The 576,716-nt window shown below is 46.2% G+C and overlaps 1 protein-coding gene and 1 pseudogene across 1 annotated transcript; both read right to left on the reverse strand.

The window, feature by feature from the left end:
* Nucleotides 1–7,648: 7,648 nt before the first annotated feature.
* On the reverse strand, nt 7,649–323,484 carry LOC147726150 (aldo-keto reductase family 1 member A1-A-like). The gene is made up of 9 exons (XM_086960256.1): nt 323,277–323,484; nt 279,910–280,042; nt 276,975–277,094; nt 127,960–128,111; nt 115,645–115,840; nt 84,730–84,929; nt 47,554–47,626; nt 27,777–27,863; nt 7,649–7,983 (listed from the first exon to the last, which is right to left on the reverse strand). Exons 2-9 carry the CDS (start codon nt 279,991–279,993, stop codon nt 7,918–7,920), a joined length of 978 nt encoding a protein of 325 aa, XP_086816382.1. The 5' UTR covers nt 279,994–280,042; nt 323,277–323,484; the 3' UTR covers nt 7,649–7,917.
* LOC147726151 (rRNA-processing protein UTP23 homolog pseudogene) lies at nt 315,264–369,849 on the reverse strand (annotated as a pseudogene).
* Nucleotides 369,850–576,716: the final 206,867 nt, after the last annotated feature.

Raw genomic sequence — 576,716 nt, forward strand, 5'->3', positions numbered from 1 at the left:
AGACAAACGCACAAATCCTTTGCAGATGTGCAGGCCCAATTCAGCTTACCTTCACCCTCTTTTTAGGACTACCAGAGTCTTCAACATTGCCTACAGAAAGCCCTAGGGCCACCCTTCTCCCCGCCCAGTGGTACTCCATACCTCGCCACTTCTAGAGTATCTAAAGCAATGGGGTACACACATAGTGATGGACTCTCAACACTCTACACCAGTGGCCCATTCATCGAAAACTTGGTGGTCAGACAGACTATATATCCAGTATTCTGATGAGGAATGGACAGAATTACTGGCCTCACACGATGGCCATCTCAGGAAAGCTAGACTAAAACTAATCTACTTCAAAATACTGCATCGGAGGCACTGGAACCATTTTGACTGTGGCGCTCCTTGCTGTTCTCAACAGCGATGGACTAGAGGTGCGGGTCCTTAGATGGCGGCATTGTTCATCTATTTTGGGAATGTCCCAAGCTGGCCTCCTTTAAGACATCTGCGACCAGTACAATAACACAAATAGTCCTCATAAAGGACCCGCAACTGCCCAAATGATCCTCCTTAATGACTTTGCCCAGTGCTCGGACAGCACTAACCAAAACTCTAGAACAGTCATTTTTAGCCTGTGGTTCAGGGAAACCTGGGGATCTGCAAGACCTTCGTAGGGAGTCTGCAACTGCTTAGAAAATTAAATACTATTAACAGATTGATAAAGTGTATGTAAATAAAGAAGCAAAATGTACAAGTGAACATTTTTTAATGTGAAGCAGTCTGAAATTCGAGGTCAAAATTACATTTGTAACCTTAGATTTATTTCTGGGAGCAGTGGAAGAGCATCAAACAGAATATAGTCTGGACGAGGAGTGGCCTCAATTAAATTTAAAAAAAGCTCCAACCTTCCTATTAAATTTTAGAATTTTTAAAAATATTTGTTTGCAAATTAAACAAGCATTTGCAATGCAATAGGTCTCGCATTAGGAAAGTTTGAGCTATTGGTATTGTAAATGACAATTTTTGTATTTATGTGTTGGTTTTGAAAACAGCGAAATTAATAGCTTAGTCATTTACAATGCAAATAGTTATAACTTTCGCAAATGTGACACCTATAGCATTTGTAATGCAATATGTGTTGTATTTACTTGACTTGGATGTATTGATATTACAAATAACAATGGCTTTTAATTTTTTTTAAATAATTAATACTTAAATAAAAGTTATTGTAATTTATAATGGCAATAGCTTAAACTTTTGTAAATAACTTTTGTGAAGATTATGTTCAGGGTATTTTATTGTGACAAAAATCCAAGAACAGAAGTGAAATATTAACATCTTTTTGTGACATTTGTAAGAAAGCTTGAAACCTTGAGACAACATATTTGAACCAGTTGTTGTTGAATAGTTGCACAGAATGATGCTGTGGTGGTGCTGAGTGATGCTGTGGTGGTGCTGAGTGATGCTGTGGTGGTGCTGAGTGATGCTGTAGTGATGCGATAGATAGAGTGAGTGCGATAGATAGAGTGAGGGCGATAGGTAGATAGAGGGAGGGTGATAGAGGGAGGGCGATAGATAAATAGAGTGAGGGCGATAGACATATAGATAGAGTGAGGGTGATAGATAGATAGAGTGAGTGTGATAGATAGATAAATATATAGATGGATGGATAAATAGATATAGTTGTGTGTGTGGTTGTGGTTGTGTGTGGTTGTGTGTGTGGATGTGATTGTGTGTGTGGGTTTGTGTGTGGGGTTGTGTGTGGGTGTGTTTGTTGTGTTTGGGGTTGTGTGTGTGGTTATGTGTGTTGTGTTTGGGGTTGTGGGGCTGTGTGTGTGGTTGTGTGGTTGAGTGTGCTTGTGGTTGTTTGTGTGTGTGTGTGTAGTTGTGTATGTGTGTGGGGGGTTGTGTGCGTGGGGGGTTGTATGTATGTGGGGTTGTGTATGTGGGGTTGTGTGTGGGGGGTTGTGTGTGTGGGGGGTTGTGTGTATGGGGTTGTGTGTATGGCGTTGTTGTGTGTGTAGGGTTGTGTGAGTGTGGGGCTGTGTGTGTAGGGTTGTGTTTGTGTGGTTATGTGTGTGTGGGGTTGTGTGTGTGTGGGGTTGTGTGTGTGGGGGGTTGTGTGTGTGGGGGGTTGTGTGTGTGTGGGGTTGTAAGTGTGGGGTTGTGTGTGGGTTGTGTGTGTGTTTGGGGTTGTGTGCGGGGAGGTGGGGTGTGTGTGTGTGTGTGTGTGTGTGGGGTGTGTGGGTGGGGGGGTCCAGTGAGTAAGTGATTTGAATCATGATCCCATGCTGATGGCTCTGTGCAGTAAATGGATGACTGTGCGACATCGGGTCACCTGAATGGTCACCGGCGACGCTAGTACGGTTGTGGCACCAACTAAACTGGCGGGCGAACTCAGGCAGTCAAGCGGGCACGGCGGGAAACTAAAGAAACATAACTGCCCACCTCATTCAGATACACTGACTTTCTGCCAACAGGCTGTCAGCAATTGGACACAAGAGTCTTTCATTATTGTTGCACAGTCACGTGATGCCACATGAATGATACTGTGGCCGGCCCGGGAGTCTCTGCAGCAACTGTGTAAATGAGCCCCAGGTCGGCTTGACCCACTCGCCTGGCATATAATTCTGCTATGAACTACTGTCTTCTCAAAGTGTACAGGGCAGCACTGTACACTCGCGAGACAGCCAAAATGAAGCCATTTCAGCTTTAAACCAGTCAAGCCCAAGAGATCCAGTCATGAGAGGGGACATGAAGCAATGGTCACCAAAGATGATCGTTTCAGATGGACTCGAGGATGGTAACCTCCATTTTGACTCCAGGCTTCAGGAGGGGTGACTTCCGATGTCTCATAGTGCCAGACAAATAGATTATTTTTACTTAGAGCTGATGTAACCCAGTAAAACACTGCTCTGCACCAGTAGTGAGCTGTACAGGTTACGTCAAAGACATAATTATTTGGTCAAGTTAGGGCACTCCATAGGAAGGCCAGAAAAAATAATCGGATCTGAAACCTAGTCCTTCTGTCTCAAGCCGTGGAAGTGACTCTGTCGAGTGCTACCACTGCTAATAAATGTTATTGTAAGCCTAATAGGTAGCAAATACGCTTAGAAGTAAATTTTCAAAGAAAATAGACTACACAAGAAATAATGCGATGTTAAGCACTGCAAAGACGGGAAAAAATGTGGGAAAAAATGTGTTATGCACAGACGGGCGGGAAAGTGAAACAAGCATTTGCCCCCGAAATGAAAAGAAAACAAAAAAGCATTAGACATAGTGTACAAATTAGGGTAGTAAAACGGCCTCACGCGTTATCTACTGGGTGTATTACGTGTTCTGTGATGAGACCTGGGAGGGCATGCGCGGCATTTCTAACTTTCATTCTGAGAGCCCCGGCCCCGGTTAGAAATGCTGCGCATGCGCAAGCAGCCCCCGCTCTACCAGTTCCGGCAGCTGCCGTCGTGAAGAACATCGGAAAGGGGCGAACATGCCTAAGGGGAGAGGAGCCCGGTGAGTGGGGGTGTACGCGCATGTGTCTGCGTGTGTCTGTTTGAGTGTGTCTGTGCGTGCGTCTGTCTGTGTGCGCTTGTGTCTGTTTAAGGGGGGTGCGTGTGTGTATGCAGTGTGTGTGTGCCTGTGTATGGCTGTGTATGTGCGCATGCGTGAGTGTGGCTGTGTTTGCGCATGGGAATATGAGGCACAAGAGGAGCACGGCTCCGTGCGCGCCCACGAGGTGAAATCGTGCCCCTCTCGTGTCTACATTCCCAAATACGGGCAGCAATAGGTCTTTCGCTGACGCGAGACCTAATAAAATGTTGCATTGTTTTTGTATTTGATGAACGCCTATTTCTTTATTTGTCGTTCAAAAATGCTTAGGCTCTGGTCTCCTAGTTCCAGTATTAACTCAGTGGGGGCTACAGGTTCCAATATTGAATCATTGGGGGTTCCTGGGTTCTAGTCATTATTAAGTGGAGGTCCAGAGAAGTCAAAAAGTTAAGTACCACTGATCTAGATAGCTCGTCATAGCACTATCCACAAAGAAAAACTGCCTCCTACGACTTTGGCGTAATGCTATCAGCCGTTACATGACTCTTAGCTTCAGGAGATGCTCAAAATAGCATCCTATGAATGCATCATCACCCGGCTGAATGCGACCGAATGGGCAAGATCATACAGACATGGAGCACATGTATTAGGGACAGCGGATCTGGACCATCACAATACGGACCCTAGGTGATCCAGCGTAGAACTCCACCTTGGGGGTATATCTGGGAAATCCAGATCGAGACAAGTGTTACCTTGTCTACATTCTGACATGCAGATCTGAGAGTCATCCCTCTGAACGGGAGACATCTACGTGACTGGCAAGAAGGCGTTCTCTGACTACCCTCCCTTTTCCTTCTCCAACACCACTCTGATTCCACGGACCTAGGGCCTCATTTATGAAGGCCTTGCGCCACCGGTGCGTCACTTTTTCCCATTTTAAAAGTGACGCAAAAGTGGCGCAAGACCTTCATAAATAAGGCCCCTAGTCTCTTATACATGACAGCCTGATTCCCTCAATCTCAACATGGAGCCCAATTGCAGCACACCTTGACTTGATCCTCGTTTGATTCTTATGGGGACTTTTTATCACTTGACTCTGATCAGTGTGGTTATTTGATCATGTGTGTCGGAATGTTAGTTTTATCCTGCTCTACTTTTTGTATGTATGTAAAACCCAATAAAGAATGTGAAAGTCAAAGAAACTGCATATCTTCGGTTCTACTGATTGGAATTTTGTTGTTCTGGTCTAATTTTATTTGTCAAAATGTACACTATTTTTCTAAATTGGTTTGGGATTTTTCTTGTGTTGTGTTCACTTTAATGCTGTTTGTGGGCTGCTTAAATACTTTACACATGGCTTCTAAGTTAAACCTAACTGTTTTTGTGCCTAGCGACCAAAGGGTTAAGCTTAGGTTAATTTAGTATTTTTGTTTCCGTTCACCCTGAGATGGACTGTGGATGTTGCATGAGTTCCACCCTTCTCAAACAATGACTCAGTTTCTTACAATGCTGTAAAAGCACTTCAGTACATAAAAACCAAAAATGTTCTGTAAACACAAAGTGAGGCGTTACATAGCATCCCTGAAAACTCTTGTGATTTTGGTACTCTCTCTGATTCGTTGATCAGAGGTCAACTAGTTGGGTAAACCATTAGAACGTGCAGGAGACGCTACTAGCAAGGAACCCTGATCCAGATGTAGCTCTTGACATAATTGAAGGGTTGGAAAACACTACTGATTGGGTGTGGTAATGAGTGATTATAGGAGTAAGGATTTACATGAAAGCAGTGAATCTGTGAATGAAGTTTTGAAATCAGTTCAACAAGATAGTAGTGTACAGTTAGTAGTGGTGACAATAAATCAGGATTTACTCAACCGATGTTACAGATGTGGTAGTCAGGGGTATTTTTGTAGCCGTCAAGGATATTTTTGTCAAAACTGCGACTAGTAAAAAATGTGGCAAGAACGGCTATTATTCAAGAGTATGCAAATATGTTAAGGGACAATACGTAACCTCCACTGAAAATGAGAAAAACGTATTTTCAGTGCTACAGGTGATGGCAGAGTTGATAGTGAGTTTATGTTGGGTGGTTGACCCAACGAATCGTGCACTGTTCACTTGGTGCTATGCACCTAAACTTGTTTCATTTATTCAACAAATAATGAACCTTATATAATCTCTGATTCTGCTTTTTATTTTAACTTTTTATATCTTTTTTTCATGTGTGTATTTTACCACATAATTCTGTTATGCAATTATTCATATTACATATTCATTCAAAATAACAGTCGAAATAACTTTAACATTTCTATTCATGTTATAATTTACAGTGCCATTAGATGTACATTTTTTGAAAAAGCCCAATGCATTTCGGCACTACCACAGTGCCTTCATCAGGGGCGAACCTTGATGCGTTGTACTCAATGCTCTAACCGCTAATGTTGTGGCTTCAAAAAAACTCCCTGATTGTCCAGCACTATGTCGTTCTTAACTGCAAAACTTCCTCTCCGTACTATAACCTGCTGATACTCCCGTAAGGAGTTGATAGTGAGCCACTAGTGATGCCGGAGTGTGAGATCTTGGTGGGTGGGAAGCAGGTAAAGGTGTTTGATGTTTCCCGCTCACCTTACACCATAATTGGTGACAGCAACTGGGAAGGTTGATTTGAAGGTGCTAGAATTCCATTATTGCCACCTGACATCGACTCGGAAAGAAATGGGGGTGTCAAGCGAGATGTAAGTCAATTTTCTGACCGGGACCATGGGCAGGGGTTACATTGCCTAGAGGGGAGAACAACCTAAAGGGGGACGTCCCCTAGGTAATATGAAGATAACACAGAATTCACTGTTGCGGGAAAAGTGCTCTTCTTGGAGGGTACGTTGAAACTTATATTCTTCCAAGATAACAAACAAATAATTCCAGTGCTGCAACATCCGAACACCACTGCATTGCACTTGAGATGTTCGGTCCAGCAGCAGAGCAGGCGAATCAGAAGTACAGATAACTCAATGCAGTGTTAAGTAAAATCTGGCATAGATTCACCTTCTAAAGGTGGAGGAAAATGGTCTTCATATAGAAATCTGCATGTCTTTATATAGGACTTTAGACATTCATACATCTCACACGGGTACATGGTTCTCATGATATCTGCCACTAGGGAATGATCAAAAAGAAACCTTTTACTATAGAACACATGCACAGTTTCTGTCCTGTTAACAAACTCATTTGATTTGCAGATTTCTCACAGTTTATTCAAGGAATTAAATTGATACATTTTATAGCAACCACCTGAAAAGGTTGAAATCTCCTATGTTAGGTAAGGTGAGAGAAAGTCTCTTAGAACACGGTTTATTAGAGTGGATCCTTGCAATGCTTTCTTTAGAAAAAAGGACACCAATGGTCATCATGCGATATGTTGTGAATTTGGTGCAAGATGGAGGTCAGTAAAAACCCAATCTATGTTAGCGTAAGCTCAATTTGTGATCCGTTAAATAGGCTGAAATAAAACCACTCCCACTGTAGTATACTTCCTTACAGGCTTAAAGTTCTGAACTGGACCTGATTTCTTTAATTTTTTTATTTTAATCATTACGAACTCTCACTTAGAACGTGATATGCTCTGAAAAAGGCCTCCTATGACGTCCTTCACCTTCATTTGTTAATGGACATATCCATCGAAGGGATCGATCGACATTCCCAATTTACACAATTGGCTCAGTTTTCTGGTAAATATCTGTGCTTAGAACTATCCTAAGTAAAACAAAGAACTATCTTATCTTAGGTGGAAGAAAGAAATATTTTTGGGATGATCCTACTTGGAAGTAAGAACTATCTTAAAACTATCCTTGGTGGAGCAAAGAACTCTCTTAGAACTGTCCTAGGTGGGACAGAGTGGTCTCGCATCATATCTTTCAGTACTCTTAAAAGAGAGCCATAAAATTACAAGGCTCCCAAGGGAATGTTGAATTTTGCACTCCTAGCCGTTTCCTGAAAATGACTATTGAAGGACCTGCAAGACTGTTTATTATTTTAGAATGCATGCTTTTTCTTTTTTAATGGTTGAAGGTTTTTGGTCTTCTATTCTTTACAATGAGAAAAAGCAATGTGCACACTTCAATGGTGCAAGATGTGGGCCACATTTTATTTAAATGCCAAGCACTGATTGACTTAAAAACAACATTTCTCTGGTCGATCTTTCTGAACAACACAATGTAAATCAGAAGTAGTATTTTATATAAGCAATAATCATTGTTATAAATATAACTACATTTGCATGGTCTTTTGTAAAGAATGGAAAAAAACAAATGAAGATTCCTTTGGCATGTCTTGGTCTGCTGGACTTATTGCTTGCTGAGGAAGTAAGTCTTCGTTCCCATCTATTGCAGCTTAATAAGGGGCAAGGAACGGGAAGTGAGGGTGGCCCACGTCTCTCCAAAGTTGCTTGCCGTCCACCTGTGTGAAAATGAAAAAAGATGATCAGAAGCGGAGTTCTATAATTCTGACACAGTTGTGAAGTGTTATGTATTGCTACAGTTTAGATAATTGTTTTTCATCGTAGGATCCCTGCGTAATCAGCAGCAATTTATTTTGTGAAAACGCAGGAATGGGCTCTTAATTCAACTTAAGGCTCAAGGTAGAGCAGTGTAGTGTTAGGCCGGGTCTCCTCGGATGAGGAAAGTCATGGCAAAGTAGGAAAGTCTTGGATGAGCAAGGGAGTATCCAGAAAAATTGAATTTCCATACCTGAACCATACTTCTGATAACCAAAAAGCACGAGAAGTGCGCAAACCGGCCTTCCGTAGGGGAGTTCCCTTCTAGCTCTCCATCTATGCCATTGAGCTTCCATCTATTCATCTTCCCATCCCTTCACATTCCCATCCGTCCTTTCACCTTTCCATATATACAGAAATCCTTTCACAGATCCACACATCAATATATCCATGTATGCAGACATTCATCCTTTAACCTTTCCCCATCTGTCTAGTCTTCATCCTTTCATCCTTTCATCCAGTTATCTTTTCATCTATCAGTTCATTCAGTAATCTACCCATCTTTTCACCCTTCCATCTATTGATCATTCCAACCCACCTTCCCTCTTTCTTCCTTAATTCCTTAATCTTTTTCCTTCATTCTTTTACCCTCCCTCCTCCAATTCTTTCTTCTTTCTTCCTATCTACCCATCTTTTCTCTTTCAGCCTGACTTTGCTTTATTATGTTTTCTCTGTCATGCCCACTTGTTCCATTTGTCACTATGTTGGTCTTTCTCCTGTTCTCATAATATGTCTTTCTCTTTTTGTTTGCTGTTCATGTCAACCCACCCCCACTTGCTCGTCTGTCATGGTATTCCCAGCAGTAATATTGATTAGAACTGAAGAGAGAGGAAGTTCATAAACAACTCATTAAAAATTTAAGAGACCCTGTTGACCAGCCTATGGTGCCCAGTGTCAGTACTCCCTTAGGCTGCTTAAGTAGGAGGTCCACTACACCACTTGTAACAAGTCTTCACAATATTCTGTTGCAAGTTCACTAAAATGTCAGGAAGCTCCCCTTTAGCCTGAACTCGGAGGCGAGTGAGGGAGGGCAGCCTGGATGTACTCCTGGAGGGTGGGACCCGTTAAAAAAGATAAAAACATTACAGCTGGAACAGTCTTGCATCTCTTAGGTTGCAACAGGAGAAATAGTGGGCATTTTAGGTGTTACAACATCTAGTTGGAGTGTGGTGTCCGGTCTGTGTGGTTGAGCTGGAGTCTTTGCTATGTAGGCTATATACTCTGTCAATCGGTTGCATGTGACTGAATGGAAAATGTTTTCCACTAACTACATTTTCATTGTTACAATTTAACCCTTTCACTACTAGGCCTTTCCCCCCGTGCTAAGCCTTTTTTTTGGCTTTTTGGGGTAGTTCATGCTTAGGCCCCAGTAACTTTTTGTCCACATAAGGTAACCATGCAAAATTTACGTCCATTTCTTCCAACATCATGGGGATTTTTAAGGTACCCAGGAATTGTGGATTCCCCAGGAGGGGACCCAGAAATTAGCCGGATAATAACTAAATGTTGTTGGAAAAATGTGCTGCAGAAGAAAGCATCTGTTTTTTCCCTGCAAATGGTATCAACAAAGGATTTCTGGTGCTGAAATCACCAGATTCCCAGCTTTCAGGGACAGGTAGACTTTTGTCAGAAAACAAAAATTGTTTTCACAGTTTTGGCATTTTACTTGGACAAAGCCTATTTTTGCTACTTTTTGTGCTTTCAACCAGTTAGAGGTAGAAATGGGTTTGAAAGCAATAATGGATCCCAGAAAGCTAATCATTTCTGAAAAGTAAACAAAATTCTGAATTCAGCAAGGGGTCATTTGTGTAGATCCTGTACGTTGTTTTAATAGAAACTAACAGTTGAAAATAAGACAAATTGAAAATTTAGTTGAAAAAAAACTGACGCTTGGCCTACCCACACGAGTTAGGTACCATTTATATCGGGAGACCTGGGGGAATGCTGGGTGGTAGGAAACTTGTGTCAGCCCGGTGATCCCACAACTTTCCCACACAAAGTTTTGAAATATTAGATTTTTTCTGCAAAATATGAGGTTTGCAAGGGATTCTAGACAGGAAAACGTTAGGGTGTGGGGGTGGGGTGGCGGGGACGGGGGGGGGGGGTGGGGTGCCATGCAAGCCATATTCCCTGGACAACCCCAGCTGTCTAGTTTTCAGAAATGTGTGGGTTTGGTAGGTTTCCCTAGATGGCCGCTATGCCCGGGGCCAAATACCCACGTGACCCCCGCTACTCTCCCCCACGCAAAACCAGGTAGTTTTATGATAGGCTATTTGGAAGTCTCCACAGTACGGTTTGGGCCATTTCCTGTTGCGGCCACTATGGCTAACCACACAAGTGAGGTACCATTTTTATCGGGAGACCTGGAGGATTCAAGGGTGGTAGGAAATTTACGGCGGCCCGGTGATCCCACAACTTTCCCACAAAGAAAAGTGAGGAAAATGTGATTTTATTTTTTCCAGCTAAATTTAAGTTTGCAGGAGATTCTGGGTAGGAAAATGTTGGGAGATCCATGCAAGTCATACCTGCTTGGACTACCCTGGGTGTCTAGTTTTCAGAAATGTCTGGACTTGGGAGGTTTCCCTAGATGGCAGCTGAGCCTGGTACCAAAAACACAGGTGACCCCCGTGAAAAACCAGTCGTTTTATGATAGGTGAGCACCTGTGTTTTTAGTCTCGGGTTTGAGACACTAGAGGAACATAAAAAAACCAGAAATTTCTGAAAACTAGACACCCATGGGAGTCAAGGGAGGGATGGCTTGTGTTGATCTCCAATAATTTCCTTTCAAGAATACGCTGCAAACCACACATTTTGCTAAAAAGTCAAATTTTTTCTTGAATATCTGTGTGGGAAAGTTGTGGGATCACCGCATTGGACAAATTTCCTACCACTCAGCGTTCACCTCAGTCACCCAATAAAAATGATAACTTTCTTGTGTGGATGGGCCAAGTGCATATGACATGGAAGGGCTAAATACGTGTAATGATTGAGGGTGGCCCAAAGAGGGTCCAAAAGGGTGGTTTATTTACAAATTTTTAGGCTGCCGCTACAAATGAGATATCATTTTTCTCGGTAGACCGGGGGGAATGCTGGGTTGTAGGAAATTTGTGTCTGCGCGGTGATCCTACAACTTACCCACACAGAAATGTGAGTTGTAAGTAAATTTGAGGTTTGCGGGGGATTCTGGGTAAGAAAAAGCTGGGGGATCCCTGCAAGCCACACTGCCAGCCAAGAGTGCTGGCAGTGTTCACAACATGCACACGACCATCTACGCGCACCGCCAGCCAAACGCCATCCAAGCACACCGCCAGCCAAGCGCTATCCATCCACGCACTTGCCAGCCAAGCACCATCCATGCACACCGCCAGCCAAGTGCCATCCAGGTATAACACCAGTTAAATGCCATCCAGTCAGCCAAACACTACCCATACACACCGCCAGCCAAGTGTCATCTCCGCATTCTGCCAGCCAAGCACGGCGGACTGGTAACAGCAACCATTCCTAGTAGATTGCTGCTCAACCAACCCTGGGAGGGGAGGGGGCATGCTAGTAAAAAGCACCACTACCGCTTTTGTTACAGTGGGACGATATTGCAGCACTGCTGCAAAACCGACCCGGATTGACAAAACGTCCCTCCACGGCCAGAAAACCACCGCCCACCCCCTGGCCTGCTGGGGAAACACCTGGTGCCCGCTAATACCAGTTCGACCCTGCAGACAAGCACCATCCATGCACACAGCCAGCTAAACACCGGTCCACGCATACCACCAGCTAAGCGCCACTCCATGCACATCACCAGGCAAGCGCCAATCTACACACACAGTTATCAAGCCGAGTCCACCCACACCATTAGCCAGTGCAGGTCCACACACATCGCCAGCAAAATGCCAGCCAAAATCAGTGCACGCAGATCGCCAGCCAAACTCCAGTTTACACACTCAAAAACTCTCCCTCGTTTCTAGAGGTTTTCTGCCTCCGCTTAGGTGCAGATGAGAATAAAAATATCACTGAAATGGCCAAAAGGTGTGCCTAAAAAAATGGAGTGACCCTTGCCTATGGGGTTTCTCATTGGGATACCCGTAAACATATTCCTGGTGCCTAGTGGGCTTTCTGTCCCAGTGCCCCGATCTGCTTTCCCGGGGGGGTGGGCAAAAGCCTTTTTTGGCGGTGGGGGCATTAGCATGCCCAGTCTCGGCAGCCCCTACATATAAAAAAAAAACGATTCCCTGGGGCCTAGTGGGCTTTCTGCCCCCGGCGGGCAGATTCGGGACTATTGCCCGGGGGAGGAAGAAAGACTGTGGCAAATTTTTTGGGGGGATTGGGGCATTGGCATACCCATTTTGGGCAGCCCCCACCCCTACATATAAAAGAAAAACGATCCCTGGCGCCTAGTGGGCTTTCTACCCCCGGGCGGCAGATCAGGGGCTATTGCAGAAATACTGTGGAATTTTGGGGGGGGGGGCATTGGCATGCCCATCTCGGGCAGTCCCCAACCCCAAATCTGCCAACAACAAAAAATCCCTGGTGGCTAGTGCGCTTTCTGCCCCCCACTCCCCCGGATTGCAGATTGGCAGCTATTGCCCCCATCTGCCTCCAAGGGGGAGGGGGGGGGCTGGGGGGGCAGAAAGACTGTTTATGCCCAAAATAATGAGAGGAGCAAAAGCCCCTGCCTAAGGTGCTCCTCCCTACTCCCTGGTGTGTAGTGGGTGGATCCCTGCTTGGGGATCGCCCTACAGAGGCAATCCCCAAGCAGGGATCTACTAGGGAGATTCTCCTCTTTCTAAAGATGCCTCTCTCATCTGCCTCGGTGTTCAGGGGGCTGTGATAGCCCCATGAGCACCAAGGCAGTGAAACTGAAACTGTTTCTCCGAAATTACATCAGCGTGATGTGCGCGCTGACCGTCATTTCAGAGAAGTGATCAGAACAGCCTCAGGAGCTGGGGAAGACAGCTCCCGAGGGTGTTTTGCAAAGAGGAAATCCCTCTGGTGCCCGCACTAGAGGGATTTCCTGTGCCATGTGCTCTAAATGTAGTGTTCCTTTTCCTCCCATTAAGAGGGATTTCCTGTGCCATGTGCTCTAAATGTAGTGTTCCTTTCCCTGCATTAAACAGAATAGACCCTATATATATTTTGTGTTCTGTTCCAATGCCAGAAATTCTGAAAAGAAATGGAAGTAAAATAAGTTAGCTTCCAGCATGGTACACTGCTAACTACAGAAGGGTACATCTACAGCGGAGAGAAAATTTACTAAGAGAAAGTTTTCTGGAAATGCACGCACTATCAATGGGCAAATTGTTGGGGATATGCCTGCACTGTCTTCTAAATTTGTGGGTGCTGCAAGTGAACGTTAACCTTTGTGGCCCTTTTACAATAAATAGGTCTGGAGTTCTATTTCTAGTGCCATTATTTAAAAGTATGAAAAAGATGAAGTCCGCTGCACTCCTTGGTAATGAAAGGATATTAAACGATGAATAGGTGTGGTTCAATCCTTTAGGGTGCTCAGGGTCAACCCCTTTCTGTCCGGGAGGGGCAGAGTGTCAATGTCAGAAGAAATACCTTACAGGAGTAAGGTGAGGAACCTGAGCACTCCTGTGTGCTAATAAATGGAATTTACACAATAATTTTCAAAAAAAGTTCAAAGTTTTATTCACTTTGTTCTTTCGCAAATGTAATTCATCCTTCTGAATTAGAACATGCTCATTTGAATAAACAAAGTTTGAATTGAATGCTGTTTAGTTATTCCATAATCAATCCATGAATTGGAACAGTTCAATGCAGTAAAGTTGTAAATATGAACATCCCGATGCATTTCGAGCTAGATAGCTCTTCTTCAGGGGTTCAAAGTGTTCTAGGAAAGAGGAGGAGAATCCAAAGTTACTAATCAGGTCCCGAGTGAAGAGCAAATAGACGGATGAATGAAGGTGAAATGGTGATTGAGTCTACTACTAGCAGGTGAAACTGTGACGTAGGGGAAAGGTAAAGAGCGAACAGGTTTTGAAAAACCGGGCTATAAATAGTGCGTCAAGAATAATAAAGGAAAAACTGGGTGTTGATCGTAGAGTACACTCAGAATTCACCAAAAGTAAAGGATTGTGAGTATAACGCGTTAAAATTGGGGAATATGAAAAACATGCGTGCATGCGGTTTAGCGTTTTATTGTGAACCCTCAAGAGTGAAAAAAGATTGGAATAGTGTGCCAATGAGAAAAATGAGAACAGCGTTTTCAAGAAAAGACGGCTTTACAACGAACAAAAACTGGCGTGGCGGTGAATATAAAATAAAATGTGCTCATTGGTGATTTTAGTATCCCCTCGTTAAAAAGGTCGTGTTTAGCCTGTACAGCTATGGAGCTTACCAGAAGTATAACGCGGTATACGCGAAGAATCCAAACGCTGTAAACACGAAGAAGATACCGCCCGTGAGATGTGTTTAAAGAGTATACGCATGCTCTAGGAATAAAGTAAACGTGAGAAATAAAAAGTGGACTAAGTTGTAGGATCGCGAGGCACAGACGCAACCGGCAATCCAGGCGAACGCGGTTTAACCGAGCTACAGCGCCCTATAGCACAATCAACGAGGAGTCACAGAATTTAATCATCAACATCTCTCAGCCTAACATATCCACTATACAAATGAAGGTCCTTCAAAAGGGCATCTCTTTTGTTCCCACTTACACTACCAACGACTTAGAAACTCAAGTTAGTTTCTACAGGTTTATGCGAACAATAAGATTAAAACATTTCTTTTCCAACGTTTGCGCAACATCCACACCAACTGAAGAACATACTATCATGAACTTACGCCCAAAAAGCTCTTTTGTGGCTCCTGTCAGCCATAAAACTCTGGATCTGTTTGAAGCACTTGTGCACAAAGACCTTGATATCATCATTCAGACCACAGTACAGCACAAACAAAATCTGACAAGAAATGAAAAGATTGCTCTAACTCAACTGGCTACCAACAGTAACATCAAGATCTGCCCTGCTGATAAGGGCGGATCCTTGGTAGTCATGGACACCCAGTTCCAATTCATGGATTGATTATGGAATAACTAAACAGCATTCAATTCAAACTTTGTTTATTCAAATGAGCATTTCCTAATTCAGAAGGATGAATTACATTTGCGAAAGAACAAAGTGAATAAAACTTTGAACTTTTTTTGAAAATTATTGTGTAAATTCCATTTATTAGCACACAGGAGTGCTCAGGTTCCTCACCTTACGCCTGTAAGGTATTTCTTCTAACATTATTTAAAAGTAAACATCTTACAACTGTTGCTTCGTTGTTCAATTCAATTAAATTACTAATTACACTAAATAATAATTGTACAATGGTGTCGAGTAAACTGTTTTCATTTAAATGCACCTTTACATTTTCGATTCATTTCCATTAACCTCATCACTGCGGCGCGAATTCCGCCGCAGTGCTGAACATTCCTATCGCGGGCATGGTCATGACGGCTCCCGTCCGTCATCAGCACACGCCCACCGTGACTCATGACGGCCGGTAGCCGTCATCAGCATCGATGAGGTTAAAATGTTTCCACCAGTTTTCAATGTTTTGGTGTTTTGTTAGAAATTACTTTCCTAAAAAAGGTTATCCATGACTTTGTTTCCTTCAATATGGTTTCTGTGTTTTTGTTTTTCTATTAATTCACCTATTACCCTGTCAATCACATGGTTCTCCAGTGACTTGCAGTTGTAACCGCTCTTGTTGGCAGCCGTGCCTGAGCAGAGTGCAGCTCGCTTGGCTGACGGGAGACACGTGGCCACTGCCCTTGATACGATATGTCTCCTTTACAACGGATTTTGTTTACAACAACCTACCTTTTCAGCAAATCCTTTGCAATGCATGAACTATTAGAATGCATGCCTTTAACAAGCAATGCCTTTACAACGAATGTAAGCAGGAGAAGGTACGTATCTAGTAATAAGGTAGTTTCTTTAGGGTTTAGGGGTGGGTAGAGGTAAGGGGATAAGATGTTTTTAGGTTTCAGTGGCAGGTGAAGGTATTCAGTTTTTAGGGTTAACAGGCTGCAAGAAGTAGAGGGAGATAGGTGGTTTTAGGCTTCAGGGGCAGATCAAGTCAGTGCAATGTAAGTTCACGGAACTGTACGTCAAACTTCAAATATTTTCTTCATTTTCAAAAAGAAAATTTCAAAGGGAGATTTTCTTTTTGAAAATACAAAACTATGCTCTCCTCACCATTTTGCCCTCCTCCCATATCGAGGGGGTCATTGAGCACTCTTCAGTGCCCCAAAATGTTTTCTTCTGGCGGTAACAGCCACTGAAAACTGATGTATATATACCCATCAGAATTAGGTGGGCAGACATTCTGCCAAATCTCTGATATTCCCTTACTCAGTCAGGCTGTCAGTAGTTTTACCACTGTGGCGAGGGAGTAGTGCCCGCCGTCGTCAAACTATGATCTGCCTGCCTTTAAACTGGGTCGGTAGATCATTATGTTGGTGGGAATGGAATTCCAATCGCCATTGCGACCTTGTTCCCTCTCCACCAACATGTAAATCAGGCCTCAGTCATCCTTAGCTTACCAGTTTATAAATGCATAGTATAATAGTATCAATACGAGGTGGACTTTCCGCCTATCCATGACCTAAGTATTTAAATACAATTGAGTCAGTATCTAGATTTTGGCTATTAATAACATACAATTATGTACACAAATTAATTGAGAAAAAAAATTAATGTATATAAACAAGATAAAAAGGATACAGATGTATGCAACTTATGGCCCCTGTTCGTTAAGTGAGTGCTTCGATGTATGGATATCATTAGATAATGCACAGAATTAATGTATATCTCAGACCTTCTTACAACACAATTTAAAGTATCATGAAAGGACCAGTTTAAAACCACTGTATGCAAACATAATATATGGTTTTAGACCCTTATCACATATTTCCTCATTAAACATTTTGTTTTTTGGTGGTACATGGGTTAATGTCTTGGCCAAGTGGCCTAATTCTCATACAATATAGTGATTATAGTGGGTATTCTTTGGGGACCTGCATTACAACGTGCATTTTCCTTCCTGCCCCGACTGTCTGCACTTGCTGTGGGTCTCCCTCGCTGCCACGGACAGTTTCACCGCGCGGCCGCCGAGGAGGGGACTACAGCTCCCAGGTTGCCCGGTAGCTCTGGTGAAGCCCACTTCCGCCCCGAGGCGCTGAAAGGAGAGTCGCTCCTTCGGTGTAGCGGGGGACTGCTGGCCATTCTTTGGGGACCTGCATTACAACGGGCATTTTCCTTCCTGCCCCGACTGTCTGCATTTGCTGTGGGTCTCCGGCGCTGCCGCGGACAGTTTCACCGCGTGGCCGCCTTGGAGGGGACTACAGCTCCCAGGTCGCCCGGTAGCTCTGGTGAAGGCCACTTCCGCCCGGAGGCGCTGAAAGGAGAGTCGCTCCTTCCGGAAGCGGGCGACGCCGGGAGAAGCCCAGGACAAGGGTGAGACCGTCCAAGGCCGTCAGAGGCCGGAGGAGGCTGGGCTGGGCCACTCCCTTTTGCCCTTAGGTTCTGGACTTTTCATCTTGGTTGGAGTGATATTAACTGGTGACTCGAGAAGGAGTAGCAGAAGGATTACTGAACTGAACACTGGACCCTCAAAAACTGTAAGCAAAACGAGGAGGGCTAGAGGGGGACCCTGGTCCATGGTATATGTCTTAATGTGCGGGACTCAGAGTGCTTTTCTGTGAGTGTTTGATTCAAGATATTGGGGTAGTTACCCGATTGACGAAACATAGCACGGCTAACAAAGCAAATACCCGTGCTGCAAAGGCAAAATCAAATGCCCCCTCACACTAAGGGTAATTGTTCAGGATCTCAACTCCTTGCCCCCTCCTAATATACAACCTACCGCGATTGATCGCATGTTGCGGAAAGTCCTAGGGGCAGTCTCCAACGAAATAGAGCGCACTGAGAGACGACTGTCATTAACACCTTTTAATTGACCCTCTCATTCCATCTCAGGATAATACTAATGAGAGAACAGTTGTTTCCTCATGCACTAGCCCTGAGTCACTCACCCAGGACATTTCTTGCGCACAGTTGCCTATTGGTAATGTCCAGGTGACATCCTTGCCAGATAAGAAAGTCTCCACCAGTAAGAAAAGAAGAGTACGTCAGAAGAACCCAGGCACTAAGAAAATAAATTAAGGTCAACTATCCCCCAAACTAGACACATAGAAGAAGAGGTATTTGAAGTCTAAGTGGCCCAACAGTTAGCACCCCCCAACCTGGATGGCTCAGGTGGTTATAGATCTACAACAGTCTTTAAAACTATTTATAGTTAGCCAAATCAAACCACTAGCCAGCAGATTGGGCACAATTATAAATGACTTACACAAGAGGGGAAGGACACTGGGCAGCCCTGTGAACCCCAGTGCTATAGGTAGTATTTCCACATCTGACACTAGCCCAGTCCTTCAGTTTGCCACACTTTCTCCCTGTACTGTCAGTAATCTACAAAGTGCAACACAGGACCCAACATCCCTAGGTTTACTGATACTAATGAATGCTGTACCCCGCCAGGACGGAGGTACTAGTGTTCTAGATAGAGGGTCTAGCATGTTAACAACACAATTGCAAAATAAAAAGCCGCTGATTAACAAATCATCAGAGACACACTAACCAAGTCGAGAAACAAACTCAAGATTAATCAATCCCCTACCTAGTATAAATCTTCCGCCTGAGGAATGCCCCTATGTACTGGTACTTGGGGGAGTCCCGGAATTGAAGCCAGATCAGAGAGAGTCCTACCCCGAACAAAAGAACAAGACAATAGCCTGGCTGAATAAGAACAGACCACTGGCAGGGAATAAAAGTGGAGAAATCTTGCACGTCAGAAGGGTGAATTGGATTGGCAGGAAAAGCAAAGACCTGGTGGGTAATTGCGTAATTGTGAACTTCAGGGACATCAGATTGGTGGAGCACATATTAACTAGTGTCTCTTTTCAACCAGCAAGTAACATAAGAACGTTGCCACTGGGATATTTTTATCCCATGCAATGTGCCCCCCACGACCCAAGGCAATATCCGGGGAGACCGGGGATGGGCCAAAATGTCAATGGGGTTCGAAGCTATCCCACGAACGATGCTGTAGTAAAAGAGCAAGATGATTCTAACTGGGCAAACAGATTTGGTCCCCTTATGTCCCTAGAAGATAATGATTGACCACGAATATCAACGGATCAAGTAGTGGAGTCAATCAGGAGTGAGAGCGTCAAAATTAGCTTACTGGACCGGGCAGGAAGAGGGTTGAGGGGGATTAAAAATGATGTCTCGCCACAACCCCCTGTAAGTAATGTACCTCATGTATTGATAAGCCCCAATAGGGAGTTCCCCCATGAGGCTGAAAATCAAACTAGCCCCCTAACACGTAGTACGCTGGAAGAGAAGTTGAGGGTGGTATCAGCCCTGCCACCAACACAGAGCCCTGGGATACAAATCACACCTCCATGTTCTGAGGAAGGGCTGAGGGTCCAAAGACAGGGATATAAAAATCTAGACAAGCGGAGGGGGAGCTAAAGATATTATCGTGAAATATTGCGGGCCTGGCAGGAAACTTTAACAACAATGAATGGAGACAGTACATCAGTGGGTTTCAGATAATTAGCCTACAAGAGACCTGGGCGGTTGACAGTAACCCTCTCCATATGGCAGGGTATAAATGTTTCTTTGTGCCAGCTCAAAAAGCTAGTTCAGGAAGAGCGATTGGAGGTTTATCACTATATGTAGACCTAAACCTGGAAGGAGTTAGGACCAGTCCAACTTGGTCATCACACACCATCCAGGCGTTAGGTTTCACCAGTTTTGGGCTAAGGTTGACTTTGTTCAACTTATATAATGTAGGGACCACAAAAGGAAATAATCCCACATTAAAGGAATTAGACTATAGATTTCATCAGGAACTAGCCCATAGAAAAGGGGCTTTAGAAACCACTATACTAATAATGGGTGATTTTAACTGTCATATGTGTCCAACCCCGTTCCCCTTGAATGCAGATTGGTCCCGACGTCCCATTGAGAAGGGCCCACACTTTGAACATTCCCCAGAGGGAACAGTACTTAGTAATCTCCTGAAGACCCATGATCTGGAACACACTATTGATTTGGTCCGCCTGGAGGAAGATGGGTCCCTTATTCCAACTTTTAAAGGGAGAGGATGTTCCTCCTATATAGATTATATATTAGCGTCCAGGCAAGCAAAAAACTGGATTAGCACAGTGGGGATTGACTGGAGTGCCTTTAGCGACCATAACCCCCTAACCTTAAAACTAACACAGTGGGGTTGACCCAAGACATGCCCCCAGGTGGACAGTGAGTTGAAGGTAACTGACCAGGGAAGGTGGCTTAGATGGTCAAAAATTGACGGTGAAGCATTCTATAAAGAATTAATGGTAAAAGGGAAAGTACAGATTGACGAATGCTTAGATCCCATGATAGAGGGGAGTAACTTGGTCAGGGCATTTAGGTCAGTGACCAAACTAGTAGATGGTCTACTAAAGACAAAAGCCCCCATGAGGAAAAACATGCAACCGAGATGGTTCGACAGTAAGTGCTTGCAAGCCCTGAGAGATTTAAAATCCAGGTTAAAATCTAACCCCAGGGTCAATTTAAGAATAGTCCAGTGCAGACAGACATTCAAATACGCGCTGAAACAAAGAAAGATCACTCTTCAAAATGAAGCATGGGCAGACCTAAGAGAGGCGGGAGAAAGAAGGGACATGACTCAATTTTGGAGGATTGTTAATAACCCATGCTTTCAGGATAGTAACACCCCTGAGATTGGGACGAACATCTTACCGGAACAGTGGGTATCACATTTTGAGGGATTGTACAATCACAACCAGGACACAGATCTGGATAGGGGGTGGGCAGAACAACAGGGCCCAGTTATCGAGTTCTCTCTAGCTGAAATAACACAGGGGATCCAGGGCCTAACATGTAACAAAGCTCCAGGCCCCGATGGCTCACCATCTGATTTGTACTTGAGCAATGTAGATTTTTGGGCTCCCATTCTTACTAGAGTGTTAAATGCGGCCGTCCAGTATGGTTTACCTCGCTCCTGGTCGACTGCAGTCATTGTTCTCATCTTCAAGAAGGGCAACAGGGATAATCCGCAATGCTATAGACCAATATCCCTGATTTATGTCTCAGCCAAAATCTTGGGTCGGGTAATCTTGCAGCGGCTCATGGAATGGACAGAAGATCACCACACAATACGGATATCCAGTATGGCTTTAGAACAGGGAGGTCTACAAGTGACAAATGCCTTAACCTTTATTTGCTGGTTGCAAAATATACTAAAGACAGCAATGAAGCTATGTATCTGGGGTTCATGGACCTAGCAGCTGCTTTTGATAATGTTAACAGGAAAAAGCTATGGTGCTTTATGAGGGATCTGGGAATTGATCCAGGTCTGATCAACATCCTCAGAGAGTTGCATCGGGACACGACAGCCAAAGTTCGTTACAACACGGAGGGGGGAATACAAAACCATTCCCTTGTACAAGCGGAGTGAGACAGGGCTGCATTCTTGCCCCCTTCTTATTCTCGCCTTATATTAACAACCTAGAGCAGGCTTTGATTGATTTAAATACAGATTGCCCAAGAGTCGGACCGCGCCACATACCGGTGCTTTTATACGCGGATGACGTGGTCCTGCTTGCCCGCACTCCGAGGGGCCTGCAATGTTTAATTGATGGAGTTGTTAAATTTATGGACACCTTGGATCTATCAGTGAACCTGAACAAGTCCTTTGCGATGTTGGCTGGAACTAAAACTTGTAAGAGGTTCTCATATAAAATAGGGAACCACACACTAGAAAAGGTTCACACTTTCTCTTACTTGGGGTTGCTATTTGACGGAGCACTAAAATTTATATACCTAGTGGAGGACCGCTGCACAAAACTAATATCCGCAAATGGGGCCATAGCAAATTTTGGCCGAAGGCTAGGTCGTTGGTCCCCTGAACAGGTCATGAACCTTTATAGTTCGATAGGCTGTTCGAAAGTCATGTACGGATCAGAATTGTGGGGTTATGTCAACGTGGAACAATTGCAACTGGAGGAAAACAAATGTATACAAAGGATCTTAAAAGTCCCCCAGAGTACCCCAGCTGCAATTGTTCATAGTGAATTGGGGAGACCTTTCATAGAGGACCAGGTCAAGTTAAGACCCATCATGGTTTGGTTAAAAATCTGGGTAAACCCTGAGGCAGATCTAAGCAGACACATTTTGAGAGACTGTCTGCACAGGGCTAAAGGATCACAAATACCATAGTTAAAGTATGTCAAGGCTACTTTGGAGGGTATTGACCGGAAGAACCTTTTTATTAACCCCAGCACTATCTCACACCCTGATAAACTGAAAATCAAAAGAATGTTGTCTGATCAGTTTTCCACACGTAGAGCAGAAGGGGAGATGACCAAAGACACTGTAGCTGCCCACAGTTTTATAAAGAACAATGAGGGCATGGAACCATACCTGTATTTGATGCACAACGCACAGGATAGGTTTTTAATGACTCGTTTTAGGCTCAATTTATTACCCCACATATTGGCTGATCCGCCAGGTTTTACACTGACAATTGAGCAGAAGGGTGCCTGCGGCTGCGACAACCGGTCTCCGCAGGACACCCTTCATTTTGTACTTTTGTGCCCCTTTTTTAAGTATCCTAGGCATACATTTTTGGTGGATATTTTATAAAAAAAAGAGAAGTTTTGTCATGCCAAAACCGCTTTACTTTTTTTGCAAAGAGCAAATGACCCATGGACACTTCGTTGTATCATGAATTTTATTAAGATTGCAGTGAGGTTAAGAAACACAAGAGGAGAGGGCTAATGATTGGACCACTGAAGAATACACTTTTTACCTGATTGTATACGCAAATTAAGATGTTGTTCAGATGTAATTTAATTCTATTTTTAACTATGTATATATGTGTACTTTTATGATGTTTTTTAATCATCGAAAAAAGAATTACTGAACTGAACTAGTGAGTATAAATCGTAATAATGTTTACATGGTTTTGTTAAAAAATGTGTGTAAGTGTCATACCCCTGAGTGTAAGTGAATAATGTGCTGGTAGGACAATCATCGGTTCATGTAATCTTCCAGATAGTTACATTTGTTGAAGAGGAAGTTGTAGCAATACACGCATGTGTTCGCAAGATCTAACTAGACCTAAGATCCATTAAATAAATCACCAAATTTGTACATATAGATCCTTGTTTGTATTCAATACTTTTGGATATTTTGTGTCCAAAGTTATAATGTACTTTGATTCCATCTATCTCAGTTTCTTCTCACAGTCTCAATGTCAGCCCTGTCAATACCCTAAGTACATCTTTAAACATGAATTTCTCAAAAATGTCTGAACGCATTTACTCAAAATAACAAAAAGCACACTTTCTGACTGAAGTTCTAACTTTCTGGCAAATATGTTCTTATTCCATTCAGCTGTTTTTTCTATATTGCCTCCCAAAATTTCCTATTGGGTTTAACAAGGTCAAATTAACATTTGGGGGACCATCTCTTTTTTTCTTGGCCCTCTTTCCAGTAAGGAGATGAAATGGATGAACATTTTTATGGACAATTTCATGAAGAGTCATCAAATGTCAACAACATTATTCGCTTAGCAAAAAAGGCTTTATCTACCGAAATTCTGACTAGAACTGTATAAAAAACAAAATAGGGATTTTGCTCATATACATAGCTCTTTTTTTTTTTACTTGCCTATAACGTCGTTTGACCAATCTTCATGAAATGTTCTAAAATCAGTGTCAAACTAGGTTCTGTGTGTCATGGAAGGTTGGGGGGGGGGGGGGTTATCTGTGCAGTGGAGACCGAGAAATAGGGGCCTGAAAAAAGGGTGCATTTGTAATGTTGATTCCAATAGGAACGCGTTGTTGTGCCTACAGCCCGAACCGCTCGACGAATCACACCAATCTTGCCATTAAGGTAGATGTTGTTACGCAGATTGTGCTTTTTGTTATTTGGTGCAAATCTGTCCTGTAGTTTTTGAGAAATTTAAGCCGAAAGTTATAGATGTATCTCTGGCCGTTTATATTTCGTGACGATTTAGCAATGAATCGCGAATGCACTTGCCAACAGTAATGATCTGATTAGCCATTTTATCATCAGGGAATGGTTCCCAGTGCTGATCATTTGTGAGAAAGCTAACATAAGGGGTCAGGGTGGAGATACTAAGACCCCATGTTTGAGAAATAGGTGTGTTAGTGACACAAGTTGTGACCAAAATTGATTTTTTTCATCACATGCGATATTCGCGATGACGCCGTGACCGCCAGCGCGTCCCACGTGTACCAACGCTGGGACATTGCCTCTACCGAAGTCATTGCGAATATTGGGAAAAATATAAAAACATATATATATTTGTACACACTCGCCGGTCACTGTCACAGACGCATGTTCAAACTCACTCAGACACTTATACAGCCATTCACATATCCACTCACACACACATACATCCAGTCACATACCCACTCAGATACTGATGCAGCCACTCACATACCCATTCAGGTACTTATGTACCCACTTCCAGACTAACTCGTAGAGTGACATACCCATGTAACACCCATTCAGAGACTCACACACCGAATTACAGACCCACTCACACACTCACAAATGTTTTCACAGACCCACTGAGACATTCATACACCCGCTCATAGATCCACTGAGACACTCATACACCTACTCGCAAACCTCTTCAGGTTCCCACTTAGATACTCATGGATCCACTTACAGATCCAGTCAGATAGTGCTATACTTACTTACTAATTTACAAAGGCACTCATGCACCCACTCACAGATTGAGTGAGAGACTTACACAACCAATCACAGACCCATTATGACACTGATGCACTCACTCAGATGTACTGATGCAGTACTCACAGATCATGTAAAACACTTATACAGTGAATGAGACATTTAGTGATACAGTGATGCATGCATTCATAGATTACACTGAAAAAGTTATGCTCAGTGTTATAGAGATATTAAGGGAGTTATAAATGCTAGTATAGATTCGTTTAGATAGTTATGTGTTTAGTGTGTTGGTCATAATCCATTTTGCAGTTGTAAGTTTTGAAAGTGGTGGTCATCGCGACTTCCAGCATCACCGCGAAAACGCAAAATCAGTTTACATGTTTGGTTTTATGCAAACTCCCTACAAAGATATGACTTTAAACAGTATCTCTAATGCACCCATTCACACCACAATATAACCTTTCATACACCCAATCCAACTTCCACAGTACCATTCTCAAAACCATCAACATACCCATACTAGTACTTATACACCCACTCACTAATTCATAGGTCTACACACACATCAACTCAGTCACCCATACAGCCACTCATACACCAACTCACCCACTAAAACAGCCACTGATATTTTCACTCATACACCCATGCAGCCACTCCCACAGTAAGTCACCCACAGAGCTACTCACACACCTACTCAGTCACCAATAGTCAATCACACAGCCACTTACTCACCTATACAGTTATATAAACATCCACTCACTTATTCATACAGATACTAACACATACTCACCTATACTGTTAGTGACACAAGCACTCTCACAATCACTTACTTACATATACACACATACAGTCACTCATATACTCCAACATCCACCTAAACTGCCTTCCACATATGCAGTTACTCACCCATATACCACTGACACATCCATTCACTCACCGACACAGCCAAACACACTCAGTCACCCATACATCACGAGACGTGGAACTGCATTGCAGGACATGGCGGGGATAAAGAGAACTCACGAACGCTGCCCGGTACCTCCCCGAGTCGGCTTGGAAGCCAGCAAGGAGTACCGACGGACAGGTGAGGAGCATGCATATGGTTATTCTAGTACTTTCCACAATGCTCGGCAAGCGTTACTTTTTGTAGTATCCCAAAGGGTTACTGCTGCGGGGTTTGTGCGATCTATGAACTATGGACGTGCTGAGCAGTATCGTACTGAAGAGTAAACCTTTCTAGTGCTGTGTGTCTTATCTACGGCTCTCCCCTTCTTTTAGCACCCATCACCACAGATTAGAATATTGAATAAAGAGCTTCAGTGGATGATTAAGACACAAAATTTTATATTGAAAGCATGCAGAGATTTTAATGATAACAGCATACTAGACCATTTACAAACAATCTAAGTGAGTTGTGAATTAACATGTGTGGGTCTCATGCCTCATGTGTTATTGAGTCACGTATGGTGACACAAATGTACTGAAAAGATATGGGGATAGTAACTGGCCACAGAGCTAATCCCTTATAATATGTGATAAAGGATTTTTTGTGAATTATATATTTGGATTTGCCCAAGCCTATCAGAGATAGCAGGACATTCGATTTTGTCTTATGTTTTGTTTTCCTTGATTTTTATAGAGCGGTGTTCCTCTCCCTGAGCCGTAGCCAGGTGAGGTGAGGCCTGATCCTCCTGCAAAATAGGTAAGCGGGGATACCAATGCATTTATGTAAAGAGTATTACATGATGGATTTAATTTACAAATTTCATGATGAGTCACGTTAATGTAGGGCACTATAGCCGTCTTGGGATGTTTACTTTTAGAGACACCTATGATTTTGTTTCTACCTCTTTGACAGATTACCTGCTAATCAGTAACAATACATTTGATATCCATTCCAGTAGTCTAATAACCCATGTGCAGAAGGATACGGATATACACCTTAAAATCCAGGTGATATTTTTTCATTTTATTCACATTTTTGTATTTGTCACATATTGCAGTAGCAATTACATTTCATGAGGTCCTCAGGAAGGCACGGACAAAGGGGTCCATTGATATTGCTGAAACATGTCGACCTAAGAACACTAACTTTGGCAGATATTTGTTAGAACTGCTTTATGTTGCTCTGTTTTTAATCTTGGGTATTTGAGTGAAAATAATAAAACATAGTGTTTCTCTCATCTACCCAATTTTAAATCACTTTTCGTTTACAACTTCTTTTCGCGCACTGCAATTTCTTTTCTCATCACTCTTCTCTACCAGCCAACATGTAGAAGTACATCTAGTGCAACATTATTGGATGTAGGACACTGTCATCAGGTCAACAGTATCATCATTCATGTCACACGATGGTAATACCATAAGGAGTCCCAGATGATGACCAGGGCGGTATCGAGTGGTGACTGATGGGTTTTCCTTAACTTTGAGGATGTTGCTGATTTTTTGAACTTGTAAAATTTTTTTTTGCTAGAATTATATGTCACAGAGGTAGTTTCTCTTTCTATTGTCAGACCCGTGGACATTCTTGTTGTTTATAAGTTAAGTAATTGGGGCCGTGTCCACGCCAGGTCTCAAAATATCCCCTAGGACTCCTCTCTATCGTATTGGCTTTTTTGTAAGTGAATCATAGCCATGGATGGAGTCAGGGAAGGGGATTTGAGGGGGGCCTCTTTGGGATGGTGGTTTGTAATGCGTAAAGTATAAGTAATGTTTTCTCTAGTACAGTTTATTTATGTGTGGATGGATCCTGTACATGCAACCACCCGACTAATAAGCCACATCTTTTTCATTGTCATTGTTATGACACAGTAATGTTTGTACTGGAAACAATAAACATATTTAAAAACAAAAAAATTATCCTTCTATGTAACTCTTATGACACTGACCTCTAACTTTGGAACAACGAGCCTCTGTCCCCGGTGGAACTTCATCATGCTCTCCATATCTTCATCTGAGAGCGTGAAGTCAAACACCTGAAAAACAAGGGATAAAATCATTAAGGTGGAAAAGGATTTCCAACATTTAAGTTGATGTTGAAACAGCAATAAGAGGCCTGTTGAGTTCTGATGGATAACACACACAAATCTAGATCACTTTCCTTTGTCCAGTTTTGCCCCAGGTGGAAATCCCTTAAAGTGTTCTACTGGAGAGGATCCGATCATTTGGATTCCTTTATGGTGCAGATGTACTGCTCTAACTCCTAAGATTAATAGTTGAAAGACTGGAATAAAGTTATGACATCTGATGCTTGGAGCTGCTGGTTAAAGGCAGGGAGACAATATCAGAGTCATGGAGTGAGGCGCTGAGAGCCCAATGACTGAGGTATGTGTGAAGTGATCAACATGTTTTGTATTGAGGTGTGACTGACATGCGAGGATGACTATTTAGCATGTTTTAGCTTTAGATAATTGTTTTTGTTGCAGGCCATTTTGATGAAATTGGGCTATTTGTATTGATTGTACTAACCTTACATACTTATTACACTTTTCCCTTTCTTCTAAGGGCTTCCCAAGCCAAATTTTGTGCTTACACCTATCTGATTTGTTTTCTCGCTAAGAATGCAAAATTCACCAGATCCTTGAATTCTAGTTCTACAGTTTCTTCTCCTTCAGTGGTGAGGCTGATCCTTCTAAGCCCTCGCCTCCCAGTCCTGGTTTATCTAACTTATCATCGGCCACAGTGGAGCAGTTTTCTATTCTATTTCTTGCACCTCGTGCTCTCCTTTAGATATTTACCCATTAAGGTTGGCCATTTCATTCCCCCCCCTGTTGTTTAAAATGAAAAAAAAGAAACAAAGGGGAAGACTGGGTGGAAACTTTTGAGAACTATTTGGTGGCATTAGGAGGATCACATTTTTCACCACTCTGGAAGAGAGCTTTATTAATTGGATGTCTGGGCACTGGGGGCCTATGAGAAAAATGGTGCTGTAATGGAGGATGTTTACATAGAAGCAAAGTTGCACCTGCAAACGCGTTTTGCCAAGACTTTGAATATTGTCATCCAACGCCACAAATTGGACACTCAGCTGCAGAGGCTCAATGATTCAGAGGATGAATTAGTAACTAGAGTGAGGTGCAAAACTGGGCCCATGACAGAAGAACTTATTGGGGATCAATTAATTGTTCAGTGCAATAATAAGAAGATGCAAGATTGTCTTTGGGCAGCTAGTAACTCATCTTTAAAGGATGCCATCAAAATTGCCAAAGTGGTGGAAGAATCAGACAAATGTATGAAGGAAATGCAGAAGTTGACTGGTAGCAGTACCACTGAGGTAGCCAAATTTGATATTGATTTGAGGTAAGTAGCACTAGTAAAAAATTAACTAGGCATTTCACCGGCGACTTTTGACAAAAGTGGAATTTCGAGACCCACGGGGTCCACCGGCTCTTTTCCTGTACAGAACAAATCTACTACATAATTTTGTTGCAGATGTGCAGTAATTTTCACTTAGGGAACTCAAAGTCTCACTTTGCAATTGGCAAAGACTGTTGCAGTTGCGGACGGAAGGGTCACTTTGCCCGTTTGTGCAGGGCGACCAACAAAAGCATTGCTTCAATTGAGTACTCAGGAGAAGTCATGGATCACAGAGTTCTTATGATAAACTCAGAAGAAAATGAAGATGTTGAATCCAAAGGAATCCAAAAGATCACGTCCTAAGGCCAACTTCTGGGTGGATGGCTTTGATGGTTGATTATGGTTCATTATGTACCATAGGTGTATGATGTGGTATGGCCAGGTACAGTGTTGAATTTCACGGATGTTGTGTTGAGCGGATACCAGGGAGCTAGTATTGGAGTGACATTGCAAGGATTGAGTTTTGGGATCACCACACTCCTTGGAAAGTTTATAAAACCAGTGAGGGGGCACCTCTACTAGGTTGGTTCCATCAGTATGATCTGAACATAGTGGTGAATCCACCAGCGGCGGAACAGGTGATGGTTGTGTATGATGGCGATGTGCGTGGTCTGCTTGAACAGTTTGCACCAGTTTTTTAGAACAAGTTGGGTGTGGCCAGGGATTACATACATAGAATAGTATTGAAGAAGGATGCTATTCCAGAGAGGCATGTAGCTAGGAAGGTTCCAGTTGCAATAAGGCAGGAAGTCAAGGGAATAATTGATCAGATGGTCAGTGGCATTGAACCGAAAGAGCCCACTCAGTGGTTATCTCCAGCTGTGATCACGAAGAAGGCTGATGGGTCTTTGAGAATATGTGTTGACCTTTGCAGCTTGAACCAGTGTTTTGTCATGGATTGTTTTCCCTTGCATAATGTCAGTGAATTCGTTTTTTTGTTAGAAGGTGGAAAGTTTTTACCAAATTGGATCTCAAAAGCGCCTATCTTCAGGGCATGTTACACCCAGATTCGAAGCATTTAACAGGTTTTGTCACCACTGAGTGGGTTTTGCAGTTCAACAGATTGACTTTTGGCTTGTCCTCAGTGGTTAGCGTGTTCCAAAGACTCATCTCTAATGTGTTGTCTGGTGTCAGCACTGTCATATTTTTTCAAGACTACATATTGACTAGACTAGACTAGATTGTTGGATGCTGGGCTTACCTTACTTAAAGAGAAGTGTATATTTTTGGAACATGAGGTGGAATATTTAGGGTATCCTATTTCAGGTGAAGGAGCGAGACCAAATCTGAATCTGGTGAGCGACCTAGTTAACGCAGATATGCCTGATGACAAGGACAAGTTGCGCTAGTTCATAGGTATGGTGGAATATCGTTCTGTTTGTTAGGGATTTTGTGAGTAAGTCTGAACTATTGAGGGAAGTTGCTTAGGAAGGGCAGGAGATTTGAATAGGCAAGTTCACAGCAAAAGGATTTTGAGCAAATCAAAGATGAAATATTGAATGCCAACATACTGGCTCCTTTTCATTGAAATCTGAAGACAGTACTAATGGTAGATGCCAGTGCTGTTGGTTCTGGTGCCATCTTATCTCAGTTTCATGGAAAAGTGGAGAGGACTGTGGCTTTTGCATCCCGTTCATTGACAGATACTGAAAGGAATTACTCTGCCGTTGAGTGGAAGGCCTTAGCTGCCGCATGGGCCACTGAACATTTTTGTACGTTTATTTGGGGGTTGAAGGTGATCTTAATGACTGATCATAAACCTTTGCTTAAATTTCTGGGACTGAATGGGACCAAGAATTGTTCTGGATGATTAGCTAGGTTGGCGGTAAAGATGCAAGAATGGGATTTCACTGTGGAGTTTCTTCCAGGGTGGAAGAATAAAGTGGCAGATTGTTTATCTAGATTGTCTGATACTCTTGGGGTAGAGAAGATTTGGTTACTGAAGAGGTAATGTGGAAGATGTGGTGGGGAACTTGCATTGTGCTGTTTACAGAGCGAAGTGGATGGAAACCATGAATAAAGATGAGGAGCTCAAGGCAGTGACTAAACTGATACAGGGTGGCATTCAAAGGGAAAGTACATACTCCATTGCCATCAGACCTTATCACAAAGTGGTGGAGGAACTATCTTTGAATGTAGACAAACTTATTGTGAGCGGGGAGAGGTTTGTACCCCCAGTAACTGTAATGTATAAGTTAGTGCGTTTGGCACATGAGGGCCACATAGGTAAAACGATTACAATGAAAAGATTGAAGGAGAAATTTTGGTGGCACAAGATGGATTTGGATGTCAAGCTATGGATTGATAGGTGTGTAGAGTGCAAGAATTTAGAGAAGAGGTTGAACATAGGTGTCAGTGGAAAGGAGAGTTGGCAGCACATGTCAGAAGCGGATTCAGTTTGCGATAAGGTTAGCCTAGATTTTTTTGGCCCGTTTGCATTTTTGCCTGAACAAAAAAAACTGGCTGCTGTTTTAATGGATGCTAAATCTAGGTGGTTTGAAGTGGTGTTTCTGAGCAATGGAATACCAAGTCCACCATTGCCATTTTAGAGGACATCTTTAGAAGAGATGGTGTCCCTGTCAAACTGGCCTCTGATAATGGCATTCAGCTCACCTCGTGTGAGATGCAAACATTTTTTGGCAGTGTGGGTGTGAAGTATGTCTGCACGTCATTATACAACCCACAAGGGAATGGTCTGGTAGGAAGGCTAAATAGATAAGTCAAAGGGAGCATGGAGTTAGCTGGTAAAGCAGGTTTGAGTGTTTAGAGTGAGGTACAGGATATGTTGTGGGCATATTGTACAACACCCAACGTAGCCCAAGATAGATGCATTTTGAGATGATAAGGGGTAGGAAACCAGGTACCAAATTGTTTTGTTCTTGGTTGTGTGAGAGTTGTGGTGAGCAAACGGTGTGAAATGAAGTTCCTTCCTTCAAGGATGGCGTGATTGGTGAGGGAGACTGGGTCGAGGTTAAACCCGGTGGCGTCAGACCTGATTTGTTCGCGTTTCGAGGCCCTTACAAAATGAAGATTGTCAGACGCAACTGGGTGAGATTGGATAATGCACAAACCTGGAACCTGAGGAGAGTGGCTTTGTTCCAAAAAGGAGGGAATGCTCACTCTATGTTGGACAAAAGGTCCCAGTCATGTTCGTGGTGGATGGTCTTGAATGATGGTGAATTTTAAGCAGTGGGGGAGCAATGAGGGAGTCCGAGAGGAACGTGTTGCTGGTAATTATTGTGCAAGGGTTGCCTGTCAAAGGGGTGCGAGGAGATGTTGGGTTTGCTAGGTGATTTTGTGTGTTTTCTACATGTGGTGTTTCATGTTGTGCTCGTTGTTCAGGCCCAGCATGGTAGGCCCTGGCCAAAACGTATTGGTGACTGAATCTTTAGGGTGGAGAGCAGAAGATGGCTGGTAAATAGATCTTTTGGGTGTGGAAGGTTTGTTTTCAAACATATATGGATGGTTGTCGTGGCTGAAAAATTGTGAGCCTCAGTTTATGAGTTAGTTGGAATTAGGGGTAGTTTGTACTCCACCCAGTAAGTGCCACAGCATTGGGGTCCGAAATCTACTGGATTCGTAAAAAACTTCCATTTTGACGTTCCTCCCTGAAGAAGGCATGACACGTTGACTCAATACTTCTCAAAATTAAATCTTCATTTATTTCGTTCTTATCAGTTTTTTTTTACCTGCGATAGATTTTGTGAGAAACGTGCTGAAATTCGTTACAGGAACTCAAATTATCCTAGGACTCAGAATTCCTATCACTAGGCACATTTCTGTTTGTGCAGGAACTGGAATTTAATATGCTCTTCAGAATCAGAGTCCTACGAGAGAAATTTGCAGTTACTAACTATTAGAGGCTGCCGCCTTTTTGCGCTTTTACTTATGAACTAAAGCCCCAATGAGCAACCAAGTCATTATTCATTTGGAATAGCTGATGCATTTATTTCATTATTGTGCAACAACGTGCCTTACGTTTATCATGTGCTTTGATAGGATGCTTAGAGTTTATATATTTATGTATTATTTTGCGTAGATGATGCTTAGGAAAAGGCAGAAAAGTTGGTCTGCAATATAATTTCCATACTTTTTATCCCATATTATATCGGAGTCATGAGGTTTATTTTTCTAAAAATAGTTTAGAGAGTATATTGCAGCTGTGGCTGTGAGCAGAGCCATACCAAGGGCAGCTGTGCTGTGTGTCTCCTGACAATTCTACCCAGGCACAATTTAACCTTTTCCTATAGACGGGCCCACGAACAGGAAGTGTTACACCGAATGCGTGTTGATAATCGTCTGAACACTATTACTTCGTCAGAAATGGTATTAGTTTTGTCTCTGATGAGCCTGTCCTCATGGCTTTCCACAGCCATGGTAGCTTAGCACGAAAGTTCATTGCTTTTCAGTCCTAAAGTCACCCTCAATACTGCTGATAAATAGTGATAACTTTGTGTCAAAATACAAAAGGGGGAAATGGAGCATAGAGTTCCTGGTTTTATGATATTTATTTTTTCCATTTCTATTTATCCATATGTATGTTTTTGTCATTTTATTGATAGTTATCCAAGAATACTGTTTAGTTGCAACTTGTATATCTCCTCATTTATTAAAGTAATACATGTAAGTTCACACTTCTTTGTGTTTAGGGTTTTTGTACTCTTTAAAGTCATATGCAATAAAACAATAAACAATTAGAAACATTACTGTGAGACAGTGGGTTATAGGTTGAGGGGGGGTGTGAAATACTACTCAAGCAAAGGCCACAGTCTCAGTCAGGGTGAACCACAAAAAATCACTAACCTGTGCTTAACCCACTAGTAGTTTGGCACAAAAGCAGTCAGTCTTCACTTAGAGAAAATGTGTAAATGTTTTATGCAGCACTTCAAACAGTAATAAAGGGTAAACATGACACAAGAAAGTTCCCACACCAGACAAAAAAAAATAGATTACATTTTAATAAATAATTTTGTACCAAAGCGACAAAAATCTAAGTAGTAGAACCAGAGATATGCAGCTTCAAAGGTTTTAAAGGAAAGTAGCGCTTAGAAGCAAGAAGCACCAATTGCGGTTATCTGGTCATGGTAGACAAAGTCAGGCAGACCCCGATGGAGCATGAGCATGAGCTGGATACAGGACTGAGAACAATCAGCTGTTTAAAGTTCCTTGTGTACTGGGAGTCGGGATTCAAAGTCCTTGCATTGGCTGCACGACCCAGGTGTCAAGAACCTGTCAATGGGAGCTTGTGGTGTGAGGTCTGTCATTGAGATGCATCACATGGCATTGGTGCTGGTGAAACAGCAGTCAGCAGCTGTGATGCAGGCATCAAGGTGCATTACGCGGTGTTGAGGCTGATCAAGCAGCTGGTACTGCAAGGACTTGCGTTGAGATGCATCACTCTGAGTTGAGACATGTTGGTCTGGGCCGGTTTTCGGCCTTGAGATGCGTCGTGCTGGATCGGTGCTTGCAGGGTGCTGAATAGAAGCTGCAATTTGCAGTCTTGGATCGAGGTGCGTTAACCTGGACCAGTTGTCAGCTTTGAGATGCGTTGTGCTAAGTCGGGGCTTCCAAAGCTGCTGAATAGAAGCTACAATTTGTGGTCCTGAATAGAAGCCTTTAGTGTCCCTTTAGCTCATAACAGAAAGGCAGCCAATTAGCCCTTGGAGTCACTTCAGAGGTCCTGGGTTCAAAGTATAGGTTCATTCCTTCTTCTTCAGGCATCAGAGCAGTCCTTCCTGCAGGCAAATCAGCAGGGCAACAAAGCAGCTGGGCAGTCCTCCTTGCAGCAGGTGGGCAGAGCAGCTTGGCAGTCATTCTTGCACAGGTCCAGTAATGATCTGAAAAGAAGAGTCTGAGGGTCCACTATATATACATAGTGCTAGCTTTGAAATGGGTGATGCTTATGGAGTCCCACCCCTGCACATGTGTTTGGAATTTCCTGCCTCCCTGCCCTAATCCCAATCTGTCTGCAGTCACAAAGGACTAGTGTGAGGTTCTCTGTGTGTGAGCCGAGGCAGTGACTTTGAATTGCAAGTGTGGTAGGTGACAGCTCCTCCCCCATACTGCCAGGGATGGCTCATCCGGCCAACACTCAGACTCTCTATTGTGATGCTATCTAGAAGGTATATTCAAAGGCCAACTGTCAAGTACACCTAGTCATAAGACCCAGGAATAGGCTGCAGGCCCCAAATGGTTAGGACAGGAAAATGCCAAGTTTCAAAAAGTAATTTTTTTGTAAGAGTGGCATTTTCAGAATTGTGACTTAAAATCTGACTTTATCATTAACCCCTTCAGTGCTGATGACAAAGCCAGCTCGTCATGGGCTTTACCTGCCCTGTGCTTATGACGAGCTGGCTTTGTCACAAACAATGGGATTACAAAGGATCCAGCACCCAGCGGGAAAACCCCTAGCAGCCAAGGTGTTAAAGAGGAGTTTAAATTACAATTCCTCGGACACGAAACATGACTTTCATACTGTCTCCAAATCAAAAGTTATAACTTATTAAATGTAATACATTAACCCAATGTTATGCTGTGAGCGAGGTAGACCTTGCAGTAGTGATCAACAAATGTAAGAGTGTTTCACAACCAAGACATGTAAAAGGTTAAAGTACATGTCCCACTTATTTTAAATACAATCCACCCAGCTCTATGGGCTATTTAGGGCCTACCCTAGGAGTGAAATAAGCATTAAAAGGAAAGGGTTAGGCCTGGCAAAAGGTCTATTTTGACCAGAGTGGAATACAGTGCACTCTTGGTAGACAACTAAACACTATTAATCAAATACACCTAGACTGTGTGTACTTCTGGAAGGGAACCTCGCTCTGTTAGTTAGAAATTGGTACAATAAGAAAACCTGAAGGTTGACTATTACCAGGACCCACAACAATGTGCCTGTGTGCTAAATATTTGTCCAAATCCTCCTAAATTGTTAGCACCTATATAACAACTAAACAAAATCTGTAAGGAATGTTAATGCCCACAATGTATTGCTGCCAATATGTCTATTACATCAATAAAACAATTCATATAGATCAAATCTCATATAAATGTTGCTTACAATTTATATTTACAGTTTATACATGACACAAATGTGAAGATGCAAGATTATAGCGTGATTTAACTGAAGTAAACATTTAAAAACCAATAGTCTGCAGCCTTTAGTGCAACTGGGGAGCATTTGACTGTTGAATAGGAAGGCAGAGAAACTTTGGAAATTGCTGCAATGGACCCTGAGAAAAAATGTGTTGTCTACAGTAACAATGAGAGGAATCTGAAACCGCAGAAATTCCATAAAAAGAAAACTTACGACCAAGCTTTCTTAGGTATTGCCCTGAGAATTTGGAAATCCCTGCCCCCTGAAATCAGGACGAGCCCTCAATGACATCTTTAAACAAGCATTTACAATGCAATGGTTTCGCCTTTGGAAAAGTTAGAGCTATTGGCATTGTAAATGATAAAATGTGTATTTATGTGTTGGTTTTGAAAACAGATAAATAAATGGCATTGTCATTTACATTGCCATTAGCTTAATCTCTGCAGTCACTCTGCAGTCCTTAGCACTCCATAGCACTCCCTAGTCACTCTGCACTCCCTAGCACTCCCTAGTCACTCTGCACTCCCTAGCACTCCCTAGCCCTCCCTAGTCACTCTGCACTCCCTAGCACTCTGCACTCCCTAGTCACTCTGCACTCCCTAGTCACTCTGCACTCCCTAGTCACTCTGCACTCCCTCGCACTCCCTCACACTCCCTAGCACTCCCTCGCACTACCTAGCACTCCCTAGCACTCTGCACTCCCTTGCACTCTGCACTCCCTTGCACTCTGCTCTCCCTTGCACTCTGCACTCCCTTGCACTCCCTAGCAGTCCCTAGTCACTCTGCACTCCCTAGCACTCCCTAGTCACTCTGCACTCCCTAGCACTCCCTAGCATTCTGCAGTCACTCTGCTGTCACTCTGCACTCCCTAGCACTCCCTAGTCACTCTGCACTCCCTAGCACTCCCTAGCCACTCTGCACTCCCTAGCACTCCCTAGCCACTCTGCACTCCCTAGCACTCTGCAGTCACTCTGCACTCCCTAGCACTCCCTAGCACTCTGCAGTCACTCTGCAGTCACTCTGCACTCCCTAGCACTCCCTAGTCACTCTGCACTCCCTAGCACTCCCTAGTCACTCAGCACTCCCTAGTCACTCTGCACTCCCTATTATTATTATTATTATTATATTTAATTTTATACAGCGCACGGCTACCCGGTTTCCCGGCGCTAAACAGAAAGAGAGAGAACGGGGGAGGTGCAGAAGGACTGGCTCTAAAAAAAAAGAGTCTACACATTAAATAACCAAGTCTTGAGGTCTCTGCGGAACCTTAGATAGCAGGATTCAGAGCGTAAGCAGAGAGGTAAGGTATTCCACAGGGAAGGAGCCAAATAAGCGAATGAGCGGCCGCCCATTCTGACTCTCCTAGTACGAGGCACCTGATATCTATGTTGAGACGACGAACGAAGAGTACGGGGGGGACAGTAGTGTTGAACCAGATTGCTTAAATAAATAGGGGCATTACCTGACTTGATACGGTGCATGATGCAGAGGGCCTTGAACTTGGAGCGGTTTTCAATTCGGAGCCAGTGTAGGCCACGCAGAGAAGCAGAGGTGGAAGAGGTTCTAGGAAGATTGCAGAGTAGCCGGAAGGCCATGTTTTGAACCGTCTGAAGTTTGCGGGTCACCTCCTTACATGCACCCAGAAAAAGAACATTCCCATAATCCAGCCGGGATGTGATTAAAGCTTGGACTACGGTTCTCTGGGTGTCATGAGGCAGCATCCATATTATCTTTCTCAGCCACTTGATGATGGTAATACAGGTGGCCGAGACCTTGATCACATGTTGCTTCATCGACAGCTGATCATCAAATATGATGCCAAGGTTGCGAGCTGTTTTAGAGGGAACAGATGAGGGGCCCATTTGCTGTGGCCAATGATGAGGACCCCAAAGTGTGGTGTTGTGGCCAAACAAAAGAAGTTCCGTCTTGTCCCCATTTCATTTTAATTTATTGTCATGCATCCAGTTGGCTATGTTATTGAGACCAGAGAGAAGGGGAGATGTATTGGAGTTTTGACCTGTGGAAAGTGAATAGATGATCTGTGTATCATCGGCGTAAGAATAAATGATAAGTCCGGCTTGCTCCGCAATGATGTCAAGGGGTCTAACATATAGGTTGAATAATAGAGGGCTCAAAATAGAGCCCTGAGGGACGCCATGAGTGGGGTGATGGATTTTTGAAGCTGAGGAAGGGGAGAAAACTTAAAACGTGCGGTCGGCGAGATAGCTGCCCACCCAACCGAGAGCTGAGCCACTGATGCCGATGGATTTAATGGCAGTAAGAAGGATGGAGTGGGAAACCGTATCAAAAGCGGCACTCAAATCAGGTAGGATGAGTGCCACAGTTTCCCCTCTGTCTACCTGGCAGCGAATGGTCTCAGATACCCCAAGAAGGGTAGACTCGGTAGAGAAGCCAGCCCTAAAACCAGACTGTGACTGTTGGAGGAAGTTGCCTGCTTCAATAAAGATGGTAAGCTGTTTGTTAATGTGCTTTTCCAGGATTTTGTAGCAGATCGGAAGGAGTGAGATAGGGCGAAAATTAGCTGGATTGTTGGGATCAGCATTGGCTTTCTTTAATAGGGGCACAATCATTGCGTGCTTCCAGGTACTCAGGACCTTGGCTTCTCTGAGTGAAGCATTGAGAAATTCTAAAATTAAAATGAGTACATGAGAATCAAGAGTTAGGAGGATTTGAGGGGGCATGGGATCCAAGGGGGAGCCAGATTTAATGCAACCTAAAATCTGCTGCAGAGAAGTAATAGTAAGAGGGTCCCATGCAGTCAGCTGAGGCGTGGAGGGCGGACACATTTGCGTTCCTGTTTCTGAGTCGTGTAAGAGTGCAGACAGGACCGGCTCAGGAGCGGATGCATTGTGAGTTGAAACTCCAAAATTATTATAGATGGTCTCGATTTTGGCAGTGAAGAATTCTGCCAGGAAGTTACATTGCATTTCATCCAGGCAGGGAGCTTTGGGTAAGCAGGACATGCCAGAAAGTTCCTGCACCGCTTTAAATAGGGCTTTTGGTCGGTTCTGCGCATTTAGGATGGTTTGATTAACATGTTCCGCCTTGGCAATGTTACAGAGGGAGTGGTACTTGGTAAGGGCAGTTTTGTAAATTTGTTTGGCCCCAGGGTCGTAATAAGCACGCCATTTCCGTTCCAACTTTTTACATAAAGATTTGGGGAGAGCAAAAGTTTAAACAGGCCGGCTTCACAATTAGGAATAGCTCAATCAATCAATCAATCATCGTATTTATATAGCGCACTACCTACCCAGAGGGTCTCAAGGCGCTGGGGCAGGGGGATCTGCTACTGCTCGAACAACCAGGTCTTGAGTTGCTTCCTGAAGGCGAGGTGGTCCAGGGTCAGGCGGAGGTGGGTGGGGAGGGAGTTCCATGTCTTGGCGGCGAGGTAGGAGAAGGACCGTCACCCTGTGGTGGCTCTACGGATGCGGGGGACGGCGGCGAGGGCGTGGCTTGTCGATCGAAGCTGGCGATTGGGAGCGTAGAAGTTGAGGTGGCTGTTGAGGTATCCTGGGCATTGGCTGTGTAGGGCTTTGTGTGCGTGGGTGAGGAGACGGAAGGTGATTCTCTTGTTGACCGGGAGCCAGTGCAGGTCTCTCAGGTGTCCGGAGATGTGGCTGCGACGGGGGATGTCCAGGATGAGTCGTGCTGAGGCGTTCTGGATCCGCTGGAGTCTCTTCTGGAGTTTGGCGGTGGTTCCGGCGTAGAGGGTGTTGCCGTAGTCCAGACGGCTGGTGACGAGGGCCTGGGTGACCGTCTTCCTGGTCTCGGTGGGGATCCACCGGAAGATCTTACGTAGCATGCGCAGGATGTTGAAGCACGACGAGGAGACGGCGTTGACTTGTCTGGTCATGGAGAGGGAGGAGTCCAGGATGAAGCCCAGGTTGCGTGCGTGGTCTGTTGGTTTGGGTGCGCTGCCTAGGGCGGGAGGCCACCAGGAGTCGTCCCAGGCGGAGGGCGAGGAGCCCAGGATGAGGACTTCCGTCTTGTCTGAGTTCAGTTTCAGGCGGCTGTTCTTCATCCATTCAGCTACCTCTTTCATCCCTTCGTGAAGGTTGGCTCTGGCGGTGGCGGGGTCGTTGGTAAGGGAGAGGATCAGCTGGGTGTCGTCGGCGTAGGAGATGATGTTGAGGTTGTGCTGGCGTGCGATGTCTGCGAGGGGGCTCATGTAGATGTTGAAGAGGGTTGGACTGAGCGAGGAGCCTTGAGGGACGCCGCAGATGACTTCGTTGGCTTCAGATCTGAACGGAGGGAGGCGGACTCTCTGTGTCCTTCCGGCGAGGAAGGAGATGATCCACTCCAGTGCCTTCTCCTGGACTCCGACGTTGCTGAGGCGTTGTACTAGGGTACGGTGGCAGACAGTGTCGAAGGCCGCGGAGAGGTCGAGGGGGATGAGGGCCGCTGTTTCTCCGTTGTCGAGCAGCGCTCGCATGTCATCGGTGACTGCGATCAGGGAGATCTCGGTGCTGTGGTTGGCCCGGAAGCCAGACTGCGAGGGGTCGAGGGATCCGTTCGTCTCGAGGAAGGCGGCCAGCTGCTTGTTGACGGTCTTCTCGATGACTTTTGCAGGAATAGGGAGCAGCGAGATGGGGCGGTAGTTTTTGAAGTCGGTGGGGTCAGCCGCTGGCTTCTTGAGTAGAGCGCTGAGTTCGGCGTGCTTCCAGCTCTCCGGGAAGGTAGCGGTGTCGAAGGAGGTAATGATGATGTCCCGCAGGTGGGGTGCGATGACAGCGTTGGCCTTGTTGAAGACGTGGTGAGGGCAGGGGTCGGTCGGAGATCCGGAGTGGATGGAGTTCATGGTGCGGACGGTGTCTTCGGTGCTGATCGGAGTCCAGGCGCGGAGGGTGGTGGTGGGGGGCGGTGGTTCGGTAGTGGTGTTCGTCGGTTGAGTGCTGAAGCTGTTGTGTATGTCCGCGATCTTGTTGTGGAAGTAGGAGGCGAGGGAGTTGCAGAGGTCTTGCGAAGGGGTGATGTCGTTGTTTCCGGCGTTGGGGTTGGAGAGCTCTTTGACGATGTTGAAGAGTTCTTGGCTGTTGTGTGCGTTGTTGTCCAGTCGTTCCTTGAATGCAGTTTTCTTGGTGGCGCGGATGAGTTGGTGGTGTTTTCGGGTGGCGAGCTTGAGGGCAGTCATGTTGTCCGGTGTTGGGTCTCTGCGCCAGGTTCTCTGGAGGGCTCAGCAGTTCTTCTTGGAGCTCTTGAGTTCGTCGGTGAACCATGGGGCTTTCTTGCTACCGGGTCTGCTGGGCGGGGTCCTCAGGGGGGCGAGCTCGTCTGTGCAGTCGCTGATCCACTTCGTGAGGTTGGTGGCCGCCTGGCTAGGGTTCGTTGTGCTGGTGGGAGGGTTCATGCTCAGGGAGGACGCGAGCTGGTCGGCTGTGATCTTGTTCCAGCTCCTGCGTGCAGCCTGTTGCTGGTGGTGGTGGATCGTGGTCCTTGCGAAGCTGAAGTGGACGCAGCTGTGGTCCGTCCAGTGGAGTCCGGTGGCGTGGCTGAAGGCGATGTCCTTGCTGGATGAGAAGACGGGGTCGAGTGTGTGTCCGGCGTAGTGGGTGGGGGTGGTCACCAGCTGCTTGAGTCCCAGGTTGGCGAGGTTGTCCAGCAGGGTGGTGGTGTTGCGGTCGTTGTTGTTCTCCATGTGGAAGTTGAGGTCCCCAAGGAGGATGTAGTCAGCGGAGCGGAGGGCATGCGGGCTGATGAAGTCGGCGATGTCTTCGCTGAATTGTGTGCGTTGTCCAGGGGGTCTGTAGATGAGGGTGCCTCTGAGGGTGGTCTTGGGGTTGATGTGGACCTGAAAGTGCAGGTGCTCGGCAGTTGCAAGGGTGTCGTCGGTGTTGGTCGTGATGCGGATGGTGTTCCTGTGGACGATGGCGATGCCTCCTCCGGTGTGGTTGATGCGGTCCCTCCGGATGATCTTGTAGCCGTCTGGGATGGCGATGGCTATGTCGGGCGCTGAGGATGCGTTCATCCAGGTTTCCGTGAGGAAGGCGACGTCTGGGGCTGTAGTGTCGAGCAGGTTCCAGAGCTCGATGGCGGGCCTGTGGACGGAGCGGGTGTTGAGCAGGATACATTTCAGATGGCTGCTGCTGTTGCTTGTCTTAGTCTTGGTTGATGCTGGAGTAGTGCAGTTCCGGATGCAGGTGAACTTTCAGGAGTTGCAGCAGAAGGGTCCGTGTGTGCGTCTCGGGGTGGCTTGGTAGCAGCTCGGGAGTCAGCCGGCATTGAGTGCGTTGAGGGTGGCGGTGTCGTACGTCCGGCGGGAGGGTTGGGGTCTGCGGCGGCCAGGGGTCCTGGCACTGGGCGCGGTCCAGGCGCGGACGGGCGCAGACGGGCTTACCTTTGGCGCCCAATCGGCGCGTCCGCTGCGCGTTATCCACTCTGCCATAAGTGGAGAGTGGGGGGGGGGGCGGAGCGAGGGAGGGGCAGCTGGGAGGCGGGAGCGGGGAGGGCACAGAAAGGAAGAGGGCGTGGCCGCGAGAACGGCGGCGGGAAGCGGGGAAGCGGGGAGCGAGGCGGGGCGGGGAGGGCTCAGGGGGAACGAGCACCAGAGAAACGTGCAGAAAAACCGTAGTCACAAGTCACAATTATAGAAACTGAACTAAACAATAGCGCAGAAAGACAAACCGGGCAGCAGGGTGCTACTAGATCCGACGGAGCCGAGTTAGGGGTGGAGAGCGCTCACGGAGTGCGAGCGTTGCCTAGCAGCAGAGCACGCCGCAGGGGGAGGCTGGTCAGCTGGGCAGAGCTGGGCGGAGGTCTGAGCGAGGCTGAGCAGCGAAGGGAGAGGGCACCGGCACGGCTGGTGGTCGTGCGGCGCTGGAGCGTCCTGCGAGCAGGTCACGCAGGTCAGCGCCGCGCGGTCACCCTATATGCACCTGTGGGAGGGAGGGGCAGCTGGGAGGCGGGAGCGGGGAGGGCACAGAAAGGAAGAGGGCGTGGCCGCGAGAACGGCGGCGGGAAGCGGGGAGCGGGGCGGGGAGGGCACAGGGGGAACGAGCACCAGAGAAACGTGCAGAAAACCGTTGTCACAAGTCACAATTATAGAAACTGAACTAAACAATAGCGCAGAAAGACAAACCGGGCAGCAGGGTGCTACTAGATCCGGCGGAGCCGAGTTAGGGGTGGAGAGCGCTCACGGTGTGCGAGCGTTGCCTAGCAGCAGAGCACGCCGCAGGGGGAGGCGGGTCAGCTGGGAGGAGCTGGGCGGAGGTCTGAGCGAGGCTGAGCAGCGAAGGGAGAGGGCACCGGCACGGCTGGTGGTCGTGCGGCGCTGGAGCGTCCTGAGAGTCTTCCCACTTGCAAGAATAGATTCTTTTTAAAAATAATAGCTATACCGCCTCCCTCCTTACCTACTCTGTTTTTACCTACGTAAGTAAAGCCGTCGGGGAGGGCAGAGGCTATGTCGGGGCCAGAGCTGTTATTTAGCCATGTTTCCGTAAGAAACATAGCCGATGGTTGAGCGGAAGTGATAAGGTCGAAGATATCATTCCTGTGCTTCGGTAAAGACCGACAATTTAGGCTGATGAAGGTAAGGTCAGGGGAATTCAGTGGTTTATGCCGTGATGGATTTAGCAGAAAATTAGAGGACGTTATATCAAGCTTAGAGGGGAGGGATGATAAAGAGAGATTGCACTCCGGGCAACTTAGCGGGCCAGGTGGCAGGACAAGGGGGGGTGACGTAAGCATTGTGAAGGCTTCAGACTCAACAGGGTCTCACTGGAGTAAGAATAAGTGGCTTTGGAAAGGCAAGGGGGTTAGCCCTTAGTCCCGTCTGGGCGCAGATGGGCAGGACTCTGGCACGACTCCGGCACGCCGCCGTCGCACCCGCTGCGCGCGTCCGCTGCGCGTCAGCCAGCACATCGGTTATGTAGGGAGGAGGCGTCAAGAAAACTAGACCGCTCCCCTGCTTCCGCTGGAAGTGAGTGCGAAAAAGAGAAAGCAACCACACCACGAGCTCGGCTCGGGGAGGAACGGGGAGTGGGAATGCACACAAGAAGTTACAGTGACAATGGCACAAATATTAAAAACACATGAGGATTTTTAAATAGACACACAGTGCAGATGCCTGGTGAAGTGCCACCTGCCCTCTCACAGCAGCGTGCAACCCAGGAGCTGGAAAATGCTCATAAAAACAGATTAAAACTCAATGAGTCGCAGTACGAGCATCTCGATCATGCCCCCTACTTGAGAAATAACAAAGTTTAAAACAAAGTTTAAAAAACGAAAATAGCACAAGGTGACACCTAAAATCGTGCCCCTGCAAATGAGTAATTAGGATTTTAGAAGCTGGTAGAATGCAGCAACGCACGTACCCTCTCTCAGTAGGTCCAGTGCCCGACTCTCTCCTGCGTTATGTAGGGAGGAGGTGGCAAGAAGACTAGACCGCTCCCCCCGCTTCCGCCGGAAGTGAGTGCGAAAAAGAGAAAGCAAGACCTCCCTCCACACCACGAGCTCGGCTTGGGGAGGAACGGGGAGTGGGAATGCACACAAGAAGTTACAGTGACAATGGCACAAACATTAAAAACACATGAGGATTTTTAAATAGACACACACTCCCTAGTCACTCTGCACTCCCTAGTCACTCTGCACTCCCTAGTCACTCTGCACTCCCTAGCACTCCCTAACACTCTGCAGTCACTCTGCACTCCCTAGCACTCCCTAGTCACTCTGCACTCCCTAGCACTCTCTAGTCACTCTGCACTCCCTAGCACTCCATAGTCACTCTGCACTCCCTAGCACTCTCTAGTCACTCTGCACTCCCTAGCACTCCCTAGTCACTCTGCACTCCCTAGCACTCTCTAGTCACTCTGCACTCCCTAGCACTCCCTAGCACTCTGCAGTCACTCTGCACTCCCTAGTCACTCTGCACTCTGCACTCACTACTCTGCACTCCCACCTTGAACAGGGCCAGCACGGACTGTTCCATGAGGGCCGCCTTACCATCTGACAAACGTTAAGAGTCAAGCAGGGTTAACCGTGACTGTTGGCCTGCCCGGGGACATTATCTCCTGGTCCCAGATACTTGCGGATGGATAACTTGGTTGACCATCTCTGCCAAACAAAAGTGTATGTTTTAGAATGAAAGACATACAGGCCTGTCAGCAGACATTTACCGGAACTGTCGTACACTCTTAGAATACCCCCTTCTTTCCCACTGAGGCAGTGTCAAGCACCCTTTGTCACAGAAGTTCTCCCTTAAACCGTGTTAGAAACCGTGTTAAAAGATGCCTGCGAGGCATAGCTTACAACATCTGTATGCCCAGGTGCTTAGATAATGCACTGACTCTCCATCCTCCTTCTGCAAAGCCACCACTAAGCCCCATATCTCTTTAACAAATTGAGCGAACAGTGACCCCATCGCATTGGTTACATCCTTTTGCCTTTTTTCTCTCCCCCCCCCTGAAAAACCTATCCTGATGCAACAGATTTCAAGCAGTTGGAATCGATCTTCATTGGCTCTAGAGCTGAGTGGGTGAATGGGAGTAGGAGTGGGGTCTTCATCTGCCAAAGGTCGATAACATTAGTTATTTGTTTTTGTGGGAGTTTTACATAGCACAAACTCGACTTGAAGGTATCAGAGTGCTTTAGTGAGCATCAGTTGCGTTACAGGCGGACACATTCATTTTGCTAGGCACGGTAATCACGTGATTTGCCCAGAATCACAGGATGCTGAGCGTCCCTGTTCCCCAGCTTCGAGGTCGATTGCTCTGGCCGTTATGCCACATCCTTGCAATCGCAATCCCATTCACTTGCCAAACAAATCAACGCAGTAAAAATGTTAGCATAGCACTTATAACTGTAAAAAAAAAAATGCCCCGTGTTCCAAAAAGGGGCTTGGTCTCTACTCTCTACAAGCCTTACCTGGATACACTTGTGAAGGTCACTCGGCGGTCCTCTGCGGTGTAATAGTGCCCCAGGAGGAGGGTGAAGAGGTTGACAATGACCATCCAAAAGAGACCGCAGCTGTTCAGCCGGGGAGCCCGGGGGCAAAAGACTTTCATTCCTGGAGGCTTCGTTTGGGGGTCCTGCCCCTCCCCTTAACAGTTACTTCAGGCTCTGCAGGATCGCGAGAGTGGGGTCCTGGGACCCTCTAAGAGAGCGCAGTGAGGCAATGGACTTCTATCATGTCTACTCCGCGGATCACCTGTTCCAATCTCGGCAGGTTAATGCGCCAGCTGCAAAGCTCTGTGCGAGCCGAGGAGGTCAAAGTTTCCAGTTCCAGTAAAAGTGTAGGGTGGGTCAACGCGCTGACTGTGGAACTCTGTGTATGCCCGGGAAGCTACAAATTCGAAGCCCAACAGGGTGGCGGTAGGCGTACAGCTAAATGTACCCTCACAAGTCGCAGGCGGGGCTAGGTCACTTGTACTTCCAAAAGAGTACTTCAAGGCCCCCACCGAGCTCCGCGGGGACCCGGTGCAGCTCCCATAACACCTGTTCTGCCAATATAAGCATATTAGCGTTTCGGAAAAAATCTGCTACTGTTTCTTTAAACGAGAAGCAACCCCGCTGGGTCGTGCTCAGATGGCCACAATTAAAGTTTAGCCACCCGCTAGGCTTCCACTGACCAACAGAAAACGAAGAATGGCCGGTACCGAGGCTTGGCACAACAACCTATTGAAACAAGACTGGGATTGTGGGCTGAGATACGGCTAGAGGTGCCCCGTGTGACAGCGGGGACGGGCACACAGACAGCGGGAGTCACGAGGGGTGGGGGGGCGAACAAAGACACAGACAGTGGGAGGGGGGACGGACAGCGGGATACAACCATGCGGGACCAGGACGATCGTACAAATGATGAAAAACAGCCATGTAAAAAAAGAAAGAAAAAAAAAACGTCCACAGTGGCCACGTCTTCATGACGTTGCGGAGAGGGAAAGAATCGGTGGAACGCCCACCAATCGCCTCGGGAAATGACGGACAGTTCTCTCTTCCAATGGCTAGCCTCCATTTCTGGAGCTAGCCAATGGAAGAGAGAGGCGGAACGAAGGCCACACTGTTCTAACATTAGATTTCGCCTGCGTCGAAAAGCTGCGCAGTGCGCAGCTTTCGACAAGGCAAAACCTAAAAAGGAAGTTCAAGCCTATTGATGAACAAATTCTTGCCCTGGAACCCCCATGCCTGACAAGCTCTCAAAGACTCGCCTGCTCTCGCTTGTTTATTACCTGAATTTTTATGATTGTATATTGTTCTCTTACCTGAAAGTTTTCTTTAATCCTTGCGGGATTTGAACTCTTTGGAATGCACACAACCCCTCGCTGCAGCTGCCACCTGTAACAACCAGCATATAAAGCATATTCGTTATTTAAGGGAAATTTAAAAAAAGTGCCTCTACTCATGTGCATGACATCAAGTAAATGCTAAATAAAAAGATCACCTCCTAATCTATTAATACAGTAGATGTGTTTCTTCCAAATATCATGTTGGAAAGTCCTGATCTTTATTAAAGTGACTTGGTGAGTATTATGCTGTCCTGTTTGCCATTTAATTTAATGTAACCATTGGTAACAAAGATCTACAGGGAACTGAAAATGCACGCAAACTACAATACCCAGCAGGCTTAGGGGCTGGACTGCTGATAATACCACAGATGCATTGTTACTCCCTTATACCTAGACCCCCAGGCATCCTGCACTTCCTCTTCCTTGATGCATGGAGCAGTATAAACACAATAACACAATGAAAACATAGATGCACACCGGAAGGAAAAGCCATCCATTCCCGATCCTCCGAGGAATCCTCAGGAGCAGGGGCGCAACTAGGTCTTAATTTCGGGGGGGGGGGGGCTAACATGGCAAATGAAGGGGCGTGGCTAATGTTAATCAATGGGGCGGGGCTAAAATGGCAGATAATCAGGATTGATTAATGCTCAGGTCAAGCGGAGAAAACATGTGATGAATTCTGCATTTGAAACTGGACAGCAATTAGAGCACACATTTTTGTTAATTTGATGCATTTATATGCTATTGCCTTATGAAAAAGGAACAGAATGTACTGAATTAAAAGGCCAATTTAATATATTTTAGTACAAAGCACTTTAGGAACACAATATAACCAATTTTCACAATGCCATTTCAAGGCGACGACCCTTTTTCGCCAGTTTGTCAACAATTGCTTGTATAGGAGGACAATGTGCTTGTGAAATGTTTATCATTGCAAGTCCAGAGAGTCGTTCTTGCCCCATTGTTGACCGAAGATAGGTTTTCAGTCTGCGAAGACAACTGAAGCACCTTTCTGGGGATGCGGTTGTCACTGGCAAAGTGGCAAATAATTTAAGCAGGCAGTATATGTTGGGATAGAAGTCAATGTGAGCATGAGTTAAGGTATCCAATATATTCCCTGGCCTTTCTTCAATAGGTACCTTCAGCCATGTCATTACCCATATGTCATATTCATTTTTGAGATCCTCCCTTGTACCAGGTAAATCGTCCTCATATATGTAATTTCCTTGAAACCCTACAACTGTTCAACACATACCAACCCTAAAATTGCCCCCCTGGCACCCCAAAGCCCATCCCCACCCTGAACACTAAAATTAACCCAAAACCCATACCCACACTGAACCCTAAAATTACCCCCAACACCCTAAAAGCTATTTCCACCCTGAACTCTGAAATTGCACCCCTGGCACCCAAAAACCCATGCCCTCCCTGAACCCTAATATTACCCCCCTGACATCTGAAAACCCACACCCACCCTGAACCCTAAAATTCTCCCCCTCACATCCTAAAACCCATACCCACCCTGAACCCTAAAATTAACCCCATAGCACCCCAAAACCATTAACCACCCTAAACCCAAAAATTACTCCTGGCACACCGAAACCCATACCCACGCTGAACCCTAAAATTACCCCCTGGAACCCCAAAACCCATGCCCACCCTGAACCCTAAAATTCCCCTGCCCCCCTGACTCCCGAAAACCACACCCACCCTACACCCTAAAATTTCCAACCCCTCACACCGTAAAACCCATACCCGCCCTGAACCCTAACCCCATGGCACCCCAAAACCCATTACCACCCTAAATCCTAAAATTACCCCCTGGCACCCCAAATCCCATACCCACCGTGAACCCTAAAATGACCCCTGGAACCCCAAAACCCATACCCTCCCTGAACCCTAAAATTACACCTGGCACCCCAAAACCCATTACCACTCTGACCCCCAAAATGACCCCCTGAACCCTAAAATTACACCCTTGCCTTCAAAACCCATACCCACCCTAAACCCTAAAATTACCCGTGGCACCCCAAAACCCATACCCACGCTCAACCCTAATATTACCCCTGGCACCCCAAAACCCATACCCACCATGAACCCTAAAATTACCCCTGGCTCCCCAAAACCCATACCCACCCTGAAGCCTAAAATTACCCCTGGCACCTCAAAACCCACACCCACCCTGAACCCCTAAATTACCCTCCTGGCCCCCAAAACCCATACCCATCCTGAACTCTAAAATTACCCCCTGGCACACCAAAACCCATTACTACCCTGAACCCTAAAATTACCCCTGGCACCCTAAAACCCATACCCACTCGGAACCCTAAAATGACCCCCCTGGCACCTCAATCCGTAACCCACCCTGAACCCTAAAATTACTCCCTGGCACCCTAAAACCCACACCCACCCTGAACCCTAAAGTTACCCACTAGCACCCCAAAAAATGAACACTACAAACTAACACTACACTTGCATATTCGGAGGGGACTCTCCTCTTTGACGTTTCCATGTATGTAAGTCAAAAACATCATTCATTTAGAGTAACCTAGATATGCAGGCAGTAGGTAATGCTGTGCTGAAGAATGCATTAAAGTTACTGAAACTTACATAAAAAAACGGCTGCCTGCTCTTCTAATACTATTCAGTTGAGTTGGGCTGATCAGTGGCACTGCGTCCTGGCATCCAGCCCCTCTCTAAGATCTCACAGTGTAGATAGGGGTGGGTCAAATGTTTCCTGGTTTCTCCTTGCCAGGGCCTTCTCTGCTTCTGCGTCGTTGGTGCCCTTGGATGCAAAAAGAGAAAGATCCATGGCCCTGTTCACCATTTATCTGGTGAGCAGCGCCCTGGATGTGAATTCCCTACAAGTGCACAGACAGCACGGGGAAAAGGATGGCCAGTGCAGGTGAAGCTTTTCCTTTGTAAATTAATTCCTGCTGGAGTCATAGCCCAGGTTTTTTTTTCTGTCTGTGCACTTGAATGGAATACACATCCATACAAGTGCACAGACAGCAAACCCTGGGCTATGACGCCAGCAGAAATTCCTTTACAAAGGAAAAGCATCACCTGCACTGGCCGTCCCTTTTCCCCTGCTGTGTGCATCTTCCCACTCCCACCCCATGCTGAACACATCAAGTGCTTAGGTGAAATCCCTGCCTTCAGGCAAGGATATCACCTCGGGCCAGTAAAGGAAAACAAGAGGTGGGGGCAGGGGGTTCACTGAAACTGCTCGGGCTGCTGGGCCTCTCCGAAAGCATCATAAAAATGACTTTCTCGGCTCCGATGCGCAGCCTTCTTTCATCATTTCAGTGCGTGTCAAATTAGCCCGGGCTGGAGAAGACGACGGGGGGGGGCTGAAGCCCGGTGAGCCCAATGGGTGTTGCGCGCCTGCTCAGGAGTATTGCTGCACAGTTGATTGTTGAACTGAAAAGCAGCAGAGCAAGTAGCATGCTACCTAATGGAAGGGCAAATACACAGTATAATCTGAAACAGATGCAGGGATTGGATAATGAACCTATACCAGCTCTAGATAAATGAGTTCCTGTGAGCAACTGGATTTGTTGGTTGAGGGGGTGTGAGCCCTTCTTAAGCAACAGCCACAATCTCTGTCGGGGTGAACCATAAACAGTCACTAAATTACCTTGTGCTTCACCATTTGGTTGCTTGTCACAAAAGCAGTCAGGCTTCCCTGCAACGTGTAAAGTATTTATTCAGAATTCAAACAGTATTGAAGTGAAAACACAGCACAAGAAAATCCCACACCAATTTAGAAAATAGGGTAAATTTTATTACATTTAAAATCCAACCAATACAACCAGAATAATGCATTTTTAAAGTTTAAAGTGCAAAATAGCGCCTAAAAGATAAAAGCGCCAATTGCGGACATCTAGTCATGCACGACCAGAGCAAAGTTGAAACTTATGACACACCCAGATGGAGTGCGGGTCGGATAAATGAGGTGAATAGGGCCCTGTCTCTGTTTACCTTCGGACTCAGATGAAACTTTGGAAGAAAATGTATGAGAAGGTAAAGTTCAGTGCGGCAGGGCAGCTGGCAGTGTCTGGGGAGGAGGTGTTGTTGTAGGGGAGCCACCGGGCGAAGTCGCAGTGCAGATTCCTTCATTCAGACTTAGTTTCTTTTTTGAAAGTTGAAGATCTCCAATGGGACGAGCTGCATGCTGTAGTGGACCAGGCTCTACGAGACCCAATACCCCTTCTACAAGGAGCTGCTAAACAGGATTTGCTGCTGTGGCGAAGAACTTAGAAAAAGCTCCTGCAAAGTCAGGACAACCGGTGATGCACCTTGGGAAGAGCAGATAGGTCCTGGTCTCCTCTCAGTTCTCAGAGCACTTTTTAGTTGAAAATTGTATGAGAAAACAAGTTCTGGATTTGGGTTATGTGGGCACCTTTAGAATCACTTTCAAGGGTCAAGGACTGGAGAGGCAGAACTTGGAGGGTCAGAACTCCCTCAGTCAGGGTCCAGGTATGGATTTAAGATGATTGGAGCAGTTCCTGACCCTGAGACTCAGATCAAGAGGCCAGCCAACTAGCCCATGGAGTCACTCTGCAACTCCTGGGTTCAAGTAGAAGAGCAGGAATGAAGCAGCAGGGCAGACCTCCTTGGGCTCAGCTCATGTTCCAGGCAGTAGAGCAGTCCTTGTGGTGCAGCAATGCAGTCTTCTTAAGTACACCTCAGACCACAGCTGCAGGCGGTCCTTTGGGAGTCCTTCTGCAGGTCCAGAAAGTGAACTGAAGCGTGGGTCTGATGGTCTCCCTTTTATACCTGGTTCCCACTTTGAAGTGCAAGAAACTTCTGTCAGCCTTCACAGAGCAATAGCCCCTTCTGGGTTAAAATGGAGTCAGCTGTGTGGAAAACAGCATATCCCTAAAACCTGTTACTGGTGGAACTGTAAGAAATCCGATTACCAAATCACCATTACAAGATGACTGCTATAGTTATCTTTATTTTGGAAGCTACAGAGGTCTCGCGAGATTTCATGAGGAGATACGGTGTTGGGCGCTATTTAATGATAAAGATCCTAGGGGGCTGGTGTCTGCTATTCTGGAGTCTGGATCCTGCTTTTCTTGTGGACCTCGTGTTTTTTCTGTTTTTGCCCCCTAGTATTGGGTTCCTTGTGGAAAACTTTTTTCCCTTATTCTAGCATACTAGTGCTTCTGGTAGGCAATTGGGTACACGCTCTAGTTCTGCGTAACTTATTCAGCATTTTGTTCTTGTTCACCATGTTATGTTATGCCACTGTGCACCGTATATTTGCCTGGCATCTCTTGCAAGTACCGCAAGTGTATGTCAGTGTGCCTTCTTTCTGTCGCTGTTTGTACTGGCACCTTTTCCGCCTGCAGTCTGGAATTGAGGTGCGGCGTCGCCTGCAAATTTCTGCATGCCTGTATATTTGCACTACCTTCCCACAGCTGTTGTGTCTGAACTCTTCCCGCCTACATTCTGGCCTCTAGAGGCTGAGGCGTTTTCCTGTGCAGGTCCACAAGAGCCATGCTTCTCTCTGTGCGCTGGGAGTCATGCACTTTGATTTAATTTTTGCAGGGTGTGCATATTGCTGGCCAGCATATTGTTGTATGGCATTGTAGGATCCGAGTGTAATTTTCCCGATTCATGCCCTTATATAGGTACAATTCACATTGCCCTTATATAGGCATAGAATTCATAACCATATTTAGACATAGCCCATGCAGTTCAAATACAGGCATTGCTACTTCCAGCCGTTCCAAAAAGCCACAACAATTTCATCGGCTTAAGCAGTCAGGGAACTTCCCCTTGCTTGATTATTAATTTGTCCAAGAACTCATGGAGTTTACAAAGTACTACCATTCTACTGACGTTATTATGCCCAACTGCCTTCACTTGCCCTAGAAAACACAAAGTGGTTCGGAGCAGCTCGACTATCTACTTGCCTGATGGAGCTCGCTACAGCAAGTGCTAAAGGAAGCCGACCCTCCAGCTAACGCACTGACCGAGAGGCTGCCTTTCTCTCGCTGAGAATCCAGCTCCAGTGTTTCCAAGCTCCTCTCGGGGGTGTTGGGAAATCGATTCCCGAGACAGAGATACCAGACCTCCTTCATTCTAAACTAAGGTATGGAGCTGATTAGACCCTTAGAGAAATCTTGGATAGATTCTTGACAAAGAAACTAAAACTTATGCTACACCACACTTACTTCTTCCCTCGTACTAGACTTAGGTTAGGTACATTGGGGTAGGCGTATTTAAGAAGCACCGGTTGAGTACTTTTTAGCCATTGTTATTTATGTATGTATTCCTTTATGGTTTAGAAAACCATACAATGCTTTTACAGTATTATTTTATAATATTGTTCTCGCAGTACGCATTATACTTTGCAACCTGCATAACGATTGTAGCAGCTCAGTTTGCTTGCATAAGAAGATTGTTCAATAAATCCTTTTATTGAAAACGCCTGTCTCTCTAGTTCTCTGCAACTCTGTTGAAACAAAGCATGCACGATTGACTGAACGAAATATCTATCTTTTGTTTCTGCGACTCTAGAGATACTTCTTATTCTTGGGAAACAAAGTTGTCATGTTTATGCAGTTGTCAGAAACGAATCCCTTCTAGAAAGTTTCCAGTGATCTCTGAACTAGCTCGCACTCACTATTAAGTTTAGTATATTCGATAGAGACCTAGTAGACTAAGTCCTACGTCAAATCTATAGGATATATTATTCCAATGCGCAGAGCCTATTGGGAATATAGTAACTACACTACATGGCGCCAAACGTTTGATAATGCACTAATTTAACGCTAGATACTAGAGTAACTCAGTTGTGCTTTTCTCAGAGACCCCTTTTTTCCATAAAATACTCTAACAGACGTCTGGAGTGGGTAAAAGGATAAAATATCCGCGATAACTGAGTAGGACGAAAATCCTATGTATTAGTTTTTGGTTTCTTCAACGTTGAAGGATACAGTGTTCCAAAATATTGTGCACTTTATCGTGGTTTCCTTGAAACGTGCTCTGCAACTTTCATTAAACAATGTTGAATAACGGCGTCAACAACGCGACAGGTGAAGCTGCAGTAGCTGCCGCCCAACCGGGCTTTGACACAACAGGTTTCCAAGAAAACGACCCGGATGCGATAATCATCCCTGAAAATTTAAGGAAATCCATCACTTTAAAGCTTATAACAAATGGCCTTTCATCAAGAGGTGGTAGGGTAATTTTTGTCATAGAGGCACACAAATATCGGCAGACAGAGGTATTCTATTCATGGATTGTCTTCCCTGAAGTAAATCCAGTATCACATGTGTTTCACTTCTGCAAAGAAGAAGAAGCTCCAACGGAATACACTCCTTTTGAGGATGTTGAAATTCCATTAGCATACCAAGAGCATGCGCTCTGGTTTAAAGGCGCTCTACAACATCAAAATCACATTGCCAGGCTCCGTCCACTAAGTAGACCAGGATCAACATGGCCGGTACTAGCCAGCTATACACCACATCCTGCCATTGAAGAAATGTCAGATGCATGAACTATTAGTTCAACTCAAACAACTAATCAAAATCCATAGACAATTGGTTCAATATGTCATGCGGACTCTAACAGTCCAACCTCCTATAAGGATTCCACAACACACCCTTCACCAGGGGAACACAAAGAAAATAACACCACAGACTACACAATCAGTCATTGGTAAATTGCCCGCAAAAAGGGAACACATTCCATTCTGGATAGCTCAAAAAATTGCTCAAATCGAGGCAGTATTTCCCAATACTACCCCTCATGAGAAACACAGGATTTTAACAATCTGTTTACCAATGGGAATCGCACCACACCTGGAGGACTGCGACACTTGGGGTACAGTCTTTGCTGCAATCTACACAAAAACAAATGGTGTTCCGTCTATGACGGTAATACAAGATGTCCTGAAACAGATTCAAAATGAATACAGGGCAGAGCCTGCTATAAATCTGGGTATGAAATTACTGAGAGATTTTAAACAGGTCTCAGCTACAATATTAGCGAATATCAAAGATGAGGCAGCATCCGTGGCGATCCGCCAAAAAATAAGAGAATTTGATGTAACTGAGCAACCATACTGTACTATATCTGTATATCTGTACTAAGTGGCTCCCTACTCCTCAGCTGCTCCTTTCCTTCGTTTTTCTGAGTAAGCGCCGAGATGCCCCACGGTGATTCGATCGCTATACAAGAAGGCCTAACATAACATATGAACTGCCCAGAATAACTGAAAAATCCTATGAAGAACTAGGTAGAGATAGTTTGGGTGGGAAACCAGTTAAACCCCAACTAACAGAGAGTCCTGAAAAGGTCTTTATTAAAAACACTCTGACTACTCCGAAAAAGAAGTGAGAGAATACTAAACAAACTTCTGAAGAGAAGCGTTCTCTGTCCTGAGGAAGGTCTCCTCAAAAGGAGCCCTCGGAAAAGAGGTATAACCTCAGCAATAGGGATATTTTGAGAAAACCTGATAGATATCAAGATACTGATACACGTTCCTCTCGTACCTTTCAGACTTCCTCACAGAAATCTGAAAGAAGAGGACAATCAGAGCAGAAAGAAGAACGCGTGAAGTCCAAAGACGATCAGCGCGTTCCAAAAAATAAAAAAACTCAATTCACCAAAAAGAAGGTAGCGGGTCTAAAAATCAGACATGCCGAGGATCTTGAGGACACAACTCAAGAACGGAGAGTGAGCCCAGACAATGCTGGACAGCGCAGCAGAAGTCACCATAGCTCGCAATATCTTGAAGGATCATCTGGAGACAGTGGACTTGAATGAGTACATCCAAGTTGAAACTGCTGATTCCAGGGTTAGTGTACTCCCTAAGTTATTTGAAGTAATGCTCCGGATGGAGGGGTACATAACTAGGCAAATAAAAGCACTCTTTTGGGAGAAGCTCTCTAAGGGGTATCACATCCTTCTAGCTGAAAAAGACGGGCCTCCAAACTTTGTCAGGGAGTGCCCACATGGCGAAGACATCATTATGCCAGCCTTCTCCAATCATATTCCAATTCACTTAAAATACACCTATGCCAGAAAATGGGCTGTAGCCCAGGTGCCAGCATTATATAAAAATCATGTAGGATGGGATGAGGATTCTCCTCACCATAAAATCCAGTTAAAAACACAACCAACTGCACAGAGGCTGTATCCAGTTAAGCAAGAAGCTAAAAAACAGGTCAGGGAGATCTTAGATCAACTTGAATACCAAGGGGTGATTGAAACATGCACCTCATCAATGAACAATCATTTGTTTCCTGTCTCCAAACCAGACAATACATATCGTCTAGTTTTGGACTACAGACACTTAAATTCTTGTTGCAAAACATTTGCAGTACAAAATGCACACAGTACAGCACTAATGAATAACATTGTGCGTAAAAATATGAAACAACATTAGATATTTTTAACGGTTTCTTCTGTCAAAACATTGCACCTGAAAGTAGGTACTTGACCGCTTTCTCAATTATGGAGATACAACGTCACTTCTGTCGTCTCCCCCAAGGATTCAAGAATAGTCCAGGGTTATTTTCAGCCAGAGTAACAGAGTTACTACAAATGTATGATGATGAGGCATTATCTTATGTCGATGACATCTATCTAACAGACGATGACTTGGACAGGCACTTGAACAGAGTGAATACCGTTATACTTGGCTTCACATCTGAAGGGTACAAATTCAACTTTAAAAAATCGAGAAATGCCCACCTCAACGTCCTTTTTCTAGGAGACGAGTTATCAAGGGAAGGCGAAAGCCTGGCAGCAAACTTTCTAGAGAAATGTGCACTGCTCCAACCTCCAAAAACGCTGAAAAACGTAGTCAATTCTAGGTTTCCTGAATTTCTGAAGAACTTACATTCTAAATTAAGCAGAAAGGGTTAAACCTCTCTACGAATTATTCAAACCTGATTTCAAAACAACTAATTGGACTCAAAAACACACAGAAATGTTGCGTTCAGTGCAAACAGACATCTTAGCAACCAAACATTTACAAACATAAATATGCTCAACTTAGTGATCTGAATCATCCCAGGAAGATGCGGATTCACCTACTTGACCTTTAATGAAGATGAAAAAGTACCATTAGCTTATAAATCACACTTGTACACACAAGCTGAAATGAAATTCACTTCAACAGGAAAAATTCTGACAGCGGTTCAAACTGCAGTAGCAAAAGAGAGAGCCCTCGCACCGGGAAGACGCATAATGGTTGCTACTCCTGTACCTGCCTTAGAGGCAGTGACAAAAGCGAGCATTCCAAATGCAAAAGCTTTACATCCGAGATGGATACAATGGGTTAACTCTCTTGCTGCAACAGACGTTGAATACATTTTTGACCCCTATTTGAAAACACAAGAATTCCTCCAATACGAACAAGAATGTCCTCTACCCACTGAGATTCTGCCTCTAGAACAGTACGAATGTATAATTTATACAGACGGATCAGCACAGCCCACAATTGGGGGTAAACAAGCTTATAGTGCTGCGAGCGCGATTGTTAAAGGTCGCTTGCACAATGGTAAATTGCGACCTATGGTCACAAAAACACAATCTCTCGGAGATTGTACAGCTCAGCGAGCTGAACTACAAGCATTCAAGATGGCGCTTCAAAATGCTGATCGCGAATTCCCCACACTCATAGTGTGCGATTCATATTATTGCGTCCAATCTTACAATGAATACTTGCAGAACTGGATTCAAAACGGTTTCAAAGATGCAAAAGGTGGCACAATCAAGCATAAGTTGCTTTGGGAACAAGTAGTTCAGTTACAAAAAGAACTACAAAAAACTCACGTGATCCATACACTGAGTCATCAACGTGATGGCGTTCAAGTTGCAGGGAATTCATTGTCTGATGAAGCCATGAAGGCAGCTGTGCAAACGGCTTCCGTAGCTGCAATCACTCGTTCAAAAACAAAAATAGACAGCAAAATAATGCAGGCTGTCACGGCTTCCAACAAAGACAGCGGTAAAACATTACCAAAAGGCTTTCCGCTCAAATACTCGTATATAACTGATGCAAATGATGTTCCTTTTGCTCAAATCCCTGGAGTGGGGGATAGAGTAATTCCAAACATGGAACATAGATTAGGACTAATTTTATCAGCACATAAAGGGCTCGCCTCTGCACACACAGGTATTTCCGCCACAGTGTTGTTATTAAAACAAAGATACTGGTGGCCGCGCATGAGGAAACAGACCAGAAACTAGGTTTTGGAATGCAAAATCTGCCAAAAGATGAAAGTCTCTACTGTGAAACGTACTGCCCAGGTGCCCCTTTTAATTTCAGATAAGCCATTAGCTTGCGTTTACCTGGACCAATGCGGTCTCTTACAGAGGGATGGTAACTATAAATGTATCATGGTCGCAGTGGATTCCTGCTCAAGATTCATTTGGATGTGGCCTCAGCGCTCGGCTGACGCTCGAACTGTTATAAAAGATTTGCGAGTCTTTATCGGCACATACGCAGTCGGCACGATACATTCTGACCAGGGTCCTGCGTTCAGCTCTCGAGCTTACAATGAGGCCATGGCCAGTCTGGGCGTTGCATTGCGGAATTCTGGTCCATTCCATCCTGAGGGAAATACTGTAGTGGAGAGAAAAAACCGCTAGGGTATTAGGCTCGGGTGACGGGTTGGTCAAACATCTAATAAGTGTCCACGTAGTTTAAATAATCTGGCAAGAATTTCTCTGAGTGGAATCACTCCATATGAAATCTTTTTTGGTACTAGAATGATTGTCCAGGACCTCGATCGTCACACTTCGGTGGTAGAACAAAAACCCTTTCATATCAAAGACCGTTTGGCTGTTTTGCAGGACTTAAATGAAACAAGAAGAAGTCAAAGAAACACATTGCAGAAGCCAACGACCACTGAAGGGGAACCACCCGCCCCAGCAAGGCCTGCCTGGATTCCAAAGATTGGGGATCTAGTCAGGGAAAAGATTGCGGATAAGAAGGAATTTGGGCCTTCTTACAGACAACCAGTACCTATGCTAATAATCCATGGATCAAGAACAGTGTTACTGCCCCCCCTTGCTGGAAGAAAGGAGAACAGGTTCATATCCATCGACCTGGTAAAACCACATCATGTGGCCAATCATAAGTAGTAGGCCAAGTGGACTCCAAAGATGTAGCAGACGACCAAATCTTGCTACAATCCAAGAGGTTCAAACTGAGAGACTCATCACCTTTGAGGAATCTGCAGTACGAAAAGAAGGTCTATGCAACAAAACCATGGAACTTGTACCTCTTGAGACCCAAATAACAGTTCATCAAGAAACACCTGTCTATAATGAAATAGCATCTGAATATACTAATATGACAAGTGATGATGTAGCTCCAGCGATTTCAAATAATCCTGATGCAATCCCTACAATTGACCGAACTGCCTCTGGTTATTTCATTAACTTTGATAAATTTTCTAAGGATCTTAGTGAACCTGAAACGACACCAGCTAATAAATCTTTCAAAGAACAAGCAACAGAACTTTTCCATCAACTATCAAAGACTTATTTGGTTTCACCATGGATTGAACTTTGGATAGTGCTAGGCGTGCTTTTTCTCCTACTTTGGCTAATTCTTGTATTAAGTTTGGGAATGCTGATAAATGGAATATATAGTAAAATATTTTTAAAAAATGTAAATCCAGTACTTGTATAACGCACGAATCGACCCCCGAAGGGGTATCTCGGCACTGGGGGCCGCTGGGAAGATTAAGCGAGCTATTGCCCAGAGTCGCATAGTGCTGGGCAGATCCCTGCCGCCGGAGCCAGGGATCGAACCGTGATCCCCAGCGTCCAGTGTCAATCGCCCTGGCTACGGCGCCACACCTCTTCCCACAGCAAGTATGGACACAGCAAGTAAGAACATCAACTTACTCCTCAAGCCACACAAATCCTCTCATTGTGAACAAAGAGACTTAACATCAGTGAACATCACAGCCGTTCCTAAACCTGGTAGTATAGCTTGGGACAGAACGGATTTTGACATCTTTGGTCCTGCAGATCTGTTGAAGATTCTACATCAATTCAAGGTTCCTTGAGTGACTTTGTTTTGCCCAGCACATTTTCTGATGATTGGGACTTTGAAACTATTAATAATATGATGTCAGACTTAGAAATGTCTGAAAAATTTACAAAACATGAATACTTAGAAGGATCAATCAGATTATGAACAAATGTACTGTTATAATCACTATGGTCATCATTTCTTGCACAAATCTGCAAGCCCTAGAAATGGTTATGCTTTCAATCAATGGGAACATTGTCCTACGCCACCAAAAGGTAGCTCAAAAATATTTTTGGGAACATTTCCATACTTCTCAGGTTTTAATGTTTCAAATCTGGAAAGATTTTACTTTAAGAATGTTAATAAGACAGGAATGAAAAGTATGTTAAAAAATACCAAGCACATTTTTTCTGCGGCCTTTTATGCTCAGCTGTCTACATTAGGTTTCGACTTTTCGAAAGACAACATTGAGACAAAAACTGTCTGGGGCACAAAAGACTGGCAAGTGCAGGGACTATTTGCTTTGTTTAGAGCCTGCACGATCCCTGACCAAATAATGTTTTTGAATGACTCTGTTCAACAGACATCCTGCTTTGACCTAGCCAAGATAAAAGATTTAAACAAACCGTCCATACCTACACCTATAACTGATAGTAAGAACACTACACAGGGGGTGGTCGACGTAAATACTATTTTACTTAAAAACAGAACTGATCCTGATTGGAAAAAATGGTTAATCTGGCCCACAGACACAAACAACTTTCAAGATAGATTCCTGAATAAGACACAAGGTTTTACATTCACTAGGCCAGATCCAAGATATATCCAGAGACAACATCCAGGGATAGAAACAACATACAGTGTAGGAAAACTGTGCCTTGAGTGGCTACAAAAGTCCACACTTACAGAAGTTAAACAACACTTATCTTTACTTAAAGACGGCGTTGAATTAAGGGACTTCTTACAAGGTCCTGCGAAACCGTGTCATAAACGTTTTATATACGCTGGTATATACGCCATTTAAAATTAGGGCTCCCGGTTTTATGGTATTTATTTTTTTGCCATTTCCGTCTGTATTTATCCATATTTATTTTTTGTGCACTTTTTCTGTATTTATCCACATTTATTTTTGTCACAAGCAAAAGACGACGCTACATCTAGTATTTTTCCACATTTATTTAAATTGTGAATGCACACATGCAGTCGGTTGTTATTGGTCAACACTATACATTCATCTGAAAACGTTGCCATTTGCAGAATGTCCCAAATATGCTTAAAAGTGCTATCACAAGCCATTTGTCTCAGAGCCTTGCAGTTGCTGCCATCAACAGAGTGCCTCATTTTCTCCCCCACTGAACACCTTACTACTCCACTAAGAAACTCACACTGCCTTCAGCTGCAACCCAATTGGAAGCAATTCAATTCAAATTATGCACTCCTCCATTCCTGTGCGCAGGAATCTGTTAAAGTGTTGGTAAATTCGACATCCTACCTCCCTTTCTTTTTTTATGTCTTGAAGCTCATCTCATGAAACTCATGAGGAAAATGGTCAACAAGTCTGTCAACGTGCACATAGTCATTTGGTTTCCGAGAGTAACTCTCTACGCCATAACCCTTCCAGTATATAAAATAATAACATCATCCTCTTTATCTTGAATCTGAAATTGTTGACAGTCCTTTAGGCGCGGTACCAATAATAAGATTGACAAGGCATGATGCATTTTTTCCCATCAGCTAGGGTGTCCTACAGCAGATTATCTTGTCATGGTTGGGATTTCTTATGAGACTTCAAACCAGGTCAGTTTTGTGGACTGTGCATTCCCCATCCGCTGCTTTGTAATCTGGAGCTGGTTAATAAGGCACTTAAATAAATTATAGATGTTCTAATCTAGACAGATTACTATAAATACGTCAGAGAAATGTCTAAAGCAGTAATTAATGAAATGACGAAGAAAGCATTAACCGAATGTGTATATATGTATTTACTTGTTTAACAGCATCAATTGCATTTGAAGCAGGATGTGAACGATAGTAAATATGCAGATAGGATTACAGAAGGTTTCAGTGTCTTCATAAAATAGAAATGTGAGCTTGGTGTGAATGTTGAGCGCAATTAAGTAAAAGAAAGGACACAAACATAGATGAATATTATACGCAAGTCTTACAATTAAATGGCATGAACACATCTTCTGAGTGGCCGAATGTTATTTGTAACCCAGCGGTCTGTAAAGTGGCTGCTCGTTCTGCAGGGCACCGCTGAGAAACTCTCAGTAACATTGTCTGCACTTCACAAATGCTTTTAAAACATTCAATATTCCTTTGGGCCACATTATTAATCCCCAAGATTCGTCATCAACCTTTACCATTTCGTGTTTTTGTGAGTAGGAAGGCTCACAATCGCAGACTGCTTCTCAGATCCGCACTCCTCTCTGGGAACAGACAGTGCACCATTCTTGATTCCAGAGAGACTGAACGCATAAAATACAGTCCTTGTCGTCATCTCATCGAAAACCCAGAGGTGCACTGTATAACCGTCAATGTGGGTTTGGAAAGCAGCAGGTCCCTCAAAATGCATTCACTCCTACAACTATGCACCTGACTGGTGTGAGCTTCTAATCAAGGGCCTGGGCACTGCATTCTGTAGGGGCTGCTCTCACCCCTCGCCACCCACCTTGGCAGCGAGCCCCGCCTCGGGCCCGAGAACCACTGTTTGCATAGTCCAGTCTGAGAGGAAAAGACGGGTGCTGGAGCAATCGGCAGAGTCAAGAGGCAGGGGCCGAGGGGTGAACAACAAAGCCTCATTAAGATGTAAATGGTCCTTCAAAGACCTGTGAAGTACTCGGGTGCGCCGTGTGCGCGCCGGGAAGCTGTCTCAGCTGGGCTGACACCTCTTAACCCTCTAAGGAGGGGGAGACACCAGATGGCCGGGGTGTGATTTATTGAAGTCATGACAAAATATATTAGTATTTTCCCGTTTTTATATATAAATACAGATAAAGGAAAACTTGTTTTCCGTCTGTATTTATATGTAAAAATCTGTTTAAACGGAAAACCGGGAGCCCTTTTTATAATGAAGCTCGGAAAGCGACACAAGCAGAGACTGCAGAACGAATACGAGAAATTGATCATATTAATTTAGAGAAAGCTCTCCCTATAGTTGACAATGGGTTAACGACTCTGTCATCCAGAATTTATTCTTTGGACAGCATAGTATCCTCTGCCATAGACATAATGGAACAGGACTTGCTCATGCTACAGCATGGACAGTCACAATTACGTTCTATAATGCTTTTAGGCTGAACGTTACAAAATCTTCATTCTGGATATGTGCCATGGCGTCTAATCAACACCACGTCACTGTTTTCTGTATTTAACCTAACAGATAAAGAAATCACTTTGGCACAAAGAGGAGCATACTATACGGGGCTGAGCATTGAAAAACTGGAAAGATTACCATTAACTGTTTCAGAAAAACCTGCAACAGAATGGCTAATACATGGAACAATCACTCTGCCTGTCACAAATTTCCATTTTCAATATTGTTCGAAACATATACCAGCTGGCGTATATGAAAGGTTGGGTAAAGAATACATCAAAACAACCTGGGATTTACCATATACACACAGATTTTGGAGTGGGGGAAAATAAGTATTTCTTAGTGGTACAAACTGTAAAAGCGCACTAAGCGATACACTTTTATGTCAGGGTATAAACTTACATGGAGCCGGCGACGGTTCCTCAACCAACTTATCCTGCCACCTGCAAGGTTCTCCAGCTGCAGTGATAGATCCAAATTTTAGGCAGCTTTCTAACGGAAGCTACATTATGTTGAATGATCACAGCTGCTGTGGCATGTTGCCAGGAATAGCCTATCTCGTAACTGTGTCAGCCAGGGTCACTCGCTGTATCAAGTATTGTTTCCAAAAACTAAGACAGACGGGGAGTCACCATGGTGGCCTTCACTGAACATCTCTTCTATACGAATTGATACTTTAAGAAGAATGAAAGCCATTCTTTTACAAAAAACTGTGCCACTGACCTCGTCCAAAGAGACTTATGAACTACAAGTTGCAAGGTCTTCTGCAGAGATACATGCCCTTTTATCCACAAACTGCCCTGTACGTTTCATAGAAATGTTAGGTCGTATCTTAAACATGTCTGATACAGTGGTATTGTACATGTATTTAAGACTATTTTTTCGGGACCGTTACCACCTTTTGAAGCAGTCCTCGGCAGATTTCCAAACTTCGTGCACTCCGTGTTCGGCGGCCTGCCTCTCATTTTAGGACTCATAGCAGGAATACTATTCTTGTTCCTTCTGCTCCGATATGGCAAGTCCAGTCACCAGCGACACCCAGATTACCCTAGAGAACACTCTCCTGGCAATGAAGTGTCGTGAGCGCATGATGCAAATTCTGGGCTTGGACCGGTTAAGAGATCTGAATACCACGTGGTTCCTATCATTCCGACCAATCTGGCAAGATTGCATCTTACCTGTTCTACGATGCCTCCTATGTGGAGAAGAATGCGTGTTGGACATCTGTCTTACACTCCCATCAGCACTGCTAGCGGATGTTGATACTTTGCTTGGTTCGGTAACGGCTCATGCATTGTGTTGTCCCCAGCGGCTACCAATCCTGATGACGGCATTCATTGAGGTCTCACAGACGCCAACTGCTGACGGTGAGATACGTGGATCGACAGGCACACAGGTACCATCTCCATTTCCTTCGACCATTGCTAACGCGGCTAACGCTGACGGCGATGCTTCACATTTTTGTGCAATCGGTGTACTTAACGTAGTGGTCCAACTTTCACCTACTGTGGTAGACGAATTCTTTACCAGCTTAGAAGATCTGATGTTTTCTCCAAACAATGAGACAGATTTTTTAAATTAGCACACAGTGTTCTATGGACTCTGTATTCGACCATCATTTTTTCAAAACAAAACTTCTAACCTTTGAACTCTATTTTTCTACGATTAGACTTTTTCCAAAATTAATTGTTTTTTGGCTCAAAGTAATCTGTTTAAAGTAGAACTATTCACAGAGAACAAGAATTCTATGAAAAACTTCCAAGAGACAATATTTGACCTTGTCCACTACCTAAATATTTTATTTTGCCATGGAATGGTCTCGCCTTTTTTCTTCTGTTTTTAAGAGCCATTTCATAAATGTATTTTAGTAATTCATTTGGATAGCATTTCCAATGTCATACTATATGCTTTGAATGAAAACATTGCTTTTAGAATGCGTACAGCACAAACGCTCATTTTCGTGTACAAATGAATTCAAATGCATTTTTATATATTTTGGGTGGGGTTTTAATACACCATGCATTAGATATGTTTTAGGTGCTTAGAACTTAGTAATGTCGTACATAAAGTGGAGTGAGTGTTGTATGGCGTTTTAGGATCCGAGTGTAGTTTTCCCGATTCATGCCCTTATATAGGTACAATTCACATTGCCCTTATATAGGGATAGAATTCATGACCATATTTAGACATAGCCCATGCAGTCCAAATACAGGCATGGCTACTTCCACCCGTTCCAAAAAGCCACAACGATTTCTTGGAAAATCGACTTAAGCAGTCAGGGAACTTCCCATGGTTGAATATTGATTTGTTCAAGAACTCATGGAGTTTACAAAGAACTACCATTCCCTTGGGGTTCTTTACTGATGTTATTATGCCCAACTTTACGTCAAACCAGGCACCTTCAAGGTATAAATATGCCTTCACTTGCCCTAGCAAACAAATGGTGGTTCGGAGCAGCTCGTTTATCTACTTGCCCAACGCAGCTCGCTACAGCAAGTGCTGAAGAAAGCTGACCCTCCAGCTGATGCACTGACCGAGAGGCTGCGTTTCTCTTGCTGAGAATCCAGCTCCAGTGTTTCCAAGCTCCCTTCGCGGGGTGTTGGGAAATCGATTCCCGAGACAGAGATACCAGACCTCCTTCATTCTTAACTAAGGTAAGGAGCTGATTAGACCCTAAGAGAAATCTTCGATAGATTCTTGGCAAAGAAACTAAAACCTATGCTACACCACACTTACTTCTTCCCTCGTACTATACTTAGGTTAGGTACATTAGGGTAGGCGTATTTTAGAAGCACCAGTTGGGTACTTTTAAGTCACTGTTATTTATGTATGTATTCCTTTATGGTTTAGAAAACCATACCATGCTTTTACAGTATTATTTTATAATATTGTTCTTGCTGTACGCATTATACTTTGCAACCTGCATAATGATTGTAACAGTTCACTTAACTTGCATGAGAAAGAAGACTGTTCAATAAATCCTTTTATTGAAAACGCCCATCTCTATAGTTCTCTGCAACTCTGTTGAAACGAAGCATGCACGATTGACTGAGTGAAATATCTATCTATTGTTTCTGCGACTCTAGAGATACTTCTTATTCTTGGGAAACAAAGTTGTCATGCTTATGCGGTTGTCAGAAACTAATCCCTTCTTGTTTCTTCTAGAAAGTTTCTAGTGATCTCTGAACTAGCTCGCACTCACTATTAAGTTTAGTATATTCGATAGAGACCTCGTAGTCTAAGTCCTACGTCAAATCTATAGGATATATTATTTCAATGCACAGAGCCTATTGGGAATATAGGAACTACACTACAGTATGGTCTGTACACCTATGTTTTGCTATTAGAAATAATTGGATTGAGTTTTCTTTGGCCTCCTGAATGGAATTGGTTATCTGGGTATCCTATCCTATCCTGTAATTCCTTGGTCTCATCTTTCATACTTCGGTTGCAATATCAATGTACATTTCTGCTAAAAGTATCAACACTCACAAGCAGGATTATTATCATATTTTGCTTGTCATGTATATTAATAGATTGTGTATTCACTCATTGGAGTATTGCATCTATCTTGTTTGTGTTGTTCAGTATCTGCTATGGAACATTGAGATGGTAGATACCCTTCAGTTATCATACTAATAAATGCCGGACTAGGGATACTTATGTTTTTTCCTTAATGAAAACTGTCTTGTTGACACTTTTGAAGTTTGATTCAAGAAATATGAAAATGTTTTGGAGTGTATTTGATTCGTAAAGTATATCTTCATAATCACCAGTCTCCTTCTATGCACTTTTAAGCACTTTGCACTTTATATTTCTATGTTGCACTTTATAATTATGCTGTGGATACTTGAACGCCGATTACTTATTTATATTTATATGCCATGTACTGTACTAAATTATTACAAATGTATTCTGTAATGTTGATCTTGTTTTTATGAACTCTCAATAAAAATATATTTAAAAAAAACTTTTGAAGTTTGATTAACCCCTTTCATTGCAGGTCTCTCTCCCTGGTGTACCTATCCTATGTTCTTTCCTGGTGTACCTATACTACGTTCCTTCCCCTTGTCGCGCCACTCTTTTTTGCAATAATACCAGAGTCAGAGCTGATGTATATGTGGGTTTCTAGATGGGTAACGCACCCGAAGACCTCTACTAATGACAACTTCTGGAGTTTCCCCCCCACAGAAGTGCTTGGAATTTCCTGTCTCTCTGCCCTGGTGCCAGTCTGTCTGCAGACCCAATTGGCTAGTGTGTAGTTCTTTGTGCGTGTGTATAAGGCAGAGTCAGTTGAAGTGCAAGTGGGGCTGCTCACATCTCACCCCACCTTGTGCCTGAGTTTGCCCATTCAGACACACTTAGCACCCCTATTATGTGGCTATCTGAGGGGAATATACAAAGGCCAACTGTCACTCACACCTAGCCATGTGCCCCAATAACAGGCTGCAGGCACCAAATGCTTAAGACAAGACAATGGCAACTTTCCAAAAGTGGTATTTTCACAATTGTGACTTAAAACCTGACTTTATAATTAAATTATAATTCCGCAGCCACCAAATATGACTTTCCTAGCTGCTCCCAATTAAAAGTTATCACGTATTAATTGCACTAAAGTAACCCAACATTATCCTATGGAAAAAGTAGGCCTCACAGTAGTGAAAAGTGAATTTGTGAATTTGTCACTACCAGGATATGTCAAACTTAAAAGTACGTTTTTTTTATTACAATGCACCCTGCCCTATGGGCAGTTTAGGGCCTGCTTTAGGGGTAACATATGTAATAAAAAAAAGGGGGTTTAAAAACTTGGCAGTTGTGTTATTTTCGCAAGTCGATTTGCCAAGTTTAAAACTTCCGGCAGGCTACAATGGCCGGCCTGAAACATGTTTTAGATGGCTACTTATATAGTATACACTTTACTTGGGAATTACACAAGTACCTTTAATATGTCAATCCCTTACCATGTAGAGTGAGCACCAGCACTTTAGCACTGGTTAGCAGAAGTAAAGTGCACAGAGATCTAACATCAACAAAATGGAATGCATGTAAATAGGAGGGGTGAAGGGAAACAGATTGTGGGGAGGCCGCCCTAAGGCTGACAGGTCTAACAGCTCCAAAAATGAAACATTGATTCCTGCTTGGGACATCACCAACTTAACCCATCTGGCTGGAATTGCTAAAGATACAGGAGAATGTGGTTTGATTATAGAAATAAGAAGCAGATCACAAGGTGTTCTGAGAAAATCCGTTCTGGACTCCTATTCTTTTTAACATTGTAACACACAAAGTTTTGTGTGATTCAGAAAAGCAGGAAGCAAACACCTGCCTAACGAAAAGATCTAATGTTTTAACATGAGAAAATCTCTTAAATTATATCACACATTACATTGTTAGTTTTGCTCACAAAGCTTGTAAAGTGAAGGAAGCATTATACAATCAAGACATAAACATTCTTCAACAAGACTCACATCAATTAAGGAAGAATATTTATGAGTAGGAGGAATCATCATCCTAATTCAGTAGAGCAATCTGCATATCAAAGGATGTTCTCCTAAAGGTTTTCCTGCAGCGTACTGGGGAAATATAAAGAAACTGCTAACCTATGAGTATTTACTGTTCTCTAACACTTCTCTGAAGCTGCAGGATATCCTAAGAATGTTGCTATGGAGGCAGCATTTGTCAAAAAAGGGATCTGAAATTGATTCCATGCACCAGCAGGACAAGAATTTGTGGCTGAACGGTACACTTTAGATGGGCTCCTGAAGCCCAGGCTTTCTTCCTGATGAATGCAAGAAAATCTGACAAATGTCCTGGGACAGACCAGCTGTCTTGATAGCTTCCAAGACATGAGTTGAAGGCTGCCTGTGACTGACCTTGTGGGGAGTTGTGTAGGAGATGTGGGAACTTGGGAAGGAGGAATGGAGCATCTTTTGAAATATGTTGTAGATCTAAAAACTAGATCGGGAATGGCCAAAAAGGAGTTAATATGACTACAGAAGTCAGTTCTCTCCTGGTTTTTGGAGAGGTTAACAGGAGCATTTGTAAGTTCAGAGAGCTTAAGGCAAATCTCCAATCCCAAATGACAAAGGAATGGTCCTGATGCCAGAGCCAGTGAGTCCAGCCTTCAGCTGTAAAACTGGAGGAACTTGGGTTTTCAGTATGGGTGTGAAGAGGTATATTGAGAAGGAACCCCATGGATCCGAAAGGACCTGGGATACTGCTGTTGTTTTGTTGCCAGTCATTGAAATGTCTTATACGGCTAGAATACCCTACAGTTTCTGAATTTAGATCACCAGGGGGGCATTCTGCTCTTACTGATATGCGATGCTATAGGCATTATTCCCAAAATGTCTTGTTAAATTTGCTAGAAAGGGAGACTTAGTACCATTTAACTGGTTGATATACCTCACCACTGTGAGGTTGTTCCTTCGGAGTAGAACTAAGAAATGGCCATGGTTTAGTGAGACATTGAGTTTCAAAAGACCCTGCAAGATACTCTTAATCATTTATGTGCATGGAGGACGCCTTACTTGACCATGCACTGCAGTCGAAGAACTGGCCGCATAGAGCAACAGCCCACCCTGATGTACATGCATTGGATTTTAATTGAAGATCCGGGCTAGTATCGAAAAATTACCTAATATTCTAATCCAACCACCAGGTTGTCTTCACCCTAGACTCATGATCTAAAGAAATTAGTTCTGGATAACCTAGTCCCTTTGTTGGGTATCAATTTTCAGTCTCTGTCGGACTCAATAGCGAAATGGGCCTGGAAATACTGCCTGAATTGAGGATGCTAGCAGACCCACGTTTTATGATTAACACTGAAGGTATATGCAAGAAGGAGCAAAGAGAAGAGCTCACTGTTTTCTAATAATGGTCAGTTTTGCATCTGTGAGTTGAGGAGTGGAGGATATTGAGTTCACTAGAAAACCAAGAAACTCGTTGAATTGCAGATACAAGAATAAAGATTTCTCTTGATTTATGACTTACCCCAAATTCTCCAAGAGAGTAATTGTTGTGGGTAACTGTGACATGAGGACCTCCTTATCTTAGGACACGATCAATAGCTTGTCCGAATAAATGATAAAACTAATACCCTGTGATACGAGGTGTATGATTATTGGTTTGAACTGCTTGGTGAAACACCAGCATGCACAAGGGAGACCAAAAGGTAGTGTGGTGAATTTGTAAAACCTCCTTTCCCATTGAAATTTCAAATATTTCTGATGTGAAAGAGAGATCAGAACGGAAACGTAAGCATCTTTTAGATCTAATCGTAACATCCAATCAAGTGGTTTCAGGAAGTCTCAAAGACGAGGGATTGTTTCCATCTTGATTTTAAAAGACAAATTAATTGAACTGTCTGAGATGTATTACTGGTATTATCTTTTTGATCTTTTTTTCTAACCAGAAATATGTTGTTCAAAAACCTGACTGTTTGAAAACTGTTGGCTGTACTGATTGTCATAGCAAGACGTCTACTATTTCTTGATTGATCAAAATAGAAACTGATTGATTAACTGAAGTGTGTGTGGATAAGAAACCTGAAAAGGTGTCGGGTAGAACTGTGTCTGAAGACCTTTGTTCACCCTGAAGAACCCATGGATTGGTGGTTATTTGAATCCAAACCTCAGAAACATTGCTATCTGATTTTCCTCCTGTCCCCTCACATAAGCAATATGAATTGGTTGCACACTTACTGTTGTCATTGTCATATGTGGTTTGGTCTCTAGAATGTCCTTTGCCACCTCTTCGTCTTTGTGGATAAAATTTTGATCTTTGGTAAAAACGCCCAGATTGGCCTTTGTACTTTGAAATCTGGAGCCTGTTATTGAATTCCCGGTCCTTAAGAAAACATGTTGTCCAAAAATCTTAATCACAGAAATTTAGGCTTCGTCAATGGAGTTTTAGGTTATTCACATATTTAGAGATTTCCTTTATAAAGCTCTCCCCAAACAAAAGGCTGTTGGGTACCGGACCCTCCTCTGTAGATGCTGACTCAGTGGGCTTGAGTCCAATTTTATGACCAAGCCTTTGTGCCACTCAAGAGAAAATGCTGAATGGGCATTGCCAATCATACATTTTACCAGTTGAATCCAATTCACAATTCATTCGTCTCGGTGATCAGAGCTCCCTCTTTGGCTTGCTTTGCAATCTCAAAGAGATTTGCTACTGGACCCATTGTGTCCAAGAGTATATCTTGACAGGCCGATCAAGCTCTGTCAATACCTTTCGATGGATCTTTGTTACAGTTGAAGAAAAAGTTATGTTTGGGGTTGATTACTGGGGTAACTAGAACCTAGCTGGGAATAATATGTCTGGGGCACTCAGATGTTATCTTTTTTGTGATTACTTTAGTTAGGAGTCGACTAATCCCAGCTCTGATGTAATCCTCTACATGCGGAATAGTTTCCCAATCTGAGATTCTCCAGTACGTTTCACATTTCAGGATGGGTTTGAATATAATTTTTCACATTTGGAAAGTTTGAAAGTATTTTCAATTTACTTTTAATTAGTCTGAACCAATTATTGGCTGATTCATCTTGTTGATCTGAATTTGTGTCAGGTGAACAAATTACCTCATCAGAGACATGATCTGAATTGACAGGCTCTCCCTCTGTTTGTTTCCTTTTTCTATTTCATTGTACTACCTATTTTAAAGAGAGTCTTTTATTGGATGTTCAACCACACTCAGAGGATGAGCTTTCTTCATCTGTAGTTCTCCATCTGTAGTTCTGACAGGGTCAGTAATCCTAGAAGAAGAAATGCCTGCTGAATTCGTTGTCCCTAATCTGCCTGGATAAAGCAACCTATAAACTCTTTTATTTGACAGGAAAATTCACCACGTAGATAGGAATCGGAAATCTTGTTGGCTTGTGTGGTGGATGAAGAATACTTACTTCTACAAGAAGGCCAAAATGGTATCCTTAACACTGTTGTCAATGTCTTCAACAGTTTGTTCTATTGAAGCATTAAATGCTGATTTTGCTGGGGAGTTTATAAATGATTTTAGGTGAGCTTTAAAGACTTCCTAACTTACAATCATTTCTTCCTCAGCCTGCCTTTACTCAGCCATTATATACATTGGCAATTGCCAGTGATAATAAGCATGATTAAAATCTGTCAAAATTTGAAATAAAATCAGTGCAAATACACTGTTCATGTGTCGTAAAGCTTATTGATATACAAGCTGAAAGTCCCCATACAGGAGATAGAGCTTGTTTTATTGAAATTCAGAGTGGGCAAGTTCTTTGCTGACAGGAGAAGAAAAACGAAAACAAAAGGAGCAACATGAGTTCCAGGCTCTGATGGACCTCCTCAGAGCCTGAGGGCATCCAGAAACTAAGAGGCACTCAAACGATTTGAATGCGTAAAAAGCGTGTCGCGAATTGTGGAGATTTCTTCCATCATAAACCAGAGGCAGCTCCTCCGCTAAGATGGAGGTGCATCGCCCCACTGCTCTGTGAGCAGTTCGAAAAAGGAAAAATAAAATAATAACAGAATGTATCTTTTTATTTTTCCAGCTGGTTAGGGGTGGGCGGGGCTGGGCTGGACATCACAGGAACAGCGGGAGGAGTGGTGGCACTCTCTTAAGTGCACATGACCGTTTGGCCAGCCGTTATGGGCCAAACAGACATGCACACTTTGCATGTTCTCCACATACTGTATTGCACAGCTTGGGTGCAAAACATGCCCAGGCCCATAGTCCTCGTCTGAGTCTCGAACCACAGCACTCAGACCAATCACAACACTGCTGTAACTCGACGCTGCGATTGGCCAGGGGAGTCTGGGAGCCTGGGTGCTTCCTGGTTCATGCTTCCTTCCTGCTCCTGGAATGAGGAAAAGTACGAGAGACGGCGGCTGGCATGCAGATGAGTGGTATTTTTTTGCATTTCCTCCACACTCTCACCCCTCTGCCTGCCACCCCCGTTAAGTAGCAGGCGCCACTGTGATAAATTGAAAATAATTGCCAGGAAATAAATTCCCCTGACAAAGGTACCGCAGTCCTTTAAATACACAAAGCGGCCCCAGTGGAGCCTGTTGCAACTTCAAAGTGACGCTTGCTGGGCTTAAATTGAAAATGTGTTGACTTTACGAGCAAAATTTAATTAAACAGCTCAATATAACATTGAAAAACTCAAGCTAGCATATTTTATAACAAAGTAGTTAAATAAAAGTTGTAGGATTTGTAGGGCTTGATGGACTACCAGCAGTAAGAAAGACGAAGTGCAGGATGGCTTGGGGTCTATATATTAGGGACTGAATATGCGCCTGTGAGATCAGCTTTGGTAGCCCAGCACCTAAGCCTGCTGGGTTTGTGCATTCCGCAGTTTCACATATTTCTTTGATACAACTGGCTGCTGCTAAATGGCAAGAAAGACTGCGTAATCTGAGCCTCCGGTCTTGACATAAATCTGTAATGCATCCAAACTGTTGCTTACGCCTGATGTAGAGTTCAGCGGGCGGGTTATGCCGTCAACAACATGACGTATATTCTGTCCACCATATTACAAACGCCATTGGATATAATGCACTTGTAATACAGCAAACTGGATATCCGTCACATTGATGATGGAGTAACCAGTCCGCTGAACTCTAAACCAGGCCCCCAAACTGTTAATGAAGTTTACTAATATATAGATACCTACAATTCGACTGCAGATATAAACATCTAAGCAGACCATCTTAATATGGTCATCCATAAACTGGAATTTGCAATATTGGATATTGACCTATTTTACAAGCCCAAAGCGAACTGATGTTATGCTGTCATTGCAAGACATGCCCTGTGGTTATTGTAAGCTTCACTACAGACAACTTTACTTGTCTGACATATCTCATGTCATAGTTTTAAAAAAACCACAGAGACATAGATAGTGCAGTCCCTTCAGCCTCTGTTAAGTCTTGTAACTGCGTACAGCATTTCGCGTCATCTCTTCTGGTTACATGAGGCTGTTAGGAGATGCGATTATTGTCGACAAAATGCGGCAAGTGAGTGTCTTACCAATCCCAATGTGGCATCTCTCTAGGTGCAGTCAGAATGCACTGCTCAATGCCCCAGACGTTAGGAGCTTAGAAGCACAAGAGCTGACATCCAAAGCACCTTCACTGCCCTCCTCTGCTCCTCTTCTGGGCTTGCAGAATTTGTTTTGTTCCAATTCCCATAGCTCGCCGGGGATTGCTCATTTTGGTAAGGACATACGTGTGACTGGCACTGATGGCAGAATTGGCCTTTATGGAACTAGAGAGGCTGCAGCGACTGCTCAGCAAATATACAATGGAAAGTTGTCAGCCTCTCCCAGGCCATCTAATGGAGTAGTGGTAGAAGGTTCTTGGTCTTCCGCTCCCTAAAAATGACACAAGCTCTCCTGGGTCCACTAGGAAAGGCAGGTCCACATCAGCCACCGGCACCCTGAGTGATTGCACCTCATCTCCAATTTAAGGAATGACCAAACAAACAAACCTGGTACTTTGAAAAGATTCATGTATTGATAGTAAAATGGAACTCCCAGGCTTGCTCCTTTTTTCCCAGCTCTGTTCCCGTTCCATCATGGCCCCCATTATACTTGTAGCACTCATTCCGCTCTCTTCTATTCTATAATTGCTCTTTATATCCACTCACTTTACTTTGGCTCTTGTATTGTTCCTGCTCACCAAACCCCTTGTTATATCCTGATTCTGTTCTGGCTACAGCAGTATCACCCTTCTTACCAACTCTGTCATGGGTGTAGTGATATCATTCCGTCATGACCTATGTTATTGCCTCTTTTTTCAAACCTATTTTATTGGTTTTCATAGCTAACATATCACATGTCATATCTTTTTGCAGGTATTGTTGATTTCCACAAAGTGATCTTTCTTATGTTATGCTCACACTAGTACCTTGTGGCATAGCTCGGCCCCTGGTTATTGCCTCTTAATCATCGGAGGATACAAGGAAGGCAACTTGTTGACATCCAGTGTTGAGTCCACATCTGAGCCACAACTATAACTGTTAAACATTTACTGAATAACTAGTGTGCTAGTAGGCTGGGATTCACACAGAAGAGCTGTTTACAAGTAAATGGTGAGCTCCCAGTAGCTTACGAGCTACTCGAAATACCCCACACTTCGCATATGTGACTTACAAATCACATTTTCAGTAGTTGTTCAAACTTCACGACACCATTTCAACCGGCCAGGTAGGACAAAGATTTTACCTGTGCATCACCTAAAATATAGATTGTTCTGCCTGAATGATAACATCACAGCTAATTTTTTTTTTTAAAAACAGAAGAGTGGAGATCAAACTGTAATTTGATGGCCCAATTACATCACCTAAACCTTTGTTTTAGTAGCACTGTGGGTTCGCCCTCAATGTCGGTTGGACCTTTGATTCCCTCCAAAGCCCCACGGGCTGTCCCTGGCTCCAGTTCCGACTGCATCCCAGGCGCCGAGATCTATGCCAGTTCCTGGAATATCAATGCCAATGCTGACTCCCTCAATGCTGCTGGAAGAGGTACCTATTGTACTTTCCAACTCCCAACAGTGGTCAGTTTGACCTAGTCCGAGTCTACGTCCAAACCCTATTGAGGTGCCGCTTCCTCTACTCGACCCTTCACAAGAGTAAACACATTAATTCATTGCATTCTCTGTTTGACACAGATTTGGATAAATATTACGAAGCAGGGGATTAGATTGGCCAGCAATACCATGAGGAGAATTGGTACGATGAGTTGCAAGAGTCTAGTGGCCTTGACGTCTCCCCTGAGTTGGGGCTCACGTCATACCCTAGTTTGGCCTCCCAGGAGAGTGCTTCCTACACCATGTGCACCTGTAGGGCTGCCAAAGTCCTTGAACTCCAGCTCCCCATCTTGGAGTTCAAAACGATGTTCTTAACACCTTGGCTGCTTGAGATGATCTTCTTCTGTGCTGGGACATAATAAAAATGGGTGTGGTCATGACGAGCTCAGTTCGTCATGAGCACAGAAGGGGTTAAGGAGGTTCTTCAGCCTTGGCAAACCTCCACTGAGCCCTTCTTACCTTTTAACAAGGTCCTTACTGACACTTTGTTAGGGGCATGAGCCAAATCATGCTGTGGCTTATGGTCAACTGCCAGACTGCACAATGCCACCACCTGACCTTGGGGAACCCAGCATTTTTATTGGAGCACCACTTCCCTGAAATCTTGGTGGTGCAGGCATCTGCTAGTAAATCCAACCCCAACATGTTCCTGACTACTCCCACAGATAGGGAGTCAAAATGAGTGGAGACATTTGCTACACATTCTACTCCCCACCCCCTGCCAGTGACTCATGGAGGACCATATCTTCATTTTGCATCAGAAAGTGAAAGGTCTTTTGGCCAAGGGGGCTATCTAGGGGTTGCCCATGTAAGAAGTAGGGTGTGGCTGACATTCTCGCTACTTTATGGTGTCCAAGAAAGACCGTGTCCTGTGTCCTATTTTAGACCTTCACCCTCTCAATGCCTTTGTCCGGAAGAAGTAATTTAGAATGCTCACACTGGCCCAGGACTTGTCTGCCCTCAACCCTGGAGACTAGATGGTGGTGTTGGACCTTCAGGATGCCTATTTCCACATATCCCTCCTGCAGTCCCATCAGCGTTACCTGTGGTTTGTGGTGGTGCAGGAGAGTTTCAGTTTGCAGTGGTCTCACCATTCCTCCTCGGATGTTCATGAAAGTGATGGCAGTGGTGGCAGACCACCTTCAGAGGTCAGGGGTGCCAGTTTTCCCCCACCACAATAACTAGTTGATGAAGCGGGGGTCACCCCAGGTAAATCGACAACCACCTCCAGACTACAGTGCCCCTCCTGTCATCCTTGGGCCTAACTATTAATGTGCCGAAGACACACCGGACTACTTCTCAGAAGTTCTGCTTCATCGTAGCTATTCTCGAAATAGTTTGGTTTCGTGCCTTCCCCTGGAAAAAAGAGCCCAAAACTTTTAGGCTATGATCCCGTTCTTTCAGCCTTGTTGATGGATTTCAATGAGGTTGACTTAGGCTGCTGGGACTGCTTGCCTCCTGTGCCTTCTGCCTCGAGGGGAACTTTAGACTCCTGTATGCCTTTCTGCTTATACCAATCCTGCCCTGAGTTCTGACAAACTGACAGAGCCAGAGTCATCCTAGTGGCTCCGAATTGGGCACAGAGAGTCTGGTATTCAGAACTCCTGGGCTTGAACATCTGTTCTCCCATCAGGCTGCCCCTCTGGGAGGATCTGCTGTTGCAGCAGCAGGGCAGGGTTCTGCCCCAGGCTTTTGTAATCTCCCCTTTCGTACTTAAAGATTGAGTGGTGACAGCTGACACCTTGGACCTTCCTCTGAAGGTGGTTGATGTGATCTTGGCAACCATGAGTCCCTTGACAAAAAATACACCTGTCATCAAGACGAATTTGTGGCTTGGTGCAGTACTCAGTAATCAGACTCCGCTCTAGGCAAAGTTAATATGATGTTGTGTTTTGTCTTGGCCTGCCAAGGTTTACACAGGACATGATAAAGTGTATCTTTTGGCTGTTTCTGCTTTTTTGCAGTTGCCCGATCAGCCATTATTGTTTAAATTCCCAGTTGTTATGTGTTTTTTGACAGATTTAGAACATTGTTTTCCTCTTACTCCCTTTGTCATGCCACAGTGGTACCTTAACTTGGTCCTTACATTTCTCATGTACACGCCCTTCGAGCTGCTTCACGGCTACTCCTTGTGGCTTCACAGCCTCAAGACAATGTTCCTCGTTGCCATATCATTGGTGCTGCATATTAGTGAGCATCAAGCTCTGTGTCACCCTAGCATACACCACCTTCTTTCCAGATAAGCTGGTTTTGCAGACGTAGGTATCCTTCTTGTTACAAGTTGTGATGATGTTCCACTTCGCCAGAACATAAACTTGCAGGCATTTTATGCTCTGCCTCACACTCTGAGGAGGAGGGATTTCATTGCTTGGACTCTAAGAGAATGCTGAGCTCTTGTCTTGATCAGACCAAAGAATACTGGCTGGATGATCAGCTCCCTGTTGAGATCTCTAGTGAGAGTGTAAGGCAAGGCCGTGCAAAAGAGCCCCATCTCCCACTGGATTGTGCTGTGTATTAAGATCTGCTACACACAGGCTAAAAAGCAGTCTCCGTAATCAATCAATCAATCAGGAGGTTGTTAAAGCGCAACTAATCACGCGTAAGGGTCTCAAGGCGCTAGGGGTGGGGGGTGCAGGTTCCATTCCATCAAGGAGGAGGTCTGTCGAAGAGCCAGGTTTTGAGGTTTCTTGCGAAGATGGGGAGCGATGTTGTCTGTCTGAGGTGAAGCGGAAGGGCGTTCCATGCTTTGGCCGTGAGGAAGGAGAAGGAGCGTCCTCCCGATCTGGTCTTTCTGGTGCGGGGGACCTCGGCGTAGGAGAGCTGGGCTGATTGTAGGGTCCTTTGGGGTGCGTGGAATTTGAGCCGGCTGTTCAGGTCTGCTGGTCCGGTGCCGTGGAGGGCCTTGTGTGCGTGGGTGAGCATCTTAAAGGTGATTCTCGCCTCAACGGGAAGCCAGTGGAGTGTGCGCAGGTGCTGAGAGATGTGGCAGTGTTTTGGCAGGTTGAGGACCAGTCTTGCGGTGGCGTTCTGGATGCTCTGTAGCTTGCGGATGAGGTTTTTGTTTATTCCGGCGTAGAATGCGTTGCCTTAGTCGAGTCTGCTGGTGACCAGGGCGTGAGTGACTATCTTTCGGGGTTCGAGGGGGATCCATTTGAAGGTCTTACGAAGGAGGCGGAGGGTGTAGAAGCAGGAAGATGAGACCGAGTTGATCTGGCGGTCCATTTTGAGCTCGGAGTCCAGGATGATTCCCAGGTTGCGTGCGTGGTCTGTGGGGGTTGGCGGGTTTCCGAGGGCGGTGGGCCACCAGGTGTCGCTCCAGGTGTCGGGGTTTGGGCCCATGATGAGTACTTCTGTTTTGTTGGTGTTAAGTTGTAGGCAGCTGTTTTTCATCCATTTGGCGACGGCTTCGATGCCTTCTCGAAAGTTGCGTCTGGAGGTGTTGGGCTCGTTGGATAGGGAGAGGATGAGCTGGGTGTCGTCTGCGTATGACATGATGTTGAGTCCGTAGGTTCTGACGATGGGGGCAAGTGGAGCCATGTAGACGTTGAAGAGCGTTGGGCTGAGGGAGGAGCCCTCGGGGACTCCGCAGGTGGTAGGTGTGGGGTCTGAGAGGAAAGGGGGGAGTCTGACCCGTTGAGTCCTGCCGGAGAGGAAGGAGCAGATTCAGTCGAGGGCCTTGTCCTGGATTCCTGCGTCATAGAGTCTGTGTATTAGAGTGCGGTGGGAGACTGTGTTGAACGCCGCTGATAGGTCTAGGAGGATGAGGGCTACTGTTTCTCCTTTGTCCAGTAGGGTGCGGATGTCGTCTGTTGCGGCGAGGAGGGCGGTTTCCGTACTGTGGTTTTTTCTGAAGCCGGATTGGGAGGAGTCGAGGATGTTGTGTTCTTCAATGAATGTGGCGAGTTGGCTGTTGATGGCTTTCTCAATGACTTTCGCTGGGAAAGGGAGCAGGGAGATGGGTCTGTAGTTTTTTAGGTCGGTGGGGTCCGCCGAGGGTTTCTTCAGGATGGGGTTGACCTCGGCGTGTTTCCAGTCGTCGGGGAACGAGGCGGTCGCCAGGGAGCGGTTGATGGTGTGGCAGAGCATGGGTGCGATGGTGTCAGCGGCTCTGTTGAAGATGTGGTGGGGGTAGGGGTCCGTGGGGGCCCCTGAGTGGATTGACTTCATTGTCTTCAGTGTATCTTTGGGGCTGGGTGCTGTCCAGTCATCAATCGCTGGTTTCCGGGTGTCGGGGTGGTTGGTGAGGGTTCAGTGTGTTGGTTGTCTTCGTCGAAGTTGCCATAGATGCTCTTGATTTTGTGGTGGAAAAAGGTGCTGAGTTTGTCGCAGAGGTCTTGTGAGGGAGGGATGTCGGTAGACTCGCTGGTCGGTTGGGCGAACTCCTTGATGATGCTGAAGAGTTCCTTGCTGTTGTGTGTGCGTGGGTGGAGATTCTGTTTTCAATCGCTTTTTTCCTCGTTTCTCTGATGAGTTGATGGTGAGCGTTGGTGGCAACTCTAAAGTTGTTGTGGGCTTCTGTGGATTTGGTGTTTCTCCAGGCCTTTTTGAGGCGGCGGCATGTGCGCCTGGACTCTCGAAGTTCGGTGGTAAACCATCTGGCTTTCTTGGCACGGGTATTGTTGTTTTTCTTGAGGGGGGCTATGGTGTTGGTGCTGTCCGAGATCCATCTATGCAGGGTTCGCGCTGCGGTGTTGGGGTCATCGTTTTCCGCGATGGTTGGGGTGGAGTTGTTGAGTGAGTAGATGAGCTGGTCGTCAGTGATTTTGGTCCAGTTTCTTTGTGGAAGCAGGTGCTGGTGTCTGTGGATGGTGGGTGTTCTGAAGGTGAAGTGGACGCAACGATGGTCGGTCCATGGGAGTTCGGTGGTGTGGCTGAAGGTGATGGAGTTTCCTGTAGTGAAGAGGGGGTCAAGGGTGTGTCCTGCTGAGTGCGTGGGCTCGGTCACGATCTGGCAGAGTCCAATGTTGTGGAGGTAGTCTAGGAGGCATGTGGTGTTGGGGTCCAGTTGATTGTCGAGGTGGAAGTTGAGGTCTCCCAGCAGGGTGTAGTTGGTGGATGCGATGGCCTGCGGGGAGATAATGTCCGTGATGGAGTTGGCGAAGGGTCTGCGGGGTCCAGGGGGTCGGTAGAGGAGGGTTCTCTGAGGGCGGCAGTTGGGCTGGCCAGTATTTTGAAGTGAAGGTGTTCCATCAGTTCTGTGGACTCGTCAGGGAGTGTGCTCAGGCGGAGGCTGGATTTGTGGACAATGGTGATTCCTCCTCCTGGGTGGGTGGGGCAGTCCTTCCTGTAGATCTTGTATCCTTGGGGGTTGGCGATGGTGATGTCCGGTCCTGAGGTGACGTTGGTCCAGGTTTCAGTGAAGAATGCTACGTCCGGGGTGGTGCTGTCGAGGAGGTCCCAGATTTCTGTGGCGTTTTTGTGGAGGGATCGGACGTTGAGGAGGATGCATTGCAGGGTCTTCGGTTCGGTTGTGTTCTTGTGGGCGGGTTGTGCTGGATCCGTGTTCTTGGCGGTGTTGCAGGTGTGCCGGCAGTGGTGACAGCTGAAGGGTCCATGGGTGTCGGCTGGTGATGTTAGCTTGCAGTTGTTGTTGCAGCCTGGGTTGAGTGCGTGGAGTTTTGCTGGGTCGTAGCATTGGCGGGGCGGAGGTCCAGGGTTCCTGGTGCTGGTCGCGGACGGGTCGCGGACGGGCGCAGACGTGCTTGCCTTTGACGCGCCTTCGGTGCACCAGCGGCGCGCCCCCAGCCCGCGGCAGTGGCCGCCATTATGTAGGGGTCAGGGAGGGCTGGACAGCTGGGAGGCGGGAGCGGGGAGAGGAACTGGATTGGGCCGGTCGCGCTAGGGGGGGAGGGGCCGCGGGGGTAGCAGCGGCGGGGAAAGGGAAAGGGAGGAAAGAAGGGATAAAGAAAAAAGGGAAAATAAGCAGAAATAAGGCAGAAAAGAGCAGAGATGCAGAAAAGGGCAGAAAGGTGAAAGATGGAAAGGGTAGAAAAACGAGTGAAAACGAGTGAAGGAGCAGAGGGAGAGAAAGGGAAAATGGGCAGAAATAAGGCAAAAAAGAGCAGAGGTGCAGAAAGGTGAAAGATAGAAAGGGTAGAAAAACGAGTGAAATTAAGTGAAGGAGCAGAGGGAGAGAAAGGGAAAATGGGCAGAAATAAGGCTCAAAAGAGCAGAGATGCAGAAAGGTGCAGAAGGGTGAAAGATAGAAAGGGTAGAAAAACGAGTGAAGGAGCAGAGTGAGAGAAAGGAGACAGAGGTCCACTGGACCACCAGGGATGAGGCGCAGGGAAACCTGCGGGTGGAGGAGGGCCTTGATCACTAACACTCAAGAGTGCAGGGGCAGGGGCATCTCACTTAATGGTGGAGCTGCGAGGGTGGGAGAGAAATTTCACTGACAATGAGTCAGTGGTCATTCTACCTGGGGTAAAACTGCTACCACTGCCTTGGCATGCGGCATCCCTGTTCCGGACATTTGCCAAGCGAGTATGTGAGTATTCTCCAATAAGGCCTTGAAGCACTGTTCTCTGGACAGTCTGGGTCACCGAAAGGGGTATTTTGCCTCCTTGGTCCTACAGAAATTTCTGGTTTGAGTCCATCCACAGACACCCCTTCAGTAGGTACTGCTTTGGTATCTATTCAAAAGTCAAGAAATCCATAGCGAGAAGTCTTAATCAGAATACTGTTGGTAACGCTCTTTCTGGTGTGGAGTATCTAGCCACAGATTCCTCACTGACCCTCCCATCCTCTCCGTAATGTGGTTAAACTCTATCCATGAATAAGATACCAAGTATAAGAATCTGCACACTGATAACATCAATTTGTTTTTGTGTCTCTGCGTCTGAAGGCATGGAACCCTAGAATACTAATGAAGTTTATATTGGCTTCTCAAGTCCATTCCGGAGTGGAACAGCATCATTGCAGTGCCACACGGTGCCACCTCTCAGCACACAGAGGTACTGCCAAAAAGTATCAGTATCCCGTCTAACGCTTGGCAAAAATTCACTGAGGAAGCTGCCGCTAGAAAGAGTCTCTACCAGCATGAGTGGTACCGAAGGTAAGTATAGTTTTCATCAGGGTTTGCCCCAGCAGGGCTTGAAGTGTGCCTCTTCATCCACCAGGGGCAGAGAACTGTATGATAGGTCTCCTGTAATTCCAAGAGGGTAAGTAGGTTAGGGATGGCACTGTTTGGTTTCAGAGTTTGGTGCTGGACATGAGAAGGCCTGTCTGGTAGTTTATGCATTTTCTAGCTGTGGGAATCTCTAGAATTAGTCTTGCTTTCTCTTAGGCTGCCAGATGTATACAGTTTCTTTAGAGTTGAAGAAAGCCCTGTCGACATCTTTGTGTGACATTAGGGCAAGTTTGAAGGTGATCCATGATTCTTACGCGAGCCAGTGGAATTGTTTTAAGAATTGATGTAACCTGGTCAATTTTCTGATGTTTGTTAGGTATGAAACTGCTGCATGCAGGGTGGCTCCGTGGGGTGGGATAGATGATTTATGGAGATTGATAAGGATCGCTTTCCTGCTGTCCGTATGCGAGATAACTAGTGCTAGTACTATGGGTTTTAACTCTTCTGGCGTACTGGAGTTGTTTGAGTGCAGGTGCAGATGGTACATTGCAGCTTTCGTTATATTTTTGATGTGACTGGTGAAGTTCAGAAAACTATCAAGTGAGACGCGAACAGTTTTTACTGCTGGCGAGGCCGCAGGTGCTTTAGTCAAGGGGGTTAATTCATTCAACCACCTTTGTATTGATGAGAGAGAGGATTGTTTGAATATAAAGTATGAGATTGGTCTTGTGTGGGTTCAATTCCAGTGAGAAGGCAGATGTCCAATCAATGATCTGTTGAAGAGAGTTTTTCAGTTTGCTTATGTTTCAGGAGTTAGACACCCTAAGGTAGAGTTTGGTATCCTCGGTCGTGTGATGTAATGTTATGTTCTTCACTTGTAAATTTGTGACTGGGGCTCCATGCAGAAGTTAAAGATGTGGGGGTAACAGACAATCCTTGTGAGACACCACAGTTTGGCTAATAAGAAGGGGGTTTGAAAGGATCACATTTAATGAATTAAGTTCAGGCAGTCTGTAAGGATTGCAATTAATTGTGTGCAGTGCCATCAATGCCCTCTCTGGTGAGAAGATTCATTTCATCAGCCTTAAATGGATAAACATGTGAGTGGACTCATCCTGATTTGACCCTCTAGCCTTAACGTTGCACCCAGATACAGCTAGTGGAAAAACTGAACTGTCTTACCTTAGAATCACTTGTGCCGCAGACTTGCCATACTTTTTGGCAATTCCTAGGAGTTCTGGGTCTTCCAAGAGTTGGGGATCACCCGGCTTGGCCCAGGGTCGATTTGCAGAACCCAGTGGACTGTAGGCGGTGAGAACGATTCTCCTTTGTCGGCAGTGTTCAAGTAGCTCCTTTTGGTTCAGGTATGGATGGCACTCCACCTGTCAGGGCAAAACTAAATTGTGAAGCATGAGCGAGTAATGAAAATACAGATGAATGCAATATGCCTTACTGCCTTTGCTCCTCCAGGAATGACAACTTTTAATTTTTTTAGAACTGTATTTTAATTTTGGCAAAAACAATACATACATTGACTCAAATAGTCTCCCTATTTAGCATCAAATCATTTATATATATTTACAGGCTTTCCAGTCCCATCATATGGACATTTCGATGATGGCATCCCCCTTGTCCTCGCATTTGGCATACTTTAAATCACCTATTGTTCCAATATTTTAAGAACTTCAAAACATTAAACTTCAATTTCTCCCATCCCTGTACTGCCATAGAAGTTACCACATAGGTAAGGTAAGGTAAGCGCACATTTATATAGCGCTACTATCGCTCCAAGGAGCATCTTGGCGCTCAACACCCAAACCCGCTGGAAAAGGTTGGTGGACAGAAGGCAATTTCAACGCATTACAAGCTTCACACTAGTGCTCTGCAAGCCACATCGGAGAGTGAGAAGATCCATGTTTTCAGAGACTTCCTGAATTCACTCTCCTTGACTATACGCCGAAGCTGAGCTGGCAATTTATTCCAAGCTCTTGAGCCTAGTACTAAAAGAGATTTCCCCTCTTTGGTGGCCAATCTGAATCTGGGAGTCACCAAAAGATTCTGATTGACAGACCTCAAGCAGCGTGCTGGCACGTAGCATTTAAAGCCATTCAACAGATATCTCGGACCTTGTGACTGAAAGGCTCTAAAGGTGATAACAAGGACCTTAAATAGGACACGCTTGTGGATGGGCAGCCAGTGTAAGATCTTAAGCGCCGCCGAGGCAGATGACCTTCTCGGCTAGCGAAGTACCAGGCGAGCATATCCCGGGGCCAAGACTTGTTTGGTAGTAGCACTGCATCTACTATTAGATAGAACTAAATCGCGAAGAGATGCCAGTTCAAGCTGTTTATCCACACTTACAAGGCACTAGACAATGAAGGACCGGCGTACCTCAACAATTGAATTAATTTCCACCAACCTACCAGGAAACTATGCTTTCTTGGTACCTCTCCCAAGCAGCCACTGATGCATCCTCTGCCACCTGGCGGCGAAGGCCTGGAACGAGCTGGTCCTGCACCTCAGAGTCTCACCATCGCTCCAGCCATTCAGGAGGGACCTCAACACATGGATGTTCGACCAACAGGATTACAGGCAGCATGTGCTTGATCCCCCAGTGCCTTGAGGCCAGCACAGGTGATGTAGCCGCACTTTGCAATTCCTGATTGATTGATTGATGAGTTGCATCCAGTAACACATCAAGTGCACAGATTTATGGCTCTATTTGATGTGTAGCTGTGAAAGGTGTTCACAGGTTGTCTGCCGACGACCTCCCAAGTATTAACCCAGATTAGTCTGGGAGTACCAAACCATGCACTAAGGTAAAAGTCTGTTAGTGAATATTTAACAAGAATCTTATTATCAATATTTATTAGCGATAAAGGCTGGAACGAGTCACAGCTCTGTTGGGCTTTTTTGGGTTCAGTAGCATTTTGACTATTTCTTCTCTTAAGGTTGGGGGTAGTACATGCCTAGCTCTACCTTCTGCATACATCAAAAGCAAGAAAGGTCAGTTCTTCACTATATTTCTACCAAAATCCAATTGTTAGGCCGTCACAATGGGATCAAAGGCGGTTCTTCATGCCTTTGTTGATGTCTTTATCTCTGCTAGGGGTATTGATGCACACACTGGTTCTTGTTCTGCTTCCTTTACCTACTCTAATTTTACTCTATCCAAGTATGTGTTGATTTCGCTAGTGCCTGATGGGGCGTTGAGGAGTAGACTTTGGGGTAAACTCTGGTGAATGTTTCTAGAATATCCAAGGGATGGTGCTGTAGCACTCAGTCCTGCAATGGAATCTAGACTATGTTTGATGATGCCCACTGTGGGCGCTCTTGACTTGCCAGGGAGTGCCCGGGGCGTTCTCCCTCACCTTATCGTCTAGCAGATGCATATTTTCCCAAATAATTAATCTCTTTCATCCTCATCTTGAAAATCGTTTATTTTGGAATTTTTCCCTAGAATTGATCCTAGGGTCATTGGTCGCTGTGTAGATGTCTTCTTACATTTGAATCTGTTTTTCTGGTGTCTTAAACCTGTGTTACGTATGGATCTAAGTATGCCATTACCTTAGCAATGCAGTCTACTCTCACTACAACCTTGAACGCTTCCCACAGTACTGCGCATGTATCCAGTGAGCCTAGATTGGTGTCAAAGTATGTTACATACCTGTTATTTTTCCTCCTTAATAACGCTATCAAGGAGCATGTTGTTTAGTTGAAATTCCCATAAGTTATGTACTCCCATAGTATTTGGCAAAGTTAGTGACAGCACCACCAGCGAATGATCGGACTGTGTTCTTGGTTCAGCCCAGCTCGCAGCGACTGTCAAGCCCAGCTAGAAGCTGAGTCCTGCTTCTGTGTTATTGAAAATTGAGTGTCAACTTTTTAGTAAGGCTGGCTATGCTGCCAAATATCCCATATGGTTGCATTCATTTTTTTTAAATGTATTTTTTAGAGTTTTGTACAGCGCAAACTCCACTGAAGGTATCAGAGCGCTTTGCACGAGTACCAGTTGCGTTACAGACTGACACAGTCACAGAGAGATTAAGGGCCAGATGTAGGTAACTTCCATTTAGCGAGTCCTTAATAGCAATTTTTACCGAATCGCTATGAAGGACTCGCTAAATGGAATGTTGGTAGGAATCGCTAAAATATTAGCGATTCCTTAACATTCCTTAATATTGAATCAGTAATTGAGATTCGTTATTAAGGAATACCTAGCCATTCATTGCTATGGGCTCGGAGGCCCATCGGAATGAATAGGGAAGAGATTCACTATTAGCCATTCGGTATTACCGAATCGCTAATCGCTACGTACATTCATTTAAGGAATCGGCATTTCCGATTCCTTAAATGCAAGAGCAAAATAAGGAATCACTATTTTGCGATTCCTTATTTTGCATGTAGGTTTAAAGTAATCTACATTGCACTCAGCCAAATAATGGTCGGTAACGCACCGCTCGGTATTTGGCCACCTACATCTGGCCCTATGTGATTTGCCCAGAATCACAGGATGTTGAGTGTCTCTGCTGCGACTCGAACACGGTTCCCCAGCTTCAAGGTCATTAGGCCACATCTAGTGACACCTCTCTAACTTTCAAAGTATGCTTTGTGGCGTCACTCGGACTGTCTCATGTTGCATGCAATGTTATGTTATAGTCCCCTCCCTATGTAATTATGCGTGGTTGCAGTGCCATACACTGCGCTGTGACCTGGGATAAATAGTCACGGATGTTGTTTTTTGGACCTGCTCTCAGATTGCAGGGGCTGGACGGGTCGGAGAGCCGCTTCTTAACTAAGTAAGTGTTGACGCCCCCCGCCCCCCAACACACACCTTCCCTCGGGCCGGGGCGCTGCCTCCTGGGCAAAAAGTCACTCAGTTGGTGTTTTACTGTATAAACAATTTAAAACAAACAAAGGACGCATTCAGTTCAGTAGCACTGATTATTTACGATTGATGCAAACATCTCTCAGTGCCTCTGAGGGCTGTTTGCAGGAATCGTAAGTAATCATTGAAGCAAACAGAAGTTTGACCCTGCTTGCAGGCAGGTTGGCCCCACGCCGCTGCTCGTCACCTGACTGCCTGGTTCCTGCCTCCTTGCTGCCTCCTTGTTCCTGGGTTTTTTCCCTTCCCCTCTGCCCTGTGCGCCACTTCCCCCCACCCCCCGCCACTACCGCTCCAGCACTTTCCCGCCGCTGCTTCCCTGCGGCCCAGCCCCCCTGCACACCCATTCGCTTCCCGCTCCCGCCTCCCAGCTGCTCCTCCCTCCCAAGCCACCTCATATGCAGATGGAAAAGCCGCCAAGCAGCGGCCGCACCACTGGCGCGCCAAAGGCACGCTTAAGGCAAGCCCATCTGCACCCGTCCGCTCCTGGACCGCGCCCAGCACCAGAACCCCAAGCCCATTTGTGCCCGTCCGCTCCCGGACCATGCCCAGCGCCAGAACCCCTGGACCTCGCGAACACCACACCAGAATCCACTACGACACCAGCACCCTCCACCCTCCACGCACTCAACACCGGCCAAAACCACACCTGCTTCAAGGCCGCACCGAAACAGACCCTTCTCCTGCCGCACCTGCAGCTTCACCTGCAACAGATCCCCCAAACCTCCAAGGACAGGACCCAACCTCCTCCGCTGCATACTCCTCAACACCCGCTCCGCACGCAAACACGCCATCGAGCTCTGGGATCTGCTCGACACCTCTGCCCCAGACGTGGCCTTCCTGACCGAGACCTGGTGGAATGACTCCTCAGCGCCCGACATCGCCATAGCCATCCCGGACGACTACAAGATCACCTACAGGGATTTCACCAACGGAATTGGAGGAGGAATAGCCATCGTCCACAAGTCCACCTCAAGGTCGCCACCCACGCAGACGACACTCTCAACACCGCCGAACACCTGCACCTCCGGATCCACACCAACCCCAACACCACCCTCAGAGGAACACTCATCTACAGACCACTCGGACCCTGGGCTCAGTTCAGCGACTCCATCGCCAACCTCGCCAGCACCCACGCACTCGCCTCCCCGGACTACATTCTCCTCGGGGACCTGAACTTCCACCTCGAGAACAACAACGACGCCAACTCCGCCACCCTGATCGCCAACCTCGCCAACCTCGGCCTCAGACAACTCGTCACCATACCCACCCATGCCGCTGGCCACACGCTGGATCCCGTCTTCTCCACAGGCTCCCACGTCGCCTTCGACCACACCACCGAACTCCACTAGACCGACTACCTTTGCATCCATTTCACCTACAAGAAACCAACCAAGCACCACCGCACCCAACAGCTACCTCGCCGCTGCTGGAGCAAAGTCACCGAAGACCAGCTGATCATCTCCCTCGACAAGAACCCAACCACTGACCCCACCAACGCTGCAGCCCGAAACCTCAGACAGTGGATCGACGACTGCACCAACACCCTCGCCCCACTCAAGAAACCCTCCAACAGGCACGCCACCAAGAGAGCCACCTGGTTTACCGATGAGCTCCAGATCTCGAAACGCGCATGCCGGAAACTGGAGAAGACATGGCTCCACGAAAGCACACCGGACAACCACGCAGCCCACATGGACGCCACCTGCAGACACCACCACCTCATCAGATTTGCCAATAGATCCTCCTTCAAAGACCGCTTGGATAACAGCGCACACGACAGCAAAGAGCTCTTCTTATTTGAACAAAACAAGGGAACCCAGGACGCAATAAGCTAAGGACCTTGGGTAGATACTTAATTTTCAAAGACAGCGGTCCTTAGACAGTAGGGGGATTTTTGGAAAAATAAATATAGACTAAATGGAACTATATTATTAGAAGAAATGCCCAGCCGGACAATTTATTATCTTGATAGAAAAAATCATGAAGCAATAAAACACAGAGTGTGATAGAAGCAGGACACCAGCCGATGTCTGGCTACCACACTAGGGAACCACAAACAAGGGAAACACTTTTTAAGCAGGCAAAAAATAGTGCATCTGAATATTGTAAATCATACAACAAACAATCCACATTAATACACATATGCATGTAAAATTAGTATCAGCTATGCATTTAGTGCATTTCAGGTCAAAGAGCTCTTCAGCATCGTAAAGGAACTCCCCAACCCCAGCGCCAATGCCAACGACATCCCGCCCTCACAAGAACTGTGCGACTCACTAGCCATCTTCTTCCACTGCAATATCTCTGACATCCATGACAGCATCAACGCCACGACCACCCGACTATGCCAGACTCCACCTCCCCAGTGAGCACCACCAGCGCCAACCGCCTGACCTCCTGGTACAACTTCAACGACGAAGAGACACGCAAGGTCATGAACTCGATCCACTCAGGATCTCCGTCTGACCCGTGCCCACACCACGTATTCAACAAAGCAGACGCAGCCATCGCACCTATACTAAGGAAGGTCATCAACATCTCCTTCGAAACAGCGACATTCCCGAAAAGCTGGAAGCACGCCGAAATCATCGCCCTCCTCAGGAAGCCCAAACCACGGACTCCAACTTCCGGCCCATCTCCCTGCTCCCGTTCCCGGCGAAGGTCATTGAGAAAATCGTCAACATGCTCCTGGCCTGCCACCTGAAAGACAACAACATCTTGGACCCGTCCCAGTCCAGATTCAGACGAAACCACAGCACTGAGACTGCCCTCATCGACGCCACAGACAACATCAGGCGTCAACTAGACAACAGCGAAACATCAGCCCTCATCCTCCTGGACCTGTCAGCCGCCTTCGACATGGTCTGCCATTGCACTCTGAAGATACGTCTCCTAGAAGCCAGAATCCAAGAGAAGTTCTTGACTGGACCACGTCCTTCCTCTCCGGCAGAACTCAGAGCGTCCGCCTCCCACCCATCCGATCCGAAGCCACCGACATCATCTGCGGCGTCCCCCAGGGCTCATCCCTCAGCCCAACGCTGTTCAATGTCTACATGGCCCCCCTCGCACAACCTCAACATCATCTCCTACGCCGACGACACCCAGCTCATCCTCTCCCTCACCAAGGACCCACACACCGCCAAAACCAACCTCCACGAGGGAATGTAGGCCGTCGCCGACTGGATGAGGAGCAGCCGTCTGAAGCTGAACTCGGACAAGACGGAGGTCCTCATCCTTGGACCCACCCCCTCAGCCTGGGACGGTTCCTGGTGGCCGACCACACTGGGAACAGCACCAACACCCACTGACCATGCACGCAATGTAGGATTCATTTTCGACTCCTACCTCTCATTTCCAAGCAGGTCAACGCCGTCTCCTCCTCCTGCTACAACACCCTGCGCATGCTCCGCAGGATCTACAAGTGGATCCCGACCGAAACAAGAAGAACGGTGACACAGGCCCTCGTCAGCAGCAGACTGGACTACAGCAACGCACTCTATGCAGGAATCCCAGTCAAACACCTACGACGACTGCAATGCATCCAAAACCCCTCCGCCCTACTGATCGTCAATGTCCCCCGCCGCAGCCACATCACCCCCCACCTGAGAGACCTACACTGGCTCCCCGTCAACAAGAGGATCACCTTCAAGCTCCTCACCCATGCACACAAAGCACTCCACAGAGCCGGACCAGCCTACCTGAACAGCAGACTCAGCTTTCACACCCCCACCCGCCAGCTCCGCACCGCCAGCCTCACCCTCACCGCTGTCCCCTGCATCCAATGAATGACCTCCGGCTGCAGTTCCTTCTCCTACCTCGCCGCCAAGACCTGCAACACCCTCCCTACTCACATACGGCAGACCCAAGACCTACTCGCCTTCAGAAGACTCTTCAAGACCTGGCTCTTCGAGCAGTAGCAGCACCCTCCCTCCCCTCAGCGACTTGGGACCCTCACGGGTAAGTAGCGTGCATTACAAGTACTCTGATTGATTGATTGATTGATTATAAATGTGATGTCTCACCTGCAGTATATGTCTCCAAACCACTGCACATATGTTTTAAATGTCTACCGCCCTGCACCTTCTTGCACGAAGGTTCTCTACACCTGTCTGCCATTTTTTTATGCTTTGGATATGCAACCATCATTTTTCCTTTAACTCCACTCCCTTAACCCTCCACCCACACTGAAGTTTAACTTTCCAGCGGTATAACCCCCCAGCTAAATACCCGGCTGAGTTATGGGGTTCATAGCCCCATTTTTCACAGCCAACATTTCCTAGAATAAAAAAGCAGGCTGCTGGGAGGCAGCCGAGAGACAAAAATCTTGTAAATGTACTGCAGCCTCAGACACATTAACCTTACCACTCCATCAGCGTATTCAGGCAGGCCTAAGACGTATAGCATGTGTAACAACCAGCTGCAGTATGTAACACCATATTGTTTAACCTCAACAAAGTATAATAATATAATATAATATGGGTATAATATAATATAATATAATATAATATAACATAACATAACATAATATAATATAATATAATATAATATAATATAATATAATATAATATAATATAATATAATATAATATAATATAATATAATATAATATCATTTGGCTAGTCAGAGGGTTGTTCAGGAATTCCACCAAAATTTGGCAGTGGGTATATTGTTTCGCTGTTCTAAACCAAGAACATGATATGAACTGATAGAATGCTAGTGGGTCTGTAACATAGGGCCAGATGTATCAAGGCTTTTGCGACTCGCAAAGGCCGAAATTGGCAGAATTTCGGCCTTTGCGACTCGCAAACGGCCTTTTTGCCTTTTTTCATATGTATGAAAAAATCGCAATTTAAGGAATCGCAAATTTTGCGATTCCTTAAATGATATGTATGAAACATTTTGAAATTGCGATTTTGTGTAAAGAAATTGCAAATTACCACCAACTTGTAGTTGGTGGTAATTTGCGATTTCTTCCAAAAATGCCCTATTTGGCATTTGTGAGGGTGGCATGTGACACACATACATGCCCATAGGGCATGTATGTGTGCCACATGCACACACATGTAGATTTCAAGGGTGCAGCAGGGTGTCTTTGAGACACCATGGCACCCTTGAAATAATTCTCAAATTGCGATTAGCAAATTGCAAATTCGCAATTTGAGAATTATTGCACTATCATTCCTATGGGCCTCCCGGCCCATAGGAATGCATTGGAAATTATTCTTTATTTGCGAATTCGCAAAATGCAAATTCGCAAATAAAGAATAATAAGGAATCGCTAAAAAATAGCGATTTTGTACATACATTCTGTTTTGCGAATTCTAAATAGCGATTCGCAAAAAATCGCTATTTAGGATTCGCAAAACAGAATCTTGATACATCTGCCCCTTAGTCTCATATTTTGCTTGAAACTTACTCAAAGGCCAGTAGTCCCGGGGTAAATTTTAAGACCAAGGTCCTTTGTTTATGTCCCCGAACCATCAGGGACCAAAGGATATTGGGTGTACTTAAATTGGCAGAAGACATTTGATAATATTGGCCTGACGTTTAGCCAAATGGACCATGATCAGGTGTACTGAAATTTGGTTTCCAATCTATGAATACGATCCTGATGCAATTGAAACTCTAGTCTGGAAGCAAATACTCGGTCTGGAGAACTCAGTACCCTTTGAGGATACAGGATTGGAGCTCTCACTTAGATTGGCCTGGAGCTGCAACCTGGCTGGGAATTTAAATTGGTCGTAGTGTGGGATACTTTGCTGTCCCTAATGAAAACAGAACATATGACCTCAGCTGTTTACACTAAAACTACTAAGATTTGAGAAGTTTATTATGTTGGAACTGTTGAGACAGAAGGAGACATTTTGTAAACCGACACTTGTCAAGGGCCAACTTAAAAACACTGTACATAGAATAGAAATCTTAGCAAATGGGGCCATATGTATCATTTACCTGATTTGTGATTCAGAATCGCAAATTGGTATGTAAATACAAATTCTCATTTTTTTTGCGAATTCTTAGTATTCCTTAATTGCGATTAGCAAATTGCGAATCCCAATTAAGGAATACTTTCCCATTCATTTCTATGGGCCAGGAAGCCCATAGGAATGAATGGGAAGTTATTCTCAATTTACGATTCTCAATTTGAGAATCGCAAATTGAGAATAATTTCAAGGGTGCAAGGGGTGTCCAAAGGACAGCCTGTTGCACCCCTAAAGTAAGCATGGGTGCACATGTGGCGCACACACATGCCCTAAGGGGGCATGTATGTGCATTTGCATTTTTCAAGGAATTCGCAAATTACCACCAACTTGAAGTTGGTGGTAATTTGCGATTCCTTAAGGACAATTTGCATTTTTTTTTGCTTCATACATTGCATTTAAGGAATCGCTAAATTTGCGATTCCTTAAATGCAATTGAAAAATAAGGAATCGCTAATTTTGCGATTCCTTGTTTTGCACCAGATTTTCCTTAATACATACCATTTGGCAAATTCGCAAACGCCAAAATTCTGCAAATTTCGGCGTTTGCGAATGCGAATTTGCTTGATACATATGGCCCTTAATCCAGATATGCAAATATATGTATGTTAGAGAACCGAGGCGCCTATGGTATGTTTGCTAACTGAAGAATTGACGCAGATAAGATTTGACCATAGTTGATATTAGGGTTGACTCGGAAATGTTGCTGCTCCCAGACATAACCGGTGCCTGGGCTTGTATCAACAGGGATGGAAGAATCAGGAGGTGGTGCAGGAAGGGGGCTCTCCATCCACTGCACTGGTGTGGACTGCCCTTTCACAAATACTTTAAGAAGAAGCTCATTTTCCTGCTTTTGGAAAAGTGTGGTATGAATGTTATTGGAATTTGGCATTCGACTCGACATACTGTCTAAACCTGGGACACAGGGGTTAGGGGGGATGCCCCTACGTAATGCGGATGTCAGATATTTTGGTGGGGATGGATGTATGATCACAATGATATAAAAAATAAAACATTCATAAAGAATTATGAATATGAAAAGCTGTAACATTATGATACAATTTAGCTAAGCTCCGAATTGTAATATTATATTGTGAAAATCTATCTATCTGTATATATGTGTGTGTGTGTGTGTGTGTGTATGTTTGTTTTGTCTATTTAGACTGTTCGACAGTCATACCAAAGGCATACCTCTTCATCTTCAGCTGCAAGTATTTTAGTGCCACCAACTGTAGATACAAACTAGGATGAACATGGAAAACTGAACATGAGAAATGTTGCGATCTCTGAAACTGTAAGTAGAACAGATTGCAGTGATAGGTGGAGACCATGGCATAAAACAGAATGAAATGAGGGGCAGTGATTACAGGGAAGGAAATAAGGGAACGTGGTCAGGAAGAGGCGGAACAGGGAATTCAAAACGATGCAACGAGATAGGAAATGGAGTTATCACTGTGAAGGTCTTGCAATGACAGGGCTCTTATTAGTGTACCTGAAGGCGCTCCTTGTGGCGGCCTTGACACTGCGCTGGGGGAAGAAAGAGCACACGCCCCTTTAAGAGTCTATGGGCCACCTTACTAGACTGACAGATTCCTTCACAGCCTCCTTTGGTATGATGGACCTTTACACAGCAAGAAGCTGACCCTGAATTTACAGAAGCTTAGTGGCATTTCTGAGACTGACAACCCTGCAGCACTAGCCCACATTATGGTGAGATGGGCGCTATAGAGCAGATCTTTTCTGTGTGTAATTGTGTGTTACTCCTGCCTTAGATGTGTATTAGTCCTGAACTTGTGTGTCTGCTTGACAAAGTTTTTCCCGTAAGTAGTTGAGCCTTTGAGGAAATATAAATGTTATGGTCAAGAAATGTTCCCTAACGTGTACCCCACCGTCTCCATGTACGAACTTAAAGTGCATGTAACTTCCCTCCTGTGCCAGCTATGAAGACGCAAACACATTTGCGTCCAACGTTAACATGTCCTCTTTCAGACCCACCCTGAACGGGTTGAATATTCCGTTTCTAAGTATGCCTTGCCAACGTCTTTTTGTGGTGTACTTTACACGTTTTTTCCAGCCCAGGCGAAGTAGGCCCTGAATTCTGCCATCGAGCCTTTTCCTGCCTTCAGACTCTGAAATGCCTCAGCCTGGGCCGGCCTCTGTACCCGTGACCTCTGCCTTACTCCCTGCGCGGCTCACGGCGCTTAGCTCAGCCTGTTGCCTGCCAAGACTGTATTCAACCTTCGAATTATCTGTTCCGCTCCTCAAAAATACATTCCTGCCTACTAGTTTAAGTAAACATCCTTCCAGCTGCAGAGCAAAGGGCCCGGCCTCACTGTCTCCGTCCAAGTAATTCATAGTCTCTGTTACCATGGTAGGCCCATGCCCCCTCGCATCTCATGCAGACACCTAGACGCTTATACACGCACTCACAGTCAGTATAGAATAGCCTCTGTCCGAGAGACCTTTTTCCTTCTAGATAATATGGTTCCCAAACATCAGATATCAGATATGATATAGGAACGATTGATCTGACATGCCAGACTTCTGTCTCTTTCCTCTAGTGTAAATGTCAAGTCCCCTGTACCCTCCAACTTTACGTCAATCACACGTCATGCAGCTGCGCGCGCATCCTAGCTACCGATTCCTGCTGACTCTGCACTATTCTGTCATAGAGCCACCCACTTCTGACACTTACATGTGACGTTTCTAGAACACACCTCTGTGCACGCCTTAGTTCACGCCTTTTGATTACGTATTGCTAACACGTGTGTATCCTTATCTTGTTTCTCTCAGCTGTTACGCCTTCTGCATTGACTTCTTGTGGGCTTTGGGTATGGGCGGACCGGAATAACAGGCGTGGAGGCCGTATGTAGTGAGCTATGTCTTTAGCTGTTTTTATTAACACACACAGATATAGAGTTTGCAGAGGTAGAGGCACCAAAGGATTGGAGAGGGAAGGTCCTGGAAGGTAGTCGTCAGGGAGGAGTGATCCGCGATGAGCTGGCGTGGTACGTCTTCTTCTCTCCGACTTGAGGATCCAGTGGCCCTCGGAGTTAAAGAGAGACAAAATAGGGCAGTTTAGTGTTCGACGTTGAGTACTGACCGATGACACCAACACCCGGTTTGTGATGGGACAGAGGAGAGAGTGAGGAGGGTTCGGAAGGGTCGAAGACGGAAGGGGATACAAGCGGGAAAGGAAAAGGGTGAAAGTAGTGAGGGGTCCGGTGGCGGTATTCTCTATATACAGTGGCTCGGGAAGTGCGCGTATATACAGTGCTCCTAGGAGTGCTATACAGTGAGGGGATTTCTTATATACACTATGATACAAGTCGACCTGCAGTTCAGGAGACAGGGTACTCACATGCCCCGCCGCAACTCTTCTCCGAGTTGCGGCCGCTCTCCAGCCACCTCCTGGGGACTCCACCAGTCCTCGCTCCAGATCTCTTCCTCCTCGCCTCCGGTCTTCACTTCTCCTTGGCCTCCGCTATCTCCGTCCACCGCCTCCAGTTCTTGGTTTGCTGTCTCCTGCCACGAGTCCGCCGTCAAGAACTCCGTTCCTTCTCTGCGGCGTCCTTTTCCGTGTTCCGGTCCGGGATCGTAGGCGGGACTTCCGGGGTCAGCGATAGTTGCTTCTGGGTTGTCGTCACTCGTACTCGATTCCTGCATGGAAAGAGAAAGGGGAGTATGCCGGGTTGCCAGGGACGCGGTGGGACCATCAACGGAGCCCAAAGAATCGGTACTGAGCCACCGCCCAATAGAGGTAAGGGCAGGGTCCGTTCCACATCCCTTTCCCCTAGCCATCTTTCTACTAGAGTTTGTTGGGGGTGGGTAACGAGACAAGTAGTCGGCATTTCCCTGCTCCACCCCTTTTCTGTGTAGTGTTTTAAATCAGTAGGGCTGAAGAGTAAGGAACCATCGCAGAACACGGTCATTGTGTCCTTTGTTTCTGGCCATCCATTCTAAGGGCGCATGGTCCGTATATAAGATAAATTCGCGACCATCCAGGTAATAACGAAGGCTTTCTATGGCCCATTTGATAGCCAAGGCCTCCTTTTCGATTACTGCATAATTCCGCTCCCGGGGAAAGAGTTTTCGGCTTAGGTAGAGGATTGGTCTCTCATTACCGTCCCGGTCTTTCTGGGATAGTACGGCCCCTATACCTTGGTCTGAAGCATCCGTTTGAAGGATAAACGCCTTGGTGTAGTCGGGACTGATCAGAACGGGTTCGGAAACCAGAGACTGCTTCAGTTGGCTGAAGGCATGTAGCAACTCCGGGGTTGGATGGGAGAGGGCCTCCTCGGCTTTTGTGGACTTCTTGAGGAGGTCGGTTAAGGGAGCAGCTGTTTGGGAAAAACGGGGAATGAACCTCCTGTAGTAACCCAGGAGGCCCAGAAAAGCCCTTAATTCTTTCCGTGTTTGTGGGAAGGGGATGGACTGTATGGCGTCTATTTTTTTGTTTTGGGGTCTGATGACACCCTCGCCCAGGAGGAAACCCAGATATTTTACGGTTTGTGCTGCCAGTGTGGTCTTGGAGGGATTGATGGTAAAGCCATGGCTTCCCAGCGAGGAGATGACTTTCTGTAAGTGTTGTAGATGTTGGGTCCATGTGTCGCTGTAGATGATAATGTCATCCAGATACGCCCCGGCGTATTGGGAATGGGGTTGGAGGACCTGATTCATGGCCCTCTGAAAGGTGGCGGGGGCACCGTGAAGGCCAAAAGGCATCACTTTGAATTGAAACAGGCCATCCGGGGTTGTAAAGGCTGTTTTCTTTTTGTCCTCTGCGCGGAGGGGGATTTGCCAATAGCCTTTACAGAGGTCAAGGGTACTGATGAACTTAGCCTTGCCTATGCGTTCTACCATTTCATCTACCCGGGGTAACGGGTATGTATCAAAACAGGAGACTTTGTTGACCTCCCGGAAGTCTATGCAAAATCGTACCGAGCCATCCGGCTTCGGTACCAAGACAATAGGGGAATTCCAGTGACTGATGGACGGCTCAATGATGCCCATTTTTAGCATCATGTCGGTCTCCTCCTTGATCACCGTCCTTCGAGCTTCTGGAACTCGATAGGGCCGTTGTCTCACGGTTTTCCCAGGTTCAGTTCGAATACAGTGTTCTATAACCGAGGTATGGCCTGGTAAGGAGGAAAACACCTGCTGAAGGGAGGTCAAGGCAGCACGTAGATCTTCTTTTTGGGGCTCCCGTAAGTCGGGATCAAAACAGACCTCATAAGGGAGGACTGTTGGCGTAGCAAGACCGGATAGAACAGGACGGGGTCCTTCCCATCGTTTTAGAAGATTTATGTGGTAAATCTGGGTAACCCCTCGTTGAGGATCCAACTCAATTTCATAGGTCACAGGGGTTACCTGACGTAGGACTTCAAAAGGGCCCTGCCACTGACCCAGTAGTTTATGGTCTGAGAATGGCAGAAGGAGAAGTACCAGATCACCTGGGTTGAATGAACGTGACCTAGTTCCCTTGTCATATTGACGTTTTTGAGAGGCCTGTGCTGTTAACAGGTTCTGACGCACAATCTCTCGTATTTGTCCTAAGTGGGTTTTTAGGTTAGCAACATATTCTGGGAGGGGTTTGGTGCGATCAGGTTCGGCCTCCCAGGCTTCTTTTGCCATGTCCAACAGGGTTCGGGGAGCCCTCCCATATAAAAGTTCGTAGGGGGAGAAACCTGTACTACTTTGGACCTTGCATCGGATTGCAAACAAGGCTAGGGGCAGCATCTCTTCCCATCTTTTGCTTTCGAGGGCGAGCAGTTTCTTAAGCGTAGTCTTTAGGGTGGCGTTATATCGTTCGACTAGGCCATCGGTCTGTGGGTGATAAGCCGAGGTCCTTATCTGTTTTACACCAAGCTGTGAACATACCTGTTTCATAAGGGAGGAGACAAAGGGGGTCCCTTGATCCGTTAGGATCTCTCGGGGAAAACCTACTCGGGAAAATATTGAAATAAGTGCTTTTGCAATGTTCTGGGTGGTAGGCTGTTTTAAGGCCACTGCTTCTGGAAAACGAGTGGCATAGTCTACCAAAACCAGGGCGAATCGACACCCACTTCTGGAAGGAAGCAGAGGACCTATAAGATCCATGCCAACCCGACTAAAGGGAATGTCTATGAGGGGCATAGGCTGGAGGGGTACCCGGGGAGGGCGATATCGGCTATTTTTCTGGCACACGGGACATTCTTGACAGTATCGTTTTATCTGCTGATAGACCCCCGGCCAATAGAACCGGTCGAGGATGGATTGTCCCGTTTTCACGTCACCAAAATGTCCCCCTAGTAGGTGGCTGTGGGCTAGGAACAACACTTTTTCCTGAAAGGGACCAGGGATTAACAACTGCGAAGCTTGCTGAGGGCTGCCCTTCCTGTACAATAGTCCATTCCGCTTATAGAAGTAGGGACCTACTTGAAGAGGGTCTTCATTGTCCAGAGCCCGGTTCCAGGCATTCTGTAACATGGGATCTTCTTGTTGAGCCGCCCGGAATTCCCTATCAGATTCCCAAGGATGGTCGTTCACTTGAACGGGATACGCGGTGGTGTGATTTCTTTTCTCCTTCTTCTTTTGGCTCTTGGTTTTGTACGGTTTGATCGGTAGGTTTGCATCATTACTGGTTTGGGGAAATGGTGCTTCTGCCCACCATTTCTCAAGGGAATCGGTTGTTTTCTGGAGGAGATGAGGAAGTCCGCTATAGTCACTGCCCAGTATTATTTGTTCTGGTAAATTGGGCACTAAGCCTACGTTCAGAAGGCTTCCTTGGTCTGCATGATGTTGTACCCGGACCCTAGCAGTGGGATAAGACTTGGTGTCGCCGTGTACGCACTGGATGGCAACTGTACCGGTCACTGGTCCTATGCGAGTGGGCAGTTCCTGAGGGCGCAACACGCTTTGCCGGCAACCGGAATCAGCCAGAGCGCGTAATGGTTGACCGTCTATTCTCACCGGACAGTGAAAACGAGGGGGTTCCATCTCCGGGGTGTCACATACCAGATTCCTAACCAGCCCCACCTCCATGGGTTCCTCTCTCTGGGGGCACACTCTGGCGATGTGCCCATAACCCCCACAATGGTAGCATTGGGGTCCGGGGTTCGGTGGTCGTGGTAGGACGGGGTAAGGAAATAGGGGGGTTGGTTCTGGTTTTCTAGGTAGTGGAGGTCTTTGGGCTCGGATGTGTTTGGGGTGATGACCTCGGGTTGGGTGCTCCTCCTTTGTCCTCTGAGTCTCCTGGGCACGATTGAAAGCGCTGGCGATTTCCACGGCCGTATCTAGTGTTAGGCGGGCGTGCTGGCGTACCCACTTCTGCGTGGAGGGATGCAAGGAAGCCAAAAATTGCTCCAGATATATTTTTGCCAAAATATCGTCCTTGGAGGAGGTGGCGGGTTTCAGCCAACGATTAGCCAAATCCTGGATACGGAAGGAAAGAGCTCTGGGGTTTTCTTGTGGCCCTTCCTTCACTTGTCTGAGGCGTATCCTATAAGTTTCATCGTCGATTCCTAGCCGCTCCAAAATGCATGCCTTTATATCTGCATACGGGGTCTGCCCCTGGACGTTAGCCTGCTGGTAGGCCGCCTGTAACTCCCCAGTAAGCAAAGGACCCAAATAGTGACCCCAGCGGTCGGCTGGCCAAGCAGCAGCTTGGGCCAGGCGTTCAAAGTTTGTAAAGAAAAAGTCCGGGTCTTCGCCTGGAACATACTTTTGAAGCACCACCGACGGAAGGGAAGTAACGGGCCTCTGTTGTCCCAACACGTCAGTGAGTTTTCCTAGGGCCTGGTCTTGGGCCGTACCTTGACCCTTCAGGACATCGTGTAATTGTCCACGATCCTCTTCAGCAGTCTTTAGGAATTGTTCCATGAGCTTTCCCATGTGCTCCTGGGATTCGGCCAGCTTCTTTACTGCAGCCTCCATGCTTCTGGTGTATCCCACTTCTGACACCACCTGTGGGCTTTGGGTATGGGCGGACCGGAATAACAGGCGTGGAGGCCGTATGTAGTGAGCTATGTCTTTAGCTGTTTTTATTAACACACACAGATATAGAGTTTGCAGAGGTAGAGGCACCAAAGGATTGGAGAGGGAAGGTCCTGGAAGGTAGTCGTCAGGGAGGAGTGATCCACGATGAGCTGGCGTGGTACGTCTTCTTCTCTCCGACTTGAGGATCCGGTGGCCCTCGGAGTTAAAGAGAGACAAAATAGGGCAGTTTAGTGTTCGACGTTGAGTACTGACCGATGACACCAACACCCGGTTTGTGATGGGACAGAGGAGAGAGTGAGGAGGGTTCGGAAGGGTCGAAGACGGAAGGGGATACAAGCGGGAAAGGAAAAGGGTGAAAGTAGTGAGGGGTCCGGTGGCGGTATTCTCTATATACAGTGGCTCGGGAAGTGCGCGTATATACAGTGCTCCTAGGAGTGCTATACAGTGAGGGGATTTCTTATATACACTATGATACAAGTCGACCTGCAGTTCAGGAGACAGGGTACTCACATGCCCCGCCGCAACTCTTCTCCGAGTTGCGGCCGCTCTCCAGCCACCTCCTGGGGACTCCACCAGTCCTCGCTCCAGATCTCTTCCTCCTCGCCTCCGGTCTTCACTTCTCCTTGGCCTCCGCTATCTCCGTCCACCGCCTCCAGTTCTTGGTTTGCTGTCTCCTGCCACGAGTCCGCCGTCAAGAACTCCGTTCCTTCTCTGCGGCGTCCTTTTCCATGTTTCGGTCCGGGATCGTAGGCGGGACTTCCGGGGTCAGCGATAGTTGCTTCCGGGTTGTCGTCACTCGTACTCGATTCCTGCATGGAAAGAGAAAGGGGAGTATGCCGGGTTGCCAGGGACGCGGTGGGACCATCAACGGAGGCCAAAGAATCGGTACTGAGCCACCGCCCAATAGAGGTAGGGGCAGGGTCCGTTCCACACTTCTATTGTGCATATTAATTATAAAAGTAATGTAATGTCAATAAAATATGCTCTATCCCTTCCTGCACCCCAGTGGTGGCAGGAACCCGATATTCGGTACCTGACCCTTTCCTTTTTAAGGAATAAAACCCCTAAGAAACTCTAACACCACGGACTCTGCGTCTTTCTTTCCGATTGAGTTATTTTTGTTTAAGTACTTACCTGCATAGAAATTCAGACGGTAAATCAAATATTTACCACATTATTTTGGCGCCCGAATAGGGACCCCTCCCCCACCCCACGCGCCGGTTGGTGCGTTGCAGCCTTTGTCCCCTGCCACAGTCGTGACGGACACTACGCGTACCCGCAGGATTTCCTGTATCTCCCTCAGGCCTACGGAGGTGACGGAGACTGCGATCAGCACCCAGACGAGGCGGTGAGGAGTGCGGAGGATCCCGACCAGAGCCTAGCCGAAAGAAGCAAGGTCCGAGGTGCCAAGAGGCCCACCAGTTCCGAAGTTCCGAAGTATTCACGTATCGAGTCGAGTCGAGTCCAGTCCGGTCCAGTCCAGTCGAGTTTTCCGAGGCCTTCTGTTCCGTGCTTCCCGGTGAGTACCATTGCTGGGGACGCATCTAGACGGGTGCATTATTATGTATCCGGTAAAGACGGGTTTGGGTACACAAACACGGTCTGCACTGTTTTAGACAGTGTATCTGTGCTGTTTAGCAGTACATCTAGCATCCAAGTTCTTGCACTGTTCTCAACAGTGTATCTGTGCTGTTTAGCAGTACATCTAGTATAAAGGGTAGTAATATGTGTTCAAAATGTTTCATGTGATTAATGTCGTGGTATGAGTGACTGTTTTGTGTACATTACCGTGTTTTTGTGTAACTAGCTGTGTTCAGAAGTAAGTGACAAGTATCGAGTATCCAGCACTAAGTAACAAGATGCCGTTTTTCAATATGTTAAGACAGATAGGAACTAGGAAAGGGATGCTAGAGGAAGAAATTCCTATCCCCCCTAGGGACACTCCTGGAAATTTTATGTACCATAAGCATGGCTTAGATGCCATACTGTACCTAGATTTATGGGCCGATTATACTAAGCACTTAGAAGAAAGACACAGGAACATGGGATGCCGAGTGCATCATGAAAGTAGAGGAAGCGCTATGGAAAAAGAAAGCCAGACAATCTCAGAAAGACGCCATAGAATTTTGGCGTAAAGAATCACATAAACGTGCTGAAAAAGCACTCCGAAGAGAAGACAGACATAGAGAAGAGTCGGATAAAGTCCGAGAAAATGAATTAGTTAATGAGGGGATCCGAGTAAAGGCAGAACAAGTAGACCGCATGCGAAATAACCTTGTAAATGGCATGTACTTAGTGACCGAGGGTTCGCCTGAAGCCACTTCAGAAATACCGAAAGATCTGCCGCCACCATTGGTTCCAACTAAAGTAAATCACAGGACTACAAGGGACATATTCCTTGCTTCCTATCTAGATGATGTAGCTCCCGCTTACACAAATCCACCTGCCCAGGTACCACCTGCTGACGGTGACGGAGGTGGCAACCCACTCCAAGACAATGTCCCGCCCTTACCACAACAAAGTTCACCCGCCCGGAATCCTGTTCCACCTGTTCCTCCACCACTTCCTACACCTAAGATAAATACCCTGAATCCGTTTGGGCCTGACCCTGGAAAAACACCAGTTCAGTTACTTACACAGTCCCCACAGACAAGTCATGCTCAAGCCTCCGCCTCTGGAGGTGCGACAGGAGGTTACCAGACCCCGCCACAACAACATAGGTTAAACATAAGGGACATATTAAAGAACCGTACACCCCGAACATCAAATTTCGACATGCTTAAAGAACCCCTTCCAGTTTGCAGATACGATCCAGTACCCGGTAAAGACGATAGGATGTTATTAGCATCTCTACGCTTACGAAAAGTTACAGATTACTTAATGTTGTTCCCAGGAATGACTGATCATCTAGATAGAATATACCATTTTATCCAGACTGGGGAAGATCCTGACTGTATTAAAGAGGCCCTGGCTCACCAGAAAGCTGACACTCAAGGTTGTATATTACGCTTCTTCATAAACTGTCTAATAAGAGAACGAGACAGGCCTGGGGTAGACCAGGACGAAATGGATGCACTAAACAAATGGGGCCAGAACATAGCCGAGGGAAAACACGATAAACAGAATTGTATAGCAAGTATGTACAAAAAGATCAGGAAAGAAGTAATAGAGATACACGAAAGAAAGAAACAAGAAAGGGAAGCAGATAACGATCGGCTTGATTCCTCCGAGGAGGACGACCGAGAGGAATCCGAACAACAACCTAAAGAAATGATAGCGTACGTGGGTAAGGGAAATTACCCTAGGAAAGGTATTCGCCCAGAAAGCAAGAGAGTTTTTCTGTCTGGTATATCAAAACCGAATTCTTCTGAATATCTGTTTCAAGATACCGATAAAATGCTTCAAGAACGAATGGGGTACCATGTACTCAATTCTATGGATGAACAAGAACTAGCCCGGTCAGCAGTACTATGGGCTGACAATCCTAGCATATACAATGATGATACCGTAGCACAGACATTTCTGAACCTTTCCCCAGACGAGCAGAAATTAGCGGGTGTATACATGATTCAGCATCTTCTCACGTTATACAGAAACCAACATTCGGACCCAGGTCCCTTACCTGATACATTAGAAGCACTACTTATGAATAGATGGAGAGGCCTAAGTACCAAGTTGATTCAAATAATTCTAGAGCAACGACACAGATATAACGCTTTCTTAGGCCCACAACATGTTTCAGCTCCGCCCCCAGAAAGAAAAATGTTTCATTTGGAGCATTTTGACAGACAGAATCCTTTACGAGAAGTACACCCAGTTATGGGTGCAGATAATACCCTGAAACGCGTGTATGTGTACACACCTTTGACAAAGTTAGAATTGTTAGAAATGAAGAAACTAGTACCCTGTCACGATAAAGACCCTGCAGGTTTTCACCGAGAACTTAAGGATATGTTACTCATGGGAGACTACACATATACGGATATTATGAAATTGTTAAAGGTACTGTTGCCTACTGGCATTTATGAGAAACTCAAAGAAAAAGAATGGGAGGTGGGAGATAAAAAGATTATATGGGCTGAAATAGAAGACGAGGAAAAAATTCATACTCCAGGGCTAGGCCTTGGGGAGAAAGCTAAAGCATTACCAGGTTTGATAGTACAGGTTTTGCCAAGATTATTGACAACTAAAAAGGAAGACTGGGACGCGATCTCAGCCGGTAAACAGAAACACGATGAAGATACTAGTGACTTCTATTCAAGATTCGAGAAATGTTTCATTATTGATAGTGGCCTGAAGCCAAGTAGCGAGTCATACCCACACCTTTTTGTAAGTAAATTAGTAGAAAATTCCCTAACACAGGTTAAGAATCGTGTATATAAAGTCGAAAGTACATGGCAAGCAATTACGCCATCCCGGATGTTGCAAATGTTGCAATGTCATCGGAGCAGAATTGGAGAAGAACAAGAACATGAACAAAGACGTATGAAAGACACGAAAATGAAAATACTAGTTGCCCAGTCAGTCCCAGCTGACGGTCAGAAAAAGGGTGGGACACAGACAAATAATCCAGCAGCTCCCGTTAAAGGGACATGCAACTATTGCAAGCAGCCAGGCCACTACGTAAATGAATGTCCAGTCCTGAAACACAATATAGCGACAGGTAAAACTAAAGAAAGACCGCGTCAGCCTAGACAAGACCAGGTCCAGCCACAGACTTCACAGAACACACAGCCTATACATGCTTCATCACACACCGCCCAGACCGTAGCGGTATCACAGCCACAGCCCATTGCCGCGACTCAGCAAGTTTCACAGCAAATGTACCAGTATGCCCAATCTGATTATCCCGATTATCAGCGATACACATGAAACAGCCTAGAGAGGGAGGTTGGCTTGCCCCTTATCGAGATTCCTGTAGATCAAGAGGGTCCTTACGTACATAGTCAGGTATTGGGAAAAGACAGAAAGTTTTTAATTGACACAGGGGCAAGCCGCACAACAATCAGCCATGATGAAGTCCCAGGGGCGCCCCTCTCAGGCTCACAGAGTGTTTCCCTTGGTTTTTCAGGAAGGCCTATTGTGAATGAAGTATCAGAACCCGTCCCCCTAGCAGTAGGTCCATTGTCACGTATTACAGACTTGTTACTCACGAAATCATGTCCAGAAAACTTGTTAGGAATAAAGATGCTGAAGGCTCTGGGAGCTGTGGTATGTTGTTCTCCAGAAGGAGTTAGACTTTTTCTGCGTGACTTTAAGGGTCACTATGTATTACGAGATTTTGATGTCAGATTGAAAAATGTACCGGAACACCTGTGGGCACGAGGCCCAACCGATGTGGGTTGCATGCACATTGCTCCATACCGTGTTACACTCAAACCAGGAGTTGTTTTGCCCCGAGTCAGACAATACAAGTTAACACCCGATGCTGTCGTGGCTTTACTGGAAGTCGTTGAGGAGCTTATTGCCCAGGGAGTGGTCGTGGAAACCGACTCCGATGTCTGTAGTTCCCCTGTCATTCCGATTCTTAAACGTACTGATCCCAATGCACCGCCAGTATATCGGCTGGTGATTGATTTACGAGAACTGAATAAATGCATTGTTCCACAGTACCCTGTGGTTCCCGACATCTCATCTTTATTGACTGCTGTTGATTCGGAAGCGACGTTCTTTACTGTAATTGACCTCAAGAACGCCTTCTTCAGTGTGCCCATCGATCCAGAGAGCCAATATCTCTTCGGATTCAGTTTAAATGGACGAAGTTTCAAATTTTCACGCGCACCTCAAGGATTCACAGAAAGCCCCAGCATCTATAGCCAAGCACTGAAAAGACAACTTGATTGTATCCAAATGCCAGTTAACACTGCCTTATTGCAATACGTCGATGATCTGCTGATCACCGCACGAAGTGAACCCGAATGTGAACAAGCATCATTGACAGTTTTACATTTTCTGGCCGACAAGGGACACAAGGTGTCTCCTTCGAAGCTACAATTCTGTGTTCAGCAAGTTGTGTACTTGGGTCACTTGCTGTCCAAAGTGGGGAGACAGCTCACTCCTGACTGCATCCAGTTAATTGTAAATATGCCACAACCCCAGACACAAAAGGAAGTGCGGGCCTTTATAGGCCTCACGTCGTACTGCAGACAATGGATTCCCCACTATGCATTTCTAGCTAAACCACTCATTCAGTTGACAACACAGGAAGCAGCGACTTCGACTGCCCTTCCTTGGACTCAGGAACATACACAGGCTTTTGAGGAATTAAAGAAAGCTTTATGTCAAGCACCAGTTCTGGCGACACCATGTTACAGCAAACCTTTTACACTTTTTGTTACAGAACGTGATGGTACAGCATTGTCTGTCCTCACTCAAGACCAAGCAGGTTCACATAAGCCTTGCGCTTATTTTTCGAGTACATTGGATTCAGTGGCCCAGGCACTCCCTGCGTGCTTAAAGTCAGTTGCAGCGACAGCCCTAGCAATCAGACAGAGCGACTCAATTGTATTAGGACATCCATTGACAGTACAAGTTCTACATTCTGTAGAGGTCCTCCTAAACCGAACCCAGACTCAACACTTGACTATAGCACGGTTGACAGGTTATGAATTGACACTATTCCAGCCTCACATAGAAATCAGACGCTGTAACATTCTAAATCCTGCCACATTGTTACCTTAGATTATAACAGATTCAGCCCCGCATGATTGTATAGAGATCATTAATGCAGTAACAAAGCCCCGACGAGATTTAGCAGATGTTCCACTGACCAACCCAGACCTGACACTTTATGTGGACGGTTCATGCATGAGAACAAGTACAGGAGAGTTAGTGGCCGCGTACGCAGTAACCACTGAAACCGAAGTCAAAGAAACACATCGTATTGACACACTGTCCGCTCAAGCAGCAGAGCTCATCGCTCTGACCCGAGCCTGTATACTAGCCAAGAACAGAAATGTTAACATATACACTGATTCTCGTTATGCTTTCGGAGTCGTACATGACTTCGGAATGTTATGGCAAGAACGAGGTTTCTTGACTTCCCACGGAACCAAGATTCAACACGGCCTCCTCATTCAAGCACTGTTAGAAGCAATACATCTGCCTTCGGGCATATCCATCATGAAGTGTAAAGCACATACTAAAGTTACAGACTCTGTTTCCCAGGGTAATGACCTGGCAGATCAAACAGCAAAACATACAGCATTGACTCACATCCAGACAACTGATGTAACAAAGATTATAGTACCGACACATTGTATGACTGTTAAGGATCCCACACTAGATGTAATCGATATTCAGACACATGCCACTTCAGATGAAATTAAGAAATGGACTGAACTAGGAGGGATCCAGACAGATCAGGGATGGATGACGAAAGGAAAACCTACATGGTTTCTCCCCGACTCTATGGTTCAAGTCATAATAAATACCGCACATAGTCCAGCCCACCTAGGAGAAAAAGCCATGTTAGACAGTTTACAGAATCTCTGGTACAACAAACATTTACGAGCAGCAGCAAAACAGAAAGTGCGTACTTGCATGATCTGTTGTCAGTTCAATCCAGGTAAAAGCGTCCCTGTAGAGCAAGGTGGATTTCATCCTCCCGATCACCCTTTTGAAGTCCTCCAGATGGATTATATCCAGATGGACCGATGTCGAGGATTCAAGTATGTCCTCGTAGTGGTTTGTGCACTTTCCCGTTGGACCGAAGCATATCCAGTCCCAGATTACACTGCTCCGACCACTGCCAGGCAGCTGGTTCGAGAATTCTTCCCACGGTACGGCTTGCCTCGTATCGTGTACTCAGATAACGGACAGCCCTTCTCGTCCGAGCTCATGAAGCAGGTTTCACTCCTGCTAGGATACCAGTGGAAATTCCATTGCGTCCGACATCCCGAGGCAGCTGGCCTTGTAGAAAGACACAATCAGACACTGAAAACCCGTCTTGCTAAAGTTTGTAAAGAGAAAGGGGTCGACTGGATAGTCGCCCTGCCAGTTGCATTATTTTACATGAGGATGGTTCCTCATTCGAGATCAGGGCTATCCCCGTATGAGGTGGTCTTTGGCAGACCACCAAATATGTGGGGGACGCCCATGCCTAAGAAAATAACTGATGTTGATTGTAATATGCTGACAGATTACCTTGCCTCCTTGATGTCTGCACTCCAATCATGTCGTTCACAGGTTGCCGCAGCCTTTCCCGACAACACTGATGTAAAGCCACACGATGTCCGTCCAGGTGATACTGTGCTGATCCGCAACTTCGATAGGAGGAGTCCGCTGGAGCCCCGCTGGCAGGAGCCGAAGCTCGTCCTTCTGACCACGAGGACCGCCATCAAGGTTGAAGGCCGAAAGGGGTGGATCCATACGAGTCATATAAAAAAATGCAATGAACTTTTACCTGAAACTGACTCCTCCACCCCCTCAAAGGACTGCCCAGAATCTAGTGACTTTAAAGTTCCCAAAAGAGAAAAAACTCCGCAAGAGGAGTACAAAACAAAATTACGATCTAGTAAGTCAGACAGTTTAATTGTTTAAGTCCTCCCCTAGGTGAATCGGTTAAATTAGTTTCTGACATGTATCCCCTAGATCGAGATAGAGAGAGAGAGAGACAACTCAAGAAACGTGCATATTGTAAATCACTCCGTAGTCACTGTATAGTGACATTATTGATTTTGTTTTTTCTAAGCCTTCTGATTATTGCTGCTAGTTTATTGCTGCCTGTATATTACCCTATCTTCAAGCATACACAATCTGCTTACAATGTCTCTGCCGAACATTCTTTTAGTGAATTACCCTTACATGAGTTATCTTACAGACTTGCGCTGCGCAACAATACATTCATTAGTATGTTACATCACTCCCATCAGACTAACAATGCTACCAACTGTTGGATATGTGGCCGACTCCCTCCCTACCAGAAATACAAGGGAGTCCTGCCTCTTTTTCCGTACCTGTTCACTCACAATGGCTCCTGTGGTGCATGGTTCAGATTAATTAATTCTTTAGATTCTGATATTGCTATTTTCGAAGGAAATTGGGTTTGGGGAAACCTGAACTTAGTTCTGCTTAACGCCTGCTACCCTGACAAGAAGGGACTTCCCACTAGGACAGGAACCGATCTAGAAAATGAAGTATATGGATTAGGTAATTACACAATTAATCTCATGATTCTTACTGTTGAATCCGAAGCTGCACCAGTTCTCCCTGCTATGTCAGTATTACCAGTCACTGGTGATTTATGTCTCAGAAAGAAGGGTTCAGTACACTTAGGTCATAGTAAATGTACCACTGTGGTCGAATTCAGTGATCAGGGCAGGTCTACATTTAGAGCTACTCGTCATTCCTACTTTGTTTGTGGCCATACCGCATACATACGCTTACCTCTAGATTGGGATGGTACCTGTTACATTGCCTTCCTTTTGCCCCCTGTTTTCCTAGCTCCTCCTGATTATCACAGAAATACAAATCTAGTAAACAGTAGACTCAGAAGAGATCTCCCGATTGTCGACTATACTGAAACGGCATGGGAGCAATATACAGACTTTAATAAAGGTTTCTTCCCCTACTTAGGTGCTGTTTTCAATAGTAAACTGATACGCAAATTAACTAGAACCCTCGAAGCAGTAGTGAATGAAACTACTTCCGCTCTAGGCAACTTAACAGTGGAGCAGTCCGCCATGCGGGTTCTTCAGAATCGTCTTGTTATTGACGTCATCTTGGCAGATAGAGGCGGAGCTTGTAAGGTCATCGGGTCAAGTTGCTGTGTTTTCATTCCAGAAAATGCGCCAACTGTATATAAAGCTATCACACGTCTTCATAAAATTGCAAGTTTGATACATCAGAATCCAGGCACCTGGACTTGGTCCGGTTGGTTCTGGACAACGTTGACTGCTTGGGGATGGAAGATTCTATCCTTCCTAGGCATTGGTCTTCTCATAGTATTCAGTTGTTGCCTATGTGTACAATGTGGGCCAGCGATTTGCGGTCTGTGCGCCACGTCATGTATTCCGCATTCCAGTTTTCATGCAAAACGCGAAAAGAAGAAAGAAGAGCAAATGATGTTACGTGAACAGACTGATCGGTTCATGAGGATCGATATATCATGAAGGGTCCGTAGGGAACAAGGAGGGAATGAGGAAATATAAATTTTATGGTCAATAAATGTTCCCTAACGTGTACCCCACCGTCTCCATGTACGAACTTAAAGTGCATGTAACTTCCCTCCTGTGCCAGCTATGAAGACGCAAACACATTTGCGTCCAACGTTAACATGTCCTCTTTCAGACCCACCCTGAACGGGTTGAATATTCCGTTTCTAAGTATGCCTTGCCAACGTCTTTTTGTGGTGTACTTTACACGTTTTTTCCAGCCCAGGCGAAGTAGGCCCTGAATTCTGCCATCGAGCCTTTTCCTGCCTTCAGACTCTGAAATGCCTCAGCCTGGGCCGGCCTCTGTACCCGTGACCTCTGCCTTACTCCCTGCGCGGCTCACGGCGCTTAGCTCAGCCTGTTGCCTGCCAAGACTGTATTCAACCTTCGAATTATCTGTTCCGCTCCTCAAAAATACATTCCTGCCTACTAGTTTAAGTAAACATCCTTCCAGCTGCAGAGCAAAGGGCCCGGCCTCACTGTCTCCGTCCAAGTAATTCATAGTCTCTGTTACCATGGTAGGCCCATGCCCCCTCGCATCTCATGCAGACACCTAGACGCTTATACACGCACTCACAGTCAGTATAGAATAGCCTCTGTCCGAGAGACCTTTTTCCTTCTAGATAATATGGCTCCCAAACATCAGATATCAGATATGATATAGGAACGAGTTGATCTGACATGCCAGACTTCTGTCTCTTTCCTCTAGTGTAAATGTCAAGTCCCCTGTACCCTCCAACTTTACGTCAATCACACGTCATGCAGCTGCGCGCGCATCCTAGCTACCGATTCCTGCTGACTCTGCACTATTCTGTCATAGAGCCACCCACTTCTGACACTTACATGTGACGTTTCTAGAACACACCTCTGTGCACGCCTTAGTTCACGCCTTTTGATTACGTATTGCTAACACGTGTGTATCCTTATCTTGTTTCTCTCAGCTGTTACGCCTTCTGCATTGACTTCTATTGTGTATATTAAGTATAAAAGTAATGTAATGTCAATAAAATATGCTCTATCCCTTCCTGCACCCCAGTGGTGGCAGGAACCCGATATCCGGTACCTGACCCATTCCTTTTTAAGGAATAAAACCCCTAAGAAACTCTAACACCACGGACTCTGCGTCTTTCTTTCCGATTGAGTTATTTTTGTTTAAGTACTTACCTGCATAGAAATTCAGACAGTAAATCAAATATTTACCACACCTTCCTTCGGTGTTGGGTGTGAATTTCCAGCCATTATGTGAAAATTATTTTTGGCAGTAGTTGTGTCTTAGTCGAGATTTATTCATGACTTACTCGTGTTTTCCCAGAGCAAGACCTACCCAGTCACAAAAATAAAGCTCTGTGAATAAACCTAGACTAGCCACCTCTAACTTCTGGAAATTAGTAAATCAATCTTAAGGACTGATATTTGCATATTTTAAGACTGTTGTTGAACTCTTCTTGTGTGTATCCATGAAGCCAAGCTAAGTGTAACCTTTGCTAAAACTCTTGTACTACTAGTACTTGATAGACTCGTAAAGGCTCATGCTGGGCCAGAGTACTTTGTATTGCTTGTTTACAGCGGCTAAATTGATCCAACACAAATTCTTTTCTTGTGATGGGTTCTAAGATGTTCTGCAGGGCCAACGTTTCTGCCTGCTATACAGTTGAATTCCAACTGACTTTATTTTAAAATATTGAAATGTTGGGGTGAATTGATTTCCTAAAAAATTTGTGAAGCAGGAAATCCATGTTGCCAGAGCATCCGGTTTTCTACTGGCTGCGATTACTTAAGATGGCGGCCAATCAGGAATGCAATAGAGGACCAAATTCCTCTAGGAATGTACATCATCCAGCAGGCTACTTTTGTGAGCTAAAGGTGAAGAATTAGAGTAGGTGCTTGATTGTGCTTCTGTAGTTAGCAAAAAAAATGCTTAGAATACCATCTCCGTCCAGTCCAGCTCGGGCCTATCAATTCTACTTCTATCACTTCATAAGTAGCTCAAACTCTGTCTCTTCAAGAAACCAGGTAGTCCATCAGCTGCCGGACAATCCCAGAAGAGTTCCCCTTGTCAGACAGCCCACCTACCAATAGCAGGGTGATGGCCCTTGCTGCCCCTTTCAATTAGTGTATGTGGGTTCACTTTTACTGACTTGTCCTCACACACATTTCCCCACTGGCATTAAGCTGTTTGTTCTGCCCTCCTTGATCCGCGGGGGTGTCCTGGTGTTTATTGGAGTGTCCTGTTAACTATGGGGTATCTTTTGAACTATAAAAAAAACCAAAAAAAACCACACTTTTATGGTTTTTGTGATTTAAACCGAATAAAGTATCTTTTGAACTTTGAACTATGGGCCTGCGCTGTGGATCTTGTGCGTCACTTGGTGCCACCCGCTGAGCGCCTGTGTTGGTGCCATCTCTGTTCCACCATCTTAGTCTACACGCAGAGGTGTTCTATCAGGGACAGGATACTTTTTAGGTGCTACCGACCAGCCGATTTAGCTGTCTGGAGAGAGCTCATGTCATCACACGTCACATCACACACCACACAATATATATTCATACATACAGATACATATATGGGCCGGTGAACTGCCCCTTGCAGCCACTGTCAACAGTGGTGAAGCTGAGGTGTTGCTGCGCCCTGTTTCCACAGTGCCCTTGGTTTATAAACAATATTTAACCCTTTGCATGCTCATGACGAGCTCAGCTCGTCATGAGCTACAGTGCTCCGGTGCTCATGACGAGCTGAGCTTGTCATGGCCTTTAGAACGCTCGCACACTGGGCAAATTCCACTGCTGTGCTGAGCGTTCTAAAGAAACGGGTGTGGCCGTGATGAGCTCAGCACGTCATGAGCACAAGAGCACTGTAGCTCATGACGAGCAGCACCGGGGCACTGTGCGCGCCCCCCTCCCCCCAGCACAGCAGGGGAATGTGCCGAGCAGGGAAGGGGTTAAGCTTAAGCCTAGGGCTTTCCTGACCCATTAGATAGCTTCTACAGACGTTATTGGATGTTTACTGCATGTAGACACCACTGAACTGAACAACTGTCTGTAGAGCTTCAGCAAGTTTTCGCCCCGAACTACTTCTCTGTCTGCAAGGGACAACTCACCTGGTTGACCACCGGCTTGTGCTTTGCCACCTCCAGGATCTGATCGATTTGTTTAGAATTAAAGTTGGACAGCCCAATGGCTCTGACGAGGCCGAGGTCCACCAGATGCTCCATAGCCTTCCAAGTGTCGATGAAGTGAGTGTCCGCATACTGCATGCTTCCATCTTCGTTCTTCGGCATTAACGCATCTCCCCGCCTGCGGGATACAAGAAGGAGTGAAGATATAAGGCCACAAGTTCCATAACTCTCACATGGCTCTCTCAAGAAGTCTTGTTGTGAGGAACATCATCAAGCTGCTCATTTACGCCAGTGCGGGTCTGGTGGACTTACACTGTGGGCTGAAGGAGGGAAGCGGACTGCTTCCTCGGCCGGTGGATCTGGCAAGCTGAGAGATTGGCTTCCTCGTGTTCATCAGCTCACTGCTGCTGGTCTGGTCCACTCCACATAGAGTGAATCGTGACTTGCATTCTGCTGCAGTCTGAGAGGAAGAGTAGACTGACAGCCATCGGATCGCAGTCTAAAGCTGCTGCATCCACAGTGATCGCGCAAGCATGCGCTGTAGAAGCAGCACTTTCAGAAGCATTGGTGTGAGAAGTTAGCCTGGCATATGATGTCCACTAGTTCTTGTGGGCACCTTGCACCAGTCAACTCGACCCTTATTGATGTTGGTTGTACAGTCAACCTTATAGAAAGCTATCCTAGTGGTAGCATGAACCATCAGTCTTCAGGCTAAGATTTCAGTAGGCGAGTTAAGCAAGTTGTTTTACCATATATAATCCCTTGAGTACCAAATGAAGGACACCACACAAAGGCATATATCAATATATATATATATATATATATATATATATATATATATATATATATATATATATATATATATATATATATATATATATATATGTATGTATTTAATCTAAACACAACCCCACTGCACTCGTTATGAGGTCAGAGGTAAAAAGTACAATACAAGTCACACAGTTAATATAGGATAAGTTGCACAGTATACGTTATTCCCTAGGGGCCTCACAAACCATATACTAATAAAGTAGTATAAGTACCATGTGAGAGTTAGAAAGCAGGCCTGGGGCCTGTGGAATTGCTGGGGCTACACTAAACAACCAAAGGTTAGGAAGTAGGAGGCCCACGGGAGACGCGTGCAGTGTCTAAACACAGACGCAGGTTACAATTGCCTTTCTATGGGAAACAAAGAAGTTACAAATATGCAATTTAAGGACACTTCCGGATGGACTAGGATGGAACCCTTTTAAACTAGGACACTTCGAGAGTCAAGACCCACGGGAGCACCATAGTACTTGTGTTACCTCACCCAGGGAAGCCGGGTGCATAGGTGTCTTTTCGTGTCGGGTTTCATTGTCGTTTTCTATGGTGAGGTGCAAAGAAGTGCTGCAGGCGACCAGAGGAAAAGTGTCCGGGTGGATCCATGGGTGGATCGAAGATCTGAAGAACCTGAAAGCAGAGGGGACAGAGTCTGGCAGCCAGATTCATCATTGAAAATTGCGCTTGCAAAGGGCCAGATTCTGAGAATCTGGCCCTTTGCGAGCGCAATTTTTGAATTTTGGGATTCATCATCCCAAATGCAATAATCGCTAATAGCAAAATCGCTAAATTGCGAGGAATTGCATTTAAGGAATCTCTATTTGAGATTCCTAAAATGCAATTCATGAACCATTTTTTAATTGCGAATTCACAATTTTTGGCCGCTATTTACCACGAAGTCTGACTTCCTGGTAAATAGCGAAAACTTAGAAAAATGTACTTTAGTGCATTTTTCTAAGTTGTATGTTACACACACACATGTCCTTTGGACATGTGTGTGCGCAACATCAGTCTACATTTTCATTTCATGGGTGCTACAGGGTGTCCTTTGGACACCCCTGGCACCCTTGAAATCGCATCCTTATTTGCGATTAGCAAATTGCTAATCGCAAATAAGGAAGCTGTAGGAATCGCAATTTATTTTGCGATTCCTACATGAATCCCGTTTGCAAGTCCTTAATAGTGATTCCTTAATAATCGCTATTAAGGACTCGCAGAACGGGACAATGATGAATCTGGCTGTGGGTACCTAGCCAGTGACCAGGAAGGTACCAGGAAGGAACAAGGCGATGTCGGGTGCTTTAAGGTGAAGAAGGTGAGTTTGTCTCTTCAGCCACAAGGTCCAGGAGGCATCGTCGATTACCAGGCATTGGATTCGAGCTGTCCACAATGGATCTAGATGACTGCAGTGTCCGTATCCTGATTGGACCCAACAATCCTTGGCAACCGCAACCCACGCAGGATGTCAAGATTGGGTCTGTTGCAGACCAACAAGGTCTGTGGCGCTTTTCCTTTTCAGGGAAGCTGGAACAAGCCTGGCGCAACCAGGAAAGCAAAGTAAATTCAAGATAGCATCTTCAGGGGGCTCACTAGCCAACGGGCAAGGAACCAGGAAGATGCATCAAGCTCAAAGGCAAAGGCAGGGCCCACGGGACACTAGCGGAGTGTGGGGGCCTGGGCTTCAGTGCAAATGGTGCTCGGGGCTGGGGCTTCTCGTACCCCAATGCACAACTTACTGAGGCTTCAGGAAAGGAGTGCAGGTAGCAAAATGCAGGATGTCCAAGATGTCTGGTCCCACGTCTCTCGTGTCCGCCACGGGTCTCAGCTTTGCTGTGGATGAGGGTCGGGGTCAGAGAAGTCTGGAAGTCCAGTTCTTGTATCACAGACTCTTTTGGTTCCGACGGAAGCCTTGAAACTGCAGACCGGTGAAGTTGCTGTTGATGCCTGTTTGCACAGGGTGGTGACTCCTTGACCACAAGGGAGATGACTTCTGTCTTCCAGTCAGAATTGAATGTCGAAGGTCCAAGATATGTCTTTCAAAGATTCGTCCAGGATAATCTAAAGTCCCAGGGACACAACTCCTATACTTATACTAAGAATTGGGGCTGGATTACTCGACTAGGTCCCTCCTATGGGTGGACCTGAGAAGGGGGTGATTACACCCCTTTCCCTTTGTCCAGTTTTGCGCCAGAGCAGGGCTGGAGTACCCCAGCAACTGGTTTGAACCGGGCTATGCATGGAGCACCTTGTGTGCCCCAGGCAGTGTCTGAAAAAGCATCTGCTGATGCAGCCCTCCCTGTCCCAATACACAAAACCCTGTCTGGGGAGGTGCTGGCACCTCCCTGGACAGGAACCCTATTGTCCAGGCCACCCCTGCCAGAGTTTCATCCAGCAGCAGGAGGTCAGACTCGTGTCTGTGGCAGCAGCATGCATTTTGTGATGCTGAGGCTCTGTTTAACTTTAGTCGGGTAAAGCAGTAACTACATGTCTTCTCCCTCTAGAAGGGTGGAATGCTACCCGGCGGCGGTGGCAGTATTCCAAAGTGTTTGACACCGTACACGACATGTTTTGATAAAGCCAAACCAAAGTTAGCATTAACCACGAGGATTATAATGCACTAAAGAGTATATGGAATGGCTATATCATAGAACAGCTATAAGGAGATGGTTCCAAAAGCTGCAGAGAGGCTCAGCTCATGCAAGGGCACCCTCTCACATAAAACCAAGCACTCTGCCTCCAGGATTGTCGAGGCCTACCATAGGAGTGGTTTATAGGTGTATATGTGTCCATATGCAAAGGTAGATATAGGTATACTATATCTAAGTAATGGGCGATTACACCACCTTACCCAGGCTGTGTAAACGGACCTGTGGTGTCAGTTTGGAAGGCTAACCAGGGGTGGCACAATACATGCTGCAGACCCTGGTAGGCCTAAGGTGCACCTATGCCGTGGGTACCTATGGTACACTATACAGGGGCGCACAAGGGTGACCCAGTAACCAATCTGGTATGTACCTAAAGTACATGGTATCAATTTAAAGAGAGAACAGCTGGGCTGTGGGACGGTCAGCAGTCCCACAGCCATACTAAAGTCGAAAAACCAGAGAATCACAGCAAAAAGTGGGGGTGACCATAAGAAGCAGACCCTACTCTCCCACACAACCACCCCCCACCCCCCAACGCAGGGACATTAAACTAACCTTGACCAGTTGAGTCTTCATGTTCTAAGTGGAAATATCTGGAGAGTCCATCTGCATTGGCATGGTCAGCCCCAGGTCTATGTTCCACTGTAAAGTCTATCCCCTGTTGGGAAATGGACCACCTAAGCAGTTTGGGATTTTCACCCTTCATCTGATTTAGCCACAAGAGGGGCTTATGGTCTGTCTGAATCTTGAAGTGAGTACCAAACAAGTATGGCCTCAGCTTCTTCAGGGCCCAAACCACAGCAAAGACCTCCCTCTCAATAGCTGACCAACGTTTCTCTCTAGGGGTCAGCCTTCTGCTAATAAAAGCTACTGGCTGGTCTTGACCATCTTTATTCAGTTGTGAAAGTACAGCACCTACCCCCAACTCAGAAGCATCTGTTTGAACAATGAATTCTTTGGAGTAGTCTGGACTTTGCAGAATAGGAGCAGTGCACATGGCCTGCTTCAGGTCATCAAATGCCTTTTGACAGCTGACTGTCCACTGAACTTTCTTTGGCATTTTCTTGGAAGTTGAGTCATTAAGGGGTGTCACTATGGTCCATACCCCTTGACAAATTTCCTGTAATACCCAGTCAGGCCCAAGAAAGCTCTGACCTGAGTCTGGGTGGTTGGAGCAGTCCAGTCCATTATGGTCTGGATCTTGCTCTGCAATGGTTGAACCTGGCCTCCACCTACCAGGTGGCCCAGGTATACAACCTGACTCTGCCCTATCTGACACTTGGTAGCCTTGATAGTTAGGCCTCCCTTTTGCAGGGCCTCAAAAACATTCTTCAGGTAGATCAGGTGATCTTCCCAAGTGGAGCTAATGACAGCAATATCATCTAGATAAGCTGCACAGTAGTCATCCAGACCTGAGAGGACTTGGTTCACCACCCTTTGGAACGTGGCAGGTGCATTTTTCAGACCAAAGGGCATTGCCACTTATTGCTAATGTCCTCCTGGGGTTGAAAATGCTGTATTTGGCTTTGCATCATCAGCTAGTCTGATCTTCCAGTAGCCTGATGTCAGGTCAAATGTACTCAAAAACTTGGCAGATGCCAATCTGTTAATGAGATCATCTGCCCTGGGTATTGGATGGGCATCTGTTCTAGTGACAGCACTGAGGCCTCTGTAATCCACGCAAAACCTCATCTCTCTCTTACCATCTTGGGTGTGAGGTTTAGGCACCAGGACTACTGGACTGGCCCAAGGGCTCTCTGAGGGCTCAATGACCCCCAAATCCAACATCTTTTGGACCTCTGTCCTGATACAGTCCCTGACATGATCAGGTTGCCTGTAAATCTTACTTTTAACAGGCAGACTGTCCAGAGTGCCACTTCATGAGTGCACCAGGTAGTCTGACTTGGAGTCAGTGAAAACATATATCTGTAGGACTGTAGAACTTGTCTGCAGTCCTGCTGCTGTTGGTCAGTGAGGCTCCCTGCCAAGGCTACACCATCAACTGAACCACCATCAGGGTTCTGGGAGAGCAGATCTGGGAGAGGGTCACTCTCTTCCTCCTGTCCCACATCAGTAGCCATGAGCAAGCCCATGTCTGCCCTGTCAACATATGGTGGTTTCAATCTAATGACAAGAGGCACCTGGGAGTTCCAAGGCCAACCAAATAGGTGACTACTCCCTTCTGCTCAACAATAGTGTGGGGTCCACTCCACTTGTCTTGGAGAGCTGCTGGGGCCACAGGCTCCAACACCCACACTTTCTGTCCTGGCTGGTAAACAGTCAGCACAGCCTTTTGGTCATTCCAGGCCTTTTGCAATTCCTGACTAGCCTCAAGGTTTTTGGATGCCTTTTTCATGTACTCGGCCATCCTGGAGCGCAGACCAAGTACATAGTCCACAATGTCTTGTTTGGGAGGTTTGAGAGGTAACTCTCATCCCTACTTCACCAGACAAAGGGGTCCTCTCACAGGATGCCCAAACAGAAGTTCCAAAAGGCTATAGCCAACCCCCTTCTGTGGGACTTCTCTGTAAGCAAACAAAAGGCAGGACAGCAGGATGTCCCATCTCCGCCTGAGCTTTTCAGGGAGACCCTTAATCATGCCCTTTAAGGTCTTGTTGAACCTCTCAACTAGACCATTGTACTGTGGATGATAGGGTGTGGTGAACTTGTACTTCACTCCACACTCCTTCCACATTGCAGTCAGATATCCAGACATAAAGTTTGCATCTCTGTCTGAGACAACCTCCTTCCGAAAACCCACTCTTGAGAAAACTCCCAGGAGGGCTCTTGCCACAATAAGTGCTGTTGTGGTCCTCAGGGGAATGGCTTCTGGGTATCTGGTGACATGATCCACTACCCCCAGAATAAATCTGTTCCCAGAGGCTGTTTGGGGATCCATTGGTTCAACAATGTCAATCCCTACACGTTCAAAGGGAACCCCCACCACAGGTAGTGGTATAAGGGGGGCCTTTGTGGTGCCACCTGATTTGCTACTGGCTTGGCAAGTGACACAGGAGCGACAAAACTCCTTGGTTTCCTCTGACATATGAGGCCAGTGAAAGTGAGGGTCAAGCCTGTCCCAAGTCTTGATCTGGCTAAGATGTCCTGCAAGGGGAATATCATGGGCTAGTGTGAGAAGGAAGCCCGTGAATGCCAAAGGTATGACCAACATCCTGGAAGCTCCATGCTTGGGGTCTCCAGCCTCTGAATGCAGGAGCCCATCATCCAAGTAAACTTTGTGGGTCCCACTAGCATTCCCTGCAGCCTCAGCAGCAGCTTGCTGTCTGAGGGGTTCACGAGAAGGGCAGTCTAACTGCGCCTGCCTCAGATCTGCCCTGGAGGGTCCCCCTGTCCCAAGAAACTCAACCTGATCAGGCTCAAGATCTTCTAGGACAGTTTCCTCCTGGGTCTCAAAATCAGCTTCCTGAGCAGGCTGATCCTCTTCCTGAGGCAAGGGGGAAGGCACTGTCTTAACCCTACTGCTTCTCCTCCTGGTAGGCAACTGGTCCTTTGTTCCAGAAACCAGTGCCTGATCAGTGTTGCAATTTCTGACCTGTGACCTAGTCACAGCAAGGACATGTGCTGATATCTCTAACATTTCTGCATGGGTCCTATACTCCACTTCAACCCAAGCTGAAGTCTCCAGGTCATTTCCAAGCAAACATTCTACAGGGAGGTCTGAGCTAACCACAACCTTTTTGAGGCCAGTTACCCCTCCCCAGGAGAAATTAACAATAGCCATACTGTGAGTGGTAGTGACATTGCTAGCATTGGTCACTAGGTAATTTTCACCTAGTATGATCTGTTCAGGGTCCACAAAGCCAGGCGTCACCATTGTGACACTAGCACATGTGTCCCTGTAGGCCTGAGCCACTTTGTCATTAATTAAAGGAGTTTATCTGTACTTGCCCAAGTTATTGGGACTCACAGTAGAGGACAGAATTTTGTCCCCATCACAGATCAAAACAGCTTGAGTTGGTATTCTGACTAGGCCAGAATCCATCTCAGTTCCCAGGGTTAACCCTAGTACACCCTTCTGTTGAGCACCACCACTTGGAGCTGAACTAGGGGGAACAGTTGCCTTAGGGGGGCAATGGTGGCTGTAGCTGCCTCCTTCTTGGTGCAATCACTGGTCCAGTGAGTATTTACTTTACAAAACTTGCACCATGGTTTCTTTGGGCCTTCTTTCTTCTTAGATTGTTGGGAACCCCCACCATTAGAAACGTTTTGGGGACCTTGAGAAGACTTCTGGTCTTTTGCTTTATCCCCACCCTTTTGGTCTTGGTTCTTCTGATCACCATCGTGGTTCTGTACCTTCTGCTTCACCCTTGTTCTGACTAATTTGTCTGCCTTCTTTACCAATTCTTGGGGAGAGGTCAGATCAGACTCAACCAAGTGCTGATGCAATAACTGATTTTGACAGTTGATAAGAATGTGTTCTCTTATAATAAGGTTATACAATCCTGTATAGTCACTTACTTTACTGCCCACCAACCAGCCTTCCAGAGCCATAGTAGCACAATCTATAAAATCAGTCCAGTCCTGAGTCTGTGTCTTTTTGGTATCTCTGAACAGCAACCTGTACTGCTCATTGGTTAGGCCAAACCCATCTAGGAAAGCACTCTTCAGCAATAGTTGTCAGCATCCTGTTCATTAACTGTTAGGAGCTTATCTCTGCCTTTATCCGAAAAGGAGAGCCACAAGATTGCTAAGCCACTGATTTTGGGGTACCTGCTGTACTTTGCAAGCCCTCTCCAAAGCAGTTATCCATTTGTGGATGTCATCCCCAACCTGATAGGGAGGGACAATCATGTTCAGGTTTCTATGGTCAAGAGACCTTTCCCTATCTCTAGGAATTATGCTGCCACCAGTGGGCTCTAGCCCACACAATTTCTTCTCTCTTTCAAGAGCCAGGGTCTCTTTTGCAAAGGCAACTTCTTGCCTCTTGGTCCTAAGCTTGGCCTCTCTCATCCCAGCTTTATGCTCTCTTCTCTAAGGGGAAGGCATCCTCCTCAGAGCAGAGGCATTGGACCCTACTGAGGAATCCGAATGATCAGAACCACTGGAAAGTTATCTGCGCCTTCTGTTTCCACTGTTAGGCCTATTTAGAAGGTTAGAGGGGGGCCTACCATGGCCCTCTCCACCTCCAGATAGTCCTGTGTTGCCCAGGTCAGGTTCATCAACCTCATCCTGGTCATCATCCACTTCCTCATCAGAGACCGCTGGATCTTCCCCAGTATTCTCTTCTGTGATGGATGGCCCCCCTCTCTACTACGTTGGTTACCTGGGTCTGATGCATTATCTACATCATGAGCCACTAAGATATCTACGAGGTGGTTAAAGGTTGAACTCTGTCCTTGTCTCAGTCTTCTGACCACACACACGCTTCTCAGTTCCTGAAAAGAGAATGTGTCATACTTAGAGGGCAGCCTCTGGTTGTCTTCTGGCAGAGGCCCACTAGGCCCTTCTTCCAAGGACAATTCTAGTGAGGTGTGGTGTGTGCACCCACCTACACTACTTGTTTTACCCTACCCTACCTCGCTAAATAACTGGCTGTATCACGGTGTATGGTGGGCCAAAAACAACTTAATTCTAGGGTATCACGGGATTTACATACCTGCCCTATCAGTGTAAGACAGGCTTACATACCTGCCCTATCAGTGTATGACAAACCTTACATACCTGCCCTATCAGTGTATGACAAACCTTACATACCTGCCCTATCAGTGGAAGACGGGATTACATACCTGTTCTACCTCAACGTATGAAGAGCTTTACATACCTGTTCTATCTCGGTGTATGATGGGCCTTAGACTTCAGCTCTGTCACAGTGTAAGACGAGCCTTACATACCTGCTCTATCGCAGTGTTAAATGGGCCTTACATAAGTGCACTATCAGTTTAAGATAAAGCTTACATTCCTGCACTATCAGTGTAAGACGTGTCTTACATACCTGCTCTATCACTGTGTAAGACAAGCTTTACATTCTTACTCTATCACTGTGTAAGACGAGCCTTACATTCCTGCTCTATCACTGTGTAAGATGAGCCTTGCATACGTGCACTAGCAGTGTAAGAAACGCCTCACATTCTTATCTATCATAGTGTTAAACGAGCCTTACATACCTGCACTAGTAGTGTAAGACGAGCCTTACATACCTGCACTAGCAGTGTAAGACGAGCCTTACATACCTGCACTAGCAGTGTAAGACGAGCCTTACATTCCTGCTCTATCAGTGTAAGACGAGCCTTACATACCTGCTCAATCACAGTGTAAGACGAACCTTACATACCTGCACTATCAATGTAAGACTAACCTTACATTCCTGCTCTATCACAGTGTAAGACGAGCCTTACGTTCCTGCTCTATCACTGTGTAAGACGTAGCTTACATACATGCACTATCAGTGTGTAAGACGGAGCTTACATACATGCACTATCAGTGTGTAAGACGAACCTTACATTGCTGCTCTATCACAGTGTAAGATGAGCCTTACATTCCTGCTCTATCAGTGTATAAGACGAACCTTACATTCCTGCTCTATCAGTGTAAGACGAGCCTTACATACCTGCTCAATCACAGTGTAAGACGAACCTTACATACTTGCACTATCAGTGTAAGACGGAGCTTACATAAATGCACTATCACTGTGTAAGACGGAGCTTACATACATGCACTATCAGTGTGTAAGACGGAGCTTACATACATGCACTATCAGTGTGTAAGACGAGCCTTACATTCCTGCTCTATCAGTGTAAGACGAGCCTTACATACCTGCTCAATCACAGTGTAAGACGAACCTTACATACCTGCACTATCAGTGTAAGACGAACCTTACATTCCTGCTCTATCACAGTGTAAGACGAGCCTTACATTCCTGCTCTATCACTGTGTAAGACGGAGATTACATACATGCACTATCAGTGTGTAAGACGGAGCTTACATACATGCACTATCCGTGTGTAAGATGAACCTCACATTGCTGCTCTATCACAGTGTAAGATGAGCCTTACATTCCTGCTCTATCACTGTGTAAGACGAACCTTACATTCCTGCTCTATCAGTGTAAGACGAGCCTTACATACCTGCTCAATCACAGTGTAAGACGAACCTTACATACTTGCACTATCAGTGTAAGACGGAGCTTACATAAATGCACTATCACTGTGTAAGACGGAGCTTACATACATGCACTATCAGTGTGTAAGACGGAGCTTACATACATGCACTATCAGTGTGTAAGACGAGCCTTACATTCCTGCTCTATCAGTGTAAGACGAGCCTTACATACCTGCTCAATCACAGTGTAAGACGAACCTTACATACCTGCACTATCAGTGTAAGACGAACCTTACATTCCTGCTCTATCACAGTGTAAGACGAGCCTTACATTCCTGCTCTATCACTGTGTAAGACGGAGATTACATACATGCACTATCAGTGTGTAAGCCGAAGCTTACATACATGCACTATCAGTGTGTAAGACGAACCTTACTTACCTGCACTATCAGTGTAAGACGAGCCTTACATTCCTGCTCTATCACAGTGTAAGACGGAGCTTACATACATGCACTATCTGTGTAAGACGAACCTTACATTCCTGCTCTATCACAGTGTAAGACGAGCCTTACATTCCTGCTCTATCACTGTGTAAGACGGAGCTTACATACATGCACTATCAGTGTGTAAGACGGAGCTTACATAAATGCACTATCACTGTGTAAGACGAACCTTACTTACCTGCACTATCAGTGTAAGACGAGCCTTACATTCCTGCTCTATCACTGTGTAAGACGAACCTTACATACGTGCACTATCAGTGTGTAAGACGAACCTTACTACCCTAAATACACAAGCTGTGCTGAAGCCTGAAAGTATTGCAGCATGTTTGAGATGGAATGGAAATGTAACGTGGAAGCCAGCTGAGGTCAAGCAGAATGATGCGATGCAGCTGAGGGACTGACACCACCCAGCAGAGTAAAGAATAGATTTCTAAGGCGAAAGAGTCAAGAAAGGAAGACTATTTAAGAGACATTTTATACTTTAATCCTTGAATGGTGAACTCTAGAAGGTATGGAAGACAAAATGTTCCGTTTTATCACAAAAGAGAACGCTGGAATAGCACTAGTGATGTTGAAAGTTAAGGCAATAGGTGGAAAAACCCAAAAGAAAGAACTACAGGTAGCAAAATGGGGAAAGTCCCAGGTGAGCAAAGAAAGTCACAATTGAGCCCGAGATCCAAAAGAGGAGATGAAGTAGAAAACCAAATCTATACTAGGAGGGTTCAGTATGAGTCACAGAAGTGAAAACCAGTCCATCAAGGCTCGGTAAGACCTATTCATGCTACAAATGTGGGTCAGTGGCAGCACCTCCAGATGAAGGAGGAAGGTGACCGGTGGAAGGCGGTGTCAAACCCAACACCCCAGAGATGCTCAGCAGCAGAGGTGCTAGACCAGCATGAACCCCTGGGAACCCGATGGAGAACTGGAAGAGGATCATATGTGAAGCGAGCACCCGCATAAACTGACTCTGCCGGAGAAGAACACTGGAAACTCATGGAGCAAATTCAGACAACTTGTGGAGACTATGGGAAGGAGATGCCCAAGACAGACCATTTTCAAGGTCACTGTGAGATCAAGGAGCACTAGCCAGCAGCTATCACCACCAACAAGCAGACCTACGGCTTTGTCACCACATTAATGGTCACCATCCTGGTCACTAACTATATGGCCCTAGAACATCTAAAGGCAATTGGAAGTTAAAGTTCATGAGAAATCCTGAGGCAGTTCAAGGGATATGGTAATTGAATGTTGTCCAATGTGATGCTTACTTGAATGCAAGAGGCCAGTGCATGAGATACAGGTCCAGGTACTGCAGTTGGAGCTTCTCCAGAGAGACTCGACAGGATGGCTCCACGTCCTCCGGGTGATGTTTGGTGTTCCACAACTTGGACACAATAAACACATCCTCTCGCTTCAAGGACTGCAAATGATAAAGATGCACACACACTGTTAGGAAACAATAGGAGTCAATGCGAACAACCTTTCCAGACTTGGGAGAAGGAACAAGATCACAATTAACTAACTTAACTATCTCTAACACTTTTTCACATCATGATGTAATAGCGATGCGTCAAATGGTCAATACACTAATGAAATCAGTCTTACGAATCATGCTTCAACTCACCTTTGTTTAGAAACGCCCTGTGATATTGGTTTCATCATGAAACCATTGGAATCAAATATGCTTGTATCAAACTACAATTACATTTTACATTATAGTTTATTGTTTTTATTAAATAACTGCTCAGAGTCTGACTGACAAGTTCATAATAATGTGTCTTAATCTTTATTTACATGTACAGTCTGATATAATTGTATATTCAGCAAACCAAGAAAAAGTATGCATGGAATGTAAATGTAAATGTACAGGAATTTATATAGCGCAAATCACCGAGCGGTTTCTAAGCGCTTGCTTAGGGAACCCGTCCTGGTATTCCCCTGTGAGATAACCCCGGCAGGGTATCCGCAAGGTGAAAGCCAGGCATCCCGCCGAGAGGGGCCGTTGTGGAGATTAAGCAAGCTATTGCCCAGAGTCGCAGAGTGTGAACCCGTGAATCGAGTAGGCACCGGAGCGAGAATTGTCGAGTCCATGTACATTTTTAGGACTCAAGCCCCCGCTGAGCCGGGAATTGAACCCTGGTCCCGGGCTGACCTTTGCTTCCAGGTCTGCCTCCTCTAACCAGTGAGCCAAACTTCTCCATGGAAATTTTAACCTATCACAAAGTCCATTGAGTTAAAATGTGCAAAAAGAGATTTTTTTTATCTTCGATTTTTTTTCTGTCTACTCAGTGAAAACTCCAACATCTCCATGAAATATTTGGGTTACTGTCTGGGAATTTTTATTTGAAACATAATAAATATTATAAAACTCACAAATGATCATGTTTGAAATTTCTTTACCAACCAATGCATTACTATAGATTCAAGACCTGATCAGAGTTTCTTGTCCTAATATTGGTTCTCCTGGATATGTACCCTCGCTCCGTCTGAGCATGAATACGTTACGAGGAGTCTGCTACATAATGTAGCGAAGGATGACGAGGTGGAAGAGGTTAGCGGAGCGAGCCGAAGGTCCTAGGTGCTTTTATCTGAGGTCATTTAATGATGAAGGTGGACAATGTGGTAACAAATGGGCATTGTAGAGATGTGTGGTATCCCAGGCACTGGCCTTTGGAGCAGGCAGTCTTCCACTGCATTCAGCCAGTCCAGGGTTTCTTTTGGATGTGGACCTTTCTTGCACTATTGCACAATATGGAGCTGTACTTTCTATAGATGACAGGCAGCTATGAGGGGCTGAAGCTGTGGATGCCTGGAATCAGGCGCAGTCAATTAGACATTGAATTTGCTTTTTCCATGTGATCCTCCCTAACAAGTTTGCAAGTTCCTGGCGTGACCTGTCTTGAGTTAGACATAATGTAGATAATAAACTGCTTTCCGAACTTATTGTTGAAAAACAAACAAATATTTGCCAAACATGGTATTCGCCTACATGGTGAGGATATCTAGGTGTGGCGACCAGGTTGCGTCGGGAAGGTGGAGGTGATGGCCAACTCTCCATACTGCAAATGACTCCCTTAGTGTTGTTGGGGCAGTTTTTAAGTTTTTAGGCATCATGGAATGTACACAGACTTAAATGTAAAAAAAAGAGTTTTTAGCAATATCTGTTGCAGATTATTACAGTGATGTTACTAACATTGGCATTGAATTATAATCATCTATATCTAAAACCCAGCCAACTGAGTTCTGTAATAAATGGAAGGATTGCTAAATCCCTAATCAGCGCCAGGCATAGAAATTGTCCTTAGATGAGGTACATTTGGCAAATTAGAAAATCCTTATATTAACTGGAGGAAACTTCTCCAGTGGTATGCTTGCCCACATTGTTAAATATTAGTACATCTAAAATAAAAACCAATAAGTTTTATTTTAGAAAGAATGCGTTTCAATGAATAAATTAAATAATACATTTTGTACGATGTGTTGGTGTCCTTTGAAAAAGTAATTAAAACGATAAATAGAAAAGTTATAGTGCATTAAAAAAGTGATAAAAGGGATGTGTCTCACTTCTTACAATGATAATTGTATACTAACTTATTTTTCTTCACAAGAAATTTGGGGGATGTTGCATCCCCTACCGACCCCTGCCCACACCACATCTTCAACAAAGCCGCCTCCATCATCGCACCCCAACTCCGGAACATCAGCAACAGCTCCTTTGCATCCGTAACCTTCCCAGGGAGTTGGAAACACGCAGAGTTGAGCGCCCTCCTGAAGAAACCCACCGCTGACCCCACGGACCTGAAGAACTTCCGCCCCATCTCGCTCCTCCCCTTCCCTGCCAAAGTCATCGAGAAGACCGTCAACAGACAACTCTCTGCCTTCCTCGAGACCAACGGATCCCTCGACCCCTCACAGTCCGGGTTCTGAGCAAACCACAGCACCGAGACCGCCCTCATCGCAGCCACCGGCGACATCAGGTCCCTGCTCGACAACGGGGAAACTGCGGCCCTCATTCTACTGGACCTCTCAGCAGCCTTTGACACCGTATGCCACCGAACCCTGATACAGCGCCTCTGCAACACCGGAATCCAAGGAGCGGCCCTGGAATGGATCATCTTGTTCCTCGACGGAAGAACCCAGAGAGTCCGCCTCTCCCCGTTCCGCTCCGCGTCCACCGAAGTCATCTGCGGCGTTCCACAAGGATCCTCACTCAGCCCCACCCTCTTCAACGTCTACATGAGCCCTCTTGCAGCCATCGCACGCCAACACAACCTCAACATCATCTCATACGCCGACAACACCCAGCTGATCCTCTCCCTCACCAACGACCCTGCCATCGCCAAAGCCAACCTCCAGGAAGGAATGAAAGACGTCGCAGAATGGATGAAGATCAGCCGTCTGAAACTGAACTCAGACAAGACGGAAGTCCTCATCCTCGGACCATCTCCCTCCGCCTGGGACGACTCCTGGTGGCCCCCTGCCCTGGGGACCGCACCCAAGCCAACAGACCACGCACGCAACCTGGGCTTCATCCTGGACTCCTCCCTCACGATGACCAAGCAAGTCAACGCCGTCTTGTCATCCTGTTTCAACACCCTGCGCCTGCTCCGAAAGATCTTCCGATGGATCCCCACCGAAACCAAGAAGACGGTCACCCAGGCCCTCGTCACCAGCCGTCTGGACTACGGGAACACCCTCTACGCTGGAACCACAGCCAAACTCCAGAAAAGACTCCAGCACATTCAGAACGCCTCAGCACGACTCATCCTGGACATGCCTCGCCACAGCCACATCTCTGCTCACCTGAAAGACCTGCACTGGCTCCCCGTCAACAAGAGGATCACATTCAGACTCCTCACCCACGCACACAGGGCTCCCCACGACACGGGCCCGAAGTACCTCAACAACCGCCTCACATTCTACACACCCACCCGCCAGCTCCGAACCGCCAGCCTCGCCCTCGCCTCCGTCCCAAGAATCCGCAAATCCACCGTCGGAGGAAGATCCTTCTCCTACCTGTCAGCCAAGACATGGAACTCCCTCCCCACTCACATACGGCTGACCCTGGACCATCTCTCCTTCAGGAAACAACTCAAGACCTGGCTGTTCAAGCAGTAGCGACCCCCCCTCCCCCTCGGCGCCTTGAGACCCTAACGGGTGAGTAGCGCGCTTTACAAATGCTGTTGATTGATTGATTGATTGATTGATCAAGCAAGATGGCTCGGTGAGTTAGTTTCTGCTGATGGCACCGGCGGTGGTCTGTAGGCCACGAGTTAAGATCCTGGTAACACCAAATCAATGTTCAGAGGTCGTTAAAGTGAGTGCCATTACATCTTATATTAGCAATGCCTGTTATATAAGGTGCTTTGAAATAAAAGTACAATATCAAACGCTGTAAAAAATCAGGTTATTATTTTTTTCAAAAAACCTCAGATCCATGTGTTAATCATTGGACTGCTAAGTTCTCCTAGAGAGAGTGCCATATTGATGGTAGCGCTTCTTAAACCACTATCAAAATGGAGTGTGTACTGCTTAAACTGCAAAATACAAACGTTTCAGTTTGCATTAATTACTCATAAATATTTTAATGAAGCAATACATTACGTAATTAAATATAATAAATCGATAAGCCATATAATTGGAAAAAGAACCATGCGAACTACTGCTATTAGAACAAGCACTGACCATGTCAATAAGTCCGACTTTAACGCAATGTTGTATGGTAATGTGAAGCATTACAAGTAAATTGCATGTGAATGGATTTGTATTTGTGTGGAAGCAAAGAACTGTAGGATAATATTGATGTAGGCTGAAAGGTTCGGTGACAGTTGCTCTGTCAAGCCAGACGTAAACTTAATTATTGCCCTGCTTCCATTTATGTTGCTGACAGAAAAAAGTGACATCACTTATTTAGTTATCTAAGAGACTTTAATAGCATTAGAATGTCATGTTTTTGCCCCTGAAAGTTCAAGCTTGGGCAGCGGGATAAATAAACAAAATGATCACAGCTGTGGGGATGGGAATAACTTTTTGTGGTAGCACACAACTTCTGCCCAATCAAAACATGTACTCCGGGCGCTCAACATGTGGGTGATGCTGACAAAATTGTCTGGCTAGAGCTGCGCTGTCAAGCCAGACCGTAAAAATGGTTGATTGCAGCAGAGCGCAACAGAAAATAAGGCTGATTACTGATCTAGTTACCCTAACCGATGAAGCGACCGAAACATGTTGGTGATAGCTCAGGAAGCTCTACTTGAACTTCAATTTTTGCTCCAGAAAGTGATGGCTCAGGGCCAGAAGGTGCCGTTTAAACAACTCTTATTAGTTTATTGATGTAGTGTATATTTATATTTGTAGCAGATGTTTATTTATTTATGATAATTACAAAATGAGTAGAAGTCTCAATAAATTCCTATAGTGTCTAGTTCATGGTTAAACATGTAGTGGATTCACAAAGTAAGAGTGGTTAATGAAACAGACTTGGGAAGCGGTGCTATGTCTTCTGCTTGATGCCAGTCCTGCATGCAGGTGCTCCAGTGCAGGTATGGGTGTTTTTCCCTCACACGGTCTGGTTTTAATGTGATTTTTATTCCCCTCATGCCACATCCACAGGATTGCCCAAGAAATGTAATTTGCTTTCGATTTTCGTTCAGTTGAGTTAAGTGGTTCCCTGAGGCCCTAGTGCATGTGTACTCACAAACTTTCTATCGGGGGCCAAATTAACAGTGTGATTTGTGGCCGAGGGCCGCACCTGTGGGGGCGGGGCCAGTGGGGGAGGGAGGCGGGTCTAGAGCAAAAAATAAAACTGTGACCATGAGGTTGAACACAGGCCCCTGCAGCGGACGCCTTCCACTGAGCCACCAGACTCGGCATACACACATCTTTCTCTCTCTCTCTCTCTCTCTCTCTCTCTCTCTCTCTCTCTCTCTCTCTCTCTCTCTCTCTCTCTCTCTCTCTCTCTCTCTCTCTCTCTTTCTCTCTCTCTCTGTCTCCCTCCCTCTGTCTTCCTCTGTCTGTCTCCGTCTGTCTGTCTACCTCCCTCTGTCTCCCTCTATCTGTCTCACTCCCTCTCTCTCTCTACCTCTGCCTCCCTCTGTCTGTCTCCCTCCCTCTGTCTCCGTCTGTCTCCCATTGTCTGTATCCCTCCCTCTGTCTCCCTCTATCTTTCTCCCTACCTCTGTATCCCTCCCTCTGTCACCCTCCTCCCTCTGTCTGTCTCCCTCTTTCTCCCTCTGTCTGTCTCCTCCTATCTCCCTCTGTCTGTCGCCCTCTGTCTCCCTCTCTCTCTGACTCCCTCTCTCTGTCTCCCTCTGTTTCCCTCTCTCTGTCTCCCTCCCTCTCCCTCTCTCTGTCTCCCTCTCTCTGTCTCTCTCCCTCTGTCTGTCTTCCTCTGTCTGTCTCCCTCTGTCTGTCTTCCTCTGTCAGTCGCCCTCTGTCTCCCTCTGTCTCCGTCCCTCTGACTATCTCTCTATCTCCCTCTGTCTGTATCCCTCCCTCTGTCTCCCTCTATCTTTCTCCCTACCTCTGTATCCCTCCCTCTGTCACCCTCCTCTCTCTGTCTGTCTCCCTCTTTCTCCCTCTGTCTGTCTCCTCCTGTCTCCCTCTGTCTGTCGCCCTCTGTCTCCCTCTCTCTCTGACTCCCTCTCTCTGTCTCCCTCTGTTTCCCTCTCTCTGTCTCCCTCCCTCTCCCTCTCTCTGTCTCCCTCTCTCTGTCTCTCTCCCTCTGTCTGTCTCCCTCTGTCTGTCGCCCTCTGTCTGTCGCCCTATGTCTCCCTTTCTGTCTCCCTCTGTCTCAGTCCTTCCGTCTATCTCTCTGTCTACCTCTCTGTCCCCCTCTCTGTCTCCCTCTCTGTCTCCCTCTGTCTCTGACCCTCTGTCTCCCTCCCTCTGTCTCCCTCCCTCTCTGTCTCCCTCCCTCTCTCTCTTTCTCCCTCTCTTTCCCTCTCTGTCTCCCTCTCTCTCTCGATCTCCCTCTGCCTGTCTCTGTCTCCCTCCTTCTGTCTCCCTCCCTTTGTCTCCCTCCCTCTGTCTTCCTCCCTCTGCCTCTCTGTGTCTGTCTCCCTCTGACACCTCACTCCATCTTCCTGGTCACACACACAGCCGCACCCAAGTACTTCACAGGTCTTTGAAAGACCATTTACTTTTTAATGAGGCTTTGTTGTGAATTGCCCGCCCCCCATAGAGCAGAATGCCTCGGAGTCCGCGCTGCTGCGGCAGTGCTTGCTGACACTCTTGATTTTCTTCTTTTTTTTTAAACACAGGTACAATGTCTGCAAGGTCCGTCGGCCGCCAAGGAAGGCTTGCCGGGCCGTACTATGAGTACCCGTGCCCTAGTGCAATGAAGGAAAACAGGTGCCCCCTGACCGTGGTTGGATAGTGAACCACAGTCATAATTTGAGCGTAGTGGCCCTCATGCACCCTAGTTCAACTTCAGCACTTCAGAAACACAGGGCAGCACCATATTTACAACAATATGGTGCAGTCCTGCATTTCTCCCAGCACTGATGCTAAATGTAGTAGCCTAGTGTCTGCATTGAAACTTCTATTTGTGCTGCTGAATACATTTATTTTTTTAAATGATTGTTTATGTGCAGGAAGAGACCCCTTCCTGCACATAAAGGGCTTTAGATCAGTCCCTTTACACAAAAACAAGATGATGGATGGAATGCATGAATTGATACCAGCCACTGGCAATCTCTCGCCCGCATCCGAATCCATCATTTTTCACACACAATTTTACCTCAGCCATATGCAAATCAGTCTTGACCCTGTTCCCACCTGAACCGCAAGGCCAGATCTTCCCTGAACTGAAAACCAAGCAAACCAGGAGCGGTTTCGTCCTTATTACAGTGGCTGAGATTTATTCAAGCATTCCATCCATCACTTTTGTTTGTATATGTCCCTGTTTTGCCACATATGAGGTCTGTATGTCCAGACGTGGGTCCTGTGCACACTGTGTCACTGGAATCAAGCTAAACCTGCCTGATGAACCCTAACTAGGGTGAAACAGGTCCTGGGTTGATAGTGTTCCAGTTCAGGGAGGACATGGCCAGGCGGTTTGGGGTGGACTGGGTCTAGACTGATTTGCATATGGATGGGTCCAAACAGAGGTGGCATGGTGTTCAAAATAATGATGGACTGTGATGCGGCCCCAAATAATTACAAGTGGTCGAGATTAATTCAAGCATTCCGTCCATCACTATTAGGTATACAGCCAGTTTCAGCCATAGGTTCTTGAAGTGCTATTCACATTATTGCTCCTGCCACAAGCAGCACACCTGAAATGGGGCATTGTGGCAGCCCCTTTAGCCATTGCTTGACTTCAGCTGTCTGTCACAGTTTGGACCATCCCCCAGGTTAGCCATTGGTTTTTTGTTGGTAGGAGGCATTGTGAGCGATGCCATTCTACCACATTACAATACAATTCCACATCTGAGATAGGTGAGAAAGGAACAAAGTAGTCCATCGCCTCCTCCATTGTCCACTCGCCCTTCAGGGTGATTGGAGCCCATGGTGTTCTTAGTGGTATTGCAGTAAACGAATGTGTGACGCGAGGTTGCATCAATTATGATACTCTATGTTCAAACAGAAAAAAGCAGTCTAACTCTTATTTCGGACAATATAATATCGCCCAATCCAAGATAGCCACCATAGCCTCGACACTATTGGACATGAGACCAACAAATTTCACCATCCAAAAGTATTGTTGTACTTAGTAATGCACATATTATCTCATTGCACATTCTTGACATAGGTTTAGCCAAAATAATGTAACACTAAACCGATCACAGAACTCTGTGCACTTTACTCAGAACTCAGCAGCCAGACTCATCCTCAACCTCCCACATGGAATTTGATTCACACCACACCTCAGGGAGATCCACTGGCTCCTGATACACAAACGTGCACATTTTAACTTACTTCCACACATATTCAAGGCACTATACAACTTAGGCCTTCCTACCTGAACAGTTACACCTCCTTACACCAATTACCCAGACACCTCCGTTCTGCAAGACTCCTACTTGCACACATTTAGTGCATGCACAGAACCACATCAGGAGGACGGACATTCTCTTACGTAACTCCTAAAGCTGGACGACCTCCCGCCCCACATCAGAGCCTCCTCCTCTCTACTTGAATTCTGCAAGAAGCTGAAGACCTGGCTTTTCAACCAACCTACCCTAGGCAGGACTAGGCACACATACCTACTGAACGCCAGGATATCCGTGTGGGTGACAGTGCACTTTACAAATGACATACTACCTGAAAAGTCTTTTCAGATATAAAAGTTAATATAAAATTGATTTTAATGAATACTAATTTTATTTCAAATTAACATGTGTTCAATGATTGGGCCTGAACTTGTATCAATTATGGTGCTCGGTTTTGGAACAGACTACCACACTAACTTTTATTCAAGGCAATATAAACAAGCATTTGCAATGCAATAGGTCTCGCATTATTTAAGTTTGAGCTATTAGCATTGTAAATGGCAATTGTTTTTTGCTTTGTGCTATAGTTATTTTTTTACATAAAAAGCTATATATAAAATATGTTTTATTAAAGTTATTTATGCAGTATCTAAATTTTGTTTGCATAAAAGAGTACAATAATATCTTAGTAAAAAAGTCAAATATTTTAATGGTAATTCACCAAATGTTCATTTATGTGTTGGTTTTGAAAATAGCTAAATTAATAGCTTTGTCATTTACAATGCCAATAGTTATAACTTTCGCAAATGTGACACCTATAGCATTTGTAATGCAACATTTGTATTTACGTGACTTAGATGTATTGATATTACAAATAACAATGGCTTTTAATTTTTTTTAATACTTAATAAAAGTGATTGTAATTTATAATGGCAATAGCTTAAACTTTTGTAAATAACTTTTGTGAAGATTATGTTCAGTGTATTTTATTGTAACGAAATCCAAGAACAGAAGTGAAATATTAACATCTTTTTGTGACATTTGTAATAAAGCTTGAAACATTGAGAGAACATATTTGTGCTGTGGTGGTGCTGAGTGATGCTGTGGTGCTGCTGAATGGGGCTGTGGTGGTGCTGAATGGGGCTGTGGTGATGCTGAGTGATGCTGTGGTGGTGCTGAGTGGTGCTATGGTGGTGCTGTGGTGGTGCTGTGGTGGTGCTGAGTGATGCTGTGGTGGTGCTGAGTGGTGCTGTGGTGGTTCTGAGTGGTGCTGTGGTGGTTCTGAGTGATAATGTGGTGGTGCTGAGTGACTGTACTCACTGTCACTCTGCACTCACTGTCACTCTGCACTCACTGTCACTCTGCACTCACTGTCACTCTGCACGCACTCTGCACTCACTGTCACTCTGCACGCACTCTGCACTCACTGTCACTGCACGCACTCTGCACTCACTGTCACTCTGCACTCACTGTCACTCTGCACGCACTCTGCACTCTGCACGCACTCTGCACTCACTGTTTATGCACGCACTCTGCACTCACTGTCACTCTGCACTCACTGTCACTCTGCACTCACTGTCACTCTGCACTCACTGTCACTCTGCACTCACTGTCACTCTGCACTCACTGTCACTCCGCACTCACTGTCACTCCGCACTCACTGTCACTCTGCACTCACTCTGCACTCACTCTGCACTCACTGTCACTCTGCACTCACTGTCACTCTGCACTCACTGTCACTCCGCACTCACTGTCACTCCGCACTCACTGTCACTCTGCACTCACTCTGCACTCACTGTCACTCTGCACGCACTCTGCACTCACTGTCACTCTGCACGCACTCTGCACTCACTGTCACTCTGCACACACTCTGCACTCACTGTCACTCTGCACGCACTCTGCACTCACTGTCACTCTGCACTCACTGTCACTCTGCACGCACTGTCACTCTGCACGCACTGTCACTCCGCACTCACTGTCACTCTGCACGCACTCTGCACTAACTGTCACTCTGCACGCACTGTCACTCCGCACTCACTGTCACTCTGCACGCACTCTGCACTCACTGTCACTCTGCACGCACTCTGCACTCACTGTCACTCTGCACTCACTGTCACTCTGCACTCACTGTCACTCTGCACTCACTGTCACTCTGCACGCACTGTCACTCTGCACTCACTGTCACTCTGCACTCACTGTCACTCTGCACGCACTCTGCACTCACTGTCACTCTGCACGCACTCTGCACTCACTGTCACCCTGCACGCACTCTGCACTCACTGTCACTCTGCACACACTGTCACTCCGCACTCACCCTGCACTCACTGTCACTCTGCACGCACTCTGCACTCACTGTCACTCTGCACGCACTCTGCACTCACTGTCACTCTGCACGCACTCTGCACTCACTGTCACTCTGCACGCACTCTGCACTCACTGTTTCTGCACGCACTCTGCACTCACTGTCACTCTGCACTCACTGTCACTCTGCACTCACTGTCACTCTGCACTCACTGTCACTCTGCACTCACCCTGCACTCACTGTCACTCTGCACGCACCCTGCACTCACTGTCACTCTGCACGCACTCTGCACTCACTGTTTCTGCACGCACTCTGCACTCACTGTCACTCTGCACTCACTGTCACTCTGCACTCACTGTCACTCTGCACTCACTGTCACTCTGCACTCACTGTCACTGCACTCACTCTGCACTCACTGTCACTCTGCACTCACTCTGCATTCACTGTCACTCTGCACGCACTCTGCACTCACCCTGCACTCACTGTCACTCTGCACGCACTCTGCACTCACTGTCACTCTGCACGCACTCTGCACTCACTGTTTCTGAACGCACTCTGCACTCACTGTCACTCTGCACTCACTGTCACTCTGCACTCACTGTCACTCTGCACGCACTCTGCACTCTGCACACACTCTGCACTCACTGTTTCTGCACGCACTCTGCACTCACTGTCACTCTGCACTCACTGTCACTCTGCACTCACTGTCACTCTGCACTCACTGTCACTCCGCACTCACTGTCACTCCGCACTCACTGTCACTCCGCACTCACTGTCACTCTGCACTCACTCTGCACTCACTCTGCACTCACTGTTACTCTGCACGCACTCTGCACTCACTGTCACTCTGCACGCACTCTGCACTCACACATGCAACAGTAATGTAAAGCTCTCAATGGACCTTAATCGGAGCGCGTTTCTGATTTAAAAGGCTGGCATGAAATAAATTAAGCGCATGTAAATTAGAAAGGAAAAAAAAACGAAAAAGCTATTAATATTGGGATAGAGTTTACGACATGCAGAAACCACACAGATTAAAGATGCAATCTGGCTGGGGACAAATGCCCACAGGCAAGACAGCAAACTAGAGAGCGCTAGAGTAAGAGTCTTCAAGGAACAAGAGGGGACGCACCGTAATCTCTTGGTGCTCACAGCTGCTTGGAAACTGTAATCAACGAACACGGGGAAATTCTCCGCATCACTGCCTGTAATTCTCTCCCAGCCTTCCACCAGCCCATCCTCTATGCACGTATGCTCATGTTACGCTTAATAAAATATTGACCTTCTATTCAATAAAAAGTGGTGCTATGTCCTTTATACAGCCACTCCATGTAGGCTCTGCGTCCCCACGCTCCAAGAGAAGCAAGGCACAAAATGTGCACTGCATTCAGAAATAATTTTTTTTTAAACATGCCCTAGCTGCGTAGTTGAGGTTCATTTCCGTCATAATGAAAACAAAAAACCCAACATGAAGATAAATCCTTCAGAAAGAATAACCTTAGCAATTGTGTGCAAATGGTGTGTGATAATTAATAGGAAATGTAATATAATATTAGGAGTGTGCGATATTTGCGTAAATTCTTTTGCAAAAAATACATGGAATTCTTCAATAAGTACACGAAATAACAAAAAAACATCGGTCCAGCATTTGGCAGCTGTTTTGCCATGTACATCCTCGCATTCATTCTTGGATACAAGGACATATTTTGCACTAAGAAAAAGTCGCAAAATCACGCGTGCACGAACAGCATCTGCACACGTTCTCTTTGCAAACCTTGTTTCCTGTGTTTATGCCATGGGATATTGACCCGAACAGAAGCTTCTTTACTTGATCTGGTCACGGTGTAATCACGTAATTGCCATGATTTCATCACAAATGTAAAGCAAATGCCAGAAATTAACTGAGATTACACTGTGTAACAGAAATTTCACCAGGACATACATAAAACAACAGAATTAGCGATAGCATCATAAGCGTGTCCTTTCACTGCAATTGCTTAATCCTCTGCATGTACACGGAAATCATTTGTCAAATATCAGGAAATGTAATCAAATAATGGAACAAAACAATTAAATGGAAAGGATAGCAAGGGTTATGAAAACATGTTCTTTGCTCACATAGATTGATTATGCACTCAGCTGTCTGTTGTACGTGCACCACAATATGCTTACAACGTGTGCAGTCTCCGAAGCTGTACGTCGTTACCGAAAGCACAGTGACAGTCCAGTATGCAAATAAACACAGTGCTAGGTGCTTGTGTGCTGACAAAATGGCCGTCTCTTCATCGCGGGCGCACTCTGGAAGTCAGGCAGCCTTTGTTTGGACGTGGGCGGGGCTCGTCAAAGAAACAGGAAGTAACTGCCGAGGAGGACGTCCGAAACATGCAGGCTTCACGCTGAAGTCCCGGGGCGCTTCAGAGAGACCGGGCGAAAGAGCGAGGGCAGACTGCATGGTAACAGAGGCAACACGGGGCTCCCGAGTGGTGAGGAGACCCCTGCGGCGTGCCAAAAGACGGCCCAGGAACCTGCACACCGAGCCGGTAAGTGAGAGCTTGCAGGCGGGGCGGGGCGGGGGGATTGTCTGTGCGTGTACTCTCGTGTGTGGGCGGCGGCGGCTGGGGGGGCGGGGGCGGCGGCGGCTGGGGGGCGGCGGCGGCGGCGGGCGGGGGGGGGGGCCGCCTGGGGAGGTGTAGTGTGTGTCTGTATGTGTGCGCTAGTGTCTGCCTGCGTGTGCATGTGTTGTGAACAGCCTGCTCTGTGTGTGTGTGTGTAGGTGCGGCGGCGGCGGCGAAGGGGGGGGGAGGGAGGAGGTGTGGCTGTGACTGTGATGTGCGCGGCTGTGATGTGCGCATGCGTGAATGTTGACGCGCGTGCACGCAGCTCAATCCACGCTCGTCACAGTTTTGTGTCCCTCATTCCCCGGTGTCAGGCAGCTATAAGTCTCCGACCCTGGACGCATCCTTCGGATGCGAATTCCAGGGCGAGACCTAAAAAGGACCAATTATAGAGGGCCAGTGTAGACCTTTCTACATTCCCTGGCGAGACTGAACAACTTAAGAAAACGAATGTTTAGAAATTGAATGCCTCAAAGGATAATGTTTTGTCGCACTTATTAATTAGTACATTATCCTATTGTAAGATTCTTTTAATATGTTTTGCCACATTTATTAAAGCAAACAAAATAGCTGTCATTTTTTTTGGCATTTTTCTCACAAATCTTACCATGCATAAAGGCTGCACTTCTGCATTCTGTTTCTTAGCTGTATTTTTCATCCGTAGTCATGTGCATCACCAAGGCATGGTCCGGTGACACATGGTTGATATTTTACCAAAATAGCTTTTAATAATGTTTGACAGTGAAAACTAATAGAGGAAAATCACCCTGACATTTTCAATTGTTTGTCTTTACTAATCTACACACACAACTAAGGAATGTGATAAAGAACAAAGCCTAGAGGTTATTGAGTCTTCTACAAATGCTACTGCCCGCATCATTTTTAGGTTGAGCCTGAGCCAGCGCACAAGCGCTGCTCTGGCGATCTGTTGTAGGTAGAGTACGGAGAAGCCCCACCCATATTTTTCATTGGCTTGTGTCTTTGTCCTTGGTAAAGGCTGGCGTCTGATTCCTTGATAGACTTGTTAGTCCCTCCTTCGTACAGCCATGTCATTTGTATCCTCCGATGGCTACTGGCCTCTTTACTTCGGTTCCTACACAGTAAGCACTATGGGGCATATTAACAAGGGCATTATCTACGCTTTTTTGGCTTTAAAAGCCAAAAAAGGGGAGATAATCTTTTCGCCCTATTTACAAGTGGGTGCTAACATGCATGTAAGCACCTTTTACCCGACGCCTCCCTTTGCATCTCTAATAAGATGCAAAGTGGACATCACTGGGCAGTACAACCTTGCAAATATTGCTGATGTCGCATGACCACAGGATCATATCAGCAAGGTTATCGCCGTTTTGCAGGGAACATCGATTTCCCCGCTATCTCTGGAATTTTTATCGCCCTGGAGAAACGCGTTGTTAATAACTCGCTACCAGGGCGATAAATTCCAGAGATACACAGCGATAAATAAAAAAGCGCTAAGCGCGCTTTGCGTTATTTATCGCCGTCCCTTGATGATATGCCCCCATATTTTTTATTGAGTTTGTCCTACTTGAGGCAGGACGACTGCTTTGTTTACCTTCAGCACGCAGTGCGTGCTTTCACTTTCGGAGCTGCCGGAACACTCACGACTGCTTGTTTTCCTAGGTTTGGCTTTTAATGCCTCATTGTTTTCCCAAGCTGAAGTGAGCCACTGTGAAGCGCGAGGCAGCTGGGTGTGCTTCCAGGGCACGGATGTGTGCGGATGGTGAGAGCTGGGCAGGCCCAGCCGGTAACGGGAACCCGAGCAGCATCAGACACTGCAAGAAGGAGGCATTTGTACCTCAGGTGCTGCCACTGGCAGCATCCTCTGTCGCTGCCTTTTGTCTTTCCTCTCCCCCTCTTGTCTGACAATCGATACCTCGCATAGGCCTTGGATGGGGCTGAGTGTATTCAGGTTTTGTGCTTGAGGGTATGTGTTCTAGTGCTCCTTTCCAGGAGGGCGCGTGAGCTCTTTCTGCAATTATATTGGTACCTGTGTTTAATGTGGATGTTAGTACATGACATGTATTAATTATGTGTCCACATGCATACGGATGTTTGTACTTTCTCTTTGTTCTGCGTGTTTGGCCCTTTCTTTATTTTGCCTCTGTTGTGTGTATGTTAACGACATTTATGGTAACTTGATTGTAACTTAGTCCAGAAGTGTGAACGATCTTTAGATGTTTATTAGTAGCAAGTTACAAGCCATTCAGTTCAATTCAGTATAAGACCCCACCAGGAGCAGCCAGCATGCTGCGCAGCCCTTCTCCAATGCCATCTCTGGTGTAGGAGAGTAGGGTCTGCTATCCTATGGTCACCCCAAATGTTTGCTTTTTGCTTCACTGGTTTATAACTTAATATGGCTGTGGGCCTGCTAATCAGACCCACAGCCTGCTGTTCTCTCTCGAAAATTAATGCCAATGCACTCTAGGTGCATTACGAATTGGAACTGGTTCACCTTATAGGCCCCTGTAACAGTGTACTCCAGGTACCCAGGACATAGGTGTATCCAAGGCCTACCAGGGGCTGCAGCATGTATTGTGCCACCCCTGGCCTGGCCTCCAAATTTGACACAACTGGCTGATCACTCAGCTGGGGTAAGTTGGTGTAATCCCCTCTTACTTAGATATAGTAACCCTATATCTAACCCTAACTGGACACATGTTAACCTATAAGCCACTCCTATGGAAGGTCTCAGCAATCCTGGAGGCAGAGTGCTTGGTTTCATGTGAGATGACGCTCTGGCACGAGCTGAGCCCATCTGCAGCTGTCGGGAACAACTCCCTTAGCTGTTCCGGGATATTGCCATACCATATACTCTTAAGTGCATTATAATCCTCGCGGTTATATGCTAACTTTGGATTGGCTTTATCAAAACATGTGGAGTAAGGTGTCATATGATTTGGAATACTATCCCCTCGACAGTCCTGTTGACGGGGATAGCATTCCACCCTTCTAGAGGGACACGACATGTACATAACCTGAACCCCGGTTAAAGTTAACCAGAGCCTCAGCATCACAAAATGGATGCTGCCACCACAGACACAAGTCTGTCCTCCTGCTGCTGGGAGTCCTTCCAGCGAGGGAGACTTGGACAAAGGGTTTCCTGCTTTGGGAGGTGCGAGCACCACCCCAGACAGGATTTTGTGTATTGGGTAGGACAGGGCTGATAGAATCAGACATGCCCGGGGCACACAAGGTGTCCTCGTGCATAAGCCAGTCCAAACCGGTGCTGGGGCTTTCCAGCCCTAGTCCTGGCACGGAGCTGGACAAAGGAAAGGGGGTGTAACCGCCCCCCTTCCTGGTCCCAATCAGAGGAGGGACCTAGCAGGTGATCCATCCCTCAGATTGTAACTAAGAGTGGGAGCAGTGCCATAGCACCTCAGATCATCCTGAAATCAACTTGAAACTAAGAGGACGACTGGACTTCGACATTCTGCTGCACAGAAGACTGAAGAGCATCTCCCTTGTGGCCTAGGAGTGGCCACCCTGTGAACACAGGCACCATCCAGCAACTCGATGTCTGCTTTGCCGCCGCCTCCTGCCCGAGCCCAGAGCCCAATGAGACGCAGACTCCCAGACATCTCACAGCCCGATCCACAGGCCCTGCAAAGAAGGGACCCGTGGAGGCACCGAGAGACGTGGGACCGGATATCTCGAAAGACCCCCGAGAAGCTGACTGCGCAGCACCCAAGGCCCCCTCGATGCTGTGCTCTGGGGTTTGAGAAGCCCCACAACCGAGCAGCATTTGCACTGAAGATCAGCCCCCCAGTATCTCCACGATCTGCGTGGGGCCCTTTTGCATTGTGCCACTCGACGCGCCATCCCGGCCACTTGCCACGTAGCTAGCGGCCATCTTGGCGACGAAATCTACGATTTACACTGCGGGTCTGGTTGCTCCAGACTTGCCCTCACTTCTGTATAAAGGAGCACCCGCTCTGACCTTGCTGGTCCAAATGATAAGCTTTCTTCACTTCCTGCGTGGCTTGCATTAGCCAAGGCCTGTTTGCCCCAATCAAGTTGCCGACACCGCCATCAGCTAGAGCCTTTGTGGGACAGCTCGTGATCGACTCATGGACGTCCTCGACCTCTTCCTGTCCATGTGGCTGAGGAGACAAGCTGCACCTCATCGCCTGTTTGCACCCGACATCGCCTGGTTCCATCCTGGTTCCACGGTAGTCACTGGCTAGTGACTTTGAACATTGTCCCCTCTGCTTTCAGGTCTTCACCACTTCAGATCCACCCTTGGATCCACTGGAACTCTTCTCGTCTCGACGCCTGCAGCATCTTCAGCTCCAAGCACCATCAACCAGCGTGACGAAACCCGACACTACTTCGCACCTGTGCACCCGCTTCCTGTGGGTGAGGTAACTCAGCAACGCCGGTGTTCCCACACTGGTACACACCTCTAGTGTATGTGTCTAAAGTTTCATCTTGCTAGTTTAAGCGGAAGGTTCCTTGAACACTAACTTTGTAACTTTTATGCACCATTGACATTGCATTGGTGTATGCGTGCACTTTAAGCGCTGCACCCGAGTCCCGCGGGCCTTTCCCGACTTCCTCACTGTTAGTCTCGAACAGCTCCATCGATTCCCAAGGCCCTAGGCCTACTTCCTTTCAGCTAGGTGGTTCTTATACCACTATTTTAGTATATGGTTTAGGTGGCCCCTAGGGCTCATCCATATTGTGCAACTTTTGTGTATTTAAACTGTGTTTTGTTTTAACGCATTTGCTTCTGTGCTCATAAAGAGTATAGGGGATATTTGTAGTAAATAAATATATATATTTTCAATATATATCTGTGTGGTGTCCTTTCATTTGGTATTCAAGGGGATTGTGTATGGTAAAACAGCTTGCTTCACATGCCTTTACAGAGTTTAGCCTAAGACTGCTTTGTCCTCGCTACTAGGATAGCTGGTCTATAAGGTTGACTTACAACCAATCATCATAAGGGTTGCTTGGCATGGTACAAGGTGACCACTAGAACTAGTGAGCATCAAATACCAGGTCAACTTCTCACATTTGGCTCAAAACATTCTGTAGCACATCATCTAATGAACATTCCACTGGCAGAGCAAGAGATTGCATGAATACATGAAAGCCAGGATATAACAACATTCAACATTCAACAGTCAGCTTTTTGTAGCATAATTAAATATTTTTGTCAATGCTGGGGCAACAGTTGCTTATTTTTGCAACAAATATAGAAAAAGAGACATGTAGGTAATCAGTAGGTGTGCCGGAAACCCTGAGCATGGAAGCGCCAATACACCCTGATAAGTTAGATATTTTCCATTGCTAGATATTAGACTGAGAGGTCCGATTTTTTATATATTCCCTCAGAGCCATAACAGAGGTTGACTGCTCTAATATATTAGGAGCAGTTTCTGTGGGTTTGACGTGTGGTGCTGCACTATTTCTCAGGTAACTCTGATTTTCCTGCCTTGTCACTGTGGCCCCTTTACAAACAGTGGGCACTAGAGAGGGGTAGCAATGTTGCCATGGGAGCCAATGCAAGTTAGACTAATGGGCTTTGAGGCAGTCTGAGAGCAGCAGAAGGCAAAATATGGTGACAATTGTGACTGAGCATTGTAAAAACATTTTGCTAGTACTTTTTAGGCCGCCCCTGGGCAGCGCATGCGCTGCTGTGCAGCTTGTTGTATTGGAGTATGGAATAGAAGCCCTGCCCACTCTCAACCCATATTTGTCATTGGCTTGTGCCATTGTTCTTCGTAAATGCTGGCTTCTGATTCGTTAATAGGCTTGTTAGTCCCTCCTTAGTCCTGCAATGTTTGATTTCCAGGTTGTTACATCAATGTTCTTGAAGTACCAGCCAGACTTCCATTCAATGTTACAAAGGGCATGATATGTCTGGAAAGAGAACGTGTATGGCTATTTTCTTGAGCTCCGAGTCATTTTTCTCAGACTTTATTCTGGTTTTCTAGCGAAAGGATGTTCATTGATCCTAGACAGCATAACATAAATGTTCTAATGTAGGGAAGCATTTTTGCAGGAGCATCATACAAGAAAAAGCTATGTATTGTGGGTTAATCTGTTCCGCAAGGCAATGTAAAAAACATTTAAAAAAATGTTTTGAGTGTCAGAGTCCCTTTTGTCACAGGTGTCCAAAAACAACATTCGATCATTTGTGTTAATATCTGAGTGGGCCTTAGTCTGCCACACTCTGCAAATTGTATGTGTACATGAAACTGGCAGTATTTCTTGGGTAAAAGTACAGGAGTATGCCACACGAACCCCTGCTGCCATGCACCGACTTCTGTCACAGCCAGCAGGCAAGATTATTGGGGCAGTCCTGGATTTTTCTGGAAAAATAAAGACAAGCCCAGCTCTTGTTAGAGATCATATTTGCAATCTTGAGTAGTGCTGGCCTTGCTTGCCTTGTATTAAGTGAACAGCTTACAATTAAATGTACCTGGCATGCTTTCAAAATGCCACCGGGATGCATGGAGCATATGACCTGCGCAGTAATATTCATTTACGCTTTGGGAGCACAGCCCACGTGGCGCGACGTAAAACATAACTTTCTCAGCGCAAGTAGGGAAAGGCACTGCTCAGCACCCTATCCCTTATTAGCAGATGCTCCTAAGCACTGGGAACAGCAAAATGTTTCATCTTCAGAATACAATGCATTGAATTATGTTATGTTACTGGTCCTTTTCCTCTTTTGTTTTTTTAGCTGTGTGTGTGGCATGGCTCTGAGCTGTCTGAAATGTGTTTTGCAGCAGTACTCTGTGCTGCCTGGACTAAGGGTTGCTGCATAGGTCTGGTATGCACACACAATATTGAGGATCAGTGTGCTCGGGTTATGTTTTTGTATCTCTAGTATATGTACTTTAGTGTGCATATGTTCTTCAATACTTGCTCTTTGGCATAGGTCATCTTGCGTGATTGTTGAACGTGGTTGCTTCTATGGTGTGTTGCTTTCGACAAGTTAGTGTTCATTATCTACACAGTTCCATGCCACACAGTTCAACTCCAAATATTGGCGATTCACACCACATAATTCGTCTCAGCAACACAATTACACAACACACCACATGCATCCAATCGACACCACAGAATTCTATATCATCCCACAAAATTCGATAGCACACCACATAATTAAACACCACTACATACCACTCTACAACACAAAATACCATTTCACATAATTATACCCCATAACACGCAATCACACTCCACATAATTCCAGTACACTCAGTACCACATAATTACTATCTACATAGTTCCACTGCAGACCATGCAGCGCAATCCCACTACACAAATCCGCTCCATACAACACAATTCCACCACACACTATTCCACGACTAACAATTCCAATCCAGCCCACATAATTCTACTAGACACCACATACATCGACTCCATTGCAGTCCAAAAGACAAATGTAAAAAACATTGTCATTTACAACTCCAATACCCCAAACTCACAAATGCGAGATCAATTTGCATTGCAAATGCTTGTTTAATGTTGGTTCTCCATCTAAGGCAGAGGGGACGTGTCGGGCTTAGCTTCTGATAGTGCAGCAGGTTCAGTGACGCCACGGCCCAGAGCCCTGAGAGGCCCACTGATCTCTGATTTTTGCAACATTTCACAGTTCTAACAGCGGCCTGGGATGAGGGGGTTGTAGCATCTTCCTTAGCCTGGGAGCATGCAAAGGAGTTCTGGATTGTACGTCTTTATTCTTGCGCATACAATCTCACGCTGTTCTCTGATTACATCATAACTGTCAATAACCACACCTTAACACCTCCCAACCAGTTACATACTTCCCCTGTTGTGTCCGCCCACAACCACAAGGGCCCTAGCACACACAGTATAACAACAGTACAGGGGTCTATTTACTTCCTTGCACTAGGGCCTATGACAAACTGACTACGTTATGATGCGGAACCATGTCAGGAGAATAAGACCTGCATCCCTTTATCATCTTTGTGGGTTCTTTTCTGCTGTTGCGTATTAAAGCAAACTGTGTTACTGTTGTGTTCCCTCACAATTCTCTCACGTTGTTCCAAGGGGAACTGGAAACGTTTACTCTGCTGAGCTCCACTGAAAAGTGTCCACTTGGAACTGCCTGTTTTTCTCAGTAGATCTGCATGTAAACACTGACAGACCAGGCAGGCTTGCACGTGCTGCACATGTTCAAGGTAGGGGGCATCCCAAAGTTGATGAAAGTACTCAGTAGATATCACAGCAACCTCTGGGCCTAGTAAGTGCTTGGGAAGAGAGGTGCCAGCGCACTTGTATCCACATCGGGGAAGGGGGATGCCACGCTGGTGAACTCAACCTATACTCAAAACATAAAACCAACTGGGTAGTGGTTGATCTACAATGCTTCTACTACCTGGAACAACCTTTCCCTCCAGCTCCATACAGACCCCCTGCTGGCAAACTACAGAAAGAGACTCAAAACCTGCCTCTTTGACTGACACACTTGCAGGATGGTTCTCTACGATCTTTTTTTGGCGACATCCTCCCGGTACCTTGCGAGTCAAGGTATTTCGACACAACGCTTGTGAGGCTATTGTAGATTGCTTCACTCTAAGCATGCAGTCAGTAACATTCCCCTCCACTCTCTGGGAGGCCTTCAAGGTGTTCATCTGATGCTTTTCTATTGACAAACAGGCCAGGTAGCTGGGAATTAAATGGGCAACTTTATCCAGATTAGAATCTGAAATCCACAATCTGGAGCTTTGATACTTTGACTCTGAGGGCCCAGACCTTCTTGCGTCTACTCGGGGTAAGCTGGTGGACTATTTATTTAGAAAGTTTTAAATAGTGCGAACATGACCACAGAGGGTATCAGAGCGCTTTACAGATTGTGCACAAATATTTAACATAGCGAAAAGTTCACAGACTTACAATGTCCGACATTATCGTGAGCCCAGCTGCTAGGCCACAACACTGCATCGATAGCCCGGGAGTCAAGTGGGGAAGGCAGACTGAAACAGATATTTCTTCATCAAGAGCCCTTTAACTTCTATTTTGAAGAGAACAGTGTAAGGGATCACCATTCAGGGGAAGAGAGTTCCAGATCCTTGGCGCCATACCCAAGAATGCTTGATTGTAGGTCTTTCTTTTCTTTAATTTTTGTGATTTGAATAATAGGGTGCTGGCACTTCTGGAGGCTCTTGACCCACATGAGAGCTCCAGTTTCTGAGCGATGTACATCGGGGTCTTGAGGTGGATGGCTTTGTGTGTCATGCATGCAATTTTAACCTGTATTCGAGCTTCATATGGCAGCCATTTCAGGGCGAGCAGGTCCGGAGGGATGTGGTTGAATTTTTTAGTGCCCGTTACGAGCCTATCCGCAGCATTGAGGGCCGCCCAAGGGGAGCCGTTTCCACTCTGGGCAAGCCACAAAGCGTTGCACTGCCATAGTCCAGCTTTGCGATCACTAATGAGCCCTATCCACATACCATCCCAGTGGCCAACTGGCCATCTCAAGAAGGGCTCAAATGCCCTGTGTCCAGAATGTCAGGGCGCGCTGCCAATGCGCCGCCAGTCAGGGGTGTGCCACCGGCGCAAACCTAAACGTTGCAGCTGCCCACTACTTGCTGGGCAGCTGGGAACAAGAACAGGGCCTAAACGTTGCAGCTGGCACTAAGTGCTGCGCAGCTGTAGAAGGCCTGGCACCTCTGTGCCACTTCTGTCCCTCTCAGGGACTCTCTCTCAATTGTGCCTAAACGGTGTAGCTGCCCACTACTTGCTGGGCAGCTGTGGATCAGCCAAAACCGCGACTGGGGCTCTCACTAGCCCCTCAGGACAAAACTGCGCCAAACATGGGGAGCCCTCTAGACTCTAGAAATAACTGGGAGCATTGGAGCACTCTTGCTCTTGAAATAACCACTTGCCCATCGTTGGAGCCCTCTGGCTCTGAGTAAACATATGCCCAAACGCTGGAGCCACGGGGCTCTGGAGCCTGAATACCATGTTGGAGCGGCCCACTGCCATCCGGGTCAGTTCTAAATGCATCACTGGCCCTGTACCTTTCTCAGGCACCAGCATTAGTGGCGTGGGAATGGGGGGCGGGCACCGACAACGTGCCCCTACACCACCCCCCTACTCATGGAAGTATGGGCCCCTCCGGGAAAAGGGCAGAACCATCGTGCCTGCACTGGTAGGGGTGCGGGCCCCTCAGGGCCCTCTAAACAACATTGCCCCATCGTTGGAGCCACGTAGGCTCGGAACCAGCGTTGGAGCCCTCTAAGCTCTCGAAGTCATGGGGCCACACGTTGGAGCGGCCCGCTGCCTGACAGGGCCGCTCTGAGTCTGCCTCTCTCCCCCCTCCGGGCTCCCTTGGGCACTTACCGGCCTACTCCTGGTCCGCACGGCAGGCACGGGGCTCTCTCTTCAACTCTGAAGCCCCACCAATCGGCGACCAAGCTCTTCTCTCCTTGCTGGCGGCGATTCTCCCTTCTCCCCCGGCCCCCTCCAGGGACCCGGGCTTCTCCCTTCTCCCCCCGGGCCCCCTCCTTGGACCCGGGCTTCTCCTGCAGGCTCCATCTCTCCCGGTGGCGGTGGCGTGCGTGGAACTTCCTTCTCCAAACCGGAAGTCCGCCCGCCGTCAGGCACCTCGCCGCCTGACTTCCGCTTTTCCGCGACTGCAGCTACAATTTCTTCGGGGGGGGCAGCACCGAGGGGTGGGCACCCTTGGTGCAAAAAACAAACACAGAAGCGGGGTGGGCACCCGCTAAGGGTGCCATAAACGGGGTGGCACCCGTAATTAAAAACAACGCGATCCATGGCCATAATGCAGGGTAGGCTCCTGCCATTTAAAATACAAAACTAGGGGCCATAGTAAAATAAAACTAAGCGGGTTGGCATCCACCCTTCCCCCAGCCGAGATAGGCGCTGAGGTTGAAGGTTGAAGGTTGAAGGAGACTGAGGCGCTGAATCAGAATAGCGGCCATCTGAGGGGAGTAAACGCACAGTGCTCTAGCTCTCATGGCGACAGTATAAAGGAAGGGACTCGTGGGGCATCGCGAGACTCGATCGTCCTCCTGAGCCCGTCTGCGCCCATCCGCGCTGAGGACGGACCAGGGGCCTGTCACACTGCTCAGGTAATCTCCACTAATCAATTATCTAGAGACCTTATAGTATCACTGAATAAGCAGCCCAATTGTCGTCATCAGGCGTTTAATGTAGACACCTGGTTAGGCCCGGTTAGCTGTCATGGCTGTAAACAGACACTTGAACCCCATCAAAAATCCAAGAGAAAAGGGGCACCCAAGACTATATTTGGAGGACTTATAAATGCTAGATCTATGTGCAAAAATGCACTTCATGTGTATGACCTAATAGTAGAGAGGGAGCTTGATTGCCTGTTCATTACCGAAACATGGTTAAAAGTATGGTCAAATCTGGCTATTGTACACACTCTCCCCCCAGGGTTCTCAATCCAGAGGTTGGATAGACCAGTACAGCGTGGTGGAGGCTTTGCAATTATTCACCGAGACTCTTTATTATGTAAGATCATGGAGGAGGGAGCTGAAAGCATTCATTTCTGTCTGCAGCTCCATGACTCCTTTACCTTCGCGGGTGCTCTAATTTACCGCCCACCGGGTCAGCAAACTCAGTTTTGGCGAAGTACTGAGCAATTTGACACTCAAATTCTCTAACTTTACACTTTTGGGAGACCTGAATATCCACCTGGATGAGCCCCACGCTTTTCAATCTTTACATGGTCCCCCTGATCAAGTTAATCTTGTCCTTTGACATCAGCACGATCGCGTATGCTGATGATATGCAGCTGGTTCTAGTCCTGGATAAGGATATGGCGAATGCAGAACAAAACCTGCAAAACTGCCTAGCAGCAACATTCACATGGATGAAGAACAATCACCTGAAGTGTAATTCTTCTAAAACGGAAATTTGCCTTTTGGTCTTAACAATCCATTCTCTCCTCAGGAATGGTGGCCAGGGAATGCGGAAGCACCCCCGAGCACTATTAGTACAGCACGAAATTTAGGGATCAAATTTGACGACACCCTTTCATTTAAACAGCAAGCGGGGGCGGTAGCCGGTTCCTGCTTTAACATCATAAAGGGACTACGGAAGTTCTTCGACCTGCTTCCCCTGGAAGCCAGGCGTACGGTGGCAGTGGCATTAATTATATCAAGGCTGGACTACTGCAACAGCTTGATGCATGGGCAAATAAAGCGGCCCTTCATAGGTTGCAGATGGTCCAGCACGCCGCCGGCCGCCTGGTACTTAGATGCCCCAGAAACTCTTCTGCTTCGGCAGCACTGGATGCCCTTCATTGGCTCCCCATCCACAAACTTATTCTGTTTAAAATACTAATCATCACTTATAGGGCCTTTCATATGCAGGGTCTGACTTATCTCCGCAAAAGCTTTGCACAATATCATCCCTCCCGCAATCTCAGGTCCGCCACAGCCAACCTGCTCATTGTTCCCAAATTCAGACTTTCTATAAACGGAGATAAATCCCTGGCAGTGCTGGGCACCAGGGCATGGAATAAACTCCTTCACCACCTGCGTCAGATCACCCCGAACTATGTTTCAGGAAATCTCTTAAGACCTGGATATATAGCCTTTCGGACCCTATATGTAAAGCATTAGTGTAATTCTCTTCCCCTCTCTGGACAGTATGACTGCAAACCATCTTTCGGCCGGTCAGAGTCAAAGCGCCAAGATGCTCCTTGGAGTGATAGTGCGCTATATAAATGTTACCTCACATCACATCACAGCAAAATCCTTTGTCTAGCAGGGTGCAGGCAATGGGAGAACCAGCTACAACTGGTTATGGGAAACTCCTAAGCACTTTGTTTTGCTCTGCCCCTCTCTCCCTTGCACTGGCCAGGCTAGGGATGTCAGACGCACCGCAGGGGGGGGAGCCAGCATTGTGGAGGGAAGGCCCAGCCCTATTCAGGTCCCAGGTGCAACTCCTCCCTTCAATCAACATGCATATCTCCCCATTCACCACTGGGTCAGACCCATCCTGACTCCTCGAGCCAGGCACACCAGCCAGATCCAGCCAATCACAAGCCAGACAGCCAATTCACATTCACTGCACAGACATGCCAACTTCTAGAAGTGATTTAGAAAAGGGGGTGGTGATGAACAGAGTGTCTGAATTGAGCAGACCACTCTTACCCAGTCCAAAGATCAGGGCTTGATCCATCACCGTTATTTATCTCACTGCCCCACCCCGGCTCAGAACCTGGCTATATGCAAATCAGTCTGTCCCTGGCCCAGTGCATCATGGGAACAGGGCAGACTAAACTACCAAGCCAATTCTTCACCAGAAAGGAGACAAGCTACCGGGGACCGGTTTCTGGCATTTCAGCCGTCTTCGGCCCGGCTTGCTTGAATCCTGATGGAGCAGTGAGAAAGGGACTCATGTCTGAGTATACCCTGCCACACCTATAGTGGCCAAAAATGATTTAGAAAAGGGGGTGGTGATGAACAGAGTGTCTGAATTGAGCAGACCACTCTTACCCAGTCCAAAGATCAGGGCTTGATCCATCACCGTTATTTATCTCACTGCCCCACCCCGGCTCAGAACCTGGCTATATGCAAATCAGTCTGTCCCTGGCCCAGTGCATCATGGGAACAGGGCAGACTAAACTACCAAGCCAATTCTTCACCAGAAAGGAGACAAGCTACCGGGGACCGGTTTCTGGCATTTCAGCCGTCTTCGGCCCGGCTTGCTTGAATCCTGATGGAGCAGTGAGAAAGGGACTCATGTCTGAGTATACCCTGCCACACCTATAGTGGCCAAAAATGATTTAGAAAAGGGGGTGGTGATGAACAGAGTGTCTGAATTGAGCAGACCACTCTTACCCAGTCCAAAGATCAGGGCTTGATCCATCACCGTTATTTATCTCACTGCCCCACCCCGGCTCAGAACCTGGCTATATGCAAATCAGTCTGTCCCTGGCCCAGTGCATCATGGGAACAGGGCAGACTAAACTACCAAGCCAATTCTTCACCAGAAAGGAGACAAGCTACCGGGGACCGGTTTCTGGCATTTCAGCCGTCTTCGGCCCGGCTTGCTTGAATCCTGATGGAGCAGTGAGAAAGGGACTCATGTCTGAGTATACCCTGCCACACCTATAGTGGCCAAAAATGATTTAGAAAAGGGGGTGGTGATGAACAGAGTGTCTGAATTGAGCAGACCACTCTTACCCAGTCCAAAGATCAGGGCTTGATCCATCACCGTTATTTATCTCACTGCCCCACCCCGGCTCAGAACCTGGCTATATGCAAATCAGTCTGTCCCTGGCCCAGTGCATCATGGGAACAGGGCAGACTAAACTACCAAGCCAATTCTTCACCAGAAAGGAGACAAGCTACCGGGGACCGGTTTCTGGCATTTCAGCCGTCTTCGGCCCGGCTTGCTTGAATCCTGATGGAGCAGTGAGAAAGGGACTCATGTCTGAGTATACCCTGCCACACCTATAGTGGCCAAAAATGATTTAGAAAAGGGGGTGGTGATGAACAGAGTGTCTGAATTGAGCAGACCACTCTTACCCAGTCCAAAGATCAGGGCTTGATCCATCACCGTTATTTATCTCACTGCCCCACCCCGGCTCAGAACCTGGATATATGCAAATCAGTCTGTCCCTGGCCCAGTGCATCATGGGAACAGGGCAGACTAAACTACCAAGCCAATTCTTCACCAGAAAGGAGACAAGCTACCGGGGACCGGTTTCTGGCATTTCAGCCGTCTTCGGCCCGGCTTGCTTGAATCCTGATGGAGCAGTGAGAAAGGGACTCATGTCTGAGTATACCCTGCCACACCTATAGTGGCCAAAAATGATTTAGAAAAGGGGGTGGTGATGAACAGAGTGTCTGAATTGAGCAGACCACTCTTACCCAGTCCAAAGATCAGGGCTTGATCCATCACCGTTATTTATCTCACTGCCCCACCCCGGCTCAGAACCTGGCTATATGCAAATCAGTCTGTCCCTGGCCCAGTGCATCATGGGAACAGGGCAGACTAAACTACCAAGCCAATTCTTCACCAGAAAGGAGACAAGCTACCGGGGACCGGTTTCTGGCATTTCAGCCGTCTTCGGCCCGGCTTGCTTGAATCCTGATGGAGCAGTGAGAAAGGGACTCATGTCTGAGTATACCCTGCCACACCTATAGTGGCCAAAAATGATTTAGAAAAGGGGGTGGTGATGAACAGAGTGTCTGAATTGAGCAGACCACTCTTACCCAGTCCAAAGATCAGGGCTTGATCCATCACCGTTATTTATCTCACTGCCCCACCCCGGCTCAGAACCTGGCTATATGCAAATCAGTCTGTCCCTGGCCCAGTGCATCATGGGAACAGGGCAGACTAAACTACCAAGCCAATTCTTCACCAGAAAGGAGACAAGCTACCGGGGACCGGTTTCTGGCATTTCAGCCGTCTTCGGCCCGGCTTGCTTGAATCCTGATGGAGCAGTGAGAAAGGGACTCATGTCTGAGTATACCCTGCCACACCTATAGTGGCCAAAAATGATTTAGAAAAGGGGGTGGTGATGAACAGAGTGTCTGAATTGAGCAGACCACTCTTACCCAGTCCAAAGATCAGGGCTTGATCCATCACCGTTATTTATCTCACTGCCCCACCCCGGCTCAGAACCTGGCTATATGCAAATCAGTCTGTCCCTGGCCCAGTGCATCATGGGAACAGGGCAGACTAAACTACCAAGCCAATTCTTCACCAGAAAGGAGACAAGCTACCGGGGACCGGTTTCTGGCATTTCAGCCGTCTTCGGCCCGGCTTGCTTGAATCCTGATGGAGCAGTGAGAAAGGGACTCATGTCTGAGTATACCCTGCCACACCTATAGTGGCCAAAAATGATTTAGAAAAGGGGGTGGTGATGAACAGAGTGTCTGAATTGAGCAGACCACTCTTACCCAGTCCAAAGATCAGGGCTTGATCCATCACCGTTATTTATCTCACTGCCCCACCCCGGCTCAGAACCTGGCTATATGCAAATCAGTCTGTCCCTGGTCCAGTGCATCATGGGAACAGGGCAGACTAAACTACCAAGCCAATTCTTCACCAGAAAGGAGACAAGCTACCGGGGACCGGTTTCTGGCATTTCAGCCGTCTTCGGCCCGGCTTGCTTGAATCCTGATGGAGCAGTGAGAAAGGGACTCATGTCTGAGTATACCCTGCCACACCTATAGTGGCCAAAAATGATTTAGAAAAGGGGGTGGTGATGAACAGAGTGTCTGAATTGAGCAGACCACTCTTACCCAGTCCAAAGATCAGGGCTTGATCCATCACCGTTATTTATCTCACTGCCCCACCCCGGCTCAGAACCTGGCTATATGCAAATCAGTCTGTCCCTGGCCCAGTGCATCATGGGAACAGGGCAGACTAAACTACCAAGCCAGCCAGCCAGGTTCTGAAACTGGGATGGTGCAGTGAGCTAAAAAACGGTGTTGGATCTAGCCCTGATCTCTTGATTGGGTGAGAGTATTCTGTTTAATTCAGAGACTCTGTCCCTCACCACCCCTTGTTGTAAATATTTTTGTCCACCCTAAGCGTGGAAGGGTATACTCAGATGTGAGTCCCTTGCTCATTGCACCATCAGGATTCAAGCAAGCCGGGCCGAAGAGGCTGAAATGCCAGAAACCGGTCCCCGGTAGCTTGTTTCCTTCCCAGTGTAAGAATTGGCTTTTGTAGTTTGGTTTGCCCTGTTCCCATCATGCACTGGGACAGGAACAGACTAATTTGCATACAGCCAGGTTCTGAAACTGGGATGGTGCAGTGAGCTAAAAAACGGTGTTGGATCTAGCCCTGATCTCTTGACTGGGTGAGAGTATTCTGTTTAATTCAGAGACTCTGTCCCTCACCACCCCTTGTTGTAAACTTCTAGAAGTGGCACTTCCACAAAAGATACAAAAAAGCCGCAAACATCATCGCGCAGCATTCAATCTCACGAGTTCGCACATACAAAACTCGACTCTGCACATCCCACACATCAGGAACTACCATGATCACACATATTCCCCATGCATTCCTATGGGAGGGCAGGTCACTCTCACCACATATACACAGAGAGCGCATGCACTTTACACTGGATCTCAGTGAAAAAGTGTGCAGAGGCCTTAAATCAACAACACCAGGTTACAGAAATAGGCTAGGAAAAAAGCAAAAAGTTTCGGGGTGAACCTGCCAAAAGGGCCAGGTCCAACACCTGTGTGTTTCTGAAATGGGCACAAAATATGAAGTTTAGAAGCAGTGGTTATTACACATCTCTGATTTTGTGGGTACCTATGTAAGCATATGACTTAGAGGGCTTTTTTCAAAATGTCTTCTTTGTTACACATTGGCTTACATTTGGAAGGCCAAAGTCCAATTGGTAATAACAAATGTTCTACTATTCTATGCTTGCTGATGCATTTTCCTAGAAGGGAGTAACGTCCCCCCTGTGCACACCACTGAAATGCTTTGACCATGTATGTTTTCCAGGTAGGCAATCCTCATGTTAATAATCACTAATTGTTATTAATTTAATCAATTTCAATCTTTATTTATTGATGCAGGATCATCAGATCAATATTGTACATGTCAAATTGATGCAGAGAGTTTACAGTCATGGAGGAGATATTCCCCTGACGAAGGGCCAATCCCGAAATGCATTGGGATACTTAAGATATTTGATGATGATGGATTTATATAGTGTGATGGCTCTCAACAGGTTTTGTTGTAGCCTGAATCCCTTGAAAACCTCAAACTTTGACAACAAAAAACACATTTGTCTGTAATGGAAAGTTCTAGAATCTGTGGGGATCTACGAACTTCCTTCCATCCAGCATTCCCCCAAGTCTCTCAATAAAAAATGGTACCTCACTTGTGTGGGTAGGCCTAGTGTGCCTGACAGGAAATGGCCCAAAACGCAATATAACGACATCACTGATTTCCACTCAAAACAGACCCTTTTAATGCAAAGTCGGTAGCTTTGGATTTTAAGCTCTATTTCATCCAGCAAGTAGGGAAACCTTACAAACTTGCACATTAGACACCTCGTGGAATCCATGGTGGGGTGACATGCATGGCTTTCACTAGGTAATTTTACCTACAAGCTCTTGCAAATGTCAAACTTGGTAAAAAACACATCTTTTCCTCACATTTCTGTGAGGATAAGTTATGGAAAATGTGGGAAGCCAAATATTTCCTACCACTCTGAATTCCTACTTTTCCAACAATAAGCACAGATCCCCACTTGTGTGGGTGGGCCCCGATATCACTACACAAAAAGGTCCTGAAGTGCTATATTGAGAGATAAGCAATAGGGGTTCCTGTGATGTTTGAACTTGGTTTGATTCATTCCTGTTGCGGGGACAAGTCCCAGCCACACAAGTGGTGAAGCGTTTTTATCTGCACAAGTGGGGTAACGCTGGGTAGTAGGATTTTTGTCGATTCCAGAAGTTTCCAGCATAAAAATGTAATAAAAAATGTGTGATTTCAGCTATAGTTTGCGGTTTGCAGGGCATTGTAGGTAAGAAAACCTCATGGGATCCATGAAAGACACACGACCCGGGAATCCCTTAGTTGTCTAGTTTTCAAAAATGTCTGTTTAGTAGTTTTGCACCCACACAAGTGAAGTAACATTGTTGAATTCTGGATGGTAGGAAATTTGTGGCCCCCCCACAGATTCTAGACGTTTCCCGCAAGACATCTGAAGAAAGGGTGTGTTTTTAGTCAAGGTTTGCGGTTTGCATTGCATTTTAGGTACGAAAATATTGTGGGAACCACCACTCTGGACTCCCACTGGTGTCTAGGTTTCATAACTGTTTATGTTTGGTAGGTTTTCCCAGGTGGCAGCCTACCTAAGCCCAACAAGTGCAGCTATTCACCATTACGTGTGGGACAATATTAAGAATTAGATGCACTCTCCTGGCCCATATGTAAAAAGAACACCCAAAGGAATAAAAATGCACTCTTGTTTGCCATTGGGATGGGATTTCTTAGTCTGCAAGGGAGCAGAAAGACTGTTGAAGCTTTAGGGGTGAATGTGGGGCAGATGTTAGGATGGGCGATACACACCCCATTTTCTTATTAAAAAAATATATTCCTGCCATACAGTGGCCTTTCTGTCCCCCAGGGGCAAATTGGTACAAACCTCCTGTCTGCCCCTGGGAGGCAAAAATACTGTGTTGTTCCTTTTTTGGAGGTGGTGAGTGGCCAATACCAGAGTGCAACACCCGCACCACAGTCTCTGGTGCCAGGGGGACTTTCCACACCCATGGGGCATATTTGGGGCAAACTCCAAAATGAAGACAAATCTCCTACCTGCCCCTAGGGGGGTAGAAAGACACTATAGCCCCATCCGGGGAGGGGGTATGCTTAATGTCGGGGTAGGCCTCATTCTTTTTTTGTTTCAGCTCCTTTGTCAAATGTCTGGGGTTTAGTGTGCCTTCTAAATGCCACGGGGCAGATTGGGGGTGAAAACTCCTATAAACCCCGGGGGGCAGAAATTCTACTGGGCCACATATTTAAGCATTCTCTGGTGTCTAGCAGGCTTTCTGCACCTCAGGGAGTATATTGGGGGTAATCACCCCAATCTGCCCTACAGGGAGGGTCAGACAGACTGTCACCATAGGTTTGTGGAGCTAGGGGCATGGCCATGCCCATAGTAGCTAATACTCACACATATATGTATTTTACAAATAGACCCTGTTGTCTACAGAACTTTTTGTCCCCTCAGGGGGACAGTTCGCGGGCAGCTATCCCCATCCAGCAGGATGCTTCTGTTTGAAGCAGCTATGCACTATACAAATGTGTCCTTTGGTTGATTGATTAATTGATCTGCCTTCCAGGAGGGGCAGAAAGACTGTCTCTCTACTTGTTGGGTTGGGGACATATCCATGGCCATGGTGGGCAGCCTCCTACCCCGGAATTTATTTAAAAAACACACTCTTGGTGTCTAGTGGGCTTTCTGCCCCCAGTGGGGGGCAGGTCAGGGTAATTATCCCCATCTGCCTACAGGGGGGCAGAAAGATTGTCTCTCTTCTTGTTGGGGTGGGGGCATTACCATGACCATGGTCGGTAGCCCCCATCCAGTATTTAAATAAAAAAACAAAAACCTGGAGTATAATAGGATTTTAGCCCCTTCCCGGGGAAGGGGGAAGGGCGAGGATGGGCGATTGGGGGTAATCACCCCTATTTGCCCTTTGGGATGCTGCAGAAAGACTGTCACCATAGTTTTTGGGGTTGGAGCATGATGCCCCTACCACTATATTTATTTTATAAAAAAGACACTGGTGGCTAGGTGCTTTATGCCCCCATGGGGGCAGATCTGGGATAATTACTTCCATTCTCCCGCATGGGGAGGACAGAAAGGCTGTCTCTCTTCTTTCTGGGGTGGGAGATGGCCATGCCCATTGTAGGCAGCTCCCACTGCTATATTTAAAAAAAAAAAAAACAATCAACAAAAACAATTCCCTGGTGTCTAGGGTGCCTTCTGCCTCCCTGCCCACCCAGGAGGGGGTAGATTGTGGGTGATCACCCCATCTGCCCTCCGAGGGAGGCAGAAGGACTGTATTCATAGTTTTTTGGGGGTGGGGGAATAGCCATGCAGATATCATTGAAAAGGAGAGATTCTATACACAAAAGGGGTTAATATCTGCCTTTACCTAATGTTTATCTTTGCTAAAGAGGTCGTGAGTGAAGAGTGGAATATGTGTTGGCAAGATAGCCCTGGCGATCCTCTTTTACCCCGCAAGATGGCAATATAAATTTGTGCTTTTCTTTCCGAGGCTCTCTGTAAGGTGCCCTTTTTTAGGCCTGGCTTTAGCCAAGACCTTTAGATTTTACTAAAATATTATACATTTTACGTTTGGCATTAGCCAAGACCTTTTCGTTAGTGTAATAAATATAATATACTTACCTAAAGAGGCTCTCAGCCACCACCTCTCTTCACCCATTGCTCTGTTGTGTCATTCCCATTTTGCTTTCTCCCACTACAGCATACAGCATGGGGCAATGGTTCAGCCTACTTATGGTCTCTGCTTAACATTAATCTGAGTGACTGTATTTTGCTTTTTCACAATGAGCACATCCGCAAACAAGGTAGTTTAGCTCCCTTTAGTGCCAGTGTTGCCTGATGTGATAGTAGGATGCGTTTGAAGTGAGCACAGGGCAAGATCCAGAGTTGTCAGTTCCCGTCTTCTTTCAATGCAGTTGTTCATTCTTTTTGAAGGTGACTGCTGCTTTTTCACAACATACCATATTGGGTTTCTGGACTCAGTTTCACCTTTGTTTCTTCAAAAAACTTAGTCCAGGAAGAAAACCAAATATATTGTTTTTCATTTGCAGCGCACGTGTAGCACTTTTATTTAAACATAGGTGAAGTGTAATTTGGGTTTAATATCCAATATTGAATGCAGTGAACCTTCCTTCCTTCATTTCTTCTTTCTTTCTTTTTTCTTTTTCTTACCTACTTTATTTCCTTGATTTATTTTTGCCTTCTTTCCCTTTCCTCTTCTTTCTTTCCTGACTTCATTTCTGCTGTCATTCTGGTTTACCTTTCATTTTTCTGTCTTTCTTTCCTCCTTTCTTTCTTTTTTGCTTGCTTCCATTTTTCTTGCTTACCTTTCTTCCTTTAATTTCTCCTTCTTTCCGTCTTTTATACTTTTTCTTTCTTTTTCTTCTATTTTTGCCTTCTTTTATTTTGCTTTCCTTTTTGTCCTTGTTTCTTTTGTTTTTTCTTTCTTTCATTCCTTCTTTTCTTCCCTTCTTCCCTTCATTTGTTTTCTTTTTTCCTTTTTTTTCTCTCTTTGACCTTCTTTCTTTCTTTCAATATTTCCTTCTTTTTGGCGAACTTTCCATTAACCTTTATTATTTCTTACTTTCTGGCTTTTTTCTATTTTCCTTTCCCTACTTTCCATTCTTTCCTTTGAGGCTTCTTTCATCGTCTTGCCTTTTTTACGTTTTTCTTCTTTCTCTTTTTTTTGCCTTCTCTGCTTACTTTCTTCCTGCCTTCTTTCCTTCTTTTTTTATACTTTTTTGCCTTTTCTTTCTTTCCTTTCGTTTTTCTGTATTACCTTGTTTTTTTTTCTTTCCTACTTCCTTTTCCTATGTCTTCTTTTTGCCATCTTTTGTCCTTTACTTCCTTCTTTCTTTTTTGCCTTCTTTCTTTTTTCTTTCTTCCTTTTTTTGCCTTCTTCCCTGCTTCCTCCATTCCTTCTATTTTTGCCTCCCTCCCTTCCTTCTTTTTTTCCTACCTTCCTTCCTTGTTTGCCCTTCCTCCTTGTTTGTCCTTCCACCTCCCTTTTATGTCTGCCTCCCTTGCTTCTTTACCTTCCTTCCTTATTTACTTTCTTCCTTTTTTTCTTGTCTTCTTTCTCAAAGCCGAGGCTAGCAGCCATAGCCAGACCCATTGCTTTTTTTAGGTCCATGTTATCCAAGACCTTTTGATTTTATAAAAGTATGTAAAAATAGTTAACTATAAGGGTTTTCAGTCAGATATCATCCATTAGTCTGTGATTGTGTCATTCATGTTTTCTTCCACCCAATCCAGCATGTGTCAAGGAGCAATCTTAGTCCACTTGAGCCATTGACTGACTTTAAAATGAGTTACAGCATTCTGACCTTTCACAAGGAGCACATCCACACAAGGTTGTTACCGTCAGTGCAGAGTGAACCATGATAATGTGTATTTTTTTTAAACCACAAAAACGCTGTTACCTTTAGCCAATGTTTTTCTATAGTTTTAATGAGGGTCCAGCAGCTTCCCGACCAGTAATGTTTTGCAAAAACCATGACTAAACTAAATAAAATTTGCAAAAGGTTGGCAGGCACCACCAGAACTACTGTCTTTGCAAATGCTTATTGTTTTTTTACTGTTACACATACCTCTCACTATCCCCGCTCAACTTTGAATATCTCTATCTCAATCATGTAAAACACAAGGTGATTCACTTCCTGTGTCTATTTAGGATTCTTCTGAGTTAGTTCCTGTAGTAGTTTGGGGCATTATATTTTGTTGTGCATGTGTTATGGATTCCTACTGAATTGCCTATGTTTGCGTTTTCTTTCTGGAAAAGATTCTCCTGTTCATCTCGTCTATGTGCAAGGTGTTTATGTACTTCTGTTTTTGGGTTTTCTCTGCCATCTTGCTGTACCATTTTCTAGGATCTGTAGTTCTTTGTATGATTGTATTTGCTTTCATTTCAGTAGAGAGCAGAATTCTGAAGCCTGTTTCTGTGTGTCGAGCAGGAGTGGGTGATGTCCTTGTTTTTCTCGGAATGCTCTGTTTCTAAATCTCTACACTTAATCTTTCAAACTCTCTTATCCACCTTTCCCTTTCTACAATTTTCTCCGTGTATCTATTTCTAACGCTTGGGTATTTTTCCTGTCTTACACTCTTTTCTATTTTCTGTGTCTTTCTCTCTTCTTTCATACACATGATCTAATTCCCATCTTTCTTTATATCACACATCTAATCTACCCTTTCCTCTTTCCTTTCCCTTTTCCTCACTCTCTCACATGCACAATCTCTCTCTCACTTCATTGGCTCCTTTTATTGTTCCCCTCTATTTCTCTCTTCAGTATACTAAACTTTGAATTAAACAAATTCTTTTTTTGAAGAGTGCCTCTTTCAGTTCCTAATTTGAGTTGGTGTTTTCCAGTCCTCTGCACTTACTTGTCAACACCAGCACTTATCAGTTGCCACATGGTGCCGTTGTTTGCATTATAGTGTTTATTATTGAATTCAATTTACAATAAACAAGCATTGACATAGCCAATAGGTCTCGCTTTTGGGACCTTATAAGTATTTAGTTATGCAGTTAACAATATCCTTGGTGCAACAACACCAACCGTTGAATGGCTAAACACTTATAATGTCCCAAAGGCGAGACCTAATGGCTATGCCAATGCTTGTTTTTAACTAGATTTAGGCTAGGCATATTCCATAAACTTGTAAGTTTTCCAAAAATGAATGACTGGGCCTGAGAAATGCAGTTGTGACCTTGTGATATTCATTCAGAACAATCCACCATACATGTTTTTTTTGCAGATTTTGTAGTGAATTAAGGAAAGTATGGATAGTCACAATTTTAAAGTCCTTGAGGATCAGACAATGCCTCCCGGCTTTTATTTTATTACAGTTGTTGGATAATGAACATAGAGTTTGGAGGGTATCGATGTTTCTAAAGAAAGTACTCAGCCACAGGAAATACATTGTAATATAAACACTGAGTTTACGAAGAACCCAATGAATATTATTCATAACCTTGAATTTTATAATTACCTGTATATAATTTATTTCTATTTTTACTCTGTGTAATGAACTGTGTGTTTTTCTGTGCTTTTATGATTGTCTGAAATAGCAATCGAATAAAGTTGTTTTTGACTTTGACTGTTCAGCCTCTTTTCTGGATTGGATATCAGAAAATACTACGAGTGTTAAACTGGGAAATGTACTTCAATTGAAGTTAAGTTAATTGAACTAATTTATCTAAATGAGTTAAGGGCAATGTAAAACTTTCTAGTTCGTGGAACCCCTTTAGAATAGTGACTGTAACTGTTGTACCCAGGCAGGCCAGGTAAAAACATTGAAGAGCAGAAAATATCCAGCAAGTGTAGCAAAAAATAGAGGGCTAGAAAAATGCACAGTGGTGCTAGAACAAAGAGAGGTCAAGGATGGGCATTTAAGGCATAACAACAGTAGAGCGAAAAATGTCCAATGGTCGTAGAAAAAATTATACAGAAAGTGGCAATGAGTTGGGAGGACAAATACAGCCGAAAGAGCACGGCAAATGCAGGCGGCAAATGGAAAGACACTCGAACAAAGAAAAAAATGACAGGCTGCATGAGGTAGAAAAGTACAAACATCGATTAGAGTGGTCGAGCATTCACGTTGGTTCATTAACAATGGGAGCGATGAGTCACATGTTCTCTCATGTAGACAGTTACAGGCGATATGTGGGGCTAAGCTTGCTTTCATGTGGTTGGGGTTACTTTCGGTCGCAGTTTGCCCTTGTTTTTGCATCCAGACCTGGTAACACTGGGGGGTAAATACGGAACAAAATGATGGATGTGTGAGGAGCGAAATGGAGAAGGCAGGTGGGTACTGGGGCCAGGTCTGCTGGAGGTTAAAAGTGGCGCCGGAGGCCCATTTCTAACAAAGGAGTATAGGAGTATAAGAGGCGAGCTGTCAGTTTGAGGGGTGGGTGAGAGCAGAGCATTGTGCTGGCTGAGGACAGAGGACCAGAGGAGCACAGGAGGCCGGTGTCTAACCCGGCTTGTGATGGCCCTATATTTCTCTGGTGTTTCAGAGTTGTGGCTGGGCTTCTTACCCTTGTTAAGAGGTCTGAGATTAGCCTTGAATCTCTGTAACAGAGAAAGAAGCACACGGAGGTGTCTGGTGCTCAGGGTTGGGGGTATGACTTTAGGGACGGGGGGAGGATTCAAAGAGGTGGTGGTCTTGTGGGATGAAGCTTCCGTTGGGTCTGGGTTGTTGAGATCGGAGGGTTTGGGGGGGTGGGGAGGCGGTGGAGACTAGTAGCAATAGTTGGAGAGAGACAGGGGGTACAGGTTTGAGAATGAGGTGTATGTTGGAGAAAGCTGGGGGTTGGTGAGGGGGTTTAAATAGATTTACAGTCATAGGACAGTCCGACTGGTGAATAGGTGAACTGCAGCTAGTTCACAATGTATGTACCGGTAGTGATGTGTTACCAATAGAAAAGCATGATCTCGAGAAAAGTTGGGTGTTTTCTTGGAGTTGTGTATGTGTTTTGAAGGGTGGGTTTTGTAAGTTAACTTGCAGAAAGTATGGTTGATATGTGAAGAGGTATTTGCACTCTTGATCATAGAGGAGGAGCTTGAAGCGCTAGTAGGAGCAAGTTTTTGCTGAAGGGGTGTGTGAGGCAGCAGAGGGAGGTGGTGTGTTGAGAGGGACTGTGTGGGATTGGGCTGGTGGCTGTGCTTGACATATGCTTTTTGGTACAGAATTGCGTTGGGATATCCGGGATGTCGTGTGGGGAAATTGTGAAAGAATGGGCGCTCTGTCGATGTTGGTCCTAAGGGTTTCTCTATACGGTGTTTTTGCGAAGAGTTGAAAAGATAGGTTACGGTGTAGGGAAGGAGGTGTGTGCGGTTTTCTTTGACGAACAGTCTAACTACTGAGAACATTGGGCAGTACTGTGTGGGTGGTTTCGAGGCATTTGGCAGGAGTACATGCAGTGTGTTTGATGCTCTTGGTGACCTTAATAGTGTCGGTGTTATGTGCGGAGGTTGTGAGATGGGAAGCAATATATGGTTTCTATAGGCGTTGCCAATTTTTTATGTGGTTTTATGTGCATTGCTTTGGGTCTGATATGCAGGCCAGTGTTAATTAGTGAATACGTTTTGGTGTATGTACGGGGAAGGTGAACCTTACTACTCGTACGTGTACTCTTGAAAAGCATGCAATGAATGGCCCTTGAGATGGTTTCTGTGTTTATTCAAGTAAGTCATAACTGCGGGGAGGGTGATATGTGGGTGTTTTGAATGGGGTGTTGTGCTCTTTGTATGCCGGGTTTGTGGGTGAAAACTGGTTAGGGTGGAAAACAATTGTCGGTCTCTGTTTTTGGCGGTCAGGGAATTTTGAGGTGCTTATAGCCGTGTGAAGGCTAGTGAGAATATGTATGGTCTGTGGTATGCAGAATTTAGTGCTGATGGTTCAAGAAGGATGTAAGGATGGGGCGGATGAGATGATGTGCATGTCTTAGGAAGGAGAGGCATGATTATCCTTGGAGTACATGCTGCCTAATGATTGCCAGGAGTGTGTTCTTGAAGCTTTGTTATGGCTGTTTTCTCACTCTTCTGCAGTCCTTGCCTGACCCTGCTGCTGCAGTAGAGAGGTACACGGAGACACCATACTTATAAAGGGGTTGGGAGCAGGGTGTGTAGCCTTTCAGACACTGGCATCCAAGCAAGAATGCGCACACGCCTGGTGGGAATGAGAGCACATAGATATATTTTAATTGAAAAGGGGACGCATGCAAACCGTAAGCCGTATTGTAAAGTAAAATCAGAGAATCATTCACATGAATCCAAATGGCAAAGACAAGCAGGGCATCTTCAAATTGAGCCAGCATGGAAATGCTAGTAACCGTTTGAATTTGGGTAGAACAGACACAGTGCAGTCAGAATCATAGGGAGACCATCAAGTGAATAAAGTAAGGTGTTAAGGAATCTCTTCAGGTGTCTTTAAAAGGGAATGTAGGCATGTAGAATTGAGCAGATACTCAGTATGTTCATGGAAACCATAACCTGACTCAAAGGGTCACAGATATTTTTACCTTCATCCTGGGGTTAATGCTGGCAACACAGGAAACAAGCGCGCGGCTAACTTGAAAGTGGAAAAAAAAACAAGTTTCGAGGAGAGGAGATGGCGGCAGGGGGAGGGGAGAGAGGAGGAGGCCTGTGCCTGTTTCCCTTGCGGTTGGGAGCAGGAAACATTACAAACAGATGTTTTTGAAGCTTGCTCCCGAAAGGGTATCGCCAAACGTGCACACGTTGCCATTGAAAGCAATGCAATGCGTGCACGTTTTGGGCCCAAAAACTGAATTGATTCCTAAAGGTCTCCTCCTATGCAACACATGTGCGCTACGTAGGTGTGGCCTAAAAACAACTAGCACTTGCCCGTAAGCCATCCTTATAGTTTGAGGGCCTTCAAATAGTCTGAATTGTCACACTTACACGCAGGTAGTGTAATTGGCGGACCCAGTACGGGCAGTGGGTGGTGATATATGTAAAGAAATCAGAACCATTACAGGGTGCAAAGCACAGTCCCTGTGCCCTACAAGGACACAGTTTTGTTCCTTTCATAAGGATACACAAAAGGGAGGAGGTGGATAAACATTGACCCCAGGTCGAGACGTGGAGACAAATGCCACCCCCCACCGCCCCCATCATAGTATAAAAATTTAAACAAATGACAGTCAGTGGACTTTTTTGCACGTTAATGAGCATTCTGACATTCCGAGTGGTTCAAAGTTGCACGACCAGCTACTGCACCAAAATTGCCTGTTTCATTAAAACAGGGAGCACAGCTACCATTTTCTGAGGCGCAAGAGACCTTAGCAGGTAATATTAAAGAGACTGTGGACCCAGAAATGTGCACCAAGGATTCCATCGTGTTGGAGTTTTTTGCTCACATCTTCAACTCTCATCTGAACGAAAGAATGAATGTCATGAGGGTAACCTCCAAATTCTGCAACCCAAAGTTAAGTAGGAGGCAGACAGAGCAATACTGCTTTGGCACTTGACAATTACCAAATTTCTCATATAGGGTGGTGTGAAATTTGTGTAATTTACTTTCTCGAAAATTGTTTTACATTTCTGAAAAATTATGTGCAGTTACACAAAATGCAAATCCGCAGTGTCAAAAACTGTGGCTTGACAGATCCTCTCAAGTAACACACAAGTAACGCCCCTTGCCTACTGTTTGAGACAAAAACACCTTTCCAATGCAGAATACCTTTGCGCTGGAAAGTAAGCACCTTTATAATAACTTTGTGTCGTTTTGTATCACTGTGGGTGACTTTGTACGGGAATACATTTTTCTTTTTACTCTGGGCCCTCATTTTTTTTCAAATTTCATCACTTTTTAGTGTGGAAAAGATATGTGGGGCCTCATTTATGAGAAATGACGCATCACTGCGTGAAAGCAGCGATGCGTCACTTCTCAGTGCGCATTCCTTGCGTCATGATTGATGCGTCATATTTATAATATGACGCATCATGTCGCAAGGAGTTACAGATACGTCAGTATTTCTGAAGTATCTGTAGGCGCAAAAGCGACGCATTGCTGGAGTGTGTCACAAAAGTGACGCAACTCCAGCAATTTGTACTTTCACATGGGCAAGTCCCTTGTTGTTAGTGCCTGCGTCAGTCTTACGCCTGCCATGAAGCAGGCATAAGATTTTGACGCATTAGCGGCTACGAAATGGCGCAGTGAAATCTTATGGATTTCACTGCGTCACTTCTACGACCCTTTCTGCGTCAAAACGCCCCCCTTGCATACATTATACCTGGCGCAGGTATAATGTGGCACAGGGATTTACAAAGTGACGCATCTACCTAGATGCGTCACTTTGTAAATTTGACGCAACAAGGCGCATTTTTTACGCCACTAGTGCGTCACAAAAACTGACGCACCAGCGGCGTAAAAGCGACGCACAGCCTCATAAATGAGGCCCGTTGTTTCTAGAATTGCAGCTCTTGCGTAATTGCCAATGAAGATTTCTTTACTGTAAATCCCAAAACAAGTGCCATGAACCCTGCAAACCTTTTACAGTCGCCGTTGTTACACAATCGGATTGTAATATGTTGTTTGAACGTAATTAACATCTAAGAACCAATAAAAAGCATCTTTCACTCAACAGCGAGCTGCTTCACAATAGCACATTTTGAAAAACAATAACAAAAGAACAACTCTTGTCTGTTTCACTAAAATGAAATTCAAAGTCAACAGCCACTCTATGAGAATTAGGGAATAACGCCCTCCTGGCGCTATAACATAAGAAGTGAAATCTCAACCACCAGGAAATCACCCTGACTAGTGCAGTCTACTCCTCTGTGCAAAAGGATGACCAAACATCAATCTCAATTAGTGCAGCCTCACAACCGAAATTTAATAAGTCCCTATCTTTTTTCTGCCAATAGTGTGTCATTGCTCAGCACCACAAAACTTAACAGCCAATTTACAATTTAATATACTCAATATCTATACCAGGAACTTAGACTACAACAAATCTGATAACCAATCTTCAACTCTTAAAGCAATCGTATATCTCTTCATATGCACAAGCAATATACACAAAACAGAACCTTAAGACTCTTTTCAATATGGAGCTTTCTGGACCTAAATGGACACCCCACCATGAAACACACTACTTTACAAAAACCTGCAAACCGCAGCGCTTGACAACACATAATGAAAGACACATAACCCTACTATACTCTCGCTCATAGGACACTTTAATTGACTCAGGAAACCAAGATCACCACTGTAGGAAAGTAGGACCTGCTTTCATGGTTATCCCCACTTTTTGCTTGGTGTCAGCATGTTTTTGAACTCGTCTGCTAGATTCCTGCTAATCAGTACCCCAGCAACTGTGCTTTCTCCCTGAAATTGACCATGAGAAGTACTTTGGTACCTCCACAATTGGCAACTGGTGTAACCTTATAAGTCCCTAGTATATGGTACTAAGGTACCCTGGGCATAGATACACCGGAGGTCTCCCATGGGCTGCAGCATGTATTATGCCACCTATGGGAGTCCACTTGAACTGTGACTACAGGCCTGCCATTGTAGCCTATGTGAGTTGGTGCTTGCACCTCCCACAACAGACAAATGGGAAGGGGTCCCAAGGGGATGCAGGGGAAAATACTTTTATGGGGCAGGCAGTAAATGCATCCCGTTTTCCTTTAACCCCTCCCCTGCTGATGACCGAACCGCTCCGTCATCAGCCACGGTGGCGCTGTGCTGATGACGGAGCGGTTCCGTCATGGCCCGCCCGACGCGCCTGCACGGCGCGAATTTGGCGCCTGCGCTGGGCGTTCTATTAAGCGGGCGGGGCCTTGACGGAACCGCTCCGTCATAAGCACAGCGCAACCGATGCTGGTGACGGAGCGGTTCCGTCGCCAGCATGCGCCCGCCGCTCTTCCGCCTCGCCCCCTTGGCACAGCGGCGGAATAGCCGCCGCAGTGAAGGGGTTAAGGAAAATGGGCTGCATTTAAAAAAAATTAACTGCTTTATTTAAAAGCAGTCCCAGACATGGAGGTCTGCTGAGCCCAGCAGGCCACCATAACTGGAAGGGCCTGCCATTCTAAATGGGGTCGCAATTGTGAGTGCCTCATTAATATTCATGAGGCATGCAATTTGCGACCCCATTGAGAATCGCAAGCAGTGTCTCAGACACTGTTGTACATTGGAAATTGCAACTCGCAATTTGCAACTCGCAATCGAGCGCAAATTGCGAGTCACAATTTCCAATGGACGTACATCTGGCCCTTAGTGGACATAATTAATTACGAGATTTCTAACTATATATTGGCTGCATCGAACCCAGTCATGTTTGGTATCAAACATGTTGGAATCATACCCCAATACTGATTCCCGTATTAAACGTATGATCCCATGTACTGGGGGCTCCTTAGGGGACCCCCCTGTGCTCCAGGTAACAGCCTTTCAGGGCCTGCAAGCAAGCTAGTGCCACAAGCGTAATTCTGCCCTCCTGCTGCTGAGCCAAGCGGGAGCAGATGAAGTAGAACGATAGGTTTCCTGCCAGAGGGCGATGTGAACACCTCCCGGACAGGACTTAGTGTATTGGGCTGTGGTAAGGGCGCTTGCCAGTGACACCAGACTGCTTTGAAGGGCACATTTGGTGCCCTCCTTGCATACTCCAGTTTGAGCCAGTTCAGGGAGCCCTTGGTTCCCGCTCTAGTACGAATCTGGACAAAGCACATTGGAGTATCCTACCATCTGTCCAACCCCATCTCTGGTAGGCACCCCGAGTTGTTCTAACCCTTCCCTTAGGGTACTTAAGGGTTTACCTGTGGGTGGGTCCTTAGATTCATCGGGGGAAAAGACTCAACTCTGAAACTACATTGCTCTTCAATCGTTTGGACACTTGGACTTGGACTTAAAGACTCCTGCTGCTTCTGGTCCTTCAAATCTTCTTTGTTGTATTTTTCTGTGCTTCTGCCAGGTTCTTCAACAGACCTGTGGGCACCATGAACACCTGAGGAAATCTCCCTTGGAGTGAAGGAGTCAGTCACTGCCCTGCATCTGCAGGCTCTGCAATGAAGCTGACCAGTCTGCTGCTCCTGTCGCCCTATGGACTTCCTGAGGCTCAGCAACACAGGTGCTGGTTTTGCAACTCCCTCAAGGCCTGACCTGTCCTCTCTACAATTTTGAGGCCAAAATCCCTTATTGGAACCCCTGAGATCAAACCCTCAAGCACTGCCTCGACTTGCCATTGCCACGCCTTGTTGACCCTGCACTCCAGAGATCCTTGGGCCACAAGAAGCTCCAGCCTCCAGCATCTCTTTCCTCCAAGATCAGCATCCTCACCACATCCTCTGCACCGTGGGCCTTTAGCTTTGGTGAGATACTCGAGGTCCTCTTGCGACTTCTGTGACTTCAACCTGTGGGTCCACCCGAGGGTCTTCTACTGCTTCAGGAGGCTCCCCTGTTGCTCGGGGACTGCTCTGACTCGCCTGATGTTGGTGAGTCCCTTGAACTTTGCTGGTCCCAACGCTGCTCTGGCTGTTGCAGCTACCAAGGCGTGTTGTATTCCCGCCGTACATCGACCACATAGTCATCAATATTCGATGTGGGACAACGTATGCATGGCTCCTGGTGTTCCTCAGCATTGCCTGGTCCTAGCAGCTGCAGCAACAAGGTCACCGTTAACTTTCCAGAACCTCCCGAAATCGGTGGGCATTGCTCTTCCGTGCCTCCTTGTCCCCTCAGTGTGGCTTAAACTTTGTTCCCTCTGCTTACAGGTTCTTCATTTCCAGAATACCCCCTTGGATTCCACTGGACCCCTTCGACATCTTCTCCAGAGGCATCTTCTTCGAAGCCTTACATTGTTGTCCAGGGCAGGTTCCAATGTCAGTTAACCGATTATGCAACCGGCTTCCCTGGTGTAGGTAACCTGGTTCCTGGGGCATTCATGGTGGGATGGCTCTCCAACCTTTTGTCTTCAGAAGGGTTTCTTCGGGTTCCTCCGGAAAGGGTCCGCCTTCTCTAAAACTGCAACAGCGACTTCTCCATTGACTTCTATTGGACATGCAGCTGTGTTTCCACTCTGCACACAGCTCTGTGGGGTCCTCAGGTACTTATCTTGGATGGCTCCTTGTGTCCCGGCTCCTCTAGGTCTTCTGGTCCAAGTCATGTCCTTTGTTACAGTTCGCATTCCACTTTTTTAGTATATGGATTAGTCTCCCCCTGGAGACCACTGTATTTTGTGCTTCTTACCTGATTGCATATGAAGTATTCTTGTGTATTGTGTTAATTTCTCTGGGTAAGAGATATACCAATGTGTTAGTAAGTGTTATGTAATAAAGAGAAATATTTATATATAAACACTGTGGGGTTCTGTTTCATTTAACTTACACTACAGTTTAAATTGGTAAAACAAGCTGCTTAACACTCCTTCAAGATAAGCGTGAAGGCTGCACTCCACGGCTATCACTTTGAGGACTTTCTATGGTTATCAAAGATCACTGCAACCACCATAGTGGTTGCCTGGATTTGTGCTGCCTGGATTTGTGCAAGGTACACCACTTGCATAGGTGTGCACCATGTACTAAGCTCCTACAACCACCAATCATCCAGGGCAAACCATGGAACCTCAGGGATGTGGACTGGCCTGGGCCAGATTCTTACTGACTCTGGAACAAATTCTATCTCTCTAAGCCTCAATGAAAACCATCCTCTGCTATCATATGAAGCAGCTGGAGATAGGGTTTTCACCATGCATCTCTTTGGTGCAAAGTTAAGTACAGGCTGCACTCAAGTGGATAGACCTGTGTCTTGAATTGAGGCTTAACTTCAACAGTTAATCAACATTCAATGACAGTGAAGCCCATTTTGCCTCACAAGGATGACAGATAATAATAGCAGATTAGCAAAATTACAATATCAAATGTTATGTTATGTTAACTGTTTTGTAAAGCGCAAACAGCTGCCCCATCAACGGGGCGTCCCGGCGCTAGAACCATAACACACCCAACTGAAAACGAGAGATGGGACCTACAGGGAGGGAAAGAGATGGGTTTTGATCGATCTGCGGAAAGCTAACATATTATCAATGCATCGGATGTGAAGAGGGAGGGAGTTCCATAACTTGGCCCCCAGTAGTTTGAAAGAGCGCCCTCCGATGCGACAGAACTTTGTGTGGGGTATCAAGGCTAGGTGTTGTCCCATGGACCGGAGATTCCGTTTGGGATTATAGGGGGTCAACAACGAACGGAGGAGCTCTGGACCTTCGTTCTTCAAGATTTTAAAGGCAAATATGAGGGCCTTGAACTGGATGCGGGCTTCCATGGGCAGCCAATGTAGTCTGTAAATGGTCGCTCTCACTGAGCACCTTCTTGGAAGACCTACTATAGCTCTTGCCGCCGAATTCTGGATCCGTTGGAATCTCTTTATTTCAGTTTTGTTTGCTCCTAACAGCAGGACACTCGCGTAGTCCAACCTGGACAGGATGGTAGATTGTACGATGAGTTGTCGTGTCTTGGAATCGAAGTAGCCTAAGATGGGGTTGAGACTTCTCAGTAGGCCATAAATCATTCGAATAAATCATTCGAATTAGTCAGAAATGAATAATCCCCCTGTGAAAGTGAATTTCAGTATAATCTAAGGCATGGGTACTCACAAACTTTCTCTCGGGCTGAATTTACAGCGTGGTTTGTGGCCGAGGGCCGCAGCGGTGGAGGCGGGGTAAGTGGAGGAGGGGGAGGGGCTAGAGAAAAAAATCACTTTGACCATGAGGTTGAACACAGGCCCCTGCAGCGGACGCCTTTGTCCATTGAGCCAACAGACCCGGCACACACATCTCTCTCTCTCTCACTCTCTCCCTCTCTCTCTCTCTCTCTCTCTCTCTCTCTCTCTCTCTCTCTCTCTCTCCCTCTCTCTAGCCCTCCCTCCCTCTCTCTGGCTCTCTCCCTCTCTGTCTCCCTCCCACTCTCTCTCTATCTCTCTCTCTCACTCCCTCCTTACCTCTCTCTCTGTCTCACCATGTCTCCCTCTGTCTCACTCACTCTGTCTCCCGCTCTCTCTCTCTCTCTCTCTCTGTCTCCCTCTCTTTCTCTCTCTCTGTCTCCCTCCCTCTCTTTCCTTCCCTCTCTGTCTCCCTCTGTCCATCTCCCTCTGTCTGTCTCCCTCTGTCTGTCTCCCTCCCTCTGTCTGTCTCCCTCCCTCTGTCTCCCTTCTGTCTCCCTCTGACTCCCTCTCTGTCTCCCTCTCTGTCTCCCTCTGTCTGTCTCCCTCTGTCTGCCTCCCTCTGTCTGTCTCCCACTGTCTATCTCTGTCTGTCACCCTCTGTCTCCCTCCCTCTCTCTGTCTCCCTCTCTGTCTATCTCCCTCCCTCTATCTACCCCCCTCCCTCCATCTCCCTACCTCCCTCTATCTCCCTCCCTCTGTTTGTCTCCCTCCCATTGCCTCCCTTCCTCTGTCTATCTCCCTCCCTCTGTCTGTCTCCCTCTGTCTGTCACCCTCTGTTTCCCTCTCTCTGTCTCCCTCTGTCTCCGTCCCTCTGTCTACCTCTCTATCTCCATCTGTCCATCTTCCCCTGTCTGTCTCCCTCTCTCTGTCTCCCGCTCTCTGTCTCCCTCTCTCTGTCTCCCTCTCTCTATCTCCCTCCCTCCCTCTATCTCCCTCCTCCCTCTACCTGCCTCTGTCTGTCACCCTCTGTCTGTCTCCCTCTGTCTCTCTCTGACTCGCTCCCTCTGCCTCCCTCCCTCCAACTTCCTCTGCCTCCCTCCCTCTGTTTCCCTCCCTCTGTTTCCCTCCCTCTGTCTCCCTCCCTCTGTCTCCCTCCCTTTGTCTCCCTCCCTCTGTCTCCCTCTCTCTGTCTCCCTCTATCTCCTTCCCTCCCTCTATCTGTCTCCCTCCCTCTGTTTGTCGCCCTCCCTCAGTCTGTCTCCCTCTCCCTCTGTCTGTCTCCCTCTCCCTCCCCCTGTCTCTCCCTGACTTGCTCCCTCTGCCTCCTTCCCACTCCCTCTCTCTCTGTCTCCCTACCTCTGCCTCCATCTCTCTCTGTCTCTCTCTCTCTGTTTCCCTTTCTCTCTCCCTCTCTCTCTGTCTCCCTCTGTCTCTGTCTCCCTCCCTCTGTCTGTCTCCCTCCCCCTCCCTCCCTCTGTCACCCTCTGTCTCCCTTTCCCTCCCTCCCCCACTCTCTCTCTCCCTCTGTCTGTCTCCCTCTGTCTGTCTCCCTCTCTCTATATCCCTCCCTCTATCTCCCTCCCTCTGTCCGTCTCTCTCCCTCTGTCCGTCTCCCTCCCTCTGTCTGTCTCCCTCTGTCTCCCTTTCCCTCCCTCTGTCTCTCCCTGACTCGCTCCATCTGCCTCCTTACCTCTGATTCCCTCTCTCTGTGTCTCCTTCGGTCTCCTTCCCTCTGTCTCCCTCCCTCTGTCTCCCTCTCTCTCTCTGTCTCACTCTCTCTCTCCCTCCCTCTGACTCCCTCCCTCTGTCTCCCTCTGCCTCCCTCTCCCTCACTCCATCTCCCCCTGACTCCCTCTCCCTCACTCCGTCTCCCCCTGACTCCTCCCGTCTCCCTCTCTCTCTGTCTGCCTCTCTCTGTCTCCCTCTGTCTCCCTCCCCCTCCCTCCCTCTGTCATCCTCTGTCTCCATTTCTCTCCTCCCCCTCCCCCTCCCTCTCCCTCACTTTGTTTCCCTCTCTGTCTCCCTCTCCGTCTCTCTCTCCCTCCCCGTCTCCCTTTACGTCTCTCTGTCACTCTGCCTCTATGTGTCTGTTCCTGTCCCTGCCTCCATCTGTCTCTGTATGTCCCTGTCTCTGTCGCCCTCCCTCTGTCTCCCTCTCCATCTTTCTGTCTCTGCCTGTCTGGGTCTGTCTATGCCTCAATCTGTCTCTGTCTGTCCGTGTCTCAGTCTGTCTCTGTCTCTACCTCTATCTCTCTTTGTCTCTATCTCTGTCTGTTCCTGACTCTATCTGTCTCTGTCCATCTCAATCTGTCCCTGCCTCTCTCTCTGTGTCTCTATCGCTGTCTGTCTGTACCTCTATCTGTCTCTGCCTCTATCTGTCTCTGTCTGTCCCTGTCTCTGACCCGATCTATCTCTGTCTGCCCCTGTCTCTATCTGTCTCTGCCTCTATCTGTCTCTGTCTCTATATGTCTTTATTTGTCTCTATCTGTCTCACCTCACCCGGCTCTCACTCCCTGCTGCTCTCTGTCACCTCACCGGGCTCTCACTGCCTGCTGCCCCCTGTCACCTCACCCGGCTCTCACTCCCTGCTGCCCTTTGTCACCTCACCCGGCTCTCACTCCCTACTGCCCTCGTCACCTCACCGGGCTCTCACAACCTGCTGCCCTCCCACCTCACCCGGGGTCTCACTCCCTGCTGCTCTCCCACCTCACCCGGCTCTCACTCCCTGCTGCCCTTCGTCACCTCACCCGGCTCTCACTCTCTGTTGCCCTCCGTCACCTCATCGGGCTCCCACTCCCTGCTGCCTTCCCACCTCACCCGGGCTCTCACTCCCTGCTGCCCTCCCACCTTACCCAGGCTATCACTCCCTGATGCCCTCCCACCTCACCCAGGCTATCACTCCCTGATGCCCACCCACCTCACCTGGCTCTCACTCCCTGCTGCCCTCCCACCTCACCCAACTCTCACTCCCTGCTGCCCTCCATTACCTCACCGGGCTCTCACGCCGTGCTGCCCTCCCACCTCACCAGGCTCTCACTCCCTGCTGCCCTCCCCCCTCACCTGGCTCTCACTTCCTGCTGCCCACCATCCCCTCACCGGGCTCTCACTCCGTGCTGCCTCCCACCTCACCCAGGCTATCACTCCCTGATGCCCTCCCACCTCACCCGGCTCTCACTTCCTGCTGCCCTCCGTCGCCTCACCGGGCTCTCAATCCGTGCTGCCCTCCCACCTCACCCGGGCTCTCACTCCCTGCTGCCCTCCCACCTCACCAGGCTCTCACTCCCTGCTGCCCTCCCACCTCACCAGGCTCTCACTCCCTGCTGCCCTCCCACCTCACCTTGCTCTCTCTCCCTGAGGTCCTTCCACCTCACCCAGGCTCTCACTCCCTGCTGCCCTCCCACCTCACCCGGGCTCTCACTCCCTGCTGCCTTCCCATCTCACCAGGCTCTCAGTCCCTGCTGTCCTCTGTCACCACACCCGCTGCCTCCCCCCCCCCCCCCCCCACCCCCATGAGTGTCAGCCCGGGCTGACACAGCTTACTGGGCATAGACACAGCCGCACCCCAGTACTTCCAGGTCTTTAAAAGACCATTTACATGTTAATGAGGCTTTGTTCACCTGTTCTTAGAGCCCCTGCAGCTCCACCCTAACACTAAACTGATGATTCAGATTAGATAGGGGAAGAATTGAGAAGCAGGTGTCAGCAAGCAACATCTCTAAAGGAGGAACAACATGAATGTTCAGTCTGGCAAGAAAGGATAGATTTGCTCAAGAGTTAAACTCTAGAAGCAGAGCAAACTAGGCATGGAAACTCAAGAGAGTGGAAAGGGCATCTGCGCTCAAAAGAATAGACAGGAGCCTCTGAAGCTAACCTGGTTATGTACAATTAGAAAACAATTTCTACATTGAAGAAGAACTGCTTACAGTTCCCAAGAGGTAGGAACCAATCAAACTCTAGCATTTCATGATGAGATATCTTAGCTTGCTGACCCAGGCATCACACAAAGGAAGCTTACAGCTGTATGGCCTTCAGAAGGTATCTCATACTGGCTGGTACATCATGGACAGACCGTCCTGGGAACAGGTGCATTAAAACCGATTATTCAGTTACAGTGAAACTAACAGTAATAACATTTTCATGGAAAAACAAATAATTTTAAAACAATTATCTATTCAGACTACTGTCAAACTCCTAGAATGAGTTGTTAACTGGGGACTACATTAATGATGGCTAACTTAACGTGTAAATACTTTGACTATGGTGGACTATAATGTGAAGATCATTAACTATATCAAACAACATAAAATCACCCAGTATATATGAATATTTTTAGTAAGCATTAGTACATGTATTAAGCAAAACGAAAAATAGTGACAACGAGTCGCCACCTATATAATAATGACAACCTCAGAACGTGTAATTCTCCAGTTTGTGACTTGCTACACCTGTTCTTTAGTTTTCCTATTTTTGCACTGTTTTATAATGAAATGTATGGAAGGACTAACACAATAACTGCACCATTCTTGCAATCTAGAAAGATAGTTGTTATATTTAGTGATCTCACCAAAAACGTTTTGCAGGTTTCAGCTGAGAGATGATGGAGTGAAAGGGCAATAGTTGTAAGGGAAAAGTCATTTTTATCTCACTGAAAGAGTAAGATCAAATTAACATTTTTTTTGTGGTTAAAATAGCTATCCACTCTAACTTGGAGGAAGATACTATAATTCATCAATAAGCCAGTAAAATGCCACAACGTTTATGGCAACTCTAACGGGATATGCATGGGATTAGTTAAAGGTTTCCTATCACGTTTCCCTTCTTCTTAAATGTGGCTACTTCTTTTTAGTTAAGATTTCTCAATAACATTACAGAATAAAATAACAGATTTTCTGTTAATTTTGACATTTTGAAAGATGTAACATGAGTGATCTTTGAAAGAACATTTGCTTTAAGAAAAGGGCCATATTTTGGACAGCGTTGAATTCCATTTATAGAATAAAATGTCAAGAAAATACAGAACTATAAATATGCATCCAACACAGCTTAAACACCTTAAATGTGTTTAATTGGCCAAAGATGCGCCAAACAACACTTAATTCCATCAGGTATCTACCACACAAATAGATCTGTCATACAGTGGGTCTTTGCACTAATGAATAGGTTTCATAAAACCTACCAATCAAATGAAAACGTATTCACGCTTACACATTCACCACACGAATATATATTCCCATTCTGTCTTTTGTCCACACATTTCCACAAACCAAAGCTAAACTATATTGTGTTTTCAGTATGCCACTGATAATTGGCTGATGCTCTTAAATGGATTTAGAGTGAAAGCTTGCTCTGTTTCTTCATGTGCTGCCTCTCTCTGATGGGATATCCATTTATCACCTTGAGAGGTATGTTACTCCTTGGGTGAGGCTGCCACAATCCATCCTTGACGTCAGTAACCAAGAATTTTTAGCATCTCTTTTTGATACAATTGCCCTGTGAAGGGTAATTGTGGAGGCATTTTAAAATTTCCAGTTGCAGTTTCTCTGAGGCCTGAGTACTACGGCCATCGTGATGAGATACAAGTAAGGTGGCCTCCCTAAAATAGAATTTATGAGTGCACGCAAATGAATGAAGGAGAGGACACTGCACTCATCTCCTTGTATGCGGATGACGTGACCCTCTACATAAAAGATCCTCAATCTCAATACATTGCTGCAAGAGTTTGTTAGGTTGGTGGCCTCTCCGGGGTACACATGAGCTGGTCCAAATTGCAAATCTTTCCTTTAACTAGCTCAGTCATTCCCTTTACAACTGATTACCCGCCTGTGTGGTGTGAGGATGATGCCAATTACCTAGGTATTCGGGTAACCTCAGACAGGGAAGAGTTGATGCGCATCAATTATGGATGTGCAATGGAACATGCCACAAACTGCAAAACCCGATGGATTGCCCTCCCCCTGACCATTGCTGGTCGCATCTCCCTTATAAAAATGGTGATCCTCCCAACATTTTTATACCTTTTCTTGAATATTCCTTATGATCCTGGCTGACATTTGTTTGCCTTGCTTCGACCGGAATTGATTCGCATTGTATGGGAAGGAAAACAACCACGTACACAATGGAATGTGATGATGCGGCCTTACTCTCATGAGCTGTTTGACGTTCCAAACTTCGAGCTTTATTACCTCTGTGCACAAGCTCATTATGCCCACTACTGGTTCCATCCACCCCGTTACACTGCCCATGTCGCCACATAGCATTGGCTTGCAGAACCCATACCTTTTGACTGAGTCATTTGAGCTCCTGCAATACCCCGTGGCAGTAACCCATCCTCTGTGGAATGCATGATCTCGACATGGTCTCGCATCTTGGACTACATGCATGCACCTAGCCTATATTCCCCTCTCCCCCCGCTTTATACCATCCCGAGCTCACGCCGCTGCAGGAGGGTCTCTTGAAAAACATGTACGTAAACTGAACCTTTGCTGCTGGGGAGACCTCTATAGTAACAGCACGTTCCATACTCTCCAACAACTTTGTCCTGACCCCCCGCCCTACACTATGGAAATGTTTACATATGCTCACCTTAGTCATGGGATACAGACTGGCCTCGGCACATACCCATCCAAACGCACCACATTTGCCCCGCTGCATAGTGTCATGCGCGCCCCTACTGCTTCTCATTTAGTAACCACACTTCATCATGGTCTTTATCGCAACATTGAATATCCCACATGCCTGGTGCGCGCCAAGTGGTCAGCGGAATTGGGCCAGGACATTACGGATGCACAATGGTTGTACTGTTGTGGTCAGACTGAGCAGGTATCAGCCAATAGCAGGCTTTGCATCATTCATTATAGGTTCATACATCGAAGTCATTATACCTCAGCTACACTCCATGGATTCGGCTTGAGAGATATGCACAGATGCGACAGATGTAAAATGGAACATGCTGACTTCCTGCATCTTGCCTGGGGTTGCCCCAAAGTTCACACCTATTGGGATAATGTCCTTACGCTCTTGACTCCATGGTCGCTACACCTCTCCCGTGGTCTCCACTGCTAGCTCTATTAGGTTATACTGAGCAGCTCCCCGCTAAACATCTGCATTTTGTGTCCTTCTACCTGGTGCTTGCTAAAAGGCGTATAGCCTTCGATGGGGTAGAGGATAGGCGCCCACATTTAAGGACTGGTTATCGGATTTGATACTTTGGCAAAATCAACTCGACACTTATGCTGAACTTCTCCCTGGCTCCTCTCGCCCTAGAGACATCCGGGGCCCGCTGCAGACATATTTATTAGAGAAACCCCATGTAGACGTAGCTGCGCCTTAAGGCCAGACGACACCAGCTCCCATAAGTCCACCTTTCTCAATACTCTGACTTCACATATCTGTGCTTAATGGCGTCCTAAATATATTAACAATACCCTCACGTTCCTATACTAATGTAAACTGTAACAGCAAATGTACAACACCTGGTTTTGCTTTCAGATTGCCCATACCTCATTGGTGGTGTGTATTGCACTATAACGCCATATTATGTACATGGCTAATTACTGCTGCATGTCCGGGTATATCCCTGATTTATGTTCTTGAATATGTGTATTCTGTCTCCCCCATGGATATTACAATTGAATGTCTATATATTGTCTGAAATTTCAATAAATAAAGTTTTTAAAAAAAGAAAACAAAAAGAGAGGGCACTGCACAGTTTACAAGTGCTTGCCTATCAAAGCTTTTACATCAATTGTCGGTGTCATGTTACTGACAGTGAAGGCGATCTAATGTACATAAGACACAAGATGCCATTACACCTCTATTACATATGATATTACATATGATCATGTGAAAGGCGGAGTGGTCCTGTCAATGATGCGAGTAACGTGTTAGTTAAAGACATGTGAGCAAGGGATCCTGGCAGCATGCAGTTGGTGTTGTACTGAGTCAAAATCAGAGAGAAAATGATATGAGCGAAATAAGGGGTATGCATCGACCTGCTTTATCTAAGGCACGGGCACACAAATGAGTATTGTTGGAAAAACAAAGCCTACATGTGGTATGAGACAAAGGGCCACATGTATCAAGCTTTTTAGGATTTGCATAGGCAACGTTTTCTCTGTCTCTTCGAATGTATGAATGATATGTGCAAAAAGAACAATTGATAGACAGAATGCAGAACAATGTCACACATAACCCCAGTACAGAGATCTAGGCCTAAATCCATCATTTTTTTGCTCACCATGCCATTCCCGTTTGGACCCAGCCATATTCAAATCAGTCTTGATCCTGCAACCAATGGGAACAGTCCAGCCCAAACTGCAAGTCCAGGTCCTCCCTGGACTAGAAACAAGCATCTTAGGACCGGTTTCGGGCTTTCAGCCCTCATCAGCCAGGATAGCTTGACACCTGTCCCGCTCCGGGTGACAAATGCAAGAACAATTGATGGACAGAATGCAGAACAATGTCATACATTCACCTGAGTACAGAGATCTGGGCCTAAATCTGTAGTTTTTTTGCTCACCATGCCAATTCAGCTTGGACCCAGCCATATGAAAATCAGTTTTCACCCTGCGCCCAATGGGGACAGTCCAGCCCAAACTGCCAGGCCAGGTCCTCCCTGGACTGGAAACAATCATCCTTGGATGGTTTCAGGCTTTCAGCCCTCATCAGCCAGGATAGCTTGACTCCAGTGACATGGAGAGCAGGTGACCCACATCTGGGCATACCCGTCACACTTTGGGTGACAAATGCAAAAAGAACAACTGATGGACAGAATGCAGAACAATGTCATACATTCACCCCAGTACAGAGTTCTGGGCCTAAATGCATCGTTTTTTTGCTCACCATGCCAGTCCAGCTTGGACTCAGCCATATGCAAATCAGTCTTCAACCTGCGCCCAATAAAAACAGTCTAGCCCGAACTGCCAGGCCAGGTCTGCCCTGGACTGGAAACAAACATCCTGTAATGCAGCTTGCATGGAGAACGGGGAAAGTGTGCATGACTCTCAGGCCGCCCGACCAAACAGTCATTGCGCACTTAGGAGTGGGCAAACCACTCCTCCCCTGCCCTGCTCCGTGAGCAGAGCAGCCCCTTGCAAAGGAAACATAAAATGATAATAACTGAAAGTTATTATTATTTTATATTTCCTTTCCTTTCCACGGCTCAAAAGCTGTGGGGTGACACTCCTCTACCATATCGGAGGAGCCGCCCCTGCTGTTTGTTGCTGAGAGGTGGATACAAACCAATTGTCTCAAACTAGGTGGAGACAAGATTGAGGTCATCACCTTAGGAGAGCCTGCTAATATCTCATGGGTGAGTAGCACGCTTTACAAAACCCCTACTGATTGATTGAATATCTGGTCTAGGCCATTCCTGCTTCCCTCTGACCTCAGCCAAAAACCCTGCCATCACAGTCGACATGGGCCTTAACTTTCCAAATGAAATCACCAAAGTTTCACCTGGTGGTTTGTACTATCCTAAAGATGGCTTTAAAAACCTCCACTTACTACCTACTGTTTCCTGTAAAACAGTTACTTAGACAGTTATTCTGGCCAGAATCGGTGACTGCAACTCTTTACCTGGTTCAATAGCTGCAAGTAATTCAAAAATCTGCTGCCAGGCTTCTTTTAGGTCTTCCTAGCCAGGCTTTGATTTAAGGACAGCTGATCGCTCTTCTCTGACTCCGGATAGCCATCTTCAAGCCTATGGATACTTGTCACAGGGCTTTCAATGAAGCTGCTCTGAGTGTTCTACAGAAGACATTTTCCTTTAACTTGCCTTGCTAGTCACTAGGTTCTTGCCCAACTTTCTTGTTAAACTCTGAAGATCAACAAGGTAGGATCTGGTGGCCAAGCTTCTTCTTTTATGGCTGCTAAACATTGGAACACCTTCCACTGGAAATTCGTCATCAAGAGAATCTGACCGCATCTCAAAGGCTACTAAAAACTTGGATTTTTCAATCTGACCGAAAAGTCTTTCTTTCCTCCTTACCCGAGCACCTGGAGGCCTTAATACGTAGCAGCGCGTTCTATAAATCTATTTCAATCAACGAATCAATTCTTGGGAGCATCAGCAATATGGATCCCAGAGATATGTGCATCAATATTTGCAGGCTCCTTTTATCTGCAGTACAGCTTTAGTACCTCTAGGCACATGCCCAGCAATTAATAGCTGTGGAAATGACATCACAACAATGGCTCGTGAGTTATTTGCTTGGAGGAGTCTTACAAATAAAAGAAGGGCACTCAATGCTGTGTGCCAGCAGGATTTAAAGATGGCGTTTCTGTACTAAAAGCTCCAAGGTGAGGAAATATACATTTTTGGTCAAGTTATGTTCCCTATCGTGTACCCCACCGTCTCCATGTACGAGCTTAAAGTGCATGTAACTTCCCTCCTGTGCCAGCTATGAAGACGCAAATACATTTGCGTCCAACGTTAACATGTCCTCTTTCAGACCCACCCAAAATGGGTTGAATAGTCCGTTCCTAAGTATGCCATGCCAACGTCTTTTTGTGGTGTACTTTACACGTTTTTTCAGCTCTGGCGAAGCAGGCCCTGAATTCTGCCATCGAGCCTTTTTCCGCTTTCTGACTCTGAAAGCCTCAGCCAAGGCTGTCTCTGTACCCGTGACCTCTGCCTTACTCCCTGCGCGGCTCACCGCGTTTAGCTCAGCCTGCTGCCTGCCAAGACTGAATTCAACCTTCGAGTTATCTGTTCCGCTCTCCGAAAATGCATTCCTGCCTACTAGTTTAAGTAAACATCCCCCCAGCTGCAGAGCGAAGGGCCTGGCCTTACTGTCTCCGTGCAAATAATTCATAGCCTCTGTTACCATGGAAGGCCCATGCCCCCCTCGCATCTCATGCAGACACTTAGACGCTTATACACGCACTCACAGTCAGTATAGAATAGCTTCTGCCCCAGAGACCTTTCCGCCCAGATAGTATGGTTCCCAAACATCAGATATCAGATATTATAGAGGGACGAGTTGATCTGACATGCCAGACTTCTGTCTCTTTCCGCCATTGTAAATGTCAAGTCCCCTGCACCCTCCAGTTTCACGTCAATCACACGTCATGCAGCTGCGCGCGCATCCAGGCCTCAGATTTCTGCTGACATTGCAAGATTCAGCTTTTTGTTGCCACCCACTTATGACACCTACTTATGACGTTTCTAGCACACACCTCTATGTTCACGCCTAGTTCACGCCTTCTAATTACGTATTATTACCACGTGTGTGTTTTATCTTGTTTCTCTCAGCTGTTACGCCTACTGTATTGGTTTCTATAATGTAACTTAAGTATAAAAGCTATGTATTGTCAATAAAATATTGCTCTATCCCTTCCTGCACCCCAGTGGTGGCAGGAACAAGATATCCGGTCATGACCATTCCTTTTTAAGGAATAAAACCCCTAAGAACTCTAACACCACGGACTCTGCCTTTTTCTTTCCGATTGAGTTATTATTGATTAAGTACTTACCTGCATAGAAATTAGGACGGTAAATCAAATATTTACCACAAAGGGATACAAAAAATACAAGTTTGCTCTTTAGCTATACAAGAGAATACATCTCATATGAGTTTAGGACAATATACTCTGAGGGAAAAAAAGCTATAGAGATTATATTTAATGGAAAAGGAGCTAGGCTTTAAAAATAGAGTAATTTTCCAGGAACTTCTTTTGTACTATGATGATTTGGGAGATTTATAATGCGCTTGAACTACCCCTGGAGGGGTATCTCAGCGCAAGGACTTTGCTGGCAAGAGCAGGTATCTAGAAAAGGAAGGTTTTAAGTAGCTTTTTAAAGCGCAGGTAGTCAGAGCATTGGCGCAAATGGATGGGAAGCTTATTCCAATATGACGGGCCAGGTAAGAGAAGGCCTTCCCTCCTAACCTTGCTCTCCTAATCCTAGGAACCCTAAGAAGGGCTTTAGTGCCCAAGCGAAGGGATCTACTAGGGACGTAACTGATGAGCCTTTCAGCCCGGTAGGAAGGGCCTTTTTTTATGTAGCGTCTTGTGCACAGTACAGCAGATCTTGAGCCACACGCGCTGGTGCACCAGGACCCAATGCAGCCGGCGCAGTAGCTGGAGGGAGGGAGTCTTGGAGGGGGCATTCAAGACAAGGCACCCATTGGTGTTCTAAACCACCTGTAGGCATCACAAAGGTGACTTGTTAGCTGAGATCAGCAGAACGTTGTAATAATCTAAACGACTCAGCAACTGCCCCTGCATAAGAGTTTTCTGTGAAGACTCAGGGAGCAGAGAAAAAACTCTCCGAAGTAATTCCAGTACATGGAAGGAAGAGCAGACAGTAGCAGTCGCATGCTCCTTAAGGGACAGGGCTAGGACACCATTCTGGTGTCCACCACAAAGAGGCCTCACTGAAGAGCATAATCTCCATCTTAGCAGCATTAAACTGGAGGAAGTTATTCTTTATCCAGCTGGAGATGGCACTCATCCTGAGGAAAAAGAGGCTTGAATGGAGGGGGAGAAATTACTGAATGAGAACAGCATTGGATATTGGGACAAAGCCCAATGACCTCAGAAGATAGGCCAGGGGAGCCACATAGATGTTAAATAAGGTAAGGCTCCCCTCTTAGGGTCCCTGGCCTGAGATCAGAAAGGGCCCAACATGATTGTCTGAGATCTAGAAGAAAGAAAATTTGACATCCACTGCCACTATATTCCATTGAAGTAAAAACATAAGTATTTCTCGTCAATGTTGGTAGGGTTACAGTTATTAAGGAATGTGGCATTACAATAAAATGATTTTGACAATCCCAACACATGGGGAAAGGACAGTAACGGGTATACCCAAAAAAATAAAGATCTAATAGCACATATGAGGTATATACTATTGTTGTGACCTGTACGAAAGCTGGACTGAAAAGTAAAACACTAGTAAAACTAGTTTAATTGTTGCCCTAATTATTAGTAACGCAAATTTGCGAGAGTTTAAGCTTTTGGCATTGTAAATGACAATGCCTTTTATTTATCTGTTTTGCTAATTAACCATTAAATAAAAGGCATTGTCATTTACAATGCCGATAGCTAAAAATCTTGTAAATGCGAGACCTATTCAAAGAAGCAGCCTCCATTGTCCCTACTGCTTGGAAAGTGAAAGCGAGCATAGCATGCTAAATGTTGCAGGAAAGCATGTGGTGCCTGCAGTAGGAGAAACTCATTAAAGAAAGAAGTGCTTAAAGACTAAATAAGGCATACAGTGTAACAACAGAAATAAAAGGGCCAGTCCTCATGGGAGGCTCCTCCTAAAAAGACACGGTCACAATGCTGAAAACAAGCATTGGCGAAGCCAGGCATTCAGGGATTACCATCCCAAATATGCAAGACCAGAGTGTACTTTCGGTTTGCATATTTTTAAGAATGCTGACAATACCAGAGCACTGCAGTCTGACAACAAGGTGTAGTGTAGTTCCTATTTTCCGTATAGGCTCTGAGCATTGGAATAACATAAACAGCAGTGTAGACGTAGGACTGCGGTCTTCTAGGTCTCTACTGACTATGTTAGACTTAATTTAGGTTTGCGCCAGCTAGCTCAGAGGTCACTGGAAACTGTCTTGACTGAATAGGAAGTGATCAGCTTCCCTGGCTCAGACAAGAAGGGATTCAGCTTCCGACAACCGCATAAACATGACAACTTTGCTCCTCAGAATAAGAGTCAATCTCTAGAGTCGTGTGAAACAATAGACAGCTATTTCACTCAGTCAGTTGTGCAGATTTAATTTCACCAGGGTGCAGAGAATAGAGAGACTGACTTTTTCAATAAAAGATATTATTTATTGAGCAGTCTTCTTTCTCATGCAAGAGAAATGAATTGCCACAATTGCAAGACTTGTGATTATAAAAAGTGCGTACAGTAAAAGGAGTATTACGAAATAATACTGTAAAAGCATTGATATGGTTTCTTAGCCATAAGATAGTTAAAATGAATAAAATATATACATTTATATATACATTGGCTAACGACCTCAACTGGTGCTTCTAACTACCCCTACCCCGGTGTACCTGACCTAAGCCTAATACGTGGGAGGGAGTAAGTAAGTAGCAGTTTAAGTTAAGTTGGTTTTGCCAAGAGTTTTGATTCAAGAATTCTCTCTAAGGGTTTAGTCAGCACCGTACCTCTGGAATAGAATGTAGGAGGTCTGATATCTCCTTCTCAGGACCCGATATCCCAGTCACCCGCAAGGGTAGGCTGGAAACGCCGGAGCTGGATTTTCTTGGCAGGAGAAAAGACAGCGTCTTTCTCAGCGCGTCAAGGAGGAGGGGCAGCGTCCGTGGGCTTCTCGCATCTGCTGGGCTCTCTGCCAGGGAACAGCTGTTCTGCTCCTGTATTCACCACCACCGTGTGCTTGCTTAAGGCAACATTGGTATATTTATACCTGAAAGGTGCCGAGTTTGACGTAAGTTATTAGACATAAGACGTCAATAAAGATGTCACTAAGAACTGGTCGTTCTTACAGTGCTCGCAGGAGTTCTATTACTAATCAAAACAAAGCAAGTGGGGCTTTCCCAGGTTGCTGGGGTTTGGTATGTCGAAAGAACTCGGTGTGCTCTCTAGGAATCTAAGGAACTGGCTTCTGCTGTGTCATGGACTGTCATGGACTGCAGAGGCGAGTGACTGAAATATGGCTCTGATTATTATGCCATTTATAGGGATATGTATAGATTATAGCCGTATAGGGGCATGAGGTCACAATATTGATCGGGGTCCTAGATAAAACACATCACCCACTCCACGAATTTATGTCCATCAATTACTAAAAACGTAAGCAATAAGATGCACGTGTATTCCTACCCACCCCAAAATACATTTTGCATTTGAAATGGTGTACATGAAATACATAAAAATGATAATAAGTACTGTACGTTTTTAAGCAGAGTAATCATTCAAAAAAATCTTGCATATATATTCAGTTGAACGATTTTGCGAAAAATTACACATGAAACGTCTCTCAATACAGAAAAGAAGGGCAAGACTATTTCATCACATATAAATTCAAGTGCTGAAAAATGTGCTAGAGGCTGAGGTAATATTTTGTCTCTAGATCTAATAAAAATAGAAGCTCTGTTCTTTATGAATAGTTCTACTTTAAGCAAAGTACGTGTGCCAGAAAAAAGGTAAATATTTTGGAAAAAGTAATTTCATGGTGAGCGGGGCAAAAATAGTTCCAAACACTTTTCAGTAGCTTTTGTTTATCAAAGCTGAAGGCCGAATCCAGAGTTCATGAGAACGCTGTGTGCCGGATTGTTTTCCAAAAAGTTATTGTTTCTGTTCAGGGGAAAACATAATTTCAGACAGGCTCGCAAAGAATTGGTCTACATATTCAGGTGACAGTTCGACCAAGTTCGATAATGCTGTAACTTGGCAGTTGTGAGAATGATTGCTATCATCGATTTCAGGATCAGCAATGCTCACAGAAGGTCGTACCTGGGTGATGTTGCTTTTATTTCTTGCTTCACTGCCACCACCTAATCGTAGCGCAGGAGTATCAACGAATGCCGTCATCAGGATTGGTAACCGCTGGGGACAACACGATGCGTGAGCCATTACTGGACTTAGCAAAGTATTGACATCCATTGGTACTGCTGATTGTGGTGCAAGACAGGTGTCTAACACGCATTCCTCTCCGCATAGCATACATCGAAGCACAGGTAAGATGCAGGTCTGCCATATAGGTCTGAATGAAAGAAACCAGGTCATATTCAGATCTCTTAGCCGGGCTAGTCCAAGGACTTTAGTTATGCGGTCCCTGTAGCGTATTGCTAGGATCGTTTCTTCCATCCTTGCCGGAGTATTGTCTGCATTTTGGTTTGCCATATCGGAGCAGGAGGGTCAAAAATAAAATACCTGCTACGAGTCCCAAAAGTAGTGGTAGGCCGCCAAAGACCGAATGGACAAAATTGGGAAAGATGCCCAGGACTGCTTCGAATGGTGTTAACAGTCCCGAAAAAATTGTCTTAAATACATTCGAGATACCACTGGCATTTGACATATTTAGGATTTGGCTGAGCATTTCTGTGAAATTAAGCATGGGCGAATTTTGCGAATCTCGCGTTCGCGAATTTTGCGGATTTGCGAACTCGCAATCCGCAAAATCCGCGAATTCTCGCGAATTTGCGGATTTTTTTTTTTTGTGTTTGCGCGGGTTTCTGCCAGTGCGCGAGGGTTTTTTACAATGTCGCAAATTGCGAACTTACCTGTCGGGTCGCAAGTTTCGCGAACTTGTTGTTTCTACGTGTCCAGCCTGTTTGGGACACTCTTCTTCATCACTGCCACTCTCTGTCACCACTGCCACTCTCTGACTACTCATGCCACCCTCTGGCCCACCCATGCCACCCTCTGTTTCATCACAGCACCCTCTGGTTGTCCAGTCAGTGTACATTATTGTGGCAACGCAAGCACACCTTCCCTGTCTCAAGTGACCTGAATTAATTTGGGGCTGATTAATGTGTCACTGAATATTTTTTTAGCTGGCACCTGCTTCCTTAGTGCTTCCTGATTAGTGATCTTTTGCACTTGCTAAGTGCTTTCATTGTTGCAAAATTAGTTACAACACCTGCCCTGCCCCAACTGACAATAATGCATTAGGGGCTGATTAATGGATTTGAACTTCCAGCCTGGCTCCTGCTTGTCTCCCTTAGCTGTAATTCAGGACCTTTGTGGCATATGTGTAACTATTCTGAGGTTCAGAGCAGGGTCACATAATAGTTTCAACTGGCAACTGAACTCTGGAGGGGCCCCTCAGGAAGCACTACAGGAAATGGCTACTAATGATGAGCCTGAACTTTTGAACCTGGTAAGTAGTTACTTTCAGTTTTGCTAAGATCGTATTTCTGCAATTTTGCACTTATTCGCGGGGCGCGAACTCACGCGAACAGTGCGAACAGTGCGAGCAAAATCCGCTGCTCGCGGATTTGCGGATTTTGCGGGAGATTCGCGAATCTCGCGGATTGCGAATTTACCGAAAATCCGCAAAATCCGCGAGCGAAACGGATTTTCCGCCCATGGTTATGTGAAATGCACCGGGCAATTTGTTAATAAAAGTGTATGTATCTCTGCAGTTGTCCTTGCAACTTGGAGATCATAGTCCCTTTTGAAGATGTGATGGGCACTGTTGTCTGCAAAAGCACAGACTTCATTCTGCTTAAAGTATCAATTTTGTATAGAAGAGATATTCAAAGGAGGCCAACTCGGAGCCACTGAGTCTCCAGGGCCATTCGGATACAATGCTTGCATACAGCAAGTGACCATGGAGCTGACGCTTAAGAGATATGCTTTCCCTGGCACCAAGCCACAACAGCTGTGATCCATTATTAGAACGTAACTCCCGTTAGAAAGTTGCCTAAAGAATGGCTCTATCTGTGTTGCAGGTGTGCTGTGCTGGTGGCATGAAAGGTTATTCGAAGTACCCTCACAGGCCCCATGCAAATTAATACCTTGGCACGAAAGTATACCGCTTAGTGATTGTTTACACTCATTACCACTAAGAAATACATTTTTGTTGTTGTCACTATAACATGTATGTGTATAAGGTAATTTCCATGATGACTTAATGTATCCTTTACCCAACCTTTCATACTGGCCTGCCGGTACATACTCAAGGCAATTTTTAAACTGGAAAGTTGTAATCGGAATTGTGATAATCCCGTGTATTATCCATTCAATGACAGGTCTTTCTGACATTGTCAATGGTAATCTCTCAAGTTTTTCGATGCTCAGGATTGTATAGTCTGCTCCTTTTTGTGCCAAACTGATTTGTTTATCAGTAAGATTAAAGATAGAGAACAATGATGTTGTGTTGATTAAACGCCATGGCACATAGCCTGAACGGAGATTTTGCAACGTCCAGCCTAGCTGTACAATAGAACGTAATTGGGACTGGCCATGTTGTAACATTAGCATGTCCTGGTCTATTATATCAATAGCAGATGATACAATACTGTCCAGTGAATATATTCTGGAAGACAGAGTCTTTAACCCATTGTCCACAACAGAAAGTGATTTTCCCAAATTAATACGATCAATTTCTCATATTTTCTCTGCTGTTTCAATTTGAGTCTCTTTCCATGCCTCGTTGTAAGCAGCATATATACTGGCCGCTATGAAACGTTTTTGACGCTGTTTGCGTGGTCCCATTATGAAATCTCGCAAGTCAGCACCATCTTTAAGTAAAGACAAGTGTTGCTTAATTTGTGCCTGTGTGGATGTTTGTAGTCATTCAAGGCATAGTTTCCCTACACTTTATGTTGTTACTATCCCTGGATGTTGTCTCTGGGAGTATATAGGGTCTGGTCTGGTCATTTGTAACCCCTGTAATTTGTTCAGGAATCTGTCTTGACAGTTATTCGTGTCTGTAGGCCAGATTAACCACTTTTTCCAATCTGGATGTGTTCTGTTTTCATTTAAGATATGGGATACGTCTACTTCAATATCTGTGGTTGCATTATTAGGTATTGGCTTTGGAATAGACAGTTTGTTAAGGTCTTTAATCTTGGCTAGACCAAGACAGGTTGTTTGTTGAATTGTGTCATTCAAGAACATTATTTGTTCTGGGATCATGCAGGCTCGAAATAATGCTTCTAGGCCTTGTACCTGCCAATCTTTTGTACCCCAGATGGTTTTGTTGCAATGTTATTCTTCCAGAAATCAAAACCAAATGTAATCATTTTTTCATAAAATGCTTCTGAATATATCAATTTAGTATTTGTCAGCATGGTTTTTGTCCCTGTTTTATCTAACAGATTATAATAAAATGTTTCTGCATTACTTGTGTTAAACCCTGAGAAGTATTGGAATTTCTCATAGAATGTTTTTGAACTGTTTTTAGGTGGAGTAGCACAATGTTTCCATTGGTTATATCTAAAAACATTTCTAGGTTGAGCAGATTTATGTAAATAGTTGTCTGCATAATGGGTAAAACAGTACATCTGTTCATAATTAGATGAACCTTGCAAATAATCATGTTCTGTAAATTTTGCTGACAACACTAAATCCAACATCATATTATTTATACTTTCAAAATCCCAATCATCAGAGAATGTACTTGGTTTTACAAAGTCACTTAATGAAACCTTAAATTGATGAGGATATTTCAAGAGCTCGACCGTGCCATATATTTCGTAGTCAGTTTTGTCCCAAACTACCCCGCCGGGTATTGGAATGGCTGTGACATTCACTGATGATAGTTCTCTTTTCTCGATGTGAGATGATTTGTGAGGCTTCAGAACTAAGTTGATGTTCTGACTTGCTGTGTCCATTGCACTGTATTTTCCCTCAATGAATTTTCCCAAGCAAAGTACCATGATGAGCCAAAGCAGGAGGAAAAATACACCTAGCCCAATCCAAAATTCTAACCATGGAGAAATAAGATAGGTTTCTTAGAGTTGATGAAAGAGTTCTGTTGCTTTTTCTTTAACCACATCGCTGCTGTGGTTATTTTTCCACTGTGCTGGAAATTGCTATTCTGCTGCATTCATGACGAGCTCAGCTCGTCATCAGCACAGCTCAACTGTGCCTCATGACGAGCTGAGCTCGTCATGAGCATGGAAGGGGTTAAAAGTCTTTGTTGCTGGCGTCACTTCAGGTTTGCTTTGATCTTCAGAAAAGTTATCGAAATTGATGAAGTAGCCAGATGCAGTTCGGTCGATTGTTGAAATTGTTTTCTCAATTTGCCTTTCATTAGCACATTGTGATGCTACATCATTGTAGACTGGTGTTTCATGACGAACTGTTTCAATTTGGGTTTCAAGAGGCACAAGTTCCATGGCATTTCTGCATAGTCCTTTTATATTCACTGCAGGTTTATCAAATGTGATTAGTCTTTCAGTTTGAACCTCTTGGATACTTGCAAATTTGGGTATTCTGTTACTTCTTGGGAATCCACTGGGCCTACTATTTATTATAGGCCACATGATTGTGGTTATACCAGGTCGATGGATACAACTCTGTTCTCCTTTTTACCAGCAAGGGGTGGTAGTACTACTGATCTTGTTCTGTTGATTGCTAAGACAGGTACTGCTTTTCTGTAAGAAGGCCCAAATTCCTTCTTCACCGCTATTTTCTCTCTGACCAGATCCCCAATCTTTGGAATCCAGACATGTCTTGCTGGGACAGGTGGTGTGTCTTCAGTGGTGGTTGGCTGTTGCTTTAACTTTATGTTGCTCAGGGCTTTTCTTGTTTCATTTAAGTCCTGTAAAACAGCCAAACGATGTTTGATGTCAAAGTCTTTTTTCTTATCTTCTACCACTGAAGCAAGACTATCTAAGTCCTGAACATACATTCTAGTTCCGAACAATAGTTCGTACGGGCTGAAACCTTTTAGAGAATTTCTTGGCAAGTTGTTAAGACTACGTTGGACACTTGTTAAATGCTGGACCCAACCATCACCCGAACCTAATACCTTTGCCGTTATAGATTGCTTTATGTCTCGGTTTTTTCTTTCCACTACCCCGTTTCCCTCAGGATGGAAGGGACAAGAGAACCGCAATTCAATGCCCATGCTGGTCATGGCCTCCTTATAAGCTCGAGGGCTAAAAGCAGGATCCTGGTCAGAATGAAGCATGGCAATTGCGTATGTGCCGATAAGGACAGGCAAATCTTTTATAACAGTTCTGGTGTCAGCCTAGCGCTGGGGCCACATTTTTAAGTGAATGTAGTCTTAAAAGAAATTAATAGGACGCTGGATTTCATGTGTAGACAGCCCTATGCTACCTACAGAAATGACCATGGCATTACTCCGGTTGGCTCGTTACTGCGGTCTCTGTCGCAGTCTGGACAGCTCTTTACAAATTTATAATGGTGCAGGCTCATCCCCGGCCACCAATATTCTGATTGTAATTCTGTCAGAGATTCCTTCATCTGTTTGTGCCTCGGACCTTCACCCATGTGTGCGTCTGCTATTAATAAGATTCTCCGGTTCGTGTTTGGGATTACCCTATCCCCCACTCCAGGGATTCGAGCAAAAGGAACGGAGTTTGCATCAATTACGTATGTATAATTGAGTGGATAGTTCACAGGTAGTGCTGCACAGTTGTCTTTTGAAGACGTTTTTACCGCCAGCATGGTTTCCCCGTCTATGTATTTTTCTGAACGCTTTTTTGTGGCTACGGAAGCCAGTTTAGTTGCTTCCGTTGTGGCTGTATTAGCCAATGAATTCCCTGCAACGTGAACGCCATCACGTTGATGACTCAGAGTGTGTATCACGTGAGTCTTTTGTAGTTCTTTCTGTAAAAGAACTACTTGTTTCCAAAGCAGTTTATGCTTGATTGTGGCACCTGTGTCATCTTTGTAATCATTTTGAACCCAGTTCTGCAAATCATTATTGTAAGAATTGACGCAAAAATGCGAATCGCACACGATTAGTGTCGGGAATTCACGTTCGGCATTTTCAAGCGCCATCTTTAAAGATCTGATTTCAGCTCGCTGAGCCGAACATTTTCTCAGTGATTCAGTTTTTGTTATTTTCGGTCTGAATTTACCGCAGAGCTAGCGACCTTTAACAATCGCGCAGGCTGCATTGTAGGATTTATCATCTACATTGTAATGCTGTACAAATCTGTCTGTATAGATTATACAAGAGTACTGTTCAAGGGGCGGAATTTCGATTGACAGAGGATATTCTTTTTCATATTTTAAATCATTCATGTTTTTCTGCTTGTGTGTACAAATATGATTTGTAAGCTATTGGTACAGTTTCTCCCTCATTAGAGGTCAGGTACGTGAATCCGTGGCTTCCTGGGATGACCCGGATTACAAGGTTGCGTGTATTGTCACGTGTTTCAAATTTTGTTTTAGCTAACATGTCTATTTGCAGTGATCTAAAAATTTCTGTGTGTTTTTGAGTCTAGTTCATTGGTTTAAAATCAGGTTTTATTAATTCGTAGAGAGGTTTAACCCTCTCTCCATAGTTTAGAATGTAAGTTCTTCCGAAATTCAGGAAGCCTAGAATCGATTGTAAGTTCTTCAGCGTTTTTGGTGCTTGGAGTACAGCGCACTTCTCTAAAAAGTTGTCCGCTAGGCTTTTCCCTTCACTTGATAATTCGTATCCTAAAAATAGGACAGTTAGATAGGCAATTCGTGACTTTTTAAAGTTGAATTTGTAACCCTCTGCTGCCAACCCAAGTATTATGGTGTTCACTGTTTTCAAGTGTGTATCCAAGTCGTTGTCAGTGAGATAGATGTCATTGACATAAGATAATGCCTCATCATCATACGTTTGTAGTAACTCTTTTACTCTGGCTGAGAATAGTCCTGGGCTGTTCTTGAATCCCTGTGGGAGCCTACAGAAATTTTTCTGTGACCCCATTATTGAGAAAGCGGTCAAATACCTGCTTTCTGGTGCAATATTTTGACAAAAGAACCCATTAGATATGTCTAATGTTGTTTTGTATTTTTTGCGAACTATATTATTCATTAGTGCCGCACTGTGCGAATTTTGTACCGCAAATGTTTTGCAACATGAGTTAAGGTGTCTGTAGTCCAAGACTAGACGATACGAATCGTCCGGTTTGGAGACAGGAAACAAAGGATTGTTCATTTGAGAGGTGCATGTTTCAATTACCCCTTGGTATTCAAGTTGATCTAAAATCTCCCTGACCTGTTTTTTAGCTTCTTGCTTAATTGGGTACTGCCTTTGTGCAGTTGGTTGACATTTCAACTGGATTTTGTGAGGAGGAGAGTCCTCATCCCATCCTACATGATTCTTATATAATGCAGGTGCCTGTGCTACTGCCCATTTCCTTGCATTCATATATTTAGTGTGAATTGGAATGTGATTAGAGAAGGCAGGCATAATCATTTCTTCGCCATGAGGGACCTCCCTGACAAACTCTGGGGGCCAATCTTTCTCGGCTAACAGGATGTCATAGCCTTTTGAGAGGTTATCCCAAAATAGACCCCTTGTTTTCCTAGTCTTATCTCCCTCTATACGCAGTGTTATTTCGTATATCTTATGAGGTTCGCTAACTCTGGTATCTGCAGTTTCTACTTGAATGTATTCATTCATGTCCACTGTCTCCAGATGACTCATCAGGATCTTGCGAGCTATGCTGATTTCTGCTGCGCTGTCTAGCATTGTCTGTGCCCACTCTCTGTTTTTCAGCTGTGTCCTCAGTATTCTCGGCATGTTCGATTACTCTAATACTGGCTACCTTCTTTTTTGGAAATTGTAATTTTTTACTTTGAGCAAGTTCCTTGTCTTTGGACTTGGTGTGCTCTTCCCTTGGATCTGACCGTCCTCTTCTTTCCGATTACTGCGAAAAAGATCAAGAGGGACGTGTATCAATACTTTGATATCTATCAGGCTTTTTCAAGTTATCCCTAGTTCTAAGGTTATATCTTTTCTCAGAGTGCTCCCTCTGGGGAGACTGGTGTTCTCGATTCGGAGTTCTTTCTTTCCGTCGAGGAGACCTTCCTCTGGACTGGAAAACTTTTTCTTTGGGAGTGGATTGTTTATTTCCATCCCAGCTCTTTTTAGGAGTGTTTAGATTATTTTTAATAAATAATTTTTCAGGATTTTCAAGTAGTTGGGGTTTTACTGGTTTCCCACCCAAACTATCTCTACCTAATTCTTCATAGCATTTTTCTATTATTTTGGCAAGCTCAATTGGTTGATCTGTTATATCTGTTTCTTTCAATTTATGGCTGATCGCCACAGATGCTGCTTCTCCTTTTATGTTGGCTAATAATATAGCCGAGGCCTGGTTGAAGTCTTTCAGTAATTTCATACCAAGAGTTAAAGCAGGTTCTGGACCGTATTCATTCTGAATTTGTTTTAGCACATCTGGTATTACCGGCATGGACGGAACACCATGTGTTTTTGTGTAAATGGAAGCAAAGACTGTACCCCAAGTGTCACAGTCCTCCACATGTGGTGCGACCCCCATTGGAAGGCAGATAGTCAGATTGTATTTCTCAATGGGGGTAGTATTCGGGAATACTGCCTCTATTTGAGTAATTTTCTGTGCTAACCAGAAAGGGATTTGTTCCCGTTTTGCGGGAGTTTTTCCAAGACATGATTGTATGTTCTGTGGTGTTATTTTATTTGTGTTCCCCTGATGAGGGGTTAGCTGTGGAATATTAACAGCTGTTTGGACTGTTGCAGTCCACATTACATATTGGACTAACTGTCTGTGTATTTTAATTAATAAATTTAGCTGTGCTAAAAGTTCTTCTTTTGACATTTTTTCAATGTCTGGATGTGGTGTGTAGCTGGCTATAACCGGCCACGTTGCTCCTGGTCTACCTAGTGGACTGAGCCTGGTAATGTGATTGTTATGTTTTAGGGCGCCTTTAAACCAGAGCAGGTGCTCTTGGTATTTTAATGGGGTTTCAATCTCCTCGAAAGGAGCGTACTCTTCCGGTGGTTCCTCTATTTTGTAATAGTGAAACTCGTGTGTTGTAGCGTTTGCCGCTGGAAAGTTTATCCATGAATAGAATACCTCTGTCTGCCGAAATTCGTGTGCCTCTATCACGAAAATGACTGTACCACCTCGTGATGTCAGTCCGTTTTCTATAAGTTTTGAAGTTATAGTTTTTCTTATGTTTGCCGGAATGAGGATGGCATTCTGGTCATTCTGTAGTTGATTTGCTAATGTAGCAGCATCCCTTTCCTCATCACTATCTGGCATTTTACTGTCAGAAAGGTTTTCAAGGAAACAAAGATTAGGTGCACAATATTTTGGAACACTGTATCCTTCAACGTTGACTAAACCAGAAACTCTACATAGGAATCTCTTCCTACTAAGTTCCGGCAGATTTTAACCTTTCACCCACTCCAAATGTCTATAGGAGTATTTACGGGAAAAAGGGGCTCGTGTGAAAAAGCACGACTGAGTTACTCTAACGTCTTGCGTTAGTTTTATCACCTTACCAAACGTTGGGCGCCATGTAGTGTAGTTCCTATTTTCCCTATAGGTTCTGCGCATTGTAATAACATAAACAGCAGTGTAGACGTAGGACTGCGGTCTTCTAGGTCTCTACTGACTATGTTAGACTTAATTTAGGTTTGCGCCAGCTAGCTCAGAGGTCACTGGAAACTGTCTTGACTGAATAGGAAGTGATCAGCTTCCCTGGCTCAGACAAGAAGGGATTCAGCTTCCGACAACCGCATAAACATGACAACTTTGCTCCTCAGAATAAGAGTCAATCTCTAGAGTCGTGTGAAACAATAGACAGCTATTTCACTCAGTCAGTTGTGCAGATTTAATTTCACCAGGGTGCAGAGAATAGAGAGACGGGCGTTTTCAATAAAAGATATTATTTATTGAGCAGTCTTCTTTCTCATGCAAGAGAAATGAATTGCCACAATTGCAAGTCTTGTGATTATAAAAAGTGCGTACAGTAAAAGGAGTATTACGAAATAATACTGTAAAAGCATTGATATGGTTTCTTAGCCATACGATAGTTAAAATGAATAAAATATATACATTCATATATACAATGGCTAATGACCTCAACTGGTGCTTCTAACTACGCCTACCCCGGTGTACCTGACCTAAGCCTAATACGTGGGAGGGAGTAAGTAAGTAGCAGTTTAAGTTAAGTTGGTTTTGCCAAGAGTTTTGATTCAAGAATTCTCTCTAAGGGTTTAGTCAGCACCGTACCTCTGGAATAGAATGTAGGAGGTCTGATATCTCCTTCTCAGGACCCGATATCCCAGTCACCCGCAAGGGTAGGCTGGAAACGCCGGAGCTGGATTTTCTTGGCAGGAGAAAAGACAGCGTCTTTCTCAGCGCATCAAGGAGGAGGGGCAGTGTCCGTGGGCTTCTCGCATCTGCTGGGCTCTCTGCAAGGGGACAGCTGTTCTGCTCCTGTATTCACCACCACTGTGTGCTTGCTTAAGGCAACGTTGGTATATTTATACCTGAAAGGTGCCAAGTTTGACGTAAGTTTTTGGACATAAGACGTCAATAAAGATGTCACTAAGAACTGGTCGTTCTTACAGTGCTCGCAGGAGTTCTATTACTAATCAAAACAAAGCAAGCGGGGCTTTCACAGGTTGCTGGGGGTTTGGTATGTCGAAAGAACTTGGTGTGCTATCTAGGAATCTAAGGAAGTGGCTTCTGCTGTGTATTGGACTGTCATGGATTGCAGAGGCGAGTTACTGAAATATGGCTCTGATTATTATGCCATTTATAGGGATATGTATTGATTATGGCCTTATAGGGGCATGAGGTCACAATATTGATCGGGGTCCTAGATAAAACACATCAAAGGAGGCCACTTTCCTTGAGCAGAAACCTGGGTAAGACCCCTGAAATGCTTCAGTTATGCGCTGCCTTTTCATGACTTTGGAGGTGTGTTTCTGAGGATGTCTGCCTCTTCGATATCACATTTAAGAAAACACGTTACTAGTGTTCAAACAGTACGATAGGCACAATGTCTTTTATAGTTTTAAACAAAAGGTTTGGGCTCCAGAGCTGGACTTTCAGCAACGCTTAAGGGGGAAACACAATGTAAATAAAAACCCACTTGGAATAAATAAATTACTCAATCATAATGAGAAAAAAACTGCGTTCAATATTCAAGAGCAGGGTCATGTTAGCAACACAGTAAAAAAATGTGCATGCTCTCGTTCTCAGCATTCATGATTCGAGTCATCAGACTTTTTCAACTGTGGACTCAGTTCACTACCCAGCAAACCCCCTCGCCCCGACCCAATGACACTTCTTGGGAGATTTGGGAGGAAAGAGGATGAGAGTCAAAAACACCCAAAGACAATTTTCCAAGCGTAGTTTATGCAACGCAGCTAAAACTGATGCTGTGCCAGTGCGGTCTGTAATAAAATGCAACGTATTAGAGTTTATATAGCGCTTTCTGCCCCTGACGAGACGTTGAACCACTTGTCTAAAAAGTGCATCTTCTACCCATTTTTGTTGTGTTTCTAAAGTCATGTTGGCACAAATAAATTGTCTACCCGACCCCCCCAACTCCTCAGGAGCGACGGCGAATGTCCTGCCAGACTAGTGAAACCTCCTGGCTTGGAAGAGGTGACTTCCCGCCCTATGTCCACCCACGCTGGCATAAACTCTGGTAAACATGAATGGATACCTACTCATACCTGATCCAAGGCTCTGAACCATCCCTGGACTCCACCCTCGGCTCTCATGTGGTTCAGCTCCAAGCTGCCCTCCTGCAGTGGAGCCTGGCACAGCGGGCTCTGTGCGGGGTTTCCTCCCACACCATCCCCTCTCCCGCACTATCCAGGTGCCCTCTCTCTGCAGCAGGACATAGCTTTGGCATTCTTGCCCTCTAAGCAATAACATCTTCTGGCACCACCACACTCCTTCATTCAGAACAGATGTCCTAGCCCGGCCTCCTGTCCTCCATCCCACTACGTCCAGACAGGTGCACTGCCCAGGCACCCAAACCTGTGGCTGTAGGATGCTGGGTGTCAGGCTGCAGTGAGAGTAGTGGGGCAGACTTCTGCTTGTGAGGCACATCTGCCCCCATTAAAAAAAAGCACACGCTCGCACTTGTGAGCCCACCGCCGTCGCCTGGGGTGTTATCACACTAGTAATGCCACGGGCTGCAGAGTTGTATCCCACTCTATAGGAGGTTTCCAGCCACCTTTCGATCCACCCTAAGGCATCGGTGAAGTGTGAAGTGGACACGTGGTGGCACCATGCTTGACGACCATGACCGGCCAGACACTGCTGCCCCGGCGGCTTTCATGTGTGAACACGTGACCCCACCATGCAGCTTTGGCTTAAGCCCTACACAGCCTCCAGTCATCAGCAGAACAAACCAAACCTGGTACCAACCCTCAGAGACCGGTCACAGGCTTGGGGATGGAAGCACGCACCTGTGAGGCCAACCAAGCCATCCATACTACCGAGTTCGGCAAATTCCACCAAGTACAGCAAGTGCAGCAAGAAGTGCTGTGTCAGACTGCTTCTTCTACCCCAGGGGGGCACCTGCTACCCTCCACTTCACCTCATGCAAGCCTGTTACATCCCTGTAGAGTACCCACAGTGCTGTCAGTCCGAGCCCACTCTGCTATCATGCACTGCAAACAGAGTGTGGCTCAGCACCCTGGAACGTGCTGCAAATAAAAAAAATAAAACTAGAAAAAAAAAAATTAGTGCCTACCGACTTATGAAGGAGACCGTGTAATGCCACAAGTTAAAGATCCTCATAGGAGGTAACAAATAGCGACAGTGCGGTAACAAGGAGGGACTAACAAGCCTCGTTATCAATGGGAAGCCTGCATTTACCAAGGACAATGACACCAGCCAATGAAAAGTATGGGCGGGGCTTGCACTCTATTTCTAAAACATACCCTAATACAGCATGCCTTGCAAAGCGAGCAGTGTATGCGTTGCAATGCTAGGCTCGGCCTAAAAAAGTAGTATCAGCCAATAAATGAAGCAATAAAGGAAACTGCCCTGTTTCCCAAACCACAAAGTGGGCATCTTAAAAAGTCAGGTTGAGATTTGCTATTAATAGCTATTAATAGAGTAGCATCCCCATTTGGTACAATTACGCATCATTGGGATTCATCGCCCAGCAGGCAAGCATTGGCAAAGTCGAACGTGTTGGTTTTTGTATTAGTATAAGTTTTCATTTACCTTCACACTATTGCACCAATAACCGGTGCAATAATGACTACCGCAGCGGAAAATTCTGTCACACACATAGGAGGCAGGAGCAGTAGAAGCACACTTCACAATCACTTCACAATCAGAGCACAGACGTAACACCAGTGCAAGCTTCCCCCACCTACAGAACAACACTGTATGACCACCGGGAACGCATACTTGCCTACTGACATAGATCATGAACTACATGGGGAGTAAGGGTTGAAATCTCACACACATCAAAGGTACAGTATAGGTGTCATCTGTTCAAGAGACCCTGACAAGATTCTCCTCACACATCACTGCAGAGGTATGTTTCACTCATTCACACAGCGCGCACGCAGCAGTGCAAGGCTTGTGCGCGCGCACACACACACACACACACACACCATGCATGTGCAGAAGCCTTGCAATAGTCCCTCATAAATAATACTAGGCAAGCTTGGAAGGCAGCAGTTCAAAGATTTAATCACTCGGGCATGTTTGTCAATATTATATGAATCACAGTGAAACTCTTTACTGCGCTGCTTGAAAGGGAGAGGGCAGGAATGCACCATATTTCGTATTATATGGCACATTCCTGTCTTCTCCTTGCTTTGGCACACTTTTGGCACTTTTGGATGCCTAGCACCAACGCATGCACTCTTGCGTCATGGTACAAGGGGCCTGCATTGCAGCCAGGATCCTCTGAGGCTTTTTCCTCTTTCTATGTGAGATGCAGAATGCAATGAAAAACACCTGGGAACGCATAACATTTTGGTGCATTCCCAGGTTTTCCACTCATGGTAAATCTAGGAATGCGCCAAAATCCAAAATCCAACACCCACATTCCAACCATGGAAAGCCTCCTTAGGGCAGTGTAACGCAAGGCAGATTTACCAGGTACCGCAGGGCCACACGAGGTGGCCTTGCATGACTTGGTAAATCTGACTTTAGTGTTGTGTTGCGTTACGTTAGCTTTCGTGATGCACGGGAAATGTAACAATTTGATAAATCTGGCCCTCAGAGAGTGGGTACAGCATTGCATATGAGGGGCAGCGGGCTACCTTTTGTTGCCTAGTTCAAATGTACATAGGAAAAAAAAGAAGGTACAGTTAGAAGACTCAGACAGAAAAGCCAGACTGAAGCCAGGAAAGACGGCCACCCCAATCCCTGCTGAGGTCTGTCCTGAAAGTGTCACACACCTTTCCCTAACAAAGAAAGTGTTAGACCTGACAGCCTTAGGGTGGTCTTCCCTCTAACATTTTGCCTACCTCCTCTACTTTTCTGAGCTCGCTTTTGCTGGCTTTAGGACAGTTCACCACTGCTAACCAGTGCTAAAGTGCTTGCGCTCTCTCCACTAAAGTAGGTTCTAGTGGTTTATCCCTGAATGGCATATTTAGTTAACTTAGAAGTGGCTAGTAACGTAATACTTCATGTACCCGGAGCCTGTAAATTAGATGCTACTATTGGGCCTGCAAAACTAATTGTGCCACCCACTTAAGTAGCCCTCTAACCATGGCTCAGGCCTGTCATTGCAGGGCCTGTAGGTGTAGTTTCATACTGCCATGTCAACTTGGCAAAACCTCCCTTCTGCCATGCCAAGCCTTCTCTTTAGTTTTACACGTCATCCCTAAGGTAGGCCCTTGACAATCTAGAGTGCAGGATGAAGTGCATTTAAAAGGCAGGACATGTACTTTTATAGTTTTCTTGCCCTGGTAGTGAAAGCTCTCAAAGTAGTTTTTTCAATACTGCAAGGCTTATCTCTCCCATAGGATAACATTGGGCTACCTTATTACCCATTATAAGTGCCACTCCCGATCTGGAAGGGATAAATCTTTCACGTTTGGTGTCTCTGAAATCATAATATAAAATCCCAACTGATGGTGAAGTCGTATTTTAAATTGCCATTCTGAAAATGAAAGTTAGTATTTGCTTACTTTAGCCATTTGGTGCCTGCTGCCTGTCTCTGATAACTTTTCAGTGGTGGGTGACAGCTGGGCTTTGTGTATTCTCCCTAGATAGCCACACACAATGGGAGCTTTGGTATGACTTGATGGACCATAGTGAAAGGATGGGGTGGAGGAGATGAAGCCAACCTCACTTACACCTGAATAGCCTGTTTCCTGTTCCCACACAAAATGCACCATGCCCCCTCTGTAGTGAGTCTGGCGCCAGGGCAGGAAATGCAGGACCCTTGTGCACTTCAAAGGCCTGTCTTTGAAGCTTCTCGCCCACTTCAAAGGCTCAAAAAGGTATAAGTATTGGACCTCTGACACCGCCACTTCAATATATTTCTGGACCCGTGACTACTCTGCCAGGTAGAAGGACTGGTGTGAAGAGGTGGGTGGAAAATTCCACTCCACTGGCAGAATTTTGCCAACTCAACGACACACGAGTATAGTGGAGTTCTGGTAAAACTTCACCATGCACTGTGTAGCTGAGGTTCTTCTCATTCGCAGCTTCCCAATGTTAAGACAGTGAGTGTGAGTGAGAATTTGTGACTCCTAGCATGATTTTTGGGTGCTAGAATGCCTCCTGGCAAGACTTTCTCAATGCGGGTGGTTGTGGCAAGTCACAACTGTTCGGATTGAAAAAGCTGCAGCTCAAAAAGAAAATCTACGCAAGCGGCGAAAAGAAGTAGTGCCTCCTGGCATGTCGCGTGGTGCAGTTCCTGCTGATTTTATAATGCGGAACAAGCTCTCGGTGCTGAAAATCTGCCTGCTCCCAGAACTCTGGGGAATTCTGCTGAGTAAAACTTCATGCACTCTGCCCACCCCTACTGCTTTACTGTTGAAGGATTGCCACTCTGCTGGACTGCTGTTTTGCTGTACTGCAGCCTTGCTGTGCTTCCCTTCTGCCTACTGTTTCCCTGCCTGGGTAAGAAGGACTGGACCTGCATCACTTGAACCCAGAGTGAATCCAAGGGCTAGCTGGCTGGCCTCCTGATTTGAAGTCTCAGGGACATAAAAGACTTAACAACCACCCTGCTTCTACACCTGGACTCTGCCATCTGTGAGTCTGCCCTACCAGGTGGTGCATTCCCAGTCCTGGACCCTTTAAAGTGGCACTAAGGTGTTCGCTCCAGCTGAACGACGCATCCTCTGTTCAACCGATGCGTCTCTGCTACTGCATGGATCAGAACCAGTGTATTACTGGTACTACGTGAATCAGGACAGACACATTGCATTTGCTGCATGGATTGGACTTGATGCATCACCTTTGGAACCATCACTGTGCGATTCTGTTCCTGGCACAAGGTCCTCACATTCCTGTAGACGTCAGCCTGGGCAATGATGCCAAACTCCACCTCACAGCTTTTCCGCTCATTAGAGCTGACGCATCCTCTCGCCTGTATAGCGTAGTCTCAACACTGGTCTTCGCATCGCAAAGCCCTGTCGAATGGTTCCTTGATGATGATGCATCAGGATCTCGCACCGCAACCTCACTGCATCTGGGAAATGGGACATCGCCTCTGCTGCTTGACGCATCTTCGGCCCAAACCCACGCAACACTCTGCAACCTCGGATTAAGGTACTTTTGTTCAGCGGGCCCAACTGCTTAACTGTGACCAGGCCATGCTCAATCGAGGTTAGCCTGAACGTTTGACTTTGTGCCAGTCTGGCATGACCAGATATCCCATTTTAGCTCTTTACTCTTTAACTGTTGTACTGCTACTGTTACACAAATACTTTACACACTGCATATAAGTTAAGCCTGACTGCTCTGTGTCAAGCTACCAGAGGGTGAGCAAAGGTTAATTTATGGTTGCCTAACACTCATCCTGACTAGGATTGTGGCTGCTATTTGTCTAAGGATTACGTCCCAGTCAACCAGCAAAAACACAACTTCTAACATTGGTGAGATAAGGACCATTTGTGCAGTGCCATATAGTAATTTGGTGTACACTATCCATTCACATCCAAGATCAATTTGAATTTAAAATTATCCCTAATTTGGCATGTTTGATTTTTTTCCAAAAGTATGTCTCAGGCTGTTGGTTCTCCAACTGGAAGCATGGAATTTGAGCTGACCAACATAGAAAACAGTGGCCCAGCACAGAGATGTTTGCATGATCATTGAGTTTCCTGCCAAGAGTGCCACCAGGAAGGAGGAGTTACAAAAGGTGCTGAGGGCTTCCGCAGAAGCTCACCCCAAAAAGGATGAACACACAGCTAGGGATGATGGATTTGGGGAGCCTAGGAATGGCTCTTCTGAGAAACCATCTGCAGTAGCTGTGGTTGAAAACTCTGAATTGGAACTCCCTGTCAGGGCAGGGAGCAGTGTATCTTCCCAAGGCCTGTCCCCAGAGTAACTGGTGGAGAAGAGGGATGAGATGAAATTCAAACTGCAGCTGGCTGAATAAAAAATGGAAGAAAGGAAACTGGCCATGGAGGGGAAGAAGGCTGAAAGGACCTTGGAAAAGAAAAAGTTGTTGTTGGCTCATGAGGGTAGCCTAAATGAGTTGGATATCAATGCCTGACAGGTGGATTCCAGAAGTGATGGTGGCAGCATACCAGCAGTACCTGAAGGAAAGAAAAGGGTTTGCATACTTAAGGATTTGTTGTCCAGGTATGTGGTGGGAGAGGACAATGACAAATGGTTGTCCGCTTATGAAGTTGCAATGAAAGTTCACAGGGTTCACGAGGAGCACTGGGGTGGGGGTATCTGTGGAAATACACACCTACTCTGGGGAAGGGACACAATTCTTACACTAGAGTTTGGGGACCAAACCAAGTGTACCCCTAGGAAGGCCATTTTAAATGCCAAATTTGGGGTGACTCCTGAGAAGTATCGCCAAAGATTCAGGGACAGCCAAAATCTCCCCATCCAATCCTGGGTAGATTATGTGGACTACTCCAGTATGGCACAGAATTACTGGGTTTGGGGCAACAAAGTTAGTGAATCACTAGGTACCGAGAGTCATGAGAGAGATCATGCTCAGTGTCTGTTTTCCTGAGTTGCGCCAGCACCTATGTGACAGTAAGCTGACTGACACAGGAACCTTGCTGAGAGGTAGACCTCCAGGCTAGCACCAGAGTATTAAAAAAGGTATTTAAGGGGAGAGTCCCACAAAAGTGGTCAGAGTTCCAACCAGAAGAAAGAGGGGGAAGAAAAACATAAAAATAAGGAGTTCTCAAATGGCCCCCAAAATAATTCTCACGGGAAGTGGTAACCAGTCTAGAAGAATTTTTTTTTTATCACAAACAGGAAAGTCTGTACCCCATTGGGCCAAGTGCCACAAGAATGGGCACTCCAAGGGTGACTCCAAATGTCTCAAGAGTGCATTGCACCCCACCGGTAGGCAGGCAGCTGGGTTAATGAGTGTAACGCTCAGGGAGGAGATAGCCCCAGTTAGCTTTGGGGAACAGACCGAGGTTACTCTAGGTGCGCTGGGGAATAAAGAGATGGTGCATAAAGCCTACATGCCTGCTAATACTTCAAAGTATAGGCAGGGGGTCACCATCAATGGGCAACGAGTAGAGGCTCTCCGAGACACAGGAGCCAGCATGACTTCTTTCAGGAATCAGCTGGTGTCTGCAGAGCAGGTCCTATTGAACACATTCTACCAAGTCGCAGTCACTGACAATCGGGAGAGCCATCTACTGGTGGCACTGGTTCCCTTTGAGTGTGAGGATCTCAGGATCTCTAAAAGTGGCAGTGAGCCCTGCTATAACTGTCAAGTCAATTGCTTGTTGGGCAACAACCTAGAGAACAATACCTGGAGGGAGGTAAAGCTCAGGTCTCACTTGGAGATAATGGGATCACCTTAGTAGCTCTGTATAACAACACGGTCCATGACTGCCCGGGAAGGGAGTCAAGGGTGCCTGTAGCCATGGCCCAGACAACTGCGAAGGAGAGGGGCAACCTGCATGGGAAACCAGCCCCTGAAATTCCCACAGTGGAGGATGACAGGGTCCCTGAGGAGGAGGCCCCCGAGGAAACCGGGGAGGACATTGCCACCCATTGTGGCCTATCTGATATTGCTGGCTGACTATTGAGGGTGGACCCACCAGGGAGGAATTCTGCAAGGTGCAGAAGAAGTGTTTCACTCCAAGTGCCTGCAGCGGTAGAATGATCTCCTCTATAGTGAGCCTAAGGCTCCTAGTGCTGGTTCCGCCTGTGTGCTGGTAGTCACTCAATATTACAAGACATTCCTACTGGGTTTGGCCCACAATATCCCCCTGGCAGGACATTTAGGGCAAGACAAGGCCTATGCCAGAAATGTCTCCCTCTGCTATTAGCTCAGAATGAAGACAGCCTCAAATGAATTCTGCAGGTCATGTCCCACCTGCCAGACCGGTGGGAAATTAGGGAAAAGCAAAGAAACTCCACTGATCCCATTACCAGTCACTGGTACCCCCTTTGAACTGGTGGGCATCATCAACATTGGACTCTTGGACCCCAAGACAGCCTTAGACAACAGGTTTGGCCTTATCTTGGTGGACCATGCCACTCCTACCCAGAGGTTATCCCTTTTTAACTCCTTTATGGTCTTGTCAAGAAGGGGTGGGAGCAAGCTCCCACGAAACGCTGAGGCCAGCTACATGCTGGCCCTCCTCAACCAGATTAACCACTTCTGGAAGAAGGCAAAAGTAACCTTGAGGCCAGTCAAGAAGAAATTAAGCTTTGGCACGACCAGAAGGTCAGTCTGGTGGAGTTTCAACCTGGACAGAAAGTATGGAATCAGTACAGCCCAGGGCTCTCCAGGACCTCTGGACTGGCCCTTATAAAATCAAGGAGTGGAAGGGAGAGTCCACCTACATGGTAGATCTCCAGACCCCTGGGAACCAACTAAGGGTGCTCTATGTGAACAGACACTTTGAGAGGTCTGAAGTGAGCTGGCTCCTCGTGACAGATGCGGGAGTGGAAGAGGAGAGCTAACCTCTCCCGGACCTCCTCTTTGAACAGGAACATGATAGGTCAGTGGAGGGTGTCAACCTCTCTTGCACCCTGACCCTAAAACAGGAGAGTGACTGTTACCAGTTGCTGTGACAGTTCGCCTCTATGTTCTCACTCACTCCTGGACTCACACATTGGTGCATTGACGATATTCATACTGGAGATAGCTTACCTGTGAAGAAAAAACTTTACAGGTTGTCAGACAGCATGAGTGGCAGCATCAAGGGGAAGACTTCAAGATGCTGGCAATGTGGGTGATTGAGACTCTAATAGTCCTTGGTCCAGTCCTGTGGTGCTTGTACCAAAAGCTGCCCCACCGGGTACCCTGCCAGAACTTCAGTTCTGTGTGGTCACCAGGACTGATGCATACCCCATCCCTGAGCTGATGAGCTTATTGACAGGCTGGAAACTGCCAAATTCCTCAGTACCTTTGATTTGACATCTGGGGATCGGCAGATCGCTCTGACTTAGGTGACCAAAGAGAGGTCAGCATTTGTAACCCCAGAGAGCCACTTCCAATCTCAGGTGATGCCCTTTGGCTTGAAAAATGCCTCTGCCAACTTCCAGAAGCTTGTTAACATGGTCGTCGCAGGCAAGGAGACCTTTTGTGCCCGTTACTTGAATGGCGTGGCTGTCTACAAATCCAGCTGGGAAGCACACCTGCATCACCTCCACAAGGCGCTTCAGGCCGGGTAACAGGCAGGCCTGACAATCAAGCCTAGTAATTGCCTGATCGGGCACGGTTCTGTGGTGTACATGGGTCACCTGGTAGGTGGGGGCACGATGCAGCCCCTCCAAGCCTAGATTGAAACTATATGGCCCACCACCTAAAACAAAGGCATAAGTGAGAGCCTTCCTAGGCCTCACAGGCTACTAGTGAAGATTTGATTAGGGTTATGGTGCCATTGTTGCCCCTTTAAATGATATGACTTCCAAGAAGCAGCCCAGATTGGTGATCTGGACAGAGGCTTGTCAGAAAGCCTTTGATACCCTGAAGGAAGCCCTGTGTACAGCACTTGTACTCAAGGTACCTGATTTCTCAAAGCAGTTCATCATGCAGACAGATGCGTCAGAGCATGGCATAGGAACAGTCTTAGCACAGCTGAATGAGGAGGGCCTAGACCAACTGGTAGCCTTTATTAATAGGAGGTTACTTCTATGGGAACAGAGGTGAAGTGCTATTGAAAGAGAAGCTTTTGCTGTAGTCTGGACACTAAAGAAGAAAAGACCATACCATACCAATCTGCCTGCATTTTCAAAATGGATTAGAGATCCCCTTGCAGTTGGGTGCAGTAGGTGACTGCACCCACCTGCAGGTGGATGTCTCAGGGATCAATGGGATCCCCTTTCACCATCTCGAGAGGGCTGCCTTCAGGGGGGCACTGCAGTGCACCACCTTTTTGTGGCACACTTTCAGTGCACTTCTTAAGGGCATGTTTTCCTCTGCATCCATGTCGGTAATAAGGCATGGACACAGAGGCACAGTGATTCCCTCATTTGCATGGGGCCATGCCCCTATGCAAATGAGGGAACACCCTTGATAGTGCTGGTGCTACATATGCACCAGAGCTCTCTGTAATACAGAAGAGGAAGCATAAGCACCAGCAGCCCCTGCTGTAATACCAAAATGCCCAGGGGTATGCAAAGACGGTGAAAACGCATGTGACAGCCCCCTATCCCCTCTGCTCTCTCCCCAGGCACTTTTTGCAATACTGCCCATGGAGTCTAATGGTAATAAGGTGCAGAAAATAAAATCAGAGTGTGTGGCTCTGCAGTCTTTGTTCTTTAAGCAGTGGATCGGCATTTCCACAATGCACAGGTTTCTCCAATTGCAGCAGTTGCACAGGTTTTTCTTCTGCCCCCCCTGGAGGCTGAACCTTTAGCCCGGAGATGTCTTTGCAAGTCAGTCCCTCTCTTGATATTCACAGAGTGGTCTGGGCATTCAGTAAACTGCTAATCAAGGGTGAGGGAGATGGATTGTGGATCCATTCACTTTCCAAAATAGCATTTAATCATCAAAGGGGAATGGATCACTTGTCCTGCTCAACCATTAGGTATGCAGGAATGAGGATGTCCCATTGAAAAAAGACCCTCATGCACGAGATGGGTATGGTGGTATCTGAAGCGGTATATCTTGGTTCTCCGCTTATGGATCACGTGTGTGCATAATCATTAGGTCTATTTTCGGTTTATGCAGCCTCCACCAGGAGGTTCTTACCCATGGTTGACGCAGTAGTGAGCCAGTGATAAGGGTTCTGTTAAAAAGACACAACAACCGGGAGTTCTGATTCTTTATTGTACTTGGTTGTTGGTCTGGTAAACTCTATAGGAGTGCATCACCTGGACTGGGTTACGAGTACTGGATGCACTCAGAGTGGTTAAGAAAGGGGGGGAGTTGTGGGGGTATTCTTAAAAAAAGGTTGACATGTTTCTGCCTCTATCTGCCTGGGTTTAGGACTTACGGGCATTCATCAGGACCGGTGGTGGGAAAACGTGAGGTTTAACAAAATTAAGTGCTCAAATGTGAAAGAAAAAGGTGTTGACCTGTTTCTCTGGACTGGAGGTCTTATGGTACCTGTAAAGAGTAAGCACAAGGTTTTCGGCATACATACAGGGCGGGGGGATGGGGGACACATACACCAAGCAGAACGTTGCTGCTTATATCTATCCATACATAAATACATAAACAACTAAAAAATGGCAATACTTTAAAAACCGGTTAACAATCATTGCAATGTCAACTCTCTCCTTTTCTCTCCAAACTCATGCAGCGGGTAACACATAGGTGGGTGCTGGTGTTCAGCGGTCGCTGTGCGGACTCGAACTATTTTAGTGATTACGAGTGCTCAGGAAATGTTACCTCGCGCATTTGCTTAACACGCTCCTGTCGGATCGTAGAGCTCTTGGAAGGGGCTAAAGGGTAGAGATATGGGGTGGTTAGCATGGGTGGTTTAGAATACCAAGTGTTTCCGGATCAGTAAGGGCAGAGCAGCGCACTCACGAAGCAAGCTGAGGATCGGGTGCAACAGGTAGCGAGATCAATGGAGACGTCTCCAAAAAAACGCAAGTATTCTAAACCACCGCTGAACACCAGCACCTACCTATGGCTCACCACAATCACCACTTGACAATAACCATAGTTAAGATCAGTGTTCTAAGTCGACACTGAATACAACGTAACCACTGTCGAATAGCACGCTAAATACCCGCTGCATGAGTTTGGAGAGAAAAGGAGAGAGTTGACATTGCCATGATTGTTAACCGGTTTTTAAAGTATTGCCATTTTTTAGTTGTTTATGTATTTATGTATGGATAGATATAAGCAGCAACGTTCTGCTTGGTGTATGTGTCCCCCTTCCCCCCGCCCTGTATGTATGCCGAAAACCTTGTGCTTACTCTTTACAGGTACCATAAGACCTCCAGTCCAGAGAAACAGGTCAACACCTTTTTCTTTCACATTTGAGCACTTAATTTTGTTAAACCTCACGTTTTCCCACCACCGGTCCTGATGAATGCCCGTAAGTCCTAAACCCAGGCAGATAGAGGCAGAAACATGTCGCCCTTTTTTTAAGAATACCCCCACAACTCCCCCCCTTTCTTAACCACTCTGAGTGCATCCAGTACTCGTAACCCAGTCCAGGTGATGCACTCCTATAGAGTTTACCAGACCAACAACCAAGTACAATAAAGAATCAGAACTCCCGGTTGTTGTGTCTTTTTAACAGAACCCTTATCACTGGCTCACTACTGCGTCAACCATGGGTAAGAACCTCCTGGTGGAGGCTGCATAAACCGAAAATAGACCTAATGATTATGCACACACGTGATCCATAAGCGGAGAACCAAGATATACCGCTTCAGATACCACCATACCCATCACGTGCATGCGGGTCTTTTTTCACTGGGACATCCTCATTCCTGCATACCTAATGGTTGAGCAGGACAAGTGATCCATTCCCCTTTGATGATTACATTCAGTAAACTGACCACCGTTCACACAGTTGAGTCAAAGTATTCCTTGCTCATGACAAGTTACACAAATCATATTCCAGGAAACGAATTGTATGCTAATCCTAGGCTATCTCTACAACTCCTAGGTGTTTTCTTTGCATCTAGGTTCTAAACCAAGTGCTTACACAGGTCCATAACAAACTCCATAAATCCATGAGTAATGAGGAAACGTCATCTAGTTTCCTTAAGTGGTTTTATGACATACTAATGGTCACACCATCACATATATATGTGATGAATGTGCATAATATGAACGTTCTCCATAGAATACCAAAAGACTAATATAGATTCCACTCTGTCTCTTATCATCCGATTTTCCCTCTTAGTCTAAGCATTCCCAGTTTTCCTCCCATCTGATACTTGACTTATCTCAGACCCTTGTGGTCCCTTTGCCTCCATTCACGAAGCTTTGTTGTGAAATTGACATACTTTTTTATAGAAATCATTGCATATTCAAATGTAAATGTAGACTTTTTGAACACTCATTTCTTTATTAAAAATAAAAGAATTGTAATAATTTTTGTTTTTTTAAAAGTAATAACTGAGTCCAGGCAACATTAAGAATATTTACTGCAGGAAATTGATTTATGCGAGAATAGTAAATAAATAACAACTTCTTAACCCCTTCGCTGCGGCGGCTATTCCGCCGCAGCGCTAAAGGGGCGGGGCGGCCGCGCGGCCGCCGCATGCTGGTGACAGAACCGCTCCGTCACCAGCTACAGTTGAGCTGTGCTGGTGACGGAGCGGTTCCGTCATGACCCGCCCCGCTCTTTAGAACGCCCGCGCAGGCGCGAAATCAGCGCCGCGCAGGCGCGGCGGCCGGGCCATGACGGAACCGCTCCGTCATCAGCACAGCTCAACTGTAGCTGATGACGGAGCGATTCCGTCATCAGCATGGAAGGGGTTAAGTTATCAAATAGGCTGATAAACAAGAAAGCATACATTAAGATTATGGAAAAGAAGAAATTGATCAGTAGGTTAAACCTCTAGGGTCAGTATTGTTATTAGTATTTCCATATAATAACTACAATAGTACTTGCCGCCTGATTCATGAAAAACGGGTTTTGCGATTCTCAAATAGCGAAAAATTGCGATTCGCTATTGAGAAATCGCAAATCTGTATTCATGAAGATTAGCGAGAAAAAAATGCGATTCACAAGAGGGCGCAAATTCCATTTGCGATTACCGATAATCGCAGAAAAATCGCTATTTCCGGCTACCCGCGTCGGGATTGCGAACTCGCAAATAGCGATATCGCTATTTGCGATACCGCTATTTGCGAGATCGCAAAATCGCGAGATCGGGAAAACGGGAAGTCGCATTTCGAGCACAGTGATGACATCACAACCAGGAAGCAGCCAGTTCCCACCCCCATTCACCACAGTGAGGCAGACCTCGAGGGAGCAAGTGGGAGAGCTGCTGCTATTCTGGTGATTTGTATTCTGCAACTACATTACTGCCATGTCAGAGGAACCTGTTCCTGGCCCCAGCAACACCACAAGGCGGAAGAGGAAGCTCAAATTTTCAGAGCAGGAGCTCGAACATTTGATTGAAGGGGTGGTGGCCAACCACGACAAACTCTTTGGTAAAGACTCCAGGAGGGTCCCGGAGCAAGAAAAAAGGAGGATCTGGCAGGGAATTGCCTCCACTGTCAACTCCGTGGGGGTGGCCGATAGGTCACTAGAAGAACTGAAAAAAAGATGGTATGACCTCCGAGGGCGTGCCAAAGAGAAGGTGGCGGAGCGCCTTGGAGAGTCGTCGGGCACTGGAGGTGGCGGACCTACAGTCCCTCCTAACACACCCATGGAGGACCAGGTGGAAAACACCCTTGAGAGGGAGGCGTGCATTGGCTTCACACGTCTAGACTCATCCCGCACCACCCAAGACACCCAAGGTAAGTGGCATGCGACTGCAACCCTGTCCCCTATGAATGTCCATGACCAAATAGGCTCCCATAATGTCCCATAGTCATGCCATTGTTGCACATCAGGGAATGCCCTGAAGCATTGTGGGAGATGTAGTGTGGCCACAATGTAGTAGTACCACAATGCAGCGAGACAGGTTCCAAAGTACGCAAAGCCACAGCCATTCAGGGAATGTCACCCAGCATGCATGTAGCAACTGCACGTCTGACAGATACATGCAACTAATGATCGTCCACTTACCCTCACAGGTGGCGCTGAAAGCAGCGACAGTGAAAGGCTGCAAATTGATGAGGAGGCCCAGGAGGAGGAGGTGCCACCACAAACACAGGCACCAGCCCCTGCCGCTGCAACAACACCAGCAGCCAGGTCCACCAGCAGTGTTCCCCCTGCGTCTGGCGCACCACCTACAGCCACAGCCAGGCCAGCGACTAGTGTGCCCCCTGCATCTGGCGCACCACCTACAGCCACAGCCAGGCCTGCGACTATTGTGCCCCCTGCATCTGGCGCACCACCTACAGCCACAGCCAGGCCGGCGACTAGTGTGCCTCCAGTGCCTGCCGCACCAGCAACGCCTGCTGTGACACCACCAGCAGCTGGTGCTACAACATCTGGGCCCGCGACAGTTGCAACACAGCGGCCAGCCACAGTGTCAGGCCAGCAGAGCAGGCGTGGCAGGTCTCGCCAGCACACCACTGCAGCAAGCAGCAGGAGTGGCAATGGACAGCGGCTGGCGCGTATGAGTGTCGAAAGACGCATGTTGAGAATCCATCAGCGCCAGGGACGGCAGCAAGGTGCCATTCAGCTCCAGCTCCACAAGATTGGGCGCAATGTGGCCGGAGTTGCTGACCGCATGGACCGCATGACGGCGGCCATGGCAGGTATGGGGGACCGCATGGACAACATGACTGCAGCCATGGCAGGTGTGGGGGAGGGAATGGCCCACATGACTGCAGCCATGGAGGCCAACACTGCTGCGATGACTACTCAGCGCAGTGCAGCACGCCGGCGCCACCATCAGCTCATGAGCCGGCTGGCCTCCTACAGCAGGTCAAATTATGTTGCAGCCAATGCAACTTCACAGTTGTCGCGGCGGTCACTAGCACAGCAGCACCAACTCGTCCAGTGCTGTGAGGACATGACCAGGGTCCTGGAGCACCTGACCACGGCGGTTATGGCACTACACCCTCCTGCTCTACCTGCCACTGTTGGGGGTGATGATTTTAGTGAGGGGGCATCCAGCATCAGCAGCCACTCTGCCTCACAAGTCCCGCCACTCAGCCGCAGCACCAGGCCTACGCCAAGTCCAGATGCCCCGGAAGAGGATGCGCCTCAGAGGCGCTTGGGTGGAACGCGCAGGAGGCGCACTTGAGTACATTTGACAATAACAGGCACAGGCTGACTATAAGCCTGCCCTGTCCTTTGACACTGCAGTATGCAGTAATACTGTTAGTGGAAGATAGTTGAACTGGTACCTTTTTTGTGATAGAAACAAATACATTTATTTTGCAGCACACATTAGCGTTGTGTCATTATTACATTTTGCATGCATTAGTGATTTGTGGGGTGAGGGAAGAGGGTGCACTAGAAACTGTTCACTGTGATGTGGTTGCGACATCTGTGGCCTTCAGCTGGGTTCTCCCCGCGTGCATGGCGCGCATGTGCAGGTGGCCGGATGTCCCCTTCAGATTCACTGCCAGAGATGTCGACAGGTATCCGGCGCTTGGTTGCAATGTTATGTAGTATTGCGCAGACAGCCACAAGGCGGCAGCACACTGCAGGACTGTAATACATGGCCCCACCTGTCTTGTGCAGTATGCGGAACCTGCTCTTGAGCAGGCCAAATGTCCTTTCTATGCAATTCCTTGTCCGTATGTGTGCAATATTGTAGCGCCGTTGCTGTGGTTTAGCAGGGTTGAGGTATGGGGTCAGGAGGTATTCACGGAGGGCATAGCCACTGTCACCTGAATGAGAGGAGCAGATGGTGATTGCCTGTGCTGCGCTGTTACTTCATAGCAATGTGACATTGTCGACAAAGTGTACTTACCAAGTAGGTGTCCTTCCCCAAACTCTCCCCTGACCAGTCGTGTGTGGAGGCCGCTGTGCCGGAATATGAAGGAGTCATGGCTACTCCCTGGGTACTGTGCGACAATGTCAGTGATGTATGTCTTAGCATTGCAGACCATCTGGATGTTGAGGGAGTGGTAGGACTTTCTATTGCGGGACATATACTCCGTGGCAGCTGGTGGGCAGATGGTGGCGTGGGTACAGTCTATGCATCCGAGTACATGTGGAAAATGGGCTACATTGTAGAATTGTAGCTTGGTCAAGTCCAATTCCTGTTGGCTGGCGGGAAATTTGATGTGACGGTGTAGCTGGGTGAGCATGGCGTCAACAAAAGTGTGGAGGCAGCGTGACATGGTGGGCTGGGATATCCCCCCAGCAGCCGCTACTATCCCCTGGAAACTCCCGGAGGCCAGGAGGTGCAGGCTACACAATACCTGCACATGTGTAGGCACCGCATTGGTACGGCTTGTTGGGTGCTGCATCAGGGGGTCAAGGTCCTGTATTAGCTGCATTATCATTTCCCCATTCAGCCTGTATTTTGCATATATCTGCTCTCTGGTTTGGCCCAGCAAGGTGACCCGCTGGCGGAAAATCCTGTCCTGGATCCTGCGTCTCCTCCGTGCTAATCGCTGTAGCCTTCGACGCCTCACCACCATGTACATTCCTGGCATTGTGGAACTCCTAATGCTGCTGCTGCTGATTGTCCTTATGTGTGATTGGTCAGGCCTGAACTTGTTGGTGATTGGCCAACGGTTTTTTAAATGTAATTTTTGCATGGCTTTTATGGTTACCACCTGCTTTGAGTTGTCCTTAATTTGCGCGGCGCAAACTGCGATTTTTGTGTTTTTCGCTATTTGCGATTTTTCATGCATACCGATTGCGATTGTATAGCGAATTCGCTATTTATTTCGCAGAATCCGTGGTTTGTCGCTTTTTCCGATTCGCTAATGCTCTCCTACCGGGATTCTGCGAATATAATAGCGAATTTGCTATTATGTGTTTGCGAGTTCGCAATTTTGATGTTGAATGCTGATTACGGAAATTGCGCCCGCAATTGCATTTTCGCAGCGATTGCGGGCGCAATTTTACTTCATGAATCAGGCTGTTAGTCACTTATCTCAGGGGAATGCATGTGAAAAAGTACGCACAAAAATTGCCATTAACACCTGTAAAACATTGAGCCCTATATGTTTAACAATATATGTGTATATCTATTATTGAAAGTAAATCATCTGTGATCCTTTATTTTAGATAACTATCACAACCGCCAAAAATGTCGCGAGAGAATTCATTGCAACTGGTCCAGTACTACCAACCAGACAAGTAAGTCCATCATGAAAGTCACTCACATCATTATCTGACCATAATCACTAATTTATGAACTCTGATTATAAGCATCCAGCAGTCATAAAACACATTTACATTATAATGTTGCAACCATCTATCATTTACACGGATTCTTGCCATCGCAGGAACGATAGCATTAAGGCTGTCAAGAGTTTTAACAACTGACTGCAAAGACTGAGGACAAAGGGATGCCTAGCTATTTTGTACCATGAAGAAGAGGTGCAAGTTCATACCAAGTGCAGGTCTAAGTAGCTCATGTAATCTTGTATTGCTTTTAATGAGTAGACACCTGTAGGTGATTTTTTAGGAAGGCTGCGTATGCTCAAAAAGAATACGGATTTAAACTGCACCGAGCAAAATACCATTGTTTTAAATAATCTTTTGTTTTTTTAGGCTTTAAAGTCTCAGCACACTTTTTGACAGTCCAACCACCTGACTTATGGCTCTGTATATGTCTCAAAGCAGTTTTTTGCCATGATCTAGGAATTCTGGTGTGCTGCTGCCAACCGCTAAGAATCCTTATCATGGTATCAACCACAATGTTTGGTTAGTAAGAGCTAATGTTCAAGAACTAGGATTTGCATTTTTACTCTATTGTGAGTCAATGAGTTTGTGGGCTGAAAAAGGAGATCATTACTGTTTTATATAATGTGGCCCTGAAACATGTGTTGGCTGTTTTTATGATGGAATGACTGAATTTGAAGTATCGTTTCTTGGAATTTACAATAAAACTTCTACAGAAGACTTTCAGATGGGAGATTGTCCATTATAACTGATCATAAAAAAATGTTGATGGAATAATTCGATTTACTATAGATGGCGGGGCTCCAATTAGAACTGAAGTCTACACATGCCACTCATCAATTAGGACACCTAGTGGACCCCATTTTTTCAAATTGTAAAGGGCTATTGGTAGAACATCCGACGGCGGTGCCATGGTCAGATCATCACTTGGTGACATTCTCCATCCCAATACTAAGACCACCAACAAAGGAGGCGAGAAAGGCACCATCTAAAAACGCACTGCTGACATTGCATTGGTTGCCTGTGCAGAAGTGGATTAAATGTAAAGCGCTTTGTTTTGGGCATCGTATTTTGCAAGGCAAAGGCCCTGCCTATCTACACGATCTACTCCTACCTTATTAAACGGTACGACAGTTAAGATCAACAGGGACACAACAAGTAGCTGTCCCAAAGATAAGAAGAGCATGTATAGGTGCTCGCTCATTTACATATTTGACAGCAAAAAGCTGGAACGAGCTTCCCACTTCTCTCCGAGCGGAACAAGCACATACAGTTTTCTGCAAGAGATTAAAAACATGGATGTTCACACAGTTAGACTGAAGGCAACATTAATCGCATGCAAATGGCTCCTGAAGATACTCAGTTGGTATGGAAAGAGCGCTTGGACACACCAGCTGGTGTAACCAGGCGCTTCATAAACCCTATCTATTCTAATCTAATCTAATCTAATTACCTCAAATTCTAGATTTCTTGCCATGTCTGAGAACGTGTGCATGTGAATTACAGGCATAAGCATTTCCAAACATAAGTTTTTTTTTTATATATAGATATGCATGCATTTACACATGTTTGAGAATAGGCCTCCTAAGTTACTCATGTTTAGCTGACTTATAAGTGGAATATTAGTAAGTTTTAAGGGGTTGTAAATGTAAATGTAAATGTATAGGCATTTATATAGCGCACTACTTACCCGTAGGGTCCCAAGGCGCTTCGACCGCTGCGAAACCCTTCCTGGCTTCGCTGAGAGATGGTCCCTTAATGGGTATCTCCAGGGTGAGACCAGGCATCCCCGGCGGTCTGGTGGGGCCGTTAGTGAAGATGAGGCAAGCTAATGCCCAGAGTTGCCGAGTGTGATCGCTGATCAGAGTGGGCACCGAGGCGAGAGAATTATCGAGTCCGCTGACCCTGGTCCAGAAACCTGCCGCGCCGGGAATCGAACCCTGGTCCTGGGCCGTCCTCTGCTCTCGGGTCTGCCGCCTCTAACCAGTGAGCCACACTACTTCACTAAGAGCCATGGGGTCCCTCTGGGGCCGGTCAAACATTCATGCGCACTTTGCATGTTCTCCAGCCAGGGTGATTTACAGCCTGGGTGGAGAACATGCCCAGGTTTCCATTCCCCATCTGAGCGCCAAACCACCAAACTCAGAATAATCACAACGCTACATTGCAGCATTGTGATTGGCTTAGGGGAGCCTATCCTGCTTCCTGCTTCAATAGAAGCCAGGAAGAGGGCGGAAGAGAGGCGGCAGCTGGCCAGCTGGTCGGCATGTGAGGGATTTTTTTTTTTCTCGTTCCTCATCCTCCTTCCCAAACACCCCCCATCCCTCCACTCCACCACAATGTTGATTAGCTGGAGCAGCCGCGACTGGATGGGCTGTTCATTGCAGTTTGGATCAGCCAACAGATTTCGGGTGTTTACTGTGGAACCATGTAGTTCCTTCTCTGCCCCAGTTGCCAGGGCCTCATGCCAAAATCAGAGCACTAGGCAGCTCACCTGTGCTAATGCTTGCCACTCATTGTGAGGGAACTGCTAAGGTTCTCGACCCCTTCAGAGCAGCTGATGCTTACACTGGACCACATTTCTGAGGACCATTTCAGCATTGGCATCATAAATGCAACGTCACAAGTATATTCCTTATTCGCTATTGCATTTTGGCCCCTCAGTATTGCCAATGTGTGCGCAGGTCAAACTGACTCTGCAGAGGCACATTTGTAAATGACCACCTAGATATTAGTGCACAGTGTGCCCCCAGGAGGACAATTTTTAAAAGGTGAGAGGGTCCCTGGAGCCCAGGTGAACAGCACCCGTCTGCACTGTAGGGGAAGTCCAGCCGCCACCCATGTGAAGTCAGACAGTTTTGCCACTGCCTGTGAAAGTTATAGGGTTGCTTGAAACTACTGCTCCATGCAGGGAGATTGCATTGGTGTCAACCTTAGAAATCCGCATATTGCAACTGATTTGCTAAAGCCTCAATTTTAGGTCTTACTAGAGTTTCCGAGGTGAAGGTTTTCCCATTGGATTATTTCTACAGACACCATACAGACACCATAGACCAGTGTAAAGATGAGGGCACATGCATCAGATGAAATAAAGTTTGTTTATTCAGGTTACATCTTTCACCCCAGCCTCCTTAGGACACTCCACTCCTTGGCAATCTTCTCTCCCTTTTGAACTAAAACGTTCTACACAGAGCATCATCAGGATGACATGTCACATCAGTAGAATACCTAGAAAGGAGAGTTTTCAAAGGCCCACACAGTGCATTAGGACAAGTAGTAGGATACCACAGCCGGCTCCTCTGGATTCCCCCTGTTTGCCATCCACGATGCAGTCAAGTTCCAATCCAAAATCGATATTCTGTTCTTTGAGTTCTGCCAGGTAATGACTGATGAAACAACAGAACTAAGTGGCTGGTCAGGATGATTAACAACATTTTTCAAAAATCACGTAGCCAATATGTACCACGTGACCAGTAGAATTATATTCCAAGCAAAATGTATTATCAATTAAACTTAGATCTCATTTGTTTCAAAAGCAACAGACAAAAACAGAAAACTGTCGATACAGGGAGTTCAGCAACATGCAATCGTATATACAATATATACAAATATCTACAAATATACAAATGTGTAAACAAGTGAAGTGAAAAATCAGACAAAAAACATATTATACACCAACAAAGAAACAAGAAATACTGTTCCAAATCAATTGCAAAGTACAAAATGCTGTTATAAGCAATGCATTACTTGTGCATGGAAAGAAACGAAACCAGTCCTTAGAACTCGAAACCAAAGGGCAGGCGGAACTAGGATGGAAATTGCCTGCCTGCCTCACAGGGCCTGTGGTCGAGTGTTTATAGGGTTTCACAGCTAGGGCCCGTGGGAGTGGTATGATTTACAACCTAGCTGCACCCGTTGGTCTTGCCACAGGTTGGGGATGTCGACGCGTTTCGAACCTTAGATGTTGTAGGTTCTCCTCAGGACGGGGACTGGGAAAGGATTAATCTAGAAGAAGATTGATAACTACGTGAGTGCAGTCCTTCCTCGATCTCCGCACTTTCTGACTTGGTTGGTTTAAACCACCGTGGCGGGCTCCACGGCAGACTTTCCGATTGAATCTCCCGAGGTGCGGCAGTGGAATACAAGTTCCTCCACACGAGTAAGTCCCCGCGGCGGTTTTGATACAAACCGTACTGTTTCGCGGACTCCGTGCCAGACGCCCCTGCTAATTTGTATCTCTTTCGGTTTCAGCAGGTCGCGGTTGAATGGTCCCCGCCTGCTGGTCCGATTCAGGTTCTCTGACTAGCCGCCTACCGAGATCGATTCCACTTCCAAGTACAGGTAGGAGCTAATCTCCTATTCCATTCGCAGCACCATTGCGATTCCTTTCATTATTTGGATTGCTCACAAGCATCTCTATTCCTGTCTTGGTGTCATTTACCAGAGCCCACCACAGCAGCGCCCAACATGTGAGCCGGCCCCTCCACTGAGTTTGCACCGCGCCACGGGCCTTGCGCCTTCCGGCTATCATTTTATCAAGCCCAGGTATGAAATCCACTTTCTTGACCCATGTGTAACTGTTAGGTGCACGCTGCCCCACCTGACATAAGGGATATTGACCACGCTGTGCACTCTCCGACTTTCTCTTCTAGACTTCCTAATTGAATTGCGGTACACCTACACCCCGGCAGCTTCCTTGCCCGCTGTGCAGGTAGGATATTTCTCTTACCGTGCTGAGTCAGAGTAGGTGCATGCAATGGTACCCAGTATATATCTGACACCAATTATCAATCTTCTTCTAGATTAATCCTTTCCCAGTCCCCGTCCTGAGGAGAACCTACAACATCTAAGGTTCGAAACGCGTCGACATCCCCAACCTGTGGCAAGACCAACGGGTGCAGCTAGGTTGTAAATCATACCACTCCCACAGGCCCTAGCTGTGAAACCCTATAAACACTCGACCACAGGCCCTGTGAGGCAGGCAGGCAAGTTCCATCCTAGTTCCGCCTGCCCTTTGGTTTCGAGTTCTAAGGACTGATTTTGTTTCTTTCCATGCACAAGTAATGCATTGCTTAAAACAGCATTTTGTACTTTGCAATTGATTTGGAACAGTATTTCTTGTTTCTTTGTTGGTGTATAATATGTTTTTTTGTCTGATTTTTCACTTCACTTGTTTACACATTTGTATATTTGTAGATATTTGTATATATTGTATATACGATTGCATGTTGCTGAACTTCCTGTATCGACAGTTTTCTGTTTTTGTCTGTTGCTTTTGAAACGAATGAGATCTAAGTTTAATTGATAATAAATTTTGCTTGGAATATAATTCTACTGGTCACATGGTACATATTGGCTACGTGATTTTTAAAAAATGTTGTTAATCATCCTGACCAGCCACTTAGTTCTGTTGTTTCACTTGTTGAGATCCAGGCTGGCCAGTTGTAGGATCCAATACCTTCACTGTTTCACAGGTAATGACTGATGGCAGGGGCCTGGTTTCAAAATATGCCTTGCGGTCTGTTGCAGCCCTACAATCCGAATCTCTCCATCCCAAAGAAGCCAGGGTACAGGGACAGCTGCATATGATGGGGCGTTTGTGTCCCAGGACTCATGCTCATCTCTAACTCTTTGGATGTATGATGGTACAACGCGTACCGTTACAACGCGTCCCTTTACGACGCAGTTTTAACAACGCAAGTCGTTACAACGACTTGTGTTGGGGGGGACGCTGATAGGGAATAGTTTAATTTACTATTCCAACACCAGTCCCCGTGGATAGTAGGGAAGGTGTTGGATAGTAAATTAAACTATCCCCTATCCTAGAGCGCCCTCCAGCAAAAGTTGTTGTAACGACTTTCGTTGTTAAAGCTGCGTCGTAACAGTACTGCGTTGTACCAGTTACGTTGCAAAGGATGTTTCCCAACTCTTTCCACAACGGCAACCCCTGGTTCTAACCAAATTAAATTATAAAGTTGGAATATTGCTGGTATTATTGCTAAAATGGGGATAATTAATTGGTTGGAATTTGTTAAATTGTACAATGCTGTTCTCTTACAGGATTTGGGGCAAACACTGATGTATTTTTGAAGGTTGTATTTGCTTTTCTGTCCCGCTGTTCCCTCTAATGCAGGTCGAGCTAGGGCAGACTCACTGCATGGTTTAAGACCACTTTGGATTGCACTATATCTCCTGTTTACCATAAGAGTGGCCTAGGTATAGCCTTATATGTGAGCTGGACAATTATTTTTAGTGTTGCGATTATTCGTTTATATAATGACAATTTTACAGTTAAGGATATTCCGTATTTTCGTTGGCTAAGCTGATCGCAAATATGCTGGTATGGGTAAAGGGTTGAATTTGATAGTGGTGGGAGAGTTTAATGCAAAACTGGGCAACATCAACTTGATTGCTGAGGTTAATATGTTTGAGGTTGTATGTAATGAAGGCACGGTACAAGGTATGGATAGCGGGGTCATGTGCTCCACTCTCAGTGAGTGAAATGTGATCTCTGTTATGTTATGTTATGTTATGTTATATGCTGTTTTATAACGCGCTCAACTACTACTGGAGTATCCTGGCGCGGAGTGACTAAAAAGAGGAAAACAGGAAAATAGAGCTGACGGGGGGAGCCTAAAACGCCATTTTAAACAAGTGAGTTTTCAGAGCTTTTTTAAATGAGCCAAAGTTCGGATTAGACCGGAGAACCAGAGGAAGGTCATTCCAAGCAGACGCCGCTCTGACCGCGATCGACTGCCAACCCAGCCGGGATCGCCGGAATCGTGGGACCTGCAGCAGATGTTGAGTAGCAGAGCGCAATGGCCTGTTAGGAGAGTAACGACAGAACCTTTTCATCAGGTATGCAGGGCCTTGGCCATTAATGGCCTTATGGGCCAGAGTGAGTATTTTGAAAAGGATCCTTTGCGGCACTGGCAACCAGTGTAAGATCTGCAAATAGGTCCGGACACTCATGCGCCTGGAAATATTACCTAAGAGTCTGGCAGTGGCATTTTGAATTATCTGGAGGCGCCCCACCAGATAAGCCGGAGATCCACCCAACAAAGCGTTGGCATAATCGAGACGCGAAAGAATTAATGCTCTCGCAACTGTCTTTCTTGCTGTAGACGGAAGATATGGAAAAAACTTCCGCATCGCTTTGAGGGTGCCGAGGCACCCCCCGTCAGTCTCTTAATATGTGCCTCGAACGAGAGATCTTCCCCGAACCAGACTCGCAAATTCTTAGCCGGGATATCGACCGAGCAAGGTAATGGGAAGCCAGCCGGCCAAAGTGATTCTCTGAATCTAGGAGGAAACTGACCATACAATAGGATTTACGTTTTATCCTCATTACATTTCAGCTGGGCGGCAGCTAGCCAGTTGAAGACCGAGGATAGACAGGACCGAATCGTGCTTGTGTCCAGGTCAGCGCCGGGCCACGTAAACAGCAATTGCGTGTCATCGGCATAGGCTATAATTTTGGCCCCCAGTTGTTCCGCCATCTTTATCAGGGGCGTCAAACACACATTGAATAGCAGCGGGCTCAGCGTTGATCTCTGCAATTCCAAAGTGATGGTTTCTCCCTCTTGTTCTACTGTTGCCACCTACACTGGGGTTGTGTGTGTGTGGGGAGGTTGTTCCTTAATTATTGACTATATCTTTGTTACAATGGTACTTATTGAGCCAGATCATGGACAGGTTGATCCAGCCCTCTATCTTTAGTGATCATAATCCCATGTCCATTCCTCTATGGAGACCTGATGAAAGAACAGATAGACTAGTAGCAGGAGTTGGGAATATCTCCACCAGTGACACTTGAAGGAGACTGGTCTGGCGTGCGGCAAATATGGATGATTGTTACGTGAACTCTGCTCTAATCATTTGGTTCTGATATACTGCTGTCTTGATCACAAGCATGAGCTCCTTAAAGGTGTTGAGGCCTATGTTCAATTGGGTCTTACAATCAGGGATGCACTTTTGCAACTCCAAAGGCCCATGGGTGATGATCAGCCATTGTGGTTTGATAGCACATGCAGGTAGCAAACAAACACTTCCGTAGAGCACTGCACATGAGTGCGAAAGATAGGAGGCTTATCAGCGAATGTAGGAGGGAGCATGAACAGACCCAAAGAAAATAAAATTGGATGTGCACTTTGACACATGGAACAATCGGGTGTTATCTCATAAAGTTGGAAATACCAGTGTGTTTTGGTATTTACTTAGCCATAATAAACTGTCTATTATAAGCAATAATTGTTTCTGTGATAACATATGTCCAGATCAGTGGGTGGAGTATTTCTGAAAGATGTATCACCCAAAGAATTGCTTGAGTGAGGTTAATGATCATTTTCCACCTCACTTTCCCATTGATAGTTTTTTTCCTGGATGAGGTTATAGAGCCCCAATAATGGAGCCCCTAGGTGGTGTAGGGTTCCTAAGGGCTTTTACCAAATTAACCTACAATTGTGGATGCCAATACTTACTAATTATATTAATGTTGCTTGTCAGTCTGGTTTACCTCGTTCTTGGTACACTGCAACCATAGTCCCCGTTTTCTTTTTTTTTTTAAAGGAACCTTGTGAACCCCTTTTGTTCCTGCCCAATTTCTCTTGTAGACTCTGCTGTGAAAATAGTGGGCAGGATGGTTCTTTTTCATGTCCCTAGTCTTATGACCTTGAAGTCTCAGTTAGATATGGGGCTAGATACGAATGCACAGAGTCTTTCAGTCTGTCCCGAGGGGTTCATCAGGGCTACATGCTGTTTGTATTGGATATTAATGGGTTAGAAGCAGTGCTGATCAAGAGGACAGGGATATGCCCAAGGTTAAAAATAAGGGGATGGACATATTATTAGACGTGGATGATGCTGGGCTGTTAGTAAGAACCTCGACTGGGTTAAACTTTTGCTGGATGCCTTTGTTGATATTATGGCCCAGTTACATTTAGAAACTAATGTTACCAAAACTTTTGTCATGTCCCACGGTCCTACAATCCTCAAGTCTTCTTGTCGGGCCATCCAGGGCAAAGCAATCTCAAGGACTCATGAGTTCCATTATTTGACTCACCGGGGTCACGGCGACATGCCTGGCCAAGAGAGCACAGAGATTTTTTACTGCTGTTAAGTTCTTGTTTAATTTGGCATCCTCAATTGGAAGGAAACCTATCACCCCACTTGTAGAAGTGTACAAGAGATAGTGTTTACCCGTATTAACGTATGGTTTAGGAGTCTGAGGCGATAAAAAGAGCAGAGCTCCACAGGCTGAGGAAAATAGGGTTTGTAGGCGTATTTTAGGCCTCCTAGTCAGCTGCCCTGCTTACGCTATTCACGAGGAGATAGCACTCGCCTTTGTTGAAGCTTAAATTAATTTGGTCCCTTTATTGTTATGATGCGCGATCTGGTGTAATCCGCATGCTACATTTAACAAGGAGGTTTTTGGTGACTGCCTATCATGCACCGGGGTCTTTGGATCCCATGGCTCTCCTACATCAACAGGTCTGCACCAAAGTAGGTAGACATTCGATCTTTTTTGAATCCCACGGATTTTACTGTGAAAGAGAAACGTTGTTTGAAAATGAATTTTCTGGCCCTTAAGCAATAGGAAAGGGAGGCAGTGGAATGAACAAAATCAACCAGTGTCGTACATTCTATGATACCAGTGGCAACTGGCATGGATCAGGGTAGCAGGGCTGGGGGGAAGAGGGGGTAAATAAAAAGCAGTGGGGCTACACTCCTCCACCTGAGCGTAAGAGCAGCCACTGTATGATACGAAACACAATGGGTTTGAAGCCATATTTAGATATGCTGTTTAATACTTCGGGTCGGATCTTGTTGACCAGATTTAGATTCAGGACTATTAGAAGCCACTTATATTTCCTTTTGGGCTTATTTGACCTTTTGGCCATCATGATATGCCTCACTAGTAAGTGCCCTGTACAGAATCTAGTGCCCTTTACTCTTTTTTGCAGATGTTATCTATCATGCTCACACTAAAATATTTTTCATTCCTGTTTTGAGAAGTGTCGGCCTGGTTAAGTGCACGCATGGCTTGCTGTTTCTTCAACATCTTAGCCCTCCTCTAGTGTGTTTTAGTGTTTGCTCTTTTTTTAAAATCTGCTCTGCATCATGGGAAAATGCTCATGTTTCAAACTCTGGTGGAACCCCTGATACCTTCACTTAATAACCTATAAAATTCTGGTACCGTACGTACTGAAGGATTGATGTATGTTTTTATTACGTACACACTTTTATTTCACTTTTAATATTTTCTATGTGTTTTTATGATTATTATTTGATTGATCTAATAAAGTTATCTATCTACTGCTCCATCTTTCATTGCACCACCTTGGGAACAGCAGTTTCTGTTGTAGTAGTTTTCACACTCTGTCTGAGCATGGTGCACCTGATTAGGGGGTGGTTATGAGCAGACGATGACATGTTCCCAATAATGTAATCATGAAGACTTCAGTCTTACTGAATCAAAACGATATGCCCCTATAGCAATATAGCCTCACTCCAACAACCAAACTCGGAGAAAATTGCATTGAATATCGGCTATCACTCTGCGACCGTATTGACAGTGTGAAACCTGCATGTGCATGTATAAAATCAGGGCACATTCAAAATATAAATCAATCTCAGAATGCAGACAGAGGTGTTCAGTAACTGCAAATTTCAGTAGATTTGTGTCAATAAAATATCAGAAATATTTAAGAGAAAATACACAGCAGAACAGCAGACTTTTTAACTAGTGCTTGAATTTAAGGACTTGTTTGAAAAGCTTTCAAGGAATAGTCCAGAAGAGATTTGTTTGCAGTATTCTAACGAAGAATGAAAAGACACTGCAAATTTTGAATGTTTAGTAGTAGGTCTTGGCTAAATTAGAGTAATTTTGGGCAAATATGCCTACCCCAGAGCATGGAAAGAGAGCACTAAAGGCTGCTGCCTGCTGATGCATCCTCAGGTCCATTTTGGACACGAGGGTCATTTTGCGCTAAGAAAATTGCACTAAATGAAGGGGCGCACTGCACAGAGTTACAAGTAATCTCATGTATCTTTGCTGTATTTCCATGTATTTACACTTTAGCAAATTGCTCAACTTTCTCCCTCTTCTATTCATTAGAATACACAGAGAAATATTTAATTAGCACCCTGAGTAAAGCAACATCTGGTGTTGTACTCAACATTAACCTACTGAACAGTACACTTAGAAAATTACTTTCTGAAGCTTTGAGGGTGGAGGAATGTGGCAGCGGGTCCACCATGCCAAGCTGCTGTGGATGAATTGCTGTCTCTAATGGGAGTCCTGGAAATGATGCCCCATTAACAGGACAAACATGTCTCTGATTGCTTGGAGTCCATGGGCAATTTCACAACACGTTTCTGTACTGGCTTCAATGGCGGTCCCAGACAGAAGAGACACAGATGCAAATGAGGCAGGTAGGCCTGTAGGCCCTAGGCAGACCTTCAGCTCCTCCAGCAGAAAGTGCAGGCTTCAGATAATAATCACTCACCCCTGGGAGGCTGGCTGTCGGCTATTAGCCCTGATCCCACAGCAGCCCCAGTATTCTGTAGAGTACACCCTTCCCTGGTCATGCAGAACTTGGAATTTGATCAAAGTGGGGTGGTTCAGATTCCATGTTTGTACTAGACCCAGGCAAAACTTTAATTATACAGAGTAATCTGCTTAATTTACATAATTTCAGGAATTTTGCTTCATGAAATTTGTACAATTACATCATTACAACACATCATGTCTGGTCATACTAATGAAAAACTCAGCACCCCGCCACCACTACTTTACATGATTGACCCAGGGTATCAACAGTAGTCCTATGCCCACTATGACAGCAAGCTTTGTGGGTCCTTCTAGTTCACAAAATAGGTTCTGAAACTTGCATTAGCAGTGACAGGCCCAGGAATCAGAGTACACGCTAGATTAGCATGAGGCCAGGGCCACAAAAAAAGTCAGGATGTCCGTTTCATAAGCAGTTCCACATTCCGGACATGGGTACATGCCTGTTATCTATGCATCTATGCAGGGGCATTCCCATTGCAACACTGTTCCATGCAAGCCCAGGGCCGGACTGGGAAACGAAACGGGCCCAGGCAAAGTGCTCGGCTAGGCCCCGAGGGTTGGGATAGCAGCCGAGCTGTTTGCCAGGGCTGGTTTTAGTTGATTTTGTTACAGGGGCGATATTGCAGCTATGCTGCAAAAACAGACCTGTAACAAAAACGGCCCCCACCCTGGCGGCCCACCGGGGAAATGCTCGTGCTTGCTACTATGGGCAGTCCGGCCCTGGGCAAGCCCCATTCTCAATGTCGATTTTTAAGAAATGGCCTGAAGTGACAGTCCAAGCTCAATCCATTCTTTGAACCATTTCTAACCCAGCAGAATCTTGGTACCATGACAAGCAGCACCAAGACATATCAAAGAGTTCTATAGGGTTGATAATGTACAATCCCATTAATCAAATGTAGTGTGGGCTCTTGTAGAAGGACTGATAAGTGAGAGCCTTGAAACAAATCCTTTTTTTGATTGGGAGCCAATGAGGACGCCGTAGATGACCTGATATTGATTCCCTCTTGGGAATATCCAAGATGAAGCAGGCAGCCACCTTCTGGACCGCTTGGACTTTCCTGATTCATCTCTCTGGCAGGCTTAGGTACACGATGTTAACAAAGTCCATTCTAGATTTGATCAATGCACGGACAACGAGCCACCTGGGATAGTAGGTCAAGAAACTTTCTAACTGAGTGGCACAAGGCACAGTAGGTTCCATTCACAGACAGTATCTGAGGCTTGGGAGAAAGCGTGTCATCAAGCTTTACTCCAAAATTCTTGGCGACTGAAATAGAGGTAGAGGGCGTAGGGAAGGCCTCTAGGCGAGTCAGTATTTAGCCAGTGTTCTCTTACTTGCCCAAATCAGAGAATCTCAGCTTTTTTTGCATTACATTGCAGATGACTTTCAAGCAGTCAGTGAAGAACATCTATCATGCAGGAGTTAAAGGCCATGGCCATGCCGGTGGAGAAATGGTGGAAAGTAAGGAGCCACTGAGGGCCTGATTCACAAAGATAAACTTACACTTTTGTGTAAGGTTACAATTGTTTGCCATTCACAAAGGGATTTATGAGTGGTATCTTTAAGAGTCTAGAGTCTCTTCACATGAAAGACACCTCTTTTTATGTACGGAGACTCTGCACTCATATAGATACTGCTCAGAAAAAATCGTAAACACACACAAAAGTGTAAATTTACCTTAGTGAATTAGGTACTGTGTGTCATTGGTATATGAAATGGTCAGATTCAATTAGTTTAGCTAAGAGGGCCATATAGATACACCAAAAGCTAATCACTTGCGGGATGAGGATGAGGTATGGGAGCAAGCTTTCTCTTGCTCTTTTCCCTTCAAGAAAGATTTAAGCCAACAGCAAGCAGTGCCTCCGATACCCAAATCGAGCTTGCGTTGTAACAAGATGGAATGTGACACAGTATCAAATGCCACTTACAGATCGAGCCTTATCAGTGCAGCACATTTACCTCCGTCCAGGGTAAACTGAATCATTTCTGCTACCTCACATGTTTTGATGGAAGTGAAAGCCGGACTGAGCACGATGAAGATTATTCTCCCCCTGATAAGTGAATAACTACTTGGTAGCCAAGTTTTCCAGCAATTTATCTAATGTGGAAAGGAGGGAAACAGGGTGACAGTTATATAAAAAACAGATGGGTCAGCAGACGTGTTTTTAAGGAGAAGAATGACTTTAGCCCTCTTCCAGCAGGAGGGATCAACTGCTGATTCTAAGGAGTTGTTAAAGAGCTGATTGAGGATAGGGACTAGGAAACAAATGAAGCAGGAGGACAAAGGTCACTAGGACATCCTGATTTACATTGCAAAAAAAGGCCTGCTGTGTTTGAGGATGGTTTATATAATTTTGTGAAAAGACCATTTGCTTTGAATATCCTTCGTGCCGTGAAGGTAGAGTCTGCAACACAAACAAACATGTGTACTGTTTTACCAGCCTCTTCTCTGGATTATGCCCCATATCTTAATACATTAAAGTATTCTCTAGTTCTTTAACACAGACCTGTGAGCATTTTCCAGCGCAGATGCCTGGACTGAAGTACCTCAGCCTGATATCTCTTATCTCCTAGCTAATGGATAACCCATACACCTTTGTCTTTTAACCACTTTAGTATGTGTGATGCAGCTTAAATTCCATGTTCTAACATGGAGCGTGTTGCGTGGAAACTCTGCTGGTTGCCGAACTGCAAACGGTGTGCCGATAAAGTGGTAAATTGAGACTTTCTACTTTTGACCCGAAGAGCTTTCCTTCATTGTTGCTGGTTTGCCGAATTGAATTAAAACATCACTGTCTGCGAATTAGCTGCAGATTGCGGTGGCCTTCTTGCCCCACTCTCTAGCCATATGACCTCAGCTAGTCCATCTGTATCACAAACAGCTAAGGAACTTCCTCTGCAACATATACATTGTCCTGATGATGGTCTTATAGACAACTGCAACAGAGACCGAAACGTCGACCTCTACACCATCTCCCAAGCAATTTATGTTTCCAAGAGTGACTTTTGTGTTCAATTGGTCCTACTTACTCTTTTCATTCATAGGAGTTGATGTTTTGTTATGAACTGATTTGCTGATTTGTTCTAACATCTGTTCATGGCTTTTTGCTTAGAATTAATTATTTGATGTATCCCCTCGAATTGATTTCTAAAATATAAAATTCAATATATTTTCATATAATTAGGATTCTCTGTGTGTGTCTTCATTTTCATGTGTGCTTAAGATCAAGAATTATCACTGTTATCTTATTGATACGTTTGAGTTAGATTGTTGACAACAACTCTATGACAAATGCTAACAAATAAGCCAAATAGTATTCAAATAAAATCCTTTGTAGACACCCCTCACCCTATACATTTTAGAGTCAGGCATTGGGAAAAGGAAACAAGCTCAATTTACTAAGGATATTGGCCGAAATGTTTGCGTGGGATTTTTGAAAGGGAAAAGTACATTTCATTGGGAAAATTGAGAAAAGGTGGAGTGAGACAAGTTCAAAGGTGAATTTTAGTTTATGGACTTAAAAAAGAAGAGAGGAAGAGTAGAAATAGAGAAGTTAAACAGTTGCAAGTTTGCCACCACAATGACAAGCACACTTTAAAGTACAGTTGCAAGCTTGTCAACACGATGACAAGCACACCTTAAAATATTATTTTTTGGAAGTTTGTTCTCGGTGTTTTGTATTATTTATTTTTATTTTGCAGTATAATGAGTTAAATATTATATTATATACAAGTTTTTCTTAGTAGTCATTTTGAAAAGTTGGGTATGGTGTGAGTCATTTTGAATTTTAAAAAAAAGGGAAATTACATTAAGTAGATAAAATGCAAAATGTAACTGCGCCGCCATTTTTCATGACAAGTCCAGGGGAACCACCAGTGAAGTGGCAGAAATGGAAGAAAATATTTGAGAACTACGCAAGGGTATGTGGGTTCAAATTTAAGTGCGGAAAGGAAACAAACACTTTTACTTCACTGTTTAGGTGGAGAGGGGCAAGAAGTGTTAGAAAATTTGCCTCTGTTAAGTCAAGTATGTCAAGGAGGATTAAATGAATATGAGGTATGTGTAAGACAATTGGACCTGCATTTTCTGCCAAAGGTGAGCACCATTATGGAGCGATATTATTTTGGTTTAAGAGAGCAAGGAAAGGAAGAAACTGTGGAGGAGTTTGTGACTGCTCTTAGGAAACTTGTGTCAAGTTGAAAATTTGGGAAGCTGGTTGAAGAAAGAATATATGACCAGTGTGTGCTAAAATGTGGTAGTGACAAAATAAGAGAGGAACTTTGGTTAAAAGATGGGCCACCTTTAAATGAAGTTATGATAATTGCTAAAAGGGTTGAACACATGTTAAAATGTGTGAGTAAATTGAGCAAGGTTGAGAAGTCTGCAGTTACTCAAGAAAAAGTAGAGGAAGTTGTGTGTCATGCGGTACATAACTCTGACGCTGATCATAAGAAGAGTGTGGAGGAAGAGAAAAGAAACAAGATTGGTGAGGGTGTAAAAAGAAATGGTATGCCTTTTCATGGGACTTGTTATCGTTGTGGGAAAATTGGCCATACAGCGATTGCAAATTTTTGTCCTGCACTCAGAGTGGTTTGTAACTATTGTGGGGAAAAAGGGCCTTTCTCAAAGAACTGTTGTTTCTGCAACAAAAGAGATGGTAAGACTGATGTGAAAGAGGTCAGTTTTAAAGTGAATGAGGTGTGTGGTTAGGAATATCCTTCGGAATGGGTTAAGATATGAGATGTGAAGATAAAGATGAAATTTGACTCTTGTTCTCATCTCACATTCATCTCTAATGATATTTTTAACAGAATTTTAAAAACAAAGTAAAATATTAAAAACTGATGTAAGGCCAACAGGTTATGGGGGTACTCCGATAAAGATGTTGGGATACTTTCAGACTTGTGTGGAGTGCAAAGAGAGATTCACCAATGCTAAAATCTATGTAGCAGAGAAAGGGGATAACCTACTGAGTTGGACACACCAAGCAAGGCTTGGAATTATTCTTGATCCTAATGGGAATCCTCCTGTACAGGTGCAGAACATAGAGAATGTTGAGGACAGGTATGTGAAGTAGTTTGGCGAATTATTCAAGAACACTTTAGGACGTGTGAAGGGCTACAACCATAGTATCAAGTTCAAGTTAGGTGCAAAGCCTATTGCAGCAAAAGTGAGGAGAATTCCTCTGAGTGTACAAGAACCTGTACAAAAAGAAATTGACAGATTATCGGATGCAGGTGTGATTGAGCCGGTGGAAGCAACAAAGTGGTTGGCTCCCATAGTGGTGGCTAAAAAGAGCAATAATGAAATTTGTCTTTGTGTGGACTTACGTGCCCTCAATAAAGAAGTGGTTGGGGACAAATTTCCATTACCTAAGATAGATGAGATGGTATCAACTTTGGATGGTGCTTGTTAGTTTAGTACACTGGACTTAGCTTCAGCATATCACCAGGGGCCTTTAGAAAATAATTCACAGGAGCTTACTGCTTTCATTACACCTATGGGAGCATTTAAGTTTTTAAGGATGCATTTCGGACTGGTCTCAGCCGCCTCTGTTTTTCAGAGAATTAGGAATGATGTGATAAAGGGTATTAAGGGCGTCAGGTATTATCAGGATGACCTGTTAATTTACAGTAAGACCATTGAAGAACCTGATGGGAGAGTTGAACAAGTGTTAAACAGACTAATAAAAGCTGTGCTGACTCTATGTTTTGACAAGTGTAAGTTTGGGGTGACTGAAGTAGATTATCTGGGCCATCATATATCTGGTAGTGTGTAAAACCAAATAAAGAGTTGTTAGAAACAATTGTAAATCTAAAGTAACCATGTTCGAAAGAAGAGGTAGCATAATTTTTGGTAATGGCTGAGTTTTACAGCAAGTTCATAAAGAGTTTTGCAAATAAAATTTGTTATCTAAGAAGTTTGCTGTAAAAAAAGACAGAGTTTGTGTGGGATGAGGTGTATAAGGAAGAGTTCATGAATGTCAAGCTGGATCTTAGAAGTGCACCTGATTTACAAGCTTTCAAACCTGGTGATTTGACGTACATTGTGACAGATACGAGTAAAAAAGCACTAGGCGTATTGTTGATCCAGAAAAGAGATACTCAGGAGTGTTTGGTTGCCCGTGTGTCAAGATGTTTAAGAGGTGCTGAGATAAACTACTCAGTCATTGAGAAGGAGGCGTTAGCCATCTTTTGGGCTTGGAATAATATTAAGAAATGTGTTTGTGGTACTCAATTTATTGTTAGGTCTGATCATAAACCTCGGAAAGAGATTTTTGAGAAAAATGGTTTGGACTCAATTTCTTCTAGAATCAGGAGGTGGGTGATTTCACTTCAGGAATTTGATTTTGCTATGGAGTATATTCCAGGGGCAAGTAATATTTCGGCAGATTGCCTCTCACATTTGGTAGCTACTGTAGAATGTCAAGGTGTAAAAGGAGTTGAAAACATGGTGGATGAGTATGATGTGAAAGTTTGTGAAATCACGTCAGGAGCCATCAGGGAAGATGAATGGAGGGAAGAAGTGGTAAAGGACAAGGAAATGCTGAAAGTTATGTATATGATTAGACCAGATAAAGGGAACAAGCTTGAGAAAACTTGGTTAATGGTGTGTGACGAGTTAGCCATCAGTAATTATATTGTAACCAGAGGCACGAGGTTGGTTCCCGCAGTGGGTCTGCGAGACAACATTATAAAAATGGCTCATGAGGGGCGCATTGATATTTGTAAAACAAAATAACTCATTAAGCAGGACTTTTGGTGGCCTGGTCTTGATCTGATGGTAGAACGTCTTGTGCGTGATTGTGTTTCTTGTTCCATGAGTGACAAGATTCTTAAACCCAGACAAACTCCTATGGTCTGGAGGAAGTTACCCATGTGTCCTTGGGATGAAATAGCCATTGATATTGTTGGACCTCTTCATGGTGACCACCAGAATCCATATTTAATAGTTTTACTTGGTTTATGCTCATGTTGGATTGAAGTGATTTATGTAAGTGATATCTCTACTCAGGCTGTCATTAAGTTTTTAAATGCTATTTTTAAACATGAAAGTTTTCCAGGTTCTTTGTTATCAGACAATGGCCCACAATTTTGCTCTGGTGAAATGGAGGAATATTTGACAAAGTGTGAAATTATACATAACAAAACCTCGCTTTATCATCCAGTGACCAGTGGGGCCATAGAAAGGTTGAACAAGACCTTAAAAGAAAGTATACAGTTAGCAAGAGTCAGCAGTTTGAATTGGAGAGAGAAGTTGCAAAGAAGGATTACAGTATACAGGTTTGCACCACACCCATCAACAGGGAAGACTCCTTTTGAGTTATTCAAAGGAAGATCTGCAAATACCATCATCTGCCCTGACTGGATGACTTTGGGTAAAGGTATAAAAGGATAATGACATTGGTCAGTGAGAATTGGGTTTACAAAAGAAGAGAAAGATTTATTTTGACGCTCGAAAATCAGCTAAGCAAGTGGAATTCAAAGTGGGAGACAAGGTTAAAGTTAAAGCGCCTATAAGTTGTCTCAGCTGGTCGAAATTCACTGATGAAAAGACAGTGGTGAAGCTATTAAAAAATGCGGTGAAAACAAATGATGGTCGCATGTGGAATCTGTTCATGTAAAATCTAAATGTGATGATGTAAGTGGTGAAGAAAGCTCTAATGGTTCTCCTTCACAAAATCAGTGTTTTGAATCAATTCGCAAGAGTGTAAGATCTTGTAAAAGTCCTGTTTATCTGAAGGATTTTAGAAGAAGTTAGTTATTTATGATATTGTGGGTTTTTTCACAAAAACTTAGTTTTGGTTAAAAAAATCTTTTTTTGTTATTTTGTATCAGATGGGAGGAAAGGTGTGGGCAATAAATATACTTCGGTACTTCTGGTGTCCTTAGAAACTTTATGTGCCATTTCCATTTTGTTTAATTTCAAACTGTGATGTCGCTTAAGGTCCATGTTCTAACATGGAGCGTGGAGCGTGGGTGTTCTCTGTTGTGAGTCAGTTGGCTTAAGTCCTCGATGAAACTACATTTCCAGTGTCTGAAGATTCATTACACTATGCTCCAGTATTTGCACTGATGGAAAAGTGGACATGCTATCTTAATTTTGGTTCTGCTAAGTATAATGTGCTTAGGGTATGTTCTAGATTGTATATTATACCCTAAGTGTGATGTGTCTCAGGGAAGCACTGGGTGATGCTCGTCAAAACTATGGGCCTAAGTTATGAAAAGTGACGCATTGCTGCATGAAAACAGCGATGCGCCACTTTTCATTGTGCCCTCCTTGCGACATGCTGGATGCGCCATATTTACAGTATGATGCATCATGTCGCAAGGAGTTACAGACATGTCAGTATTTCTGACGTATCTGTAGGTGCAAAAATGATACATTGCTGGAGTGTGTTACAAAAGTGACGCAACTCCAGCAATGTGCCCTTTCACATGAGGCAAGCCCAATGTGAAAGGGCATGCGTCAGTCTTACGCCTGCTGTGAGGCAGGCGTAAGATATTGATGCATTTGCGTCCTAGAAGTGACACAGTGAAATCTCATCGATTTCAATGCACCACTTCTACGAGGCTTACTTGTGTCAGAAGGCCAACCCTGCATACATTATACCTGGCACAGGTATAATCTACTTGTAAATATGACGCAACATTGCACATTTTTTACGCTGCTGGTGCGTCACAAAAAGTGACGCACCGGCGGCGCAAAAGTGACGCAAGGGCTCATAAATAAGCCCCCTAGTATGTGTAAGTTTGAATCACTTGCACAAACAGGCATTTTGGCATGAGCAAACCACCGTTTTTGCTAAGTCAAAAGTGGGCTTCGCAATCATAAAAAGATGTCATTACTGAAATTTTTTGGTGTGATTAAATCTCCAATCTAAGGCAGTGGGTGTCACTGGGCTGGAATGTTATATATGTTTGCTTACACCCACAAATTCAAAACATGGTAGGTATTCAAAAACCAGTCTGTCCATTTTCTAACCTGAAAAAGGTGGGATATTTACTTCTGCTAGCGACAAAGGTACATTAATTTCAGGGTGAGTAGGTGAACTGAGGAGTGCGAAAATGGAGGGGTGTGGAGAAAGAGGTTTTGCCATGGCCCAAAATATTTTTCCCACTAAATATGTGGGTGTACATTTCTGACTTTTATTTTAAAACTCTGGCCATGGGTGTCATGCTTCAGGGTAGGGGTGAGGGCTGTGCATTAGTGGGTCGCTGGGTGTTATGCATAGGGACTAGGGATGTTATGTATCACGTGAACACTACGTAAGACATTATGTAACCTTGTTGATGGCATCATGAAGGATGCCTTAATCTGCAAACCACCTCTCCTCTTCTGTGCCTATTGTTGCCTTCTTTGGCCTACTTGCAAACTTCCCTTACTCCCTACCACTCTCTTTTTACTGCCTGTGTAAACCCTTTGGTACCCCACCATTGTACGGTGCTCTGTTACCTTGCAACTTGGTTGTCCTATAACCGTCCCTATCTTAGATACATACCTGTATACATACAGGCCCAGGGCGCACATTCTCATGATGTGCATTAAGGTTCACATTGTGGTGTACAACAAGTCACAATATGAACTACTATGTGAGGTGTAGAGGATGGATCCCGGGTGATGTCAGTAAGGCAGCAAGGTGTCCCTTTTCAGGGAAGAGCAGCTCATGCGTTCATTTTTATTGACTGCATTTGTGTCCTCGTAATTTGATTCCAGGCATAAATGCAAATACAAGTGCAAGAAAGCAATAAAACAACATGCATCTCATTTACTCACCCCTGGCAGAGAGAATTCAGATTCTCCAATTATCATACAGAGAGAATCTTGATTTCATTAAAGACAACGGAGGCTAACAGTATGCAATAACTTTTATTGCTGCCCAGACATGCCGCCCTTTAAAGAGCACGTATTACATCATAAGTAAAACATTCCATAGAACATCACAATACGTCATGGTAACCTAGGGGTCCAGTAGGATGGCGGGCGGACTTTGCCCGCCTGCCATCCCCGTGCAAAATGGGACCGCCCGCCATCGGAGCGGCGGTCCCGTCTTAGCCATTAGGATGCACCCGCCACACTGGCGGGCGCATCTTGTGCTTTTACCATTGCGGCGGGCGGTGCTGAAAGCGCCGCCCACCGCAATGGTAAAAATGCACGTTGTGCATTTCAAAGCACAACATGACAGGCACCGCGCAGTGCCTGCCATGTTGCACTTTGAAATGCGGGTGCACCCCCCACCACCCAGTCCCAGTCTCTGCATGCCGCCACGGAAAGGCATTCCCCAAAGCCCATCATAATATGGCTGGCGGTGTCTAATAGACCCCGCCACCATATTAAACATTTTCCGCCCCGGCTGCAAGGCGACCGGGGCGTAAAAGCGACGGACGGTCTTTCCGTCCACCGCGGTCCCCCCCGCCATACTAATATGGCGGGGGGAAATGGGTGGTGGGCGGCAAATAATGTCGGGCAGATCGCCACCGCCCACATGGCGGTGGCGATCCGTTCGATATACTAATGGGTCCCCAAGTATCTTCTTCTTAGAGCTGCGATAAGATAAAGTAAGTGTAGATTCGACTCCTTCCATGTTAACTGCACTTGATAAGGAGAAAATAATTTTCACAAAGATTCAGAGTCTGGAAGGAAAAAAGGAGAGCAAGTAATATCTTTTGCAAGATATATAAAAAAAAGCATAAGACAACTATCATTACTTAAATTACTTAAATAAAGGAACCAAGAATATATATTTCTTAAGCAAAGTATCCACAAGAGAGTGGTGGGAGGGATAATGTTAGCCTACGTTGTCTTTAATGAAATCAAGATTCTCACTGTATGATGATTGGAGAATCGTCATTTCATTACAAGACCGGAGGCTACTATTATGCGAGTTTAAAGCTTTTCAATGCTATATTGCCCCACAGGTTTAAGATAAAATTTAACAAAGGTGGAAGATTCAACCAATCTGCAGCTTTGAGAATATCTGAAAGGGATCCTCCACCCAGAACACCTTGCTGGCCATAGCGCCACGGGAAGAATGTGCACCAAACTTGGATAAATCTATACCTGCTTCCAACATTACTGTTCTAACCCATCTCGAAATTGTGGCAAAGGAGACTGCATTAAAGGGTATAACAAAGGAAATTAGTAATTGACTTTTGTTACTAGGCCTAAAAATAAAATATTCTGTTTGCACACTTTCATACAGCTCACCACACATAGTTTGGGACAGTCCAAGAAATAAGGGTAAAAAAATGTTCTCAGACATAGTCTTGGTCTTTTTCCATATTTCAAACTGTACTCCATCTGGGGAATAAATCCGATTACATGTTTCTAACGCTTTAACATCAGAGACTGCTAAAAGATGTTAGGCAAAGTAGTGTTGCTAACTTAATTGATAATGGTTTCCTTGTAAGAAAACAATTATCTGGCCAAGAGGTAAAAAGGTTGAAGAAAAGGTTAACATTCCATAAAGAATTATACTTGGCCCTTGGAGGACATTTAAGTCTTATTCCCTTCATCACTCTACGTATTACAGGGTTGGTACCAATAGAAAAGTAATTTAACAGTGAATGGCCTGCTGAAATTGCAGATCTGTAACAATTTACGGTTCTATAGCACAAACCTGAATTAAATAGATCTGCTAGGTAATTGGCTACTTCTACTACAGGGGCATCCACAGGATCTATATCCCATTCCAGGCACCAACTAACGCATTTTTTCCAAATGCCAGAGTTTTTTCTCCTTGTTCCCGGTGCCCATGACTCATCCATTAGGCTTTTAGCCTCTCCTGAAAGGCCTGAGCATCTTCTGAGCCCCTGAAATCTTCCAGGCAGGAAGTTTCATGTTTCCTTCTAAGAGAAGAGGATGTACTTCTCCTTCTGGCCCCGGAGGAGGTCTAAACTCCCTGGGATAAGGCATGGGGCCGCCATCGTCAATTCCATCATACCTTCAAACCCAATTTTAATATTCCAAAAGGGGGTATTTAGAACAATGCGGCAATGCTCCATTCGAACTTTCAAGAGAACTTTCTGGATTAGTGGGAAGGGAGGGAAGGCATAGCAACTCCGTACGTTCCAAGATTGGACTAGAGCATCCACTGCAGTTGCTTGGTGGTCTGGCCTCCAGCAAAAATGCTGATCTGTCTGGAAGGTTAATCTGCTTGCAAAAAGATCTATCTCGAAAGGTCCCATAGGTCTTGAACTTTTTTGAAGATTATTGGATTCAGTTTCCAATCACTCGAGTCTCTTAGGAACCTTGAATTCCTATCTGCCCTTGTGTTTTGATGGCTCAGGATGAATTCTGCTTTCAGAATTATTTTCTGACTCCAGGAGAAGTACAATATCTTCTTGGCTAGATCTCCAAGTAACCTTGACCTTGCTCCTCCCAAATGGTTGATGTAGGAGACAGCTGTAAAGTTGTCCAGTTTGATTAGTACTACACTGTTCTCTAGAAACGACTTGAAGCTCATTAAAGCGTTCAAGCTCGCCAGCATCTCAAAGTAATTTATGTGCATAGTGAGTTCCTCTTGGGACCATTTGCCCCGGTTTCCATCCCTCCTAGTCTGGCACTCTAGCCTAAATTTCTCACATCTGATTCCAGAGTGTGATCCGAGGTGTTCTCAAATATTGCTTGAAAATTCCAAAGGTCTAGGTTGTTCTGCCACCATAAAAGGTCCTCTCGAGCCTCCAGAGACAGGGGAACGCTGTCTGAATACCAAAGGCCTTTCTTCAGCCCTGAAGATTTTAGTCTCTGTAAGGCCCTGTAGTGAAGCCGTCCTGCGGAGATTGCCTGAACCGAAGAGGATAAGAGACCCACTACTCTTGATAGTTCCCTCAAGCTCACTATGTCTTCGGATAAAACATAAGATACTTCCTTCTTTATTTTTAACAAGTTCTTTAAGGGAAGTTGTAGTTAGGCCGAAGTTGTTTTTACCTGGAAACCTAGGAACTCTAGTTTTTGCGATGGTGTCATAACAGACTTCTCTATGTTGATAATAAATCCTAAACCTTCTAAAAGGTATACAGCACATTTCATGTGAGTCAGAAGGTTCCTCCTGGCTTTGAGACGTCAGTAAAATGTCGTCCAGGTAAATTACTAGTCAAATTCCTCTTCTCGTCAGAGAGGCCACCAGTGGTCTCGGGACCTTGGTGATAAACCAAGGTGCTGAGGAGAGGGTGAAGGGCAGACAACGAAATTAGTAGCTTACACCTTTCCATACAAACCTTAAGCATTTCAGAGATTCTATGTCCAAAGGAATTGTAAAGTAAGCGTCCTTGAGGTTGAGTTTTATGAACCAATCTTTCTCTTGGAGGATGTCCCTCAGAAGATAGATACCTTCCATCTTAAAATGTCTGTACACAAGGAAAGTGTTTCGTTACTTTAAATTTATTACGGGGAGCCAGCCTTTCCCCTTTTTCTTTTTTTTAATTTTTCTTTTTTTAATTTTTTATTTATGGTTTTTTATACACATACAAATAAAACACAGGGAAAGAAAAAGGCTTTGTGCTGGGGGCCTACTAGAAAAATTGTGCTCACAAAACCGGGATACTGTGGAAATGGTCCCTTTTGATAACATTTGACTCGCCTCAGTGTCTACCAGAGTTCATGGTCTAGGATAAGTTCTCTGGGTTGGATAGTCTGGAAAGGGGTTGCAATAAAATCTATTTTGGAACCTTTCACAGTATCTAGTACCCAAACACCGTTTGTAATCAAGGACTAATTCGTATGGAAAAGGGAAAGCCTTCCCCTTACCTTTGGGAGGGATGAACCAGATGAAAGAGTCCTTACCTTGTTGTCCATGGCTTTGGAATCTGCCTTGCCTCGTGCTCGACTGTTGCATCCTCTTTGTGGGAAGAAGGAATTGATCCCGCGGAAATATCTTCCATATCCACGTTGATTCTGCTGGTAGTAGTGGGACCTATAGTATCCGCAGCTGGCAGCCAGTCCTGTCCTGTCAGCTCTTCCAAAAATTCTGCCCCCAAACATGGCCTCATGTTAGATTGGGCCTTACTGAATGCGGAAATGTGGAGACATACTTGCCCAAGGTTTTAATAACGTTTTCGCCAAAAAGTAACCCATTCAGGTCACCCCGGACGTCTTTGTTGGCCAGGTTTCCTTAATTGGGGTTCATACGCATTAGAATAGCCCTTCGCCTTTCTGAGTTAAGGCTTGCATTAGAATTTCCGAGGAGGCATAGGGCGCGCTGGCTCCATCCTCGGAGGAGTTTGGTATCTACAGGAGTGCCATTAATGGAGGATTCCTCTGCTAGGTCTAGTATTCTAGCTAGGGGCCCTAGCGTGTCCAGCAATTTGTCCTGACACTGCTTGAAGCAGCTTTCCAGACTTTTTATAGGATCCCTTCCTGTTTTAAACAGGAAAGTCATTAACTCCGGGTCTAATTTGGGGATCATGCCTGACTTAATATCCAAAAATGGTCTTGGGCATTCTGATCTCATTAGATTTCGAGTATCCATCCAAAGAGGTTTTCTAATCCAGAATTGAATAAATTTGGCTGTGGTCCAAAGGCCACAGTCAGATCCCCTAGGGTGGGTTATTTGAGAAGGGTTAAACATCTCCCTTCCTGCTGGGTCCTTAATGGAGTTGGAGTTACTGGGTTGCTCTAAATCCTCATCAAGGAGGGTTGCCATTATCAAATTGTTCGAATGACTACAAATAAACTCATAATCATCAGAGATATTGAAGATAAGAAAGAAGTATACTTAACTGTCCTGCAGCAGAGAATAAAAGAGGAAGATACTTAGTTAACATGACGTTTTGTTACGTTTTATCAAATGTTTTATTTATGATCTAATACATGTTCTTTAAAGGGCTACATGTCTGGGCAGCAAAAAAAGTTATTGCATAATAGTAGCCTCCGGTCTTGTAATGAAATTGCTGAATATTTTGTAACAGTAAATGTTTTACATGTAATTCAGTGTGGAAAGCCACGTGCTTGCAAATGTGTAAAATTAATCTGCTATGATTCATAGTATTTTCTAAATGATTTTCTAGTCATGCAGAAGCCGCTGGCACAGCTTACATTTCTGTACATAATTAATTAATGATATTAAACTGTTTTACGTTAACTAATTTCATAATTTGTATTCCTCTGCCATGTGCTAGAAAATCTTTCATTCCAGACCTCAGGCTGAAGGCATGCTCAGATTGTCTACATGATGATGACATAGAGTTCCTTAAAATAAAACATCATGTCAGACGGGCACAAGACTTCTCTAAAGACAAATTAGGTATCAGTAATAAAAGACGATTCATTACAGAAAGGGAGATAAATTTCAGGTCATTCAGAACCTGATAAATTAAAAAATATGATAACATATCTACTACAATCCTTTTATCAGTGAATAATTTGCAGACAAGGCCTAACTATTTTAACGGTTATTGTAAGAACATAACTTGTTTGCAGGGTTATAAGGATGAGTGGATTGAGGCAAACAGAAAATATGTGTGAAAAATTAGGAGGTCTTAAGAAACTGTGTTTTTTTTTTACGTACAGACTTATAATAAATAAAACTCTAGGGTGAAACCATAGTAAAAAGTTATTGTACTAGCAAGTCATGATGACTTGACATCAGCAGTGGCCCGTCCATATGGGCTGGGGAGCCACACCCCCCACCTTTTTCCCAGAAAGAAGAGTGTCTGCCAGGATAAACAAAGGTTAGCCTGATAGACACTCTTCTTGTTGAGGTCAGGCAGCCAAGAGCTAGACATGCACTAAATACGGAGGCTCCTGGCTGCCCGAGCTGAACTTTGCCAGGCTGAGGATTTCACAGCCCTTTTGGTGTGACCACCTCAGCCTGGCAAAAGTGTCTTGAGATCCTCCTCAAGTGACACTGATTGCCTCGAACCTGGATGTTTCAGTTTTAAGCCCTGGAGTGCCCAGAGCCGAATGTCAATCAGTTACAGCTCATCACTGAGTGCGGCAGGGTCAACAGCCTCCGTGACCCCATCCCAATCTGTGACGAGTAGGGCCTGCTGCCTTCCCTGATTGGCTGACCTCAGGTTTCTTTTGGCAGCCTTAGGTCAGCCAATCAGGGAAGGCAGCAAGCCCAGCCCTCCTAGAACCTCCAAGGTTTCCCTCTCTACAGTGAAGTTACGTTTTATGAGTTATTTGCATGTTTGGTGCCTGTATGTATGAATGCATGTGTATTTGTTAGTGAGTGTTGTGAACGTGTGCTTGTGTGCGTATGTGTATGTGTGTGAGAGAGAGAATGCATGGGTGTAAGTGTGTTTGTGTGCTTGTGTGCCCCCCTTCCTTGGTGAAATTGCTAGCCGCCACTTCTTGACATCTCCGAAATATTCCAAAGGAACAATCAGCCTATTCTTAGTAAAGTCTGTGGGGCTGTGTGCTAATTCTTTACTCTCTTTGGTCGCCGGTGTTGAATCGGAGAGGTGGTTAAGGTATTGGCATTTATGCACATAAGAAAAATACTATTGTGATAGGATTTCATGGTAGATCTCTCTTGAGATGCCAAAGTTTATATATTTTTATGTATGCAGATTAAATCAGAAGTTATCATTTTTGACAATATCGAATCAATTGATTTTAAATTTAAATTTGTATATAAGTATTTTTCAAATGTATTGTATTGTGCCTTTGATTCTGTATTTGTATGGACTGAAGCAGTTTAGATTTTGCCACGAAAAAGCAATTGCTTATAGCAATACACAAATCAGACAAATGTTATGTATTCTGTTGAATCAATCAAATATTGATGCTCCTCATGTGTGTTCAAACTTTAGTTTTCCAGCGCAAATCTACTAGGGCAAACTTTATGGAGGGAGGGCGAATTCTGCCAATCTAAGTTTTGAATTTGCCCATGTAGAGTAACACCTCTGCCTGCCATGAAGAACACCAATATACATGTTAGTTCTACAAGGTCAGTAGGCCCTGACAAAGTTGATCAATTCGGGGCTCACTTCCAAATGCCCTACGTTGCTGAAGAAGTTCTGCCATGTTTTTTTTATTTTTAATGAAGTCTGCTAAAGGGATCATTATATTTTGCTGCAAACCTCCTTTCCCTTTGTAGAGAACAGTTTCCACTGTCACTAAATGGAAAATCTGCATGCAGAACTATTCCTAGATAATGCTAACAAGCCGAAAAATGCAGGACCGGCTATAGCAAGTGGTTCAGGCCACACCTTATGCAATCAGGCTCCTACTTCCTTTTCAGATCTCGGGCAATCTCTGCACGACTTCTTAGATCTTGGTATCCCACAAAAGGATTTTTTTTGTATTGCAGGAGTAGTAATCAGCTAGATTTCGACAAAGATGTTACAGGTGATTGATTGACAGCCATCCTATCATCATAACGTTATTTATAATTCCACTGATATTCGGCCAGCACATTCCTCCTTCTCAACTCATTCTCAACACTATCATTACAAATCCTCTCTGGAAGCCAAGCAGGATTAAGCTTGGAATTAGCCAATCTCCCTCTCAATGCTTCAAAAAGAGACTTTTGCATGATAGCATTGGGAACAGTGCGATGTGCCCACCAGGTCTCCCTCAACACACTACTGAAGGAAACCTTGGATTGCAAAACCCTCTGCGCACAACTCTTTACAACCCTATTCATTCACTCAGTAAGACCGTTCTCTTGAGCTGAATAAAGAGCTGTCTTCTGATGAACAATCCCAAGGTCTTTAAGAAAATTATCCATCTCAAAGGAGGTAAATTGTACCCCATTGTCAGTAAGTACATACTTAGGCACACCTTCTGACACAAATACATCCTTCAAAAACTCAATAATGGTTCTAGAATTGACCATACCCATGCATTTAGAAATCACCCACTTTGAAGTGTAATCCACCAGCAATACCACAAACCTCTCATGTGAAGGCATGAGCTCAAAAGCACCCGCTATGTCCAACCCCACCTTTGTCCAAACCGTAGCAGGAACTTCCACTGGAGAGAGAGGAGAATGACTAGTGGTGTGTGATTTGTCATTAGCAACACATAAATGGCAATCTCTTACAACAACTTCCACCATCCGATCCATACTAGGCCACCAGTATCTCTCTCTGATGCGAGCCTTGGTGAGATTCCTCCCAAGATGCCCCTCATGAGCCAAATTGACAACTTTCTCACGCAAATCATTTGGGGGTACTAGTCTGTCCCCTCTTAACAAGTTACCTTGACAAAATGTCAAATCATTTCTGACCGTCCAATAAGGCTTTAATTCACTATCTAGTTGATCATACCTAGGCCACCCTTTTCTGATGATATCCCTCAAAGATTGAAAATTTATCATTAGCAACACAACTTGACCATTCATCCTTAGACAAAGAAGATTCCAGTACCCAATTTACACACTCCAAACTTCCTGAAAAACAATCCCCTTCAACCGTCAACCTGGATAAACAGTCTGCGGGCTTGTTGTTCTGACCAGCAATATACTGTACAATAAAATTAAATTCCTGCAGACCTTCACTCCATTTCTTCAATCTAGGCGTCATATGATCACTTTGATGACAAGAAAATATCTGAACAAGAGGGCGATGATCCGATCTCACAACAAACGGAATGCCCCATAAAAAGAACTTAACACCTTGGCTGCTGAGGGTTTTCCCCTCCGGTGCTGACTTTTTTGAAAGCTCATTTAGTCATGACGAGCTCAGCTCGTCATCAGCACAGCTCAACTGTGCCTCATGACGAGCTGAGCTCGTCATGAGCATGGAAGGGGTTAAAATTATATATTGACCAAAATACGGCCAATGCCTCTCTTTCAATGCAGGAGTAATTCAATTCTGCATCCTTCAAAGCTCTTGAAGCAAAAGCTACCACAACCTCTTCCCCATTCACAATTTGAGAAAGTACCGCGCCAAGACCTTTAAGGCTGGCTTCGGTAGTGACAATGGTTTTTAGTTTTGAATCAAAATGACCCAAAGTGGGCATTTTGCCAATCTCACTCTTTATGAAACGAAATGCTTCCTCACAATCACTAGACCAAGTGAATCGTACACCTTTTTTTAAAAGAGATCTTATAGGCTCAACAATGCTAGCAAAACCTTTAACAAATTTGGAATAAAATTCCGCTATGCCCAAGAAACACTTGGCCTGGTCTTTGTCTTCTGGAGCTGGTGCCTTAACAATACTCTCAGCCAATTCTAACTTTGGTTGTATCCCTTTCCCAGAGATTACATGCCCAAGATAAGTAACTGAGTCCAAACCAATTTTGCATTTCTCTTTCTTAACTGTGAGTCCTCTGTCAGATAGCCTATTTAACAACGATCTTAAGACAGCATCATGCTCCCTGGCATCCACTCCATACATCAAAATATCATCCTGGAAGAACATCACATTACGTAGATCTCCAAGAACCATCTTCATCACTCTTTGAAAGCAGGCAGCAGCCGAGGCTAACCCGAAGGGCATTCTCAAGAACCGATAAGCACCAAGGGTTGTAACAAAAGATGTTAAATGTCTGGACTCCTGATGTAAAACAATTTGGTAGTACGCAGAAGAGAGATCTAGAACACTAAACATGTTTGCACCCTTCAGAATACTAATAGATTCAGAAATATTTGGTAAAGGTTGCCGATCAACCCAAATACATTCATTCAGTCCACGCAAATCCACACACATTCTTACCGCTTTTCCACCATCCTTGGGTGCCAAAACTATTGGACTTAACCATTCTGAAGACTCTATTTATTCAATCACCCCTAATTTCAAAAGTTTCTCAATCTCCAATCTCAAAGACTCAACCATCATGTTAGGGACCTTTCGAACCTTATGCACACATGATTTAGCAGATTTCTTAAGAATAATCTTGTGTTCAAATTCCTTTAAACATCCCAATGTATCTGAGAACACTTTAGGAAATTCAGAAAAAATTTTGTTAGATTCAGACACAGTGCTAACTCCTTGAGGAAGAGCAGAGGGAATTAAGTCCTCCATAAAGATGACTTGATCATGAGGATTTTTAGCACAAGGATTAAGGATTATACCAAAATCATGTTGATGTTTCCACCTAAGAAGATTGTCCCCTCTCACAGCCACATACACTTTGCCAGTGATTGCTTTACCTCTGAAAGAAATCTTAGCCACTGTATATCCCAAGATGTCAATCTTTGAACGACCATAACTTAAAGGAGCAATATCTGGAGGCAACTGTGGAACATTTCTAGACCAACAACCTCATCCCAAATTTTGTTACCTATCAAAGTAAAAGGAGATCCTGAATCTGCCATAAGCTTAAATATATACTTTTCAATACCTATATCACAAAAAGGCATAGCAATCTTTTCTGAATCAACACTCTCTCCAATATCTTTTACATTTGAAACAACTACAGTGCGTACAATGTCAGATACATTTTCATTAGATTCTTTCTTTTTATTGGACTTACAAACACGAGCATAGTGACCTTTACCCACACAATTGTTACAAATACTATATCTTGCAAAACAATTTGGAAAATTAGAAGTGTGAGAAAAACTACCACATCTGAAACAACACATTCTTTGGTTAGAAAATGAGCATTGTTGTCGAAAATCACGTTCTTTGGATAAAGAAGTCTCTCTATTAAACAAAGGACGACTCTCTTGAGAACCTTTCTGAGATGATAAGTTCTTTTGAGGCAATTTGTTTCTTACATTAGCTGAAACTTTAGCAATAGAATCAGGAGATTCTTCCAAAAATTCAACTTCTTCTAGTCTATGCACAACATCTTGACTTTTCTTTTTAACCTCAACAGAAGTGTGAATTGCTTCCTCTTTATTTTTCCTTATCTCTTTAACCCAAGTAGAAGTATTCTCCATTCCTTCTACAATAGCCATAGCCTCTTTTAAAGAAGGATTCTTTGATAACAATTTTTCTTGGACTCTTGTGCTGTTCGTACATCTCACAAGCTGATCTCTCACAAGTGATTCAGATAAATCCCCAAAATCACACGTGCGTGCAAGAGTTTTTAAAACAGCTACATATATACCAACACGTTCAATAGGACCTTGCACACGAGTGAAAAATCTAAGGCGTTCTAAGACAACATTAATCCTTGGACCAAAATAATTTTCTAACATGGACATAGACATTTCAAAAATATCAGAAGGTTCACCATCAGCACCACCCACTGGTATAGTGTCCATGCTATCATAAGTGTGCCTACCTTCAACCCCTAAATTATGCAATAAAATTGCCTGTTTTCTGACAGCTGAAAACTTTTCCCCATCAATTGCCACCAAATAAGAATCAAAAAGATTCCGCCACCTTTTCCAAGGAAGAATAGGTTCTCTCTCCTCAGAAAGAATAGGTGGAGGTTGTGACATGCTGGAAGTAGTAGCCATGTTGTGGGTTGATATCCAATATCAGGAAAGTAAAAAAAAAGTCTTGTTTTTATTTTTTAAGGAACTCACTTCTAAATAAAACCAATGTAAAAGTCAATGTGCTGTCATGCACATGGACGATATGAAGAAGGTAATTCAAGGAAAAGTAACTTACTCCTAAAGAAAATCAATGTGCTGTCGTGCACATTGACATTGTAAAAGTGGTAATCTTAAAATCATGAAATGCACTGCCGTGTGCATCAGCGTGAAGAGTTGCTATGGTAGCCAAAATGCGCTGCCGTCCGCATCGGCGTAATGAGTTATAATGGTTACTAAGACGCGCTGCTGTGCGCATCGGCGTGAAAGGTTACGATAAAGCACTTAAAATGGCCGCCGTGACGTTGGTTGTGTGATGACGCTACACGTTGCGCGCGTCAAGGTCAAAGTTCTGCAGAATAACGTCGCGTATGACAAAGAGAAGCCAATGCCGATTCCGAAGGCGCTGTGAAGATGTCAGCGTGTCAAATGAGCGTGCAAGCCACACGCGATGCTACACGCGGCCCCAGTCAGACGCGATGTCTCGCTCAAGTCCATTCAAAGAAAAATAGAGCGCAACGGTCACAGCTGAACAGGTGAACAAAGTCAATGAAAAGTTACCTGTTTTGCAAATTTTTCCACTTGTTTTCGAAAGTCTGCGCAATCGGTGTCACTTGTTTTCGAAGGTCTGCGCAATCAGTGCACTGTAGGTACTGTGTTATCCATGGATACAGTACAGTACAAGGAAGAAAGCAAACAGACAGCCGATTTAACAATACGGAAAGAATTCCAGATCTTCATAAAGAAAGAAAGTGGAGTTTAAAAATCCAAATAGAGTATCAATAAATCCAATCCAAAAAAACTGTACAGTATCCAAAGTACAGTATCCAGTGTCCAATGTCCAAAATTTGGTGTACAAAATCCAAGCTTATCCAAACCAAGTCCAAATCAAAATTCCAATTGTAGGGAAGTTGATGGTTGTAAATGCTTGTCCCCAATCAATCCCATTCTCGTCGCCAGTGATAAAAGCTCTTGAGCAGGTTAAATTGGAAGAGCAGGTTAATTGATACAACCATCAACAGCAGGTTACAGCAACTGACTCTCTATTCAGAAACATAACATTCTAACAATGATGTAAGGTACACAGAGCTCCATTAAAGAGACAGTAACCATAACACAGACCCTTGCTGTCCCGTTAGACCAGTCCCAGAGGTAAATTAAATCTATCCTCCAGATCTTTTCAGCTGGGGTTTCTATATGTTTCAGGGGACACAAAAAGGCCTTAAAGCTTCACATATATACCCTTAGAGAAATGGTCTAGACAGTATATGATTAGTTAAGGATTGTCAGAAGGTATGACTGGACTACAGAAGTATCCTTTGTCTGTTCTAATGACAGATTTCTTTATGCATGGGGCAAAGTGCAACAATAAAAGGAGGCAGTCTGTGGTCAAGTTGGATGCATGGGAATGCCCCCTGCATAGTATCTGCGAGTTTTCCCCTGCTCTGAGTGTCCTACTACTCTATGCAAATTTGCTATCCTATACTTTTTTTTGGCAATGGCATCACGTTAATCTAGCATGTCTACAGAGGCCTAGGCCTGCCCCTAACAATGCAGGGGCAAAGACCTTTCTTGCATCCCGGTGGGTGCACCAAGGTTGACTCATAGTGGACAGAGTACTACTCTCCCTGTCCTAGTTGAGTACCTACTGCAGGAGTGGCAATCACCATGTTTTGTGAATCCTTAGTATGATCAGATATCGTTATCTGTTTCGATGACATTGAGACCTATTGGCTCCTCTTGTATCAACTTCTGCTGTTATGTAAAACCCATGACCTTGTGCTGACACCTGTGTGTATGTTGTCTACATGTGTAGTATGCATGTAATGAATGCATGGTAGTACCTCTGTGTGTGTGTGTGTGTGTGTGTGAATCTGAGGACGAAAGCCAGTGAGATTCCCCAAACAGTGGAAGAGTGGTGTCTTCATTCTTGTGGCTGGGGTGGGGATCCAAACACAATGAAGCAAGGAGAATAAAACACAGTTATCTTTAGAAAGTCCTTGAAGACTTTGTTATAATGGGTCTACTGACTAGTTATCCCTGAGAAATGATATTTCTTAGATGGTAGAGGTGAAGTATGGGATTGTACTTTCTGTTGTTCAAGATGAGGACGTTTGTAGATCGGGAAGAGGAGTTGGCCTAAGGGCTAGGGCGGTCGGCCATTAATCTGGGGAACCGGGTTCGAGTCTTGGTAAAGACGCTGAACATCCTGTGAATCTGGGCAAATCACATAATCTCCCCGTGCCTAACAAAAATGAATGTGTTCTCATGTAACAAAACTGGTGCTATGTAAAGCGCTCTGATACCCGATACCGGGACAAGTTTGCGCTATATAAAACTCCATTAATAAAATAAATAAATAGATCAGGCCTGGCATTTTCTCTTTCTCTGATTCCTGCTTCAGGAAGGTTGCTAAAAGCCAGGTACAGAACCCTCATGCTTCATTTCTCCAATGAAGTGTGTGCCTGTGCCCAATGCTACCTGCTGTGAGAAGATGAATGTGGCTGGAATGCAGCCTCAAAATTGCACTTGAAAGAGATCCATCCCAAACTGGTTCTGAAGCCAGAGACAATGGATCCACATTCCCTTTCTAGAAAATATGTTTAAACGTGGCATGCAAATAATCCCATTTTGTTCCAGTTTTAAGATCCTCATGATCAAAGAAGGGGGTGCTCTTCAAAGGATGGAAGGACTGCTGTGTGACCAGGATGGGCTGGTGTCTGCCTGACAGCTCGTCTCCCAGACGTGACGGACATCAATTGAGTCTGCACTTTCTACTGGAGCATCTGAGTGTCTGCCTAATGGATAGAAGCCTGCCTACCTGTTACAAGGGGGTGGAGTGTGCTGTCCTTGCAGAAGGAGAGATTGTCAAAGAGGAGAACCCCTGCATGTTTCTAATGTGGGGAACGCCCAAAGCAAGTGGACTGTCTGGGAGAGTGCAGAAGAGGGGACCCATCCTCAGTGCTTAATTTGTAAAACAATAAGTACTGTTGCCTAAAGGTTTGTTCAGAGACCTGCCACAAACGTTTTGACGATCAGGGTGCTGAATTTCAAGGCTGTGTAGTCTTAATTCAATCTAATGCCTAATCAATCCACCACCAGACACTCCCTGCCCCTTTATCTCACTCCTGTGTTTTTTTCATCTCTGCTTTCTCCATTTGTCACAGTTTTTCTGCCTTTGTCTTCCTCCCTTTTGTGTTTTTCTCTCATGCACTCTTGATCAAGGGCTGTTGGAGAAAAATTAGTGCTGGTCCCAAAAAAGGAGTGCTTGTAGGCCCCACCTGCAACTACCTGCTCAAATTAAGCACTGTCCGTGCTGCAAGTGAGACTCAAGGACTACCCCCACAGGTCCTGTCAAGAACTGTGCCCAAAAGATCACTTTAAACTCATAATCACCTGTAGGCCTTTATTTGAAGCTACTGCATCTGGCAGGTTACGAAGCCGTCACACTGTTGAGGGAGAGGTGATCAGCCTGAAAAGTTTGCAAATTCAAGTTGCACGCAGGTGCAAACGTACTGGCTTGGAGAATGTTTGCCACTACTTTGCTGTAGGAATCATCTGAGTTAGCCTGGATGAGGGCCACCACTGCCTTGCCATAGAATCTGCCTGCATAGGTCTGAAAGAGGGCTACAACTGCCAAAGTCCCCTAGGTCACTACCCCAAAACCTGCTGAGATGCATGTGTCTGTTCCGCTGAGAGGACAAGCTTGCCAAAAAGTTTGGCTGTTCTAAACCTTCATCCTTGAATGTGAAAACGAGTGAGAACTACGGGTCCCCACCTGTGGTCAGAACAGAGAAACATAATGTGCTGACAAGAGCACAATGACTTGAGACTAATTCTGCCCACAACCACAATGGGGTAAGAAAAAAGAGACTGCTTGCACATTTAAACATGAGGGGAGCATTATCTGTACCTGATTCTAATTCAGGCCTGTGCTAGAGATAGGTGGGAGGTGACATCAAATAGGTACACACATGTGGGAATGGAGCATTGAGTAGAAGAGGGGTATAGGACCCTCGGGGGGACAGGGGAGTCGTGATCAGAAGTAACAAGCTATATTTGCGAATTAGACTTGTACTTAGTTCTACTGAGTGATTACAATTACTTTCCTTTATATAATAAAGACATGCACTGGGCTGGACATTGAGTGTTTGGGTCTGTAGGCTGACTGTTGAGTTCTGAGGTATTGCCCCCAGAGTGCTTTCCTGACAAGCCTGTGAATGCTCACCCTCTCTACTATGAGAGTCAAGTGCACTAAGGGTTGTGCATGGTCCACTTTGCAGAGCCACAGTAGGACAGGACGCTAGTGAAAGACACTACTGTTGAAGCCCAGTAGCCCTTAGCTGCTCCATGCCCCGCTAATAAGGTCTGATAGTGTTTAGTGGCCAGGTCACATGAATTTAAATTATCCCTTAACACTGTAAGCCCCATTACTCAATAATTACATTTGTGAAGTAAGCAGTCATTTTAGATAGCCCGTTAATACAACGTTTTTAAAAGAATTGGGCCAGGAAAACTTTTTTCTTACTAGGCTTCACAAGTGAAGCCATCACTAGACAGTGCAGAATAATTCTGCAATGAGATTGGGCTGAAGTTGTTAAACATGTCTTTGAAAGAATTGACCTTAGAAATAAAGGTCTATTATTCAATCCTTGATTAGTCAAGGGACTGTTACCTCTTTATGCCTTCTCTGTACTAAAAAAAGGGCAGCATGACATAACTGTAGGGTTCCAAATTAAGGATAAAGCAAATGCCAAGTGAAGTAGAATTTTACCTTTCATTTGAGTGGTTACAATTCTATGACTATTTATATGCATTGTTGTAGTGCGAACGTATTGGGCCTCAATACATTTCTACATCAAATATACTTTTTCCATGATTTCCTCAGCTACCACATCGAGCTCATAAGGTCCTCTGATGGATCTTGTTCTGTGCTGAAAGGGACTAGAATATTTAGTGGATGAACTATTATCATATGAGGACCAGGAATAAGATTATAGTTAGCATTTATTTTATTACCAAATGGATATTGCCCAAGCAGAATCTGTTTAGGTTAATGCTTTTAGAAACAGATATATGACCACAACAATGAATGAAACAGAACCAGCAAAATAAGTATCTCAGATTGGTATCTTTATTGCATATAAACGACATTTTTATGCCAAATTAATGTACGACTTATAGAGATTTAATAAGCATTAATAAAGCTGTAAGAATCAAGTTTGAAAAGTATGTTCTTCCTCAGCCGAGGGAGATTATACCATAGGAATTAAGGGCTAGATGTAGGTAAATCTAATTTACCGACTCATAAATACCGAATTTTACCGATTCGGTATTTATGAATCCGTAAATTAGAAGGAGGCAGATGTAGGTAAATCAAAAATCTGATTTACCGAATCTGTAACATGCGATATTTACCGATTCGGTAAATACCAAATCGGTATTGCCCATTGATTCCTATGGGCCTTGAAGCCCATAGGAATCAATGGGCAATACCGATTCGGTATTTACCGAATCGGTAAATACCGAATCCTGCAAGGGTGCAGGGGGTGTCACTTTGACACCCTCTAGCAACCCAATTCCGGACTTGTGTGCCATGTGGCGCACAGACATGCCCTAAGGGCATGTCTGTGTGTCACATTGCACAGGTGTGCATGCACAGATGTGCATGCACACCTGAATTCGGTATTTTACCACACAATAGGATTGTGTGGTAAAATACCGACTCTTAAGGGCCTGTGGCACTCTTAGGAGTGCCACCTACATGTGGATTTACCGAATCGGTAAATATACCGATTCGGTATTTTACTGATTCTGTAAATTTACTGAATCGGTAAATTTACAGAATCGGTAAAATATAGGCCCCCTACATCTGAAAACCCTAATACCGGTCGGTAACGGCCGAATTCGGCCGTTACCGACCGGTATTAGGTCTCCTACATCTGGCCCTAAGTCTTTAAAGCATATAACCCTCATACAAACCCTACAGATATAAGTTCAGGAATCGCCAAATGACCAGTTCCAGTTCATAAACAGATTTGTCTGTCCCTATCTGTACTGCAGCGTCAATGCCGCAGCTGTTGTCAGTAACCCTCCAGATGGAGAGGTTCCACATACGCAAGCCTACCAGCCAGAAGCAAACGCAGTAATACGTCTCAATTCGAGTTTGATTCTAGAAGTCCAAATCATCAATCTCTGTACCACAAGGTGGGTTGAGAAGGTGGACAAGATAAGGGGGCCATCCCTTCCACAATGTAGGTAATAATACTCCATCGATTAATGGTTACACCCCTTGACCCCTTGACATCAACGAATTTGGTCGGACCAGTTTGTCTCATTGGTCAGTTTCAATAGGTTGAGATGATGTAGTGGGTAAAAGTATACAAATCCGCAGGATTAAGTAATCCATTACTTTGCCTTTTCCATAAAACCACTGTCTTTAATCATCCGATTGGTTATAACGTCTAGGAAGTAGGAGAGTCCAAGCTCTCATCCTATGCCAGTCCTTTCCCAATCATGTACTCTAGGAAGTAACAAATTTGTTGCAATTCCGATCAAGTAAGCTACAAACGTGAAAGGAATCATTGAGTGTTAGGGCACAAGTAGAAACTTTATGAAAATCTCTCATAGACTTCAGACTATTCAGTTCATTAGTTCATACTAGGAAGTAAAAGTTTTAGGCCTATGCACGCTGAGGTTGTGCTAAAATATGAATTTCATATTATTGAAATACAATCCATTAGCTCTTCATTTAGGTCAATTAATAATTGCATCTACATTATGTAAGTATGAAACACCCATAAAAAGTTTTTTACCTCATAGTCAATTTGCATACTAATCTTTCAATATTCATCACGTTACAGGATTAATACACCATTCAGTATTTTGACATATAGCTAAAATAAACCTTTACGAAGGACAATTTATTATAGCAATTATATTTCTCACCAATGTCAGTGGGCATATTATCAAGAAATGGTGTTAAAATTATTGCCGCTTTAGCGGCAGGAAACTGCTGCTAAAGCAGCGATAATGGGCTTGATAATATGTCCTTGTGAATCCCCATAGAAGCCCATGTTCTGGTGTAACCATGTGCTTCCATTGGAATTCTCAAGGGCATATTATCAAGCCCATTATCACCGCTTTAGCGGCAGTTTCCTGCCGCTAAAGCGGCGATAATTTTCACGCCGTTCTTGATAATATGCCCCCCTAATGTTAATGTTCATTTTCTTAACACCTAAAACGACTTTATTCATACACGTATAAGAAATAATTTATAAGTTATAATTTTGTAATAAAGGCATCTACGAGCATGAGACAGTACATCATAATGTTTCTGAATTTTCATCTTTTTAATTGAGCTTTAGAGATGAAGGAGGAGAAGCCGCAGTCTATAACCATGCATTGGCACAGACCAGCACATTAAACTCCATATAATCCTAATCTTCTATCTGAGCCCTGACGTGGTGTGGGGGAGCAATACATGGTTTTTACTGCTTCTTTGTCCATCAGCTACCTCTTAGGATACCCATCTGAAGGCTGTGATGGGAAATGTGACAGCATAGCAGTTTCTGATTAGTCCTCACAGTGTCTGTGGTAGTCTAATGAACCTGTTCATTAGAACCTGCACTGCAACCTTTAGTTCATGAGCAGGGAGATAGGGTTTGAGCTTACTTAGGATGCTGAGTTGGAAGTTCTCTCCTTTGGTGAGGGAACTGGTGTGCTTTTGTATGTTCAGACTTTTGTCTAGTATAATACCAAGCGAGGATGCCGAGTCTACGAGGTGGGGTCTGCAGTTAAGAGCAGGAAGCTGATTCAACCATTGTGCTGAACCTTGGGGAACGCCCAGCCTAACCAGTGCCGGATGGGACAAAGATTAGTTCACCTCGAAGCATTGGAATCTATTCAGGAGGAACAAAGAGAACCAATTAAGCACAGGCCCAGACAACCCATTCTGTGTTCCAGGAGGTCAATTAGGTTATCGTGTTTGACATTGTAAAATGCTGACGCGAGATCAAGTAGGATCAGTAGGCACGACTCATTCTGGCATAGCATTCTTAACGCATCATCGACAATGTGCGTTAGAGCTGACTCTGTGCTATGACCCGAGCGGAAACCAGATTGGCATTGGTCCAGGAGTTGGAAATGGTCGATGTGGTTGCAGAGTTGGGCAAGCACACATTTCTCAAGGAGCTTTGCTAAGGTGGGGATGTTGGAGATTGAGCGAAAGTTATGAAGGTCCGTAGGATCAGCAGTAGGGTTCTTTAAAATCGGGGTTACTTGACCCAATTTAAGGCAATCTGGAATAGCACCTTGCCGAAGTGATGCATTGACAATCGTATTCCACAATGTTAGTAAGTAGGATCTAACTTCCGTGAAAAGGTGTGAGGGCAGTGGGTCGTTGTAGTGGTTGGAAGGTTTCAGAATCTACAATGCTTTGTGTATAGCGCATTCATCCAAGGTTTGGAAGAGACTCCAGGATGCATTGTTTTTGGGGAGGTGGGGTTGCGACGGGACAGTAAAATCCCTACCAGGGACAGAGGGAGGTCAGTGGACTGAACAACAGGTGGTCATGGGTAGATTGTAATTCCGTTTCAATCTTACTGGTCTTATCTGTGAAGAAATCTGAAAATTCTTTGCAATTAGGCAATGTCCCTTGACGCAGAGATGCAGAGTTTGGATGACTATTGGTTTGGGACTTGATGAGTTCGAACAATTTTTTGGGACGATTTTATGCTTGGACTAGCTGAGTTCTGAAAAAGGTGGCCTTCGAGCACCTGATGCGTTTATTACATATGCTTGTCAGGTATCTTAGGTGATAAAGATGGTCAAGGGAGGGATAGAACCGTCACAACCTTTCAGCAGGTCTTAAGTTTCTTCTTTCTGAGTTAAGACTATCAGTAAACCATGGTTTGCAGAGTTTAGAGGAGATTAATTTAAGCTGTAGTGGGGCGACCAAGTCTAGTACGTTCAGCATTGCTTGATTATAGTGGGCCGTAAGGTCGTGGACATCCAACATGTTCGGTGGGGGGGGGGGGGGGGCAGGATGTTATCACAGAGAGCAGTCAGGTCATGCGGGTTGATGTTCCTTAGGCATCTTTTCAACAGTTTTGGGTTCTTAGACTGGGCTTTACCTGTTATTACAAATTCCAGGATACAGAAGGTGATGCAATAGTGGTCTGTCCAATCACATGGGAGGATCGAATCAAGGAGGATGGAGTTGGGTTTACCAATGACAAGATCTAAGGTAGCTCCTTTGATATGCATGGGGCTGTCACAGATTTAGATTAGGTTGAGGTGAAGAAGGAAGGATTTAAGGCTATTGACCACCACGTCATTTACATCATTCCAATGGAGGTTGAAATCTCACAGGAAGATCTGAGAGCCATGGAACTCTGCATTGGCCGAAATATTGTCCATGATCTGTTCCGTGAAGAGAAGGTTGTCGCGAGGGGGATGGTAAAATGTGTGCAGTTTGCAGGAGTGATGGTTGCCACCAGTTACTTTAATGCATAGGTATTCACAGGATGGCAGTAGGTCAGTCTGTAGTACCTTCACTGTATGATTGCTCCGATGTAAACATGTAATGCCTCCACCTTGCCCACAAGATCTGTCCAAACTAATGATATCATAGTTGGGATGTATTAAAAGGTCCAGGAAGGGAGCAGCTGAGTCATTTAGGCAGGTTTCTGTCAACATTACAATGTCAAGATCCTGCGCCAGGGTGAAGTCGGCAATGTCCACAGCGTGTTTAACTGCCGATCTACAATTTCGGAGCACGCATTTGAGACTAATGATGGCGTCTGTTGGAGTGGGTAAAATGGTGGTGACTCGCGTGAGATTTTTCTCATTTATTGGATCTGGTGTTAGGCCTAAGTTTCCTGAAGGGAGCCGTGGGGAAGGATTCAAATTGTTGAAAGTTTGCTATGGTGGGGGAATGTGCTGGAACATACGAATGTAGGAGAGAATGGATATCCGTATCAGACAGGGAGGCTCTACATCTGGAGGGGCGAGCAGGGTTGTTAGGGAGTGGAGCGGAGGCCCGCCTATGAGGTATGTGGGAGACATGAGACTATGACCTCTGAGCGTTGGGGGGATGGAGCCCGGAACACCCTCAATCGGGGTGCGAGCGGAGATGGTGATTTTTCGTGGTGGCACAGCTTGGTCTGGAGTTAGCAGACAAAGCCTCAGTGTTACGTAGAAGACCACGGAACTCTGTCTTAAGTTGTAGGCAGAGTGCTATCTCGCTCAGGCTGGCTTCCAGTGAGGTGTGTGGAAGGGATTGGGAGGCTAGGTCCCGGGGACACTGGAGCGGGAGAGAGTTAGTGAAGTCGGGGGAAAGTAGGGCGGGTGGGGACTGAATGTGCCCAGCGGGAAGAAATTCTGGGCAATGTAGTTGCATGTTCTGAATGGGTATGATAGGGTAGGAGCTATTGAGGTCGGAGGAAAGTATGGCGGTAGGTGACTGAGTGTGCCCCAAGGGAAAAGATTCTGGGAAATGGTGCTCCAAGCTCTGAAGGATGGGTGGGACAGGGGAAGAGGAGACTAAGGGATAGAGACCTCTGGAGGCCGGTGGGAGCCCGATGGGACTGTGTGTTGGTCTGGAGGAAGGTGTCTTGGGGAGAATCCGGGCGATGCTGTACGCAGTGGGGCTAGGGGGGTTAGGGCTAGCTAACAGTAGGGAGGGAGCAGGAGGATTAGCAATATAACTGTGCTGGTGCAGCTCGTTCATTGCGTGCATTGCAAGGGAGTTGTTATTAAGAGTTAGGGTAGGGTGAAGGGGGCCCTTCGAAGCATATGTGGGATCAGCGGATGGTGGTGGCAAGGTAGGGGATAGAGTTTGCGAGGGATGGGGGACCGTTGCGGGCCCCACCCTTGCACTGGGGTTGGAATTGACATTAGCCACTCTATTCAAGATGGTGGGGAAAAAGTTGTCAAATAACATTAGATTGCGGTCTGAGGCTTGTATAAGGATGACGTTTAGTATAGAAGATGAGGTCATTTATGGTAGCACCCTTTCTGATAGAGAAGTAGGGGTCTAAGTTGAGGGTTTCTGGATGTGATTTAAGTAGTCTATGTTTGAAGTTTTTTGCAGCATTTTTTAGATAGGTTCGGGGGATATCTCTTTCGGAAAGCGTTGTGGCTAGTTAGTTTCAGGTTAGGAGAGAAGAGGTTCGCAGGTTTAGGCTCCATGTTAGCAAGCGTCATGTCAGCGCACTTAGGAGGTGTGGGTAAGCAGGCGTCAGGGAAGAGTTCAGCCCCAACCATAGGAGGCGGAGGTAGTCCAAGCGTCACAGGCGTGGGTCGTTCAGGGACTTGACGAAGGAGTTCAACGTGAAAGCAGACGTGGAAATGAATCTCTATTGCTAGCGATGCCCCTCTGGTTCCTTAGGGTCGACTAGTCTCATGATGGCCAGATTATCTAGGGCTAGGAGACCAGGGGTTGGGCCATGATGACTAGAAGGCAATCTCTAGATTGGCATTACCTCTTTATATGGGAGGCAAACCAGGCAAGCCGTTCATGAACAACCGTAGGAGATAACCACCGCACAATATGCGGTATTGGGGTAAATACAGCAGGGCCAGGTGAGGGAATATAGGAAGAATGAGTGACCCACCCCAAGATGGCCACCTTACATGTGTATGGGAATATAGGTAGAATGCATGCCCATTCCGAGATGACCACCATAGGTTGGGAGTGGGGCAGGCCCCTTTCTATTTCCATGCCCTGCAGAGCGTCTAGCCAAGGGAAGGGGGCACCATCTTCAGGACTGAAGGTAGGGGACGAAGTGGCAGCCAAACAACAACAACATCAGGCCAAAGACAAAAATGGGCGCATAAGAATGTACAACAGCCCAAAAAGAGTCCCCAAACATGCCAGGCTCGTTTGGTAGCCACAAGTCAGCCATAAGTAGAATCCAGAAGAGCCTGCAGCACCTGAGGGCAGGCCAGAACTGTTGCGACTCGCTCTGGAGTGTCTCGCTGACCGGTAGCCCCCATGCTCAAGACTTCTCATACAATCGGGGCAATCAGGGAACAAAGAGGCGGCAGCGGGGGAGGGGAAGCAACCCCAGACCCCAGAAAATCAATTCAAAGAGCAGGAGCGCACATCTCCAACAGTCATCAGTCATCAACAGCCCTAAGAGAGCCTCCATACCTCACCGTGTTAGGCATCATATTTGAAAGAAAAATGTCGGGACGCTCCAAGCCCAAGACACTTGTTCACTCACTGGAGTGGTGACGGGCCATCACGCCGCATGCTGCCATCACTTAACGCTTTCCAATCAGATCTCCACCCCGGGCATTCATTACAGGACGGTCCATGGTATGGCAAGAAGGCCCCAAGAGCAGCTGGTCGGTTCTCGAGCAAGCTCAGCATCCGGATCTCAGCGGCAGGGGGGAGGGCAGTGAGGAGTTCTCCTTGCTGAGACCCAAGCTCTACCTTCGCCGCCTAGGGAGCTCAGGACGATGTCCATCAAGCTGGAGACTGACCCAGTGGCTGCAGCAACGGAGCTCAGGCAGTACGAAATAGTGAACAGCAGAACGGACCCTCGAGCCCACTCTTCAGTCCCCTCTACAGCAGGGATCACGGAGGGGGGAGGGTGGTGCATATTCACCGAGCTAAGTCCTGAGCCTAATGTCGCAGCCTGGGAGCTTTAGGGCCCAGACTGGCAGGCGGGAGACTCACCCTGAGGCTGCTGTGACGTAGCTCTGCCTCCGCTCCGGGCTGGTCACAGCTCCGATCACCACACGAGGCAGTGGCGGACCACGGAGAACGTCGATATAACAGACGGGCTTCCGGTAGGTTTTGCAGGATGCTCTTCTTTGCAATGGTCTTATCGTCTAATCTTTACTAATCCAGTTGCAAAACAAAGGCTTTAAGTATATGGTTGCACTGCAGAAGCTTTCCAACATATGGGGACGTCGAGTAGAAGGGTGGATTGGGGGCATAGACAGGGATATTCACAAAAGTGTGATCCCAAGCCCCGGAGCTTCTTTGGGGAGCTCCAGTTCGGCAGCCATCTTCATCATATCTGTGGAAAAGTCAATGCGACAGACCCATTATTTGGGAGAGGAGGCCTGCACCAGGCGCTAAGGGGTGGGAGAAAGGGTGGGTAAACCTTAGCAGGCCTCCTAGGCAAGCCCTGGGTGAGTGACTATGTTTTCGAATTACTGTACGACCATCAAAACCTGCTGGTTGGAAATGAGGCTGTGCAGCGCACCATGGTTGACTTTTACACTGATCTGTATTCCACCTCTCAGCTCTCGCCTCCCTCTGACTTGACTACATTCTTAGATTCTGTGCAACTCCTTTGGCTAGAGAAGGGTCTTCTAGGTAAGCCCTTTACAACTGAGTAGATAATACAGGTCATTATGGCACTGTCCGGCAACAGAGCCCCTGGCCTCGATGGCCTCACTGCTTCTTTTTATAAGGAATTTGCACCCTTGCTGGCCCTGCACCTACAACGAATCCATGCAAATTGGTATTCTAGCCCCCTCCCGCCTGCAGCAGGGATTCCCACTGTCCCTTTCCTCTTTGCTATTGCAATGGAGCGGCTCGTGGCCTGTCTGTGACAGCTCTACACACAGGTATCTAGGGGTCTGCACTAATATCTCTGAACAGTGTAACTACTTAAATATACCAGACCAGATTTGCACGCCAGTTCCTAAAGTATGGACCGCTACACTAGAAAATATTATTCATGTAAACGGATTCCCACCACTCACCCGTAGGTGACATGCTTCATCATCTGGGTCTCCTCATTGATGTCACAATCGTGACACTAAGGGCTACAACCTTATCAGAGGGATGAGGGAGCCCGAGGATGTTTTATCAAGGACATTATATGGATAATCAGATGAGAGCAGCCAAGTTATTGTGAGAAAAAGGATGCAGTGCATGAAAAAAGAAATGATAGTGAATTAAAATTGACCTATGGGAGACCCTATCTTTATTATTGTCTCGCAAAGATCAAGCTTAAAAACAGTGAAAAAGCGACAGCCTATAGCAAATAACTATCTGATGTTTATAACTAAAGGGTCAACATGTTTCAGCACCTGTGAACATTATTCCATCCTATGCCTTCTTCAGGACTACTACTATATTGCTACTGCAAATGCGTACAAAACTATATTATAGTGAATTTCCAGATGTATAAAAGTACATAAAAATAAAATATGTGACGTCCTCTTTGCGCCGGACACGCCGTGTCCTACCCTACCGCTTACCCGGCGTGGGGTTGGCAGGTGAAGTACATAGAACGTTGTAATGTTTTCTTTGTCGTTGCAGGCGGAGTTACAGGGCGATCTGGAAGCATATGGGTACAGAAGGGTACCTCTGCAAGAGCACAATAGGGGTGGCAGAGCCAAATCCCAGGAGCCTCAGGGGAGAGTCCTGGAGTAATTACGTTGGCGCCCCATTAGTCCTTTGGGCGGTTGTGGGCCTGAACAACCGGGGCTTGCCTTCCTATGCTCTGCCCTGAAAGGGGTGTGAGTAATAAGGGACCAATGTGTCATGTGATCCAGTAAGGGGATCACCCCCATAAGGGTAGCACTGATTGGTTTCTCCACAATGCTTGGCTCATCAGGCGGGCAGGGCAGCATAGGTTGGTGCAGCTGCCTGCTTTTTGAACGCCTGTAAGATAACCCACCATATGACATACTTTTGTATGGAATAAACCTGCAGCAATATTTTTCCCAAACAAAAGTTGTGTTGTGTATTTATTTATGCATGTGGTGTGGTGCCATAATGGGACTATACCCTAAACAGGCACACTCCGTCCTCCGCGTGTACAGCGAGGACACATTTCTGTTGACGTGATGCCCAGATCTAAAGACAGACGCCCGTAGTTGCAAGCAAGACCAGCATTAGACCCGATATATCTGTGAGAAAGCCCCGCCGGAGATTAGTTGTGCACCCCTTGGACCGACCAGCGTGCATTCGTATTTATTAAGAGGTTCCATTCCTTGCCCATTCTCCGGGCAAACAGCCCATTAGGCTGCAACACGAGAATTAAGATAGCGTTTACGGCTAAGGTTTCCTTTGGCCTATAGTCCTGATGAGTCCCAATTCAAATTGTCCGAAACGCGTTGACCATACATAAAATGAAACCCTCACCAAATTTAAACTTGTTGTGTAAAAATTATTAAACAACACCTGTGTATAGTCAAAGATGGCCCAAAAGTATATGCCCGAAAGGTGTTGACAGAAGGGTTATCGTTAACGTGAACTGCAAACTGTATTTGGTTTTGTTTGTGTTTTATTTTCTTTCGCAGCACCATTGTTGTTTTTTGATCTATGATTATCAATTTATGTGTATATGTGTATATATATATATATATATTTGTGTATGTCATTGTAAATATGCATGAATTGTTTACATGTTGAAAAAGACAAAAAGAAATATAAAATTGGATATATAATCATTTACATCAAATCTAAAACCTGAGGTGAGTGTGGTTCTTAACACCTTGGCTGCTAGGCGTTTTCCCGCTGTGTGCTGGAAATTATTTTATTCCTTTATTTATGACGAGCTCAGCTCGTCATCAGCACACGACACCCGTGGGTGATGACGAGCTGAGCTCGTCATAAGCATCGAAAGGGTTAATTTAGTTAGTTGGTTGCCTTGAGAAGGTTTTCTCTTCAGTGGATTAATTCAAGTTTCCATTGGGTCTAGTGTGAAACATCGTTGTATCCTTTCCACTGCATTACCTTTTCTTTTGTTGGCTAAACAGGCAAACAGGCGCCGACCTCTTCTAAAAGGTTTTGAATGCGTGTGCACCAGGCGCTGTACAATCCCAGCCTTAGTGATGCACCTGTTAAAAAGATTGAGGACTGCCCCTGCATACAAATACCACCAGAATAAGGGCCAACATATTCTCCTTTTATCAAGAGTATTTGAACATATTATTAGAAGAGTCACTCTTTACTTCTCAGCCAAGCCCTTGTGGCATATCAAGTAAAACCCACACTGCCGCCTCGCGCCCTCCCGCGCTCTTGCGGGGTCCAGTGTCCTCACTGGTAGGATTGCTCAGCATTATCACTTGAGCCCCATCTCTTCTCTCAAAGAAAACACATTTTCCAGTTGTAAGTCCGATCACTGATCCAGCTACTTCTGTCCAACATTACGCGTCTTGGGCCTTCCTACCAGAGGGTCTGCTTACCACATCCATGAAGGTAAGTAACTGTCCTGTCCAGGACAAGGGCACTAGGACCCTGGGACAGCGCAGGGGCAAAGGGACACCGGACACCACATCCGGTGAAGGCGTGGGGAAGGGGACACTCGGCTGGTGGACCTTGGGGGAAGAGGTCGTGCTCTGGACATGATACAATGTAAGCAATAAAGGCATACCTATGCACCAAAACCTCGTCCTGTGTGGTTTCCTGGTTTCCCCGACACGACAACTGGCGACGAAGGTGAAAAGGACCGACGCGCAGATCGTGATACATCGATCGACGGCGACATCGGAGAAGAACCATCAGATCTGGAAGAACCAGGTGCCCACCCTGGATGTGCCGAGAAACAGAGGAGGAAAGAAGCGACATCGGAGCCCACCCGACCGCTTCTGAGAAATTGCCTGCAAACGGCGGTAAGAGCGAAGGGACGTGGGATTTCAAAACATCAGCGCGAGCTCTCACGAGAGTCGCGGCGGCCATAGTGGGGTCAGGCGCAAGAGCCAATAGGAACAGCGATTGAGAGCGGCGGCCATCTTGGGGTCAGGCGTCGCGTTGATTGGACGTGAAGTCCCACGAGAGCACCGGCGGCCATTTTAAGGACAGGCGCAGGAGCCAATCAGATCAAAGAAAACGTTGGCGGCCATTTTAAAGGGTCAGGCACAGCGTAAAGATCGGAGAAACAAAGGAAAGAAAGGTGGAAAGTGAAAAGCACTGGCAATAGCAACATAAAAAGGACAAAAAGCGCATACAAGAACAAAGGGCAGCAAAAGAGGAACAAAAAAAGGGCAAAAATGCAAAGAAAGTGAAAAGAAAGAAGATAAGACAGCAAACATAAGAGAAATAAAGAAAAAGGAGAAGACAAAAGAAATAAAACAAAGACACAAAGAACTAAGACAAGTGTATACAAGGAAAAAGAAGAGAATACAAGGAAAAAGAAGAGAATACAAGGAAAAAGAAGAGAATAAAAGGAAAAAGGACGAAGAAAGCCCAGAAGAGGCCACATAAAATAAAACAAAGGAAGAAAAAGAAACAAACACAGGCAATAAAGATAAGAGAACGAAAGGAAGAGATAATAGAAGAAAACAGAAGAGTGCCAGAAAGAGCACAGAGAATAGAAGAGTGCCGGAAGAGCACGGAGAATAGAAGAGTACCAGGAAGAACACAGAAGACAAAAGAGAATAAAGAAAAGAGGACAAAAGAAAAAGACAATAGAAGAAAACAGAAGAGTGCCAGAAAGAGCACAGAGAATAGAAGAGTGCCGGAAGAGCACGGAGAATAGAAGAGTACAAGGAAGAGCACACGAAAGAGTATCAAGAAGAGCACAGAAAAGAAGAAATGACAGACCCCAAGCCAGAAAGACAAAGTGCACAATGCAGAAAACCACCACCACCATTCAACCTGTCGGAGCCACAAGTAGGAATAAGGTGGGAGAATTGGATCAGACGTCTGGAGAGATACATGGAAGCGACTGATGTGACAGAGGCAAAGAAACTAGGTCTACTACAAAATTTTGCAGGCGATGACATTGAGGACCTCCTAGTGACGCTACCAACAAAGGAAACAACTACTTATGAAAAACTAAAGAAATGTTTAACAGCGAAATTTGACCAGCAAAGAAATATTGATCTTGAACGATACACTTTCGCAACTGCGTCTCAACAAATAGATGAAACACCAGATGACTTTGTGACCAGACTGAGGAAACTCGTAACACATTGTGAATTTGACAAATTTGACAACACCCAAGCCATAAGATTGCGAATAATAGAAGGCTGCCGTGACACGGGGTTCCGTGCAAAAATACTAAAAGAGCCAATGTCACTAGAGAACATCCTGGCCCTAGCAAGAGCGGAAGCTAGAGTGACAGCAGACGCAAAGGAAATGGAGCGAGGAAGGTTCACAGAAGAAACAGCGCCGTGCCTAGTGAGCAACATCACAACGCAAATGATGGGTCTCATGGCAACTGAAAGACTGGAAGTAGATGACGCTGCCTGCACCCCACTGAGGGGGCTAACAAACAAAGGAAAACGTTTCACAGGGACCGAAGAGCACCACAAAGAATTGAAAGAGATCAGATTTGCTATAACAGCTGAGGACGACCAAGCACACGCTGACCGGAGGCTGCGCAGAGAGCCAAATTCAGATGGGAACGAAATGGAACTGGTAGCAAAGGTGACACAACATCAACAAGAAAAAAATCACCGAAGACAGGTGGTGGCACAAGAAAGCAGAAATGGAACGGCGATGAGGGAATACAGAAGAGTGAGACTGTCACACACAAGAAGGGTAAAAAGAGTGGAACAAGAAGACACTGCTGCAAGAGCTCAAACAGCAAACGCAACAACAAAGGACCATGAAAAGAAAGGAAGATATGCGATGAAACGAAAAAGAAAGAAAGGAGGCATCGCGATGGTCAAAGAAGGACAAGCGAGGAAATGGAGCAACGAGATCGCAGGAGGCAAGTTGAAGATGACAAAAGCAAGAGAACGGATGGCAAAAGCGGCAGTTTGGCCAGTGTCACGTCACAGGGCACATTTCGCATGTCAACAAGGCAGAAGCAAGAGAAGCGGAAAGGTCAAAGCAAGAACCATAGAAAGACACACCAAAGGAAGAAACTCAAGCGGATATCAGAAAACAGCGATCAAGAAGGAAACACATGGAACCAAAGACACCAATTGAGGAGGTGCAAAATGAAGAGGCCTATGGGCCATCGAACAACATCTCTCTCTCTCTCTCTCTCTCTCTCTCTCTCTCTCTCTCTCTCTCTCTCTCTCTCTCTCTTTCCTTTTCAAAAAAAAAAATGTTTGTTTTGCAACAAGGGGGGAGATGTCCTGTCCAGGACAAGGGCACTAGGACCCTGGGACAGCGCAGGGGCAAAGGGACACCGGACACCACATCCGGTGAAGGCGTGGGGAAGGGGACACTCGGCTGGTGGACCTTGGGGGAAGAGGTCGTGCTCTGGACATGATACAATGTAAGCAATAAAGGCATACCTATGCACCAAAACCTCGTCCTGTGTGGTTTCCTGGTTTCCCCGACACGACAGTAACGAAGCAGATCTTTTTTTTTTTTTACTTCCTGTGGGGCATTTTGTGACATTCTACTGCATCATAAGCTTGTTTTTGAAGGCAAATGACTTACACAAAGCTGACAATAGTGTGTAGCTAAGAATACATCAACAGAATACTAAATTCAGTCTGTTCTGCACCATGGATCTGATTCACAATGATTGGTGTGTGAGTAAGTGTGATTTACTCTTGTAGTACCCATAACTCATTCATGAAATTCAAATTCGGGAGTGAGCCAAGACTACTCCTGGCCTACTACTGGCTTACTCTTAGAATCACGAGTAGTACAACCGTAAGCCGCAGCGAAATCTTTGTGAATAGAGTCAAATGTATGCTACTAGCGAGGCCTCCATTGATGTGCCAATTGTACAACCAGAACGAAAAGTGTAATTTTATAGATAACTTTTGTTGAAATATTATTATATCTTTTATATGGGAGTGGCTGGCCCTTACTACTAACCTAATTTTTTATGGTTTACACCGTTATGGGCCATTAGCTACATTTATTTGAAAGCATTATGTTTTTTCCACTTTCCTCCTCCAGATAAATGCCTGCCTACAACATACTGTCTTGAGAACGATTTTAAATGGTGTGCCTTCTGACGGGTTTGGTCGCACTGGGGGTCCTATATACCAGAGCTCTTTTGTTTTCAGACGCAGGTGCGAGTTGCTTATCCAATCCACGTTTTGAGGTGAGATTTAGCTGTCTCCCCAGAGGTGTTGTAAACAATACCCAATAAACATATTACACAATGTACATACTGAGAGTCTCTCAATCTCCTTTACTACTGTGGTCGCTATTATGCCATTCCAACAGATACATATAAAATAGCACAGAACTGGTGGCTTTACCAATGTTTGTTTGACAATATAAGTGTACCGTATGGGTGAAAAAGATCAGTTGTAAAATGTGGAAATATTGAAGAATGTAAAACCTTGTGGAAATGTATTCGTTTTCCAATAGCAACAACCCTGTTCCGGCCCTAATGTTGTGTTTACGACTGCAGCAAATCTAGTGTCCTTGCAGGGTTTCCGTAGTTGTGAATCCCATCTGTTTGTGTGGATCTCCACGAGCACAGATTCTCTAAATTGGGATCTGCCCTTTGGGCCAGTAGATGGCACAGTTTTCTTGGCTACACTGAACTAGTTGCACACAAGTTATTGTGAATTGTATTCTTGCATCTCGTGGCAGTGTAATTCTCTTTAAAGACTCGTCACCCCACGGGATTGGCGTTCCCTCTATAAAGAACATGCTTGTCTCTTTCCTGGCTCTGACCAGGTCTCAGACAGCAGCCTGAAAGAGGTCACACTGTCAAAAGTGGGAGTTTGGTTCTTCTGGTCACCTTTGTAGTGAAAAACTCCACGCACTGTTGTGATATGCTGAGCTTTTCTGGCAGACTATGCTGTAGCCCCCCCTCCCCGCCCACCTTTGAGGCTACCGGAAGTGCTCCATGAAGTTTTGGATTACTCTTCAGCGTTTGCAGGACTTGGATGAACCCAGAGTGCACCACACTCCTAGAAGAGGCTGACTGCTGTTCCCTCTCCAACCTCTGTGGAGACTATTGGTTGCCAGCAAATGAATGGCAGTCAGGGGCCCCTGGTTTTACCCGTACCATTGGAAGATGCCCAGCTTCCGGGTTTGTGGACCTTGAACAGAGTTCTGAGCTGCCTAAACCTGCAGCGGAAGATTTTGAACTCACTACAGCTACCCAGGCGTTGAGGTCACAGAAGCCTGCTGGAACCACAAGAGCTGCGGGCTCCTGGAAAACCAAGCAGCGTAACGCCCAGGGATAGCCCACTGTTCTAGGGGGTCTCAGTGGATGGTGAAGGTGCACTGTGAAGGTGAGGCTGTTACATGTTTGAAGGCTGCATGGGAATAGGGGCAGCTTTCTAGAGAACCCTTGGAACCTTCCATTCACAATGAGAGAGAGAGAAAAGAGGAATCCTAGTTATTTTCTCCCAAATATGATCACAAACACGAAAGGGCAGCTAGGATAAACTTACCAGAAAGGATAGTCATGGGGGCAATCCAAAGATTTTGGAGTAGACATCTGACCCACTTGAAAGTGGCATGATCCATCATTGGCTCGTATCCACACCCAGGTATGATGGTACAACCAAGGCCACTCAACCAAAAAAGGGTGGGAGATCTTATACACAAAATAGCTGGATATGTGGAAGAGAACCCTTGGACCCTGATACTGGTGCTAGATTGAGGCTAGCTGCCCTCAATACCACATGAACATAGATTGCAGCTTTCTCGCTAGAAACCCTTAGTAGGGTGCTTTGCAGTCAAGAAAGTGGTATAATATCTGCAGGCCCTATTCCACTGGCCTGGAGTAGAAGTTTTGACTGACCCATCGGACTTGCCACATGAGTGACAAACCAGTCAGACAATGGGGCATATTTACAATAAACTGGCGGAGCGTGGTGTTACTCCAAAATTGGATACGCCATGCTCCGACAGTTTCAAAAAAATATTGCGCACCCCTGCATTTCCCCTGGTGCTAAAAAAGCTGCCTAGCGGTAGCGCAGGCTCCGTGGTGCCATTTTGCTAGGGTGACAAATGCAAAAAGAACAATTGATGGACAGAATGCAGAACAATGTCATACATTCACCCCAGTACAGAGATCTGGGCCTAAATCCATCATTTTATTGCTCGCGGGCTGCACTGTTCCCATGAGGCACGGGGTCAAGACTGATTTGCATATAGCTTTACTGAACTGGGGTGGTGAAGTGAGCTAAAGAACGATGATGGATTCAATCCAGATCTGTTACTGGGGGTGAGTGTCTGAAATGTTTCAGCACTCCATCCATCATCTTATTGTGCTTGCTTTGTTCGCCCTAAATTGGCAGGGTATGCCCAGACGTAGGTCCCTTGCTCACTATGACAATGGATTCAAGCTAGCCTGGCTGATGAGGACTGTTAGTCTGAAACCCGTCCCAGGATGCTTGTTTCCGGTCCAGGAAAGACATGGCTTGGAAGGTCGGGCTGGACTGTTCCCATTAGGCACCGGGTCAAGTCTGATTTGGGTATAGCTATGCCTGAACTGGAGTGGCGAAGTGAGCTAAAGAACGGTGATGGATTCTACCAAGATCTGTGAGTGGGGGTGAGCGTCTGAAAAGTTTCAGCACTCCGTCCATGTCTGCGCTGCAGGGGGTATTGTTTATGTGCAGGAAGGAAAACCTTCCTGCACATAAACAATCTTAACAGGCAATCTGCTCTAGCCATGTGTGCCGCAGAATGCAGCCCACATGGAAAGAGCAATATATTGTATAGCCTGTTTAAGAACAGGTATTTCCTGGTCTTATTTTTAGCGCTACCCCACACCTTGTAAATATGGGGCAATGTCAAAAAGCAATGGGTGCTGTGCGGGAACGCCCACTGCAAGACCCATTGGATGCCCCTTTCACATTAAGTGCTGCGTGAATAGGAATATTATTTACAAGGCAGTGTTAAGCCACGCCTTGTAGATAAGGCGAAGGACTTAACACCACCAGAACGTCAGAAACAGTGACGTTCTAGTAGCGTTAACTCCTTGTAAATATGCCCCTTGGTTTCTTCTTGTACCATTTTCTGCCTTTCTCTCTTTTGCTCAGACTAAAAGTCTGATGAAGGAAAATAAGTGATGATACCCAACAGTGAGAGCCCATGCCCACCACTTTGAAACCAATATGCAAACTGAGCACTGTCCGTTACTCCCTCAACATCTACCTGCATTGACCTACATATCTTCACCTATAACAAACATAACCGTTTATTCAACTAAAATAACCAGAAATCACACTCTGCTCTTTGATGGAATCATCACGAACAAGGCACAAAGGTACCAGAACTCCAACCACACTTGCGGGGCGTACTAATGCAAAGCCATGCACTATGAAAATGTCTATAAAATAAAATAACACATCACAGAGGTGTATTCATACCACCAATCTGCAATAGTTCACCATCTTCAGATTGACAAATGCACTATTTACCTTCGATGGTCCCACGCTCTCCACCAAGGCGTCCCCCACTTCTTGCTCGTTACCGTAGGCAAATGCGCAGTCAATGTGGCGATAACCGACTTCCAGAGCATGGAGCACCGCAGCTTTCACCTGGAATGCATAGAGGAGGTGGTAAATTGTGTAATCTAACCCTGGTCTAGGAATTTTGTCTCCACATTGTATGCCTTGGTTTTATAATTTGTTTAAATGGATGTTTCCACAAGAGAACATGACGTGCAAAATTACAGTTTATCAAAATTGGATTACTTCATAGTGAATTAAAAGTTCACAGGACACATCTACTGCAACCTGTGGATCATTAAATCCCAAGAAAGCAAACTCGGACATCTAACTTTCAGTGCTTGGTACAGTGAGCGCCATTAAATTAGGCATGCAGGCAGCAAACACAAAGCGACAAGGATCTTGATGAGATGAGATACGTGGTCTAAAGCAACAATGGCACAGAGCTGTGGGGATCAAGAGGCATGAGTCAAAACAGACAGGAGGGTGCAGCATGCACGAGGTAAAGGCATGAGGGTTGAGACATTAGGGTGAATGAGTGTTCAGGGAAGGATACATACATTCTGAACATTTCAGCCTGCTGCATGTACACTCCTGTAGACTATAGTCCCCACCACCTGTGCTGCCCACCACACCCACATCTGCTGCGGCTCTCCAGGTACCAACCCACAGCTCCTACAACTACTCCTTGGGAGTCAGATTGCAACCGACTTTTGCTGCATTCTCTTCCTGGCAGCGGTGACCTGCAGAGTTAAGTTATCACCAGGTGACGTCAGTGGAGGATACCTCCATGTCAGGTCCACACTTGAGACTCGGCTCCTGTGTAACTTCTAACTCAATGACGCCCACAGTTCTGACAACCACGGATGCAGTCAGACTCCAATCCTGCCACTGGTCACTCTATCCATTGTCCTTGCAGTGCCTCCGTATGTTTGCCAACCTTTGACCGGCCGTGACCTGTGTTCGTCTCTGACCTCGCCAACCCTGTTGCCACAATCTCCATGTCACAGTTTCTGACCAATCTCGGCACGCGACATCCAGTGACAGACGGTCCACGCACAGTCTCGCCAACTTTGTCCCTTCATCAGCACTACTTCTGGATGGTCAGGAATACTCCTTGGGGTATTGACAAATTTCCTACCAGCCTCCAAGGGATCATCCTCTGCAGGGATTCTTGACCACTCTGCTTATCAACAACAAGCAACTTACCCTACCTTAATGACTATTAAAGATTGGCTCACCACCAAGAGCCAGAACTGTCCCTTATCTTTTTCCACCCATCCACAGCATATCCCATAGTGAAACCTCACACTCGCCACTTTCACGTGAAGAGACATTTGGAATTCACAGGAGAGAGCTTCCGTGGTTCATGCTAATGATATCAAATCCTACCGACCACGCGGAACATGGACATCTTCCTATATAATACCACATGCCTCTTCTACTCTAAAACCGCCGGAGTGACCTGCTGCGTGTGTCAAGGGTCTTCTCTATGCCTGGTCAACTGTGTGGTAACATGGGGTGAGGGTGGTGCTGTGGTGTTGGGGCAGTAATGCAGTGGTAGTGCCAGTGTTGTTCGGTGGATTTTACCATGAAGGCGGTACTATTCTGGTGCTGGAAGTGAGAGTGCATTACTGGTTTGTGCTGCAACAGTGTAGGAGGGTTGCTGTAGTGTTGGGGTGGTAGCGTAGACCTGGGGGTTGTAGTGCAGTGCTGAAGTGTTAAACCAGTGTTCACATGGTTGTGTTTTGGTGAAAGTCGATGGGGTGGCAGTGCAGTGGTGCAGAGTGGTAATAGAACGGTGCTATTCGATAGGAAGTCCAAAGGAGCTGATAGGGCAGTAATTTTAGGGTTGATAGTTCTGCGGTGATAGGTGGCAATAGAGAGCTATAAGGTGATAGTGAAGGTTATCGAGTTGATGATAGAGTGGTAGTTGTGTGGGATGGTAATGCTGGTGGAAGCCATACAGTGGTGTGTTGGTACTGCGGAGAGTGCCATTGCTACATTGTATGCAGAAGGCCATGGTCCATGCTGTGGGCGGGGGTGCTCTTCTTGAGTAACTTGCACCATTGAATTGTGTGGTGTTGAGATTGAGATGTGATTGTGCTGTTGGATATTAGTAGGGTGCCTTGTGAGGAATAATAGGACTGATATGAAGGTGAAGGTGAAGGTAGTGCGTGCCAGGAGTAGATAATGGTTGCTATCTCCCTCCAGTACACCGTCCATGTTGAGGTCAGGCATGTGAAATACCAATATACCAGCCACAGCATCACAACCGGAACCTGTGCCTGACTTCTACATGGCCGCTGCAGTTGGTAGGGATGTCTGTCGATGGTTACACACATGGAGCAAAATCCAATGCCAGCAGAGACTTAGGATGCATCCAAGGACAAGCTCCAGATGGACGTCCAAAGGCAACCAAACTGATTGACTTTATGAAAATAAGTCAAAGATCTACACCATATTTTTTTAGCTTCTTATCCTTTTTTATCCCTCCCTTCTACTTTAAACTCCGCAGACGGATTGCAGTCTTCTCTTGTGTGTATTAAAAGAAAAGAAATGCCAATTTTCCACTTACACTGTCCTAAAACACATTCACAACCGTAATGAGAGCATCGAAATGCTGTATGTTCTGGCGCAAAGTTAATCAAAGAACTTTGACATTGAACTACACCAATAGATGCTGAGCTGGCCTGTGAGGTTTGTTCTATAAACAAATGTTTACCCAATGAATGTCGGTGTCACAGATGCCCTTGTTGGTCTAACCACGCTCATCATAGGCTCCCTTTCGCATAGCCGCCTCAACGGGCAGCGTTGAGGTCCACAGGCATCGACCATGTACAGACCGTGGAGGTATGCACTTGGCGCCAACTCAGCTGGGGTTTAGTATCTGCAGCCACCCTACCTGTCCCGCTGGACTCTGCCAGGTGCCAAGCCCAAGCATGGGCATCTTCTGACCCGTAGATAGCGTCACTGTCCTCCTAGCCATTGTTGTGTTTGCCTCTGGGTCTCAGGGAGAAACTTCCAAAACTCTTGGCCTGGAAAAGAAGAAAGGATAGAGTCCATCTGTTGAGTCATTCTGTGCCATGCATCACTCTAGCAGTTTCTCCGTTACTCTGCCAAGCTGGACTTAACTAACAAGCATTAGCAAAGTTAAATGTCTTACTTTTAAAAGGCAGAATTATTGGCTTCAGCAATGCGTTTTTGCATTGGCATTAACTAATGCCAAACTAGCTGCCAGTGCGTCATAAGACAAGCAAATAAAATACATGCCCACCGATTCACGTCACTCATGCGGATGTCTGGCCAGCCAGCTTAGGATAGGTTTTCCATTGAAGCATTTTGGCATTTTTAATTTGCCGTTCTAACACAGCAGATTGCCTTTTAGAACGATACATTAAAAGTAAAGAAATATTTTAAAAAGTGTGCATCAATGTAAAAAAAGGAAACGAGCTGGTTTGTTGCAGCACTTTGCAGCTACCAGACCCTTGTAAAAAATAAAATAAATAAAATAATTGTAATTAAATAAATAAAAATATACATTGAAGACGCTGAGTGGGTGAGAGAGGAGTAAATCGAGAGCGCACAGGGTGGCGGTTGTGTTCTGTGGTGGGGAAAAAAGTGACAACTGGAAATAGGACTGAGAGCATCAGAAAGTATAAAGAGACGGTACTGGGCACTTGGACGTTAGGAGGAACAAGAGGGAAAAAACGTGCACTCCACTGGAGTGGTGGAAGGCAAAGAAAAAAAAACAAGGAAGTTCCTCCAAGTCAGCAGTGGAAAAATACAGCTCATCCAATCTGAACACTACGAAACCAAAATGCTCCAGGCAGGACAAACACAAGAACAGGTAAGAAAGCCAGTGACTCAAGCAGGGCTTTGAGGCACACAACAAAGACACCCAATCCTGAGAAAGAGACTGGCCCAAAGCCTACTCTAAGTAGATGTTATGTTATAGAAACAGTAGGTCTGCCAATAAGATGCTTTGTTTTTAGCAGGTATAGGTCATAAAGGTGAAAATAAAATATTTAGCAATTTAAAAGTGGTGGCCATATGTTTGCAATAAAAATGTTCAATGTAAAAATTGTCATTATCACATATAATTTTAGCATAACAGTCTGTGTGTTTCCTAGCACGAGGCTGCATTTGGAACAGGCATAGAACCACTATTCGTTTTAAAGCATAGCACAGAAAATATGATTGACATTAACACAAAAAAAGGCACGATTGGCCTTCAATTACTTTAATCGCAAGACAACATTTAATAACTAAAGGTGGACTATAAAAATGAGCAAAAAGAATAGCACATTGGCAAAGTACTGAATTGACCCACTAGCCCTGGTTCTGTAATGTGCAAAAAAATGTTTGTGAATTGAAGAGTCAGTGCTGACTTTAGGTTTTTGCACTGATAGTTACTGATTCACATGTATATGGATGAAATGTACCAGATTTGCAAAATGTCTACTCTGCGATCAACACCGTTGCTTCATAAGCACATATTTACCATATAGAGTTAGCTGTTGTCGCTGGTAGAGAGCAGGATTACACATACCACAACTAAACCCTTTATCAGAATCTTGCAAAATTTTAACATTGTCACTAATCCATGAAGCGCCCAGCTGAAAAACTATTTCTAAATTGGTAAAGTATAATAACTGGTTTAGTAAATCATTACTGGACGAACCCAGCTAGGTGACCCATTCCCTACACACATTTAACCACATGTAACCTCAAAGCCCATGTGATATATTTAACAGTACCTTTTCTTGTGAGTCATTATCAAATAATGTTTCAGAGTCCAAGACCTTTGTCTCCCAAGACAAACCTGCCTCAAAGATGTTCAGAATACACTTTTTTAGAGTAGGCGCCCCTGCTATTTCTCATGGATTAAATGATGTGCTTACTTTGAACCCGTGGTTTCCGGTGCTTGGAACATGCACAAAAAATTGTACATGCAGGTGCTTAACACAGTCTGCCACATGGTGGTGCTGTTTTAACACATTTAGGGATGAACACAACAACATTTGTTTATATAGTAAATATACAGTAAAATCACTGATACCTTATAAAGCCATTCATATAGCTGTGTGGGCCTGGAATAGTCTGAGCTGTCACACTTGTAGGAGTGTGATGGGTAGTAGTTGTGTTGGTTTAGTCATTGGCAACAAAGGCAGGGCCAATGGGTGGTAAAAGCTGCAGGGGCCTCCTGAAGAGGGCCCTGGCACTTATAATTATTCTTTTTTTAACAAATTAAGCACTGATCATAAGTTCCCTGTGCAGATAGCCCTCCATTGGCTATGATGAAGGATTGACCGCTAGATGCTTTGCTTTGCACGCAAGACTCTGGGCCCCCTTTAGCTTACCTCATTAAAGGTACATAATGAATTGACAATTGGCTACCCAACGTAGACCATGAACTCTCTTCTCCAACCCATGAACACACTAAGGAGGTCTACACTTTGTTCATCCACACCCTTTCTGCCTCCTATCTAGGGGATGCTCATCTTTAATGGTTATTACGGTATCCTTCAAAGTAGCACTCCGCCCTGGGGCAGCGTTCCCTGGATGCACTGCTAAATTCCCACTAGGAAAGTAATCAATACTTGATCCTGGTTCATTGGAATCGTTCAAACTACAGGATTTGTCTAATGAGATGATTTATTGATGAGCACTTATATGGAATGCTGCAGTTTCATGATTTATAGAAATTCATAAATTAATACAAGATTCAACCAGAATAATTGGAATTACATTGATTTTTTAACCAAATCAAGTATTGGATTACTACCCTAGAGGGAATTTAGCAGTGCATCCAGGGGACGCTTTCCCAGGTGGGAGCGCTACGTTAAATTTTTTTGGACACCTTTTTGATAGGAAAGTGACACCCTGCTGCACACCCAAAAATCTTACCAATCACCCTGTCGCAAGTATACGCATAGCTATTTGGGAGTGCATTAACTAACCAAAGTCAATATTATGGTATCCTCCCAGTCTACTGACTTGTATGAAACCGTACAAAAACTGACAAGTTTGTTTTAACTGGTCCTGGATGATTTTCATCCTTTGCAAGAAGTGGATCTTTAGAAGATCTTGTTCATATACAAGTGCAAAAATTATCCTGAAAGATATTTAGGGGTTGGGAAATGCTAAAAACATGTTTGAAGTGAAGTGTTTATCTCTGTTAGAAGGAACATCCATTAGAAGGAACATCCTTTTGCCCTGGACTCAGGGTAAATGAGATAGTTGTTGATAACTCAATCCACAGATGTTGTTTAGATCCTGTTTATATGCACTGAAAAGCCACAGTTAAAGTGACCTTGTGGTTACAAAACCAAACCTAAATACTACTGAAATTCACCAGTTGTGGTTAGGTACAGTAAACATACCTCACACACTTGTCCAGAACTTTAAATCTGTTAAGCATTTTCTTCCAAGCATCCTCTGAGAGGTAAAACGATAAATGTCATTTTCACGAATCTCACCCTTCCCCTTTTTTCAAACACCTGCTTGACAGATCTGCATGCTACTTGCCATGGAGAACCTAACATGGATGTACTTGTTTTAGTAAATGTTTGTGCAGATTTGTTGAACAACACCACAGTTAATAAAGCAAACAATGCCTTTTCAGTGGAAACACCGGTCAACCCATCATTAGACAGGCGCTATTGATCTCGTCTCAAATATATGTTTATTAATTAGCTATAATTTTAGTGCAGTTCCCTGAATTTGCATGAAATTTGGCCAACATAAAACAGGTTTATCTTACTCCTAGAATTGTCAGATTTATGATGATTCATCAAAGGGCTTCAGTTAAAATGAGTGGGGGTAACAAAGTGTTCATTTACTACTAACTAGTACCTATTCATGAATATGTATGCAATTTGGCAATCCTTCAGTATGTTTAGGTTTCTGTTGGTGTGTTTAGTTTTCTACAGATAAATCAAGGGGGCAGAGCTATAAGGGATGGGTCAAAAAAGTGCACAGAGCCTGAATACATAACAGACGACTGTGCAATATGGTCCAATATTGCCATTGAGGAGTTCTGGTAACATCATATACCACTACACTAGGTTTAGCTTGAAAATGCTGTTTTCTTCAGTGCAGCTAACAATGGGCACTTATTGGAATTAGACCCTCTCGTTTTCTTTATCTTTCATGATATTCTGAGGCGAGCTGCCTCAGAATATCAGGCAAGCCGACTCCTTGATAGGTTTCAGGAAGAGCCTAAAGACGTGGCTATTTGCCAAAGTCTGAGACCCTGGCGCCCATTATTTAGCCTTTCAATCTGCAGTTTCCATCTGATGATGTTTTTCCCCCAGAGCGCCAGGATACCCGTAGGGTGACAGTCGCGCCATACAAAAGCAAAATACAATACAATACAATACAATGAGTAAATTGTTTTAAAAAACAATATTGAGAGCTTATGGAGCTATAGGTTTCTGCCGACAGCAGAATTTACTGCCTAATTATAGATTTTTAGCATTTGCCATTCAATTTGCCACATAATTTCCATAGATAATACAAATTTTGTTTCTAGGCTAAAACCAAATTTTCAGCATGTTTTCTATCTCTTCTGAATCACTAATTTTCACCTCCAAAATCTCTTGATGAAGATTTCATTCCATATTAACAAACAGTTCTTCATCTTGATTTAAACCAAATGGTTTTTTGATCCTAGCCCAATTATAAAGAGCAATTCCAGCTGTATCAATTTCTTCTACCTGTTCCCCCCACGTTCATTCTTTTCAGTTATGTCAATGCCATAAAATGGTATGTCTTTTCAATTGTTTGGATGTGTCATTTTACAATCTCTGTGGAACAATGGATCACTGAAACAATAACCTTTGAATGGTGTCTGTTTCCTGCAAAAGGAAAAGGGTATTTATTTGGGAGCCGTCCCTTGTGAGGTTTGCACCAACCTTGTAACAAAGGCTGAGTGCTACTATCTATTTGGACTGAAACAAGAGAAAACATAATACCAGGCTACAGCTGCCCACAACCTAAGAGAGTCTTGTGAGGAAATAACTTTAACCAGCAGGAAAAGAAGAATGCATAAGAGATCTAACCAAATGGTTCAGAAAGAGAGATGCTAAGTGGCGTTGAACTCCTGAGAGGTAAGACTCATCAACATATGCTGCTAAAATGAGTTTAAATTGTTATGAACTACTGAGTTTATTGTAAAATGAGAAAAGAAAGTTGATACATTTCTAATGGGTCTATGTTTGAGGTGTCCGACAAACAGTATTTAATCAGCAACAAGAACAACACTTGGTAATTAGCAATGGATGACTGGTATAAGTGTCCATTATGTATACATTTGGCTTCAAAGAGAAATAAAGGTGCTTGTGAGTGGAACAAACGGCTGTGGAACTGCAATGAATGGTATACTGTGCTAGAGGGAAAACACGTGAATGCCCCGTGAAGCATTCAGGGTCAATAAGAAAATAGGATCACAAAGACAGTGTGGAACATGATCTGAATTGTGGTTCAATGGAATGTATGAATACGAGGGTGGGGTTAACTACTGCACTCCTGGAAAGTAAAATTCATTCATGTACACTGCTATAAATGGTTTGAATTGTTATGAACTGAGGATTATAAAGTTTAAAAAAGTCAAAGTTTAAATATTCTCACTGGGTCTGGGCTTAACGCAACACCTATTTAACAGAAATTCATTAGCATTAAGAATGGCACTTTACAATCCATGCATGAGGACTGGTGAAACTAGCAATTGTGGACACATATGGTTGCAAAAAAAATGCAATGCTCAGGAGGTAAATTAATAATGGTGATACAAGACTGAATAAACCTGCATTAAGAAAAGAGAAGTATACAAGTGCTCAAAAAGCATATATACTACTTAAAATAATTTAAAATATTATGAACTGGGGAATTCAAAGTTAAATAAAAAAGTCAAACGAAATATTTTCACTGGGTCTGGGCTAGATGGAATGCCTATTCAGAAATTCATTAGCCATCAGAATACAACTTCATAATTAATTCTCGATGACTGGTAAATGAAGCTATCTTGGACACATTTGGTTGCTAAAAAAATGCAGCACTCAAGTTCAATGAATAACAGTGATACGAACCTGTTGTGTGAAAAGGGAAGTAGATGAGCATTCAAAAAACTTTTATATGAGAAAAGACTAAATATTCACAAAGAACAGTAGAAACTATTACAAGAACTCTGAAAGGAGAGGTCAGGGAAGCAAAGCAGCATCATTAACTTTCCCTTAGGTATACGTGTGATTTGAGACATTATGGAAGCAAGAGAGATGCCAAGACCAGCCGCGGGAAATAAACTCTGCAGTGAAGCAAACATTAATGATACCAGAAAAAGCAATTTAAACATACAAGGGGAGTCACACAAGATAGAACCAAAACAGAAATTATAAGAATTGCAAAGATTACCAAAAGAGAAATCAATACATGGTGGGAAATCAAAATACTTAGAAACAAGGAGAGCACTAAGGGGACTAAGAATTGCATTGATGTCCAGCCATTATGACAGAAGCATATAATTATTGCAGAAATAGGGAGATTACATATTGAAAGCTTCAGCTGCGCTGTTGGAAATTTCTATTAAACATTCAACAAAAAGTTCAATTTTGTTACAGACACAGAATAGAGAAGTGGAAAAAATAGTTGGAAAATAGCCCTATTGGATGATCTGAAAGAACTTACGGAAAAGTATGAAGAATATACCAACATGAGTAAAAAGTAAAGTCAAGAAAACAAAGGACATTCTTAAGAGATAAAGAAGACTATGAAAAAGGGAATGTTAGACCTGACATCATTGGCTTGAGTCTCTCCTCCATTTTTTCTGTTTGCCTCCACTATTTTACGACGTTTTGCTGGTATATGCTTTGGGCACTGTGCCACTGCTGATCAGTGCCACAGTGCAAGTGCTCCCTATGTTAAATTACTGTATTGATTGAATTCCATGTTTGGCTTATTTGGTTTACTGTCAGTCCCTAGTCTAGTGCACCAGGAGTGCCAGGGCGTGTAAATGAAAATGCCGCTCATGGGCTTGCAGCACACGTTGTGCCACCCACAAGAGCGGCCTAGTAAAAGTATGTCTGAGGGTCTGCCATTGCCAGACCCACGTGCAGTCTAGTACTGTCACGCTGACTGCGCAAGTACACCTACTTGCCAGTCCCTAAAACCTTCCCTAAACTTCATGTTAGTCACCCCTATGGTAGGCCCACGGGCAGGGTGCGTTGTAAGTACAAGGTTGGACAGGCCCGACCAAGTTGGCATGTCCTAATAGTGAATTACAGCCATATTCGTTTTTCACTATTGCGAGGTAATCTGCTCTCCATTAGTTAGAATCGGCTGCCAGGATTATTAATGCTATAATCCTAGCTGGCTCGGGGAGCATGGTGCAATGTCGAGTTTGGTATCCCTGAACTCGGGGTTTAATTACGTATCCGTTGGTGTGGATGGTTTTTGGACCCCGGGTTTGAAAATAGCACTTTTAGAAAGTGGCTATTTTCTTGTCTAACTATTTCTGGTTTCTGCTGGTTTGGTGTGTGTGTGAAAGGAGCTGGGTGGCTCCAGAGGTCTGGATGAGTCAGTGTGGGATGAGTGGGACATTTGCGTTGAGAGTAGGGGGAGAGTAGTTGCTGATAGCCTGCCCTGCCTGATACAATGCTGGCTCCACCTCCTGCCAGGCGACTGATGGCTCTGTGCCTGCCATGGACGATCCTGGCCCCACCTCCTACCAGGAGGCCGATAGCTCTGCTCCTGCCAGTGACAATGCTGGCTCCACCTCCTGCTGGGCGTCTGAAGACCCAGCCCTGTTCAGTGAATAGGCCAGGTGCCTCTGCCTGGCTCCACCCTCAACAGACCCAGGATGTTGGGAAATCCCCCTGCATGGACAAAGGGATCAAAGCCAAAAAGGGGTATAAGAGAAGGACCCCTGAGCCAAGAATTTAGATCACTTCTGACAAGGAACCCTGAAACCAAGGACAAGAAGCCTGCTGATCCAAGGACTTGCCTACCCCTTCTGCCAGTGTGCTGTTTGCTGGGGGGAATCCTGCATTGCTTCTTTATTTTTGCCAAGGAACCAGGAGAGAGGAACTGTGTGTGTACTCTCAAACTTTTCTAAGAAAATCTCCAAGGGCTGGAAGAGTGGCAGTCTCCTGTTGAAGTCACAGGGCTAAAGGACTTCATCTGCTTAAAGTGCTATTTGCTGGAACCTGTGAATCCAGTACCTCTGAAAGAACCAGCAATCTCGACGCCGACGGACATCGCCGAATCCAGCTCGACATAGTGAGTACCGGCTCCAGTGTCCCGCTTCCTCGACGCCGGCGGCCGGGCCCGATCGACGCCAGCAGCAACGCCAGTGAGTAGTGAGTTCGGCTCCAGCTCCAAGGGACCTTGTGTCTGCACCGCTGCTGATCGCCTTCGACTTCGAAGCCCTCTCGACGCCGTGAGCGCTGCTCACTCTTGCAACAACATCATCGACATCGACGTCTACTGAGGCCTGATCGACACCGACGACGCAACGCCGGATTGCTCGACGCCGCTGATCATCGTGTGCTTCATTTTCCTAAGGTACTGTGTTGTTGGGGGTCCGTGTGACTCCGGGCTCGACGTAGCGCTCCTCGCGGTCGACGCCGAACCTTTGGATTAACTTTGCCTCGACGTCGTGTGACTCCCGTGTGGGTCACATTGTTGCCAAGAACTGTGTTTCCAGGAAGAAGAGTTGATTTTGGTACGAAAGACTTTGTGCTAAAGAAGAAACTACATTTGAACTATTATTTTCCAAGAGTATTTATTAAGATTGTGTATATTTTTGTCGTTATTTGGTCTTGTGCTAAGCCTTATATAAAAATCCTTAATTTTATAATACTACTGTGTCGTGTCCATTTGTAGTGTATTCACTTTATTACTGTATGTGGTCATAAATGCTTAACGCACAGCCTCTGAGATAAGCCTGTCTGCTCTGCCAAGCTACCAAGGGGGTGAGCAGGGGTTATCAACGGGTGTGATCCCCTTTCCCTGACTAGAAAAGGTGTGTCCCTATTTGTCAGAAGTGTATACCTCTGCCAACTAGAGACAGCCGGTTCTAACATTGGTGGCAGCGGTGGGATTTGAACTTTGCATTTATGACCCATGTGCAGTGGTTAGTGTGCACTACATAGTGAAAGCAGACCATAGCGCAGCCACAATCTAATTTGGAAGGATCCTATTTTTGTTCTCCGCTTTTCTGAAGCTTGATTTTTCGAACACTGCCAGTTTTGACCATGAGTGACACCGGAGTCACTACCCCTGTTGTTGTTGAGGAGGAATTTGATAGGGCAAAGATAAACGTCTACAAATTGAAGGAGATGAAATCCTTTTGCAAGAAATGTAAAGTCCCTACCAAAGGCATCTCAGCAAAGGAGGAATATCTCAAAGCACTGGAGGCCTGGTTGGAGTCTGGAGATCCCTCTGATGCGGTGGTGGTACCGCCAGGGGAAGGGGATGAGGAGGCGCCAGTGAATGGGCCTGTGTCCTCTCCCGGTAGCAGTGTATCCTCCAAAGGTCTTTCCCCTGAAGAAAGAGAAGAAAGGGCGAAAGAGCGAGCATACAACATGGAAATGGCAAGGCTTAAGATAAATGGGCAGTTGGAGTTAGAAAATGCAAGAGGTAGGAGAGAAGCTGATTTGGAGACCAAAAGGTTGGATTTTGAAAGAGAGAAGTTAGCTTTGGAGCGTGATAACAAGTTGAGGGAGTTGGACATCCAAGCTAAGAAGTTAGAATTGAATCCCTCTGGTGGCAGCATCCCCTCTGAGCCTGCAGAAAGTAGGTTTTATTTCCCTAAAGATGTGATAAAAGATTATCATAGGAATGAAGATATTGGTCAATGGTTTAAAGCATATGAGTTAGCATTTTTGGCCCACCGGGTCCCTGAGAAGGATTGGGGAGCAGGGTTGTGGGGTCGCTTTGTGAATGAGGGGAGAGATATCCTGTTAGACATGCCTGTTGAGGATAGTATGTCGTATGCTCATATGAATGATTCTTTAATGTTGCGGTATGGCCTAACCCCAGAAAAGTACAGACAAGCTTTTAGAGAATGTAAGAAGTTGCCTGGTACGACATGGGTTGAATATGTGTCTTATTTTTGCAGAGCCATGGATGGTTGGGTAAAGGGCAGCAAAGTGGAAAGTTATGACGCTCTTTATGATTTGTTTGCTTGGGAGCATTTGTCTAATAACTGTTTTCCAGAGCTGCGCCCGCACCTTATCGATAGCAAGATATCTAACCCTAGAAAACTTGCGGAGGAGGCGGACCGCTGGGTCAGTACCAGGGTCCACAAGGGTCCAGTGGGAGACTCAGCCAAAGGTGGGCAGGGTCCCCAGCAGAAGAGTGGGGGGGACAAGGGCAAACAGAAGGAGTCCCAGAAAGGGCCCCAAAGTAATCCCCAAGGGAACCAAGGGAAGGGTTCCCAGACTCCCCCTGAGAAGAAGCCAGGGGCCCGACAGGTAAACCTGTTCATAGGGGCCCGATGACCTGCTACGTTTGGGGGCAGGTGGGACACCGGTATTATGATCCCCAGTGTCCCATGAAGAATTCTAATGCACCGCCGCGTGCACCCCCCCGTCAGTTGGCGAGTGTAGCCCTGGGAGGGGAGGAGATAGTTGTCCCTGGTGGGAGGGGTCCCGCAGAAATGTCCCTGGTCTCGCTAGGAGACATGGAAATGGTCCCTCCACCCCCTCTGCCTAGTAACATTAGGAAATATAGGCAGTGGGTGACCATTAATGGCCATAGAGTGGAAGCTCTCAGAGACACCGGAGCGAGTGTGACAGCTGTCAAGTGTCACTTGGTGTCCAGAGAGCAGGTGGTTCCCCACGCATTCTACCCTGTGATAGCTGCTGACAACTCCCAGAAAGAGTGTGAGGTAGCTCAGGTTTCCTTTGAATGGGGGGGAGTTTCAGGTACTGTTCAAGTTGCTGTAAGGCCCGCCATGCCTGTTGATTGTCTCCTGGGCAATGATTTAGAAGACTCCACTTGGGCTAAGGTGGAGAGGGAGACACACTTGAAAATGTTGGGTGTGCCAGAGTGGGTGTGTGCAACCACTCGATCGATGACAGCTAGTAAGGGTGTTGATGGGGTCCCAGAGCCTGAAAAAATGGCCCAGGACCCAGCTGTGAAGAGAAGAGGCAGGAGGCGCGGGAAACCGGCCCCGTAGTTCCCGTGGTCCAGGAGAAGGTAGACCCTGAGGGGGATGCCCTGGAGCCCACAGGGGAACAAGTTGCTGAACTGGGAGACCTGCCCGAGCTGACCCACTGGCAGCAGGATGGTGGTCCCTCCAGGGAGGAATTCTGTGGGGAACAGAAAGTGTGCCCTTCTCTTGTGGGTATGAGGCAGCAGGCCTCAGCCCAAACCTCAGGTGATCAGTCAGGGTCACATTTTGTTTACTGGGAGAACGACCTCCTGTATAGCGAGCCTAAGGCTGCTGAGCCTGGGTCAGCCAGTGTGCTGGTGGTACCCCAGCGCTTCAGAGCCTTCCTACTGGGTTTGGCTCATGACGTTCCGTTAGCTGGACATCTGGGGCAGGACAAGACCTATGACAGGCTTGTCACCCATTTTTATTGGCCTCAGATGCGAAGGGATGTAGACATCCATTGTAAGACTTGTCACACTTGCCAGGCAAGTGGGAAAAGCGGAAGGAAGCAGAAGGCTCCCCTCCAACCTTTTCCAGTGGTCAGTACCCCCTTTGACCGGGTGGGGATTGACATTGTTGGGCCCCTGGACCCCAAGACAGCCCTGGGCAACAGGTTTATCCTGGTCTTGGTGGACCATGCCACACGGTACCCGGAAGCCATCCCTCTCCGAACAGTGACGGCCCCCTTGGTGGGACGGGCACTGATGGGTGTTTTCTCCCGGATGGGGTTCCCCAGAGAGGTGGTGTCAGACCGGGGCACCAACTTCATTTCCAATTACATGAAGTCTCTGTGGAAGGAGTGTGGGGTAACCTACAAGTTCACCACTCCTTACCACCCTCAAGGAAATGGGCTGGTTGAGAGATTCAACCGGACCCTTAAAGGCATGATCATGGGTCTTGAAGAACCAATGAGGTGGAAATGGGACGTCCTCTTGCCATGCCTGTTGTTTGCTTACCGAGAGGTGCCGCAAAAGTCTCTAGGGTTCAGCCCCTTTGAGCTTTTGTATGGTCACCCGGTAAGAGGACCTTTGAGTCTGGTCAAAGAAGGCTGGGAGCAATCTCCCAGGAAACCTCCCCAGGATGTATACAGTTACATGCTGGCCTTTAGGAACCAGACTCGGCGCTTCAGAGATCTTGCTCAGGCAAATCTGGAGGCCAGCCAGGAGGAGATGAAGCGTTGGTACGACTGGAATGCCACTCTGGTAGAGCTTGAGCCTGGTCAGGAAGTTTGGATCATGACCCCTGTGGAACCTTGTGCGCTCAAGGACAGGTGGACTGGACCGTTTAAGGTTGTGGAGAAGAAGAGCGATGTCACCTACTTGGTGGACTTGAAATCTCCCAGGAACCCCTTGAGGGTCCTGCATGTCAACCGGTTGAAGCCCCACTTAGAAAGGTCCGAAGTGGGCATGCTCCTAGCTACAGATGCTGGAATGGAGGAGGAGAGCGAGCCTCTTCCTGACCTCCTGTGTGCTAAAGAGCAAGATGGGTCAGTGGACGGTGTTGTCCTCTCTGACACACTGACCTTTGAGCAGAAGCAGGATTGTCGCCAACTGTTGGGACAATTCCCTGATCTGTTTTCCTTGGTTCCGGGTGTCACTCATTGGTGTGTCCATGATGTTGACACCGGAGACAGCCCTTCTGTGAAGCACAAGGCTTACAGGGTGACTAACAAGGTCAGAGCATACATTAAGGAGGAGGTCTCCAAAATGTTTGCCTTAGGGGTGGTTGAGTCCTCCAGCAGTCCTTGGGCCAGCCCAGTGGTCTTGGTCCCGAAGGCTACAGCGCCTGGTGCTTCACCAGAACTTCGGTTCTGCGTGGATTACCGAGGACTCAATTCAGTCACGAAGACTGACGCGCACCCCATCCCCAGAGCTGATGAGCTCATCGATCGGTTGGGGGCTGCACGGTACCTTAGCACATTTGATCTGACGTCTGGGTACTGGCAGATCGCCCTAACCGATGGGGCAAAAGAGAGGTCAGCATACTCCACACCAGATGGGCTCTACCAGTTCCGGGTGATGCCCTTTGGGATGAAGAATGCCCTTGCCACCTTCCAGAGGTTGGCCAACCAGGTCTTGGCTGGACTGGAGGATTTGAGTACCGCCTACCTGGACGACATCGCAGTGTTCAGCGCCAGCTGGGAGTAACACTTGCGCCACCTCCAGGAAGTGTTCTTGGCCCTGCGCTGAGCAGGCCTCATAATCAAAGCCAGTAAGTGCCAGATTGGGCAGGGTTCTGTGGTGTACTTGGGGCACCAAGTAGGGAGCGGCAAGGTTGCCCCCCTGCAACCCAAGATTGATACCATCCTGTCTTGGGCGCCGCCCAAAACCCAAACTCAGGTGAGAGCCTTCTTAGGACTCACGGGTTACTACAGGAGGTTTGTCAAGGATTACGGTAACATTGTGCACCCCTTGACTTCGCTGACTTCCAGGAAGCAGCCACGAAATGTGATCTGGACTGATGCCTGTCAAACGGCCTTTGACACCCTGAAAACTGCAATGTGCACAGCACCTATACTCCAGGTACCCGACTTTTCTAAAGAATTTATTGTCCAGACGGACGCTTCAGAGCATGGGGTGGGGGCTGTTCTAGCTCAGGTGAATGAAGAGGGCCGAGACTTGCCTGTAGCTTCATCAGCCGGAGGTTACTTCCCAGGGAAACGAGGTGGAGTGCGATAGAGCGAGAAGCATTTGCTGTGGTCTGGGCGCTGAAGAAGCTAAGACCCTACCTGTTTGGGACTCACTTCCGGGTTCAGACAGACCACAGGCCCCTCAGATGGTGGATGCAGATGAGGGGTGAGAATCCAAAACTGTTGAGGTGGTCCATTTCCCTACAGGGGATGGACTTTACGGTGGAACACCGCCCTGGTACAGATCACGCCAATGCTGATGGTCTGTCCAGATTTTTCCGCCTTAGTGATGAGGACTCCCTAGGTCAAGGGTAGTTCTCCCCACATTTCAGCTGGAGGGGACACGTGTTAGACCTGACATCATTGGCTTGAGTCTCTCCTCCATTTTATCTGTTTGCCTCCACTGTTTTACGATGTTTTGCTGGTATATGCTTTGGGCACTGTGCCACTGCTGATCAGTGCCACAGTGCAAGTGCTCCCTATGTTAAATTACTGTATTGATTAAATTCCATGTTTGGCTTATTTGGTTTACTGTCAGTCCCTAGTCTAGTGCACCAGGAGTGCCAGGGCGTGTAAATGCAAATGCCGCTCGTGGGCTTGCAGCACACGTTGTGCCACCCACAAGAGCGGCCTAGTAAAAGTATGTCTGAGGGTCTGCCATTGCCAGACCCACGTGCAGTCTAGTACTGTCACGCTGACTGCGCAAGTACACCTACTTGCCAGTCCCTAAAAACTTCCCTTAACTTCATGTTAGTCACCCCTATGGTAGGCCCATGGGCAGGGTGCGTTGTAAGTACAAGGTAGGACAGGCCTGACCAAGTTGGCATGTCCTAATAGTGAATTACAGCCATATTCGTTTTTCACTATTGCGAGGTAACCTGCTCTCCATTAGTTAGAATGGGCTGCCAGGATTATTAATGCTATAATCCTAGCTGGCTCGGGGAGCATGGTGCAATGTCGAGTCTGGTATCCCTGAACTCGGGGTTTAATTACGCATCCGTTGGTGTGGATGGTTTTTGGACCCCGGGTTTGAAAATAGCACTTTTAGAAAGTGGCTATTTTCTTGTCTAACTATTTCTGGTTTCTGCTGGTTTGGTGTGTGTGTGACAGGAGCTGGGTGGCTCCAGAGGTCTGGATGAGTCAGTGTGGGATGAGTGGGACATTTGCGTTGAGATTAGGGGGAGAGTAGTTGCTGATAGCCTGCCCTGCCTGATACAATGCTGGCTCCACCTCCTGCCAGGCGACTGATGGCTCTGTGCCTGCCATGGACGATCCTGGCCCCACCTCCTACCAGGAGGCCGATAGCTCTGCTCCTGCCAGTGACAATGCTGGCTCCACCTCCTGCTGGGCGTCTGAAGACCCAGCCCTGCTCAATGAATAGGCCAGGTGCCTCTGCCTGGCTCCACCCTCAACAGACCCAGGATGTTGGGAAATCCCCCTGCATGGACAAAGGGATCAAAGCCAAAAAGGGGTAAAAGAGAAGGACCCCTGAGCCAAGAATTTAGATCACTTCTGACAAGGAACCCTGAAACCAAGGACAAGAAGCCTTCTGATCCAAGGACTTGCCTACCCCTTCTGCCAGCATGCTGTTTTCTGGGGGGAATCCTGCATTGCTTCTTTATTTTTGCCAAGGAACCAGGAGAGAGGAACTGTGTGTGTACTCTCAAACTTTGCTAAGAAAATCTCCAAGGGCTGGAAGAGTGCCAGTCTCCTGTTGAAGTCACAGGGCTAAAGGACTTCATCTGCTTAAAGTGCTATTTGCTGGAACCTGTGAATCCAGCACCTCTGAAAGAACCAGCAATCTCAACGCCGACGGACGTCGCCGAATCCAGCTCGACATCGTGAGTAACAGCTCCAGTGTCCCGCTTCCTCGACCCGGCCGCCAGGCCCGATCGACGCCAGCAGCAACGCCAGTGAGTAGTGAGTTCGGCTCCAGCTCCAAGGGACCTTGGGGCATATTATCAAGCCTGTGCGCTAAAATTATCGCTGCTTTATCGGCTGAAAACGGCCGATAAAGCGGCGATAATGGGCTTGATAATATGCTCTGTGGAATTCCAATCGAAGCCCATGTTAGATGTCTTCACATCTAACATGTGCTTCGATTGGAATTCCATAGAGCATATTATCAAGCCCATTATTGCCGCTTTATCGGCCGTTTTCGGCCGATAAAGCGGCGATAATTTTAGCGCACAGGCTTGATAATATGCCCCCTTGTGTCTGCACCGCTGCTGATCGCCTCGACTTCGAAGCCCTCTCGACGCCGTGAGCGCTGCTCACTCTTGCAACAGCATCATCGACATCGACGACTACTGAGGCCTGATCGACACTGACGACGCGACGCCGGATTGCTCGACGCCGCTGATCATCGTGTGCTTCATTTTCCTAAGGTACTGTGTTGTTGGGGGTCCGTGTGACTCCCGGCTCGACGTAGCGCTCCTCGCGGTCGACGCCGAACCTTTGGATTAACTTTGCCTCAACGTCGTGTGACTCCCGTGTGGGTCACATTGTTGCCAAGAACTGTGTTTCCAGGAAGAAAAGTTGATTTTGATACGAAAGACTTTGTGCTAAAGAAGAAACTACATTTGAACTATTATTTTCCCTTCCAAGAGTATTTATTAAGATTGTGTATATTTTTGTCGGTTTTTGGTCTTGTGCTAAGCCTTATATAAAAATCCTTATTTTTATAATACTACTGTGTCGTGTCCATTTGTAGTGTATTCACTTTATTACTGTATGTGGTCATAAATGCTTAACGCACAGCCTCTGAGAGAAGCCTGTCTGCTCTGCCAAGCTACCAAGGGGGTGAGCAGGGGTTATCAACGGGTGTGATCCCCTTGCCCTGACTAGAAAAGGTGTGTCCCTATTTGTCAGAAGTGTATACCTCTGCCAACTAGAGACAGACGATTCTAATAGGGAAGATGTTTATATTTGCGAGAAGATTTACAACAGCAAAAAGAAAGGGCACATTGGATAAAATAACAGTGAGAGCAAGATACAGTAGACTCCATGAGCACTTCTGATTTGGATTTTGAAGAGAAGAAATGAACACATCAAAGACATGAACATCTTAAAAAGTGCATTTTTTAAAAACAAAATTAGACTGATGTTTCAGGACCAACAGAAGAGGATAGAGAAACAAACTAAGGAAGACCAAGAGGATAAGGAACATCGTGAGGAGGAGCTAGTACAAAAGAATCACAAGTGGGGAAAGAGAACTCAGGGAAAACAGGGGCACATGTTTGATCATTGTAATTCATTTATCTCAATACCTGCTGAGTATAACAATTGACCAGAACATTGCACGTAAAATCAGATATGCAATATATGTTTTAAAGTGTTCAAGCCATCTACTCTGTGAGATTTATCAAATGTCAATTGCAGAAATGAATTTTGGAACATACTAGAGCCATCACAAAGAAAGGCAGAAATTATCCAGTTGCCTGGTATTTTAAAATAGCACATCAAAACAACTGGAAGCACTCAACATTTTATGGAATCAAAATAATTGGAAAGAATGAACATGGAGGCAACAGTGAAATAGTAATTGAGACAGTTTAAATCACACTAGGGTCAAAGATACCGTTTGGTTTAAATCAGGATGAACAATTGTTTGTTCATTTAGAACAAAATCATTAACCAGAGATTTCTGAGGTCAAATTTAGTGATTCAGATTAGAGGAAGAAAAAAACTTGCCCAAAATTTGCTTTTAAAGGAGAACAGTAATAAATGTCATGGCAGAAGGAAAAACAATGTCCACTGGAGGGCTTGATTGAACATCACAAGATGCAGTAAAGCAGTACTGATTAAATAACAAACCTTTTCATGTTGCAAGATATAAGGACTGATGAGAGACTAAATTAGAGAAATACGAAGAAAATAATATAACGTGACAGATAAAAGTTGTATGTAGCCAGGAATTCTGCCCTCATTGTGAACTTTTAACAAAACACAAAACCATTATGATATATCAGTACATCGCACATTCAAAGAATTTAACCCTACGTGTTCCCCAACGCAATGGGTGAGAGGAGAGTCTAGAATAAGGACATGAGTGAAAAAGGACTGTTTTGAATCCAACTCTAATAGTGTCAAAGATCGAGAGGTCAAAATACAGCCATTGCTCTCTCTAAAGTCCATGAATAATAAATGTTCGAAATTATCTCATTTGAATGGCATCCATCTCCTGCAAAGGAAAAGACTATTCATTAATTTTGGAGTGGGCCCCGGTGAGGACTGTACCAGCCCTGATATATATGTGTGTGTATATATGCATACCTGTTTGCGTGTTTTTATTGCACCAAATGCAGTGGTATGCAGGGAGCTGTAAAATATTCATGTTTAATGTTTCCTGTGACATATGGGTTTTATTATCATATTGACAACCCTTAAATAACTCTTCAGGGCTTTTCCATTGTCAGGGATAATAGGATTATTCAGCAAAGTCATCTAAGTTCATGCAGCAAAAATTCTAAATTATGTGGCAGATTGGCATGCTATTTTCATCTGTTTGACATAGGAATCTTTATGACCTCTGCAAATTATATGGCAAATGCTATTAATCCAGAATTGTATGGTAAATTCATCTGTGAAATAATTTAATTTATGAAAGATAAGGAAAACTGAGAGACTCTAATTCCAAATAGTGCCGATTGTTAGCTGCAGTCTGACAAACACATTGTTTCTCATGCGAAACCGAGCTAACAGAACCTCTCAATGACAATACTAGGCCATGTTGAGGTTATCAGTTTTGTATTCGCATCCATTCTCTGTCTCGCTGTGCACTTTATTGCCCATCACATTTAACTCTCTCCCTCTTTGGTTTATATGCATAAAACTTAACATACCAACAGAAAATAAGGTATGCTAAAAGTTAGCCAAATTACATGCACGTTCATGAATTTGTAAAAGAAGTAAATAAAATTGTTTTCCCGCACCCCCAAGCCCCTGTTAACTCTGCTCTCTTGATGAATCCACACAGATTAGAAATTTAGAAGAGAGTCAGCTGAACATGCTAAATGTCTGCCAAACTTCATACAAATTCAGGAAACAGCACTAAAGTGTTAAACAAATCAATGTATATACCTATATGAGACAGGCGCCATAGTGCTTGTGTTTTGTGCAGTGTTTCCACTGAAATGGTTTTGTTTGTTTTCGCACAACTTTAGTGTTCAATACATTTGCAAAAAGGCTTTCCCCAAAAAAGTACATCCATGTTCGGGACTTCATGGCATGTTGCAGATCTGTCATGCGAGTGAAAAAAGCAGGGCTCTTAATTACATGGTATTTAAAGTGATTGCAGCCATGCATGCGCATACACGGATGTATTACTCTATTGCAGAAGTCCAAATCCAGTTTATTATCATGCATGAAGGAGGAAAGTAGTTTACAGCCTCACAGATTGCATGTTTAGGAGACAACTCTTATAATAGACACCAGGCCTTCCTTTCCAACCCGCACTGCAATCTATGCAGCTTGCTTACATACACCGCGCATGTTATATTCTGTTATCAATGGGATTTTGTTCTATTTTTGAGACACATGTTCTGACTCTCGTTGATTGTATGTGCAAGAGCAGCAGTGTTTTTCCACGCCATAGTTTTGACTCGATGATGCAAGGGTCCAGTCCAAACTCTTAAAAATGTTCAAATTGAATTAACCCGGGTACATCGGGCTAGTTAATGATTACTACTGTGCCAGTCTTCACCCTCTCTGGCGTGGGTGCTGGGATGTCAACCATAGCATTCACCCACCCGCACATGAGTGACCGTCGAGCAGTTTTAATTAACTGGTCGTACAGTGAGCAATCTATCATTAACGCCAGGTGAGTATGAAGAAAAATAAATATTCAAATAAAAGTGAATTGCCTGAACATACCTGAGCCCGCGAACAGACTTGTTTTCAAGAATCCAAAAACCTCTGCGTAGAAGAGGAAGGCTTATGGTTGGAGTACATTTCTCACTTTCAGGAGGTTACAAATATGGATAAAAATGTAAGCAAACACAGGGGTAAGTGTTGTGAATATGGGCAGAAGTACATCCCGCCCGCTGTTCTTTCTATTTCCTCCATCAGGAAACTGTTTTCCTTTTGGGAAATCCCTTGTCCTTGAAAGAAGGGGGTGTGTAATGCTTTGCGCAGCTAATCTGCATATGCCTTTTTTTTGCTTTAAGTGATTGTGGGGAAGTTGGCAGTAAACCACTCTTGGGGAGGTTTAACAATGCCTTAAAAGGTAGAACTTTTAGGGTGTTTGTCACCGATACGCTAAACTTAGTACCACGCAAACTCCACAGTAATGCAAGATTTTACACAGCAGTAAGTTCAGTAGCGGCTCCTCTGCAATGGCGGAGGACTGTCTCCCCACTGTCACGCTCTGAGCCAGCAAGTGTCAAATAAAACAATGGTTTTGCATTGCTTTGTTTTACATTTGCCGGCTCTGAGCCAGCGCTGTCGGGAGGGGCGGGGGAGGGGGCGGAGGAGTGCTAGGGCACGCCACTCCCTAAGGGCTCATGTGTGTTTGGCCGGCCGTCTCAGGCAAATAACTGTTGTGCAACACGTTTTCTAGTTTTTCTAAAAGTACATGTTGTCATATTTTCGCAGGATGTGTAAATAAGAGAGGGTTAAATGAAAACATGGCAAAATGTCAACAATAGTGTCCAGCATCAGGGGAACAAAATCTAATATGGCTGAGATACCCGCCACCCCCTCTCAACACAATCATCCCCAAGAATTGGGAAACCGGAAACAGTTCTTGAACTTTTGGAAGGCGGGAAGGGAGTTACCCTTCCCGGCCGTATTTATTAAAAATATGAAACAAAAATTAAAACATTAAAATAACAGTTTCATATTATGTACAATTTCATTTCCACATTACGATGTTTGGCTAACCTTAACAGATCTCTAATACAAAGGTTCTCCTAGCCGAACTAACATCCTCCAAAACATTTGACTTGAAATTGTACATCCTAACGTTAAGGGCCAACGGCAAGGTCGTAACCGGTGTCAGATCCCTAAACCAGAAATACCCCCTTCACTTGTGAGAGGAGCGACCGCACAGAGGCGTACCTCAAGTGCATCTACCAATTTCCCTTTGTACTTGACGGGGGCCCCAATAAACTCGACGCCATTTAACGGTCGTCTGAGGATTCGTGTGAGGTGTCTAAAAGGTAGCGTAAACCCCCTCCCGCACCCCACACAACTTACCCATCTGCCGTCGCAGATGTCCTGGCCCCGGGAAATTCCCCAGGAGGGGCCGTAGCCCCTCCTATCCAGGAAGGGGCCTTGACCACCTTTCCTTTCCTTCCGGCGGCCTCTCCTTAGACAGGACCGCCTCCCCGTTGAGGGGCCAATTGGCCACCTCCCCCGAGCGCTCCCATCCGTAATGGGTGACGCCCCTTCATAGGGATCTTCGAATTACTGCTCACCGATCATGACCTTACCGCCCGACCAAAATAAATACGACAGTTCTACCTAAGTTACTAAGATTACAAAGCAAACACCACTTATTACCAAGCGTAAATATTGATCAATACAAATTACTTTATTTGCAAACATACTGAAAATAACCAATCTTTATTGCATCTTAAGAAATTTCACGACAATCATCACAACCTGTAAGAAAACAGAGAAAACAAAAAAGATACTACGTCAACTGTATTTACAACGAATCGCTGTCCTCAGGGGCTGGTGGGTGGGTCAAAATTGGCTCTTCGTTCCGTCTCGAGCTCACGTGCAGCGGGGAGGTGCAGCTTCAGAGCACAGGAACAAGAGGATGCTTTCTTGGCTTCCGCTCCTTTTATCCGTCTTCAGGGCGGGCGTAAACCCGCACCCGCCTGCCTCCGAGGGCGTGGCCGGCCGCGTCGGTGTCTAGGCCAGCCCACTCTAGGGCGGGAAAAAGGCGCGCCCCGGCTACGCCGCTTCGGGCATACCAGCCGAGACTCGCCTCCCGCCCAAGATGGCTTCCCGGGGGGATCGTGGTACTCCACCATACGTTCGGGGGGACCGAATGGTCGCCCCTTTCCATATGGCTGAGATACCCGCCACCCCCTCTCAACACAATCATCCCCAAGAATTGGGAAACCGGAAACAGTTCTTGAACTTTTGGAAGGCGGGAAGGGAGTTACCCTTCCCGGCTGTATTTATTAAAAATATGAAACAAAAATTAAAACATTAAAATAACAGTTTCATATTATGTACAATTTCATTTCCACATTACGATGTTTGGCTAACCTTAACAGATCTCTAATACAAAGGTTCTTCTAGCCGAACTAACATCCTCCAAAACATTTGACTTGAAATTGTACATCCTAACGTTAAGGGCCAACGGCAAGGTCGTAACCGGTGTCAGATCCCTAAACCAGAAATACCCCCTTCACTTGTGAGAGGAGCGACCGCACAGAGGCGTACCTCAAGTGCATCTACCAATTTCCCTTTGTACTTGACGGGGGCCCCAATAAACTCGACGCCATTTAACGGTCGTTCGAGGACTCGTGTGAGGTGTCTAAAAGGTAGCGTAAACCCCCTCCCGCACCCCACACAACTTACCCATCTGCCGTCGCAGATGTCCTGGCCCCGGGAAATTCCCCAGGAGGGGCCGTAGCCCCTCCTATCCAGGAAGGGGCCTTGACCACCTTTCCTTTCCTTCCGGCGGCCTCTCCTTAGACAGGACCGCCTCCCCGTTGAGGGGCCAATTGGCCACCTCCCCCGAGCGCTCCCATCCGTAATGGGTGACGCCCCCTCATAGGGATCTTCGAATTACTGCTCACCGATCATGACCTTACCGCCACAGGCCGGATAGTTGACCGGCTATCCGGACCCCCCACAAAACACTCCTACCTAAAGGTCATGCTGTAAACTCCTTAACCATGCTATGAAGTCTCCTATGAGTAACTCGTTCCCCACCCGGGACAAATGAACACCGTCCCCCAAATACATACTGTCCCCTTTGATACAACCATGCGAAACAGAATGCAGTGTCTTTGAACGAAACAATCTACTCACTTTGTTATTTATCTTCCTTACTGAATGATTTAATGCAGTAACCGAAACAGCCCCCCGCCACACTTTCCGTGGGATCATATGGGACCATGCAATTGTGCACCCTGGAACTCTCCTTGCCAACCAACTTACTGTGGAAAGCATTGCCTCAAGAAGAAGTCGTCTACCAGTGGCCACCAGATCGTTACCCCCAAGATGGACTATGATTATAGACGGCGGTGACCTTGTCCGCTCTAACAAACCCTCAAAAAAGAATTGAAACTGGTCAATACAGAGCCCGCCCTTTCCGTAGAAGGACACCCTGTACCCGTATTCCCCAGCCACGTGAATCATATCACCTGCTTTGAATACGTCCGCGGCACGCCTCACATATGAGTGGCCCACGACCCACACCTCCTTATTCGCAGACGGTGATTTCTGACCGCTGATCCCCAGGAGTCGGGTCGACTGTACAGTCCGCCCCGCTTCGTAAGCTTGCGTAACTGAAAATCAAACAGAAACAAGAAGCGTGAGTATATCCTTACAGCTTCACAACATGTGCAACCGCACATACCTTTTATAACAGTTCGAGGACCAACGCCCCACACGTTTTACTTGTTCCACACTCAGACCCCTGGCTGTAGCCTCAGTAGCAGCCCCTATCCGAAAGGAATGGGTCCCGAACTCCCCGGGGTTCAAGCCCGCGGCCGAAATCGACATCGCAAGCACCCTCCGGAACTGAAACCTCGTCTCAAGAAGGCCCCCCCCCATGCTGCAACCCTCTGCGTCAAATATTCCTCTATGCATACCACAGGGCACATGGGAGAACCGGGGATCCTCTGAATGATTACACAGTCCCCGATTGCACCTTGATCGGATTTGGACCTAACAAATGAGACCGTCATCGTCTCCCCCCTGACCTGAATGTGCTCCCGGCACAATCCCCCCATCGTATCCCTCTTGTTCTTCGCCACTAGTTCGCTTACCCGCATAGCCCCATGGAATGCTAGCGCAAATGCGGCTCGGAATAACACAGTTTCATACTGGGATGAACATGTTGCAGGGAGTACGGAGGATAACAGGGCCAACCTATCCAGACCTATCGGGTGCCTCTCATCCACTCTGCGACCCTCAAGGCGTTGCCACCCACGTAGCGCTTTCTGCACAACGAAAGACGCTGTCGGGTCCTGGATCCCATGAGCCTGTGCCATAAAGGAAATGGCGGCCCGATGCCTTTGGGCCGTAGCTACTGATTTGCCAGCCTGATGTAAAGAGAGCAGAAATTGTACTATAAACTCTTCCTGACCCCACAACTCTCCCCTAGCAGTACCCAAAAAGGCCCAATAGGAACGGAACGCCCCTTCATATGCCTTCCTCGTCCTGGGTGCTAAACTCTCTCCCACGAGGTTTTGTAGTTCGGGGCACCGAGAGACCAGAGAGCTTCGGGAAAGGGTGCCGCCACCGGGTCCGCTGTGGGCAGAAAACCCCAGAAGGCCTGCATACGGAAACGAGAAAGCGCATCAGCCGCTTGGTTCATCACCCCCGGCACATGTCTTGCCCTAAACAGTACATTCAGTTGCATGCATAACAACACAATCTCCTTGAGCAGTCTCAGAATCAATTTGCATCGTGCTGCCTGATTATTGATACACTCAACCACTGTCATGTTATCAGACCAGAACACCACAGAGTGATCACGGAAACCCCCGGGCCACGTTTTCAGGGCCACCAAAATAGGAAAAAGTTCGAGAAAAGCAATGTTACTCGTCAACCCGTACTCATGCCACCATGACGGCCATTTTTGAGCCGACCATTGTGTACCAAATATGGCACCAAAACCTATACTCCCCGCCGAATCTGTCCAAAGGCCCAGCTCCTCGGAGGACACCCCTGGTTTGTTCCAGACAATTCGACCATTGAAATCCGCCAGAAATGCCAACCAAATGCGCATGTCCTGGCGAACCTCTGCCGAGAGTCTCGTGCGGTGATGTCCTTCCTTTAGGCCGATCATGGCTTGTGCAATCGAGCGGGAAAAGGGGAGCGCCATTGGTATCACTCTTAGGGCAAAATTCAACTGACCCACCACCTGTTGCAATTGATGCAGGTTTACTTTTGTCGCACGAATACATGTCTCAAGGGATAACCTAAATTTCAACACTTTTTCCTTGGGTAATCGAAAACAACCTTCCACCGAGTCGAGCTCGATCCCCAGAAACTCGATCAAGGTCGAGGGCCCCACAGTCTTACCTGGCGCCAATGGCACACCAAATCGAATCATTAAGACACAAAATTCCTGTAAAGCCCGTCCACACTCAGGATCCCCGGCTGCCCCCAAAAACAGAAAGTCATCGAGATAGTGCATAACATGTTGAAAACCTGTCTTCTTTGTGAATACCCACTGCAGAAAACAACTGAACTTCTCGAAATAGGCGCATGAAATCGAGCACCCCATTGGCATACATCTATCCATGTAATAGCGACCCTGAAACCTGAAACCCAGAAGACGCTGATCGTCTGGGTGTACCGGGAGCAACCGGAACACTGACTCGATGTCTGATTTCGCCATCAGCGCCCCGGGCCCCAGGCGATTCAACATGGCTACGGCCTCATCGAAAGATGCATACCGCACTGAACACACTTCCGGGTCTATCGCGTCATTCACGGAAAGACCACGTGGGGCTGACAAGTTATGTATCAGCCGAAACTCACCCGGGTCCTTCTTGGGGACCACCCCTAGAGGAGAACAAACAAAGTTAACAACCGGTGGCAAATCGAATGGGCCGGCGACGCAACCTCGATTCACCTCCTTCCCAACTTTTACCTGTACCACCGCTGTGTGCTGTAAGACCGACAGTTGGTTCTTACAATTTGCTACACCCTGAAAATCCCCCACTGGGATGCGGAAACCATATGAAAACCCGTTTCGTAACACCCCAGCGGAAGCATGATCCGGGTACTCGTTGAGCCAAGGAATCATTGCCATGGTATCAATCGGGGTAGGTAAAGGCGCCCCTCGGACTAAATCAGACCTGTTTGGCGCCTCCCTTACCACCGTTATCACCCGTTTTGGCTCTGCACATGGACTCAGGATGGGATGACTGCCCACACCCCCCACACTCATGTCTGAATTTGCATGACCCCTGGGGCCTCGTACATTTCCCTCTGTTAAAATTCCAACAGATCCCCCTTTTCCCTGTGTTGCCACTCGGTTTCGAGTGGTACTCATTACCTGCACCCGTCCGAAAGGGCGTCCCAGAGTTTTGGCGGGAAGATTCTCCTCCGTTACTCCCCACCAATGGAACCTTCAACATTCCTGTACTTTCCATTTTTTGCCATGACACGGAGTCGTAACAATCCCAAGTCAACAATGGGTTGTGTTCCTTAGCTTTCCTAAACAGATTGTCATAGCAGAACCACTGATTGCCCCCATATGCCACAAAATACTCCATAATACGTGACTGATAAATGGGTAACTCGGTCAGCAACTCGGGCCTGCGCTCGCCCATGATGGAGGTAAATATGCCCCACGCTCTGCCCCAAGTACCAATGTTCTCGTCGACCTTAAAGGCGGCCATTTTTGCGCGCCAAACACTCGGATGCATGAGCTCCTTTTGGCTCTTCACATGCTCTATCTCGTAATGGTCGGTAAGCAATGAAAATATGTTAACATACTTATCTGCCCAAATCAATTCCTTAATTTCTAGTGGGACATGCTGGGCAATCTTCTCCCTTCGAGAAGGTACAGACCCCTCCCCCGCAATCGGCAATGGCCGCTTACCTGAAGTAGACCCCGTGCTTGTCGCCGAACTTGGGCCTGCTGTACTTCCAGCCGCCGGACCCTGTGGGGGAACAGAAGATGTTGCCTTCGCAGCCTCCCTAGATTCCCGCAGTTGCCTCATTACTGCCCGGGCGTCGTCAGCCGTGGCGCCCTCGCTATCTTTTCCCAACCACGCTGCCAATTGTGCCGCCAACTCGGGGGGCATATCCTCCCTGTTCACTGGGGTGACCACCACAGGAATTGGATTCCCCTCTTTCGGCACCGGGATTGGCTCCTCACGTGGTTTATCGGGAACCGGGGTGTCTCCCCCAAGTGCTCCCCTTCTGGGCCTCTTGCTTTTCCCACCGGGGACTGCTTCCTGAAAAGGCCGTTTCGGTCCTCCCGCCCCGTCCTTAGCCTCCACCTTCTTCTTCAGATCGGCTATCTCCTTCATGAGCATGCGGAGCATCTGCTCGGTACCGACCCGCTTTCCGACTTTCTTGGGCATTCTCAGACGGGATATCTGTAAGACAAAAGAAAGATTACAACGCTCAAAATTGGCTCTTCGTTCCGTCTCGAGCTCACGTGCAGCGGGGAGGTGCAGCTTCAGAGCACAGGAACAAGAGGATGCTTTCTTGGCTTCCGCTCCTTTTATCCGTCTTCAGGGCGGGCGTAAACCCGCCCCCGCCTGCCTCCGAGGGCGTGGCCGGCCGCGTCGGTGTCTAGGCCAGCCCACTCTAGGGCGGGAAAAAGGCGCGCCCCGGCTACGCCGCTTCGGGCATACCAGCCGAGACTCGCCTCCCGCCCAAGATGGCTTCCCGGGGGGATCGTGGTACTCCACCATACGTTCGGGGGGACCGAATGGTCGCCCCTTTCCATCAGTAAAGCAGCGTAAGCTGCGTAAGTCTTCAAATCTCATACAATTTACATTCATCCATAAAACTACCAATTGTCAGAGAGGTACACTCAGACGTGGACACCCAGCTCATTGTACTGAGGGAACCAGGTGCACATCCGGATGAGTTTCAAGCAGGAAACTCTTTTTATTGTAATCCAAGTACAGAAACAAGAGACAGTAGCATAGTGTGCGCACATCGGGACATTCCCTCCTCCTCAAATTCCTTCACCTTACCACCCGCTACGCCCAAGAACTCTCGGAATCAGGATATGTTGTCCACGGCGTAGCCTTTTATTCACAACAACGCAAGTCAATCATCATAAACCATTACCAAGGAAAATAAACCTTGGACGACGCTCCTGTAGCCAGGCTGTGATCCGAGGGGACAAAGAGAACAAAACCCTCGGAGCCCAGCCTTAAATACCTCTGGTAACTTTCGTTTCTGCTAAGTTTCGTATCAGGCCAGCCCCACCTCCTTCTCTGGTCCAAGGAGGAGGCTCAGCTCCGCGGCGCAACTAAGGGCGCCCCTCCCCTAGTCGTGGGGGGCGCCTGTTCAATCATATCGATCGGCATGCATGGGCGTAAGAAGCATGGGGTACGTGGGGGATATCTCCCCCCCAGATTTTAGAGTGGGGGTACACCTGGGACAAGGGTGGGGGGGGGGACAAGGGGACAAAAGAATTTCCCCTCTCACTTCTGTTATTCGCAGGGCCAAAAGCGCGTGAAAGTGCTACCTAATGGCCCTGCACTTGACCTGCCTGGAGTCAAAGAGGCCACCCGCCCTCTGCCCTTTGTTATTCTACAGTAAGGCTCGGCGTCCTGGGAAGGGCAGAGAAGGAAAAACTCTGTCTCTTTTCCTTCATGCCCAGAGAAGGCCAGGACAGTGCCCACTTCTCCTGATCTGCCTCTGGCAGCGGCCCTCCTCCCCTCTCTCTTTATTCCTCCATCTCTTTCTGTCTCTGTCTCGCTCCTCCTTAAGTTTTGATTTCAAGAGACAGCTCTCAGGTGCTCCCTCTTGCCTCTCCTTTTCTTTATTTGTTTCCCTGTGAAATGGATCCAAAATAGACAGAATACTTCAGCTGGAAATGTCCTCATTTGCTGACTGTTATATAATTCCAAAGAAAAACCTTGTGACGGAGAGAAAAATTAAATACCTAAGTAAAGTGATACATTGTGGTCAGCAGACATGCCAGATTGTTATTTCACCCACACACATTAGCGCCACTTTACAGAGTTTGCCAGTGAAAGCGCTACTTTCTTTTTTTCTTTTTTCTTTGAACAACATTGTTTTTCCAGGGACTGCAATACCGGGTTGATGGGTGGAGTGGAAACGTTTAATATGATCGTTTTCAACTGTTTTAATTATTGTAGCTTATAAAAAGTGTATTGCAGCTCTGTGTTCGGGGATGTGTGGTCTTTTTAAAACCAAACTGCTTACATTTTGAAAGAATATAAGCAATGGACATTGAAACGGATCCCTTTCTGGTCCTGTAGCCATGTACTGAATTTTTCAGGCAGAATCACTTACTGATTTCTGAATAATGAGTTTAAAACTGTTAAGGTAACCATGTTGTTCCTGAATACATTTTACATGCTTTGCTTATTCTTGCATTCCTTATGAGTGTTTGCTTTTTCCAGGGTGTTATTCATTTTTTTCAGGCAGCATTTTACTGTTGTCTAGTGCATAATTTGAATTTAGTCGCAGCACAATTGAGTTGTAGCTGAAGGCAGTGCAAGTTTCTCTCAGTGGGGCAATATGGTGTTCAGTGTGGGAGAGGATGTGGCACTCTGGCCAGAGCTGCTGAATTTGGAACTAGAGCACCATTTTCAGCCTTCATGACCATTCCCCCAGACCACACTCCTGACAGAGCTCATTCCGATGCTACACCTTAGAAGGTCCGATAGACCTTAGAAGCCCTGGTGTTTTAGCACCCTCAGGTGGACCCTAACGGTGGCAATTGTGAGTTAACCTTGAAGGCCTGTCCACTACAATCCATACTGCAGTTCACCTCCAGTCTTGCGTAGAAGCACACCGTAGATCGACAGTGACTGTCACTGAGGTCACAAGATCCTTGAGGCCAGTCCACCGCACCCATTGGTTCCTCCATTGGCCTTTTCAGCAGTAGTGGTGCAACTCACCAGGGATCGGCAATGTAGGATTTGCATGCACACCAAACTTAGGGGGTGATTATAATGGAGGTGGGACCGCCACTTCACCCCGTTAGTGGCGGTCCCACCGCCATCGGTGACTGCATCACCACCAGCCATATTACAATGGGGGGTGGTTTTCCTGGCGGTCGGAAAGACCAACCACCACGCACCCAACTGGCTCCTTGAGCCCGCCAGTGCGGCTGAGGGGCTCGTGGTTCTTACAATGCTGGTGGTGCCTACCAGGCACCACAGTAGGGATTACGATACCCTATACCCGCCAGTCTATAAATGGCGGTTCACCCCCCCATGGAAAAGTTGGCAGAAAGGGACATTGGGGGCCCGTAGGAGGCCCCTTTTCCCCCCAGACATGGGACCCGGGGGGCATCTAAGATGCCCCCCTACATATCACTGCACCATGTGGCAGGCACAGCATTGTGCCTGCCACGTAGTGCAGTGATATATGTAACATGTCAGTTTTTACATTGCGGAGGATGATGCAACCAGCAGCACCTGTTGTAATGTAAAAGATAGGCACTGCAAACGCCATAGTGTCGGTCGCATTGTAATTACTATTGTGGGGCTGCCACCTTGAAGGCCAGCGGTTTCATTCCCCGATTCGATGCCATCGTAATTAGCCCCTAAGTTTGCAAACTTCATGGTCTCTGCTTCATGCACAAGCACTTTTAACATGTGCAGCCTGCTTTCGGGCCACTGGAGTTATGCAGCAATGGAGGCCAAAGTTATGTCGCAGTGTTGACTAAATTATGCAACAATAAAAAGGCTGCAGCGTAATGCGGTGCATTTTATGATACTTTATTATTTTGACATATTTATACATACTAACAGCCTCTGCAAAGCTTTTGCCTCATTAGTACCTATGTAACGTACAAATGCAGCAGTGGGAAAGGTGACCCGTCAACCTTTGCAAAGGGCCCTACACTTCACAGGAACATAAGCCACATTTCTTTTATTAATTTTTGATCCGTTTGTGCTACAAAATAGTTTTGGGTCAAATCGTTAGATTATGCAGCAGATGATGTATTATGTGGCAAATATGATACAGCCATTGTTAAGTGGAAAACATTTTTCCACTTAATTTAATTTTGCCCCAGCATTGTAGTTGATCAATTTGTAAGTACCCCAAACCCAAAAGTCGAGTTTGGGTACAATTTGCCTTTTAAAAGCAGTCCTACAACACAGGGCTACTTTTAAACTTACCTCAGGCTTCAGCAGTGTACACATGCAAATGCAGAAAAGGCTGCTGGCCTCTAAACTGCCATGCCCTAATATATTCTAGGGACTTAAAGGTAGTTCTAACCCCCCTGTCCTATTATGTATTAGGGCCTCATAGGAGAGGTCATGCCAATCATAGGGGTACCCTAAACCATGGCGCACCCTAGTGTGTGTAGGTGTTTTCACAATATCTTTAAGTGTCTCTTTCAGAATAGCACTGGCCCTGTGCCTTTCCAGGCAGAGGCCAGGGTCAGTAAGAGTCAGGTACCACCAGTACCAGTCAGCAAAATCCTGTGCCCTGGGAGTGCCCAGGGCACAGGATGGCTTTGCAACACCAAAGAAGCACAAACTCAGAATTTAAAACATAACTCCATAGTTGGGGGTTCTCTTCAGAATTGATTTCTATCCTAATGAACCAATTTTCCAACATTAGGATAAGGAAAGACTGGGGAAAAATCATAACGTTCTAATCTATACCTTGAAGTTTTCATGCAGTTCTTTGATGACGGTTAATAGCTCACTGTTCAATGTTAATCACCGAAGATATCTTCACATTTTTATTGTTGCCTGAAAATTGCAGGAGACCAGGAATGCAGCAGCAGGTATTTTTCAAACCATAATGCACTTGCAAACATGACGCCCCCACCCTAAGTCAGCGAACTTTGTTTGCTTGGTGCATGAAGATGCAAGATTCATATACATGTTTTTTTAACATTTGGTCTGATTACTATATGACTGTAAATAACAATAAAGCATACATGCAAACTGTGACAACATGCCTGCTTTTCTCAATATTTTACTTCGAAAGTATGCCATTGTATTTGTTTAATGGGCAGTGATTTGTATAGGATCACTGGGAAGTCCACAAGTGTGTCCCTGTCCCCCCCAGAATTTTAGTGTCTCCTACGCCCCTGTCGGCATGTGTTTACAATTAACATGTCATACCTATATCAGGACATTCCTCTTCTTTTTAATATACTACTTTGTTTATCCCTCTCCCCTTTTGTGCGGCTCTACCCTGTTGCTGTCATATTTCGCCCTTATATATCCCCAGACAGGGGATTGCTGTTGACCGGTAGGCAGGGCATCCCTCTGCTCTACTTGGGGGTTACTCTTGTTCCTATATGTTTGGGTTGATTACAGCCAAGCAATTCAAGCTGGACTGGTCCCGCGGGGCAGGGCCAGCAACGGATGATATATTTAATCCCTTTTTGCCATTGTTGCAGATGAACCAAAAACAATGAAGTCGAATTGGTTTCAAGAGGCAGAAGCTTTGGATGGAATACTCCCATAAAACACCCTTTTCATGCTCTAAAAGGAAATAGCAGCACCTGCATATTTGTTTTTTTTACTGTAGCAACATTGCTGGCAATTTCGGTGAAGAACACCAAATAAATACATATTTTTTGTAAATACACAGGCTACAATGGCAGTTTGTTTTCCATTTTCAATGTTTCTCTACTTTACTGTACTATGAATAGGAATTCTGTTTGTTGATAAAAAATGATATTCGTATTACAATAAGCAAATATAATTGTTTTTTATAGGTCGAGCTTGGGCAGCGCATGCGCTGCTCTGCGATCCATGCTGTATTAGAGTATGTACTTGAAGCCCTGCCCACTCTCGGCCCATATTTGTCATTGGCTTTTGTCGTTGTCCTTCGTAAATGTTGGCTTATGATTCATTATTAGGCGTCTTAGTCCCTCCGTAGTCCCGCCTTGTCTTCATTTGTAACCTCCCATGAGGACTGGCCCTTTCACTTCGGTTGTTACACGCTAAGTCTTATTTACGCTATAAGCGTTATTTTCTTAAATGCGTTTCACCTACTGCAGACACGACATGCTTTCCTGCAACATTTGCGCACCATGCGCCATGAGGCCTCCCCAGTATAGCCCAGAGGGACGTTGGGAGACACCGACGGAGAGAGCGGTGCTCCTTATTTACCTGAGCTGCAGCTAGGTGAGGTGAGGCGCCATCCCCACAGAAATTGGATTGTGGTGGAGAATCTACACCTGACAAACAGGTGATATTATTCCTTTTATTCCTTTTTTCTCACATTAATATACAGCAGTAGCAACAACTGGGTCCTGATGAATGCATAGGATCAATTCCATATATATGCAGAAACATGTCGACCACTTGCTGAGTAGATATTATGTTAAATCTACTTTTTTTCACCTTTCACTTGTTTTTAAGCTTAGGGGTCTGAGAGAAAACATTAAAAATACCTATTCTACTCAGTTTCACCTAATTTTATTCACTTCACTTACTTTCACTTGCACTGCTTTTTTTCAGTTGTAAACTTCACACCGACACCATACTGACACCACTTAGTCAAAAAACTAACGTCAGTCTCCTTACTCACACAGTCTCTATCTTCCAACTAGTGTGACTGCTTGTACACTAACTCCTGGGTAAGGAGAACCCAAATGATGTAACAGTGGTGGTACAGAGAGACAACTGATGGGAAAAATTCCTACCTTGATTGCATGTTGCATGTATGGGTGTTTAAATGGTGTTTATATACAACCGTGTTCAACTCACAATTTACTTTTTGTCATGTAGCGGTTTGTCTAAGAGAGAAACATGGTTGTGACTCCTAGATACCTTTTGTTGTAACTAATTGTAAATGATAATGCCTTTTATTTATGTGTTAATTATAAAAACACATAAATAAATGGTGTTATCATTTACAATGCAAATAGCTTAAACTCTCGCAAATGCGAGACCTATTGCAATGCAAATGACTGTGTTTTATTAAGAAACTGGGAAGTGGTAGAAACCGCAGACTGACAGCGTGCGCAAACCCAGGAAACTCTGTCACACATGCATGACTCATATGCACTAAGATAGTTTATACCGATGCCTTCTGAAAAGGGCAAATCATGAATTCACAAGAGCAAAGAGGCACGGAAAGCTACTTGCACTACTTGTATTTTTGTTTTTTAAACGCATAGTTTTTTAAGGTACAAGTTATTATTTTGTGTAGTGTTGCCTATCTTTTCGAGGGCGGGTGATTTATTTACCAATAGGGGGACTTATTGAGCAGGGCAGGCAACCAGCAATGCCTTTTAGCCTGTCAATCAGCTTAAACTTGCCATCCAATTGCCACTCCTTGCCTTCGCTTATCCACTTCGGTTAGTGAGTCCTTCATAGGTTGAATCAGCGAACGCCAAGCAGAATCCCTTGGATTATTAAAGACCTGCTTTCGTGGGGTGGAAGATAAGGGCTGTTTTCATGAACCTCTTCGGAAGCGAGAGGATTGGCATTTACTCTTCACTTGAAGCTTCCCTAAAAGCTGTTTCCATGGATCCAGCAGACAGACCCCTCACCATTGACAGCCCCAGAAAGGTCCTGCTCCCGTGACCCTCCCCCCTGTCCACTGTTAACTGTGGCTGTTCATTGGCCAAAAGGCTTAGTAGTCCCGCCTTAGTTCGGCCTTGTCTCATTTTGTAGCCTCCCATGGCGACACCCCCTGTTACGCGTGCTGTTGCTCGTAGGCTTTAATTACAGCCTCCGTGCACTATTTTCTCAAATAATAGTGTCCTGGCTGCTGTTGCAGGCAGAACACGCCTTCTCATAACGCTTTAACACATTTTTATAACACGCATTTGCAATGCAATAGGTCTCACATTTGCGAGAGTTTAAGCTTTTGGCATTGTAAATGACAATTACTTTATTTATCTGTTTTAAAAACAACACATAAATAAAAGGCATTGTCATTTACAATGCCAATAGCTCAAAGTCTCATAAATGTGATACCTATTGCATTGCAAATGGTTGTTCTTTTTCTTCAATCAATCAATCAGAGTACTTGTAAAGCGCACTACTTACCAGTGAGGGTCTCAAGGCGTGAGGGGAGGGGGTGCCGCTACTGCTCGAAGTGCCAGGTCTTGAGGAGTCTTCTGAAGGCGGGTAGGTCTTGGGTCTGCCGTAGGTGGGTAGGGAGGGTGTTCCAGGTCTTGGCGGCGAGATAGGAGAAGGATCTGACACCAGAGAATGTTCGTTGGATGCGGGGGACAACGGTGAGGGCGAGGCTGGCGGAGCGGAGCTGGTGGGCGGGTTGTAGAAGCTGAGTCTGCTGTTCAGGTAGGCTGGTCCGGTGTTGTGGAGTGCTTTGTGTGTGTGGGTGAAGAGCTTGAAGGTGATCCTCTTGTCGACGGGGAGTCAGTGTAGGTCTCTCAGGTGGGGGGTGATGTGGCTGCGGCGGGGGACGTTGACGATCAGTTGGGCGGAGGCGTTTTGGATGCATTGTAGTCGTCGTAGGTGTTTGGCTGGGATTCCTTCGTAGAGTGCGTTGCCGTAGTCCAGTCTGCTGCTGACGAGGGCCTGTGTCACCGTTCTTCTTGTTTCGGTCGGGATCCACTTGTAGATCCTGCGGAGCATGCGGAGGGTGTTGTAGCAGGAGGAGGAGACGGCAATGACCTGTTTAGACATGGAGAGGGAGGAGTCGAGGATGAATCCTAGGTTGCGTGCATTGCGGTTGGTGTCGGTGCTGTGCAGGCAGCTAAAAGGATTAGGGACACTTCTCTTATGTTTATGACTTCTGTGGAGTCTTTTTCTATACCCTCGTGTTCTTTGAGAATGTCAATGCTTGATAGCTGGGGTACTGCGACGAGCTGGGTTACCTGCAATGACTGGACCAACGCAAGGGACTTTGGACTGGAGAGGATTTGTCCAGCACCATAGTGTTCTGGATGATGAAGAGTAGGGGAACCTCAGCTTTTTCTTTACTTTTTCGGCCAACTCTTGATCCTGTGTTGCAATGAAGCAATGGTGAGGGTTGCCTTCTGCAATCGTAGACAAGAGGCATGCTTATCCGTCAACTGGACTCTTAAAATAAGTACAGTGTTGAACTTGACATCGCTGTGCAATTACTTTTGCACCATACAAGTCCTTTAGAACACCGCCCGTGGTACAGAGGGTAACCTCGCCCAGTAGGTATTTGGTAAGCTGTTCTTTGATCTGGGTCTAGCCACACAGCGCGGCCTGGCAGAAGGTCCCATCCAGTAACACCTGGAAAGGCCCCCTCAGCCCAAAGTTAGGCTTTAGATGGACAAAGTCTTCTTGGCGCGTTTCTGCCGCAAATTCTAGTTGCTCATAAAGGACAGGGGCGACATGGCAGTGAAAGCAGCACAGAACACGGTTTCCAGAGTAAATACAAAAGAAGGACAACCCATTCACACTGTTTAATTCATTCTACTGCCCACAACACGACTTGTGCTTTGTGTCTGAAGATAGGCTTGTTAAACATTTTACACAGTTTAGCATTAAATAGAAAAGATTCACTGTACAGTGTAGTGTAGTGTTTTTGTGTTGCACTAAGACAACTCGACTGCAAGTGTCACTGTGTGACCAAGTGGGCACAAAACACTGGGCACTGGTCTTTAGAGTCACAGTACAAACAGCCCGTGGGCACAGGCTCCACAGTACTACATGGTACAGAACTGAAGAGGCATGCACCACAGAGACTAAGGGACATCATGCTAAGTGTGACAACAGGTCATGTAGCATGGTTGGCCCTAAAATGCTCATCCTTTTGGGTTTCCCCTGGGACAGGCCTCCGTAGACTCCTTACACACTATAGCATGGCTGGTTGTGTAATACACCTTCCTGTAGGTCACTCCACTGGTTACCTGGGTAGTGGCCACCAATGCTTGCATGCCATGGACATTTGGCATGTCCTGGCTATTTGGCCATTCCTGCGTTAACTCATCAGACCCTACAGCACGTCTGTTTTCATAATATCCACTCCCATAAGTTGCTACCGGCCACTCCTGAATGCACCCCTCTGAGCTCCTCACGCTGGCCACAAACACAGAGTCGTTTTGGTTCAGCCGCACTCTCCATTGAAAAGGCATTTTTGATTTGCGTATTGGTTTGACCCAACTTTTGCACCAAATTTAGTATTCACTCTGCATAGGCAGCTAAGTTTCGCATGCCGAACTGTGTTCTGTTTTGTGGTAGGAAAAAATTGTTATGGTGGGGTGCAAAAATATGTCTTTTTCTACTCCCATTGAGAATGTTCTTTGCTGCTACTACACCTACAGAGAAACAGATTTGGACCGGATGTGGCATAAAAGTAGAACTTGACTCAGAAACTGTGCTTTTTGAGGGTCGGTGTGAATCCTTGGGGTAGTTCTTGATATATTAGCATTTGAAAGCAGACTTGAAAGGGTTAACACACGTACATCTTAACCACCTAAAAATGGTATTTCTAAAATTGTGATTTCTGTCAAATACATTTGAATTTTTTGACAAATATATTTGGCTAATAAAGGGGGGTCAATTTTTTCCAGAGAGCTATTGGAGGGAGCTGACCGCAGGAGAGTGCTTGGGGCCACTCAGAAGTGTGTAAAATGATGATAAAAAATGGAAGGAAACGAGTTAGCAGGAATGCTGCTGTCATTTTGTAGGTGTGGGAAAAAACACCATTCTGCCAAAAAATTGCAATTTTCATAATGCTCACAATTTTTAAAAAAGCTTATGGATGCGGAATGACCTTAGTAGGATGCATAGGCCACATTTCTGGGATTATTTAGGTTTGCTGAACCATAACTAATCTTTTACTGTGATTCTTAAGTGAATATCTATTGTGTCTGGGTGGATAACCTGTTCCTGTGACTTACTCTGCTGCTCAGGGGTGGATTCCATAGAATACAATATAGTTTGCTGCTTCTGGGTGAACTCCATAACAGACCGCATAGTCAGGGCCACTGAAACTGAGATTTTGTGGCTGCGCCATTTTGCACATAAATATGGATTTGCTGCATAATCTGCAGATATGAACATCAATTTTTAGCTCAAATTTGTTAAAAGTGACTAGAAACACGACGGCACATGTTGCTATGCAGTGGAAGACCCTTTTTAAAGATCGATTGGTCATCTTTCTGTTGCTTATTGCTGTATTTGGGTGTTAGACTGGCACTAACGCCCAGATAGTGTTAACATGTGTAAAAATGACAAAATCATATGCCGATACTACATTACAATCAATCAATCAAATAATTAATCAATCAATCAATCAGGGAAATTGTAAGCGCACTACTTACCTGTGAGGGTCTCAAGGTGCTGGGGGGTGGTGTAAGCAGCTCCATTCACTCAAAGAGCCAGGTCTTGAGTATCTTCCTGAAGGCGTCCAGGAAGGGGGCTCGTCTGATGTTGATCGGGAGCTCGTTCCAGGTCTTGGCTGCGAGGTAGGAAAAGGCTCTTCATCCTGTTCTGGTTCTGATGTGCATGGTTTCGGTGAGGGTGAGGTTGGTGGATCAGAGGTTTCTCTTGGGTACGTGGAAGGAGGTTCTCTTGTTGAGGTATTGGGGTCTGACGTTGTGGAGGCATTTGTAGGCGTGGGCGAGTATCTTGAAAGTGACTCTCTTCTCAATGTGGAGCCAGTGGAGGTTCCGTAGGTGTTGGGTGATGTGTTTGTGTTGAGGGATGCCAAGGACGAGTCTGGCTGTGGTGTTCTGAATGGTCTGGAGATTGCGGAGTAGAAACTTGTTGATCCCGGCGTAGAGGGCATTTCCATAGTCCAGTCTGCTGGTTATGAATGCGTGGTTGGTCTTCCTTGACTCGGGGGGATCCATTTGAAGGTCTTTCGGAGGATGCAGAGGGTGTTGAAGCAGCTGAAGGCAACGGCGTTGACCTGTCAGTTCATGGAGAGGGAGGAGTCGAGTACGAAGCTGAGGTTTCGGGCGTGGTCCGAACATTATGCAGAATCATTTGGCTTTTCTTGCTGCATAGTTTAGAAAACCCTACTGCATAATTTGGCCCTGCTCTGCCACGTAATCCCAGAGGCACTGAGTATAACTGATGCAAGGTTGGATTTACAAGGACTAGGCCTATCTCGTTGGTAGGTGTTGAGGTGAAGAGGATAGGGAAGGTAGTCTTGGAGAAGCTCACTATGTGTGCAGATGAGAGGAAGATTCTCTTTGATGTGCAGTATGGGTTTAGGCCTGGCAGGGGAACGGTGGAGCAAAATTTAAATCTTCACCTGTTGATCTCAAAGTACACATGGGCCAGAGGGAGCACCATAAATATACCTTCATGGACTTCCGCTCAGCCTTTGATAATGTTAATAGAGATAAGCAATGGGCTGAGTTGGGGGCCAGGGGGGTGGATCAGGTTCTGATTTATGAGAGACCTTCATAAAGGTCTTACGGGGTGGTTAGATAAGGCTCTAGGGTGAGGGCACCAGGCCATTTGATTTGAAAAAGGGTGTCCATAAGGGTGCATCCTTGCCCCGTTTCTATTTATTATGTATATAAACCAGCCCGAAGGCCTTTTAACAGATCCTGGCACTGATGTCCGTTGGTTGGCGGAAGACCCATTTTAATCACTCGCACAGCCAGTAGTTTACAATTATTTTTAATTACTTTATTGTTTTTATGAATAGTTTGGATCTTTCTACTAATTTTAAAAAGTCTTCTTTTATTGTGGCAAGTCCTAAGAATACAAAATCTTGCAACCTTTCTGCACTGGGTCAGGTTTTAACAAGGGTGGAGAACTTTCTATACTTGTGACTGTTATTGAACGCTGGTCTTAGTTGGGCACCACTAACAAAGAAGAACGGAGGAACTTTGATAAAGGACATCTCTGGGTTTTATGACTTTGCCAGACGTATTGGGCATAAGTCCCCAAAGCTTTTGTTATATATATATATATATATATATATATATATATATATATATGAAGCCGACTGTATACCGATGGCTACTTTTGGCTGTGAGATTTGGAGGCATGCATCCATTAATTCCCTTCAGGTGTTTGAAAAGATGTTTATGAGGAACGTTCTGGCTGTGGGACAAGGCACACCTGCAGATATAACCCATGATGAACTGGGTATGGCTTTCTGATTTTATTCATCTTCGTCCATTTACGGTGAACTCCTGAGAAGACTCCAGGTTTCCCGAATGCAGCAGCCAGACTGATCCTCAAACAGCCCAAAAGGACCCACATCTCGCAGCCCCTGAGAGACCTCCATTGGCTCCCCATCCAGAAGAGACGCTATTTGAAGTTTCTGACCTACACCTATAAAGCCCTCCATGACCAAGGACCCGCATACATGAACCATCACCTGAACTTCAACCAGCCCCCCAGAAAACTCTGCTCTGCTCTACTCACCTCGCCCTCGCACACAGTAGCCTCTGCCACTCCGGAGGACGATCTTTCTCCCATCTCGCTGCTGAATCCTGGTATGCTCTTCCCTTCCACCTTCGAAGATCCCCTTCATTGGTGGACTTCAGCAAGGGACTCAAGGTCTGGCTCTTTGACTGAGGCCCTCAGCCCAGCGCCTGGATACCCTCACGCGTGATAAGTTGCGCTATGTTACCAAAGTTTGATTGATTTTTGTGGTGCTCTGTCTGGTGTAAGGATCTCCATTTAAACCGACTCATTTTACAGGATTGCCTGTCATTAGATAAAGCAGATCAGATTCTATGCCTTCAATGTGTCAAGAAGACTTTTATCAAATTGGGTTGTCCAGGTCTTTTCTTTGAGCTGTTGGGTGGGCAGGCCATCTCCCAAATGGTGGCAGCTGAATGGGAGAACTCCGCTTTCGCCTAGCAGTCATACCGTGGTCATGTCCTGGTTAAATCTGTTTGGGAATGGAGCTGTATCTCCAAATGGACATGCCTAATGGTCACCGATGACTTGTGACACTTCTGAGGCGAAATCATTTTCATCAGACCCCTAAGGGGGTTTGGTTCACACAATCTAACTTGTTTTATTGCACATGTGATAATAGTTCTATTTGTAACTCTCTGCACATAGGGGCAGATTTTTAAGCCCCCTTCGCCACCAGTACCTCACTTTTCGTGAGGTACTGGTGGCGTATCTTACTGATCCATATTTACAAGGACAGGAAAAGCCACCCTGCGTGGCTTTTCCTGTCCTTGTAAATACAGCCCCATTACACACAGCACTTTGTGTGAAAGGGGCGTTCCATGGGTGTTGCTGTGGGTGTTCCCACCCAACACCCCTGGAACCAGACACATTTCCAGATTTACGAGGAATCGTCAATCTGGAAATGCGTGTCAATGCTTCGCCTCCCTATGGGAGGCATAGTGAGGCGCAACGAGGAGACATGTTTTTATTTCTCTTTGTTTTTTCCTCTTCAATGCGTGCTGCATTCTACAGCACACATAGAAAGAGGAAAATGCCTGCAGTGATTGTTTTTGTGCAGGAAGGTGCCCCTTCCTGCACAAAAACAATCTCCCCATGAAGGAAGGCCTCCTTGCACCATGGTGCAAGGGTGCCTGCGCCAGCGCATGACAGCTGTTTGTGCGCCAGCGCAGTGGGAAGCACAGAAATGCGACATATTGTTGTAAATATGTTGCATCCCTGTGCTTTGAAAGTGACTCAGTGCGGCGGAGTCAAATGGCTTACGGAATGCAGAGTCACTTTCAATGTAAATCTGCACCCGAGTACTTACCTGTCCCAAGTTTTCTACACTCCAATATAAATTCTTAAGACCTCTTCTGACTGCTGGAAATGTAAGCTTGCTTATCTTTATCGTCAGCTTCTGGATACACCTAAGATTTGTTTCTTTGTTGCACACTTTTTGATGGGGGTTGTACGTATAGATCGTTAATACTGTATTTCTTTTATATTTAATCTATTATGTTGACGTATTTTGGCAATCTAGTTATATTGCTTTTTTATCTGCTTCTACTTTATGATCTACACTTGTATGTTTAAAAAAAAATTTTGAATACAAGTTTGTTGATTGATTGACTAGCACGCTCCACTTCTAGGCACTAACTCATGCCTGTGCGCATTAAGATTTACAGTTTATCTACATATGCCACCACGTCTATTCTTGAATTACTCATATCCATGTGTATGTGCAGCTTAGTGCCATCTGCGACACAGTTTGAGCATTTTTTTACATAAACGCATGACTAGGGCCACTTTCTCATTCATTATATTAAGGACCCAGGGGCATATTATCAATAGATATATCGCCTCTTTTTCGGCAAATAGCGCTGAAAAAGCAGCGATTTTTTTAAATCTCAATATTATCAAGGCGTCGCTAACATGCATTAGCGCATGTTAGCAGCCGATTTTGTAACGCATCTCATGACAGCGATAGCTATCGCTAATGAGATGCAAAGTAGGCATCCCCTCCTAAGACAACATGAGAAATGATTGCAAAACCAACATCGCGGTATTAACAACGTGGCCACTGAACAGCGTAGCGATAACAAAAGGCTCGCTAAGCCCCCATTATCGCATGATTCTAACGCCGGCAAAAAACCTGACTTAGCCTGATTGCCTAGGGGAGGTGGATTGTATGGTTAAGTACACACTTTCGTATCAGCGAGTTTTTCTATTATCGCTGCTCAGTTATCTCTGGATTTCTCGCGATAATGGGTGTTTTCGCCGCTATCGCTCGATTTCTTATCGCCTTTCAGATGAGAGTTGATAATACCGCGCTATCACTGCGATGAAATTCAGAGATTGCCGGCGATAAGAAAAACAGCGCTAAGCGTGCTTTGCAATAATTATCGCAACTCGTTGGTAATATGCCCCACAGTTTCTAGTCCTGAATGGTTAACCTACAATTGATTCTAATGGGGTTTGTTGTTCTAAATAGGTTAATGGAAGCAAAGCAAGACTACAATACCCAAAATGCACTAGGGTTGTCACAGAGAAGCCAAGACTGAAAACAGTATTAATAATGACATGGAGTGAGGTGCTCACCCTGCAGCTTGAACCACAAGCCATCTCACAACACTAACACAATTTCTGTTCGTTCATACATCAGAAGAGAATGTTTTTTTAATCAAATTCACGATGGGGCGCATAAAAAAAAAACAATACGATAATACACTGCTGCTTGAGCACAACATGACAGACACACACTCTTCCATACACAGCACTCCCACAGAGCAGCATGCAGTCCATTGGCAAACGCACTCTAGCGCCTCGTCCAGAGCAGGAGGAGCTATATACATGCAGCACCAGTTAGACACAATATTGTGACTGCATTCTCTACACAATGCCAGACACAATGAAGCGACACTGGCGAGCGCCATCTCTGGGGTCATGTTTCACTCTTTGCCTCCAGTACTCTTCCACCTGGAGAGTTCTAAGCCCAGGGTCGGGCACAGAACAGGAGCAGCCCTGACATCCTTTGTGATGCCGGCCTCAGAGTGCACCAGAGGGGGGCGTCAGAGCCCCGCCGGGTGTGTGGGAGATACAAGGGGTGAGCGCAGGGTCCCTCTCACAAGCAAAACAGCATTAGGCACAATAGGGGTGTCCCACGACTACATCTCCCAGAATGCATTTGACTGATAAGGAACCCCAGGGTTAGAACCTGATATACCTGCTGATAGCGAGGGAATAGGTAAGCTTAAACATGGAAGCTTTCCTGCGGATCCTAAAGGCCCTTAACATACAATTTAGTGAGCTTGTCTCTACACAGATGACACCGCACAGGCCCTGCCGTGAACCCGGAGACCGAGTCCTCCTCTTACCTGCAGGAAGCGCACAGCCCTCTGCCCGGACCTTGCCTGCTCGGTGGAGTCCGCCCCGTCTGCACGCGCAGCAGCGGGCAGTCCAGAGTTAGGTATTATCCAAACAGGTAAATAATTATGTGTGTGTTGTAATTAAACTGTGCGCCTCCTCCGTGAACACAAATCCGCTTATTCAGGGACTACATAGTCCCTCTGTGCCAGCTGCCACATCAGCAACCCTCGGTGCCAACCACTGGAGAGCCGCCCCCCCTTCACCCGGCTCAAAACGAGACCTTTAAGTGCAAGCCCTGTCATTACAAGAGCTCTCTGCACTTTTACATTTTTCTGTCTCTATTTGCCCCTAGTTATTTTTTGGCATTTTATCTGTTGAAACTTTTATACTAAAATGTGTGTGGTAACTCACTGTTGGGTGAAGGATTGTGGTGCTGTAAGTAGGCCTGTATAAAAGAACAATGCTCACCACAACATGTTAGCCTTGCCCCACAAACAAACGTATAGACCTGAAGAGCTTTAACTTCTATTATTTTAAGAACTATTAGGAACAAATCTGCCCTTGACCATAACGGCAACAGCACTTCCATTAAGAGTAAGTAAGTGATTTATAGAAATAATAGAAACATCCTTCTGCTTACAATAAAAAAGAAATCCACTGTGTCCTTCCAGCATGAAAAAAACCAAAAAAGTAATGCATCCCCCAGAGTTGTATCAGCAAAATCAAAATATGTCTACAGCAGCCTCCTTAAACATAGCTCACCCATAAACAGAGACCCCCCAGCAACACACCCAAGCCTTAAAGCCCACCAGCAAACAGACCAGCTACCCCCTCCTGCTCCATTCCGGCCATGTAGGCGGAGCTCAAGAGGTCGCTCAGGTCAGTGGTATGTCCTGCCTACCAACACCAGTGTTGTTGCCACAAGCAGCCCTCATTCACCCTGGAACCAGGCCACCTCGACCCGGCGCAGTGTGACGGCCATTGGATCCGCACTTCAGGCTAGGCGACTTAGGGGGACTTCAAGTGTCGTAGCATGGCCTGCACCGCCCACCTAAAGCAGGGCTGGGGCAGTAGTATAAACCCACCAATAGTCTCTCAATATCCTGTACAAAATAGAGAGGCGCCATCCTCCAGCCTTCTTCTTTGCAAACACCCCGTCCAACAAAGAAAAACTATGTCCATAAAATGAACGCAAAACAGTTCCAAAGACTCAACGGAGAGTTACCACAGTCCAGAATGCCACATCCCAAACTACTAAAATCCAAATACAGCAACAAGAGTTGAAAATACAGACCACTGGAAACAGCCATGCCCATGGGCTTCACTTTTGTTTCGGATCCGAATCTGAAAAGAAAGAATAACATGAATCCCATCTCGACATGAGTGTAATCACAAAGGCGGGCCAAGAGAAACAGTGTATATTTCACAGATGCATTGATAACAATGATACCATAAATCTTACCTGTCCCAACGGGTGGGATAATCCTCGCCTCCATGTCCTTAATAGAATCTAAAATTCTTGTCTCAAATGCTAGAAAATGTTCCATTTTATGGCAGGACCGACAGCTCCGATTATGCTGTTTCAAAGCTCACCCACAAAAACAGAAGAAACAAGTACAAAGGTTTATAATAAAAAATCTTAAACATAGATTCAGATGACCAATCAGCAGCACAAATAATTTCTTCTAATATAGACCCAAGAGCAAAAACCTTAGACACTATGGGCCAGATGTAGGGAATCCAGATTTACTGATTCTAAAATATCGAATTTTACAGATTTGGTATTTTAGAATCGGTAAATGGGATGTAGGTATTCATCAGGTAAGTATTACCAAATCGGTAAGATTCGGTAAATACCGAATCGGTATTTACCGATTCGGTAATTCCCATTAATTTCTATGGACCTGGAGGTCCGTAGGAATGAATGGGAATTACTGAATCGGTAAATACTGATTCAGTAAAAGTGGGAACACATTGAAGGGTGGCAGGGTGTCACTTTCACACCATGTTGCACCCCTGAATTGTGTATGGGTGCACATGTGGCACAGATACATGCCCTAAGGGCATGTATGTCTGCCACATGGCACTGTAATAATTTGCAAAAAATTGCTTCTTTTGGGGTTTTCGATATTTACCACCAACTTGTAGTTGGTGGTAAATAATGAATCCTAAAATGGGAAAAGCACTCATTTGAGTGCTTCCTACATTAAGGATTCAGTAATTTACTGAATCGGTATTTAAGAATTCGGTCATTTACCAATTCCTTAAATTACCGATTCGGTAAATTACCGAATCCTTAAATTAGGCCTCTACATCTGAAAAGCCTAATACCGGTCGGTAACTACCGAAATTCAGTCATTTCGGCCGTTACCGACCGATATTAGGCTTCCTACATCTGGCCCTATATCTCCTCTAGTTGAATGAGTGCCATACATGGAAATATTAATCCCAGCTTCAGACATGACCCAACAAACTCACGGGCCAAGGTCACTGCTGCAACTGGACGGAAACATTTCTGTATAGCCAATAATATAAGACCTAGAGGATCAGCCCTATGTGGCAAAGTACCTTCTTCATAAACGTTTAGACATTTTACAACACATAACTTTGCATTGTCAGGAAAGGCAGGATAATCAATGGGCCGGGACATAGTCTTTGTCCATCTTGAAATAAGAAACAAAACACCTTCAGCAGAAAATAACCTACCTGCAAGGTCCAGAGCCTGCACATCCGACACTTGTCGGCATGAAATCTAACGAAAGCATAGTAAGCTTGGCAGATAGCTGGTTCAATGTTAAATCAGAATTATCAGGCCATGACTCCAATAATGATAAATTACATCCCATAACTGAGTGTATTTAGGTCTCGGAGGGTTAGCTACACTAATATCTTTTAATAACTTACATACCATAGGATGAATACCAATGGGTTTGCCATCAATGAGATTGTGTCCAGAGGACACAGCTGACCTTAAGTTATTTTCTGAAATGGAGCATAATAATGATTGAGCTCATTCTGAAAGGAAATTCAAGATATCTTTTAATTCGGATCCCTCAGGATCCACCTCACGTTGAAGGCATCAACCCACCGTCGCTTCCATGCAGAAGAATATTGTTTGTAGGTGGAAGAAGCGCAAGTTTTCTGTATAAATTTGGCAACTGCTGAAGATAGGCCTGCAATCTGCCCACATCTCCCGATATCTTCCAAGCAATGAGAGTCAACCGGTTTTGAAGAATCGGAGGGTGGATCCCACTGGGTCCAGGAGAAGATGCCAGAAGGAAGGCAGAAGATTGGAAAGGGCTATTGGCAGTTCCAGAAGCATCGGAAACCAAGGCTGTGTTTTCTATAGAGGAGTAATTAGAACAAGGGTTCTCAATTGACTGCTGCCCTAATCCACAACTCTCAGAATCATTGCGAAGGCCAGGAATGCCTAATTCACCGGACCTGTCCATGTCTTTACAGGAAAAAACCCTGGGAATCCAGAAAAGAAAAGGAGGCTTAACAATGGATTATGGTGCACGAGGCTGCCACACAAATAGACGGCAGGAAATGTTGGGCCTTAGTCAATCAGTCTCTCTGCCATCAAAAGTAATCTCTCTCTCCTAACATCTCTTGCAGAGGCCGCCGCACCCGCCCGAAGGGTGGGGGAGGCTCGAATGCCGGCGCCATAACCCTCGTGGTGCCACCAGCGGGGGTAAACTGGTTCTGGGCGCTTCGATGCGCACAGGAACCAGCGGAAGCGGGGTGCGCACCAGCCACCCGACCGGAAATGACCTGTTGACCTGAACGCCCCCAAAGGGCGCCCAATGGTCAACCTGGCTTTGTTTGAACCCCCCAATCAGGGGGACTCACCTGAGACCTGCATGGAGGGTCAAGAGGATTTAAGCGACGCCGCCCTCCCAGCAGAAGCACATCGCATTCGAGGAGCTGGGAGAACGGCGCGACAGCAACAACTACTGAAGCCCACCCACCCACACCTAAGGAACAGCAAAAGTCGCAGTGCTGGATAGGGGGAAGGGCGTTAGAGGAAATCCTACAATGGTTGGCAAAGAAAACACACCGGCGGGCGGTGTGTAAGAGGATGGCCACTCACTTTTGAATGCCGCACGGCAGGGTGACGTGGCGGCATAAAGGAGGGGAGTAACAGGAGGAGACGGCACTCGCGGCCCAGACCCGGCCGGACGGCAGGGCGCAATTTGGTAGCGAGCTGGGGACCTAACTCCCGACTGGAAAGCTCCCCTCCGCAACACGCAAAGGGCGTGGTCAACCAACCACTGGAGCACCAATAGACTGGCAACAAACTGGTTTGGGTACAAGCCCCATTTTCGAACTAAGGAGGGCACAAAGAGACTGACACCCGCTATCACAAGAGGGTGTCATAATGTGTAATATGCCAATTATGATTGATAATTATGATTGATGAGTAATGTTCGCAAAATGGAAGATTGCTTGAAACCAGTTTGTGTTATTAATATGTCTTTGGTTATTAATAAACTGCGGCCAACAACGACCACTAAGGATACCAGGTTTTGTTGGCTGACATTATTTCCCACCTTTGGCAACAGCAGAATGCGGGGGCCGGTAAGTATGGAGACTGGGGTCTCCGCTGAATAGGCACATGCGAGGGTTATCCTGCTACCTGGATTTCATATCTTAGAGCACTGTATGTGGATAGTACCATCGCTTCTATTACTAAAGATACATCACCTACACGATTACCTCAAGCTCAAGTCCTCGCTGCAGGTCAATTTACTACCATACTGGAAGTGGAAGGAGTCCATAACTCCATACGCTGCAAAGACACCAGAAGCCCTAAGTCATTCCTGTGCTTATGTTTAAACAAATACAGCCTCTAAAGGCTATGTTGTTGCCACTCTATAAGCATTGTTCTTCAGCAAACGTAATCTTTGACGGCTGGCAGGGCTCGCTGCTGGTTCGAATCCATGAAAAGGGATCTAAAGAATCTCCAGAAAATGATAGACTAATTGCCCTTTTGGATGTGGAAGGAAAATGTTGTTCAAACCTCCTGTTGAAAGAGCTGGGCAATAGTGATGATGACATACTGGGCCTAGCCACCCTGGTAGACCTAACCTTGTCAGAAAAGGGCAGATTTTTGTATGCCCCTCTCTTAGATTTTACATTTGACAACATCTGCAGAGGCAATTTATGGGCCAAATTACCAAAATGGAAGATCCCGCCCCTTCTCTTAAAAACAATCAGTAGCCTCTATACTGATATGTGGGATAAGATCAGGCTAACATCGAAATGGGCAAATTCAGGAGAAGTCTTTACGAACAAAGGACTGAAGCAGGGCTGCAAATTAGCACCCCTGGCTTCAACCTCTATTTGGTGGATATGAAAAAGGTTTCATGTCCACCAGAGCCGTAGCTTGCAGATTCTACAATATGGGACGATACAATATCACTAGACCAACCCCTGGTGGGGCCCAAAAGGTCCCTGAATGAAGTAGCAAGGCATATGGGACAAAGAGAAATGCTGCAAAATCCAAGATTACCTCTTTTGCCCGGATATTGACAAAATGGGTGCTTGGCAAATCTAGGGTACCAAAATAGAAATTATTAGTATTTGGGTGCTTGGTTTGAGAATAGAGGCTGAGCAGATGCCCACAAGCTAGCCCTCAAAATAGATCTCAGTCACCTGCATCTTTAGGGACCAGTTGTTTTCAGGATGTGCTAAGTTATGGAAGCAAAGTAGCACCCATGCTACTATATGACATCATAACAGTTAGAAACAATCTGGGTAAATGGCTTGACAACTGCAGTGCAGTACCTTTCGCCAAGTCTTTCGACTTCCTGCCTCCACATGCAAGCTCAGCTTCAATTGGGATTTAGTCTAAGGCTTTGGCGGCTGCTGCTTTATTCACAATTCCTTGCTTACTGCACTAAAATCAAAGAGCCCCACCCCAACTCGATTTTTTTTTATAATGGCTGATCTTATCACCATGGAAATCTTCTTTTACACTTGGTGTATATGAGTTAGCCTCTGAAGGGATTTGGACTATGAAGTTGTCAGGCAAAACAAAAATTAAACTACTAATTACGCAGACTAAACTGCTATCTGGCTTAATGGACATGGAAGGGCTAGATAAAAAAATCTCACAACAAATTTGCTGTATATTTTTATAATTCGGCCCGTGAACCATTGTACCTGAAACCAGTGGCTCCCACCCAACCTGTGGTCCAGGGACTAGAAGGGGTGTGGGGAGGTGGCGGGGGAATTCTGCGAAGCCTCCTCAGAGGGTCCGTGACAACATCGAAAATTAATTAATATTAACAGATTATTAACAAATGTACAACTGAACATTTTAAAATGTACTTTAGATGTGAAGGAATTTAAAATTGCAGAATAAAAATCAAATTAGGGGGCGTGGCCAAGATGGCGGGGTGAGCGGACGCTTCCTCCCGTAGCTCCTCCGGCCCGGCTCAGCTCGAGCCCCTTTCTTGCGCTTCTCTCCCCCCGCTGATGCTCAGCGAGTGAGAGGAGTGTGGCGGAGTACTTGGCGCGCACATTGATGTCACTTTGGCCCGGATCGCCTCGGAGGAAGCACTTCCAAAGTTTGGTCAAAGATCGAGGAACGGAGGAGAGCCTGGGAGGCGGAGCGAACTGCAGTGCTGTCCGGACGCCTCGGCTGGGCCTGGTGCTGAATGTTGCAGATTTGGAGGGGATCGGACCCGCCGCGTGCCGGAGGATAGCGGAGCCCTACGGGTGAGGTCTTGGCGGCACGGACGACTTTGGATTTGTGCTTTGCGCCTTGGCCCCCCGACTAGCGATGGCGACACACGGCGCTGTGCAGGCCCCAGCCCGTGAACGACAATCGGTGGTCTCAGCGCTGGGATCGGATCACTCGGGCCCATCTGTGACGCTGTGTGACATTGGCTGTGGAACTTCTCTGATTGCTGTGTTTCGGGGGGGCCCCGGCAGTGTCGCCAGCCGGGACCGCTCTACCCGACCCCGCCCTGCCGCCATCTTGTCCCCGGAGGACTGGTGTTGGTGGCCTCCATCGGTGCCCCTGGCTGGCTGGCGCTAGCAATCGCCTCTGCTGCTATACTACCTTTCTGTGGGACGTGTTGAAGGGGGACCCGCTGCTTCGGCTCCCGGTCACCGCCCCGGCTGGGCGCCGCGACTGGCGGGCCCGGACTGGTCCGCCATTTTGTCGCTTGTGACGCAGCACCCCTGCTTACAGAGCGGTCCCCACATCCGGCGCTCGCCGGCGACTGGGCAACCCTGAGGCGACCGGACCTGTACCCTCTCGTCCACTGCAGCGGCTACGATGACTGGGAGAGGTGGCTCGAGGAAGGGGGACCGTACCCTGCCGGATATGCTTGGCAGGGCCCAGCAGCTGCGGGACAGAACACAGCCGTCACCGGGGTCCTCCCGGGCCTCGGTGGATGCGACTGGGGGTGAACCGCCGGTCACGAGGTCCTTTATGGAGGAATTGTTTAGCTCCCTCAAGGAAGACTTTCAAACGCTGAAGAAGGAAGTGGCCAGTGAGGGCCATGAAGTCCGCAGAGAGGTGGAGGGCCTCGGCGAACGAGTTGAAACGGTAAAAACGGCGGCCCAGCGCCGAGATGATGAGATAGTCCATCTTCAACAGGATGTTCTCCGCCTCCGGGAGCAATGTGTTGAGCTCCAGGCCCACTCTGAAGACCTTGAGAACAGGTCCCGGCGGAACAACATCCGGGTGCGTGGTGTCCCATCCGCGGACGAGGGGGCCGACTTGGTGGCCTATCTGCAGGACCTGTTCCGGGAGATCCTGGGGGAAGATGCAGACTTCCCCGTCCGCATTGACAGAGCGCATAGGGTTGGTCGACAGCGCCAGTCATCGGCGCCCCCACCGGACATTTTGGCATTCTTACCTGACTTCTCGCTGAAAGAACGCATTATGGCTGAGGCCCGGAAGAAGCAGCCTCTAACTTTCCGGGAGCGGCCTGTAGCGCTCTACCAAGACCTGTCCGCCATCACGCTGCAGAAGCGCAGGTCCTTCAGGATTGCCACTGACTCTCTGCGCGAGCACGAGACGCCTTACTCCTGGGGACACCCTTTCCGTCTGATCTTTAGGTGGAACGGGGTACTACACCAGCTGCGCTCCCTACAAGACATCTGTGGGGTTCTGGGGCTCACGGCTACGGAGGAGGACGGAGCTACACCGTCGTGGAGGCGCCCGGAGAGACGGAGCCGACGGAGGTCAACGAGGAGACAGTCGCCGGCGAGTGCAGCTCGTCCCGATTCCCCTACTATCAGGGCGGACATGGCTGATGCTTTGAGGGCGGCGGCCGGGGACTTGGCCGACTCCAACAGTGTGGCCTTGACGGCCTGAATTCACTCCGGGGGGAGATGTTCTTAGCTTCACGTTGCTGGGTTGGGGGCCGGGGGTCGGCGGGGAGCGGATGGAGGTGAGTGGCTGAACGTCCACTTAACTGTTTTCTACGGACTCGCCCGTTTTTGGGGCTTGACTGAGACAATGGGGTGTTTAAGTTTGTATTTGGCTAGTTGCCACGGGTGTGTTTTGGGGAGATGTAAGGGTTGTTTTGTTGTTGGGGAGGTCCCGTCCGATGTTGCCCATGCCCACGCTTGGCCTGTTCTGGCCTTTCCCGCGCGCCTGCCCCATGCGCCCCGCCCGCTGATCCCTTGCTTGCTACATAGCGGTTCTGATCCCCGGGTGGAATGCCGTCCTTAAAGGTAGTGACCCTTAATGTTAAGGGTCTGAATAACCCCGTGAAGCGAAGGGCGATCCTATCATTGCTGGAGGGGACGCAGGCGGATATATGCCTCCTGCAGGAGACTCATTTGCTGTCCCGGGATTGCCACAGGTTGCGCTCTGCCAAATTCCCCACCCAGCTCTTCTCCTCAGCGGCGACCAAGATCGCGGGAGTAGCCATTCTTTTAGCGAGCTCCTTTAGGGGGGAGGTTCTGTACAAGCATGCCGAACAGAAGGGGAGGCTCCTTGCATATCGCATGCGCCTAGGGGGAATAGCTTTTACGGTAGGCTCAGTTTATAGCCCGAATGATGGTGGACGTCACTGCCTCCCCCGACCGCCATGTTATCCTGGGGGGAGACTTGAACATTGTTTTCGACTCTGCTATGGACAAGTCGGCGCAACGCTCCCCGCAGACGGGAGAACTTTCCCGCGCGGTGAAGGATCGGATTGTGGAGATGGATTTGCACGACCTCTGGCGCTCCATGCACCCCACCGACAGGGACTATTCCTACTTCTCCCATGCACACCGCACCTACTCGCGGCTGGATTATCTCCTGGTGAGTGGACCAATGCGCACGGCCGCCATAGCGGCGGACATTGGGGTCCTGTCCCTGTCCGACCATGCGCCAGTTTCCGGCGCTTTCCAGTGGCCGGTGGCCTCTCCCTCTCGGGGGACATGGCGTCTCCGCGATACCCTTTTACATAAAAAGTCTGTTGTGAAGCGCATAGGGGAGGTCATACAGGATTATCTAACTCATAATGGCAACTCCGACACGTCACAAGCAACGCAGTGGGCGGCTTTGAAGGCAGTCCTCCGGGGGGAATTTATTTCCATCTCCTCTGCTGAAAATAGGGAACGGCAACGTAAGAGGGACGAGCTGACCGCGCAGGTCCGGGAGCTTGAGCAGGTCCATCGCCGTACAGGGGCTCCGAGAGTTTGGAGGCAATTGAAAGCGGCGAGGAAGCTCCTGTTGGCACTGGATCTTGACAGGGCGGAGTATGCCGCTTTACGCCTGAAGCATGCCTTCTACTCAGGGGGGGACAGGTGCAGTAAACTCCTAGCCCACCGACTCCGGGTCGCACAGCAGCGTAGTGTCGTGAAGGAACTGGTGGGCACGGTTGGGGTTGTCGTTTCTGGTGACGCAGAGGTGGCGGAATCCTTTCGCAGCTACTACGAAGCGCTGTATGCTGGGGAGCCCTCCTCGTCGCGAGACGCAGAGGACTATTTGGAGTCAGTGGCCCTCCCGGTGCTGGATCCCGCCCAGGTGGACCATCTGGAGAGGGACATCCATGTTGAGGAAGTAATCTCCGCTATAGCGCGACTGAAGCATGGTAAGGCCCCGGGCCCGGATGGCTACACGTCCTTGTTTAATAAGACCTTTTGCAACACTGTGGCCTCGCTCTTGGCTCGACTCTTTAATTCTTTCTCCGAGCCTGGCGCCATCCCACCGGACCTCCTGAACGCAACGGTGTCGGTCATCCCGAAACCCGGGAAGGACCGGACCTTGTGTGGTTCGTACAGGCCCATCTCGCTCTTAAATGTCGACCTCAAGTTATATACGGGGATTCTAGCGTCCCGGCTCGGTCTACACCTACCAGGATTGGTGGAGGCGGACCAGGCTGGCTTCGTACCCGGTAGACAGACGGTTGACAACACTAAGAGGGTGACGCATGTCCTAGAGAAGGCCTCGCGGATCCCGGGGGAGCGGATGCTGCTATCGGTTGATGCGGAGAAGGCCTTCGACAGAGTTCATTGGCCGTATCTCGAGCTGATTCTTGGGAAACTGGGTATCGGTGAGAAATTCCGCACCATGGTCTTCAACTGTTACAGACGTCCTTCGGCGCCGGTGCGGGTCAATGGGTGTAGCTCCGGTAGTTTTGCCATCGAACGCGGCACGAGACAGGGTTGCCCCCTCTCGCCGCTTCTGTTTGCCCTCTACATGGAGCCGTTTGCTCAGAGGATTCGCAACAACCCGGACGCTATTGGGGTCAAGATGGGCCAATATACCCACACGGTCAGCCTCTACGCGGACGATGTCCTGTTGACCTTAGACGACCCCAGGAGGTCGCTGCCTGCTTGCGTCCAGGAGCTGGACGCCTTTGCGCGTGTGGCCGGCTTCAAAATGAATATGAGCAAATCGGTGGCGTTGGATGTGTCCCTGGCGGCAGATACCAGAAGGGACCTTCAGCGCCTTTTCCCCATGCAGTGGTCCTCGTCTACGGTGCCATACCTGGGGATCCTGCTGGCACCCACACTGCCTGAGATGGTGACAGCCAATTACACTTCCCTCGGCAGGAAGATCAAAGAGGAACTTGGCCGCTGGAGCAAGGGCCTTCTGTCTTGGCTGGGTCGCATCGCGGCGGTTAAGATGACGGTGCTGCCCCAGATTCTATACCTCTTTCGCGCTCTGCCTCTCCAACCCCCTGTGGGTTGGATAAGACAAACGCAGGCTGACATCTCCCGCTTTGTCTGGCAAGGCCGCAAGCCATGGATGAAGAGGGCCCTCTCCACACTTGCTCCGGAGGCAGGGGGTCTTGGTATCCCGGACCTCCGTAAATACTTTCAGGCGGCGCAGTTGCGGTACCTGGTGGAGTGGAGCAGGTGGGAGTCCGACAAACACTGGCTTTTTCAGGATCAGGCAGTGGCGGGCTGCACCCTCCAGGAGGTTCCGTTCTTACGCCGCGCGCATCGCCCTGCTAATCTCTACGCCTCTTTTGTTACACGGGTCCCCCTGAGGGTGTGGGATGCAGTTTGCGAGGTTCATGACCTGACTACCTTCCCCCTCGCCGTTCACGCCCATAGTGGGTAACCCGAACTTCTCCCCAGGGATGGAGCCGGGAGCCTTCTCCCATTGGGTGAGCGCGGGCTGTAGAGCGCTTTTCCAGATCTACGGGCCGGAAGCGTGATTCCTTTTCAACAACTTCGGCAGGAATTCGGCCTGACGGAGACGGACAGACTGCGCTATATGCAGGTCCGACACTGGGCTCTCCAACCCCAGGTACGCAACGCTGCTGCTCGCCAAATCACATCGTATGAGCGGTGGTTGGTGACTCGGGTCTCGGATGCCAAGCTGATTACCGATTTGTATAAATTCCTTCAGCCCCCGACGTTCCACTATAACAACCCGGGGAGGGAGCGCTGGCACAGAGAATTGGGTAGGACACTCAGCCATAAGGAGTGGGACAAAATTGCATATCGGGCTCGGCATTCTGCATATCACACGGGACTTACGGAGACCTTTACTAAGGTGTCTACTTACTGGTACTACACCCCGGAAAGGCTGTACGAAATGCATAGACACACTGACAAGGGGTGCTGGCGGGAGTGCGGACAGGAGGGCACCCTCTCACACATTCTTTGGGCTTGTCCGGTGCTGACCGCTTATTGGACGGAGGTTTTGAATGAGGTGGATAAGCACTTTGAGATTGAGCTGCCGCGCTTCCCAGCGTATGTTTTGTTGGGCCTTCCCAATGACCTCATGTATCCATTGAAGTCCCGCAGGGGTAGACAGATTGCGATTGCGCTGGGCTCGGCGGTCCAGAACATTCTTGTCCACTGGCGCACCACCACTGTCCCCTCCATTACGGGTTGGTTGCATAGGCTCTGGCAGGTGTTGGGAATGGAGAAGATGTCGCTTACGGTGGCTGGGGATGTAGATCAATTTGAGGAGCTATGGCAACCCTTCCTAGCACTACTGTCCACGGAATTCCGGGAGCTCACCTGCCCGAGGTACCTTAGACTTCTTAGGCTGACGCCACCGACGACCCCGGTGGATTAGACTGCACGAGGGATAGGATCTTAGGGGATGGGGTGTGGGCTGATTGGGGCGGGTAATACTAATACAGGGCCATTGGACGGGGGAGTTGGGGGGTTGTTTTCTTTCTCTTTCTTTAATTGGGGGTTGGGGGATCGAGGGTACTGGGTTGTGCTTTGCGGTGTCGCTGGTGATTATCCGCGCTTGGCCTTAGATGGGATGTTGAGGTGCATGCGAGGGTTACGCAGAATGTTTATTTGCCTCACATTTGCTGAATTTTTCTTCTGGACCACCGGACTACTTTACGCCAACGCTGCTGAGCTGCACTCCTTCCTTTATTGCGCTGTATGTAACCTTAACCTCCTATTCCCCTCCCCCATGTTTTTCTTGTCTTAATAAAAAATGCTTTAAACCTAAAAATCAAATTAGTATCCTCACATTGATTCAAGGGAGCAGTGCAGGTGCATCAAACAGAATATAGTATGGATGATGAGTGGCTTCAATTGAGTTTAGAAAAGCTTTAACCTTCATATTAAAATAAATAAAATTATTTTTCATTTATTTATATGTGTTTACAAATTAAATAAAATGTGTAATTTGTGAATTTGAATGTTTTTTTCTGTATCTTTTGTGTATTGTTTTGTGGTTCAAATCATGGACAATGCTTAGGTTGAGGCTCTCGGCTACTAGCCATGACTCCGTTGGGGGTCCCTGGATTCCAATTATGATTCAGGGGTTCAGGGTCCCTGGGTTCTAGTAATGGTTGATTGGGAGTCCCCAGAAGTCAATAGGTTGAGAACCACTTCCTTAAACAATCCATGTAGATGAGATACAGATAGGTTCTGATTCCACTCCGACCCTATTGGTACGGAAGAACTGACAGTGGTTCCGAGCGAGCATGCGCACTTCGCACAACTGCACCTGCCCTAGATTCCTGGTGTTGAGGATATTCTGGATAAACCCAGTTTTCATAGCCTTGGGCATTCATACCTGTAATGCAGCGGTGGCATTGGGGTTAAGAGGCAAATCATGTCACTCAATAGCTCGCTTCTTTAAATTTATGAAGCAGGCGTAGACGAATTGTGCAAGGGTGGGCCCTCAAGGGGACCTGGCTGCGTCAATGGCATGAGTCCCCTGTGTATCATCTCATGGTGTGACCTGGGGCCACCTCTGTAATTCAAGTTGACCTTATTGAAAAAAAGTTAGAAGGCATAATACCCTTCAACACAAGACATTGAGGACACATTGAATTTTAACGGTCAACCTTGGAAAGGGCTCTACCTGGGATATTTTTGTAAGGTTCTCCTTTTTTCACCTTTTTTAATGAGGTAACAAATGTATGGCCAGCTCATTTAAATGGCTGCGGTGCAGCTCAAGGTAGTTATGAAGCACTGGTGTATTTTAAAAGTTGCTATTGCTAATTGGTTTTATGTCCTACACATTTTATTCCACTTTGATTTTATAGGAATTATAACAATTTAAATTAATGATGCAATAAAAGTAATCTGTAATCTAACATTTTCCAATGTGCCTTGTACACATGCAATGTTTTTTGCTGTCACAACTATTGTTTAAAGCTATCTAACAAAAGAATTGAAAGGTAGCATTGTTTGAGGGGCGTAATACTTGGTTGAGGTGCAGGGTTAAATATTGTTTCAAGTTGTCTAACATACCAAATGAAAAGCAACGGTGTACAGACAAAATATCGACTCCAAAATATCGACTGGACATAATATCGAGTTTTAAATATAGACTGGACAAAATATCGACTGGACATAATATCGACTACAAAAATATCGTTTTTTAGGTAAGTGAAGTAATATCGACTGTATAAAATATAGATAGCAAAAATATCGAATTTTTTATAATATATAATATTTTATAGTGTATTTTTATGTAATAATATGTGTGAATAGTGTGTATTAATGTTATAAAATATTTTATTAAATGAATTTTGGTTTTATAATAATTGCGTAATGTAATTCTGTAGCGGGTTGTGGGTTTATAGGGGAATAGGGTGGGAAGTAATTTAATAATAATTAATTAATTAATATATGTTTGTTAATATTTTTAATTAATAATTAATTGATAATTAATTAATATTAATTAGTTAATTAATTAATATGATTCTGAACATATTTTGTATTAGTAATTAATTGTTAATTAATTAATTGTAATTAGTTAATTACATTAATTAGAGTAAATTTTTAATATATATAATTTTGTGTTATTTTTAAGTAATTAATTTGGAAAAAATAATATTAATTATTAAAATAATTACAGCTAATGTTCTAATATATTTACTTTATTGTTATTGTTAATTAATAATTAATTGGTAATTAAATAATATTGATAAATTTTGGGTAAAGGAGCATTTTTAGGGTTCAGAGTCAGTTTTCAGTTTTAGGGTAAAGGGGTATTTTTGGGGTTCAGGGTCAGTTTTCAGTTTTTGGGTAAAGGGGCATTTTTAGGGTTCAGGGTCAGTTTTCAGTTTTAGGGTAAAGGGGTATTTTTAGGGTTCAGGGTCTGTTTTCAGTTCATGGGTAAAGGGGTATTTTTAGGGTTCAGGGTCAGTTTTTAGTTCATGGGTAAAGGGCTATTTTTAGGGTTCAGGGTCAGTTTTCAGTTCTTGGGTAAAGGGGTATTTTTAGGGTTCAGGGTCAGTTTTCAGTTTTTGGGTAAAGGGGCATTTTTAGGGTTCAGGGTCAGTTTTCAGTTTTTGGGTAAAGGGGTATTTTTAGGGTTCAGGGTCAGTTTTGGGTTTTTGGGTAAAGGGGTATTTTTAGGGTTCAGGGTCAGTTTTGGGTTTTTGGGTAAAGGGGTATTTTTAGGGTTCAGGGTCAACAAATAAGATTGTAAAAAATTATTTTTATTATTTTCATTTATTATTTAATTATTATAATTTAATTTAAGTAGTTTTAAGTATATTTTAGTAATTAAAATTTAATATTAATTTAATTTAACACTGTTTTTAATAAAGTCGATATTTTTTACATCTATATTATTGTTAACGATATTTTGTACTCGATATTTTTGTACTTACCTGTTTGTAGATACAAACTCGATATTTTGACTGTCGATATTTTGTCCACGATATTTTGGCAAGTCGATATTTTGTCCCTCGATATTATTTCAGTGATCCAAAAGCAACATTGTCTGAGGTGGAATTCAGGTAAATTTAAAGATGGATGTAAATGTTGCCCTCTTGGATGCTCTTTGGATACCCATACGCTAAAATAGGTGAAGGGTAACATTTTCACATGTAGCTTAGTTTGTGGTTGAAGTACAATCGCAAATATAGTTTAACCCCTTTGCTGCTAGACCTCCCCCCCCCCTGTGCTAAGCCTTATTTTGGCTATTTGGGGTAGTTCGCTCTTAAGCCCCTGTAACTTTTTGACCACATAAGGTATCCACGCCAAATTTGCGTCCTTTTCTTTCAACATCATGGGGATTTGGGGCTGATGCAGGACACACCATGGCACTCATTATGCTAGATCTTAGTGCCACGCTTGACACTGTGGCATATTACACCTTGCTACAGTGTCTGAACAAAAGTGGTGTCACGGGTGCTGCCCTGAAGTGGCTAAAATCCTTTCTAATCGGGCGTAGTTTTCAGGTAAGGCTCCGAAGATATTAAATTGGAACAGGGAGTTCCTCAGGGCTCTGCCCTTAGTCCCTCCATGTTCAATTTATACATGTCTCCATTGGCGGAAATTGTTCAGGGTTTCGGAGTAGAGGTAGTGTCAAACGCTGATGACTCCCAGCTTGTGATCTCACTATTCCAAGTACCCAGGGCTGCATCTTCAAATTGCAGAGCATGTATGCAGGAGCTTGCCGCCTGGATGGACAGGAACTGTTTAAAGTTGAACTGCAGCAAGATGGAGGTATTGGTGGTGGGTGGTAACCACTAGAGTTGGACCTCAGAGTGGTGGCCTCTGTGCCTGGGTCCTATCCCGACCCCTTGCACTGAAGCGAAAAATTTGGGGATTTGGGTGGATCCCACTCTTTCCTATGAGGGTCACATCCAACGGGTAGTAGGGAAAGGTTTTGAAGTATTAAGAAAACTACGGAAAACGCTGGATCTTCTCCCATTGGGGGCCAGGAAGACGATGATACATGCATTGATCACATCCCGTCTTGACTATGGGAACATACTCTATCTGGGAGCCACTGCCAGGGGCCTTGGAAGATTACAGGTTCTACAGAATTCCGCTGCTTGACTGGCGCTCATGCAGCCTAGGAGAGCGGCATCGAAAAGGGCTCTTGACTCATTGCACTGGCTCCCAGTCAAGAAAAGAGTATTGTTGAAGGCGCTCCTCATATGTCACCACATTATCCATAATGTTGGTCCAGCCTATCTAGGACACCTAGTTACCAAGTATGTTCCCAGCAGGTCTCTTAGATCCAGCGGGACGGGACAGTTGGTAATTCCCAAGGTGAAGAAGGCCAAAATTGGAGTTCGTTCCTTCCGGGTTCTGGAGGCTCAGGGCTGGAATAGACTGCCCATCCAACTGAGGCTTAAATGCTCTGAAACTAAATTCAGAAAGCTGTTGAAAACCCACCAGTTTTCTGTTTAGCGCAAGGTGCTTATGTTGTGGTAATCTGTCTGGTAATCTATTTCTCCCCCCTCTCATCTAGCGCGGGGACACGCCGAGATGGCGTAACCATGCGGTTTATAAATTTTATTATTATAATTATTATTTTAAAGGTACCCAGGGTATTTTGATTCCCCTGGAGGGGACCCAGAAATTAGGCAAAATACAGCACTTTTTTTTGGGGGGGGGGTAAAATGGGAACAAAGTGCTGCAAATAAAAGCATCTGGTTTAATCCCTGCAAAAGGTATCAACAAACGGTGATTTAATCACCATCTTTCCAGATTTCAGGGACTTTTTTACACATTTTTGGCATTTTACTGGGACATAGCCTATTTATGCTATTTTTTGTGCTTTCAACCTTCTTCCAGTTAATGGTAGAAATGGGTATGAAAGCAATAATGGATCCTGGAAAGCTATACATTTCAGAAAAGTAGACAAAATTCTAAATTCAGCAAGAGATCCTTTGTGTAGATCCTTCAATATTTTTTTATAGAAACTAACAGATGAAAATAGGATAAATTGAAAATGAGTTGAAAAAACAGCCATTTGTGCCAACTTTTTCACCTGTAACTTCTTCTAAGTATGACAAATGTTGGAAAATAATATACTTTTACATCCGCTGGACCTATCTGGTTGTGGGGATATATACCACTTGCAGGTTCACCAAGAACCCGACGAACCCAAAGCCAATAACTGAGCAGCATATTTCAATGGTATTTTATTGTTTACCGGGTATATGGCAATTCATTTGGGAAAATATAAACAGTGAAAAATCGGAATGAAAGATACCTACCGTATGTGTTTCTGAAATTGGAACAAAATATAGAGTTTAGAAACAGTAGCTATTTGCACATCTCCGATATTGTGAATATCCATACTAGCATGAGAATTTCTAAAACATTTTTCAAAGTGACTTCTTTTTTACACATTGTTTTTCATTTGGAAGGCAGAAATGCATCGGAAATCAATGGGTATTAACAGTTGCTCTACAGTTCTGTGTTACGTGAAGTATCCCAATAAAAATGGTACCTCACTTGTTTGGGTAGGCCTAGTGCCTGCAACAGGAAACGGCCCAAAACGCAACGTGGACACATCACATTTATAGTGAAAACTGACTTTTTTTTCAAAGTGCCTAGCTATGGATTTTGAACCCTAGCTCTGCCAGCAGCTAGGGAAACCTAGCAAACCAATACAAGTTTTAAAACTAGACACCCAGGCAAATCCAGGATGGGGTGACTTATCTGGCTCTCACCAGGTTCTCTTACCCAGAATCCCTTGCAAACCTCAAACTTTGTAAAAAAAAAAAAAAAATCTGTGATGGAAAGTTCTGGAATCTGAATTTAGCTGGAAAAAAAGACTTTTTTTCTCAAATTTCTGTGTGGCAAAGTTGTGCGATCACTAGGCTGCCACAAATTTCCTACCACCCAGCGTTCTCCCAGGTCTCCCAATAAAAATGGTACCTCACTCGTGTGGGTGGCCCAAGTACCTGCAACAGGCAAGGGCCCAAAACGTATTCAGAAGACTTAGAAATTATCCATCACAAAATGACCTGGTTTTGCCTGGAGGGGCACCTGAGTTTTTGGCCCTGGGTTTGGCGGTCATCTAGGGAAACCTACCAAACCCACACATTTCTGAAAAGTACACACCCAGGGGAGTCCAGGAAGGTATGGCTTGCATGGATCCCCCAACGTTTTCATACCCAGAATCCTCTGCAAACCTCACATTTAGCTGAAAAACTCCACATTTTCTACATATTTTTGTGTGGAATCACCATGCCGGCACAAATGTCCTACCCCACATCGTTCCCCTCAGTCTCTGGCAGCCCAGGGCGGGAGCACCAGTGCTTCCCCCGTGGGTCAGTGCTAGGACGGCAGGGAGCCGTCCGACGCACACGCTCACCAGGACGCTGGACGGCTCCTGGCGCATGGAAAGGGTTAAAGCTGTCTAACATAACAAAGGAAAGGCAGCATTGTCCAAGGTGGAATAAAGGTAAATGAACAAGCCATCACATGCAAGATCCCTTTCGATTGAGATAACAAAATGTGATCCCCCTATTGCTTTCACTTGCAATGTTAAGGTTGGTGGAGACTAGATTATTTTGTTTTTTACATGTCCACATTAGCTAATTTGCATCACAGTCACAAGAAGTTGTGGCGCTGCTTAGACTTGAACAGGGTTCCCCAGCATCACAGGCCACCTCTCTGCACACGACAAAATACACAGCAATGCAGGCACTCTTTAAATGCAGATCAGTGGCCTGTGAAGCCGGGGTACTCGTAACAGTCCTGTAAGAAAAGATGAGCCATTTCCCTGTAACATTGCAAGTGAATAGAGCGTTGGAAGCACATTTTTGTATCTCAAATGAATGGAATGAGACAGAGTGTGTGCATAACAGGCAAGCAGTCCCCTACATGTGATAGCATGTGTGCTTGAGCTAAGAATAAACGCACACTCATGTGCAAGGCCCTTCAAAGTCACACCTTAAACACATAAACGCAAGTAAATTAAAATTGCTTAGAAAAAGACAGTAAGGATTTGGCTGAGATAAAGTTGCAAACAGTGGTAAAAGCTAAATAAACATGGGTGGGAGCACAGTAATGGGAGGGATGGAGAAAGAACAAGCAAACACAGACAGACAACGGGTTGGAGCAGACAACAGAGCCAGTTGGGAAAGATGCACTCTGTAGAGTGGCTCAACAAAAAGAAAAAATAGGTCCCAAAAGTACTAGCAGTGTGGGGGCACAAATACTTGTGCCATGCTCTAGGGCAGGGGTCTCCAAACCGGTCCTGGAGGGCCGGATCTATGCCAGATTTTTTGGATATCCGCATTGAGATACTTGTAGTAATTTTAAAAATCTGGCATGGATCCGGCCCTCCAGAAGCGGTTTGGAGACCCTTGCTCTAGGGGATGGTCACATTCAAGAAGAGGGAAGAGCCGACTGCAGAACTAACCTGCAGGAAGCAAGCATTTGAGAGTGGCTTTGAAGCGACCAAAGGTAAGTAATGGGAGGGCTTCAGGCCCATTGACAGTAAACAAAATATTTCAAAGAGAAAGCGCATACACTGTGTACATAAAACCTTAAAAATGGTATCAAGTGGGGGGTTGTTTCTTTTTCTTCTTGTTCCTTTCATGTGACATCCCTGCACACTTGTGAGGTTATGCTATTGCCACTGTGGGTCTCACTTTGGCCCTTGTCCCACATATTAAGTGATTGGTAGCGGTGCCTGCTTTCACTGGGAGCGTTGGCTCTTCTCCATTACCCTGCTAGACGGTTGCTTTAGCTAAGCCTCCCCTTCTCTCCCACAACTGGCGACCTGACAAGGACCTGGTACCACAGCAACATTTCGGGAGACTGGGCCCTGTACTGCTCTTGATCTTGATTCTGCCCCCTGCGTGGGAAGTTGTGCGGGATTGTCGCATGTTCTATTCTAAAAATGCCAATAAAAACACTTTTGACAAAAAAATGGTATCAAAACCTGGGAAGTTGAGCATTCCCTGGAGAGGCTGGCAGGTCGACAGGTGGTCTCTCAATCCTTGGACAAAGAGTTTTGAAAATGCCAGGGAACAGAGACATTTGAAAGACGGGAATTCTCTGCTTAACTTGTCTGACAGGATATTGCTGCAACCCATGATGTGAGAAGCCTTTTAGGAAGACAGATGTATTTTCCACCAGGGCACTTACTGTGGTGCAACTATTCATAAAGAGGAGGATCAAGGCCCCCCTTGTTGGTTGATCGGTACCACTGTCACAGTGTTGTGTGTGTGAACCAACACGTGATGTGCTTTGAGATGTTGTTGAAATGGCAAAGGGCTCAAAGAATTGGAATAAGTTTCCTCTAATTTAAGGAGTGATGACTTTACAGAAGAATCCAGCAGCCTTGCGCCGAAAGAGTTTCCAGAGTTGCTTCCCATCAATAGGCCTAGTTAAGGAGGAATACCCTTGGCTAGAGACTGATGGTTAACCACCACCAAAGCTAAAACTGGTATCAATTCTTGTATCGATAAGTTGAGGCAGTGGCGGCCCAACAGTATGAGTGTTGGGGTCGCCACTTATAATCAGACTTGGGCTCTTTAGATTTAAACCCTGAAGTGCCCAGGACTGACTATCATTGACACCTCACATCTCAAAAGTAGGGTGGGATCAGCAAGTCTTAGTGACCCCTCCCCACTCAGTGGCGAGTTAGGGATGATCCTCATGGTATGGTTAGATAATAGGAGAAGGTGGTGAGAATCTGTTGTTTTTATACCCTCCCAGATGCTTCAGGCTCCTTCTTTGGTCAATATGAATTTCATTCCTGCCTTGACTGCTGCAGCCCTGTATACACTGAATGGTTGGTTCGGTGTATGCATGTGTGCATATATTTGTAAATGTGTGCTGTATATGGGTGTTTCCAAATATATGGCTGCCTGTCCTTGTGAATGGATGGGCGTGAGTGTACGTCTGTGCTTGTTACTGGATGAGTGTGAGTATGTGCACAAGTGTGTGCTTGTGAATTAATGGGTGTGAGTGTATGCTTGAGGATGATTGAAAGTGACTTAGTGTGGGTGGCTTACCCCTCCACTCTTTTAATTTGCCAGCCACCAATGAGTTGAGGTCCTGAGAGGTAACTTGGCTTTTTGCAGTGAAGCAGATGAGGGAAACTAGGCTGCGCAGACTGTGCGAGGCAGATTCAGAATCACCATGGAAGAAAGGAAGGGGATGAAAGTAGGGATCGGAAGGGGATGAAACTAGGCTGCGCAGAGTGTGCGAGGCAGATTCAGAATCACTATGGAAGAAAGGAAGGGGATGAAAGTAGGGATCGGAAGGGGATGAGTGTGCGAGGCAGATTCAGAATCACCATGGAAGAAAGGAAGGGGATGAAAGTAGGGATCGGAAGGGGATGAAACTAGGCTGCGCAGACTGTGCGAGGCAGATTCAGAATCACTATGGAAGAAAGGAAGGGGATGAAAGTAGGGATCGGAAGGGGATGAGTGTGCGAGGCAGATTCAGAATCACCATGGAAGAAAGGAAGGGGATGAAAGTAGGGATCGGAAGGGGATGAAACTAGGCTGCGCAGACTGTGCGAGGCAGATTCAGAATCACTATGGAAGAAAGGAAGGGGATGAAAGTAGGGATCGGAAGGGGATGAAACTAGGCTGCGCAGACTGTGCGAGGCAGATTCAGAATCACTATGGAAGAAAGGAAGGGGATGAAAGTAGGGATCGGAAGGGGATGAAACTAGGCTGCGCAGAGTGTGCGAGGCAGATTCAGAATCACTATGGAAGAAAGGAAGGGGATGAAAGTAGGGATCGGAAGGGGATGAGTGTGCGAGGCAGATTCAGAATCACTATGGAAGAAAGGAAGGGGATGAAAGTAGGGATCGGAAGGGGATGAAACTAGACTGTGCAGAGTGTGCGAGGAAGATTCAGAATCACTATGGAAGAAAGGAAGGGGATGAAAGTAGGGATCGGAAGGGGATGAAACTAGACTGTGCAGAGTGTGCGAGGCAGATTCAGAATCACTATGGAAGAAAGGAAGGGGATGAAAGTAGGGATCGGAAGGGGATGAAACTAGGCTGCGCAGAGTGTGCGAGGCAGATTCAGAATCACTATGGAAGAAAGGAAGGGGATGAAAGTAGGGATCGGAAGGGGATGAAACTAGGCTGTGCGGAGTGTGCGAGGCGAATGTAGAATCACTACTGACGAGGATGAAAGTAGGCTATGGAGACTGTGCAAGGTGCATGTAGAATCACTACAGAAGATCGGAAGGGGATAAAAGTAGGGATCGTAAGGGGATGAAACAGGTTTTGCAGACTGTGGGAGGTGCATGTAGAATCACTACAGCAGATTGGAAGGGGATGCAAGTAGGCTATGCAGACTGTGCGACGTGGATGTAGAAGTGGTATGGAAGATCAGAAGGGGATGAAAGTAGGGTATGCAGACTGCAAGGCGAATGTAGAATCACTACAGAAGAATGGAGGGGGATGATAGTAGGCTATGAAGACTGTGCAAAGCGGATGAATTAATTGCTACAGAAGATCGGAAGGGGATGAAAGTAGGGATCGGAAGGGGATGAAACTAGGCTGCGCAGAGTGTGCGAGGCAGATTCAGAATCACTATGGAAGATCAGAAGGGGATGAAAGTAGGGATCGGAAGGGGATGAAACTAGGCTGCGCAGAGTGTGCGAGGCAGATTCAGAATCACTATGGAAGAAAGGAAGGGGATGAAAGTAGGGATCGGAAGGGGATGAAACTAGGCTGCGCAGAGTGTGCGAGGCAGATTCAGAATCACTATGGAAGAAAGGAAGGGGATGAAAGTAGGGATCGGAAGGGGATGAGTGTGCGAGGCAGATTCAGAATCACTATGGAAGAAAGGAAGGGGATGAAAGTAGGGATCGGAAGGGGATGAGTGTGCGAGGCAGATTCAGAATCACTATGGAAGAAAGGAAGGGGATGAAAGTAGGGATCGGAAGGGGATGAGTGTGCGAGGCAGATTCAGAATCACTATGGAAGAAAGGAAGGGGATGAAAGTAGGGATCGGAAGGGGATGAGTGTGCGAGGCAGATTCAGAATCACTATGGAAGAAAGGAAGGGGATGAAAGTAGGGATCGGAAGGGGATGAGTGTGCGAGGCAGATTCAGAATCACCATGGAAGAAAGGAAGGGGATGAGAGTAGGGATCGGAAGGGGATGAAACTAGGCTGCGCAGAGTGTGCGAGGCAGATTCAGAATCACCATGGAAGAAAGGAAGGGGATGAAAGTAGGGATCGGAAGGGGATGAAACTAGGCTGCGCAGACTGTGCGAGGCAGATTCAGAATCACTATGGAAGAAAGGAAGGGGATGAAAGTAGGGATCGGAAGGGGATGAAACTAGGCTGCGCAGACTGTGCGAGGCAGATTCAGAATCACTATGGAAGAAAGGAAGGGGATGAAAGTAGGGATCGGAAGGGGATGAAACTAGGCTGCGCAGAGTGTGCGAGGCAGATTCAGAATCACTATGGAAGATCAGAAGGGGATGAAAGTAGGGATCGGAAGGGGATGAAACTAGGCTGCGCAGAGTGTGCGAGGCAGATTCAGAATCACTATGGAAGAAAGGAAGGGGATGAAAGTAGGGATCGGAAGGGGATGAAACTAGGCTGCGCAGAGTGTGCGAGGCAGATTCAGAATCACTATGGAAGAAAGGAAGGGGATGAAAGTAGGGATCGGAAGGGGATGAAACTAGGCTGCGCAGAGTGTGCGAGGCAGATTCAGAATCACTATGGAAGAAAGGAAGGGGATGAAAGTAGGGATCGGAAGGGGATGAGTGTGCGAGGCAGATTCAGAATCACTATGGAAGAAAGGAAGGGGATGAAAGTAGGGATCGGAAGGGGATGAGTGTGCGAGGCAGATTCAGAATCACTATGGAAGAAAGGAAGGGGATGAAAGTAGGGATCGGAAGGGGATGAGTGTGCGAGGCAGATTCAGAATCACCATGGAAGAAAGGAAGGGGATGAGAGTAGGGATCGGAAGGGGATGAAACTAGGCTGCGCAGAGTGTGCGAGGCAGATTCAGAATCACCATGGAAGAAAGGAAGGGGATAAAAGTAGGGATCGGAAGGGGATGAAACTAGGCTGCGCAGACTGTGCGAGGCAGATTCAGAATCACTATGGAAGAAAGGAAGGGGATGAAAGTAGGGATCGGAAGGGGATGAAACTAGGCTGCGCAGACTGTGCGAGGCAGATTCAGAATCACTATGGAAGAAAGGAAGGGGATGAAAGTAGGGATCGGAAGGGGATGAAACTAGGCTGCGCAGAGTGTGCGAGGCAGATTCAGAATCACTATGGAAGAAAGGAAGGGGATGAAAGTAGGGATCGGAAGGGGATGAGTGTGCGAGGCAGATTCAGAATCACTATGGAAGAAAGGAAGGGGATGAAAGTAGGGATCGGAAGGGGATGAGTGTGCGAGGCAGATTCAGAATCACTATGGAAGAAAGGAAGGGGATGAAAGTAGGGATCGGAAGGGGATGAGTGTGCGAGGCAGATTCAGAATCACTATGGAAGAAAGGAAGGGGATGAAAGTAGGGATCGGAAGGGGATGAGTGTGCGAGGCAGATTCAGAATCACTATGGAAGAAAGGAAGGGGATGAAAGTAGGGATCGGAAGGGGATGAGTGTGCGAGGCAGATTCAGAATCACCATGGAAGAAAGGAAGGGGATGAGAGTAGGGATCGGAAGGGGATGAAACTAGGCTGCGCAGAGTGTGCGAGGCAGATTCAGAATCACCATGGAAGAAAGGAAGGGGATGAAAGTAGGGATCGGAAGGGGATGAAACTAGGCTGCGCAGACTGTGCGAGGCAGATTCAGAATCACTATGGAAGAAAGGAAGGGGATGAAAGTAGGGATCGGAAGGGGATGAAACTAGGCTGCGCAGACTGTGCGAGGCAGATTCAGAATCACTATGGAAGAAAGGAAGGGGATGAAAGTAGGGATCGGAAGGGGATGAAACTAGGCTGCGCAGAGTGTGCGAGGCAGATTCAGAATCACTATGGAAGAAAGGAAGGGGATGAAAGTAGGGATCGGAAGGGGATGAAACTAGGCTGTGCAGAGTGTGCGAGGCGAATGTAGAATCACTACTGACGAGGATGAAAGTAGGCTATGGAGACTGTGCAAGGTGCATGAGGAATCACTACAGAAGATCGGAAGGGGATAAAAGTAGGGATCGTAAGGGGATGAAACAGGTTTTGCAGACTGTGGGAGGTGCATGTAGAATCACTACAGCAGATTGGAAGGGGATGCAAGTAGGCTATGCAGACTGTGCGACGTGGATGTAGAAGTGGTATGGAAGATCAGAAGGGATGAAAGTAGGGTATGCAGACTGCAAGGCGAATGTAGAATCACTACAGAAGAATGGAGGGGGATGATAGTAGGCTATGAAGACTGTGCAAAGCGGATGAATTAATTGCTACAGAAGATCGGAAGGGGATGAAAGTAGGGATCGGAAGGGGATGAAACTAGGCTGCGCAGAGTGTGCGAGGCAGATTCAGAATCACTATGGAAGATCAGAAGGGGATGAAAGTAGGGATCGGAAGGGGATGAAACTAGGCTGCGCAGAGTGTGCGAGGCAGATTCAGAATCACTATGGAAGAAAGGAAGGGGATGAAAGTAGGGATCGGAAGGGGATGAAACTAGGCTGCGCAGAGTGTGCGAGGCAGATTCAGAATCACTATGGAAGAAAGGAAGGGGATGAAAGTAGGGATCGGAAGGGGATGAAACTAGGCTGCGCAGAGTGTGCGAGGCAGATTCAGAATCACTATGGAAGAAAGGAAGGGGATGAAAGTAGGGATCGGAAGGGGATGAAACTAGGCTGTGCAGAGTGTGCGAGGCAGATTCAGAATCACTATGAGTGTGCGAGGCAGATTCAGAATCACTATGAGTGTGCGAGGCAGATTCAGAATCACTATGGAAGAAAGGAAGGGGATGAAAGTAGGCATCGGAAGGGGATGAAACTAGGCTGCGCAGAGTGTGCGAGGCAGATTCAGAATCACTATGGAAGAAAGGAAGGGGATGAAAGTAGGGATCGGAAGGGGATGAGTGTGCGAGGCAGATTCAGAATCACTATGGAAGAAAGGAAGGGGATGAAAGTAGGGATCGGAAGGGGATGAAACTAGACTGTGCAGAGTGTGCGAGGCAGATTCAGAATCACTATGGAAGAAAGGAAGGGGATGAAAGTAGGGATCGGAAGGGGATGAAACTAGGCTGCGCAGAGTGTGCGAGGCAGATTCAGAATCACTATGGAAGAAAGGAAGGGGATGAAAGTAGGGATCGGAAGGGGATGAAACTAGGCTGTGCAGAGTGTGCGAGGCAGATTCAGAATCACTATGAGTGTGCGAGGCAGATTCAGAATCACTATGAGTGTGCGAGGCAGATTCAGAATCACTATGGAAGAAAGGAAGGGGATGAAAGTAGGGATCGGAAGGGGATGAAACTAGGCTGCGCAGAGTGTGCGAGGCAGATTCAGAATCACTATGGAAGAAAGGAAGGGGATGAAAGTAGGGATCGGAAGGGGATGAGTGTGCGAGGCAGATTCAGAATCACTATGGAAGAAAGGAAGGGGATGAAAGTAGGGATCGGAAGGGGATGAAACTAGACTGTGCAGAGTGTGCGAGGCAGATTCAGAATCACTATGGAAGAAAGGAAGGGGATGAAAGTAGGGATCGGAAGGGGATGAGTGTGCGAGGCAGATTCAGAATCACTATGGAAGAAAGGAAGGGGATGAAAGTAGGGATCGGAAGGGGATGAGTGTGCGAGGCAGATTCAGAATCACTATGGAAGAAAGGAAGGGGATGAAAGTAGGGATCGGAAGGGGATGAGTGTGCGAGGCAGATTCAGAATCACTATGGAAGAAAGGAAGGGGATGAAAGTAGGGATCGGAAGGGGATGAGTGTGCGAGGCAGATTTAGAATCACCATGGAAGAAAGGAAGGGGATGAGAGTAGGGATCGGAAGGGGATGAAACTAGGCTGCGCAGAGTGTGCGAGGCAGATTCAGAATCACCATGGAAGAAAGGAAGGGGATGAAAGTAGGGATCGGAAGGGGATGAAACTAGGCTGCGCAGACTGTGCGAGGCAGATTCAGAATCACTATGGAAGAAAGGAAGGGGATGAAAGTAGGGATCGGAAGGGGATGAAACTAGGCTGCGCAGACTGTGCGAGGCAGATTCAGAATCACTATGGAAGAAAGGAAGGGGATGAAAGTAGGGATCGGAAGGGGATGAAACTAGGCTGCGCAGAGTGTGCGAGGCAGATTCAGAATCACTATGGAAGAAAGGAAGGGGATGAAAGTAGGGATCGGAAGGGGATGAGTGTGCGAGGCAGATTCAGAATCACTATGGAAGAAAGGAAGGGGATGAAAGTAGGGATCGGAAGGGGATGAGTGTGCGAGGCAGATTCAGAATCACTATGGAAGAAAGGAAGGGGATGAAAGTAGGGATCGGAAGGGGATGAGTGTGCGAGGCAGATTCAGAATCACTATGGAAGAAAGGAAGGGGATGAAAGTAGGGATCGGAAGGGGATGAGTGTGCGAGGCAGATTCAGAATCACTATGGAAGAAAGGAAGGGGATGAAAGTAGGGATCGGAAGGGGATGAGTGTGCGAGGCAGATTCAGAATCACTATGGAAGAAAGGAAGGGGATGAAAGTAGGGATCGGAAGGGGATGAGTGTGCGAGGCAGATTCAGAATCACCATGGAAGAAAGGAAGGGGATGAGAGTAGGGATCGGAAGGGGATGAAACTAGGCTGCGCAGAGTGTGCGAGGCAGATTCAGAATCACCATGGAAGAAAGGAAGGGGATGAAAGTAGGGATCGGAAGGGGATGAAACTAGGCTGCGCAGACTGTGCGAGGCAGATTCAGAATCACTATGGAAGAAAGGAAGGGGATGAAAGTAGGGATCGGAAGGGGATGAAACTAGGCTGCGCAGACTGTGCGAGGCAGATTCAGAATCACTATGGAAGAAAGGAAGGGGATGAAAGTAGGGATCGGAAGGGGATGAAACTAGGCTGCGCAGAGTGTGCGAGGCAGATTCAGAATCACTATGGAAGAAAGGAAGGGGATGAAAGTAGGGATCGGAAGGGGATGAAACTAGGCTGTGCAGAGTGTGCGAGGCGAATGTAGAATCACTACTGACGAGGATGAAAGTAGGCTATGGAGACTGTGCAAGGTGCATGAGGAATCACTACAGAAGATCGGAAGGGGATAAAAGTAGGGATCGTAAGGGGATGAAACAGGTTTTGCAGACTGTGGGAGGTGCATGTAGAATCACTACAGCAGATTGGAAGGGGATGCAAGTAGGCTATGCAGACTGTGCGACGTGGATGTAGAAGTGGTATGGAAGATCAGAAGGGGATGAAAGTAGGGTATGCAGACTGCAAGGCGAATGTAGAATCACTACAGAAGAATGGAGGGGGATGATAGTAGGCTATGAAGACTGTGCAAAGCGGATGAATTAATTGCTACAGAAGATCGGAAGGGGATGAAAGTAGGGATCGGAAGGGGATGAAACTAGGCTGCGCAGAGTGTGCGAGGCAGATTCAGAATCACTATGGAAGATCAGAAGGGGATGAAAGTAGGGATCGGAAGGGGATGAAACTAGGCTGCGCAGAGTGTGCGAGGCAGATTCAGAATCACTATGGAAGAAAGGAAGGGGATGAAAGTAGGGATCGGAAGGGGATGAAACTAGGCTGCGCAGAGTGTGCGAGGCAGATTCAGAATCACTATGGAAGAAAGGAAGGGGATGAAAGTAGGGATCGGAAGGGGATGAAACTAGGCTGCGCAGAGTGTGCGAGGCAGATTCAGAATCACTATGGAAGAAAGGAAGGGGATGAAAGTAGGGATCGGAAGGGGATGAAACTAGGCTGTGCAGAGTGTGCGAGGCAGATTCAGAATCACTATGAGTGTGCGAGGCAGATTCAGAATCACTATGAGTGTGCGAGGCAGATTCAGAATCACTATGGAAGAAAGGAAGGGGATGAAAGTAGGCATCGGAAGGGGATGAAACTAGGCTGCGCAGAGTGTGCGAGGCAGATTCAGAATCACTATGGAAGAAAGGAAGGGGATGAAAGTAGGGATCGGAAGGGGATGAGTGTGCGAGGCAGATTCAGAATCACTATGGAAGAAAGGAAGGGGATGAAAGTAGGGATCGGAAGGGGATGAAACTAGACTGTGCAGAGTGTGCGAGGCAGATTCAGAATCACTATGGAAGAAAGGAAGGGGATGAAAGTAGGGATCGGAAGGGGATGAAACTAGGCTGCGCAGAGTGTGCGAGGCAGATTCAGAATCACTATGGAAGAAAGGAAGGGGATGAAAGTAGGGATCGGAAGGGGATGAAACTAGGCTGTGCAGAGTGTGCGAGGCAGATTCAGAATCACTATGAGTGTGCGAGGCAGATTCAGAATCACTATGAGTGTGCGAGGCAGATTCAGAATCACTATGGAAGAAAGGAAGGGGATGAAAGTAGGCATCGGAAGGGGATGAAACTAGGCTGCGCAGAGTGTGCAAGGCAGATTCAGAATCACTATGGAAGAAAGGAAGGGGATGAAAGTAGGCATCGGAAGGGGATGAAACTAGGCTGCGCAGAGTGTGCGAGGCAGATTCAGAATCACTATGGAAGAAAGGAAGGGGATGAAAGTAGGGATCGGAAGGGGATGAGTGTGCGAGGCAGATTCAGAATCACTATGGAAGAAAGGAAGGGGATGAAAGTAGGGATCGGAAGGGGATGAGTGTGCGAGGCAGATTCAGAATCACTATGGAAGAAAGGAAGGGGATGAAAGTAGGGATCGGAAGGGGATGAAACTAGACTGCGCAGACTGTGCGAGGCAGATTCAGAATCACTATGGAAGAAAGGAAGGGGATGAAAGTAGGGATCGGAAGGGGATGAGTGTGCGAGGCAGATTCAGAATCACTATGGAAGAAAGGAAGGGGATGAAAGTAGGGATTGGAAGGGGATGAAACTGGGCTGCGCAGACTGTGCGAGGCAGATTCAGAATCACTATGGAAGAAAGGAAGGGGATGAGAGTAGGGATCGGAAGGGGATGAAACTAGGCTGCGCAGAGTGTGCGAGGCAGATTCAGAATCACTATGGAAGAAAGGAAGGGGATGAAAGTAGGGATCGGAAGGGGATGAGTGTGCGAGGCAGATTCAGAATCACTATGGAAGAAAGGAAGGGGATGAAAGTAGGGATCGGAAGGGGATGAAACTAGGCTGTGCAGAGTGTGCGAGGCGAATGTAGAATCACTACTGACGAGGATGAAAGTAGGCTATGGAGACTGTGCAAGGTGCATGTAGAATCACTACAGAAGATCGGAAGGGGATAAAAGTAGGGATCGTAAGGGGATGAAACAGGTTTTGCAGACTGTGGGAGGTGCATGTAGAATCACTACAGCAGATTGGAAGGGGATGCAAGTAGGCTATGCAGACTGTGCGACGTGGATGTAGAAGTGGTATGGAAGATCAGAAGGGGATGAAAGTAGGGTATGCAGACTGCAAGGCGAATGTAGAATCACTACAGAAGAATGGAGGGGGATGATAGTAGGCTATGAAGACTGTGCAAAGCGGATGAATTAATTGCTACAGAAGATCGGAAGGGGATGAAAGTAGGCTATGCAGACTGTGCAACGTGGATGAAGAATTGCTATGGAAGATCTACTAAAGGGGATGAAACTTGACTGTGCGAGGCGGATGCAGAATCACAATGGAAGATCGGAAGAGGATGAAAGTAGGCTATGAGGCTGCGGGAGGTGGATCTAGAATCACTAGCTCTCATATTTTGTATCTGCAAATCACTTCTTCCATACAGGAGACATTGGTTGTGCCCTCTCCTGTGAGTACTAGGCATCCCTACTGGTAATGAAGCAATGCTCTGCTGCCTGACAGGGGAATCCACTCTGTTTTCAGCACGCTTTGTGAAATCTTTCAAGATAGTGACTCGAATGCTGCTCGTCAACATATATCCTAAGGCAATGGAGAGGGACAGCAGTCGAGCAGTGCTCTGTAAAAAAAAAAAAAAAAAAAAAAAAAAAAAGGAAATGATGGACGGAGTGTTGACAATACAAGGACTCACACCCAGTCAACTGATCTGGGTTTAATCCATCACCGTTCTTTAGCCCACTCTGCCACCCCAGTTCAGACATGGCCATATGCAAATCAGTCTGACCCTGTGCCTCATGGGAACAGTCCAGCCCGAACTGCCAAGCCATGTCTTCCCTGGACCGGAAACAAGCTACCGAGGACCGGTTTCTGGCATTTCAACCATCTTCAGCCCGGCTTGCTTGAATCCAGTGGCAAAGTGAGCAAGAGACTCAACTGGGGTGGCAGAGTGGGCTAAAGAACGGTGATGGATTAAACCCAGATCAGTTGACTGGGGGTGAGTGCTTGTATTGTCAACGCTCCGTCCATCATTTCCTTTGGTTTTTCTTTGTTCGCCATAAGTTGGCAGGGTATGCTCAGATGTGAGTCCCTTGCTCACTTTGCCACTGGATTCAAACAAGACGGGCTGAAGATGGCTGGAATGCCAGAAACCAGTCCTCTGTAGCTTGTTTCCGGTCCAGGGAAGGCATGGCTTGGCAGTTCGGGCTGGACTTTTCCCATGAGGCACAGGGTCAGACTGATTTGCATATGGCCATGTCTGAACTGGGGTGGCACAGTGGGCTAAGGAACGGTGATGGATTAAACCCAGATCAGTTGACTGGGGGTGAGTGCTTGTATTGTCAACGCTCCGTCCATCATTTCCTTTGTTTTTTGTTGTTGTTTTTTTTGTTTTTTCTGAGCAGTGTTCTGTGCCAATCAATAGCCACCAAATATTAATAAGTAAATTGTATATTCTACTTGCATTGGATTTGGAGCATTGCCAGTTCAGTGAAGAAATATGGAGAGCCAGCAGCACTATGCCCTTCTTAAGCTCCAAGAGATACTGGATCAAGGACTAAACTCTGTGAACCTACAGAACCAAGCCCCTACCATAATGAGAGGACTTTAGTACAGTTTGGGTCCGAAAGGGGAACATCGCCGGTTGAGCGGATAAACAAGGCGAGTTACCAGCACAAAGCACTTCACTAGCTCTGAGAGACACCAGATCAACGACTAATGACCATGAACATACAGACATTTAGCATATTATGGGTCCTAACGGGGATTATCGCCAGATACTGGTACAAGGATGGACCCCAGATATGTGACGGTAAGCCCTGAATAGACATTGAAGATACATATGGGACCCATGGCAGGAATTTCCATAAACTACTGCTGAACATTGTGGCTGATGTCTGCGGTGTAAGGGACGTCATTTTGTGAAGGATCTAGTTTTTAATTTAATATTGCAATGATTTTAAATAAGCGTGCAATAAATTCTTTGAATTACTGGCCCAAATTCATCACTGAGTCCGAGCTCCAGGGTGGGCTGGCTTTGGCAGACTTTAGGAGCTAAGATCATTCTTGACAGAGCAAGTGAAGGGCATTTGTAATTGAGCTTTATTTTAAAGTCTCAAACAGTGGGTGTCTCTTGAACAATCTTGTGTATAAGCGTAGTCGAGGGGTATGACATGGTTAACCTGGTTCATGTGACCTAAACAAATGGTTGGACATCCAATCCTAAAACTGGCAAGTGGAATTTGGAATAGTTACATGGTGGTTTAATTCCTGTCCATCCATATTTGAGACCTGTCACTTCCACCGAGGGGCTGATCTTCATGTTTTTTGAGGGAGTTGCTGTGTTTAGGAAGTAGATACTAATTTCTTGCGCAGGGTGAGATGCCCCCTGAAAGACACACCAAAGTCTTAAAATTAACAAAATAGGATAGATTTAGATTCTGGATTTGAACAAATAATACAACAAATAAAAAGGGAGGAATGCGGGGTCTCTTAGAGATGTAATGTCTCTTGGAGAATACTGCAGCCCCAAGAGTGGGGATCTGACCGATAAAATCCATTGGGCCGAAAAGATCCGTAAGAAGAGCTGAAGTGTCAAGCGGGATGGGGCAGAGAGTCGCTGACCCATGTGGATCCAATCATTGTTGGCCAGTATGGGAACAAGTGCCCGCCTCTTCCCTAACTGTACAGCTCAAAGAACCGGCTTATAAAGTGCGCTACAGATGATGTGACCGTGGTTCGTATGAAAAAAGCTTTTTTGGAAGTATTAGTCGAAGGCTGGAGATGGTGCAGAAGAAAGGTCACCCTGATGCATCAGTTATGGAAATTTAGGATGATTTATCCTTTTTGGGTGAGGTTCTTTACAAATTCATGATCGAAAGAAATAGACACAGTTATTTTTGGATAGACCTAAAGTAAAAGGAGTTTATGGGAAATCAATCAGCCATATGTTATTCAAGGCGTCCTGTTACCCAGTGGTGAAATAAGCGGGTGTCCCCTTAACTGGGTTGGCTGTGCTCACTGTGGATGCCGCTCTTTCCATCGGGTGCCCCATGACCCAGGAAGTAATCATCAGGAAGTACATTATGAAGCAGCATGCTCTTGATGCTTTGAACACCCTTGAGTGAAAACCACCTTTATGTTTTCTTGGGCCCTTTCACATGCGTATTTTTGTTGAAAACCTTTTGATGCAACAACTGGGCCTCCCTTAGAACATGAGAGCCCCAAAGTCTGGTACACTGGATTATTCCTGAGAATTGGCCACATTTTGCTCCCCCTCTTACTGAGTAGGAGGAATTCGCTTTTGACACAGACTCTACTGCTCCACTGAGGGATCCTCCTTGACCTCTCAGCTGCTGGATACCTCAAGTGAAAGGGCAGACAGGTCAAAGCCTTGTATCCACTCATTGACTGGAGTGTACCTAACATGTACGGGCAGGGGTCTAGACAGCTCTCGGGGTCATCTTAACACAAGAAGCCCCTTTAAAAGACATTGCTGTTCGGGGTCAGAGTTCACCCTATACCTGTTCACCCTGCAGAGATTCTAACAACCAAGTTTTCTCACTTTTCATAATTTTCTTGGTATTTTCTGAAACTGCATTATTGCAGTGTTCTTCCTCCTCTGCCAAGTTGAGGGTCTCTTTCGTTGCCTATTTACTGATATTGTGTAAATGCAGCATTCCTTCCTCCTCCACCTATTTTTGACCTCTGTCCCATTAGTTGCTTACTGTGTTAGAATTGTATCACTTTACTGTTCACCTCCTCTCCCTATTTTAATGGACTGTTCCTTGTTTATTTACTGATGTTGCTTCAGTGTAGTGTTCCTCGCCCTGTTTATGTGGCGTTACGTCAGAGGACCCCTGTGGGCTCGCATTGGGTGAGCTACAATGTTTTCAGCAGGCGCCATTGTTTTAGAAGAGTGTAAATGCTTCTCCATCAGTATTAGGATGCCAGCACCAGCGCATGAAATGCCATCTCTGCCCTTAAATTGCCTCTAAGAATTAAGGCCAAAAATGTAAAGCTGAAATTTTGTTTAATTTTTTAAATAACTTTTTACATAGTCGTAAAACTTTCTGCCAGTCCTGCTTTTCAAGCACTGGCATTTTGTTTTCTAGAGCTTGTGTGTTTTTTTAGACTGTAAGTAGGTGATGAAATGCTCAACATGCGAAGGGATGCTGGCTAAAAAGGAAGGAGTCACATGTGACATAAGAGCAGGTGGACACTAGGGGGCATATTTATGAAAAAGTAACGCATCACAGTGCAACAAGTCACCTTTCTGCTCTGGGGAGGAATGTGTCGTAGGAGGAATGTGGCATATTTATCACAATACAGGGCATTCCTGGCGTTTACCCAGCGCTGCCAAGACCCAACTCAGGCACCATTACACCCTAGTGCAAGCGTGCCTCCGTTGCATACAGGATTGTTTTTGTGCAGGAAGGGACACCTTTCAGCATAAATACAATTGCCTGAGGCATTTTCCTGCATCTGCAGCACACATAGAAAGAGGAAGTAACAAGGAGAAATAAAGATATTTCTCCACGTTCCGCCTCCCTGGGAAGGCGTAGCATTTTTGTTGCATTCCAAGGTCTACTACGAATTTGTAAATCTGGGAATGCATCAAAATCCATGGGAGGTGCATGGAAACACCACGCAACGCCCATGGAACGCCTCCCTGGAGCAGAGTAACGTAATGCAGCGATTTGCAGTGCATTGCGTTGCTCCTGATTTATCAAGCCATTCAGGGTCGCACAGGCCGCGCAAAGTGTCCTTGCAAGGCTTGAGAAATTGCAATTTGGGGTTGAGTCACTCATGCATGATATTGTGTGATGCAAAAACAATGCACCCCCTTTGAGAAATAGGTCCTTATGTTTTTAGACTTTAAAAAAAGGTTAGTCAGTTTTGTTGCAATTTGTTTCACATGTACAACCCAATAGAAACCCTGTTCATGTGTTTTATAGAAGCACACCATATTATTTGCATGATACATGAAAACAAGCATTGGCAATGACATCTGTTTTAAATTTCATACCGTGGGAATGTTTCAATAAAGTTTCACCTGCAGTGAAGACAGATCTGGCAGAGGCTGTGGCAGGCCAGTTCCGCTGCTGTGTCAGCCGTAACACATCATATTGTCCTTCTCTTCTGGAACAACTTAATTCCTATTGCACGCCCTAGATGACTTGTTAGAGCTTACAAGCACCAAGGGGGTGGGGTAGGTGGGTGGAGGGTTGCTTTTCAGAGCCTCTGAGGGTAGTTTAACTTAAAGGTGACACAACAGAGGTTTCTTTTCCACAGCCTCAGTTAGGAATGGCATGGGGGCAAAAAAAGAATGGATTTAGGCCCAGATCTCTGTTCTGGGTTGAATGTTTAACATTGATCAGAATTTTGTCCATCAATTTTTCTTTTTGCATTTGTCACCCGAGTGGGACGGGTATGCCCAGACTTGGGTCCACTGGAGTCAAGCTAGCCTGGCTGATGAGGGGTGATGCCCCAAAACCGGTCCCATGATGCTTGTGTCTGGTCCAGGGAGGATCTGGCCTGGCAGTTCGGCTGGTCTGTTCCCATGGGGAGCAGGGTCAAGACTGATTTGCATATGGCTGGGTTTAACCTGGAATGACATGGAGAGACAAAAAACGATGGATTTTGGCCCAGATCTCTGTACTGGGGTGAATGTTTGACATTGATCAGCATTCTACCCATCAATTGTTCTTTTGCAGCCTCAGTTATGGCATGCTTCAAGGGTAGTATGGTAGGGCTTGAGCTGCTCTGCGCCCACCATTGTAGAGTGGTGGTACAGCTATGTGGGGCTCCAGCAGTGCCCTGCATGCATAGAAAGGCTCTGTGCCTTCATCTATGCTGCTGGTACATTCTTTCATCTTCTAGGGACAGAATTGCAGTGTCTCTGTGGCTGAGGGAGACAGAGCAGTGCACACCGTCCCCACCGTCTAGGGCAAGCTGAAGGATTATTGCTAGCTTAGATCAAGGAACAGTTCTCTACTTGTTTGGGGCAATATGACATCTCTTGCAGGTGGTGGCTTATACTGGGCACAATTTGAGGGTACACACGCTTAGATGGCGTCTACCCACTCGTTTCACAGAGTTGACCCCGTCTACCCTGTAATGCGGTTGGGCCCCACAGAAATGTGCTAAACTTGTCCCTGTTTAATTTTCTGACACTGGACACATTCAGTAGTGTCTGCATATTGTCCGCATTTGTTCCCAGCAAAAGCGTCAAAATGGGGAGGTGGCTTATCAGATTCAGGCTGGGCCGATAACAAAGGCCGGAGTTAAGGGCCATTAGGTCTCCACTTGGTGGAGTATCCTGGCTGGGAGCCATCGGGAGCCTCACGTGCAAATGCAATGGAGAGGAAACAAAAGGTCTCATCTTATCACTTCACAGGTACCTAAGAGAGGCATGCTTTTGACTTTGTTCAGTCCCTGTATACAAGACATACACATACACTGCAAGAGTGTCAGATATGTTGGTATTTACAAATAAAACTATTTAGATACCACTATTTTGTTTTATTTCTTTTATTGCTCTATATTGCTTTCATCCCAATGCAGGGCGCTAGAGCATTTTACATCACACATACACATTATGCATTGACAATAAATCATATGTGCGTAAATCAATGTGTACTGTGTGTTACGTAAGATAGTAAGGGTTACAAGGTGCAGGAGTCACATGTCCTTGATAACTTACTGTGCTATATTAGAAGGATTACAAGTTAGTGACTGCCAAATAACAAAAGGATATTTGTGTTAAAAGCAGAAACCCACGTACCTTGCTACATAAAATAACAAAGCTGCCATCTGCGTGTTACATAATGTGCTTTGCAGGAGACAAATTAACCATCTGATTCAAAACTGGGACTAGACAAAACACAGATCTCTCCAGCAAATATATTAACCTCCAGAGTTATTTTGTCATTATTATTATTATTCCCTGAGATGTACTTGGCACACAAAGATCTCTGCAGCAGGTGCCTTTACCCCATAAGGTATTTACAAATGCAGACTTTGCAACTAATTAAGCAGAACCGATTTACTGCCATGTTTCTCCTTGTTGACTTTGTGGCAGGGTCTTAAAAAAATAAATGTTAAAGTTGAGGCTAAGATTTTGTGACAGAGTTGCATCACTTTTTTGGCACAACCCTGATACAAAATATATTTTTTTATGCGCCAAAATGTATTGCTAAACATATGTGTGAGGTCTTAAGAGTTAGTGTCAGTTCTTGTGAGGTGACTTCCTATCAAGTCATGGGCTGTGATGCCACTTCCTGTGATGCCATGCCATGTGTGATACCACGTGTTGTGAAGCTATGGAATATGATATCACACCATGATGTCACATGCATATTGCCTAACTTGGTTAGTCTCCAACTTCTGTTTTTTAGGACTAGCGCCCGGGGTGTATATGCAGACACACATACTCCTAACATTATATCACTTAAAATAATTTTTCAAAATGACTTACCTACTTGGTATAGTACAGCGTGCTAAAATACCAAACACTAGTTCTCATGGTTCTCCCCTGGATTCCAAAGATTTGTGTGGTACTTACCTGCATTGTAACAACTGCATAATCTACCCACAAATCTCCCACACAGTCCTCGCAGTGCCTCCTCTCATAAACCTTCCCCCAGAGCCTAATTTGAGCTGATGGCTGCAGGTGGGGGGTACTTGCACTCATTAGGTCTCGGCTAGGGGACAGCACATGCGCTGCTCGCTTTGGTAGGCATGGAGTATATACTATAGTGGGGAAGTTTTGCATAAGCTCCGCCCACTGTCTGCCCATTGTTTTGTTTGGCTTACAGCCTAAATGGTGCCTCCTGATTTGTTTTCCACTTGTTAGTCTCTCCTTCTGCCTGCCAAGGCGTAATTTGTATGCATCCGAGGCTATTGGCCCCTTTACTCAAAATTGATTTTGTGTCCTGTGTCCCCCACCTGCACCCTCCCGCTGTTCCTAACTTTTCGCCTCACCCTCACCCCCCCTTCCGTACGTGCCATCTTAAACGCACGCATGCACTTACATTTCTAATGCAATACGTCTCGCGTAAATGCGAGTCGTATTGCATTGAAAATGCTTGTTTTAAGTTTTAAGTAGTGCCAGTCCTTTACTGGCACACCCCAGGAAGCCATAGTGTACTGGAACTGACATTCCTGGGGTGCACCGGAAAAGAACACTCGGTTGATCCGGAAGTGTTTTTTTTAACCTGCTCTTTCTGGTTCACTGCAACTGTATGTTTTCATTTGTAGGCTGCTTCGTTTCTCCATGGTTCACGGTAACTGTGTATGAGGCTCCGTTTCTCTTTAGCTCTAATTTTCTTTAGTCAGTTTTTTCTACTTAAGCACAACAACATGCTTTGCTTACATTAAGCTTTCGCTTTAAAGCAGTAGATATGCTCACACAAATGTGTGCAGTAAACATGCATTAGATTAATTTTCAGCTGAAATACACCGTAGTATCACTCATGCATAGGTGCGGAGCTCGGAATGTAGGTGTAATACAGGGGCGTAACACAGGCCCATGCAGCCCCTGCGTTGCGGGGGGCCCGCACTCCAGGGGGCCTCTGGCCGGCCCCTTCACTTTACACATCCATTATGATTTTAATCGTTGGTGGCGCGCTACACGGCACGCCGCACGCCCGGCCTCTGAAATTAACTGAATGGTGGTGCACAAGCAAGGGATGCATGCCTGGGCCCCTTAGCTAAGCACTGATCCTCTTAATAAATTGTTTCACGGGCCCCGGCCGGGGCCCCTGAGGCTCTTATAAAAGGTGTGCGGGCCCCGGCCGGGGCCTTGAGGCACTCTTTATATTAAATGGCGGGACAGGACAGGGTGGGCACGCGAAGGCGTGGCGCTGCGTGTACTTGTTTACTTGCCGAATTGCCGCCTTGAAGGATGCGTATGCAGGGGATGGAGCCAGGGCATTCAGTGCCCCTGGCATCCTCAATCTCAAAGCTCTGGCCTTCAGATGCATCAAACAGACAAGACCCCCACCCAGGGTGAGGTGGTCACCAGGCCGCAAGGAGCTCACACACCCAGGAGTGATGCTGGTGCGCCCTTGGGCACATCTGAGCCCCGGGGCGGGCACAGCTCCTAGAAGTCCCGGCCGGGACAGAGTAAGGTGGTGAGGTCTGCCACCAGCAGACGCCGCGAGGAACGGGATATCGTTTACTCCACAGCTTCATTGTTCAGATTCCGGGCCTTATTATAACACTCTGTTCTATATGGTATTTGCACCCCACATCTGCAGATTCTGAGGGCTGGTATCATTATACGTCACTATCACCCAGTTTACAGCCCTCACTGCACCCATCCGCAGGTGGAAGTCTGTCTGTCTGTCTGCGTTACGGGATTCCAAGCATGAACTCACACCCCCAGTTCCAGCTGCAAGCTTCAACTCACTGAGCCATCCTCCCGGCATGCTGTAGTTCACCCAGTTCATGGTGTATTTACTCTGTGCATTCTGGGAGCTGTAGTCCTATTTAGGACAAGTTCACGCATGGAGGAGTACAAATTACCCAACAGGCCAGCCCCTCAGTGGACGTCACAGGCCAAACTTTGAGATTACAGAATTTATCATTGGAAATCAGGAAAGACACAGGAGTCTGAGTGACAACCCCAGAGCAGTGGGTGAAACGAGGGACATCAACTTCCAAAAATATTTGTTTTAGGAGATTATATATCGCTGAAAGAATAATTAAATGCATCTGAGACAGAGTGGTTATCAATCAATCAATCAAAGACATTTATAGAGCGCACTACTTACCCGGAGGGTCTCAAGGCGCTTGGGGGGGTGGGGGGGTGGTGCTGCTACTGCTCGAACAGCCAGGTCTTGAGCTTCTTCCGGAAGGAGAGGTGGTCTTGGGTTAGGCGCAGGTCGGGAGGGAGGGAGTTCCAGGTCTTGGCGGCCAGGTAGGAGAAGGACCTTCCTCCTGTTGTCGTTCTCCGGATGCGGGGGACGGCGGCGAGGGCGTGACTGGCTGATCGGAGGTGGCGTTTGGGAGCGTAGAAGTTGATGCGGTTGTTGAGGTAGCTCGGGCCTTGATCGTGTAGGGCTTTGTGTGCGTGGGTGAGAAGACGGAAGGTGATTCTTTTGTTGATGGGGAGCCAATGCAGGTCTCTCAGATGTCCGGAGATGTGGCTGTGTCGTGGGATGTCGAGGATGAGTCTGGCCGAGGCGTTCTGGATCCGCTGGAGTCTCTTCTGGAGCTTGGCGGTGGTTCCGGCGTAGAGGGCGTTGCCGTAGTCCAGTCGGCTGTTGACGAGGGCCTGGGTGACCGTCTTCCTGGTCTCGGTGGGGATCCACCGGAAGATCTTCCGTAGCATGCGCAGGATGTTGAAGCACGACGAGGAGACGGCGTTGACCTGTCTGGTCATGGAGAGGGAGGAGTCCAGGATGAAGCCCAGATTACGTGCGTGGTCTGTCGGTTTGGGTGCGGTGCCCAGGGCGGGGGGCCACCAGGAGTCATCCCAGGCGGAGGGCGAGGAGCCCAGGATGAGGACTTCCATCTTGTCCGAGTTCAGTTTCAGGCGGCTGGTTGTCATCCACCCGGCTACGTCTTTCATCCCTTCGTGAAGGTTGGCTCTGGCGTCGGCGGGGTCGTTGGTCAGGGAGAGGATCAGCTGGGTGTCGTCGGCGTAGGAGATCAATGGAGTCTTATGGAGACTTAAGGGGCACTTTTAAATGGTGGTAGTGAAGGAATCCGTGGGGGGTGCGGTGGCGCCAACATGTGCCACCAGTAGTAAAGCCGGCCCTGTGCGTGGAGGGCGTCACCGACTCCCACTCTACTTAGACACTTTAAATCAACAAGCGCTATGAAGCCCAGACACTCCTCAGTTCTCAGCGGAATTTGCAGCCCTCCTGGGAGTTTGATATTTAATTCTCAACAGTGGCACAGAAGTGTAATAACAGTATTCAGAGTACACACCTACTCGATTCTGATTGGCTGGCGGGCCTTGGCAGGTCGACAGCCATTTACAAACAGTTCCTTCTCTGCAGGTTCCACACACACACAAAGAGCTTCAAGAGAATGACACTCATTAGACGGACTCCAAACTGGACTGAAATCTAGTGCTGTGTGTACACAAACGGTTTCGTGCATTTAATGAAGTGTCCCAGGCAGCACATAATGAAACCCCTTGCATTATTCTGGTTGAGGAGGCTGCCGATGTGGTCTGTAGCAACAAGGAGCGCAATCTTGGTGCTGCAGTTTCTCTGATGCCTGATTGGGAGAACTCCAGGATGTTGTTTGTTTCGATGAACTCAGAGTTGGGCATTGATAACTTTATCAATGACTTTGGCTAGGAAGGGGAGCAAGGGGAACAAGTCTGTAGTTCTTGGGGTCCGTCGGATTGGAAGAGAGGTTCTTCAGCAGGGGGTTTATCTCTGCGTGCTTCCGGTCTTCCGGGAAGGTGGTGGATTCAATGGAGCAGTTGATGGTGCAGCAGAGTTTGGGTGCGATGGAGGTGCTGGCTTTGTTGAAGATATGGTGAGGACAGGTGTCCGAGGGGCCACCTGAGTGGATGGTATGAGTGATGCGCACAGGACCGCCCTGTATTCTGCAGTAACGTCACTCTGTTGTCACCAGGCTGCCTCTGACACACCACCATGGGTTATGTGCATGGCAGTGCAAGGATGCGTGAAGAGCATGGGGAGATGGGCACAAAGTGGCGCTGCGCTGCACTTGAGCGCTCACTTGCTGTGCTCATCAAAACAGTCATGGGAAGAAGAAAGATGCGCGCTTAATACACTAACGCGGCAGTCCATGCATCAATCTGAGCCCCCAGTGTCACTGGGGGGGGCGTGGGTAATGTATGCATGGACCTCTGGCCTTACAATGATGGGCCCTCTCCAGAGGACAGTGTCCCTCCTCGCAGGCTTCCCGTGCCCTCCTCCTGGAGGCGCTGCGAGGCCTCTGGGGGTCATTCCTGCTCCGAGGCACCCACAGTGGCCTCCTGGCTGGTCCCGGTGATTTATCAAGGTGATTTATGCGCCAGGTTTTAGCAGCTCAAGTGGCGGATTAACCTCCATTACAGGGCTAATGTGGGGGACAAGCCCTGCAGCGAGCATTAAGCACCATTAGCCCACCTGTCGATATTCAATATGAAATATCAACGCCAGATTTATCGGGCTGCGCCTGTCAGAGGTCACGCGCCTCGCAGCCCATCACTCCTCGTTTATCCGTTCACTGCAGTGTTCGGGGCTTGGCGCAATGTTAGGAGCGGTCTCCTGGTGAGAGGAGGCTACAGGGAGACACAGCAGACTGGAGCTAAGATCCCGGACATGGCCGTCCCCACTGCGTTCCTACCAATGCTGCTGCTAAGTGAGGTGACTGCCGATGAGTCCAAACATACAGTACCAATCGCACCCTACCCGCCTGTTCTACATTCATGTCACCACCCCTGATCTGTGTGCCTTTCATATGTCTATTTGCCCGTCTTCCTGTTCCTCACTTGTCTTCTGTGTAACATATGTTAAATGCAGCCCCCTCTGCCTGCTGTTCTTGCTTCCTTCATTTTCCCATATCTTACTTGCTACGGGTGGCCAAGCATTGCCTGCTCTGTGCATTGCCTGCTCTGTGCATTGCCTGCTCTGTGCATTACCTGCTCTGTGCGGTGCCTGCTCTGTGCATTGCCTGCTCTGTGCAGTGCCTGCTCTGTGCTCTGTGCATTGCCTGCTCTGTGCATTGCCTGCTCTGTGCAGTGCCTGCTCTGTGCAGTGCCTGCTCTGTGCATTGCCTGCTCTGTGCAGTGCCTGCTCTGTGCATTGCCTGCTCTGTGCAGTGCCTGCTCTGTGTATTGCCTGCTCTGTGCATTGCCTGCTCTGTGCATTGCCTGCTCTGTGCATTGCCTGCTCTGTGCATTACCTGCTCTGTGCGGTGCCTGCTCTGTGCATTGCCTGCTCTGTGCAGTGCCTGCTCGGTCTTCCTCTTTTGAATGGGCTTCTGGCCATATCAGTCGGTTTGCTTTATATTTTGTTCATTTTATGTGAATGCGCTCTTATTCTGCTTGCTTTGGCCCTGTATCCCGCCTGCTCTCTGGTCAGCTGTCCTCCCTAATGGCCACTCAATTAGTCCATGCCCACCGGGATACCTGTTTTGTACCCCCAAACTTTAATTTACAGAATAAACGGGTGTGTCTGGGCAGCGGGTGTGGGGGGAGGGAGTGAGGGGGAGGTGAGCTCCACACAGCTCCTTCTGGGGCGTGGCCCTGTGGAGTACCCACAAGCACAGAGAAGGACGGTGAATAAAGCTCACTCAGCCCTGGTGGGCGTCAGGCCTCAGATTGCTCCCACAGAGACTCTAAAGGGAACTCTCTCCATAAAAGAGACGAGAAGAGCAACCCTCGCTCAGCCCCTCTGGGCAGATGTTACAATTCAGCCTCAGCCTAAATGGGAACCTGGTTAGCCTGAGTACATGCGTTTGCCAATAGCTCTGGCTAAACCTCTTCCAGGATGCCAAAGGCCAGACCGATTGCCTTTGCCAATGCTTGTATTCAAAAGGTGTTTTTAGGGAAGCTCTGTGAGTAAATACAAATCATTTCCAGATGAAATGTCGGATTTCCAAAACACATGCTTTGCAGACCACGGTTTTCATTTAGTGCTGGCCATTGAGATGCTAATAATATCTGGAGACTGCTCCGTTGAAGCTCGCAGTGACTGTGATTTATAGGCTTTGTTTGGCCCCCCCTGGGTGACTACTTTTCTGCGCTCATGAACATTTAAGGGTGTGTGCCGTGCATAGCAGGGTGCCTTGCCCTTTTGCTAGGTAAACCTATTGATCCAGCTGTTGGATTTTCTTGTTCAATCTGTATTCTCTTGAGCTATTTTTTTTAAATTCCAATGCCTATTATTTTACCCATATATTTTAAAATGTTAATCTTATCTATCTTACAGAGTGATTGACTTTAGAAATATCTGTGTTTTAACTGTACAAGATACCAGGGGTACTTGTATTTCTAGGCTTCCCACATAAAACAAATACGGACGGGATAACTTTGGAAAGTCCTAAAAAACTTGGGGGCCCTGCGTAGTGGCAACTTGAACAGGCATACACTCATGTTTCTGGCTGTCTGTGCCCTGTCTAACGCTCCCCTGAAACAATATTTCAAACTGACAGTTTGCCCCTAAACTCACTATCTCTGTCTCATACACAGTCCGTTTAAACCCAGCGTTCTTCCCTCCACCCCAAAACTCTGCCAGTCTCTCTCTTCTAAAGTTTCTCATCTTCCTCAAACCCAAACTCCGCCTATCCCTGTTCTCTCAAATGCACGCCCCCCGCCTATCCTCCCACCCAAAACTCTGTTGATCTGTATTCTAGTTTCTTCTCTCCCTCACTCCTAACTCTGAGTTTATCTCTTTTAAACTAACTTCTATCCTCCAAACTCTCTGCAGACCTCCATCTATGCTACCCCATTACCTCCCACTTTCTGCTCTTCTGCAGAACTCTCTTTTCTCCCTCTGTCACATTGACTCAATCACTGTTCTAAAAGTCTTCCCAAACTGTGTTAGCTTTTTTTTCAACACAGCTGGTCTCCCCATTTCATGCCTCTACCCTAACAGCTAGATTCATCATAGTCCCGTTTTGGGAGTCCTTAATAGCGATTACTAAGGAATCGCTATTAAGGACTTGCAAAACGGGATTCATGTAGGAATCGCTAAATAAATTGCGATTCCTACACATTCCTGATTTGCGATTGCGATTAGCAATTTGCTAATCACAAATAAGGATGCGATTTCAAGGGTGCAGGGGTGTCCAAAGGACACCCTGTAGCACCCCTGAAATGTAATCTACATTGGTGTTGCGCACACACATGTCCAAAGGACATGTGTGTGTGTAACATGCAACTTAGAAAAATGCATTAAAATGCATTTTTCTAAGTTTTCGCTATTTACCACGAGGTTTGACCTCGCGGTAAATAGCGGCCCAAAATTGCGATTTCGCATTTTTAAAATGGTTCCTGAATTGCATTTAAGGAATCTCAAATAGAGATTCCTCAAATGCAATTCCTCGCAAATGTGCGAATTCTTTATTAGCGAATTTTGCATTTGGGATGATGAATCCCAAATGCAAAAATTGCGCTCGCAAAGGGCCAGATTCTCAGAATCTGGCCCTTTGCGAGCGCAATTAAGCTTGATGAATCTGGCCGTAAATGTGCTAAATCGCTAAATACGTATAAGGTCCCAAAGGCGAGACCGATTGCATTGCAAATGCTTGTTTTTGGAGACTGGCACTTACTTTTCCACTTCAGATATTTACGATAGCAAGCGACTGAAAAACACAGAAACTGGAAAGAAGGAGTAAGAAAGGCGCCGGAAGAGAAAGACAGAAAAACAATCACAAAGGAAGAAAGCAAAAAACCTGCAAGAGTGAGATAAAGGTGCAGGGGTGTCTGGCAGCGGATGAAAGAGGCTTGAGGTGGATTCCGGACTACGCAGCCTTGGTAGAGAGCGCGCCGAAATCCAATTCCACTGGTCACGGGTTCCTAAGTAGAGGTTAGGGCACCGGCACTCATTCTTTTACAGGTTAAGCACTGCCCTCACCTTTCATACACTCCTTTCCCTCCAAAAGCTTCTCCGTACTGCACTTCACTTGCACATTTTTTTGGTCCTTCCTCTGATGCCCCATTTTCTCCCTCGCCCAGTCCTGTCTCTTTCACATTGAAGGACATATTTACAAGCCCCTATCGCCACCGGAGCGTCACTCTTTCCGATGCTCCAGTGTCATAGCGGCATTTCCCATCCTTATAAGCTGGGGCTATTTTAATTGACACAGCTTAATGCCACCTTGTGAATATGCCCCTTTCTGCCGCAGTCCCCTGCAGCAGAGGGGTGTGCAATGGGTGTTGCAGTGGGCGTTCCACTGCAACACCCATTGATTTTTGATGCGGGCCCGGATTTACCAGGCTGGGACTGCACAAAAATCTAGGGCCAGGGAATACCTGGTTTTAGGACACTGAAACGGGGAGAAATACATGTCTCCTTGTTTCTTGCTCTTTCTATGCAGCACACATAGGAAAAGCAAATCGCTGTGAATGATTGTTTATGTGCAGGAAGGAACACCTTTCTGCACATAAACAATTGTCCCTGCAGTGTAGGCACTCTTGCAACATGGCGCAAGGATGTCTGTTCTAGTGCTAGGCAGCTTTTTTTGCGTCAGAGCTAGGGGAAACACATGGGTGGGCTGTATTCTTGTGAATATATATGGCACATACCTGCCTTTTAAAAATGTCAGAGCGCGGCGTTGCCAAAAAGAACGGCTTGGGCAGCAGGTATCGTCATTTTTCATGTATATTTATTTGTAAATGTAAAATGATAGGGGAAGGACCTAAATACCTGACTGAAATCTTCCAGCCCTACATCCCCGGACGCTCTTTACGCTCTAGTAACCGGCAGCTGCTGCAGGTACCCAGAGTAAAGAAGACCAGACAGGGTGGCCGTGCGCTGGCCCATGCTGGACCAGTACTCTGGAATTCTCTTCCCCCCGAACTAAGATCACTTAATAGTCACCTGCTTTTTCGGAAAACATTAAAAACATACCTGTATCCCAGCAAATAATGTTTCTCTTACCCGCGTTCTACCAGAACACCCCCTTTGCAGCAATAGCGCGGAGATACCCCTTCGGGGGTCTATTCAGGCGCTTTACAAGATTATAAAAAAAAATAAATAAAAATACTTGTATAGCGTAACACTCACCCGTAAGGGTCTCAAGGCGCTTGTACGAATACCGCTGTGGAACCCATCCTGGCTTTCCCTGTGAGGCGTCCACTCCTGGGCACCCCCAAGGTGGAGGCCAGGCATCCTTAGCGTTGTGGGGGCCGTTGCGGAGATTAAGCAAGCTATTGCCCAGAGTTGGACTCCATGATTGGAATAGGCACCGAGGCGAGAATTATCAGGTCCATGGAATTTTGAGCCCAAGCCCCGCCGAGGCGGGGAATTGAACCCTGGTCCCAGGCTAGACCTCTGCATCAGGGTCTGCCGCTCTAACCATTGAGCCACACTTCTCCACACATGTTGTTGTGCTCTTATCAAAATTACATAAACAGCGCCACCATGTGGCAGACTGTCATATATGCTGGTGTTGATAAGTGCATTGTAATCATTTCTTTATTGTTAGTTGACCCATGGGACCGTGGGTCATTGTGTCTCTTTAACTTCGCGGCGCTAATGCTGTCACGAAGGAACTGGTTTACTGGAGCTTGATTGCTTAAATTGCCACGAGGATTTAAAGGGAGAATTACTGTAAATTGAGGTACTCTGGGATTTTATGGTGGTTGCTCACAACTGTCACTGAAACACTGAATCCGCGAAAAGAGCACATTATGTATAGGCGTGATTTTCATATATTTTATAGGTTACGTTGGACTTTGTGCGCTCTGCAAAAAAAAAGGTTCCCTGATAATACCAGTGGATCGAGTTTCTTGGTAAGCCTTGTATGGTCCGTGTGTTTTTTAAAAAACTTTTATATCGATGTGTTTCACAATGTCTCAAATAATTTGTTTTTTTAGGGGGTTTTTGCACACTTCTCCCACCTTTTTTATTTTTATTTATGCAACACAGTGTATAAGCCCCATCGTCCTATAATACAAAATCACAACTGTGTTTAAAAAAATAATTGTTGCTGGGTCAGTTTTCCTCCTTCCAGGGCTGGCTTCATAATCTCTCCACGGCCTCCCAGGGGGCGCAGTATTTATAAAATAATTTAAGATATAAAAGCACCTGCTGCAGAATTCCTTGCGTGTTCAGCTTCCAGGCTGTAATAAAAATGTCAAGCTAACACTTGCGATTAATGTCCCTGTTAAAGAGAGAAAGCAGAGTTTTGTCTAGGTGCAGTATTGACCCGCCATAAAATAGCAGAAAGGGTTAATATGCCTGCTGGAAAGTACAGCTCTGTATTTTATGTGGATAGCTGAGTGGATTAGCAAAGCCAGTCTTTACCAGTGCTTTAAAATAAATGAAATGCGCCCCCCTCCACCGCCTTGTACTGCTGTCTTCCCCTTTCCTCATCACTACTGTTTAAGACCTTAAACCCTGTGTTCGCTTATCACCATTCCCTTGTTCAGGTTGACCTCTCTGCCTTCTAATAAGGTTTTCCATTTCAGTTCCTCTTCACAGGAGTCATGTGAACAGCCCCTACCATCCCCTTCCACTTCCGATGCATTTTGATGTATGCTTTTTCTATCCATCACCTTCAGTTTGATGCACGGACTGGGAACCAAAACTGGCCGGGGCAACGTGTTCGTGATAATTTAAAGGTTGTTGTTATGATTGTTTTCTGGACAAAACGCTTTAATAGCTGCATAGTTTCCCAGGCGCAGGAGTAACTAGCAGCTCCAGTACAGATTCTTTTTTTCTCACTTTCTGGAACTTGGTGTCCTAGATTCTTAATAAGATAAACAAGACTACTGCTCCCAGAATGCAATAAAAAATGGAACTGTAGCAATTAACTACAAACGGATTAAAAAAAATTGGCAGATCTGTTAATTCCTCTTTTTTACCCTAGTGAAAACTGCACAAACTGTATATTCAACACTCACTATAATTTATTTTTGCCTCCATAGAACATAAAGTTCTAAACATATTAAGCTTGATGTTAAGATAAATGTATTCTATGATTTTCTTTTAATTATGCAGGGAATGCACAGACATCCTAAAGTTTTTACAGAATAATTCTTTCTTTTTCTTCATGTTTTTGTTTTCTTTTACCAGGTTAATGGTTTTATGGTATTGAATGTCGTTGTGTTTCTGTTTTTATATTCCCTTTCTTTTTCATTGTACACTACACACCCACTCTGGTTCACACAATGCTTGGCATCCTTTCCAGTGGCGTAACGAAACTTATGGGGGCCCCCCTGCAAGTTACATTGAGGGGGCCCCCATGCCCCGGACCCATTGAAGCCTGCCGCCCATGCACAGTGTCGGAGGGGGCCACCGGGAGCTCAGGGGACCCCCTGCACCACGGGTACTATCGTTACACCACTTACCCGTAGGGGATCTGTATATCTGTATTAGATAATTTGATGTGTTCATTTTTATTCATCTCATAGTACCTCACCTCGTGCATCTCATATTTATTCACATGATATTTTTATTCATCTCATGATAGGTTTATTCACCTTGTGATATTTTCATTAATCTCGTGATATGGCCCTCATGATATTGACCCCCAAAGGATTAACAGCTTAGTCGGCCTTGCCAGGATTCGGAGGTGGAAGAGTTTGCTGGGATGAGGGGAAGAAGGGAGCTCTGATGTGGACTGCATCCTTGAAGCTTAGAAAGGCTGATGTGCACTTGCTGTGTGAGTCGAATGAAAGTCAGTGATGAATCATCCAGGGCAGCTTTATTCCTGCCTGGCAGCGAAGCCACCGCTTTTAATATTGTTACTCTGCCTTGGCTGGCTAGCAAAAAAGCATTAGCAAAGCCAAAAGGTTTAACTGCTGAGACTTATTGGCTTTGCCAGTGCTTGTTTTAATTAGCCTGGTACTTTTACATACACAAACACCCGTGGCAAATGTTCTCACAGTTCCTAGAACTAATGTAAACAAAGCCGCACAAAGAGAAGGATTCCTCCCTCCCTAATGACCAGTGTAAAACTCCTTGCAAACGATGCCTGTGTCAAGGACCACTAACAGTAAATGCAATCCTGAATCAAAACGGGTTAATCTATGGCACACTTGTGTCTGTTTATGGCTTAACAGTGGCAATGGCTTAATAATTGTCATCCCTGACTATGTCGGGCATTTGTTGATAGTTGTGGCATACGGGCAGCCATCATCCGCCACCTTCCCGGAGAGCTGGAAACATGCCGAGCTCGGCGCCCTCCTGAAGAAACCCACTGCGGACCCCACAGACCTCAAGATCTTCCGCCCCATCTCGCTCCTCCCTTTTCCTGCCAAAGTCATTGAGAAGACCGTCAACAAACAACTCTCCGCCTTCCTCGAGACAAACTGATCCCTCGCAGTCCGGTTTCTGAGCAAACCACAGCACCGAGACCGCCCTCATCGCAGCCACCGAGGACATCAGGTCCCTGCTCGACAACCGGGAAACAGCTGCCCTCATCCTCCTGGACCTCCAAGCAGCCTTCGACCCCGTGTGCCACCGCACCCTGATACAGCGCCTCAGCAACACCAGAATCCAAGGAACGGCCTTGGAGTGGATCATCTCGTTCCTCGCCGGAAGAACTCAGAGAGTCCGCCTCCCCCGTTCCGATCCGTGGCCACCGAAGTCATCTGCGGTGTTCGGCAAGGATCCTCGCTCAGCCCCACCCTCTTCAACATCTACATGAGCCACCTTGCAGCCATCGCACGCCAACACAACCTAAACATCATCTCCTACACTGACGACACCCAGCTGATCCTCTCCCTCTCCAACGACCCTGCCACCGCCAGAGCCAGCCTCCAGGAAGGAATGAAAGACGTCGCGGAATGGATGAGGCTCAGCCGTCTGAAACTGAACTCAGACAAGATGGAAGTCCTCATCCTGCGACCATCCCCCTCTGCCTGGGACGACTCCTGGTGGCCCCTGCCCTGGGCACCGCCCCCAAGCCAACGGATCATGCACGCAACCTGATCTTCATCCTGGACTCCTCCCTCACGATGACCAAGCAAGTCAACGCCGTCTCGTCAACCTGTTTTAACACCCTGCGCATGCTCCGAAAGATCTTCCGGTAGATCCCCACCGCAACCAGGAAGACGGTCACCCAGGCCCTCGTCACCAGCCGACTGGACTACGGGAACACCCTCTACGCTGGAACCACAGCCAAACTCCAGAAAAGACTCCAGCGCATACAGAACGCTTCTGCACGACTCATCCTGGACATCCCCCGTCACAGCCACATCTCTGCCCATCTGAAAGACCTGCACTGGTTCCCCGTCAGCAAGAGGATCATGTTCAGACTCCTCACCCACGCACACAAGGCTCTCCACGACATGGGCCCCAAATACCTCAACAGCCGCATCACATTCTACACACCCACCCGCCAGCTCCGATCCGCCAGCCTCGCCCCGCCACCGTCCCACGAATTGGCAAAACCACCGCCGGAGGAAGATCCTTCTCCTACCTGGCGGCCAAGACATTGAACTCCCTCCCCACCCACCTACGGCTGACCCAGGACCATCTCTCCTTCAGGAAACAACTCAAGACCTGGCTGTTCGAGCAGTAGCGACCCCCCTCCTCCCAGCGCTTTGAGACCCTAGCAGGTGAGTAGCGCGCTATACAAATTTGTTGATTGATTGATTGATTAAGAGCATGAGCAGACTAATTACAGTCATCCCTGATATAATAGTGTACGCCCCTCGCATAATAATTGCCATGACTAATATATGGTGGGCTTTCTGGCTGCTATGGAGTCCAGCCTTGGCACAATGGTGGCCCTCATATAATAGTGGGCATTATTGACATATTAAAGGCATCCTGCTGATTTGGCAAGTGTAATAATTGGGCATTTGAATCAGAATCACTTCATGTGAGATGTTTGTACATGTGAGCACCCAATGAAAAGTACAACCTGAGGCTTCTGGACTGTGTAATACCTATGCTCTAACCTCATGTGCCAAGAAGTAAAGACAAAGTATTTACGTTTCAGGAGAGAAAAAGAGATACCCATCTGGTGGCTGCATTGCATAAATGTGAAAATACTAAGTGTGGGATCAATTTGCGCTTCTCTACAAGACCAAAGTGTGTGATCCTAAGCAAATACTTTTTTTGCCCCTTTCTTCATTATCACAAATGAGAGCACCTTGAAATTCATAAAATCAGAATCCTCTTTCATGTTTGATTTAATATAGTATAATGTTGCTCCATTTATAATATGAATCTGTGGCACATACAAGGTGTTCATCACAATTGACCTTTATCTTAGGTTACTAACGGCATTGCCCTTGAGAGGGAAAGGCATCAATGTTTCTAAGTTCATGTTTAAAAACAATCAAATGCTCCTAAAGACAAGAATATAATCCAATGTACTAAGGTGAAAGGCTTCTGCATGTTAAATACACTTTTTTGAACTTTAAAGAGTATCGTATTTGTACATGGTGTTTGTTGCACAGTTTACATGCTTCAGTACCTGCATAAGCGCATGAAGATCAACGCTGCTCGCCCGGCGCTCCCGTTGCTTCTTCGCGCTCTCACTGCAGAGGTACACATTTTATATTTGCAAACACCAAAAATTACCCAATCCAATCTGCTGCTTCCATCTCAGCCCGACTACTGTGCGGTGTGCGCGATCATAACAGGAAACATTTGGAGCGGAAAACTGCTCTTGAAGTATTTCATTTTAAAGGTTAGCGGCATCGGTCGTGAGGATAAAGATAACATCAGTGCTCTAATAGGGAGGCCTCACAAGTCACGCCCACGGGCACTTTCAATTGCGCTGCGCAATGCCGAAGACAATTGGCCACCAGTGACCAGCCCCACCCCTATGCCCTCACCCTGAAGATCGCGCAGACGTGGAAATAACTGCCATTTCATTATGAAAAGCCTCTCAGAGGCCCGGCCGGGGCCTGGCGTGCACACTAACCATGTAATTAATTAAGAGAGAGAGAGAGGGGCCCCCAGGAGCACGGGGCCCCCCCGCACTGCGTGGGTTGCGGGGGCCTGTGTTACGCCCCTGAGCCTTTCCAAGCACCCACTACACAGCTTTTTCTCACTTTGCTCCATTCCGGCACAGCTTTCTATTTACTACACAACTCCTTCATGCATTTCCCACTCTCAGTCTGTATCTCTCATTTTGTTCATCCTGTTAATCTCTACCACACCTGCCACTCATAACGTTTCTCTCTTTACCCAGAATAATTTTTCTGTTTCTTTCTCTCCCTTTCACAGACTACTCCCTTTCTCCCTGTCTTTGTTATCTTGAACTCTTTCTTACTTTCTCTTTGCACCTCTGGCGCTTCTTCCATGCTTGTATCCCGCTCCCAAATCAATACCTGCATACCTCCCCTCCCAGATTTCTTCCCTACTCTATTCCTTACTAAGTCGCTCTTTTTCATCTTTCTACAAATCGTTCATTTTCCTGCCAAATTCTTCTTTCACTTTCCCATTTGATAAATACCCATCTCTTTTCTTGTCCCATTTCTTCCCATTTCTCTGTAAATAATCCTGTTTACTCTCTAACCGTTTCTTCCCCCTCCTTCTCTTTTCTCTTTTATCAGTTAATTTTCTATTCCGTCATTTAAAAAATATAGTAACCTTTTTGGGTGCATTCTGCCAGCTAATAAGACATATACAGATGTAAACTGGTGATCAGGGCTGGACTGGCCGTAGCAAGGACAAGGCATTTTCCAAGTGGACCAGAAGGGTGGGGGGGGGGTGGGGAGGGGGGGGGGGGTTCGGTATTGGATGGGGGGCGGGGGGGGGACATTTTTGGCAAAGGAGGCCAGTTTTGCAGCAGTATTACCCAATCCCTCTCATATTCCTTTTCCCGGCCCCATTCTACTCTAACCTTCCCTTTCTCCCGGAAAACTCAAGCGCACTTTTCTCTAAACCCTCTTTTGCTCTCTCTGTCTCTCACGCACATATCCTGCTCCAGTATCTCATCTCTATCCTGTCATGCATTATTCCTGACCCTTTACAGCAACTCCTTCCCTATTTTTTAAATACTTTTTCCATTAGTGTAATTTATTTTCCACCTCTCCCCCCCACCCCCTTGTAACCTATTTCCCATTCTCTAGGTCTCCAGTGCCGCAAGGGCATATGAATGGCAAAAGAGCTATGCAAATATAATCACTCCACTGCAAAAGAAAAAACTAACACGAAAAACTTTGTCATTTACAATGTCAATAGCTCTAACTTTCACAAATGCGAGACCAATCGTATTGCAAATGCTTGTTTTACTTGTGTTTAAATCTGCTGCCACCTAGTGGGGCAATGCTCCTCCGCCATAATGGAGGAGCCGCCCTTGTTACAAACTTTTCATTTTGTTAGCCAACACATGTTTCACCCTGTACGTAGCCTGTGAGGCTGGGGCTTTTTTAAGGCTAACGAAATCAAAGCATAGTCTATGTGGTTTATGCATGATTTGGAACCCCAAAAGGATTGTACCTAATGTGGTAACCAATGTTATGTTCTTTAAAAGCAGGAGAAACAGAGATGCTCAAGGCTTCTGTCTTGGGGTCGTGCTCAAAGTGCAGGGAAAAAAGCAAAAACACTTTCCTCTCCTACTCTTCATCCCATGGTGAATTTGAGCACGTGTTTCACTAAATAAAAAGAACACCTCTTCCTGAGGGTTTAAGGGCTGCCAAAATCACAATAAATGGCTCTTTACCTTCTCTGTTTTTTTTCTTTTTTTAAACACAAGCCCTCACTCTAGCCCTCACGGGTTTCTGTAGCTTCCTTTCAGGGTGATAGATTTGGCTGTATGTACATAAACATGTCTCAGGTAACCATCAAATAATGGGAAAGGAGAGAACTGGGAAGACTGGTTTCAGAAAGGAGGTAGGCACAGGAGAGGTATGTCAGGGACATTATAGACAGCAAGTTGCATTATGGGTTAAGCCACCTTCTGCATGGATGTCCATGTGTATTCAGAGAGCCACTGGCTTCAACATAACTAAGATGGCTAAGGCACTTGCAACATGTCACTAGTATTTTCGCTAGTAAGACTTTTCTGTGAGTTTTTGTTGGGGTGCCCTTTGGGTCAAATGGGCATGTGTCTTAATATTCTGGGAGATCCTAAATATGGTAAGTAGTTTTACAATAAAAACTCCTACCTCTTATGGTCTCAGAATGTTTGCAGTTATGCAAATTCCTGCAGTGGATATATTAGTCTACAGATCCACTGACATCTTGGACCAGTCCTGCCTCTATTCCAATCTATACGTAACTAGGTTTCGACCGGAAACCGGGGTACCAGTCGATTGGTATCTCTCCTAATGAACTACGGTATGTCTTAGTACATCTGTTGGTACATTTTAGCTACAGGAAGTGGAAACATGTTTACGTTTTCATTCTTGACGTGTTACTGTAGTTCAAAACCCACAACATGCAAAGTGCCTTTATCTAAAAAGCGAGGATTGGCTGTTGACGCCTGTAAGAACTGGGACCACCAGCTCTCAAGGGGGTAGCATGGCTCGAGCAGGAAGGCAGCCAGGGGCTTGCGTGTAAAGCAGCTACTTAACACACTCATCCAATGAAACACACAGTGGCGCAATAATGGAGACCACACCAGTAGTTGCATTTGAAAGAAATCAAGATCTTTTATATAGGCTTTCAAATAGAGCGATGCATTATTAATTCATTAGCATTTCAAGTAAGGATTTCATTAAGACATTTCATGAATCACGTTCAGGTTGCATTTCCTATGAATGGGTGAACATTTCATTAAAATAATAACCAGCTCATCTAGCAATGAAACACTAACTAACCCCGCCTGTCGCATCAGACTCTCTGACAGGCAAAGGGGTAATTGTATTAACCTGGAGGATCCTACAAGAAGCGACTATAGTAATGCGTTTAAGTAACACATCAAACCTCTCATGGACGCTTTTCCTTGAAGGTAATAAAACATATCGGCAAGTACTTATCAGTCTAACAAGGAACTCCAAAGAACACAGCCTCTAGTCATTAGTGACAAGCCTTTCTTCTTGTGAATACAGGTTGGCTTGCGACCTAGATCAGATCATCAGAATACTATGGAAGCCCACCTCTGCAAGAAAATTCAGTACAGTGAAGTGACTCTCCCTCGCATTAACAAGCTGATAATCTGGTGCACGATGTATAATTCAGGCTTGTAAATATGGCACACTTTGAACATATCAGGCTGGTAAATATGGTACACTTTGATACATTGAGGAACGTGTCTGACCCTCCAGTCTCCAAATATTCGAGGCACATTCAGAAGGGGTCCAACAGGGCCCAGTCTTAGTTAACCCCGGGGGAGGGGCAACCTCGGGCCTCTCCCGGCCTACTGCCCTCCTCCCCAGGGGGTTACCTCACTTCTTCGGTCCTCCGGGGCCCTTGCGTTGATCTCACGGGAGGAGAGGGGGTTCCGACCCTCTCGAGGCCTCACTCGACCCAGCGCAGTGCAGGCGCAGCGTCAGGGGACCGGCGCTGGGGACGAGGCAGGGGCTGCATGCGGCGCAGAATGGAGGGGGGCTTCCTGGCTCCACGGCCCCCTCCGCAACGAGATGGGGCTTCCCCGGGTGCCGGGGCTCGGCAAGGAAGGCCCAGGCAGGCAGCCAATGACTGCGCGGCTGTGGCGGGGGCGCGGCCGGTGACGCAGCGGCGCTCCCATCACGTGACACAGGCCTCGGAGGCTTCAGGCCTAGCACGGCCTATCGTGCACGATGCGGCGGCCCTTTTCCAGCATACGAGGGCCGCCGAGGGTGACAGGACAAGGCAGTGCTCCACCCGGGTGCTGGGGCTCCAGGCGGAGGGTGATTTCCGGCCCAGCGCGGCCTATTGAGGATTCCGGCAGCCCTCTCCTGGCATACGGGGGCCGCCGAGGGGGGTTCCACGTGACCTCTGAGAAGATTCCTCGATGCCTCAGGAGGGCGCAGACGGCTCCGGGTCGTGACGGTGAGTCAACCGGGGCAGCGTTCTTGACTCCCCGAGTGCTACGGGGGCAAACACGCAGACACTGAGGCGTGTGGGACAGCACCGCGCCGAGAGCGCTCGAGGCACTCGATGTGGGGGCACTCCCCGGGGCACTGCAGGGCTCAGGGCAATAGCGATTTCCAGTCTGGGCAGTCTCTGACACAGCGCTGGGCAGGGGGGAGCAGGCTTTAGCGTTTCTCACACACAGTTCAGTCAGGGGGAGACCGGTAGGGCCAGAAGGGCCCACTGCAGACAGGGGGGGTGCGCAGGGCAGCACAGTCCAGTACCTGGTCGATCCCCATGGCAGTCTCTGGTCACAGGAAAACAGTTTTCTTGGTGCTTTGACGGTTCTGCGCCCTAGGATGCTGGTTACTTGAAGTTGAAGAGGGGGGAGGAGGGGGTTTAGTTGAAGGCTTGATGAGTTTTTCCTCAGTCACTGCAGATGGTCCCTGGGGTTCCCTACCACTGGGACAGATCAGGGGGCTGGCTGAGGACACCTCACCCAGCTTAAGAGGCAGCACCTAAATCCTGTCACTCCCAGTAGCATAGGTTCCTAACTAGGCCCTCCCGCCTAAAACTCCTGCATGGGTTCCCCAGGTCAGTGATGCCCCAACTGACTAGAACGTTTCCCTCCCTTTCTTTATATAGTGTCAGTTGGCAGTTGGCAGTGGCAGTTGTCGCCTCCCCTATTCTGGAAGGTTCCAGGAGCTTCCCTAATTCTAGCTATGGGCAGGCTGGCAGGCTGGTATGGCAACATTGTTTAAGGGTTCCAGCCAGCTCCTGGCTACTAGAGTGCGCCTATACAGACCACGCTGCAGTAGCAGGGGTCAGTGGCAGCCATGTTGGGGGAAGAGAGCACCTGCACCCTGGCATTGATTAGCAATGGGAGGGTGCCCAGAGTCCTAAAGCCAACAAAAAGTAGGTGGGAAAAATGAGGCAAGGGCAAAAAATCACAGGGAAAGACCACCCTAGGGCTGACAGGTCTAACAACGCCGCACTGCAAACTCTCCATTTTGTACTTTGGTAAACCGGTGGCAGCCAAAATGGATCCCACTGGTTTCAGTACTCAAACTCACACAGAGTAGGAGGACTAGTACACAGGAGCTACTCGTATACTACACATACACTCCAGACACACACACAGGATGTTAGTGCTATGTTCTGGGTTTTCAAATATCAGTAGAACTTATGACATTACTACGCCTTACTTCACCACGCACGTCTTCACATTGCCGATTTTACAACGCATTCCACTACCCCTCATACTTTTACAAGGCTTACTGTTTTTGAAAAATCCTGTCACAGTCTAACACTTCCACCGTCTGTTCAAAATACATTCATTCATGATATATTCAATTAATTGCATTTTTTGTTTTCAGGTTTGGTACTATTTAAAAATGCTATATTTTTGGGGGGAGACCCCCTAAATCCCCTTTCTTAATTTCCCTTAAATGCAGGGTTTGCCTTGGGGTGCAATGGCTTGCGTGCCAACAGTCTTTAGGATGTATTAAATGCGTGGAAAATGTAATACGAAGTAAAAACTTCGGCATAAAGGCTGTTTTCCATCTCACTCACACAGATTTAAAGGTGTGGTCAATTATAAATGTTCATAAATAATAAGCTGCCCCCTCCACCTTATGTGCTAAACGCAAGGCAGGGACAGTACCTCTATGTCTGCTCTGAGATTGTGCAGTGCACCGTACAGGTCACAGGAAAGGGTCAGGGCCTTTCATTGCTAGGGATAGGCCTGGGTCCTGCCGTCTGTGCTCAGGCTAGGTTAGCAGGAAACCAGGGCCAAAATAAAGCCAGGATACCAGATACACATGCAGTCAGGAGCAGGGTTATACTCCTGTATACCATGCAGGTGGTATTCCATTCCAACATAAATCATTCCTAGCAGCAGACTGATTCAAAATAGTCAACATTGCAATATTCCACATACAAATAACATCGATTTATTTCTATTCTTTTTCTACAATTTTACATCCTCAGCATGTATGCTAACCTTAAACAGCCTCCACTCTTTGTATTCTAAAACGCTGCTGCATGGAAATATAACCTTGATTTTCAATAGTTCCATCTCCTTTCTTTCTTGTGATTGACCCCCACCACTTCTTGCCTCCACCTCTGCATCTCTACTCTCTGAGTATGGCCTACCAGTGGCGGCTCCTCCGCTTTGGCGGAGGAGCATTGCCCCATGCTAATTACCCATTACTATGGAGGCTTTACTCCGCATACAATTACTTCGCAAGCGTTACAACACATGCGATGTAACAACGCATAGCCTTTACTATGCAAGATGTTACATTGCATGCTTTGTAACTACCCATGCGTTGTAATGGGTAAACAATGGCGCTAAGGCGGATGAGGCAGAACTTCTCCCAGGAAGCGACGCTGACCGGATGAGCGCACACAGGAAGGTGCGCGATGACAACTGCATGGTGATGTCAGCAGGGTGAGAAGGAAGCGGAGCTGGAGATGATTTGGAGCACGAGCAGGAAAGGGGCAAATTTCCACAGCCTGCTGTTGTGTACTTCTATACCTGCTCGGCTTTGCATCAGAAAGTTTGGAGGCAATTAAGTTGTGTAAGAATGAATGCAGACAAATTACTCCTCCCAGGAGGAAGCAGCAGGGGGAGGTGACATAGAGCGGCTGAAAAGAGATAGGGAGAGCAGTACCAGTCGTAATGGAGTGAGGGGGCCATGGGCGCAACGGAGTCACGCATAGGTTTCCGCACCTACCAGGAGGACGCCAGGAGAGGTAAGCCGGGGGCGTTGTCCTAGGTGGAGTGGCTTGCAGCGGGTGATTTTGGGGTTTTAGAGTAGTGTAGTTGTGTTTGTGTAGTGTAGAGTAGTGTATTTGGTTTTAGGGTAGTGTCAGGGTTGTGAAGGGTAGTGTTTGGGAGTAAGGACAGGACTCGGGGTAGGGGAAGGGTCGTGCTGGGGGTAGTGTTTTAGGTTTTAGGGTAGTGTAGTTGTGTTTGTGTAGTATAGAGTAGTGTATTTGGGTTTAGGCTAATGTCAGGGGTCATGAAGGGTAGTGTTTGGGAGTCTGTGGTGAGACATGGCTCACCACAGACTCCTTGCCAGATATACTCTCGGCCTTGCCATCAGACTATTACATCTTGTCTGCAAATAGAAAATCAGGTAAAATTGGGGGAGGCGTGGCCGCTATTATTCATAAAGACCACACGTTTTCCTCCTTACCCCCTCTGGACCTACTAGACTCGGATAACTTAGTTATCAAATCGGACACCGAGACAGGCACCATGGTGCTAGTATTGCTATACCGTCCTCCCACATCCATGCCTTCCTTCCCTGCCTCCTTGTCTGAGCAAATAGCAGACCTAGTCGTCGACCACAACAAAGTTATGGTCATAGGAGATTTCAATTACTGGTATAATAACGCTGATGCTGGACCTCACGCCACAGAACTGTTTGAACTTCTCTCCAACTTAAACTTCCACCAACATGTCGCGACCCCCACCCATGAAAAGGGACACACCCTAGACCATATCTGGTCTCACAACATCTCTACCTCCTGTCCCACGGTCTCACCATGCATATGGTCCGACCACCACTTACTACAATTCTCTATTACCACTCAGGGTTATCATAAAAACCATGCGCCCCCCGGAGGATCAGTCAGGAAATGGAGATCTTTAAACCTTCAAGATTTTCTTTCCTCTCTGTCCAACTCCATCCCCACCCAGCTACCAGATATCAATTTGACGGACAAAATGCATTCCGAATGGCTCCTCTCCGCATGTAATGAACATGCCCCCCTGACCAAGTTCTCTCGCGACCGCCGCATGGACGCCCACAAATGGTTCTCCGCTGAATTAAAAGAGCAGAAACTGGAACTCCGCCAACTCGAACGGAAGTGGAGACATAGCTACCTAGCCACTGACAGAGCACTGTATAAGACAGCCCGCAAAAACTACAAGGACTCAATCTTGGTGGCTAAATCTACCTTCTTTTCAGATAAAATTTCCAACGCCAATAACAAATCACGGGAAATCTTCAGAGTCGTCAATGACCTTTGCAATGACACCAGAACTGCCCCCTCCCAACCCGCATCTCAAACGCTGTGTAACCAACTCAACAATTTCTTCAAGGAGAAGATTGACAACATAAAAAACAGCATTCATACCAATCACCCCGCAGACGAGTCGGACATCTGCAGAAATCCCAACACCCTACAAGACTTCCCCCCCATTGACCCACCCAAACTATTGGAATTAATGAACCGAGTAAAATCGGGCTCACCCAACGATCCCTGCCCCCCGCACATCCTGAAAGAGGTCTACACCACACTCCCCCAGAGCATACTCCCCATCCTGAACACCTCCCTATCACAAGGTACAGTACCCGACTCCTTTAAAAACGCCACCCTGGTCCCTATCATAAAAAAACCTGGCGCTGATCCCTCCAACCTCGCTAACTATCGCCCCATCTCCCTTCTCCCCTACTGCGCAAAACTACTGGAAGCCTATGTAACCAGCCACATATCGAACTTCATCGAAATATCTGACTATCTCGAACCTAACCAAGCTGGTTTCCGCCAGGCACATTCCACCGAGGCGGTGATCCTCGCCGTGCAGAACACCCTAAGGACCAATGCCGATAACGGAATCCATCAGGCCCTCGTACTACTCGACCTATCGGCCGCGTTCGACACGGTGGACCATACTATTCTATTACACCGTGTCGAACAAGCCGGCCTCAGTGGCACGGCCCTCTCTTGGGTCAAATCCTTCCTGACGGACAGATATCAGGCGGTAAAGCTGGAGAATTTCACAGCCCCCACTCTCCCAACCACTTGCGGTGTCCCACAGGGCTCCTCACTGTCTCCCCTGCTTTTTAATCTTTACCTTAAACCCCTCCTGCACTCCTTGAAAAACAGAAAAGTAATCATTTTTAACTACGCTGACGATTTGCAGCTGATTTTCCCCCTTAACTCCCCGGATTCCGTCGAGGAATTCCAAAAGACCATGCTGCATATCCAGAGCTGGATGGATCGGAACCACCTTAAGCTAAACCCAGGAAAGACTGAGTTAGTACTCCCCTGTGCCAGCGCACTCAACTGGGGGCCCCACTTCTGGCCTCCTTCCATGGGCACACCCCCATTACCTTCCCAGACAGCTAAAAGCCTTGGGGTCACTCTTAGCGCCGATCTCTCTCTGAAAACCCAGGTCGGAACTGTGATCTCCTCCTGCTTCTTTCAACTGAGAAAAATTAAAAAAATCGCTCATCTGCTGTCTCACTCTGCCCTCATCCAGGCAGTACTTGCACTAGTCCTCTCGCGATTAGATTTCTCTAACTCGACCTACCTCGGCCTTCCCCTCACCATCTCTAAACGCCTGCAGATTGTGCAAAATCAAGCAGCCAGATTAATCTTCAAGAGCAATCGCAGGAAGTCAGCCAAACCTCTGTTAGCCTCCCTCCACTGGCTCCCCATCACCCATCGGATCACCTTTAAGACAGGCTGCATAATTTTCAAGGCTCTTCACGGAAAAAGCCCTAGGTTCATCAACCAACTCATTGTCAAACACATCCCGCCCCGTGAGCTTCGGTCTGCCCATCTATCCCTTCTCAAGGCGCCGACCTTTAAAAAGAAACGACTCGGCGGATCCAGCTTCGCACACCTCGCCCCAAAGATCTGGAACTCTCTGCCCTTGTCCATCCGGAGCTGCTCCAAGCTGATTGAGTTCAGACGTGCATTGAAGACCTGGCTATTTACACAAGCGTACTGCTAGAACTCCACATCTTCTGATCCCTCTCTTCTGTTTCTCTAGCGCCATGAAACCCCTGGGTGTCCGCGCGCTTAACAAATTCCGCATAGAAATAGAAATAGAAATAGTAGGGACAGGACTGGGGTAGGGGGCATGGTCATGCTGGGGGTAGTGTTTTAGGGTTTTAGTATAGTGTTGTGGTGTTGGTGTAGGGTAGTGTTTTAGGCTTTAGGGTAGTGTTGGGTTGTGGTGCAGGGTAGTGTTTGGGTGTAGGGACAGGACTGGGGGTCAGGGGAGAGTTGTGCAGTGGGTAATGTTTTAGGGTTTAGGGTAGTGTTGTGGTGTTGTGTAGTGTGGGGTAGTGTTTTAGGGTTTAGGGTAGTGTTGGGGTCATGCAGGGTAGTGTTCGAGTGTAGGGCACGAGCTGGGGAAGGGGCAGGGTCGTGCAGGGGGTAGTGATTTAGGGTTTAGGGTAGTGTTGAGGTGTTTATGTAATGTAGGGTAATGTAGTGCTAGGGGGTTTGGGTAGTGTTTTAGAGTTTGTTATGAGTAGGGTAGTGTATTTGTATTTAGTATTTAGTGTAGTGTTGCTGTAAATGTCTGTTTTTATTACTAGGCAAGTTTTTAGTTCGCATGCATTAGCACTTGCAATGTAAAGGTATGCAAACTAAAAACTTGCATAGTAACGGTAATTGCTAAGTAAAAACTTCGTAGTAAAAAGCTGCAAAGTAATAGTATGCTAAATAACGAGTCATATTCCTGCCCCACTGCTTGTAAGCAGCGGAACATAAAGGAAACATAAAATGAGAATAACTTTGAGTTAATATCATTTTATGTTTCTGGGCTGCTTTGCAGGCGGGCCGGTGGCTGGGTGGAGCTGCTCTGCTCTCAGAGCAGGGCAGGGGAGGAGTGGTTTGCCCCCTCCTAAGTGCACAGGACTCTTTGGCCGGCCCTCTCGAGCTGCCTAAAACAGTCATGTGCACTTTCCCTGTTTTCCACGCAGGCTGCATGATAGCCTGTGTGGAGAACATGCCCAGGCTTCCATTCCTTGCCTAAGCTTTGAACCAGGACGCTTAGACCAATCACAACGCTGCTTTGCTGTGTTGTGATTGGTCAGGGGAGCCTGGGTGCTTACCAATCACAATGCTGCAGCATTGTGATTGGTCAGGGGGTCCTGGCTGTGCTTCCTAATCCTCAAGTCAAGGTTAAGGAGAGCAGGAGCAGAGACGTGGGACCCGTCGGCAAGGTAAGTGTTTATTTTTGTTTTTACATTGCGCACAACTTCCCTCCATGTGGCCCGTCTCTCCCCCACGCCAGCCTCGCCACCCCCGAGCCATGCCAGCCGCCACTGTGGCCTACTCCCAATCTATCTCATGCTGTCTTCCATAATCTCCTTTTCTGCATTTCTACAAACTACCTACATCTCATGATTAGATTGGAAACATATTCCTGCAACCTAACAATACCTAATTTCCTCCAGCCCATCTACTCACCCCAGCCAACTGTGTGCAGAACTCGCATAAATGATCACACCTAACTCCTTCATTCGACTACTCTCTTTGCGACCAGGAGTTCTATGACTTCTCTAATCACTAGAAGATTCAACTCTGAAGAAAGGATCCTCCATCATTAAAGGGTCCTTGTACGAGAAGCATTGCCATCGCCATTTTCGCTACATCAAACTCTTTTATTAAAAATATTCAAAGGAAAGATATCTACAACTTTAAACTATCTTTTACCTATACCCGACAAGGTACAACTGCTAAATTTCGAAAATTATAAAGGCAGTAAAGATTATAAAAGCAATAACCTGTGTCTACTCCAGAAGAAGGCGCTGGTCGCCGAAATGCGCGTCGAGAAAATCTTGTTGCCACCTTTATCTGTTTTTATTAATTTCTGTACTTATATTATGATTTTTTAATTGTATTGTGAATTGATGTACTTTTGGTTCAACTAATTTATGAAATTAGTTAAAAATATTTGACAATCAACTTCTTTTTTAATGGTTTTTAACCCTCTTGTTTGTTAATAAAATGTATGTCACTGATGATCCTTTTGAATACAACTGGTAATCCCTTCTCCTTTGTCATTTTTCCATGAGCTTTAAGTATTGAATTGCCTAGGTTTTTATATTTTATAAATCACACCTAACTCCTATTCATCCAATCCACCACGAGGAAACTGGAGCAAATGCAGGGATTGCTTTCCACAGAGCACAAGACTAATCATAGTTACCGACCTTGAAATACAGGGGGCGTGCCAGTCACTGTAAAGCGCTGCAGTGCCTTGTCAGGGGCAGTAAGCACTATAAAACCAAATACAGTACAATACAATGTGTCATGCATGTGTTCTGTTGAAGGTAAGCGATACCTACTGGCCCATATATTTGGTCGTAAGATTCTTTGTACTCTTTCTTACTGGTAATGTTACTTGTTATTTACATGTCATTTGTGACACCTCCAGCCAGGTCTGGCTCTGTAAACCAACACACCTTCCATACCTTACATGCTAAAATTAAAACTAAAAGTCCCAACAACGAATATTACGGCTGGAATGTCACACTGGACCACTTGAAACTGGTTAATGTAAATGTAAATGTAAATGTCAAGGTATTTGTAGAGCGCACTGTCACCAATGTTGTATGAGGGGGTTGATGCAGCATGTTTGTGGTTGTGGGGCATGTTTTGCAAGAACTCTGTGGGGTGTGAGGTTTAATTCAGAGGACTCAACTGCTCCCGAGGTGCTTTCCAACCCTGTAATCGGTGTTTTATCAACAGCTGTCATTTATCGCTTTACTGCCGATATGAATATCTAGGGAGATGGTGACATCTGGCGGTAGACAGGTGGAATTTGTGCTGGGACTGTACGTTGTTTATTGCTAGGAAAGATATCTCTCTCTCTCTCTCTCTCTCTCTCTCTCTCTCTCTCTCTCTCTCTCTGTATGTCAAACGCACAGCCTGGGGACATCAGTTTGGAGAAGGGAGATGCGTGCAGGTGTTCAAACATAGAAACTGCAGATACAGGAGGGATGCCTGTGTGACTGGAGTAAAATAAATACATACATCGAATCAGAGTAAAGGGGCGCCACTCTCCGGGTGGGGCAACAATAGAAGTAGACATGGCAGACGGCACGAGGGGGCTTTTATTGAGAGGGGGTAGATGAAGGCAGGCAGCGCAGTGCATGGGAGATATCGGGCTAGTATGGTGCACATCACCGGATATGACATAGGCACTGGGGACAGGTTTATAGGTGCAAGGCATTTCCAGGCAAAAGACGCCCTCCTTAGTCACAGAGCAAGAATACCAAGACCCATGAGTCCTAGCGCCGGTGTGAAAATGGCCCATTCGACTGCTGCAGGAGTAGAGCAATGCAGCAATTATCAGGGTTCAGTGGCCCCTCATGGCTCTGGGCCCTGGTACCACTGCACCTGCTGCACCGACAGTCGCCACGCTCTTGGCTCTCCTATCCTACTGGATGACCAACTGAGAGGATGTGGTCTGACGGCTAGATTGCTGACTTTGGAGCTGGGAAACCAAGGTTCGAACCTCAAGGTGGTGTCCACATCCTGTAATTCTGGGCAAATCACTTAATCTCCCCGAGCCTACCCCCCAAAAAAAAATGAATGTGACCTTGTGTAACGTAGCTGGTGCTCATGTAAAGTGCTCCAATACCTTCGGGTCGAGTTCGTGCTATATAAATCTGCAAAAAAAAAAAAAAAAAACCTGCCATGTGTGCAAATTCAGCATGGTAAGTGTAAAAAGTCAGTACAGCGGGTCTAAATTCAGGACAGAAGGTCAAAATTCGGGACAAAGGGTAGTTTAACAGACACATCAGATGAAGTTGCGCGATAGTATAAAAGTAGGCAAATAGACAACCACTTTAGTACAAGTCAAAATAAGTTTTATATTAGGTTGAGACAATCGTGCACGTCACAGTTTTCGGTATGTGTGCAGCTTTGAGCAACTGTGCAGGTCTTTTTGTGGTATTTCATATGATAATAATCTATTTATATGGTTACTGCATTGGGTTGTCCAGTCTGATATTGTGTTTACAACTCATGGTCCTGAGCATTCATGTTTGGTGAGAGAAGTGGTCAGGAAGATCTGCACGGAAAGACTTTGTTACTAGCATCTCATATCTGACTGCCATTGTGAGATGTAAAGCGGCACTTAGAGGTGAACTAAAGGGAGGGTTGCTGTGATGAACCCACTATAGGGAACGCATTGTGGGTGTTTCACCAAGTGGAACTTAAAATATGGAATCTGCCTTTGCTAATGGGGGATTCGCAGAGAGTTGCACAAGCTGAGGGTAGTCACAAAGGTGCTTTTCCCTGCAGCTTTTTTAAAGAATGCACTGTCTATACACTATTACATAGTTTGTTTTTGATGCCTTGCCTATTGCTGCAAACAAAATATACATCTCAAGCACAACTCATGGCACTATGAGGCTCTCCCTAAAACCTTACACCTAAACCAAAATATGCAAACATTTACAATTACTAGTGTCAAATTCAAGTAGCAGTTGAGTGTCACTCAAAATGTCATATGCATGATGTAAAGATCCCACAAATAAGCACACAGCAAATACAGAATAGTAACACATAGGCAAGGTAGTAGCCAGAAAATGTGAATACCTCACTGTAAGAACTGGGACCACCAGCTCTCAAGGGGGTAGCATGGCTCGAGCAGGAAGGCAGCCAGGGGCTTGCGTGTAAAGCAGCTACTTCAACGTAAAACACACAGTGACGCAATAATGGAGACCACACCAGTAGGTGTATTTGAAAGAAATCAAGATCTTTTATATAGGCTTTCAAATAGAGCGATGCATTATTAATTCATTAGCATTTCAGGTAAGCGTTTCATTAAGACATTTCACGAATCACGTTCAGGTTGCATTTCCTATGAATGGGTGAACATTTCATTAAAATAATAACCAGCTCATCTAGCAATGAAACACTAACTAACCCCGCCTGTTGCATCAGACTCTCTGACAGGCAAAGGGGTAATTGTATTAACCTGGAGGATCCTACAAGAAGCGACTATATTAATGCGTTTAAGTAACACATCAAACCTCTCAGTGACGCTTTTCCTTGAAGGTAATAAAACATATCGGCAAGTACTTATCAGTCTAACAAAGAACTCCAAAGAACACAGCCTCTAGTCATTAGTGACAAGCCTTTCTTCTTGTGAATACAGGTCGGCTTGCGACCTAGATCAGATCATCAGAATACTATAGAAGTCCACCCCTGTAAGAAAATTCAGTACAGGGAAGTGAATCTCCCTCTCATTTCAGGCTGTTAAATATGGCGCACTATGAACATTTCAGGCTTGTAAATGTGGTGCACTATGAACATTTCAGGCTTGTAAATATGGTGCACTATGAACATTTCAGGCTTGTAAATATGGTGCAGAATGGAAAGTGTTTAATCCTCCAAACTCTTGAGGCACAGTAGCAGGGGGCCAACAGGGCCCAGTCTCAGTTAACCCCGGGGGAGGGGCGACCTCGGGCAAACTCGGCCTACCGCCCTCCCCCCCAGGGGGTTACCTCTCTTCTTCGGCCCTCCGGGGCCCTTGCGAAGATGCTGCTGCAGGCGAGAGGGGCTTCGTCCCTCCCGTAGCCTCACTCGGCCCGGCTCTGGGAAAGCGGACAGCTGTGGGGCAGCGGCGCTCGGGGGCGGCCGGTCGGAGGGGGGCTCCAGGGCTCCACGACCCCCTCCGGGAAGAGTCGGCGCTTCCCCGGGTGCCGGGCCTCGAGGCAGAAGGCTCATTCTGGGCAGCCAATGGATGCGCGGCTTGGCGGGTGCGTAGCCAATGACAAGGCCGGAGTCCCCCATCACGTGCTGCAGGCAGGGGGAGGCTTCAGGCCTAGTGCGGCCTGGTGATTACGATGCGGCGGCCCTCTCCTGACACCGGGGGCCGCCGAGGGGGGATCAATGGCGCGTCCCTTCACCAGAGCGCCGGGACAGTCGAACGAGGATAATTTCCGGCCCAGCGAGGCCTCTCAGGGTTTCCGGCGGCCCTCTCCTGGTATATGCGGGCCGCTGAGGGGGGAGTTCCCGCGTCCTCTGAGGAGATTCCTTGATGCCTCAGGGGGCGCAGACGGCTCCGGGCCGTGGCGGTGAGTGGGGGGATGCTAGCGCCTCATGAAGGCAGGGCCCAGGCACCGCAGCGCTCGCTCGGGGGGCAAATCAGATGGCTCAGGAGAGCGCCTGGTGCAGGGCAGCCCAGCGCTTTGGGGGAGATGCTTCTCAGCGCTATGCAGGGCCACAGTATTCAGCGCGTGGCCAAATAAACAACAGACAGTGCTGGCGGGAGGGTAGGCAAACAGTTCAGTCATGGGGTGAGACCAGTGAGGCAAGGAGGGCCCACTGCAGGCAGGGGGGTGCGCAGGGCAGCACAGTCCAGTACCTGGTCGATCCCCCTAGCATTCCCTGGTCACAGGAAAACAGTTTTCTTGGCGCTTGGATGGTTCTGCGCCCTTGGATGCTGGTTACTTGAAGTTGAAGAGTGGGGGGTGTTGAGTTGAAGGCTTGATGAGTTTTTCTTCAGTCACTGCAGATGGACCCTGGGGTTCCCTACCACTGGGCCAGATCAGGGGGCTAGCTTAGGACACCTCACCCAGCTTAAGAGGCAGCACCTAAATCCTGTCACTCCCAGTAGCATAAGTTCCTAACTAGGCCCTCCCGCCTAAAACTCCTGCGTGGGTTCCCCAGGTCAGTGATGCCCCAACTGACTATAAAGTTTCCCTCCTTTTCCTTATATAGTGTCAGTTGGCAGTTGGCAGTGGCAGTTGGTGCCTCCCCTATTCTGGAAGGTTCCAGGAGCTTCCCTCATTCTAGCTATGGGCAGGCTGGCAGGCTGGTATGGCAACATTGTTTAAGGGTTCCAGCCAGCTCCTGGCTACTAGAGTGCGCCTATACAGACCACGCTGCAGTAGCAGGGGTCAGTGGCAGCCATGTTGGGGGAAGAGAGCACCTGCACCATAGCATTGATTAGCAATGTGAGGTTCCGTGACAATTGTAAGTGGTGTTTTCGACTCGCCCGAATATGGTCGAGTCTGGTATCTATGAACCGCAAATGATGAGTTTAGTGGGTGTACGCGCTTTCACTGTGCTAGCCTAAACCGTTCGTTTGTTTCGTGGGTTTCTTCATCTGAACCCACGGGTTCCATTTTAGATATGGCATCCATTTTGTTTCTTGCCCTCAAGTAGCCAGCGAACGGACACTGTCCGCTTCGTGACCCTGGGATTCCCAAACTCTTGCGGAAGACACGTGTTCTTTTGAGGGTGTCTTTATGATGAGGGGGATGACACTGTAAGGCAGATGGCCCAGCTCATTAGGCACGTCTCCTTTGATCCCTGCAATCGTGTTTCCTGATACCACCCCTTTTACACTCTTTTCGATCTGTTCCCTATCCTGGTCTTCCTCTGCACCTGTTTCTGACTCTTCCTTGATTCGTTTACAGCCGAACGGAATGCACTAATGGTGGGAAGATGTACTTTTACAGTTGGGAACCGACAAATGCTACTGTAATTATGTTCCGGGCCCTGAATACATGAAAGCGACCCCCTATGAAATTTATTGTGGGAACCAGGTTGTAACCTTCTGTTTGCCATGTTACCTTATGACGAAAAACTGTATAAAAAGAGCGATCCGCAGATACGATTTGAAGCAGTCTCCGTGAACCTACATGTTATGTACTTCTCGTGACTTCTGTGTTCCCTGCAGTAAATAAACTTCGAATCTTTGACGCCGAAGGAAGTGTCCCGTGTCTCTGTCATTTGTACGCCGGAACAGGTAACCCACGAAGGTTTCAGGTGTTATCCCTGGCACCGCTGGGTCTTAGAAAAACCCAGTCCTTCAGTTGGCGCCCAAAGTGGGGCTGCATCAGTGGTACCGGTCCAAAGCCGACGATCGTGAGGAACTTCGTGTGAAATCTCCAAGGGAAGGTGCACCCCGCTTCATTGATCCTGTTGTCGAAATAAGTGGCCCGAAGACTTTTCCCGCGAAGATCCTGACGGCTGCGACGGACTGCTGCCCTGACTGTAGATCTGTTTTGCCGCCTGGCTTAGACCTTGGTACAGCGAGACGATTGACGGGCCTTCCTGGTGACGCCATTGTTCCTTGAGTTAAGTATTTGTGGGTCGCTCCCAAAATCCTTAGTTGTTGTGGGTGCTTAGTTGTTGCATGGTTCCATTGCATTTGTGGTTCTTTGTATTTTTGCTCTTAGTTGTTCTATTTGACGTCTGCAGTCGCCAAAAACCGAGGGTTTATGCACTTTTGCGGGGACATTGTAATCCAATAAACCTTGACGTTTGTGAAACTCGGTTAGTGTGCACGATGCCTGGCCGTAGTACTGTGTTCAGTTGCTTTAGAGGGTGTGGTTCGGATTCCCGATTGGAGGACTCGTGTCCGATACCTCCAGTTGGAACTCCAATTTACGAATTATACAGTCGACATGGTATCGGTCCCATTACGTTCAATGATTATTGGGTTCGTTATACTAAAAATGACGGTGTCCTTAGTTGGCCACCTCATGGTAGTTTTGAGACTCCGATTCTAGATAATCTTGAAGCCAAATTGTTCCAAAGAAAAGCAAGGCCGGCCATGTTTGATTCTTTTCGGTTATGGCGTAAAGAAGCCAAGCAGAAAGAAATCAAGCAGCTTAAACGTAATAAGAGAGAACGTATCGTTACAACGATGAGAAATGCAGAGCAGTTTCAGCGAGATAAAGAAGAGCAGGAAAAGGAAATTTTTGATAGATTGCAGCGTATGACAGTGGATAAATGCTATCCCGCTTTACCGACGGGTACGGAAAAGAAGGGAGAGGAAGCAGTAGAGGATCCTTTGTTGTCCTATCTACTGAAGTCGCCACCTCCATATGCACAGGATACCACAGCTCCCGTGGTTCTTCCTGTTCCTCAACCTGCTGTTCAGGCAGCTGCTAATCAGCCTGGCGTTAACCCTGCTATTGCGAATCCTCTTGTTCCGATTCCTCTACCTGCTACTGTCCCTACTGCTCCTCCGTCTATACCTTCTCAACCTACTGTTCCCGCTGCTTCTACTCTTGTGGCTACTCCTGCTGCTCCTGTTCCTCCTGTTTTTGGTCCTCCTATTGTTACCCCTTTACTTCTCTCTTCTTCCCCGTCTGTTCGGCGACGTATTCCTAATATTGTTGCCAACTTTTACTCTCCTCTTGGACCGATTCTTGGGTCTGCTGAACCTGATGCTCCCCAAAGACGAAGTCAGCTTCCTGGTGGTAGGGAACGTGACACGCTATATAAAATGGCGAAAAATTGAATTAGGTATCCCCTTAAGAATCCTCCACGTATAGTTGTTGACACTTTCTCTCAATTCAATGAGCCGACACAAAGGTTCATGTTTGAAGAAATGAGCAAACTCTTACGCGATGAGATATCAGTTGATGCGGCAGATGATGTACTGGCTGCTGTGACTGAACTTCAGCTTCAGTTTGTGAGTGGTATACTTGTGGGTAGCAATGTTCGACGTGCAGTCGAGCACCTACTATCTTTTCGTCCCACTGTAATGCCTTGTGCATTGTTTAAGGACGAACATGAAGAATGGATGTCGACGCCTGGTCAGTATCCCATGCGTGAAGTTCCACCCGTGTGGATGCCAGGTGATCCTGCTGCTAATCCTGCTATTTTGCCACATTTCCAGAGAGTGTGGATACACCTCCCATGGAAACGATCGGAAGTGTTGCAGGTTAAGCAGACTTTGCCTGACCCTTGCAAAAATCCGGCAGGGTACTATAAAGAATTGTCTCAGCTAGTGGATGCTACAATAATGAATCTTGCCGACATTGATATGTTGTTCGGCAATGTCGTACCGCAACCGGTATGGGCGAAAATCCGTCACGAAGATCATGCAGCTGAATTAGGTGGTGATTGGGCTGCGCTTACAGCGGCTGACGTGCGACAAGTTGGTGGGGCTAAACCTGAACAGCTCATTACCGATCTTCCTCAGAGAATAATCACCCTTATGAAAACGCTTATGCCAGCTATGAAAGTCAATTGGGACAAATTGTCTGCTTGAAAGCAAAAGAAGGACGAGAGTGTCTCCGATTTCTTTACAAGGTTTGAGGAGGCATTCATTGATCATAGTGGTCAAAATATGGGTACTGAGGGAGGCCAGAGATTGTTTGTGGATAAATTTGTATCGAATTTGTTGTCTGACCATAGCAATAAATTAAAAAATTCAGAGAGTGCGTGGGCTGTTTCTACTTCTGCCCAGATATTGGCTACGGCTCAATATTATGAAAATAGAGAGAAAGAGGAAAAAGATCGCGCAGACAAAAAGACGAAAGAGCTCAAAACGAAAGTTTTGTTGCAACAAGCATATCCTCCGCGCTCGAATCAAAATGATTCTCAGCAGCGGAATAGATCGCAATCACAGCCTGCTAGGTCACAGTCGCGAAATGACTCTCCTTCGCAGAGATCTACGCTTGGGTACAATCAGTGCGCCTATTGTAGAGGTGAGGGTCATTTGAAATTTGATTGTCCGGTTTTGCGCGACCGAAATAGTGGCAATTCCTCTAGAGGAGGCCGTAGTGGTCCCCAACAGGCTTCACGAGGTAGAGGTCGTGGTGTTACTCAGAATCAAAATGAGCGTTCTAATAATTCCTCTGATGCCAATAATTGTTTTGATCAGCGTGGGTCATCATCAGGTAGATCCGCACAGTACAATGTGGACGATTATTACATCGATCAGGGTACTGATGACGGTAATTACTAGGACAGCCATAGACAAGGAGAGGGAGTAGTATCAGTTCCGGTTGATCAGAGAGGGCCTTACGTCGCAGTTGCCACCTCGGGCGTAGTTGAGCCTTTTCTGTTGGACACTGGTGCAGCAAAAAGTTCCATCATGCATTCGAAACTCCCTGGCGCACCTTTGTCTGGCTTAACAAATGTTTCCGTTGGATTCTCCGGTGCACCTGTTAGCAATCCGGTTTCTCGCCCTTTGCCTCTCACAATTGGGCCTCGTGAGCTGAAAGCTCCTTTGATTTTGACTACTGGTTGTGGTGAAAATTGTTTGGGCCTGGATTTGTTGAAACGTCTGTATGCGACTTTGTATTGTTCTCCTGCGAGAGTCAAGCTTACATTGGGTGAGAGAGTAATCTCTCCCATGTACTTGTCCATCGATAAGCTCCCACCGGAATTGAGTTCTCTTCCTGCGTCTTTGTGGGCAACAGGTCCCAATGACGTGGGCCTGCTTGACATCTCCCCTTATGTTGTTCAACTGAAGTCGAATGTGCGGTTACCACGTATTCCCCAGTATCGTATCTCCCTTGATGGCGAGCGAGCGTTGTTAGCGATCATCTATGATTTCATCGAGAAAGATGTTATCGAAGCGACTCGGGGAAACGTGTGTAACAGCCCTGTGCTGCCCATTTTGAAACGCACTGATCCATCTAAGCCTCCTGTTTATCGTTTTGTCATCGATTTACGGGAGGTGAATAAAATTGTTGTTCCTCAGTTCCCTGTGGTGCCTGACATTACGGCTTTACTGACTCTGATTCCAGCATCTGCGTCCTGGTTCTCCGTGATCGATCTGAAGAATGCTTTCTTTAGCATTCCGATTGCTGAAGAGAGCAGAGACTTGTTCGGTTTCTCTTTAGGTGGCTGCAGCTTTAGGTTTAAATGTGCTCCTCAGGGCTACTGTGAGAGTCCATCGATATACAGCCAAGCCCTGAAGAGCCAACTTGACGCGTTTGTGTTGCCGGCTGGTGCAGCTTTGATCCAATATGTCGATGACTTATTGGTAGCTGCGGACACACAAGACATTTGCAAAGCTGCTACGGTGTCGTTGTTGCAACATCTCTGTGATTTACATCATAAGGTGTCACCTTCTAAACTGCAATATTGTTGCCAAGAAGTAACCTATCTAGGTCACTTATTGTCAAAGGAGGGAAGAAGGTTGACCCCAGAGAGAATTGCAGCGATCGCTCGAATGACTGTGCCAACAACTCAGAGAGATGTGCGTGCCTTTCTAGGTATCACGTCATACTGCAGGCAATGGATTCCAAATTTTTCGTTGCTAGCGAAACCATTGGTAGCTCTTACGTGCAAGGATGTTCCAACTCCTTTGCCATGGACGTAAGAATGTCAGAAAAGTTTTTCTGAACTGCGTGATGCGTTGTGTTCGGCCCCTGTGTTAGGTACTCCTGACTACAGTAAGCCGTTTACACTATACGTTCACGAGAGGGAAGGTTGTGCGTTGAGTGTATTGACGCAACAATTTGGCGGTAAGCAGCGTCCATGTGCATATTTTTCTTCGACCTTGGACCCAGTAGCTAGAGCTTTGCCGAGTTGTTTAAGAGCAACAGCGGCAGCTGCGGTGTCCATCCGACAATCTGCAGGATTGGTCATGGATAATATGCTTACGGTGATGGTTCCGCATGCAGTTGACACTCTCTTGAATCGTACGAAAACCCAACACTTGACGAGTGCAAGGTTGTCTGGTTATGAGTTGACGCTCCTGGCAAGTCACATTCAAATAAAGCGCTGCAATGTCCTAAACCCGGCGACTTTGTTGCCAACCAATATGGAATCAGATGAGGTATCACCACACAATGGTTATTTACGAACTGAGGAGGAAACGAAGGGTCGTGTTGACCTAAAAAACACTCCATTGGAAGAACCCGATGGTACTTTGTATGTGGATGGTTCGTGTTTTAAGTTGCCGAATGATGATGTGACGACTGCGTATGCTGTGGTAACGTTGAGTACGGTTGTGGAAAGTGCAAGACTGAATCAGAACTCTGCACAGGCGGCAGAGCTAATTGCCTTAACTAGAGCGTGTGTTATGTCGAAAGGGAAACGGGTGAATGTGTTTACTGACAGCCAGTATGCGTTTGGTGTTGCCCATAGTTTTGGACGATTGTGGCGAGAGAGAGGTTTCATGACATCGCATGGTACGAAGATCCAGCATGGACAGCTTGTGAACGATCTTTTAGATGCACTTACATTGCCCAAGCAGGTGGCGATTATTAAATGTAGTGCACACCGTAAGGTGACAGATGATGTTGGTCGTGGCAACGCGTTTGCTGAAGAGATTGCTAAGGAGACTGCGCGAAACCTTACAACTAGAATGTATGTGATGAGTTCGGTAAGGTGGCCTGCAGAAACTGGTATGTGTGAGGATACTATTGAAAGTGTGAAAGCGATTCAGAATGAGGCCACCGAGACTGAGAAGACCAAGTGGAAGGAGAGTACGGGAAAGCTGGATGCGAATGGCTGTTGGATTGATTTGTCGGAGAATTAAAGGTGGATGTTGCCGGATGCATATGTGTTAGCTGTTGTGACCATGGCACATGGTTTGTCACATATTAGTGCGAAAGGTATTTGTAAATTGTTGTCCCCCGTATGGAAGAATGATGGTATCGCTAAGTGTGCTGAGAGATTGCTCAAGAATTGTATGATATGTATGATGTACAATCCTGGCAAGGGAACTCCTACACCCCCTGGCCATTTTGCTCCTCCTTCATGTCCCTTTGAAGTAATTCAGTTGGACTTCATCCATATGGAGCGATGCAATAACCTAAAATACGTTTTAGTTGTGGTTTGCGCATTCTCCTGATGGATTGAAGCTTACCCTCTCAAAGACAATACTGCCCTGTCCACAGCGAAAGTCCTACTGAAAGAATACTTTCCTCGGTATGGAATGCCACGGATTGTATGGTCTGATAACGGAAGTGAGTTTGTGGGGAGTGTGATGAAGAGTGCGTGTAAGGGCCTTGGAATTACACAAAAATTCCATAGCGCCAACCATCCCAAGTCAGCAGGTTTGGTTGAGGGGTACAATGGTACTCTAAAATTGAAACTCACAAAGATTCAGGCTACGACTGGTCTCTCGTGGCCTGACGCTTTGCCTTTGGCTCTTCTGTCAACCAGGGCGACTGTACACTCTCGAGTAGGGCTCAGCCCATATGAGATTGTGTTCGGCCGTCCTGCGAATATTTGGGGGGTCCCTAGACCCCGTGCATTCACCGACCTTGAATATCCAATGCTGATTGATTACCTTCATGAACTGACTGCTAAACTGACGTTAATTCATCAACAGGTCTTTGAAGCACTGCCGGCGCAGACGGAGGGTCCAGGCCACCGGGTCCAGGCCACCAGCTCCAACCCGGAGACTGGGTGGTTACGAGGAACTTTGGCCGAAAACAAAACCTTGAGCCGAGGTTCATCGGACCCTTTCAGGTGCTCCTTGCCACGAGAACTGCTGTTTGTTTGGAGGGCCGCAAGCATTGGGTGCATGCCACCCACACCAAAAAGGTACCAATACCTTTGCCAGCGGACTCGTGGGTGAGGACGGGCATCGCCTCATCTGAAACAGAGGCTTTGCCAAATTTTGTACCATTCAGTGACGCTCAGCCTGTGGGAGAGACTTCAGTGCAGCCAGACAATACTGTTGAACCTTTGACATTGGAAAATTTAAGATCTGAACTATTGCCTGACCGACAGGATCCTGTTTCATCATCCGACCAATTGTTTGAAGAGCAGACTCGTCCTGGAAGAAGCAGATATTTTCTTCGTTCCAATACTAGAGACTAATAAAGATTATTTTTGCTTTTTCCCTTGGAAATCCACGTTACCCCTATTATCATTCTGAACATTTTTGAATAACTGTGGTTTTTTTGTATGAATTTTGAGTTCTTTTCCACATATGTGTGTTTGTTTCCACAGCTAGGAGATTTTGTGTACATTGTTTAATTAAAAGAACCTTACATCCGGGTGGACCGTAGGGCTGTGCGGGTACTTCCTTCTGTTTAGTAGGTCCTGACACTAGGTCGGAGGCCGTCGATTCCTAGGAACTCCTGGGGATTGACTATTGCTACACAGAACGAAGTGCGTCAAGAACGTTGCGGACGGTTTTAGAGGATGGCTTTCTCGAAGCTGTCGGAGTTGGAGAAGACTCAATCACAAAGATTCGAATTGCATAGGATTGTACGTACTAAATGCTTTATGTTTCAGGTGTTCCTTTTGTTCCTAACTGTTTCCTCATTATTGGTGGGTGGGGTGTATTATATGATACAGTCATTATTGCCTTCTGCTTCACCTACGCCTTTTTCTGAACCTAAACCCACTTCCACTGTTTCTCCTCATTCCTTCCACATCTTACCCCAACACGAGCAGGTTAGACGTGCGGAATTTAGGAACAATTCCTTCGTTCAGCTCCTTCATCAGCATCAGTTGGTGAGGAATACTACCAACTGTTGGGTGTGTGGGTTAATGCCACATACCACCGATAGGGGAATTCCGTACTTGGTCCTTCCTTACAGTTCCCAGGGTTCAGCTCGAGCATTCCAAACAATGTTTCGTAGCGCACTAGATTCTTACCCCCATAGAGAGCCACGCACTGCAGATCATGGTCCTGGCCCGTACCATAAACCTTTGGCAAGAGCGATTGCCGATTTAGATAGGGATATCTTCGACGCATCGCTTATCCCAGAGGAAGAGGTGCGAGCATACCGAGATCTGAGTGAGGCTGAGTATAGCATGTCAGTGGGTGATCGACAGCTTAAAAGCTCGTCTCCGATCTGGATCGTACCCCATCTTGGTAATTTCTGTCTGAAAGGCATAGGCCGAAGCTCGCGAGCTCAGCTTGGGAGGAGTGCTTGTACCGAAAAGTACGTTTTGCCGATGCTCTCTTCCCCGATTCTTTTGACTGCCAAGGGTACTTACTTTGTTTGTTATGACCGCGCATATACATGGCTGCCTCGTGACTTCTCAGGCACATGTTATATTGCGAATTTGTTGCCGCCGACCTTTACTGTTGGGTCGGATTATCACAAGACCAGAGTTGTGAGAGGTGTAATTAGCGAAGAGGACACTGCCGGTCAAGAGGCAGGGGACTTCTTTAAGGGTTTCTTGCCATTTTGGGGACCTATGATCAATAGTTGGAATCTGAGACAGTTGACTTGAGTGGTGGAATCGACTGCTAATATCACTGCGAGCGCCCTTGGCAACATCACAGCAGAGCTTCAGGCGGACAGGCTTATGACGTTACAAAATCGTATGGTTTTAGACGTCATCCTTGCAGATAGAGGTGGAGTATGTAAGGTGATCCATTCGAGTTGCTGCATTTTCATTCCTGACAACGCTCCAACTGTCTATCAAGCCATCTCGAAGTTGCATAAGATCTCCGAGTCCATACACGTGGACGTAGGGGATTGGACGCTACTAGGGTGGTTTTGGGGCCTGATGTCGACGTGGGGTTGGAAGATTCTGATGATCATTGGGGTTGTTGTAGCATTCCTGTTCATGTGTTGTCTTTGTGTGCAGTGTGGTCCTGCCTTATGTGGCCTCTGTGCTACGACGTGTATAGGACGGCCACCTGTTACCAAGGAAGCACTGATGGATAGAATAATGTTGCAGCAACATCTGGATGGTCTGATGAATATCGAGATCGATTCTGATTCTGACTAGTGCTTGCCTACATGAGGGCAAAAGGAGCGTCTGAGGTTCCGTGACAATTGTAAGTGGTGTTTTCGACTCGCCCGAATATGGTCGAGTCTGGTATCTATGAACCGCAAATGATGAGCTTAGTGGGTGTACGCGTTTTCACTGTGCTAGCCTAAACCGTTCGTTTGTTTCGTGGGTTTCTTCATCTGAACCCACGGGTTCCATTTTAGATATGGCATCCATTTTGTTTCTTGCCCTCAAGTAGCCAGCGAACGGACACTGTCCGCTTCGTGACCCTGGGATTCCCAAACTCTTGCGGAAGACACGTGTTCTTTTGAGGGTGTCTTTATAATGAGGGGGATGACACTGTAAGGCAGATGGCCGCGCTCATTAGGCACGTCTCCTTTGATCCCTGCAATCGTGTTTCCTGATACCACCCCTTTTACACTCTTTTTGATCTGTTCGCTATCCTTGTCTTCCTCTGCACCTGTTTCTGACTCTTCCTTGATTCGTTTACAGCCGAACGGAATGCACTAATGGTGGGAAGATGTACTTTTACAGTTGGGAACCGACAAATGCTACTGTAATTATGTTCCGGGCCCTGAATACATGAAAGCGACCCCCTATGAAATTTATTGTGGGAACCAGGTTGTAATCTTCTGTTTGCCATGTTACCTTATGACGAAAAACTGTATAAAAAGAGCGATCCGCAGATACGATTTGAAGCAGTCTCCGTGAACCTACATGTTATGTACTTCTCGTGACTTCTGTGTTCCCTGCAGTAAATAAACCTCGAATCTTTGACGCCGAAGGAAGTGTCCCGTGTCTCTGTCATTTGTACGCCGGAACAGGTAACCCACGAAGGTTTCAGGTGTTATCCCTGGCACCGCTGGGTCTTAGAAAAACCCAGTCCTTCAGTTGGTGCCCAACGTGGGGCTGCATCAGTGGTACCGGTCCAAAGCCCGACGATCGTGAGGAACTTCGTGTGAAATCTCCAAGGGAAGGTGCCCCCCGCTTCATCGATCCTGTTGTCGAAATAAGTGGCCCGAAGACTTTTCCCGCGAAGATCCTGACGGCTGCGACGGACTGCTGCCCTGACTGTAGACCTGTTTTGGTGCCTGGCGTAGACCTTGGTACAGCATGACGATTGACGGGCCTTCCTGGTGACGCCATTGTTCCTTGAGTTAAGTATTTGTGGGTCGCTCCCAAAATCCTTAGTTGTTGTGGGTGCTTAGTTGTTGCATGGTTCCATTGCATTTGTGGTTCTTTGTATTTTTGCTCTTAGTTGTTCTATTTGACGTCTGCAGTCGCCAAAAACCGAGGGTTTATGCACTTTTGCGGGGACATTGTAATCCAATAACCCTTGACGTTTGTGAAACTCGGTTAGTGTGCACGATGCCTGGCTGTAGTACTGTGTTCAGTTGCTTTAGAGGGTGTGGTTCGGATTCCCGATCGGAGGACTCGTGTCCGATACCTCCAGTTGGAACTCCAATTTACGAATTATACAGTCGACATGGTATGGGTCCCATTACGTTCAATGATTATTGGGTTCGTTATACTAAAAATGACGTTGTCCTTAGTTGGCCACCTCATGGTAGTTTGTACGCCGGAACAGGTAACCCACGAAGGTTTCAGGTGTTATCCCTGGCACCGCTGGGTCTTAGAAAAACCCAGTCCTTCAAATGGGAGGGTGCCCAGAGTCCTAAAGCCAACAAAAAGTAGGTGGGAAAAATGAGGCAAGGGCAAAAAATCACAGGGAAAGACCACCCTAGGGCTGACAGGTCTAACACTCACACTTTGAACTAAAGCTCTTATGGCACCCAAAAAGCAAAGTTAGTCATCACAACCCTCCTCAGAAGAGCTCTCTTGTCGAAAGATCTAGCCATTGATCCTTCCATCAAATCCCTGATATCCACCATTTCAAATTTACTTTCTGTATCTATTAATTATTTCATCCATCATTCACTCTTTCATAATTCATTCTGTCCATCCATCTGTGTGCCCATCCATATCCAAACCTTTTCAACCATTTGCAAACCTATCCATTATCGATACTTCCAACCATCATTTCATTCATCCAAAACGTCACCCACCCTTTCACTCATCCATCCATCAACCATCCATTAACCTTTTCACCCAATCCATCCTTTCACTCATCCACCTACTCTACCACCCATCCACCCACTCACGCATCCATCCACCCATTTATCCTTTCACCCTAGCCATCCTTTCACTCATCATCCACTCTTCCACCATCCTTCTATTTATTCATCCATTCAACCATTTACCCGTTCACCCACCCATCCATCCACCCACTCACTCATCTGTCCACCGATTCATCCTTTCACACATCCATCCATCCAACCTTTCTTCCAGCTCTCCACCCTCCCTTTCACTTATGCATGTATTCTTTCACTCATCCATCTTTACATTCTTCTTTTCACTCACTCATCCATCCATCCATCCTCCCTTTCTCTCTCCATTCCCCTTTCACTTAACCACCCATCCTTACATCCACCTTTCACCCATCCATCCACCCACCCATCCAGTTGCGGACAGAAGAGGCCTATCAAGAACTTTACCCTCGCTGTAGCTCCTATAGCAAAGAGTGGGGTGGGTGGGGAGGGTTCACTATGCCCCTGCACATAGGCAATCTGAAAACTTGGAAGTCTTGAGTCCTGCATGATGCACAGTACCAGGATGTGAGGTGACTGTGACATGGTGTTGTTTCCAGGGCTTTAAGTGGGATGAAAAAACTGGGCGACTCTCCAAGGGGTGTGTCTGATGTAATTAAGGGTGTGACTTAAAACACCTCAGCTAAAAATATGTGATGCGTATAATGTGCCGCCCGACTGGTATTTTGCTGTTTCTATTATTGCATCCAGTAACATTAGACCTTCAACAAGCCATGACTTTTGGCTTTGTCATTAAATATTAGTTTCATAAAATAAATAAAAAAGCAGCAACTATGGCTTCTTTTTATATAATAACAAAAGTGCTTCAGCTCTGAAATTATGAAACTGTGTAAGAACTATAACTCTTCGTTTTGTACATTTCTTCCATCTAACCCAAACAGAATGCCCTGCCCTAGACCGCGGCAGGAGGAGGCCACCACATGCTCTAACACCCCAAACTGGTCTAGAGTCATTCTGAATGTGGCAATCAGCCTGCATACAGAATGACAATGGGCGGGGTTGGGCTGCTCTTGTGCTCCCAGGATGTGTGCGAGGCGCCCCATCAAGGAGCTGAGACCTCTCACAGGGGAACAGCTCTGCTCCCTGCAAGGCCCAAAATTACAGACGAAAGGCATCCGTAAAAGGGATCCTCACGGAAAACAAACGTGAGTTCCAAATTACGTACGGTCACTGAAATTTACGTACGGTTGGTCACCCTATACCCTACCAACATTTTAGGTCTGTTATTCCATTTTGATTCTGGCGCCCACTGTCAAAGCACTAGTACGGCTTCCTATAGTCACCTCAATGTAGTGCCAGCCATAAGCATTTATAGGACAGTACATCTCCGAAAGAGGTACATGGCACGAGATAAGGCCGGTAATGACAGGCTTTGTTGCTCTCTAGATTGGGTGACCAGATTTTGAGAACCAAAAACTGGGACACGCCAGAAATAAAAGTAGGACTAATGTCTTACTTCTATAGCTGGCCTGTCCCGGTTTTTGCGTAGCCTTGTAAATCTCTCCACATACATATAGTAGGCTTTTAAACGTAGGTGCACGGGCACTCACACATGCACGCACATTCATTTACAGGGCGACATTTAACTAACATTCTCAATGGCTGGACCTCCACCCTATGCCCCCTGACCACCTCCGCACCCTGTCTCCCTCTGCTCGTGCTGGGAGCGTGCAGCCGAACTGTGGAAAAAGAATACATTGCTTATTTTTTTAATTCTTCAAAAGTATGTAAGGAGAGCATGCCTTCCAATTCTCCTTTAAATTGCAATTACCTTGACTTTCCCTTTCCTCGGGGGTGTCCTGGCACTGTGTTCCACATTCCATACGGGAGGAGATGTGGTTTGGGTTGCCACATGGCCGGTTTTATACCGGCATGACCGGTATTTTGATGTTCTGGCTGGGACAAGACACCTACGGGTAATCGCGCGCTTAACAAATGGCAAAAATAAATAAATAAATAAATACAAAAATTTGAAAAATTATATAAAACTGGTATTTTTTCCCTTATTACTATATACTTTAAACAGTAAACGCAATTGGAAAACACTGTGTTCTACAGCTGCCCTAACAAACCCATATTAATTAAAGTCCACAAAGACAGAAAGAACAACTTAAAAATGAATATAGATGATTTATTTTAAGTTCTACTTGACCATCATCCCCCGGTCTTTACAGAACGTTAAAACGTAAACAGGTGGCCGGTATTTTTCTCTCAGAAACGTTCGGTGGTAGTACAGGTCAGAGCAGAGAGAGATGAGGCTGTCCCTATTACAGCCTATTGTGAAGGATAGCAATCATTCCTTTAATTAAAACATTTCCAGCATTGATAAATGCCTACAGTCGAGTAGCGAGAATACCGATCCATTGCAGTGTCTGCTTGATACCAACTGCGCCTTTTTGGAGGAATTTGTCGCTTTTTTCCCGAACAAGACCTTTAAACCCTGGTGCAATCGCTGGTCCTCTCCAGACTGAACTACTGCAATTCTCTTCTTACTGGCCTCCCCCATTCCCCCTTAAATCTGTTCTCCATTCAGCAGCCCGTTTCATTTGTGGGGCCAAAAGAAGCGACCACATCACACCGATGTTATCCACCCTCCGCTGGCTTCCCATCGAGGCTAGAGCTATCTACAAGACTGCCTGTATCACCCACAAAGCCTTGCACTCCTCCTCTCCTCGCTACCTGGCGAATAAACTGAAACTCTCTGGAGTCTCTAGACCATCTCGTAATGCAGAAAATTTACTGCTTGAACCTCCCACTTTCAAGAAGGAAAGATCGATGGCCGAATCCTTTTCAGGCAACGCAGTGAGAATCTGGAACTCACTTCCGCCTCAGCTCCGGACCACCACCTCCTCCCAGGCCTTCAAAACGGACCTCAAAGTTCTCCTCTTCCAAAGACACCTCCAAAAGTAATTCACGCCCTCTCTACTATCTGAAGGAAGACCTCCCATTACTGAAAATTCTGTTCTCCATGACTATGGAAGTGCCTTCCCAGTGTGTTCTTGTGGTTGGAGTGTTTGCCATTTATTGTAGTATTATCCTTGTTCCTGTGTTTGGTACTCTTTTGTAACATGCAGACGCCTCTCACATTTTGTTTGCAAGTGCCACCATTGCCTACGTAACGTTTGTTCTTGTGCCTGAGTGTCTAGCATATATTGCAGTATTATACCTCTAATTGTACTTTGTTTTCTCTTGTAACCTGCACACTTGTCACTTTTTCGACCTGTAATGCACTGTTTGATACCTCATGTATTTTGTTTGCTCACAATTGTCACTTTTACCTCATGTAATTTAACGTCTGCTTTTGTAATTTGTTCACTTGTTATTTTCTCCTCATGTATCATTACTGTTCCTATTGTGAAGCGCTCTGACGCCTTCAGGTAAAGTCTGCGCTATATAAAAACGCATAAATAAATAAATAAATAAAACCCCTGCATCGGCGTAGTAAAGGAGGTGCGAGGGGGTGGTCCGCCTCTAGCGGCACAAGTTTAGAGGGCGGCGGCCTCCCCCGCTCTCTGCGGCCGTGAGGGGTGGCAAATGCAGGAATCAATCGCCAGCACCCCCCTGCTCTTTCGGCAGCCGCGAGGCCCCAAAGGCTGGGACCGTCATGGGCAGCAAAAAGCCTAGCTATACCACTGAGCCCCTGACTGGGAAACCTCAAAGCATCCCTGGCAAAAACATGCTCAAACCAGCCCCACTCCCTTCATGTCCTCAAGCAATCTCTCTCATTCCATCTATTCTCACAATTTTTTATCTCTCCTCTCTGATCCTCTCTGATCAGTCTCTTTACCTCTGCCTCTGTCTGTCTTGCTCTCTCTTTCTCTCGAAGCCTCCCTATCTCTGCAGGAATTAACCCTAGGGAAAGTGGAAGAGGCATCTGTCAAAACCCGGCCACCAAGGGCTCCAGCCCCCTGGGGAAAGGCGTAGTGGAATAAAAGACCCTTCCGGCCCTGTACAGATCGTCTACACACATTTGCAACAGAAATCAGAAACCAGCTTCATGCCTGCATCGACGCCGGAAGATGATAGGTCCTTTACAAGTAGTGAATTTAGTACCTCCAAGTTGTTAGTTATCTGCACCTACAACCCCGGCCGATCCTGAATCATTGCCTCTGACATTTCTCACCCATTCAGCCTGGCAGACACTGAGGATCTTGCCCTAGGTCTTGCCATTTGATAAAGGAGGAACATTTATACCCACGCTGTAGGCATGGAACATGAGAAGGGCCTCCCCTGCCTTTGGGTGCACTGCGTCGGATTTGACAAACGCGATAGTACTTATGGGTTTGAAGAACATCCTGATGGTGCCCTTCCTCCCAAATAAGATTGAGTATGTTATGTTATGTTAATTTAATTTATAATGCGCACAAACCACCCCGGGGGGGGGGGGGGGGAATACCTGGCACAACACAGCTCTTAAACTGATGATCAGACTAATTACAAACCTAGAAAGCTATTGGTTCAACCCAGCACTGCTGACACCTAGAGAGAGTTTGGCTCTTTTGTCAGGGCTCTCAAGGAACCTGCCTAACAATATACCTTTAACAGCTACAATTATGAGAAAGTTCTGATGTCATAAATCATTCCTGGGTGGGAGTCTGCAACTTTTTGACAAGAGCAACTGCGGAACTCCAGAAACTGATGGCATCCTGCCCTCTTGACTACCAGGCAGAAGTCATCAGTCGCTACGAGCTCAAAAACGAACTTTTACTTGGCTTTAAAGTCAACTGGACATTGATTCCTGTACTAGTGGACAGAGGTGCCACCATGAACATTAGGAATGAATCCTGTTCTTCAATCAACTGATGTGCGCTTTTATGTGTATGGTTCTAAACCCTTATAGCGTGGGTAATTTCGTCCTTAACTCGCCCATGGACCACACTCCATCAGAGTAACTATCTACATATGTGGACACTGGGTGCCTTCTACATTTCAAGTCAGCGATCAGGCTATGACCCCTGAAAGTATAAGGCTTTGTTTAGTGATGAGAACAATGTAGAGAAGGTTTGCTCAGATCTGTTCTCTGGTATTGACAAGCTGAAGAACCGATAGATCATAAGTGAGACAATTAATCTTGTAGCCCATTCACCAACCAGAAACAGATTGACGAAGAGATCAACACCCTCCTCAAGCAGGACAGTATGGACCCGTAGAAGGGCTGACACCATGGATTCCACCCATTGTCCCTGTACCCAAGAAGAAAGCGGAAGGCAAGATCAGAATCTGCGCTGTATTCGCTTCACCACAGACGACATACAAGGAAACTCCCTTGACAGGATCTGCTCGTTCCTCACCGGCAGAAGCCAAAGAATTAGGCTCTCATCCTACCTCCCCTAACCCACGGAAATCAACTACGGAGTACCCCAAGGATCATCGCTTGGCCCAACCCTCTTCAACATCTACATGACCCCCTCGCGGCCATCGTCAGACAGCACGGCCTTAGCATAGAATCCTACGCCGACAACACCCAGCTCACCCTCTCCCTCACCAAGGACCTCACCACCACCAGACTCAACTTCCAGGACGGAATTCAGGACGCCGCATCCTGGATAAGCAACAGCTCAACTCAGAAAAGACAGAGTCCTTGTCCTCGGAATCACCCCGTCAGCATGGAACAACACCTGGTGGCCCACCGCCCTTGGCACCCCCACAGACCACGGCAGAAACCTCAGCATCGTACTCGTCTCCTCCCTCTCCATGAACCAACAGGTCAAGGCCGTTGCCTCAAGCTGCTTCAGCACCCTCTGCATTCCCCGCAAGACCTTCAAATGGATCCCACTTCCCCGAGGCCAGGAAGACAGTCACCCATGCACTCATAACCAGCAGACTGGACTGCGGAAACGCCCTCTACCCTGGTATCAACAAGTTTCTACTACGCAAGCTCCAGACAAGAACATCGCAGCCAGCCTCGTCCTCGCCATCTCTCGACACAAGCACATCAGCCAACACCTACGGAACCTCCACTGGCTCCCCGTCGAGAAGAGAGTCACTTTCAAGATACTCACCCAAGCCTACAAATGCCTCCACAACACCAGACTCCAATACCTCAACGACAGAATCTCCTTCCACATACCCAAAAGAAACTTCTGGTCCACCAACCTCGCCAGAACCCTGCACATCCTCAGAGCCAGAACAGGAGGAATAGCCTTCCTATACATCGTGGCCGAGACCCGGAACGAACTCCTGTTCAACATCAGACGCGCCTCCTCCCCGAACGCCTTCAGGAAGGCCCTCAAGATCTAGCTCTTCGACTGAATGGAGGTGCTGATCCCACCCCCCCCCCCGAGCACATTGAGACCTTCATGGGTGAGTAGTGCGCTTACAATTCCCTGATTGATTGATTGATTGATTGATTGATTGACATGCATCAACCAAACCTAGCCATTCAATGCAAGATAATCTTAGCATAGAGAATCCAAGCCACCAACTGAATGGGGCTTGCATATTCTCCAGTTTAGACATAAAAAAGGATACTGCCGGTTGGAACTGGAAGAAGAGTCTCACTACAGAACAACATTTGCAACCCACTATGTTGTATTTTGATGTAAGTGCCTTAGATTTGGTACTGCATCAGCCGCTGAAGTGTTCCAGGAAGAAATCAGGTGTGCTATATAAGACATACCCACAGAGACAATGGTCCCTAGACAAGAAACAATGAATCCAAAATAAATATAGACTAAATAGTTCTATATCATGTCTCCAGCCGGACAGTTTAATTTCCAATGAATAGAATACATATAAAAATCAGTGTGATACAAGTGGGACACCAGCCGGAGCCCAACTAACACACTCAAGGGAAAACAGACAAGGGAAGGATTGCGAGGTTTTTTCCCACGACTCACAAGGACCCCCATTGAGGACCTGTGCCCCCACCTGATATGAATCGCCCGATATTGTGATACCGCAACAGCGGTTCCCGGGATTGGTAATTTGCCATAATTCATTATCGGTACTACTGAGCCTAATTCGGCGCCCCCTGTGTGGGCACTATTCATATCTGTGTCACTAGGTAATTTATTGTTGTCCTGAGGATGAACCTTGTATTTTAATTGGGTTCGAAACGTCGTCGACCGAAATACACAAAATGCATAACTACTTTGTGATTTACTTGCATATTTGTATAATTTGTATTGTCTGTGTATGATTTATGATATTCAGACCGCTACAATGTGCCTATAAATTCCCTTGTCTGTTTTCCTTTGAGTGTGTTAGTTGGGCACCGGCTGGTGTCCCACTTGTATCACACTGATTTTTATATGTATTCTATTCATTGGAAATTAAACTGTCCCCCTGGACACATGATATAGAACTATTTAGTCTATATTTATTTTGGATTCATTATGTCTAGTCTAAGGACCATTGTCTCTGTTGATACATAACTACCAAAGGTCCCTAGTTGATTGCCCCTTTGGGTTCCCTTGTGTTATATATATAATATAAGACATACCCAACTTCCTAAATTTCAGCAAAAAGAACACTATAAAAATACAAGTTTGTCAAGCACTTCACAATGCTCATATCACTCTTAAGAAAGCAAAATATCACATTAGAATGTCCTCACTTAATTTCTTTGGTTGTATGGTTTCACATGAAGGCACACGTTCTGACTCCGACAAAACCTCTTTACTGGCCATGGCTCCTCGGCCAGAAAACGTCTCAGCCCATCATTAGTTTCCGGGACTAGTAAACTAGCAAGCTGCTATTCATGTTGTATATTGGCCTTTGCATCAGTCAGTGCACCATTAATGTATCTCACAAAAGTGGTCTATCTTCCAATGATCCCAGAAATGCCAGACATAATTTCAAAACATGTGTGCAAGGATCACTGAAGCGTAGAATCTTGCATATTTTGGTCTATGTCTACAAACAGAACTAGTGGTTGACGCAGTAGTATCGGAATTGAATAAGGCTCTGTGGGAGGAACTAGAGAAAGATGAAAAGTCGCCATACAACCAATACCTAAAAAAAGCATTATTAGAAACTTGTACATGTGAGTTCTGGAAAACCAACTTGTCCTATTCATCCTTCAAGCAAGCTATAAATAAATCAGCAAAATTTCACTCTTGGCTAGTCGATAAAAACATCCTTAATTAGTGAAAATACGCTTGGATGGTAATCACCAATTATAAGACACTTACTCCAGAGCCATATCTAAATATCACATTCTCGGCCTATCGAAAGTTACAACTAATGGCCTTGCGTCTAGACAAACTGCTGTCCATCGCGGATCAGCCAACATGGGCCTATAAATGGCCGAAAGAACGCCGACGATGTGGTAGCAGCAAAGAGGATTTCGTTCACCTAGTTTGCATATGTCCTAAACTATCACAAGCAAGAGCCACTTTTTTAAAACACGCCATGAACACCAGAGGTATCAGGACATGCAGATCTGCAATTATAACGGGCTTGGACCCAACAGACATCTCACTGAATTGTCAACTAATAAAGTTCCTTTCTGTACACTCGCATGTTAAAAAAATGAATCTTGAGCATTGTACCCTAACGTTAAATAAGACTGATTGGTTTTGAGACAGAACTGTGTATTTTATAAATAATGGAGAACAGTGCAAGAACGTCTGGAGAAACATTCTCTCTCGTATAGCGGATTATGTGTTAATTAATGCTTCGGAGTAAAAAACTTCAGTATATTATTAAGAGATTAATTAATTGATGTATGATATTTTATACAAAGTTGAGTGCTAATAACTGTCAAACAAATGTTTTTATTAGGATTTATACAAATACATATGTTTTTATTGCAGTGTGTTGTTTTTATTACAAAGTGTGTTGGTGTGGTTTTAATTAACTCACACAATACATTTGTGACCTGGACATTGACCTTGACCTATTGGTTGATGCCAGTCCCTTTGGCCAAGAAGCCATTCTGGCACTTAGAGATGCTGATCTTGGAGGATTACGAGCAGGCTGAAAAAGAGAGCATTGCTGTAGTTTGGGCCTGCAAGTATTTTCATCTCTTCCCATATGGCAAATCTTTTGATGCTGTAACAGATCATTGAGCATTACTCACTATATTTGTGACCATGCAAAGCCAAAATTTCATAGAAAGGGGGATTAGTTTCTGCAAGACTACACGGCTAACATACTTCATTGTCCTGGCTGATTACGTCTCCAAATTCCCCTTGCTGCATCCAGTACAAGATTGTCATTGGCTGCGGATTACCTTTGATATGTCACAAAATCATCACAACCCATCATCAACAGATGATCATCCAAGCTTCGCTAGACGGCCCAACCCTGTGGGCAGTGGTTGACCTTCTTGGAAGAACTAGACTGCACTCGGAAATCACAGCAAAGTCTAGAAATATGTTAATGTTTTTAAGCATATCAAATATGAACTGGTCTAACATCACAATGGATTCATTCGCAGAGCAAACGTGGTTGGTTATCGTTCAAACACTATAAAACCATGCGATTGATCTGTTACAAAAAGGACATCGAGGCATGGTGGCCACCAAGCCCCAGCTGCAACATACAATATGTTTTCTATTTCTTACTGAATTATTGGTAGAGAATATGGGTGAAATGTGGCATGAGTTTGTCCAGACATGTGTCCCATGCTTGCTGTGTCACTGGAACCAAGCTGTACCTGCCTGATAAGTCCATAACTAGTGCAAAACCGGTCCTGGGTTGCTTGTGTTCAAATACAGGGAGGACCTGACTTGGCAATTTGGGTTGAAGTGTTCCCATGAGGAGCAGGGTCAAGACTGATTTGCATATGGCTGGGTCCATACTGAGATGGCATGGTGAGCAAAAGAACAGTGGGTTGGAGTGCTATCCCAAGCGATTGCCATTGGTTAGACTTCTTGCAAGCAGTCACCAATCACCTTTTGTGTGTTTTATGTACTGCTCTAAGTGGCATGGGTATGCCTAGACTTGGGTCCCATGTTCACATTGTCACTAGAACCAAGCTGTCCCGGGCTGATGATCCCACAACTAGGGCAAAACCACTCCTGGGTTGCTTGTATTCTGGTTCACTGATGACCTGGCTTGGCAGTTTGGGCTGGACTGTTCCCATGAGGAGCAGGGTCAAGACTGATTTGCATATGGTTGGGTCCAAACTGAGATGGCAAGTGAGCTTAAAGAACAGTTGGAGTGCTACCTTGATCTATAGCCAGTGGTTAGACTTATTGCAAGCAGCCTCCCATCACCTTTTTCTGTGTTTCAAATCTCAAAAAAAGAGAGAGAGAGGTCCTACTCACGCCAAGTGTGCTATAGTTTTCATAAAGACAGCTTCCTAGAACCTAGACAAATGTTGCAAATCCCCACCTACTTGTGGAAAGAAGACGCAATAGACTTCTTCGGATCAGTTGCACTGTATAATGCCTGATTGTGGCAACTGATGACTGTTCATGATTTTGAGGTCATGGTTGCTCCGTGCACCGCATGTGATGTGGACATACTCGTAATCAACCAAATCTTCTGCACATTTGCCATTCCACAGCAGTAACGTTAGACAATGACCGAGCCTTTCTGACAGAGAGTTCATAGAATTTGCTACCAGACTAGGCTTCAGGCATGGCAAGTACTACCTCACTTGCCCCACTCTAACAGCATTGTTGAATGCTTCCTGACTACACTTAAAAATGGGGTTCAGGTTGTCAAGTTCATAAATTGCTCCATTTGCCAAACCCTCTGTGACTCTGAGGAGACTGCCAGCGCCTTGAGTCCCTCACGGGTGAGTAGTGCGCTTTATAAACCCCCTGAATGATTGATTGACTGCTCACAGCACAACGGGGGTGTCTCCTGCAGAGCTCATGTTTGAAAGAAACATTAGCACAAAGATTCCTCTTCATTCTGAGAAATTCTTAAATAATCCTTGAAGTGCAGCCCAGAGATTCTGTTCTGAAGGAGAAGGGAACTCTGCGAAGGTTTGTTGAAATAATACAAGGTGTAGTACATAAGACATAAAATAATAGTTTGTAAAAAAACGAATAGTAAACCATTATAGGGAATTAGCAGAAGGCTCAGGCAGATGAAGCAAGAGAATGACCAGAAGTTAAGGCAAAAATATCCTAAATCCAAAGTATGAGACAAACTGAAACCAGTTAAGTCTCTAGAGTTTGTGAGTCAGAAAACTGTCTCACCTACAAAATGTACCATCTTAATAAACGTCAATGGAAATTGCACAGTCAGCATAAGCTGAGCAAAGCTAAAAAAATCACAATACAGAATTATACAACATCACCTATAGACACCATCCTAGCTGAACATCAACATTGCCTATTGTAACCTAATGTCTTTGGATGCTGTGGTACAAATCTAGCTACACAAAAGAACGGAAGTCTGATCCATGAATGGGCTACAGTGTTGCTGGCAGGACGAGCCTTAAATGTTATTGCAAAAGGCTTCCTCCCCAGTTCCTCGAGAAGAGCATGCCAGTACACAGCATTACTTAGTGCACATTTTGGTTGTGTGCGGCGAACACAGAAATGAAAACAAACATCATGGCTGCAATAGACTCCAAGGTGGAAGTTAGGTCTAATTCGGGCCTGTTTGAGTCAAGTGCAGAAACATACAGTTCTGGTAGGTGCAGTGTTTTTGTTTTAATGCAGTATTGTTCATAATGGTTTTATTAAATCAAAATCACATTTTAACTCTACATCGAGCTCAGTTTTCACTTCTGGCTGAAGGAAGCTTGGTACTTGGCAGATCCCGAGGTGCTTGCAAAGATGACGCTGCAATTCCCAGCCATATGTAATTATGTACATCAAGGGATCCATAATCACGTCTTAGTCAGATGGCCAGAGCATCGGTCAACATTCTTCACACTTCAGAAAACTGTATAAAGATCCCTTCAAGATCCTGTTTGCTGAAGAATGGTCCAATGTAGATAATGGCTGTGAAGATGACCACGCTGATGACTTCAGTCCTTTGAGTATGACAGCAGATGGTTCAGGTGGCCGGATGTCCCACTGTTCTCTCCTTCTTCTCCAGGGCTTGAATCTCTCTTCTTCTGCTTCTTCGGCTGCTTCTTTGTCCCTCGAAACTTTTGTCCATCCTTCCTACTCACTCATCTTGCCTGAGAAGAAATGGTCGGTATCCAGAGTGGCTCATTACCATTAGGAACTAATACACTTTTGCGTCATTTTTAACATGGGAAAAGTGACGTAGGGGTGGCACAAGGGGCTTGTAAATAAGCCCCTTTGTATATAATTTGTAGAGAGTTGTAGTGCCTTGACCTCTTTCTTTCGATCTCGTCTCCCTTTACACAGTGACCTGTTTCTCATTCCACGGGCAGGAGATGTTTGGCAAAGTATTAGTCTGGCAGGGAGTAAATGAATAAATACATTAATTAATAGTATTTATAATGGGCGCTGGTACCCCAAAAAGGGAAACCTGGCGCTGAGAATTCTACCATCAGAGTGAGCATGTTACAGTTGTTTAAAGACCCAGGTTTTTAGGGCCTTTCTGAAGGAGTGAGGTTCCGTGAATTCTTAACCTGGGTCATAAAGGTCGTGGTTCTGTTACGATTTTGGTAACAGAGAACCGTAAACAGTGAGTTCAGCAAGTATGAGTGCTTTCATCATGTTACACCGATGGATTCACTGTGAATTTGAAGATTTCGTTCTGAACCATGGGTTCAATTTTGTGCATGGCAGTCATTTTGTAGTTGCCCTCACATAGGCTGATGACTTTAGCTGACTGCTGGATGACCTGAGTGAACTGACCCTGTTGCCTGAAGCTGACCTTGTTAGACCAGTTTCTTGCCCAGTAGCTGATCAAGATTAAGGATCAGAGCACAGGAGATTGTAAAGTTTGGTATTCACAGGTCCCCTGGAGCTGTCCTGTTTTATCTGCGCCGCCTGCTTTTAATCTTCCTTCGTTTTTTGGAGTGCGCGCTGGGACCCGTCCGGTCGCGCTGCACCTCCACCAGCTGATTCCGCCTCCCGGCCCGCCCACTGCAGCCGAGCAAGGTGCTGCCTGGGTCGTGACCCGGTGAGCCGCCATCTTGGGTGAGGGAGTAGGCGAGCGGTGCAGCGCTCGGCCCCTCCCGCCCTCGGACTTATAAAATGGTCCCTCCTCACAGGGAGCGCAGCGGACGGGCGCAGCGGGCACGCCGTCATCGCGCCGAAGTCGCGCCTAAGTCCCGCCCGTCTGTGCCCGTCCGTGCCCAGACGGGCGCAGGGGCCAGAGACGCTGCTGCTCCTATTACCTACAGCGCCGAGGCACTTAAAGCCTTTCAGTTCCCCTCCTGCCCCCTCCACCCCATTACTTGGGCTCGTATTACCTCCCTGGAAATCATGGGAAGCTCACCCCCTCTACTAGAGGCTGTCACACCTGCTACCCACGAATCAAGCCTCCGCGTTCTGTATCTCAACACTCGCTCCTTCACTAGGCACCAGATCGATATTTTCCTCTTACTGACCACCGAGAGTCCGGATATACTCCTACTCTCGGAGACATGGCTCTCGGAAGACTCGCTTCCTGACATTCTGGCAGCGTTACCTCCCGATTATTACATGCTGAATGCCAAACGATCTGGCGGCCGTCAGGGAGGAGGTGTTGCAGCAGTAATCCGCAAAAACTTGCAACTCGTCTCCACCTCCTCGCTCATTCTCCCTGCAGTCGATAACCTTGTGGTCAACTTGGGCACGAAAGAAGGCGCTGTCACGCTCGTGGTGCTATACCGCCCCCCGTACCCTATGCCTCTATTTCCCCCTTCGTTTGTCGAACAAATAGCTAACCTCACCACCTCCTCCCCTCGTGTAGCCATTTTTGGGGACTTCAATTACTGGTATTCACATCAGGACGCTGGCCCTCAGGCCACTGAGCTCTTCGAGGCCCTCTCGTCCCTTACCCTAAAACAACACATTGATGCCCCCACACACACCGGAGGCCATATCCTCGACCACATCTGGACCCATGGAGTCAAGCTTTCCCATCCGGTGATCACCCCCTGCATCTGGTCCGACCATTTCCTGGTAGACGCCACCCTCACTATTACTGGCCATATCAGAGCCCCTCCCTCCGAGGGCGGCATGGCACGAAAATGGAGGGCTGTAGACACGCAGGTCCTTCTTGACCTCCTCTCGAAATCCCGCCCTTCCCCCTCGTCTGACCTCAGCACTGACAAGCTAGCTCATAACATCTCTCACTGGCTCGTCTCGGCTAGCGACATCTTAGCCCCCCTCACCAAATTCCCTCGGTCACGGCACAATCACTCCCATAAGTGGTATAACCCCGATCTTAAAAAGCAACATCTTGAACTTCGCCAACTGGAGCGTAGGTGGAGAAGGGACTACCACACCTCTAGCAGGGAGTCTTACTTGGCTGCGCGCAACAAGTATAAGAAAGCCATCATTGCGGCCAAATCTACATACATCGCGGAAAGAATCCTCTCTGCACCTATTCAATCCAAAGAAATTTTCAAGGTGATTGGGGAACTCACTACTGACACCAGGACTCTCCCGACCCAGGCCCCTACCCAGGAATCCTGCAACGCCCTTAGCCACTTTTTTGTTGAAAAAATTGTTATGATTAAGGACTCTATCACCACCCCCTCTCCTGACGCTGTTTCCACCCCGGTCCCCCATAACTCCTCCTCACTTCTACACTTCCCTACTCTTGACTCGACCACCCTAGCAAAACTAGCTACCCGGGTCAAGTCTGGGTCCCCGGATGACTGTTGCCCCCCGTCTATACTGCGAGACATCTGTATCTCTCTTCCCGAAAGCATTCTTCCATTGCTGAACTCGTCTCTCTCCTCTGGTACGGTGCCTGGCTCTTTTAAGGAGGCCGTTTTAGTTCCTCTCCTGAAGAAGCCAGGGGCCGACCCATCGGTCCCTGCCAATTACCGACCTATTTCCCTCCTTCCCTATTTCTCCAAAATCCTGGAAGCCCATGTAACGGCTAGCCTCTCACTGTTTGTCGAAAATTCGAACTTTCTGGAACCCAACCAAGCCGGCTTCCGACCCGGCCACTCCACGGAGGCAGTCATCTTAGCCGTGCTCGACACTCTGAGAGACAATGCTGACAAGGGCATCCCCCAGGCCCTGGTCTTGTTAGACCTGTCGGCCGCTTTCGACACGGTGGATCATGACATCCTTATCCGCCGTGTCGAGCAGGCCGGCCTCCAGGGCCCGGCGCTGGCTTGGATCCACTCCTTTCTATCTGGTAGGTCTCAGACGGTCAGTCTGGGGACCTTTCGTGGACCCAAAGTCTCCTCCACTTGCGGTGTACCCCAGGGTTCTTCTCTGTCCCCTCTCCTTTTCAATCTCTATCTTCGCCCCCTTCTTCTTTCTCTGAGGCAGTGGGACGTCACCGTCTTTAATTACGCTGACGACCTACAACTCATCTTTCCTCTCTCCACCCCTTCTGCTGTCTCTAATTTCCACTCTGTTATGTCTCATATTCTTCTCTGAATGAGCCAAAATCAGCTTAAGCTGAATCCCGGAAAGACAGAGCTCCTTCTCCCCGGCAGGAGCTCCATCCATTGGGGCCCACACTTCTGGCCCTCTGAACTTGGTCCTCCCCCTGTCCCTGTGACATCTGTGAAGAGCTTGGGTGTCATTATTGACTCCGAACTCTCCCTCAAGGCCCAGGTGGGGGCAGTGGTTTCGTCCTGCATGTTTCAGATCCGCAGGATCAGGAAGGTTGCTTACCTCCTGTCCCCCGCTGTCCTACTTCAAGTCACTCTGGCATTAGTCCTGTCCCGTTTGGACTTTTCCAATTCTCTTTATCATGGCCTGCCTAAAACCCTGCTTCACAGGCTACAGGTCGTGCAGAACCAAGCGGCGCGCCTTGTATTTAGGACCCCCAAATGGCAGTCGGCCAAGCCCCTCCTTGCTAAACTGCATTGGCTCCCCATCAATCTCAGGGCAGCCTTCAAGATCGGCTGCCTAGTATTCAAGTCCCTCACTGGCCCTTCACCCAGCTTTCTGAAATCTCTTACCACCCCTTACTGCCCCCCCCGCACTCTCAGATCTTCCCATCTTCACCTCTTGGTCGTCCCACCCTTCAAGCTTACAAGGATGGGAGGCCGAAGCTTCTCATATCTTGCCCCTACATTCTGGAATTCTCTTCCTTTTTCTCTCAAATCTGTCACATCACTTATCCTTTTCCGTAAGTCCCTTAAAACCTGGCTCTTCCCCCAATCTGGATAAACTCTAATTTGCCCCTCTCAGTATCCCAATCAGCGCCAGGAAACCTACGGTGATAGTGCGCTTTACAAAAACCTCCTAACATAACATAACATAACATACACAGCCCTTATCCTACCTCTCATCTGTTTCTGTTCCTTCTTTTTATGACCTGTTTACGATATGGGTTTGTCCAGCTTGTGTAAGAAGGAATGTTGGGTTTTTTGCATGCTTGCAAAAGCTAGGACTACCCCTTACTTTTGTGCTGAGTCATGTAACCCTAAAACATAAAAAAATGGCCTCTGTCCTCTGTATTCCTCAGATTACCTTATTCAGTTGCATACGGCTTCTGTGTGACGTGGCTTCACTTATTAAATTTAATAAAGATGTCTTTTCATATTTCAGCTTCTGTGCCAAGTTCTTTATTGATATTAGTAGGACCCCTGAGAATGGAGATTTTCTATTTCCTCAAATGGCGCAGCCAACGCGGGGCTCATCAGAGAAGTGACTTTCTGTGGGAGTGATCTTGTCAGGAGACTGAAATCTACTGAGGAGGACAGAACAGGATTCTACTAAGAAGGTACTCTGTGCACAGGGATTCTGGAGATTCTTTGTTTCTACAGCCCAGTATATTTCTGATCTTCCTGATTTTGATCCTCCACATGATGTCACTCCTGACTGAGAACCTTTTTGGCGTGAGTATTATAAAAAGAACGTTAGGTCATGTAGAACTTGACAGTTAGAATTTGGATAACGTTTTGATTAGTAAAAGTAAGAGTCAAGTATAAGTGGGTCGCTCCCAGTCATTTGTTCTTTAGTTCTGTGGTTCTTTGCTTAGTTTGTTTGGTCCTTAGTTTTATTTGAAGATTGCAATTTTCAAAAACCGAGGGTCTTGTATATTTACGAGTGTATCGATAGAGATAGCCCCCTGAAGTTTGAAGCTAGATTAGTGAGCTATAAGATGCCTGATCTTAGCAAATTTGAAGCTTTGTGTTGGCAAACTTTGTATACGTTTGGATTAGCTGGCTTCCCCTAAAGGGAATATCTAAGTAGGTTAGATTTAAAAACATATTTCTTCCTTGGTGATTTTGTATCCCCAGGGAATTAAAATATGACATAATTCAAAACAAGGATCCCTTGTTCTGCGCAGTTTTATGAACGAAGATATGCAGAACGATTTTGTTTGGCGTTCTGCTAGCCAAAGCTAGTGAATTGAGTGCATTTTCACTTCTTGGACATACATCAGTCTGTTGGGCTGTTTTTGCAGTCTTTTGGAACACTATTGAGAAACGTTTCTTGTAAATATGACTTACAACTAGTATTTGTAAATGGTTATTGATTTGTGGGTCAAATATGTGTTTAAATGTCTATGTGGTTTTCCCATTAGTGCAACTTCTGTAAGTGAATAGCGATGGCGCTATTCACGAAATGCATGGCGCGCCGTATTGTGTGTCCTGAGTGTTTGACCCCTTTCTGTTTATGTCTGAAATGAGCTCAAATGTGTGTTTGTGTTTCTTTTTGATGTTTTCAGTCTATTAAGCAAAATGTCTAAATGCTTAAAAACTAAAATGTAAATCCACATTCACTAAGAATAAAAAGCCCCCCAAAACGAAATTGGGTGTTTTGCGAAAAATAAATAAACTTACAGCATTTTTCTTAGATGCATTGTATTAGATATTAACAGGCAAATACATCATCTGAATACATTGGACCTTGCTGTATTGCACACGCATTTTGAAACTTGAAATGTCTTAGTTTTAGTTTTAAATAGACAGCCACCGTGCTTACGTTACAAACATTGAGAGACAAGCTAAATATATAGGAATATTTATTCAGCCATGACTTTGCCCTCAGTTGCACAGGTAAATTTTTACATTTCAGAATGTCATTTTAAAAAGGTTCCAAAACTAAGGTTCATTATTTTGTATTACAGGAAGGCATTTGAATTAAGGGTTTTCTCTCTTTAAGCATTTTGTGTAAGCATATTCGTGGGTCTGTTGCTAAATAAAATTGTCCTTTTTAGAAAGACAGATAAAAAGTAGCGCAAACATTTTGTCATGTTATAAGTTAGGCTTCTGTGCTTAGGCTTATAAATGAATACGTCTAAAATGATAGGCAAAGGATGCAGCTCGCTTTTATATGTGGAATTATCAAAAATGATTGGGTTTATTAAAAATAATTAATACATTTTGAAAAATAATTATTAAAAATAAGTGCTACAAAATTCGTTTTTTACTATTCATGAAGCTTAATGCTCATACTGTGACCTCCTAGCATTATAATTTAATTTAAGTTGTGTTACACTGCATAATGAGAACATTAGCATATGGAATTTTACTTAGCGCAGGCGTACAAAACTCATTTTTCTAAGGATTTACGTGAGATATGTCTAATGTCCAATATCTGCAATTTGTAGAAAACATTCTAAGGATGATTAATATGTAAAACAGTTATAGGATATTTATTTTTAAGTGCCCCTAACATCAAAGTCGAATTTGGGTAAAATAGACCATTTAAAACAGCATTCTTGCCATTTATAATAGCTTTAAAGTGCTTTAGGTTTCAGTAAATGCATACATGTAGGTATAATACAAATTTGCAGGTTGTCCCCATTTTGGGGTTTTCCTCTTAAATGACCCAGTGAGATCCATTTAAGGTAGATGAAATGGGGGGAGGAGCCAAGCTCGACATCGTGATGGCCGCACGGTAGCTCGGCTCCGCCGGCCTCCCTGCCCAAACTCATCGATCCTGCCGCCCATCCTGCCCAAAAACGCTAACATTTTACAGATGAAGGTCTGCTGATACTTACCACCCGCCCTGGTGGATCCGGCGTTCGGTGGTTCCGCAGAGGCGTCCCCTTGGGAAGTGCGGCCTCCGTGGGGTGGAGACCGGGGCCTTGCCTTCAGCGAGTGGCCGGCGAGACGGTGCCGGTGGTGGCCACGGGTGGAGGATGGAGGCCGGCCGGAAGACGCCGTTGTGCGAAAAGGCCGGAGGCAACTGAACGCGCCTGGGACTACCGTCCGGTGTTCCAGAGGTGAGTGCGGCAAGTTGTGTGTGGTGGACGCCGTGTTGGTGGCTCCCCCCTTTGTTGCTTTGCCCGGCCATTCCGGAACCCCATCGCTCGGTGGCGGAGAGTGGCTCCAGCGGAGCGGTGGTGCCGGCGGGTCCCTCCTCTTTTGGTGGTTCTCGTTTCTGCATCGAGTGTGCTGTTTTGGTGATTGAGGGGGATCCCGCGGGGGCCCTGCCTGTGAGCCCACCCCAGGAGTTGGTTCCGAAGGGACGGCGCTGAACTCGCAAAATGGCGGCTGATTCCGTATGCCATAGAACGCCCCGGGATGTCGATGCTGTACCTCTGCACTGTGCTGGGGCCTGCACTGGAGGGCGCGAACCCATGATTGGCGATGTCCTACGAGCTCTGCAGATTTGGCAAGTGACCTTGGCCCGAGATTCTTGTGTGCAAGACAATGTGGTGCCCGCCATTACTCCCAGGCCGCCCCTCAGAGATGCGGATGGGCCCGAGGTGGTTGCTGTTTGTTTCCCGCATTTTGGTGGGGGAAGCGATGTCTTGGTTCGCATGTGGGAAGATTTGCTGGTGATCATTGACACTGGTGTACATGATTGCCGTGAACAACTTTTGCACTACCATCGGCGGATGAGATCTCATGGGTTGCTTCCATTGGCCGTTCAGCGGCGGTCCCACGGCCTTTTCTTACTGCTTTGTTTTATGCCCGCTACTTCGACATACATCGTGGCGATAGCTAAGAAAGGACTGGGGTGAGCCCGGTTCTTAATCCGGAGGACTGCTGTTCGGTGCATGGAGTTCTGGACTGCCCCAAATTGTGATAATTTGTTGAATACTTAATATGTATTGCTACCTGAAAACTCGCCAGTTTCGTTTTGGGCTGCACTAATTGTTTGTATGGGCGGGGGCGGGGGCCGTGCGCCCTGTTACATGGTATCCTCCCCCCTGGTTTTCCTTTTTCCCTTTTTATCCTTTTTCTTTCCCTTTCCCTATATTATCTCATTCTATATTTCGGGTTCATGTTTAGGGCGACAGGCACGCTGCTGGGAGGGGTAGGCCATAGCCTTCTGCAGGGGTGCAGGGTGGGGCGGATGGAAGGGGGTCTATTAGATAGTTATTTGTTTCTATGGCTCTTTTGTGTCCTTTTCTTGGGTCTCCATGTCTGTGCGTGGTTCCCGTGGGGTGAGTGACTGGGGGGGGAGGATTGGGTATTCCTACATAATATGGTACTTTTAGGTTCTGCTTATCCTGACCTAGCCGCCCGGCCCCTAATAATGTTTGCTGTCTGAATTGTTGATCGCCATTATCGCCGTGGGGCGGGTACGTAACGTTGAGTCCCCCTTTTCCTTTTTTCTAGTTTCTTTGTTTTCTTTTACTTTCTGGGTTGGGCTGTATAGTGATTGCAACTTTATCCGTCTCTCTGATGGTTTTGACTGTTATGAGAGTGATGTTCTGCTTGTCTTTGGGCACATGAGGTTACGGGTGGTCACTACTGAAGAAGAATTGCAAGGGCATCTGTGTCTTGCACGCTTTGGACCTTTCTTATGACAGAGTTATGGATTCCCTATTATAATGTTGTTGGTTTTGTTCCCCGCCATGTGCGCCAGGACGCCTATTATACAACCGATCCTTTAATCTCTTAATATAAAAATTAACCTTCGCTGATCCTGTGCCGAGTGGTTCCACTCAGTTAGCACTGCGGACCCGCAGCATTGTGTAGTATATCGTAACCACTCCATACTTTTTAATGATATTGGTGCTTTTCAGTTTGTTCTGTGGCCGGCCTCTGGGTTGTAGGCCCATATTTGTATGCAACCATCTACACAAATAAAGGTTTTCAAAAACTTAAAAAAAAAAAAAAGGTAGATGAAATGAGTACCACTGCAACAAGCATTTGTTCTAAAAACTGCTTTGTGCGTTATTAAGGTTCTGTGAAGTCAATCTGAGATGCTATCTTTAGTTTCCCTGTAAACAATGGAAGAGGCTGTCATGTTGACATTTGTGACCTTTTAAATTAGGGCCTTGTCTCTGTGGAATGCAGAATGGCCTTGCTAAACAGGCCTCTGAAAGGTGGGATTTCTGGTTTCTCCACAAGAACATCAATACAATTAAAGAACTTAATTCCAAAGGGAAAATATAAAACAAGGTTTCTTTGAAAGTCCCAACATCATGTTAAATGCTCCGCAGAACTGATACATTTGTATCTCTGCTCTAAAAAAATAATGTCTGCTAGTTGCTTTTATTTGACAAAAAAATGAAGGACTGCATTAAGTCTTAGACAGAAAATAAGACGAAGGCTTTTATTGAAATTTTGAAGGCTACATGCCTAAGTGAGAACGAATTGTGGCGCAAAGATAACATGGAGTGTCAGTGAAAGAATTTTACTTTTGGAAAGTTAAAATGGCTTAATGTTGCAAGCTGACTGACAAGATGGTAACAGTTAAGTAATGGAAATACATTTTTGTATTTGTTAATGTGTATCATGTTTTGTCTTCTGATTAAAAGTTATAATTGATATTCGTTTGTTATGAGAAATGTTCCTCTTTTGTGTGTTGTGTATTTTTTTTTTTGCTTCTGCCTACAGATCATTCATGGATTGTTCTGGGTGATTTAAAACTGTCAAGACACATGAGTTTGGTTGGTTGAAAGGAGATGTGTTTTTGCATAACTCCTTTGGAAAGAAATGTTCATGTGACTTTTATGTTTGTGTATTTGGTCCTATCATGAATTGTTCTTGCTGGTCCTGTATGTTAGAAAGTTGTATTTGACAGCAGATATCCACTAACTGGTGATCTACTGTCAAAAGGAGGGTGTAGATTTTAAACCTGACAAATTAAGAAGGCCTGAATGGCCCGAGTATTGAGTTTTGGGACATGGTATTGTGCGTCACCGCTCATTTACATATGTTATTGTTTTGTCTATGCTTTTTGTGGTTGATGCTTGATATACAGCAAGTATATCTGATGGCTTCACATGTGCGTTATGCATGTTTTTGTTTTCTGTTGCTGCTTTTGATACTATTACAAGTTTACCTGTGTTGTGAAGGGATATACATGATGATGTGTATCGCTACACTACAGTTGGGTTGATTTGCTAAATTTCACAAATATGATATTTTCATTTTTGTGAATACGACACAGACAACACTTCACCAGTGTATGTCAAATTTGGCTATAAATAGTATTCAAGAAAAATAAAAGAGATATACAGGATCAAAATGTGTCACTTGCCCCCTCTTCCCTTAAAGGAACAGGCAGCCCTACATTTATGTATCCTGATTGGACGTAAGGATAAAATTATAGATCTGTGACTCTTGTACATGGTGACCTGATTTCTATATTACATTACTCAGTTTTGTTCTGCTTCCTAAGTAGTGTATGGCTTTGTACCATAAAGGAAACCAGGTTTCATTTTTTTCCCTAAGGAAGGAACTGGAACATTAGCTGAGGTTACCGTATATGGTGTAGCGGCCAGCGGTAGAGTTAAATTTGTAACCTATTGTGATTTTTTTTTTGTGTATCACTCACACTCTTGGTATTGTGTCACATGCTTGACTATCACCCAAGTAATTTCTTGTTCTTCCTATAAATTTTGACCTAGTCCCATTTCTCTTTTCCATATTATTTTCACTAGTCAGCTATTTATTATTATTGATGTATTGTTCAGGTTCACACTTCCAGATTGCAGTAATGTACCAGAGACCCCCATATTATGTATAATTCCCTTTTGTATGACCAGACTGTTTTTTAAGAATTTTCTTTAGACTTAATCATGTCGCTATCTACCCTTAGATGATGGAGGATATACTCTCACACGGAAACCCAAGTGAAAAGCCTAGAGGCACTGTTTTGCCTACTGCCTTTTTATTTGTATTGCTTTTTGAAAATGACAGTGTATTCTAGACCAAAATTGTCCCATGGCGTGTGGCCATTCCTTTGAAGGTCGCAGGCCACCTGTTTGCAGTCCCCTTGTTATACAATGAACTGTTTAAAGCATCACACTTGCTCCATCAGACGGCATGGGACATCACAGAACCAGAATTTCAGTGCAAAAGAGCGCCTGTCATGTACTGGTAACCTCTGACAGTGTGCAGTCCCTTGAGCCCCTTAATTTCAGTGCAAAAGAGCACCTGTCATGTGCTGGTAACCTCTGACAGTGTGCAGTCCCTTGAGCCCCTTGGCCTGAGTTTTTGGCCACACCCCCCTTTTTCCTTTGCTCCAATGGAAGTCCAGTGCACCGGCGGATCCAAGATTGGCAAAAGGCACTACATTCTGGTGCCCATGAAAGAGCAGCCTGAGCGTCCTCTGACACTGAATGATGAGTGTTGGAGCCTGAGAATGTTCCCGGGTCTGCACGAGATGATCTGTGCCCTTGATCAATGGAGAGCACACTACCTGTAGTGACTGCAGCAAAGGAGAGATACTGGTGCACTGCCTTGAGACATTGAGACTTTTGAATGAGCTATGAGTGTTTGCCAGGAGGGCACTCCAACGGATCATGAAAGGCCTGAATGAAGAGGCCCATGCGGAAGAAAAACAACAAAAGAAGATTTGATGGACAATAGAAGCCTGCCAGAGAGGCTTTTTGAACGGACTCTGAGCATAGTTGGTTTCACAAGAAGTTTCCGTGTGATTGTATAGACTAGGTGTTAGGAGACTGATACTTATTGTTTGGCTGGCATTGTTTTAAAGTAGTATTCTGTTAAGTAAAAGCAGAATAAAGTCCATTCTCTGTGGAAGAGTATCCCCTTTTCACCTCAGAGCATTAATGAGGGTCACCACTGTTTCACCTGAACATACAAAAATTACTGAAATGCATAGGAGCCCTAGAAATGTTGCTAGATAGTTTTGGGATTTGCTTTTTGCTTGGGGTTGTGAAAGATTATAGTTTCGTTTGTAATAGTGGTCACTACTTTCCCCAGTTGTCTATATGTTCTTAATAACGTGTTTTCTAGTGTTTTTTTATACATGACGTTGTCTTTTATGGGTGGGATTGTTTTTTTTCTACTCAATCGACTTCTGTACCCTCCTCCCAACCTGTGTCTCTTCCTACTATTACTCCTTTGCATTCTTTCCATATTTTACCTGAACATGTACTGGTTAGGAGATCAGAGTTTACTAATAATTCCTTTGTACAGCTAGCTTCTGCATCAACAACAGTTAGTAGTGAACATCACTAATTGTTGGGTGTGTGGTCTTATGCCACATACTACAGATAGAGGTATTCCCTATTTGGTCCTGCCATATGTGGCCTTTGTGCTACTACGTGTGTAAGGAGACGTGTCCCGAGAGAGTTACTAAGTAATAGGATTATGCTCCAGCAACATCTTGATGATCTGATGAATATAGACCTGGATTCAGATTGACGCGAGTTTAGGTTATTGCCTATGTAAGGGCAAAAGGAGGGTCTGAGGTTCCGTGAATTCAGAACCTGGGTCATAAAGGTCGTGGTTCTGTTACGATTTTGGTAACAGCGAACCGTAAACAGTGAGTTCAGCAAGTATGAGTGTTTTCATCATGTTACACCGATGGATTCACTGTGTATTTGAAGATTCGTTCTGAACCATGGGTTCCATTTTGTGCATGGCAGCCATTTTGTAGTTGCCCTCACATAGGCTGATGACTTTAGCTGACTGCTGGATGACCTGAGTGAACTGACCCTGTTGCCTGAAGCTGACCTTGTTAGACCAGTTTCTTGCCCAGTAGCTGATCAAGATTAAGGATCAGAGTACAGGAGATTGTAAAGTTTGGTATGCACATACACACCCCTTATCCTACCTCTCATCTGTTTATGTTCCTTCTTTTTATGACCTGTTTACGATATGGGTTTGTCCAGCTTGTGTAAGAAGGAATGTTGTTTTTTTGCATGCTTGCAAAAGCTAGGACTGCCCCTTACTTTTGTGCTGAGTCATGTAACCCTAAAACATATAAAAGGCCTCTGTCCTCTGTATTCCTCAGACTACCTCATTCAGTTGCATACAGCTTCTGTGTGACGTGGCCTCACTTATTAAATTTAATAAAGATGTCTTTTCATATTTCAGCTTCTGTGCCAAGTTCTTTATTGATATTAGTAGGACCCCTGAGAATGGAGATTTTGGATTTCCTCGGGAGCAATAGTCAGAAATATGCTTCAGTGTAATCCACAAAGAGTTCCAAACTCTGGCTGTCTGATAAAAAAAGGGAGGAGCTCCAAGCCGACTACGCTGACATGTTGGCACCCACAAAATAAGGCTCCAGAAGTGAGCAGGATGTGAGGATGGGAGTAAAGATGTATTTTTCTAGCTATGAATGCTGAGCCAACTTCCTTAATAGCTTTATACATCAGGCAGAGGGCTTTAAACACACATCTTTGCCGGACTGGGAGCCAATGAAAAGCAGAAAGAAGAGATTTGATGGAGTTCTGGAGAGACATTTTAAGCATAACCTGGGTGTCAGCATTGTGCACATTCTGGAGTCCGTATCCAGTAGGTAGGCAGCCAGGCCTAAGTGAAGAGCATTGGCATAATCCTGACACAATAACATGGGGCCTGAGTCGTGATCTTCCTTGCAGAGACCTGCAAGCAAGGAAGGATTTTCCACACAGTACAAACAAAGCATTCAGATGCTGTTAGTGTGATATTTGTGTTCTGAAAGAAAGGTCTGAATCAAATAGTATGAATAGGTTCCGGGCGCACACAGTGGGAGGAGTCACACCCAAATCCTTCGGACACCATGTAGAATCCTCACTTAGTGGTTGCTGCTTTCCGTGCTTTATCAGTTCTGTGTTCGCCAAGCTTACACAGATGATTATGCTCTACCTGTCCTTTATGTGTTTGAAGCTTGTGCTGTTGATGCCCATGCTGTAACTGTCTTCCATGAGGGACAGGGTACACTGCTGCTGTCATTGCTGTAGCTGTTCTGTGTGAGCAATGAGCTCACCTTGATGCTGGCGCTTATGCTGTACATGTTCTTTATGTGTCTGAAGCTTGCATTGGTATTAGCCATGCTGTACCTCTCTTGCATCAGAGGTAGGCTTGCACTGCTACTGCCCATGCTGTACCTCTCTTGCATGAGAGGGAAGCTTGCACTGCTGCTGTCCACCCTGTACCTCTCTTGTATGGGAGAGAAGCGTGCAGTGCTGCTGCCCATGCTGTACCTCTCTTGCATGAGAGGTAGGCGTGCACTGCTACTGCCCATGCTGTACCTCTGTTGCATGAGAGGGAAGCTTGCACTGCTGCTGCCCATGCTGTACCTCTCTTGCATGAGAGGGAAGCTTGCACTGCTGCTGCCCATGCTGTACCTCTGTTGCATGAGAGGGAAGCTTGCACTGCTGCTGCCCATGCTGTACCTCTCTTGCATGAGAGGGAAGCTTGCACTTCTACTGCCCATGCTGTACCTCTCTTGCATGAGAGGGAAGCTTGCACTGCTGCTGCCCATGCTGTACCTCTCTTGCATGAGAGGGAAGCTTGCACTGCTACTGCCGATGCTGTACCTCTCTTGCATGAGAGGGAAGCTTGCACTGCTGCTGCCCATGCTGTACCTCTCTTGCATGAGAGGGAAGCTTGCACTGCTGCTGTCCACCCTGTACCTCTCTTGCATGAGAGGGAAGCGTGCACTGCTGCTGCCCATGCTGTACCTCTCTTGCATGAGAGGGAAGCTTGCACTGCTGCTGTCCACCCTGTACCTCTCTTGCATGAGAGGGAAGCGTGCAGTGCTGCTGCCCATGCTGTACCTCTCTTGCATGAGAGGGAAGCGTGCACTGCTGCTGCCCATGCTGTACCTCTCTTGCATGAGAGGGAAGCTTGCACTGCTGCTGCCCATGCTGTACCTCTCTTGCATGAGAGGGAAGCGTGCACTGCTGCTGCCCATGCTGTACCTCTCTTGCATGAGAGAAAAGCTTGCACGGCTGCTGTCCATGCTGTATCTCTCTTGCATGAGAGGGAGGCTTGCAGTGCTGCTGTCCACCCTGTACCTCTCTTGCATGAGAGGGAAGCATGCACTGCTGCTGCCCATGCTGTACTTCTCTTGTATGAGAGGGAAGCGTGCAGTGCTGCTGTCCATGCTGTACCTCTCTTGCATGAGAGGGAAGCGTGCAGTGCTGCTGCCCATGCTGTACCTCTCTTGTATGAGAGAGAAGCATGCAGTGCTGCTGCCCATGCTGTACCTCTCTTGCATGAGAGGGAAGCTTGCACTGCTGCTGCCAGGGCCGGACTGGGAACCAGAACCGGCCCTGGCAGAGTGCTCGGCCGGCCCCCTTCACCCCCTCCGGGAGGAGAGGGGAGGGGGGAGAGGTGCGACCGCGCTCTGTGCCAGGGCCGGTTTTCGGCCGTTTTTGTTACAGGGCCGTTTTTGCAGCATAACGGCCCTGTAACAAAAACGGCCCCAGGGGCCCAAAACCGGCCCCCAACCATGCGGCCCACCGGGGGATTGCCCGGTGCCCTCAACGGCCAGTCCGGGCCTGGCTGCTGCCCATGCTGTACCTCTCTTGCATGAGAGGGAGGCTTGCACTGCTGCTGCCCATGCTGTACCACTCTTGCATGAGAGGGAAGCGTGCACTGCTGCTGCCCATGCTGTACCTCTCTTGCATGAGAGGGAAGCGTGCACTGCTGCTGTCCACCCTGTACCACTCTTGCATGAGAGGGAAGCTTGCACTGCTACTGCCCATGCTGTACCTCTCTTGCATGAGATGGAAGCTTGCACTGCTGCTGCCCATGCTGTACCTCTCTTGCATGAGAGGGAAGCTTGCACTGCTACTGCCCATGCTGTACCTCTCTTGCATGAGCAGGACGATTGCACTGCTGCTGCCCATGCTGTACCTCTCTTGCATGAGAGGGAAGCGTCCACTGCTGCTGTCCATGCTGTACCTCTCTTGCATGAGAGGTAGGCGTCCACTGCTGCTGCCCATGCTGTACCTCTCTTGCATGAGAGGGAAGCTTGCACTGCTGCTGCCCATGCTGTACCTCTCTTGCATGAGAGGGAAGCTTGCACTGCTACTGCCCATGCTGTACCTCTCTTGCATGAGCAGGACGATTGCACTGCTGCTGCCCATGCTGTACCTCTCTTGCATGAGAGGGAAGTGTCCACTGCTGCTGTCCATGCTGTACCTCTCTTGCATGAGAGGTAGGCGTCCACTGCTGCTGCCCATGCTGTACCTCTCTTGCATGAGAGGGAAGCTTGCACTGCTGCTGCCCATGCTGTACCTCTCTTGCATGAGAGGGAAGCGTGCACTTCTGCTGCCCATGCTGTACCTCTCTTGCATGAGAGGGAAGCGTGCACTGCTACTGTCCATGCTGTACCTCTCTTGCATGAGAGGGAAGCTTGCAGTGCTGCTGCCCATGCTGTACCTCTCTTGCATGAGAGGGAGGGGTGCACTGCTACTGCCCATGCGGTACCTCTATTGCATGAGAGGGAAGCTTGCACTGCTGCTGCCCATGCTGTACCTCTGTTGCATGAGAGGGAAGTTTGCACTGCTGCTGCCCATGCTGTACCTCTCTTGCATGAGAGGGAAGCTTGCAGTACTGCTGCCCATGCTGTACCTCTCTTGCATGAGAGGGAGGCGTGCAGTGCTGCTGCCCATGCTGTACCTCTCTTACATGAGAGGGAAGCGTGCACTGCTGCTGCCCATGCTGTACCTGACTTGCATGCGAGGGAAGCTTAAGTGCTGCTGCCCATGCTGTACCTCTCTTGCATGAGAGGGAAGAGTGCACTGCTGCTGCCCATGCTGTACCTCTCTTGCATGAGAGGGAAGCGTGCACTGCTGCTGCCCATGCTGTACCTCTCTTCCATGAGAGGGAAGCTTGCACTGCTACTGCCCATGCTGTACCTCTCTTGCATGAGAGGGAAGCTTGCAGTGCTGCTGCCCATGCTGTACCTCTCTTGCATGAGAGGGAGGGGTGCACTGCTACTGCCCATGCTGTACCTCTATTGCATGAGAGGGAAGCTTGCACTGCTGCTGCCCATGCTGTACCTCTGTTGCATGAGAGGGAAGTTTGCACTGCTGCTGCCCATGCTGTATCTCTCTTGCATGAGAGGGAAGCTTGCAGTACTGCTGCCCATGCTGTACCTCTCTTGCATGAGAGGGAGGCGTGCAGTGCTGCTGCCCATGCTGTACCTCTCTTGCATGAGATGGAAGCGTGCACTGCTGCTGCCCATGCTGTACCTGACTTGCATGCGAGGGAAGCTTAAGTGCTGCTGCCCATGCTGTACCTCTCTTGCATGAGAGGGAAGCTTGCACTGCTGCTGTCCATGCTGTACCTCTCTTGCATGAGAGGGAAGCTTGCACTGCTGCTGCCCATGCTGTACCTCTCTTGCATGAGAGGGAAGCGTGCACTGCTGCTGCCCATGCTGTACCTCTCTTCCATGAGAGGGAAGCTTGCACTGCTACTGCCCATGCTGTACCTCTCTTGCATGAGAGGGAAGCATGCAGTGCTGCTGCCCATGCTGTACCTCTCTTGCATGAGAGGGAAGCTTGCACTGCTGCTTCCCATGCTGTACCTCTCTTGCATGAGAGGGATGCGCGCACTGCTACTATCCATGCTGTACCTCTCTTGCATGAGAGAGAAGCGTGCACTGCTGCTGTCCATGCTGTACCTCTCTTCCATGAGAGGGAAGCTTGCACTGCTACTGCCGATGCTGTACCTCTCTTGCATGAGAGGGAAGCATGCAGTGCTGCTGCCCATGCTGTACCTCTCTTGCATGAGAGGGAAGCATGCACTGCTGCTGCCCATGCTGTACCTCTCTTGCATGAGAGGGAAGCGTGCACTGCTGCTGTCCATGCTGTACCTCTCTTCCATGAGAGGGAAGCTTGCACTACTACTGCCCATGCTGTACCTCTCTTGCATGAGAGGGAAGCATGCAGTGCTGCTGCCCATGCTGTACCTCTCTTGCATGAGAGGGAAGCTTGCACTGCTGCTTCCCATGCTGTACCTCTCTTGCATGAGAGGGAAGCATGCAGTGCTGCTGCCCATGCTATACCTCTCTTGCATGAGAGGGAAGCTTGCACTGCTGCTTCCCATGCTGTACCTCTCTTGCATGAGAGGGATGCGTGCACTGTTACTATCCATGCTGTACCTCTCTTGCATGAGAGGGAAGCTTGCACTGCTGCTGCCCATGCTGTACCTCTCTTGCATGAGAGGGAAGCGTGCACTGCTGCTGCCCATGCTGTACCTCTCTTGCATGAGAGGGAAGCTTGCACTGCTACTTTCCATGCTGTACCTCTCTTGCATGAGAGGGAAGCTTGCACTGCTACTGCCCATGTTGTACCTCTCTTGCATGAGAGGGAAGCGTGCACTGCTGCTGCCCATGCTGTACCTCTCTTGCATGAGAGGGAAGCGTGCACTGCTGCTGTCCACCCTGTACCACTCTTGCATGAGAGGGAAGCTTGCACTGCTGCTGTCCATGCTGTACCTCTCCTGCATGAGAGGGAAGCGTGCACTGCTGCTGTCCATGCTGTACCTCTCTTGCATCAGAGGGAAGCTTGCACTGCTACTGCCCATGCTGTACCTCTCTTGCATGAGAGGGAAGCGTGCACTGCTGCTGTCCATGCTGTACGTCTCTTGCATGAGAGGGAAGCGTGCAGTGCTGCTGCCCATGCTGTACCTCTCTTGTATGAGAGGGAAGCTTGCACGGCTGCAGTCCATGCTGTACCTCTCTTGCATGAGAGGGAGGCTTGCAGTGCTGCTGTCCACCCTGTACCTCTATTGCATGAGAGGGAAGCTTGCACTGCTGCTGCCCATGCTGTACCTCTTTTGAATGAGAGGGAAGCTTGCACTGCTGCTGTCCATGCTGTACCTCTCTTGCATGAGAGGGAAGCGTGCACTGCTGCTGTCCATGCTGTACGTCTCTTGCATGAGAGGGAAGCGTGCAGTGCTGCTGCCCATGCTGTACCTCTCTTGTATGAGAGGGAAGCTTGCACGGCTGCTGTCCATGCTGTACCTCTCTTGCATGAGAGGGAGGCTTGCAGTGCTGCTGTCCACCCTGTACCTCTATTGCATGAGAGGAAAGCTTGCACTGCTGCTTCCCATGCTGTACCACTCTTGCATGAGAGGGAAGCTTGCAGTGCTGCTGCCCATGCTGTACCTCTCTTGCATGAGAGGGAAGCTTGCACTGCTGCTGTCCATGCTGTACCTCTCTTGCATGAGAGGGAAGCTTGCACTGCTGCTATCCATGCTGTACCTCTCTTGCATGAGAGGGAAGTTTGCACTGCTGCTGCCCATGCTGTACCTGTCTTGCATGAGAGGGAAGCGTGCAGGGCAGCCCATGCTGTACCTCTCTTGCATGAGAGGGAAGCGTGCAGTGCTGCTGCCCATGCTGTACCTCTCTTGCATGAGAGGGAAGCTTGCACTGCTACTGCCCATGCTGTACCTCTCTTGCATGAGAGGGAGGCTTGCAGTGCTGATGTCCACCCTGTACCTCTCTTGCATGAGAGGGAAGCTTGTACTGCTGCTGCCCATGCTGTACCTCTCTTGCATGAGAGGGAAGCTTGCACTGCTGCTGTCCATGCTGTACCTCTCTTGCATGAGAGGGAAGCTTGCACTGCTGCTATCCATGCTGTACCTCTCTTGCATGAGAGGGAAGTTTGCACTGCTGCTGCCCATGCTGTACCTGTCTTGCATGAGAGGGAAGCGTGCAGGGCAGCCCATGCTGTACCTCTCTTGCATGAGAGGGAAGCGTGCAGTGCTGCTGCCCATGCTGTACCTCTCTTGCATGAGAGGGAAGCTTGCACTGCTACTGCCCATGCTGTACCTCTCTTGCATGAGAGGGAGGCTTGCAGTGCTGATGTCCACCCTGTACCTCTCTTGCATGAGAGGGAAGCTTGTACTGCTGCTGCCCATGCTGTACCTCTCTTGCATGAGAGGGAAGCTTGCACTGCTACTGCCCATGCTGTACCTCTCTTGCATGAGAGGGAGGCTTGCAGTGCTGATGTCCACCCTGTACCTCTCTTGCATGAGAGGGAGGCGTGCAGTGCTGCTGCCCATGCTGTACCTCTCTTGCATGAGAGGGAAGCGTGCACTGCTGCTGCCCATGCGGTACCTCTCTTGTATGAGAGAGAAGCGTGCAGTGCTGCTGCCGATGCTGTACCTCTCTTGCATGAGAGGGAAGCGTGCACTGCTGCTGTCCATGCGGTACCTCTCTTGCATGAGAGGGAAGCGTGCAGTGCTGCTGTCCATGCTGTACCTCTCTTGCATGAGAGGGAGGCTTGCACTGCTGCTGCCCATGCTGTACCTCTCTTGCATGAGAGGGAAGCTTGCACTGCTGCTTCCCATGCTGTACCTCTCTTGCATGAGAGGGAAGCTTGCACTGCTACTGCCCATGCTGTACCTCTCTTGCATGAGAGGGAAGCTTGCACTGCTGCTGTCCATGCTGTACCACTCTTGCATGAGAGGGAAGCTTGTACTCCTGCTGCCCATGCTGTACCTCTCTTGCATGAGAGGGAAGCTTGCACTGCTACTGCCCATGCTGTACCTCTCTCGCATGAGAGGGAGGCTTGCAGTGCTGATGTCCACCCTGTACCTCTCTTGCATGAGAGGGAGGCGTGCAGTGCTGCTGCTCATGCTGTACCTCTCTTGCATGAGAGGGAAGCGTGCACTGCTGCTGCCCATGCGGTACCTCTCTTGTTTGAGAGAGAAGCGTGCAGTGCTGCTGCCGATGCTGTACCTCTCTTGCATGAGAGGGAAGCGTGCACTGCTGCTGTCCATGCGGTACCTCTCTTGCATGAGAGGGAAGCGTGCAGTGCTGCTGTCCATGCTGTACCTCTCTTGCATGAGAGGGAGGCTTGCACTGCTGCTGCCCATGCTGTACCTCTCTTGCATGAGAGGGAAGCTTGCACTGCTGCTTCCCATGCTGTACCTCTCTTGCATGAGAGGGAAGCTTGCACTGCTACTGCCCATGCTGTACCTCTCTTGCATGAGAGGGAAGCTTGCACTGCTGCTGTCCATGCTGTACCACTCTTGCATGAGAGGGAAGCTTGCAGTGCTGCTGCCCATGCTGTACCTCTCTTGCATGAGAGGGAAGCTTGCACTGCTGCTGTCCATGCTGTACCTCTCTTGCATGAGAGGGAAGCTTGCACTGCTGCTATCCATGCTGTACCTCTCTTGCATGAGAGGGAAGTTTGCACTGCTGCTGCCCATGCTGTACCTGTCTTGCATGAGAGGGAAGCGTGCAGGGCTGCCCATGCTGTACCTCTCTTGCATGAGAGGGAAGCTTGCACTGCAGCTTCCCATGCTGTACCTCTCTTGCATGAGAGGGAAGCTTGCACTGACGCTGCCCATGCTGTACCTCTCTTGCATGAGAAGGAAGCTTGCACTGCTGCTTCCCATGCTGTACCTCTCTTGCATGAGAGGGAAGCTTGCACTGCTGCTGCCCGTGCTGTACCTCTCTTGCATGAGAGGGAAGCTTGCACTGCTGCTTCCCATGCTGTACCTCTCTTGCATGAGAGGGAAGCGTGCACTGCTTCTGCCCATGCTGTACCTCTCTTGCATGAGAAGGAAGCGTGCACTGCTGCTGCCTATGCTGTACCTCTCTTGCATGAGAGGGAAGCGTGCACTGCTGCTGCCCATGCTGTACCTCTCTTGCATGAGAGGGAAGCTTGCACTGCTGCTGCCCATGCTGTACCTCTCTTGCATGAGAGGGAAGTGTGCACTGCTGCTGTCCATGCTGTACCTCTCTTGCATGAGAGAGAAGCTTGCACTGCTGCTGCCCATGTTGTACCTCTCTTGCATGAGAGGGAAGCTTGCACTGCTACTACCCATGCTGTACCTGTCTTGCATGAGAGGGGAGCGTGCACTGCTGCTGTCCATGCTGTACCTCTCTTGCATGAGAGGGAAGTGTGCACTGCTGCTGCCCATACTGTACCTCTCTTGCATGAGAGGGAGGCGTGCACTGCTGCTGCCCATGCTGTACCTCTCTTGCATGAGAGGGAAGCCTGCACTGCTACTACCCATGCTGTACCTCTCTTGCATGAGAGGGAAGCTTGCACTGCTGCTGCCCATGCTGTACCGCTCTTGCATGAGAGGGAAGCTTGCACTGCTGCTGCCCATGCTGTACCTCTCTTGCATGAGAGGGAAGTGTGCACTGCTGCTGCCCATGCTGTACCTCTCTTGCATGAGAGGGAAGCGTGCACTGCTGCTGCCCATGCTGTACCTCTCTTGCATGAGAGGGAAGCGTGCAGTGCTGCTGCCCATGCTGTACCTCTCTTGCATGAGAGGGAAGCTTGCGCTGCTGCTGCCCATGCTGTACCTCTCTTGCATGAGAGGGAAGCGTGCGCTGCTACTGCCCATGTTGTACCTCTCTTGCATGAGAGGGAAGCGTGCAGTGCTGCTGCCCATGCTGTACCTCTCTTGCATGAGAGGGAAGCGTGCAGTGCTGCTGCCCATGCTGTACCTCTCTTGCATGAGAGGGAAGCATGCAGTGCTGCTGCCCATGCTGTACCTCTCTTGCATGAGAGGGAAGCTTGCACTGCTGCTGTCCATGCTGTACCTCTGTTGCATAAGAGGGAAGCTTGCACTGCTGCTGCCCATGCTGTACCTCTCTTGTATGAGAGGGAAGCTTGCGCTGCTACTGCCCATGCTGTACCTCTCTTGCATGAGAGGGAAGCTTGCACTGCTGCTGTCCATGCTGTACCTCTGTTGCATGAGAAGGAAGCTTGCACTGCTGCTTCCCATGCTGTACCTCTCTTGCATGAGAGGGAAGCTTGCACTGCTGCTGTCCATGCTCTACCTCTGTTGCATGAGAGGGAAGCTTGCACTGCTGCTGCCCATGCTGTACCTCTCTTGTATGAGAGGGAAGCTTGCGCTGCTACTGCCCATGCTGTACCTCTCTTGCATGAGAGGGAAGCTTGCACTGCTGCTGTCCATGCTGTACCTCTGTTGCATGAGAGGGAAGCTTGCACTGCTGCTGCCCATGCTGTACCTCTCTTGCATGAGAGGGAAGCGTGCACTGCGGCTGCCCATGCTGTACCTCTCTTGCATGAGAGGGAAGCTTGCACTGCTGCTGTCCATGCTGTACCTCTCTTGCATGAGAGGGAAGTGTGCATTGCTGCTGGCCATGCTGTACCTCTCTTGCATGAGAGGGAAGCGTGCAGTGCTGCTGCCCATGCTGAACCTCTCTTGCATGAGAGGGAAGCGTGCACTGCTGCTGCCCATGCTGTACCTCTCTTGCATGAGAGGGAAGCTTGCACTGCTGCTGCCCATGCTGTACCTCTCTTGCATGAGAGGGAAGCTTGCACTGCTGCTGCCCATGCTGTACCTCTCTTGCATGAGAGGGAAGCGTGCACTGCTGCTGCCCATGCTGTACCTCTCTTGCATGAGAGGGAATCTTGCACTGCTGCTGTCCATGCTGTACCTCTCTTGCATGAGAGGGAAGTGTGCACTGCTGCTGGCCATGCTGTACCTCTCTTGCATGAGAGGGAAGCGTGCAGTGCTGCTGCCCATGCTGAACCTCTATAGCATGAGAGGGAAGCGTGCACTGCTACTACCCATGCTGTACCTCTCTTGTATGAGAGAGAAGCGTGCAGTGCTGCTGCCCATGCTGTACCTCTCTTGCATGAGAGGGAAGCGTGCAGTGCTGCTGCCCATGCTGTACCTCTCTTGCACGAGAGGGAAGCGTGCACTGCTACTGTCCATGCTGTACCTCTCTTGCATGAGAGGGAAGCTTTCACTGCTGCTGCCCACGCTGTACCTCTCTTGCATGAGAGGGAGGCGTGCAGTGCTGCTGCCCATGCTGTACCTCTCTTGCATGAGAGGGAAGGGTGAAGTGCTGCTGCCCATGCTGTACCTCTCTTGCATGAGAGGGAGGCGTGCAGTGCTGCTGCCCATGCTGTACCTCTCTTGCATGAGAGGGAAGGGTGAAGTGCTGCTGCCCACGCTGTACCTCTCTTGCATGAGAGGGAGGCGTGCAGTGCTGCTGCCCATGCTGTACCTCTCTTGCATGAGAGGGAAGGGTGAAGTGCTGCTGCCCATGCTGTACCTCTCTTGCATGAGAGGGAAGGGTGAAGTGCTACTGCCCATGCTGTACCTCTCTTGCATGAGAGGGAAGGGTGAAGTGCTGCTGTCCACCCTGTACCACTCTTGCATGAGAGGGAAGCTTGCACTGCTGCTGCCCATGATGTACCTCTCCACGGAAGCCGCAGGAAAGAGAGGAAGCGAGGACTACACAACTTCATATGAACAGTGGCGTAACGAAAGTTGAGGGGGCCCCCCTGCAAACTACGTGGAGGGGGGCCCCCTCCCATCCTCCGTGCCAGTCTAGAGCACTCAGGCCAGCGACCCGCCATACTGCAAGGGATGCGGGCTATTGTTACGCCACTGTCACCAATACAGCCGTTATAAGTAACACTGGATGGTGGAGTTAAAGGTTGGGCGTAGTCTGCCAGCAGGCTATCATAGGTGGTGGTCCATTCATTACAGGGTCCCTGCCATCAGTAGGCCGGGGAAGTTTGCCCAATTTTAGGTGGGTTTCCTGATGCAGACGCCTGTCATGATATACAACATCTGGCCCACTCATCGTTCAGTTTTGACATAAGCGCAACCACTGCTCCTTCTCCTTTCCGTTTTAAAACATTAGACAATGCAACAATGCAGTATTTCAAAAGCAGATGTAACTACAAAGAGCACATTTTGATAGTACATGTCTATTAGTAGACAATAGGAATCTTAAGAGGCATTGCATAGCTTCATACACACTTTGACCCCCAATTCCATCACAGTCTCTCTCTCTCTCTCTCTCTCTCTCAGTCAGTCAGTCTCTCTCTCTCTGTCATTCAGTCTCTCTCAGTCATTCAGTATGTCAGTCAGTCAGTCGGTCAGTCTCTCTCTCTCTCTCTCTGTCAATCTGTCAATCAGTCGGTCGGTCTCTCTCTCTCTCTCTCTGTCAGTCTCTCTATCTCTCTCAGTCAGTCAGTCAGTCTCTCTCAGTCAGTCAGTCTCTCTCTCTCTCTGTCAGTTTCTCAGACAGTCAGTCTCTCCGTCAGTCAGTGTTCAGTCTCTGAGTCAATCAGTCTCTACTCTCTCGCCATTCTATCTCTCTCTCTCTACTCCGTCCACTCTATCTCCACTGTCTCTCTCTCCACTCTCTTTCCACTGTCTCTCCCTCCACTGTCTCTCCCTCCACTGTCTCTCCACTCTCTCTCTCCACTCTCTCTCTCCACTCTCTCTCCACTGTCTCTCTCTCCACTGTCTCTCCACTGTCTCTCCCTCTCTCCACTCTCTCTCCACTGTCTCCCTCCACTCTCTCTCCACTCTCTCTCTCTCCACTCTCTCTCCACTCTCTGTCTCTCTCCACTCTCTCCCTCCACTCTATCTCTCTCTCTCCACTCTCTCTCTCTCCACTCTCTCTCTCCACTCTCTCTCCACTCTCTCTCGCTCCACTCTCACTCTCTCCACTCTCACTCTCTCCACTCTCACTCTCTCCACTCTCACTCTCCCTCCACGCACTCTCTCTCCACTCTCTCTCTCCACTCGCTCTCTCCACTCTCTCTCTCCACTCTCTCTCTCCACTCTCTCTTTCTCCACTCTCTCTCTCCACTCTCTCTTTCTCCACTCTCTCTCTCCACTCTCTCTCCACTGTCTCTCTCTCCACTGTCTCTCTCTCTCCACTCTCTCTCCACTGTCTCACTCTCTCTACACACTTTATCTCTCCACTCTCTCTCTCTCTCCACTCTCTCTCTCTACACTCTCTCTCCACTGTCTCTCTCTCCACTGTCTCTACTCTCTCTACTCTCTCCACTCTCTCTACTCTCTCTCTCTCTACTCTCTCCACTCTCTCTCCACTCTCTCTACTCTCTCTCCACTGTCTCTTTCTCCACTGTCTCTCTCTCCACTGTCTCTCCCTCTCTCTACAATCTCCACTCTCTCTCGCTCCACTCTCCCTCTCTCCACTCCCTCTCACCACTCCCTCTCTACACTCTCTCTCTCTACACTCTCTCTCTCTCCACTCCCTCTCTCTCCACTCCCTCTCTCTCCACTCTCTCTCTCCACTGTCTCTCTCTCCACTGTCTCTCCACTGTCTCTCACTCTATCTACTCTCTCCACTCCCTCTCTCTACATTCTCTCTCCACTCTCTCTCCACTCTGTCTCTCTCTCTCTCTCTCTCGCTCCACTCTCTCTCTCTCCACTCTCTCTCTGTTGAAGGTGAGCCCATAATTCTATCGATGCCCAGGCTGCTGGCGCAAACCGCCTCTTAGTTCCCATTCTGAATAGTTACCAAAATAAAGAGACGGGCGCTGGGAGCAGGAATCAAGAACGGAGTTTATTTCTCATGAGGAGAGCCAGTCATTTCGGACACGAAACACAGTGTCTTTCGGGAGGTGCTCTAACAAGTGAGCGTGAGACTCCGGCTTTTATACATTTGCAGAACATTTGATGATACAATCAGGTCAGTGTGTCGCAAAAGGAAAACATTCCTATAATCCTCGTGATGATCCTACTCCAAATACGTTCACAATGGGGACCCTTGACCTGCTGATAAGAGGGAAGGGCGATCGTGCAACTGAGTGTGTCGTAGGATGTGTGCGCCTGATCATGGCCCAGGGGGTGGGGTGGCTAGGCATACAATAAGGGCAGTAAATGGTATCTCCTGGCTTAGGCGATGGCCTCGGACATGTGTGGTCAGCCGGACTCGGGGGGAAGGGGTCATCAAAGGAGTGGTATTCATGCCTGCGTGGACAATCGAGCGCGGAGGGAGGGCTCGTCAATAGAGGGGCATTCATGGAAGGGAAGGAGGTGCTGGTCAGGCGCGGCCGTGATTCTCAAGGACAGGGCTTTGCGAAAGAAGAGGGTTTATGGCTTGCTCATATGAGGAGAAGGAGGGGGGGTCAGGGTGCATGCAGGGCCAGAGTCGCGCAGAGAGAGAGAGAGAGAGATCTTATGACCTGTACATGAGAGAACAGGGGCAGTCAGATACAACTGGGGGGGGGGGCTATGTCAGCTGAGGCGAAGGATGCCTCTTCAAGAGGGAAATGGGGGGGGGGTGCCTGGGTCAAGCAGGAGAGTTGCCTTTCATAGCAGGGTCGCGCAGAGTGCTGGGTTTCATGGTCTACATATGTGAGAGTGGGAGAGGGGGGGGGTGCTCAAATGCGCGCAGGAGGGAAGCCAGTGATCCTAATGAGTGGGCAAGAGGCCAAGGTGCCTAAAATGGCTGTCATGTACACATGGGTACAGGCCTTTGCGGGCTGAGGGATGCAGTCAATGCTCTACAATATTCATGGTGCGTGCAGGGAGGGGAGTGGGAAAAGGGAAATGAACGTCGCCTATGTACATCAATACTTCTTATTTTCTACAGTCGCCCCTTTTTACATAGCAAAGTTCATTTTTACAGTCGATGAAGGTACATATAAACAGGTGCGATCGAAGAATTTGCATTTGTCAATACTAACATATGTCATATAATCATGGACAGTTGATGTATTTGGCAGAACGCAGCACATAGGGGATGGCATTTGTCGAGTTCCTATCATTTCAAATCACTACATAGCATAAATGTTTCTGACTTAAAAACATGACCAATGAACATTTTGACCAAGAAGTCAAGGGAGGAATTCAGTTCAATACGAAAGATCTCTTCGTCACAGTGTCTTTTATCAGTGAGCCATCACTGGTAGGCTCTAGTCCGTGTCCTTTCGTTGGCGCTGTTGAGCACCCGCGGTGGAGCTATAGGTCCAGCTCTGTTCTATCCTTGCGTTGCAGGGTGCGGTCAGTCCTCTGCTGTTAGACCACAGTCCTGTTCCCTAACCAATCCTTTGAGTGGCGCCTTAAGCTTGGCACCTATATTTCCGTGATGTAACCCTATTTCCATCTAGATGCTGTTCTTCCTTTCAGCAGAGAGTCGTATGGAAAAGAGGGTGTGCTGTTTCGTTAGTCGATGGGAGTGAGAGGGCGGAGTGGGGGCAGATTTTCCCGGGACACACCAAAGGGACCAAGGGAGCAATGGGTAACAAGCAAGCAGGCCCATCAATCGGGCTTGAAAAGAGGGACGGAGGCTCCAGGCACACGTGGGTTGGCGGACAGAGAGCTTCAGGACAGCCCTTCATTCTTTCCTTTACCGCCTTTGAGAGTGCTGCCTCGTCCCGTTTCTTGTTGTCCTGCGGCTCCACCTTTGGTTGAGGTCGCATGTGTCTCATGATCTGCAGCCACGCTGTGCGTCACGTCCGGCCCTTCTCCTCCGGTGATTGAGTATCTTTAAATGGGTAAAAACAAGTTTTAGAGAACTGGCAGGAGAAGAGATTTTTACATATGAATTCCACTCGCAATCCTAGCACCTGGCGTTATGCTCATTGGTCATAGTCAGAAGTCTATTACCATGAAGTAAGTAGGTGGGTATTTCTACTGCGTTCGCACCTGGTCTAATGGGCGTTCGTTCATGACATATATGGACAGAGGTCGGACTCTTATCACCTCCGTATTTCAACAAAAACCCCAAGATTGACAACATTCAGGAGAGACTCGTCCTTCCAATTCGAGCCGTAACAGTCTTACATTTCCCTTTAGAGCTGGCTAACTCTTTAAAACAAGCGGGGGTGCAATCATTGAAAGACAGAGTCAAACATGTTTTTCTCGAGGGGCGGCAGTTACTCATGGTCATCACATATATATATATATCGGGGACAGTAGCTGGGGTCGATCAAGTGGGGCGGGGACGCTTCGGGCATTCGTGCTTGGGTGCAAAGGGGTGGGGCAATCTGGGCATTGGGGGTCAATCTGGACCTTGGCGCTTGTTTCTAACAATAAAAATTAGGATGCCATTGGCATATAGTTCCCCTATAAAAGGCCAAATTGGGGGACCTTAGCCGTCTTACCTGTCCTTTCCTTCTCAGCCAATTCAAGTTCATTCATTTTGCAGAAAGGAGAGGTAGTAACATGGCGAGATACAGTCATTTTAGTTTCGGTCAATTTCGCTGAACACCTTCGTGTTCAATATGTATCAAATCAGACTGGTGCCGGTGGGGCACAAATTTACCAAAAAGAGGGAGAGAAAATAGAGAGACTCTCCTAGAGAGTGAGAGTCGTCCGCAATCTAAACGAGCCATTCGGTACACGTATGACATGTAGAGAGAGAGAGGAAAAAGGGTGGAGAGGGAGAGAGAGACGTGTACGAAAATAGGTCATTTAGTGCGCTCACAACACAGAACAGCAAAGGTCGGGTAACATGCAGATATACAGAGGGGAGACATATATTCGTACGTTACACACACACACAAACTCAGACAGGGGAGACGGCACATGTATTACACATATACAAGACATTCACAACAAGACAGAAAACAATTGTTAGTCTACAACATCTATTTTTATATATATCCTACGTATCTTTACTATCCTATTTATCTACGTGCTTAGCTCTTTCTGCCCTTCCCCCCTGTTCCTTCTCGTTTGTCACGCCTGCGAGCGTTCCCAATTACCAATACTCACACCTCCGTTGGCTGATCGGAAATTAACCTGGTTGCGCTAGTTACCCATGGTTGGATCTTAAACCATTTTTCCGTTCCCTCCTTTGGTGAGAAGTTCTCCAGGCTGAGGCAACGGCAAGTATTGATCGGGAAAACAGTCGGACAGCTTGGCTATATCTGTAAGAGTGTGAGAAAGGGGGGCAGTGCATTTTGAACATCGGCAACATTTCTAACTTCCTAGGCTGGTGGTGCCGTGGCAACCCTTACCCGTACAATTTTTCTTTTGTCCTTTCCCTACCTAGTCAAAACGTCCAGTCATTTCATCTAACGCGTCGTTTCTAGTCAAATTTATTTTTGTCATTCAGTACTTGTCCAGTCTCTATGTCAGTCCATCCTCCCATTGCTATGCTCTAAGGAGGAACAGTCATGTTTAAGTCTACGTCTTTTTAAAAACTTTTATTTGTCCTAAGGACCATGCTCACATTCCCTTTTTCCCCCTCTCATCGGCGGTTCGGTCGTCGTCCATCCATACATCAGCCAGTGTTCCGACGTGACCTGCAGAAGGGAGGAAAAAGAAGGGGGTGGGGGGGCAACATTCAAAACCTCATCAACGTGCAGTAATCCGGAAACGCTTTACCTACCACATACTCGACCTATTTTCACGTAGTGCATTTCTCTACCATCACGGCGTTTAAGCCCAGATGGACCAGAAAGGTCAGACAGATAATCATTGACGATCTGTGCGACATGAGCTACTTGGTCGTAACCCCTTTTGATCGGGTACAAGGGTGGCGGTCAGGTGGCATTTCTGTGGTGTCGTTTTAGGGCTTCTAAAGCACCTTTCCGGCTGCCTGTCACACATAGTGTGGCTGCTAAATATCGGGTCCTTTTTAACCTTTAGCCTTCATCATACTTTCTCGTTTCTCATAGTAGTAATTCATTCAAAACTCATTAATGCAATCCGCTACAACGATGCTTTCGTTTCCAAAATACCTTTAATAAAGAAGGTTGACACATAAATACAGGCCTACAACCCGGTGGGCTAGCCACGGAGCAGATTGGAACTGTACATGAGAAGAACGAAGCTGGTGGCAGTTCATTGTATAAAGTGCGGCAGTGCAATAAAATCATATTAAACTCCCCTACAGAGCAAGCATGATGCATGTCAGTAATTCATCTTTAATACATTCATAAATACATCGTCCAATGATCATTCATTACCTTAAATTACACTAATTCATTTTCCAACTCATAATCGGTACCCACCCTAAGTCAATTCATTGTTCAAGCACATACTCAATATCCTTCATATTTACTTTCATTATCCAAACGTTATATATATATCTCGGGGCAAAAAGCTTGCGCAATCAGGGTGCAACAAAGTTCATTAAAAACGTCTCATTTTGTGTCGGCGCCATTTTGGGTGGGGTCAGGCAAGTTCTAGCACAGTCAGAGTGTCTCTAGTCTCGCAAGGTTGGCTCAGACTTTCCGTTGGCAGTTCAAAAAGTCTCGTGCTATGTGGTTAACAGTCTAACAATATGGACCATGAGTCAAAGAGTGGGAAGGGCGGCAACAATTTTCCTACCGGGTCATTCTGGTGTTCCTCCGGAACTGAACAAGCCTGTGCCGTGGCGGCATCTTAGCCATTTCCGATCCGAGTCTGGTGCCGGCAGGAGTAGCACCGCTGTCGTGGTTCCCAGTGAAGGGGGCGGGGGCACCCATGCAGAGGGTCGGGGGCCCCCCGGCTCTTATAGAATCTTCAAGGTCGAGGAGAGGCGATATGGAGCGTGTGCCCGTCCTGGGCAGAAGACCTCTTTTTGATGTTGACCCTTAAGCGAAGAGTGTTGGGGTGTCGCTGGAAGCCTCCACCTGGAGGGAGGTGGGGGAGGGTCGTTCGCGGCACCTCCCCCTTCCAGCGACCCCGCGCCGTTCCCCGGCTCCATCGTTTTCGACATCGGCCGTGCCAGCCATTGATGATGGGGGGGGGGGGGTGGTCGGCGGCTGAGGCAAGACAGCCCCCCCCTTTCCTTGGCGACATGTGGCGGGACTACCTTCAACTCTCCAGGGAGCGTGGAATGCGGCGGGACTGCCTGCACCTATGCAGGCAGGCGGTGAATCTGGCATCTGGCGGGACTATCTGATTTGCCGCCGTTCTTGCCTTGGCTTCGGCTCTGGACCGGCAGGCGATGGCATGCGGCGAATTTGAAATGTGGCGGGACTACTTGATTCGCCGCCGTTCTCGCCTTGGCGTTGGCCTTTGGCAAAAGCCGGATCGGGTGAGAGAGAGGGGTGGTCGGTGGCCGAGGCAAGACAGCCCCCTCTCTCCCCGCGGCCTGCAGGGCGGCAGAAGGGAGAAGACGGAGATGTCCTTGTCATCCTTTTTGGACCGCCTGCCCAACGTCATCTCCTCCTGACCGTGGCCAGGCGAGTCCCTCGTGCCTCCAGGCCTCGCCTTCCGGATGGGCGTAACCGCGGACCTGTTGCACTTCGGGAGCTTCCGGAATGGGGGTAGGTACCTATTGAGTTGTTTCTATTTCATGTGACCGTTATTTGGGCGGGGCGGGCAATGAGGCAGACATGTTGGGAACAGGAACAGGCAGTGAAGCCTAGCTACCTCGTGGCTATGTTCTGATATCGAATCTTTTCGCCTTTTTACATTTCTTATTACGAACTACTTCTAATGTTTCTTATTTTTGGTGAAGTCAAAAGCTCATCAGGGGGTTACTGACTTAGCCTGATTTCTTTTTATTTTTCTTTCTCTTCCTTAGCGTGTTTCGAGCTAAAGCTTTCTGTTAGTAGGGAACGGTGATCACTTCATATTTTTATGTGTCCTTTTCACTAGGGGGGTACATCTGGACGGACCAGACGAGTCCCCTCCAATAAATGGTCCGGGGTGGAACGAGATTATCGATCAAAAAGGGGAACATATATTCCTTCATTAGGGTATCATCCTGGACAGACCGAGCGATGTACTTCCACTTACTAGGGTAGCCTCCTGGACGGACCAGTCGGTCTATTTCTATTAAATGGCCCATGAGTAGAGAGCATATGTCCTCCATAAGAGTAGTCTCCTGGGCGGACCATGCGAGCTACCCCACAATAACCAACCAGTGGGGAGTGGGTAGGACTGACGAATTCACAAAGGGGCATAACCTACCCTTTTCTACTTGCAAAGACTAGACAGAGTGTTTCTATTTCACGTTGTTTGCAAATAGAAAATACCTCAAACGAAACAATTCCTGGAACAACAATGTCCAGGCAACCAACCAATCAGTGGGGAGAAAAACAGGCATGACGGATTACAACGGGGACAAATGTCTGCATTACCTGCCCTTCGCTATCCAAAAAGGAAGACAGAATATTTCTACTCGTCTCAGTTTGTAGACAGGGAAGATCTCAAAGAGCAACAATCGATTATTAATCGACTTCAAACAATCAGTGGGGAGAAAAGTAGGCATGACGGATTACAACGGGGACAAAAGTCTGCATTACCTACCCTTCTCTATCTGCAAAGAGGGACGACGTTCCTATTCGCCGCTGTTTGCAAACAGAGAATGTCTCGTTCTCAAAAGAGAACCAATATGTCAAGTAGCCCTCAAAGCTAAATGAACCAATACCAATAATGCCAGTATACAAATACTGGTTTTCAAAACAATAATGCCAGTATACAAATACCGGTTTTCAATACAAACAATCAATCAATCAGGTGGACAGAGCCACCCTACCAATCAGGCGTAAAAACACCCTACTTAATCTTACCCGGACCGGACCATACGGACAGTTCTTCGACTCCCTCCTCCAGCGCCCGATCGTTCTCTTACTCCATGTAGCATTCCTGTGGGATTCCAGTCAGGACAATAGGTCACTCAAGAGAGGTCCGTTCAGAATTGGTGAAGTTCTGTCGATCGGCAGCCGGGCTAGGGCCCTCTCAAGGCAGGTATACTCCGATCATTTTAGACGTTCACTTCTTCGTCTGGATCCCTCTTACCGAACCCTATGTCACTGATGGACCCCGCGTTGGGACGCCAATTGTTGAAGGTGAGCCCATAATTCTATCGATGCCCAGGCTGCTGGCGCAAACCGCCTCTTAGTTCCCATTCTGAATAGTTACCAAAATAAAGAGACGGGCGCTGGGAGCAGGAATCAAGAACGGAGTTTATTTCTCATGAGGAGAGCCAGTCATTTCGGACACGAAACACAGTGTCTTTCGGGAGGTGCTCTAACAAGTGAGCGTGAGACTCCGGCTTTTATACATTTGCAGAACATTTGATGATACAATCAGGTCAGTGTGTCGCAAAAGGAAAACATTCCTATAATCCTCGTGATGATCCTACTCCAAATACGTTCACAATGGGGACCCTTGACCTGCTGATAAGAGGGAAGGGCGATCGTGCAACTGAGTGTGTCGTAGGATGTGTGCGCCTGATCATGGCCCAGGGGGTGGGGTGGCTAGGCATACAATAAGGGCAGTAAATGGTATCTCCTGGCTTAGGCGATGGCCTCGGACATGTGTGGTCAGCCGGACTCGGGGGAAAGGGGTCATCAAAGGAGTGGTATTCATGCCTGCGTGGACAATCGAGCGCGGAGGGAGGGCTCGTCAATAGAGGGGCATTCATGGAAGGGAAGGAGGTGCTGGTCAGGCGCGGCCGTGATTCTCAAGGACAGGGCTTTGCGAAAGAAGAGGGTTTATGGCTTGCTCATATGAGGAGAAGGAGGGGGGGTCAGGGTGCATGCAGGGCCAGAGTCGCGCAGAGAGAGAGAGAGAGAGATCTTATGACCTGTACATGAGAGAACAGGGGCAGTCAGATACAACTGGGGGGGGGGGCTATGTCAGCTGAGGCGAAGGATGCCTCTTCAAGAGGGAAATGGGGGGGGGTGCCTGGGTCAAGCAGGAGAGTTGCCTTTCATAGCAGGGTCGCGCAGAGTGCTGGGTTTCATGGTCTACATATGTGAGAGTGGGAGAGGGGGGGGGGGTGCTCAAATGCGCGCAGGAGGGAAGCCAGTGATCCTAATGAGTGGGCAAGAGGCCAAGGTGCCTAAAATGGCTGTCATGTACACATGGGTACAGGCCTTTGCGGGCTGAGGGATGCAGTCAATGCTCTACAATATTCATGGTGCGTGCAGGGAGGGGAGTGGGAAAAGGGAAATGAACGTCGCCTATGTACATCAATACTTCTTATTTTCTACATGTCCACTGTCTCTCTTCACTCTCTCTCCACTCTCTCTCTCTAGTCTCTCTCTCTCTCGCTCCACTCTCTCTCTCTCTCTCTCTCTCTCTCTCTCCACTCTCTCTCTACTGTCTCTCTCCACTCTCTCTCCACTCTCTCTCCACTGTCTCTCTCCACTGTCTCTCTCCACTCTCTCTCCACTCTCTCTCTTTCCTCTCTCTGTCCACTCTCTCTATCCACTCTCTCTACTCTCTTTCTCTACTCTATTTCTCTACTCTCTCTCTCTACTCTCTTTCTCTACTTTCTCTCTCTACTCTCTTTACTCTCTCTCCTCTCTCCCTCCACTCTCTCTCTCCACTCTCTCTCGCTCTCCACTCTCTCTCTCCACTGTCTCTCTCTCCACTATCTCTCTCTCCACTGTCTCTCTCTCATGTCTTTCTCTCTACTCGCTCTCTCTACTCTCTCTTTCTACTCTCTATCCTCTCTCTCCCTCCACTGTCTCTCCACTCTCTCTCTCTCCACTCTCTCTCACTCCACTCTCTCTCACTCCACTATCTCTCTCACACCACTCTCTCTAACAAAGGCCGGACTCCATCTTGAAAGGAGACATAAACTGGGTTAGAACGCACTTCATGTCTTTAAGAACACAGGAGCGGGAGGCTGAAGAATTGCTGAAACCTACAGTAAGAGCCCATTTTTTGATTACTACCCCTGAATCTTTGGAATTATATTTAAAGGTAGTCACTAGACCATTTCACAGATGGTTATTAACAAGGTTTAGGTTAACCAAATTCCATTTTTATTAAGAATAAACCAGGGTTGGAGCACTGTTGATAAGGCTCTACCCTGTCACTGTGACAATTGTTCAACCCAGGACACCACTCATTTCATGTTTTTTTGCAAACACTATTCAGTAATAAGGAAAAAATACATAATTCCATTACTTAAGGGTACGGGGTTACGTCAAGTTATACCTGCTCTAATGTTATTGCAATTGTTGCACAATGTTTGGGTTATTTTTAATATCGGGAGCTACTTGGTGGCAGCCGTAAGACTGAATAAGCTAAGATCCTTAAATAACGTGGAATTTTGATGTCCTATGTCCTAATGTAGATCGATGTATTTGGCTATGTTTTTTTGCACTATCTATTTGCTATGTATATAATATGTGGTACTTGGCTTTTAAATTTTATGAATGTAACTGATTTTATATTGTATTTACCCATTGATTGAATGTATTTATATCGTATTTTATACTGTGTCCTTTTATGATTTTAATTAATCGAATAAAGTGTATTGAATCGAATCGAAGTAGTGTGCGTTGCCACGGGCGTCCGCAGAAATGTTTCGGGTGGGGGGGGGCACATTCTTAACTTCATCACCATCCCCCTCGCACTCTTCTCCCCTCTGCCTTGCACCCTTCTCGCCCCCCTTGCACCCTTCTCTCCCTCACCCTTGCACCCTTCTCCCCCTCCGCCTTGCACCCTTTTCTACCTTGCACCATTCTCCCCTCTGCCTTGCACCCTTCTCCACTCTGCCTTGCACCCTTCTCCCCTCAGCCTTGCCCCCTTCTCCCCTCTGCCTTGAACCCTTCTCCCCCTCCGCCTTGCACCCTTCTCCCCCTCCGGCTTGCACCCTTCTCCTCCTCCGCCTTGCACCCTTCTCTACCTTGCACCCTTATACCCTCTGCCTTGTACCCTTCTACCCTCTGCCTTGCACCCTTCTCCCCTCTGCTTTGCACCCTTCTCCCCTCTGCCTTGCACCCTTCTCCCCTCTGCCTTCCACCCTACTCCACCTCCGCCTTGCACTCTTTTCTACCTTGTATCCTTCTCCCCTCTGCCTTGCCCCATTCTCCACTCCCCCTTGCACCCTTCTCCTCTCCGCCTTGCACCCTTCTCCCCTCTGCCTTGCACCCTTCTCCCCTCCGCCTTGCACCCTTCTCCCCTCCGTCTTGCACCCTTCTCCCCTCCGCCTTGCACCCTTCTCCTCTCCGCCTTGCCCCCTTCTCCCCTCCGTCTTGCACCCTTCTCCCCTCCGCCTTGCACCCTTCTCCTCTCCGCCTTGCCCCCTTAACCCCTCTGCCTTGCACCCTTCTCCCCTCTGCCTTGCACCCTTCTCCCCTCTGCCTTGCACCCTTCTCCCCTCTGCCTTGCACCCTTCTCCCCTCCGCCTTGCACCCTTCATTTACCAAAGAGAGTGGCCCCCCTCCTCCCCCACCGCGGGGGCATTTGTTACGCCCCTGTCTGTGGCTCGTTAATGACCAGACTTATTTTTCAAGAAGGAAGAGTTGGAAAGCTCTTACCGTTTGGAAGGGTAGAGAAGTTCAGAATTTTTGTAATTATGGAGGAATTGTTTTATCATTAGAAAGGTTGTGGCTATAAACATTTTCAGAGTTGAGGTTTTTTTTGAAAAACATATTAATGGAGAAATAGTAAGCTATGGCCAAGCCTGAACAAAAGAGACTTCATTTAAGGCACTGTGTGACAAAGTATAAAGCGGAAAATAGTTTACATTTAACATGAGTACATTAATTTATAGCAGGCGATGTGTGAGATTTGCTTAATGTGTATCCTGTTTATTGAAGGGATGACACTTTAAGCCTTTCATTCATTCTATCTGTGCAGAAGGGTTTTAATTTTGGCACATTCTGTACATTCCACATATGTTGAATATCTATCTTTTTATATAAAAGTATTTGTATTTGAGTAGCATATGTTTGGCTGATGAGAGATGTAGTTAATGTATGGTCTTCTGACTCACTAAAACCACTGGTAATAACTCCAGTGGCGGCTGGTGACATTTTAAAGTGGTAAGGCATACCATTTTGGCTGAGCGTTATGTGGTGAGAGTGAAACGAACAAGCCTGACCAACATTGTGGAAGGGTTTGTGGGGGTTCTCCACCTGATCATTTATTTCAAATAAAGAGTTGGCAAATGCTGTATTGTAAGCAAATTTGAGAAAGCATGAAGGTAGAAATCAAGCATGGAATCGCAGGTTAGACACTTAGGCTCTTTGTGTGCTCCTGTACGACAGTTACCTTATCTGCAGACATTGAAAGCGCTTAAGCAACTGAACAATCACTTTCACTCACATTTCTATATGTGACTTAATGGCCACTTGCCACATGTGCTTATTCTTACAACTGAGCCAATTATTTGTACTAGGTGAGGGTATATACAGCTCTGAGTGGAGCCGAAGCCGCACTCTATGTATTGTGTGAATATAATAGGTGCTGTTCCAGCCAGATCTAAAAACGTCATATCATCCTTAAGCTGTGGCTACAAAGCAGAAGCCCCCAAATGTTGTCACACCCAAACAAATACTTAAAACATACACACTACTTCTGTGTAGCAGCTTGCTTACATTTTAGGGCCATTTTTAATATTCCTCAAAGCATTCCTCTTTATTTCCAACTGAATGTACGCCTCTGAAGCCAGTTATTCCACCTGCACCTCTATTAGGCCTGGGGGCATCAGGTGTGTACACGAGGCACAACAAGAAGTGGGCTTTGACAGGGAAATCATTTCTTGAAGGTATGTGCTAGCAATTAGTTGTTACCCGTCTTGTCAGTAGTTGCTGTATTTATTAGCCTGCGCACTACTTGAAGTCCCAGAGGAATGGAGTCGGCCTTTCAAGAAGAAAAGGAGATCGCCAGTGACATTGCACAAGACTAAGTTTATTTTTTTAGGCACTGGATGGATACATTTAGGCAATCGGTGAATGAAGTAATTTGCCCAGGATCACAGGATGCTAAACTGACGGCAGGGTTCAAACCGATCCCCAGATCCTAAGTTGGCAGTTCTGGTTACACACACACACACAATCATGCACACTGGCATTCACAGTCATACACACTGCCCCTCACAGACAGTCATGCACTGCACACATGCTTTCACAGTGATGCGATACACAGATATACAGCCATGAACACACACAAACCCATACAATCAGGCACACAAACACACACGCTATTAATTAGATTTGGCCTTTGGACAGGGATTCTGTCTCCAAAATTAGAACTACGACCCTTTGACCGACACAGCGTAGGCTGTCACCAAAAGTCATGTCTCGTCCTTCTGTACTCCGGGGGGTGGGGGGTTGGGGGTTGGGGGTCGCGCGGGGAGATTTAAAAAACACCAATATTAACAAAAATTAACTTACCAGATCCGCGCTGCCTCCGCGAGTTCTCCTGGGCCGGGGTCCCAATCCCTCAATGGTGCCTTGGCAAATACCGCCTGCTCTCAGCCAATCCAGGCGCTGCTCCAGCAGCAACGCCAGGATTGGCTTGAGCAGTAATGCGCATGTTGTGTTTAGGGTTTCACATTTTTTGCTACCAGCCCGCACATGCGCACTAGGCTGCTCATTAGAAGAGCGACATGGAACAACCCTCGCACTTCTAATGAGGAGCCTAGTGTGCGCATGTTCAGGGCTGGTGCAAAATGTTTAAGCCCTTAGCAGACCATGCGCATTCTTGCTGCGCGCTCCCCCGACCACCTATGTGTTATTATGGTGACGTCAATCAGACACTTGCAGCTGAACTGCAGTAGTGCTGTCCCGCCCCCTTCTAAGCTGACTGTCTCCGGCGGCCTGGGAATGCCTAGATTGCATTGTGGTGAGTCATCATAGAGAGAGTCAGAGAGTGACGTGTGACGGCAACGCTCGGTGGGGCACCGCCCAATCGCCCTAATGGATGCACCTCGCCTGAATAACTCACGTTGAATTCTATTCCGTCGTTTTTAGCTCCATCTGTGCCATAACAAACAAGGATTAGTCGTACAGAAATCAGCCTTGGCCCTGCCTGAACAGGGCATTTCAACCCAATTTGCCCGGCCATGTCCCCTCAAACTGGAAGAATAAGAAATCCCAGGTTTTTTTTGGCCTGCTTGTCCGAATTGGCTGGAAGAGTTTTTGTAAAATACCTGCAGAGATTTACAATTTTTGGGACTTAAAACCCACAGACATCCTGGGAGTATTCACCCCAAATTCTTGGAAATGGCTTTTATCCACAGTCGCTGGCTATGCCTTGCCCCACAGTCGCTCAGTGTCCCTGAAATCTTGATCTGTGGGGAATGCTCTCTCTGGGCCCCCACTCCCACCCTTGTCAGGGCCCTGAGCAGTGCTCAGTGCTGCCTCCTGCTCTCTGGGCCCCCACCCCATCCTCTTTCCGGCCTGCTGCTCTAACTGAAGAGAAACAATGTAAGTTGATACTTTGTTTCTCTTCAGTAAGAGGGAGGGGGCGAGGGGCGCAGAGCAGGCTGCAGACAGCCTGCACCTGCTTCAGAGGAGAGAGGCTTGCTTCAGCGCAAGCCTCTTTCACAGCCCTCAGAAGAGCTGAGGGGGGCCGGGCCCCACTTTATTTAATGAAGGGAGTGAGCCCCCCCCTCGCTGTGGGGGCGTTTGTTACCCTGCATATGAGAGTTTCATTCACCTCTTGACCTGAAGGCTCATGGGGCATTGACTCCTTACATTTCTAGCCTATTTTCAGAAATACTGACAGAGTTAAAACATATTCTCGTACCACATAGGTATTGTATTTTAAATCACCTGTATATATTTTTTGAGCTATTGATAGCAACATAGTGAGTGACAGAGGGATCTTACTCCGTCCTGACGAAGAAGCTTCTACAGCTTCGAAACATGTTGACACCCCCAGGAGAACCAGCACATTAATAGCATTGGCTCTCCGATACACGCTACCAGCCTATGACCAATAAAGTTCTTTTAATCCATAAGGCCAGGTATATTTTAACATCACCTTTCCACTCACCTCTGACCCTACTTCACTCACTACAAATACACCTCACATAGCACTTACAAATTTAAAATGCTCCAACGTAGTCGCCAGTCGCAGCACGCCCAGTCCCGCAGCAGGGCGGGAAGACCCCGATGATGAAGCAGGAGACCAAGGGCCCTTTTGGTGTGTGAGGGGTATTTTAACAAATACTGTGCATGCCTTACACCTCTAGACATACAGGAAACCTCTTAGAGGTGGATCTTTTTGTTTTCCTAAACCATTGCATGGAGGAGGATGCATCCACCAGAGTGCTCTTTAGCACCACCTCTTCACTCCCTCACCCTTGATTTTTGATATATGTGTGCTGAACGCCACAGTGCAGGCCACATTTTGGCACTCTGCGGCATCAGCCTTCACCCTCTGAGCTCCCGCCAACCAGGCCAGTGAGAAGCTCTTGTAGGGCGAAGGTCAACCCGTGTTTTGTGGAGTCCAACTCTAATGTTTACCTCTTAAATAGAAAAACATAGTTCCTCGGAAAGTGAAAAGAGAGTATTTGTCGCAACCTAGCGGCGAGGCTGCTTGAGCAGGCCAGGCCTAGTTTTTATTAGCGATTATATAAATATAACTTTATAGTGGTAGCGTGGGGCTCTTAAAGACTAGGCAACCTGGGAAAAGACCTCAGCTACTCTTCCCTTGCAATGGGCCTTCCCCCAACCTCAGGGCACTAAACGGAAGTGCGTATTTCAGGCCCGGATGTATGCGGCCCGTGCCCCTGACAGGGTCCCTCCCATACATGTTGCCTGTGCTATAGCTACAAGACACATATTCCCCTCTGGCAAGCCCAGCACTGTGTTGCTGTTAACACATCAGTGCGAGAGGTCTTCCTTCCATGTACTGTTGTTGTGTTATTTCATGTTACAGGTGTGTTATGAGTCCATGGCGGATTCCTGGTTCCAGTTTCCACCCCAGGGGCGTCCTTGGGCATGTGCAAGCTGTGCACCTGCACAGGGCCACCAAACCCCAGGGGCCAACATGCCAATATACATCCTTAATATAATAATCATCTGAGGATGGATACATATTTGCGTGGCGGCCCCTGGCAGGGATTTGGCGGCCTCCGGTTCTGTTCCACTTCCTAAGACCCTGACCACCCCTCCTGAGCTCCGGGGGCCTCTGCCCCGCCCGGACCCCCTCTTCCGGGGCCCCCTACCTACGCTCCCTGCCCAGGGCCGCCATGAGCCTAGAGCCGCCCCTGTCCACCTACGTGCTATCTTAAGCTTTCAGGATCCACTCTCACCTCCGGGGTAGGTGTGGTGTGGTGATTTACTCAGTCAAAGTGCGGGTTTGCACACTCGTCTCCAAGCAATGCCCCAGAGCACTTTATTGTTCACACCACAAATCGGCTGCTGTCACCTAATCCTCTCGTGGCTGTCACGTCCGGAGTGGACGGAATTGTATACTCCTGTCACAGCCAGGTCACCTGCCGCACTCCCCAAAAAACATGTTCCTACAAACATCAGATTTGGAAAGTGTTTATATGCAAAAATGTGGGCTTTGTGCGCAGCGTAGAGGCCTACAGAGTCTTAAAGTCTGACACTCATCCACCAACTGTCTTTGCTGTATCACGATTTTTAAATTGCATGTGGCATATCCTGCGGGCCTTTTTAAAGCAGATCCCATGGGGAAGAACAAATGCATTGAATTTGCTTAGGTATATTGACTATGTATCCATGTTCTGGGTCTATTGCCTTAGTCCTATATTTTTATATTAGTAAAATTTTAGATTTCAGCTTATCTTCAGATGGTTGCTTTTATTGTGTTTTTAACAGGTTGAAGACTGTATTAAGTGTAATTGTATATCCCCGCTGTGACTCTTACTCCCTGTGTGTTCATTGGACAATCTCTGTACAAGAAGTTGATTTTGAGCTATCCAAATTTTTAATTACTGTGTATAATTTGTTTTATTGTAAAATGTTCTTTTATGGCCCTAGTGGCCAAAATAAAGTTATTGAATGGAATGGAAAGTGTTAACATGAAGACCTAAGTAGGATCTGGAGAGCCTAGAAAGAGGAGTTAATATTTTTTTTTTTTTTTTAAACCTTTATTAGTTGCGTTCAGCACAAAAAAAACATGACAGTGACAGCATCTGCAATTCATTACAACGAATATCGTGGTACATTCCAGAAAGAGGAAGCAGCTTCACTCGGTCAAGTACATCACAGGTACAGCTTCATATGTACATCAAAGAGACACCAGTATACAAGGATCCATCCCCCCATTACAGTCTCGGTTGTAAGGCGGATGACCCCCACCACCCTTTCGCTTACAGGCATGAGGGCCTGCCATCAGGGGCGGCGCCGCCATCACCCACCAATCCTCAATCGTCCGTGATCTGTCCAGTCAGCCGGTCACGCCATTACGTGCAGCATTTGTACCACCCGCACGATGATCGTGTGCACCCCTGCCAAGCATCGCATCCACCGCTTAGTATAGGGACATGTAGGACCCACCATAGAGCGAAGCCGCGCTCACCGCTCCCCTTCGCAAGTGTCACCTACAGCCACGAGTATGTGTGGCCAACAGTGCGTGCGTCGACTATCGCAATCCCAAGATTCGGATGAGTAAGAGAGGTCCCCCCCTAAAACAGTGTCACCAGGCCTACGAGTGTTCCCAGCCCCCTCCATATCAGTCCGAAACAGTTGTCACGGCTACCCAATGCAATGCAGGTGGTGTAAATTACCTCTAACCATGTGTGAAGTAGTATGGTGAATGCGGTAAGCAGCAACCTACACGCTCACTGGCTCGGGACCGGTTCGTCATCTCCAGAGGAATCGCTGTGCGTCGCCTGAGACAACCAGTACACTTGTAAGGGGGACCAAAAATCGCTAGGCGCGCATCGGGCGGGTAACAGTTCCGCGTAAACGCCATGCTGGTCCTGGCAGTATGTGAGGTCGTCGAGCCAATCCTTAAATTTTGGTGCTCTCCCTCTCCCCCACCTACAGGCTATCCTCCGCTTAGCGAGGAGTAGCGCAATGTCGACAAATTTGCGGTCCGATTTGGGCACTTGCTTGGTATACCCCAGTAGCATCACTATTGGCTCCAGTGGTAGTGGGCCAGCAATCATTACCTGGAGTGCGGCGTGCACCTGTTCCCAATAAGTCTGTATGGCTCCACATTCCCAGGCCAGATGAAGGAAGTCCGCGCCAGTCGCCCGGCACCTAGCACACCTATCATCCTCCGAAAGATGAAATCGAAGTTTCCTGAATGGGGTATAATAATAGCGTTGCACAAACTTATAGTGAATAATTTTCAACCGACAGCTGGAGGAAATCCTAGCCGTGACTGCGCAGCAATAGCTCCATTGCTCATCCGTAAGTGCAGACGGCAGTTCAGAGTCCCAGTTAGTCCGTGCTTTCGGCAGTATCACTGGGCGTTGCCCACGTATAGCGGCGTATAGCTTAGATACTAAGTGCTTGCCATCGGAGACGAGCATGATATGCAATGGCAGTATCGTCCCAGGTTCTTCCGGAAAGTTGGGGAGTATTTCGCGCATACCCTGCCGGAGTCTTACATAATAAAACACCTCCATGGGCGTCGGAGGAGTAGTTTGGAACAGCTGTTCCTTGGTACGGAACGTTCCGTCCTGAAATAGGTCTCCCCAGGTATGAAGGTGTATGCGTTTACACATGGACCGAAATCCGTTTTCCGTTAAGAGAGAAAGTTTCGGGTGATATGCAAGGGGCAGTGCCGGGGAATAGAGCATGGGGGCGTCCAGCAGTTTAGTTACTCTCCGCCAGGCATCAATAGTGCAGGTGACGGTGGTAGCGGGCGTCTCAACATCCCCGATCAGTCCCATCAGCATGCCCTTGAGCGGGAGCGGATGAACGATCCAGTCCTCAGCAGCGACCTGTGGCATAAAGGGAGCGGGGTTAACCCAGTGATAGGAGTGTTGAGCCTGAGCGCTGAGATAGTATAATTCCATGTTGGGCACATCGAATCCGCCCCTATCGTATGGCTGCGTTAAGACCCTCCAGCTAAGGCGTGGTTGCTTACCGCCCCAGAAAAGGCGCAGTAGCTCAGAGCGGAGCCGTTTGAAAAAATAGGCCCCCGGGTAGTAGGGAATGTTTTGGAATAGATATAAGAACCGCGGGAGGACGACCATCTTGATCAGGGAAGCTCTCCCTGCCATCGATATCGGCAAGGCCCGCCAGCGGGACACATTATCAGTCAACTGCGAGATAGCCACCCCGTAATTTGACCGGACAGTAACGTCTTTATCGAGCGACACCTCTATGCCCAGGTACCTCAAGTCCGAGCTGCACCATTCCAGTGGGTAATCCAGCGGGAACCGGGTTACCGATACCGTGAGAGGGAAGAATTGCGACTTCTTCCAGTTTATATGTACCCCGGACATGCCACCGAACGCCACAAATTCCCTCAGTAGCGAATTAAGGTGTTCTTGTGGGTGACGTACGTACAAAGTAACATCATCTGCATAGAGGGAAATACTTATCTGCCGCTGAAGACAGTTAAAGGCACTGGACTTGTGCAATTGCCGAATTCTGCAAGCCAATGGCTCTATCGCTAAGGCGAAAAGAAGGGGTGACAGGGGGCAACCCTGCCGAGTCCCCCTCGTGATCGGCATCTGCGTCGAAAGCACCCCGTTGACGATGACCCTGGCGACCGGTGAGGTGTAGAGCAGTTGCACCCAGGCTATGAAGATCCGGGGGAACCCCATCCTGCTCAGAATAGCTATCAGGTAACCCCACTCCACCGAATCGAACGCCTTGGTGGCGTCCAGAAACACGGCAGCGACCGGCAAGTCGGGCGAGATGGTGGGTATCAGGGAGAACAGTGTGCGTAGGTTATGGGATGTGGCCCTCCCCGGGACAAAGCCAGATTGGTCCGGCAGCACCAGGGTGTTCATAAGGAGGGACAGCCTGGTCGCCAGCACTTTCGCGAGGATCTTTGCGTCGCAGTTCAACAGTGACAGAGGGCGATAGGCATCAGTGTCCTTCGGATCCTTTCCCGGTTTCAAAAGTGACGTGATCGCTACCTCTCTCATGGAGCTCGGAAGTATCCCTACCTCGAGCGAGTCCTCGAAGACCTCCTTCAGCACCGGCGCCATTATATCGATGTAACATTTATAAAATTCGGCCGGTAGGCCGTCCAGCCCCGCCGCTTTGCCATTGCCAAGGGACATGATCGCCTCTCTGATCTCATCCAGTTCGAACGGGCATCCTAAGAAAGCCCTATGGCTATCACTAAGCCAGCAGAGTGCGATGTCATCCAGGAAAGTACCGAACTCCACCTCACCTACCTGCTGCGTGGAATATAGGCGCTGGTAGTGCTGTAAAAAGATGGTCTGAATCCCCTGGGAATCCTGGTAAGTCCTACCCTCCCCATCAGAGATCTCCAGGATATGGGTGGCGAAGCGCTGGTGCCTTGTGAGAGCAGCCAGCACCTTTCCCGGACGGTCCCCCTCACAGTAGCGCCTAGCCGTCCAGTATTTGCCCCGGAATTTTGTTTCCCTGGCCGCTTCCTCCTCATAGGTCGACAACAGAGCCCTGAACTTCCCCGCTAGGTCAGGGCTGAGGTTACTGATCATCTCTGCCTCCAGCGCCTTAAGCTCTGTTTCGATCTTAGTTAATGTGCGCACTATGTCCTTCAGTATACCGCAACTTTTGGAGATCGTGATCCCCCTCACTGTCACCTTAAAGGCTTCCCAGATCGTTTCGACCTTGTTGACCGATCCCTTGTTTCTCGGAAAAAAGGCTTCAATCTCCTCTCCCAGTTCTTGCCTAAAGACAGGGTCCAGCAAGGCCGAGGGAAAGAGCCGCCACGGCGGCCGCACCCTAGCATACCCCGGCATCACCAAGACTGCCAAAACAGGACAATGGTCCGAGTAGGTACGAGGCAGATGTTTCACACGGACAACTCCCCCAGCGAGGCCCCGCGAGACAAAGCAATAATCGATCCTTGCCCACGAGCGTGCATGTGCCGTAAAGTGTGTGCCTTCCCTAACTGATGCATGTGTGTGCCTCCAGCTATCTACTAGCCCGGCTTCTGCCAGAATGCCCTGAAGTGTATCCCTGGCGTTAGTGTTGTACTGTGCACTACCGTCCGATCTATCCGCTACGGGACATAACGATAGGTTGAAGTCCCCCCCCCAAAGTATGTGAGTGGCTTCAATTTCCAGTACATGGCCCCACAGTGACAAAAAGAAACCAGGAGTGTCAACGTTAGGCGCATAACTATTAACAAGCATTATGACATCAGTGCCCAATCGCCCCCAAAGGATGACATACCTCCCCTCTCTATCCGCCCGCACTCCCAGCTTCTGAAACGGTAGCCGTTTGTTGATTAAAATAACAGTCCCCCTAGAGTACGTGGAATAGGAGGAAAACTCTCTCACATTCGCCCATCTGCTCGCAAACTGGGGAATGCCAGTCGGATTTAGGTGGGTTTCCTGGAGCATAGCTATCTGCACATTGTGTCGATCTAAATACGCAATCACATTCCTGCACTTGCGGGGGTTATTAAGGCCACGGACATTCCAGGACATTACTGAGACAGTATTCGACGTATCATCACCTGTGTTGGTCACAGTATCCCTGAAAGGAGCGTTCGGCTAATGCTGCACTCCTCAATCTAGATGCACCTGATACAAATCTTTCCGCTGTCCAGAACAGTCTCCGCCTATAAGTAGCCACACTTTCATATACACGAACTCCAGTACCTGCACACTTGTCATTAAAGTCTTCCGCAACAACAGTTCTGCTTTCAACATCCCGCATCCCAACAAACAGTGCCCACCCCTCCCTCCATGCACAGCAACCCCCCCCCTGACTCCCAGCTCCCCCCCCCCGCCCACTGAAGCAACCCAATCTTGCCAGTACCGCAACCCCCCCCTCCACCCCGACCCCAACACACAAGAACAATAGAAAAACCTTTTGGGGAATCCCCTCCTAAGGACACTAGAGGAATGCACCCAATCACCCCAACTCTCCCCTCTCGACCCTCGTGCACCATACGGGGAAGACAGAGAAGGTGGGGTGGTGCCTGGCGTGTGTGATCCCTGCAGGTTATAGCCCATATTGCAAGTCAGCCCCTTTCAACTCCTCCCTCCACACCGGCAGAAACATCAAAAAAGGGTACATGAGGCCCATCCCAGGAGCAACCGCTGTTTATCTCTGGCTCTGTCCCGCTGTCGGATCGCCCAGTCCTGGAGCACCTCCAGCAGAGGGGCAAGGAAAATGCACAAAAAACAGGTGTCTTTCAACAGTAATCAACAATACCGCAAGCCCATCAAGTATTTTACTTCCGGCAGGGCCGGGCCACCCCGACGGTAGCAGGCATCATAGCACTAGGTCCAGCCGCTGTACCATCCGTCAGAGGTAGTGGTCGAATGTATACAAGGACACAGTTAGGACTCCTCGTGCTCGGCAGGGTTCACGTCTGCCTCATCCTCCCTTTCATCCCGTCTGCCCCTTCTGGCAGTGCGCAGTTTTCGAACATAGTCCTCGGCCTGCTGCGGATTCACGAAGAAGTGTTGTTTGCCCTGGTGGGTCACCCTGAGACGCGCTGGGTACAGAAGCGCGTAGTCCACTTGCATGTCCCTCAGCTTCTTCTTCACGTCCAAGAATTTCCTACGCTGGTCCTGCACCATGGGCGTAAAGTCCGGATACAGGGAGAACTGTACGCCGTCACAAGTTAGATTCCGATGCGTGCGGGCTGCGCGAAGTGCCGTGTCGCGGTCCCGGTAGTTAAGCAACCGGGCGATGATGGGCCGCGGCTGCGCCCCCGGCTTGGGGACCGGGCCCAAGGAGCGATGCGCCCGCTCCACAATAAATTGGCTGGAGAAGGCCTCCTTACCCACTGCCGTGATGAGGATGCGCTCCACGTAGTCCTCCATGCGCCCAGTGTTGGTAGATTCCGGAACCCCCGTGACGCGAATGTTGTTGCGTCTGCTCCTCGCCTCCAACTCCTCGTTCTTCGCCGCTATAACTCTCAGGATATTGTCCATTCTAGTGAGGCGCGTATCGTGGGCAGCGGCCGTGTCCTCCGAGGTAGAGATGCGCCTCTCCGCCTCCCCCAAGCGCTCCTCATGAACCTCCAGCTTCTGTGCAACCCCGTCCATTCGGGATGATAAGCGGTCCACCTTGTCGACTATTGTGGCGAAGCCCTGCCGCATCTCCTCCATCATCAGTCTCAGTTCCGGGGCCAAGGGGGCGGAGGGGGGTTCAGTGCCCGACGGGTTCGAGGCTCCACTGGTCCCCGCCATGCTGCGTAACGGTTTCTTGGCAGCTGCTGGCTCGAAAGAGAGCTTGGGCTGCTTATTGTCATTTTTGCCCATCGTGGCTTAGCTGTGAGCCCCTCACGGGCACGGCGGCCGGTGCCAATGTCTGTGCCCACTGCTCCGGACCCAGTTGGCGTGTCCAGACGGCCCCACTCGCAGCGATCGCGGAAATGGCGGTATCAGCTCCTCGAGGGCAGAGGAATCACAGGCAGCCACTCCTTCACCCTTCAGGGCCCCCGCATCAATGACAGAGCTGCGGGCGATACGATGAGGAGCAGCGTCAGGCTCCGAGGTCTGGAGTCCAGGGCGAGGTAGCGGGGGGGTGGCGGTAGGCCGAAGGACGTGGTTGGAGGCCCAAGCGCCAAGTGCAGGAAGCAGGGGCCACAGGTTGGGCAGTATCTATGCCCTCCGGGGGTGTGTTGATGCCTCGTAGGGTCCCACTCCCAGGACGCAGCAGGAGAACAGGGGCACTCGCGGGGCCCCGAGGCGCGATGTCGGGAAGATGTCCGTCCCCTTCGGCAGATCCAGGCCGGCGCCGCGAGGGTCACCCAGTCCTGCAGCGGCCCGCCGAGGCAGTAAGCAGCGCCCCAGCGCACCACCGCGACCTCGCAGGGGGAGTGACTCACCTCCGGCGCCGCACCAGGGCTCTCAGCAGACTCCTCCGTCAGCGACACAGGCCCCTCAGCTCCGAGGCCCAGCCGCCTCGTGGAGAGCCGCGGCCTCGCGTGGTCAGGTGTCCGGACGCCTCAGCGGCGGGGACCAGCAGCGCACACCGGTCAGGACTCCCAGCAGCGCAACTCCGGCATCTGACGTCGGATTCCCTCCAAAGTTGGACCGGAGGTGCAGCTCGGATAGGTGGACCTGCACTGCAAATTCTGGGCGTCCGCCCGCAGGATAAGAGGATTAATTAAGGATCCTTCTGGCCAGGCAGCCAGAGCCTCACTAGAGTGCGGCCATTAGCTGGTGCGCCCTCTAGCGCCTCCAAGAGGAGTTAATATTTACTTTATTTCTAAGAATGGCATATTTAGGCACTGTATGGCCGCTATAAACACGTGGGGGCCACTCCTGGCAATGGATGCCCACTGTTAAAAACACACTACTTCAGGTAGCCAAAAGTCTAACGGATTTAATTAAAAAAATTGTGAACCCCACTGAGACAATTTCTATTTCAATCGACCGAGAGCTCTCGCCCAAAGTGCCCAGCAGGAAACTCTAAAAGCATGCAAAATTGCTCAATGTATATACAGCTTTATATATATATATATATATATATATATACAGCTTTCCCTCTGGACAAGTCTTGTTGTGAGGATACATTGGCCCCGGGCACAAGCACTTCCATTTTGCACGTTCACGTTTAAAGTTGACATCTTTTTAAATGCTGGTGTTTGACACACATTTGCTTGCGCGGCCTCAAGAGATAATATACTCAGAAATGGTTTTGCATACAGCGACACTTCTCCGCAGGCACATTATGGGACCTCAGCGCATTCTGTACAAGGACTTAATACACGGCGCAAAATGTAGTTGTTTGTTGTTGTCCATTCTGCGACAGCTGTGGACGGAAAGAATAATCCATTACAGTGCGAACATGTCACAGACACTTGTTGCTTTCAGCTACATGTATCTAAAGAGCAGGCGGCAGGATCTTAACATGTGAGACGTCCTTGAGGCAGAGGTGCAATACATGAATACACTGCTGACGTCATTCATATTCTTAAAATCGCGCCTCTGATCGTCGATTTGGAAAGTGAGGCTACGCTTTATCACAAGATGCAGGAAATGTACAAGCGTACTACCCTGGATAAAACTGCTTTACGCCTACTGGAGCCATGAAATGTAGCATGCATACTGAGACTAAAGGGCACTTATAGTAATAAGAAAAAAGCATTCATCTATACTACTATTATAAAGAGAGAACTTGCACCTTTTGACCAGGTAAACTCAGGAACCACAGCACCAATCACAACACCCAATACAGCGTTGGAAAGGGCAGTTGCAGCAGAAGGACATAAGCTATGTAGACGCCCACCATATACATTTAAAATGTATAAGAACTTTGCCAGCAAAGTAGTCCCTTGTGGGTGTGTCTGCATTGTGCTGTGGGTATGTGCTGGGGGCGTGACAATCGCTGGGGGCATTCCGTCACGAGTGTTGTTTTTTCTTCCCAGGTTCTATACATTCCTGCTCCCTTTAAATAGTAATTCAGTGGAGGTCTCATTCTCTTAGAACCACCCCAAGCACAGTTATGGGCAAAAATACAACTAAAAGGCCCTGCAAAGCATTATGGGATAAGCTTCGCATAAATTTAAGCATTCATTAAAGGGTTTCAATGTTTTAGAATTTTACTCATCAGAGACATCTTGGGACGACGAGGTGAACTGCAGCTTGATGTATAATATTTTCAATGCTATTGCATTTGCCTCACCAGGGACATCTAGGGACGGCGAGGTGAACTGCAGCTTGATATATAATATTTTAAATGCTATTGCATTTGCATCATCAGGGACATCTAGGGACATGAGGTGAACTGCAGCTTGATGTGTAATATTTTAAATGCTATTGCATTTGCCTCATCAGGGACATCTAGGGATCATGAGGTGAACTGCAGCTTGATGTATAATATTTTAAATGCTATTGCATTTGCCTCATGGGGACAACTGGGGAGAACGAGGTGAACTGCAGCTCTTTGTAGAATTATTTGGATACTATAATATTCACTTCCCACTGCTAATCTCGTCCCATAATGGTTTGCAGTGGCTTGATCTCAAAATCATCACCTCTCTCACTGCTTGCTGGAAGCTAATTTCACTTTTGTGAAATGACTATATGCATTTTAGCATGTAGAAATACTTATTTTACCTTGAATATATGAGATTTCTGTTTTAATAATTGGAAATCTGACGGAACGAAATATTGCAGATTTATTGTACCAAGTTCGCGCCAATTCCGCCCACCCCTACTTTAAATACCCCTGCACCCAATAATCATAACCCACCCTTACTCTATAAAATACCCCAACACCCTTAAACACTAACCCATCTTAACCCTATAAATATACCCTGTACCCCAAAACCCAAACCTATCCCTAAACCCTAAAAATACCCCGTACCCCAAAACCAAAACCTAGCCCTGAACCCTATAAATACCCCTGTACCTCAAAACCCAAACTTACCCCTGAACCCTAAAAATACCCCGGTACCCTAAAACCCAAACATACCCCTGAACCCTAAAATACCCCTGTACCCCAAAACCCAAACCTAGCCCATAACCCTTAAAATACCCCTGTACCCCAAAACCCAAACCTACCCCTGAACCCTAAAAGTACCCCTGTACCCCAAAACCCAAACCTAGCCCAGAACCCTAAAATACCCCTGTATCCCAAAACCCAAACCTAGCCCTGAACCCTAAAAATACCCCTGTACCCCAAAACCCAAACCTAGCCCTGAACCCTTAAAATACCCCTGTACCCCAAAACCCAAACCTACCCCTGAACCATAAAAATACCCCTATACCCCAAAACCCAAACCTAGCCCTGAACCCTAAAAATACCCCTGTACCCCATAATCCAAAACTATATCTGAACCATTAAAATACCCAAACACCCCAAAACATATACCTCAGTACCCCAAAAAAATATACCTCTATACCCATACTTGCCTTATCCAAACATTTTTAAAAAACATGCTTTTACCATTCATGCATTTACAACAAATTTCGTTGTAAATGTATGCTTGGTAAAAGCATATAAAATTTAATGCCATGCGTTATAATGGCATTGCGGATTCATGGTACTTTTGTGATGAAAGTATGCAGAGGGATGGTATGCGGAAAGAAATTTGCGGAATAATGGGTGTTTACCCTTCCCCGTAAGTACATTGGTGGCATGGCGGCCCACATCTCCAGCAACATACTCATATTTTTTCACCACCAATTGGAAAAATGCACAGGTCTCTCTCATTGATGCCCAGCACCGATATACACTTTTAGACACACCTCCCACCACAAGTTCTAGAATTGCGAACTTTAGAGATGGGGAGCTACGTTAGAATCTCGGCATCAGCTCAACATCCTGTGATTCCAGGCAAATCGCTTTGTCTCCCCGTGCCTACCACAAATCAATGTGTTCTTCTGTAATGTAAATTGTGCTCATGCCATGTTGTCGAGTTCGCACTATATAATATTGAAAGGAAAATAAAGTAGGGAAACTCGAGTTCACACACTACTGAATGCGCACTCTTAAGTGCATCAGCAGTGCACTGTGAATCGGAGCGTTTCACAGGCCTGTCACAGATAAGAAATGCTATGAAAATGAAATCCTACGAAACAATATACTACTGGCCGGCAGCAATTCTTACCCGGACAACGTCGGGACGGGCTGCTAGTTTGATTATAAAATAACTCAGTGCATGTTGTGAAGGAAATGGGAATGCAAGATTATGTTCCCAGAACCACCCTAGCTCCTAGAGGGACACCCTTAGGCACTGGAGAGCTATGCAGGTAATGGAGTGTCCGGCATGGGCCTTGTTTCTCGAGTCTCCTGAATGTTTGGTTGATAGGTTGCAGAGGATTCAGTCTACTGCTGCCAAACTGGCCTTGGGGTGGCCTAGAAGATCTGCCCCTTCAGCGGCTATGGCAGAACTACACTGGCTTCCGTTTAGACAAAGAGTTCATTTCAAGTCTCTCTGCATAGTGTTCAAAGCCTTGCATAGGATGGGGCCTGTGTCTATGCAGCGAATGTTTGAGTGGTATGCTCCTGCGAGATGTATTCGCTCGTCTTTGGTAAGACTTGTGATAACCCCCAGAATTAGGAAAGTCAGGGCAGGTGGTCGAACCTTTGGGCACGCTGCTGCCAAACTTTGGAATCCACTCCCTTTGGAGCTAAGCCAAGTTAGTGATCTGTGTGTCTTCAGAAGGAGACTCAAACCCTGGTTGTTTCCCAAAACCTAGTCGGATGCCGTCTCCGCTCTATCCTCTGTCCTCTCTTATTTGGAGTCAACAGCGCCAGGATGTCTTTTTGGTGACAGCGCGCTTTATAAGTTAAATAAATAAATAAATAATAAATAAAGCCACCCCGTGCCTTTTTGACTCATTCTGAGCTTACTTTGGAGACACTCAACCACCCTAGAGGCATCTCCTGTGACTGAAGGGCCATCAGCAGCTGCTGGACCAAGGCTTTTGGCAGACAAGGTGAAAAGGGGTTCCATTAACGAAGCAGAAGAGAATTAATGCTCCCACTAAGACTGCCATATCCCTCTCATATTAAAAGAGAAGATTTAATTAAAAAAAAAAAATGTTGGTCTTGCAGCTTAAGAAAACATCAGGCTGGAGTTACAGGTCTTGTAGTAGTGAAACTGTGATGTTAGAAAAAATCCTGCCTTGGTTCTAGCCTGAATAGACTGAGTCCGGGAGTGGGCCAGAGGTCATGTGCCCAGGCAGTAGAGCCAACACTAGTAACCAAGATTTCATTTTTTTCAGCATTGAGTTAGCAGGCCCGGACTGGCCGTTGCGGGCACCGGGCAATCCCCCGGTGGGCCGCACGGGTGGGGGCCGGTTTGGACCCCTGGGGGCCGTTTTTGTTACAGGGCCGTTTTTGCAGCATAGCTGCAAAAACGGCCCTGTAACAGAATCGGCCAAAAACCGGCCCTGGCAAAGAGCGCGGCCGGCCCCCCGTCCCCCCCGGGTGGAGGGGAGGGGGGGCCGGCCGAGCACTTTGCCAGGGCCGGTTTTGGTTCCCAGTCCGGCCCTGTGAGTTAGAGTAAGTTGCTGGGCATCCAATCATGAACTGGTGTTAACATTCCCACTGACGTCCCCAGTAATGTTCATCCAATGATGATCAAACTAGTAGCTGGGAGTAATCAGCATATGAAAGAGTTTCAAGTCCCTAAGTACTAATTTAGACCCCCAGCAGCCGAACATAAAGATCAAAACATATATGCAAAAGTGCTCAGGGCTCAGTGACCCAGCAGGGGATGGGATGCTCTGCTCAGCAGATCCAAAAGGCGGGAGCATGACTGATTGGGTATGTCTAGTCAGAAGCGACCTAAACTCGTTCAGCGCAGTTGTGGAATGCCCAGCTACATCCAAATAGCCAATCAAGATATCATGCTTGACCGTATTGAATGATGCAGACAGGTGTAAGATAACAAGGCGTGCCTGCCCTTGTGGCTATCAGGTCATCCACGGTGGCAAGTAAAACTGTCTCAATACTGCGTGTGGCGCGTAACCCTGAGTGGCACCGGTTAAGGATACCTGAAATGTCCAGGAGATTCACCAGCCATTTAGAAATTTCGGTGCAGTAAAGGGGTCAGATAGATCCCAACCAACACCAGAAAGACCGTCACTCAGGCCCTTGTTACTAGTCGCTTCGAGTACGGCAACACCCTCTACGCCGGCATCTCCTCCCAGCTCCTCAAAAGACTCCGGACCATACAGAACGCCGCAGCCAGACTCATCCTGGACCTCTCCATGCAAACCCACATCGCCTCCCACCCGAGAGACCTCCACTGGCTCCCCATCCAGAAGAGATACCAGTTCAAGATCCTCACGCGCACGTACAAAGTCCTCCGTAATCTGGGACCTGCCTATATCAACAATCGATTGAACCTCCACCAACCCTCTAGACATCGGTGGCCACTCCTTCTCCTACATCACTGCCAAGACCTGGAACGACCTTGCCCTACAGCTCCATGCAGCTCCCTCGCTGGCAGACTTCAGAACGAGACTCAAGACCTGACTCTTCGACGGAAACACAGCGCACAGATACCCCTAGGGGGGACAATGTTGCACTTTACAAATGCTGATTGATTGATTGAATAATGAGCTTGCAATTTTCAAGTCTTTGGGATGTAGCTGTGACTCTTTGAGAAGAGGCTTCTTTAACAAGCCTGCGGAAGGATACACATGGTAAAAGGGATGTTAATAGAGCCAAAGGAGAGGCAGAGCAGTAGCTGACAGAGAGCTGCTTGTAAGGTATCACCCAGCAGAGGCCGAGAGGTCTGTGGCATCCTCCTGGCCTGAGTCCTTCAAGACCACCTGGGTGCCCTACCAGCCTCTGGAGGGCATCAGCAGCCTCCCAGGGCCATCCCGCCACAGGCAGTGGTAGGGTGACCAACGGTCCATAAATTTCACCGACCGTCCGTAATAGGGACCTCACGTCCGTAGCCCATGAGGATCCTTTTACAGACGCCTTTTGTCTGTAGTTTTGGCATCACAGGGAGCAGCACTGCTCCCCTGTGAGAGGCCCCACACCCCCTTGATGGAGCCACCTCCCACTCCTCCTGGAGCACAAGAGCAGCCCCACCAGCCCATTGTCATGCTGTATGCCGGGTAATTGCCACATACAGAATGACAATGGGGCAGTCTGGGGTGTTAAAGCATGTGGTGGCCTCCTTCTGCCTCAGTGTACAGCAGGGCATTCTGTTAGGTAAAAAGTAAAACGCCCATTCTGCAACGTTAGAGAACAGTTTATTTAAAGAAACCTGTAAAACAAGTTATAAAGAACGGGCTGCCGTTCTTTCACTGTCTTGTCATTTTAGAACTGAAGTATTTTCAATATTATATTCAACAAAGCCATGGTGCTGCTTTTTTATTTTAAGGAACTAGCAACTATTGACAAAGCCAATAGTCCTGGCTTGTTGTAAGCACACTCTTAATTATATCAAACACCCCATTTGAAGAGAGCCCCAGTTCTTTTTACACCACTTTAAGCCTTGGAAACAACCACCATGTCACAGTCATCTCACATCCTGGCACTGTGCATCATGCATGACTCATGACTTATACTTTTTCAGACTGCCTATGTCCAGGGGCATAGTGAACTCTCCTCACCCCACCTCACACTTTGCTTTAAGAACTACAGCAAGGTGAATTTCTTGATGGGCCTCTTTTGTCTGCAACTCTGCAGACAAAGGCTCATCTCATAATGTGAAAAGTTGGGTGAGTAAATAAGTGAAGGAATGTGTGAATGGCTGGATGGAAGACTGAAAGGATGAATGGATGAATGAAAAGGGGAATGGATAGATAATGAAAGAAAGGATGGATGGATGAGCGAATGAGTGGAAGTATGGATGAGAGAAAAGGTAAATAGATGGATGAATGAGTGGAAGGGTAGATGGATGGGTAAAAGGGTGGATGGGTGTGTGGAAGGATGGATGGATGAGTGAAAGGGTAGATGATGGGCTAGTGTATGGGTGGATGGATGAATTGATAAGTGAAAGGGTAAATGGATGGATGAGTTAAAGGGTGGATGTAAGGATTGATGAGTGAGTGAAAGGGGGGTAGATGGACAAAAGGACGGATAGATGAGTGAAGTGAAAGGGTGGATGGATGAGAGAATAGATGGATGGATGAGTGAAAGGATGGATGAGTAATAGGATCAATGGATGGATTCATAAATGGATGAGTAAATGGATGGGTGGGTGGATGGATGGATAAGTGAAAGGGGGATGGCAAGAGAAAGGGAGGATGAATGACTGAAAGGGTGAAGGGGTGGAAAGATAAGTGACTGGGTGGATGGATGAGTAAGTGAATGGGTGGATAGATGAGTAGGGGAATGGATGGCCATTTGGGTAAAAGGGTAAATGGCTGGATATGTGAGTAAATAGATGGGTGGGTAGAAGAGCGGATGGATGACTGTACGGATGGATGGGGTGACAGGGTGGGTAGATGAATAATGAATGGATGAGTGAAAGGGTGGATGGATGAGTGAAATGATGGATGGAAGAATATATGGTGGATAGGTTTGTAAATGGTTGAAAATGTTTGGATACAGATGGGCACACAGATGGAAAGACAGAATGAATGGTGAAAGACTGAATGATGGATGAAAGAATGATTACACCTTGTAGCACCCATTATCTTAAGTAACATTTCCTATGCATTGACTTCCATGTTAATATGAGTCATAGTCTCTATATAATGTGTGTGTGATGTAACACGCTCTGACACCCTGCCCTATATACTTGGGATGAGTAACACTATAAAAGAAATTAAATACACATGAGAGACCGTCTAAGACTAAGTGAAGATGAGGGGCACCATTGGAGGGTGGTAGCAAGGCCGGACTGGCCGGACCGGGCATCGGGTGTTTCCCTGGGAGCAGGGCCGTTTCTACCATTAGGCGGCTGACTAGGGTGGCAAAAGGGGGAGGGCCGCAAAAAACATGAGTTTGGGAATATCTGCTGCATTAATTCTTCAGCCTGGATGACAGGGTGAGAGAGTGATGGTTGTAAAAGGGAGGGGGCTGCATTTTTCAATTATAGTCTAGGGTGGCAAAACACCTAGAAACGGCCCTGCCTGGGAGGCTGGAAAGGGGGGGGGTGGTTTTGTTACTGGGGGCTGGCACTGAAAAGTTCCTTGTGTATCCAATAGTTTTCAATCAACAATAAAATTGGTCTCACTTATACTCAGGTGTAGTTCACCATTGTCTGGTGATTAATGTACCTGCTGGTGGGTGATGCGAATTTTGAATCGTCTAAGGTAGCAAGCTGCGGCCATACTGAAAAACAGTGAAGTGCACTCAACCTAATATAAACTTATTTAGACTTGTACATAGGTGGTTGTTTATTTACTTATATACCATTGCGCGACCACCTCTGACGTGTAAAATGTAACCTTTGTCCCGAAGTTTTGTCCTGAATTTTGACCTATTGTCCTGAATTTTTGTCCTGAATTTAGTCCCATTGTACTGAATGTTTACACTCACCATCCTGAATTTGCACCTATGCCAGTTGGTCACCCTAGGCAGTGGAAACCCCCGCCAGCCACTGGAGGGACCCCCTGCCCACAGGAGAGCCCTCCCCAGCCTAGCTGTCATATCCTGCTTGAGAGACCCACGGGGCAGCTGTCGGAGCCGCCCCTCTTCCGGGCTATTTTAAGAGCACATTTTCAATCCGCTGTAACATTTGCATTCGGAAACCGGATCCAGGCATTGAAAGCAGAGTGGATGCGCCGTGCCCCGCTCCGGGGTGACGCAGGTTCAGGAAAGGGCCGAGAGGGGTTCAGACTGGGGCCCCTGAGGGCAGGAGGTCGGGCTCAAGGTAAACAAATAAAGCGGGCTGCATACCCGCCCAGCAGGACTGCATAGCGACAGACAGCAGGGGGGTATGCCCGGCCTCCCCGAGGCAGACGGTAACGAGAGCGAAGGCCAGGGCAGCGGTGGCATGGGACGGGTGCCAGGGGTGGCTGCCAGGACAGAAATAGAACCAGGATTGGCACGCTGAGCCCCAGAGACCCCCTCACCTCCCCCCACAGACACACAAGCGGGCTCCAGCTCTAACAATCCGGATTTTAAACTTGTTACAGTAAACAAGACATGCTTATATATCACATACATCAAAACAGATAGCCCTCAATACTTCTGAGAATCAGGAATGCAGAATGGTCTGAAAGTCAATACAATATTTCAATTAAAACACATCTGCTATGGTTATATGATCTGCCAACCCAATAGAATGAATGTTATCGACCTTGGAAGAATCAAAGGCTGAGGCAACCCCGTTGTGTGCCATACTGGTGACTTTGCAACACATTGTGCTGGCTAACTTACCAGATCACTTCTTGAAGGAAAACTACAGCAAGTACCTGAGAGCTGATATTTAAATATCGAAAAGATTTTCCTACAAACAAGAAACTATTGCAGCAGCTACATTGAAGGTTTTTTTTTATTTGGAAGCACAAATCTGAGGAAATAAATAATTTCTAGGCACACTTAAATGTCATAAACTATGACATTTATTCTCAGGCCACCCAAACCAGTCATGCGCACTTTCCCCATTCTCCATGCAGGCTGCATTACAGCCTGCATTGAGAATATGCCCAGGGCACTGTTGGACTTGGCCTTTCCCCTGAAATTTTTCGCTTTTGCCCCCCTAATCTGAAAATGTCTCCCCCATGGGATTAAACCTGTATAGGCCATGTGTGGTAGGAGTTACCCTGTTTTAAAAATGTAATGTCATGCAATGGTGTGAGCACTTGTCAATTTCCCCCATTGTAAAATGCACTCTGGTAAAATGTTGTGTTTAAAATGTATGCCATGCCCATGGGTTTTGCCACTGGACTGCCATAGGTCAGCGGTCTAGATAATATTACCCAGCTACCCCTAGCTTTTGGAGGGAAAGCCTGGCACCCAGGGTGCTCACCCCCTCCCCTTGAGCCAGTTTAGGCCAGCTTTGCCAACATTCTAGAAGGTTCTGGCACTGCCTGGGAGGAGGGTATAAGTAAGGGGGATGTGCCACCAGAGAGTCAGTCAGAGCGGGGACAGGAACGTGAGGGCACCTGCAACTTGGGCTCGAGAAGTATTGAACTGCCCTCAATCACCTGCACCTAACTGTCCTACCAGGCAACTCGGGAGCAAGCCGGTTGCCCCTATTGAATATTTTGGGGTAAAGAGCCTCATTCCCCCTCATTGCAAATATGGATTCCTACTGTATGGGTTGCCCTGAGGTCCCCAGTTATTAAAGAAGCCTGACGAAGGAAATGTCTAAGGGAGCCTAGAAGTATAGGGGTGCAAATGGCTGCCTGCTGAATGTTACCTGCTCATACCAAGGGTTGATACGCAGAGCCAGGTGATATGCCTAATGTAATGCACATTTTTACCTGTTGCCTGATGTTCCCTTGATTTAGGCCTTCTCCGCCTGATGTTTGATGCCCCTAGGTTTATGGTAGAGGAAGCCTTGCTGTTTTATTACAGGTGTTCCTGGTCCAGAAGTATGGCCCCTACCTGATGTTAATACGGGGTGTCCTGCCTAATGTTGGTCTATAGGTTGGCCTGACGTGTCAGTCCCGGCCCCAGGTTATATCCCACTGCGTATTTATTACAGGTGTTCCTGTTTGTTGGGATTTACTGTGATGCACTAAAGTTTTCCTTCACAGAGGTTGGGTTGGAGTATGCTGATGTTGTAATTTGCAATTACAGCCCATCACTAAGGATGAGAGCCTGAGTTGGCCCCGCCATTGTGACCCCAAGTTTTATGACTATGTAAACATTCTTCTTTATTTTCAGCTATGGACCTACAGACTCAGTCCTTACTTCCCATGTAAATAATCCCCCCTTTATATACTTGGCTCTGGCGCCAATTGGCGTCCTGTTGTGATTCCACTGTTTTGCATTTTTGCCTTGGAGGTTGGAAACCCTACCAAACTACTTATCTTTTTCCAACTCAAACTGGCGTCCTGCCTCTTTTGTGGTGTGCCTGGGGTGTTGTCTGTGGGTACTGCGTGAGTGCTTCACATGTCCTCTGAAGTTTGGCCTGCCCGCTTGGTTCCATGCTACCCCCTTGGAGATTTGGGTAACCCCATTTCTTACAGGCACCATTCCCTGGTTAAGCGTTGAACCAGGATGCTCAAAACCAATTTTGTGATTGGTCAGGGGAGCCTGGGTGCTTACCAATCACAACGCTGCATAGCAGCATTGTGATTGGTCAGGGGAACCTGGCTCTTCTTCCTGTCTTCCTGTTCCTCGAGTCTCGTGAAGAGAGCAATAGCAAAGATGTGGGACCCGGGGGCAAGGTCGGTGTATATATATAAGTATATATATATATAACGGCTACGGCGCTCAACCTCGGACCTGGGGAACTGGGTTAGAGTCTCGGGAATGACGCCAAAAACATCCTGTGATTCTGGGCAAATCACTTAATCTCCCCGTGCCTAACAAAAATGAATGTGTGTCCTCATGTAACGTAACTGGTGCTATGTAAAGCGCTCTGATACCCGATTTGGGTCTAGTTCGCGCTATATAAAACTCTTCAAAAAAAAAAAAGCCCTACCTCGTGCCCTCCCTGCCACCTGCGCGCCATGCTGGCCGCACTGCAATCAAGTCCTCACATTCTAAGGTCAGTCTCCCAAAAGTCTCACTCATGAGCCCTTTCTGGAATGGTAATTCCTGTTGATGCTTTGATACATTCCGTAGGATTGGGATTAGGAGCCTGCAGCAGGGTCAGCCCATGGGCTTAGACGGTTGGATGGTTACTGTTTCTTATACAAGGAAGGGGACAGGAAGAGGAAGGCACTGTAGGCTAGCAGATGTCAAGACACCATGGTGTGAGACAAGCTCCTTAATTGGTGAAAGAGTAGCAAATCTATTCCATGCCTTAGTCTTTAAGACTGTGCCTGCGAATACTGCCAAGTTGAGGACTTATGTTGACGACAGGTGGGATCTAGGTGCGCAGCATCTAAAGAGGTACTGATCCGACTCACCATCTCTTCGACTCTTCAGTACTGAGTCTGTGGCTACTGTTGAGTTGAGGAAACAACAACTGCTGTGACCAGATGTGATCTAGCTGTGTAGCACGTCGGGTAGTGCCCTCCCAACTCAACTTGACTTTTTACTCTTCTGCACACCTCCTGTGACTAGTGTCAGGGAGAAAACTTGACAACTTTGATTTCAGAGTTAGAGGCTATGCCGATGCAACTCAACTTGTCTTCGACACTTCTGTACTGTATCTGTGACTACTGTCAGTTGAAGACTCGACAACTGGTGATCTTTGGTTTCAGACTTAGAGGCTATTCTGATGCAACTCACCTTGTCTTCAACACATCTGTACCCTATCTGTGACTACTGTGAGTTGAAGACTCGACAACTGGTGATCTTTGGTTTCAGAGTTAGAAGCTATGCCGATGCAACTCCCCTTGTCTTCGTCACTTCTGGACTATATGTGACTACTGTGAGTTGAAGACTCGACAACTGGTGATCTTTGGTTTCAGACTTAGAGGCTATTCTGATGCAACTCACCTTGTCTTCAACACATCTGTACCCTATCTGTGACTACTGTGAGTTGAAGACTCGACAACTGGTGATCTTTGGTTTCAGAGTTAGAAGCTATGCCGATGCAACTCCCCTTGTCTTCGTCACTTCTGGACTATATGTGACTACTGTGAGTTGAAGACTCGACAACTGGTGATCTTTGGTTTCAGACTTAGAGGCTATTCTGATGCAACTCACCTTGTCTTCAACACATCTGTACCCTATCTGTGACTACTGTGAGTTGAAGACTCGACAACTGGTGATCTTTGGTTTCAGAGTTAGAAGCTATGCCGATGCAACTCCCCTTGTCTTCGTCACTTCTGGACTATATGTGACTACTGTGAGTTGAAGACTCGACAACTGGTGATCTTTGGTGTCAGAGTTAGAAGCTATGCCAATGCAACTCACTCTGTCTTCAACACTTCTGTATATATCTGTGATTACTGTGAGTTGAAAACTCGACAACTGGTGATGTTTAGTTTCAGAGTTAGAAGCTATGCTGATGCAACTCACCCTGTCTTCAACACTTCTGTATATATCTGTGATTACTGTGAGTTGAAGACTCGACAACTATTGATCTTTGGTGTCAGAGTTAGAAGCTATGCCAATGCAACTCACCCTGTCTTCAACACTTCTGTATATATCTGTGATTACTGTGAGTTGAAGACTCGACAACTGGTGATCTTTGGTTTCATAGTTAGAAGCTATGCCAATGCAACTCACCCTGTCTTCAACACTTCTGTACATATCTGTGATTACTGTGAGTTGAAGACTCGACAACTGGTGATCTTTGGTTTCAAAGTTAGAAGCTATGTCGATGCAACTCACCTTGGGCCCGATTCACAGAACTAACTTAAGACAAAACCCTACACTTACTACCCTTTTGGTATTCACAGAAGGAACTTACTCATGGTGGTACTCACAGAAGGCACTTACTCATTTCGGTACTCACAGAAGTTAGGAGTCCTAACTTTAGGACTCCTAAATGCCTTCTGTGAATACCGAAAGTCTTAAAGTTAGGATTTTTCTCAGTTTAGCAGTAGTAAAGTTAAGCCTCCTAACTTTAGGACTCCTAAATGCCTTCTATGAATACCGAAAGTCTTAAAGTTAGGATTTTTCTCAGTTTAGAAGTCCTAAAGTTAGGAGTCCTAACTTTACTACTCCTTTACTACTAACTTATCTAGTTAATTAATGTACAGCGCAGTCTGCTTTCACTGTAGCGGCTGTGCTTATTTAGTTATTTAATTACCAGTGCGGGTCTCTTTCACTTTTGCAGCAGTGCTACAGAATCTTTTGAAAATAATTGTTTTCCCACTTTTAATGAAAGCACCATATACGCTTTCACTTTAACGTTGGCCTCGCCCCTTTGTTTAGATGCTGTTCACTGTAACATGAATATGCGAGCAGCGTCTAAAAAAAGGGACGCAGCCACCGTTAAAGTGGTGTTGCATTTGTGAGAGTTTGAGCTCTTGGCATTAAAAATAACAATGCCTTTTATATATGTGTTCCTTTTAAAAACACATGAATAAAAGGCATTGTCATTTACAATGCCAATAGCTTAAATGCTCAGAAATGGGAGACCAATTGCATTGAAAATGCTTGTTTTGTCGGCAGTCCTGCCATCCTTGCAGTGTTCTTGCCTGTGAGTCCTCTCCTGTGGAGGCAGATGCCAATCACCCACCGGATATGTGCCTTTGTATGATGCCAATGTTTGACTGACATGGAGGTACAATCCAGAGGTCTACCTGAAAATTTCTGAATTTTCTACAGGCCAGGGGCCTCATGTACAAAGTGTTTCGTCAGTCACAAACCCCCTCATTCCGTAAATTTGAGAGTTGGTGACAGGTGGAACAGATTTTAAAACTTACAAAACCCATTTAACCATTTGGAAAAGTTTTTCTGAATTGGTAAATGAGTTTAGAAAACATTAATGAATTGCTATTTGAAAGGAGCGTTTTAAGGCAGCCCCTTAAATACAATTTCTTAAGATATTTAGTAATGTTTTGCGACCTTAATTCAGTTGCAAAACATCAATATTTTGTCACCAACTAAAAGAAGGTGGTAATCCCCTCGCAAATGGGAAGTGGTTCCAAAGGAACCTCTTCACCTTTGTGAATGGTGATAAAAAAACATTTATTAAGAGTAGGCGGGGGTCCGTCCCATGGACCACTGCCCAATCTTAAAATATATGTGTGAATATTTTCATTTTTTGTTTAAATGCATTCTGTTTTCTTTTCTGGAAAAAATGCCTCCATTAATATAAAATATAGCTTTATTTAAAAACAATCCCAGACATAGTGGTCTCCTAACCCCAGCATGACATCATGCCTGTGATTGTAGACAATCGTGGTGGGTTGCAATTTGTGACCTCCCTCATTATTATTTATGAGTTTGTTAGAATTGCAACCTACTCTGATTCTGTGTTTTGTGAACCAGGCAATAATACACAGGTCACTTCACAAAATAAGACTACAGGGCATATTAGCAAGAACTTTGTTAAAATTATCGCCTTTTTTAGTGCCAGGAAACTGCCGCAAAAACGGCGATAATGGACTTGCTAATATGCGTTATAGAATTCCAATAGAAGCCCAGGTTAGATATCCTGCACATCTAACTAGCAAGCCCATTATCGCTGTTTTAGCTGAAGTTTCCTGCCGCTAAAACAGCGATAATTTTATCGAGGTTCTTGCTAATATGCCCCTACATTCAATAAAAGTCTGTGCACAAATTTCTACTCCTTTTACCCAGTGGTTAATTTGAGCGTGTGGTTTCTGGTGCTCTGCACCGGCATTGAATTTTCGACACCGGCGCTTGTGACAATCTGTCACAAGGTTGCGCTGTCTGACTAATTTAGTGATGACCACAACAACAGTTAATTGTTTGTTCAATATGCGTTAAAAATTACTAATAGCTGCGGCTCAAGCCATTATTATAGTTAGGGACCTGAAATATTTTGAATCGTCACATTTGTAGTTATGTGATGGTTAGTAGTTGTGTTATTACTATATTTGGCAGTATGGCAAGGGCAGTGTGTGGGGCTGTTAGAACCGGCTGTCTCTAGTTGGCAGAGGTATACACTTCTGACAAATAGGGACACACCTTTTCTAGTCAGGGCAAGGGGATCACACCCTTTGATAACCCCTGCTCACCCCCTTGGTAGCTTGGCAGAGCAGACAGGCTTATCTCAGAGGCTGTGTGTTAAGCATTTATGACCACATACAGTAATAAAGTGAATACACTACAAATGGACACGACACAGTAGTATTATAAAAATAAGGATTTTTATATAAGGCTTAGCACAAGACCAAATAACGACAAAAATATACCACAATCTTAATAAATACTCTCGGAAGGAAAAATAATAGTTCAAGTGTAGTTTCTTCTTAGCACAAAAAGTCTTTAGTATCAAAAGCAACTCTTCTTCTTGAAAACACAGTTCTTGGCAACAATGTAACCCACACTGGAGTCACACGACGTCGAGGCAAAGTTAATCCAAAAGGGTTCGGCGTCGACCGCGAGGAGCGCTACGTCGAGCCCGGAGTCACACGGACCCCTAACAACACAGTACCTTAGGAAAATGAAGCATGCGATGATCAGCGGCGTCGAGCAATTCGGCGTCGCGTCGTCGGTGTCGATCAGGCCTCAGTAGTCGTCGATGTCGATGATGATGTTGCAAGAGTGAGCAGCGCTCACGGCGTCGAGAGGGCACGAAGTCGATGCGATCAGCAGCGGTGCAGACACGAGGTCCCTTGGAGCTGGAGCCGAGCTCACTACTCACTGGCGGTGCTGCTGGCGTCGATCGGGCCCGGCGGCCGGCGTCGAGGAAGCGGGACACTGGAGCCGTTACTCACGATGTCGAGGCTGGATTCGGCGACGTCCGTCGGCGTCGAGATTGCTGGTTTCTTTCAGAGGTGCTGGATTCTCAAGTTCCAGCCACAAGCACTTTTTAGCAGATGAATTCCTTTAGCCCTGTGACTTCAACAGGAGGCTGGCACTCTTCCAACCCTTGGAGATTTTCTTAGCAAAGCTTAAGAGTACACACTCAGTTCCTCTCTCCTGGTTCCTTGGCAAAAATAAAGAAGCACTGCAGGATTCCCCCCAGCAAACAGCACACTGGCAGAAGGGGTAGGCAAGTCCTTGGATCAGCAGGCTTCTTGTCCTTGGTTCAGGTTCCTTGTCAGAAGTCATCTAAATCCTTGGTTCAGGGGTCCTTCTCTTATACCCCTTTTTGGCTTTGATCCCTTTGTCCATGCAGGGGAATTTCCCAACATCCTGGGTCTGTTGTGGGTGTAGCCAGGCAGAGGCACCTGGCCTATTCACTGAGCAGGGCTGGGTCCTCAGACGCCCAGCAGGAGGCGGAGCCAGCATTGTCACTGGCAGGAGCAGAGCTATCGGCCTCCTGGCAGGAGGTGGGGCTAGGATCGTCCATGGCAGGCACAGAGCCATCAGTCGCCTGGCAGGAGGTGGAGCCAGCATTGTATCAGGCAGGGCAGGCTATCAGAAGCTACTCTCCCCCTACTATCAACGCAAATGTCCCACTCATCCCACACTGACTCATTCAGACCTCTAGAGCAGCCCAACTCCTGTCACACACACACCAAACCAGCAGAAACCAGAAATAGTTAGACAAGAAAATAGCCACTTTCTAAAAGTGCTATTTTCAAACCCAGAGTCCAAAAACCATCCACCCAAACGGATGCGTTATTAAACCCCGAGTTCAGGGATACCAAACTCGACATTGCACCATGCTCCCTGAGTCAGCTAGGATCATAGCATTAATAATCCTGGCGGCCCATTCTAACTAATGGAGAGCAGGTTACCTCGCAATAGTGAAAACGAATATGGCTGTAATTCACTATTAGGACATGCCAACCTGGTCAGGCTTGTCCTACTTACAATGCACCCTGCCCGTGGGCCTACCATAGGGGTGACTATGGTAGGACTATGGTAAAGGTCTGCTTGAACCTTCCCAAACAGGATTTAGACCAGGCCAGAGCACTGAAACTGCAATTTTGGCGGTGGTCGAGGAAGCAAGGAAAATCATGGACACAGGAGGATCAGTGGCAGTGATCCTCCTGGACCTAAGCGCTGCCTTCGACACCGTCAACCACTCTACTCTGGTCCACAGGCTCAGGGACCTTGGAATTGCAGGAACGGTCCTGACCTGGCTCAAATCCTTCCTAGAGAACAGATCTTTCCGGGTGGCAGATGGAAACTTCACGTCCAAGCCTACGGCCATCGGCTGTGGGGTCCCTCAGGGCTCCTCCCTGAGCCCGACCCTTTTTAATGTTTACATGTCCCCTCTTGAGAAAATCGTCGCCCCTTTTGGGATCAAGCTTCTAACCTACGCTGACAACACTCAACTCGTGGTATCCCTCAGCCAGCAAGATCACTCCCTTCCCAACCTTCCAACCTGCCTCACCGAAATAACTAAGTAGATGAACCTTTCCCACCTCAAATTGAACAACGACAAAACGGAGATAATGATCCTAGGCAATAAATCTCTCTACAACCCCACTTCCCTATGGTCACCCATCATGGGTCCTCCCCCCGCCCCAAAACATGAAATTAAGAGCCTGGGCATATGGCCAGACGAAGGCCTCAACTTCTCGGCCCAAGCAAGGAAAACGGCTGGAACATGCCATGGCCTCCTAAGGTCAGCAAGAAAGGTCCTACCCCTTCTCCCTGCACATTCCCGCAAACTCTTAGTCCATGGCCTGGTGCTGTCCCGCCTGGACGACGGTAATGCCCTGTACCTGGGGGCCCCCAAAAAAGTACTGTCCAAACTTCAGACAGTACAAAACGCTGCAGCACGCATTCTCACTGGAACCAACCGCCGCTGCTCAGCCAAACCAGCCCTAACTGCTCTACACTGGCTCCCCATCCTGGAACGAATAAAGTTCAAGGCTCTCTGTACCACCTACAATATTCTTCACGGCAAGGCCCCTCCAATACTACAAAACTTCATTTCACCCCATACCACTACAAGAACTCTCCGCTCCTCCAACTGCAACCTAGCCTCCATACCTAGAATCAAGAAAGCTCGTTCAGGAGGTCGATTGTTCTCATACAACTCATCCAAACTCTGGAACACCCTTCCCCCTGACATCAGAGCCCAACCTAACTTGCTCTCATTCCGCAGAGCGCTCAAAACATGGCTATTCCCATGAGACCCTTCCGCAGAAGGTTCTTGTCACTTAGCGCTGGGACGCTCTCGGGCAGCCATGCGCTCTAGAAATCTGTCAAATAAATAAATAAATAAATAAATAAATAAATAAATAAATAACATGAAGTTAAGGGAAGGTTTAGGCAAGTAGGCGTACTTGCGCAGTCAGCGTGACAGTACCAGACTGCACGTAGGTCTAGCAATGGCAGACCTTCAGACATACTTTTACTAGGCCGCTCTTGTGGGTGGCACAACAGGTGCTGCAAGCCCATGAGCAGCATTTGTATTTACAAGCCCTGGCACTCCTGGTGCACTAGACTAGGGACTGATAGTAAACTAAATAAGCCAAACATGGAATTCAATCGATACAGCAATTTTACATAGGGAGCACTTGCATCGTGGCACTGATCAGCAGTGGCACAGTGCCCAAAGCATTATACCAGCAAAAACATCATAAAACAGTGGAGGCAAACACAAAAAATGGAGGAGAGACTCAAGCCAATGATGCCAGGTCTAACAGGGGCAAGCTGCAGTGGCCTCCTGACGAGAGCCCTGGCACTTATTAGGCTGAGCATAGAGGCAGCGCGCATGCGCTGCTCTGCGAGGCACGCTGTAATCCATCTGTGATGTTACACCACACCCACCACTTTCTATATGTTCCTTTGTGTGCCTTTCTTTAGCTGTTTGTTATGTTATGTTAGGAGATTTGTAGAGCGCATGGCTGTCCCAGCAAAGGGACGTCCCATCGCTAAAAGACAGAGGAATGGTGCAAAAGAGGCTATTGTTTATTGAACGAGACAGGCCAGAAGATTGGAGATGTTCCTGATGGAGAGAGGCAGCAAGTTCCAAAGAGTCGATGCTAGTACCTTAAATGAATAGCCTCAGGTTTTAGCTCTACGGAATCGCGGGACCTACAGCAAGTGGTGATCCGCAGATCGAAGACCACGTGTAGGAATATAAGGAAGAAATAGGTCACTGAGAATCATTGGGCCGACTCCAACCAGTATTTTGTGTGTGACACAGAGTGCTTTGAACCGGATTCTCTGCTCAATGGGCAGGCAGTGGAGTTGGCGCAATGCACCTGAAACAGAACTGTGCTTCGGTAGTGCAAGTAGAGTGCGAGCCACCACATTCATGCTGCGCTGGAGAATTTTGGTCACTGATTTATTATTGGCAAGCAGAAGATTGTTGAAGTAGTCCAGCCTGGCCAAAATTGTGTCTTGAACTACTAGCTGGTGATTGTGGGGGGTCAAACAAGTCCAAAATAGGTTTGAGGCCATGCAGTATGCTGATTCAGGTCCCTGCCAGGGACATAATGTGCGCCTCAAAGGATAGGGCACTGTTCACCCGGATGCAGTCACAGATGGGAGTCTCTGCCTAATAGAAGGATCTCAGTTTTAGACAAGTTAAGCTGCAGACAATTTGCCTCCATCCAGCCCGCTATAGCGGACAAGCATCCTGGAATTTGACTGCATCCTGGCTAGGGTCCCTAGTGCACGAAAAGACCAGCTGCGTATCATCTGCATGATACCAAGGATATGTTGCAGGCTTTGGCCAGCAGGACCCATGGCCGAACATAAATATTGAAAAAGGTCAGGCTCAATGCTGACCCCTGGGGGACCCCACAGCACAGAGGGTGAACCTGAGAGTGAAAGGGAGGAGAGATAACCTGAAAAGACCTATTACACAGGAAGGATACAAACCAATCAAGAGCACTACCCTTGAAACCCATCTCCTGCAGCCGACGGATCAGGATGTTATGTGAAAACATATCAAAGGCGGCGCTGAGATCTAGCAGGATGAGCGCTGTCATGTTTCCGTCATCCATGGAGGCTCTAATTTGCTCCATTACTGCTAATAGGGCTGACTCTGTGCTATGCCTCGGATGGAAGCCATTTTGAGACGGATCCAACAAGGATTAAGACTCTAGGTACTGTGTCAAAAAGCAGTTCACAAATGATTCGCTAGGAACAGTAGCAGAGAAATCGGGCGATAGTTCTCCGGTCTGGATGCGTCTAGAGAAGGCTTCTTTAGAAGGGGAATAACCGTAGCATGTTTCCAAGCTTGCTGGATCTCAACATTGAAGAGGCAAAGGTTAATAAGATCCTGACAACTGGGATGAAGACAGTCCTGATGTTTAACAAAGAAATCTGGTTTAAGAGTGTCATCAGGAGATCCTGATTTGATCTTGGTGACCAACGCCTTGAGGCGTTTTTTACTGGTGGAACGCTGCTCTTTGTCTAGCATTAGGGAGTGGTTTCAATTTCAAGGCGACTGTCCATGTTACAAGTGCCCTTAGTCTTAAATTCATTCATAGTTTGTCCGGGCACTCTTTAATTTACATGGAATGGCCCCCGCCGCCTCTTGCTGGCCCGCGGCCGCTCTGGTTTCCCTTTAAGCATATATGCGATATGCTCCTCTCTGAGAGCGCTACCCATTGTCGTGTTGCTATTGCTTCCGCCCCCTCCCATTGTCCGTGTACAGCCCGCCCCGGGTTAAACTACATAGTCCTATGCCTAGTAAGTGTCGTTTCGTAGCGCCTATGTTGCGTTAGTATGGAGCAAGCTCTTCAAGGCTGCGGGGCCAAGTGACTGTGGAAAAAGTAGTGAGGGTGGCGGGACGGGGGAGTTCAATAAACAAAAGCACTCTGGGTACTGTGCTCGCACCCCAACATCCTCATACGTTGAGTTTACATGCATGCACATATAAGAGGGGGCATTTTGCATAGCAATAAGAAGCACGCGAAAGTGCCAAGCGTTTTGTCATAAATCAGTCTGCATAGCCCAATATATAGTAATTGTACAGCTTTTCACCACCAAGAAGACAACACATTGGATAATGTACTGCATTCCAAAACGCTTATAAGGTCCCAAAGGCGAGACCTATTGGCTATACCAGTGCTTGTTTTTAGAGATTAAGCACTGCTTTTACCTAATGCCTTCTGTTCACGAGGCTCTTCATCGCTGCAATGATTGACTTGAGGGATCCTTGGTGTTCACTCATCAGTTTTCCGGGAGTCAATTTAGAAAAAAAAGATGCTCAAAAATCCAATCTTTGGTTATTGGTCCAAGTATTTTTGACCTATTGTGAAGTTAGTAGGTCTGCCTTCATTTAGTTTAGCAACCATAATAAAATGACTCTTTTCCGGTAATTTCCACAAACCGTATTCCTAAGGCCCAGTTTAGCTTTCCAGGAAGTCTCCCGAGGAGCTGCTTTTGTGTTAGTTCTGTATATAATGTTCTCGTGGCAGTCACACAGCTGCAGGTGGCTCGTGTTAAAAGCACAGGCGCGCGACAAGAGACAGTGGAAATATTTTGAAAGGAAACGTCGCTGGCATCGACCGGGGTGACAGCGCCACGCTCGGGGCTTTAAGAAACTCCATAATTACCATCAGGCTGCTGAGCGAACGCTCCCGCCCGAGCCCTTCCTGTGCTTCTGCTGTGATGCGACTCCTCTGGTACCAGGATACTGTGATTAAGGAGAAAACATTCCTTTTGGTGACAGGAGCTAGAAAAGGCGGCCAGCCGACCCAAAACACCACAAAGTTGTTTATATATGTACTAGCAGTCCGTGCCGACGTTGTCCGGGTATGAATTGCTGCCGGCCAGTAGTATATTGTTTTGTAGGATTTCGTTTTGATAGCATTTCTTATCTGTGACAGGCCTGTGAAACGCTCCAATTCACAGTGCACTGCTGATGCACTTAAGAGTGCGCGTTCAGTAGTGTGTGAACTCGAGTTTCCCTACTTTATTTTTCCTTGCAATATTATATAGCGCGAACTCGACAACATGGCATGAGCACAATTTACATTACAGAAGAACACATTCATTTGTGGTAGGCACGGGGAGACAAAGCGATTTGCCTGGAATCACAGGATGTTGAGCTGATGCCGAGATTCAAACGTAGCTCCCCAGCTCTAAAGTTTGCAATTCTAGAACTTGTGGCGGGAGGTGTGTCTAAAAGTGTATGTCGGTGCTGGCCATCAATGAGAGAGACCTGTGCATTTTTCAAATGGGTGGTGAAAAAATATAAGTATGTTGCTGGAGATGTGGGTCGCCGTGCCACCAATGCACTTACCGGGGGAGGGTAATCACCCATTATTCCGCAACTTTCTTTCAGCATACCATCACTCCGCATACTTTCATTACGAAAGTACCATGACTCCGCAATGCCATTATAACGCATGGTATTACATTTTATATGCTTTTACCACGCATACATTTACAACGAAATTTGTTGTAAATGCATGAATGGTAAAAGCATGTTTTTTTTTTAATGTTTGGATAAGGTAAGTATGGGTATAAGGGTATATGTTTTGGGGTACTGAGGTATATGTTTTGGGGTGTTTGGGTATTTTAAGGGTTCAGATATAGTTTTGGGTTATGGGGTACAGGGGTAGTTCTAGGGTTTAGGGATAGGTATGGGTTTTGGGGTACAGGGGTATTTTTAGGGTTGAGGACTAGGTTTGGGTTTTGGGGTATAGGGGTATTTTTAGGGTTCAGGGGTAGGTTTGGGTTTTGGGGTACATAGGTATTTTAAGGGTTCAGGGCTAGGTTTGGGTTTTGGGGTACAGGGGTATTTTTAGGGTTCAGTGCTAGGTTTGGGTTTGGAGGTACAGGGGTATGTTGGGGTTCAGGGGTAGGTTTGGGGTACAGTGTTATTTTTAGGGTTCAGGGGTAGGTTTGGGTTTTAGGGTACAGGGGTATTTTTAGGGTTCGGAGGTAGGTTTGGGTTTTGGGGTACAGGGGTATTTTTAGGGTTTAGAGATAGGTTTGGGTTTTGGGGTACCGGGTATATTTATGGGGTTAAGATGGGTTAGTGTTTAAGGGTTTTGGGGTATTTTAAGGAGTAAGGGTGGGTTATGATTATGGGGTGCAGGGGTATTTAAAGTGAGCAGGGTGGGATTAGCACACGATATGAGACATGGCATGAAGGGCGGAACGTACCACACTCCCCCATATATATATATATTTTATATTACCAACTGGCGGTCGCCAGTAGGTAGTTATAGTTAGGACCTAGTTTCCATAGGAAGAGCATTTTTTGTTTTGCTTTTTAACTTTGGCGTCGTTTGCTCAATCTTCATGAAAGTTTCCAAACTAATTCTTTGTTCATATCAGCTCCTATTGCGAAAGTTTGGGGGTGATTGGTCAAGGGGGGGGAGAGATAAAAGGGGGCCCCAAAATGTGTTTTCTCCATGTTAATTTCCATAGGAAACTTTAGGCAAGGCTGCAGGTTGAACGGGTGAACGGAATTACCACAAATTTGGCAAGGAGAAGAGTCTTGGTCTAGAAAGCACACCTTTGTTTATTTGGTGTAAATCCGTTCAGTAGTTTTGGAGAAATATCGAAATTTACAGATATCGATATTTGGGAATTCTGCCATCTGATTGGCTGAGGCGTTACAAGCTTGCTGCTTATTGGTTGCGAGCGCTGCGAGCGGTTGCAACTAGGAAGTGTTGGCCGCCATTTTGTGATTCTGTTGAAGCGAGTATGGGAACAAAAGGGAAAATAAAGTAGGAAAGGAGGGCAGGAGCACTGTAAGCTCTGTGGGGGAGTGCGAAGCGAAGTAGTCACTCCTAGCGGTCTGAAAGTGCGGTGTTGCTCAGAGTGACACAGTGCTGAGATGATATGCTGCTACACTCGGGTATGAAACCGAGAAAGTAAACTGTGAGCTCATTGCTGTAAAGTGATGTGCTCTGGTCTTTCCAGCATACCTGTGCAAGTAGTGTTAGTAGGCGTTTATACCATACAGGGAGTGGGAAGCGAACTACTGATCACTATTGTGCGTTTATACTATACCGGTAGCGAAGTACTCCCGCCTACCGGTGTCAAGAGTTGGGGATCAAACCAATGTGATTGCTGTAAAGGGAAAGGCTCTGGGGGCTGTAGTATACGTGTGCAAGTAGTGTTAGTAGGTGTTTATACCATACAGGGAGTGGGAAGCGAACTACTGACCGCTACTGTGGGCCCGATTCACAGAATGAATTTAAGACTCAATCCTAAATTTACTACTATTTTGGTATTCACAGAATGCACTTACTACTTTTGGCATTTACAGAATGAACTTACTACTTTTGGTATTCACAGAAGTTAGGATTTTGTCTTAAGTCTGTCTTAAGTCTGTCTTAAGCCTGTCTTAAGTTCGTCTTAAGACAAACTTAAGACAAAATCCTAACTTCTGTGAATACCAAAAGTAGTAAGTTCATTCTGTGAATGCCAAAAGTAGTAAGTGCATTCTGTGCATACCATAATAGTAGTAAATTTAGGACTGAGTCTTAAGTTCATTCTGTGAATCGGGCCCATTGTGTTTATATTATACCAGAAGCAAGGTACTCACGCCTATCGGTGTGAAGACTCGGGGATCAAACCGAGCTGATTGCTGTAAAGTGATGTGACTGTCACTAAGCTTTACTAAGTTACTGAGCATCATTTTATGTAGTAGATAGATCAGATGAGAATCGCTCTTTTAGAAGGCAAGTCTCTACCAAACTTCTCCCTCTTCAATACTTGCTGCCCATATCCCTTCAGTTGTTTAGAGCTGAAGATCACCGAAGCGTGTTTGCTGTTTGCACATCTGTGGCCTGTGACCAAATATCCAGATTTGTTGTCCTCTCAAGAGCCTTTGTGTCTATAAGCGCTAAGACCTTACATTGTGTGCCGCCAGAAACCGAAGTTAATATGCAACCCGTAATCTCCCTGGTTGCATCACACATTGTTTGTTTCCAGACGATCCGACGACACAGAGTGCCAGCACAAAATACTAGCATTCTGTGTTTCTGGCCCTTGTGGTAGAGTTGAAAAGGCATATCCCTCTGCACACACCACCTTTAACAGACTAACATGCTCACTTCTCAAATTCCATACTCAACTATACTAATTCACCACTAATCCTTTGTGGGTTCTGCAGTAGCGTGCTTCAACACCCCATCAGGGGTAACAAGTGCTATATGAATGCAAACCTTTCTTCGCCCTTTATCCCTCCGCTATCATTCTCACTCCAAATAACTGACTAATATCCACCACTGAGATTACTTTCATATTTCACCATACTAATTCACCACTATTCCTTTATGGGCTTCCGAGTAGCGTGCGTCAACACCCATCAGGGGTAACAAGAGCTATATAAATACAAACCTTTTTCCCTCCTCTATCCTTCTGCTATCATTCCAAATCCAAATAACTGACTAACCTATCCACCTCTTAAAATATACTTGCATGTTTCACTATACTAATTCAACACTAATCCTCTATGGGTCCCGGAGTAGCGTGCTACTCACTGAAAAAGCGCTGTGACGCCTCGTCAGGGGTAGTAAGCGCTATATAAATGCAATTACAATACAATACAAGGTTAAATAATAATGTGTTATGCTAACGGTTACATACAAAGGAACAGAGCGCATGCTAGAAGCAGAATGTGCACGTGTAATGCAGTGGCGGAAGCCTGCGTGCATATACACTTAGTAATGAGCTCACTACAGTGCCCTAAAAGCCAATGCCACGTGTGTCTGTAGGGCAGCGCTGCCTGCTGCCTCAGGCCTAAAATACGGTCCAGCAGGACCTTAAAATGAGACAGAAATGAGACTGAATCAGGTCATAGATCACATCATTACGCACAGCAATATCGCTTGTTCGCAACTGCGCACCCAGGCTGATGCACCCCACCCCTCCCACAGCACCGCGCTCTACATGTGTCTGTAGGATAGCGCTGCCCGAGGGTTCAGGCCTACAGTACGGTCCAGCAGGTTGTTAAAATGATACAGAGATGTGACTGAATGAGGTTAGAGATCACATCAATACAGATGGCCACATCACTTGTTCGCACCTGCTCACCCAGGCTGATGCACCTAACCACTCCCGCATTATAGCCAGAGATTAGATTATTAGCTACGGGAACATCGCTTGCCTGCACCTGTGTACCCAGGCTGCTGCACCCCAGCCCCTTCCTCCATACTGTGCTCAATTGTAGGTCCTGCGCACCGAGGCTTCACTTCTCACCTGCCACCATCAGTGTGTCCAACAAAATGCCAGTGCAAGCTCCGAGCCAGGGGTACTTATGTAGGGTGGGAGAGCAGGTCTCCGGTCGGGGACGGTGTCTTGATACCACGATGGAAGGCGTCAGAATGCCCAGGGCATCATTACGGGGTGAGCACCCGCTCCGCTCAATTTTGGTCAATTAATTCAGTGTCTGAAAAGGTAGAAATAATTTAATGGTGGAAACGTCTGGAGGTAAATGAAGGTTTATTTCAAGTTTAATAGAAAACACCAGTGCATCCTTCGGTTTTGAAGTACGATCTACCAAGTGTTAGTGGTAATCGAGGTCCAAAGAGGAGTTGGAGTGCATGATAATACACAAGGGTAAATAATAATATGTTATACCGAGGTTCACATACAAAGGAACAGAGGGCGTGCTTTCACTGTGAGGCTCCTCTCGCGTGCAACTACTTCCAGTGGTGCGCGGTCTAGTGGCTGATTATTTCCCTACTTAAGGCCACGCTGGATCGGCCGCGCTACGACTCTACATTATTGCTGTTTATCTCCCACACTGCATGGGGTCATTTGTTTGTTTGCTCGCAGCTACAGTATTTTAAATTTTCATCTGTGTATGACGCTTTGTCTTTTTAAATTAAGTATGCTCTTACCGCTTGGGGGCTGACTTCTGTATTTCTTGTGGGAGGCTTACCTGGTCCGTAACGGCTTGTACCGTTAGTGTGGAGGGAAGTACCTCTTTAGTTTCACTGTGAGGCTCCCTTCACGTGCAACTAGTTCCCGTGGTGCGCACTCTAGTGGCTGATTATTTTCCTACTTAAGGCCATGCTGGACGCGCGCAGCGGGCATGCCAAAGGCAAGCCTGTCACGCCGGTCCGCACCAGTACGACGCCAGCCGCCAGCCCCTCTGCCAGTTTTGAGGAAATTTCCTATTCTCGTGACAACCTCCTGGTGATTAGATCTTCAATGGGCACGGTTTGACCTCTCTTTCCTATTACTCCTATGGGTCCTTTCTGTTGTAGGACTTGTGGCTATAATTCTGTAGCTATCTTGCGATGCCCGCCCACACAAGTGCAGGGCTCAGGACTAAATATTAAAATGCTTAGCCTTAATTGTCGATCTCTGGTCAAACACTACTTAGATGTGTTTGACCTACTTCAAGATGAGTCTCCGGATGTCCTTTTCTTGACAAAAACCTGGTTGTCAGCCAACACGCTGGCTGAACCGGGCCTGGCGCTTCCCTTAGGCTATAGTATTGCACCATCAATCGAGAGTCAAGAGGGGTGGGGTGACAGTTGTTTGTAAATCTCATCTTACTTGTTCACTGGTCAAGGAAGATGGTGCGGGCTGTGAATGCGTCTGTTTTGGGATTACTTTTAACCCTAATTTCACTTTGTCAGGGCTAATAGTCTATCGTCCTCCGGGTCCCTCCAAGGAGAGAAGGATTGCGTTGGCAGATTTAGTAGGTACCTAGGTTGTGAGATATGCCAACGTTTTGGTCATTGGTGATATAAATCTTCACCTTGACAATCCACACAATCCTGAGGCGGCTAACTTCACCACGGACCTTGCAGCCTGCCAATTGCTTCAACTGGTTTCTGGTCCTACTCACTCTGTGGGCCATTTGTTGGATGCTGTTTTCTCTAACCTCCCGGGTCTCTCTGTTTTAACCTCCACTCCTCTAGACTGGACAGACCATTATTTAATCACTATGGAGCTCTTAGGGGTATCATCTTGTAGGCCCCATCAGTATTGCACTCTTCGGCGTCCATGGCATAAATTGAATTTTGCTTTGTGGATGAGGGTCGTGCACCGCCTTATATAATTCGATCTTTACCGTGCAGTCATGGGAATCACTCCCCTCCCGGAGTGTAAGTATTAGAACTAACTAGTAGCACACCTATGCATCCATAGGTGCGTCTCCCATGGCACCAGTGTCTAATGCTGTATTCATACAGCGGAATTTTAGCATCAAAAAAAGACTTCAAACGAAAGTTTGTCAAATTGTTATCTTTTAGTTCAAGACGTGTGGCAACAATCCTGTTAGTTCCAATGCATTTCGGTGAATACAATCACCTTCATCAGGGAACGTCTACAAATGAACCAAACAAAATACAATGTAACTATTCGTTGTCCAAACATTATTTCACACATTTAGTTGAGTTTAAACTAACTGGTGATTAGCTACAAAAACATGTTACTCAGCTTAAGGTGCTTAACGTAATACTTCACTTTGATACTCCTATGACCCCTTGCTATGTGATCAAGATAGCATTCAGTGCTCGGCTTCCCCATTCTATCGTTTAAACATACACATAGTTAATGCTGCGGGTCGAGGCCCTTCATGTACTATCGCGTGCCGCTTACGCTTAACATATCATTGTTGGCCGTGGCTCACCTTCGTTGCTTTACAAAATGAATGCCGCTGCTGCGGGGTGGATTCCTAATGCGGTTGGCGTCCTCACCGGTAAATGAGAACTTCTGCTTATGCCACGTATCTAGCGCATGCGCAGTGTACCCTCTGGTTTTTTTAAAAAAAACATGTGGTTTATCAACGCAAAACTTTAGCAACCTTGCTCACGTATTCTAAGTATGAATTTACATGTTGCCTGATGCGTATGTACTGGCCGTTGTGACAATGGCACATGGGTTAGCACATATTAGCGCGAAAGGTATTTGTAAGCTGCTGTCCCCTGTGTGGAAGAATGATGGTATCACGAAATGTGCTGAACGCTTGGTTAAGAATTGTATGGTGTGCATGTTGTACAATCCTGGTAAGGGAACCCCAACTCCTCCTGGCAGTTTTGCTCCCCCTTCATGTCCCTTTGAGGTGATTCAATTGGACTTCATCCATATGGAACGATGCAATAACCTGAAATACGTTTTAGTAGTGGTTTGCGCATTCTCCCGATGGATTGAGGCCTATCCTCTCAAAGACAATACTGCTTTGTCTACTGCGAAAATCCTACTGAAGGAATACTTTCCTCGGTACGGAATGCCTAGAGTCGTGTGGTCAGATAACGGAAGTGAGTTTGTGGGGAGTGTGATGAAGAGTGTGTGTAAAGGCCTTGGAATTAATCAGAAATTCCACAGCGCCAATCATCCCCAGTCAGCTGGTTTGGTTGAGGGGTATAACGGCACCCTTAAACTAAAGCTAGCAAAGATTCAGGCTATGACTGGTCTCTCGTGGCCTGACGCTTTACCCTTAGCATTACTGTCAACTAGGGCGACTGTACACTCCCGAGTAGGGCTCAGTCCCTATGAAATAGTGTTCGGTCGTCCTGCGAATGTTTGGGGGGTTCCTAGACCAGGTGCGTTCTGTGATCTTGAGTATCCAATGTTGATCGATTATCTTCATGACTTGACTGCTAAACTGAGGTTAATTCACCAACAGGTTTACGAAGCACTGCCGACGCAGACGGAGGGTCCAGGCCACCAGCTCCAGCCCGGAGATTGGGTGGTGACGCTGAACTTTTCACGCAAGAACAATTTGGATCCGAGGTTCACTGGACCCTACCAGGTTCTCCTCGCCGCGAGGACTGCTGTTCGTCTTGAGGGACGGAAGAACTGGGTGCACGCCACCCACACGAAGAAAGTCCCTATCCCCTTGCCGGCAGACCCGTGGGTGAGGAGAGGCATTGCATCAACTGAAACCGAAGGATTGCCGGCGTTTGTACCTTTTAGCGACGCACAACCTGTCGGAGAATCCTCAGTGCAGCAGAAAGACACAGTTGAACATTTGTCATCAAAAGACTCAAGACCAGAACACTCAACTGATCAGCAGGACGTTGTCTCTTCAAAGGATCCTTTGTTCGACGAACAGACACGTCCTGGGAAAACCCGATACTTTTTACGATCTAGCACTAAAGACTAATAAAAGATCCTGCTTTGATTCATTGACAACTGCATTATCCCGCTTTCCGTGATCAGTTTGAACATTCGTATTATTGTGATTATTCTTGTATATATATATATTGAGTTTTGTTCCTTATACTTTTTGCTTCCACAGCTGGGAAACATTGATTATAAATAAAGGCCGTAGGGCCGCGCGCGTACTTCTTTCTGGTTAGTAGGTCTTGACGCTAGGTTAAAGACCGTCGGTTCCTGGGAACTCCTGGGAATTGACTACTGCTACACAGAACGAAGTGCGTCAAGAAACGTTGCGGACGGTCATAGGGGATGGCGTTTTCAAAGCTGATGGACTTGGAAGAAGCTCAGGCGCAAAGGTTCAAGTTGCAACAACTTAGTCGTACCAAATGTTTTATGTTCCAAATATTTGTATTGTTTTTGACTATTTCTGCATTATTGGCGGGTGGGGTGTATTACACGATGTCTTACTTCTTACTTTCTGCTATACCTACTCCTACCCCTGATCCTAAACTTACCTCCACTGTTTCTCCTCATTCCTTTCACATCTTACCTGAACACGAGCAGGCTAGACGTGCAGAATTCCGCAACAATTCCTTTATTCAGCTCCTTCACCAGCATCAGTTAGTGGTTAACACTACTAATTGTTGGGTGTGTGGGTTGATGCCACATACTACGGATAAGGGAATTCCATATCTGGTGTTACCGTATAGTTCCCAAGGGTCTGCTCGAGCATTTCAAACAATGTTTCGAAGCGCACTAGGCTTTCACCCCATTCGAGAACCACGTTCCCCCTACTCTGGTCCTACCTCGTATCAAAAACCTTTGTCTATAGCAATAGAGGACTTAGATAGCGATATCTATGATCCCTCGCTTACTCCCGAAGAAGAGGTACACGCCTATAGGGTCCTGAGTAGAGGCGAGTATAGTGTGTTCACTAGTGAAAAACAGCTCAAAAGCTCGCCTCCGATATGGGTCGTACCCCACATTGGTAATTTTTGTCTCATAGGTCGTGGCCGAAGATCAAAAGCCCGACTTGGAGAGAGTGCTTGCACTGAAAATTACATTCTGCCGATGGTCTCGTCCCCTGTGTTTCTGGCTGCCAAGGGTACATACTTTATCTGCCATGATCGTGCGTATGCATGGTTGCCCTCTGACTTCATGGGCTCATGTTTTATCGCAAATTTGTTGCCCCTGACGTTTACTGTAGATGCAGATTATCACAAGGCTAGAGTTGTGAGAGGCATAATTAGCGAAGAGGACACTGCCGGTCAAGAGGCAGGAGACTTTTTCAAGGGTTTCCTCCCGTTTTGGGGACCTATGGTTAATAGTAGGAACCTGAGACAGTTGACTCGAGTGGTAGAATCGACAGCTAACATTACTGCCAGTGCCCTTGGTAATATCACCACAGAACTTCAGGCGGATAGACTTATGACGTTAGAAAACCGTATGGTTTTAGACGTGATCTTAGCAGATCGAGGTGGGGTATGTAAGGTGATCCATTCGAGCTGCTGTATTTTCATTCCTGATAACGCTCCGACCGTTTATCAAGCCATCTCGAAGTTGCATAAGATCTCCGAATCCATACACGTGGATGTAGGGGATTGGACGCTACTTGGGTGGTTTTGGGGCCTGATGTCGACTTGGGGATGGAAGATTCTGATGATCGTCGGAGTTGTCGTGGCGTTCCTGTTCACGTGTTGCCTTTGTGTGCAGTGCGGTCCTGCCTTATGTGGCCTCTGTGCTACAACGTGTATGAGACAGCCGCCTGTTACCAATGGAACTCGGTTGGACAGAGCTATGCTACAGCAACATCTAGATGGTCTGATGAATATCGAGTATGATTCCGACTAGTGCTTGCCTACATGAGGGCAAAAGGAGCGTCTGAGGTTCCGTGACAATTGTAAGTGGTGTTCTCGACTCGCACGAACATGGTCGAGTCTGGTATCTATGAACCGCAAATGACGAGTTTAGTGGGTGTACGCAGTTTCGCGGTGCTAACCTAAACCGTTTGTCTATTACGTGGGTATTTCTATCTGTACCCACGGGTTCCATCTTAGATACGGCATCCATTTTGTCTCTTGCCCTCAAGTAGCCAGCGAACGGACGTTGTCCGCTTCGCGACCCTGGGACTCCCAAGATACTGGCGGAAGACGCATGTCTCTTGTAAGTGTCTTTATGACGAGGGGGACGATACTGTAAGGCAGATGGCTCCGCTCGAGGCCCATCTCGAGCGGCCGGTTTATTGTCTCAGCCGTGCATCTCATTAGGCACGTCCCATTGATGCCTGTATCTCGTGTTTCCCGATACCTCCCCTTTTACACCCTTTCCGATCTCCCCACTGTCTCCATCTTCCTCTGCACCTGTCCTTGTTCCTACTTCGATCTGTTTTACTGCTGATTGGAATGTACTAATGATGGGAAGATGGGTTTTTACAGTTGGGAACCGCCAAATGTTTTCGCACTTATGTTCCGGACCTTATGAGTATCAAAGTGACCAAAACGACCCCTCTCGGGGATAATTGTGGGAACCGGGTTGTAAACCTTTGTCTGCTATGCAAACCTATGGGCAAATCGTGTATAAAAGGAGCGATCCACAGAACCAATTTGAAGCAGTCTCCACAAGTAGCACATGTTGTACTTGCCGTGACTTCTGTGTTCCCTGCAGTAAATAAAGCTCGAATCTTTGACGCCGAAGGAAGTGTCCCGTGTCTCTGTCACTTGTACGCCGGAGCAGGTTACCCACGAAGGTTTCAGGTGTTGTTCCCTGGCACCGCTGGGTCTTAAATAACCCAGTCCTTCACCTCTCATAAGAACAAACTAATCAAAATATGTCATAACTAAATAACAATGCAGTATTACAAATAGCACAAAAATTCTGTGCGATCATTTAAACCATGTGGTTTAAGGCTGTTCAGGTAATAAATCCAGTGGTTTTTCTCGTTTTAACAAGTTTTTTTTGTTCAAAGCTCCCTCTTTCCTCTGTACTATTTCCAATATACACGCTCTCAATTGGTTCAAGTTGTGGCGTTTTTCTGTGAAATGTGTGGCTACCGTGGATTTCGTGGAGTGAGTTCTAATATTGCTTTTGTGTTCAGTCAATCTCACTTTCAATTTCCTTTCCGTGTGTCCCACGTACACACTTCCACATGGGCATTTCAGAAGATAAACCACATTGGTGGTATCGCAGGTTGCGTTGACTCTTAGGGGTATTTTGGACCCTTTCATGGGGTGACTGATGGTAGACCCCTTAATGATGTTATGACAGTTTGCGCAATTTAGACATGGGACAGTTCCTCTATATATCTGATGTGGCGTTGTTTGCTTAGGTTTCTTCAATAGTTCACCTAAGTTTTTACCCCTTGAGTGTGCAAATAAGGGTTCTTGATCAAATATCCCATTAAAGTCGGTTTCCATTTTAACAATTTGCCAATTCTTGTATATAATTTTTTTGAACTGAGGGCTCACATTGGAGTATTTACTTACACATGTTATTCTTTGGGGCTTTGTGGTAGCTTTGTAGGTTAATAGTTCTTGCCTAGTTTTGGTCTGTGCTCTTGCCTGAGATTTCTGAATCATTTCTTCTGGATAGCCTCTGGTGGAGAATCTCTCTGCCATGGTTTGTAGTTGATCTTGGCATACTTGATCCTCAGATACCACTCTCCTAACCCTGAGGAATTGAGTGTATGGGAGGTGGTTCTTCAAAGATGGAGGATGGTGACTGGAGTATTGTAATAAATTGTTCTTGTCTGTCGGTTTTCGGTACAAGTTCGTGGAGATTTCACTATTTTTCAATGTGATTTCCACATCAAGGTATTGAATGGTGGTGTCATTGATATTCCACGTGAATTTGATTCTCTTGTTTCTGTCATCCAAGATTCTCAGTTGTTGTTCTAATGATTCTTGTGTGCCTTTCCATATGATGAACATATCATCGATGAATCTCATGTAGGCTAACAAGTGTGTTGCCCACTCTTGGTTATTATATATGTGTTCCTCTTCAAAAGATCCCATGAAAAGATTCGCGTACGCCGGTGCGGCGCAATTTCCCATGGCTGTGCCATTGAGCTGAATGTACCAGCGTTTCTCATAGGTAAAGTAGCTGTTCATGAGGGTAAATTCCATCAATTGCATCAACAAAAGTTGTAAGTCTTTTGGCATATAATCTGTTGATTGTTCGCTATACTTTCTATAGCGCCGAATTCTTTCTTGGACATGTTTGGATTTTTTTTTAAAAACCAGAGGGTACACTGCGCATGCGCTAGATACGCGGCGTAAGCAGAGGTTCTCATTTACCGGTGAGGACGCCAACCGCATTAGGAATCCACCCCGCAGCAGCGGCATTCATTTTGTAAAGCAACGAAGGTGAGCCACGGCCAACAATGATATGTTAAGCGTAAGCGGCACGCGATAGTACACGAAGGGCCTCGACCTTACACGTAGAGAAATTAAGCAACGACTCCACGCGAATACCATGATTAAATACCACAAGGCACAACGAATCCCCAGAGGCCTCAGAATAGCCCTGAAACCGTCACTTTGTAAGAATTCAAAACCATTCACCGAACGCTGGTTCGCGATTTTAAACAAATGCAGTTTGGATTTAATATTACTTATCATCGAGTAATTGGCAAAAATATTGGAAGAATTAAAAACAGAAATTGAGACAGTAACTGAAGAATTGAAAAAGGGAGTCACCGGAGAAGAATTACAAAAAATCCTAGATGACATTAATGCTCAACTGGCCAGTCACAGACAGGAAGTAAACGAACGCAAACTCAGAAAATATCGCAGGGACACCCTTGACTATAAATTACAAGAAGTCTACACTTGGACAGAAGTATACGCCAGAAGGCGGCAAACCAAACAATATACATCCCAGACAGACACTTCATCCTCGGATGGTGAAAGAACAGACAAACGCAAAGAACCTACAAAAAACAAACCTTCAGATAAACCGTCAACCTCGGAGCCTTTTTTAGATGCAGGCCCAACAGAAATAGAAGACCCAGGAGGGGACGCAACAAAAACAAAAGAAACAAATCCACCACAAACAAGGAACACCACGACCAGGAAAGAGAGAAAGAAACAGCACTAATCCCGCAAGAAAACCTAGTTCTAAACATCTCTGACCAGCATCTGAACCAATTTCAGATAAAGACACTGCAACGAGGGTTGTCATTCGTACCAAGCACACATACTAACCTGCTAGAACTTGAAGTGAGTCTTTTTAAACTCACTCGCAAAATGAGATTGAGACACTTTTTTGAGAATGTCATAACTGACAAACAACCACCAAAGGAAGACGAATTAAAAGGTCTAAAAACTCCCAGCAATTATATGCCACCTACATCACACAAGATGATAGACCTCTTTGAGAATTTGTGCAAACAAGAAATTAACCAAATCAATACCAACAAGAGGATAAAAAATCCAAACATGTCCAAGAAAGAATTCGGCGCTATAGAAAGTATAGCGAACAATCAACAGATTATATGCCAAAAGGCAGACAAGGGAGGTGCATTGGTAATTATGAATAAAGAGTTCTATGAAGAAGCCATGCATACTCATTTAGATGACATCAACACATACATGCAAATAAACCACGACCCTACGACGGACATTTGTAAAACATTACAAATCATTTTGAATGAAGCAACAGACAAAGGCATTATCAATGAAAAGACCAAAAAATACTTAATGCAAGAAAATCCAAAGAGCCCTACCATATATCTAGTACCCAAGGTACATAAAGATCCCAAAAAAAACCCATGTCGGCCTATTGTGTCCACCAAGTTGAGCATCCACGAACCTGTGGGTAAATTTATTGATAAATATCTGCAACCGCTGGTCATAAAAAATCTTTCCTATATTAAGGATACCACGGATTTTCTGGTCAAATTACAAGCAGTAAAAATCGAAGCAGATTGTATCATGGCCACCATTGACGTCAAAACGCTGTACACAGCCATACCACACAAAGAAGGCCTGGAGGCCATTGAAAAAGCTTTATTAAACAGTACTTATCCACAAGACTTACAACTTTTGTTGATGCAATTGATGGAATTTACCCTCATGAACAGCTACTTTACCTATGAGAAACGCTGGTACATTCAGCTCAATGGCACAGCCATGGGAAATTGCGCCGCACCGGCGTACACGAATCTTTTCATGGGATCTTTTGAAGAGGAACACATATATAATAACCAAGAGTGGGCAACACACTTGTTAGCCTACATGAGATTTATCGATGATATGTTCATCATATGGAAAGGCACACAAGAATCATTAGAACAACAACTGAGAATCTTGGATGACAGAATGAGAGAATCAAATTCACGTGGAATATCAATGACACCACCATTCAATACCTTGATGTGGAAATCACATTGAAAAATAGTGCAATCTCCACGAACTTGTACCGAAAACCGACAGACAAGAACAATTTATTACAATACTCCAGTCACCATCTTTGAAGAACCACCTCCCATACACTCAATTCCTCAGGGTTAGGAGAGTGGTATCTGAGGATCAAGTATGCCAAGAACAACTACAAACAATGGCAGAGAGATTCTCCACCAGAGGCAATCCAGAAGAAATGATTCAGAAATCTCAGGCAAGAGCACAGACCAAAACTAGGCAAGAACTATTAACCTACAAAGCTACCACAAAGCCCCAAAGAATAACATGTGTAAGTAAATACGCCAATGTGAGCCCTCAGTTCAAAAAAATTATATACAAGAATTGGCAAATTGTTAAAATGGAAACTGACTTTAATGGGATATTTGATCAAGAACCCTTATTTGCACACTCAAGGGGTAAAAACTTAGGTGAACTATTGAAGAAACCTAAGCAAACAACGCCACATCAGATATATAGAGGAACTGTCCCATGTCTAAATTGCGCAAACTGTCATAACATCATTAAGGGGTCTACCATCAGTCACCCCATGAAAGGGTCCAAAATACCCCTAAGAGTCAACGCAACCTGCGATACCACCAATGTGGTTTATCTTCTGAAATGCCCATGTGGAAGTGTGTACGTGGGACACACGGAAAGGAAATTGAAAGTGAGATTGACTGAACACAAAAGCAATATTAGAACTCACTCCACGAAATCCACGGTAGCCACACATTTCACAGAAAAACGCCACAACTTGAACCAATTGAGAGCGTGTATATTGGAAATAGTACCGAGGAAAGAGGGAGCTTTGAACAAAAAAAACTTGTTAAAACGAGAAAACCACTGGATTTATTACCTGAACAGCCTTAAACCACATGGTTTAAATGATCGCACAGAATTTTTGTGCTATTTGTAATACTGCATTGTTATTTAGTTATGACGTATTTTGATTAGTTTGTTCTTATGAGAGGCAAGTAATTATAACCTGTGGAGTCTTGATTAAGACCTACCTGTAAATTCATACTTAGAATACGTGAGCAAGGTTGCTAAAGTTTTGCGTTGATAAACCACATGTTTTTTTTAAAAAAAAACAGAGGGTACACTGCGCATGCGCTAGATACGCGGCGTAAGCAGAAGTTCTCATTTACCGGTGAGGACGCCAACCGCATTAGGAATCCACCCCGCAGCAGCGGCATTCATTTTGTAAAGCAACGAAGGTGAGCCACGGCCAACAATGATATGTTAAGCGTAAGCGGCACGCGATAGTACACGAAGGGCCTCGACCCGCAGCATTAACTATGTGTATGTTTAAACGATAGAATGGGGAAGCCGAGCACTGAATGCTATCTTGATCACATAGCAAGGGGTCATAGGAGTATCAAAGTGAAGTATTACGTTAAGCACCTTAAGCTGAGTAACATGTTTTTGTAGCTAATCACCAGTTAGTTTAAACTCAACTAAATGTGTGAAATAATGTTTGGACAACGAATAGTTACATTGTATTTTGTTTGGTTCATTTGTAGACGTTCCCTGATGAAGGTGATTGTATTCTCGAAATGCATTGGAACTAACAGGATTGTTGCCACACGTCTTGAACTAAAAGATAACAATTTGACAAACTTTCGTTTGAAGTCTTTTTTGATGCTAAAATTCCGCTGTATGAATACAGCATTAGACACTGGTGCCATGGGAGACGCACCTATGGATAAATTGAATTTTGACCAGCTCTGCACCTGCCTTTCATCCAGCTTGCCTTGCTGGCCAGAAGAGCCTGATCTTGCCAGTGAGGCTTTTACCAACTGGCTTAAACTCCCATTGGACGATATGGTTCCGGCCAAGTGGTCGAAGGGGCGAAGCACTAAGTCTAATCCTTGATACAATGGTACCCTTTCTTCCATGCGTAAAGCATGTAAATGACTGGAATGGGAGTGGAGGCGTGACTTTGATATTATCTTGAAAGGTAACTACCAATCAGCTATAAAGAAATATCACAGGGCTTTTCAGAAAGCATGGGCTTCTTATTTTTTGGAGGAGATTAGAAACAGTCAGAACCCCACCAAGAAGGTCTTTTGCATCATTACCACTCTGAAAAATGCAGGGGCACCCAAGATACCTATAGTTAATTCTAGTGAGCACTGCGAGGACCTAGCCACTCTTTTCATAAATAAGGTGGAGAACATCTATACAACCTTCCCTTCAACGGTTTCAAACCATGAGGATTTATCTCCATCTGCTCATGCATTAGTCACTTTCCCTCCTATTACTGAAGAAGGGCTTACCATACTTTGCAGGAAGAATAAATCTGGCTCCCCTACCGATCCCATGAAGCCGGAACATCTGAGGAGAATAGTGCCTGTTTTTCTGACACCACTAGGCCAGGTCATCAACCTGTCCATGGCCAGGGCCATTGTTCCCAGGTCTTGGAAGCAGGCCATTGTTATACCGCTCCTAAAGAAAACCATGCTTGACACGACCAAGTTGGAGAATTATCGTCCCATCTCTCTGTTGCCTTGGATTTCTAAAATCACAGAGGCACATGTTAATACGATTCTCCCTAACTACCTGGAGGAAAATCACATCTTGGACAGAAGCCCACGTATAGTCATTTATATATTCCAACACTCACAAATACTGCCTTAAAACATATGTAGTTACTCACACATATACCACTGAGACATTCATTCACTCACCAACACACCCATACACATGCTAACTCACCAATACAGCCCTTTCCAGGTGCACTTTTGAATCCATACAACCAGTGAATCACACACTCAGACATCTATGCACAGAGTCACACACCCTCCCACCCACTCACACAGACACTCAGGCCCCCATACAGATACTCAGACAACAAAGCAATAACACATGTAGCTACTCACCAACCCATGCAGCCGCTTACACACCTATTGAGAGACTAGTACAGACTCTCACACAGTTTAGTCACTAACCCATGCATTCAGTAAGACATGTCCAATCACTCACTTATACAGTCAGTCACACACCTACTAAATAATCTATTCAGGCACTTGTAAATGCATTCATTCTTCAATACACCTTGGCATAGATATATATGAAAAAGATTAAACTTTCCAGAAACACACATTCACTGAATGATGTCATCAGTGATGTCATCAGTGATGCCATTTGAGATGTCATCAGTGATGTCATCAGTGATGTCACTGACCATGTCATGAGTGATGTAATATGTGACATCATCACCAGTGCATTGCAGGCGTGCAAGTTATAGTTAGCTCAACTAACTACAACAGGCGAATTTCAACTAACTATAACATCCCTGAAACCTATGTTTTTTACTGAATTTCTAAGGTTTTTTAAATGCTAATTCCTAACTTTAACGTCTGTAAAACCTATGTTTTTATCAGCGAATATATATATACACAACTTCAATCTGGGTAGCGTGGAAGTTCTAGATGCTTTGCAAGGAGAGGCGAGACACACGGTCACCCTCAGAATCTGATCTCAACAGTACGACTAGAGACAATATCAAGATTGGCATCACACTTTTCTGTTCAAAACCTTTCAAAGACATAGATAGGGTGTCTAGGGTGAGCAGATTTCCAGAACTAAAAAAAAAAACGGACAGCCACTAACATAGAAATAGGACTAAAGCTGGTCAATACAGTCAACATTTAGTCCTATGTCTATGTCAAATGTTGTACTTATTTATCTATCTATCTAAGATAGAAAGATAGATAGACAGACAGACAGACAGACAGACAGACAGATAGATAGATAGATAGATAGATAGATAGATAGATAGATAGATAGATAGATAGATAGATAGATAGATAGATAGATAGATAGATAGATAGATAGATAGATAGATAGTGCTCACCGGACCCTCTTTTAAAACCAGGACATTTATTTATTTTTGTGATAAGTGTCGAGACGCCAGGACAGTTTTCGAAATAGTCGGGACTGCCTGAGCTTACGACTGGTGACCCTAGGTGTGCCTGACCTGAGTGATGGTATGACTCGAGTACCTAGGAGGCAGTACTATGATGGAGCAGGTTTACAGGTGCGTGTCAGATCCCATTTGGGAGCTACAAGGCAGACATTTTTACTGGACCCCAACTTGGGCTTTTGACATTGTTTACCACTAGTGTCTGTCCTACAATGGCTCTGCAAACTGGACCATGCACACCTTTTGAGCACTTGACCCTCAAGTAGCGAGGGCGAGCAGTTTAAGGTATCTTAGGGAGGTAAACACAGACCTCGGACCATCACACAATAGGTGCAGAAAAGTAAGGCCCAGCCTATTGTTTGTCTTTAGAACAAGCATTGGCTAAGCGGATAGTTTTCCTCTGTGGGACTTATTGCCTTTGCCAATACCTTTTTGCCCTGTTGTACAGCATCCCCGATGCCATGCAACATGGCGAAATAAGGACAAAAAGCCTTCTGCATCATTTTATAGATGAGAGTGCCTACAAAATGACATTGTTGTATTTTTATTCTTTTTTATTTTTATTTGCCGATCCAGCTCTGATGGCAAATTAAAATAAAAAAGATCATGGGAAAGCTTTTCTTGTTCTACGAAAGTGGATAGGGAAAGGCAACATGGGTGGGGGGACAGTGGAAGAAACACGGGCAAAGTGAGTGAGGGGAAGCACCAGATGTGGGGACACAGAAGAAACTCTGGGGTCTGTGGGGGCTGAGGCAACACTGGGGGTTTGAAGCAACACAAAGAGTGTGGGGTACAAACGGGTGAAATGGAGATCTATGTTGACAGGGAGTTCACAAAGACAAATGCATCACAGGGTGGGCAGGGGGGGACCAAACATGTAGCAGAGAGCAGCGCAGAAAGGTTAAGTGAAGTATAGTAGGGAGACAGCTGGAAAAACATGCACTCTTGTGGAGTACTTAAAAAATGCAGCACCTGAAAAAGCAAGCAGTATAAGGACACAGTAATGCATCTGTGCTCCAGGGGAGGGAAAAGAAAAGGAAGGAAAGCCCACACATGTTAACAAGTAATAAGCAAACAAATGACAATGATACCAATCAATGGTAAGTAGTGGGCAGGCTCTGATCCAACTGTAAGTTAATAATACAACCTGCAAGAGACAATGCATGCACTGTCTAGTTGGTGAGATCTGAAACATATGAGCATTTTAAAGACTACAGAATGTAATGCGGCTCACATGAAGTAAGAAACTCTACAAGTATGCACTATAGGGTCTACAGGATTCACTTCATTGTATTGTAATAATTATATTGGATTTTATCGTGTTTAAAGACTATGGTCTAAATAAACAGAGCTTTTTCACTTGACTTGACTTTATTCACTTCATAACAGGAACCCAAAGCAACCTGGCAAATTTTGTCAGAATAGTCCCCATCTGGTGCAAGGCGAGCGATTGTGACCACCACAAGAGGGTTTGAGGGGGTTCTCCCCCTGAAGAAAATTTTGGGGAAATGGCAAAAATAGTGCATTCTACAGCACATTTTTCATCATATATTCAATTGAATTCGTTTTTAAATGATAGTCAATGATGGCCTTAATATGCACAAGGATAAGGCAATTTTTGTTAGAGCTCTTCAATGATTCCATCCCTGTCACCCTCCAACAGCCCCTATCATCGCTCTATAGCTCCTCTCTCACAAGTATTTCATTTGTTTTATAGCGCCTCTCATACCAGTGTAGGGTGTCAGAGCATTTTACATCACACACACATACAGAGACAATAATTTTACATGTGTTAATCAGTGTATAGAAAATGTTGCATAAGGCAAAGGGGACTACAAGATGTAGGATTCACATGACATGCATACTCGTAGGAATTTTTTAAGAGTCCTTGGTCTGGAGAAGCGCAAACTTGGATTCAGAACATAACACAGTAGCTAGGGTTGACTTTACTAATAAGAATGTATTTCTACCCAAACAAACCGGGGGCCATATTATCACTAAAGGGCGATACATTATCGCCGCTTTTATCGGCAGGAAACTGCAGCTAAAGCAGCGATAATGGGCTTGATAATATGCCTTTGTGAATTCCCATAGAAGCCCAGGCTAACACCAGGACCTGGGCTTCTATGGGAATTCACAATGGCATATTATCAAGCCCATTATCGCCGCTTTAGCGGCAGTTTCCTGCCGATAAAAGCGGCGATAATGTATCGCCCTTTAGTGATAACAGTTTTAGCAAAATTGGGATAAAAAAGACTGGGAAAAATGTAACTTTCTAACTTAGATTACATGTGTAACTTATGAATTGTACAGTAACAATAATCTCTCTGTGACAAAATTGGTAAACCACATCAAATACTATTCTGTGATCTGCATAGTACGCACTCTTTGCAGCAGGCATATTAACCCTCTGTTCTATGTTGGATGAGTCAAACTGCCACTAGCCAAAAATCCGATTCCTCTAGAGCAGGTACATTAATCACCAGAGTTATCTTTGCTCTTAATTGTTGCCTGAAAACTTTAGTATATACAAGGAACTCTGCAATGCTTTTAAAACCCCCACACTGCGTCAAAACCGCCCCCAGTAACATAAGCATTGGCATAGCCAATAGGTCTCGCATTTAGGACCTTATATGTGTTTAGCCATGCAACAGTTTGTGTTTTTGCACCAAGGATATTCTGCTGCATAACTAAATACTTATAGGGTCCAAAAAGTGAGACCTATTGACTATGCCAATGCTTGTTTGTTTTTGTTGCTGTTTTGTGAAAATTGCCAGATCTACAATAGCTAGACATGGTTTTTGTTAACAGTTCTTTGCATCAAATGAACTTGTTTTCATTGCTCTGAATGTTGTTTCCATTCTGGTCGTAGGAAGCAGTCATTCCCAGTAGTGTGGGGGCTGCCTAGCTGTGCGCATGCGCAGAACTTTGCAAATGAGAAAAACCTGGTGCAGGCGCAATTTACAAGTGTGGAGTGAGTGAGCCCCAGGCAGCATGACTCACTCACACAGGAATTTATGCACTGCACCTGCATACTCAGCATGGTTTAAGGAAACTCAACCTACTCCTTCCCAGGCATCGAACACATATTTACCAAGAAACTCTGAGAAGAGCCTGCTTGCTGCACTGACGGCTGGTGGTGTGTGTGCCTGGTGAAAGCGAGCACTGATGGCTGGTGGTGTGTGTGCCTGTAGAAATTGTGCACTGACGGCTGGAGATGTGTGTGCCTGGTAGAAGTGTGCACTGATGGCTGGTGTTGTGTGTGCCTAGTGGAAGCGAGCACTGATGGCTGGTGGTGTGTGTGCCTGATGGAAGCGTGCATTGACGGCTGGTGGTGTGTGTGCCTGGTGGAAGGATGCACTGATGGCTGGTGGAGTGTGTGCCTGGTGGAAGCGTGCACTGATGGCTGGTGGTGTGTGTGCCTGGTGGAAGCATGCACTGACGGCTGGTGATGTGTGTGCCTGGTGGAATCGTGCACTGACTGCTGGTGGTGTGTGTGCCTGGTGGAAGCGTGCACTGACGGCTGGTGATGTGTGTTGCTGGTGGAAGCGTGCACTGACAGCTGGTGGTGTGCGTGGAAGCGTGCACTGACAGCTGGTGGTGTGTGTGCCTTGTGGAAGTGTGCACTGACGGCTGGTGGTGTGTGTGCCTGGAGGAAGCGTGCACTGATGGCTGGTGGTGTGTTCCTGGTGGAAGCGTGCACTGACGGCTGGTGGTGTGTGTGCCTGGAGGAAGCAGGAGCATTCACAGTGATAGAAGACACAAATGAAACTGACAAAGAGGAGGGGGAGAAGGGAGGCGGAGTGCAAGCAGAGGAGCATGATTCATAGCTAGAAGACACAAATGAAGCTGACCAGGAGGGAGGGGGAAAAGAGAGGGGGGTAGTGCAAGAGGAGGAGCCTGATTACAGCAATAAAAACACAGATGGCAGCTGTGCACGTGCACGAGCTCGTGAACGCAAGCTGTAGGCCAGCAAAAGCCTCTGGTGGCACTTTTAAAAGCCACTTACTAAATGTCTCGAAGAGATGTCTCAGGCGAGACCTAAAAAAACAGTCCCCTACCCTTCCAGCCTCTCAGGCAAATGTCTGATGAAAGCTACAGCCAGTCCAGCCTTGCTACATTAAAAAGCCATGGAAGTAATCATGATTAAAGCTCAGGTGCAGGCTTATTATGTTGCAGTGGAAATGCTTCCTTGCATTCTGTGACCCATAGGACCCAAGTCCTTAACAAATGACTATTCAGTTTTTTTAATTTATTTTTTTAGAAGTTTATATAGCACGAACTAGACCTGAGACATCGGGTATCAGCGTTTTACATGAGCATCAGTTTCGTTACAGATGGACATATTCATTTTTGGTAGGCACAGGAAGATTAAGTGATTTGCCCAGAATCACAGAATGTTGAGCGTCGTTGCCGAGACTTGAACCCGGTTCCCCAGCTGCAAGGTCGACTGCTCTAGCCATAAGGCTATAGCCGCTGTTTCTGTACAGGTATAATAATGCTCTACAAAATATCCCACAATACTCTGTTAGCCATAAGTTCGCAGTCTATGACTCCTAGGCATATGGAATTTCCTGATGTGGTGCTCACTTGGAACTACCAACCATGGGTGCCGGTGGACGGGGCCCATAGTTATCTGTCACACTCACTGGGCATCATTCAGGCAACCATGCCTATTTCCCTTTAGGGTCAACTGACTGGCATGATGGTGATTCCCTGAAGATGCTTCCAGCGGTTTGCTCCAGTAGTTGTGGTAGAAGGCTCTTCCTTCTCCCAGGTTCACTGGCAGACCCATAGCTTCTACCAGCAAGTCTTGCTGAAACCACAGGATGACCCTCGCCTACAGGAGCCTGGCTGTCTGCAATACCAGTCCTGGAACTCAGTAGCTCTTCTCCTCTGGCAGTGAAGAAACTTAAACTGGAGAAGTTTGAGACACACTTTTATACATTGTTTTTCTTCCGCATAGAAGGCATTTTCTTTGTGCAAGGTGATGGCTCCTCACAGCAGGGTGTGATGGTGCTGGCTCCAAGTGGGAGTAGCCTCAACACAAGTAAAATGTGTGAAGCTCTGCGCCTGGCTCTCATCAGTCTTCTTGGCTGGGCCTTTAAAAAAAAAAACAAAGGACCAAGGCTCTTCCTAGAAACCTCTCTTTCATTTGCAGCTGCTTCTGTTGGCTCACACCCATGCCTCCACTATTTATCAAATGGCAGTGCTGACAAAGGAAAAAATAGCAACCCCTTGCTAAAAAAGTTACGTAGAATTTCTAAAGGTAATCCCTTCAAGCTTCTGTTTCTAGAGGTGCGCCCGCCTCCTCAACAATGCAGATATTACTTCCACTGCCCAGGTGCTGTTCCACAATCTCCATCTTGTACAGTGTCAGAGGTGGGGCCATTCAAAATTGTAACAGCATGCATTCACACAATCAAACAATGTATATTCCTGATACCATGCACCATACATGCACTCAACATTCACACAGAAAAGTCACTGCAGAGTCTGGTCATGATATTGGAGATGGAATTTTACTCTAGTGGCCCAGTAGACATTGCTCTAATATCCTTGAACAGGCAAAAAGGCCAGTCTGCAGTATTCTCGAGCTAAGCAAAGGCTCTGGAAATATTGGGCTTAAACCCGCAGTACACACATATTTTTATTTATTTATTTTGATAGTGTTTTATAGCAAGAACCGGAGCACCTTACAAATGTATAGAGAGCAGAGCAATAATAACAATAATATCATATTCGATAAAAAAAATACAGGATAAGGTAGTACCCAGGAAAGGAAGGGTGCTCTCTAAAATGTTCAGAGAGAGAAGGTGATAAACCATTAACTCCATGGATGCTAGTGTTATTTTCCTCCTGTGCTGAACATTATTTATTCCCATTGTTCATGACGAGCTCAGCTCGTCATGAGTGTATGGAGGTGTACATCATGACGAGCTGAGCTCGTCATGAGCGTCCAAGGAGTTAAAACCTAAAATATCATAGTCAAGAAAACTGTATGATCAGGCAGTGTTGAGAAAAAGGGGGTAATGTCAGGACTGATAAGTCTAAAACACTAAATTAGCCGGTGAGAAGTAGCCGTAGGTGTGATTGAGGAGTTGGGATAGGTATCTTAGGATCTAGGGAAGAAATGTGTTCCTTGGGAGTACTTCGACTGCTTTCTTGAATGCTACAGTTGAGGGATTCATTCTGTCGTTTCGGGGGTAAGGTGTTCCAAATTCTCGGGCCCATCCCAGAGAAAGTTCGGATGTACGTTTTCTTCTTGGGAAATCTCTGTGGTTTCAGAAGTAAGGTGTTGATGCTTCTAGATGATCTGGAGCCGCCAGAGAGTTCGAGCTTCTGAGCGAGATACCTAGGGGTTTTGAAGTGAAGGGCTTTATGTGTAATGCAGGCAGTGTTTTGCTGGATTCTTGCTTCATAAGGGAGACAGTTGAGGGACTTCAGATCGGTGGTGATGTGGTTGTTTCTTTTTTAGCCGGTGATGAGTCTTGCAGCAGAGTTGAGCAAGGCCCTTAGAGGGGCCAGTTTGGATCTGGGCAGTCCAGAGAGGGTTGCACCTCCATAGTACAACATGGGAATCACCAGGGCCTGCACTGCATGCTTGAAATCGCTGAATTCCACGTGTACTAAAGTCAGAATAAAGTCAGAAAGCCAAATTCACTTGCAATTAGGCCACTTAAAGTGTGTAAATGTCGGTGAGCAACACTACACAGGTGTACCTCATAATCCTGTAACCTTTCAAAATATGAATTCTAATGATTGTCTCTAAATGCAGGAACCTCATTTGTTAAAATAAAATGCTGGTGTAAAAAATATGTTCTTAATTTTTATGCCTTGTTATCATACTATGAATTGCGTGCTGGGATTTTTAAGCCTACATTTACAATGAGAAAACAAGCATTGGAATTGAAATAGGTCTCGGATTTATTTAAGTTTGAGCTAATGGCATTGTAAATGGCAATGTCTTTTCGCCATGTGTTATGGAGTGTAGGCGTGTGGTGTGTAGTGGAATTATGTGGGTTGGATTTGAATTGTAGCAATGGTGTCATGCAGCGTTTTAGATGAATAGGTTTAAAAGTAAAGTGTGCCATACTACGATTGCTACAATAGTTAATTGCGGATGCGTTAACAATTGATGTGTGTACTGATGGCTGGTGGTGTGTGTGCCTGTAGAAATTGTGCACTGATGGCTGGTGGTGTGTGTGCCCGGTGGAAGCGTGCACTGCCGGCTGGAGGTGTGTGTGCCTGGAGAAAGCGTGCACTGGCAACTGGTGATGTGTGTGCCTGGTGAAAGCGTGCACAGATGGCTGGTGTTGTGTGTGCCTGGTGAAAGCGTGCACAGATGGCTGGTGCTGTGTGTTCTTGGTGAAAGCGTTCAGTGACGGCTGGTGTTGTGTGTGTGTGTGCCTGGTGAAAGTGTGGTGGTGAGTGTGTGGTGGTGAGCGTGTGGTGGCGAGTGTGTGTGAATTAAAAAAATATGGCCTCTGGTGCGCGTAACAGACACCAATAGGCCATGGGCGGAGCTAAGCGACCGCCCATGGCCTATTGCGTGTTCTCTTACAAAACAGCACGCACGCGAAGGCCAATGAGAATGGACATTGGAAATAACACGCACAAATGCTTGGAATTTCCAGGTCCATTCTCAATTCCTCTCGGAAAAGGACTCGCTGTGCGACACTGCTGCACAGTGTACGGCAGGCCCGAGCCCTAAAAACTACAAGTCCCATATTGCAAAGTGCTGTTAGCTAAATATCTAGAACTGGCTGTAGGAGTCAAACGGGACACCAGCCTCTTGGCTGCTATTGTGGTGAATATTTGGTGTGCATGAAATAAGAAGTCACGCTTTTTACTACATCACCTGGTAAAAGGTAAAAAAAAAAGTTTGTAATTGTTGATTGTCCCTTATTTTTTAGGTTGGACTATAGACAACTTTAGCTTGATGTCCTCGCCACACACATCACGCAGAAATAAATTTTGGATCAGCCCTACTTACCCATGGCTGGTTTGGGTGAGCAAAGCAAATACAAGGAAATGATGGACGGAGCACTGAAACTTTTCAAACACTCTCCCTCAGTCACAGATCTGGGTTGAAGCCATCATCATTCTTTCTCCTTGTGTTTGTTTAGTTTGGGTGAGCCCCATTTAGGCATTGGCTCTGTAAGATGAGCCTATGAAGTTTCACAGCTATTTACATTAATATGTAGATTGTTGAGATGCATAAAAAAGTAATTATCCAGGAAAGCATTTTGTTTGTGGTTTGATTTTAAGTTAAAAAAAATTGCACCTTCATACCACAAGCCATGCTGGTTAATCACAGTGCATATGACTGTTATACCACATAAAAGTGCTTTCATAGAGAACTGCCAACATCTGTGACACCCTGAGGGCCTATGCGATGACAGCATTGAAGAAACAGCACTGATGGTCATTTCAACATGGCTGCCAGTGTGAACGCCTGTATCTCCCATAGGCCGCTTTCTTGCTAAGCAAACCAACGCAAATGCCAGATGGCCAAATTAGATCATCTTCAAAGTCATGAGCCTGTGATGTGGCACTTGTGACAGGACTGGAGTGTACCCAGGGCTCCTAGGCCCCATCCTACACCTCAATTACATCCCGCCTGATTTATTGTTTGGTGGGAGGGTACTCTGGCGCAACTGCAGCACATTACCCTCCCTGCCAAACTCAAGACCCGCCCTCCTTATTTGAAGTGAGTAGGACTTTCAATATGTCCTCAACGGAGGCTACTTTGTCTCTGTCGCTGACACGCTCCTCTGATGTCTCCACGGAGTGAGGGCCGTTGGCGGTTTGACCATTTGACAACCTGTCTGATTTACAGTCATTGGTCAAGAGGTCAAATGCTACTGTCCATCACCCCCAGGTAAAACCTGGCAGTGAAACCTGCAAAAGGAACCCTCCCACACCATGGATTTAGTTTTTAAAATAAAATAAAAATATTAAGGTTTGAAATTTACTTGAGGCTCTCAAATGACAAGATCCTTCAGCCTCTTCTCGACCTTTGCCTTCCTGGACCTGTCCCAAAATAACTATGGCAGTAACTTCTGTCCTTGGGTACTTGCCATATCCTTTTTGAACGTACAGTAGGGTCCCAGTTTGAGGGGAGGGGTGAATTATCACGATGATGCTTGAGTCCTACGCCACCTTCAACCCCGGGGGCCGTCATGAGTCACGATGGGCGTGTGCTCACGACTGCCGGGGGCCGTCCGAATCCCGCCCACTATGTAAATTGCCTGCACAGCGCGAACATTTGCAGCGTATGCAAGGGGTTAACTCGCTGGCCCAGATATTTCTTTTTTTCTGTGAGTATCACAGGCAGTGTGACTGGATGAGAGCCTGCACCCATGCATGGAGTTGCAAACTCAGCTAGTCTGTTTATTATCAATCTTTCCAGACTGGGATCCAACATATGCTGTATGAGTGACCTTCCCCCCTCGCACATCTCCTTTTGATGTAAATCCTGCAGTCTGTCTGCAGGGGGACACTGTGGTTAGACGAGTTCATGCTTGGGTTAAATATTAGCACATTTGGCACAATCGGGAGGTGGGTACTCGTAATTCATGTAGTCGCAAAAATAATGTCTACTTTTCCATCACATTTGACAACCTAGTTTTTCCTTGCTAACGTGACCTCAGGGTAGCTTTTCTCAGCCATTGCCTTGACTCCATTTATACACATTAGAAGATAGGCATGCAGGTACATACATCTAAGACACCGCTCACCCATTTCATACACCTTTTAGTGTGGCATCAATTCCATGTGTTACCTTTACCACACCGCAAGTAATGGCGGTGAAAAAAAGGCAAAACAATCACCAGAAAGCCATAAAAATACACATGTACACTGATACAGTAGCAATTAATATGGAAAAGGGACCAAGCTTTGGAACCCCTTGTTTTACGTATTGACACTACAGCCGTCTTATAATGGCAGTTTTATACTGAGGTCTACAGAGTGTTATAAAAGTAGGAAAATAAAGTGCCATAATATTTTTTTATATACTTCAGTGAGACACCATAATTTCGATGGGCATGCCCAGATGTGGGTCCAAGGCTGATATGCATATGGCTGAGTCTAATCTAAGGTGGCATTGTGTGCAAAGAGATAATGGTCGGGGATGCGGCCCGAGTAATAACCAGTGGCTGTGATTACTTCAAGCATCCCACCCATCATTATTTTGTATACTTCAGTGAGACACAATAAGTGAGATAGGTATGGCCAGCCATGAGCCCGGTCCTCACTTTGCATTGGATCCAAGTTGGAACCCACTGATGAACCCCAAGTAGGCAAAACCGGTCTTGGGCTGCCTTTGTTCCATTTCAGAGCGGACCTGGGTTGGCAGTTTGAGCTGGAGCTTTCCTGTTGGAGCAGGATCAACTGATTTGCATATTGCTGGGTCTAGAACTGAGGTGGCGTTGTGTGGAAAAAACGATGGACTGGAATGCTGCCCAAAAAATGGCCAGTGCCTGAGATTAATTCAACCAAAAGGCAAAGATAGAACCTATTGTAGTTACAGTTTCATTTTTTGAAAGAAATTGTATAGAAAGTTAGTGCTTTATTTGTTTGTACGTGAAGTAATTAATATGGCAAGCGTATAGCAGGATGAGCCAGGAATGGGTGGCAAGACTAGACTGACCCATAGGGCGGGGTCAGGAAGAGGCTGGTCCAAATGGTCACTGTGCGGGCCCGTGTTTTGGCTGTTTGTGGGCCTGTGTCATGGTGGGCCAGTTTTTACTGTTGATTCCCAGGATATTGCCAAAACATTGTCTGCGGTGAGTATAAACCCAGTTTCCCAGACCTTGAAAAACGCCTATACAGTGTCTATACAATTTCAAAACTACCCTGATTTGTAAATGTGGGCCACTAATTAGCTACCAGATTCACTAAAGGGACCTCTTTTATTTTGGTGCCCGGGCCTATTTTCTTACACAGTCCGACCCTGATGGGTGGGGAATAACAGAGTAGAACCCAGAGAGCCACCCTAACAAAGAGAGTGGCAGAGGAGGGACTGAAGAGGTGACTAAAGGAAGAGGGACTGCTAACCTTGTGACGCCCCTAACAAGAAGAGAGCACTCGTTTTAGGCAGATGCACATATCTATATGTGAAGGAGCAAAATGCCGATGTACACCGGGCAGTACTGCCAATGGCTGTGGCTGAAGTGGAGAGGCCCATTGACCCATGCTCTATGCTGCATTGGGTGGAAAAAATGTGAATGCCGCTGCAACAGACCAATGGATGAAGAGGAATGGCTAAAAGTATCTCTCTCTCTTTCTCCCTCTCTCTCTCTCTCTCTCTCTCTATATATATATATATATATATATTTATATATTTATATATATATATTTATATATATATATATATATATATATATATATATATATATATATATATATATATATATATATATATATATATATATATATATATTACCTACTGGCGGTCGCCAGTAGGTATATATAGTTAGGATTTTTTCTCTATGGAACTTTTGAAAATTCTATGTCTAATAACTTTGGTGTTTGTGGACGGAATCGGCTGAAAATTTGGGGGGGTTTCGTCAAGGGGGGGCCGAGAAAAAAGGGGGGTCCCAAAACGCGTTTTTCCCATTCATTTTTCCATAGGGCGTTTGGCCTCACTTTTAGCTCGAACGGCTGAATGGATTTACACGAAACTTGGCAAAATTGTAGGGACTGTTAGCCCGATGTGCCTTTGCTGGGTCTCAATATATGTGCTCCAGTGGATTTCGAGAAATTAACGTTTAAAAAAACAGATATATCTGTGACAGCGTCCCGGATAGCGCTCCAGATCGCGTACTTTTCGCGTAACGGAGCTTTGCGAAGCGAAGCTGATTGGCTCTCCGGTGTCTGTCAACATTCTAAACAGTCCGGTGCGGCCGCCATCTTGTCTCTCGGTAGGATCGAGAGACAAGAGGAGGAGAAAAAAGAAGGGGGAATTTAATGAAAGGGGGCAAGGTAGACCCCTCTTGACCCCCTGGGAATGATGTTGGGGTTATTAAAGGGTCCCGTGGGGCAAATAAAAAAAATTAATTTTTCGCGGTAGAAGCGCTTCCCGGTTCGCGAACCGGGTCGCAAACTGGTAGCGAAATGGGAATTCGCCATTTTGTGTTTCGATTTAATTAAATTACAAGATGGAGGAAAAACAATGTGAGAAATGGGTATAAGGGGGTACGGGAGACGTATCCTGACCCCCTATGTTTTCTGAGGGTGGTTGAGGAGGCTCATATATGTTGATACTTGTCTTCCAGCGGCTGCGCGTGAGCGTTTTTTTTTTTTTTTGCTGCGTGACGTCTGTTGACGTTCGATTCGAAGGAAATCAGGAAGTGTTGACCGCCATTTTGACACTGCGAATATATTGTTAAAAATAATTGTCATAAATTAATCCGTATTGATAAACATTGTGTGCGCCATCTTGCTTTTTTTCCAATGCCACACTTTTGTCGTGCACGGCAGCCATTTTAGATGCTTTGACCAGACCCACTCTCTGCACGCTGCCGATCCTCAGCATGGCTCCCCACCCTTGCAAGCATCTCCCCCACGCACTGGTCACCCCCACTCTCTGTCTTATGCATGGGCCATAAACCTCCCCCCATTTGCGCTGCTCTTCCCTGAGAATCACACCCTGTGCCCGTCCGACACCTCCCTTTCACCCTATTCACTACCGCACCCTCTGACACTCCTCTTCCTCTGTGTCCGATTGTCCAGGCCGGTCTCAGGCTATCACGTAGCCCTGCGGATGTAGTTTATGGCCTCAACTGTAAAGAATCACCCCTCTTCAAAGGAGTTACAGTAGATCAAGGCCCCCACCCGATGAGATCCGTCACACTACACGCGTTCCTACTATCTGATAACCATAATGTATTGTGATTGGGGAGGGGATTCTCACTGTAAGGATGTGTGGGACCGAGCCTGAAGCGGAAGATTCCAGGGATGCCTTTTTGTACATCAAAGTCTTCACAATTATGTGTCACATTAAAAATATATAGCACTCCAACAAAGTAGTAGGATTATAACACTTTAATAACTTATAAATATATACATCGCAACAAAAACAGTAAACACCTTAAAACATTTTTTATTCAAACAGAAGGAACAATGGTCAGTAGCGGTCTGTTGTGCGAATAGTCCCAAGGCAGCATATTTATCTAGAGTGGTGCTGTGTAGGACATTCTGAATGGAAATTAACCAGAACTATAACCATCTACTTCCAATAATATAACTTTTATGCCCAAATTACGCAAAGATTTAGCTAATCTGCTAAAGGGGGGAGTCGCCATTTCTTTACAATAATCAATAATGAAAAATTGACATCAATAGGGTTGTCCGTATTCCCGATGCAGCACTATAGTGCAACATACACAGCACCTGGGGTGTCAAGAGTGAACAGGTCGTAGCTGCTTTACCAATGACTGACAAATGCTATATTAAACACTTACTATGTATAATACTTACGTTCACAATAGTTTTACTTTACAAAACAGAACAAAAGATGTCCCCTGTAAGTAAACCCATATTAGCTGTTTCAGTTATTGGACATCCTAAGGTTTTATGACATGGGGAACAGTAGTGATATCCTGGGCGGGTGATGGAACTGGGTCTGTTAATGGAAAAACATCTACAGAGAAAACTATTGGTAAATGATACTTCTCCGGATATGTAAAACTCACAAATGTTTCATTTGTGTAATCGTTTCAAAAACATGTACATTAAAAAACTAAATACGCTCCACTGTTTTAGAAAATCTTTACAGTTTGCTACATCACCCTTTAAAGTTACAACTACGAAAACCTACTTACTTAAGCTGTTGAATTCGGCTTCAAATGTAAAGCATAAGTTCAAGCTAGCATATCATATTTTTAAAAGGTTAAACATAATTGATATGCAAATTTAAATACTACCCTTTCTTAATGGTGACACCTTATCTGTCCTATATCCCACAATTTCCATGAGCAAAGCAAAAGAAATTCTGAGGCCCTGAAGAAATAAGGCTTACTGTGGGGTTCAACTCAATCTGGTGTTTGGGCGCTTTCATGTTTTGGGGTGATATTCTGTGACAGGGTGCAGGCACCAGAAGAATTTTAGCCTAGTTCATCACATTGGAGAATGAGGGTCTGGGTAAATATCTAATCTGGTGAAGAACCATCCCTTTTTCAAACCCCATGGTGACCAACTATAGTTTATTCTCTATTTCGTTTCCTTGCCATAACAAAATAAAAGTCTTGGGTTATTTATGGAAGGGAAGACTTTTTGTTTCTTCCAATTTTTTTTTAAAAAATAAAGGTTTAAGGAAAGGCAACCCTTAATGAGCATGTTTTCCACAGAAATTTGCCTTTGAAAACTAGAGGCAATAAATAAGGCAGAAATCTGTATTTTGTTTTTGGATACACATGTTATTTGTGTCTGTGTATTCATTTTTATGCATGACTTTGTATGGAATGGTTAAAATAACTTATGATGCAACTTAACAGGAAAGATCACAAACATTCCAATGAGTGCTATGTCCCATGTTTTACATAAAGTAGTGTTTACCTAGAGTGGTGCTGTGTAGGACACTCTGAATGGAAATTAACCAGAACTATAACCATCTACTTCCAATAATATAACTTTTATGCCCAAATTACGCAATTACTCAATTTTCGATGTTTAATCAAATGGCCTTTTTTCTGCTTCACTAGACATCCTTCATTGCCAATGACTGCATATTTTCCATTATTGAAAAAACTAAAGTGACAACTTCCTCATCCTTAATTTGTCTTTCTTTGTTCCTTAAGATGTCATCTGTGTCAACCTCTTCCGAGAATGCAGATGCGTTAGGGATTTCCTTGTGTTTCTTAATAGCATTGGTGTCTGCACACTTCTTTGTCAATTCTGTGAACATGACAGCTGCTTCATAGACAGACGATATCTTTGTTAAGTCATTAGTGTTAAGTGTGCCTGAAACTACAGTGACCTTCTCTGTTTTACTTTCCTCAGACACTACAGAGTTTTGTGTGTTGTTCTTCTGAGCGACAATTATTCCAGATGTTATTCTAGCGTTGTTGTAGCGTTTCACTTGCCATTCAGCGGTTTTCCGGCCACTTTTGCTGCACTGTGTCTCGTCAGTAGCGGTCTGTTGTGCGAATAGTCCCAAGGCAGCAGAACGCGCTGAGATCTGGACGGCACCCAGGTCATGTCCAGTAAGTTGCCGCACTGGTTTTGGTATCCTACAATGCTGTTCCGAAAAACGGCGTGGGGTGCCCCGGGGGGGGGGAGGCGGCGTGAATGGGCCTCCCCAGGTGGAGGCTCGTCTGCTGTAGTGGGGCGCCCCTTTACCGTTTCAGTTGCCATTCCGCCCGCTTTTGCCACACTGTGCCTCTTCCGCCATTCAGCTGTTTACCGCCCGCTCTTGCAGCTACAGCGTCTCGCTCACCATGTAGTTGAGTTGCTACCACTCTTGCGGTGCAGAGATAGGCGGCTGCCACAGGACTCTTAAAATGGCGGCCGGCTCTTCGGATTTGGGCGTGGTCCACTAAAATGGCCCTGGGACACCTTGGAACACGGACGCTTGTCTGCTAGGGCATGGGCCCCATTCCCGAAAGCGTCCCCTCAGCCTTGAAGATTCTATAAAAGTCTTGGGGTCCCCCGACTCCCGCAGGCTTCCGGTGGGGAGCGGCTGCCATGATTGCTTGCGGAATGGCCACGACGGAGCTACGAGATGGTGGTGCTCTCATACTGACGCCAGCTTCAGTCTGAAACATCCAGAAACACTGTAGACTATCAATTCGATGAGTTCCGGTGGAGCCCCAACGTGACCCGGTAGGGAAGAACTTGCCCTCCCCTTTTTTGAGTGATGGTTCTTGTTGCCTGTCCCCTCTGTTGTCATCTAACGGAACCTTTTTTGATTGCTGAGTGAGAAAAAAAAAGGTGGGTCTTTCATCGTTTGGGAAAAAAAAAATGTTTTAATCCAATGAAAAGTGTTATTTTTAGGTCATATGATCAAGCCTTCCATCATTAGGAAACCAAAAGTAAAATGAACCAATGAAAAGTTTTATAAACAAGTCACATGACCTGTTATGCGGCTTTGGGTTATAAAAAGCATACAAAACTCGTTGGCCCATGAGGCGGCGTCAGTAGCGGACCGATGTGCGAATAGGCCGAAGGCAGCACAACGCGCCGAGATCCGGATGGCACCGAGGTGGTGTCCAGCAAGTTGCCGCACTGGTGTGGCCATCCTACAATGCTGCGCCGAAAGACGGCGTGTCTCCCACTCAAAATACATAAAATGGCGAAAGACGGCGTGTCTCCCACTCAAAACATATAAAATGGCGAAAGACGGCGTGTCTCCCACTCAAAAAACATAAAATGGCGAAAGACGGCGTTTCTCCCACTCAAAACACATAAAATGAAGTCTAGACTAAAAGGCAATGATCATATTTTCTACTCTTGCTATAGTTGTTCATGCACTGAGGGTGCTGTAGAAAAAAATAGAAAAATGTACCTGTTAGAAACGGGACCCTGGCCCGCCAAGACTCGCGTCGAGGTCAGTCAGGGATCGCCATTTCTAAGTGTCAGGGCAAGGGAGTCACACACCAAGATAACCCCTCTCTCGCCCTCTAGGTAACGTGGCGCGAGCAGTCAAGGCTAAACTTGGAGGCTATGTAGGTTAAGTGTTTGCGCGGCACCCAGCAACAACACCCAAGGCCCACCACAAAGGAGACTCCACACAAGGTTATATAAAAATAGCCTTTGTATTATATCAAAAACACATTAGATAAAACATACATATAGTTACACTGTGCCAACAGGCACGGGCAGAATTTACAAGGGGGATATTTACAAGACAGAGCCACCTGGACCACTGTCAGGAATCATCACTTTTTAGGAATAGTAATTAGCACATAGAACACTTTTAGAACCAAATAGAACATGTATCACAAACTAGCACACAACCAGTAATTACTGGTAAAGCATAAGAACCTCCTACGCAACCCTAACCACCTTAGGCAACTATTGCGCAGGGAACAAAAGACCTCAACTAGCAACACCTGTACTAGGAGAAAAGCAACCACCTAGGAATCACCAACATCTAGGGGTAGAGCATAGGAACATTACACATGATGCATTAACATTCAGCGGTGTAGGGAAGGAAGACACATGATGTATCCAAACACATTCAGAGGTGCGAGCACAAGAAAACACATGATGCAGTACCTACATTCAGCGGTGTATGCAAGGAAAGACACATGATGCTTCAGAACACATTCAGCGGTGCGAGCACAAGCAATTGCGCAAACCTTCCCATGAGCCACAACCTGTGGCAGTCCCTGTGTCCCAAAGTCAGGGCAGGCTGTAATAAGCCAAAAGTACACCCAGCCTAAACGTAGCAACTGTCCACTAAGTGCTGGACAGTTGTAGGTAACACGGATGCCAACGTTGGAGCCTCGTGGGCTCAGGACAACTGACTGGGCAAGGAGCCTCTCAGGGGCTCACAAAGCAAATAGGCAAATAGAGCTCCAGCGCTCTAAGTCAATGAAAATGCCCCCAGAGCCTCTCTCAGGGCTCTCACTCGATGTGGGCCATGAGCCTCGCTGGGCTCGGCAACAACTGCGGGTTCAAGAGCCTCTCAGGGCTCAACGAACAAAGAATGGCCCTTCTCGTTGGAGTCCCTCGTGGACTCGAAGATAGATAATGCCCCCTGAAGCCCTCGGGCTTCACACCACAGTGCGCGCAAGATCGCGCTACGGGGGAGGGGCGGACACCGGCAATGTGTCCCGGCGCCCCTCTCCCCTTGCAGGCACTCACCGGGAATCTGCTGGCTGAAGGCGTCTCCTCGGCGGCCGGCGCGGGACCGCGCGGGCGGGCTCCCCTCCACTCGGGAGCCTCGAGGACGGAGCCGGCTGCTCCTCTCGCTTCCCGCCTGGCCTTGTCTCCTCTCCCTCCGCCTGACTTCCGCCGGGGCCGCCAATGGCAGCGCGGCCCTGGGGGTCAGGAGGCGGGACTTCCGGGTCGCTCTAGGCAGCGGCCCGGCAACAGCTTTTACTCCTCCTCGGCTGCGGCGGTGATCACGGGCAATGCCGGGTGGGCACCGGCTTCAATCAATGCAAAACTCCACGGGGCAATGCCGGGTGGCACCGGCCTTCGAATTGAAAATAAAGCGAGGTGGCACTCGCTATGCGCCGCGAATCGGCAGATCAGGCGGCCAAATGCCGGGTGGGCACCGGCTGTGCACAGAAGCGCTCCCCAGCGCTAGGACCAACAAGAAAGCGCTCTCAAGCGCCAAAGGCAAGGCGAGACGCTCCCAGGCACTAGGGAAAGTCCAAAGCGCTCCCAGGCGCTGGGAACACAAGCACAGCGCTCCCAGCTGCCCTCAGCAGGGCAGAGTTCCAGCAAAGTCCTTAGGTAGGCAGGGGGGCAAGGCTGGGCCAGGGGCCAGCTCACTGGCCCTCCAGGCAGGGAGGCAGTCCAAGTGGCGGTTCCTCCTGGCCCCAGCAGCTGCAGCAGCCCCCTCAAGATCCTAGAAGAGAACAATTTCAGTGGGGACACAGCCCCATTTTTATACACTGAAATCCTTTGTCACAATGTGCAGGGTGGGGGGAAACCAGTCGCAGCTGGTTCTGGAGCACTCTTGATGGCCCAGCCACCCATTTCATTCACTGGGGAGGCTAGGGTCGTTAGACACACCACAGGGGGGCGGAGCCAGCATTGTGTGGGGAAAACCCAGCCCATCCAGGACACAGGTACACTCCTCCCACACATCACTCATGCTAATCTCCCACTCACCACCGGGCAGACCCATCCAGACTTCCTGGAGCCTGGCATGCCAGCCAGCTCCAGCCAATCACGCTCCAGTACCCTCACTGCACACATATCTCAATGTCCAGAAGTAGCACTTCCCAACTAGACACACACATGCCGCAGACACCATCTTGCAGCATTCACTCTCACGAGTTTAAGCATACCAAACTCGAGCCTGCACTCCCCACGCATCAGGAACTACCAGGGACACACACATTCCCCATGCATTCCTATGGGAGGGCAGGCCAGCCATACTACACGCACGCACTTTCACTCTGGGACCCAGGGAAAAAGTGCGCCAAGCCAGAAATCATGAACACCAGGTCGCCATCAAAAGCAAAAAGTTCAGGGGTGAACTAGCCATAAAGGCCCGGGTCCAACAGTACCCGATTCAGCACTATAGTACAACATACACAGCACCTGGGGTGTCAAGAGTGAACAGGTCCTAGCTGCTTAACCAATGACTGACAAATGCTATATTAAACACTTACTATGTATAATACTTGCGTTCACAATAGTTTTACTTTACAAAACAGAACAAAAGATTGTTTATTAGCATAGTGATTGGAGCAGTTATATACATATTCGGGCATAGCAATAATCAGAATGTCACATTCACATGTCTGCTCAGTGTTTACAGGTACTTAGTATCATTGATTTTTCATTTTCGTCCGGACCATGGTGACCAACTATAGTTTATTCTCTATTTCGTTACCTTGCCATAACAAAAAAAAAGTCTTGGGTTATTTATGGAAGGGAAGATTTTTTGTTTCTTCCAATTTTTTTTTAAAAACAAAGGTTTAAGGAAAGGCAACCCTTAATGTGCATGTTTTCACAGAAATCTGCCTTTGAAAACTAGAGGCAATAAATAAGGCCGAAATCTGCATACACAGCACCTGGGGTGTCAAGAGTGAACAGGTCCTAGCTGCTTAACCAATGACTGACAAATGCTATATTAAACACTTACTATGTATAATACTTGCGTTCACAATAGTTTTACTTTACAAAACAGAACAAAAGATTTTTTATTAGCATAGTGATTGGAGCAGTTATATACATATTCGGGCATAGCAATAATCAGAATGTCACATTCACATGTCTGCTCAGTGTTTACAGCAGGTACTTAGTATCATTGATTTTTCATTTTCGTCCGGACCATGGTGACCAACTATTGTTTATTCTCTATTTCATTACCTTGCCATAACAAAAAAAAGTCTTGGGTTATTTATGGAAGGGAAGATTTTTTGTTTCTTCAAATTTTTAAAAAAAAACAAAGGTTTAAGGAAAGGCAACCCTTAATGTGCATGTTTTCCACAGAAATTTGCCTTTGAAAACTAGAGGCAATAAATAAGGCCAAAATCTGCATACACAGCACCTGGGGTGTCAAGAGTGAACAGGTCCTAGCTGCTTAACCTTTGACTGACAAATGCTATATTAAACACTTACTATGTATAATACTTGCGTTCACAATAGTTTTACTTTACAAAACAGAACAAAAGATTGTTTATTAGCATAGTGATTGGAGCAGTTATATACATATTCGGGCATAGCAATAATCAGAAAGTCACATTCACATGTCTGCTCAGTGTTTACTTATTATCATTGATTTTTCATTTTCGTCCGGACCATGGTGACCAACTATAGTTTATTCTCTATTTCGTTACCTTGCCATAACAAAAAAAAAGTCTCGGGTTATTTATGGAAGGGAAGATTTTTTGTTTCTTCCAATTTTTAAAAAAAACAAAGGTTTAAGGAAAGGCAACCCTTAATGTGCATGTTTTCCACAGAAATTTGCCTTTGAAAACTAGAGGCAATAAATAAGGCCGAAATCTGTATTTTGTTTTTGGATACACATGTTATTTGTGTCTGTGTATTCATTTTTATGCATGACTTTATATGGAATGGTTAAAATAACTTATGATGCATCTTAACAGGAAAGATCACAAACATTCCAATGAGTGCTATGTCCCATGTTTTACATAAAGTAGTGTTTACCTAGAGTGGTGCTGTGTAGGACACTCTGAATGGAAATTAACCAGAACTATAACCATCTACTTCCAATAATAAAACTTTTATGCCCAAATTACGCAAAGATTTAGCTAATCTACTAAAGGGGGGAGTCGCCATTTCTTTTCAAAATTTATTCACCCATCCGTAGCCTCTCTAATCTCCATTACAATGTGTTTGTTGCTATCACTAGCTGATGAAAAAACTAAAGTGACAACTTCCTCATCCTTAATTTGTCTTTCTTTGTTCCTTAAGATGTCATCTGTGTCAACCTCTTCCAAGAATCATCAGCGTGCATAAATACGAAAATGTTTTTACTCACCACGTACTTGACATTTTACAGCTTTTCATATTTGCTATTAAAAAACCATTGAAATTCACTGAAAAAACCATAGGTTATAGACCATATATAGTTAGGAATTAGCATTTACAAAACCTTAATTTACTCGCACAAAACCATAGAAATTCGAATATATAGTTAGTTGCAATAACTATATATAGCGCACCCGCAATCCACTGCTGATGATGTCACATATTACATCATTCATGACATGGTCAGTGACATCACTGATGACATCACTGATGACATCTTAAATGACATCACTGATGACATCTCAAATGACATCACGGATGACATCTCAAATGGCATCACTGATGACATCACTGATGACATCTCATTTGACATTACTGATCACATCACTGATAATATTATTCATGTGATAATACGATGAACCTCTTCAGACTCTAATATAACCTTAGATACAATCAGTATAAACAGACACTCACAGACTGTCACTCATCCATGGAGTTACTCACACACCTAGTCAGTCATGCAAAGAATCAATCACACCTCCATTTCCTCAACTATACAGTTATACACACCTTACTTATTCAAACATATACAAACACATATTTACTCTCTTATACAATCCCTGATACAAGTTCACAATGATCCATACAGCCACTCACACATTCACTGGCTCTTATGCACAGTTTTTTATATATGCCAACTCTCACGTGTACTGTGTTTTACATATGTACTTACTTTGAAATGTAGCACTGAGATATCCATTCACTCACCAATACACTCATGCACACAGTCAACCGCCCATACAGCTGTTTCCACATGCAGTTTTGAACCCATACATCTAGTGAATCAACTGTTCACACATCTATGCACAGAGTCACACACGGGTTAGTCGGCTGCACCGGGTTTCCTGGCCCAGGAAACCCGGTGCAGCCGACTAACCCGGCCACCCCCTGGATCCAGGATCTTAGCGCGACTCGGCGCTCCCACTTTCTCCCGGACCGCAAGGTGCAAGCGGTATTGCGGTAAATTGCCCGCGCCGCCCCCGGACCTTGACACACTATCTTTGTAATCCCGATTCACCAAGTCACACCGATGACTAACTTCATTACCGGTCCTGGCCCATCGTGTTTAACTCTAGCTCGACTGTGAGCTCTTTAACCTTATGCCCTTTGGCTAAAGAGGCTCAAATTTTAATAAGGCAACTACTGTTCTGTCCTGATGATGGACCCCAGCATTTAGTAAGGAGGTCCGAAACGTCGTCGACCTTGTGTACCATATACCAGTACAATGATTTACTACACGAAAGTATGTAATGGTACCCACTGGAATCTCTCTGTTTAATTTTGAAACTTTACAGAGACTTTTTTGACCTTGCCTTGTAAGCCCTTCTGTGTATGTTGTCTGTGTCTATGTACTGTCGTGGGTTGGTACAGGCTTGTGCCCCACGAAAGTGAATTGTTGAAGGTGTATTATTGTTTCGCAAAACGTTTATTGAAATATAAAACTTGAAGACCTCTGTCCGGCTGGGCATGTCTTCTACAATATAGAACTGACTGGGTCTATATTTATGTTGGTTATTATTGTGTCTCCTTGCTAGGGACCACTGTTGTCTCAACTAGATGTTAGAGTATCTAACTTAGTGCTGCTTTTCTTGTTGTATGTGAACAACGTTATATCACACCGTGTGTATCTATAGCCCTTCACATTTATTATTGTGCAATGTGCAAATAAGCATGTATTATACCGCCCTGTATGGGCAAGTGTTTTCTGTTTTACTGTCTAAAAAAAATAAATATATATATATATATATATATATATATCTCCAATAGCGCGATGCTCCTTCCGGAGATACCTCGCCTTTGTTGGGGTGGCTCGCAGCCGGCGGAGCAGCCGGTAAACAATATCTTTAGACGAACGGAGTACCACCGAGCACTAAGTTCCAAAATACCACAGGTTTCAAAGTTCTTATGCCAAAGCTGTGAGGTTTATTAAATTCATAAACCCAGTCGTGACCCGTTTCGCGCTCCACAGAGCGCTTGTTCACACAACATTCTCACATAAAGTTCGTGTTTAAAAAAAATTACATTCGGATGTTCGTCATGGAAAGAGGACTGTGGTTCCAGGCGCCATCTTGAAAAGGTAAAAAACATTGTATTACTGTTTAATCGCCTAATTACATGCGAGACGATGACTCACTTGATGATTAAAGGTCTGATACACTATGTTATTACATATTGGGTCCAAAATTAAACCCTGTTGTCCCTCTCAAGGCGATCGAGTGATACTGTTATATAGCAAGTATATGTGGTGCATTCTGGTAAATCGAGTGAAGCACCAGTGATGTTCCGTCTAAAGACCTCTCGCTACTATGTATTTGGCATATGATAACACAGGACCTATTCTTGTGTATGTTATCATTAATCATAAATGGTAATGTAGCAATGTAGCAGAGGATAAGTAAGGTTAGCATGCTGACATACGGCCTTGTCTTATATTGTGTAAAGTACAGCATATGTAAAGAAACACCGTACAGTATACAGTGTGCTTAGAGGTTGGATAATCCTCTCTGTCTCGAGGTATGAGTTGAGTCATAGTGTTGGCTGGTTAGTGCCTCGGTGACTCAATTTTAGTTCCAGCTTGTTAGTGCTACAACCTTGTGTCAATTTCCTGTGTTTGTCACTCCATATCTACCTAAATATTCTTGAAAGGAAAATGGTTTCAAAGAAAACACTGTTCTAAAAGGCGCCTACCATGTCCTAACATAACACGAACATGAAAACCTCAATACACCAATAACATTCAAAGTGCATGTGAAGAAAATGAAAAATAAAAAGAGGTACTTCACATCTGAACAATGGATGGAAGATGAATCACGGAGAAAGGTTTAGGGTGCAGATGTCGCAAGCCTGTGACAGAGCCCCTTCCTTCCTTCCTGTGAAAAGAGAGAATAGAAGAAAATAGAACAAAAAGAAAAAGAAGGTTAATTAAGGACCATACATAGAAGTTTAGCTGCAATAAAATCATAATTATGTCAATTTTTTTCATAATATAAAAATACTTGATGAATAACCTAATGAATATATATCAGAAACAGAATAATGCAACTCCGAACCACCCATGCAGATATACAATGGCGTCTATACTCTGTAATCCTACTTCCAAAGGGAGAACTTAGTACAGAGTTCAAGTTCGAAACGTATAGCAGGATTGAAATCATTCATTCTGTAAATGTATGGCCAACTCTTCGTCCATATTATGTCCATTCGGATACGGAGTGCACATACTGATGATATGTCTTGATTCTTGTTGCCTCAATTTCAAGGTGCAGTTGCCACTCCTTTGCCCAAGATTGACCTGTTCCACAATACAAAATGATAATTTATTGGGATCAGAAAAGTGGAATGCCTCGAAGTGCCTGGCGATAGGGTATTGTTTGTCTTTTTTACCTATTGTTCTGGTATGTTCCAAAATTCGTTTTTTGGCCACATGTGTAGTACTGCCAACATACTTAAGGTCACAAGGGCAGACTAACACATGTATTACAAAGGCAGTAGTACAGGTCAAGAATTGTTTGATTTCAATCATCTTATTGGTACTGGAATTCCAGTATTCTTTCACCATGTGGCTGTTGTTACAGGCTTTGCAGTGCCCACATGGATAAAAGCCACAGATGTCAATACCTCTAATCAGATTCACATTGCTGATGTTGTTATGCACTGGAATATCCTTCAAGTTTCGACCCCGTCTATATGTTATACTGGGCCTGTCTGGTAAAATGGCCCCAATAATCGGGTCTCCCTTCAAAATATCCCAATGTTTATTTAGGCATTTTCTTATTTGATCGGCATTGCCGTTAAAATTTAGAATAATACGAGTCTGGGATGTCTCAATATCTGCATTTTGCGATGTTAAGTTGGTGCTAAGAAATGTTTCACTTTTCACTGTTTTCATCTTATCCCTTGCTCTCTTGACCCAAATCGTATAGCCCCTGGCTAGGAATCTCTGTGTCATAACATTTTGTTCTTTGAGGAAGTCAGATTCAGAGCTGCAGTTTCTTTTTGCTCTGAGTAGCTCACCAAAAGGAATACTCCATTTTAGATTTTCCGGGTGGCTACTCAGACCATGTAGTAAGGTGTTTCCTGCTGTCCTTTTCCGAGACAGAATGGTGTGCAATTTGTCCTCCCTAATCTGTACCTTAGTGTCTAGATATTCAACTTCCTTGTCACTTATGTTGCATGTGAGTGAGATGTTCAACTGATTCTGATTTAATCTTGTTATGAAGTTTAATGCTTGTTCTTTGGTCCCTTTCCAGACAACAAAAATGTCGTCAACATATCTTAGCCAAACCAAGACTCTGTGAAAATCATTCTGAAAAGTATTGCAGGCCCTGATTTCATTCTCCCATGCCCCCATGAATAAATTATCAAAACTTGGGGCAAAACATGTACCCATCGCGGTACCGTGTAAATGTACATAGATGTCATCATTAAACAAGAAAAAATTGTTCACAAGGCAGTGCATGATCATATCTAAATCATTGTAGTATGTTCAAGATAATAGATCTTCCTCTCTTTTAGATATCTTGCACAAGCTTCTGTTCCTTGTTTATGTTCGATTACAGTATATAGGGAGTTGACATCCATAGTTATTAAAAGACAATCTTTCTCCCAAATTAGATTGTTGATCTTCTCAAGAAAGTCTTTTGTGTCTCTCATGTGTGAGGGTAAGGATGTAACATAATCTCTTAAAAAATGATCCACATAGCGTGACACATTTTCTAAAACACCCCCCCTCGATAAAATTATAGGTCTACCTGGTGGATCAGCTCTACTTTTATGAATCTTGGGTAGTAAATAAAGGATAGGTAGGACATGGTTATCTTTTTTAAGGAAGCAGAATTCTTCCCACTCTATAAGACCTCAGTCTTTCCATTCTGTTAGTTTACCACAGATTGAATTGATACTGTGAGTGTATTCAGTGCGATTGGATTTCTTGTAGGTTCTACTGTCATTGAGTTGACGCTCTGCTTCCATAATGTACATATCTCTTGGAAGAATAACAATATTTCTGCCCTTGTCTGCGGGTCTTACAAGAATGCTGGTATCTGATGCTAAGTCCCACATTGCTTTTTTCGGGGTTAATGTCAAGTTGTATTTAAGACTTTTCATTTGTTTTGACCACTTTTTGCTTCGGAGATCTAATAACTCTATACCTACTATCTCCTGAAAGGTATCAATATTATCGTGATTCATCTTGGGTACAGAAGTAGATTTAGTCTTAAATTCTGTGCAAGCTGCTTGGTCGTGTCTTATCTCCATAGCATCGAGGATACGTAATGCTTCTGAGCTAAGATTCATGCCGTCTTCCTCGTTGCTGAGCTCATCAAAGACCATCATGGTGTCTATATCCCCTATTATGAGTTCATCATGGGGAGTGCACCTCTCCATAGATTGTATGATTTTATGTCTGGCATGTTTAATTTTATCCCATTTTTTTAACTTTAATTTTCTGCAGAATTCAAACAGATTAATTTTATAATCTACATAATTTATGGGTACAGTTGGGCATAGTGTTCTTTTATCCTTATTACTAATGTCTTTAGTAGATAGATTTACTATGGTTTGATTTACCTGTTCATCATCCATAGTTAGTACTTCTTGGAACAAGCTTGTATGTTTCCTACGTGCTCTTGTGCTTTTCCTCTGCTGTATCTCCGCCTCTGTTTGCATTTTTTCCGCGTCTTGTTCTGGTACCCCTTGGTCTTCCTCTTCCGCGGGCTCCCCTAGGGTCCTTCTTCTCCCTCAATCTGAAGGATGATCTTGTTGCTTGCCGGCTCTCTTTCAAGAGCCGGTACTCGTCTAAAAAAGTCCGGCGTCGTGGAACTGCTTCCGTTCCTGAATTTGAACTTTCCGACGATCTTGTGATTTCAGACACTTCTGAGTTGGAGTCACTGGCACTCACACTGTCTTCAACATTTTTTGTGTATGACGTTTTACCCCCCATTTCAGATGTTTGTGTTGTATCATATAGATGATCATATCTTCTACTGTGTGTTAGGATGCGTCCAGCCTCATAATCCCCACAGTCTCTGTGAAGCTTGTACTGTTTACGTTTTTTTAAACTCTTTTTTATTGACAATGAAAAGGAAAACATAAACAAACAAGGCAATAGAAGGCAATACAGCTGGATATGTGTTCGAGGGGGGGAAAGAAGCGCATTGCCATTTAATACAAATCATCTGTGCAGAAAAAGGGGGGGGGGAGCAGGGGGGAAACAGAGTCACAGCACCTTAGGACTAGACAACACTAGGATTGTCGGGTTAGGGGGAAGGTGTGCAAACATCACCCCGGTACGAGTTCCACTGGCGCCAAATTTTACCCCACTTCCTCGGTCTGCCGCGCGCCACATACACCGTTTTCTCCCGAAACATACACCAATCCATATTCTCCTTCCATGCGTAGATAGTGGGCGGTCTCTGGGACCCCCACAACTGTGCTATATCTCTCTTGGCGATCATATTCCCAAGGGTCGCCCACTGAGTCTGCGCCACATCATAATCAGTCGGTTCCCAAACGTTCAGCAAACAACGCCTGGCTTCGGGCAACAGTGGAACACCCGTCTAACTAGGATACCCACCACCCTAGATCCAGTAGTAAATCCAGAGTGTGCAATTAGACAATATCCTCGCCGATTCATAGCATGGCATGTATTTCCGATCAGATGTGTCTCTTGCAATAAAACTATGTCAGGGGAGAGGCGTCTCAATAGCTGCAACACTAATCCTCGTTTTATCCTATCCCCCAACCCGTTAACATTCCAACACAATATCTTCAACCCCTTACCCCCATCCCGGAAGTAAGTGCAGAATCCACCCCACAGCGAACACAACACCCAGATCAAAATGCAAAATAATGCGTTGCCTAGAAACAAAATGAAACGCACCCAAACCCCCCCACCCCCCAACAAATCCCCGAAACACAACCCTCCACCCTGCACCCCTGCGTTAGACTCAAAAGCCACCTCAACTTGCAGTGTGCCTGTCGCCCTAACATTAAACTAGTCTACAAGAAGAAACCCGGAGGAGGGAGAGTCCCACCCCCCTCACCACCTCTGGGTATAACACCATAAGTATCGCAAATACAAAAGTCATCAAACCACAGCTGCCAGTTCTGTACACTGTCCGGAAACCAGTAACCACTTCTCATTCTTGTTCCAACGGGCCACCTTCAGCACCTCCAGAATGTTCTGAGCGATCACGCTGTGTAGACAACGTATCAAGCCAGTCACTCACTCTCTTGGGGCGGTCAAAGAAGAACGTCCGATCATTGTGTTCAACACGTAGCCGAGTTGGAAAAAGCATCGCGTATTTCATACCCCTGTCTCTCAGTCGCCGCTTCACCCCCTGGAACCCCATCCTTTGTTTCTGAACGAACTGGGTAAAATCAGGGTAGAAGCTCACCGTGATGCCTGCAGGATAGCGCCTCTATCTCTGAAATTGAAAATTCTGGCGATTATAGGCCGTGGAGGGGCACCCGGCTTCGGCTTCCCACCCGGCACTCTGTGTGCGCGTTCCACCGCGAAAAAGTTGCTCAGGCCTTTGGGGGCGAGATGGTTTAAGATGAGGTCTTCCACAAGGAGATCTGCGGTTAATTCTTCTGATTTTTCAGGGACCCCAATGATACGTACGTTATTGCGTCTTGCCTGACTTTCAAAATCCTCCAGCCGGCGAGCAAAGAGATCATTGGAGGATCGTAGGTTGCAAACCTCCGTCTGTAAATCGGACACATCGGTCGTAAGGCTGGAGGTCTTTGAATCTAGGGATTTGACCTTTTCGTTAGTCTTTGATAAGTCTGCCCTGATCAAGTTGACATCGATTGCCACAGTGTCAAGCTTTAGAGCCAGAGCCTCATATTGTTGGCCAATGGAGGTCTTCATGCTAGCAATGGCGCCCATGACATCACACAGGGTCAAATCATCCACTGCGGCTGAGCTGTCACCCGCATCTTCCAGAGACCTACTCGCACCACCGGGGGACTCTTTAGGATGAGTATAGCGATCCATAATGTTCGATTGAATAGTACCCCGTCGGTGAGTGGTTTTGGTCTTCCGTTTCTCGATATAGGGGTTTGCCCGCCATATTAGATGTTGCGCCCTGGAGGGGCCTTTGAGACCTGGTAAAAATGACTCCTCATGATTCACCCACAGGGATATCCAAGTGTGAGTCTCAGCAGGAGATCACACGACCAGGAACACTTGGCAGCTGGCACGCGGTGAAGTTGCGGGGTCCGGCTCCCGGACTGCCAGAGCGGTGTGGAGATAGGAAGAGGCAGAAGAACCAAAAACGAAACCGAAAGTTAACTCCAAGGTCTTGAGCAGGACCCCGCAGGCCGTTGTTGTTCAACTACCACCTGGGCACCACAGTGACTTGAGCCCCGGGCAGTTCCATGGAGCAGGCCACAAAAGTTCAAAGTATCGTAGTTTCGGTTCCCGGGGTCCAAATCGATTTTTGAAAGCCGCTATTATATCAGCCTGGTTGCGTTTTCAATAATCCGTCGTCGTAGTCAGGATAAAATTCAGGATAGATGCGGGAGGTGGCGAGGGTCTCGGGAGCCCTCTGCTCACGCGACCATCTTGGTTGCGCGCGAAGCTCTCCCCCTGTTTATGTTTTTTAATGTCTTCTTCTATCTGTTTCAATCTCTTTCTCATTTCTTCCGGAGCTCCTCACTTAACATCCACAAAGACCTCCTTTGTAAAACATAAGAAGAGTGCCGAAACGGGACTCTGCAAACATGCGCTTTTGTTCACGAAAACCTCATCATGGCAGCATGGAAATCCTTACGCGTCTCAACTCATGTCGAGTCTTGGTCACAGTTAAACCTTCTGGATAATTGAGGGCCTGACCTTCCTCGTGCCCCCTTTATCTAAGACTGCGACATCACTTTGCAGTCCTAGTGTACTATAATGTCCATAATGTAAATGTAAATGTAAAGTATTTGTAGAGCGCACTGCTACCAAGCGGTTTCGTGGCGCTATTACTCATACCGCTGTGGAACCCTTCCTGGCTTTCCCTGTGAAGTGTTCACTCCTGGGCACCCCCAGGGTGAAGCCAGGCATCCTAGCGCTGTTGGGGCCGTTGTGGAGATTAAGCAAGCTATTGCCCAGAGTTGCAGCGTGGGACCCATGATTGGAATAGGCACTGAGGCGAGAATATCAGGTCCAAGGAATTTTTTGAGGCAGAGACCCACCGAGGTGGGAATTGAACCCATGTCCCGGGCCAGAGCTCTGCATCAAGGTCTGCCACTCTAACCATTGAGCCACATTTCTCCACTATGCAATAATGCACTGGGAAGTTCATAATATGTTTTGGATTCTGTTAGCCGAATGTGAATGGCGCTGCAACAGACCAATGGATGAAGAGGAATGGCTAAAAGTCTCTCTCTCTCTCTCTTTCTCTTCCCCTCTCTCTCTCTCGCTATATATATATGTATGTATTATATATATATATATGTATATATATATATATATGTATTATATATATGTATATATATATGTATTATACATATATATGTATTATACATACATGTGTGTAATATATATATATATATATATATATATATATATATATATATATATATATATATATATCCAACCAAGGAAACGTGCGCCATTCAGCACGCTACACAGACCACGCCATCAGACTTGACAAAGTTCTTTTTATTCAAGAAGATTGCAGGCATAACGCGTTTCGAGTTCAAAATAACTCTTTCTCAAATGCCATCAGCTAACATGTCCGTGGGTTTGTTAGGGTTTTTAAAATACCGTAACTCTTAAAACAGCGAAGAGGGACTTCAGTCTCTTACATCCAGTTAAAGGGACAGTAATTCAGGAATTGTTACTGCACGCTTTACAGGTGAAACAACAGAGGTGAGTACTACACAGTATACTGGGTTTACAAGTAACCCCACAGTGGTAGCGATGTCACAGTTTCCTCTGCTGTTGTAGCTTCAAATGTAATATATATTCTCACAGGGACTACATTGCCCATAATGCTCCTTTACGGCCCTTCAAATTCATGCTGGTCTTCACTGTCAATTGTGGCAAAATTGCAATTAGCACAAAGTATCCCGAGTGCACATCAGGCATTTATAAGGAAAGAGTTCTATACCTCGGTTATCCTTGTGCTATCGGAATTTCACTACCACGTAGAAATCATGTGGCTTTCCAAATGTCTAATATATAATTTTACTAAAAACAAAAGGTCTTGGCTAACCCCAGACCTAAAACTTACACTTTAGGAAAACGTTTATAGTTTAGAAAATCCCCTTCACCTCCTTGTTTGGCTGCCATCTTGGCTACAAACCGGAAGCTCTGAAAGTGGTCAGCTGACGTGATGTCTGAAATGCAGGGGGCCTGACCTTCCTCAGTCCTAGTGTACTATAATGTCCATAATGCACTGGGAAGTTCATAATATGTTTTGGATTCTGTTAGCCGAATGTGAATGGTGCTGCAACAGACCAATGGATGAAGAGGAATGGCTAAAAGTCTCTATCTCTCTTTCTCTTTCTCTCTCTCTCTCTCTCTCTCTCTATATATATATATGTATTATATGTATTATATATATGTATTATATATATGTATATATATGTATTATATATATGTATATATATATGTATTATACAAATATGTGTGTAATATATATATATATAGGCCCTCATTGCCTCGAAAATAGGAACAATGAGGCGAAGGTGAAAGGCAGCAAAGAAAATGCTTTCCGTGCATCGCTCCCCTATGGGGCTGAAATGAGGGAGACAGGAGCGGACTACAAATACCAGTGAGCCTCAGCTGACCAGCCGACTGCGGCGCCCACCAGGGGGCAATTACATCATTCAGTCTCCAGAGTGACGCCCAACGAGGGGTTAAAACATGCAAATTCTGAGGCCAACGACAATCAACCTCCCCTCCCTTTGCCGATGCCACTAGCCCCCTTGAGAAAGGTCTAGGATTAGACCGAAATGCATTGGGACACATAACGGCTAGGAACCTGCCACCGAAATAAAAGATTTTCGAAATCACCTTAAGGAGTGCGACTCATCTTCTTTCGTGGAAAGAAAATTTCTGTGATATATATATATATACATAAATATTTAATTTTACTAAAAACAAAAGGTCTTGGCTAACCCCAGACCTAAAGCTTACACTTTAGGAAAACGTTTACAGGCGCCACACTAACACTTGACTTTCACTATCTAGCACTGGGGTACACCGACCCCTCCATAACATCCGAAAAAGACAGGGACCTGATTGACCTCCTGCTCACAGCGGCGGTCAAGACGGTATTGAACAACTGGAAAGACACAGCGAAAGCCACTTTCAAAGCCTGGTTCAACTGGGTCATATTCCTGCGAGGTGCCGACACCATAACAACCAATAGCCTACCGAACTCAGGGAAGAAAAGTGAAATATGGCTCTCGCTGGACAACTACCTGTCCTCACACAAGCCACCCTGAACGTTAGGGGGACAACCGGGAAGGAAGCCCAGAGCCCAGACAAGGCAGCACTACATAGACCACATGGATCACCTACTCTGTGACACACTGTGCCTCTTTTCTCTCTTTACTCTCTATATCTCTACACCTCTCTCTCCACGCCACCAGGGGAGCGAAAAGACAATCAGACAGTCTGTAAGGGGGAATGGGGGAAGCCGAAAGGATTGACGAGAAGAAGAAGCAAGAATGGAAAATGGACAAATAGCCGCGAGCCAATGCTTACCCCCTCACCCCCCCCCCCCACCCCCCCCACCCCCGGGTGTCTTTTCCCGGTCTTTTCTCTTGTTTTTCAGTTATCTCCCATGTATATCCTCTGCACCATGTAAATATAATTTTTCAATAAAAAATGACTGAAATAAAAATATAAAAAATCCCCTTCACCTCTTTGTTTGGCTGCCATCTTGGCTACAAACCGGAAGCTCTGAAAGTGGTCAGCTGACGTGACGTCTGAAATGCAGCAGCTCCCAGATCCCCTGTCTGGCCTCAGCTGCTGCTCGCCTGGAGCTCCGAGGCCCTGCTGGCTGCTTCATTCTCAGAATCCGCCCACGGCAGAGTCACTGTGCCTGTGTGGGTGGAAATGCGTTTACCTGAAGCTCAGCGGGGCTAGGCTGGGGGCAAGATTCCGACGAGACGAAACGCCATCCACGCCGAACACAGCACCGCCTTGAATGAAAAGGCAAAGCAGCCAGCGTGGGGCCGTGAATCCAACACAAGTCCACGCTTAGGAGTTTTGTTAATGTAATCAGTTTCAGGCCAGTGTGAAAAGAGAATGAAAAATGTGTGTAATGTGATGTTTTTGTAAGGTTAGATAATTATAGTTTGTTTTTTAAAAAGTTGTCTTTGCAGTTTGTTTTCGCAACATACCTAAGCATAGGGACTACTATTACTATAATAAAGCATTGGCAAAGCCAATACACCTATTTTTTTTGCTAGGTAGGTGTTTGGTAATATTTGGCTGACTTTGTATATTGCCCCCTATATAGAAAAGCTCCATTATAAACCAGCTTCTTGGGATACTGCACTAAGGAAAATGCTGTCGGGCCCTTCGCTGAACACACTGCATTAGCATAAGCTGTGGTATGCTCGATTTATGACAAGGATTCAGATGTTGAAGTTTGAGTTAGAAAGGGCCAGTGTTTTCATTGCATCTTTAAGAAAGTCTATGTGCACACGTCTTAACTTGTGCCAAAAAAGCTGGAACTGCAACTAAACATCATGACAGTGTAATACATCACATGAAAGTGTAAGGGCAACTAGTGATAAGCACTGTGACTTTATGATTGGCTCAGGTATCCAAACAGCAACTTCTTCATAGACAAAATAGATGTAACTCAGCAACGTAGAAACATTGTGCCTCGATTACATGCTACATTGCATAGTGCATCTGCAGGGGAAACGGCATTTACAACTAGGGTGACCAACTGGCATTGGTGCAAATTCAGGACGGTGAGTGTAAAAATTCAGGACAAAGGGTCAAAATTCAGGACACAAATTCAGGACAGGAGGTCAAAATTCAGGACAAAACTTCAGGACAATAGGTACGTTTTACAGACACATCAGAGGTCGCGCAATAGTATATAAGTAAGCCCAGCCATTTCCAAACATATTCAACCATTTGCAAACCTATCCATCATGAATGCTTCCATCTATCATTTCACTCATCCATCCCTTCATCCATCCCCTCATCCATCCTTTCACTCATCCTCCATTATCCATCCATCCATCCACCCTTTCACCCTATCCATCTGTACACTTATCCATCCACTCTTCATCCCATCCATCCATTCACTCAGCCATTTACCCTTTCACCAATCCAGCCATCCTTTCACTTGCTAATCCTTCCACCCATCCACTCTTTTAGTCATCCATCCATCCTCCCTTTCTCTCTCCATCAACCCTTTCACTTAGCCTTCCTTCCATCCAGGGCTTTAAGTGGGATGAAAAAACTGGGGGGTCTCTCAAAGGGGCGTGGTCAGTGTAATTAGGGGCGTGGCTTTACATCACTTACGCAAAAAATCTGTGATTAGCATAGTGTGCCGCCCAACTTGTATTTTGCTGTTTCCGTCATTGCATCCAGATATTTGATACAAATAACATCATACCTACAATAAGTGAGGAATATTGGCTTTGTCAATGGTTATTACTTGCAGAAGATAAATAAGCTGCAACTATGACTTGCATATAATAATGACAAAGCTTCCAATTAAATCCTTGGTGGCCCTACGACAAAGTTGCTGCTCCTGAGTTTCAGAAAGAGAAGGGAAATCCAGAAAGAAAATGACTCTTAAAGGATTTCCCTTCCCCCACAACCCTCCCCTGGCATGACGTCATGCTGTAACTTCTCTACTACTGAGAAGTGAGCAGTGTGAGCAGAGCACATCCATGTGCCTGGTGCTGTCTCGAAACGGGTCTCTATCAGGCTTTGTTTTGCTCCATTGCACTTTTTTCCGGACTGCAGTGACAGCAAACAACGGTCATTGCAGTCCGGAAAAAAAAAACGGGATGTCTGTGTCAGGGCTCAAAACAGAGCCCGATAGAGACCCGTTTCGAGGCCCCCTGAAAAAAACTGCCGGTGCTCAGACCCCTTGAGACCCGGCCCACTTAAAGCCCTGCTTCCATCCATACATCCACCCACCCATCCATCCATCTACTCATCCACTCATGAATCCATCCATTGCCCCTATCACTCATCCATCTATCATTTCTATTCATCCATTTGTCCATCTACCCTCCCTTTCACTCACTCATCCATCCTTACACCCACCCTTTTACTCATATATCCATTCATTCATCCTTGCACTTAACAATCCATCAATCCATCCATCATTTCACTCATCCACCTACCCCCATCATCCACCCACCCATCATCCACCCACCCACCCACCATCCACCCACCCACTCATCCGTCCTTTCACCCACCCACCATCCAATCCACTGATCCATCCTTTCACCCACCCACCCACCCACTCATCATCCATCCATCCATCCTTTCACCCACCCACTTATCCATCCATCCTTTCACCCACTCTCCATCCATCCATCCTTTCACCCACCCATCATCCATCCATCCATCCATCCATCTGTCCTTCCCCTCCATCCATCCATCCATCCATTCTTCTCCTCATCCATCATCCTTCCCCTCACCCATCCATCCGTCCCATCCATTTATCCTGCCCCTCATCCATCCATCCTTCCCCTCCATCCATCATCCTTCCCCTCATCCATCCTTCCTTTCATCCATCCTTCCCCTCACCCATCCCATCCATTTATCCTGCCCCTCATCCATCCATCCTTCCCCTCATCCATTTATCCTTCCCCTCATCCATCCATCCTTCCCCTCCATCCATCATCCTTCCCCTCATCCACCTTTCCCCTCATCAATCATCCAGCTACCCTTCCACCCATACATCCAGCTATTTACATTTTCTCTCCATCCTTCCCCTCACTCATCAATCCATCTATCCTCTCTCATTATCCATTTATTCAATCTTTTATTCATCCATTCACCCTTTCACTAATTCATCCAGCCATTCACACATCCCTTCACTTACTTACTCGCCCACCTTTCCATATTAATTGTGAGCTGAGCCCTTTTGAGAAGAGGCCCATCAAGAACTTAACCCTCGCTGCAGGGGCCGTTCCAGGACTGGGACGGACGCCACCCAGGGCGGAGACAGGATCCACCACAGGGGGGGGGGGGGGGTGGACTGGAGCCACAACATGGGGGACAGGAGCCATCACAGGCGGGGGGTGGACTGAAGCCACCACATGGGGGGACAGGAGCCATCACAGGCGGGGGGTGGACTGGAGCCACCACATGGGGGGACAGGAGCCATCACAGGCGGGGGTGGACTGGAGCCTCCACATGGGGGGACAGGAGCAGGAGTCATCACAGGAGAGGGAACGTGATCCACCAGGGTGGGCACAGGGGTGGGCATGCAGTATTCTAGTATCATCTTGGGCTTCTCGCCCCCTCCTGCACAAGACAACGAGAAGACAGGCTCTCTGTCCAAAATGCCATCCCCCACTGTGATATACAGTACTTACAGGAGATACTCCGAGAGAACTGATTTATTTATTTATTTATTTTTTAGAGTTTTCTATAGCGCGAACTTGAACCGATTAGGTTATCAGAGCGCTTTACATAGCACCAGTTCCGTTGCATGTTATCACAGCACTTTACATAGAATCAGTTACGTTGCACATTTCAGAAACTTGAACCGATTAGGTTATCATTGTCCTCCATACTTTGTTAATCAGTGTGTTTGCGATTGTGCCATATCTTTTATTGTATTACATTATGCATGTTTGAAGAACCGAGGTTTGCTTACAAATTATTGACAGTAATTAAGCTTGGTGAAGAGAAGCAGGTGCTGCCTCGGTGTAATCAGGGGTGTAATCTGGCCGAGTCTCGGATGTTTGGGGCCCTGGGTAGAAATGGAATGTGTGAGCCTTCCTCTAAATAGCAGATACAAGACGCATTCAGGGCTGTTTGCATGTGAATGGATGCCCCTGCTCCTGAACCTGCAGCCCCTCCCTCTGTCACCTTCAAGCACCTCTTAACAGCTCATCAAGGGCTGGAGGTGTGAGGGTTGCCATCCCGCTGTGCCTCTACAGTGCTGCTGGGGGTCTGAGCTTTCATACAGCATCGGAGTCAAGAAGGGAGGTGGGGGCAAGCTGTGCCCGGTTAAAATTACGGACAAATGGCGTCCGTTAAAGAATCCTTAACGGACAACGGACAGACAGCCAAAATTACGGACTGTCCGATAAATTTACGCACGGTTGGTCACCCTATTTACAACGTGGGAGGAACCACGCATTCCGTTACCCTGCAAGCGTTAGCACGCTTGCCTTTACCACTGTATCAGTCATATGCGTGGTAAAGGCATTCAGCGCTCTAGATTCAGAGCAGATAGGCAGGTAGATTAGAAGGAGGAACAGAAAGGATCAGGACGCTGCTTTGTAAGTAGGGCTGGGGGCTAGGTTTTAGCACTCGGGGCGGGGTACTTATTATGACTCGGGACTGGTTTTGGGGCTCAGGGTGGGGGGGGGTTGTGGTAGTTTTTAGGGTAGGGGGTCGGTTGGAGGGCTCAGTGTGCGGGCCGGGGTTGTTTTAAGGGCTGGGGGCTGGGTTTTAGGGCTCAGGGCAAGGGCACTGGGGTGTGATCTTTACCACGCATATGCCTTTATAAATCATGCCTTTCCAACAAAGGTCATAGTAAACGCATGCGTGGTAAAGACGCGGTCAGATAATTACAGCACAACTAGTGCAGTAGTCATTGTCCAGTAAGAGCTTTAGATTTAAAAAGGGTCGAGGCCTGATGTACAAAGCCAGTAATTTGCGAAATTCCCCAGTTTGCAATGGTAAATGTCTATTAAGTATCTATTGAACTCATTCTGTGAGTCGGAAAAGAGATAGCAACTCCCACGTTTTTTGAGGCATTCTAAGATATACCAACCCTGGTAAACTGGGGAATGCGCCAAGAAGATACACCTGCCCAGGTGAGGTGTAACAAGATCATTTTTTTCTCTTTCTATGTGAACTGAATTCTGCAGCACAGACAGCAAGAGAAAAAAGCCTCTATGGATTGTTTTAGTGCAGGAAGGAGCCCCTTCCTGCACAAAAACAACCCTGCCTACAATACGGGCACCCTACCAATTAAGGGGAGCCTTGGAGGTGGAAAGTGGACGGCCTAAATTATGTACAAATTTGGTGACCCGAGATACTTCAAAAAGGTGAGGCTGGAAGTCCTGCAGGCAGCCACCGGGTTGTGGGTTCAGATCAGGCGAGTAACAAAACTTTCATATTTCAGAAGCTGTGCACCTGTCTGGGATTCTCTGGTCACCCCAGAGCGCCTTAAAGATAGGCTAGATGTCGACCTAGGTATTACAGAGTGGGGCCAGATCCTTCAAGGTGGAAATCTCTGATCATGGGAGGAGTTTCAGATGGGGGCGTGGCCAAGAGTTGAGCATGGCGGACGTGTAGCGCGTTAGCTCCGTCCAATGCCCACAACAATTGCTGAATATCCTATGACCCCGGAGCCCTTGCCGACCCACTAAAGTCCACTGACAACGCCTTGAAAGTAGCCGACCGGCGACAACCAGCTGCGAGTCCTGAAAACGAACCGTGAGTGAAGGGGATGATCGGCGCTGGTGAGGCCTAGGTGCGCGAGGTGAAGCCGCGGCCTAAATTACCAGCCGGGCCGAGCGAGAGAGGGACGGCGAAAGCCGCGCAGTGCGGGAAACGGCGGACCGGTGCACTGCCTCGGAGCGGATTCACAGGCTGGGCCACAGTAGCGAGGGCAACTCCACACCCGTACACAAGTAGACACCGGGGACCCGGCTGGGGGCGGATGTACGCGGTGCCTGATTCGCTGGCGCTGGACGGCCTGTACCGGTGCGACACTGCTGGGTGACCCACGAAAGGGAAGCGCGTGGAGGTTGGCTATCCCATGTGAAGCGTAAAACTTCACACGCTACGGAGTTGGGCCCTGGAACTGTACCCGAGAAGCACCAGCCACAACAACCGGTTCACGACGTTCGGCGCCATTTTGCCGATTGTTACCGACACGGAGCTGCCACCACTGCCATTGTAACGACTATTAGGCATCTGTGGTCGAGATGAGACTGCGACAGTGTTGGCTAACTGGCACCACACAGCATCGGGACACACGGATATACCAATGCACTAGCTGCACATGGTGGTCAGATTGCACGCGCGCCACCGCCTAATAAACAGAGGTGCCCCCCTGGGAAACATTCGTGGCGAGGAGGAACGTAGCGGTATTTATGACCCCCTGGAGTATTGGAAGCGGCGCTGCCCTACTCTCGGTCAGCACCACTATTTCAGGCGCTGTCGAAGGCGTGCAAGCCTTGGTGCTGGGCTGAGACACTTCAGGGACCAGGGACCTGAACTGGATACACCCCCGACCCCGTAGGACATCCCCATTGCACTGACCAAAGTGCCGACTGGTGTGGCAGGAAGAGAGGAGTGCCGACAATAGGAGTGCCCTAGACTGATCGGAACAAGCGGGACCCTACCACCGCCACCCTGCAGACGATAGCTATGGGGAAACACAGGGCCAATGTGCAGGACCAGGGTGCGAACGCTGACCCCCAGTCCACTGGCTCAGAGAACCCTTTGGTTTCCTCCAACGTGGAAATCATACCACCGACAGGCAAGTGCACGCAAAACGCGAAGCTAGACCTCATCTTAGCTGAAATAAAGGCCTCCCGGGAAGCACTGGAACTCCACATGGACAACATGGCGACAGGTTTGTCGCTCCTCAGGGCGGATCATAACAAGCTAGCTGAAAAGGTGTCAGAACACAAACTCGCACTTGATGATCTCATACCTCAACAGACAGACCACTCTACCAAGTTAGAAAATATGGAGAAGCAGATTAAACTAATATGGGACAAAATGGACGACGCAGAAGGGCGGGCTCGCCGCAATAATGTGCGAATTTTGGGAATTCCGGAACGAAGTGAGGGGAAAAATCCAACGCAATTTGTTGAGGACTGGCTGAAGACAATTGTAGGCCCACAGGACCTGACCCCGCTATACAGTGTTGAAAGGGCGCACAGAATGCCAGCAAGACCACCCAAACCAGGAGCACCGCTGAGACCACTGATAGTACGCCTTCTGAATTATAGGGACAGAGATGCGGTCCTAAGAGTGGCAAGAGAGAAGGCACCGATAAGGTATGAACATAAAACCATTTCAGTGTACCCTGACTTCACCCCAGCGGTGCAGAGAACCAGATCGACGTTTATGGGAGTGAAACGCAAGTTACGAGACAGGAACTTAAAGTATGCCTTGCTCTTCCCTGCCCTTCTTAAAATATTGTATGAGAACAAATCATACTTCTTCGACTCCCCAGAGGAGGCGGCGGAATGGATAGAGGTGACTCTGACTCCCACAAACACACAGGAACCATTTGAAGAGGACATAGGCGAAGGATCACCGCGCCCTGAGGAGCGGAGGCGGAATGGCTCAGGAGGAGGCCGCACGAACACACGGGCGGCGACTGGGAAGTCAAAATTGGACCGCTCTGGGAAATCGACGGGGGTGTTCCAACTGACGACGGCGGCAATAGCTGCCCACAATGCAAGGGACAACTCCGACATGGGCAGCAAATCAGGCACACAGACGGAGGTATCTGGTTCTGCGGACAGCCTGCAGCTGTTCCCCAAAATCACGGCGCAAGCGGCTGAAGAATTCTGAGTGCACCCATCGTGGAACCGGTCGGTAATGTATGAGACTCATGCATGGACAGCAGTGGGTTGGAGTGATTGGGGAACACACTAGCTTGGGGCACGCTGTAGTTCCATCAACAGGCCTTGGGCAAGTGTACGTGGGACCCCACCCCCCAACGAATAGACATGTTTCGATTTAACTTTCGCCCACTTTGGGCAGAAATGTTCGGACCTCGGGCGTTGTTACTCGGGGACCTTGAAGTTCAGGGGTTGCAAGTTCAGGGGACACTCAGCTTTATACTTCTCTTACACATGGCCTTACTGGCACGAGGCTTGTTGACCATGACCTCCACGGACACTGATGGGGACCCTTAATAACTACAAAATGTGCACCTGGAATGTAAGGGGTATGGGGTCCGTACATAAGAGGGATAGACTTTTGGCACAACTCAACAGAAGAAGGGTGATGGTGGCCTGCCTCCAAGAAACACATTTGAACAGTGCGGAGAGCGTAAAACTACAAAAGAAATGGAAAGGACAACTGTTTGCCACCTCCTACTCTGTGTTTTCTAGGGCGGCGGCTGTATGGCTCAGGAACTCGGTGCCCTTTCAATTGGTAGAAAAGAGAACAGACCCAGAGGGCAGACATGTGTTTGTCCGTGGTGTACTAGATGGCCTCCCCATTGTTATAGGTAGTGTGTATGCACCGAACTCAGGTCAATCCGATTTCTTGACTTGCATTAATGGTGTACTGGCGGATTGGATAGAATATCCCTGGGTGGTAGGCGGGGATTTTAATGCGGTTCTACATTTAACATTAGATAGATCGCACCCACCCCTACAGGCCACTGAAAGCAGGCGACAGGCAGACGCACTAGCGCAATGGGCGGAGGGCTGGGACTTAGCCGACGCATGACGTAGTAAACATTTACTGGACAGGGAATACACTTTTTACTCCCCGCCCCATAAACTGCACACCAGGATAGACCGGGTCTTCTGTGCCAGACCATTGTTGGATGCAGTTCTACTAGTAGAACATATGGGGAAAACCCTATTTGACCACAGCCCAGTAGAAGTCATAATACAGTGGGGTAGAGCCCGACGTCTATACCAACATGGCGCCTCGACACGGAACTACTCGAAGACACTGTATTCAAAACATCCATTGCAGAGGCAATTACACATTACTTCACAGTGAATACGAATACTGTTAGCTCCCGTCAGATCGAATGGGATGCCTTTAAGGTGGCGATTAGAGGGGAATCAATGGGAACACGCGTGGGTATGAGACGAAATGTAGTGGAGAAACTCAGGGAGGTGGAGGGTCGCCTGGCTATATTGGAAAATGAAGCTGCCGGCACGAACTTACCGTTCACACCACTACAGGAGGCGAATGTACAGCATGCTGTACTATTAGACGAACTGCGCGTGCTGGATTACAGAGAATACACATATAAACAACACACACAAGCAGACAGATCAGGCCCACTGCTGGCGCGTATAGTGAAAGATGCCCCAACATACATGCCCATACTGGAGGTTACTGATCACAGGGGGTCTCAAGCCACGACACAAACAACCATTAATACCACCTTCAGGGATTATTATGAGACACTATATGGCCCACACCAACACCTCTCAGACACAGCATTTGACGAGTTTATGACAGGACTCGATCTACCACGCCTAGAGGATATGTGGTATTGGGTTTCCTCGGATCTACATACTCTGCAAAAACTCCATGACACCGTAACATAGAAGTTGGCACGGAAACTGGAAATGCAAAAGACAAGACCCCATGGGGTGGTGGTACGTTCCTACAGCACCCTTCGGCAATGCAAGAAGTATCACACTGAACATCGGTGCGCAACCTCTTTTATACAATTTTACAGTAATAAAAAGAGTAGGCGGAACACATTTGCTCAACTTAGGTACATATAAGGACATTTCTGGAACACAGCCAACTTATGGGAGGAGTTTTAGTACCACCGGTCAGTTTGGGGAACATTCTTGAGCGATGACCGTACACTAATACAGAGGGTTTGACTACGCATGCGCAAGTTTGACCAGTACTAAAAATAGCCTGTTGCTGGGCAAATTAGATGGTCATTGGTACAGAGGAAGGACAAAAGGGCATGCTGACCACGAGGCAGCATGTTCATGTAAATGGAAGCCAGCAATACAAAATGGCCTCCGCAAACCTGGTCAAGATAAGAAGGAATTCGTGTAGCTGAGCTAAACGCTAACCCGATTATTGTCAAATTACGACAGATAGTCAGGGGGAGGAACTAGCACGACCTCTTATGGTGGCGGAAGTACGACAAGCTATCCGCTCACTCCCGCGGAATAAAACCCCAGGAACGGACGGCCTCCCGGCTGAGTTCTACGTGACCTATATAGACCTGCTTGCCCCGCGCCTTCACATACTATACCAGGAAGCGTTGCGTACCCACACTCTGCCACAGACATCCCTACAGGCTTTAATAGTCTCGCTACTGAAACCAGGCAGGGATTGAATGCAACTGGCCAATTATAGACCCCTATCCTTACTGAATACGGACTTTAAAATATTAAGTAAGATCTTGGCGACGAGGATAGCTCAGTGCATCCCACAACTTATACACTCCGACCAATGCGGTTTTGTACCAGGCAGAAGCACGGTTATGAACCTACGGCGACTAAGCCAACTAATGCTGTGTGACCAACCAATAGTGAGGACTGAGGGGTGTATCTCCCTAGATTTAAAACAGGCCTTTGACTCCCTCAGGTGGGACTTCATGTTTGCGACGCTCGCCAATTTCGAAATACCACCTGCATACGTGGCATGGGTCAAATTGTTATACACCCACCCAACGGCTCGGGTACGTACGAACAAGTGTATCTCTGAACCACTAACTATAGAGAAAGGAACCAGGCAGGGATGCCCACTTTCCCCGCTCCTTTTGTATCCTGGCCCTTGAGCCATTACTTTGTAAACTTCGCACTCTGGCGCAACACCGGGGCATACAGAGAGCAGGAAGGGTGCATGTGGTCTCAGCCTATGCAGACGATATTATTCTATACCTGCGGGATTTGAGGGGTGACTTGGACCCTATCCCTAGTATTTTTGAAGAATTCCGCACACTATCTGGCCTTACTATTAGTGAACCGAAATCCTATGGGTTCCACTTCAGCGACACAGGAGCAAATACCCCACTATTGTTCACACCACACACCTTTAAGATAGCGGAGTCAACTTTCCGATACCTAGGGATACAAGTGTATAGGGGAGCGGAGGACATGATCGAAGGCAACCTAGGCAGGTCCACTGCAACACTAAAATCGCAGGTAAAATTCTGGACTGCTCTACCATTGTCAGTGGCAGGCAGAATAGCCATATCTAAAATGGTAGTACTACCTCGATTAATTTACTACTTCACGGGACTACCGTTTGTGATCCCAGCCGTTGTATTCCAGGAATTGAACACAATACTAACGGAACTGGTATGTGGGTCGGGACGGAGGCGCATTAGTCTGACCAAACTGCAACTTACCACTGCGACAGGCGGAATGGGTGTACCGGATTTTCGAGCATATAACTATGCCTGCCAGTTGCAATGGCTGGCCTACTGGCTGGCAGGCCGTAACCTACACAAAATGAGTATGTCAGAAGCGGACTGGTCAAAAAGGATCCATCCACACCCTGTTGCTACCGGGGTCAGAGATCCCCAGACACACCCCTCCCCTACTACGACTAGCAATCGCATATTGGAGGAGGGCGATGAAATACACATCCCCTACGTCCTCGTATGCCCCCACGATACCACTTTTGGGAGTCCCACTAGGCACGGAATTGCTCTCGAACCAAACACTTAATAGGTGGCAGGAAGCGGGGGTTACGCAGATGGGAGACCTGTTTGCAGATGGCCAGGTTATGTCATTTGAGGACTTCCGGAGAGTCATCACACGCCAGGGGGCAAATTCCTCTTACATGCTCGGGTGCGCGGATACATAGCCAGAACATGAGCACCCACAGGTGAAGAACCCCCCACGAACCCACTATTGACGATGCAGTACCTCATGGGAACAGGCAGTCATTTGACAAAATGGATCACAAACGGAATACGAACCGGGAGGGCGGTCTCATTACAACCCCTAAGAACTAAATGGGAGAAAGATGTGGGTAGGCCGTTCAGAGATAAAAAATGGGAACGTATCCCCAAATTCCCCAAAAAAGTTTCAAGGAACCCTAAATTTAAATTCATACAACTCATGATTTTACACAGGGCATACCTATCGCCACACCGTTTACACGTAATGTTCCCCGTTGCAGTATGGCGAACGCGCACCTGATACACATGTTATGGGACTGCCCGAAACTGGGGTATTACTGGACCATGGTGCATGACACCCTAATTAAACTGGCACCTTCCAAGCCATATGCCACTCTAGCTTACTCTGTACTAGGGCTTGGACATACAGAGCGTAAAAAAAGTGTCACCACCCGATTCACAGACCTGGCCTTACTACTAGCAAAACGCACAATCACCATGCGATGGAAGTCAGCTAGACCGCCAAACCCGGAAGTGTGGAGGGCAGAGATGATACTCTGGGGAAGAGCAGAGGGCGAGGCACTACAACGTGAGGAGCGTAGGGGCCTCAGGAAGAACTTATCCTCCCTAGAATGAAATACTACACTTGGGGCTTTTGAGGCTGATGGGTCCCCTGGATCGGACTCTGAGCTATCAGTTGCGTAGAAGCTGAGAGGCAAGAGGAGAGTTGACGTGATCCCTAGATGGCCTATACTGATACGTACCTCAGCAGACCCAGCAGGTCTAAGTGCACAGGCAGACCCTAATAGACTTACCATAAGATATACCGTCCTCATGTGTTACATGGTGCATTAAAACACGTGATGCCATTGTGCTAGTTGTAGCCGTGTAATATGTATTATCAATGTAACTAACTGAGTGCTGGGAGAGGGAGGGTGAGGGTGGGGGGGGGGGTTAGATTCTGTATGGTTGGGATATATGACAAAATCAAAACGAAAATGTTAAATGATGCTGTGATTCTTGACATGGATATGTGTACGTACAAAAATGCTTGAAATATGATTATGTCACAACACGATGTAATGTCCACATTTATACTGATAATAAAAAGAATTTGAAAAAAAATAAAAAATGGGAGGAGTTTCAGATAAGGACAATGTGTACAGAATCAAAGTTGAAATGTTACCAATTGCAAAGTTGGGCCTGGGCCCTGGGAGGGGAGAAGAATGACCCCAATGGGTTGGATGAGCTTTTAATTAGCCGGTCTCTTCAGAAGAAGGAGGTGGCTGCTTGGTATGGGCTAATTTTGGGCATCTCAGATGGAGACTTGGGTCTGGCCCCTCCCTTGTGGGGAGACCTTTGCCTAATACAAGGAGAAACCAGCTATGGCAAGTATATTTTTGTTTTTGTACAGTGTGGTTAAGCCTGCGTATCTCAGAAGAAACCTTTTATTTTCCCTCCACAAGAGGCGCGCTGCAGGGACTGCAGAGTTGGGAGCACTGCTGACTTCCACATGTTCGTGCTCTGCCCCAGTATTCAGGTGTTTTGGGGGAGAGGCCTGTAAGTAGGCCTGGGTGGTAAACTCCACTCCGTTTGCAGAGTTTGTGGAGTTTTCTGCACTCTGGGCTGCGCGGAGCTTGCCTGACGCGTTTCGGACCCCCGGTCCCAGTTTACAGACACAGACTGAATTTTGCACTGCCATTTAAAGCAGCACTTCTTAACTGCATGCCAATTACTTTGATTGTTCTCTGTCTGGTGGGCCTCACAGGTGAGTCATTCATGCATGCTGGATTTGTTTTGCCGCAGTCCATTAAACCCTTCAGTGGGCGTGTGCTATCTTCCTCCAAATATTAAAATGAGTTCAAAAGCCCTCAAGTGAGCCTCTCAATGTTGCTACCAAGTTTACATTTAATTTTCTCTGCAGCTCCGCTGTCAGACTCAAAGTAATTGGCATGCAGATAAGAAGTGCGGCTTTCAATGACAGTGTAAAATTCACTCTGTGCTTTTGAACAAGGACTGGGAGGTCATTATCTTGATGTTAATGCCGGTTTCACTTCCAAAGAAGCTTGATTAAGCTTCTTTGAAAGTGAAATGCATTGTGAATAAACACGGAGGTGAACCTTAACGAGTACAGAGTCTGGCATTCCTGAGAGCGCGCTTATTTTTGCTTTTGAAAGTGGGATTTCTACAGTCGGTGTGCTCCGCCGGCGTGCACGCCCTCTCCATGGGTCAGAGGAGTCCGGAAGGAGTGTTGCTGTTGTTGATGGATATATATATATATATATATATATATATATATATATATATATATATATATATATATATATATATATATATATATATATATATATATATATATATATATATATATATATATATATATATAACGCTCAAAGTCCTTTCCCTCAAAAAGGAACACAGCACTCCGGGGGTGGTGAAAATCACAGTAGTCTTTTATGAAAAGTCAACAAACGCGTTTCCGCGTCAGCCTTCATCAGTGTCAATGACACTAAGCACATGACTCAATTTTAAAGCTCCTTCATAGTCACAGACATAAGCAAAGGACTAGCCCAAAGTCAAATGTAAACGCCTTCTTGTAACGGATAGAGTGCGATGCATAACATATGTATCTACACCCCATGCAAGAAACTAATACCGTACATCGGTGAAAAACAAGAGGTATGGGCATAAAATGACAACTATGCAAGATATATAATATAACAACATCTAGCCGTGGATCGGCATAAGTCCTTTGACAATCAGTCTGTCCCTGTAGGAGTAAAGCATGGATCAGCGAGACAATCATTAAGAGCAAATACACAAATATACATATATAAAGATATGATGTGTGGCCATCCTAACTCTGATATTTCTACATCCTGTGCTCCCAGGAGCCAACAAAATGTGATGACCGTTACATACTACATCATAGCCATGACGGGATTAATCGATATGCCCCTACAACCATCTCATCCATATAAGAGAAATAAAGTGAAGGGAAAGAAAAAGAGAAGAAAGAAAAAGAGAAGGGAATTTTAGGGGGGGAAAGAGGGAAGAGGAGAGAAAAAAAAAAGGGCGAGGGGAAGGGGGGATAGAAAAAAATCAATAGAAGAGATGGAAATATTAAATCAATACATATATATAGACAATTATTTAAAAGGTGAATAAACTGTGTGCGGTCATAACAAACATTCATCATCAAGAAACATTCTAATTCATATACCAAGGTCGTCTTACAGATTTATCCTAAATACTAAACATGAGCACCAACAGCCATACTGCTATTTCCCCTGAGTAAATTATTTCCCTAAGTGGACGGCCATCTCCTCTCCACTGTTGAGACCTCCTGGATGTTTAGTAGCTAAATCGATAATATACCTCGATTCCAGTCGTCTGAGTCGTCTCAACTTATCTCCGGCCCTGATGATACTAGGTATACAGTCCAGCCCAAAGTATTGCAGTTTGCTACGATCTTTGTTGTGATAATCAGAAAAATGGCGGGCTACTGGGTAGGAAGGATCTACCTTGTCAATGGCCCTAAGATGTTCTAACACCCTCAATTTTAGTTGATTGATGGTGCTTCCGATGTAGCGAAGGCCACACGGGCACACCAAACAATACACTGCGTAAACTGTACTGCAAGTCAAAAATTTCTGGATTACCATGGATCTACCTGTTACCTGATTTTTGTACAGGAGGACTCTCTTACTGGCTGCGCAGGCTTTGCAGCGGCCACATGGGTAAAACCCACTCAAGTTCTTAAGTGTATTAGGCCTGACAGTAGGTTTATTGAAATGGCTACGTACCAACATATCTCCTAGCGATCTACTTTTACTGAAGGTCACCAGAGGGTGTGGGGGCAAATCCTCTTTCAACATACTGTCTGTGCACAAGATGTGCCAGTTCTTATGCATCATGGCCTTAAGGTGATTGGCTCCAGAGGAATAGGGTGTGATCATCCTGAATTTACTCTTTTCTGTAGTAGTATTCCTAGTTGGCTGTTCCTTCTCTTTCTTTTTGAGCAATTCAGCCCTTGGAATTTTCCTGACTCTCCTAAGTGTGATCTGCAATAGGGAATCATAGTATCCTCTGAGTCGGAAGCGTGCCAGGCACTCAAGGGCTGCCCTCTCAAACTCCTGTTCTTGTGTGCTGTTTCTACGAAGCCTGAAGAGTTCCCCATACGGGATACTCCTGATAAGTTTGGGTGGGTGACTGCTCTTTGCAAATAGAATTGAGTTCCCTGCCGTTTCTTTTCTATATAATGAGGTATGTACCTGACCCCCATCAATATACACCCTAAGGTCCAAGTAGTCGACTGCCACTCGGCTAATTGTTCCTGAAAGATGCAGATTGTAGCAGTTGTTATTCAAACCCTCAATATACTTTTCTGCGCTGACAGTCATACCCTGCCACACGATGAAAAGATCATCGATGTAGCGGTACCAATGTACCACCCTACCATGCTCCTGACCCATCTTCCAGCTCCTGGGCACCTGCATCTCCCACCAGCCAACGAACAAGTTCGCATAACTGGGAGCGAAGCAGGTGCCCATCGCCGTACCAGAGGTTTGCCTGTAAAGCTGTTCTCCAAACAAAAATATATTGTTATTTAAGCAGAACTGCACAAAATCGAGAATCGTTGTGTTATGCTGTACAAAGCGTAGTTGGCGTTTATCTAGATAGTGCCTGACAGCATTCAAGCCATGTTGATGATCGATGTTTGAATAAAGACTGGTGATATCCATCACCATCAGTAGATAATCAGACTCCCAGCTCATATCTGCAATTATGTTCAGGAAATCTTTTGTATCCTGGATGTATGAGTCCAGGCTGATGACAAGGGGAAAAAGAACAGAGTCCACGAACTTAGACATATTTTCAGTAAGTCCATAGATAGAGGCAACGATGGGGCGTCCTGGAGGAGATATAGAGTTCTTATGGAGCTTTCGAAGATGGTAGAACGTCGGAGTCATGGGGTTATTGCTCCTCAGAAAGAGGTGTTCATCCTTCCCTAACATATGCAAATTATACCATTTCCGAATCAGTTCATCGTACTCGATGCTCTCCTCGTAAGCCTTGCTGGTAGTTAAAGAATAGCACTTGGGGTCAGACAGCTGCCTCATTGCCTCCTGCTGGTAGTATTTGCTGCTTATCAGTACCACGTTGCCCCCCTTATCAGAGGGCTTTATTACGATCTTGTTATCCCCCATGAGGTCACGCAAGGCTTTTCTTTGCGGCTCCATGATGTTATGACTGATAGGAGTCATTTTCTTTCTAAAGTTGATCAAATCCATGGTCATGGCCTCTGTGAAAGCATCAATTGTGTCCCATGGTGATTGAGGGACGAAAATGGACTTCGGCTTACAATGGCTTTCTTCTCTTTCTTGTTCTATACCCTGTAATAGGGCTCGTTGAAACATGTCCACATTCATAACATTACGTGGACTTCCTTCTTGCTCCATTCTCAAATGTTCCATAGCCTCCAATCCTGGCCGATCCCTGCCACTCAATGCATCTGTAGCTGTCAATCTAGTCCCCTGCTTAGATGTGTCTTTCATATGTGATCTCAGTTTAAAGTATTTATGAAGTTTCAATTTCCTTGTGAAACGGAAGAGATCAATTTTTGTTTGGGTATACTCCATATTGTTAGTCGGGCAGAATGTTAAACCCAATTCCAAAAGTTCCCGTTCAGTGTCTGTTAAGTGTTTATTCGTGAGGTTCACAACAGTAAGGGCAGCAGGCCTGCTATCCTCAGTGACCATTAATTCTTCTTTCTGTTGCGACTGTTCCAGTTCGGGGTTCCTCCTTTGCCCTTTTCTCTTCCTTTTGCCACCGCCCCTTGATCTCCTTGTTCTCCTTTTCCTGCCTCTGGGGGCTTGTTCTTTCCGCCTCTGAGCCAAGTTTGCCTTATCAATTTGAATTCTGCATGAAAAGGGACAGCTGCGCTTCTTCGGTCATTCATAGGGTCTGCTTGGTCATCACTAGACTCATTGGCAGTTGCATCAGATTCTGATGTTGGTGCGCTGGTATTGGCTGCTGCTTGTGTGCTTTGTGCACCTTGACTAAGAGCCTTTCTAGGGGCATCATATTTTTTAGCAAAAGTCAGTACACGCCCCTGGCGGTAATCGTTCTCGTCACGATCATATTTCTCTTGCTTTTGTGTTTTTATTTTTTGCTCCTATTTGGTCAAGCGTGCTTTCATTGATCCTTTCAGATCCTGCACTTTCTCCGCGTCTTCTTCTTTATCAATTTCTTCCTCTAAGATTTTTATATCAGCCAGAGCCTTCTCCCTGTCGCTCCAGGCGTATTTGACAAAAAAGTTTCAGCGTGCCCTCACAGTACTGCGCTGTGTGTTCCTGGCAGTCTGTGAGTAATTGGGGGTCCGGGTGCTCGTAAGAGGGGAAAGTGTAAACTCTTAGACCTCTCGGTACATGCCCCTCCTCAATTTAACTGGTCAAACTTGTGGCTTCCCACCTATTACGAACCTCACGTTCGTATAATCTCTAATTTTGCCATGCTTTCACACAGTTTATTGTTACCCATTACTATGGGTGTATGTGTAGCATCTTTCTGTGTATTGTGACTCTTGAACATGTCCTTAGCCGCAGCGCGGCGTTCCGTCTTGCAAAACATGCTCATGTGCGTGTGTTTCAAGATCGTAAACTTTTCATATGCTCGAACCAAGTCTGGTCGATAGACTGCTAAGGACACCACCCTCCACGACGCTCTGCTGCTAATCCTGCTGTATTAACTACCCGTGGATACGGGTGACGGGCTTACCGGCTGAGACGCAAATGGCGAGGCATGGTCGGCGTTCTTCGTTCGGCAGTCCTTCTCTTTGGTGCCTTCCGAATGTATAAATGCCCAAACAGCTTGCAGCGGTGCTTGAGATAAAAGTTCAATCGCTCGTATTCCACAAGAATGTACTCGAGCACTCAGGAGCGGGTGCAGTGGGTGGGCTGTGGACGCCCGCTAAACATGACACTCAAAGTCCTTTCCCTCAAAAAGGAACAACAGCACTCCGGGGGTGGTGAAAATCACAGCGGTCTTTAATGAAAAGTCAACAAACTCGTTTCGGCGTCAGCCTTCGTCAGTGTCAATGACACTAAGCACATGACTCAATTTTAAAGCTCCTTCATGGTCACAGACATAAGCAAAGGACTAGCCCAAAGTCAAATGTAAATGCCATCTTGTAACGGATAGAGTGCGATGCATAATATATGTATCTGCACCCCATGCAAGAAACTAATACCGTACATCGGTGAAAAACAAGAGGTATGGGCATAAAATGACAATTATGCAAGATATATAATATAACAACATATATATCCAGAGCTTAATCAAAAACTTGCCCAGGCACTAAGGAATGCTGCCACAATAATTTTATTCTAAAATTTATGGGTTCATATTGTTTGATTATATTGATGAAAATCTGGGTTTCAGAAAGATGTTCAAATTAAGAAAATGTCTGCTCATTTAGAGCTTAATTATGAACGCCACCGCATATATCAAGAAATATCATATTGTTTTTTATTGATGAAAATTTTAGTTTCAGAAGATGTGTAAAATTAGAAACGACATTGTACATTTCGATTAATTATAATTGTGTTTAATTAATATGAATTCATTTTCTAGTAATAAGGTGAATTGTAACCAATGTTGAAATTAATTTACATGGTAGATGTATCGTAACATTGCACTAACTAATTTGGTAATGGCGCTCAATGTGACTCGCCGCAACTGTGGCCTTTACAAAAACCGCTTTTTTCTTCTATGGTGAAACCTAACTGCGAATGTGCGAGTATATGTTAAAATGCCTGTAAACAAACTATGGCCGAGGAAGCCGTCAGCAGAAACGAGTCCTGATATTCATTTGTGAATAAACAAAGATGAATATGAACCTGTGAGTGCGGTACCTTCTTTTCTGCGAAGAGGAGTGTGAGCTGAATATATACGTGGTTCCGCCGCCATGTTTAACTGCACCCGTTCCAGAGAGCTGTAAACCGCGCAATATATATCTATACTAGCAGCCCGCCCCGACGTTGTCCGGTGGCAATCAGGCTTCGCGCAGGCAGTCCGCCAAACTTTACCACTCCTCCCCACGCTCCAAACGGCCTGCTCCAGTCCGCCAAAGTTTACTGATCCTCCCCTTGCTTGACCCTCCGGGGTCACTAAGGCTTCGCACAGGCAGTCCGCCAAACTTTACCGCTCCTCCCAGTGCTCCAAACGGCCCGCTCCAGTCTGCCAAAGTTTACCGCTCCTTCCCTTGCTTGACCTTCCGGGGGCAATCAGGCATTGCGCAGGCAGTCCGTCAAAGTTTCCAGCTCCTCCCCGCGCTTCTAAGTTAACCGCTCCTCCCCTTGCTTGACCTACCTCAGACCACTCCAGTCCGCCAAAATTCACTGCTCCTGTCCGTCGCTCCTCCAAGCGCTCCTGATGATGTCAGCACGCACGTCGTTAGCGCACATGGCCGGCGCTACTTCCAACGGACTACTTTTTTTTTAACGTATATTTTTTAAGGAACGTATATTTTTTTGTGGTATATAGCCTATGTCACTCTGCAGACCCTGACAATTCCAATGATGTATTTGGTGTTTGGATTGGCACTGTGGTTCCCCGAGTTTACCCGCCTCAAAGGTTCACAGTTCTCGCTTTATAATAGTAGTATATATATATATATATATATATATATATATATATATATATATATATATATATATATATATATGTATATATATATATATATATATATATATATATATATATATATATATATATATATATTGCAAGTGGTTCTTTTCCGAGGAGAAGAAACAAAGACCACGAGGGGAGTTCAGATTAAAACAGCTTTATTTCAAGGGTCCCAGCGCAGGCGGATGCATTTCGGCGAGTGAGCCTTCTTCGGCGCCCCATGCTGTTAGGATGCCGTCCATAATTTACTCCTCCTGTGAAAGTCTTTATCAGCACCTGAATCTCCTCCCCCTGGCAATTGGCTGGCCAATCAGAGTTCGTGGAGAATATGTCGAACTCCAAGTCCCAACATGCACTGTAGATGCATAGGTGAGATGGTCAAACATGAAGGAGTCGGAAAGCGTGGGCTCGGTGCAAGCTTCACAGGTGAGTGGCACGGATCGAGGAGCAGATGAAACGGCCGTTTTTCTCCTAGTCCCCTCTAACTGCAGCGACCAGCGTCTTCAGGTGTCAAACAGGGTGGGGGCGGTCAAATGTCAGACAGAGTGCCCAATTGAGATTAATATCTCGGTCCTCTCTTTCATCTTCCTGATGTTGCTGGCAGAACGCCGGAAATTCCAGTAACCTGGATCAAAGGTAGCTGCAAGCAGCGAGTTGGCAAAGTTTATTCCGGGTCTTTTGCGTGCTGCAGGGTCTTTGGACTGAGCCTTGGCAATCACAGAAATATTGCAAGTGGTTCTTTTCCGAGGAGAAGAAACAAAGACCACGAGGGGAGTTCAGATTAAAACAGCTTTATTTCAAGGGTCCCAGCGCAGGCGGATGCATTTCGGCGAGTGAGCCTTCTTCGGCGCCCCATGCTGTTAGGATGCCGTCCATAATTTAATCCTCCTGTGAAAGTCTTTATCAGCACCTGAATCTCCTCCCCCTGGCAATTGGCTGGCCAATCAGAGTTCGTGGAGAATATGTCGAACTCCAAGTCCCAAAATGCACTGTAGATGCATAGGTGAGATGGTCAAACATGAAGGAGTCGGAAAGCGTGGGCTCGGTGCAAGCTTCACAGGTGAGTGGCACGGATCGAGGAGCAGATGAAACGGCCGTTTTTCTCCTAGTCCCCTCTAACTGCAGCGACAAGCGTCTTCAGGTGTCAAACAGGGTGGGGGCGGTCAAATGTCAGACAGAGTGCCCAATTGAGATTAATATCTCGGTCCTCTCTTTCATCTTCCTGATGTTGCTGGCAGAACGCCGGAAATTCCAGTAACCTGGATCAAAGGTAGCTGCAAGCAGCGAGTTGCCAAAGTTTATTCCGGGTCTTTTGCGTGCTGCAGGGTCTTTGGACTGAGCCTTGGCAATCACAGAAATATTGCAAGTGGTTCTTTTCCGAGGAGAAGAAACAAAGACCACGAGGGGAGTTCAGATTAAAACAGCTTTATTTCAAGGGTCCCAGCGCAGGCGGATGCATTTCGGCGAGTGAGCCTTCTTCGGCGCCCCATGCTGTTAGGATGCCGTCCATAATTTACTCCTCCTGTGAAAGTCTTTATCAGCACCTGAATCTCCTCCCCCTGGCAATTGGCTGGCCAATCAGAGTTCGTGGAGAATATGTCGAACTCCAAGTCCCAACATGCACTGTAGATGCATAGGTGAGATGGTCAAACATGAAGGAGTCGGAAAGCGTGGGCTCGGTGCAAGCTTCACAGGTGAGTGGCACGGATCGAGGAGCAGATGAAACGGCCGTTTTTCTCCTAGTCCCCTCTAACTGCAGCGACCAGCGTCTTCAGGTGTCAAACAGGGTGGGGGCGGTCAAATGTCAGACAGAGTGCCCAATTGAGATTAATATCTCGGTCCTCTCTTTCATCTTCCTGATGTTGCTGGCAGAACGCCGGAAATTCCAGTAACCTGGATCAAAGGTAGCTGCAAGCAGCGAGTTGCCAAAGTTTATTCCGGGTCTTTTGCGTGCTGCCGGGTCTTTGGACTGAGCCTTGGCAATCACAGAAATATTGCAAGCGGTTCTTTTCCGAGGAGAAGAAACAAAGACCACGAGGGGAGTTCAGATTAAAACAGCTTTATTTCAAGGGTCCCAGCGCAGGCGGATGCATTTCGGCGAGTGAGCCTTCTTCGGCGCCCCATGCTGTTAGGATGCCGTCCATAATTTACTCCTCCTGTGAAAGTCTTTATCAGCACCTGAATCTCCTCCCCCTGGCAATTGGCTGGCCAATCAGAGTTCGTGGAGAATATGTCGAACTCCAAGTCCCAACATGCACTGTAGATGCATAGGTGAGATGGTCAAACATGAAGGAGTCGGAAAGCGTGGGCTCGGTGCAAGCTTCACAGGTGAGTGGCACGGATCGAGGAGCAGATGAAACGGCCGTTTTTCTCCTAGTCCCCTCTAACTGCAGCGACCAGCGTCTTCAGGTGTCAAACAGGGTGGGGGCGGTCAAATGTCAGACAGAGTGCCCAATTGAGATTAATATCTCGGTCCTCTCTTTCATCTTCCTGATGTTGCTGGCAAAACGCCGGAAATTCCAGTAACCTGGATCAAAGGTAGCTGCAAGCAGCGAGTTGGCAAAGTTTATTCCGGGTCTTTTGCGTGCTGCAGGGTCTTTGGACTGAGCCTTGGCAATCACAGAAATATTGCAAGTGGTTCTTTTCCGAGGAGAAGAAACAAAGACCACGAGGGGAGTTCAGATTAAAACAGCTTTATTTCAAGGGTCCCAGCGCAGGCGGATGCATTTCGGCGAGTGAGCCTTCTTCGGCGCCCCATGCTGTTAGGATGCCGTCCATAATTTACTCCTCCTGTGAAAGTCTTTATCAGCACCTGAATCTCCTCCCCCTGGCAATTGGCTGGCCAATCAGAGTTCGTGGAGAATATGTCGAACTCCAAGTCCCAACATGCACTGTAGATGCATAGGTGAGATGGTCAAACATGAAGGAGTCGGAAAGCGTGGGCTCGGTGCAAGCTTCACAGGTGAGTGGCACGGATCGAGGAGCAGATGAAACGGCTGTTTTTCTCCTAGTCCCCTCTAACTGCAGCGACCAGCGTCTTCAGGTGTCAAACAGGGTGGGGGCGGTCAAATGTCAGACAGAGTGCCCAATTGAGATTAATATCTCGGTCCTCTCTTTCATCTTCCTGATGTTGCTGGCAGAACGCCGGAAATTCCAGTAACCTGGATCAAAGGTAGCTGCAAGCAGCGAGTTGCCAAAGTTTATTCCGGGTCTTTTGCGTGCTGCAGGGTCTTTGGACTGAGCCTTGGCAATCACAGAAATATTGCAAGTGGTTCTTTTCCGAGGAGAAGAAACAAAGACCACGAGGGGAGTTCAGATTAAAACAGCTTTATTTCAAGGGTCCCAGCGCAGGCGGATGCATTTCGGCGAGTGAGCCTTCTTCGGCGCCCCATGCTGTTAGGATGCCGTCCATAATTTACTCCTCCTGTGATACTTTATAATAGTAGTATATATATATATATATATATATATATATATATATATATATATATATATATATTTCAAAATCCTGAACAGCCTGGCGCACACGCCTAAGTCGTGCATGCAGCGTGGAAACGGGACACGGACCCGAATTTCCTTCTTATGCTATTTTATTTGCTTTGCCCAAAGTCAAAGACGCGTTTCGCGGCTCCCGCTTGTTCACTCGACAAGACAATGGCCAATGGAAAGCTTTTTTAAAGTGAAAGTGCTCATTTCAAACCCATCACGTGACATTACTCATAATGGATATAGAAAACATACTACTTTTGTAATTGTATCGCTGTTGTTTACATTCCATATTCAAAATTTCCATTTTAGTGCAAATACGCAAACATATAAATATGCAGTACAGTTTTAAAATAATGTCATAAAATATATTGGTAAAATACCGTTTCGACACATTTTTTCTCTCTCACGATGTGAAAATAGTCCAAAATGCACGATGTTAGCATATGTTGGCACAGCTAGCAAGGACATTGTTCCTAATATTGCCTACGCTGTAAATCTCACATCCTAACTATACAAATGTGAGCATTGACAAGTACAGGTAAAATACCTTTATCAAACTACAAACTTAGCTGTATGTGCAAATCCGCAGATAGAATGGGCGATTATGGTAAAATACCATTTTAGTATGTTCATAATTCCATTGAGATAGTTCAAACATAAATATATACCAAAATACAATAATGACAACCCCTAAAGTGCAAGTGTCTGAATCTTAAGATTCTTTTTGTGATAAATTAAATAATAAATAACAATAAAATAATAAATAACAATAAAATAGAATTGATATATATATATACAGCACAGTATTTCATCATAATGTTATGTATTGCTGTATAATATATACGGCCAATTAGAACTTCCAAACCACTTTTTGGATTCCATGCATTCTGATATTTTATACACACTTAATACCTTTACCAGTCAGTTAAATCCAACTTAATGTCATAAATTAATTGATTTATATACAAGACATTATATAATGAGAATCAATATGTCAATTAACATCAATATAATAAATAAATACTATATACAGGTTAAAAATATCATATCAATTTCTCATCCTAAAATATATGTTCGAATATACAATAAATACCTTTATGTACTAAAAAGTTTTCTTTAGTGTATAAGTGACATGTTAATCTCATGGTTAGTGGTAATTTGTCTTTTCTCCTGTGTCATCATATTTTCTATTTTACTTTAAATACTGCTTATTCTAGACATGCATATAAGTCTTCCGTATTGTTGAGACCCTGCGGTTGTTTTGAATCTAGTAGCAGGATGTATCTTGTTTCTAGTTTGCGTAGTCTACTCTCTCTATCTCCTCCTCGTCTATTTGGGGGTATAGAATCTATCAAGTAGTAGGATAACCCTTTGTTGTTGGCGCCATGGACCTCCTTGAAATGCCTAGCCACCGGATAGGTATTGTCCATGTTTGTTATCGCACGCAAATGTTGCAGTATTCTTAAATTAGCTTGTAATTTCGTACTTCCAACATATATTCTGCCACACGGGCATGTTAAAACATAAACAGCGTATTCTGATTTACAGGTCAACATTTTAGAAATTTTATATGGTTTAACTCTAAAAGGGCTTGTATATGTGGTTGTACTAACACCATGTGTACAAGCTTTGCATGTTATGCATCTCTTAAAGCCTTTTAGGTTTTGATACCAAATAGGATTTGCTGCAATTTCTGGACTTGATATTACTAAGTTGTCCCGCATAGAGGGAGCTCTACTGTAGGTAATGGACACCCTCTGCGGAAGCAGGGGTCCTAAAACCTGGTCACTTAGAAGAATTGGCCAGCTTCCTTGAATGATATTACTTAGTTCTTTGTGTTGTCTGCTGTAGCCTATGATTAAACGAAAAGTAGTCATGTCATCTTTAGACAAAATTTCGTTCCCAACTGTGACCAAAGTGTTATTATTGCTTTTAGACAGTAGGTCCTCTCTAGCTAATGTTCCTGATTTTACCATAGCCTGATTTATCACCTGTTCTGAATAGCCTCTTACTAAAAATCTCATCTTGCTTTCATGTTGGGCTTTTTCTAAATCATGTATATATATATACAACAATACTTCCAACCACTTCCGTCATGCGGCGAAGCAGGAACTCAGACCGACCACAGCAATTCAGGCAAGGTATGATTTTATTTTGTTCTTACACCACAGCCAGCAACTACGCGTTTCGGGCTTCACGAGCCCTTGATCACATTCAGCTACCTGTATGCTTTTTTCACTTTTTATTTTGTGCTTAACACCGTGCACGCCCCCTCCCAGGTGATGTTTTGGGTCATGTGATCATAAACAGTAACAACAGACTATGCGAGGTAACTGCTGTACAAATCATTATTACTGCCTAAATGCAGTGAAACATATCATCCAATTCAGCACTCAATATAGATGTACGGTCACATTATTTAAACATATCTCAGTATAAATACTACTATTTAAATAATGTTATAAAATTTATGTTAAAAACATTTTTTAGCTGGATAAATCCAGGATGTTGTAGTCACATCTCTATTTGTTCACTGTAGAGTTAGATGTATTTCGTATCTTATTGTTTCTAATCTTTTCATGTCATGTTGATCAACTTATTGGTACCAAACTTATCTTACTTGTGTAAATATGCAAAAAGTGTTCCAGTGCTTTCTTTCTATATCTAGTGCAAATACCATAGATAAAGTGCTACAGAATATGTGCAAAGATAAGCCAACAATAAATATAAAGTGCATTTTCATAAATATGTACATTAACAAACATGATAGATAGATTTATATCTTTAAAAGCAAAACTCATTTCATACAATCTCAACAGTGTAAAGTTTTTACTCTAGCCGGATAAAAAAACACTATTAAAAATATATAAAAGATTTGTAAAATTGCTTAAAAATATAATATCATCATCGTCTGTTAAAATTCAGTGAGAGAGTACTCGGTTCTGGTACGTGGAGAAGTGTGGCTCAGGGGTTAGAGGCGGCAGACCCGGAAGCTGAGATCGGCCTTGGACCAGGGTTCAATTCCCTGCCTCGGCGGGTCCTGGGCTCAAAAATTCCACGGACTCGATAATTCTCGCTCCGGTGCCTTCTCGACTCACGGGTTCACACTCTGCGACTCTGGGCAATAGCTTGCTTAATCTCCACAACGGCCCCTCGCGGCGGGATGCCTGGCTTTCACCTTGTGGATACCCTGCCGGGGTTCTCTCACAGGGGAATACCAGGACGGGTTCCCTAAGCAAGCGCCGGGAAACCCTTTGTGGGTAGCTGTGCGCTATATAAGCTCAAATACATTTACATTTTACGTTAAAAGGTATTCTATTATTCCATATGGGCAATGATTTCTAGCAACACATCATTTACTCAGTGGCCTATGGAACTCTCAGTTATAGCTGCGCATCTTTTTCATGACATTGCGTATGTATAGAGAAATCCGCTGTGTTTATAAATATGTGTGCATATCCTCCGCATTGTTCAAACCTCGTGGCCATTTGCTGTCAAGTTCGAGGATAAACTTGGTTTCCAATTGTCTTAATTGTCTGTCTCTATTTCCCCCTCTTTTACTAGTTGGTACTGCCCCAATGATGAAATAAGACAGGCAATTTATATCCTTATTATGACATTTATTAAAATGTCGTGCCACGGGGTAAGCTGTATCATGGTGGAGGATTGCTCTCAGATGTTATAATATCCTGACGTGCACCTGTAGCCTTGTGCTTCCCACATAATTCAGGCCACAGGTACATGTCAGGACATACACAGCAAATTCTGTTTTGCAGTTATAACTGCCTTTGATTGCCACTGGAGATGCATCAAATGGAGTCGTGTATGATGTTTTATTGCACCCAAATTTGCACGCACAGCATATTGTGCATCTTTTGAACCCCCTAGTTGGTTGTAGCCATAATATAGCCTTTCTTGTTTCTGGGGAGTTTTTTTCGAGATCATTACCCATTGACCTACCTTTTCTAAAAGTTAGAGTAGGTGAAGGGGATAGGCGTTCTTGTAAAACAGTGTCTGTTAGGATGATGGGCCAATACTTTTGTACAATGGTTCTAATTTTCCGTTCCTGTCTGGAATACGTGGTGATCAATCTGGGGCTGTCTGTGTTTTCATTCTTAGCTGTAACTTTATTGGTTTCTTTCTGAAACAGACTAGATATTGGGCGCTCCCGGGCTTTTCTGATAGCGTCATTAATAGTCTGATCACTATACCCCCTCTTGCTGAATCTAACCCGCATTTCCTCTTCACAGTTCTTGAAATCCTCATCATTACTACAAATTTGTTTTAGTCTGAGGATTTCTCCATAGGGTATGTTAGCCAACAAATGCCTGGGATGTGTACTATTTGCATGAAGCGTTATGTTTCCTGCCGTGGGTTTCCTAAACATTGTGCTTTCAAGTCCGGAATTCTCAACATGGAGTCTAACATCTAAAAAGTCAATTTGTGTTGTATGAATGTGTGAAGTGAACTTTAAATTCAAATCATTAATGTTGATGTCTTCAATGAATTTCTTTGCTAATGCCAAGTCCCCACGCCATATCAAAAAGACATCATCTGGAGGAGGAGATACGCTAGCAAACAAGATGGCCGCGTAAGCTCCCGGCTCCGCCGACCTCTGACTCCTGCCAGAAGATCCTGTCATTTATCCTGTTTTTGCTCCCTGCCTCCATGTGTATGAAACGGACTAGAGCTTAATGGTGTGATCCTGAGATTTCTACCTGTTTGGTAGACGAAGATACATCGAGTGGCAGTTTGCGGCCTAGAACTGCCTGGAAGCCGGGGTCTCGAGTAATGGCCCAGCCGGGTTCCAGTTTAACAACATCGGGTGTAGTGGTGCGACAGGGTCCGGTCTACCGAAGTGGAAGTTTTTTTTTTGGACCAATGTTGATGACGGTTGGCCGCCAAATTGGTGAACATCAAAGAAAGGGGCGACGAGGCGCAACTGAAGCGGTAGGCGGGGGTCCTTGGCCCGCCGGTGTTCGCTGGGTTGGGATCTCCGCCTGCGGTGGCAGAATTCAGATCGTCATTGTAACCAACGATACGTCCCCCTCTACAGTCGCCCGTTCCGCATCCACCTGTTCGCCCCGGGGAGACCGGGCTCTATGGGGACGTGAACATGATCGAAACCGAGCGAGGAGTGGTGGAACGGACTGTGACTGAACCGACACTACGAACTGTGCTGGCAGCCATAGGGTCACTTCATGTTCATTTTGAAACCCACATTCATAAAATGATAGCACGTTTGTCGGGAATTGGGCAGATTGGACTGGACCCTGCTCCACTACGAGAAACGGAACGACTCGAGATACCCAAGATGGCCACTTCGATGGAGGAAGCAGACCCCGTACTATGGGAGGTGTCGGAGCCTATGACAAGCGTCTTGACTGATGAGAGCGAGCTCGATGCCGTGAATGGACTGTCAGGCCTACGATCGTTGCCGACTATGAACAGACTATTTGATGCTCCCTTTCCGGAGACTTTTGATGGGAACTGTTGCTGGTTTGTAACTGCGCCACTCCCCTACACATCGGCACCGCTAAGATGGCGGATGAAACAACGCTGGGAATTCATAACGGTGAGGGGAGTCTTTGGACCTGACAGAGCTCCCAGCACTTTAATCTCTTTGCTATGTTGCAATTTGTACTTTGGTACAGTATTGTTGTGCTTGGACTATCCTGCAGAAGCGGCAGTTCGTCCGAAAGGAGCTCACATGTCTGATCGGAAGGGTCAAGGATGAGACTAAGTGTCTGAGTTTGGCATTGAGTCTTGCTGGACATGGGGTTTGCAATCATGATGCTCTCGGGAGGTTGGGCGGTGTTTGAAGTTTCCCCTGTTGCGCTACGTGATTTTGCTGCCTAATAGATTTTTTGACCATCGTCTGGGGATTCTGGTTCTGGCGGGGAGGAGGGGGGACCCGGGGCATGTATGAAGATGCCCATCTCCATTTACTGTTTTTTAGTGTTAGTTAGTTGGGGCGACAGGCACACTGCTAGTTGGGGTTAGGCGACAGCCATATGCAGGGGTGCAGGGTGGGGGGATGGGTTTATTGTTTTGTCCTCCTTTTCTGTTTTATTATTTCTTTTTCTTCGCACTCTCTTTTATTTTATTTTGATAAGTATAGCTTGCGGAACATCCTGACTTTGATTGTATTCTAGTATCTGGTGCTCATGCTTCTTTAATTATCCTGATTTTACGGGTGGGCGGGCTCTGAGGGCCTTGAGCTTACAGTGGATCGTATACTGTACTGTTGCACATCCTGTTTCCCTAACATTAGCGTAGGCGTCTCAATTGTTTTCCGTTGCTCGCATTTATCCTGTTTTTAAGCTTACTCACCTTATTATTATGCCTGAATGTATGGCACCTGATATGTCTATTTCCTTCTCTGTTTTGAAAATATTAAAAAGATAAAAAAAAAAAGACATCATCTATGCATCTATAGTATGTGGATACATTCTCCTCAAACTGTGCACCGTGTTTGCGCCTGAGGACCTGTTCTTCCCACCAGCCCACGTGTAAACACGCGTAGCTGAGGGAAAAACAGGCCCCCATGGCAACACCTCTGAGTTGTTTAAACAAAACATTATTAAAGAGGAAGAAGTTATTATTGAGGCACCAACTAATAAGTTAGATGATGACTTTATTTTGGCCATAGAGCTCTATCGATTGTGTTGATAGAAAGTATTTAACCGCTTCCAGGCCTTATGTGTGGTCTATGCTTGTATATAAGGATTCAATATCCAATGTTATCAGATAAGAATCCTCTGACCATGACACATCATTTATTTTTGTCAGGAAATCACCCGTATCTTTTATGTAGCTGGGGAGTAGTTTGACTAGATCTTGTAAGAAATGGTCAATGTACTGACCTATATTCTCACCGGCACTATTAATAGCGGAGATGATTGGTCTTCCTGGTACCGGTGTTACCCCCTTATGTATCTTAGGAATAAGATACAAAATGGGCAACACCGGGTGTTCCTTGTAAAGACACTTGCTTTCTTCATTTGAAAGAAGCCCTTCTATATATATATATATATATATATATATATATATATATATATATATATATATATATATATATATATATATATATATATATATGTGCTCAATTTCTTTCGTTACTCCAACAAAAGAATTTTCTGCACTCCCGGGTTGATTTTAACAGGTTGCTTTTATTTCAGAAAAGACAGACGCCCTCGTGTTTCGGCATTCAGCCTTTCTCGATGTCATTGACCCTAAGACATCGTCATGTTTTTAAACATATCTTAGGTAAAGGAAGGACTACTGGCCAGCTGACTATAACCAGTGCCATCTTTAAGTGGTAAGTATTTACAGTGATGAATCAAATTGTAAACGCATTCACTATTTTAAACGCGCATTTACCACCTTTTGCATAAGTATTATCGAGAGTGGTTATACAAAGATTGTAACCACATCACATGTACCTTTTTACAAAATCGATTAACTTATATTGCAAACTAAAAAATAATGCCGTGTATCGGCAATTGTCCTTCCCTACCTATATTCGAGTACGTTTATCCAAACCATAAAACAAATCAACCGTATGCTTTTTGTAAGTGCTATACATTATATACATTTTTTTCTCTTCACTAATATTCTTTCATTAGCATTACCATCAGTCTTTAAATCGAATTCATTTACAATACAGAGGACTACCAAGGTTGCGCATAATTTCATTAACATTTTTCATCTATATCACAAATTGATTATTACCCATAAAGATGAAAAATATAGAAAAATATAGAAAACATATCTACAAGTGCATATTTCAATTAGGAAAGTTACCGCTTAGTGGTGCTTCTTATGTACATATCTACATACATATACATTTCATATATACATATTTACAACTAGCGGTTTCGTTATTGCAGTTACAGTTTTCACATTGTAATTTATTCATGTACCAATGTATACCATCATTTCCTCGCCACTGTTCATGCCCCAAGGTGTTTTTGTGTGGAGGTCAATTATGTATCTAGACTCAGGTCTGCGCAATTTCTTAAGTCTGTCCCCCCCTCTGATGTTATCGGTGACTGAGTCTAGACCATAGCATAGTAGTTGATTACGGTCACTTTTATGTGTTTCTGCAAAGTGTCTTGCGACAGGGTATGCTTGATCCACCTTATCAATTGCTCTCATGTGCTCAAGTATCCTGATTTTAAAAGGATGTACCGTGCTGCCGATATATTAAAGCCCGCACGGGCACACAAGGCAATACACCACATATGGTGTACTGCAGGTGATGAATTTGTTAATTTTTTTCACCCTTCCTGTGTCCTGTATGGTGTATGTACGGACCCTTTTGCTGTTACTGCAAGCTTTGCACTTGTGACACGGGAAGAACCCTCTCATACTTTTTAAAGTATTGGTTTTGGGGGAAATTTTCTCTAAGTGGCTACGTACCAAATGGTCACGAATAGATCTTGCTTTCCTAAATGTGACCAGGGGGAGATTAGGGACATCATCACCTATCACATTGTCTGCTTTTAAAATATGCCAGTTTCTTCTCAACATATGTTTCAAATGATTTGCTTCAGCAGAATATGGGGTGATTAGTCTAAATTTGCCTGTGTCAGATTTTTTGTCTTTCCTCCCCTCTAACAGACTTTCCCTGGTCATAGCTTTTACCTTGCACAATGTTTTTTTCAGTGAAATGGGATTGTATCCACGAATAACAAATCTGGCCATACAATCATTAGCTGCCTCGTCAAAATCACAATCCCGTGTGCAATTTCTTCTTAATCTGAGTAGTTCCCCGTAGGTGATACTCTGCACAAGTTTTGGTGGATGGCTGCTGGTAGCATGGAGTATTGAATTTCCAGCAGTTGTTTTTCGATACAGAGATGTTTCAATTTGACCACCAATAATCTGCACTCTAAGGTCCAAATAGTCCACAGAACATGGGCTAATGGTTCCTGTGAAGTGCAGATTTAGATTGTTGTTGTTCAGGGTTTTGATGTAATTACGGGCAGTTTGTTCAGTCCCTTGCCAAATGATAAACAAATCATCGATATATCGATGCCATTTTATCACTCTACCATTTGACATATCGTCCCTGTGGGTTCTGGGCACCTGCTACTCCCACCAGCCAACGAACAAGTTCGCATAGCTGGGAGCAAAACAGGTGCCCATCGCCGTACCAGATACTTGTTTGTAATAGGTAGTTTCGAACAGGAAGATGTTATTGTTCAAACAAAATTGCAAGAACTCAATTAACATGCAGTTATGTTGAGTACATCTAAGTTGTCTTTTTTCAGATATACATTAACCGCCTCAATTCCCTTCGAATGTTCAATACAAGTATAAAGACTTGTTATGTCTAGGACGACAAGTAGATAGTCAGATTGCCATTTCACATTTTGAATTTTGGTTAAAAAGTCCTTGGTGTCTTTTACCTAGGAGTTTAACTTCTTTACCAAGTCTGCCAAGTAGAACTCAAGAAACCTAGAAACATGTTCCGTCAGCCCCCGAATTGAAGAAACAATAGGTCTTCCAGGTGGGTGCAGATTGTCTTTGTGTAGTTTAGGGATTTGATAAAAGGTCGGGCAGATAGGGTTTGAGATATTTTGATGGTTGATTGGGATGTGAGGCCTGTCAAGCAGCAACCACAGTCCTTGTCAGGGTAAGGCACTAGCAAGCCCCAAATTAACCTGTGATCAACCCTCTGGTAGAATGCACAGAGCAGTCATGATTAGCTTAGAGCCAATGCGTAAAATCTATGTTGGACATTTCCAACAGTAAACTAGTGACAACATCATTCAAAAAGGATCCCACACCAAGTGCATGCAGGGTTAATTCAGTACAGGTGAGCCCACTACCACTTGGGAAGGAGGAGCTTGACAAAGATCAGCGAGTGGGTTCCACGCCATTTAAACTGCGGCATTTGAGGAAGTTATTTCACAGAAACCGGTCATGCCAGTGTTTCAAATAAACAACTTATGAAGCCCCGCTGTGTCCTTTGTTCTCTACTCGGAAGTGAGGAGAAGTTGGCTTGATTTTCAGCGCGTTACCTGTGGCGCGCACAAAGGACTATTTCAATGTAGTGGTCACGGACACATGGGAATCGTTTGCTTTGCTACTGAGATGTCAGAATATTCAGTGACCTGCCACCGCAGCCTCTGAGGTGCCCTGAATAGGCTGATGACAGCGGGCCTGAATTGTGTGAAGAGACGCTATCACTGCACCTGCGCCTCCAGACTGTTGACCTTCTGAGGTTGGTGGCAGAAAGAAGGGGACATAAAGTTGTCATTTTTAATTTGAGCGCGGTTCTCCACTACACTGCACCGAAGGACCAGCGTGCTGCATCTTGGGACTGGTAGTCCCTGTAACCAGTGCATGCAGGGTTAATTCACTGCAGGTGAGCCCACTACCACTTGGGAAGTGTAGCGATCGCTACCATCGACAAGGTACCAGGTAAAGGATTTCGTATATCCAGTCCATGGCGGAAACACTACAAGTCCCAGAAGGCCATCCGGCGCTGGGGGTTGGCTCAGTGGGAGGACATTATATAAGCTCCACCTCCGGATCACAACGGGGCTTGTCAATCGTGTTCTGTATTCGCTCATTGTGGATGAGCCTTCCCTCGCTTCGAGTAAAGATTCTGGAGAACAGCGCCGATCAAAAGCCAGCGTGGTCAGTTATCCTGTTCTGCACGACGCCGATCAACAGCCAGCGTGGTCAGATATCCTGTTCTGCACGACGCCGATCAACAGCCAGCGTGGTCAGATATCCTGTTGGAGAAACTCTGGTCCACAGCCATTTCCAGTCGTGCAAGTACCAAGAGGAGTGCGGGCTCGCCTCCTCTTTTTTGTATATTGTTACTATTTAAAACGGCGTCTCTGCCGCCGCCATTTCTTGTTTACTTTCCGGGGAATACCTTGGTGTTTGTTGTCAGTGGCTACTGGCATTATCTGATACGGTTATACTTATAACCACAAGGAGAAAAGTGGGTTTATTACATGGTGGTTCCAAGTTTCGGTAGTACGTAATTCAAAGGAGCATTTGAGATTATGAACTGAGAGATAGCGGAGTGACGTTAACTCCTCTGTACTTCTGGTCGCCTATTTACTAGGGTTCATTATTGAGGATTCCTTTAAGGATACATGGGGTGGAGAAACTGGTGAGTAGAGAGAAGAGGGAAGGGATCCTGGGTTCCTCTAAGTCTTACTGCGGAAATAATCCTTTGTTCTCTGTCTCCCCTGCCTGCAGTGTCCCTGTACCAGTCACCTCATGGTAACAAGACCAGACGATACTTGACGTGCCATTCCCCGATGTCAATCTACCTTCCAGCCCCTATTCGTACAGGCTCAAACAGTGGGTATATTCCATTGTAGGGGTTTGTGCGGAGCGGAGTTGGAAGGACTATCGTCTATCGTCTCTGCTGGCCATCAGAGTAAGGTTAGTGGCGCTTGCGTACTCTTGCGCTAATCTCAATCCTGACAGATTGACAAGCCCAAGAATACAGCCCAGCCTAGACGATGGGTACGACTGCCACTCTCACCGCCCTGTTGGAGAGCTTTACAGGCCTTCAACAGGAGGTCCAGAATTCCCGGTTAGAGAACCAAGCCTTATATAAAGAGATCTCTGAATTACGTAAAGATGTATCAGATCTGGCCATGAGAGAGCCGGTGGCGAAACCATTGATTCGGCCGGCCACTCTGCAGCCGCCCCCTTCCTTTCAACCCGGGGGTTCACTAGCAACCCTTTCCACTTCTGCTGAGGCCACACCG

This window comes from Lissotriton vulgaris, chromosome 3_1 (genome assembly GCF_964263255.1).
Source record: "Lissotriton vulgaris chromosome 3_1, aLisVul1.2, whole genome shotgun sequence".
Classification (NCBI taxonomy): domain Eukaryota; kingdom Metazoa; phylum Chordata; class Amphibia; order Caudata; family Salamandridae; genus Lissotriton; species Lissotriton vulgaris.

What these genes read in the sequence shown, in the direction of transcription:
- LOC147726150 (XM_086960256.1), bottom strand. Translation starts at nt 279,993, where the DNA reads ATGGCTAGGAGGACAGTGACGCTATCTACGGGTCAGAAGATGCCCATG. An exon ending in GGCAGAGTCCAGCGGGACAG is followed by an intron (nt 277,095 to 279,909) that starts GTAGGGTGGCTG and finishes TATGCATTCCAG; the next exon opens with GTGAAAGCTGCGGTGCTCCA. An exon ending in GGATTAAAGAAAACTTTCAG is followed by an intron (nt 27,864 to 47,553) that starts GTAAGAGAACAA and finishes CTTGTTTTTCAG; the next exon opens with GTGTTTGACTTCACGCTCTC.